At 32.6% G+C, this 576,716-nt stretch overlaps 3 protein-coding genes and 1 long non-coding RNA gene across 7 annotated transcripts in view; 2 read left to right on the top strand and 2 right to left on the bottom strand.

Moving 5' to 3' along the window:
- Positions 1-145,395: 145,395 nt before the first annotated feature.
- Positions 145,396-415,400, top strand: LOC114330978 (uncharacterized). The gene is made up of 8 exons (XM_050653719.1): positions 145,396-145,408; positions 145,729-146,016; positions 167,554-167,709; positions 209,789-209,950; positions 239,627-239,740; positions 321,674-321,707; positions 362,137-362,281; positions 414,945-415,400. Exons 1-8 carry the CDS (start codon positions 145,396-145,398, stop codon positions 415,398-415,400), a joined length of 1,368 nt encoding a protein of 455 aa, XP_050509676.1.
- Positions 306,668-307,883, bottom strand: LOC126887757 (uncharacterized). The gene is made up of 2 exons (XR_007699193.1): positions 307,357-307,883; positions 306,668-307,019 (listed from the first exon to the last, which is right to left on the bottom strand). It is a non-coding gene; the product is annotated as an uncharacterized LOC126887757 (long non-coding RNA).
- Positions 415,401-488,606: 73,206 nt separating the features above from the next.
- On the top strand, positions 488,607-498,256 carry LOC114328857 (uncharacterized). Its single transcript, XM_028277821.2, has 2 exons — positions 488,607-488,909; positions 496,979-498,256. The coding sequence occupies exons 1-2, from the start codon at positions 488,693-488,695 to the stop codon at positions 497,254-497,256; spliced, it is 495 nt and encodes a 164-aa protein (XP_028133622.2). The 5' UTR covers positions 488,607-488,692; the 3' UTR covers positions 497,257-498,256.
- Positions 498,257-533,920: 35,664 nt separating this feature from the next.
- The window catches only part of LOC114328872 (EH domain-binding protein 1), a 149,309-nt gene continuing 106,513 nt past the window's right edge, over positions 533,921-576,716 (bottom strand). For 2 of the 4 annotated variants that reach the window (XM_050655523.1, XM_050655522.1), the window contains 10 exons: positions 569,142-569,274; positions 568,970-569,088; positions 556,019-556,398; positions 550,824-551,102; positions 546,055-546,189; positions 542,160-542,349; positions 541,889-542,025; positions 540,434-540,657; positions 538,038-538,226; positions 533,921-534,261 (listed from right to left, as the gene is read on the bottom strand). In XM_050655523.1, coding sequence (XP_050511480.1) covers positions 534,180-534,261; positions 538,038-538,226; positions 540,434-540,657; positions 541,889-542,025; positions 542,160-542,349; positions 546,055-546,189; positions 550,824-551,102; positions 556,019-556,398; positions 568,970-569,088; positions 569,142-569,274 — 1,868 coding nt within the window. In that variant the 3' untranslated portion in view covers positions 533,921-534,179. The remainder of the gene's footprint in view (positions 534,262-538,037; positions 538,227-540,433; positions 540,658-541,888; positions 542,026-542,159; positions 542,350-546,054; positions 546,190-550,823; positions 551,103-556,018; positions 556,399-568,969; positions 569,089-569,141; positions 569,275-576,716) is intronic. The other 2 variants (XM_050655529.1, XM_050655533.1) reach the window with 2 other exon arrangements.

Here is a 576,716-nt window from a genome sequence, read left to right as displayed (position 1 = left end):
TTCTGTGGCCTTCTTAACCCGCAATTTTAACTCGTTCATGGTATTTTCAAAATCTTTCTACAGCATCACATCTCGAATGCTTCCAACTTCTTTATATTGTCCACTTTTAGTGTTACGCTTTCTATTCCATACAACAAAGTCGAGAACCCGTAGCATCTTAAGACTATTATCCTCTGCTCTGGAGAAAGATCTCAATTCATTTTTTTTTTTTCATTTTTATAAATGCTTGTCTTGCAATTTCAATGCGTGTCCAGACTTCTCTACCTTGGTCACTGTTTTCATATATCCAGTTTCCCAGATATTTGTAGTTATTCACTCTTTCTACTTGTTTTCCCTCGATAACTAGCCTTCCTACTGTGTGTTGCTTAGAAATTATCATGAACTTGGTTTTATTAACGTTCATTTGTCCATATTTCATAATGACTTAATGTAATCTATTTACTAGTCGTTACAGTGCTTCTAGACTTTCTGCAATAATAGCGGTGTCGTCTGAGAATCGTATGTTGTTAAAGATTTTTCCGTTTATTGATATACCCTGTTTTTCACTAATAGCTTCACTGAGAGCTTTCATAATAAAAATAGATTCACTGTACATATTGAACCTAATTGACAACAGGCAACCCTGTCTAACACCTCTTTTGGTATCTGTAGTTTCTGTTTCGACATTTTCGACTCTAACCTTTGCTTTTTGATTCCCGTACATATTAACAGTAACCCGTATATTGTCTTGACTGTCCAGATTCTTACTGTTATGAACGAGTGTCGTCAAAAATACCAAAACTGGATGCACATGATTAGGCTAGAGTTTTATTTATAAATAAATATACATTTAATTGTACTTAAGGGGGAATGCGCAAAATATCGCCTGTCAAAATTTTGCGCCTTCCCCCTTAAGTACAATTAAATGTATATTTATTTATAAATAAAACTGAAACATGAATTATTCATGTTTTTCAAATCCTGAGAAAACTAATAAGTATTTTTGAAAAACTTAAACTCAGAGTGAAAGATTACCGAGAGCCGAAAGTGCCTGAAAATTTCTAAACTGTTTATTTTAATAAGTTACAGGGGTGAAAATAAAAGATAATATTTATTGTGATTTTTAATTACAAATATAAATTGTAATTTGCAGTTGCAAATATATAAATGTATTATTTTTTTCAAATCCTGAGAAAACTAGGCAGAATGAAAGATTACATTATTACCGAGGGCCGAATGCCCCTGAAAACTTCTATAATGCTTATTTTAATAAGTTACAGGGGTGAAAATAAAAGAGAAAATTTAGTGTGATATTTAGTTGTAAATATTTCATTCAAAAGAACCTTTTTGTTTATTCTTAGGGACTTTCTGCCCTCGGTAATAAAGTAGTCTTTCATTCTGCGTTTAAATTTTTCAAAAATACTTATAGGGCAGTCAATGTGGGTATTTGGCTCCGAATTCCATCTAGTCCTGTCGCCAGGGGGGGTACAACGGCCTCCTTTATTCAGATGGACTTACCCAAGTTTTTTTATGTATTTTGACCCGTAGAACACGAATTTTTTGGGTAACAGTTGATCCGGATGTCGATAAGATTGTTATAAACAAAGAACTTGAGGAATTACATAACAGCGATTTCTCGCAAAACAAAACACTTTTTTGTATTTTTTGGGTCATTCTAAGCAAAAAATGTTTCTACAAGTTTTTTCATATAATTCATAGTTTTCGAGATAACCGCTGTTAAAATTTCAAAAAATCGAAAAATTGCAATTTTTGAACCCGAATAACTTTTGATTTAAATATAAAATAGCAATTCTGCTTACCGTATTTGAAAGTTCAAGTTAAATTATATCGGTTTTGAATATTTGCATTGCTAAAAATTTATTTTTTATTGTCAAACCAAGCTATAAACACATAGTGTTTCCCGTACCTAATACATGCGTTTTAATACATCCTACGTAGATATTGCCTCGCTTGCACTAGTACCTACTCTACCTACTTGTTCGATTTTAAATGAGAAATCAATGAAAACATCACTCACGCACTAGGTGTTTATTACTGTTTATAGCTTTGTTTAAGAATAAAAAAATTAATTTTTAGCAATGAAAATAATCAAAACCGATGGAATTTGACTTGCACTTTCAAATGCAGTAAGCAGAATTGCTATTTTATTTTTTAATCAAAAGTTATTCTGGTTCAAAAATTGCAATTTTTCGATTTTTTGGAAGTTCAACCGCGCTTATCTCGAAAACTATGCATCCTACGAAAAAACTTGCCGGAACATTTTTTGCTTAGAATGACCCAAAAAATACAAAAACATTTTTTGTTTTGCGAGAAATCACTGTTATGTAATTCCTCAAGTTCTTCGTCTATAACAATCTTATCGACATTCGGATCAACTGTTACCCAAAAAATTCGTATTCTACGGGTCAAAATACATGAAAAATACTTGGGTAAGTCCATCTGAATTAAGGAGGCCGTTGTACCCCCCCTGGCGACAGGACTAATCCTACTGGACCGATTTACTTGATATTTTTAAAGTAAGTAGGGAATAGTCTATCCTATACCGATGTGCGCTTTTATCTTGGGGGTGGTTCCCACCACTTCTCGGGGATGAAAAATGTTTTGGTTAAAATAGCCACGGAAAAGGCTGGAGAACCTAATTTTAAGCAAAAACTGTTCAATGATTATTTTTTGAAAACTCAATACTTTTTGAGTTATTCGTGGTTGAATATTGGCCATTTTCATTGAAAAATGACACCTTTTCGGACGGATTTTTGCGAATACCTTAAAAACTATGCATCTAACAAAAAAACTATATAAAATATTTCTGCAGTTTATAAAAAAAAAACAAAGAGATTCGTTCCTTCATAAATCTTCTAGTTAAAATGCAAAGAGGGATATGGTAGGTAAGAAGAGTTTGGTTTTTTGCTGCATACTCAAATCGGTGTATTCAACTTGAAATAACAGAGAAACTGTCAATTTTAGGTATGTAATGATACTAATAACTTTTATAGTGCTTGAAAATACCTTTAAAATGAGTAATGCTGTTTGTCGATGACATGCAAATTAAGCGAGATATTCTACAAAAAATTAATGACTAATGTATTTTAAGAAGAAATGAGAAGTGTATTTAACCCCTCATCCATCAGAATTTAAATACATCGTTTTCCTTCTACAGTACATTTTTTTATAGTGTTCTTTCTATGCTCAAAAAGTTTAACTGGATTAAAATGAACGGTTTTTGAAAAAAAATAAGATCAAATTATAGAGCGCATTTTTAAATTTTATTAAAATCTTCTTTTTCCTCCATGTAACTCGAAAAAGATATAGATATAAAAAAAGATGCCACACCAAATTGTAGGGCTTTTTCAGATAAAAATTTCTTTTTTATTTTTCATTACTGTATCTCTTACTATTTTCAAGTTACATGGAGAAAAAGGAAGATTTTTAAGAAAATTTAAAAATGCGCTCTATAATTTGTTTTTTTTTTCAAAAACCATTCATTTTAAACCCGTCCAACTCTTTGAACATAGAAATAACACTATAATAAAAGGTATTGTGGAAGGAAAACCATGGATTGACATTTTGGTGGATGGGGGTTAAAAATTATTTCTCATTTTTTCTTAGAATACATTAGTTATCAATTTTGTTTGCAGCATATCTCGCTTAGTTTTAATGTAATGGACGTTTTATATAGCTCATTTTAAAAGTCTTTTCAAGCAGTATAAAAGGTATTAATAGCATTATACATCTAAAATCGACCGTTTCTCTATTATTTCAAGTTGAATACACCAATTTGAGAATGTACCAAAAAACAAACTATTTTCACCTACTACCCACAAACTATTTCTCTTTTTGTATTATAACTAGATTTATGAAGGCAAGTGTCTTTTTGTTTCTTTATAACCTACAAAAATGTTTAATATAGTTTTTTTAGTTAGATGCATAGTTTTTAAAGTATTCGCAAAAAACCGTTCGAAAAGGTATTATGTTTCAATGAAAATGGCCACTTTTCAACCACGAATATCTCAAAAAGTATTGAGTTTTCAAAAAAAAATATAGAACAGTTTTTGCTTAGAATTAGGTTCTCCAGCGATTTCGTGGTAATTTTAAAGAAAAATTTTTCCACCCCTAAGAAGGTGTGGGAACCACCCCAAGATAAAAGCACACATCGGCATAGGGTAGACTTTGAATTAGGAGATAAGTAGAGGCTAGGCTCAAAATTTCATTAAAATCCATGCAGTAGGATAGAACTCGGAGGTAATATCCTATTCTTGTTCCCATTGACTGGCGTATTATTAGTTTCCTCAGTATTTGAAAAAAAAAATGAACACATTTAAAACACATTTAAATTTTGCATTTTGCTCCGTTTCCCTTAAAGGCAGTCTCGTTATTTTTGACATTTCAACAAATTTTGTTTAAGATTAAGGGCATAGGCTGCAAAATGCCGCCTGTCAAAATGTTCAACTTAAATGTATTCATTTTTTTTTGAATTCTGAGAAAACTAATAAGTATTTTTGAAAAACTTAAACGCAGAATGAAAGATTACGTTATTATCGAGGGCAGAAAGTCCCTGAAAACTTCTATAATATTTATTTTAATAAGTTACAGTGGTGAAAAAATAGAGAAAATTTAGTGTGACTTTTAATTTCAAATATCTCATTTAAAAGAAACTTTGTGGTTATCCTAAGGGGCTTTCGCCCTCGCTAATAAAGCAATCTTTCATTCGGCGTTCAATGTTTTCAAAAATACTTATTAGTTTTCTCAGGATTCGAAAAAAATTAATACATTTAAAATACTTTGAACATTTTGAAAGGCGACATTTTGCTCCTGTGCCCTTAAATAGGTACTACTAATCACTGGAAATCGAGTATTATTTATAAAAAAATAACTAAAAGAAGAAATTACATCAATTTCAAAAAATATCCCTGGACTTTTCCGACGTGTGTACTTTTTTACAACTGAATTATTTGACGAGCACGTTATACTTTTTAGCTACAGCACTATTTGGATCTCTGTTTTCGGAAATGCATAGCTGAGTAATTCACTATTTCGTCTATCTCTGTAAATCTGAAAAGTGCACCACTTAGGATCCTACGAATTGTACACTATGGAATGGCGGAAAAAGGTTTCTTGTTTATTTTTATGCGGGGAGATTTCACTACAATTTTCCAAATGGACTATACTACGAAAATGGATTTCATAAGCAAGTGTATTACGATAAATAAAACATATTACACAAATATTATATTGTCTCTTATTTATGATTATCGTTATGTATAAATATTTTATTATAAAGTAGCTAGATTTGTAACAAAATTTATTGAGCCAATGTTTTTTCAATTAATTTTAAGAATGGTTTAATCATAAACGCTTTGGAAAAGAACACACTCAGTGGCAAAATTATGGAATGAATTTAGTTTTTCGAGAATGGGCGATTTTAGTGGCAAATCCCGAAATAGCTCGATTTTCATTTTTAAATTATGATTTTTTTCATAAAAGTATATAATACTAGTGACGTTATCCATCTGGACGGGTTGACGTAATCGATAATTTATTAAATTATAAGAATAGGGGTCGTGTGCTAGCTCATTTGGAAGGTTATTCAATTCCTTATTCAGTCATATAAACATGAACGTTAATATTTATGGGTGGACAAAAACAATCGTTTTTGAATTAAGTTAATTGCAATATATTTTAGTGCTGTCAGAAAAGTGAAAAATGTTAAATAAACATTTCTTTTCGCTTAACTAAATGTCCAACCTGTTACCCGCCTGCCTCTTGACAGAAATTGGAACGATGATGACAATCTTCTTGAATATTCTGGATTATTTGTGCAGTTATATTATGAATTTTCAATCTACAGGGTGATTAATTAGTGTGATAAAGCTCAGTATATCCGCTATAGTAATAGATAGCAATAAGTCAAGGAAAGTCTTGGAATGAGGTGAAGGCCCTAGCGCAAAATAGAACCCGATGGCGCGTTTTCACTGAAGCTCTATGCTCCACTTAGGAGTTCAAGAACATTATATAATAGATATACTTATTCCCAAATTTTGGTGCACTATTTCGATCATGAGGGTCACAAAAAAAATTATAAAAACCGCGACGTTGACCCCTTATAACTATCTTCGTCCCCCACTCTGGTATTCGCCCGTAGGGGAAAGTCATGTACACAGCTAATTCAACATATTCCCGTATAGTTTGTCCATATTACTTATCACGATCAATAGTCGCTCCCAGCTCTTGAATTATTATAAAATGCCTCCAACAACAAGGTATGAGAAGAAAAATAGAATACGAAGTGTATTTCGAAGTGTTACTTTGCAAATGATTCGTAGTGTAAGTAACTCATTTAATGGCCGTTTTTAGGCATGCATAAATGTATTACGAGGTTATTTTGAACACCTTATGTAATTAAATATTTAAAATATTTTATTAAAAGTAGCTTTTAATTTTTTCAAAAATGTTGTATTTTGTGTTAATGTTTTTTTTGTAAAATTTTTTACTGATAAATTATTTTTCGTTCTTTATTTGTTACATTGTTACATTTACATACAAAAGTAGTTTTAATTGTTTTCACAAAATATTGTATTTTGTGTTTGTGCTTTTTTTGTAAAGTTTATAACTAATAAATTATTTTTATTTGTTTATTTGTTCCATTTACGTACAAAAGCAGTTTTTAATTGTTTCAAAAATATTGTATGCTGTTTTTGTGTTTTTTTTTTTGTAAAATTTATTACTAATAAATTATTTTTCTTTCTTTATTTTGTTACATTGTTACATTGATTACCGGGTTGATAATCAGTAATTTCAGTGGGGGCTTACTTCAAATTTGGAAAAATTTAGACCCCTAATTAATAGTTTGCTCTTAAAAATGAAAATATCTCGAATACTAATAAATTTAGACATAGAGAATGTTATATAAAAATTAAAGTACGGTAATGGTACTTTTCGATAGTGATATAAAATGCAAGGTGTCCTATTTAAAATTACTGAGAAAATAATGTACTTGCGTTTTCACTCACCCTGTATTCAATATAAAGAAAACTAGCAATATCAATCATTTTTGAAAATTTTGACCATAAATAAAAAATATGGCACCAATAATCCATTGCTGTTGAGCTTATTTTTATTTATGCAGTGAGTTGAACTTATTGCGATTTTCATATAAAATTGCTTATAACTTTGTAAGTACCCTATATAATATAACAAAACTTATATTTGTGTAGTGGAGAAGGAGAAGTTATACGGATTTGAAATGTAAAGTAAAATACAGGGTGTCCCATTTGAAAAAATATTAGTGTGGTCTGCCACTATGTTATCGAACCCCCTGTAACATTCTCATTAATTTTCATTAATGCTCAAAGTTGGCTACAATTTTTGTTATTAACTTTTATTGCTATCTATTATTATAGCGGACATACTGAGCTTTATCACACTAATCATTTACCCGGTATATCTATTTTTTAAATATTTTGGTCTATTGGTGATCTAGATCATTCTCATCGATTTCTTAAAATGAGTTCAATATTAAATGACAATTAATTAAATTACTTCCTATTTTTGTCTATTAACAACACTTGCAGAAGTTTATTATAATTTAGTTTGTATACTTTTTACTATTCTGAAAAGGCAAAAACAAATTCCCACCTAAATGAGAACTAAAAATAACTGTTATATATTTAGTAGTTAAGATCTAAGGCTACTAATGTCTACCTTAGTTACTAATGTTTTTATGTTTCTAGATTAATATAATATTGTCACTGTCATTAAAAATATAAATGAATAAATACGGTTAACATGTCCATTTCTTGTATATAAAATTGGCGACGAGATTAGTAGAATGGACATTAAAAAGCTAAAAAAAGTACGAGCCTGTTTACGAGGCACTCTGACAAAAACTGAAAACTGTTTACATGAACGAGAAATCACAAATGAAGAAATTGAATCCAGATTACATACGTTAGACGAAACCATAAAGAAATTTCAAAATATACAATATGATATAGAACAAGAAACTGAAGACGCAGATATAGAACAAGAAACACAAGAAAGATTTGAATTTGAAGAAAAATATACAGTGATAAAGCCCAAACTTCTAATTTTGCGAAAGAAAAATGGATCAAACGACCAAGATGTTTTATGTAGTACGAAAATTCAAAACATAGACCATAAGATACAATTACCAAAAGTTAATTTTCAACCACTACAAGAAACAGAAACAATTAATAACTTTACAAGGAGATTGACGGTATTTTTCCTATTAAATAACATCACAGATGAGTAAAGTAAAATTTATTTTCTATTATCTACGATTTCTCCAAAACTTTATGATACTTTACATAATCTTTGTTCTCCGGAGGATCCATTAAATAAAAGCTTTGAAGAATTAATTAAACTACTTGATGACTTTATTGATCCTAAACCTAGTTTGTGGGCCCAACAACATAAATTTGTTACACATTTACAATGACAAAATGAAACTGTTGCAACATACGCTGCAGAACTCAAGAAACTTGCTTCTAACTGTGAAGTCAAATGCCAGAATTGTTGTAAGTCCACAATAGATGGCCACAAGACAGAGAAACACACACATTCTCAAAATAAGTTCAGATAGCTACATCAATTGAAATGGGAAAAATAGAAAACAATAAAATATCTGCAGACATACGTAATGAAATTGAAAAGGTGAACAAATTATCGACATCTGTAAAAAAAACCCTCAAAGATCATGTACTTACAAGAAAAAACATGAAAATATAACATTAAAAGACTTAAGGGGAAAATGTTTCAGATGTGGACAACCAGATCATAGATCCAACGAATGTTGGGCCATTAAAAGAACTTGCCACAAATGTCAAATAGAGGGACACCTAGCAAACGTTTGTTTAAAAAAAACAATGCACTCCAGGTTAATGATTGTACCAGTAATACAAGTGAAGAATCCATCGGCGAAATAAACCTTGTTAAGGATGAACGATCTGAAAAATATACAATTACAATCAGTATTGAAAATAGGCCAGTTACTAAGGAATTTGATACAGGGTCTACACTATCTCTTATATCACTAAAATTGTACAAACAATTGAACATTCCAAAGAAAATTTTTAAAACAGACTTAATATTAAGAACTTATACAGGAGAAGTAATCCAACCTACTGGAGTTGCTTATGTTAAATGTAACTACAAGAACCAAACCTTCTTTAGCAAATTATACATTATAGCTAAAGACGTTGACCCTTTATGCGGACGTAACTGGATGAAAGAAATAAATGTTGAATTGGCAGATGTACGAAGACTACAAACTGTTGAAATACCCAAATTAGACCAACTTCTTGAAGAATTTGCAACATCAGTATTTAGGTCAGACCTAGGTCAGAATTACAGAAAATAATTAAAGCACTAAGAAAAGGTCAATTTCTGAAACAATATGGATACAAAGTCAATGAATTTACTTTACAAGATGACTATATTTTAAGAGGAACAAGGGTAGTAATACCACATAAATTTCGTAAATTTATTCTTAACGAACTGCACGCGGGACATATTGGTATATTAAAGATGAAACAACTAGCACGCAGTCATGTCGCAGTCATGTCACGCAGCAAAATATTGATAAAGATATTGAAGAAAAAGTGAAATCATGTAGATCATGCCGTTTAGAACAAAATGAACCACCAAAGAGCCTGCAGGTCCCTGGCAAAGAATCCATATTGACTTCGCTGGACCAATTTCTGGTTCTCAACTATTCATTGTGGTAGATGCATATACAAAATGGGTGGAAATTATATCTACAAAGGTAACAACTAGCTCGTGGTGTATACAAACGCTAAGACAAATATTTCCACGTTCGGAAATCCCTATGTGCTGGTATCTGACAACGGCCGACAATTTGTTTCAGCAGAATTTAACAAATTTCTATCCAATTGCGGTATCACCCATAGAACTATTGCTCCATATCACCCAGCAACGAACGGTCAAGCAGAAAGATTTGTACAAACTATAAAAAGGACCCTGCGCAGCTTAGCGGGGGAGAGCAATAGCTTAACTGATAAACTACTTAAAGTACGAACACGTTTACGTCGTACACCAGGTGTTAACGGTTTCACCCCGTATGAGCTTATGTTCGGACGAGAAATTAGAACGGATCTTCATGCAATTTTAAGAAAACCTTGCAAACACACAACTTCCTTTCCATCAGACAGGCCTACACCTGGTAGGGAATTTGCCTTGGGAGACAGAGTTCAGGCTAGAAAGTACTGCAGTAATCAACGATGGGTATTTGGAAAGGTAATCAGACGCATAGGTTACTTACATTATGAAATACGAACAGATGATGGTCTACTTTGGAAACGTCACTTAGATCAGCTGCTGCCAGCACCTCTAGTCTTGTAGTTGGGAATTGGGGCGGAGGACTGTTATATATTTAGTAGTTAAGATCTAAGGCTACTAATGTCTACCTTAGTTACTAATGTTTTTATGTTTCTAGATTAATATAATGTTGTCACTGTCATTAAAAATATAAATGAATAAATACTGTTAACATGTCCATTTCTTGTATATAAAAATAACTATAGCAAAAATTCTATATTTTAAAAATCGAGTTGACTTGGGTTAAATTGGCTTTAACCAGTTAAAATAGTGAAAAATGCTCCCAGCGATATTTCAAAAATAAAAATACTTACAAATACTGGAAATAAAAAAAAAATTTAGACCCATAGCCCCACCCATAACCCCCATAACATAATATCTTGGGTTGTGATCATTGTAGAAACTTCTAGTCGAGGAAATGAAACTGGAAAAATGGCAAAACCTCGCAATGTTTTCGTCCAGCATCGATTTGTACAAAAATTTTGGAATAAGGCTCATTATTTCACCCTCTAGTTCATTTTCTATATTGAGCCGTTGTACTCTTTTGGTTTTTTAAGGGTGAAAACTACCCCTAAAAAAACTACTTGTAAAAAATTATAAAACAACATTTTAAACTCTAATGTTGTCAACATTTGGTTCTTATTAGTTACGTAATTATTGTTTTATGCTTTGAGATACACCATGATAATATTTCAACCCTTAAAACCACCCTTGTTGGATCTATATATAAAAAATTTCTTGCATCGATTAAGAACAATTTCGGCTTGCATCGATTTACATAAAAATTTGGGATTAGGATCATCTCACACTGTACTTCATATTCTATAACATGCTTAAGGGCGTCGATTATTTTTACTGGTGGAAACTACCCCTTATTTTTAAAAATTATATAAAAACATTGTAGACTTTAATATTGGGTAAAATTTGGTTTTGATTGGCTAAAAATAACCATTGTTTTATGCTTTAGGACATAATATAATAATATTTCAACCCCTAAAACCACCCTTAAGAACATTACAATTTTTATAAGTAGATAATTTAATAGATCTATACAGAAAAAAAGTAGAATTAAAGAATTACAATAACATTTATTTACACAAAAATACGAATTTACAAATATGTACAAGTACAAATACAAATAGTTTTTAAGTTATCTTCCAGTATACGAACCTGTTCTATGTTATTATACACGCATTGAAAATGTTCCATAAGCGTACTATTCGAATATTTCGAAAAAAAAATTCGTTTTATAAACATAGCTCCTTCATTTTAAGCGATAGAAAGCTTTTTCAAAAATAATTTTTTAGGATTTTTTAGGAACTATAAAAATTTGTAAATTAAATTCCGTTAGATCCCTTACTTTTAAATTGGGGTGGGTTTAAAGGACTCGAATAAGGTGGTGTTTACTCGTAAATAGAGGTTTTAAACAGCAATATCTCCCTAACTATTCACTATAATGAAAATCTATGCACAGTATAATTTTAATTATTAAAAAAGCTACAATTTAGTCGTCCATTATCTTTTTCGTATCTCCAGTATTTTCGGAGATATTTGAAAGTAAATGGTGAAAAATACGAAATTGCAAACAATCAATTTTTCTTTAAACTCAAATTTTTCTAAAATTTGGCATTTTAAATAGGTCAAGCTTCTTGGGTGTATTCACAATACAAACATACATGGAACTTTATAAAGGTGAAGACCAACTTTTAATTAGGAGGGTAGTTAGGGAGATATTTTCACTGATTTTTTCGTAGAGAAAAGCAGGTACCGATTTTTTTTGATCATAAGTCGCTCTATTTTCAGGTTAGACATTTTTTATTATTACTCCTTGAAAGGTTTAATTGTATACTTAAAAAAAGATAATTAAAATTTTTCTTAAAAAATGTAAAGTTTTCCCGTTATTTGGCTTTGAATATTTCAAATTATGCATTTGCCGAGAAAAGCTAACCTTTAACATACCGTATCTCGGTTTGTGTTGATCTTAGAGATATTATAGAAAAAGAATTTAGTTTGTGTTACTAAAAGCTACAATTCTATTATCAGCAGTTTTTTTGATTAAATGCATATTTTTCGAGGTATTCTCAAAAAAAAACCGTCTAAATAAGTCGATTTTTTCGACGAAAAACTGTTACATTCAATCGCGATTAACTCGAAAAGTATTAGTTTAACGAAGAAAATGTAAAAAACATTTTTTTCTTAGAATTACTTTTTACATCGACTTGCGTAGTTCAAATGTAATAAAAAATTCCCACCCACCTTGGGGGTGGCAACCACCCCCAAGGTTTTAGCGTACAGCGGCATGATATAGAAAATGATCCTTGGACTATTTCCTACCTTATGTGAAAATTTCAAGTAAATCCATACTGGATGAAAAAATTGCGAGCCAAAATGCTTCATTTCCTCGACTATACTTTTTTCTTTCGTTTTGTAAGATTTTTTTGCCTATAGCATATTTTTTTTTCAAAATTTTTCGAGCAAAGTTCAAATAAATCTTTTTTAATTCTGAAACTTCATGAATTTCCATGATTTTTTTAAAGATTTTTATAGGTGGTGTCAAAATAACGAAAAATCATTTTTCGGTATTTTCTTTGACCGTTTTGACTCCTGATTCAGTTTTAAAAACATTTTCGGTCTTATTTTTCTTGAAGGGCATAGGCGCAAAATGTCTCCTGTCAAAATGTTCAATGTATTTTAAATGTATACTTTTTTCGTTCGTTTTGTAAGATTTTTTTGCCTATAGCCTATAGCATATTTTTTTTTAATTTTTGGAGCGAAGTTCAAATATATTTCTTTTTAATTTTGAAACTTTGTTTAAAAAAAATAGGCCGAACAAAAATGCCGAAAAAAAAATCATATTATTTATTGGTTGTCAAATTATTTCCATGATTTTTTTTTAAGATTTTTATAGGTGGTGTCAAAATAACGAAAAATCATTTTTCGGTATTTTCTTTGACCGTTTTGACTCCTGATTTAATTTTAAAAACATTCTCGGTCTTATTTTTCTTTAAGGGCATAGGCGCAAAATGTCTCCTGTCAAAATGTTCAATGTATTTTTATGTATTCATTTTTCTAGAATCCTGAGAAAACTAATAAATATTTTTAAAAAATTTAAAACGAAAAATTACGTTATTACTGAGGGCCGAAAGTCCCTGAAAACTTCTATAATGTTTATTGCAATAAGTTACAAGGGTGAAAATTAAAGCAAAAATTTAGTGTGATATTTAATTGGAAATATTTTATTCAAGACAAACTTGTTATTTATTCTAAGGGACTTTTGGCCCTCGGTAACAACGCAATCTTTCATTCTGCTTTTAAATTTTTCAAAAATACTTAATAATTCTCTGAGGATTCGAAAAAAATTAATACATTAAAACACATTGACAATTTTGACAGGCGACATTTAGCGCCTTTCCCCGTAGGTACATCCCAAAAACAGATCCAAAAATTTTTAGACCCTAGACCTGAACATAACCTCAAAAAAATCGAAACGTATTATTTCCTATTTTTGACGATATCTTTGGTTCTAATCATTCGTAGAAATTTCTTTTTTCTTTTAGTTTGTAGGTTTTTTCATTGCCTACAACATGCTATTTTTTACAAAATTTTTGGTGCGTGGTTCAAATTTCTTAGTGCTTTTGAAATTTTAATACAGGCTGTTTCTAAATAAGTGTAACAAATATTAAGGGGTAATTCTACATAAAAAATAATAACAACTAAGGAGGCTTATATCCGAGGTTGGATGGAAAAGCTGATGGTAATGATGATCCCTAGTGTAATTCACTTTTTAAGAAAAGACAAAAAAATCTAGCTCATTCTCAAAAGATAATTTTGGGCGTGAGGTAATTGCTTTTTAAAGAATACACTATACCCTATACCTACCTAAAGTTATGTATAATTTTTATTTTGAGGAAGGATTATATGAAAAATCTATTTTTCACCAAAAATATTTAAAAAATTCTCAAATATTGTTTAACAATTCACCAAAAAATTTATTGGTGTCCCTGTAGACGAAAATTAAGAATTAATTTAAAACCCTCGTGAATGCAAACAAAATCTTAAACGAATAGGTGAAAATGATAGGGGGATTAAATGATTATATTATTACCCAAATCAAACAGCTTCCATCTAAACCTACACCAATGAATGCGAAATATGCCAACTAACAAAATAGTAATTCCCATAAAACTAACATTCTGCATTACTCCTACAGCTATGAGTTATTTCAGATTTTACTGAACTGTTTCGAGAATTGCAAAGAATCTCTTCATGTATAAAACCCGGCTACCATTTTAATTAAAATCGAAAGCATTTTAAATTTATATCCACTTTAGCAATCACTTTTAAAATTAAGAAAACCAGAATTAATGCTTGCTCCGTCTATACATATATTTATTTTAATGTTTTTAATCTACGTAACGAGTGAAAATAGTGAAAATTTGGATGGGTATACTGCTGATGTATTGTCGAAAGAAAGGTTTTTCTAAAATCGTGTTATAGATTTTAGTAAAATTTTGGTTTTGCTGTTTACTTAGATTGCCATCGATGAGAAGTCTTTTGACTTTATGCGTCTTCGTACAGAGGCTGGCTATATTTGTACAGTGTACATGTAATACTATATTGCGTGATAATAATTTTCTTTCAGTTTCTTTCTTTTAATTAGATTCTCACAAGTTAGTCTTAATGATTAGGAAACCACGAAATGTGTATAGTACTCTGGGCTAATTTGCAAAATACAAGGGAAAGTTATTTACCAGCAATTTTGTTGCTGGAATCGAATCTTATGATTGTATATATTAATAATATAGGTATGCAAAGTCCGCAGATAGAGTGCTACTTTTTTTTAAACAAAATGACGCCCGAAAATTGTGTTTTTTTCAATTTTTGCTCTAAAACTCCAAAGATTTTAAATTTACACCAAAAATACCCAAATAAAAATTCACCGTAATTAAATTCTACATATAGTCGTGTTTTTTCCGATTTACTTCGACAAAAATTTTTCCCGGAAGATGCGGGTTTTTCCAACAAAATCTTTAATTTTCAACTAAAATTTTAGATATGTAATTGTCAATCAATGCTTAAATAACTTGGTAATGTAAAAGCTCTTTTGGTATACATTAAAATTCCACAAGCCGATGGAAATTGAATGAAGAGTTTAGCAACAATTAAAATGTTAATTAAAAATTTACGATCCATATAATAACCACAATAATTAAGATACATAAGAATAACTTTGATTTTTGTATAAAAAGATACTGTACCTATCTAATGTAGTTTACAGAATTGAAATTGGACTATTTAAGCGGCCTCAGGACTTTTTTAGAATTATAAACAATTTTTTTGCCTATAAACAAATAGAATATCTTGGTAAATATTAAATTAAATTAAATTATGAAAATATTATTTGAAAAAAACCGGCAGGATGTTTCTTTTAAAAGAAAAAACATTTAATTGTGATAAGTGGTTCCTGAGATACAACCGGGCAAAGTTGACCATTTACGCAAAGAAATAAACAATAGGATCATAATTTTTAAACCATCACCTTTTTGCTTTTGTCCTCTTTCTCCTCACCAATTTTCATATGTTTCAAATACTCATAACATATATTATTAGAATAAAAACTATCGATATTATGAGTGAAAATTGACAAAAATAGCAAAATTCCAATCAAAAATTAGGTTGGAGAAAATGTAATCTCAAAGTTCAAAATCGGTATACGTTAAAAAAATGCATTTTCTCGGCTTCCCATGGAGCAATTTTCTTCATTATTTTTTTTGTTCCCAAGTAACTCAAGTAGAGCCATCTAACTAACGCATTAGTAAATGTCAAACTTGCTTTTTTTTTGTTATAGTAGATTAATTTATTTATAAGAATAGAAAACTACATATTTTTTCCAGTTGTAGACTTATTTTAGATAAACTTACCACAAGTGTACCTTTTAACGTTAAAAACACAAATATTCTCATTTGAAAGCTGTATAATTATTTAACCCGGCACCTGCCACATGGGGTACTACCAGCACCCCATAACATATTTTTATCAAATATTTGGTATTTCAAGTTTGGTAACGGAGCTGTGCGTCATAGTACCTTTGTATAATATTATATAGCATAGATGTGTTAATGTTTGAAATGGTTATTTACTGTCATTCTGAACTTATAGCTCTAAAATCGAATTGGGGTGTCATTATCTGGCACTTTTAGTTTTAAATTTTTTTTTTGTATTTGTGATAAACAGGTCAAATTTACATTTTTTATTGAAATAACTGATTTAAATTATTAATATAGACTCTATACTCACTAAATCTTAATTTTTTTAGATACTTTACTTGACTTCATTTATTATGGCTTGGTACTTGCTAATGTCCTTGTAAAACCTTTTTCATTTTATTTTTTAAATTTTATAACATATTAGTGGCTAATAAGTTAATAAAACATGTTTTGTATATTCTTGTGTCACTCAACACATTATTTTGTTTTTTAAACAGTAGATCACAGAAAATTTTTAAAGGGTGCTGTGAGCGCCCCACGTGACAGTTGGCGCCTTGCAAAACCACGTGGCAGGTGCCGGGTTAAACAATCTTTATTTAACCAAATTAAAAAGTTTTGTTATAATAAATAAATTAATTTATTATAACACAACAAAAGCAAGTTTGACATTTATTAATGCGTTAGTTAGATGGCTCTACTCGAGTTACGTGGGAACAAAAAAAGAATAAAGAAAGTTGCTCCATGGGAAGCCGAGAAAATGCATTTTTTAACGTATACCGATTTTGAACTTTGAGATTACATTTTCTTAAATCTAATTTTTGATTAAAATTTTGCTATTTTCACTCGTAATATCGATAGTGTTTATTACAGTAATATATGTTATGAGTATTTTAGAGACTTGAAAATTGGCGTGGAGAAAGAGGACAAAAACAAAAAGGTGATGGTTTGAAAATTATATTTCTATTGTTTATATTTTTGCCGTAAATGCCGGTAAACTTTGACCGGTTGTATCTCAGGAACTACTCATCAAAATTAAACGTTTTTTCTTTTAAAAGAAACGTCCTGCCGCTTTTTTTCCAATACCGTTTTCAGGATTTAATTTAATTTAATATTTCTCGAAATATTCTATGTTTATAAGCCAAAAAATTGTTTATAATTTTAAAATATTCCTGAGGCCGCTTAGTCCAATTTCAATTCTGTAAAGTACATTAGGTAGAAGGGCCGGTTGTTCGAACGCTAATCAAAAATGATCATTATCAAATATTTAATTACTGTGACTAACTGTCAATGTCAACTTTGTTTGGGTTGCTGAAAACATAATTATGGATTACAATTATGAAATTAGTTAATCAATTATGTTAATAATTGTTATGTTAATTGATTAACTAATCTCATAATTATAATCAATTATGTTTTCAGCAACCCAATAAAAGTTGATATTGACAGTTGGTGGCAGTAATTAAATATTTGATAGTGATCATTGTTGGTTAGCGTTCGAACAACCGGCCCATAGTGTCTTTTTATACAATAATCATAGTTATTCTTAGGTATCATAATTATTGTGATTATTACAGCGACCTTAAACTTTTAATTAACATTTCAATTGTTGCTAAATTGTTCACTCAATTTCCATCGACTTCTGAAATTATAATCTATACGAAAAGAGTTATTTAAATTACTATTACCAAGTTATTTAAATATTGATAAACAATTACTTATCTAAAATTTTAGTCAAAAATGAAAGAATTTGTTGGAAAAACCCGCATTTTCCGGGGAATATTTTCGTCGAAGTAAATCGGGAAAAACACGTCTCTTTGCAGAATTTAATTACGGTGGACTTTTTAATTGGATGTTTTTGGTGTAAAGTTAAAATCTTTGGAGTTATAGAACAAAAATTGAAAAAACACAATTTTCGGGCGCCATTTTGTTCATAAGAAAAGTAGCACACTATCTGCGGACTTTGCATACCTATAATATTAATATACAGTCATAGGATTCGATTCCAGCAATAAAATTGCTGGTAAATAACTTTTTCCAAAATGGCCTATTCTCCGATAATCTGCCCAGACTAATAGCTCAATGGTGAGAGTGCTCGTGAGATGAAATGTCAACGTCGACATATCTTGTTCTTAGTCCCGGTGCTAGGGTATAAGCTGCCCGCCTGCAAAACTAGCACAGGCTCCCTTCGGTTTTATTAAATTAGTATATTTTGCATAACACCAGCACAATTTGAGCGCCCCCCAAATACGGGCGCCCGCTTGCAGTGCATCCCTTGCAGGCTCGTTATCGCCGGCCCTGCTTATTCTTCTTACAGTGCCTATCGGTTCCGGATATTGGCAATCAGCGTGGATATTCTAACTCTGATTGCAGCTATTCGGAATAGTCCAGTGGTAAACGTATTGAAACACTGTTGAAGCCAAGATATTTTTCTTCTACTGTTTTTCCAATTACCTTGTCCTTAATAATGAGTTGCAATAAACCATATATCTGTTCATTCCTCATAACATGACCAAGATAATCTAATTTCCGCTCTTTGATTGTATTAATAATGTCGTATTCCTTGCTTATTCTACGTAAGACCTCAACATTAGACACACGATTCACCCATGAAATTCTTAAAATGCGTTCGTGGCACGACATCTCAAACGCCTCGAGTTTTCTTAAAGAATCTTTACAAAGTTTCCAGATCTGTACTCCGTATAATAACATGATATGCTATGAGATTTTGGTACCAAGTGACTTCTGAAAAGAAACTTCATCGTGACGAACGCTGGTCTTGCTTTTCCTATGCGTTGTTTTATGTCAGTAGGGTGGTCTCATTGGCTGTGTATTTTGGTACCAAGGTACGGATAACTGTTTACCCTGTAAATTGATTGTTGGTTAACCAAAAATAGTGTGGTATAATAAAATGATAAAATCATTAAAAATATAGAAATATCGTCATCTAGCCTCAAAAGTCCACTGCTCAACATAGGCCTCGTCCTCGTGTTTTCAACCCCGTCTATCTTGCCTCGCTCTCATGCAGTTTTTATTTGGCCTTCTTAAATCGTCAATCCGTCTTGAAGGTGTTCGACCGACACTTCTCTTGTCTTCCCTTGGTCTTCATTTCAATAACCTCTTTTTGAATCGCCCTTCTGTCATTTTGGCTGTGTCTCCAACACATCTCCATTTTTGTCTAGCTATCGTTTCGATAATGTCAACCTTGTTGATGCTCCTGATCTCTTCGCTGTTTATTCTGTCTCGCAGAGTTATTCCTAACATGAGCCACTCCATTCTTTTCTGTGTGACTGTCAGTTTTGTATTCGAGGAATTTGATAAGGCAAGTGTTTTTTGCTTTGCACCAAACTTGAGCAAGTTGATAAAATCGTTTACCTTGGACATCAATTCAATTGTAACGCAGAAAGTCACGGCAAAATTAGATCTAGGATAGAGCAGGCTAGAGCCGTTTTTGAATGTCCAAGGTGTTATGTAACAGAGACCTAAAATTGGCATTGAGGATTCGCCTACTTCGCTGCTACGTGTTCTCGGTCTTACTTTATGGTGTCGAGTCCTGGACTGTGAATAAAATCGATCCAAATCGCCTTGATGCTTTCGAAATGTGGTGCTACAGAAGAATTTTAAAACTTTCCTTTCAGCAAGACTACTGAGATCATAAAAAGCATCAAGCAGAGAAAGTTGGAGTATTTCGGACATGTAATGAGAGGTTCCAAATATAGATTGCTGGAAAATCTTATGCAAGGACAAATAGCAGGCAAACGCAGTCCAGGACGAAGAAGAACCTCATGGTTGAAGAACTTGAGAGATTGGTATGGTGTTGATACAAGTATGCTATTTAGGGTGGCAGTGAATAAAATTAAGATAGCTATGATGGTAACCAACGTTCTGAAAGAACATGGTACATGAAGAAGAAGTGTTTTTTGCTCCGTATGTCAAGACTGGGAAGTCGCACTGATCAAATATTCTTCTCTTCAGGCATGTGGGTAGCTCACTATTAAAAGTTTCTCTCATATTTCCATATGCTGCCAACCCAAGAAGTATTCTTTTCTTTAGTTCATGGGTTTGATTATCCCTACCAATCAAATATTCATGTCCAAGATATTTATATCTATCTACGAGTTCTATTTATTTCCTACAAATACTGATGTTCTGGTTGGGTGGCAAATTTGTCGTTATTTTTGTTTTCGAGATGTTTATATTTAAATCTACATTTTCTGTAACCACAACGAGTTCCTATAATGTATCTCTTGGATTTCCTAAATCCTCAGCTATTATGACTATATCTTCCATAGCATTTCCAATTACCGATTGTGAAAAATCGGTTTTTTCAGATTAGATACCTTGCCCTTGCATTATACGTGATACATCTTTTGGCAAATTCTCGTTATTGTAGCTTGATTAGGAGCGCGGGAAATATGCTGTTGAAACCATCGAATATGAACATTTTTTCATAATATGGTTGACTGCAAACTGAGGAAAATGGTTATATTCTATATTTTGTTTTGTATAAATATAACTAAAGGTATATTTGTACAACGCTAAATGTTGAATGTGTCACATTAGTTAGTTTGTGTTGTAATTTATTCAACAGTTATTCAATTATAATCTGTAAACTGTCGAAAATGCTAAACTGATGAGAAGAATAAAATGCACGTGTTTATAATTTGTGCGGATTTTGTTTCAGTATCGCTCTCAAGAACTTCTTGTGAGGCAGTTTATGATTTCATTTTAACGGATTTTCATTATTTGATTATACAGTCATTCACTATTATACATTCGCTACTTTGAATCATAGGACCGAAACAAATCTTTGATTAATCCAAAAAGCAAAGTAACGAATGTAATTTTTTGGAAAGAAAAAAATGATAGGCAGTTCAAATTTGTTATCAATCTAATAACGATTAAACATTACATACAAAAAATATAAAAATTTTCCTATTTGCCAATGCGGTGATTTAGGAATTTCTAAAAAGGAGTTATTTTGCTCTCCTGAAAAGTTCCACTTTTCACATTCGATAGTTGGAAATGGCAGGGACGATATCATGGACGAAAGGTAAGTTGTTTAGATCTTCTCCATCTATGTTTATTCCCTTTGACAAATAGAAATACATATGTAAAAATAATAATATTAAAATGAGAAGATTCGCCAAATCTATGCACACTGATGATTTAAATTCAAGAAACATGTGAAAATACTATAGGAGGGGAGTAAAGTATGCTAAATTTTCAGTCACTCGAGCGTTATGAGGACCAATTGGGTTGTGATGATTAGGTCCTAAAATCAAAAAAAGTGAAGTAAAATTTTTCATTTTAGCGGGCGCTTGTCATTTTTTAATTTAATTTTTCATTTCCAACAATCGTTTTTTCCAATTATAGCGCCATCTATCCATAATTCTAAAAAATGTCTCGAATAAAAGTTGCTTATTTTTACGTAAAGAATCCAAATCTGCAATAAAAGTTTGGGGGTCCCATTTAAGATTTTAAAGTAACCCCCCACCCGCCTTCGTGGGGGGTTGTGTTTGGTAGCATTCGATAGATTTGTTAAAAACATTTTGAAAGTTAATTTTGCAGTTTTTCGATCTGATGTTCATTTTTCGAAATATCGCGAGGTTTGTATTTAAAATTTTAAATTTACCCCCACCCCTCTCCGTGGGAGGTCATGTTTAGTACCATTCGATAGATTTTTGAAAAATATTGAAGGCGTATTTTTTAGTTTTTCGATCTGACGTTCATTTCGCGAAATATTCGCTTTCCTTTTGTGAAATTTTTGACTCACCCATTTCCTTACGCTCCGCTCAAATCGTCAGATTTTTGAGATATACACTCTTTTGCATATTATGTAAACCTACATTTTCTGTAGCCACAGCGACTTCCTATTATATCTCTCTTGGCTTTCCTAGATCCTCAGCTATTATGACTATATCATTTATGAAACGTAAGTTGTTAAAATGTTCTCCATCTATGTTTATTCCCTTTGTCATATTCCCTTTGACAAATAGAAATATGCAAAAATAATAATATTAAAATGAGAAGATTCGCAAAATCTATGCACACTAATGATTTAAATTCAAGAAACATGTGAAAATACTAGTAGTCCAGGGACTGAAGCTTTTCACCTCGCAATTTTTACAGAATAGATCGATTTGCTTGAATATTTGAGAATAAGTAGTGGATAGTCCAATGATCAAAATCTATATGATGCCGAAAGGCGCTTTTACCATGGGGGTGGTTGCCACCCCATCTCGAGGGTGGAAATTTTTTATTATATTTTGACCGCAAAAGTTGATAAAAACATTCATTCTAAGCAAAAAATGTTCTATACATTATTTTGATATAATGAATAGTTTTCGATTTATTCGCTATCGAAAGTGTTAGTTTTATATCAAAGAAATCAATGTTTTTCTGTATAGGTACTCATTTAAAATTCACTCAATTGGTGCCGCAGAAAAAAATTTTCAAACCAAGTTTTCAAACCAATCATTCTATTTTGAAGAAAATGGCATTTTTTACCAAACTACAAAAATTCGTTATTCGCTTTTAACTCCAGTTTTTTTAAAACAAATCATTATAAGCCAGTCAAACGTCTAGAATATATTAATAATACATAAATAAAGAAGAATAAATAAGGCCAATGACTAAAAACCTTGCTAACTTACATTATTATGCTTCCAATTGAATTTCTCTTTTTTTTTTTCAAAAAAATATATTGATTTTTTAACCGTAACTTTTTAATTTTTTATCTTAGAAAGTTTGGTGATAAATAATTTTTTAGGTTTTTATGAGGTCTATAAAGTTATTAATATTAAATCTTTTTAAAATCCTCAGTCTCAAAAAGAGGTGACTTTGAAAGGGTTGGTAAAGGTGGTTTTTGCATGTTATTACAGGTTTTAATTGTCAATAGCTCACTCAGTTTTTGCAAACCATGTTCTTGCGAATTAAATAAACTACAATTTCATATTTAAACCTTTTATCGTATCTCTGATGCTAATCTTTCTATTCCGAAGAAAAGGGCATTTTTTATTAAACCACAAAAATTAGTTATTTGTTTTAACTCCATTTTATTAAAAACTAACAATTTTAAGCCGGTCAAACTTCTAGAACCTATTAATAATACATAAATAAAGAAGGCCAAATAGGCTGTTGATAAGGGGGTTGTTTCCGATAAATTTTTTGCTGATTGCTGAAAAAAATAGGGACTGACATTCTTTTCATTATAAGTTACTTAATTTTTGAGCTACAGACTTTTTTTTATTTCTAGAGATATAGGCCAATCAAGTAAGGTTTTTACTAGACATAACGGAAAAGACGAGGTTTGACAGTTGAAATGTGTAGTATGAGATATTACAAAAAGACTACCATCTTTGGATTTATCAATTTTTTAGTGGAACATTTTTTAAATAAACAATCAAAACGTCAAACTTAGTTTTTTACTCATAACTTAAAAACTTGTTTATTTAGAAATTTGACGTCCACAGGTAACTTTCTCAGAAAAAAAAGATACATCGAATGAGATACGCTAAATAAAAATCGGTTAATAAACAAAAAAGTTATTGCAAAACGGATGACAAAATCACTGTTTTTGAATATAGTTAATAACAATTTTATTGTTTGTTAAAATACGTTTTAATATATCCAAAATTGAGGGCACTATGGTGTTTGAATGGTGTGCAAAAAATGGTCCAGATGTGTTAAATACTTTTCGTAAAATTGAATTTGTTTATAAAAATGTTTGAAAAACGAGCTAATTTCTGAGGCTGGTCCAGTTAATATGGTTGAATGTATCTCAATAATCCGGGGCTCATTTCCTTCGCTAAGATGTATACTAACAGCTTATGAAAAAAAAAAGTAAAAAAAATTACATATACGTACACAAAATTATTTGTTAATAAATAGCAGTTTTTAAGCTTATAAACAATTACGATAATTTCGTAGAAATTAGATCAAATTAAATGGCAATAAAAAATACGGAAATCTGGTTAAAATACACAACTTTCAAAAACAATTTTTAGGTCCTACGACCATTGGGGTCTGAGATAGCCCCTTTTTTTGAAAAAATCACTGTTACGTTAATTAACAATACTAAGAGCTGAAATTAACCAATCTTTTATAAGAAAAGTCAAAGTTTTTAACAAAGTTTTTAGTAAGAAAAAATGTTAAAATTTTTTTAAATAGGAGTGTTATAAACACAGAGTATTTTGCGTTCCGACTAAAGTAAAAAATAGCGGGCGTAGTCGACTGACTGAATAGTGGGCGCGGTTGGCGACCGGCATGCGGCAGCAACTATTAAAATTACGTTATCCCGACCATAAAAATCCACTTTAAGGTGAATGACAAATTTTCGTCATTCCTTATGTTTTCGAGGTCTCTGAATCCGAATATGGAGTTAATTTTTTTCTAGAATTAGTGGAACATGTTCAAAAATCAAATTTTATGCAAAAATGCGAAAAATCGATTTGGATGATTTTTCAATTTTAACTCACTGTATTTTTGGTCGCTGTAAATATTTCCTTTTGAAAATTTTACTGTGTTATCTTTGAAGCATTTAGATAACAATGAGATTTGTCCAAAATGACTCAACACGTTAAAAGAGAAGTTGTTAATTTTTAAACATTTTGTCGTCAGATTTCGTTAGTTTCATGTTTACTTAAAAAAGTTGAGTGATAAACTTTTTAGTTTATAATTTTAATTAACACAGAAATAAAATATAATTTATGAAGAAGTTTTCCAAAAAAATTTAATTTAAAATGTGCAATAGGAAAAATGTTATGTGACTTTATAGACGAGCGGCACACCACAAAAAAGCTTATTTCTCGAGATACTGATACTAATTTTGGTCATACATTATATTTTTGATGGTACTCAAGACTAAAATTAAGGTTGTTTTGAATTTTACGTGGGGGAACATTATCAAAATCGCAAGTTTACCCTAAAAATAAAAAAAATCACGTTTTTTTGAGTTTAATTTGCTACAGCTCTGTTCCATTGTAATATTTTTTCCTGATATAACGTATTTTAACAAACAATAAAATTGTTATTAACAATATTCAAAAACAGTGATTTTGTCGTCCGTTTTGCAATAACTTTTTTGTTTATTAACCGATTTTAATTTGGTGTATCTCATTCGATGTATCTTTTTTTTCTGAAAAAGTTACCTGTGGACGTCAAATTTCTAAATAAACAAGTTTTTAAGTTATGAGCAAAAAACTAAGTTTGACGTTTTGATTGTTTATTTAAAAAATGTTCCACTAAAAAATTGATGAATCCCAAGATGGTAGCCTTTTTGTAATATCTCATACTACACATTTCAACTGTCAAACCTCGTCTTTTCAATTATGTCGAAAACGGCTTATTTTTTACTAACTTGATTGGTCTAATAGATATTTTTAAAAACTTTAAATTAGTTTGAACGAGTTATCCTCGAAAAATGCATAGTTTTCCCGTCGTTTGACTTTGAATCTACAATATTTAGCATTTGACGAAGAAGAGCTAACATATAAAAAAGTATAGCTCGATTACTATTGGTTTAAAAAAAATAAAAAAAAACAAATTTGTTTATTTTTTCAAAAGGTACATTTTTATTAAGCAAAGTTGTTGTGATAAAACGAAAACTTTTTGAGTTATTAACAGAAAACTGATTAAAAAATTTGATTTTTTGATATAAAACTAACACTTTCGATAGCGAATAAATGGAAAAGTATTAATTTTATCAATAAAATGTATAGAACGTTTTTTGCTTACAATAAATGTTTTTACCAACTTTGGCGGTTTAAATGTAATAAAAAATTTCCACCCCCAACCTGGGGGTGGCAACCACTCCCATGGTAAAAGCGCCTTTCGACATCATATAGATTTTGATCCGTGGACTATCCACTACTTATCCTCAAATTTTCAAACAAATCGATCCGTTCTGTAAAAATTGCGAGGTTTTGTTCTATTGTCAGCTTCATTACTTGGATTATAGGACGATTTTAAATTTTCAACTTTAAATAAAAAAAATCTCCTGTGCATGGTTAAATCGTCCTCGGTTAAATTCATGTTTTCATTTTTAATAAACACATTTTCCTCTAAACACAAAATCGACGGCACTTGCAAACAGTAAAAACTAGAAGATAAGCGAAACGACCTAACTTTAGTGTCAATAACCATTTTGCAAGTATCACAACCTTTTTCCTTTTACTGACAATCTCCACGGATATATCTTGAGTTCCCGACTAAGACTCTAATAACCCGAAAAGACCCAAGAATCCCATCTACACAAACAAATCCCAATTTTCTCGACTGACAGTTAATGGCAGATCCGTCGCAGCGGTAAAGTAGTAAAAGAGCCGAAACGTCAGACATGCAACTAAGATGGTACATGTGGTCTAATTTGGTGTATTTACTTTTATTAGCGTTTATATATAGTAAAGTTACGTTCCAAAAATTATGGACTTAAAAGATTTATACATGGAGTTGTCATTTTACTTGTAAATTTATATTTTTTAGAGCAAGTTAAGTCAAAATATCACTTTTAATATTCTTATTATTGTAGTATTTTATTATGCTCCCATTTTATACATATTTTATTCATATACAGCGTGTCCAATTAAGTCGGCATCATATGGGAAACTTTTTTATTCTTAGTTTAATGAAGAAAAGTTATTCTTTATAAAAAGTTGTGCATGGTCTAAAACTTAAAATACAACCATCAGTTATCAATTTTTTTAAGCCGTATACGAGGTGTGTCAAAAAATATGAATTTTACTCAAGAGTAAAGTAGCTTTATTTTTCACAATATTGAAAATTGTTATAATGAAAAGTTGTTTGGAATTAGGAACTATATTTTAATATGCAATTTCATCCTTCTAATTGAAAAAAAAAATTCAATTTTTTTTATGGATAACCAGCATTATTTTCAGTTATTTAAATTATGCTAACTCTTTTATTATTAATTTCACGAAAAAAATGTAAATTTTGTAAAAAGTTGTGCATGGTCAAAAGCCTTGAATACGACTATCTAATATCAAATTTGATAAATTTTATACGAGGTGTGTCAAATAAGATGAATTTTGATCAAGAATAAAGTATCTTTATAATTCAGAATATTTCAATAAGAAGGATGTAATTACATATTAGAACATGATTTTTAGTTTTATACAACTTTACATAATCACAATTTTCAACATTGTGAAAAATAACGGTATTTTGTTTAAGTACTCTTAAGCTAATTCATATGTTTTATATACCTACCTCGTATAAAATTGACAAAATTTGATAGAAGATGGTTGTATTTTAGGTTTTAGACCATTCAGAACATTTTATACAGAATAACTGTAAAGAATAGCTGGAAATTAAGATGAAATCAATATTGCGTAAACCACTCGACAAGTTACACACTTTTATATCCAGAGATCCCAACGCAGTACTGGCACAAAAATCAAGATTTGTCGAGATATATGATATAGTTAGCATAAGCCGTTTAAAGTTTGGACATGCCTGTTTCCCTTCTCACTTGTTCAAGATTGGTCTGATAGAGTCTGATTTATGTGAAATATGTAATATACCAAGCGATTTAAATCACATTTTTTTTTGCATGTAACAAGTTTAACATACATAGAAATAAACTATACATTCAGCTGATGCAAGAAAACCTTTCCCCCCCCCCTTACAATCTCATGAATTTACTGGCTCTAAATAAAATTTCAATATTTAATATTCTTTTAGGTTTTCTCAAGTCGTGTAAATTAAAACTTTAGATTAGCATTAGCTTTGAATAACCTGTGTTTTTCTCCTGGTTGTTATAATATCCCTTGCCTCCGTGGTCTACCTTTTCTGTAGTTAGTCACCCTGATCGATCCCTGGGTGTGAAAAGTGTTTTTAGTCCAGGGTAATAAGGTTTTTTCCATGACACTCGATGACACCTATAAGAGCAAATTGTAACTATTTCCTGCGTAGGATCTGGCGGCCATTTTTATTTATAAACAATTAAGTGTCAAAAAATGGCATTTTTCCCTTTTTTTTCAAATCAATGGAAAACAGTGAAACTGATGGTTTTTTTAGTACGAATATCTTTGAGATTATGAAAAAATCTTTAAAATGACTTATTACAAAGTTTGATATACTAACTTATTGTTAATATAATGGCGAAAAAAGGTCGGAATTGCAAAAAAAATTAATTTCGCAATATCTATTGTAAAAATTAGTGTACAGCTTTGAAATTTTTGTCATATAAGGGTTCTTTGGTGCTTAATATGCGATAAAAATGTCAAAGCGATTCATTCAATTGTTTAAATTTTATTCAAATTGTTTATCCCAGAGAGAATTTTTTTTAAAATAACATAAGTCAGAAAAAAATGACGTTAGAACCATTCCACAGGTGACAAATGAAATAGCATGAGCTATATTTTCAACTTGGTTTAAAGAAACTGAATAAAAAATGCATTTATTAGTAATAAATAATTATGCAAAAGTATCGTAAATCTTTCCTTATAAACTTTTTATTTTGTTATATAAGAAATTATATATATTTATTACAATTTTTTATCAATTATAATATATAAATAACATTACTTGGTAGTTGTGCACTTAAAACAGGGTAAAAAAGTTAATTTTTTGGAAAAAGTTATTCAAAAAGTTTATAAGGAAAGATTTACGATACTTTTGCATAATAATTTATTATTAATAAATGCCTTTTTTATTCGCTTTTTTTAAACCAAGTTAAAAATATAGTTCATGCTCTTCCATTTGACACCTGTGGAATGGTTCTAACGTCATTTTTTTCAGACTTATGTTAGTGCAAAAAAAATGCTCACTGAGATAAACAATTCGAATAAAATTTAAACAATTTAATGAATCGCTTTGAAATTTTTATCACATATTAAGCACCAAAGAACCCTCATTTAACAAAAATTTCAAACCTGTACACTAATTTTTACAGCAGTTATTGCGAAAATACTTTTTTTTGCAATTCCAACCTTTTTCCGCAATTATATTAACAATAAATGAGTATATCAAACTTTGTAATATGTCATTTTAAAGCTGTTTCCATAATCTCAAAGATATTTGTACTAAAAAAATCATAAGTTTAACTGTTTTCCATTGATTTGAAAAAAAAGGGGAAAATGCCATTTTTTGACAGTTAATTGTTTATAAATAAAAATGGCCGCCAGATCCTAAGCAGGAAATAGTTACAATTTGTTCCTATAGGTATTACCTGTTGAAAAAACGCTTCAGTACCCTGGCTGCTCGAGTGTCACGAACAGGGTATATTTTTGTCTTATTACCCTGGCCTATTTTCCTTTTTCCATCCTTGCTCGGTTTGGTTTCGTCATAATCTCGCTGCTTGTTAGGATTAGATAGTTTTTAGTTTAGGATTTGGTGCTGGCTAAATAGGCATAGCTCCCAAGGGACAAAAAAAGCTGTTTTTCGTAAAATTAACAATATAAGAGTTATCATAATTGAAATAACTGAAAATAATGTTGGTTATCCATAAATAAGAAACCAATTCATTTTTTTTAATTAGAAGGATGAAATTGCATACTAAAATATAGATCTTAATTCCAAACAACTTTTCATTATAAAAATTTTCAATATTGTGAAAAATAAACTACTTTACTCTTGAGCAAAATTCATATTTTTTGACATACCTCGTATAGGGCTTAAAAAAATTGTTAACTGATGGTTGTATTTTAAGTTTCAGACCATGCACAACTTTTTATAAAGAACAACTTTTTTTCGTAAAACAAGAATAAAAAAGTTTCCCATATGATGCCGACTTAATTGCCGATATTTAAAATATCTTGCTTGTACTTGATTTACTTAGGATATATTATATTACTTTTTTCTATCTTTTCGATGTCAAATTCATTGTTTACTAAGGTTTATGCCCCTATTTGAGCATTTTAATTAGCTAATTTGATTTTCGTTTAGGTAATTATGTAATTTTAAAGAACTTCGTTAGATCTGTTTTCTTGTCACTCATTATGCAGTGGTCTTTTTTTCTTGGACCTTTGGTCAATTTAAGTAGGGCTTTTCATCGATTGTCATTTGTTTCGAACTTCTGTCGTATGTTGTATAATCTGTGTGTAGTATTAATATACACGGATTACACGACATATGACAGAAGATCGAAACAAATGACTGTGAATAAAAATCCCTATAGTAAATGTACCAGTAAACAAAGCGGCAGCAGACAAGGTGAGAAACATAACATGTTGGCTGAAAGTAACAGTGAGATATCATATCAAATTGAAATTACGAGATAATGAGGATTAAAGTTTGCATGTTATATTAAAAATCAGAAATAGGTGACCAAAAGTTTATTGTTATTGGATATTAGTCCGCTAATATTCGAGCGTAACCTGTAATGTTAATTTTCTTTTAATTTTATCTTTAATTTTATCTGTAACCCAGAAAAAACAGCTTTTTGTAAAATATCCCAGTGTTACATTAACATAGGTAGTCTGGGTTGTGCTATTATTCAAAATGTCTCATTTCTATAGGGACTAGTATAGAGTAAAAAAAATGTTATTTAGCAGAGATGTAAAAACTTAACTTCTAATACTAACTACTTAAAATTAGTATGATAAAATTTACTTCAAATTCTCAAAAAAAAAGGTGATGTCGTTCTGGGATCGCTCTGGATCTGCATAATTCCAACAAATCATTTTTTCTATTTTCAGGGATTGAAGGAGGGGCAGTATAGGCTGGCTGTAAATTTAAATTCCGGCAATCAGTTCGGCAACCCCTCATTTTGTATTTTACATCAACGTATTTTTCAAAGTGTCAGAAAAGCTTGTTTTGTAAAAAATGCTGTATGGGTTGTCAGCAGTTATTTTTATAGTTTTATTATTATATTATATTATAGTTATTTTTTAACTACCAACTCTCTTCTGAAAATAGAGGGACTGTCTTTATAACTTAGAAGGGAGTTGATAGTACCAAAAATATTTTAAAATGTTTATTTAAATTTGTTTGTTAAACGTAATTAATAGATTATGGCAAATTGTTAATTGTAAAAATAGATTTAATAGTTGAGTAAAAAATGTAAAAATATAAAAAAAAAATATCTGTAATCCCATCAGGAAAAAACGACCTGGATTAGTCACTAGAGGCCAGGTCATATGTATAAATAATAAATAATAAAAAAAAAAAAAAAAAAAAAAAAAAAAAATAATGTTTTGTAAAAAATGCTGTATGGGTTGTCAGCAGTTATTTTTATAGTTTTAGTGTTGTTCCACACACATTTTGATCCTGTGCAATAAACATTAAAGATTTTGCCAATACTCTCGGACAACAGTTTCCATGCCAAGAAGTCTCTTGTTTCTAGTTCTCTAACATTGTATGGTGGACCTGTTTTCTTGGCTAACTTTATTATAGATACCAACTCCGTGGGAACATAAATGGGACCTTGTTTCAGCATTCTTGTCTTCTCTCTTTGAATACAGGCATGCATTGAGTCCCCTTCGTTTGGTGTATGACCTGTAATTATTAAGTACTCATGTGTAATGCTTTTCATCTGCAATGTACACAATGCAAAAATATACATGCACAAGAGGTATTTATTTTTATTCTGCGCAGTGCAGTTATCACTCCAGAAAATGACATCTTTTCCTACGCAATGATGTTTTAAATATTACATAAACATGTAGAAATCTCTATTGTCCCTCTCTTGCCCACATTCTCATTCCAAAAGAAGCAGTGGCCCTGACGTGTTAAAGCATCAAAAATTGTAAAGTTGTATGCATTCAACTTTGATTTATACAAAAAGGAAGATTTATTTCCACAAGGAAGCTGGAACACACCCTCCAAATCAAAAATAGCTACAATTTTATTGTCTTCTAAAGTTTTGTCCCGGTTTTTTCCTCTCTAGCCAAAGCACTGTCTGATTTATGAAGTTCATATTCTTGTTTTTTCCATGAATGTTGCTACTCATCCATATTTTCATACTGTGTACAAAAATTACATAAGTCTTTTTTCGGCTTAAAAAAACTTAAATTAAACTGTGAGTCCGAATCAGAGGTCTCAACATCTCCATCATGAGCTGTACTGTCATCCAAAAAAAAAAAGTTTTATCAATTCGATATATCACACCTAGCAGCAAGAAAGAAAACAGACTGTAATTTATCAGAATGAAAGTAATAACAAAAACCTCATTAATACCTAAAATTCTGGAATTCAATATTTCTTCAACTTCATCAGCAATCCTGTATTGTTCCAAGTTCAGTGAAGTATTTGTGCGAGAAATCAGGCTTTCGGTTATAACTATTCTATGTCATCAGTTTTAGTAGTACTGTTCGAATTTTCTGAAAAGAAAGAATCATTGTTTGTTACACGGTCAACATTTTAATGAAAACAAAAACTTTATCTGCCTACCGACAGATACCAATCCGACTAAAATAAATTTTTTTTTATTTACCACAATCATTTAAAACAATAGAAGCATTGGTCGATCCCTATCACTATGGGCATACATTCACTTCTATTATTGTTCATTTTCTGTTTTTTAAGGAATAAAAGAAAAGTCAGAAGTTATCGTATTTTTAACATATTCGTACTCGTTTTAATGTTCTTGGAAAGCGTAACTGAAACAGTAATAAAATACACCCGAAAGAATCGTTTTTCGCTATTTCAACTTTGAATGCTTCGGCGTATTTCAATAGATTATAAACCAAAATCTCGGAAGTGGTTTTCTTTCTACAAAGAATCACGGATGAGTATTTCAACCCGCTCTGGAGTAATAAACAGTCGAATATATCAAACGAACTTTTCAACATCTTTGCCCATATAGAGTGGCTAGAGCGGTCTCTATTTTTGAAGATACATTGAGCAATAATTCTCCGCTTCTCGTGTAATAAAATTGAAAAGTGCACCACTTTAGTACTTCATGCTCTTGTTTATAAAATAGTAGCTCTGTGCTTTATACAGGATGTTTATTATTATGCAAAAATAGATGATACATTTTATTTTGTTATCTAGAAAATATCTTTAGTTGAAGTTGAAAAACGGTCAACTACACCCCATTTTACGGTACTGCGTTTGCGCTAAGCATTTTCTTATTTTATAATACAGTAGACTCTCTCTATAACGAACACGGTTATTACGAGATTCCGCTTATAACGAGGTACACTAGATGTCCCATGAAATTCCTATTGAACTGAACACCTCTATAACCAGGCATATTTGAAAATAACGAGAAAAAATGAAATCGTAAAATATGTATCTTTATTATTCTTTATCTATTTTTAACGCTGTAATGGCTATAAGTAAATGCCCCAACTAGGTACCTGTATACATAAATTCCCAACATCTGTGCGGTTATCGAGGGTAGTGCTTTAATAAAAATCCACCTCCTACCTATAATAAACTTCTTCCTATTCTGTTTATCTATTGGCAGATACTGAATATTGTAAAAAAATTTATAATTTATGATGGCGAAGCCTTATTGTCGAGGAAACAATATTTAGCATCTTATATTGCTCCGAATGACATCACTATAGAAAGTTAATATTTTAGACAACTATACAGGGTGGTTCATCTTATCCGCCTCGGTGTCTGTACGGAAAACCACTTGATATTTTAAAAAAATTTCTTCACAGTAATATACAGGGCCATTAATACTACAATCTAAAAATAATGTGAATTATACAGGGTGCTCCAAAAAAGAGTGGTATATCAAAGTTATATTTTTTCTTATGGAATGCCCTATATCTGATGCCACTACTGAATTGACCTTAAAAAATAAGCTATACTTTTATAAGGGTTCCCTATACCTAAATACAGGGTGTTTTGATTTATTTCGATTTTTATGAAAATGTAAGGTTTTAGAAAAAAATAAATATCTACGAATCTAAGAATCAGTAACAAATTCCTTCTTGGATCTTAATAACAGACTATTTAGTATACTTAAATAGATCCTTACTGCAACAAAATTTCTTACAGGGTGGTCAAAATATGAGATTGTTCTATTAACAAATTCAAGCTGTAATAACTTACTTAATTTAAATAGAACACCCTGTATCTTACTAGTCTATCGCATTGACAATATACTTCTCTTTCAATTTGTATTAGGGTTTCCTACACCTATCTTTTTACAGGGTGGCCAAAATATTAGATTTTTCTATTAACAAATTCAAGCTGCAATAACTTACGTATTTTAAATAGAACACCCTGTATCTTACTAGCCTTTCGCGTAGACAATTTATTTAGCTTTCAATTCTTATTAGGGTTTCCTATACCTATCTCCCTTCATTTGTTAAATATTTAAAGATTTCCTAGTTTGCAAGCTTTAAAAATTAGAATTAAGTAAATATGTCGTGGTTACATATTATGTACAACACATCACCAACACCGGCAATATACTTAGACACTATACTGTCAATAATAAAATTTTCATTGTTATCATGTAATCACACAGAGTGTTGTATTATTTTAGTTGATTTTGGCCTACATGTGACATTGAATAATATGTTTATATTAAACTGCATAATATTAGATGCCGTATTCTGGAAGATACTTAAATTATATTTCATTCCGTATAAGTATTTTCCATATCTTAAACCAATGGTTATTAAATAAATTTAAGAACACCACTTTTTGTTTGAATCTTTGAATCCCAATTACAGACAATTAAATGCAATGGCTACTATGACGAAAACGAGCCTATTGTACAAAAATATGTAAAAATGGGTATTAACAGAATAACATGGGAATTAACATTTACAGAATAACACGTGTATTGAGAATGTTTACATGGAATTGAAGATATTTTAAATATCTTCCATTATAAAGAATAGAATATCGAGTATGTCATTTAAAATAAGAACACTCTGTGTGATTAAATGATAAAAATATGAATTTTATTAACGAAAGTATCTTGACTAAGATATTTAAGTATATTGCCGGTGTTGGTGATGTGTTGTACATAACCACGACATAGGTACTTAATTCTAATTTTTAAAGCTTACAAATTAGGAAATCTTTAAATATTTCAAGAATGAAGGGAGATACGCATAGGTAACTCTAATAAGAATTGAAAGCAAAGTAAATTTTATACGCGATAGATTAGTAAGATACAGGGCGTTCCATTTAAAATAAGTAAGTTGTTACAGCTTGAATTTGTTAATAGAACAATCTAATATTTTGACCACCCTGTAAAAGATAGGTATAGGAAACCCTAATATAAATTGAAAGCTAAGTAAATTTTCCATGCGACAGACTAGTAAGATACAGGGTGATCTATTTAAAATAAGTAAGTTATTACAGCTTGAATTTGTTAATAGAACAATCTCATATTTTGACCACCCTGTAAGAAATTTGGTTGCAGCAAGCATCTAATTAAGTATGCTAAATAGTCTATTATTAAGATCCAAGAAGGAATTTGTTACTGATTCTTAGATTCGTAGATATTTATTTTTTTCTAAAACCTTACATTTTCATAAAAATCGAAATAAATCAAAACACCCTGTATTTAGGTATAGGGAACCCTTATAAAAGTATAGCTTATTTTTTAAGGTCAATTCAGTAATGTCATCAGATATAGTGCATTCCATAAGAAAAAATATAACTTTGATATACCACTCTTTTTTTGGAGCACCCTGTATAATTCACATTATTTTTAGGTTGTAGTATTAAAGACCCTGTATATTTCTGTGAAGAAATTTTTTTTAAATATCAAGTGGTTTTTCGTACAGAGACCGAGGCGAATAAGGTGAACCACCCTGTATATGTATGCAAAATATTATTGTTGTCTGATATAACGAGATCCACGTATAACGAGGTAATTAGTCTGCCATTTCATTTCTCGTTATATAAGGAGTCTACTGTATAATAAGTACAATATAACGATGAAAAAGGGGAATAAAAACATTTTTTATAAAAGTGTGTCATGAAAATGGACAAAAAAAGTGCTGGAAATAATTTTGGAATTAATAAGTTTGCCGCTAAGGGGCGTTTCTTGCATTTTAAAATTAAAAACATTCCAGAAACGATTAACATTTACGATCAAGTTTATTTTTAATTATTAATTATTAGACATTGATTTAACTATGTACTTTTATACCACATTTTTTATTTGGAAGTTCTACGACCTACGGCGACCAAAATACTTCGTACCAAAATTCGTATTTCGAACAAACTTTATAAAATTTGCGCTGTTTAAAATGCCTGATGTAACGTAATAATACAATGTCGCATCAACAACAATATACATAACATACACATAGGAAACTCCGCTATACCTCAGGAAACTCCACATTTAGTGGAAGTATTTGTCTCACTTAGTAGTACCGCATTGTTTTTAGAACCACACATTATTTCTTGATCACCAACAACTCAAACATATGTGTTTAGATTTTCTGTTCATAAAGAAAAAATAGCCTTCTGCAGTATTGAGGAGGGGGTATGGTTTGAAATATTTAAATTTTTTTATTATTTCAAATAAAAGTGCATACTTTCAAGAATACTCTCTGAAAATTTCAAAATAATCTGAGTAAAATTACCAGAGATACAGGGTGTTGAATATCCTTACCTTCGACTCGCTTTGCCGCGGCTTCGCGCTAGCACGCCGGAGCGTAGTGAGAAACGTTAAACAACTGTTCGCCTTCTCTTTTGTAGATTACTCCCCAATTTAAAAAACATATGCCAATGTTCATCACTTTACGATTTGGCAGACAAATAAGAAGATGAAGATGCAGTTGTCAAGACTTTAAACGCATTTTTCTCAAAACTGCTTTTTCAAATGCGGTGGACATTGTAACTGAAAAACTACTCTGCGGATCTACCTGATATTTTGCACAGATTTTCTTTATACATTTCGTGAGGTAACAACGTCGAGATATTTTTCGTTTTGTGCTTATTTTTTGTTCAACAATATTAAATCTCTTGGTTTTCACAAAAATTTTATCAAAAATTTCGTATTTTTGATTTTTGAGTGATACCAAAAATTCAAAAATCATTAAAAATAAAAAAACTCGACGTTGTTACCTCGTAAAACTCATAAGCTAATAAAATCTTTTTGAATTTTTTGTTTCGTATAATCCAGTGATGAGTTCTGATGTCCACGGCAAAATCCATTTTTTTTAGCTACCTGCCAAAATTTGTCGCCAATGGCTTATTTTTCAATATTTTGGATTGAATTTTTTCTTAAATATTCTTTGAATTGTACTTAATGTGTTTATTTAATTTAAAAATAAAATAATTCTACCATAGTTTCGAAAAAAATTCACAAAAATGTGTTTGATATGTTGATTTCAAACCATACCCCCTCCTTAACTTTGTTCTATTTGACATATTTGAAAAATTATATCAAACAACCGTTCTCGTTGAAAAATGGCAACAAACTAACCTTATTAAAAATTTTACACATGCTGTAAAAATCTGTCAAATGCTTAGGCAGAACGCCGCATCTAGTGCCTGCTTAGGATAAACGCGGCAAGTGACCTTTCAATACGGTGTTTTTTCTAAGTATTTTTCAGATGACGCATTTATTCTAAGTATCCATGAACATTTTTGCAGATACGGCATAAAATGCGTTGTGTTTAATGTATTTTGTCTTAACTTACGTCATTTTTAGTAAGCAAATAAGATAGATATGCACATTTGGGTTAGAAAAATGTATAAATGTATTTTTTTTAGATTTTTGCAGATACAGCGTTTTCGCTAAGCACGGCAGTATATTGCAAAAAAATTTAAAACTACAGGGTGCTCCGAAAATATTGGTTATAAATTATACCACAGATTCTGGGGTCAAAAATAGGTTGATTGAACCTCACTTACCTATATACAATAGTGCACACAAAAAAAGTCCTACAGCCCTTTGAAATTACAAAATGAAAATCGATTTTTTTTCATATATCGAAAACTCTTAGAGACTTATTATTAAAAATGGACATGTGGCATTCTTATGGCAGCAACATCTTGAAAAAAAATTAAAGTGAAATTTGTGCACCCCATAAAAATTTTATGGGGGTTTAGTTTCATTAAACCAGCCCAAACGCTTGTGTACGTTCCAATTAAATTAATATTGTGTTACCATTAGTTAAACACAATGTTTTTAAAACTTTTTTGTCTCTTATTACTTTTTCGCTAAGCCAGCTTTTTTCGAGATATTTTGAATATTTGTCGGATCCACCACATATTTGTATATGGTTAATAGTCGAGGAAATAAAGCTGAAAAAATTGCAAAACCTCGCAATTTTTTCATCCAGCATCGATTTGTACAAAAATTTGGGATTAGGCTCATTTCACCCTCTAGTTCATTTTCTATATTGAGCCGTTGTACGCTTTTGGTTTTTTAAGGATGAAAACTACCCCTAATTGTAAAAAATTATAAAATAACATTTTAAACTTTAATATTGTCAACATTTGGTTCTTATTAGTTACATAATGATTGTTTTCTGCTTTAAGATATAGAATCATAATATTTCAACCCTTAAAACCATCCCTTGGAGCTATATATAAAAAATTTACTTATCCTAAAAGAATAATTTCGGCTTGCATCGATTTACATAAAAATTTGGGATTAGGATCATCTCACCCTGTACTTTATATTCTATATCATGCTTAAGGGCGTTGATTATTTTTGTGGCTGTAAACTACCCTTATGGTCAAAAATTATATAAAAACATTGTAAACTTTAATATGGGTAAAATTTGGTTTTGATTGGTTAAATAATGATTGTTTTATACTTTAGGATATAATATCATAATATTTGAAACCTTAGAAACCACCCTTAATAACATTACAGCTTTTATTAGTACATATATATTTTAATAGATCTATACAGAAAAAAAAGTAGAATTAAAGAATTACAAAACATTTATTTACACAAAACAAATTTAAAAATATGTACAAATACAAATACAAATAGTTTTTTTAGTCATCTTTCAGTATACGAACCGGTTCTGTGGTATTATACATACATTGACAATTATCCATAAGCGGACTATTAGAATTTTTCGAAAAAAAATTCGTTTTATAAATATAGCTCCTTCATTTTTGGCGATAAAAAGTTTTTTCAAAAATAACTTTATAGGATTTTTGAAGAGTTATAAGATGGTGTAAACTGAATTTCGTAAGATCCCTTAGTTTTTAAATAGAATTGGTTTAAAGGGCTCGAATAAGGGGGTGTTTGCTCGTAAATAGAGGTTTTAAGCAGCTATATCTCGCTAACTGTTCACTGTAATGAAAATCTATGTACAAGGAAAAATCTAGGGGTATCTAGTTATTACAAACGCTACAGTTTAGTTGTTCATCATTTTTTCGTATCTCCTGTATTTCCGGAGATATTTTGAAGTAAAAGTTAAAAAACGGGATATTGCAAAAAATTAATTTTTCTTTAAACTAAAATTTTTCTAAAAATTAAGCATTTTAAATAGGTCAAACTTCTTAGGTGTATTGATAATATAAATATAAAAGGAATTACAGAAAGCTGAAGACCAATTTTTTAATTATTAGAATAGTTAGGGGGTTGTTTTCACTGATTTTTTCAAAGAGAACCGACCTTTTTTTGATCATAAGTCGCTTAATTTTTAGGCTAAAATCTTTTTATTATTATTTTTTGAAAAGTCTAACTGTATAATTCAAAAAATATTAGTTAAGTTTTCCTAGAAAAATGCCAAGTTTTTCCGTTATTTGGCTTTGAATATTTCAAATTATGCATTTGACGAAAAAAGCTAACTTTTAACATGCCGTATCTCGGTTTTTATTGTTATTAAAGATATTTCAGAAAAATAGTTTGGTTTGTGATACTATCTTTTAGTATCACAAACCAAACTATTATTCTGTAAATATACAATTTTGATATCTACAATTTTTTTGATTAAGTGCATATTTTTCGAGGTATTCTCAAAAAACCTCTAAACAAGTCGATTTTTTCGTCGAAAACTGTTACTTTCAAGCGCGAATAACTCGAAAAATATTAGTTTTACGAAGAAAATGTAAAAAACATTTTTTTCTTAGAATTACTCTTTACATCGATTTACATGGCTAAATGATCTCCTCATATGAATTATTTAGGTACTTTCTTGAAAATATCTTTTGTTTTGACCTAAACTTGGATAAAAAATTTATTCCAACCTGAGCGGAACTACATTTTTATTTACATGTAGCGTAATTTTATCTGATCGGGCTATACATATCATAAACATTGGAAACAGTACTTCACGTAATCGTATCTGTAACTGACAAGATCGCTTTATTCGCGTTTCATAAAATGATGAGGGTCGGTTAATTAGAGTCCGAATACGTGAACACTGCTTTCAATTGGCGATATTGAAATTTAGTAAATTGAATCAATTAAACGAGGAGAGAGTGTCGATGATAACGAAGGGATGCTAGGACTAGAAGGATGCAGGATTAGCATTCCCGGACTTATCGCTCTCCAATCAAGTTGATTGTGTCGTTTTAGGCCAGGTTTCGCTTAAGTATTCAAGTAATTGCCGAATTACAGTTGCTAATTGAATAAAATTAGAGTCGGATGTGTTGAATATCATTTGCATTGTGAAGGGTTTTCTAGTTAAATTAGAACGATTAGCATTACTTGTTAGATTGTATTGTTTCACATTACTTAAATAAATTAATCGAAATTCTCGTATGCAAAACTCCTTAATCTCTTTGTCCATTACTCGTTACATAGTTTTATTCTTTCAATAGGTTTCATTGTATGTTTTGTTATATTCACATAATCATTATAATCAGTATATCTGTATTTTCGTTATTTTTGTAATTTTGTAAATTTGTCATTTATTATTTAAAATATTTTGTAATAAATGTTGAATTCCTGGGATATCTTCATGTTGTTCTGAAGCTATTTTCTTGTGGCATTTTTATAATTAAGTATTTTCTATGGGAAAAAAGCCACAATTTTACTAAAAAAATAATTTATTAACGTTTCGAAGCTCAAATCGGGTTTCGTTGTCAAAATACAAAATACTATTAAAATAAACAAAAATGTTGTTGCTAAGTAAAAAAATTCTTCTAATAATTTATTTAATCTGACTCATTTATATTAGCAGTTCAGACGTATATTATACATTTTAAAGTAGAAGACTTTAAAATGATATCGCCAAGATTTGTGAGTTGCGTCCCTGGGACGACTTTACTAAAAGATAGTTCATTCGATTACATGAAGTCAATCCCAACTCAAGAATATCCGTCGCAAAAAAATCATAGCATGTGATATGTCTTTAAAAAGGCAACCAAATGCAACGATGACAGTAAAATTCTCGCGTTAGAGATTCCATAGTAAATCACGAGGGAAAAACCAGGAAAAAAGTTCGTGATACTATCCCGACATCGTAAGTATTTGGTCTTACATTTAATTTACCTTCAAAAAACTAATACCAAATTCTGACTTTAATATGTTTAAATTATAAATAATATTAATAATACATAGATATACAATAAGAAATCCTAAAATATAAAATTTGTACTAACTCGATATGTTATTGGCTTACTAATCGTGGTATTTTCTTTCTACTGACTTCCTCTTTCAATATGGGTAACCACATCCTACTGCATTCTACCGAGGAATTTGCGACACAATTGGTTTCATTTAGCATAATTAGAGCCGCTTCTTTGATTTTTCTCTTTTTACTATCTGATTCTTTCAGGACTATACTTGAATCTCTCCACTGAACTCTATGTTCATTATCCCATGCGTGTTGACATATTTGAGATCTATCAAATATCTCTATTTTTAATATAAGACTGATGTTCACTTATTCTAACGTTTAATGGTCTTGATGTTTCACTTAAATAAAATTGCTCGCATTCACAAGGTATTTTATAAATGCAATTGTTTGTTCTTTCTTGTTCATTGTTAGATTTAGTTTAAGATAGAATAGATCTCAATGTGTTTGTTGTTTTGAATGTTGTTGAAATGTTGAATTTATTTCCTATTGTGTTAAGTTTCTCGGATAGTCCTTTTATATATGGTATTGTTATTTTCCTCGTATTGTTTCTTGTGAATGTTGTAGGATCCCGTTCAAAGTTTTTCTGTTCCATTCAATCCAATCTTGTCAATTCCTTATTTATAAACGATAAAGGATAATCATTTTTTAATACAACAGATGTTAACAATTTTTTTTCTTCTAAAAATGAATTTTCGTTAGAACAAGTAATTTTGGCTCTATCATATAAGGATTTAATGATTCCCTTTTTAACGTTGATGTTGTGATTTGATTTGTAATTGAGATATCTGTTGGTGTGTGTTGGTTTTCTATACACTTGAGTCTCATATCCAGTATCCCTCTTTTAGACTAAAACATCGAGGAAATGCAAAGTGTTATTGTATCCCTATTCCATTGTAAATTTTATTGTCTCTTCTTGTTCGTTTATAATATTCAGGAATGTATCCAACAATTCTGATCTATGAGGCCATATTGAAAACACATCATCTAAATATCTCCACCATACTCTGGGTTTTAAATTTTGTTTAGAAATGATATTAGTTTCGAAATCCTCCATAAATATATTAGCCAATAATGGAGATAAAGGTGAGCCCATTGCTAGACCAAAATTTTGTTTATAGAATTCATTATTTAGTTGAAAATAGGTATTATTAGTACATAATGTCAATGACTCCATTATAGCTGATACATTTAGTTTTGTCCTAGTTGTCAATATATTATCATTTTCTAACTTCGTTTTAATTATGTTTAAAGTTTTATCTAATGGCACATTTGTAAATAAACTGTTTATGTCAAAACTTGCTAAAATATTATTTGGATTAAATTCAATATTTGTTAATTTGTTTAAAAAATGTTGTGTATTTTTTATAAATGTGTCATTATTATTTGCAAATGGTTTTATAATATTTAATAAAAATTTTGATAGCTCACTACAAGGAGAATTTTGATGGTACTACAAATATGGGTCTAAGTGGAATATTCGCTTTATGAATTTTCGGTACTCCATAAAAATGTGATGTCTTACTGTAATGAGGTGTCATTAATTTTCTTTGATAGTACGTTAGATCATTTTTAAATTTGAATAAAGTTCTATAGATTTTCTTTTCCAGTGTCTTCGTTGGATCCTTCGTTAATATCTTCATTTCATCATCATCCTTATCATTGTATTTATCCTTATAGGTTTATTTGTTTTGTATATGTTCAATAATTGACCATATACAAAATCCATTTTAAAATTATTTTCCTAATTAGGTACCTTTATCCATAAGTTGTTTTACATTTGGATTATATTACTATCAATCCTTTTTACCGACATGTACCTACCTATTGCCTAAGGGTCTTGCACCAGGTCTTACAGAAACTTTCATATCAGCAGTTCTTCCTATTGATTCTTCCTATAATTATGTGATTAGCTTTTCGATGTTGAGCATAATATACTTAACATCTTTACCAACGCTTTTTTCGTTGGTACGAAGTTGATACGAGAGTCGATATGTGTCACGAGAGCAATACAAACTGGTAATTTTAAAAGCTCGAGGGTAAAATAATTTCATGAATAAAGCTGTATTTTTAAAATCATTTTAACAAATATTTTATTGATATCTTTATCTGAATATTTGATCAACCTGCTCATGGTGTACACTTTGACGAGTTGAAAACATTAATTGTGATTAAGGCCACTAAATTTTTAGTTAATTTTAAATTTGCTTATCAACGAAGCGCATCTGACGTGCTACTTGACGTTGGAATTTTTCATCAAAAAAAAGTTTCAAAATTACCTAACATCACAAGAGATTGAGAATAAATTAAAAATAATGCAACAATTGGTCATATCCTTGTTTCCTGGCAATAGACACGAAAACCCGCAGGGCTCGAGTGACTAATGCCGAATAGAAACAAGTTTGAGAAATACATTGGGGCATTATTTTTTCGTTTATTCTTACTATCGTGAATATTCGTAAAATTATTTTAATACTTAGGTATATACAAAATTCAAGTCTTTGTAAATAAACTTTACTCTAAATTGAGAAACAATTATGGCACAGTTTAGCAAATATTCAGATGAAGATATCAATAAAATATTAGTTAAAATTATTTATAAAAATGCAGTTTTATTCATGAAATAATCTTGCCGAATTACACTCGTGCGCTTAAAATTGACGATTTGTATTGTCCTCGTGACAATTTGACATTAAATGCGTAACTAATAGTTATTTATGAAACAGTTCGTGAAGTATGCTTTTTGCGAACGCACGCGATTTTTAGAACACGAGCGACAACGGAGCGAGTGCTATAAATCGCGTAAGTTCGCAAAAAGTATTTCACGCACAGTTTCATACAATATTTTATCTACGATAAACAAATAAAAAAACTGTAACTCTTCGTCACTGGAATTCATTTCTATTCTACGATTTTTAGAACTTTGACATTTAAAAATTCTAACTACTTTCAAACCACAAAACTGTCAAAACTTTTGTTGTAATTCATTGCTCATATTGTCATCACTATGACAACGCGAAAGTTAAGGATTGTCACCATGACAACGCGAAGGTTAAAACAGTGCGAAAAAGTAAATCCCATTTAAAATACATTGTTACTTTACGCACACTTTAAATCCTTCACGCACTGCTATCTATAATGACAGTTTTCACAAACTAAAAACTTATACATAATATGACATAGAGTAGATAAAAGTTTATTATGGTTCATTTTCTTAAATGTGACAGTTGCCAAAACTAGGAAACTGGTCAATAAATTAAACAGATTATTTTTAATGATTTTAACATCCAATCGTGTAGTAAGATTTTTCATCAGGTGTTTAATTATATCCAATCAGATTATTATTACATCGGTAACTTTCTACTGTACAAAATTACAGTGGGAATTTTTTTAAGTAGATTATTTCTGTTTAATCGCAACCAGTTTTATAATTTTGACAACCGTCACATTAAAGAAAATATCCATAATCAACTTTTAGTTCTGCATCAAATTGTCACCAGGAGAACAAAAATTGGCAAATTTAAGCGCTCGAGTTTACTTCGATAAGATTATTTCATGAATAAAACTGTATTTATAAATAATTTAAACTAATATTTTATTAATATCTTCGTCTAAATATTTGCTAAACTTTGCTGTTCACTTTGACAAGTTAAAAAATATGTGTCACATTAATTGGGATCAATGTCGCTGAATATTTTTATACAGAAACTTGAATTTTATTTGCAAGTATTAAAAAATAACATAATGATACGAATATTACACGACAGTGAGAATAATTAAGACAGTAATTCTCCACTGTTTCTCAAATTTGTTGTCATTGGGCAATAGCCACTCGAGCCGTGCGGAAATTGTCGCATTATTGTCAATTTATTCTCACTCTCTTGTGATATTAATGACGAAAGAAAAATACTTTAAAAATTATTCCCAGTATAATAATGTACGTAGATTATTCACGGTATAATAATAATCTGATTGGTCAGAATTAAACACGTGATGAAAATTCTTACTACACAATAGGCGAATGGCGGCAAATTTTAGAAAAAAACTGGAGCATTATTTCCTTATTTACTCTTATTATCATGTGATATTCGCAATATTATTTTTTAATACTCATACAAAAAATTTAAGTCTCTGTAAATAAACATTCAGTGACATTTATCTCAATTAATGATTTTCAACTTGTCAAAGTGAATAGCACAGTTTAGCAAATATTCAGGCGAAGATATCAATAAAATATTAGTTAAAATAATTTATAAAGACACAGTTTTATTCATGAAATAATCTTACCCAATTACACTTGAGCGCTTAAAATTGCCGATTTGTATTGTCCTCGTTACAATTTGACATTGGATGCAGAACTGAAAGTTTATTAATGGTTTATTTTATTAAATGTGACAGTTGTCAAAAGTACGATGCTCAATAGTAATTGCAAAAGAGCTCTAAAATTATTGAATTTTTCCCGAGTGACACTTTGAAAGTTTTAATTTAATGACCCGAAGGGGAGTGAAATTATGTCAAAGTGTCACCAGGGCAAAAATTCGATATTAATTTTAGAGATCGAGTGCAATTTGTTGCGATTACTTCATGAATAAACTGTTCAAAACCAAAATTTAATTGTAATTTATTTATGTAAGTGCAAATTAGTACAATTAAACACACAGTTGTTATAAATATTTGACGGTGGAAAGTCATCACTTTTATAATTTTTAAAACATTATTTGTTATTAATGTCACTGATTGTATTTTTTCGTAGCAACCAAGGGCATCTGACGTAATATACTTGACGGCGGGACATTATCAAAAATTATCGGGTATAATATCACAAGAGAGTGAGTATAAATTGAAAATAATGCGACAGTTATTCGAAAATTTTTTGTCTGGCAATAGACACGAGAGCCCGCAGGGCTAGAGTGGCTATTGCCTAATGACAACAAATTTGAGTAAAAATGAAGCATTATTTTCTTATTTATTCTTACTGTCGTGTGATAGCCGTAAGATTATTTTTTAATACGTATATTATGGATATTTTCTTAAACGTGACAGTTCTCAAAACTAGGAAACTGGTAGCCATTAAACAGAAACAATCTGCTTAAAAAAATTCTATCGGTAATTTTCTACAGTAGATAATTCTCAGTATAATTTTAATCTGATTGGACAGAATTAAACACGTGATCAAATATCTTACTATACGATTGGGAGTTAAAATCATCAAAAAATAATCAGTTTCATTTTTATTTCTGTAGCTTTCTATTGGTCAGAATCTCCTATGAATGTAATAATCGGGTATAATATCACAAGAGAGTGAGAATAAATTGACAATAATGCGACAGTTTTTCGAAAATTTGTTGTCTGGCAATAGACACGAGAGCCCGCACGACTCGAGTGGCTATTGTCGAATGACGACCAGTTTGAGAAAAAGTGGAGCATTATTTTCTTATTTATTCTTACTGTCGTGTGATATTCGTAAGATTATTTTTTAATGCTTACATATCAAATTCAAATCTTTATATAAAAACAGTCAGTGACATTGATCCCAATTAATGTGTGACACACACTTTTCAACTTGTCAGATTGAAAATCACAGTTTAGCAAATATTTATTTAGATGAAGATATTAATAAAATATTAGTTAATTTATTTATAAATACAGTTTTATTCATGAAATATTCTTACGAAGTAAATCGAGCGCTTAAATGTGTGTTCTCCTCGTGACAATTTGACATTAGATGCAGAACTACAAATATAATATGGATATTTTCTTAAATATGACAGTTGTCAAAACTAGGAAACTGGTTGCAATTAAACAGAAACAAACTACTTAAAAAAATAATTCTCACTGTAATTTTCTACAGTAGAAAATTACCGATGAAATAATAATCTGATTGGACAGAATTAAACACGTGATCAAAAATCTTACTATACGATTGTAAGTTAAAATCATTAAAAAATAATCAGTATAATAATGTAAGAATTTTTTTCCAATCTAATAGTATACTGATTGGAGAAAATTAAACACGTGATGAAAAATCTTACTATATGATTGGAAATTAAAATCATTAAAATATTATAATCTAACAAATACTATTTTTTAACTAAACTATTCTTGTATTAATACGCTGTATACTCTCAAGTTACGTAGTAATTTATTTTAGTAAAATTTAATTAGTAAATTATATCTTACTGCTCACAATTAAGCGACGAAACTAAAACGTTATTCAAATACACGTCGATTCTCAAGATACACCGTCCATCTCATTGTTTGTATAACGTCCCTTAGCGAAACAACCCACTAACTGGAGTAAGGTAGATGACAATCGCAAATTCACAATTGGTTTGTAAATAGACGTTTGCCAGCTAAGAGTACACCATTAAGAAATTGCTTAAGTAAGTAGCAAGACTGTCTAGTTTTAGTTAAATTACTGATTAAGGTTTCGTACTTAGGTGTAAGTTTTAGTCCGTACTCTGTACATTATATTACAAGGAAGAGAGTATTGAATTAAAAATTAATCAAAAAACGTAGGGCTGTAAGTTGTATTTTAATTAATATCACCTTCAGGGCTTTAAAACGAATACTTTCTGTGTAAAAGTTTTTTTTTTTTAAATGGCTTTGGCAGAGCCAATTAGCCAGACTTGTTTGTGGTTGATTGCAGATTCATAGTCATAAATTTCTTATAAACATAAGTACATTCTACAATATTATTTTTATAGATACATTGGTACATTGTGTAGCTTTTTTTTTATTTTGTTTTTTTTTATTATTTTACTGTTTTTTTAATATATATTTTAATTTGTGCGAAACACTTCTTTTTTTTTCTTTTTTATTTTTGTTTCTATTTTTTTTCTTTTTTTATTTATTATTTTTTTGTTATTATTTTATTATGTGTTTTTTTATATATTATTTTTTTTTTAATTTTTTCAAACCACATTAACAAATTATGCCTATTATTATTAATTACGTTTACAACTTGTATTTACATAATTTAACATGTTTATAAATGAGATGTGAAAAAGTTATTTAATATTGTTGAAAAGCTATTTTATTGAAACCCTTCGTCTTTCTGATCCTTGTTTTCCTTATTAGTCCAGGAACCGAAACTTTTCACCTCGCAATTTTTACAGAATGGATCGATTTGCTTGAAAATTTGAGAATAAGTAGTGGATAGTCCAAGGATCAAAGTCTATATGATGCCGAAAGGCGTTTTTACCATGGGGGTGGTTGCCACCCCAACTCGGGTGGATACCCCAACTGGGTTCCACGGGGGTGGAAATTTTTTATTATATTTTGAACGCAAAAGTTGATAAAATCATTGATTATACGCAAAAAATGTTCTATGCATTTTTTTGATAAAATTAATAGTTTTATATTTATTCGCTAACGAAAGTGTTGTATCGAAAAAATCAATGATTTTAATCAGTTTTCTGCTAATAACTCAAAAAGTTTTCGTTTTATCACAACAACGTTTTATCACAAGAAACATTTAGAATACTTAGAATAAATAAATATACCTTTTATAAAGGATTTTATATATTTTTTTTTTATTTAGAATACTATTGACAACAATATTTAGTAAAATATATTCGCGATGCTAAGTCACAATGACGACATCTCGTGGATTACGTCTGAACTAGCTTTGAGGGTTTTTTCAATGTCAAACGCTGAGCGCACATGCATTTGAAACAAGTGGGTAACATTCATTATTTATTTTACATGTTTTAAATTCATTATTGGGTAATATAACATAATTAACATGGAATCTTCATGTTTCAATAAAAATTGGCGTCGATGTTGTATACAGGGTGTTTCACTGGGAAAGTAACATACTTTAACTGTAGAAAGAGGACACTTAGGCGGTCTTAAAAATACCGTACTTAATGGGTTTCATTAATAACAACGATACTGGGTGAATTTAGCACGGAAATATTATTTAAGGTGTACAATCAATTAATTTATTTAAAATTGTACAAAAATCCAGGTCCGGATTAAAAATTATTGGAAAAATATTCCGACCCAAAAAAAAACACCCTGTGTAATAATTTTTTTTAAATGGATTTTATATTTGAAAAGGGGGTGAAAAAATAAATTTATTGGTATACTTTGAATTTTTGGCAAAATGATTTTTCTGGTAAAATTTTGAATTTGAATTCTGAAATTATGCGAATTGCGAGAGCTCGAAGTAGACAAAAATTTAAATAAGACTTAAAACTTGTTAAACACACTGTATATTTATTTTTTATTTAACAAAGAATATTATCTAAGGTGCCCAATCAATTAATTTATTTACAATTATAAAAAAATCCAGGGCCGGATTAAAAAATATTGGAAAAATATTCCGACCCAAAAAACCCATTAATTTTTTTAAATGGATTTTGCACTTAAAAATAGGACGAAAAACTAAATTTAGTGGTATACTTTGAATGTTCGGCAAAATGATTTTTCTGGTAAAATTTTGAATTTGAATTCTGAAATTATGTGAATTGCGAGAGCTCAAATTAAAAAAATTAAACTCTGACTTAATTTTCATTAATACCAATATTTAATCTAAATTGGTTAAATGTTAACATTTTAGTTTTTTTTTTATTATGGCGACAAATAATTCATAACAAATATTCACCTTTAATTAATGAATAAATAATAAAATGTCCACAAAAAATACATAACTTTAATCAACGAACTATCTTACAAATTAAAAAAAAAACAAAAGTTTTTCCAAAAAATGACTTATTAAAATTATAATAATTGTTCAAAATGGCCACCACCTTGCCAAAGACAAAGTCTTGCTCTTTTTGTTATTTGTCTCACTGACTTCCTAATATCGTCAGGGTTATTAATTCTTCATTTATTGGGAAGCGTCTCAAATCCGCTCAAGAAGTTCTTCTCTGCTATTTATTTCCTCGTTAGAAACTTTGGATATTAGATAAAAACTATTTTTCAGCAATCTTTTTCTGTTTTTTTAATAATTAAGATAGTTCGTTGACTAAAGTTATGTATTTTTTGTGGACTTTTATGTATTTTCTGTATTATTTATTTATTAAAAAGGTGAACATTTGTTATGAATTATTTGTCGCCATAATAAAAAAAAATACTAAAATGTTAACATTTTAAGAATTTACATTAAATAATGCTATTAATTAAAATTAAGTCACATTTTAATTTTTTTACTTCGAGCTCTCGCAAGTCACATAATTACAGAATTCAAATTCAAAATTTTGCCAGAAAAATCATTTTGTCGAAAATTCTAAGTATACCACTAAATTTAGTTTTTCATCCTCTTTTCAATGAAAAATCTATTTTTATAAAATACTATAAAAAATTCAATGTACAGGGTGTTGTTTTTGGATCGGAAAATTTTTTCAATATTCTTTAATCCGGTCCTGGATTTTTTATAATTGTAAATAAATTAAATGATTGGACACCTTAAAGAATATTCAGTGATTAATATAAAATAAAAATAAAGTATGGTTAGCAAGTTGTGAGTCGTATTTAAGTTTTTTTCTACTTCGAGCTTTCGCAATTCACATAATTTCAGAATTCAAATTCAAAATTTGAGCAGAAAAATCATTTTGCCAAAAATTTAAAGTAAAGCACTAATTCAGTTTTTCATCCTCTTTTCAAATGCAAAATCTATTTTAAAAAAATTCAATGTACAGGGTGCTGTTTTTGGGTCGGAAAATTTTTCCAATACTTTTTAATCCGGACCTGGATTTTTTACAATTTTAAATAAATTTATTGATTGTACACCTTAAGTAATATTTGCGTGCCAAATATAAAATAAATATACAGTGTGGTTAAAAAGTTATGAAGCAAATAAAAAAATGGCAAAATAGATAAAACACCCAGTATCTTTGTTATTAATAAAGTAAGATCCTTTAAGTTTGGTATTTTTGAGATCGCCTAAGTGTCCTCTTTCTACAGTTAACGTATGTTACTTTCCCAATGAAACACCCTGTATAAACTTTGGAAAAAAAATATGTAAAAATAAATAATGTGATAACCAGTGGCGAAGCGTAGTGGGGCGGCAGGAGCCCCGGGCGGCACTTTTTAGGGGGCGGCAAAATTTAACAATAAATAATGATGGCTTTAATACTTGGTGGAAATTAAATCCTAAGGTTTCAAGTCACGAATCAAGTGCACTACACATTCAAAATTATTGCAAATGGAAGGAGTTGGAGAGCAGACTACAAAAAGGACAGACTATTGACAAAAAAAAAGCAAGACATACTGGCAAAAGAAATAAAGAAATGGCAGAAAATTCTTATCAGAATGTTTGATATTATAAGATTCCTTGCCACACAAAATTTGGCTTTACGTGGACATATAGAAAACTACACCAGTACCAATAGAGGAAACTTTTTAGAATTGGTTAATTTAATTGCAAAATACGATCCTGGACTTCGTGAACATCTTGTAAGGTCTAAAATGTGTGACAAAATTTCAATCACTTATATGTCACCACAAATACAAAACGAATTTATTGCCATTTTGGGAAATAATGTTCGCCAACATATCATAGGACAAATAAAAAAGGCTAAGTATTATTCAATTATATTTGACAGCACTCCAGATCTTTCTCATAAAGATCAAACAAGTCAGGTATTAAGATACGTAGTAATTAAAAATGAGGAAGTACAAGTAATGGAATATTTTGTAGATTTCATTGAAACTAAAGACAAAACTGCTGAAGGAATTTCAAAGATGATTTTGGACAAGATTCAAGCTGATGGCCTAGATATAAACAACTGTAGAGGCCAAGCATTGCTGTTATGGCTGGAAAGTATTCAGGAGTTCAGCAAAGAATTCAAGAAATAAACCCTAAAGCTGAATTCGTACCTTGCTCAAATCATTCGTTAAGCCTAGTTTGTTTACAGGCTGCCTCAGTTGAGGTGTATTCAGTAACTTTTTTCGGCACTTTAGAACGTTGCTGTTCTTTTTTTCCTCATCGACACATCGTTGGGATGTTCAGATAGCAGTTACAGGCAAAATGGGTTCAAGACACGCGGTGGAGTGCAAGAGGCGATGCCGTTCTCGTCACTTTGGAAAAACTGACAGAGGCAGGTAAAAACTTAAACACTAGGACAGATGCAGGTGCTTTACTAGTTTCGATGCAGTCATTTTCCTTTCTCTGTTTCTTGGGCCTGTGGCAACCGGTGCTACATGAAATGAATGATGCACAAAAATATTTACAAACAAGGGGACTTGACATAAGATTGTGCGCTCAGAAAGTAAATGCTTTGCATATACTATTGACAGAGAAAAGAGAGGAATGGACAAATGGCGCTGTATGTTATGCAAAAAATATGTGTGAAGAACTTGAAATTTCCATAAAACCTCGCAGGCGCATAACAAGAAAGCATATTTTTGATGACGAATGACGGAACTAGAGATGCTAACCTGTCTTGTGAAAATGAGCTGAGACGAAAGCTGTTTTCTTCGTTAGATAGAGTTATTGTAGAAATTCGTGAGCATTTTTAACAGCTGCAGAATTTAACAGATAAGTTTGTTTATCTAACGCTGGCTATATTATTAGATCCAGACAACACTGAATGTAATCTAGAGTACGCATCTGACGAAATTGACGAGCAGGATTTCAAGCTGGAAAGACTTCGACTGCGGACTTTCGTTGCTGCTACACGCAACGAAAATAAATTGATTAATGCAGACTCACTTGAATTATTTAAATTTATTGTTAAATCCAAGCTGGAAGATACTTTGCCCAATATATTAATAATGCTCCGAATATTTTTCACAGTTTCTATAAGCAATGCCAGCTGTGAGAGGAGTTTTTCAAAATTGAAATTGATTAAAAATTATTTAAGATAGACAATGAGTACTCTAAGACTAACTAATTTGGCTATTTTGTCTATTGATTAAGAGGTGTGTGATGCGATAGACATTGACGGTACAATGAAAGACATTGCTCTTAAAAAAAGTAGAGGTATAAATTTTTAGTTGAAGACGGAAATTTTTGTTTTTAATTCTAACAAATACTCATATTACTTTTCAATAAAATATAACATTATAATGTCGTTCTAGTTCTAATTAAAAATTGATTTTATTTAATCTTGTTGATCGTCAAGGTGTACCTAATTTTAAGTGATAGATACCTAAGTTATATCAATGTATCTAATTGGTTAAAGTAAAAGAATTTTTATATTAATAAACGTGATTGTAAAACTTAGATAAACTTTTTTATTTAAAATCTAACCTGTATAATGCAAAATAATGATGACTGTTCTCGCCGAAAAGTTATCTATAATTAATGTATGTAATGTATAATTTACATTAAATTAAAATACCTAAATAAGAGAGCGGCAAAATTGTCTTCCGCCCCGGGCAGCCGACACTCACGCTACGCCACTGGTGATAACCTACTTGTTTCAAATGTATGTGCGCTCAGCATTTGACATTGAACAGCTAGTTCAACAGAAATCCACGAGAGGTCATCATTTAGACTTAACATCGCAAATAGTCGTCATTTTGATGGCATTGTTGCAGATTATGTTACATTACAAAATTAGCATATCATAAAAAGTTTGGCAATGTTTCCATGTTATGGAACTTACGGAAGTCCTTGTCTGTCTGGACTTCCGAATCTTTTGTGGAATATGACTGCCTGTGCTTTTCCTGGGTTTATAATATAATCATGCAAATCTTCTCCTTGCTAAATTTGGTTCCGTAATTTCCGCTTCTAGTGCTGTCACCGGCATATAGACTAAGCATGGTTTGCAGGGTGGTTGGTATGTCCGCGGTATATATGGTATACAAAAAGAGTCCTGTGGAATTCCAGTCTCGATCATTCCGACCTCAGACAGGACATATCCTATCTAAAACCGGAATTTTGTATTTGCTAGATAAGACGAAATAATGCATGTCATTGCGTTGCTGTATCCAAGTTGGCTCATTTTGTGAAAATCCCTTCGTGACTCACCTTTTTAAATGCCTTACTGACATCTAAGAATACAGTAGCAATGTATTTCTTCTTTTTGGACCCCTCTGTTATTTATTCGGTTAACCTTAACACTTGTAGCTCGCTGGAGTGTTCAGTTCTAAACCAAACTGTGCTTGCAGTATCGTGCATATTGCTTCAGGCTTTTCTTTTCAATAAGACATGCAAACAACTATTTTAGTTGTTAAAGGTGTTAAAAATTGATCTACTTGTTCCATAGTAATCGTATATTATTAAAATCACTTTAATACTCTTTCTCTTTTCTCGATTATAAATTTTTGTTGTATAGTACATATATAAATTCATCAAGGTAATGAATTTATATACTTCACCTTAATGATGAAATCGAAATTGAAAGCCGTCATGTGAGGACTTTTTACGTGTGATAAGAAATCTAAAACAAAAGAAAGCAGCAGGCCCTCGTGAAATTCCAAACAAGTTGAAACAAGCTAATAAAACGAGGCGGAGAACAACTACAATATAAAATATACGACCTAATAATAAGGATTTGAGAAGAAGAAAGAGTGTCCAAAGAATAAAAAACTGGATGGATATTTCTGATTCTACAGAAAGGAGACACCACAAAATGCAACAACTATAGAGGGGTAACACTTTTAAACAGCTGCTACAATATATAATATATAATCACACAGTCAATTGAGAAATGTTATCGGCTTATATATCCTTTTTATAGATTTCAAGCAAGCTTTTGATAGCTTAACAAGACCCGACCTAATAGAAGACATGAATACCCTAGATATCCCAATGAAACTTAAAAAGCTTGCGAAAATGACAATGGAAGTATCAACTGCAGCAATAATAACAGAAAACGGAATCACCAAAAATATAGAAATAGCAACTGGAGTATGACAAGACGACTCTCTATCAACGTCACTATTTAATGTCGCTATATATAAGGAACAATAAGAGCTACAAAAATAAAAGGTACAATTATTACATCGACGTCGCAACTTGTGGCGTTTGCTGACGACACAAAACAAAATACGTACTATTTTGCAAGAAAAAATCCAGTTAATATCACAAGTTTAAATATTGGTGAATATGAGTTTGAAAAGGTAGAACACTTTAAATATCTTGTGGTCTCAATTAATGGAACTAATGATAGAAGCGTAGTAATCAATGAAAGAATCCAGGCAGGAAACAGAACCTGCTGGAAATACAACAACTTCAACCTCAGAGATAAGAAGCTTACTCAGAATACGAAACTGAAAATTTAAGAGAAGCAATTAAACCAGTAATCACATATGGTGCTGAAGTAATGTGTCTGACACAGAAAGAGGAATAAAGATTGAGGATTCTAGAGAGAAAAATAATTCGGAGGAAAGCAGGCCCACTGATCTTAGGTAATAATGAATTTAGAAAACTCATGAACCACGAAGGTAGAGAACATTTGAACGGAGAAGACATCGTCAGATGTCGACATCGAGGAGACATCGAGAAATCGTCAGATTTATCAAGGCACAGAGGCTCAGATGGATGGGACATATAGAAAGGAGAAATCCAGAAGGTGTTATCAAGAAAATTACCAAATGGAGACCTGTATCAGGCAGACTACGAGGAAGACCAAAAACCAGATGGGAGAACCAAATAGTCGAGGAGCTTAAGAAGATGGGAATTAGAGAAGGGGTAACCACAAGCAAAAAAGGAACAAATGGAGAAAAAAATTTTAGAAGATGCCAAGTCAAACAGCCAATTGTAAAACCAAAATGTTAATACAGACTGATTAGACGTGACAAATGAATCGGAAGAGCCCAAAGAGGGCGGTAATTACTCCGCTAGGAGTGTAGATGCCATGATGATGTAGTACATAAATTCCTGTAATCACTGAATACATAGGTAGTGAAAAAATAATCTTATTAATTAATTTAATGAATAATGTCCGCCATTATATAAGAAACTTATCCAAAAATATTCCAAACCTGAACGAAATAGCCATCTCGTTCGTTTCTGACGACGACGACATGGCTGTCAACTAATGCTTACTAGACCAGGGCGCATCTGTAAAAATATTAGTACATTTGGACGTTGAGAGGTGACTCAAATTTTTTGCAGAAATTGCTTGAAAATAATTCAAACAATAATATTTGAGTTATCCTCCCACTCAAAAAGGTCCGGAACATTGTTTAAATAATCAAAATTTCAAAAAATTAAGAAAAAATTTGATCTTTTTCTTCGTTTTTCGATTATAACTTTGAAATTAACTATTTTAAATGGGAAATAAGCCACAATTTTACCAAAAAAATGAATTTATTAACGTTTCGACGCCCAAGTCGGGTATCGTTGTCAAAATACAAAATAATACTAAATAAACAAAAATGTTGTTTCTTAGTAAAAAATTCTTCTAATAATTTATTTAATCTGACTCATTTATATCGGCAATTCAGGCATGTATTATATATTAGACTTGGGCGTCGAAACGTTAATAAATTCATTTTTTTGGTAAAATTGTGGCTTATTTCCCAATTAAAATAGTTCATTATAAAAATGCCACTAGGAGATAGCTTCAGAACAACAATAACTTTGAAAGTATTCATTTCCGAAAAAAGTTGAACTGACATAAAAGTTACGTAATTAATTTCCTACAACACAGAATAGGTTAAAAATTTTAAAAATAGTTACTCTTGTTGCAAAATAGCAATAATTGCGAAAAAAACATATAAAAACAAGTATTCGCATTTTACGTTTTTCAACCATTTATGCTCCACCTAGGACCTTCATATTTTATCCAGAAAAACTTTATGATATAGTTCAACAATACTGTAAATTTCATTAAGATCGGTTTTACAGATTTTGCACAATAAATTTTGCAATCTAGCTTTCGCAAAAAAAATCATTTTTTCAATATGTTGCAGGACTGAAAATAAAGCAGATAGCAAGTTGAAATTTTTTTGCATATAGAAGTGTACTGTACCTTTCATTTGCAATTTGCAAAATTAAAATCAATTAACTACCACGGCGTCAGGAATTTTTTTAAATAAACATTAATTATTGGTGCTACGCCCAGGGCATTCTAGTTTGCTCTGATTGGGCATTACAATGACCTGTGATAAAAATTGATACATTTTAATTTTTACTACATTTCGATATAAATAAATAAATTTGTTAATTGCAAAATAAAAACACATACTCTGTCCTTTTAAATAACCCTTTTTTTAGCAAAAACTTTCTTGGTTCATGGATTTTAACTTAGAGAATAAAAGTTTATTCTTTTTAAACAAATACAATTGTTTAAACAATATTTCACAAACAATAATAAAATTAGTTTGATTTTTGTGGAATTAAAATACAACAAAATATAGAGTAAGAAAATAATATATTAGATAAAGGTTGGAAGAAATTTTGGTGGAAATCAACTTGTGTGAATCGAACACCGCTGTCCTGCGCGTAGCACCAAAAATTAATGTTTATTTAAAAAAATTCCTGACGCCGTGGTAGTTAATCGATTTTTATTTTGCAAATTGCAAATGAAAGGTACAGTTCACTTCTATATGCAAAAAAAATTTTAACTTGCTGTCTGCTTTATTTTCAGTCCTGCAACATTTTGAAAAAATGAATTTTTTTTGAGAAAGCTGGATTTCAAAATTTATTTTGCAAAATCTGTTGAACCGATCTTAATGAAATTTACAGTATTGGTTTACTATATCATAAAGTTTTTCTAGGTAAAATATGAAGGTCCTAAGTGTAGCATAAATGGTATAAAAACGTAAAATGCGAATACTTGGTTTTGTATGGTTTTTTTGCAATTAGTGTTATTTTGAAACAAGGGTGACTATTTTTAAAATTTTTAGCTATTTCTGTGTTGTAGGAAATTTAATTACACAACTTTAATGTCAGTAAAACTTTTGTCAGAAATGAATACTTTTAAAGTTATAATCAAAAAACGAAGAAAAAAATCGAATTTTTCCTTCATATTTTGACATTTTGATTATTTAAACAATGTTCCGGAACTTTTTGAGTTGAAGGATAAATCAAATATTATTATTTGAGTTATTTTCAAGCAATTTCTGCAAAAAAATTTGAGTCACCTCTCAACGTCCGTCTCAAAACAGATGCCCCTGGACTATACATCCAGTGCGTAGCTTATGCGAATAAACTGTAGCCCCCTCTCTGCCCTGTAGTATTATCCTCTCTGCTACCTAGTTTATGGCTGATAGTAGGCTGATTGGTCTGTAGTTTTGAGGGAATATTTCATTTTTCCGTTGTCATTTTAGAAATCTACGTCTTGTCTTACGAAATCGTCTTAGTCTGAGTAACGCCTATTTATGATTTGGGTGATGTATACGATTGTTTTCCTTCAAAGAGTTTTTAGCGCCCTGTTAGTAAGTATATCTGTTTCTGGTGCTTTTTTGCTTTTAACTATTTAATTATTCTTTTGACTTATTCTAGGGAGGTGTGATTTACTTTTATTTTTCCCGGATTTCTGGATAAGCTTGTGTAGCTACGTTCTATTTCTTTTATGAAATCTATAATATCTTCATCTTGAGGGTAGTTTAGCGTGAATTGAATTGCTAGAGTTTTGTTTATCGCTTCTGTTGTTTCTTCTTTCATGTACCCATTTTCTCCGTGTATTTAGAGTTAAAGTATTGAAAGCCTGCAATTCTGAGAAAATTTTACAACCATAAATTCCAAATATTGTATTTCCCTGTATAATATCTTTAATAAACACACATGTATAGCGTTACCTTATACGTTCAATTTCCCAGACACTGTAACTAATAACCTTCGCAATATATTACTCCTATATAGTGTCAGTGTAACTGGAGTATGTCCTCATTATAATACACTTATACTACTCTTTGGCTAATTAAATTAAACCGTAATTACAATTACATGTGTTTGCTGATAGCACTAGATGTAGTTGTCCTCAATAAGAGAAAGGGCTGTCTGCAAACAATTACTGATTTCGATTGACATGCAAATCCACCATCCTGTTCCTAGCAACTAATGAACTTTAGATTCCATTACACCAATAATTTTGTCTATACCATTTTAACTAACTACGTGAAAGAAATCATATTTTAGCTTAGAAATAATACCTAGCATAACAGGTTTTATTTTATAGGATAAATTTTGTAAAAATTTGTATTTTGTGTTTACGAAAAACGAAATTTTTATTTATAACTTATGGTAGGGGAGCCAAGCGGGGATTTTTGCAGTTACTCTAGCGCGTCAGATTATCACATGGGGAGAAACCTTGTACCCTGTAAATGTACCTCTACCATATATTGGCTATTAATACAGGGGAGGTCGTTAAGAGGGGTCCGAAAAAAAAATATCCTTAGAAAAACTCAAAATCGTCCAAGATAAGTCTAAGTTAATACATGCAAAAAGTGTATATGTTACCGGCCAAACCCGATTTCAAGAGAAACTAGTTTGGCTTAGGCCAAACTAGTTTGTCCGAAGCGCGATAGTATAAACTAGTATGGCCTAGGCCAAACTAGTTTGTCCTAGGTCAAACTAGTTTATCCTGATATAATAAAGACACACTTCAGGATAAACTATAACGGCCTAGTCTAAACCAATTTAGCCTAGTCGAAAGTAATTTAGCGAACATGTAAGGACTTTTACATGCGGGTAATTCCCAAATCACGTCCCAAAAGGGATGGCAAAAAAATTATACATCGATATATTATATCATATGATACATCGAATAAAGATATTGATGCATGCTATAAGTCAATATATTCTTGAATAATTAAATAATATAAAAAATAATAAATAAAAGGATGAGGTTTTCTCCAAAAATTAAAAGAAAAGATATATTTACAAATAAAATCGAGTACGAATTAATATTGTTTTCACCAATTTTGAAAAAATGTGAAAACATTGAATTATCCACGTCCGTCTGTCAGTCCGTCCGTCTGTCTGTCTGTCCGTGAACTCATTTCCTCCGTCATTATACCAGGTATAATGACAAATGAGGTGTCAAATGAAAGCTTATAATCCAAGGATGGAATAAAGGTGAGGAATTTGACCTAGGATGTCGGCGCGTCTGACCGCGAATATAGCTCAATATTATTGTTTGTTTGTTACGAATAATTATAATTTTAATAAAAATGATTATTTTTCCAAGAACACAGTATTTTATTCAATTTATTATTTATATTAAGCCGTACTAGTTCGCTGAATTACTTTCTTCTTCTTGGCTTTTTCCCATTATGAGTTTGCCGTTTTCGTCTTCCATAGCACTCTATTCCCCCATTCGACATCTCTGAGGTCTCTATCTATAATAGCGTTTCCTATGTGAGTTTTCCATCTCACAGCAGGTCGTCCTCTCCGTCTTCCTCCCTGCGGGTCCCAGTCCAGTAATATTTTTGGCCACCTGTGCTCTGGCAATCTTTGTACATGCCCGTACCATTTCAGGGATCTCCTGTTACTACCACAACTTTTTTTAATTGAGCAATTATGAGCATTCTACTTCTATTCTTTTTCATATTTCCTCTGCTCATATTCTATCCTACCTGGTAATTTGTAGACACCTTCTCATAAACTCCAATTCAACTGTTCGTATTTAATTTCGTAATATTGTTGTCAATGGACATTCTTCCGCTCTTGTAGAATAATATTCAGCACTATGTCCGGAAAAACCCTTATTTGTTTTCTTTAGTTAGAGTGTTCTTCCATATAACTCCATGTAGTGCTTTCGTAGCTTGTTTTTTTTATATACCTTACATACATCTTTCATGCATATATCTTTCATACACGTGTCATCTCGTCATTAAAGTCTTACAACTCTTAGGGCCGGTTGTTCGAACGCTAATCAACAATGATCATTATCAAATATTTAATTACTGTCACAAACTGTCAATGTCAACTTTGTTTGGGTTGCTGAAAACATAATATCAAATTACTTAATCAATTATGTTAATAATTGTTATGTTAATTGATTAACTAATCTCATAATTTTAATCAATTATGTTTTCAGCAACCCAATAAAACTTGACATTGACAGCTTTCGTGACAGTAATTAAATATTTGATAGTGATCATTGTTGATTAGCGTTCGAACAACCGGCCCTTAATAGTGTCTTCTAAACTTACGTTTAAATCACCAACCAATCTGTAATCAATTATGTAATTTCGACTAGATTAAATTGGTTTAGACTAGGCTAAACTAGTTTATCCTGATATAAAAACATACACTTCAGGATAAACTAGTTTGGCCTGAAGTGTGCGTCTTTATATCAGGATAAACTAGTTTGGCCTAGGACAAACTAGTTTGGCCTGAGGTGTGTGTATTTATATCAGAATAAACTAGTTTGGCCTACGCGCGATAGGACAAACTAGTTTGCCTAACGCGCTTAGGACAAACTAGTTTGTCCTGAAATCGTGTCTGGCCAGTAACATATATATTTCAAAAATCTGACGATTGGAGCAGGGCGTAAGGAAATGAGCGAGTCACAAAATTTCATATCGAAAAACTACGTGTTCAATATTTTTCAAAAATCTATCGATTGATTCCAAACACGACCCCCCCCCCCCACGGATTAAATTTAAAATTTTAAATACGAACCCCGCGATATTTCTCGAAATGAACATCAGATCGAAAAACTTCAACATTCACGTATTCAATATTTTTAAAAAATCTATCGAATGGCACCAAACACGACTATCCACGGAGGTAGGATGGGGGGCTACTTAAAAATCTTAAATAGGAGCCCCCAATTTTTATTTCAACCTTCAACATGAATGTGAACCTTCAACCTGTATGACTGTGCAAAACTCCAAATCTGTATTTATTTTGATTTCCGAAATATAGAGCTGCCTTCATTTTAAATGCGACACACTGTATCGTCAAGGAGAAATACAAAAGAGAAAATGTTTTTTTTTCCGCATATACCGATGATTCCAATAGCCATATCATTTTATTTCAAGCACCTACAATTTACCGTGTCATTGGCTTTTGCCAGGACGTTAAACAAATCGCAAGTTTTCTGGAAGTTTGCAGTATAAACTTAGAATGTTCGGGCATGAAATATTAATCGCGCGTTAGAAAACCGCCATCGTTGTAGATTTACGTATCGCAAAAAATATTGCTTATCAGAAATAATTGAATTGATTCTTTTATAATACATAATATTTTTAAATATTTTTTGAAGTTATAATTCTTTAGGCACGTTTGGGAGTAAATGTAGGGGAACGGGGGGCATGACGGGGTCTCGAGGTAAGACGGGGTACCGCACACAAACAAGAAACTACACGTTGGTGAATAGCATGCAGTAACTCAATAGGAAGAGTCATTCGACTAACGGTCCCTGCAAGAGAAACCGTGAATGAGAGTGAACGCGTTTTTTGTTTACAAACGGAAAACTGTTTTAGCGATCCGTTGATCTAATTTTGTGCAAGGACAATCATCGTTATTTTAAGGTAATTATGGTCACCTCATTAATGTCTTTTTTATCGTTGTTTACTAGTATTCTTATTTTGATAATGGCATATTGTTTGTGTGAATACGTTAAACATTTAATTAGTGAATTTTTTTTTGTTCAAAGTTACCTTTTGAGGCAAGATGGGGAATTGGGTGCGGGGTATGATGGGACATTGGTGGTAAGTCTGGGTTAATTTAAATTTCCTAATAAATAACATTGGATTATTATTTTAGATAATACCATGGTACGTACTTACAAGAAAAAAACAAAAAGAGGAGAGTGGTCGAGAGATGCTATGAAAACAGCCATAGATAAAGTGACATCGTCAGAACCCTGGGTAGGCTGCCAGATCTGTGGATGTTGAGCTCACAATGCTTGTTCTAGGGTGGACAATGAAGATCTGGAGCAAATACACATTTTTGTTTGTTTTGTGAGAATTAATTAGCATCACCATCATGCCCCAATTCCATTACCCCATCATACCCCATAGTATGGGGCAAGATGGTTTTTCATAATGTTCTTATTAATGGCTAATTGTTTAAAAATGTGATAGGTTGATTTTCCAAAGATTGTACCAAATCATAGTTAGATTAATGGCGTAACGTGCCATCAATTAGTAATAGTAATAAACGTAGTAATTATGTTGTATTTTTGTTATTTTCCTTAGCTACCCCATCATACCCCCCCTTCCCCTATATGTGCGCGAATTCATCAAAAGTCTTGGTCCTGGGCGCAGCTGAAGTGTTATACGTGCTCTGATTGGGTAATTACAATGACCTGTCAATAATTAATTGTTCAATATGTCCGTTATGGGTAAACAAATGGTGTGTATATTAGTTTTTATTGCTGTAAGAACAGAAACAAAAGCAAGTTTATAATTGTATTGACTTTTTAAATAGTTTTTAAAAGCAGCAGGTACGTAATTGTAAATTTTTCAGTATTGTAATAAAAAATTACAAAGGTACCTACCTATTTGGAAAATGTAAAATGTAAGTACCTACCTTCTAGGTAATGCTTTGATTTACATAATTTGATTACCAACAAAATTTCTACCAATCTTCATCTAATTTATTGTTTTCTTACTCTATGTTTTGTTGTATTTTAATATTTTAATTCCACAAAAATCAAACTAATTGGATCAAATTCAGAACTGTCAAAAAGTTTAAAACGTTCAGTTGGTCTATCTTCCCACATGATGGGCGTGGCTAAATGCTAAGGCGCTTTTATTTCAAACCAAATCACTCTAATATACGCGGGTTCAATCCCCGATGCAAATTTTTCTTTTTTTATTTTTTTTATACATTTTATGAGTTTAATATTTAAATAAAATATAAATAAACTGTTTAAAGTATATTAATTTCGTTTAAATCATAAAATAGAAGTATAACTTCTTACGTGCGTAAAAAGTACACACACATTCTTTTTTTGGATTTCTGTTAATTTTATTTATTGTACTTTGACACAATATTCATTTCTAAAAGGCGGCACACATAGTGGAAGCGGTTTCCGCTTACGGGCAAACCGCGCGGTTCACGCGCGCGTGTATGGTAACACAGTGAAGACGAGTAAAAGCGAGAGAGATCGTTTAAATTTGTCAGTTGCGTCTACTATTTGTAGCAAAAAGTCGTCTTCCGATGACGATATAATTGCTTTAGATTCTGTTTTGACTAAACTGAAAAGAAAGAGAGTTGGTGTACATCCTATTAATCGAGAAAGATTAATTTATGGAGAATATCATTATCTAGTTCAAAAATTAAAATAACATAATGAAAGATTCTTCCAGTATATGAGAATGACTCAAGAGACTTTTAAATATATTTTGGAGAAAGTGTAGTATCGTTTAACTAAAAACTGGTGTAATTTACATAAATACATATTTATATATTCATTGTAAAATCACTGAACTCGCGCGACAAAGAGAGGGAATAAACTAAATTCTCATTCGAGTAAACATTAAAACAGCGCGGAAAAAACTAAATTCTCATTCTAGTAAAAGCGGTCAGGCGGGTTAAAGCGGTTGGCCCGCGCGAACCTGCTTTGACTATGTTCGTGTACATTTAAAGACGTGCATTCATTTTGAAAACGTTTAAAAGCGGGTCCGCGCCAGTGGCGTGCTGGAACTTTTCAAGCGGCCCGGTGATTTTATAGGAAAGTGGCCTCCCATCCTTATTTTATCTCCTATTATCAGAATTTTTATTTCTTATTTATAACACAAAAATACTTCTTCTTCTTCTATTTGCATAACCATGACTCTGTCTGTTTTTTCAATGTGCCTCTAGTAAGTTGTTCCATCGTTTTCGTGGTCTTCCCACTGATCGTCTTCCTATTGGGGAACCGTCTCTCGCTGTCCTTACTACTCTATTTGTTGTCATTCGGCGTATGTGGTTATTCCATTTATTTTCTTCTGTTTCCTATCCAGTTAATATTGCCCACCTTGAATTTCCTCTGTATATCTGTACTTCTAGCTCTGTGTCCCATAGAGTCTTACCATCGATTTTTCGAACGGTTTTTTGTCCTCTCTGTGTCGGGTCGTGTTTCTGCCGCGTACGTCATTATTGGTCTTATGACTGTTTTGTAAATTGTGCCTTTCATTTCTTTTCCAATATTTTTATTTCTCCATATTGTGTCATTCAGACAACCTGCTGCTCTGTTTGTTCTATTCACTTGATCTTCCACTTCTCTTTAGACCCTTTCGTAGCTAGATACTGTGATATTTAGTTATTAAAACTCCATCACTTGTTCTATTAGCCCTCCAGCTCCAATTTACATATTATTTAATTTGCTGTTATAACCATGTATTTAGTCTTTTTTGGGGAAATTATTATGTTAAATTTTCTGGCGGTTATGTTAAATTGGTGCAGCATACGTTGTAAGAAATGTTTGATCCTTTGCGAAGAGTTGAGTACGAAAGCAGTAAAGTTGGTCTGAAAATCAATAAAGCTAAGGCAAAAATAATGGTTGTCGACAGATTCGACACTATTCAGCTAACATGTTACAGACATACCAAATAGTAAACACTTTTGTCTATCTCGGGTCTAGTACAACTAACGATGGTAACTGTGAAGCAAAAGTTCGGAGACGTATTGGTATGGCAAAAAATGCAATGAGTCGCCTAACTAAAGTTTGTAAAGACATCTATCTCTCAAAATATCAAGATGAGACTGGTGAATGCTCTTGTATTCTCAATATTTCTATACGGGGCAGAGATTTGGACTCTTTGAGTCCAAGTGTGGTGCTTTTGAGAGCGGATGCCTTTGAGAAGAAGAGCTGGCTTTGAGTGCTGGAGAAGAATGCTGCGCATAACTTGGAAAGCTCATAGGACAAACGTTTCCATTCTAAACCAACTCGAAATTAAAAAAAAAAGTCTGTCCACAATATGTCTGTAACGAATTCTGCAATTCTTCGGTCATGTTGTTTACAGAGGTGACGATAGTTTAGAGATATTGTTTCTGGAAACGTTCCGGGCAGAAGATCAAGAGGACGATCACCAACTAGATGGTCCGACCAAATTAAGAATTCAGCTGGAAAGTCATTCTGCAAAACACTTAGAGTAGCTGAAGATAGAGACCAATTGCATAAAATTGTTAGGAATATTGGAAGAAATCACGATCCTCAGTAATGGGGAAACGACAAGAGAGAGAGATACGTTGTAAATCATCTTCACTTTAAGACATTAGTATTGCATGGTCTGCATAGCAGATTGTTTTAAGTTGTTTTTCCATTTATAGAAAATATTATAAAATCTATATTAAACATATATTTCTAATGGATCTATCTTCGCTAATTTCAAGATAACCGCGAACCGCGATACATCGCCTGGTTCTGTCCACTCAGCAAAACCGAAAACATCCAAAAATACTTAACGAACTTTTCCCAGAAACACATATTACTATCTAAACAAATATATATAATTGCTGAGTAGTATTTTGTGTAAAAGTCTGTGTTTATATTATCAGCCGAATAATACCTATTTATGGCTCAATTGAATGTCTTAATTTTAACCGTTTTGAAATACATGGTGTGTATAAAACAGACAACTGGAATTAATGAAATATTATTCAAATGGCTCGAACACTATGTATGGAAATAAAATATTTTTGAAATGTTTTGTTAATATCATTCGATTAGAAATTAAAAAAAATTGTTACATCCAAATTTTTTTGTGAAAAAAACTTATTTGACCGGCCTCAATAGGCCGCGGCCTCTCGGTGATTGCACCGATTAATTTATATGGCCAGCACGCCACTGGTCCGCGCGGTTTAACCGTAAGCGGAAACCGCCTGCACTGTGTTCGCCGACTAAGGCGTTACGAAGTTCGCCGGGTCAACAATTACCTTATAAATATAAATTCGTCAAGTAGTAATCCTTACAATTTTAAATTTACCTCGGATAACAAGAATCAGATAAGTTTCACAAAACGATTCATTTATAAACCAAACTTATTCGTTCTCGGCAAATACTACTAGCTCGTAATCCATATTAAGAGCCGCATTAATGAAAAGGTGGGTATAATCTTATGTGTATTAGTTTTCCTGTGGAGTTCCCGCATACTAGCACAAACTTTGTAGATTAGGAACCTGCAATTTGTTCCTTGATTACACTCGCTAATTTGGAGTGGACCTTCCTGCGTTTACTTAGGACAGACCTAAGGGCTCATCGCGCCTGATGGTCGCTTTTTAACCCCTCTTCTATGTTTATTTTACTGCCGGGTCCGGTATTTTTACAAAGATTAGTTTCTGTTGTGATTAGATTCGTATTTTCATTCAAACTTTGATTCGGTTAAAAGCATCAATCTAATAAATTATTTCTTACAAGAACATTATTTATGATTATATTTTAAAAAATATAAGTAAAACAATACAAATATTATTTTCTAAAAAATAAAACATTAGTTAATTTAAATAAAAAAATTAGTTAATTATTATTACCGTTTCTGACAATTTTTTCCACTTTTGAATATACAGGATGGCCGGGCAAAAAAGAAATAGAGGAAGAAACTGCGACAACTTTTTTTATTTTTTTTTTTATTTAATTTAAAAGTATTTTGCAATCTGTTGAGTGTCAACAATAAACAAAAGTAATGACATTGACTAAGGACAAGAAAGATTTTACAAACTGGTAAAATCAAAGTACAATTTTTATAAAGTTGTGTAGAAAATAATTACATTTTATAACTACTAACTAATTAGTTTAAAAGTTTACTCTAAATGGTAAGTCCAGTGGTTTGAACCTCTTTAACCTACGTTTTTCTTGGGAATTGTCTAGGAAGTTAAGTGCAAACTGGTTTTCATGACCCTCCAACTTGGCAATGTATGCAGCGCTCCATTTTGTGATGACTTCTTGTACCATATCCATTTTGAGGTCTCGATGAATGATCCTGTTGTTGATGTACCAAGGTGCATTAGTGATGGTTCTGAGGGTTTTTTATTGGAAGCGTTGGATGATTTCGATGTTGGAGTGACTGGCTGTGCCCCATAGTTCCAACCCATATGTCCAGATTGGCATAAGTATTGCCTTATAGAGCAGCAATTTATTATCCAGAGATAGTCTTGATGAACGGCCCATTAACCAATATATATTTCTGAATTGGAGACCTAGTTGCTTTCTCTTGGTCCAGATATGTTTCATCCATGTGGGACTTCTGTCCAAATGAATACCAAGATATTTTACCTCGTTGGCTGATGGTAATTGGTGATTGTTTAAAGTTGCAGGAGGACAAGTTCCTCTTCGTGTTGTAAATGTAACATGAATAGATTTTGCTTCATTAACTTTAATTTTCCATTCCAAAAACCAATCTTGTATTCTGTCTAGATACGCTTGAAGGAGATGCGAGGCACTAATAGGATCAGTGTGTGAGGCTAGGATTGCAGTATCGTCGGCAAATGTTCCTAGCATCATTTCTTCTGTAGGTGGTCTCTCCTCTAGTGGTTCCTGAAGAGTTGGAGGTATATCTGCGGTAAACAAGAGATACAAGGTAGGTCCCAGCACGCTCCCCTGTGGTACACCAGCTTTGATATAATAGAGTATCGAAATTGCATCTTGGTATTTGATAAAATAACACCTACCTGACAAATATGACTCAAGAAGAATGTAAAAGCTGTGCGGTAATGTCCCTTTTAGCTTGTATAGGAGGCCTTAATGTCATACCTTGTCAAATGCCTGCCTAACGTCAAGAAATGCCGCTGAACAGTACCTTTTGGCCTCAAAATCAGCATTTATATGTTTTACCACTCTGTGAACTTGTTGAATTGTTGAGTGATGAGGCCTAAATCCAACTGGTGGTCTGGAATTAGATTTTTGATCCAGGGTTCGAGTTTTTTTACTAGTAGTTTTTCGAAAACTTTAGACGTGATTGGCAAGAGACTAATTGGCCTGTACGATGTAGTTTCTTCTTGAGGTTTCCCCAGTTTTAGAATGGTTAACTTTTTTAATAAATAGAAAGAATTAGTGACCCCTAAATCAGGATAAAAATTACCCAAATATTTTCAAATGTAAAGAGAGTAAAAAACGTTATTGCAGATCAACTTCAGCTAATAGCATATGCAGACGATCTAGTCATCATAGCGAAGACGAAGATGAGACTTATAAAAGCGGTTAAAAAATAAGATAGGGAAGCGAAGAGAAATGGACTAGAGATAAACCAGCACAAAACAAAATACATGACGATAGTGAAGGACGACACAAGAAATCAGAAATATCTAATAACTCTGAACCATAAAGTTGAAATTGTATCCAACTTTAGCTACTTGGGAGTAACAATGGGGAAAACCGAAAAAGAGAGAACAGAGGAAAGAATTCTAAAACGCAAAAAACATACTTACTTACTTAAGCCGTCCTCTTGTACCTTACGGTGTCGAGGTAAAAGGTACCTCTTACCTTACCTCGGCAAAAAACATATGAAATGAATAAAAGTTTGATGAGAAGAAAGACTCTAAGTAAGAGAAAAAAGGTGAACCTATATAAGACCTTAATAAGACGTGTTGTGACATATGGGATGGAAACAGTAACGATTAACAATAAAGAGGAAGATAGCCTTCTGGATTTGAAAGAAAAATAATGAGAACAATACTGGGCCATAATGTAACAAAACAGGAAGAAATATGAATGAAAACAAATGCCAAAATTGTAGGAGAATTAAAGAAAGAAAATATAGTCAGATACATAAAATCTCTTTGCTTATAAGGGATAGGACATATACAGAGAGGCCCACAATCAGATATATTAACAAGGATAACTACCTTGACACCACTATTGCTTAGGTATAGAGGAAGACCCAAAAGTAGATGGCTGGATGGTGTAGAAGAAGACATAAGAGCCATGAATGTGAAAGACTGGAAAGTTCAGTGCAAGGACAGAAAGAAATTGAAAAGAGCAAAGACACGCAGCAAGCTATAAATAGTGTTGCCCAAAATCGGTCTTGGTCTTGCAGTCTTGGTCTTGTTCTTGCGTTTTCGCAAGACCAAGACCAAGACCAAGACCGCCTAATTTTAGCAAGACCAAGACCAAGACTTAGCATGCAAGACTTAAGCAAGAACAAGACTAAGCCTGCGAGACTCTTGCGTCTTGCGGTTAGAATTGAAGGTCGTTTTAGGGAGTATATAGGAGAATAAACTATTTTGCACATCTTTAACAGCAGCCGATTTCTTTGCTCTGAACTTAATTGTCCAGGTTTTTGGTACGAGTGTACCAATCAAACTGTGTTTTTAAATACATATTTCCTTAACATTCTGTTTTTTAATTCATTCGTTTATGTTGGATAATAAAAAACTTAGGTACTTTTTTAACTAGCCATGTTTTTGATCAATGCAGGGTATTTTAAATAAGTATGGTAACCTTAAAGGGTAATTCAGCACGAAAAATAATGACAGTTTGATTTTTAAACATAGGTATGTCCTATGAGAGATAAAATTCAATAGCTACACTTTGTACTTGATGAGTTTTTCCATGAACACAATTATTGGATATTGAGAAGTTAATGAATTTATCTCCATAAAGTATCATGACGTTGGGATTCAAAATGAAATAGGTAATGAATACAATGTTAATAAATAATTATTAAGTACATAAATAAGTTTATACAAAACAGTTGCCTCTATAGAAAATCACATGTGATAGAAACAGAAGTAATGTTATTGTTAAAATATCAACATCCATTTTATACATACAAAGGTTCCTCTACAAAATTTTGCTGACTTTCTTTAAAACTATTCTTTAAAAAATGAACAATAAGTTTCGTTGTTTGAAAATAAATGGCATTATTTTCGGCGACAGCCACAAAAGTCGCCTGCTTAACCATAAAATAGATAATGTTACCCATTATGTAAGCATAGGCTATCTGCTACAAAGAAATTTAAACCCATATTTTCCTAATCAATCGCCGAACAGATAAGGCACACGAATATTATAAGTTTCAACAATACAATATAACACATAAGTCACCTGCTTGATCGCAAAATAGATTATGTAAAATATTTGCTACAAAGGAATAATTTAAGCTCATTTCTTTAATCAATCGCCGAATAGATAATGAACACAAAATAATAAACAGTTGTGTTTAATAATGTATTGTTTGAAAGATCACTAAATAACATGTATTACCGATTCGGCACTCCAGATTGTAAGGAAAAATTCACTAAGGGCAATAATAAGTTTTAATGAGTTTTACCTTGAAACCGAAATTCACAATCATGCACTTAGTGAAGTATACCATAAATTATCTCAGCAATTAGAATAGAGCCCCAGCTGATTTCTTCAGAGCTGGACAGTACCGTATTGAGTTCAAATTGATGAAAATGTCAAAATCTCAAAAAAGTGCACTTTGTGAGTTTCACCTCTAATAGGAGGGTATGTCCTCAAATGCTTCGTTTCCGAAATAGGGGTATTAAAATTTTTCTTACAAACTGAGGATTTATTTATTGCTCTAAAACCGGTTGAGATATGCAAATGAAATTTGGTGAGTTTTATGAGGTAGTCATTGCGCATTTTTGACATACAATTAAGAATTTAATATTCACCATTGGCATGCATACGTAACATGACTCGTTTGTTTAGAATTACCCCTTAAAGTTTGCCATACTTATTTAAAAACATCCTGTATTAATGAAAAACATGGCTAGTTGATAAAATACCTAACTTTTTTGTTATACAACATAAGCGAAAGAATCAAAAACAGAATGTTAAGAAAACATTAGACTATAGTTGGGTTTTAATTTCAGTGTTTTATATGCTAGAATATTCCACAAAATGATGCGAACTTTGAGAAAAAAACACAGTTTGTTTGGTATACCCGGTATCCGGTATACAATGACACTTTACCTGTCTAGCAACAATATTTTTCCAGCGATATTGTTAAAGAATACGGCTATATAGCCTTATATATAAGGCTAACAAGTGAGATATTGAAGAGTAAGTTTCACTCTGCTTGTGAAGCAGCTGACGTGCCATAAAATCTGAAACCCATACTGGTCTGTCCAACCCAACGTAGTGGATAAAAATTAGAACTGGCATTAACATACTGTGCAGATCTGTCACCGAATTGAATGCTTTTCAAATCACTGATAGTGAATAGCAAATACACTAAAAAATGCATGTTTCTAATAAACTTTAGTTGAATAATAGCAGGGTGGCAACGTGGCATTAGATAGAAAACAAAGTGTTTTAATTTTCGCCTGCATTTTACCCGATTTTCGCGTGGTGCAGCGAACATTGAATGCTGAGTGAGTTAAAAAGGTAAGGTATAAACTGTGCCCTACCTAATGCAAGAATAATATAAGTAAAAACGGTAAAAAATAGTATAAAATACTAAACGGACAAATAAAAGTGAGGTTAACAGCTAACAGATAAGCTTATAAACACTGGCGAACGCTGGTCAAATTTCAAGCGGTGTTGCCGGATTTAAAAAAAATAGAAACACCTGCCGAAAAACAAAAGCAATTTTGGTGCGTGGATAATTGGGCATACCTCCTCGTGGTTGAAACGGGTGTGCCCAGTTAACGCTACGTACAAAATGGCTGAGAACGAGTATAGTGTGGACGAAAAGACAAGAAAAAGAGGAGATGAATCGGAAGATGAGGCAGACGATAGCAGAAGTAAAAAAGTACATCGGTCGCCTGGGAAGGATAGGCAACTAGAAAAAATATTGGAGAGCCTAAATATTATCACAATGGAAATAAGGGAACTAAGAGAAGAGCAAAAAGAGTACAGAGCGGAAATGAAGGAACTCAGACAAGAAAATGAAAAGCTGAAACAGGAAAACAGAGAAACCCAACAAAAAGTGGAAGAATTGGAAAATAAAATAGACAGAATGGAAAAGGACAAAAGACGAAATAATATAATACTGCAGGGAGTAGATATGGATACCTACGATCAAAACATAACAAAAGATAACGTCCAAGATTTTTTATGCAATGCACTAAAAGTTGAGACAAAAATAAAAAGCGCAAGAAAAATTGGAAGTAAATCCTGCTTGATTGAGCTCGAAAATGCAACGGACAAAGAAGAAATTATGAAAAATAAAGGCAAATTGAGAGACATAAAGGGAAAAGAAATATATATTAATGACGACATGGACAAAAATGAACGGATGATACAGGGTAAAATCAGAACGAAGGCAAAAGAGGCTAAATTGGAAGGAAAAAACGTCAAGGTAGGATTTCAAAAAATAAAAATAACTGAGGAGGTATGGACATGGAATAAACAACAGCAACAACTCTTAAAAATAGAAAACCAAAAAAACTAAACGACGTAAATGAAACGGCAGCAACAACGGCAATGGACAAGGAGACGATTGGGATTAAAAACAAGAAAATGAAAACTAATTTGGGAACATGGAACGTAAGAGGCACTTATGAAACGGGAAAACTTAAAGAATTAATTAGAGAAACAAAAAGATATGAAATAGATATATTAGATTTACAAGAAACAAAACAATTAGACACAGAAATAGTAGAAATAGATGATATAGTATTTTTTAAAAGTGGGGGGAATAACAGATTGCTAGGAACAGGCTTTATCATACAGAAAAGATGGAAAACCAGAGTGATGAATTTCAAGCCGATATCAGATAGAATGTGCACAATCAGGTTAAAAGGGAATCAACGAAACATAAGCATAATAAATGTACATGCACCAATAGAAGACGCCACCGAAGAAGACAAAGATGCATACTATGAGCAACTAGAGAGAGAATATGACAGATTACCAGCATTTGATATCAAAATAGTAATGGGAGACTGCAATGCTAAAGTGGGAAAAGAGGATATATATGAAAATATAACAGGAAAATACAGTAAACACGATGTATCAAATGATAATGGTCAACGAATTATAGGTTTTGCCACAGAAAGACAAATGGTAATAAAAAGCACATACCAACGCAGAAAAGATATACATAAAGGAACGTGGATTTCCCCTGACAAAAGGACAATAAATCAAATAGACCACATATTAATAGAGAAGAAGCACGCCCATAATATAATAAATATAAAAAGTATGAGAGGAGCGGAATGTGACTCAGATCACTTTTTAGTAAGAGCAGCCTATAGAATAAATGCTAATATAAAGAAAGACAATCAAAGGGACAAAGAAATCAAAAAACAATTCAACACAGCAATACTAAAAGATAATATGACACAGAAGAAGTACGAACAACAAATAACCAGCAGACTAAACGAAGAACCAGAAACACTAGACCCGGAAGAAAAGTGGGAAAGCATAAAAGAAGCAGTTTTAAACACCAGTAAAGAAATATTAATTAAAGGTAATAGAAAACAAAAAGCAAAAGAATGGTATGATGAGGAATGTCAAAAAATAGCAGAAGAAATTAGAAAAATAAGAATAAAAAACTTAAGAAATAATAGTGACATTAGCACACAAGAATATAGAGAATTGAAGAGAATTATGAAGAGAACATGCAGAAATAAAAAAAGAAAATACAACGAAGAAAAACTCAAAGTGATAGAGGAAAAATTCCAAAAAAAGGAAATAAGATCCTTTTACCAGGAAACAAGAAAAATGGAAAGGGGATATCAGAAACATAACCCATATATGAAAAATGAGGAAGGAATATTAATAAATGAACCCGGGGAAATAATGAGAAATTGGCAAACTTATTTTACACAACTTTTAAACAAAAACGAAGAAGAAAGGGGAACAATCCAGGAAATTGAAGATGACCATATAGTAATAGAAACACCTACGAGGGAAGAAATAGAAAATGAAATAAGAGGGCTAAAAAACAATAAAAACCCAGGAATAACGGAAATATCGGCGGAAATGATAAAGGCAGGAGGAAAAAGACTACACAAGGAGATACATAGCCTGATAAAAAGTATATGGGAAACAGAAAGAATGCCAGGAGAATGGACCAGGGCAAGGATATGCCCCATACATAAAAAAGGTGATAAAATGAGATGTGAAAATTATAGAGGTATCGCGTTGCTAGAAGTCGTGTACAAAATATTGGCAAACATCTTAAGAAAAAAGCTGAATCAATACACGGAAAAGATATTGGGCGAATATCAGGCAGGATTCAGAAGTAATAGGTCGACGACAGACCAAATATTTGCGTTAAAAGAAATCCAAACTACGTGCTACGAACATAAAATAGCAGTATACGTCCTGTTCGTCGACTTTAAACAGGCCTATGATACGGTAAAGCGGCAACAGATGTACGCACTAATGAAAGAAATGGGCATACCAAGTAAAATCGTCAGGATGGTAAAGATGACTATGGATAACTCCACAAACGAAATAGCATGGAAGGGACATAAATCAAATAATTTTGAAACAAAGGAAGGATTAAGACAAGGAGACCCACTATCAACGACTCTTTTTAATGTAATACTGGAAGGAATAATCAGGAAAAGTAAAATAAGCACACAGGAAACGATTTTTAAAAATGGCCACCAATGTATTGCATTCGCAGATGATCTAACATTATTATCGACAAGTAAGAAAGAGCTAACAAAATTAATGAGCAATATAATAAAACAAGCCAAACCTTTTGGTCTTCTCATAAATAAGGAAAAGACAAAATACATGATAATGGGAGAAACAGATAAAGAAAATGAAGACAATTTCACATTGGAGATAGAAGGAGAAAATGTATGCGCATTTAAAAGAGTTTCAGAATTTACATACCTGGGTGTAAAAGTAGATGAAAAGGGACATGGGGAAGGGGAAATAAAAGCAAGAATAGCAAAAGCAAACAAAAAGTATGGAGCATTGCGTCCATTAATGAAATCCAAAGATGTGTCAAGAAAAACAAAAATAAGAATCTACAAAACAGTTATCAGACCTACAGCTACATATGCATGTGAAACATGGGTGCTTAAAAAATCAGAAATAGACCTTTTAGAAAGATGGGAGAGGAAAATACAACGAGCAATATATGGAGGCGTGAAAATAGACGGTCAATGGAGAAGAAGAAATAATAAGGAACTTGAAGAACTATATAATGAACCAAAAATAACGACGGCAATCAAAGCACAGAGAATCCGATACTTAGGACACATAGAAAGAATGGGAAAGGCGAGAATGCCAAAAATGGTTCTATTACGTAAGCCAATACAAAAAAGAAGAATAGGAAGACCAAGAAGGAGATGGAAGGACAGCGTATATGAAGACTTAAAACAAAGTAATATTGTAAACTGGAAAGAAAAAGCTTTGGACAGAAAACAATGGAAGGAAGTGGTGAAGAAATGTATGGAAAGACTATAATGTTAAGTGTAGTATTAAGTGTTTTATACAAACAAATGTAATATTGTATATATTATAGTAGTATAGGATATAGCATTATATATAAATATGTAATAGTAATTGTAAGGAAAAATTAAATCTTTCAGCCCTAGGCCTTCACGGCCTGTTGAGCTTAATACATAAAAAAAATAAATAATAGCAAGCTGAAAACTTGTTAATAGCTAAAGGGTGTCTAGTCGGACAAACTGTGATATAGAACACTGGAACAGGGGAAGTTTTAATTGTGTCAGACCACGAAAACGGCACATGTATTTGGTCCGACAGGACAGTCTTAAACTCTCCAAACAGAGATTAAACTCTCATGCAAAAATCAGACTGCTATTTATCACCAAATGGGCGTTTTAATGAGTGAAACATTTAGAATATGTCAAATGATAGGAATTATGAGAAGCGATAAATAGCAGTCTGATTTTTGCATGAGAGCTTAATCTCTGTTCGGAGAGTTTAAGTCTGTTCTGTCGGACAAAATAAATGTGTCGTTTTCGTGGTCTGACCGTTCTAAATTTTTAACCTATTCCACAATTAAAACTGCCCCTGTTCCAGTGTTCCCATATATCAAAGTTTATCCGACTAGACACCCTTAAGCTATTAACAAATTTTCAGCTTGCTATTAATCAACTTTTTTTTCATACGCGGGATCCAGACCTATTACGTTGTTCTAAGATATGCAATATGCTAATGGGCCACTGCGAGACTTGCAAGACTCTTGCTGCAAGACCAAGACCAAGACCGGGAGCGCAATACCAAGACCAAGACCAAGACCAGGTGTACTGGCGCAAGACCAAGACCAAGACTATCTAAGTCTCGTCTTGGTCTTGCATTTGGGCAACACTAGCTATAAATGACAGAGAAATAATCGACCTCAAGCCTCCACCACGCTTATTTAGTTAATTATGTAGGCCAATGTCCAATAGCATGACATGAGTGTGATTTTTTTGTCACATTATTTATCATTTATCATATTAAGAAAATAATAGGTTACGAACACATCATAAAGAACGTGAAATGAGAGAATTCTTTTGTAATTATCAGTTAAATGTAATATTAAGTAGTATTTGAAAATTTAGTACAATGGTTTATTCCTTTTCGGAAAGGATAAATATCATTTTCCGCAAATCGCCAGGAAATTTTGACATTCCTGTCAAAATTTCTTGGCGCATAATAATTGGCCCATAATGTTGAAGATTTCATCTTTAAACAAAGGTCTAGGAAGTATGCCATTACAACATTTTCTGAGAAAGAACTCGTATTTTTACTCATGCGATAATCCAAAAAACGTCTGTATGCATTTTCGTACTTTTCTCTTGATTTCTTTGGCAATAATTCTAATGAAGCAGTATTCACTGCCTCAACCAGCTCTGGAGGAGTCCCAGGAATGGAAATTTCATCATCACTTATCATTTTACTTTCGAGAACACCAGCAATTAAATTTATAAGCGTCAAGTTTGACAATTCAACCTCAATACGTTTCCATAGTAACCCAAGTAATTTTATTAGGAATTTCAAAGCACCATTTATTTGGGAATAAAATTATCGCGTTTTTTTTTAAATCAATCAATATCTGTCGAATTTTAAACGATTTGCGGAAAAATAGTATGTTTACCTCGTAGGAAAAGCCACATTCCTGGACTCTGTGTTGCTAAGTCTCGGCTTGCGCCTCGACTTAGCAATCTTCACAGTCGTCCAGGAATGTTAAGCTTTTCCTACCCGGTAAACAATGTACTATTTGTTTTATTTTATGAAAAATAAATGTGCCAAAATATGACAGCTCAGCAATGATGGATTTGTGCGCTAATGGTGGTGATTCTATCGAGAATGAAAAATATCTACAAAAACCGTTCCATTTTGAAAAAGAAGTGAAAAGATATGGACTAACAATAAACCATACAAAGAGGCGGATGGACGGAACAAATGGAAATGAGAGGGGTCATAAGAAACAATAATACATATATCAAAATGAAAGAAGCAGAGGTTCTCCATACTTTTAAAAATATGTCAGAATTTCAATACTTGGGAGTAGGTAACCATAACGAACTCGGGGAAATAAGGAAAAGAGATAGAAAAAAGGAGATTAATTAAACGAAACAGAGCGATAGGGTCATCAAATGTAGTAAATATTGAAATCAAAAAATGTGTCAAGAATAGCTATACTGCGAGTCTACAAGACTGTAATCAGACCCACAGAAAGAAAAGAAATTAGAGATCTGGAAAAGGGAGATACTTGAAAAAACTTTGGAGAAATACAGACGGCGGAGAATAGTTGGAGAATCCGAACCAATAAATAATAAGGATTACGGTAAAAATACGAGCCTAAAGAGCTAGTTGGCTTAGTCACATTATACGAAGGCAAGGGAACCAAAATGTTAAAGCAATACATTGGAAAAAAATAAGATGACATCCAAAGAAGAAATGGTTGAAAGCACATAAATTAAGACTTGTCAGGAATATGCTTGAGAGATTGAAGAGAAAAAGCAAGAGACTTCAAAAAATGGAAGGAAATAGCCCTCCATTTACCCTCTCAAATAAAAAAGCTTTTTGAAGCCAGGAGTTTGAAATATCTACTGGGCTGAGTAAAACGTACTGAGTGGTTTCCGAACGTCGTTATAACGTATGTGAATGTCGTCATAATGTTAGGTGGTTTAGAATGGTTCTCAGTTTTGTAGAAAATTTTTTTATCGTGGAGTACTATTTTCAGACATACGGAAAAGGTCACGAAAACGGTCTATGCTTAAAATCAATAATGGCAGCAAGGGCAACCTGTCACACGGTCTGGGAGTTTCTTCGAATACTGCGTGATCATTTTGGGCGTTGCCACTCACCAGAACTAACGCCACCTGGTGCGTACTCTCATCGTACCGGGAAATAAGGTGTGGAAAGTGCCCCTTAGACCATCATCCGTGTAGAAGTTCAAATACCTATCAGCGATAGGGTTGTGGTTGTGTCTTTATGCGAAGTCGTTTATGATATTTTTATTTCCATATTATTGAATTAGAACTTGCCATTTCTTGGCGTATCTCTGGTTTGAGAATTCATCTCATATTGTTATATTTAAAATAGATAATAGGGTAGATAAAACACAGTTTTAAAGTTGTAGCAAAGAACTGGCAGCCCAGATTTTATGTAAAGGACAAACGTGGCCACAAAAAGGCCACATGGCCGCAACGGTGTAAACCGGAGCCCACTAAAGGCACGTCAGGTGCTCGTCAAGACTGAAGACTGAGAGAGAGCGTTGGTAGAAAATCACCGCTTTTTATAGCTTTTGGAAGCATTGATTTCAGACCAACGAAACGAAATGAGCCAATCAGGCGTAAAACATTCAAGTGGGCGAAGCCTATCCGAGCGTGGCACGCGATTGGTCATTGTTTGGACGAAATAATCGCGTTTCACAACAGTACATATGGGGAATGCTGAAGGAGCCAGACAGATCCACCGTCTGCCATTTCGGAATTTCGGACTAGAATTAAAAAATTTTTTATACCAGAGGGAGTGGCGTGTTTATAAATTTGCCTTGGGATGGGAAATGTGCCTTAGGGGGAACTTCCAATGAAAACCCAACCAAAAGAAATAAAAAAGGTAAACTCAGACTACATAAAAGACATAAAAAATAATAACGTTAAGTTCCCTTAATTTTCCTAACTAACGCGTTTATTGTGTTAAAACTGTCCTTCTGTAGTTTCGGTTTCATGTCAGTCATCAATATATTTTTATGTTTGAACAATTTTTATTTCTTTAATTTTGGACTTTGTTAGAGTGGAAATTTCCCCATTTTTCGTCATGAATAATGTTTGCAAGGCTATATCGTATATACTAGATATATGTACAGTGTGTTCCTGTAAGTTGGAACCATACAAAAAACGTTTTTATTTTTAATTTTACGAAAAAAAAGATATTTTTTATAGAAAGTTCTAGGTGGTCTAAAACCCAAGATTCAACCATCAAATGTCAAATTTGATGAATATTATGCTAGATATGCCGAAAATATGAATTTCGCTTGAGAGTAAAGTAGCTTTTTTTCACAATACTGATTATTACACAAATTATTATTATGAAAAGTGGTTTGGAATTAAGAACTATATTTTAATATGCAATTATATTCTTCTAATTGAAAAGAAAATTTTTGAAAATTTTTCTTATGGCTAACCAACATTATTTTCAGTAATTTTAATTATGATAACTCTTTTATTATTAATTGCACGAAAAAAAGTTATTCTTTATAAAATGTTCTGAATAGTCTAAAACCTAAAAGACAACCATCTTATATCAAATTTTATGAATTTTATACGAGGTATGGCAAAAAATGTGAATTTCGCAATCGAGTAAATAAAATACTTTTATTTTTCACAATATCGAAAATTGTGGCTATAAAAAGTTGTTATGAATTAAAAACTGTTCCAATATGTTATTACATCATTCTAATTGAAATATTATGAAGTGTAAAGGTACTTTACTCTTGATCAAAATTCTTCTTTTTTGACACACCTCGTATAAAATTTGATATAAAATGGTTGTATTTTAGGTTTAGATTACGCTGAATTTTTTTTAAATAACTTTTTTTCGTAAAATTAAACAGAAAAAAATTAAGATAACTGAAAATAATGTTGGTTGTCCATAATTTAAGAAAAAATTTCAAATTTTTTTTTCAAGTTGAATTATGTAATTGCATATTAAAATATAGTTTTTAATTCCAAACAACTTTTCATCATAACAATTTTCAATATTGTGCAAAATAAATCTACTGTACTCTTGAGCGAAATTCATATTTTTTGACATAGGTACCTCGTTTAATATTCATAAAATTTGATTTTTTGTGTTTTAGACCATGCAGAACTTTTTATGAAGAATAACTTTTGTACGTTTTTTTTTTTCGATACACTGCATTTTTACAATCTACTCTAAACACAAAGTAATAAGTAAATAGTCTGAAAGTAAATTAAGGTGAGTTAGGTACCATCCAGTGACGGATCTCTAAGTATTATTGTTTATTGTGGTAGGTCGTCTGGCCATATCCTCTTTAGTCTTCTATCAGCAAGTGGTTGGGTGAATAAATTATTTATCAATTTTGGAGTATCTTCGTATTTGAAGGTTTACTGCAGCTCCATAGTTCTATTCCGTAAGAGCAAACTGGTATAAGTATAGCTTTGTACAGAAGCAGTTTATTTTCAAGAGATAACTGAGACTTCTTGTTAAATAGCCAGTTCATATTTTTTAGTTTAAGATGTAATTTTTTATAAATAACTTTTTTTCGTAAAATTAAACAGAAAAAAATTAAAATAACTGAAAATAATGTTGGTTGTCCATAATTTAAGAAAAAATTTCAAATCTTTTTTTTCAAGTTGAATTATGTAATTGCATATTAAAATATAGTTCTTAATTCCAAACAACTTTTCATCATAACAATTTTCAATATTGTGCAAAATAAATCTGCTTTACTCTTGAGCGAAATTCATATTTTTTGACATAGGTACCTCGTATAATATTCATAAAATTTGATTTTTTGTGTTTTAGACCATGCAGAACTTTTTATGGAGAATAACTTTTGTACGTTTTTTTTTTTCGATACACTGCATTTTTACAATCTACTCTAAACACAAAGTAATAAGTAAATAGTCTGAAAGTAAATTAAGGTGAATTAGGTACCATCCAGTGACGGATCTCTAAGTATTATTGTTTATTGTGGTAGGTCGTCTGGCCATATCCTCTTTAGTCTTCTGTCAGCAAGCGGTTGGGTGAATAAATTATTTATCAAGTCGTTGGTGTGGTCAGTGGTGCGATTTTGATATTTTATTGAACGATTTTTTATCAAGTCCTTCATTAGTGGGATGACCAGATCGTTGTGAAGTGTCTGGTTGGGTACATACCATGAATCTTTACTTATCATACGGAGAATTTTGGATTGAAATGTTTGGAGTTTCTTCGTATTTGAAGGATTACTGCAGCCCCATAGTTCTATTCCGTAAGACCAAACTGGTATAAGTATAGCTTTGTACAGAAGCAGTTTATTTTCAAGATATAACTGAGACTTCTTGTTAAATAGCCAGTTCATATTTTTTAGTTTAAGATCTAATTGTTTACGTTTAATTTTAATGTGTGTTTTCCATATGAGTATTTCATCCAGATGCAATCCCAAGTATTTGACAACTGGCTTGATGGGAATCGGAGTATTATTTATAGAAACTTGAGGACATGTAGATTTTCTGGTTGTAAAAGTAATTTGTACTGATTTGCTGGCATTAACATTTATTTTCCATCGCGCTTGAGCCAGTTTTGTAATTTGTCTAAATGATTTTGAACTTTTTCTGATGCTACATTAGGATCGACATCCACTGCTAAGATTCCCGTATCATCGGCAAAAGTAGCTAAGAAGGTATCATTTCTGGTTGGAACGTCGGCTGTAAATATCAGATATAGAAATGGGCCGAGAACGCTAACCTGTGCTACGCCAGATTGGATGATGTGGTAATTTGAGAAGTTGTTTTCAATTTTGACTTGGAAATATCGGTCAGTAAGATATGATTTTAGAATAAAGTATAGTTGGTCTGTTAGGTGTAATTTCAGTTTATTAAATTAACAATAAAAAAGTTTTCCATATGGTTCTTACTTCTACAGGTAGGTACATACTGTATAAATAATGATAAACTTTTGCATATTTATTTCAGTACTGTTTATTTTGCCGCATACATAATAAAGACATCACTCAGCTAAGTAGGTATGGGGCATGAGATAGGTATCGAGACAATTGAATACATGACATTCATAGAAGCATAGGTCTCACCTAAGCAGCGTTTGGAAAATAAGACTTCTATGGTTTGGTCACGTTAGGTCTAGAAATTAAAACGACGTGGGATTAAGGATAGAGCTGTTAGAAGTTTCTGGAAGGAGAGGTAGAGGAAAGGCGACGAGAGGATAGAGGGACTGTGTGATAGAGGACTTAGAGATAAAGGTTTAGGTTTTTAGATAAAGAAGACACGATGGACAAAAAAGGGTGACGAAGAAGAGTAAGCAACAGCGTAAACAACCCCTGAAAAGGGAAGAGCTTAGGAAGAAGAAGAAGATGATTTAAGTATGATATTATAATATGTCCAAAAGGAAAAAAAAATTAGTTAATGTGTACTCTGTAATAATATAATGTAACACGTGGTAGGGTTCTTAGGTTAACTTTGGAGGAGAGGTTATAATGAAACAACTTGTATCTATCGTGTCTAGATTCAGAATGGTTTTATTTCCGCTTCACTGTACTTGTCACTGTCACGTCACTCTTACAATATTACCAACTTGAGTGCGTTCCGAATACTACCTATTTACATACATCACATCCCCCTCTTTTTATAATGACAAAATAAACATAACTTTCTTTAACAAATCTTTAAATAAACATTTATAAATTTCCACAATTGTTTCATTCATCCTTTACCCCCTTTATTTTGTAATAAAATTACTTATAAATCTAGTCTATCAGGTTTTTTAACAATTCGACCTGAAGAGGTTTGGGGAGGTAAATTTATTGGAGAGTGATGATCAGAATGGTTATCAGAGACACTTTCAAAATTTTGTGACTCACTAGTTTCAGATTCGTTATCTGAATGTTCATCGTCAGAAGTTGCAGGAATGCGAACTAAAAATTGTCTATTTCTTGCCATTTCTGACCCAGAATCTCTTAGTTTAATCGAGTAGGTTTTATCTCTTAATTTATGTGTGGCAAGACCTTCTCTCAATTTGTTTTTATCTTTAATATAAACTTTTTCATTATTTTTAAGCGGTTTTAAATTTATTGTCCCTCTATCATAATAATCTTCTTGACTGTTTTGTCTTTTCTGAAAATCGCTGATTACTATTTTAGCATTACATAATTTTGGTTTTAGAATTTTGTCAGTGGTGGGAATCTGAGTTCTAAGTACTCGTGACATTAAAAGTTGAGATGCTGATGGTAAATTTGAATCAATTGGTGTATTTCTAAGTTGTAGCAATGTTAAATATGTATCTTTACCATCTCTAAGAGATTTTCTTAACGCTTCTTTGTAGGTTTGAATATATCTTTCACTTAGACCATTAGATCTATGATTTTCTGGGCTTGACTTTATGCTTTTAAATTCCCATTCTTGACAAAATTTAACAAATTCATTGGCTGTGTATTGTGGTCCACCATCAGAGTAAAATATTTTTGGTATTCCATGACGAGCAAATATCGATTTTAAATGTGTAATTATAGTTGAACAGTTGTATCGTTCAACAGACAAATTTCTGGATATTTACTGTAATAATCTACCACCATTAAATAACTTTTTTGACCTATGTAAAATATATCAGAGCCAACTTCCTCCCAGGGGAGTTCTGGGATATTGTGTGGAGTCAAAGGTTCTCTCTTTGCATTTTCAAATTGTGGGCAAATTGGGCAACCTTTAACTTCATTCTCAATGTCAACTGTCATGGAAGGCCAGTATAATGATTATCTAGCTAACATTTTACATTTATTTATTCCTTGATGGCCATAGTGAATTCTTTTTAACATTTCTTTCCTCATTACATGAGGAATTATAATTTGACTATTCCTCATCAACAAACTATCAAAGAAGGTTATTTCATCTTTAATCTTAAAAAATGCTTTTAAATCTTTATGTACATTACTTAATTCTTTTAGCCAACCTTTTTTTATGAAAGTCTTTAGATCAATTAAAGTTTTGTCTTTGCTAGTCTCTTCTTTGATTTTTTGCAGTTGATTGTTTGAAACATTAATGTTTAATCTTACTAAACAAATTTGTGATTCTAGTTCAATATCGAAATCATTCTTTATTACAGGCCATTCCGAACAACATCTCGATAGCGTATCAGCTATATATAGTTCTTTACCTTTTTTATACATCAGATTATAGTCATACCTCTGCAATTTAAATAACATTCTTTGAAGTCGTGGTGGCGCATTCATTAAGGGTTTCTTTACTATGGATATCAATGGTTTGTGATCAGTTTCTATATCAAACTTGGAAGCATATATATAATTATGAAATTTCTCACATGCCACCAGAACTCCAAGAAGTTCTTTTTCAATTTGTGCATAATTTTGTTGTGTTAAAGTTAAAGCCTTTGATATGTAAGCTACTGGTTGACCTTTTTGTAAAAGTACAGCTCCTATTGAGTCTTTTGAACAGTCAACCGATATTAAACACTTTTCATTTATATCAAAATGTCTTAATACTGGGCTTTTTGAAATTATTTCGTTAATTTTACTAAAACATTCATCATGTTTATGTGACCAATGCCATTCTACATTTTCTTTAATTAATTCCCTAAGAGGTGCGGTTAAGTCTGACAATTTTTTTATGTGTTTAGACAAATATGTTATCATTCCTAATAATCTCTTTATGTCTTTTTTATTTTCTGGCTTTTTCATATCTTGAATGGCTTTAATTTTATCACTATCAACACTTTGACCATCTTTATTGTAATTAAATCCTAAAAATTTTACATTTTTTACACCAAAACTACATTTTTCATAATTAAATTTGACATTATTTATCCTAGCTCTTTCTAAAACTTGATATAAACATGTATCATGTTGTTGTTTTGATGAGCCATAAACAATTAAATCATCAATATATGTTTCTACACCCTCCATATTAAATATTTTACTGAATCTTTTGTGAAACACCTCACTTGCTGAACTAATGCCATAAGGCAGTCTTAAAAATTTATATCTACCATAGCAAGTGTTAAAAGTACATAATTTACTACTTTCATCATCAAGCTTTATGCTCCAAAATGCTTTTGAGGCATCAAGCTTGCTGAAATAAACGTTACCTTTTAAATTTGCAGCTATTTCATCAATCGTAGGGAGTTGAAAGTGCTCTCTTTTGATAGCTTTATTCAAGTCTCTAGGATCTATACAAACTCTGATGGAATTACTTTTTGGTTTTCTTACCAAGACTATAGAGTTGACCCAATCTATAGGTTCATCAACCTTCTCAATTATTTCATTTTTCTCCATTTCAGCTAATTCAAGTTTTAGTTTCTCCTTTAACTGTAGTGGAATCTTTCTTGGAGGATGTATAACTGGTTATGCAGTTTCATTTAGCACGATTTTGTATGGCTCATCCAAGCAGCCTATACCTGAAAAAACTTCTTTAAATATTTCTTTCACATCAGAGTAATCATTTTTAAATGTAACTTCTCTAGGATTCAAATTATTTTCAATTTTTTCTATAGTATTGATTCTTTTTAAAATATTTAAAGCTTTACATATAGGAAGACCTAATACCGTTGGTGAATTAATTTCTACCACATAAAACATTATATTGTACATGTTATCTTTATATTTGCATTCTAAACTACATTTTCCAATGACCCTAAGTGTTTCATTCGAAAATGGTGTTAACCTGCAGTTTGTTTTCTGTAGTTCAACATTAACTTCTAGAGAATTTAACTTATTTATTGATATTACGTTTGCCATTGCCCCTGTATCTAATCTACAGCTTAATTTACGCTTGCTAACTTCAAAATTTATCATGAAATCATCATCAAAACTGCTATTTTTAGTATTTACCTCTTCATTTTAGCGATACCTAGCGAGGGGTATTTTAGCGATAACTTGTCCCGCTGGCCAGGCGGGTTGACAATTAGGGGAGAATATAGGGAAGGAATTTGGGGTTTCAGTTTGGGTAAGATAATACTAGGGTTTGGGCCTAGTTTCCCCTAAGTAGGGAGTGGAGGAAAAACCAGGAGCTCGCGTGGGCAGGGACGCTACCTCCCTGAAGTAAGTCTACCTTCTATCGGGATCATAGAGAAGTACCTACCTGCTACCGCCATACCTAATCCAAGCATAGCTAAATTACTTCGGACACATAGCCAGAAGAACGGAGACTTTCGAACTATTGGTAGTAGAAGGAATGTTGGAAGAAAGATGGCTAAGAGCATGATCTCCAACACGATGGGCAGAGCAAAGGAAGACTGTGGTGAGAAAAGCCCTACATTAAGTCATCCACCGGGCATAGAATCTCAGCCAAAGGAGACAGCAAGCTTATAGTATTTACAGTGTCATAATGCCCTGACAAGGGATCAAGGTATGAGGAGGATAGAAAATGCAATATACGACAAACACAACGTCATGTACAAAACTTTTATAAAATTATATCGTTATATTGCTCTGTATTGATGTATTGTGTTGTATAAAAAATGGTTTACTTTTGCAGATTTAGATTCTGTAGAAAGAAAAAATCATAATATAAAAATAACTCACGAATAATAGCATCATTATGCAAAGACCCAATGGACCAACTGTAATACATAATATTATGCATGCACCAATAATTTTGTTTTTCTTAATAAAAATAAAAATAATAAAATAAGCAAACGTTAAAAATAAAAACCAAAATTAGTTAAATTTAAATGAACACATTCAGGATGTTAAGGCCATGGGTACATAATTCGCAAATATTTTACGGATATCCCTACTTTTTCTGTCTTTACACAGCAAATTACTTGTAGTAAAATTCACACTGGTATGGATATGTAAACAATACTAGAATGTCATTCTACTTGAAAATGTTATCATTAATTTAAAGAGATGGCTTTTGAATGTTCTTGGATAACTGTTATTTTTATAATTACAAATTTATTAATTCACTTAATAAATGTGATAATTTTTTCACTAACTATGTATTCGGTGACTGTAATAATTTATATGTACAACAAAAACTAATACTCAATCGAGAAAAGAGGAAAAATGTTAAAGTGATTTTTTAATAATATATTGTTACTAGGGAACGCTTACAATTTTGAACATCTTTAACAACAAAACACCTGGATCACAGAAAATATTATCCTGATGTATTCTCTGCTTGGATCTTCCACAAATAATACACAATAAATAACTTTTTATTAAGTTCACGTCTTAAATCAATTATTTATCAAATACACTATAATATATCAATATTATTTAATCAAAAACTCAAAATATTCCCAATACCATGTCAAATATTTAAAATTGTCACTGATTGTCGCTGTCTGACTGACAGTATCTGACAATATTCAATTCGACTGAGTGCGTTGTATGACAAAGTAGACCAGTAAGGATCTGTGAAAAAACGTCTATTTTTTGGATGTGAGAGGTGGCATTCGGATTTTTGCAGATAAAGTTAGGTGACACCTTCAGTAATAATAATTGACTTATGGTCCTTCTCAAATATGCCCGGAACATTAATAAAAAAATTAAAATATTTAAAAATTTCGAAATAATCGATTTTTTCTGCTTTCTTTGCTTATAACTTTAAAACGATTCGTTTTGGAACAAAGTCGTAGAGAAATAAAATAAAGACAATTGAATTTTGTATGATATACGACTGGTAAAAAGTGTCTTAAGGTTTTAGCTTTTCTGCAATATAGCAATAAATACAAAATAAGGGGGCAAAATTAGTCTGTTGTTATTAAATATGTTTTAACCACTTTGGTGGCACTTAGAACCTTAGTAATTCGCTTACGAAATTATTTGTAACATACTAAAATCGTGTACCAAATTTCATTGAAATCGACCTAATAAATTTTCCATAATAAATTTGCAATCTAAATGTTTTTAAAAAAGTTCAAATTTTTAAAATTCTTCCTGAACAAAAAGTAGACCATTTAGAAGTTGGCTAATTTTTTTACATATAAAGAGGTTCTCTACCTATCTAATACACTTTACCGAATTAAAATCGGATTATTTAAGAGGCCCCAGCAATCTTTTAAATTTATAAACAATTTTTTGGCTTATAAAAAAATAGCTTTGTTTAATAATAAAAAAATGAATTTTTAGCAATGCAAATAATTATAACCGGTATAATTTGACTTAAAATTTCAAATGCTGTCAGCAGAATTGCTATTTTATTTTTTAATCAAACGTTATTCGCGTTCAAAAATTGCAATTTCTCGATTTTTTGAAAGTTCCACCGCGTTTATCTCGAAAACTATGCATCCTACGAAAAAACTTGTAAGAACATTTTTTGCTTAGAATTACCCAAGAAATGCAAAAACATGTTTTATTTTGCGAAAAATCGATGTTATGTAATTCTTCAAGTTCTTTGTTTATAACAGTCTTATCAATATCCGGATCAACTTTTACCCAAAAAATTCGTGTTTCACGGGTCAAAATACATAAAAACTTGGGTAAGTCTACTGTAAAGTGCATTAGATAGGTGGAGTACTTCTTTATATGTAAGAAAATTGACAAATCTTTGTATATTCTAGTTTTTGTTGTGCAAGATTTTAAAAAAATTTTATTTTTTAAAAAAAGTTTAGATTGCAAAATTATTATGCAAAATTTAGTAAGTCAATTTTAGTGAAATTTGGTGTACGGTTTTAGCACATTACAAAAATTTTCTTAGCGAATTAGGAAGGTTCCAAGTGTAACCTAAGTTATGGAAAATCATTGAATAAGGACATGCTTGTTTTGCCCCCTTATTTTATATTTATTGCTATTTTGAAGCAAGGGTGATAAATTAAGATATTTTCAACCGATAGCGTCTGATATAAAACTTAATTATCTTTGTTTAATTTCTGTAGGACTTTGTTCTAAAATGAATAGTTTTTAAGTTATAAGCCAAAAAAAATAGAAAAAAAACGAAATTTTTTGAAATTTTTAAATATTTTATTTTTTTATTAATGTTCCGGGCATATTTGAGAAGGAGCATAAATCAATTATTATTAACGAAGTTATCACCTAACTTTATCCGCAAAAATCTGAATGCCACCTCTCACATCCACCTAAAAACAGATCCTTACTAGTCTAAAGATAGATTTGGAAATATTACCACGGATATTGTGTTTATTTTTTTTTTTCGAATCCTGAAAAAACCAATAAATATTTTGAAAATTTTAAAAGCAGAATGAAAGGCTATATTATTAACGAGGGCCGAAACTCCCTTAGAATAAATAAAAAGTTTATTTTGAATGAGACATTTTAAATTAAATATCACACTAAATTCTTTCTTAGTTTTTCACCCTGTAACTTATTAAAATAAACATTATAGAAGTTCTCAGGGACTTTCGGCCCTCGCCAATAACGTAATCTTTCATTCTGCGTTTAAATTTTTCAAAAATACGTATTAGTTTTCTCAGGATTCGAAAAAAATCAATCCCCATTTGAATAGCATTGCAGCCGAAAATACGTACCCATCCTATTAACAACGAATGGTTCTAATAAGGAAAGTCTCAGATTTAAATTAGTGTATATTATTTTTAATAATGTATTCTGTATCTGAGACTTTCGTACTTTCTCAAATTTTATAATTTAATGTTGTGTTTCAGCAATTTATACCATTACATCAAGATTTATAATTGCACAAATGCCGAACTATTACGTTACAGACAGGAAGACACTAAGAATTTTCTACCAATTTCAATTACATTCCTTACATCCAGGAACGTTGTGTTAGTTCATTCTTGTCTTTGAGAAATGTAGGTAATTGCACATACAAGGTTTAGTTTTCATTGTTGCAGAATAAAAGAAATACTCTTCATTCCGAAATATACATGTTATCTTAGCTATTGAAAAAAATCGAGGAATAGAACTAGTTACATAATGAGTTTTCATTACAAGTTTGATTATTTTTTTAATAACAAAATTTTTGTTATAGTATAGTATAGTTGATCCAAAAGATGGCATAACCCAGACATCCAAAATGAAAGTTATCCTTCAACACCAAATTGTTCTATATGGCCCACACAATGTCCAGAAAAAAGTCACACCATTTTGAGCGTCGGGTTTGGGGGGGAGAGGGGGGAGAAATCGGTAAATTCGTAGTTTTTTAAGTTTTTTGCCAATATTTCTAAAACTATGCGGCTTAGCATGAACAACCTTCTATACAAAATTGTTCTACATTAAATTTGAAATAAAAAAGCCCTATGCATAATACTTCTAAAATGAATGATTTCAAAGTTACGGAGGTAGTATAGTATAACTGGTCCAAAAAAAGGCCTAACCCAAACATCCAAAGTAAAAGTTTTCCTCCAACACCAAAATGTTCTATATGGTCCACATATTGTTCAGTAAAAAGTTACACCATTTTGAGCGTCCGGTTTGGGAGGGAGCTGGGAGAGAAGTAGGCAAATTAGTAGGTTTCCTACGTTTTTCGTCAATACTTCTAAAACTATGCTTTAGCGTAATTAATATTATATACAAAAATGTTCTACATGAAATTTAAAACAAAAAATGTTTTATACGTAATTGTTATAAAATTAACGGTTCCAGAGTTACGGAGGGCGAAAATCGAGATTTTCGACACTTTTTATATTTTTTGGGCAATATTTATGATATAACTATACCAAAAACCCAGACATCCAAAGTGAAAGTTATTCTTCAACACCAAAATGTTCTATATGGTCCACATAATGTTCAGGAGAAAGTCACACAAATTTGAGCGTCGGGTTTGGGGGTGAGAAATCGGTAAATATAAAAAGTATCGAAAACCTCCAATTTTCACCCTCCGTAACTCTGGAACCATTGATTTTATAACAGTTATTTATAGAATCTTTTTTGTTTTAAATTTTATGTAGAACATTTTTCTATAGAACATTCCTTACGCTAAAGCAAGGTTTAAGAAATACTGACGAAAAACCTAACAAAACTACTAATTTACCGACTTCTCCCCCAGCTCCCCCCCAAACCGGACGCTCAAAATGGTGTAACTTTTTACTGAACAATATGTGGACCATATAGAACAATTTAGTGTTGAAGGAAAACTTTTACTTTTGATGTCTGGGTTAGGCCTTTTTTTTGAACAATTATACTATACTACCTCCGTAACTTTGGAACCGTTCATTTTAGAAGGGTTATGCATAGGACCTTTTTTATTTCAAATTTAATGTAGAACAATTTTGCGTAAAAGGTTGTTCATGCTAAACCGCTTAGTTTTAGAAATATTGACGAAAAACGTAAAAAACTACGAATTTGCAGATTTCTCCCCCCTCTTCCCCCCAAATCCACGCTCAAAATGGTGTGACATTTTTCTGAACATTATGTGGACCATATAGAACAATTTGGTGTTGGAGGATAACTTTCACTTTGGATGTCTGGGTTTGGGTCTAACTATACCATACTATTAGTAAATTAATAGAAAATAATACTGTGTGCCTGTCACAAACAATTAGTCCTGAAAATTTGTTTATAGCTAAACGGTGTCGAGTCGGACAAACTTTGATGTACGAGAACACTGGAACAGGGGAAGTTTTAATTGTGGAACGTGATAAACGTGTCATCCTAACAAGTTTATGATTGTAAAAACTAGCAGTTTGTTTTTAGTTTATTCAATAGCCAACGTTATATAATATACGAAAAATTAGGGCACTCGTGGAAGTGCCGACAGAAGTGAAAACTTCTTACGAAGCAAGCCCGTTCGGGTACATACTCTATCCGTCCTCCAACCATTGTAACTTCGGTCGAACTTATTCGCAATTCAACCTATAGTATATAAATTACTAATATCTGCCGTGTCGATAACGATCGCGAGTTCAATGCTTTTCCCCATCCAAAGAGAAGTGATATGTTGAGTCCGCGATCTTTACCCGTGCACCATCATTTAAATTATACGAAAAAATAAAATTAGTCGATAATATGTCGAAAATTGAAATTTACTAAACGCAACAGCAAGTGACAGTAAGTGACTTGCTGTTGCGTTTAGTAAATTTCAATTTCCGACTTATCATCGACCTATTTAGTATGCTTTAAATGATGACCCACGGGTAAAGATTCGCGGACTCAACTTGTACCTACATTATATACCCATTGAGTGCATCCTATACTATTTATATATACATACACATTAGGGTGGCCCTTAAGATATATGAGAAAATTTAAATTTTGAAATTTCAACCTCTCACCCCTCAAAAGTATTCCATTATACATCAAACTTAAACGTGCGAAATTTCATTAAAAATCGGTGAATATTTAGAGGTGGCCCCGGGTCTGGACAATTAAATAATTGGTAGATATGAGATATTTATTTACTTCATTACATTTAGGTACATAATTTTTACACACACATATTTACGTAATTTTTTACCTTAAAGTTTCTATAATCTTTAACACTTACATGGATAATTCACTATAGTTCTTACTTATTATCTTGTTTTGTTTTCATGATTTCCGTTTTTATAAAGCCCGGAAACATTTTTCGGTGCGCCGCAACTACTTGGTACTATGAGGTATTGTAGTTGTTCTTCCTTATTCGTAAGTTTTTTTGTTGAATTCTTCAATTAGTGCAATTCCTCTTTCTGCCCTATCATTTGTCTTCACCATACTTTTGGATGCTTTGAAACTTTCATCATCTTTCCATTGAACCGGATCTCTTTTCAAAAAGTCATCAGGAAGTGAAAGCATGTTGAAGAATTGTTTGGTGTTTATAGTAAAAAACTGCTCCTGACCTCTGCTCTCCAAAAATGCAGATTTTATATCGGTACCACGTTTTGGAGGGTGTTCAAAAGCTTCTATTTCCATAGCTGCAACCATTAATCTTTTTGATTCTGGAAGTATCCTGGAATCAAAAAGACTCATCGGGATGGAGTGTTCAGATAGATACCATAAGTGTTTTAGGAGTTTTTGGCTTCTTACAGTGGCAATTCTTTGGTGCGGGTAGTTAAGGAGCTCTTGCATAAGCCGAAAATCATTTAATGGCGCTTCAATAGCTAAGGGTGCTTGTATCCAGGCCTTCAAGTATACGGTGACTGCGAAGACCGCTAAATTGCAAATTCCTTTCAGCTGCGAAGTTGTCAACTTAAATTGGCTGCGGAAAAACCACACCTTTATGGCATATATAACTTTAGATATCCATCTCGCCCTATGCATGGCTCCAGGATAATAGAAACGAACCCCTTTCTTTGGAACTCCACCTAGAAAAATCACTAACAACTCTAAGAATTCTTTGTAGTCATCTCTTGGTTGAACTCTTTGCAAATGTTCCATGACAAAATAAAAAATGTCTTTGCGATGTTTTGAAATCATAGCTTCAACAGCAGGATCTGTGGAAGCCGGTTCAAAAGTACTTTTGTCTATAATTGCCCAGCTGTCTTGGAATCTTTTGAAGACACTTATTTGCGTGCCAGATGATTTACTGCTCATTACCTCATCAAACACAGATCCAACTACATATGAGTTCCAAAATGTGGTGGTGGCAGGCTAAAAAAAGCAAGTCCTTTTCCAACTTATGCTCAAGAATGGTACATGTCCCAGATTTCTGCCCTGTATTGCATGCAGTAGTATCGAAACATAGAGCAGCGACTTGATGAACAATACCCCATTCCTGCAAACATTTCAAAATGACATTTGCCTGGGCAATTCCCGTCCTATTCTGTAATTTTGGAACACCCAGAAGCTGTTCATATCCACCATTGACAGTTGACACAAGAACAGGAAGGCGATTTACATGTTCCTTGGAAGTTAAGTCCTCCATTAGCTTACCGTCCCAGTGAACAATAACAGGTCCAGAAATTTAAAGGTCCACAACACTTTGTTTTTTTGCGGACAATAAATGCCAAAAAATTCGTAGCTAACTAAACAATACTAAGACACGAACGTTCAATTCAAACTGAATTAATTGATAAGAACTCATAATTAACTCAACTATTATGTGTATTACACATAATACATAAACGTACAGAATTTATTTCGGCGAAGCGATGACGGTCATGAATTCAATGCTTTTCCCCATAAGTGCACAAAATCGCTACAGAAGTTTTCACTTCAAAAATACTTTAAACTCTAATCACTTATAATGACTGAAGTAAGGACCGTGTGGCTCCTTATGCGCTTGCTTCGCAAGCTCCTTCGTGTACACACTATATCCCTCCTCCAACCATTATAACTTCGTTTGAACTAATACATAGGCAATTCAACCTATAATATATAAAATACTAGTATCTCGCCGTAGCGATGACGGTTGCGAATTCAATGCTTTTTCTCAATCGAAAAAGAAGTTATATACCTATAAAAATCCACAAGGAAAATTTTCCTGTATCTGGTTGTATACCATTAATTACAAGTAAAACTTAATAAAAAAATTTTGTCTTGGTAAAAGGTATATTAATTTAAAAAGCCGCTATAGGGCTACAAACATGGAATCAAAACGTTTTCGCTCTGTAGCAAGAGCATCATCAGTGTTACAAGAACATGGTGAGCCAACCAAAAAATACCATACCAAAAAAAGGTCAAAGCCTTTCAAAAACAGACTAAAAGTTTTATATAGATGCAAACATTGCTAAATCCAAAGGATGGATAAAATTCCAATGGCTACGCCGTAGGGCAACATATGACTCCCACACGTGGTAAGTGGTGAGGCACACATTCTGTTACAAGAGGTGACAGCTGTCACCTCTTGTAACAGAATGACCTAATTTTTACCTATTGACCCACTTACCACGTGTGGGAGTCATATGTTGCCCTAGGCCGTAGCCATTGGAATTTTATCCATCCTTTGGATTTAGCAATGTTTGCATCTATGTAAGACTTTAAGGGCCGGTTGTTCGAACGCTAATCGACAATGATCACTATCAAATATTTAATTACTGTCACAACTGTCAATGTCAACTTTGGTTGGGTTGCTGAAAACATAATTGATTATAATTATGAGATTATTTAATCAATTAACATAACAATTATTAACATAATTGATTAACTAATTTCATAATTGTAATCAATAAATATGTTTTCAGCAACCCAATCAAAGTTGACATTGACAGTTGTGACAGTAATTAAATATTTGATAATGATCATTTTTGATTAGCGTTCGAACAACCGGCCCTTTAGTCTGTTTTTGAAAGGCTTTGACCTTTGTATTTTTTGGTTGGCTCACCATGTTCTTGTAACACTTATGATGCTCTTGTTACAGAGCGAAAACGTTTTGTTTCCATGTTTCTAGCCCTATAGGGGCTTTTTAAACTAATATACATTTTACCAAGACAAATTTGTTTTTATTAAATTTTACTTCTATACCTATATTATACACGCATTGCGTGCGTCTTATCCTATTTATATATGCATACACCTAATATGTAGGTACCACAAACGCGAAAATATCAAACCAATAAGCCTGATTAGAATGCTTACCAAAATAATTACTAACAGGCTATCAAATAACGACACTTATCGAAAAGTGCAACGAATACAATGAACCTCTTCATTTGGTATTTGTGGATTACAATAAGGCATTCGATTCCACAGGACTCTGGGCCGTATTAGAAGGAATCAATAACGTAAGGATTGATTCTAGATATAGAATACTCCTCAAATACATATACGACAATACCCTATGAAAATAAATGTACCAAAAGGTCTAACAACAAGCAAAATAAGAACGAAGAGAGAAGTTTTATACATCTATAAAATAATGCAAGGATAGATTCTAGATAAAGAATACTCCTCAAATACATATACGACAACAAACTATGCAAATAAATGTATCAGAAGGTCTAACAACAAGCAAAATAAGAACGGAGAGAGAAGTTAGACAGAGGACAAAAACAAATAAAACAAAAGTGATCACAAATCAATATATCACAATCGATTTAGATGGAAGTGATATCGAAAGTGTCGAAAAGTATATATACATAGGTCACACGAACAAACTTGGCAAACAGAATCAAACGGCAAAAACAACTAGAAGAATTCGAATGAATTGGCAAGTAGCAAGACTCAGTGATGTGTTGAAGAACAAAAAGAAACCAATAAATCTGAAGAAAAGAGTATTCAACAGTTGTATTCTACCAATTATGACGTATAGAATGGAGACGATGACACGTACCGAAGTATCAGCCAATAGTTTGAGAACGACACAGAGGGCGATCAAACGAGCTCTGTTAGGGGTATCTCTGAGGGAACATATACAAAATGAGGACGTGCGAAGCAGGACGAAAGTGGAGTATATAAACGGGTCTGGGTAGGACACGTGGCACGACAAAACATCGAAACGTGGACGAGAAACATTGTACATTGGAGACCACACGAGCACAGTCGTAGTAGAGCAGGACCACAAAAACGATGGCTAGATGACATCAAAGCAAAACTGGGGAGAAACTGGCACCAAATAGCACAAAACAGAGAAGAATGGAGAACTCATGGGGAGGCCTTTGTCCAGGAGTGGATGCAAACAGGCTGAAGAAGAAGATAGTACATACATACAAAATTTATTTCGACTAAACAATGACGGTCGCGAAATCAATTCTTTATCCCTATCCAAAAATAGGTGTTATACCAATATTATATACGCGTTGCGTACCTTATAATTACACTATTTATATACATACACATAATAATATACAGGGTGTCCCGAAAAGATTGGTCATAAATTATACCACAGATTCTAGAGTCAAAAATAGGTTGATTGAATCTCACTTACCTATATACAACAGTGCACACAAACAAAGTTACAGCCCTTTGAAGTTACAAAATGAAAATTGATTTTTTTTCATATATCGAAAACTCTTAGAGATTTTTTATTGAAAATGCACATGTGGCATTCTTATGGTAGCAAAATCTTAATAAAAAATTAAAATGAAATTTGTGCACCCCATAAAAATTTTATGGGAATTTGGTTCCCTTAAACCCCCCCAAACTTTTGTGCACGTTCCAATTAATTCATTATTGTGGCATCATTAGTTAAAAACAATATTTTTAAAACTTTTTTGCCTCTTAGTACTTTTTCGATAAGCCAGTGTTTATCGAGATATTTTGAATAATTTTCGAATCCACCACATATTTGTATATGGTTAAGCACGATTATAGAGACCTGTTAATAATCCGAAAATTTATTTATAATTTACATTTTTAGGTGTGTTTTAAAAAAGAAGCTACATCTCGATAAAAGGTGACTTATCAAAAAAAGACTAAGAGGAAAAAAAGTTTTAAAATCACTCTGTTTAATTAATGGTACCACAATAATAGTTTAATTGGAACGTACACATATATTTGGGGGGTTTAAAGGAACAAAACCACCATAAAATTTTTATGTAAATATATTAAAAAAGAAGCTGCATCTCGATAAAAACTGGCTTATCGAAAAAATATTAAGAGTTAAAAAAAGTTTTCAAAATGTTGTGTTTAACTAATGGTACCACAATAATGAATTAATTGAAACGTACACAAAAGTTTGGGGGGGTTCAAGGGAACAAAACCCCCATAAAATTTTTATGGGGCGGAAAAATTTTACTATAATTTTATTTTAAGATATTCCTGCCATAATAATGAGACATGTCCATTTTCAATAAAAAATCTCTAATAGTTTTCGATATATTGAAAAAAATTGATTTTAATTTTGTAACTTCAAAGGGCTGTAACTTTTTTATGATCACATTTGTACTAAGGTAAGTTAGGTTCAATCGAACCATTTTTGACACCAGAATGTGTGGTATAATTTATGACCATTCTTTTCGGCACACCCTGTATATGTATACGTACAAAATTTATTTCGCCGAAGCGAGTTCGCGAATTCAATGCTTTTTTCCCATCTAAAAAGTGCACAACGTCCTTAAAGGAGTTTTCACTTCCATAATATTACTATTATTATACGTACATTATAATAACTGACGCAAACAGAAGAATGTATGTAATTTATTTAACTCAAAATATATTTTACTACTGTCATAACATATAAAAAAATATTTAATAAATAAACTTTGCTTTTCACATAAATTAAATGTCAAACAGTCACCCACCTGCCTCTTGGCAGTTTAAACATTTAATTGAAGCGAGAAGTAATGTTCATTTGTAAAAAAAAAACAGTATTTTCTATTTTATTGACTGCAGTAAAATGTATTTTTAGTTAAATAAATTACATACATTCTTCTTTTTGCGTCAATTCATTTAATTAAAAAAATATTTTTGGCTACCCTGTATAAATGTTGATGTTAATGTTTATATTATTAAACACAAAATTGAATAACCTTTCAAATGAGCTACGACACGACCCATATTCTCATTTAAAAAAATCATCGATTACGTCATCACGACCAGATGGATGACGTAATTGACGTCAGGGTTGAAGAGAGAGTGATTGTTATTTTCCTCGTGTTATTTCTTGTGAATGCTATAATATCCCATACTAAGTTGTTCTGTTCCATTCTGCCCACCCTTGAAAATTCCTGATTTATGTTGATTACTGATCATAATATGATCATAAATGTTTACAATATGATTATAAATGGAAGCTACCGCCAGAAAACAATTTTTTTTCACTGAGATCATCGTTGATAAACGTCTATTCATTCGTCTGAACTGACCCTGTAGTAAATAGTGATTTATTTTTAATCCCATTAACCATGTATAATTTTTGTGTATAACTTATATTATTAATTATTTTATGTCGTAAATTTTATGAAATAATAATATTAACAAAATAGATTTCTAATTTATTTAATAAATATATAAGATATAAATAATGATTTAACTTCACGTTTACGAAAATATATATCATAAAGGCATACCAAACGAAGTTTACGGATAAAATGAAAATTATGACATATTCACCCATTTCATCGTTCTTAACACTTCCGTGTCAACTTCGAATAAATATCACGAATTTCAAAGAGATATCTCGGGAGAGTAGTATAGGTAACATTGTAGCAGCTGTCACCAACATACAGTCACAGCTAACCAAGTTCTTCACAAACAGCTGGCTTTATAATTAGTTAGAGTAAAGTTACGTGAAACGCTTATATGGTCTAAAAAGTCAACATTGTTCTGTTGTATAATTTAGCTTCATTGAAGAGATATTTCTCGAGGAAAATAATACATTTGAATTAATTATATATAAGTCGGAAAATAACGTTTTATTTCATAAATATGTATAATAAAATCTTATACGAAGAATTATGTTAATTTACAAGCGTTTTAAATTACGAAAAAAAAAAATAAAGAAAGGAACAAGAAATATTATTATAAATTATTATTTTTTATTATTTTTAGTCGCAAAATATTAAACTAACGAGCAAATTTTCTTTAATGACAATCTATAAACAAATGTTTGTTGAGTTTTTGGTATTCCTCACTTTTTTTTAGCCAGCCTAAACCTAGCACCTAACACGCACATGACTCTACACTAACATTTACTATTTACACTTACTCAAAAGATTTTACACTAACTCAAAAGATTTTACACTAACTCGAAAAGTTTAGTTATCTTGAGTCTTCTCACAATTCCATGCTTATCCAGAAGTTGAATAGCCTCTACGTTTGTATGGTTATGAAGTCTGTTTTCATGCGTCTTTGCGAATACTTTAATTACACCTGCCGCCGTTTCCACACCTAGGTCTCTGTGTAGGTCATTGCTCTTATGTACCAGAGAGCATTTACAATGTCTCTTATAGACCAGGGCGCATCTGTAAAAATATTAGTACATTTGGACGTTGAGAGGTGACTCAAATTTTTTTGCACAAATTGCTTGAAAATAACTCAAATAATAATATTTGAGTTATCCTCCCTCTCAAAAAGTTCCAGAACATTGTTTAAATAATCAAAATGTCAAAAAATGAAGGAAAAATTCGATTTTTTTCTTCGTTTTTTGATTATAACTTAAAAAAGTATTTATTTCCGAGAAAAGTTGTACTGACATAAAAGTTGCGTAATTAAATTTCCTACAATATAGAATTGGTTAAAAATTTAAAAAATAGTCACCCTTGTTTCACAATAGCAATAATTGCGAAAAAACCATACAAAAACAATTATTCGCATTTTACGTTTTTCAACCATCTATGCTACAGTTAGAACCTTCATATTTCATCCAGAAAAACTTTATGATACAGTTAAACAATACTGTAAATTTCATTAACATCGGTTCAATAGATTTTGCAAAATAAATTTGCAATCCAGATTTCGCAAAAAAAAACATTTTTTTAAAATGTTACAGGACTAAAAATAAAGCAGATAGCAAGTTAAATGTTTTTTTGCTTAGAGAAGTGTACGGTACCTTTCATTTAAAATTTGCAAAATTAAAATCGATGAACTACCACTGCGTCAGAAATTTTTTTAAACAAACATTAATTATTGGTGCAATGCCCAGGACAGCGGATAGTTTGCTCTGATTGGGCATTCCAATGACCTTCGATAATGATTGATTCATTTTAATTTTTATTATATTTCGACATAAATAAATAAATTTGTTTATTGCAAAATAAAAACACATACTCTATCCCTTGAAATAACACTTTTTTAGCAAAAACTTTCTTTGTTCATATATTTTCACTTAGAGAATAAAAGTTTATTATTTTTAAACATATGCAATTGTTTAAACAATATTTCACAAACAATAATAAAATTAGTTTGATTTTTGTGGAATTAAAATATTAAAATACAACAAAATACAGAGTAAGAAAATAATATATTAGATAAAGATTGGAAGAAATTTTGGTGGAAATCAACTTGTGTGAATCGAACACCGCTGTCCTGCGCGTTGCACCAAAAATTAATGTTTATTTAAAAAATTTCCTGACGCCGCACAGTGGTTCCAAATGCTGAAAACGTGGTCATGAGGCGAAAAAGAAGTCCCTATTTAGGGATTTTCATGTTTACATTTGTTTTCTCATACTATCGTAGAGTCCTAATACGTAGGTATGAGGATAGAAATATGCTTTATTGTCATGAAAAATTTAACAATTTTATAGACAAAGCTTACAAGAATCATAAATAAAAACAATAACAAATACAATTTACTAAAATTATACAAATCGTCAATATAAATAAAACATAATAAAGTCAAATAAAAATCAGTAACAATCTATTGCAAAATTAAAAAAAAATTGCAAATTGCGTAATCTACCTTAAGAAATTTAATAAGAAATTTAATAAGTTATGCTGCTGCATATGACACTCAAATATAGATTAAGATTCTACTTATACATAACAATACTGTAATTTCTTAGTTATTGGTTAAGAAACTCTGCTATTGAATAATATGGTCTTTCAGATAAATAGGCTTTAGTCATTTTACGGAACTTGGGGAAAGATGTTGCAGATTTAAGTTGTAGAGGGAGATGGTTGTATAGTTTTTTTGCAGAATATAATATAGATTTCTTTATTAACTCACTGGACGGGATCGGTAAATAGATGTCAAAAGTAGAATTTCTGGTGGAATAGTCATGTCTAGGTCTTTCTGGAAAAACATGTAGATGTTTACGAATTAAGCAAACAGTTTCTAAAATATATAAAGAAGGTAATGTTAGAATTCTGTGATCTTTGAATTAGCTTCTGCAATGTGTTGTTCTTCTGAGGCCAAACAGATATCTGATTGCTCTTTTTTGCAATTTAAAAATAACATCGGATTGGGCAGCTGTACCAAAACCCCAAAAAGGCAGACCATATCGAAGATGGGACTCGAACAATGAAAAGTATGTTATTTTGGAAGAGGCTAAATCCATTTCCTTAGAGACAGATCTTATTGTAAAGCAAGCTGAGGATAGTTTCTTGCTTAACACATCGATATGAAGGGACCATTTAAGGTTGCTATCTAAAAAAATACCAAGAAACTTTACAGAATCAACGATACTGATCTGGCTGTTATGAAGAGGTAAGGGTTGAAGAGTTCCTTTATAGGGTAATGCTACTGTTTTATCTACGTTAAAAGAGAGTAAATTAGAATCTGACCAGGATTTTATTGTGAGTAGATCAGAAGTTATAGTAGCATGAAGAGTTGCGATATTTGAGTTGCTCCAAGTGATACTGGTATCGTCAGCAAAAAGAAAAACTTTTCCATCGATTTTTAAACTAGTGATGTCATTAATAAAGATAAGGAAAAGTAGAGGACCCAATACTGAACCTTGCGGTACCCCACATACAACATTTTTGAGACTAGAGTCTGTATCATTTGCTCTAACCAGTTGTTTCCTATTTTCCAAGTAAGATTGAAACCAGTTCAAAGAAATACCTCGAATTCCATAGAAATCTAGTTTTTTTATCAAAATGTCGTGATTTACACAATCAAAAGCTTTGGCATAATCACAAAAAACAGTGGCAGTGTGGAGATTATTGTTTAATGCTTGATAAACCTCATGTAGTACAGAAAACATGGCATCGGTGGTACATTTATTATTTAAAAATCCAAACTGATTTTGTGATAAAATCTTGTTATCAACGAGAAAGGACATAAGTCGGGCTTTTAGGAGTCTTTCAATAATTTTGGAGAGTACCGGTAGTAATGCAATAGGTCTATAATTGCAGGCAATAGATTTTTCACCACCCTTATGAAGAGGAATAATGATGGCCGTCTTTAGGCACTCTGGAAATTTACCTTTCTCAAAAGAATCATTTATTAGAGAGATGAGGACTCCCAACACATTGTCTGGGAGATTTGAAAAATTTTTTATAGATAGTCCATCGGTACTACAGGAAGATTTGCTTTTGATACTATTGATTGTTTGGATCAGTTCAGATTTACCAACCGGTCTTATAAAGAATGAATTCGAAACCTTTCCTGAATTAGGGAGATAGGAAATGGGATCTTGTTGTGACACAATAGTTGATGTTATATTTTTACTCACATTAACAAAATATTCATTTAGATTTTCTGGGTCTGGAAGGGAAAATGTTTGAGCTGTGTGAGTTTTGAGGATCAGACTGGATGTATTCTGGTTCACAGCTCAGGAACAAGTGAGCCATGTTCGGGGTTATTTTGGCCGGCGTAGAAAGTGAAAAAGAACGCGTATATTGAAAACGCTGTAAAACATTTTGTAGTTTATCAATTTTATCGCTGTAAAGCAGATTTTTCTTTTTTAAGTATGTAAGATATGGAATGTAAGATATAAGTTAAATAAACATTTATTAACAAAAAATGCCTTAAATTTGTTAATGCATAAATAGTGAAAATATACTAGAAATAATTAAAATTTTGTAAAGATGCATTCAAAAAGTACAAAATTCTGCATAATTCTGCGACTAATGTTTATTAATCTTAAAATATATTGTAAGGACATACAGAATCGCTTTGGTTTAGCTTCCTATAACTGTCTATGCTTTGCTGGCAGTTGTTTAAATACAAAAGTGGGAAATGACGTATATTACGTAATTCTGGCGATTGTTGAGTATGTATGGGCAGTTGTACATAAGTAATAGGTTCTAAATATTGTACTTCAGAAAGAAAATGTATTGGTAATCAGCAGTTTCAAAAGTCCCTTTTAATATAAAATTTTAAACAAAAATGCGGTTAAAATAAAATTTTCGAATTTCTTTCGTCCATATTGGATCCGCCATTTTGTTTAAAAAAAAAGTAATGTTAGATTTGTAATCAGCTACCTTAACCTACCAAATTTGATAAAAAATTTTCCTTTGTGATTGATAGTTTCAATTTTTTTCCGCCATGTTGGATCCGCCAGTTTGTTTTTCAGAAAAAATAATGTCAGATTCGTAATCAGCGATGCCAAAAACCCTTAAGAACGAAAGTAATTCCAAAATGTATAAACAATATACGCTTTTAAAGGTTCATGACCACGTTTTCGGCATTTGTAACCACTGTGCGCCGTGGTAATTAATCGATTCTAATTTTGCAAATTGTAAATAAAAGGTACAGTACACTTCTATAAGCAAAAAAATTCAACTGGCTATCTGCTTTATTTTCAGTCCTGCAACATTTAAAAAAAATGAATTTTTTTTTGCGAAAGCTGGATTGCAAAATTTATTTTGCAAAATCTGTTAAACCGATCTTAATGAAATTTACAGTGATATTTTACTATATCATATAGTTTTTCTGAGTAAAATAAATATGAAGGTCCTAAGTGTAGCATAAATGGTTGAAAAACGTAAAATGCGAATACTTGTTTTTGTATGTTTTTTTTTCGCAATTATTGCTATTTTGCAACAAGGGTGACTATTTTTTAAATTTTTAACCAATTTTATATTATAGGAAATTTAATTACGCAACTTTTATGTTAGTACAACTTTTCTCAGAAATAAACAGTTTTAAAGTAATAATCAAAAAACCAATAAAAAAATCGAATTTTTCCTTCATATTTTGTTATTTTGATTATTTAAACAATGTTCCGGACCATTTTGAGTGGGAGGATAAGTTAAATATTATTTGAGTTATTTTCAAGCAATTTCTGCAAAAAAATTTGAGTCACCTCTCAACGTCTATCTCAAAACAGATGCGCCCTGGACTATTATTACTCTATTCTGAAAACTTTGGATCATTTTGATGCTACTCGCACTGGCACATCTAGGCTATTGATTATGTTCAAAATAAGAAAGCTAAAAGGAACTACAACGTTAACGGGATTTTATTGTCTGATATGGTCAATGGACCTCTAAGTTTGAAAAAACCGCGGAGTGCTACCATTTAAATGGGTGCGTTTTTGAGAATGGGGTGAATTAGTCCCTAGGCACAGGGTAAATTAGGGTGAGTTCTATGCACTTTTGGTACAAACACGTCTACAGGAAAGTTGTTCCAGGTTAAATTTACTATTTATATAATACATTTTAAAGTTAATATTTTTTTTACAAATACATATTCAAAAGAAAAGCAAGAAAAAAACACAAAAGAAAGCAATTTTGTTTTTTGCCCCATATCTTTTTTTGACAGGGATATAAGTATAGACATTGCTTTAGCAAAAAATAACTTCCATTTTTTCTCTTTAAAGTGAAGTTTGGTAAAAGTCTCTAGGATTGATAGTTTCCGAAACAAGATTTTTCAAAGTTTGCCACTCACAGCATTTTTGGGCCATTTTCCCCATTATTTCGCAAACATTGTTCTGTAACTTTTTTCTACGCATTCTTAGGTATATACAATGGTACATTTAGTAAAAATAGAATACAATTACCTTTAGAATGGTCTATTGTATAAGACTATGCGGCTCTTTTTAAGCAAGTTATGCTTTTTCAATGTTTTATACTTTTAATGATTTTTGATAATTTTAATGATTATTTTTTAATTTCTCATTATGACTTTTTTCTTGTACATTTAGGCATATAGATTGTAAAATAAAAAAAAGCTTATTTTCGTTACTTTAAAATGGTGTATTGCAAAAAATTCTAGGACTACTTTTAAACAAGATATCCATAAGATATCCAAGGGTATCCGTAATTTGAGAAAAATTATATATTTTTTTAATTTTTCTTTTCAATTAGAAGAATGTAATTGCATATTGTAACAAACCTTTTAATTTAAAACAACTTTTCTCAATAACACTTTTCGATATTGTAAAATATAAAGGTACTTTACTCTTCAACTAAATTCATATTTTTTAACATACCTCGTAAACTATTGATAAAATTTTATATCTGATGATTGCGTCTTGAGTTTTAGACTATGCAGAGCATTTTATAAGGAATATTTTTTTTCATAAAGTTAATAATAAAAAGTTTTCCATATATAACTTAGTGCGACTTATTACATGTCCCACAATTACATAGTGAAAAAGCATATATTGTTTGAAAATAGTCCATTTTTTTTACAATACAACATTTTAAAGTAAAGAAAGTAAGCTTTCCTTTTTATTATACAATGTATATACCTAAATATACAATAAAAAAATATAATAAGAAATTTAAAAATAATTATATAATATATCAAAAATCATTAAAAGTATAAAAAATCCACAAGGAAAAAGTTTTCCTGTAGTTGGCTATATACCATATAATACAAAAAACAGTAAAATCCTGTATAAAAGGTATATTTAAAATCCCTCAAAGGGGCCACATCAAAATCACAACATAACTAATTTTCGACTGGTTTACCAGTCATTATCAGCGTTTACGTGCAATGTACATGCTAACCACCAAGATATTGTTTGACAAAAATATGTGTGTCAAAGCCAAGTAAAAGTTGTCCGTCAAGGAAACATTGGTTTAAAATGTTACATCAAACTAGGATGTTTAAAATATTTGGCCAATCCGCCCCAGGTAACATCTCAGCTTTGGATATGACTTGTTCACATGTTACCTGGGACAGATTAGCCAAATATTTTAAACATCCTAGTTTGATGTAACATTTTAAACCAATGTTTCCTTTACGGATAACTTTTACTGGGCTTGGTGGTTATCATGTCTTGGTGGTTCGCATGTACATTGCACGTAAACACTGATGATGACTGGTAAACCAGCCGAAAACTAGTTATGTTGTGATTTTGATGTGGCCCTTTTGAGGGATTTTAAATATACCTTTTTTACAGGATTTTACTGATTTTTTTTAAGTATAAAAGTTTGAACAACCATAATTTGCTTAACAATAGTCACACAGCCTTCTACTATAGACCATGTTAAAAGTAATTGATCTTTCTTCCTATTAAAGTGCATTGCATATACCTAAAGCTGCGTAAAAAAACGTTAAAGAACAATGTTTGAGAAGTAACAAGGAAAATGGGCCAAAATCGCTGTGAGTGACGAACTTTGAAAAATCATATTTTGGAAAACAATAGATACTTCTACTAAACGTCATTTTAAAGAGAAAATATGTAAGTTTTTTCTGTAAAGCAATGCCTATACTTATATCCCCGTGGAAAAAAGTTATAGGGCAAAGAACAAAATTGCTATCTTTCGTGTTTTTTTCTTGCTTTTCTTTTAAATATATTTTTGTAAAAAGAAAATATTGTTGACTTTAAAAGATTATATTTCGATGGTAAATTTAACCTGGAACAATTTTCCTGTAGACGTGTTTGTACCAAAAGTCCATAGAACTAACCCTAATTCTCCCTGTGCCTAGGAACTAATTCACCCCTTTCTCAAAAACGCACCCCTTTAAATGGTAGTACTCCGCGGATTTTTCATATTTAGAGGTTCATTGACTATATAAAACCATAAAACCCCGTTCACGTTGTAGTTCCTTTCTAACATACTTAATCAATAGCCTATTACTAAGACCAAGGTGAATAATACTTTAAAAAAATAGCTTCAGTTATGTAAAATACTCGCAAAAGTTCATATTCTCACAATGTGCAACACTCTTAATTTATTTACTACCCTTTTTATGGCGACTAATGTACGATTTCATTAATATTGAATTATTTTTATTCTAATTTATTCTCGCCTCACAAAAGCACGTCGACTAATATATCGCTTATACTATTTCGGCGACATTAAAATAGTACTTCCAGTCGTAACTCTGGAAACGGAAGTCCAAAGTTCAATTTCTCCTGTTTAATACGATCCTTGGGTTATAAGCTCTCACTCGACGCCTCATTTGTCATTCTATCAGTTATAATAACGTAGGAGTTATATTCGCGGACAAACAGAGGGACGGACAGGCAGGCATGAAACCGGAATACTTGTACTATGTCAGCGAATTTAAAAAATTTTCGGTTGCAACTCTAAAACTGGTCCGAGGTCAACTTTCTCACCTTTATTACCAACCTAAGTAATATTTGGCAATGAATGCGTAATCCATTAGAAAAATACCTAATACTTGCAATGTTGTCCACATGGTTTACATACATAGTTGTTTATTTTATATTGGTTAGTAATATTAGATGTAGATGCCCTGAAAGTAATCCTGTCGGCGCATATGAGAAGTAAATACCACTAAAAGGAAAAAGACCTTCCTGTCGTATTTTTTTTAATTAAAACTTTATTGCACTAAAATTTCTTAAAAGTTATTTCAGTTATTAGCAGGCGTACATTTTTCTTAATTATTTTATACACATGAATGTCCCACCATTCCTTCCACCTAGTTTGTTAATTAACTATGAAAACGTTACTAACTATGCTCCTTCTACACAAAAATTCTGCTCTGCATACTTTCCGCAACCCTTGAAAAATTTAATATTTCTGAGTCTTGTGCAAGATTTAATTAAACCAAAGAATTTATGATATACATGAGATAGTTGAGTGGGCTGGTCTTGGAGAAAAACTAAGCTTAATATATCCGTGGCTATACATACAGGATGTTCTAGAGTTTATTTTTCTTTATGAGGAGGAATGTGTTTGATTAAAAAATGTTCATATTAATTTAAATACAATTACTAAGGATAAGTTATGTTGAATTTTGGGTTTATTGTTATTGTTATACCACGGAAGTAGCTCATGAAATTAAAAGTAAGCACAATCAACGAATGAGATGTATGTACGCAGAATGTAAGCAAAATTACACACTACACATTTGAGGGGGTATAGAATCAAAACTCGCTTTCTCCAAAATTTTCGTTTGTCACAAATCGCTAAAAACTTGTAAAAAACAAGCCATTACATTTACCACATGGATTTAAGTTTCATATTATAGAATTTAGCCATAGAAATTGATATTACATGAGTGAAATCCAACTTTCGTCAATAATTAAACAATTGGCATTTTTGTTTGGAGAAAGCGAGTCTTGAAGCAAACTTTTGGAGAAAATTTCTTTTTTGGAGATGGGATTTTATAACTTATGGTTTTTGTCGATTTTAATAGAATACTAGTGCTCGAATTAGCTTGATAGTGGTACAACAGATCTTATCGGTTCCAATAACGGTATAATTCTGGGAGGATCATGTCTAAAATCCGTAGGTTTCTCAAACTAATCAAAATAACACACTACACACTTACTATCTCTATACACCCAATAGACGGAGCAACGAAGCATTAAACCTAGGAATTTTGTGCAGTAAGATGAATCGACATGCAACTTTTTGCATTCGATTAGAGAGAGTGTCAGGCAACTTTGTGAACTAAATTCATCTAGGGCAAAAATGTTTGTGCATAAGAAAATGCATTTTAAAAGTGCATCTCGAAGAGGTGAAACTGAAAAATTTAGAACTCGGGCAATATTGATGAAAATGAGCTGAATTTTTATAATCGGCGGTTTTGGGGATCGCTGAGCACGAATTTCATATCGGCGATGGTCTCCAAGGTACCTGGTGCCCACGGTGGAAGTCGTCGCCTAGAGTTTTACGTTAAAATCATTAAAAATCAGTTAATATCCATTACTCGGGGGGTTTTTGGGGTCGCCGGCCACGAATTTAGTGTTGGCGATGGTCTCCAAGATACCTGGTGCCCAGGGTGGAACTCGTCGCCTGGAGTTTTATGTTATAATCATTCAAAATCAGTCAATAACCATTACTCTGAGGGCTTTGGGGGTCGCTGAACAAGAGTTTCATGTGGTCGATGGTCTCCAAGATACCTGGTGCCCAGGGTGGAGCTCGTCGTCTGGAGTATTATGTTATAATTATTCCAAATCATTTAAAACCATTACGCGGGGGTTTTGGGGGTCGCTGAGCACGAATTTCATGACGGCGATAGTCTCCTGTGTACCTGGTGTCCAGGGTGGAACTTGTCGCCTGGAGTTTTATGTTATAATCATTCAAAATCAGTCAATAACCATTACTCTGAGGATTTTGGGGGTAGCTGAACAATGATTTCATGTGTTCGATGGTCTCCAAGGTACCTGGTGCCCAAAGTGGAACTCGTCGTCTGAAGTTTTATGTTATAATTATTACAAATCATTTAAAACCATTACTCGGGGAGTTTTGGGGGTCACTGAACATGAATTTCATGACGGTGATGGTCTCAAAGGTACCTGGTGCCCAGGGTGGAACTCGTCGCCTGGATTTTTATGGTATAATAATACAAAATCAGTCAATAACCATTACTATGAAGGTTTTAGGGGTCGCTGGGCACCAATTTCATGTTGGCGATGGTCTTCAAGGTAGGTATACAATAATCTAAAAAATACGTGGTAAATTAAATGTTAGTGCACGTATTCATAATCAATTTGTTTGTATAATATAATGAAAAATTAATAAAAAAGTAAAAGAAAATAAAAAAATTTATTTACTTACTTGAAGTTACACAAATTTCTCTCTTCCGCAATTTCGAAAACCAAAATTTTAAAACAGCGCAGCTATAGACTGTAGATAATGAAAATTCCTTTAATACTAATCTTAAACGGCTTGATATTATAATACTGTAGCGGAAGAGAAATCTTGGCCGATCCCCGTATAACAGTAAACACCTCGAGAATGACGTAATCGGATGTGCTAGGCCTCGCCGGAGAATTCTGGAAGGTACGTCACGTAGGCGGAACAAGCCGATAGCTCGAGATGGGAGTCGATTGTTCCAGAATAACAACTGGGTATAAATACGGGCATATTTTGTAAATAAGTTGAGTGTATAAGATAAATTCGTCTGTAACTTATATAAATAAAGTCGTATATAAATTACGAACTGCTAGTTTTATTGTAATTAGAAGTAATTACACTAATCACGCTACAGTTGGTGTCGGTGTTCGGTAAACTTAGTGCGATATAAATAAGTGAATTACAGAGAGACTTTAAAAGACTTTTGAACTTTATTCGTCGGGAATAACCGGAGTGCGTTAATTGTTCGGTATTCGGAAAGACTTTAAAAGACTTTTGGACTTTATTCGTCGGGAATAGTTAAAGTGCGTTGATTGTTCGGTATTCGGAAAGACTTTTAAAAGACATTTTGGAAAGTACGTGTGTGCCGACCAAAGATGTTGCTACGAGAACTTACAGTAAAACAGCTCCGTGAACAGCTAGAGGAACGGGATCTGGACAGCAGTGGGCTCAAGATAGTCCTACAAGCACGACTCGAGGAAGTCCTAACGAAGAACGGAGATGATCCAGAGACGTTCCACTTCCAGTCAGCAGAACAAGCAATCTTATCGAAATTAAAAACTGTTTCTGAAACGATTGATGATACTTCTAAGATAAGCAACGAGAAATTTGAAAGTGTTTCTCAAAAGATCGATGAAACTTCTAAACAGAACAACGAAAAACTTGAAGAAGTTAGTAAAAAAAACAATGAGAAATTCGAAACCATTTCTCAAAAGATCGATGAAACTTGTAGAAAAAGCGATGAGAAATTTGAAAGTGTTTCTCAAGTAATAAAAGACGTTTGTAGACAGACCGACGAGAAATTTGAAGAAGTTTCCAGAACATTCGATAAGATACAGAAAAGTGTAGACGACAATAAAGAAATGCTAGAAGAGAAGATCAAACAACTAGAGAGCATGATAACTGATACAAAAGTACAACCATCAGTTAATGCAGTAGCTTTAGATCTTGTAGTGAAGGATGAAACACCGAGAGACGAAACATCGCATCATATGAGATTTAAATTACCACCATTCGATGGGAAGTCCTCCTGGTCCATATACCTTAGACAATTCGAAGCTATTGCGACCGCCAACCATTGGACCGAACAAGAAAAGGCTGTTTCCTTGACTGCTGCTTTGCGAGGTGATGCTGCAGATATATTAAGATCAATTCCTAAGGGTCAAGAAAAATGTTACCAGACCTTGTTCACTCGTCTAGAAAAACGCTATGGAGATGCCCATCTACAACAAGTATACAAAGCACAACTGAGAAATAGAAGTCAACGAGCAAGTGAGAATCTGCAAGAATTTGAAGCAGATGTGGCTCGTGTGGTGCGGTTGGCTTATCCGGAGGTGCCAGACAGCGTTTTAGAAGAAATTGCGGTAGATACCTTTGTCAATGGGCTGAAAGATAGTGAACTACAGAAAGCTTTACGACTAGCAAGACCGAAAGTTTTAGATGAAGCACTTGCTATTGCATTGGAACACGAAACGGCTAGTCAAACTTCACGAAGCCATAGAGTAAGAACCATTGAAGAAAGTGACGAACACAACGATGAACGTCTGGAGGAAATGATACGGAGAGTATTGAGTAATCAGATGCCAAAGAGACGCGAGCCTAGATGTTGGAATTGCGGAGACGTAGGCCACATTCGACGTAATTGTAAGAAGATCGTACAGCCGTCGGAAAACTAGAGCGGGTCGACACCAAGGGGCAACTGCCGACCTCGAGAACTAGAGCCCCCATAGTAACTGTCAACCTTACGTCCTCCGGTGGAATCCACAACTTATACATCGAAGGTCGTATCAATAATAGATGTAGATCATTTTTGGTGGATACAGGTGCAACGAGAACTATCGCACGTCCAGATGTAGTACGAGACCATAATAAATTATCACCTGCAACAGTAAAGCTTAGAACAGCAACTGGTGAGCTAATTAATACATATGGCGAGGCTAATATGTCAGTATCCATTGGCCAGACCACAGTTGAACATCAAGTATTAATTGCCGAGATCTCCGACGAGTTCATATTGGGGATGGACGTACTACGAAAAGTGGGGGCAATATTGGATGTTCAAAATGGATTTCTCAGGATCAACGGTGAAGAGTTGCCCTTTCACGACGACAAAGAAGATGTCATCCGCTTACTAACTACATGCGACGTAACCATACCCGGTACTAGTGAGAAAATTCTGATGACCATGCTTGATGGACACTGCCGAGAGGGAAGTTTAAGGATGGTCGAAGATGTAGAAAATGTCGAGTTCCTAACGGCGAAAACTTTGGTAAAAGTTCGAGATGTCATCCCTGTAAGAGTTATGAATTTAAGGGAAACTGCTATTAAGTTAAGTAGAGGAGCTTTGATCGGACAGTGTGTTCCCGTGGCTTCAATTTGCTCTATGAATACCAATGAGAAATCATCAAAGTCAAAGTATCCAAAAGACCTTGTCGAGATGATCATTGAAAGATGCCAAGACCTTGACTATGAACGAACGGAAAAAGTAAGGTCTATGCTGATAGAGTATCAAGATGTTTTTGCTATTGATAAGAAGGATAAGGGCAAAACAAGCATAGTAACGCATAAAATAAATACCGGAGACGCTCAGCCAATCAGACAACGGCCTAGACGACTTCCATTTGCGAAAAGAGATGAGGCCGAAGAGATTATCAAGGATATGGACAAACAAGGAGTAATTGAACCATCGAACAGTCCATGGACATCACCAGTAGTTCTGGTAAAGAAGAAAGATGGTTCAACGCGTTTTTGTATCGACTACCGCCAGCTCAATGCGGTAACAAAAAAAGATAGTTATCCTTTGCCCAGAATAGACGATACATTGGATACTCTCTCCGGTTCTCGTTGGTTTTCCACACTCGATTTAAAAAGTGGATATTGGCAAGTAGACATGGAGCCAGCCGATCGGGAGAAAACCGCATTTTCGATAGGATCAGGGCTTTGGCAGTTCACGGCTATGCCGTTTGGTTTATGTAATGCCCCTGCCACATTTGAAAGATTAATGGAGGCCGTTTTAAGAGGTCTAACATGGAAAACATGCCTGGTTTACTTGGATGATGTAATTGTGGTTGGAAGGTCCTTTGATGAACATGCCAAGAATCTAATAGACGTCTTTCAACGATTGAGGGCAGCGAACTTGAAGTTAAGTCCGAAGAAATGTCACATGTTTCGACGAGAAGTTAAGTACTTAGGACATATTGTATCGAGTAATGGTGTAACAGCTGATCCTGAAAAGATTGATGCAATTAAAGATTGGCCAGTACCAAAAGATAAACATGAAATTAGAAGTTTCCTTGGCCTATGTACATATTACCGACGATTTGTCAAAGGATTTGCCAATATCTCCAAGCCCCTAACAAAGTTGACGGAGGAGGGCAAAGAATATACATGGAGTGAAGAGTGCCAAAAAGCTTTCGAACAACTACAAATGGCTCTGATCAGTGCACCGATATTAAGCTACCCGGGACAGGCAGGAAAATTTGTTTTGGATACCGATGCTAGCAACAGTGCTATAGGAGCTGTTCTCTCCCAAATCCAGGACGGACAGGAAAAAGTCATCGCTTATTTCAGCAAAGTCCTGTCGAAACCGGAAAGAAACTATTGCGTTACCAGAAGAGAACTGCTGGGTGTAGTGAAGGCTTGCGAACATTTCCATAAATACTTGTATGGCAGAAAGTTCCTTCTTCGCACCGATCACGCTGCTCTAAAATGGCTCATACAATTCCGTAATCCAGAGGGCCAGATGGCAAGATGGTTAGAACGATTACAAGAATATGATTACGAGATAGAACACAGGGCCGGAAGAGTTCACTCAAATGCTGATGCCCTTTCGAGACGACCATGCAGTGCGAATTGTAATCACTGTGCCAAATTAGAGGAACGATTTTGCCCCGTGAGACGAACCACCGTAATTAATGAGCAATGGCAGCCCCAACAGTTACAAGACGCCCAAGAAGATGATCCATGTATAAAAAGAGTATTGGATTGGATGCGGCAAGGTGAGAGACCTAGTTGGCAGAACATTAGTGCATGTAGTCCAGAAGTCAAGGCCTACTGGAGCCAATGGAATTGCCTGGTACTAAAAGATGATCTTCTGTACAGAACCTTTGAGAACGATGATGGTACAGAATCTAAGCTTCAGTTAATTGTACCTAAAAGTAAAGTGTCAGAAGTATTGCGTCAGTTGCATGACGGTACATCAGGTGGACACTTTGGTATTACGAAGACTCTGCAAAAGGTTCGAGAACGGTTCTATTGGGTGAACTGTAAAGATGATGTAAGAAGATGGTGCCGAAAATGTGAACTGTGTGCATCCGGTAATGGTCCGGTTGGTAAAAAGAGAGCACCCATGAGACAGTACAATGTTGGAAGTCCTATGGAAAGAGTAGCTATCGACATTGCAGGTCCATTTCCAGAAACCGATGCTGGAAATAAATACATCCTGGTAGCCATGGATTATTTTACAAAATGGACTGAGGCCTATGCATTACCAAATCAAGAAGCTGCTACCGTTGCAGAGGTACTTGTTAAAGAATTCTTTAGCCGATTTGGTGTTCCCTTGGAGATCCACTCCGACCAAGGGCGAAACTTTGAGTCAGCTCTTTTCCAAAACGTTTGTAAATTGATTGGTGCCAATAAGACCAGAACAACACCCCTGCATCCTCAATCAGATGGGATGGTCGAGAGGATGAACCGAACGATGGGTAAACACTTGTCCAAAGTTGTATCTGAACATCAGCGAGATTGGGACCAACACATTCATTTATTCCTGATGGCCTACCGCTCGGCCGTAAATTAAACTACAGGTCAAACACCAACCTGCCTGATGTTGGGTCGTGAAGTTCGGTTGCCCTGCGACCTAGAGTTTGGCTGCGGACCTTCCGAGGAACATGTTGCAGGCGAAGACTACATTGACCGCCTGAAATTACGAATGAACAACATTCATGAACTTGCCCGACAACACATCCAGATAGCCAGTGACAGAATGAAAGATCAATATGATTCTCGATGCAAGAATGAAAGCTTCGAAGTAGGTGATCTTGTCTGGCTTTATAATCCGCAACGTCGTCGAGGCTTATGTCCTAAACTGCAAAGACAATGGGAAGGTCCATATGAAGTTAAGAAGAAAATAAATGACGTAATATATAGAATTAAGAAGTTGCCAAACGGTAAACCAAAAGTTATTCACATAAATCGTCTTGCACCATATGCTGGCTCAAATGAAACAGAAAAAGCACGAGTCCTCCAACAGGAGATGAAAGATGTCGCACAGCCAAGTTTTAATCAATTTATGTCAAATTACGCAGCGAGAAAGAGTGCTAGATTCGGCGTGACCACAGAAGTTCAGCAAGATCTGTTTGGTGTTCCAGAAAACGTCTCTCTGGCCCACTGTGTTGCCCAAGACCTCGAGATGACTAAAGGAATATCGTCCGTATTCAATAGAAAGTTCGGCCGCCTGGACGAGTTAAGAAATCAGCAGCCTAAAATTGGAAGAGTACTGCGATTGGAAGATGGTCCTCGATCTTTGCTGTATATGGTGACCAGAAAGTCTTATACGGACACGCCAAGCTACGAGAACATATGGCGTGCTCTAACTAATTTGAAGAAAATCGTGTGTAATTATGACATCAAAAATTTGGCTTTACCAAAAATAGGCCATGCAGTAGAAAATCTGGATTGGAAGATTGTGAGAAGCATGCTTGAAGTGGTCTTCAGAGGAACTGGTGTACAAATCACTGTGTGTTGCATGAACCCGAAGATGTCGTACCCTTCAAAGACAGTAGACTGTTATTTCTTCTTGAAGGGTGTATGCAGAGCTGGAGAGTCGTGTAGATTCCGCCATCCTGGGCCTTCATTTAGAGTTGCTGATCGAGACGCTCAGATCTTAAGAGGGGAGCAGTGTAGCGGAAGAGAAATCTTGGCCGATCCCCGTATAACAGTAAACACCTCGAGAATGACGTAATCGGATGTGCTAGGCCTCGCCGGAGAATTCTGGAAGGTACGTCACGTAGGCGGAACAAGCCGATAGCTCGAGATGGGAGTCGATTGTTCCAGAATAACAACTGGGTATAAATACGGGCATATTTTGTAAATAAGTTGAGTGTCTAAGATAAATTCGTCTGTAACTTATATAAATAAAGTCGCATATAAATTACGAACTGCTAGTTTTATTGTAATTAGAAGTAATTACACTAATCACGCTACAATACATATTATTATTTATTCTGTAATTAACAAAACTAATAAGTATAAAATATATGACTTTTTCAAAACACCAGCATTATAAACTTACTTCACTTTAAATACGGTATCACTTTTTAAATGGTCTTTTATAATTAATTAAAAATTTTTAAAACAACAGAACTACATAAAAGTGTAGCTTGGAGATATTCACATATGTACTATGCTTTGTTTTTAAACCAAGAGCAGTAAAATAAAAAGACAGATTCAAACCCAAGAAAGTCAGTACAAAAATCACCATATACATCTTCTTTTTTGGTTGATCATATCGGCTTTCGACGGTAATCCATCAACATTATATTATACTAATACGTCGCTAAAGAGTTCTAAAAACCACTGTTTTTTTATATAAAAGCAGACAAGAAATCTAAAAATTAAAATAATACCGCAGAAAACACAGAGAATTGCTGATATAACTTAATTATCCTTGAAATGCTAATTATGTCAAAATTTCATAAATGTCATTTAACGACAACTGCTTTAAAAGCGACAAAATTTTAAAATAATTTTTAAATAGGTAATTTTTTAGGATATAATTCAAAAGTGTTTTAAGAAAAATTATTAATGAAAAATATATTTAGCGACCCCCAATACCCCGAAGTAATGGATATTGACTGATTTTGAATGAATATAACATAAAACTCCAGGCGACGAGTTTCACCCTGGGCACCAGGTAACTTAGAGACCTTCGCCGACATGAAATTCGTACTAAGCGACCCCCCAAAACCCCCAGATTAATGGTTTTTAACTGATTTTGAATAATTATGACATAAAACCCCAGGCGACGTGTTGCACCCTGGGAACCAGGTACCTTGGAGACCACCGCCAACATTAAATTGTGTTTAGCGACTCCAAAAACCCCCGAGTAATGGTTATTGACTGATTTTGAATGGTTATAACATAAAACGCTGGGCAACGAGTTCCAACCCTTGGCACCAGGTACCTTGGGCACCATCACCGACATGAAATTCGTACTCAGGGACCATTAAAACCACCAGGGTAATAGTTTTTGACTAATTTTGAATAATTATAACTAGAAACTCCTGGCGACAAGTTCCACTTTAGGCGCCACGTATCTTGGAGACCATTGCCGACATTAAATTCGTGGTCAGCGACCCCAGAAATCGCCGTGTAATGGATATTGACTAATTTTTAATTATTATAACATTAAACTCCAGGCGACGAGTTCTACACTGGGCACCAGGAACCTGGGAGACCATCGCCGACATGAAATTCGTACTCAGAGACTCCCAAAACCTCCATGGTAATAGCTTTTTTCTGATTTTGGATAATTATAACTAAAAACTCTAGGCGACGAGTTCCAGCCTGGGCACCAGATAACTTAGAGACCGTCGCCGACATGAAATTCGTACTAAGCGACCCCCAAAACCCCCAGATTAATGGTTTTTAACTGATTTTGAATAATTATGACATAAAACTCCAGGCGACGAGTTACACCCTGGGAACCAGGTACCTTGGAGACCACCGCCAACATTAAATTGTGTTTAGCGACTCCAAAAACCCCCCGAGTAATGGTTATTGACTGATTTTGAATGGTTATAACATAAAACGCTGGGCAACGAGTTCCAACCCTTGGCACCAGGTACCTTGGGCACCATCACCGACATGAAATTCGTACTCAGGGACCATTAAAACCACCAGGGTAATAGTTTTTGACTAATTTTGAATAATTATAACTAGAAACTCCTGGCGACGAGTTCCACTTTAGACGCCAGGTATCTTGGAGACCATAGTCGACATTAAACTCGTGGTCAGCGACCCCAGAAATCGCCGTGTAATGGATATTGACTGATTTTTAATTATTATAACATTAAACTCCAGGCGACGAGTTCTACACTGGGCACCAGGAACCTGGGAGACCATCGCCGACATGAAATTCGTACTCAGAGACTCCCAAAACCTCCATGGTAATAGCTTTTTTCTGATTTTGGATAATTATAACTAAAAACTCTAGGCGACGAGTTCCACCCTGGGCACCAGGTATCTTGGATGCCATCGCCAACATTAAATTCGTGGCCGGCGACCCCAAAACCCCCCCGATTAATGGATATTGACTGATTTTTAATGATTATAACATAAAACTCTAAGCGACGTGTTCCACCGTGGGCACCAGGTACCTTGGAGACCATCGCCGATATGAAATTCGTGCTCAGCGATCCCCAAAACCACCGATTATAAAAATTCAGCTCATTTTCATCAATATTGCCCGAGTTCTAAATTTTTCAGTTTCACCTCTTCGAGATGCACTTTTAAAATGCATTTTCTTATGCACAAACATTTTTGCCCTAGATGAATTTAGTTCACAAAGTTGCCTGACACTTTCTCTAATCGAATGCAAAAAGTTCCATGACGATTGATCTTACTGCACAAAATTCCTAGGTTTTGGGCTTTTTAGTGCTTCGTTGCTTCGTCTACAAACACAAAATGAAAATTTAACAAATGCAATTAAACCACTTTTTACAGAAAGACATTTTACAGAAACACAGAATTTTGGGACCTAGTTTTCCGATAACACCTTGGGGGGAGATCTAAAAGTTGCATCTAACTAGGGTCACTACTAAGACACGTCACCTTCTGGAGTTTGGAGGGTTTTCGGTATAAATTGATGAAAATTGATTACTCGGGGGGTTTTTGGGGTCACTAAATACAATTGTGCCATCAGAACCGACCCCCAGAGAACCGAATGCCCAGGATCACTGCAGGGGACGTCGTATTCTAGAGTTTCGAAGGTTTTCGGCATTAAATTGATGCAAATGGCTTTCTTATGGGTTTTTCAGGTCAGTAAATACGAATATGCCATCAGTATTAACCTCCGGAATACTTGGAGAACAGAATCACTACTAAGACGTCATCTTCTGGTGTTTCGAGAGTTTCGAATACGCCATCAGACCCGACGCACGGAGCACCTGATGCCTAGGGACGTCATCTTCTCGAGTTTTGAGAGTTTTCGGTACTACTCGGATATTTTTTCCTTTTTTCCAAGATAGATTTACTAGGCATTTTCTAATTTGATAAAATTATTATTATCCATGGACGTTGTTATTAATTATACCCGACACCAGATACCCCAGAGGCCTACATTAAGTCATATTCGTATTAAGTAACCCAAAAAATCCCAGAAAAATCCGTTTGCACCAATTTAGTGCCGAAAACCAACGGAAACCCAGAAGATGATGCGCCTTAGTAGTTATCCTGAGCACCAAGTAAAGTACTCCGCGGTGGTTGGTTTCTGATGACATATTCCTGTTCAGCAACCCCAAGAACCCATAAATCGTCAATATCGTCCGTGTATCAAAATTTTAGTACCAAAAACTCGAAACTCTAGAAGATGACGTGCCCCAGGCACCCGTTCCTCCGGGGGTCGGTTATGATATCGTATTCGTTGACCCCCCCCCCCACGAATAAAAAAATTTGGCCCTTAGATTACTGTTTTTGGCATGTTTATAAACTTTTGTAGGTATATTATGCAGTTTAAAGTGAAATTATGCATTTTCACCTATTTTTGTATAGTAAACTTTTTTCCTGACGTCATTCTGGACATAGTGCAAAAAGTTGCAAGTCTCTAGGTGCTGTATTTAAAAAAGGATTTATTCGGATATCTTTAGTACTAAGGTCACTGGTCTAACTCTTATTAAAAAATACAATTAACCCCACAAAATAAGAAATAAACGAACAGCCATAAGAGAAGACACTCTTTGAAAAATAGCTCGAATTGTTTATTTGAATGTTAATGTTATTTGTTTAACACCTTAGTTAAAATAAGTCCCATAATAAAATCCCATTACCTGCACCAAATACTTTAATTTATAGTCATATAACGATTTTGAAAATTATTGGGCTAATAAAGATCCATGTCTAAGTTAATTTAACAGGTAAATTGGTTGTAGTATACAGACTGCTGATTTCTGCAATTCATCCGCACTAATTAACTAAACATCAGAATTGCTGACACTCCGTAATGTGGTATTAAGTTACAATAGTTCAATAACTAATTGAACAACCACAATAATTTTCGGTAAACAATCATAATAGACGATACGATATAAGGTCGATCTGCACCAATCTGTTTAACTTTCGGATGACCAAGGGGGTAAATTTGGACCCCAATGTATATTTTTATTTAATAAATTCAAACATATTTTCAATTTTAAACTCAATATTTTTTTATTTAACTTTAATATCATTCTAGATGCCCTCATATTTTGTAAAAAAAAATTCCTTATATTTTACGAAAATAAAATTTTTTGTTCTGAATTTGGGGTCAAAGACGAACTCCGTCGGCCTTCCATGTTCCAATTTTATATTAAGTAAATACCGTCGATTAGTGCAGCCGATATGTGAAACAATTGTGCATTTAATGATAGAAGTATATTATTTGGACCACATATACTACACATATAAGGGTTCAAATTTAGATATGAGGCCATCTCAGATTTTGCCTTTTAGAAAAACGGCGGGCATTCAAAATAGCGACTATACATATGTGACTAATAGCACGATAACTTTTGAACGAGACGTCAGATTTCAACCAAATTTGGTATATAGGTTCCTTTTTTGATGCGTAAGATCGAGTTCTTAAACTGGAAGAATCGGTTTACCAAAAGTTGGGTTTTCCTGATTTTTATATAAAAATATGTTGTTTTTTTTTTCAATTCTTTTACCCTATAGGTATTAAGTTTTTAAAATGTTAATACCGCCTTGAAAAGAGCATAAAAATATTTTTCAGGAAATATTTTAAACTTTTTAGTTATGTTAATTACCATTTAATAAATGCATAACGTATCTTTACATCTACCTATGTGCGGCAGATCCGTGCACATATTATAAGAATTATTGTGCATTTAATGGTAGAAGCATATAATTTGGACCACATACACTACAAAAAAAAGGTTCAAATTTAAATATGAGGTCATCTCAGTTTTTGTTCCTTCTACAAAAATGGCGGGCATTCAAAATGGCGACTATACGTATGTTACTTATAGCACGGTAACTTTTGAACAAGACGTCGTACTTCACCAAAATTTGGTATATAGGTTATTTTTTTGATGAGTAAGATCGAAGTCTTGAACCAGAAGAATCGGTTGACCAGAAGTTGTGTTTTTACTGTTTTTTTATGTAAAAATATGTTATTCCTTTTTCAATTCTTTCACCCTGTATATATAAATTTTTCAAAAGGGTAATACCGCCATTAAAAAGAGTGTAGAAATTTTTTTTAGGAAATATTTTGAACTTTATAGTTATGTGAATTACCATTTAATAAATGCATAACGTATGTTCACATGTACCTATGGGCGGCAGATTCATTTTAAATGCCCGCCATATTTGTAAAAGACAAAATCTGAGATGGCCTCATATCTAAATTGGAATCTTTGTATGTGTAGTATGTGTGTTCCAAATTATATGTTTTTACCATTAAATGCACAATAATTCTTATATTATTATTTGCATGAATCTGCCGCACATAGGTAACTACATGTGAAGATACGTTATGCATTTATTAAATCGTAATTAATATAACTAAAGGTTCAAAATATTTCCTAAAAAATATTTTTACGCTTTTTTCAACGCCCGTATTACCTTTTTGAAAAATTAATATATACAGGGTGAAAGAATTGAAAAAATAAACAACATATTTGTACAAAAAAAATCAGGAAAAACACTACTTCTGGTAAACCGATTCTTCCGGTTCAAGAGCTCGATCTTATACATCAAAAAAAGAACTTATATACCAAATTTGGTTGAAATCTAACTTTTCGTTCAAAAGTTGTCGTGCTAATAGTCACACATGTATAGTCGCCATTTTGAATGCCCTCCTTTTTTGTAAAGGCAAAATCTGAGATGGCCTCGTATCTAAGTTTGAACCTTTGTATGTGTAGTATATGTGGTCCAAATGATATGCTTCTACCATTAAATGCACAATAATTCTTATAATATTTGCACGAATCTGCCGCACATAAGTACATGTGAAGATATGTTATGCATTTATTACATGGTAATTAACACAATTAAAAAGTTCAAAATATTTCCTAAAAAATATTTTTATGCTCTTTTCAATGCCGGTATTACCTTTTTGAAAAATTAATATGTACAGGGTAAAAGAATTAAAAAAAAACAACATATTTTTACATAAAAACCAGGAAAGACTCAACTTTTGGTAATCAGATTCTTCCGGTTCAGGGGCTCGATCTTATACATCAAAGAAAGAACCCATATACCAAATTTGGTTGAAGTCGGACTTTTCGTTTAAAAGTTATCGTGCTATTAGTCACATATGTATCGTCGCCATTTTGAATGCCCGCGATTTTTGTAAAAGGTATAATCTGAGATGGCTTCGTATCTAATTTTGAAGCTTTATATGTGTAGTATGCCTGGTCCAAATTATATGCTTCTATCATTAAATGCACAATTCTTATAATATTTTCACGAATCTGCCGCATTATACAGGGTGTCCAGAAACTCTACCGACAAACGAAGACAGGAGATTCCTCAGATAATTTTAAGACAATTTAACCCAATTCACCTAGTCCGAAAATGCTTCTTAAGGGAGCTAGAGCTCCTTGAAGATGGCGCCATGAAATTAGTTTTTCTTAAATACCTCCAGAACGCTTCTATTTAGAAAAACGAAAATTGGTGTGCTTATTTACTTTTCAGAGATGAATCGATTCCATCCATTGCAAATTTCTAGTACCGGTCATAGGCGTCCGCTTTGGGTAGAGCAACGGGTATTTTATCGCATAACTTTTTTGTCCTTAACTTTTATGCATTTTTGACACCGGATTATTAAATTGTGAGGTATTCTAGTACTAAAAGGTACTCTTGTTTTAAGTCGGTAGGACACACCGTTTCCTAGAAAAATCGATTTGAATGTTTTTCGTTTTTGGAATTTGAAAAAAAATTGAAAGAACTTTTCTACAAAAAACGAAGTATTTTACCAACATAAAGTAAGAGTAACTTTTAGTACTCGAATACCTCATAATTTAATAATCTAGTGTCAAGAATGCTCAAAAATTCAAGACAAAAAAGTTATGCTATAAAATAACTGTTGACCTACCCAAAACGGACGCCTATGACCAGTACTAGAAATTCGCAATTAATGAAATCGATTTATCTCTGAAATATAAATAAATGTACCAGTTTTCGTCTTTCTAAACAGTTTTTTTTGAATTTTTTTTTATTTAAAAAGCGAAAAATTTTTAAAATCGATTTTTCTATAAAACGGTGTGTCCTACCGATTTAAAACAAGAGTATCTTTTAGTACTAGAATACTTCAAAATTTGATAATCCAGTGTCAGAAATGCATAAAAGTTAAAGATAAAAAAGTTATGCGATAAAATAACCGTTGCCCTACCCAAAACGGACGCCTATGATCGGTACTAGAAATATGCAATGAATGGATTAGATTTATATCTTGTAGATAAATACGCGTACCAATTTTTGTTTTTCTAGATTGAAGCGTTCTGGAGGTATTTAAGACAAACTAATTACAAGACGCCATCTTCAAAGAGCTCTAGCTCCCTTAGGAAGCATTTTCGGACTAAGTGAATTGGGTTAAATTATCTTAAAATTATCTGAAGAATCTCCTGTCTTCGTTTGTCGGTAGAGTTTCTGGACACCCTGTATTATATGTGAAATTGTTTGTAAGAAACCTAATATTGAAAAAAAGTTATTTGTTAAACCTGTGGCGACGTAGATTAGTGTATATTTCAAAATGTCTAGTTCTATGTTCAGAATGATGATTCCTGTTTTGGTTCAATTGTGATTGAAATATATGTTTTACAAATGTTTATTTGATACAATACTATTAAAATTACGAATACATTATTTTATTTCTTAAAACAACTTATTTCTTTGGTCAATGGTCATTTTTGACTTGGGGATCATTATTTACCCCCGTTAGTCATCCGTGTAACAAAAAAAGGTTGGTCATCGGAAGGTTAATGGATAAAAGTTATTAGATATGTAATTTAGTATGTTAACAATAATTGTAAGAATAGAGTGTACCCGATCTAATTTTGTTCTGACTATAATTAATTAATAATTGAAAAATGACTTTTTTTATAAATTAAAAAAAAATCGACTCTGGTAGATATTATTTCAGATTTTTTGGATAAGAAGTCTTTTTGTAAATATTTCTCTTAAGAGGCTACATCAGCGCGTTATCAAGACGAGTTTATCAGCGTGGAAAACGAGTTTCAAGATTGGAGCTTTAGTTTTGAATATTGTCGAGTTATTTGGTATAACGTAATACAGTAAAGAATGGCGGCACAGAGCCCAAATTTGAGAAATATGTTAATACGTGGAAATTACTCCATAATTAAATAAAATATTACAAAAACTTGTCTGTACTGCCATTAAGAAGAACAAAAAAATACATTTTTGTCAAATAAACTTTTTTATCCCATGTCTAGATTTTGTGCCACATTGGAACTACTAAAATCGATTATCTTATAATATGAAATCGAACTTAATTTGAACTTAATTAATTGAACTGATTTGGCAACATAGAGAAATAGTCACCGTCATCACAATTTATATTATCACAATATTGCCTATATTACAATATTGCAAAAGTGCCTTCGTCTTTGATACTGTCACGTACTGCCGACGCAGTTGCGAGTGGTTCGCAAAACTTTCGAAAGGCTATCTCTCGAAGTAATATTGATGACGCAAAAACTCAAATAAGTGTTACCAATTTATGCATTCATTCGATCGCAGTAATCCGGGCAAGTGTGCTTCGTAAAAACGCTTTATATTTACATACATTAAATGAAACAAATTATGGTGTATTTCTTTAAGTTTACATTAGAGATCAAAATACAATAATATTTCTGTTACAAATATTACAAAATTAGTTTATTCAGTACTTATTATTTAAAGGAATAAATTTATTATTTCATAAATTGGCGACTTTAAGAAAAAAATCCCGAAGCAAGTCGAGTTTTATTCTTAAATTGTGATATTTAGGCATAATCAACGGGCTGAAAAGTTCGTAGGCTGACACATAGATGGCACTACTTGTATTAAATCCATATGGTTTTTAGTCAGCCTTAACATTCAAAAGATGCGTTTATACATTTGACAGCTGTCGGACTAATAGTTGAAAAGATATAGCATTTTAAGTGAAGCAACTTATGTTAGTTTAAAAAAAATTGATAAAAAGAAATTTCTTACCTTAACTGATTGGTTTTGGCGAAAAAAATACTGTTGAAGCCAAAGATTGGTTTGATAAACAATATTCAGAGTCTGTACCAGGACAATCAACCGTTGGTAAATGGTTTGCTTAGTTTAAACGAGGCGAAATAAGCACCGACAACAATGCATGCAGTGGACTCCCCAAAAAGGCTGTTACCGATGAAAACACCAAAAAAGTCTACAAAATAATTTTGGATGGCCATAAAGTGAAGTTGTTCGAGAAAGCTGATACTGTAAAGATATGAAAGGAACGTGATGGATATATTGTGCATGAATATTTGAGTATGCGAAAGCTCTGTGCAAAGTGGGTGCCGCGAGAGCTCACAATCGATCAAAAACAACAACGAATTGGTATTTCTGAGAAGTATTTGAAGCTATGCATTCGTAATAAAACCGAATTTTTGAGTCGATATATTACAATGGATGAAACATGGCTCCATAATTTCACACCAGAGTTCATTCAACAGTCTGCCGAGTGGACAGCACGTGATGAACCGACTCCAAAGCATGGAAAGACGCAACAGTCGGCTGAAAAGGTTCTGGAATCAGTATTTTGGGATGAGCATGGTATAATATTCATCGACTATCTTGAAAAGGAAAAAACCATTAATAGCGATTATTACATTGCGTTATTGGAGCGTTTGAAGTAGGGATGGCGGTTTTTGACAAAACACCGGTTTTCGGTTATACCGGTTTTTTTTGCTTACGGTTTAACCTGGCGGTTATAACCGGCCGAAAAAAACCGGTTTTTGGAAAAACCGGTTATCGGTTTTTTAATCCAATAGGTTACAAAGTTATATTTACAATGCACTTTAGTTTGCGATACTCCATTCGACTCGATATCAATATGATCAATATTTGTACTATCGAAAGAACATCAATATCAATATAAATAAAACACAATTTTTAATAAAACCATTTTATTCAATTAATTAATATATTTATTTATTATCTAAAATACTCACCAATTTTTCTCTCCTCCCAAACTTAAAAAATTCCCCAACCATTTCAACTTATAATTCCAGTGTTTTTATTTTTATTTTTATTTTATTTTTTTCTTTTTTTATTCCAGTGTTTTTATTTTTATTTTTATTTTTATTTTTTTCTTTTTTTATTCCAGTGTTTTTATTTTTATTTTTATTTTATTTTTTTTTTTTTTATTTATATATTGAATGTTTCTGATTAATTTAATTTGACAATGCTTATTTCTTTATTTGTTTAGTCTCATGTTTTTAATTTTTGTAAAAATTTTTGTAATACTTTATGATAATTATACAGCGCTCCTTGCCTTGACAATTCTTATGTAATTTGTACAGGTGTGGAGTGTAATGTTTCTGTTTTGTGTATTATCTATTATGATAAATAAATAAATATCTATCTATAAAAAATTTCCCAGACTTCTTGAAATGGGATTTAAAAAAAAATAATATCAACATAAATATTTTACTTAAAACTAAATTGGATAATGCAATTTATCTTTTATTTTTACTACCATCAAAAAAAAATTATCATGTATTACTTTTAACACGTTTGTATATATTTGTAAAATAGGTACATTTTAACTCATTTAATACTTCCTGTATGCGTGTATCGTTTTGAAAACGTAGCGAAATTCTTGGAGATTCGTATTCGTAATCAGTAATACGATATGCATAGTCAGAGCATTATTTTTGGTAATCAGAAAAAGTCATTCAACCACTTTCAATGTCAAGAGTTAAGAGTTTAGTGTGAAAAATAGATGATGTTTGCATCTAATTCAAACAGACACTTCTTATGTAAATATTATGATTAGAGATACCTTTTCAAGGAAATATTATAATAAAAATAACTGCTTCTGGCTGATGTGAGATTGCACTTTCAGTTTGCTTCTGTATTTATAAAATAAAATAAAATTTGAATTATGGTTTTGTTGGGAGTAATTACTTGAGAATAATAATTATGATTGGGATAAAATATAATACCTAACCTAATCCTAATCACCGTAAAAACCTAATAACCGGTTTTTACTTTAAAAAGATAAAACCGGTTATAACCGGGACAAAAAAATAACCGGTAAAACCGGTTATTGTGAAGTAAAAAAACCGGTTTTAGGTTTAAACCGGTAGGTTTTTGCCATCCCTAGTTTGAAGAACGAAATCGCGTAAAAATGGCCCCATTTAAAGAAAAATATAGTGATGTTTTATCAAGACAACGCACCGTGTAATAAATTAATGAAAATGATGGCAAAATTTCATACATTGGACTTCGAATTGCCTCCGCAGCCACCGTATTCACCAGATATGGCTCCCGACGATTTCTACCTGTTAGCTAGCCTCAATAGAATGCTCGCAGCAAATTTAGCACCAATGAAGAGTTAATAGTTGAAACTGAGACTTATTTTGAGGCTAAAGACAAATTGTATTATAAAAATGGTATTGAAAAGTTGTATGACCGCCATAATCGTTTTATCACCTTCAAAGGTAACTATATAGAATAATAAAATCAAATTTTATAAAAAAAAATGTCTTTCTATGTTAGCCTACGAACTTTTCAGCCCGCCTGTTATATGCTATACTAGTGACGTCATCCATCTGAGCGTGATGACGTAATGAATTATTTTTTAAATGAAAATAGGGGTCATGTGCTAGCTCAATTGAAAGGTTATTCAATTATCTATTCAGTAGTATAAACATAATTATTTATACAGGGTGTCCCAATTTTTTTTAATTAAATTATTTGACAAAAAAAAGAAGAATGTATGTAATTTATTTAATTTAAAATACATTTAAATGCCGTCGGAAAACAGAAAAAATGTTTATTTCACAAATAAACATTGTTTTTGGCTTGAATTAAATGTTCAAACTTCAAAGAGGCAGGTAGCTGACTGGAGATGGCTTAAACATTGAAGTTAATCGAAACGCAATGTTTATTTGTGAAACAAAGGAATTTTTCGGTTTTCGGGCAATAGTAAAATGTATTTAGACTTAAATAAATTGCATACATTCTTCTCTTTTTTTGTCAAATATTTTAACTAAAAAAATTTTTTTCGACACCCTGTATAAATAATGATGTAAATGGTTATATTACTGAATATAGAATTGAATAACCTTACAAATGAGCTAGCACACAATCCCTATTCCGATTTAAAAGAATCATCGATTACGTCAACACGCCCAGATGGATGGCGTCACTAGTATGACATATATACCAAAATATCATACTTTAAACATAAAAATCAAGCTTTTCGGGATTTTTGCTTAAAGTTGCTGGTTTACGAAAAAACGAATTTATTCCTTTCGTTTCGCACCATACTGTACTACATAGAACATTGTGTCCAAACGTCGTATCCTTTTATAATATAAATACGAGAAAGCGGACAATCATGAATTCATAAGGAAATAATTTTCTTATAAAACCAGAACAATACACTTGACAATAAATAAAACAAGAAATCAAAGGTTAACCTTAGTATCCAAACAAAATGTAGAAAGCTTTTAGTGCTGTCACTGAAGGTTTTCACCTCCGATTTCGTTGAACCTCCATTGATTTTCATGAAAATTGGTGAGTAATTAGAGGATACCTCAAGGAACAAAGGTGACATAATGCCAACTTGCGCTTTTACCCTGGGGGTGGATGCCACCCCTTCTCGGGGGTGAAAATTATTTTATTAAAAATAATACCATAAGTCGATAGAGGGACAAATTATAAGCAAAATTTGTTATATAAAGTTATTAAAATAAATCAACACTTTTTGAGTTTGAAACGAGTATGCGATGGACTACCCAGCTAATTGAAATAATATTCGAAAATATTACCTCAACTAACCAAGATAGCCATCGTTACACCCTCAGCTTAGCTCAGTCACTCAGGTGTGTGTTCGTCTTGTCCTAACCTCAGATATGAACCCTGAAAATTTAGAATGGTAGCAAAGAAAACAATATATTTTAACTAATCATGTTTATTGTTAAAAAAGATATAATAAATAAAATGACTTAGTAAATTGCATTAACAAATGTATTCAAATTCTTGCCAAAAACTAAAAATTCTGGATTATACTTATGGCTTTTGGTAGCTGATGGTAGCTTCTTGATGTCGTATGGTGCTGCTGTAGACTTCTTGTAGGCCTGGGCGGATCTTCGGCCCTAGGCCTCTGCAGTTGGAGATGTTAGGTGTTGCAGTCTGGATGTCATCTTGTCTTTGCCTTTAAGTGTGCATCACCGGTGATGTTTACGGCTTGGAGGCTCCCGGAGGGAGAAAGATTTATTCTATTCCCAAAAACTATAAGATAAAGACACATATCAATCATCAAGAAGAAAAACCAACGTGTGCCGTCTGCCGTTCTAATCGTCAGAAAGAGTAGCAGATGACAAGAATAAATCAAATGAAATTTAGATGAGAATAGTTAAAATTCTGATTACTAAACGTGCATACATGTAAATTAAAAGATATTTGAAACTAAAATATCAGAACACATGGTCTGACATTGGAAGTTAGGTTAGATAAAAAAAACAATATAAAAACTATTAGATGGAAAAATATAATTACTGTAAGAAATTATTAAAAAAAAACTATATGTAACTCACCCCAAGAGGAAGATTTGTTGAAATAGAAATGATTTATTTTTGAAGCTGCTCTGCCTTTTAAAACATTACCCCACCATTTTGAGAATGAGATATGGGGGTTGTCACTGTCATTAAAATGACATGACAACGAACCTTGGACCGAAATTTCAAATAACGAACATGGAACACAAGAGATGATACAATGTAAATAGGGTTGCCTATTATAGAACGGACGCCAACCAATTTTTAAAGGGGAAATGGGTAAACCAAATAGAAGAAGATAATTATTAATGAAATATTAAAGGAAATAAGGTAAAATAATTATTTAAAAATAAAATATCAAAGATGTGACGTTTGCAACGTTACAAGTTATTAAAGACCAAAGATTTTATTTTTTCGTAAAAAAATGCATGTTTTAAATCGCTTTTTCACGTATAAAACAAAAACTATAAGCTTTTGCAAAAAAGTTATTATTACGGAAATTGAAGATAATAGAAAATTGAATACACTCCTCACAAAAATAACTAAACTAATGTAGTTCAAACTGAGTTATTGGCAATTGAATGTGTATTTTTTCGACGAGTACTCAAATCAAAGTATTCAAGCTTAAATAACGAGAAAACGATGCAATGTATAAAATATTCGTGCTAAACATTTGTAAAAGTACTTCGGATTACCTATCAAATGAGCTTCAGAACAAGGTAATAGCGTCAAAATTAAGCAAGTTGTGATGAAAATAAAAGAACCGTTTTGAATTTTTTAGGAAAAAGTGAAAAATAAAATATACGCCATTTCCACAAAAATTAAAATTTATGGTAATCCTTACAAAAACTTCTTTATATTAGCATAAGTAATGTTTTAGATCATTTGACCGGTTTAGAGAGCACATTTTTCAAAAAAAGATATAATTTAAAAAAATCATAATTTTTTTAAAGTATTTCAATTGCCATATTCTTTTAAAAATAACTTCAAAAATACTCAATATATGTAAATATTTATATGTAATCAAATTTTAGTTTTTTCTGTACCAAATATTTTACCTGTTTTACTATTTCTATAGGGTAAAAAATAACTGAGATAGAAACGTTTAAATCTTAAATTTTGCTGTGGAAACCGTGCAAACGGGACCATTTAACCTTTTATTTTTAAAAAAATAAGGGGTTTAAAAGATTAGGTTCAACGTGTTTAAATATCACTTGGAACTAACTTTCAAACAGTTTTTAGATGAACCTGATATCTTAAACACGAACGGAGTTATTAAAAAAAAACAATAACATTTTTTGGAAAAAATTTTAAAAGATAAATTTTGAAAAACTTTTGGAGCATAAATTTTAACGCTATCAACATTTTCGGGGGTTCATTTGATAAATATTTATAAGTACTTTGACAAAATTTTAACGAGTTTATGTTATAAAATGCATCAATTTCACGTTATTTCAGCTTGAATACTTCAGCCAGAAAAAATATACATTCAATTACCTCTAAGTCACTTTTAGTTAAAATTAAAAGGTTTTTTCAGTAAGACGTTTATTTCCTTTTTTATTAGTTTCAATTTTAAAAATAATAACTTTTTTGTAAAAACTTATAATTTTTGAGTTATTGATGAAAAATCGGTTAAAAACATGCATTTTTCTCGAGAAAGATTAAAATCTTTGATCTTTAAAAACTCAAAAAGTTTTGATTTATTTTAATAACTTTATATAACAAATTTTGCTTATAATTTGTCCCTCTATCGAATTATGGGGTTATTTTCAATGGGTTTACCCCAAAATCCCGACAGCCAAAATCCCGACAGCCACAATCCCGACGGCCAAAATCCCGACACGCCAGAATCCCGACAGGTTTTATAAGTTTCTTTTTAACGTATAATTACATTTATTTCTTGTTTTTTGTTTATGGCCATCTGTTTTTTATTTTTTGTTACTAAAGAAAAGTATTTTGTGTTAAAATTATTAAACAAAAGTAGGAATTTTTACTTATGCGAGGATTGTTGCTTGTCGGGATTTTGGCCTGTCGGGATTCTGGCTTGTCGGGATTCTGGCGTGTCGGTGTTTTGGCCGTCGGGATTTTGGCTGTCGGGATTTTGGCTGTCGGGATTTTGGGCGGCACCGATTTTCAATAAAATAGTTTTCACCCCCGAGAAGGAGTGGCATCCACCCCTAGGGTAAAAGCGCAAGTTGGCACCATGTCACCTTTGTTCCTTGAGATATCCTCTAACCACTCGCCAATTTTCATGCAAATCGATGGAGGTTCACAGAAATCGGAGGTAATAGCTCATATCCACCTTCAGTGACTCAACTATTTGTGTAAAGTCCCAATAAACCAGTATATTCCTTCCAGCGAACAATTTTTTCCTAACTTAGAGTAACGAGAGAATGTCTCAAATAATTGACCCATCGGAGAAAATAACGAAATAGTTTTAGCTCAACAAAAAAGTTTAACATTGTAAATCAAGCCTAATTGAAATTGCAAAATAAAATAAGCAAAGCTGTTACGGGCGAGGAATTGACGCTACTATGTATGTATCGGCCATTCCACGAACATACGCCTGGTTTGGATTACTTCGAAAACGAATATTTTACCGTGCAACATGAGAAGTACGAAAGTAAACGGCGCTAATAATTATTCCAATAAACAACAATGTAATTTGCAATTTACTGTCGTTCTTCTTATTTTGCACAGTAAAATATTCGTTGTCAAAGTAATCCAAACCAGGCGTATGTTCGTGGAATAAGGTATAGATCGGACATACATAGTTTGAAAACTCGCTGCAAAATAGAGCTGATACGCAATACACATAACCTATATCACTAAAATTTACATCAGAGCTTCGAGTAAAACATTTTGGTTGTTAATGAGAAGAAATTATTGCTGTGTCATCTGGATGAATTGCTGATGTGACTTCTGGTGATGTAGGTATGGGTATTTGAGAGTTTGAAGCCCAGCTGTTTTTGCTTAGTAAAGATGTGTTTTCTCCACGTGAGCTTGCAATCCAAATACATTCCCAAATATTTTATGTAGTCTTTCTGTGGAAGAGATTGGTCCTTTAACGATACCGAAGGATAGTATTCCTTGCGGTTTGTAAATGTTACCTGCGCAGACTTTGTCTTGTTGGCTTGTAAACGCCACATCTTTAACCAAGGTGGTTTGTATTGCATTTAGGTTACCGTGGAATCTGTGTAATGCTAGGCCTGGGTCTTCATGAGAAGCAATTACTGCTGTGTCATCTATATAAGTTACTATTAAGACTTCTGATGATGTAGGTAAGGAGGTTCTGAAGGACTCCCCAGACACAAGTGGGTAAAGTTTGGTATACTTATCATGATGTTTCACCAGGTGATAGCGGTCTTCCAGATAGGACCTTATGATTTGGTGCATGGGCGAAAAGCAATAAAGAGAAAGTGAAAATTTTCGCTGAACATTTTAAAACGGCTTTCAACCATTTCCTGCAGGTCAATATTTTGTCAAAATCAATTATGTCTAAAATGTTGGAAACACTGTTTTGTTATCCAGAATACAGCCAATATTATTTGACATTCAAATAATACTTGATTATTTAATTAACTGTGCTGCAGATTAAGTAACAGTTTTTAACTGTGCTGCAGCTCTATTCAAATTAGTTTTGTCTTGTGCTGCTCTTGTCAGCTGTTATCTACGACTTATTATTCGTTTCTAAATAAACTTTTGTTTGATTTTATTGGGTAGTACAGGAGTAGAATGGTTTATTTTCTTAACTGTCGTTGATTCCCGTGCAGCTTCTTGTATGGATTGGTTAAGGTATTCTGTGGCATTGTCAATTTCCAGATTTGTTTTTGCTAAGATATTTTGATCAAGTTTATTATTTAGTAATTCCAAACTATCCCCAACTGTGAAACAAATCCACAGGTTGTGGATTTGTTCTTTAATGTAGAAGAAAGTACACTCTGAAGGATTTCTGAGGATTTCTATTAAATGTTTAGTGATATTAAAAATTCTGATAATTGAGCTGTAAATATGCTGCATTGTGTTGTAAATATTATAAAATTGGTTTATTGAATACGTAAAATATTATGTAGATACGGCACATAGAAAAACATGTGACAAGACTTATCCTTTTGTAACATAAATAAAAGAAATCGGTCAATCATGAAAGCATAAGACAAATATAAAACAAGACCAATAGATTTGAAATCCGTATTATCCAAACAAAATGTAGAAAGCTTTGTGTAAATTCCCAATAAACCAGTACATTCCTTCCAGCAAACAATTTTTTCCTAACTTAGAGTAACGGAAGAATTCCTCAAAGGATTTACCCATCGGAGAAAATAACGAAATAGTTCTAGCTCAACAAAAAAGTTTAACATTGTAAATCAAGTCTAATTGAAATTGCAAAATAGGCAAAGCTGTTACGGGCGCGGGATTGACGCTACTATGTAGAGCGGACCTAGTTTGAAAACTCGCTGCATAAAAGATACACATACACCTATGTCACTAAAATTTACATCAGAGCTTCGAGTAAAACATTTCGCTTCCCGATTCTCTCGGTTTTTAGATAAAGGGTGCACTTTTGAAACGCTCCAACGTAAAGCCATTAACCTAAGTAGGGAGATGAATGTAGATTTGTTGAATAAAAATAAAGATCAGGGCAATCCAATTACTTGGTACTGCACTTCTGGGAATTCACCCTTTTACATTTTGTTATACTTTCGAGAGACTGATTTATTGATTAAGATATTGAGAAACAATTTACTGTTCTGAAAACGAACGGATGAAATGTGAAAGAGATTAAGGATTATAGGGGCAACAATATTAGTTTTTACAATATCGACCCAAATAGTAGACAGATTTGAATACTTCGAGTCCATGACGTAGAGTAGTTATTTAATATTTATATATGTATATATATATATATATATATATATATATATATATATATATATATATTGTTGTGATCTTATTTTTGAAATCTTATTTTTGAAATCTGATGCTGTTCTCAGATGTAATTTATTTTAATTATTTAATTAATAATTATCTCATTAATCAAACAGATCAAATACCAATATAGTGTCAATCTCAGGGCTAAATTATAATATCAATGACTTACTTTCGTGGCTTCAAAATATTTCTCAGTGGATTCCTAATCGGGATAGATAAAAGAGAGTAAAATAATACACACATATGAATTTCAATTAGAAATTATAAAATCGTTTATTTTATCTAAATGGCACTCAATGCTTAATATTTCTTATATCTTATCTTTCTATCTTTATTTAATACAACATTTACAAACATGGGAATCTTATTTCTTTTTGTCTCCAAAGTTATTTTATTTAAAATGAACTATTATGATTTATCAGTGACAAATTGATTTAGGTTTGATGAAAAATTTTTAATAATGATTGTGTGCCTCAATTTTCAATGTGGTATTTAATACATAAACCATACATTCATGTCATAACAAAATAGACTGACCTTTACTGATGATTTTTTTCTCAAAATGTTATTTTATGCGATTTTACAGTGATTTTGTGTTTATTTAAACAAATTTGCATTTTCTGTCGTAAATAATCAATGAAAAACATATTATTTTAATAAAAAGGACTCAAAAATGTCATTATATGGCATTATAACAAGTTATTTTGAATCGAAACAAGTTTTTAATCAAATTTTATAGTGTAAAAAACGTTAAAATACCGTTTTTTACATTTTCCTCCATTCCCAAAATACATCATCATCGATTTGGCTGAAAATTTGCCCACAGATAGCCAAAAGATAGGACTTTAAGCGGTTAGTAGGATTTGAATAATTAAATTACAATACAAATAAAGTTACATGCAATAATATCAGACTCAAAAGTATATATTAGTCCAGTCGGGATAGCATTTGACCTTGAATGCCAAGCTGCCCAAAATTTTATTTTTATGATCTTTAGGGGAGTCAATAGTAGCTTAAATTTAAAATCACGAATGAATTCCTCCGTTACGTTAGCCGCCATCTTGATTTTAAAGGAGAACCTATTTTGCTCAATATCTCCGCCATTTTTAACTTTTCGACAAAAATGGTAGGAACTGAAATTGTTCCAAATAAATCTTATTTACACTTATTATAATTTCTTTTTAACAATTTTTGTCGTGAGGTCGATATTTTCGAGTTAATTGTCCTTACACTAGACGCCTATATTTTTGACTACAATATTGCATGTAACTTTTTTGGTATTGTAATATAATTCAAATCCTTCTCACCACTTAGACTCCTATGTTTTGTCTATCTGTGGGCAAATTTTCAGCCAAATCAATTATGATGTATTTTGGGAATGGAGAAAAATCTAAAAAATCTAAAAGCTTGTTTTGAATCAAAGTAACTTACTATAATGCCATATAATGACATTTTTGAATCCCTTCTATTAAAATATTATGTTTTCCATTGATACTTTACGATAGAAAATGCAAATTTGTATAAATAAACACCAAATCACTGTAAAATCGCATAAAATAACATTTTGAGAAAAAAAGAAGAAGAAGATTTTTTGACCTTAAATATCTTATTTTTACGTCCCGCAGAAGCTATATACCAATTTTCAGACAAATCGGAGGTCCAAAATTTTTTTTGCAAAAGTTGAGTGATTTGAAATGGAATGACCCTATTATATTTCCTAAATATTTAAAAGTAGATACTTATTCTATTGCTTGTTCCTTTACTGTTATATTGGTATTGTACAAACAAAGTACTCATTTCTTCTTAAAAAAAAATATTATCGTTGCAAGACAAACACATGAAATTTTTCACAGAGTGAGCTACACAAAGTTTTTACACAGAATACAGTTATGCCGGGACTTTCGGTCTTTTTTCTCTGACACCGACCTTGTCCCCCTGCTCTGTTAGCTCCAGGTGAAACATCAATAACGTCCAATTCAGGATATAAAATTTTCATCCTTTTCAGCCATTTTTCCAAAAAAAGCACGTAAAAGCAAAGAGCTTTAAATGTTGTAATGGGTGGAATACGTTTATAATTGAATTTAATGCGAATAAAAAAATTGACAAAAATAAAAAAAAAATTATTAAAAGAGATAGGTGGGAAAAACTAGATCTGGGGTGCAGCTGCACCCCGCACCTACTTACGAGGGTTAAACGTGCTTGATATTTCCCCATTTATTTGTACTTGGCCTTCTACTTTCATGTATGCATTTTATGAATTTTATCATATTTTTGGTGTGTTACAACTTTCCGATATTTTCCTCATTATTTCTGTTTATCATATTAAGTACCACCCTCATATCAGCGAACATGAGAAAGAGTTCATCCCCTTTACGGCATTGTCTCTCTATTATATTTATTATTTCTTATATCTCACATTCATTATGTTGTCCTTTTTTGAATATTGGTAGTACACAATGGTAATACTATTTGTTTCTTCCAGTCTTCTAGGATTTTCTTTGTACTACATGCTTCCTTGTATATCTGTAATAGCCAGTCCTCTTATAGCTCATGTTTGGCGTACCTCTTTGGGATACTCTGCTTAGTCGTTGTAACCTTTAATTGACATACTATAACCCTCAAATAAGTTAGATTTTATTATGAAAAAAAGAAGTCAAATATTCAATACGATAGCACGTCTAGTCAAACCAATTATAAAAAGCGCTTTTTTAACTGAAATGTACTTGTAAACTCCTGAATAAATAATATCCCAGAAATTTAAGCAAACATAAACGTAGCTGAATTTATATTTCCTCGGCTTCTAACACCATTATTATTCTTTTACGACGACAATAAAGTTTTGCCAATAATAAACAGCTTCCTGCTGCTAAACTACTTCAAAACTGCGAACTGTTTTTAGCACTCTTAACGGGATAAGTCTTTCAAAGGGATTTCGGTTATTACCTTTGAACAATCGCAAAACTCTAAAAGAGTTTTTATACTTTCTGTGAATTGGCAATTCTTGGCAAAAATATTATTAGGTGGTTAGAAGAATATAGTACTGTAGTTGTTGTCGCAAATTTTTAAAACGAAGGTTACTATACAACTATGCCTATTGTTTCGCATGTTTTACAGTTTCAACGGCAATAAAAACTAAACCTTCGGTAGGATCCTCCCGTAGAAGATAGAAAAAGAATTCATTTTAATTTAGTTTGATATTTTTATTTTTAAATAGTATGTATCATTATATAAAAGAGCACTAAAGGCGTTAGAGGCCTATGCTTTTGGGCATGAACCAAAAGTTTGTTCTCTCTTCGTTTTCACTTTTCTTTATGTACTGACATATTCTCTGGCTTAATGTAATTTTTCTCATATTCTTCATGTTATTCATTTTTTCTGTATTCTGGGCTTCTAGCCACATTATTTTCATATATTTTCGACATCGTGCTTCCATCTATTTTTCGGTCTTCCTTTTGCCATTTTTGAGGCTAGAGTGTTGTTTAGTTCCCTTTTTGGAGTCCTCGTATTCGGCATCCTTTCTAGGTGGCCTCGCAATATCTGTGGCTTTATCACTTCTATTACATTAGGTTGGTGACATATTTTTTAACTCATCATTTAATAGACTTATCCATAAACTGTCCTTTATTATTCCTTCATAATATGGTGTGCAAAGTACACATTGCCATGATGGTCGCCAACGTCCAAAACGAATTGGCACTATAAGAAGAAGAAGAATAGAATTGTACATGTTTTTAATAGAATATTGAAAAGCAGGTTTTTTATCAATAAAGTAAAAAATACAGTTATACAAAACAACTATACAACCAATAGTAACATACTGCAGTAAGACATGGATAATGACAAAAAATAAACAAAATTTTCTGGAGGTCTGAGAAAGGAAATTCCTGAGGAGGACATATTATGTCCTCCTCGGGACATATTATTATGCCTTTCTCAGGAATTTCCTTTCTCAGACCTCCAGAAAATTTTGTTTATTTTTTGTGTATTTTTTTTCATTATCCATGTTTTACTGCAGTGTGTTACTATTCGTTGTATAGTTTTTTCGTATAACTGTTTTTTGACTTTATTTGAGAGCACACTGCTGCTCTCAAAAGATTTTTAGTTGTTGTGTTAAACCACTTACGTAAATTTTTCAGCCAGGAAATCATTCGCTTTCCTGGTGCTCGCTTTCCTTCTACTTTTCCTTGCAAGATTAGTTGAAGCAGTCCATATCTTTCACTGTTCCTCATGATGTGACCGAGGTATTCGATTTTAGCTGTTTTTATTGTGATTAATAGCTCTTTTTCTTTTTGCACTCTCAGCAAAACACCCTGGTTAGTAATGTGGTCGGTATAAGATATCTTCAGGATTCGACGATAAAGCCACATTTCACAAGCCTAAATTTTCTTGTAGGTGGAGTCTGTGAGAGTCCACGATTCAACACTTCTATTGCCCCCCATTATTCTAGCTTGTATTTCTCCTTTAATGTTCAGTTTTCCTATTGCTCCTAGGTACGCTAATCTTTCTACCATTTCGAATTCGTATGATTTTCTGAATTTTCTGAATATTGAACTGATCATCGGTACAAACATTAGTACATTATTTCACGGTTTTTGCTGTATATTTTAAAGAAACGCTTGAATTGACATGAAATTTGCCATATGTACAGCTAATAATATATGTCATAGAAAAAAAATGATATCGTGCCGACGTGTGCTTTTGCTCTGGGGGTGATTTTCACCCCCTCTCCGGGTTGATGTTCAGTTTTAGACCATACTTATTGGTTGGTATGAGTGTTTATGTTTTCCATCAAATACTGTAAATTGGCTAGGTTATCTGTTACTATTAGTGTGTCATCAGCGTATCGTATATTGTTAATTACCTCTCCGTTAACGTTCGTACCAAGTTTTTGCTCTAGGAGCGCTTCCTGACGGTCCATGGCGGCTTCCATACTTATAATCCTCGCTTTATTTTTAACGAATATGGCTTTTTGTTGGTATCCTTTTTTCTCATTGCTGGCACCTTGATACAGATTTTTATTTCTTTATTTCTGTAGGTCTCTCTTCTTTCGTTTAGCTTATTTTCTACATTTTCTCTTTTTTCTTTCAGCAAACCTCTTTACTTTTATCTTTGCTCTATACCTATATCTATTTTTTTGTCTCTGTTGTTTCTTTCGTGATCATTTTCATTCTTACTGATCTGCTTTGTTCTTGTTCTATTTCTTTTTGGCACTCTCTGTCAAACCACTCTTTCCTCTTTTTATTCACCACTGCAATAATTACTGAGAGATATTAGTGGGAGTATATATACAATAAAGTTTAACAAAATTAAAGTTTAATGAAACATTTTGTATCTTTTAAAAACAGAATTGTTTATCTCACACCATGAAGTTGACGTAGTCTTAACAATGTATAATGTTACTGTGAAAGACCAAAATTGGTGTATTTTGACATTCACCTGTGAATGTCGACACATACCAAATATCTTGGTGAAAGACCGAATATTTATATTTTTTAATAGCTTCGGGCTATCACCGGTGTATGTCGACAAACGCAAAACAGTTTCGGCGAATGTCGGAAATAGGCGGTTGTAACTAGTTTTAAATATTGTAATATTGTTTTAAATATTTACAAATATTGAAACTGGGGAACAGCTCAGGAATATTTGAATACATTTCAAGAAAATTCGATTGGAACAGATCCGCAAACTAGCCCACCTATATCTAAAGCATCGACGGATTCGCAGTGTAGTAGGGATGGCGGTTTTTGGCAAAATACCGGTTTTCGGTTATACCGGTTTTATTTGCTTACGGTTTAACCTGGCGGTTATAACCGGCCAAAAAAACCGGTTTTTGGAAAAACCGGTTTTCGGTTTTTTTAATCCAATAGGTTAAAAAGTTACATTTACAATACACTTTAGTTTGCGATACTCATTAGACTAATGACTGACATTAGACATTAGAGCATTATTTTTGGTAATCAGAAAAAGTCATTCACCCACTTTCAATGTCAAGAATTAAGTGTGAAAAATAGATGATGTTTGCTTCTAATTCAACCAGTAATTATGATTACAAATACCTTTTCAAGGAAATATTATAATACATAAAACTTAATAATTATTGTTTCTGGCGGATGTGATATTGCACTTTCAGTTTGCTTCTGTATTTTATAAAATAAAATAAAATTTGAATTATAGTTTTGTTTGGAATAATTGTTTGAGAATAATAATTATGATTGGGATCCGAAATAATACCTAACCTAATCCTAATCACCGTAAAAACCTAATAACCGGTTTTTACTTTAAAAAGAAAAAACCGGTTACAACCGGGACAAAAAAACAACCGGTAAAACCGGTTATTGCGAAGTAAAAAACCGGTTTTAGGTTTAAACCGGTAGGTTTTTTCCATCCCTACAGTGTAGTACTCCTATGTACATCTCAAGAAATAGCCGTTCCGCAGCCCACCTATAGGTGGGTTGGTTTGCGGATCTTTTTCAATTGAACTTTCTTGAAATATATTCAAATAGGCCTCTAGATGTTCCTCAGTTCCAATATTTACAAATATTTAAAACGATATTACAATATTTAAAACTAGATACAACCGCTTATTTCCGACATTCGCCGAAACTGGTTTGCGTTTGTCAACATACACCGGTGATAGTCCGAAACTATTAAGAAAAATTATAAATATTCGGTCTTTCACCAAGACATTTGGTGTGTATCGACATCCACTGGTGAATAGTGTTGCCAGGTCCGATTTGTTTTTAATCGGTACATAAGCAAAAACAAATCGGGATTTAGGGTTGTAGATCGGGACAAATGAACAACAATAGCCCAGTAAATGACAGCCCAGTAAAAATCAATACTTTTCGAATAATGTTATCGAAAAAAATATTCTTAGGAAAAATTTAGCTTTTAAAAAAGCAAAAAAATTGTATGTTCAGAAAGTCTATAAAACCAATAAAAGCAAAGTTGTAGCTCATCAAAAATACGTTCTTATTCGTCAAATTCCAAATCGAATTTTTCAACTTGAAATAACCAAAAAATTAAGCAATTTTCGGGCAAAACCTATTAAATTTTTTAAAGTGTTTATCTGTAAGTACGTACGATCTGTAAGGTTTACCGGTTGGGAGTGCTTAGTTTTGAAAAAAATTGGTTTTATATTAAAAAAAATTTTCGTAAAATATTTGAAAATGCCCTTTTTTCAAAATAACTTAAAAAGTATTAGGGATACTAAAAATCTCAAGGAGTAAAAAGTAGGTAGGTTTTGCTTTTATAAATATGATAGATTCATTTTGTTTTTCTGTAAGACAAAAATTGGTTAAAATATGGCTGTTCATATTTTGCATACACTCGTGATTAGTGACTCGTTCAAGCCCTTTCAATCATGTAAAAAATACATAAGTAAAGTAAATTGTTTGTAAAGCCGTAACGATTAATTTCATTTGGGGTGCTAAGTAGGGGGATATTTTCACGATTTTTTTACCAAAAAAAAGAAGTCAACTTGATTTTGAGCACAACTTGCTTAGTTTTTATACTAGAAACTTTTTTAAAACCTAAAAATAAAGTTTTATTAAAAAAGTTTTAATTGGTTTTTCCCGAAAAGTGCTTAATTTCTTGGTTATTTCACGTTGAAATATTTGATTTGGAAGTTGACGAATAAGAACGTATATTTCATGAGCTACAACTTTGCTTTTGCTGGGTCTATAGACTTTACGAGTTCACAATTTTTTTATATTATGCTACATTTTTGCTAAGAATATTTTTTTCGATCAAATACTTACTTTTTGAGTTATTTGTGAAAATCGACCAAAAACGTGATTTTTTTGTCGAAAAATAAACATTTTCAATCCTAAATAACTCGAAAAGTATTAACTAAGTTAAAATTGTATAGAACTAAAATTGCTTAGAATTAGTCAATTTATCCATCTCCGGACTTATTTTAAACGCGCGGTTTTTTACCCTCATCTAGGGGTGACTGTCACCCCCCAAGTAAAAGCAACCAACGGCACAAGCCGTCCAAATTTTCATGCAATTCGGAGTTGATCCTGAAAATTACACGGTATCGCCGTATTTCCCGTTCATTTACTGGACTACAAGGTGTTTCTATAATCTGTATTTAATCCTATACAATAATAATAATCAGACGAAATTACAAAAGAAAATCGTAGATTAAAGAAAATTATTTATTTTTTATTAAAATTATATTTTTCATTCGATTTTGCCGCTTTTGGGAGTGCCTTGTTTTATAACATAGTTATAAAATTCACTGCAAGTCCTCCTGAAATTGGTTTAAGTGGGTGAAAATCGGGACATTTAGTGTCCCGATCAGGTACAAATCGGTACACGTCCCTGGACCCCTGAAAATCGGGACGTCCCGCGTAAATCGGGACACCTGGTAACGCTACTGGTGAATGTCAACATACACCAATTTCGGACTTTCACAGTACCTAACATAAAATATTATAATTTTATTAATATCATTTATTTTTCCAATCCCATCAAAATTTTTGATTTATCGGAAGATTTAAAATCGGAAACCAAAGCTGTATTATTTATACTGAAAATAATTATTGTTACATATTATTATTCTTGTGACCTCTCTTAAATAATCCACGTGTCATTTCCAAAGTAATATTGAACTGTATTGGACGTATTTTTTGTAGTTTTTAGCATTGTATTTTAAATATCTATAAACTTACATCGTTAGAGTATTTATGTATGTCTGCCAAATGTATAAATTACTTAATAAACAACGAAATTAGTGCTTTTAACTACTAACAAGTCTTATATAGGGCCGCATACCTTGGGTAAAACCAGGAGTAATAATAGAGAATTGAAGCGTAGCACTGGCTCTGTGTCCGTCCCTCTATAACATAAGCTCTAGATATAGCAGACTACCCTGGTATAATCCCAAAGCCGAGTTAGCGGTAAAAAGCAAAGACTATTATTAAATACTGTTTTTAAAAACTTTATGATTATTTACATTTGTTTACAACTACGTCAATTCAGCTTTATCAGCCAGTAATTATCTCATCTCATTTTTTGTTGCAGATCCGCCGAAAATCATCAGTATCGGACGAGAACGAGTTAAAACTGCGACACTATTTTCATCGGCTAGTTTTGAATGTTTAGGAGAAGGAAACCCACCTCCAACGTATCAGTGGATTCAGAAAAGGCCAACTCCTTCAGATAGTATCATTGAAAGAGGAAGAGATGCCAAACTATATATAAGTAATGTGACGTACGATTTCCAAGGAGAATATCGCTGCAAAGTAACGAATATCATTAAGGGTGAAGAAAGGACGGAAATAAGCGAGCCAATCATTTTGCAAGTACACGGTAAATACTTTTTTATTACATCTATCTATTTCTACTACACTTACCTCTTCTTCTTCTTTTGCCCTTTAATTCGTCCAATTTTGAACATAGGCTGTCCCCAGTTTCCTCCATTCGCTTCTGTTTAGTGCTTTCTGTTTCCAGTGCGTTCCTCCTATCTTTTTAGTGTCGTCTCCCCATCTCACCTGGGGTCGTCCTCTTGCTCTCTTTCCTGTCCATGGTCTCCATTGTTGTATCGTGGTATTTCCACCTATTGTCCGTTTGTCTAGCGTTATGACCTGTGAAGCTCCATTTTAGCCTGGCTATATGTTGTCCTGCGTTTTTGACTTTTGCTTTATTTCTTACAAAGTTGTTTTGCTTTTTGTCTGTCAATTTTACTCCTAATATTGCTCTCTCCATGGCTCTTTGTGTTCTCATTATTTTATCCATATTTGCCTTGGTCAAGGTCCATTTTTGGCATGCGTATGTGAGAATTGGGAGTATGCACTGGTCAAACACTCTTGTTTTTAAGTATTATTGTATTTTTATTCTTTTTATTCTTTAGGACCCATTTTAATTTTCCAAATCCTGCCCAAGCTAATCTGACCCTTCTTTTTACCTCCGCTGTTTGGTTTTCCTTATTTATCTTTATCATCTGTCCCAAATATATATAATCATTAACCGCTTGTATTGTGGTGTCGCTTAGTATTACGTTTCTATTATCTTGTGTGTTTGTCATTGTTTTTGTTTTGGCAAAATTCATTTTTAGACCTATTTGTTCGGATTCATTTGCTAGTTCGGTTAGCATGGTTTGGAGTTCTTCAAAACTTGATGCTATGACTACTACATCGTCTGCATATCTTAGGTGGTTTAGTTTCTTTCCATTTATGTTTATTCCCATGTTTGTTCATTCCATTGTTTTGAAAGCATCTTCCAGTGCTAATGTAAATAGTTTAGGAGAAATAACATCTCCTTGTCGCACTCCTCTGTTAATTGGTATAGGTTTTGGGTACCACAAAACCCATACAAAAAAAAAACACGTACCTAGGTATTTCAAAAATACGAAATCGTTCAATAACGCTAAAATTCTATTAAGCAACCAACTCTCTCCATATTCCGTGTTAGTTGATTTATCTAAAGATCGTTTTTACAATTTTTCATTCAAAAACTATTTTTTTTTGTATTTTCTATCATCACCCATGTTTTTGAACCAAAAAATAGTATTGTTCTAATTAGTTTATAGTTCTTATTCTTCAATTACCAGTGTACGATTTTTTAGAGAAATATGTGTCAGCGTGAACTTGACATTGTTGTTTTGTATAGCTTTGGATAACTTGATCGATTTGTACGATCACGAGAATGTATTCACTTATTGCGTTTGGTGTTAATACTTAGCAATATGTATTATAAAGGTATATGATAAAGGAAAATCTTTGACCAGTGTGTGTTACCTGTTCACACGTATGGAACGGAAATATTAACACTTAAGGTTTCTACATATTATCATGCACTTATCGTTTCCGGCACGTAGCGTAGTCTCCGAAAAACCTAATTTTACAAAGAGGTATCTGATACGTTACGTTCCGGACAGTATGAATTGTTCATATTTAAAAACAATAAAATCAATATTTTTCGTAAACTAAACGCTACGTGCTGGAAACGATAAGTGTATGATAGTATGTAGAAACCTTTACAAAAAAGGTACGAGATTCACGTAACTAACTCAGAGGGCTGTGATGTGGAGCGCCAGATGTTGGGTGTCTCCCTGAGAGACCGAACTCCAATAACCATTTTTTCGGTTTATTGACGACATCAAAATGTATTTTGAATTAAATCAATGACATACATTAGTTAAATTTAAAAAAAAAATATTTTTTAGACACCCTGTACACATAATTATATTAATGTATACAGGGTGTAACGAAAATACAGGTCATAAATTTAATCACATATTCGGGGACCAAAAATAGTTTGATTGAACCTAACTTACCTTAGTACAAATGTGCATATAAAAAAAGTTACAACCCTTTGAAGTTACAAAATGAAAATCGATTTTTCCAATTTATCGAAAACTATTAAAGATTTTTTATTGAAAATTGACATATGGCATTCTTATGACAGTAGCATCTTAAGAAAAAATTATAGTGAAATTTGGACACCCTATAAAAAATTTATGGGGATTTTGTTCACTTAAGCCCCCCTAACTTTTGTGTACGTTCCAATTAATTTATTATTGTGGTACCATTAGTTAAACACAACGTTTTTAAAACTTTTTTGTCTCCTAGTATTTTTTCGATAAGTCAGTTTTTATCGAGATATTAGTCCCAGAAAACATTATACATGAAGATGACATTGAAACGGTTGAAAAGTTTACATACCTGGGCGTAGAAATATATGCCGACGGATCAGAAGATGGAGAAATAAGGAAGAGAATAACGCAGGCAAACAGAGCTTATTTTGCCCTCTCCCATATATTTCGGTCAAAAAGTGTCCACCGAAATACAAAGATGAGAATCTATAAAACCTTAATTCGACCAATAACATGCTATGGCAGTGAAGTCTGGGTGCTGAAAGAAACATCCAAAAACAAACTCGACACATTCGAAAGGAAAGTACTTAGGAGAATACTAGGACCTGTGAGGGAAAACGGAATCTTCAGAAGTCGATACAACAACGAGCTTTATCAACTTTATAAGGAAACGCCCCTGTCAGGCTTCATTAGATTACAAAGATTGCAATGGGCCGGACATGTGATAAGAATGGGAGAGGATAGGCTACCAAAACGAGCACTGAATGCTAGAATGCAAGGAAAGAGACCGGTTGGGAAGCCACGAAAGCGTTGGGAAGACACAGTAAACAGCGACGCACAAGCCCTTTTAGGAGTCCGTGTAAGGAGAAGAGCAGCCACAGACAGGCAAGGGTGGAGGCAAAAAATAAAGGAGGCCAAGGCTCAATTTGGGCTGTAGTGCCGTAGAAGAAGAAGATAAAAATTTTATGGGGGTTTAGTTCCTTTAAACCCCCCCAAACTTTTGTGTTCGTTCCAATTAAATTATTATTGTAGTACCATTACTTAAACACAATATTTTTAAAACTTTTTTGGCTCTTAGTACTTTTTCGAAAAGTCAGTTTTTATCGAGATATTTTGAATATTTGTTAAATCCACCACATATATATTATGGTTAAGTACGATTATGGAGACTTGGTAATAATATGAAAATTTATGTATGATTTACATTTTTAGGTATATTTTGAACCGTATTAAAAAAGAAGCCATATCTCGATAAAAGTTGCCTTCCCGGAAAAATACAAAGAGGCAAAAAAGTTTTAAAAACATTTTGTTTAACTAATGGTATCGCAGTAATAGTTTAATTGGAGCGTAAACAAACATTTGGGGGGTTTAAAGGAACAAAAGCCCCATACAATTTTTATGTAAACATATTAAAAAATAAGCCGCAACTCGATAAAAACTGCCTTATCGAAAAAATACTAGAAGCCAGAAAAGTTTTACAAATATTGAATTTAACTAATGGTACCACAATAATAATTTAATTGGAACGTACAGAAAAGTTTCGGGGGGTTTAAGGGAAGAAAACCCCCATAAAATTTTTATGGGGAGCACAAATTTCACTATAATTTTTCTTTAAGATGCTCCTGCCATAACAATGCCGCATATCCATTTTCAATAAAAAATCTCTAATACTTTTCGATATATTCGAAAAAATCGATTTTCATTTTGTAACTTCAAAAGGCTATAACTTTTTTTATGTGCATATTTGTACTAAGGTAAGTTAGATTCATTCGAACTATTTTTGGTCCCAGACTATGTGATTTAAGTTATGACCTGTATTTTGTTACACCCTGTATATTACTGTATAGAGAATTGCATAAACTTTAAAATAAGCTAGCAATCTACCCATATTCTCATTTAAAAACATTATCGATTACGTCATTACGCCCAGATGGATGACGCCACGAGTGTGACATAATACGCCAAAAAATCTTAATTTAAAAATAAAAATCGACCTGTTTCGGGTTTTATTTCCAAAATCGCTAGTTCACAAAATAATGCATTTATTCCATTTGGCTTTGTCACACTGTATAATTTCAGTGGACTGTTTTAATTAAATTGTATTAAATACAAATACGTTCCAAACATACGCAGGTAAAATTTAGTGAGTTTTGCCTTTACATTACTTTAGGGAAAATACGTAGAGATACGGTAGGATTATCAGAGGTCCTAGAATATATTTTACATAGCCGTTATTGAGTTCGGTTTTTGTTTTTCATACAAGTCGTAAATGTATCCGGATTAAAGGATTATTCGCGGACTAATACCTTTGTTAATATTCTTTCATTGTACAGGGGTTTAATTATATTGTATATCTCGCAAAAAGCGCGAATGGTTTACTGTTTACTGTTCTCTATTTTTTTAGCAGTTGTAACGTAGTTAAAAGTTATAAAATCCAAATACGAATAGCTTAACATTTTTTTACGACAAATAAAACACTAATATTTTGGATTGATAGTCGAAATCCATCAATGTAATTAATATTTAGCTAATCTTTCATTTGATGATATGCAGATTAATTCTGGTCGAGATTTCATGTTTACCATCTAGATTAAAGCCAAATGAAGCTCACTCCCCTTAAGGGGAAAATTCACTCATCCCAGATACCTACCTACAGTATCATTAAAAGTATTGGGCTTTGGAGAGACTCTTTCCGCGTTATCCAGCTCTAGGTGATCTGTTATGCTACAATCTGTTAAGTACATGCACAACAGTGTATATTTCAAAAATCTGACGATTTGAGCGGGGCGTAAGGAAATGGGTGCGCCTCAAAGTTTCACAAGAAAAAAACGAATATTTAGCGAAATGAATGACAGATCGAAAAACTAAAAAATATGTGCTCCATATTTTTTAAAAATCTGTCGAATGATATCAAACACGACTTTCCACGGAGAGGGGTGGGGGGGGGGGGGTAAGTTTAAAATTTTAAATACGAATCCCGCGATATTTCTTGAAATGAACATCAGATCGAAAAACTGAAAAATACCCTTATTCGATATTTTTGAAAAATCTATCGAATGGCACCAAACACGACCCCCCACGGAGGTAGGGCGGGGGATACTTTAAAATCTTAAATGGGAGCCTACATTTTTTATTGCAGATTTGGATTCCTTGCCTAAAAATAGGTACCTTTTATTCAAAACGTTTTTTCGAATTATGGGTAGATGGTGCTATAATCTAAAAAACGATTGTTGGAAATGGAAAATTAAATTAAAAATGGAAAGTGGCCACTAAAATGGAAAACTTTACTTAACTTTTTTTGGTTTTAGAACCTACTCTTCACAACCCCATAGGTCCCCATAACGCTCGAATGACTGCACATTTAGCATACTTTGCTCCCCTACCATTACAATGTTTTCCAATTTTATATTAATTTGCAAAATGATGACAATCAGAAAATGTAATCTCTTAAGTTGGTACTGATCTGCAATCACCACGAGAGCTATAAAACAACTAAAAGACCTGATATGATATATTACCAATATAACCAATAGGGCTAAGCGACTCTTCTGGAACTGCAGACGAGTTGTAGGTAAAACCTGGGGATTGAAACCAAAGGTGATATGTTGGTTGTACATATCAGTGGTACGACCGACAGTTACTTATGGGTCAGTACTCTGGTGGAGAAAGACGGCTTTGCAATCTTGTGTGACCACTCTCACCACCCTACAAAGACAAGCGCTTCTAAATATAACAGGAGCCTTGAATAGTACAGGAACGGCTTCATTAGAGGCTATCACAGGTCTCCCTCCGCTGGAATTTTATATTTCGGCGGTAGCCTCTATGACCATCCTGAGGCTCAAAGCAAACAATACTTGGAGGCCAAATTATGTATTGAATAGCCACACAAACATTACTGGGACTATACTTGAGGAATACATCTTTATGATGAACTTAGATATGATGACACCAGAACTAATCTTCACTGAGAAGATTAACACAATTATACCATCTAGAGAACAAAAAGTCCCAAACATTAATGGAGACTTAATATGGTTCACTGATGGATCTAAAACTGCCCATGGTACTGGATCAGGAGTCTTTGGGCAAACATGTAACTATAATAAATTTACAGCCTAGGTCAACATACAATGGTGTTCCAGGCTGAAGTTTTTGCTTTGGTGGCCTGCATTGATGAAATAATTGATGAGGACCCTAAAGCTAAGAGAATCAACATTAACACAGATAGCCAATCGGCTATTCTGGCTGTAAAGAACCCTCTCACCAAATCAAAACTGGTGAGAAACTGCAAAGATCTCCTCAATAACCTGGCAAAATACAACAAAGTGTCTTTAATATGGGTGCCGGGTCATGAAGGGGTGCATGGGAACGAACGAGCAGATATGTTAGCGAAACAAGGCTCGAGAAAAACTTTTGAAGGCCCAGAACCTTTCTGTGGCATCACTAAAGATGTTATGAAAAACGAGGTTCAGAAATGGCTGATAAAGAATCATCAAAATAAATGGAGAACCACTCAAGGGCAAACCCAGACTAAAACAATAATCAAGAATATTGATAAAAAACTCTCGAACAGTTTGATGAACCTCAATAAACGAGAGATCAAAACGGTCACTGAAATGGTGACTAGACATTGTCGTTTAAGAAATCACCTATACAAACTAGGTAAGGTGAATGAACCATGGTGCAGAAAGTGCGAAATGGAAGAAGAAACTGCCATACACATACTATGCTATTGCAGTGTGCTAGGTGATGTACGGCAGCACTTCACTGGTCAAATGAGGTTTGAACCAGAAGAGATCTTAAAACTACCAATAAGAAAACTGTTGGCCTTCGTTGAGGCCACAGGACTTATTAAAGTTTAAGGAGAAGAACAGGGTTTGGTACAAAGGTCTTATGACCAAGTGCCAGAGACTAACGAGTCTCGCCTGAGTTAAGAAGAAGAAGAAGAAGAGGATGTAGTAGCCATTCAGGAAATAAGATGGACATAATTTGGAAAAAATCTCATGGAGAAGTCATTAGTATTGTGGTCTGGACATGAAACTCAACATGACAAAGAATCTGGCTTTGTAATAAATGAAAGACGGCAATCAGAGCTATTAGACTTTAAACCAGTTATTGAAAGAATCCTTTATTATAAGATTAGAAGAGTTACTGAAAAGTTATTGGCGTAGGATAATAGGATGATAAAAATGAATTCTACAACTCTCTTAATATTAACTACACACAGGAGCTTATAATAATGATATCAACATAATCTCTCTCTTGTCGTTTACCCATTACTGAGTATCGTGATTTCTTTCAATATTCCTAATAATTTGTTTCCATTGGTCTGTACCTTCAGCTGCTCTAAAAGCTTCGCAGAATGAGTTTCCAGCTAAAATTTTTAATTTGGTCTAGTTGGTGATCGTTCTCTTGATTTTCTCCCCGGAACGTTTCCAGAAACAATTAATCTCTCCAAACTATCGTCACCTCTACGAACCACGTGACCAAAGAATTGCATAATTAATTGCAGACCTTTTTTTAACTTCGAGTTCGTTTTAGTCCAGAAAGCCACTGCGCATCCGCTAGGAAAAATATTCTAATTCGGATTTTTTGCACAATCTTACTCAAAAAGGACTCCTTTTAACAAATTTCCATGTTGCCAGGACCAAAAGATGGTCAAACATTTTTTAAACGTTTTTTTTTTTGTTTTTTTCCTAAAATTATTTTTATTGCATGGAAAAAAGTTTTTTAGGTTTTTGGATCATTCCAAACAGAAAAGGTCTTTAGTGACTTTTTTCTAAAAATGATAGTTTTTGACATATAAGCGATTAAAAATTGAAAAATTGCGAAATTGGCCATTTTTAACCCTCAAAGACTATGTGAAAAACTGAAAATTTGAATGTTGCCAAGGTAGGTAGATAACATCGATTGATGAAATCCCGAAGAGTTTTTTGCAATACAATATTCAAAACTCCTTTGTTTTTTAATTGCGAATCAAGCGTGCGCGACACTATTTTCCACCGACAGTATGGTGCAAATGAAAGGAATAAATTCGTTATTTCGAAAATCGGCGACTTTAAGGAAAAATCCCGAAACAGGTCGATTTTTATTTTTAAGTTATGATATTGTGGCATATATAGTATACTAGTGACGTCATCCGTCTGGGCGTGATGAAGTAATCGATGATTTTTTTAAATGAGAATAGGGGTCGTGTGGTAGCTAGTTTGAAAAGTTCTTCAATTCTCCATCAAGTAATGTAAACATTTACATAATTTTTTATACAGGGTGTCCTTCTACTTCTTTTTTTGTCAAATAATTTAATTTAGTAAAAATTTTTTGGACACCCTGTATAAATAATTATGTAAATGTTTATATTACTGAATAGAGAATTGAAGAACCTTTCAAATGAGCTAGCACACGACCCCTATTATTATTAAAAAAATCATCGGTTACGTCATCACGTCCAGATGGATGACGTCACTAGTATACCATATATGCCGCAATATCATAACTTAAAAATAAAAATCGATTTGTTTCGGGATTTTTCCTTAAAGTCGCCGGTTTACGAAATAACGAATTTATTCCTTTCATTTGCACCATACTGTCGGTGGAAAATAGTGTCGTGCACGCTTGATTATCAATTAAAAAACAAAGGAGTTTTAAATATTGTATTGCAAAAACTCTTCGGGATTTCATTAATCGATGTTTAAAGAATATCTACCTACCTTGGCAACATTCAAATTTTCAGCTTTTCACATAGTTTTTGAGGGTTAAAAATGGCCGATTTCGCAATTTTTCAATTTTTAATCGCTTATATGTCAAAAACTATCATGTTTAGAGAAAAGTCACTAAAGACCTTTTCTCTTTGGAATGATCCAAAAAACCTAAAAAAACTTTTTTCCGTGCAAGAAAAATAATTTTAGGAAAAAAACAAAAAAAAAACCTTTAAAAAATTTTTGACCACTTTTTGGTCCTGGCAACATGCAAATTTGTTAAAAGGAGTTCTTTTTGAGTAAGATTGTGCAAAGAATCCGAATTAGAATATTTTTCCTAGCGGATGCGCAGTGGCTTTCTGGACTATTTAGATTGGAAACTTTTGTGCTATGAGCTGTCCAAGGTATGCGCAACATACTTCTCCAGCACCACATATCAAAGACATCAATTTTTTGGCGCTTGCATGCCCGAAGAGTCTCTGCCCGGTATAGAAATATTGAGAATACAAGGGCATTCGCCAGCCTCATATTAATATTTTGAGAGATAGATCTGTCTCTTCAAACTCGTTAGGCGACTCATCGCAGTTTTTGCCATACCAATACGTCTCCGCACTTCTGCTTCACAGTTACCATTGTTAGTTTTACTAGACCCGAGATAGACAAACCTGTTTACTATCTGGTATTCCTGTAACATGTTAGTCAGTTGAATAGTGTGGAATCTGTCGACCACCATTATTTTTGTCTTAGCTTTATTGGTTTTCAGACCAACTTTATTGCTTTTGTACTCAACTCTTCGCAGGAGATCAAATATTTCTTGTTCATTTGCTGCTATAAGTGTAGTGTCATCAGCAAATCTTAAATTGGAGATTTTCCTACCAGCTACTGTTTCTCCACTGGCCCATCTTTCTAAAACCATCCTCATGACATGTTCACCATAAATGTTGAATAAGTCAGGTGACAACACACACCCGTGTAACACCTAGCAGCTATATTTAGTGATTGCGTCATTGCTTTCTCATAAAATGTCTTAGCAAGTGCCTTAGTTCAGTTACCTAAAAATTAGTTAATTTAATGTTTACGGTTCAAATAAATTGTAGGTTCACTTTATTATGACCTGTTATAAATATATTTATTTTCTCCAAATTCTTTTCTCTAGTCTTATAATATTGTGTTTGGTTCTCTTCTGCATCTTCATGTGAAAAATGAAATAAATCCTGTTCATCATCATCATCATCACCAGTGGCGTTACAGCTCTTTATGAGCCAAAGCCTTCTTCAGAACAATCCTCCATTCGCCCCTGTCTCTGGCAACTCTTCTTCATGCTCTAATTCCAATAGATTTTAAATCATTCTCTAAGTTGTCTTGCTACCTAAGTCTAGGCCTTCCTCTTGCTTGTTGTCCTATCGGCCCTCTTCGGTCGATATCGTGTTAAGAAGAGAAATAAATCGTGTAAAGAAGAAAAAACGTGTAAAGAGATACTCTAAGAAATTGGGGAACAAAAATATTACAAATCTAAACTAGAGAACGGTTTCTGAGGACAAAAAATTTTAATAACAAAATTCCATACAGGACACCAGAAAAAATAAGTTCTTGGCCCTAGAATACACACAGGATATACTCGGGTTGGTACATATGCTAACTGGAATATATCCTGTGTTGAACGAAAGAGCAATTAAATCTAGAATTACAAGGATCAAGAAAAAACTATTTAGTAAAATAATCCAAGAATTTAGTATTCAGGATGACACCTCTGAAGATACTGACGCATCATAGGAAAATACTCCTTCCAACGATAAATAAAAAAAACAAAAAGTTAACAAAATGGCTATTATTCAGTGGAACATTCAATCCGTATTCACACATATAGAAATGCTACAGCTTTTAATTAAAGAAACACATCCACAAGTTATCTGCTTACAAGAGACAAATTTCACAACAAATAAAAAATACTCATTAAAACAATATGAGGCCTACCATAAAATTAGAACAAACGCTGGTAAAGCTAGTGGCGGCGTATCCATTTATGTTAATTCACATTTGGAATCAGAGGAAATCCCTATACAATCAGAATTAGAGGTTGTAGCAGTTAAAATAAAATCTTCAACACAATATCCTATATGCAATGTATATATTCCATCAGATACCGAAATCACTGCCAAACAACTCGAAATGTTAATTGAACAAATTCAAAAACCCAGAATAATAGTAGGAGACTTTAATGCACATAGTACAATATGGGGATGTCTATCTACAGATAAAAGAAATGATACTATAGAAAGATTTTTAAGCTTAACCGACTTTGACTTGCTTAACTCAGGGGAAAAAACTCGCTTTAACTCAATTACTGGTAAGCATTCCGCTATCGATCTCTCTATATGCGAAAGCTCGCCAGCTCTAAATTTAAACTGGGAAGTACTACATCATACTTATGATAGCGATCACTAGCCTATATTAATAACAAACTACGCATCAGACAAAAATACTGAAATATCCTTCCCAGAAAAGTGGAAAATCAATAATGCAGATTGGGAAAGTTATCAAAATTTTATCAAAAACTCTATACCCCACTTAGGACCATTGGAAACTGATATTGATTTCATCGTTGAAAAATTCACTACGATGATTATAAAAGCTGCAGAAGAAACTATAGGTAAAATAAGCAGGCCAAAACGAAAACAGACGGTCCCATGGTGGAATGCTGAATGTCAAGATGCACTGAAACTTAGTAAACATGCCTTCAACGTATTAAGAAAACACCATACAGAAGAGAACTTGGTTAATTTTAAAAAACATAGAGCTAAGGCGAGATATATAATCAAAAAGAATAAGCGTGAGTCATGGAAACAATATGTATCCTCAATTACCGATGATACCCCCATATCTGAAGTATGGAACAAGATCCGCAGAATTAAAGGTATTCCATATTCTTACAAGATAAACTTTCTTAATGTGAACGGAAATCAAATAACTGATGAAGCACAAATAACAAATGCCTTAGCAGTTTCGTTTCAAACATACAGCAATGACTCAATGTATGACCCTATATTTATTGAACATAAAAGAAACTCAGAACAAGAAATAATCATTACCAATAACAGTCATCCACTGAACTCATTACTATATAAGTATAAATGAACTAAATGAAGCACTTCAGGACGTTAAAAATTCTAGCCCAGGACCTGACGAAATATCTTATGCATTCCTTAAAAATCTTCCAGCAAATGCTAAACAATACCTTTTGGATACCTATAATCTGTTATTCTATACGAAACAATTCCCAAAATCTTGGAAATCAGCAATTGTAATTCCTATTTTAGAACCTAATAAAATAAAAACGGATCCAAATTCGTATCGACCTATATCTTTAATATCCACCTTGTGCAAACTAATAGAAAAAATACTTAACAAACGTCTGCAATACTTCCTGGAATCCAATAATTTAATATGCAAACAACAAAGCGGATTTAGGAAAAACAGATGTACAACGGACAACTTGATTAAACTAGAATCGGTCATACACGAGGAATTTGCAAGTAATCGTCAAGTACTGGCCGTCTTCTTTGATATAGTAAAAGCCTACGATACTATGTGGAAGTATGATGTCCTAGAAAGATTAAAACAATGGGGCGTGGACGGAAATCTTCTAGCTTATCTCAAAAATTTTGTTTATGATAGAAATTTTAGAGTTAAACTTACTAATCATTTTTAAAGTTCGTATACTCAAGATAACGGAACTCCCCAAGGATCAACACTTAGTGTAACACTTTTCTTGATTACAATGAATGAAGTTGTTGATAACATTAATAATACTCCTGTCCAAATTGGTTTATATGCAGATGACCTTGTTCTTTATGTAAGCAATAAAAATAGCCGGATAGCTGCAACTATTCTGCAAGAGTCCATCAACTCTTTAGAAAAGTGGTCAGAGAGAACAGGTCTTCGTTTTTCTACAAACAAAACAAAAGCAATATGTTTTTCAAGAAAGAAACAAACAAGTTGGCCAAAATTAACACTATATAATCAGAATTTACAGTATGTAGAAGAACATCGATTTTTGGGAATGATATTAGATACAAAACTCACTTGGAAAAACCACATTCAACAACTAAAAAAATCTTGCATGCAAAATAGGAACATTCTCAAAGCATTAGCCAATCATAATTGGGGAGCTGATACCACAAAATTACTAAATATATATAAAACACAGATTCGTAGCAAGCTAGATTATGGATCAATAGTCTACAGTTCAGCTAAAGATAGTTTATTAAAGCAATTGGACATCATACAAAATACCGCATTAAGGCTTGCACTTGGAGCCTACAGGACCAGTCCAGTAGAGAGTCTGTATGTAGAAGCTGATGAACCACCTCTTTCAATTAGAAGACACAGACTAAGCCTAAAATATGCAGCTAAAATTGGAGCAAACTCTAATAACCCTGCTTACTCCTACACATTTTCTGACAATTTACATTTAATTTTTGAACAAAAACCCTTCCTTTCTGCATCATTTAGTATAAGAATCACAGGTTTCAATTTTCCGAAAGTTATTTCCAATTAAATAAACTACCCTCCTCCTTGGACCATAAAACTCCCCAAATATAATACAAATCTTCTACTGTATCCTAAATCTGATACTTCAACACATATAATTCTACAACGGTTTCAAGAGATTAAAGACAAGTACAAAAGGTATTACCAAATATATACAGATGCGTCAAAAACTTCTAAAATGGAAACGGTAGGCGCAGCTTTCGTTGACGAAACAATTAAACATCAGTTCCAGCTATCTAAGAAGTACTCCATATATTCCACCGAATTGTATGCCATATCTAAAGCCCTACAACACATATCAAACCAGCCCAAATTGGAAGCAGTCATTTTCACAGATTCTTTAAGCGCAGTACAAGGAATATTAAGGGTTTACCCAAACCACTCAATACTATGCTAAATTAAAATTGATCTAGAAGAACTTTACAGTAAGGATAAACGGGTAGAATTTGTTTGGATTCCGTCTCATGCAGACATAATAGGTAATGAAAAAGCTGATCGGGAAGCTAAAGAAGCCTGCTATACGAATAGACTAGATAAAGAGCTCGTAGAAATTCCGCATTCCGACATTCAAAACACCATCAAAGAATTTTCAATGAGAATATGGCTCGAAAGATGGAAAAAACTTGACGACAACAAACTACAACGCATCAACCCAAATTTGTCACCAAAAGGGATAATGCCACAAAAACGACGAGATCAAGTCATACAACACCGCTTGAGAATAGGACATACCAGGTTAACCCACGAGTACCTAATGAAGAAAGAACAACAAAAACTGTGCTATGTTTGTGATATTCCTCTGACAATCGAACACATTATTGTTAGTTGCCCACTCTATCACCTCGAACGACTTCAAAGTGATTTACCAAGTGATCTGAAAAGTGCTCTGAACTATAGTAAATGTGATAAAGTGACTAAGTTTCTAAAACTAACTAAATTGTACAATCTAATATAAAAATAAGCTTAAGTTCTCAATTGTAATTAGTTGTTATAAGCAAACATCTGATTTTATGTACAACTCTTTCCCGCCAATAACCTTTCATGGTTGACGTGGTTTACTTAATAAAAAAAAATAAGTTCTATATTTTAAAGTACTTCAATATATTAGTTTTTTCGTGGATTATACAGTTCTAATTCTTAATTAATCTTAAAATCAATTTGTGTTTCTGTCTTTGCATGGTTGACTTTCTAGAAATGTTATACATATTCAATAAAAACCGTTTCACTAGTAACTACTCAGTTCTCTTCTTCGGTTGAAACGAGCAAAGAAAACGGGAATCTAATTATGCTAAACCTTTCGTATACCCAATTGTAATTCATGTAATTCAGCCCATAAGCCACAGGCTCCCGTGTTGACTTTATCCCACTTCGGAGGTAATTTATGCAAGCTATACGTGTGGTTTTCTCCGACCGTGTGTACCTTTATACCGAAAATTGGATATCGACGTGCAAATGTGTAAATTCTACCTCGTCTGCCGCTATGCTTGGCACTATCACGCCAATTGCCTTGTAGGTTATGACTTTATTACGCTATATACTCAGACGTTTTTTATTTCTCAATCGCACTTTGTCATTTACAATGTAACCTATTGGAAACAGCTGGGTTCTAGAAATTACACCGTTAAAATTACTTAAAGTTTCTTGTAAAACAACCTTATTTGTTGGTCTTAGAATGAGTTTATGAGCAAACATTATTTTACTATCGCTTAGTACAAGTCCTTACTGAAACCATCTTGTTCTGAAATCATCTATTCATGAGTATTTGCAATAATTCTTTACGGAAAAGTTTCAAGAATGCTAGAGCCTGGAAATTTGGTTTCTTGATCAGATTGGGACACGTCATTTATACCTCGTTTAGGCTCTATTGCCTAATCAATGTTGGGTTTTTTTTGGAGTGTAGATGGAGACATCCTCAGAGCAGCAGAAAATCAGCGTTTTCGCTGGCTCCGTCACCAAAACGATCTACTATTCCTTTGTTTCCTTTGTTTCTGCATCCAGTACCAAGCCTGCCGCGAAAGCACAAGTGAGTTGGTAACAAGCAGTTTCTTTCAGAATTTTAGTTTTATCTTTTTTGGGAAAACGCGTGGAGGTTAGCTTTGGCTAGATGTTTTTTTGTATGTATGAGTGTTCTAGTTAGGTATGTAGTTTTGTGAATATACTTGGTTTATGGAATTGTTGATGGCAATAGTGGATACTGTGTATCCATAAAATTGGGTGGTCCTGCTATTGATATAACTGGGTGTGTCATTCCTTTTTTTAGGACAGACATTGAAAAGGGTCATGGATAGGAATTGGATTGTGTATATCATGTCTTAAGTAAGGTCGTATTGTGGTATTTGTTTGTCAATGTTTAGTGTTTGTGAATGTTGTATGATTGCTGAGGTGACCCTTGTGTATTGGCATTTTGGTAAAAATGCCGGATGGTTTCCACTACAGTTAGGGCATTTAGGCACATTTTACAAGGGGCATGTATGCGATCTATGCTTTAGTCCGCAGAACGGACAGATGATTCCTGGATGTGTGCACTCTCTGCTTAAGTGTTTATTTTTGCAGCATCTCGAACAATATTTCAGAAAGCTGGGAATGAAATTGCTCGATCTTGGTACTTCGCAATTCAATCGTTCCCCATCTATTATATATTGGAGAGGGTATCGGAGAACATATTTTCAGGTTTTGTGAAAACTCTGGCGAGGTTTGTTGTTAGATCGGGCAATTATTCAAACAACTTTGTTGGAGGGAAATTTGATTGATGTATCCTCGATATATTTTTGTGAATGGTTTTTGTCAAGTCCGGCAATAACTAAATGGAAGTTGGTAAGATTATTTGCACAATCGGGACTTAGAATGTTTTTTGTCCTTTTGGAATGGGGACATTCCAAGTCCCGCTTCTTCAAATGTTCTTTGTGTTGACTTTATCTCACTTCGAAGGTAATTTATGCAAGCTATACGTGGGGTTTTCTCCGACCGTGTGTACCTTTATTAGTCCAGGAACTGAAGCTTTTCACCTCGCAATTTTTACAAAATAGATCGATTTGCTTGAAAATTTGAGAATAAGTAGTGGATAGTCCAAGCATCAAAATCTATATGATGCCGAAAGGCGCTTTTACCATGGGGGTGGTTGCCACCCCATCTCGGGGGTGGAAATTTTTTATTATATTTTGACCACCAAAGTTGATAAAAACATTCATTCTAAGCAAAAAATGCTCTATACATTTTTTTGATAAAATTAACAGTTTTTGATTTATTCGCTACCGAAAGTGTTAGTTTTATATCTAAGAAATCAATGTTTTTCGGTATAGTATAGGTACTCATTTACAATTCACTCAATTTGTGCCGCAGAAAAAATTTTAGTTCTTGGAAATTAGATAATCTACAATTTCATATTGAATCATTTTTTCGTATCTCTGATGCTAATCTTCCTATTCTGAAGAAAATGGTAATTTTCACCAAACTACAAAAATTCGTTATTCTCTTTTAACTCCAGTTTTTTTAAAAATAATCATAATAAGCCAGTCAAACGTCTAGAATTTATTAATAATAAATAAATAAAGAAGAATGAAAAAGGCCAATAACTAAAAACACCGCTAACTTACATTATAATGCTTCCAATTGGATTTTTTTTTCAAAGAAATATATTGATTTTTCAACCGTAACTTTTTAATTTTTTATCTTAGAAAATTTGGTAATAAATAATTTTATAGGTTTTTATGAGATCTATAAGGCTATCAATATTAAATATTTTTAAAATCCTCAGTCTCAAAAAGAGGTGACTTTGAACGGGTTGGTAAAGGTAGTTTTTGCATGTTATTATAAGTTTTAATTGTCAATAGCTCACTCAATTTTTGCCGTAGGAAAAATGTTTGTAAATCATGTTCTTGGGAATTAAATAAACTACAATTTCATATTTAAACATTTTTTCGTATCCGTCTTTTTTACCAAACTACAAAAATTAATTTTTCGCTTTTAACTCCATTTTATTAAAAACTAATAATTTTAAGCCGGTCAAACTTCTAGAACCTATTAATATTACATAAATAAAGAAGGCCAAATAGGGTCAATGACTAATGTTAATTAGGCTGGTGATAAGGGGGTTGTTTCCGATAAATTTTTTGATGAAAAAATTGGACTGACATTCTTTTCATTATAAGTTACTTAATTTTTGAGCTAGAGACTTTTTTTATTTCTAGAGATAGATATTTTTAAATACTTTAAATTAGTTTCAACGCGAGTTATCTCCGAAAAATGCATAGTTTTCCCTTAGTTTGACTTTGAGCTAACATATAAAGAAGTAGAGCTCGATTACTATTGGTTTAAAAAAAAAATAAAAAAAAAACAGATTTGTTTATCTTTTCAAAAGGTACATTTTCATTAAGTAAAGTTGTTTTGATAAAACGGAAACTTTTTGAGTTATTAGCGGAAAACTGATTAAAAACATTGATTTTTTCGATATAAAACTAACACTTTCCATAGCGAATAAATGTAAAAGTATTGATTTAATCAAAAAATGTATAGAACGTTTTTTGCTTAGAATAAATGTTTTTATCAACTTTTGCGGTCTAAATATAATAAAAAATTTCCACCCCCGAGATGGGGTGGCAACCACCCCCATGGTAAAAGCGCCTTTCGATATCATATAGATTTTGATTAAAAACAAAAAAAAATAGATCTTTGAAACACACTCAGTGATCAGAAGATCCAAAGTTACTGGTTTAACGACCACTTGTACGAAATCAAACAAATGAAATAGAGAATGTGGAAAAATCCCCTTACGAATAATTCACACATCCACTATTTCGGGCTGGGAAAAATTTTTTGAATAGAATCAAAGATCCAAACACCAGTTCTTAGAAATGTGTTTCGCTCTCTTCAACCTCTCTGGGCTCATCAGCATCAGTAAAGATGAGAGGTTGAATATCTTCAGACACATTCCAATCAAAAAACAACATTCGAGACCTAGACATAGCAGGAGCGTAAATCTACGCCCAATCTGACAAGGACAGTCTCAAGTTTTAATTCCCTAATTACTTAAGTAAAATATATGTTTAAAAACAAAACAAAAACAAAAGATGTAGATTTTTGAAACACACTTAGTGATCAAATGATCCAAAGTTACTGGTTTAACTATTATATAATATTGAAATAGTGGATGTGTGAATTATTCGTAAGGGGATTTTTCCACATTCTCTATTTCATTTGTTTGATTTCGTACGAGTGGTCGTTAAACCAGTAACTTTGGATCTTTTGATCACTGAGTGTGTTTCAAAGATCTACATCTCTTGTTTTTTTTGTTTTTAAACATATATTTTACTTTAAGTAATTAAGGAATTAAAACTTGAGACTGTCATTGTCAGATTGGGCGTAGATTTACGCTCCTGTTATGTCTAGGTCTCGAATATTGTTTTTTGATTGGAATGTGGCTGAAGATATTCAACCTCTCATCTTTACTGATGAGCCCAGAGAGGTTGAAGAGGGCGAAACACATTTCTAAGGACTGGTGTTTGGATCTTTAATTCTTTTCAAAAAAATTTTCCCAGCCCGAAATAGTGGATGTGTGAATTATTCGTAAGGGGATTTTTCCACATTCTCTATTTCATTTGATAGATTTTGATCCTTATACTATCCATTACTTATTCTCAAATTTTCAAGCAAATCGATCCATTCTGTAAAAATTGCGAAGTTGTGTTTTATAGTAAGCTTCATTACTTAGACTATATATCGAAAATTGGGTATTGACGTACAAATGTGTAAATTACACCTCGTCTGCCGCTATGCTTGGCACTATCACGCCAATTGCCTTGTGGGTTATGACTTTATTACGCTATATACTCAGACGTTTTTTATTTCTCAATCGCATTTTGTCATTTACAATATAACCTATTGGAAACAGCTGGGTTCTAGAAATTACACCGTTAAAATTACTCAAAGTTTCTTGGAAAACAACCTAATTTATTGGTCTTAGAATGAAATTATGAGAAAAATTATTTTACTATCGGTTAGTACAATTCCTTACTGAAACCATCTTGTTCTGAAATCATCTATTCATGAGTCTTTCATGAAATCTTGAAAGTTTCAAGAATCCTAGAGCCTGGAAATTTGGTTTCATGATCAGTTAGGCTCTATTGCCTATTCAAGGTTGGGGTTTTTTTGGAGTGTAGATGGGGACATCCTCAGAGCAGCAGAAAGTCCGCGTTTTCTCCGGCGCCGTCATTAAAACGATCTACTATTGGGGTGGCCAAGCTCCTTGATAGTACGAGCCATTTTTCAAAATTTGAAATTTTTCGCGAGCCGCAATTAAACAATTATCTGAAAAGTGTAAAAAGTTATTTAATTTTTTCTCTCACCGTGTGGATTCTACGAATTTGAAACTGAAATAAAATGGTTCACATTGTTGTTTCAATTATGCCAAAATTCTACAATCAGCCTGTACTAATTCAGGATACTTTGGTTCTTCATTATTCTTTCATCTTTTTCGGGGACGGCCTACTAATCTTCTACCGTCTCTCAAAATACACTGTCTTTAACACTCTGCGTCTGATACCACATGACCTGCCGATCGACCTCATCTTAGTTTTTATATTATGTCGAACGATATTTTCAGTACCATAAACAATCACCAATTCAGCTTTGCGATGCCTTCTTCACTCTCCTGTCAATCCATCTCTTTGACGGCCAAATGTCATTTTGAGAACTTTCCTTTCACCAGAAGCTTATTTATTTCCCTCTGATGTAGAATACATATTTAACTTCCATATGTAACAATTAGGCGAATAATTGGCATGTACAGTCTTAATTTAGATTGTCTTTTTAGAAGCAAGATTAGATCTTAATAACGATAGGGAGTATAATGCTCTATTCCACGCAGCTATCCTTGCGGATACCTCTTTTTATATGTGGTTGTCATCTGTGATTACCATGCCTAGATATTTAAACTCTGTTACTACTTCGAAGTTGTGGTCATTAATAGTTATGTTCTGCCTAATTCTTGGTCTTAAATTTTTTGTTACTATTTTTTTATATCATGTATTTTGTCTTCTCTTCATTTATTCGAAGGGCCAGACTACCTGTTTCTTCCTCGAGTTGTGAAAACACCTCTCTCACGTCTCTTGTAAAATTAGCGACTGCACTTAGATCATCAGCAAAGGTCAACAATAGTTTTGAATCATCGATTCGCAAATCCCCCTGATAGCTCAGCTGATATTTTACTTATTACACATTCCAAGGTCAAAAGTAATTCAGGTACATTTACTGAGAGCCACAAATAATCGTTCAAAGAGCCATATGCGGCTGGCGAGCCACAGTTTGGCCACCCCTAAAAGCACTATTCCTTTGTTTCTGCGTCCAGTACCAAGCCTGCCATGAAAGCACAAGTGAGTTGGTAACAAGCAGTTCCTTTCGGAATTTGAGTTTGATCTTTTTTGGGAAAACGCGTGGATCGTTAGCTGTGGCTAGATCATCTCCTAGGAGTAGGTTTTATTGTGCAATGAGAATAGGACACCACCGAACTATTCTCCCCTTTTTCTGTATAGCATTATTCGACTCATCAGGAGTGTACGCTATTGCTCACTTTTCGGCATATGTACATAATAAGTGTGTATGAGTGTATATTTTTTGTTTACGTGTTGGTGTTGTTATTTTGGTGTATTTTTTGTTTTTATTTTAGTTGTGGGTTAAGTGAGCATTCTCAGGTTTTGGTATGTAGGGTCATGTGTTCAACAATGAACCACTCAAAATTTAAAATTGTCTATATCAGCTCTGTTTTAACTTAGAAGCCCGAAATTGTACGTGTATAAGAAAGACATATTAGTAATATATTACACATAATTTGTTTATCAATAAAGATTAATGTTTTTGAGATAATATTGTTTTTCTAGTGTCGTTGGTTCATTGTATCCCACGGGTGGTACACAATGAACTAGTGCTGGGTACGCAGTGAACCAAACTACTTTATTTTAAACATACCTAATAAAAATTCGGATTCGGATACAATTAGCGTCTCTTTGCAAAGACAATGATGTTTAATTTGCAAAGTAATGAAACATTTACTCAACACACACACACTACACATGACACTAGGTACCTAACTGCAAAAATTCACCGTACCTACCATGCCAATGGCCATTAGTTGTCGAGGCATGAACTAAAAAAAAAAGAAATAATTCAAAATCCATTCAAATTTTATGCATATAAAAAAATATTTAGTCGGATATTAAACGTTGACGGCTCTACGGGTATTATGGATAAAAACATTGGTACCTTAATACCTATAATACTTTTTTCTATTTCCAGGAGCACCACAAGTTTTGCGACAGTCTGCCATGCCAGAAGTCATTGTTGAACGTGGTCAGCCGGCAGATTTGAGTATGGTGGTTTGCGCAGATCCTAGGCCTAGACTAGTCGCCTGGGAATGGGGATCCTTAAGATTGGAAGCTGGAACGGAAATGGGTAAGTGTTAATTACGTTATAATATATCTACACTTGGAATGGCTATACGAACCCAGACACATATGAATTGAAACAAAACCAATTTTGTTTTTCTTAATTAGAATGTATTTAACTGTAATAAATTAACGAATACGATTATAATTGAGCTTATTTTGTACTATGCTGTTTTGTGAATTAAATAAAAATATCTAGTACTTTTATCAGCTACAATAATTATAACAAGCAAACTAAATAAAATTATAACATTATCAGAAGCACAACAAGGCTTTAGGTCGAGAAAATCACGCACCGATGCTATATTTATAATGAGGCAGGTTCAAGCGAAGTTATTAGAATACAACCAACCGACATATTTATCTTTCTTAGACCTGATGAAGGCATTTGACACTGTCAAATTAAAGGACGTTATCCATTTATTGTACGCAAGAGAATAATTAAAACGATTGAAAATATCTACCAGAACCACACAAAAAAAAATAAGTAGAAGAAGAACTAACTAACCCAATTAAAGCTGGCAATGGGATAAGACAGGGAGATTCCCTGAGTCCTCTATTATTCAATCTGATTATGGATGAAATAATAAAAAAATGCCGACTATTAAAGAAGCAGAAAACCTCGGCCTAACCTGGAAAAAAGTCAGAGAAAAAACATAAGATCGGCAAAAATGGAGAGTGACAGTAGATACCCTATGTTTCAGTGGGAACGAGGATGATAAGTAAGTAAGTAAGAACTAAAAACGGTTACCCAATGAGAGAAAAATAACTTAAAATAATCTGCTATCCAGACGACGCAATGCTAATTTCTCAAAGTGAAGATGGTTTGCACGTATGCTGAACCCATTTAATACAACCGCCCTTAAATTTCCCCAAAAAAGACTAAATGCATGATTATAACAGCAAATCGACTAAGATGTAAATGAGAGGTGGAAGGTAATAGAATAAAACAAGTCATGAAGTTTAAAGATCTAGGCATCACACCATCTAGCTACGGAAAACTTGAAACAGAAGTGAAAGATCAAGTGAATAAAGCAAACAGAGCCGCAGGTTACCTGAATGAAACAATATTGAGGAAATTAAATGAAAGGCAGACTTTACAAAACTGTCATCAGACCAATAATGACATACGCTGCAGAAACACGACCTGATACAGAGAGAACAAAAATAATGCTAGAAACAGCATTATTTTTGTTCGTCAAAGACGAACTTTGAAAAATCGATGGTAAGACACTATGGGACAGAGCTAGAAGTTCTCTTTCATTGTCATTTACTAACATTTAGATCCGTCAAAATTGGTTCTAAAACCGACGTGTATATTTTCATTTTTGTTTGTAAACTAATTTTAGGAGAACAAGGTAATAAGTCGTATTTTCTACTGGATGTGTCGGTTCGATATTCCTCCCTTCGACATTACTATCCCTTATTTTTCTTGTAGTGCCTATCTGTTTCGGATGTTGGCTACCATCATGACAATTTGTACTTTGCACAATGTTGCTCTAAAAAGATTTGTGGTGGTTGTGTCAAACCACGTACGTATATTTTTAGCCAGGAAATCTTTCGCCTTCCTGGTCATCATTTTCCTTCTACTTTTCCCTGCAAGATTAGTTGCAGCAGTCCATATTATGGTTAACAGCTCTTTTTATTACCTATGGTGATCTCAACGCAAAAATAGGAAAAGAGCAACAATACCTACCAACGATAGGTAAGCACAGCCTCCATGAATTATCCAATGACATTGGCATTAGGCAAATAAATCTAGCAACTTCCCTTAACATGGTCATTGCCAGCATATGCTTCCAGCGAAAAAATATTCATAAGGGAACGTGACGATCTTTAGATGGGGTTACAGTAAACATGATCTATCATGTTGATTGTATCATTGACTCTAGACATCACTTAGACGTAATAAACGTATGCAGCAGACGAGGGCAAATGCCGACTCAGATCACTACCTAGTGGAAAGTAGAATAAGAGCCAGAATCTCCAACATAAAAAAAAGAAAAGGGATACAAATTTGAAAAATATGAAATAAAAAACTTAGCAAATAACAGAAAAAATGTCAAATACAAAGAATATATAAAAAGAAGGCTAGAAAACAGACAAAACACGAGAATATAAACAGATAATGGGAAGCGTGTAAAACATCATACAAGACGCTGCCAGAGATACCTTGGGTCTACAAAAAAAGGTCAAATCAATTGAAGGGAAGTGGTTCGATGAAAAGTGTCGTAACATAACAGAGAGAAAAAATAATGCATATCAACGATTACAACAACGACATAGAACAAGACAGGTAGAGAACATATATAAAAAGAACTCCAAGAAATTAAAGAATTAAATAAACCAACAGAAACCAGAAAAGTCTACCAAAAACAAAACAAAAGCAGAAAATAATTTAAACCAAGAACAATGATGTGCAGAGACAAAGAAGGAGATATAGTAACTCAACAGAGTGAAATACTACAAAGATGGACTGAATTCTTTAAAGAGGAGTTTAAACAAAACGGAGATCCACTATACGATGGAATTATACTAGATCAAACGGATACCAGAGAAACAACCCCCCTTCAGTAACTGAAATGCAAGAAGCAGTTACCAGACTGAAAAACAACAAATCACATGGATTAGACAATATTAGCGCATAATTAATCAAAGAAGGCGGAGACTCCCTATTGAATGCGATACGCGAACTAATAGTAAACATATGGAATAATAAACAACTGCCACAAGACTGGAATACCGGAGTAATTATTCCACTACAGAAAAAGGGAGATCAGCTTGAATGTAAAACCTACCGGGCAATAACGCTACTGACTGTGGCACATAAAATACTGTCAAATATTGTGTACGAGCGATTGAGACCATATGCGGAACAAATAGTTGGGGGATATCAATGTGGTTTCTGCAGGCAGAAGTCCACAATAGATCAGATCTTTGTCTTGAGGCAAGTCTTGGAAAAGACTAGTGAATTTAATATAGACACACATTATCTCTTCCTTTATTTTGAGAGTGCCTATGATAGTATCCATCGAGAATTTCTGATCCACGCCCTGAAAGAGTTTAATATTTCAACTCAACTCATTGATATAGTAAAAGAAACACTTAAAGTACAAAGCAAAATTAGAATTCAAAACGTACTAACAGATACAATCCATGTTAGAACGGGCCTACGACAGGGAGATGCCCTATCCTGTATTCAGTTCAATATCACATTAGAAAAAATAATTAGAGAGTCAAAAGTCAACACCAGAGGAACAGTAATAACAAAAAGTGTACAAATATTGGCATTTTTAGATGATGTTGATACCATAGCTAGAAGCAAAAGAGAAATGATAGAAGCATTTAATGCGATAAACAGAGCGGCACAAAACAGTGGCCTAAATATTGATGAAATAAAAACCAAATACATGAAGCCCAGCAAATCGACAGGCCAAAGAAACCTACAGAATCTGACAATAGGAGACTATAACATCGAAAGTGTAAATTTTTTTTTCTACAACCACTATTCAAAGTGCACTTTTCTGCACGGTTTTATGTTAGCAAACTTGATATTTTCTCACAGTATAAGATATTTGACATTAGTGTGCAGAAAAGTAACGTTTCTGTGCCGCAAAGTGACGTTTCTGTGCCGCAAAGTGCTTTTCTGCACAGTTGACTGCCTCATTCTGAGTAACGTTATATTCTGTTTACATCCGTGGACTACCGCATTCTGAGTAACGTTATATTCTGTTTACATCCGTGGTTAAACTTTAGACAAATATATAACCTATAAGACAATTATTATATTTAACTATAGCATAGAAATTAAATTATGGATGTTACAACTGTTTTATTTTACAATTTTATTCTTATTAAACATTTTATAATTATCAAATAACCAATAAGGATTTAGCAACCTGTGCAAGAGACGTCGAATGAAGTAGGTTTTGTGTAAATCCGTGACTGCATATATATAATGTCAATAATGTGTAATAATTGTTTAAATTTAAACAAATTAAGGCAGTGCATTAATTTTTTAACTGATTTCTGTGCAATTTATTTAGGTATAAGGAATTTAAATTGATTAGTAGGTATTAATTAAATACAGTTTAAAATTTATCACATAGGTACCTATTATAATTAATCGTCGTTTGGAAATTGTGATTTTTATTTTTAGGAAAAACTGTGCTTGTAGAAAAAGTATAGTGTGAAACACGTGCAGAAAGGTAATTTCTCACTCGTTTGAATTGCGGTACTCGCTTGCGCTCGTACCGCAACTTTTCAAACTCGTGAGAAATTAGTACCTTTCTGCACTTGTTGCACAATATACTATTTTCTACGAGCGTGCAAAAATGTCTACTTTCGTGCACGCATTTTAGTTTAGAAAGTTTCACTTTTCCGCACGCGTGTTACATTTCCGCACGCGGTTTTTACTTTTCCGCACGCGTGTTAATTTAGATATATTAATATGGCCTTAAAGAAATTATAATACATGCAACTAATATTTAGATATTATTTACTAATTTATTTCAAATATATCTTATTGTGTTCCTGTTTTAACCCGGCACCTGCCACGTGGCTTTGCAAGGCGCCAACTACCACGTGGGGTGCTCACAGCACCCCTTAAAAATTTTCTGTGATCTACTTGTTTAAAAAACAAAATAATGTGTTGAGTAATACAAGAATATAAAAAACATGTTTTATTAACTTATTAGCCACTAATATGTTATAAAAGTTAAAAAATAAAATTAAAAAGGTGTTATAAGCAAATTAGCAAGTACCAAGCCATAATAAATGAAGTCAAGTAAAATATCTAAAAAATTAAGATTTAGTGAGTATATAGTCTATATTAATAATTTAAATCAGTTATTTCAATAAAAAATGTAAATTTGACCTGTTTATCGAAAATACAAAAAAAATTAAAACTTAAAGTGCCAGATGATGACACCCCAATTCGATTTTAGAGCTATAAGTTCAGAATGACACTAAATAACCACTTCAAACATTAACACATCTATGCTATATAATATTATAGAAAGCTACTATGACGCACAGCTCCGTTACCAAACTTGAAATACCAAATATTTGATAAAAATGTGTTATGGGGTGCTGGAAGCACCCCACGTGGCAGGTGCCGGGTTAATGAAATTAACGCGACAATTCGATGAAATAAAAAAATTATTTTGACATAATATTTGAAAGTCAAATCGGTAGACAATAACAGTCATTTTGAATCATCGTCATGGAAACCAAGATCGTCGTCATGCTAACTAATTATATTAACATTTTGGTTTTGACAACCTTGTCAAAGAATTAATTTGTGTATGTATTTTCATATTAATTAAATTAATTGATTAAGATTTGGTAATTTTTTAAAGACTCTTAGAAAAAATATTGTTCCTAACTCTTGCAGAAAGTTTCTTTTCCGCACTCGACTGCTTGCCGAACTCCCGCTTCACGTCGTTCGACAAACTGCAGTCGCGTGCGGAAAATAATGACTTTCTGCACTTGTTAGAAAAATAACTATTACATATCTAGGTTCACTAGTTACCGCAGATAACAATGTCAGCGAAGAAGTTAAGAGAAGAATAAATATTGCTAATAAAACATATAATGGACTAATTATACATCTAAGATCTAACAACATCACGAGAAAAACCAAATGCAAAATTAGTCCTGTCGCCAGGGGGGGTACAACGGCCTCGTTAATTCAGATGGACTTACCCAAGTTTTTTTATGTATTTTGACCCGTAGAACACGAATTTTTTGGGTAACAGTTGATCCGGATGTCGATAAGATTGTTATAGACCAAGAACTTGAGGAATCAAATAACAGCGATTTTTGGCAAAACAAAACAATATTTTGTATTTTTTGGGTCATTTTAAGCAAAAAATATTTCTACAAGTTTTTTAGTAGGATGCACAGTTTTCGAGATAAACGCGGTTGAACTTTCAAAAAATCGAAAAACTGCAATTTTTAAACCCGAATAACTTTTGATTAAAAAATAAAATAGCAATTCTGCTTAGCGCCTTTGAAAGTTCAAGTCAAATTATGTCGGTTTTGATTATTTGCATTGCTAAAAATTTATTGTGTTATTGTTAAACAAAGCTACAAACAACTAGTGCGTGAGTGATGTTTCTATGATTTCTCATTTAAAATCGAACGAGTAGGTAGAATAGGTACTAGTGCAATCAAGACTATTTCTACGTTACATGCGGTAAAACGCATGTAAAAGCACGGGAAACCCTACGTGTTTATAGCTTTGTTAAACAATAAAAAAATAAATTTTTACCAATGCAAATAATCAAAACCGATATAATTTGACTTAAACTTTCAAATGCGGTAAGCAGACTTGCTATTTTATTTTTTAATCAAAAGTTATTCGGGTTCAGAAATTGCAATTTTTCGATTTTTTTAAAGTCAACCGCGTTTATCTCGAAAACTGTGCATCCTACGAAAAAACTTGTAGAAATATTTTTTACTTAAAATGGCCCAAAAAATACAAAATATTGTTTTGTTTTGCCAAAAATCGCTGTTATTTGATTCCTCAAGTTCTTGGTCTATAACAATCTTATCGACATCCGGATCAACTGTTACCCAAAAAAATCGTGTTCTACGGGTCAAAATACATAAAAAAAACTTGAGTAAGTCCATCTGAATTAACGAGGCCGTTGTACCCCCCCTGGCGACAGGACTAAATATACAAAACCCTGATAAAACCGGTCCTTATATATGGATCGGAGACATGGACACTATCGAAAAGCGATGAGAACTTATTAGGTACGTTTGAACAAAAAATCTTCAGACACAAATATAACGGGATGAAAGAAAATGACGTATGGCGCAGAAGATATAATTTTGAACTATACGCAGCATACAACGAACCCGACGTCATAACATCCATAAAGATTGGACGTCTGCGCTGGATGGGCCATGTTGAACAGATGTTGGAGACCGAAACACCAAAACATATAATGTGGCAAAGAGCAGTAGGGAGAAGGTCAAAGGGAAGACCCAAACTTGATACATGGAACAAGTGGAACAAGATCTGACAACACTTGAGATTACCCACTGGAAGAACAAAGCAAGGAACAGAACAGAATGGCTGAAAATCCTAGAACAAGCCAGGACCCAAAAAGGGTTGTCGAGCTACTGATGATGATGATGAACAGCTCTTTTCCTTTCGACGATAAAGCCACATTTCGAAAGCCACATTGCTATCCCTAGGTATTTAAATTCTTCGCATTTTTTTTATACCTTTAATCGAGAATTGTGGACCTGTTTCTTCGTTCTTTATTCTAGGATATTCCGTTTTTGTTTATGTTGATTGTTAATTTAATTAAATTACCTTTATAAAAAAGTTAAGAGAACTTATAATTTAACAGAACATGACATGTATTAATTCGAAGGCGGTATGAAGTTCGCCAGGTTAACTAGTAATCTATAAAAAGTAGCGCAATTTTAATAACAGTTCATTATCTATAGAAAAACACGTCCAAATTCGATTAAACCTAATAAAAATATATCAAAATGAAACGTGGCTTTATACTCAGACCATTACTTTGTGCCAACAGTTGTTAAAAATGTCATTAAGAGGTTAGGGCACAATAAAACCTATTTACTTAACCTCCAATTGGACTGTATTAATCATAATGTACTTTGCTGAAGACATCATTAAAAAACCTTCATAATTCAAGCTCTACACATACATTTTTCTGATGTTTATGCGACCTAATTTAACTTTAACGACTTTTATTAGACTCCTCGGCCACTAACCTGAACTTTCAAATGAAATTTGCGTGTTTTTACAACTTTACGATTTAGATAGATCGCATATATTTCGTGCAAAAGCTTGGATGCATTATATTTTTAGATTTCCAGTGCGGAAAACATACATGAAGATATACGGCAAAAATTGAGCACCCTTGAGTCGTTAAAATGTTTACGTCTTTTGCTGGAAGTTTTTTATAGCTACTTCTTAAAGATACAAGTAAAAATATCAGGAGCGCCGACAATAAAATGGAAAAAGATATAATTTAGATGAAAATTTTATACAATTACCCTAATCTATTAAAAATTGACCCCTTTGAATATGGTCAATCTTATGGATCGTACTTGGATATTATGCATTATGGATTATCAATGCATCATTATACATCAACAATGGCGTTACATCTCTTCGCGAGTCTTTCCCGCTTTAACAGTTGCCTTCCATGTTTGTCAGTCCTATGCCACTATTTCCAATTGTCTCACTCCCATTTCTCCAGATCTTCTCTGACTATATCTTTCCATCTTTTCTAGGCCATCCTACAGACTTTCTCTCATCTAGCCTTTCCCAAAACACATTATTTATAAATCGATTTTCATTATTGCGTATAGCATGCCCTGCCCATCTGACTCTATTAGCCTTTATATATCTGTTTATATTTTCCTTTCCAGAGAAACTCTAACTCGTTATTTTATCTGCGCCTCCATTCGTTTGTCACGCTGTCTCTGCAAGGCCCATATATCATTCGAAGGATTTTACGTTCCCACACCAGCAATTTATTTACTTTTCTTTTTGTTAGCGTCCATGTTTCGCTTCCATACGCGACTGCTGGTCGTATTATGGTCTTATATATCTGGATTTTTGCACCTAGTAAGAAAAGTTTTGATTTCATTAGATATTGCATTGCAAAGAAAGATCTGGTTCCTGCCATTATTCGCATTTTTTTTTCAATTGTCGTAGAGTTATCATCAAAATATGAATACCATCGGAAAATAAGGGAAAAGTATAGTTTATTTTACATTGAAGTGTGTCAGAGTTTGTCGACATTTTTATTGGTACGGATCAATATTTCAAAATATTTTCAGTAGCGTAACGCCATATTACTGATAACTTGTTTAATGTAATAAAATGAAGTTAATATCTGAATTAAATAAACCAGTGGAGACAATCTAATCTATAACAAAGTGAAAATAGAATCGTTTATAGTTCATCGATTGTAGATAAAGTCGTTGTTTGATTTCGTAAACCATTTCACACTGCCACCCAAAGTATGTTTATGACATTTTTCAGATATTTTTGTGGTTCTTGGATAGTATTTAGCTCGAGCTAAAAAGCTTTTAGTACTGTCGAGCATTTTCTGGTCGAAACCTTGCTTTATCACCCTGCTAACCTTTTTCACTTTGTTCATGATTGCTAACTGGACCATTTTCATTATTTTCTGAGCTTCGTCACGGTTTAGTTTGTTTTTTTCTGGTTCATTATTGTCCCGCAAGAAAGGAATGCATGGTTACTTCCGGGAAAACCGAAAATTTATAGAGAAGACTAAGGAAACCTAAATGTCTCCTGCTACTCGAAGTTGAAACATAATTATCTTCCATTCGTTCGTGCACTCATCACAGAATTAGTAACTGCGATCGAGCATGAAGTGTATCTCCGTTACATCTCTCGGTTAATCAAAAACATAATCCCTAGACGAACTTCGGATTCCGCTACAAATATTTTACAATAAAATAAATATTCTTATCCCAATTATTTTTGTTGTTAAAATTCCCACTTCTGGAATGGAGATCAAAACGTCAAAATAAACTTTTAAAGTAAAATTGTACCTATACAGAGAGGGGCTAAATTATGGAATAAATTCATTTTCTCTAAAATGGACGACTTTGGAAAAAAATCCCGAAACAGGTCGATTTCTACTTGGTCTTGCCTGATCTTACATTGTCTGGGTTTTCCGCTATCTCTAATATGTATGCTGTCTTTCACTCATTCTTTGCAGTTGTTTTAGTTTGGAGAAGAAAAGTGATGTTAAAATCATTATTTTATGGTGGTTCATGACTTTTCAACATCCTTCACATTTGCCGTATCAGAGAATCTATTATTTATTTCTTCTGTATGTGCTTCTCTTGTATTGTTGTTTATGAGTTTACTAATATTGAATGACATTTTGGTTTTTTCCTTTTGGCTGTAGATTAGTTTAATATTTGCAACTAAGGGTTTGTGGTCGGATCTTATGTCTGGCTCTAGCGCACAAACCTTAGTAATAACATTCTTGTACCTTCTAATAATTGTAATATTATTTCTTGGGTTTAGTTAGGATGAAATTCTGCAAGATTTACTTCCACAATTGTCCTTCTCGCTAAAAGCAACACCTTAAAAAAATTTAACGTCAGGAATATATTACATAGTTTGAATAATGACAAGGGAAACTCATAAAGTGTGTGTAATTGCAATGTGCTCATGGCACATTGTAGAATTGTAGGGACCAACAAGAAAATGACAAGGATTTTTAACTGAATCAAACATATCGGTATAAACCGATATTATAATCATTTTAAAGTAACCTGTATTTAAACGACATAAAGTTAACTCATTAATATACTGACGTCAAATCGCCACGGTTAGAAGATAATGAAAAAAAAATAGCACAACCATAAAAAATATTCAAAAAATAAGTTAGACAAAGATCTGTAGGTACTAACTCTTACCATTGTTGGAAATACGAATCTTATGGGAATGTAAACACAAACGAAAAACATTCAATTAGTTTGTTTTAAAAAGTTATTTTCAAATGAGAATCCATTTGGATGAAGGTTTGAATGAATGAATTATAAACATACGGTATGAGGCAAAATAAAGAGAACTGAAATTCGTATGCCTGAAATTTGTATGTGTCAGGCACCGAAACGTACTGAGTATTTTCTTAACGTCGTTATAAGGTATGTGAATGTCGTGATAAGGTTAGGTACTTCAAAATGGTTCTCAGTTTTGCAGAAAAAAATTTTATGCTTCAGTACTATTTTCACAGCACTAGAACTAACGCCACCAGATGCGTACATATGGGGAATGCTGAAGCAGTCAGACAGATCCACCGTATGCCATTTCGGAATTAAGGACTAGAATTAAAGATTTTTTCGTGCCAGAGGCAGTGGCGGATCTAGAAATTTGCTTTAAGAGAGGAAATTTGCCTAAGTGGGGAACTTCCAATGAAAAACCATCCCAACGACATAAAAAAGATAAACTCAATTAAATTACATAAAAAACATAAATAATAACTTATACGCATTAAGTTTCTTTAATTTTCCTAAGTAGCGTGTTTATTGGGTTGAATTCGTTTTTCTGTGGTTTCGGTTTCATATCAGCTAATATATTTTTATGTTTGAACCAATATTTTTCTTTAATTTTGGACCGTGTTAGGGGGGAAATTTTTTTTACTGCTTTAAAAAATTGTAACTGGTTTTTACTGAAAAGTGCTTCATTTTTTGGTTATTTTACGTTGAAATGTTTGATTTGAAATTTGACAACCTACTTTTCATTAGGTTCAACTCTGCTTCTGATGGGTTTACAGACTTCATATATACACCGTTTTTTTTTAATGTTTTATAAGCTATTTTTTACTAAGAATATTTTTTTAGATAAAATACTTTTTATGTTTAGATGGATGAGATGGATAAGTGTAGTGACAAAGAAGGATAAAATTAGAAATGAGTATATTAGGGGAAGTCCTAGGTGTGGCACCAATTGATGCCAAAATGAGAGAGCATAGGTTAAGATGGTTTGGTCATGTTCAACGTCGAGACGTTAATCACTCAATACGAAGAATAGCTGAAGTGCAGATTCCTGGAAGAAGTAGGAGGGGAAGACCAAAGAAGACCTGGGGGAGACGAAAAGGCAGGACATGTTGATAAACGGGATTAACATTGCTATGACCCCAGATAGAGTTGTGTGGAGATATGCAATTAGGGAAGCCGACCCCGCATAGGGATAAGGCAAAGAGAATGATGATGACTTACTTTTTGTGTTATTTGTGAAAAATCTTATAAAAACGTGTTTTTTTTGTTCAAAAATGTACATATTCACTCGCAAATAACTCGAAAAGTATCGACTTAGTAAAAAACCTCTGTAGAACATAACTTGCTTAAAATTAGTTCATTCAGCTCCGGACTTATTTTGAACGTATATTTTTTCTTCCCCGAGAAGGGGTGAAAGTCACCCCCAGGGCAAAAGCGCACATCTGTACAATATTACTTTTTTTCTTTGATATGTTAACTATGTGTATGCCAAATTTCATATATGAATCCAAGTGGTTGTCTAAACTTTGGAGGTTTTGCAATATTTTACCTTGAGTGAATGTACTATCTTACTAATGAAGTAAAAACCTCACATGTAGGTAGGTGGTATATAATTTATTAAAAAATTTTGTCTAAAAATGATCCAAGATGGATAAAATCACAAACGTTTTCGGACCAATCAGTCCATCATCAGGTGGTAGAAACCTAAAATAAGCAAACCACTGTATTAAAAAAGCCAAGATGAAATTTGACTGTCTGAAAGTCAGTTTGAGGCCAAGATGAAGACCACTTTGTAATACCGTTGCAATTTAATTTCTTGTGACATCGACTTATTGTCGACATTTTTGTAGCCTAAATGGCATAATTATTATTACATTAAGGTCTTTTGACCTAAATATGTAGCTAGTTCCAACTACTTTGGATCTGAAGTAAGTAACCACATGTTGTAATTTTCCTAACTTTCAGACAGTCAAATTTCATCTTGGCTTTTTTAATACAGTGGTTTGCTTATTTTAGGTTTCTACCACCTGATGATGGACTGATTGGTCCGAAAACGTTTGTGATTTTATCCATCTTGGATCATTTTTAGAAAAAATTTTTTAATAAATTATATACCACCTACCTACATGTGAGGTTTTTACTTCATTAGTAAGTTTTTATTATGGTATACAGCCAATGAGAGGAATCTTTTCCTATATATTTTTTTGAATGTAATATATATTTCTTAATTCAATATGCTTAAAACAGCACTTTAGCAAACTTATGTTGGCTTGCGTTATGATTTAGTAGGTTAAGAGTATTTATTAATACACACATTTATATTCTTCCGACGCCTATGTGTTATTGCGTACTGCAGGACCCATAAAAATATCTGATTGTGCACTAAATCTTGCCAATAAATATGAGGACTGGTTCAGGATGCTGACAAACTAGAACGTAAAAGGATGGTGTGGGATAATCTTGTACTTTTTACTTCCTAGATCTCGAAAATTCCGCAAATTCCACCTATAACTTCCAGGAACTACGTCCAAACGGACGCTATCTCTTCTACTTATCTTTATTTGGCCACAAACATCAGTTTCGCCCCGAGAAGGGATTTTTTCTGGCGGAAATTATAAACTGATAAGTATAGCACTAAAATGTATCATATAAGATCAAATCCGGTTAATTTTATTTACTATATTTAAATTATCTACTATAAATTTAGACATTTTGGCTTAAAATCGAATAAACATTAGCGGATTTATATTAAAATAAAAGTTGTTGGCTTAGTTATTAAGGGGATCGGTGCAAACTTTCGGCTCCAATGCTATTTAAATGGAATTCATTTTTTTTTAATCGTGAGAAAACTAATAAGTATTTTTGAAAAAAAAGCACAATGAAAGATTACGTTATTACCGAGGGCCGAAAGTCCCTAAAAAGTTCTATAATGTTTATTTTAATGAGTTACAGGGGTGAAAAACTAAGAGAAAATTTAGTCTGATTTTTAATTTTAAATATCTCATTCGAAAGAAACTTTTTATTTATTCTAAGGGATTTTGGGCCCTCAGTAATAATTTAGTCTTTTAATCTGCGTTTAAATTTTTCAAAAATATGTAGGTACTAATTAGTTTTTTCAGGATTCGAAAAGATTAATATCATGTCCGTGGTAATATTTTCCAAATCAAACATTCGCTATCTTTGTCCTACAACGCACTCAGTCGAACGGAATGTGCTGACAATATAGCGACAATTTTAGATATTTGACGCGGCTTCAGAAATATTTTGAGTTGTTTATTAAATAATATTGATAGTGTATTTGATAAATAATTTATTGAAGGCGTGAAATTAATAAAAAGTTATTTATTTTTTATTAATTATGGAAGATCCCAAGCAGAGAATTCACCAGGATATATTCTGTGATCCAAGTATTTTGTTGTTAAAGATTTAATCTAAGCATTCCGTAGTACCAATATATTATTTAAAAAAATCACTTTATCGCTTTTCCCCTTTTCTCGATGAAGTATTAGTTTTGATTGCATAGTATATAAATTAATATACCTAATCATTGAATACAAAGTTAATGAAAAAATATCATATTAATTAACTAAATTAATAATTTAGCAATTATACAAGTAACAGTTATCCAAGAATATTCAAAAGTCATATCTTAGTTAATGGTGACAATTTCATTGTCAAGTGATGTTCATATAGATATCCATACTAGTGAGAATTTTACTACACGTAATTTTCTGTGTAAAGAAAGAAAAAGTAGAGATAGACGTAAAATATTTGCGCCTGCGCTCTTAAAATAAGTCAGTATGTTTGCGATGGAGATCATGATAAAAGTCAAATAAAAAATATCAGATTAAACTATTTGTAGAAAGCAAAATACAGTGAGGACGTTTAAGTTGAAATAAATTCATTTTCTCGAGAATGGGCGACTCTGGAGATAAATCCCGAAACAGTTCGATTTTTATTTTTGAATTATAATTTTTTGGAATATATACGATACTATTGACGTCATCCATCTGGTCGTAATGAAGTACTCGATGATTTTTTTAAATGATAATAGGGGTCATGTGATAGCTCACTCGAAAGGTTATTCAATTAAATTTTCACTAATAGAAACATTAACATTATTTATACAGGGTGCCAAAAAAATTTTTTTTAATTAAATTAATTGAGACAAAAACAAAAATGCATGTAATTTGTTTAATGCAAAATACATTTTACTGCTGTCAGAAAACAGAAGAAATATTAATTTGAAAGTAAACATTGCTCTTCGCTTAAATTAAATGTTCAAACTACTAAGGGGCAGGTGGGTGGCAGCGCTAATAATGAATTTAAGCGAAAAATAATAATTATTTATCAAAGAAACACTTTTTCCTGTTTTCTGACAACAGTTATTTGTATTTCAAATTAAATAAATGATAAACATTATTCTTTTTGTCTTAATTAGTTTAATTCAAAAAAAAATTTTGGCGACCCTGTATAAATAATTGCGCTAATGTTCATATTAGTGAATAGATCACTGAGCTATAATATCCTTTGGAATGAGCTATCACACGATCCCTCTTCCCATTTAAAAAAATCATCGATGATTAAAAAATATACTTAATTTAAAAATAAAAATTGACCTGTTTCGGGATTTATCTCCAGAGTCACACATTCTCGAGAAAATGAATTTATTCCAACTCAAACGTCCTCACTGTATACAGTGATGAGCGAGCTAATAACCAACAGAATAGCACAAAAGATGGAAAACGTATTAAGTTGTGAGATAAAAAGAAATGAACTAATAGAGCTGGAAAATTTAGCGACATTAACCTATAAATTTACATTATATTGATTGTTGTATTGTACCACTGTCACAGTGACAGTTTTAGTTGACATACTTCTCTGATACGTGTAAAGATTGAAAACAATCAGTTTATTGTAAATTGATTGGTTATTAGCTAAATTTCCCAACTCGACTAGTTTTATTTCTTTTTATCTCACAGCGTAATTAATACACGTTTTCCATCTTTTGTGTTATTTTGCTGGTTATTAGCGCGCTCATCACTGTATATACAGTGATGAGCGAGCTAGCAACCGGTAAAATAACGCAAAAGATGGAATATATAATACATTGTGAAGTAACATGAGATGAAACTGGTAGAGGTGGAAATTATCGATATAAACATATACATTAACATTATATTACCATATTTTCCCACCTTTAGACGTATCGCACGAGTTTGGCAACTACCACTGTCACAGTGACAGTTTGAGTTGACATACTCCTCTGATACGTGTAAAGATTGGAAACAATCAATTTAATGTAAATTGATTGGTTAATATGGCTCCCAACTCGACTAGTTTTATTTCTTTTTATCTCACAACGTAATACACGTTTTCTTTCTCCTGTGTTATTTTGCTGGTTATTAGCGCGCTCATCACTGTATATACAGTGATGAGCGCGCTAGTAACCAGTAAAATAACGCAAAAGATGGAAAATATAATACATTGTGAAGTAAAAAGAGATGAAACTAGTAGAGGTGAAAATTATAGATATAAACGTATAAATTAACATTATATTAACATAGTTTCCCACCTTTAGACGTATTGGAGGAGTATGACAACTGTTACTGTGACAAGAAGATTTTATTAAAATACTCATGTCACAGATGGCTAAAGGTGGGAAGCTATTTAATGTAATGTTAATTTATACGTTTATATCGACCATTTCCACCTTTACTAGTTTCATCTCTTTTTATTTCACAATGTTTTATGTTTTCCATCTTTTGCGTTATTTCGCTGGTTATTAGCGCGCTCATCACTGTAGAACTGGTTCTATTTGAATAACGTATTACGTACAGGAGTCTCTTTTTAAAACCTTTTTATTGGCTTTTACTTGGCTTGGTTGTTGTCACGGTCTCCGCAAATTTTGTAATCCATTTTAAAAATAGTTCTGGGCTTCCTAGGTAACTGAAATTCTCAGAATAGCTTAGAACTAGCTAACAATGCAATATTTAACTGCTATTATACAGGGTGATTGATTAGTGGGGTAAACCTCCGTAGATCCGTTAGAGTAATAAATAGCGATAAAGGTTAATAACAAAAATTGTAGCTAACTTTGAACTTCACAGTAGAAAATTAGTTAGAATATTACAGGGTGTTCGATAACAAAGTGGCAGATCAAAGTTATGTTTTTTTTTTTAATGGAACATCCTGTATTTTATTTTATATTAGAAATCTTCTTAACTTCTCCATTACGAAAATATAAAGGTTTAGTATGTTATACAGGGTATTTACAAAGTTATAACCAATTTTATATGAAAATCGTAACAAGTTTAACTCCCTGTATAAATAAAAATAAGCACAACGGCAATCTTTCTTTATATTGAATACAGGGTGAGTCAAAACGCAAGTACATTATTTTCTCAGTAATTTTAAATTAAAAACCGTGTATTTTATATCACTATCGAAAAGTACTATTACCGTACTTTAATTTTTATATAATATTTCCTATGTCTAAATTTATTAGTTTTTGATATATTTTCATTTTTCAAAGCAAATTATTAATTAGGGTATAAATCTATCCAAATTTTAGGTAAGCCATGACTGAATTGTCCAAAACTGACAATTTACGATTACTGATTAATTATCAATCTGTAATCAAAGTTGGCTACATTTTTTGTTATTAACTTTTATTGCTATCTATTATTATAACTTTACCCCACTAATCAATCATCCTGTATGGATAAATCGATTTTTTTTATTTCAAACTATTATTAAAATGTGACTAATGCGATGATATTTTAAAGTACGTTAATAAATTGATATCTACAAATAATTGATGGTGAGTCAGTGGCATTAGACTGCAGATCGAGAGTTCCCTAGTTCGAACACGGCTGTTGCTTTTCTTTCTTTAATTTTTTTAATAAATAATTATAAGTTGATATACTTAAAATTAATTCATATTTTATAAGTTAATTATTATATATAAATATTATATATACGATTTTAAACAATCGTGGTATTACAAAAAGTACTTTTTTATATAGTGTAATTTTTGGAATTATAATTTTAACAGTTAATACACCTACTAAAAATTCATATTTTATTCTTTCGAAACATTTTGTGTCCTGTATATAACAAAACCGTGTTATTATAAAAAATATTTTTTTATTATAATGTAATTTTTGGAATTTTAAGCATTTTATATCGTCAAATTACTTTATCTACTCTATGTCATATTATGTATAAGTTTTTAGTTTGTGAAAACTGTCACTATAGATAGCAGTGCGTGACGGATTTAAAGTGTGCGTGAAGTAACAATGTATTTTTTAAATGGGACTTACTTTTTCGCACTGTTTTTAACCTTCGCGTTGTCATGGTGACAATCCTTATTTATCGCGTTGCCATGGTGATGACAATATGAGCAATGAATTACAACAAAAGTTTTGACAGTTTTGTGGTTTGAAAGTAGTTAGAATTTTTAAATGTCATAGTTCTAAAAATTGTAGAATAGAAATGAATTCCAGTGACGAAGAGTTACAGCTTTTTTTATTTGTTTATCGTAGATAAAATATTGTATGAAGCTGTGCGTGAAGTACTTTTTGCGAACTTACGCGATTTAGAGCACTCGCTCCGTTGTCGCTCGTGCTCTAAAATTCGCGTGCGTTCGCACAAAGCATACTTCACGAACTGTTTCATAAATAACTATTATATTCTCTTCTATAAATAATAAAAAGGTTTTATTATAAGTGACGAAGAGTTACAGCTTTTTTATTTGTTTATCGTAGATAAAATATTGTATGAAGCTGTGCGTGAAGTACTTTTTGCCAACTTACGCGATTTAGAGCACTCGCTCCGTTGTCGCTCGTGCTCTAAAATTCGCGTGCGTTCGCACAAAGCATACTTCACGAACTGTTTCATAAATAACTATTATATTCTCTTCTATAAATAATAAAAAGGTTTTATTATAAAAAAGTTCTTTTTTATAAAAGTGTAATTATTCGTTATTCATGTCGAGTCGGACAACTTGTCTAATTTGCTAATACGGAAAATTTTTGGGAGGGGGCCTTTCCTAAATACCGGGGCTGCGAGGTGCTCGATTTTTGACAGAATTCGTTTCTTTCACTTCGTCAATTCGTCACTTTTAGTATCGTTAGAGTTGTTACTGTGGGTAATTACACAAGTGCATCAAAATTACCGATAATTTTGCTTGAAAGGGTATTGCCTAAAAACTACTAGAGTTTATTTTCATATTTTGGCGAAAGAGCCGGACTCCGAAGGACTCTTTCGCCAAAATGTGAAAATGAACGAGAGTAGTTTTTAAAAGCAATAAACTTGAAAGCTAAATTATCTGATTATTTTGACGCACGAGTGGAATTTAGGGAGAAAATTACTCGAAGAAAGTAAAACTATCAAATGAAGAAATAATAATTTTCTAAACAATCTAATTTGGGTATCTTCGTTAAAAGTGTAGTTTATCTCAACCCAAAACTGCGTAAATTGACGCCAAACGTACTAGTCCTGTCGCCAGGGGGGGCACAACGGCCTCCTTAATTCAGATGGACTTACCCAAGTTTTTTTATATATTTTGACCCGTAGAATACGGATTTTTTGGGTAATAGTTGATCCGGATGTCGATAAGATTGTTATAGACAAAGAACTTGAGGAATTACATAACAGCGATTTCTCGCAAAACAAAACATCTTTTTGTATTTTTTGGGTCATTTTAAGCAAAAAATATTCCTACAAGTTTTTTCGTAGAATGCATAGTTTTCGAGATAACCGCGGTTGAACTTTCAAAAAATCGAAAAATTGCAATTTTTGAACCCGAATAACTTTTGACTAAAAAATAAAGTAGCAATTCTGCTTACCGCATTTGAAAGTTTAAGTCAAATTATATCGGTTTTGATTATTTGCATTGCTAAAAATTAATTTTTTTATTGTTACACTAATCTATAAACACATAGTGTTTCCCGTGCCTAATACATGCGTTTTAACGCATGCTACGTAGAAATTGCCTCGCTTGCACTCTTAGCTACTCTACCTACTCGTTCGATTTTAAATGAGAAATCATTGAAAACATCACTCACATACTAGGTGTTTATAGTTTTGTTTAACAATAAAATAATAAATTTCTAGCAATGCAAATAATCAAAACCGATATAATTTGACTTAAACTTTCAAATGCGGTAAGCAGAATTGCTACTTTATTTTTTAATCAAAAGTTACAGCCCTTTGAAGTTACAAAATGAAAATCGATATTTTTTCATATATCGAAAAATCTTAGAGATTTTTTATTGAAAATGGACACGTAACATTCTTATGGCAGCAACATCTTAAAAAAAATTAAAGTGAAATTTGTGCTGCCCATAAAAATTTTATGGGGGTTTTGTTCCCTTAAACCCCCCCCCCAAACTTTTGTGTACGTTCCAATTAAATTATTATTGTGGCACCATTAGTTAAACACAATGGTTTCAAAACTTTCTTGCTTCTTAGTACTTTTTCGATAAACCAGTGTTTAACGAGATATTTTAAATATTTGTCGAATCCACCACATATTTGTATATGGTTAAGTACGATTATAGAGACCTGTTAATAATCTGAAAATTTATTTATAATTTACATTTTTAGGTATATTTTGAAAACGAAGCCACATCTCGATAAAAGGTGATGTATCAAAAAAAGACTAAGAGGTAAAAAGTTTTAAAAACACTGTGTTTAACTAATTGTACCACAATAATAGTTTAATTGGAACGCACACAAACATTTGGGGGTTTAAAGGAACAAAACCCCTATCAGATTTTTATGTAAATTTATTAAAAAAGAAGCCGCATCTCGATAAAAACTGGCTTATCGAAAAAATACTAGGAGGCAAAAAAGTTTTAAAAGCGTTGTGTTTAACTAATGGTACCACAATAATGAATTCATTGAAATGTACGCAAAAGTTTGGGGGGGTTTAAGGGAACAAAACCCCCATAAAAATTTTATTGAGTGGACAAATTTCATTATAATTTTGTTTTAAGATACTCCTGACATAATAATGATACACGTCCATTTTCGATAAAAAATCTCTAATAGTTTTCGATATATTGAAAAAAATCGATTTTCATTTTGTAACTTCAAAGGGTTGTAACTTTTTTTGTGAGCACATTTGTACTAAGGTAAGTTAGGTTCAATCGAACTATTTTTGACCCCAGAATGTGTGGTATAATTTATGACCAATCTTTTCGGGACACCCTGTATAACAATCTTATCGACATCCGGATCAACTGTTACCCAAAAAATTCGTATTCTGCGGGTCAAAATATATAAAAAAAACTTGGGTAAGTCCATCTGAATTAAGGAGGCCGTTGTACCCCCCCTGGCGACAGGACTATACTGTTTGTTATTGATTGTATTTTTTGGCTCAGTTTTATTAATAGCTTCTTTAATTGACTCTACAGATTCAGTGTCAAAACGAGACATTTTTATAGAAATGTTTGCAAATATATGAAATACCAAACTGACATATTAAATAAACAAAGTTTTTGTTAGAATGTGGTTCTCAAATTCAACAATTAAAAACATGACAGTGCAATTTTCGATTTCGACTATGCAGTTATCAGTACTAATTGCACGAGAGCTCTAAAATTATCGATTTGTCTCCCGAGTGACGCTTTGACAGTTTTAATTTCTCGACCCGAAGGGGAGTGAAATTATGTCAAAGTGTCACAAAGGATGTGATTATTTTAGGGATCGAGTGTAATTCGCTGAGAATATTTCATGTATAAATCTGTCTTTATAAATCATTTTAATTAATATTTTATGATATCTTCACCTCAATATTTGCTAAACCTTTTTCTTGGTGTTCTCTGTGACAAGTTGTGAAACAATAATAATTGTCATTAATGTCACTGAATGTTCATTGTTGCGTAGTAACGAAGGGCATCTGACGGAATGCTTGGCGACGGGATATTATCAAAAATTATCGCTGTCATTTTTATTTATGTAGCTTGTTATCGGTCAAAATCTCATATGAATGAAATAATCATAGACCAGGGCGGATTTGTGAAAAAAAGTCTAGTTTTGGATTTGCAGATAAAGTTAGGTAACAATAATAATTGACTTATGCTTTCTCAAATATGCCCGGAACATTAATAAAAAAATTAAAATATTTAAAAATTTCGAAAAACATACTTTCTTGGCTAATACCTTTAAAACGATTCATTTTGGAACAAAGTCGTAGGGAAATAAAATAAATATAATTGAATTTTGTATGATAAACGACTGGTTTAAAATGTTTTAAATTATTATCCTTTCTGCAAAATAGCAATAAATACCAAGTAAGGGGGCAAATAAGACTGTTTTTATTCAATGTTTTTCAACCAGTTTGGCTGCACTTAGAACTTTCGTAATTCGGTTAGAAAATTCTAACAGCATACTTAAATCGTTCACCAATTTTCATTAAAGTTGACCTGATAGACTTTGCAGAATAATTTTGCAATCTAAATTTTTTTAAAAAAGTTAAAATTTTTTAAAAACTTTCTGAAGAAAAAGTAGACCATTTAGAAGTTTGCTAATTTTTTTACATATAAGGAGGTTCTCTACCTATCTAATACACTATATAAATTAAAATCGGACTATTTAACCTGCCTCAGTACTGTTTTAAAATTACAAATCATTACTGTACTGTAAAAATACAGTGAGGATATTTAAGTTGGCATAAATACAGTTTCTCGAGAATAGGCGTCTCTGGAAATAAATCCCGAAACAGGTCGATTTTTATTTTTAAATTCAAATTTTTTTGTTTATATATCATACTAGTGACGTCATCCATCTGAGGGTGATGACGTAATCGATGATTTTTTAAACTAGAATAGGTGCCTTGTGATAGCTCAATCGAAAGGATATTCAATTTTTTATTCACTTATATAAACACTAACATAATTATTTAAACTGGGTTTGAATTAAAAAAAATGTTGAATTAAATTAATTCCAAAATTTAGATAACGTTATCACACCCAGATGGATGACGCAATAGCATGATATTTATGCCAAAAAATTTTAATTTAAAAATAAAAACCAATCTGTTTCGGGATTTATCTCCAGAGTCGCCTATTCTCAAGAAAATTAATTTATTCCAACTCAAACGTCCTCACTGCATTTGTTTATAAGCCAAAACATTGTTTATAACTTTAAAACAGTGCTGAGGCCGCTTAAATACCTAATCCGATTTTAATTATGTAAAGTGTATTAGATAGGTAGAGAACCTGTTTATATGTATAAAAATTAGCAAACTTCTAAATAGACTACTTTTTATTCAGAAAGTTTTTTAAAAATTTGAACTGTTTTAAAAAAATTTAGATTGCAAAATTATTATGCAAACTCTGTTAGGTCGATTTTAATGAAATTTGGTGGACGGTTTAAGTATGTTAAAAGATTGTTCTAAGCGAATCATAAGGTTTCTAAGTGCAACCAAAGTGGTTGAAAAACATTGAATAAAAACAGTCTTTTTTGCCCCCTTATTTTATATTTATTGCTATTTTGCAGAAAGGGTAATAATTTAAGACGTTTTAAACCAGTCGTATATTATACAAAGTTCAATTATCTTCATTTTATTTCCCTACGACTTTGTTCCAAAATGAATCGTTTTAAAGTTATATGCAATGAAAGTAGAGAAAAATCGATATTTTTGGAAATTTTTAAATATTTAAATTTTCTTATTAATGTTGCGGGCATATTTGAGAAGGAGCATAAGTCAATTATAATTATTGAAGTTGTCAGCTAACTTTATCTGCAAAAATCTGAATGCCATCTCTCACATCCACCTCACACCAGATCCGCCCTGGTCTATCAGCATAAGATACCACGACAATTGTTATTATTCGCTAAGGGCAGATTCGATGTAAATAAAAAATACTAAACTGGTCCAAAAACACTCCCCAGTAGAAACCGGCTTCAATTGTCTAAACAGATGAATATTTATCTTGAAATTTTAGAAGTTAACGCCGCCAATCCCCGGGGTAGAACTTTAAGATAAGGAAGTAGAATAGGAGGATGATTATTCTGATTTTTGGTAGACCAAAACGATATCGTTTAGATTTTGTGAGTTAAACATACGGATGTAAAATGTAACATTCTTAAAAAGCCACAATGAAACTTGTTTGTAATTTCCGGGTTTGTGTTTCCGGTAAATTTTACAATATTTGAATTAGGAATTAATTTACCAGCACTCAAGGAACAAATTTAGCGAAATAAGCAACTGTATCAAGAAACTGCTGAGAAAAAAATGGGACACATAAATACATAAAGGCGTAAATACATATCCGCGCCGCGAACTCCGCGCCGTGTGAGCGCCGCGCGTTCTTGGCGCAGTTATTGTTCGTTAAAATTTTTCATTTTGACGAACCAGAGGAAACTTACGAACGTTTAGTAATTGTAGATAATCATGTCTCTGTCCTGTACTTCTACTACATCTTATTTTGGTATTATTCTGAAACTATTTTCTTGTGTCATCTTATGCAATTTACTATTTTATGTGGAATAAGCCACAGTTTGGGAACATTTCGGGAACTACCTTTTTCGCTTCCCGGCGACACAATTATAATGGTAGGGGAGCCCAAGCGGGGATTTTTGCAGTTACTCGAGCGCGTCAGATTATCATAATATGGGGAGAAACGTTGTACCCTGCAGATGTACCTCCACCATCTATTGCCTCTTAACACAGGGGGGTTCGTTCAGGGAGGCCCGAAAAAAAAATCTATCCTTAAAAATACTCGAAATTGTCAGATTAAGATTAGGTAAGTTAAGTACATGCAAAAGAGTCTATATTTCAAAAATATGACGATTTGAGCGGGGCGTACGGAAATGGGTGAGTCAAAAAGTTTCACAAAAAAAAGCGAATATTTTGCGAAATGAACGTCAGATTGAAAAACTAAAAACTACGTGTTCAATGTTTTTCAAAAATCTATCGAATCGAAAAATACCAAACATGACCCCCACGGTGAGGGGTAAATTTAACATTTTAAATACAAATCCCGCGATCTTTCGCAAAATAAACATCATATCGAAAAACTGCAAAATACACTTTATCAATATTTTTAAAAATCTATCGAATGGTTCCAAACACGACCCCCCACAGAGGTGAGGTGGGGGGTTACTTTAAAATCTTAAGTGTTAGCCCCCATTTCTAATTGCAGATTTGGATCGTTTGTATAAAAATAAACAACTTTTATTCGAAACATTTTTTCTAATTATAATAATAATAATAATAATAATAATAGCTTTATTGCCCAACAGTTTCCCATTTACAGGACAATGATAAAAATATTACATAATTTATAACACCTATAGGTAAGATTTAAGCAGTAGTACCAAAAAAAAATCACATTAATAATACAAGTTAGACTAAAATTAATATAAATTCAAACCGAAAAAGAAAATAAATTAATAAAAAAAATAAAATAAAATGAAAAATTAGTGCTTATTTAAGACACTCAATAGCTACTTTTATAAAGTTCCTTTGAGAACATGAAAAAATGTCACAATGCTTACCAATAACATTAAAATTTCTACACATTACATTAATAGGAGCCTTACATAGAATATTTGTACGAGCTCTTGTACACCTAAATAATACATTTGTTCTTAAATTTGACCTTGGAATATTAAAATTAATGTTTTGTAATATTGAAATACAATCAATTGCATTATTAACAAGTTTGTACAAAAAAATTAAAGATGCAACTTTTCTTCTTAATTCTAAACTACACATACTAAAACGATCACACAAGTAATTATTATCTATACCTCTAGCCGGATAAAGACCATTTACTTTAAACATTAAAAATTTTAGAAATTTTCTCTGAACGCTTTCAATTGCAATGTTATGACAATCATAGAAAGGACTCCATACAATACTGGCATATTCAAGTTTAGAGCGGACATAAGTATAATATAGCAATGTTAATGACTTTATATTATTAAATGACTTACAATTGCGAATTAAAAACCCATAAGCCTTCAACGCTTCAGAAACTTTAACACACATATGTTCCACAAAAGTGAGTTTTGTGTCAAAAATTACACCCAAATCCTTAACCGTGTTCTGCCTTTCTAATATTTTATCGTGACAACTATAGTTAAATACAAATAAACTTGATTTCCTAGAAAAAGTGACTACTTTACATTTTTTCGCGTTAAGTTGTAATTTGTTGCTGTTGCACCAATTTTCCAATATTTCTATATTCTGCTGAAGTTGGTTACAATCATCTAGCTCCCTAATAGTAGAAAATATTTTCAAATCGTCAGCAAAGCCCAATCTTTCGCATGAAATATTTTCAAGAAGGTCATTAATAAATAGTAGAAAGAGCAATGGACCGAGATTGGAACCTTGAGGCACACCAGACGCAGCAAGATATTTTTCTGAGACATAACCATTATATGCTACAAACTGCATCCTTCCCTGAAGATACGATTTTAACAATAAAAGAGCACTGTCAGTAAAACCAAATGTTGAAAGCTTGCTTAGTAATACTTCATGATCAATTCTGTCAAAAGCCTTCGAAAAATCGGTATATATAACATCAACTTGGCCATTATCGTCAATAACTTCAGAAATATATTGGGTAAAATAAACCAAGTTGGTTACAGTTGATCTTTTATTAACAAAACCATGCTGATGAGATGAAATATAAAGTTGAACAGAAGATAAGATCCTATTATATAATACGATTTCGAAAACCTTTGAAAAATTAGATAAAATAGAGACAGCTCTATAGTTTTCTATTTCTGACTTCACCCCAGCCTTAAATATCGGACACACCCTTGCTTCCTTCCATAGTTCTGGATACTTCATTTGTTGTATAGATAAGTTTATAATCTTGGTTAAAGGTATGACAAATGCACCAGCGCAATCTTTAATAAGAAACGAGGGAATCTTGTCAGGGCCTGATGTCATCTTATCTTTTAACTTTCTGATAGCAGCATTTATTTCATCCTCTGTAACCGATTGAAAATTAATTGATGTCATATATGGGTTTATTGGATAATTGCAACCACCCTCATCATCAGAAACTAAATAAACACTACTGAAAAATTCCGCAAAAGCATTCACTATGGCTTGCGGATCTTTGTAATCACTTCCCTCAAAACTCATGTTTCCAGGAATTCGTGATGATTTATTTCTAGAGTGAATGTAAGACCAGAACTTAGTTTTGTCTTGAGAAATATTTGTTTGAATATCCTCCAAGTAATTGTCATATGCCACCTTGACCTGATATTTTATTAGTCGTCGTAATCTTTTAAACTCAATAAAATCGGAATGAATCTTAGATTTTTTATATTTGCGTCGGAATTTAACTTTTAGTTTTATGTTTTTTATAATCTCGGAATCAAACCAAGGTGGATATTTATGAGCATGATTTTTGTAAACCGGAATATGCTTATCAAAAATGTCATAAATTTTATTATAAAAAGTTTGTACAGCAATATCTACTTCGTCGCAGCATTCGATAAAACTCCAATCACTCTGTAGGATACTTGAATATAAGTTAACAAAATCTGCATTCCTAAAATTATAAGCTTTATCAAGTGAATTTGGAATAAACGTTACTTCTTTAGAAAATATGTTGTTAAAATTTATTAGTAGAGCCGGATGATGATCATCCTCAGCTACAAGAGGCAAATCATCGTGAGACACAGTACATTTTATATTGGATGCTATCAATTATGGATAGATGGCGCTGTAATCGGAAAAAAGATTGTAGGAAATGGAAAATTAAATTAAAAATGGGAAGTCCCCACTAAAATGGAAAATTTTACTCAACATTTTTGGTTTTAGGACCTAATAATCACAGCCCAACAGGTCCCCAAAGCGCTCGAGTGACTGCACATTTAGCATACTTTGCTCCCCTACCATAATATATCTGATTATTCCTACAACCAGAAACAAAATTAGAGAACTATAGGCTCTTTCAAGTTGTGCGTTACCTTTTTCGTTTTCCGGTGACACAATTGTAATGTATCTGCTTGTTTCAACTGCGTAGCTTCACCAGAAACGAAATTAGAAAACTATAGGTTCTTCCAAGCCCTGTGTTAACTTTTTCGCTTTCCGGTGACCCAGTTATAATATATCTGCTTGTTCCAACTCAGTTGCTTCACCAGAAGCGGAGTTAGAAAACTATAGGCTCTTCCAAGTTGTGCGTTAACTTTTTCGCTTTAAGGCGACACTATTATAACACATCTGCTTGTTCCAACTCCGTTGCTTCACCAGAAGCAAAATTAGAAAACTATAGGCTCTTCCAAGTTGTGCGTTACCTTTTTCGCTTTCCGGTAACACAATTATAATATATCTGCTTGTTCCAACTCCGTTGCTTCACCAGAAGCGAAGTTAGAGAACTATTGGCTCTTCCAAGTTGTGCGTTACCTTTTTGGCTTTCCGGTGACCCAATTATAATATATCAGCTTGTTCCAACTCCGTTGCTTCACCAGAAGGGAAGTTAGGAAACTATAGGCTCTTCCAAGTTGTGCGTTACCTTTTTCGTTTTCCGGTGACCCAATTATAATATGTCTGCTTGTTCCAACTCCGTTGATTCACCAGAAGCGAAGTTAGGAAACTATAGGCTCTTCCAAGTTGTGCTTTACCTTTTTCGTTTTCCGGTGACCCATTTATAATATATCTGCATGTTCCAACTCCGTTGCTTCACCAGAAGCGAAGTTAGAGAACTATTGGCTCTTCCAAGTTGTGCGTTACCTTTTTGGCTTTCCGGTGACCCAATTATAATATATCAGCTTGTTCCAACTCCGTTGTTTCACCAGAAGGGAAGTTAGGAAACTATAGGCTCTTCCAAGTTGTGCGTTACCTTTTTCGTTTTCCGGTGACCCAATTATAATATATCTGCATGTTCCAATTCCGTTGCTTCACCAGAAGCGAAGTTAGGAAACTATAGGCTCTTCCAAGTTGTGCTTTACCTTTTTCGTTTTCCGGTGACCCATTTATAATATATCTGCATGTTTCAACTTCGTTGCTTCACCAGAAGCGAAGTTAGGAAACTACAGGCTCTTCCAAGTTGTGCTTTACCTTTTTCGTTTTCCGGTGACCCAATTATAATATATCTGCATGTTCCAACTCCGTTGCTTCACCAGAAGCGAAGTTAGGAAACTATAGGCTCTTCCAAGTTGTGCGTTACCTATTTCGCTTTCCGGTGACACATAATATATATCTGCTTATGAATGTTTTTTTGATATTGATAAGTATTTCCGAAGTGAAAGTCGAAAGGTCAAATAAACTTGATTTCAAACTCGAATTGTGGCTTATGCCCAAATAAAATAGTAAATCGTATTTTTAATGCAACATGTTATTTTTAGTACAACAATGAACTAACCTTTTGACATTGGTCCGCATGTATATTTTTTATTTCAGCTTCTATTTCCGTTCAGATCGAATTTAAGTTGTTTCTTTAAATTAAATGGTTCTTTGTTGAGGATCCCACAATAATGATTTTCCACGGTAAACATCAATAAGTTAGATATTTCCTTCCGACAGTTCCGATCATTCCATTACTAACAAATATTCAACTCAGACGCTCCAAAACCAACAAACCACTCGCAGACCCGTCCAAATACGTACTGCGAACCATCAAAGCGTTTGTTGAAAAACCGACAGAATTTAGATCGTGGTGCGCCGTGTGCGTGCCGTTTGTGCGTCACTTGAAAACACGCACTAATCTGACGAATACGCTGCACGCGAGCGGCTCGCACACCGAGCAGAGCGCATATGTATATCCGCCTTAAGACAATAAAACAAGAAAAGCCGAAGTCGAGATTAGAAGAAATATTTAGAACATATTTATTCAACAATAAAACAACTTAAATAAACCACCTATAAAAACCTATCGAAAACTTTAAAAACCTTAAAAATGATAGAATATGAAACTGAGCAAATATATTCAATACATATCAGCTAAGCTGAAGGAGGTGATTGAATCAATGATAATTACACCAAAAGCACCGTTTGGATTCAACCAAAACAAATATACCGCGAGTGCATTGATAGACGTCAGTAAATAAATGCCTTCTCCCTTTATACTTGGGCAACATAAAGTTCATGGTTCGAATAGGACAAGTTCTCTCTGAGACCGGACCAATCGAGCCCGAGGTGCCACAGAAAGCGGTACTAGCACCCGTCCTGTACACAATCTACACTTTGGACACACAAACTTTAGAGCAAATCATACCCAGTTTTTATGCTGGCGATACAGCAATACCAGCGAGAAGTCTGAACCATAACATAGATTACTTAGATCACCTAAAATACCTAGATCAAAATACTTAGATCACCTAGATAAGTCACAGACTGTCATATTAAAAAAGATTCAGCAGACAAGATAGCAAAGGGAGGCATTTAACACAAAAATAGACCAGAAATGTTCAACAAAGCAACATATCTAGACATGATAATGTATAAAATATTAACATATCTACCTACTCCTTATACATAAGCAACATTTTATTTCCATATTAATTTCAACCTTTTATAGAACCTTTATTTTCCATATTAATTTATTTGGAGCACTCATGTATGTAAATATTTTCTTATTAGTAATTAGTCTTCATATTTTCTTTTATTTACATTTGGTGTTTATGTATTGGTATAAACTAAATAATTCCAAATAAGTACCTAATGATAAAGATTTTTATAGAACCATTATGATAGTCAATAATAAATAAATACATATAATAATAATATGTAGTGCACAAATATTATAATACAAATGGACCTTAATATTCATTTATGTTGTTTAAGAATAAAAAGCAATCATTAACATTCTACGTTCAATAATACATGTTATAGCCCAGGGTAATAGGCACAAATCGGTGCCGCCCAAAATCCCGACAGCCAAAATCCCGACAGCCAAAATCCCGACAGCCAAAATCCCGACGGCCAAAACACCGACACGCCAGAATCCCGATACGCCAGAATCTCGACAGGCCAAAATCCCGACATGCAACAATCCTCGCATAAGTAAAAATTCCGACTTTTGTTTAACACTTTTAATACAAAATACTTGTTTAGTAATAAAAAATAAAAAACAGATGGCCATAAACAAAAAACAAGAAATAAATGTAATTATATGTTAAAAAGAAACTTATCAAACCTGTCGGGATTCTGGCCTGTCGGGATTTTGGCCTGTCGGGATTCTGGCGTGTCGGGATTTTGGCCGTCGGAATTGTGGCTGTCGGGATTTTGGCTGTCGGGATTTTGGGGTACACCCGGCACAAATATACCCTGTTCGTGACAGTTCAACAATCAGGGTACTGAAGCGTTTTTTCGACAGGTAATACCTATAAGAACAAATTATAACTATATCCTGCATAGGATCTGGCGTCCATTTTTATTTATAAACAATTTAGTGTCAAAAACCGCCCTTTTTTTCAAATCAGTGGAAAACAGTGAAACCTGGTTTTTTAGTACAAACATCTCTAGAGCATGGAAAAAGCTTAAAAATGGTGTATTATAGGTACAGGTTCATATAGTCATATATTGTTAATATAATTGCGAAAAAATGTCGAAATTGCAAAAAAAATAATTTCGCAAATATTGTAAGAATCATTATAGAGCTTTGAAATTTTTGTCAAATGAGGGCTAGGTCTGGATCCCGCGTACCAAAAAAAATTGATCAATAGCAAGCTGAAAATTTTTTAATAGCTTAAGGGTGTCTAGTCGGACAAACTTTGATGTATGAAAACACTCGAACAGGGGAAGTTTGGGAAGTTTTAATTGTGGAATAGGTTAAAAATTTGGAACCTCAGACTACGAAGACTTCCCATGTATTTTGTCGGACAGAACTTCCAATTAATTTGTTACCCTTTCGTTAAACTGTCCTGCAAAAATCAAACTGCTATTTATCACCAACTGGGTATTTTAATGAGTGGAAGACGTAGAACATGTCAAATGACAGGAATTATGACAGGTGACAAATAGCAGTCTGATTTTTGCATGAGAGTTTAATGAAAGGGTAACAATTCAATTGGAAGTTCTGTCCGACAAAATACATAGGACGTTTTCGTGGTCTGACGTTAAAATTTTTTAAACTATTCCACAATTAAAACTTTCCCTCTTCCAGTGTTCCCATCATTCCGCCTCAAAGTTTGTCCGACTAGACACCCTTAAGCTATTCACAAATTTTCAGCTTGCAATTAATCAACTCTTTTTTCATACGTGGGATCCAGACCTGGGCTCTTTGGTGCTTAATATGTGACAAAAATTTCTAGGCAATTCATTCAATTGTTTAAATTTTATTTAAATTGTTTATCCCGAGAGGTTTTTTTTGCAATAACATAAGTCAGCAAAAATTATTTTGACTGTATGTATTATGATTATGTATTATGAACCAGTCTACACTACAGGTATCCGATAAAAGGACATGAGCTAAACTTTCAAATTGGTTTAAAAAAAGTGAATTAAAAAATACATGTCTTAGAAATAAATAATTACACAAAAGTATCGTCAATTTTTCCATATAAACTTTTTGAATAACTTTCTGGTTATTTTCCGCACAAAAAAAAAATTTACATAATCTAAAAGCTGTCATTTTTACACGAATTTTAAAGATCAACACGAAATTAAACTATCAATTACAAGATTAAAATTACTGCAACTCTAATCAAATTTATAGAGTAAAAGTCACACTTATATTGAAATTTTTCTTTTTTTATATACAGTCCCGCTTATAGGAATATCCCGGTTTAATGAATAGAATTTTGAGGTCCCGAAACGTTCCTATTTACTCCTTAATAAATTTAACTGCTTATAGGTATACGTTTTTGTAAAACTTTACCGCTTATTAGAATATATTTTTCAGTAACCAAAAACTTTTTATGTACAATTTCTCACGAATTTAAATGATTTCTGGCTTATAGGACCTGTCGATAATAAATATTGTATTACTTACTTTATTACGGGCGCCAATTCTAACCTCCGCCAAACATTTACCGATCATAAAGTAGGTACTTTTTCATTTGTGTAAATATTCTTATTGCTCACCTACCACCCACGTCGTTGTCTGTTTAGATTTTTAGAAACAGCTAATTTAGAAGTCATAACCGCTTGTATATAATTATAATAACCGCTTTATAATATTATGTATTATAAAGTTTTCTGGAGGGTAAAACCAATGTCAATTTTTTAATTAATATATTTTAAAGCAACAAGTGACTAATATTTTAGGTAACAAAAAAAATTAGTCTCAGAATACCGATTATTTTTCCAGAAAAAAAGTAAGTCTGTTTTATGTATGTTAATAAGAAAATATGTATACCTATATCTAAATATTATTGCATACATTTCATACTTATTTGTGTATGTATGCACAGATAATGTAGTTTGATGTTTTAATAAAATAAGCAATAGTGATACTAGGTACTGTATTGTTGACATAAAAAGAAATAAAACCATATGCATATGTACATCACGTATGTATGACATCTACATACATACTATGTACATGTACATACATAGTATGTATATATTACTATTATGACGTATATTCAGTACATTTATTTCTACTAGCCACCAATGATCGGTAATTAGAATATTCCTGTTATAGGAATATTTTTGCTTGACACGAAGGCTATTCCAATAAGCGGGTTCGACTGTAATAGTTACAGCCATGTCTATTCCCGCCTTAATATATACCAGTTACCTAGACATATCAGTTCTCTAACATTCCACTTTGTGATGAGTTGTTTTCTACCTAATGCTAAGTTTGACCTTCCAGAATCCCATTTCGGAAATATTGCCTGGTCGTCCACAATTATCTGACTGGTCGCCCTTTTCACACCATTCCACACGGAATCGATATGGCGACGGATGCTAGCTGGATTGCACAGTACAGGATTTTCTTGTTCAGTCGTCATTTCATAACGCTCTCTCTAATTTTATACAAAATAAACTTTTCTGGTACATAACCATACAATAACCATATAAAAAAGTTTCTGTTTGTTCTGAAATAACAAAGTTAAAGTATGCCCCCGATAATATACAAGCAGAACTACTCAAACTAATAGACAACGAATCAATAGCAATAATCACAAAGATACTCAACAACATATAAAACTCTAGAGAAATACCAACAGAATGTCTGAAGTCTGAGTTTATTGCCCTTCCAAAAAAAAACAGGAGCAAACAAATGTGAAGAACACCGTACGATAAGCCTGATAAGTAATCTCCTAAAATTGTTCCTAAAGATAATCCATAAGAGAATTTACGAGCAACCTATATAAAAATCAAATTTCCTTCAATCAGTTCGGGTTCATAAATGCTGTTGGTAGGAGAAAGGTCTTGTTCTCAATACAAGTCTTATTCTAGAGATGCAGAGACGTTAATAGTAACGTATACGAATGTCTGGTTGATTATGAGAAACCGTTTGATCAATTACAGCACGCCGAGATGATGCAAATACTAAAAACAAGAAATTAACAACCAAGATCTGAAAATAATTAGAAACATTTACTGTAATCTGCAAACCTTTACTGAAAACCTCAGAGGTTGCAAGGTTAACAGAAGGTCAACTCTACATCAACCAAACCCCTCAAGAAAGATTGAAGCACTGCAACTACCTCGGCACCATAATAAATGAAGAATGGAGCAACAACCAAGAGATAAAATAGCGCATCCGAAAATTTAGATCGCCCTTCATTCGGAGAGAAGCCTTCTTTAAGGGCTCTCTCTTGGCGTAAAAATAAAAATGCTGCTATGATTTCTTACCCCGTAAACTGGTCGGGTCACAAATGAGGAAGTCCTCAGAAGAATAAGGAAGAACCTATAGGTACTCTCTCTCTCTCTCTTGTCGTTTCCCCATTACTGAGGATCGTGATTTCTTCCAATATTCCTAAGAATGTTTCTCCATTGGTCTCTATCTTCAGCTGCTCTAAGAGCTTCGCAGAATGAGTTTCCAGGTGAATTCTTTATTTGGTCGGACCACCTATTTGGTGATCGTCCTCTTGATCTTCTCCCCGGAACGTTTCCAGAAACGATTAATCTCTCCAAACTGTCGTCACCTCTGCGAACCACGTGACCAAAGAATTGCAGAATTCGTTGCAGACATATTGTGGACAGCCTGTTTTTAATATTGAGTTGGTTTAGAATGGAAACGTTTGTCCTATGAGCTGTCCATGGTATGCGCAGCATTCTTCTCCAGCACCACATCTCAAAGGCATCAATTTTTTGGCGCTCGCATGCGCGAAGAGTTTAAGTCTCTGCTCCGTATAGAAATATTGAGAATACAAGGGCATTCACTAGTCTCATCTTGATATTTTGAGAGATAGATCTGTCTTTCCAAACTTTAATTAGGCGACTCATCGCATTTTTTGCCATACCAATACGTCTCCGAACTTCTGCTTCACAGTTGCCATCGTTAGTTATACTAGACCCGAGATAGACAAAGGTGTTTACTATCTGGTATTCCTGTAACATGTTAGTCAGTTGAATAGTGTCGAATCTGTCGACCACCATTATTTTTGTCTTAGCTTTATTGATTTTCAGACCAACTTTATTGCTTTCGTGCTCAACTCTTCGCAGAAGATCAAACATTTCTTGCTCATTTGCTGCTATAAGTGTAGTGTCATCAGCAAATCTCAAATTGGAGATTTTCCTACCGGCTACTGTTATTCCACCGGCCCATCCTTCTAAAACCATCCTCATGACATGTTCACCATAAATGTTAAATAAGTCAGGGGACAACACGCATCCTTGTCTAACACCTCTCTCGGTCTTGAATTGGTTTGAGAACTTCTGATCTAGTCGTACTGTCGCTATATTAGACTGGTACAGATTTTTAATAAGTGTCACCAGGTGCATTGGTGCGCCCATTTCTATTAAAATTGACCACAGATTTATCCAGCTTACGCAATCAAATGCCTTTTGGTAGTCAACGAAGCATATAATCATAGGTACTTGAAATTCTCTAGACTTTTCAATAAGTTGTCTCAGGTTCAAAATTTGTTCCCTTGTACCTTTACCCTTTACAAATCCCGCTTGTTCCTGAGGTATTTGGTAATGTAGATAGGTTTTTAAGTCGATCGGATAGCTCAGTGCGACTAGCGGCTGACCCGCACTTCACTTTGCCGTGAGGTACGAGAGTTCAAGCCCAGCCCAGGCCATCGGAAAACAAAAAGGCTAACGCGTCAGTATAAAATTCTAAATATGAATCTGGCGCTTAGACCTGAATATGCGGGCATCTGATCGACCTATGAGGGAGCAGTACGGCAAGGGATAAGGGCTTGCGGCTCTGTGATACTCCCCCATAGATCCCTACCGAAGGGCGTTGACGCCTAAGAACGGTGTATATACATACAGATAGGTTTTTAATCTGTTTTTGATGATATGCAACAAGATTTTACTAGCATGTGTTATTAGTGACAGTGTGCGGTAGTTTTCACATCTGGTAGTAGTTCCTTTTTTGTGTAGCGGGATATAAATTGAGGTGCACCAATCAGATGGCCATTTTCCTGAATTCAGCACTCCTTCAATATTTTCATTAGATGACCCCACTTTGGCGTTAAAATCTCCTAGAATTATGTTGAGTTCACGATTCGGAATAGCGTGAACAGTTTCTTCTAGACGACCATAGAACCTGTTGATGTCTTCTTCTTGTGCAGCTGTTGTTGGAGCGTATACCTGGACAAGGTGTAGAGTATTGGTGGATATTCTCATTTTAAGGGATATTATCCTGTCATCGATAGTATTATATCCAATTAAGCAGTCGTTAAGTTTAGAGGGTACAATTATTGCGACTCCATTTGTACTTTTGTTATCCGGGCCTGAAAAATAGACGACGTTGCCAGCAGTTGTTTTAAAATGCCCTTTACCTCTCCAGTGAGTTTCAGAGAGTCCCAGTACCGAAAAATTGTGGTCTGCCATTTCTTTTTCAACTATGTGTAACTTTTCAGGGTTTTAGATCAGTCTCTGGACGTTCCATGTACCAATTAGCTGACATTTTCTTAAATTAAATGAAAATTTGGATTCAGTCGCACAATTTCTGCCAGGTGCCTGGTCCCTCACACCTTGGCAGCCGGTAGCAACAGGTACTGATCACAATCAAATCTCGAAAGTTAGTATACTTAGGACACATAATGCGAAATTAATCCAGATATGCCCTTCTACAAACCATCCTGCAAGGGAAAATATTTAGGCATTTTTCAAATGGTCAAATTTCGATGTCCAAGAAGAAGAAGAAGGACATCCTGATTAAAGAGCATCATAACCTAGATTAAAACATCTGTTCAGCTTTTCCACTCTGCTGCAGATAAGATATATATTGCCATGATGATCGCCAACATCGTCACGGATAGGCACATCAAGAAGAAGAACTTATAAACATATTGATAGATAGGTAACTAGCAGTGAAATACGAAGAAGTTCCAAACAAAAAAAAAGAAGGCAAAAAAATTATAATTTGTTGTATTTAAAGGATACATGATGCGAAAACTATTAGAAGAGTTTACAGAGTGGGGCCTAGAAGTGAATATAGAAAAAGCTAAATACATGAGTATCGGAGGAGACCAACATAGCCTCCGAGTAGAGGAAAATCAAGAAATAAAATTATGTGAAGACTACAAATACCTGGGAGTAAAGATCACTCAAGACGGAAAATTAGATGCAGCTATTAAGGAACGAAATATACAGGGAACAAAAGGCATATCCTTACTGAACAGCGTACTGTAGGATAAAAACATTTCTAAGGAAAATAAAAAACGAATATATAACACTATAATAAGAGCATCACCACATATGGATGCGAAGTTTGGACCCTAAAAGACAGAACAGAAAAAATGCTTAGAGCAACAGAAATGGACTTCCGGCGCCGTTCGGCGGGAATATCTAGACGCGAGAGAATAATAAACGAGAGAGTAACTGAAAATAATGGTAGTTATCCATAATTTTTGAAAAAAAAAATTTTAATTAGAAGGATGTAATTGCATACTAAAATATAGTTTTTAATTCCAAACAACTTTTCATAATAGCAATTTTCAATATTGTGAAAGATAAAGCTACTTTACTCTTGAGTCAAATTCAAACTTTTTAACATGCCTCGTATAATATTCAAAAAATTTGATATTTGATGGTTAAATCTTAGGTTTTGGACCATGCAGAGCTTTTTATGAAGAAAAACTTTTTCTCGTAAAATTAATAATAAACAAGTTTTCCATATGGATACAACTTACAGGGACATACTGTATGTATATGTATGGATTTAAAGGAAACATTGTTATTTGAATGCAATCAATAATCAGTGTGTATTATAAAATTACAGCAATGTTTTTAAAATTTGAAACAATGTTTTAAAAAAAGAAAATATTTTAAGGTATATCTTCCTGCGGAAAACTATTTATCTAATTCTAAGCAGCTAGTAGATCACGAAAGTAAAAACTCAATATCCTTGCTTTAATCCCCTAATGAATACTTCCAACGCTATTCCTTTCGGATAAAACGAGTGAAAACAAAACCAGCAATTTATTCGTTTACATTCTAAAGTTCAGAACCAACTTTATTTCACACGAAGCAGCGTTTAAAAACGATTTAGAAATCATTATTTAATTGCAGTTTACTATCTCCTTCTTTCTCTAGTTCTTATTAATCAATTTGAGAAAACCAACTATCCACAGTGGGACGAGTGTTTTCATTTGATATAATAAAGAAAGTATTTACGGCGTTATACAGAAATAGTACTAAGTAATGCCGAAAATATAATATTTATGTAGTGGTATTTTTCTGAAACTGTAGTTTTGTGGCAGTATTCGGCACTTTTAAAATAAACTGTTTATTTGAGGTTTAGACCTATAGCCCAGTAAATGACCGTTTTGGAGTATATTTTCAAAGTAAACTCCTAATTGCATGAAAATTTGGATTTAGGTTCTACTTGCCCTCCACTTCAAAGTTGAACTTTTCTTTCTCGAGTGTAAAAAATATACGCTTAAAATAAGTCCGGAAATGGATAAATTTGTTACTCCTAAGCAACTTTTATCTTTTCGAGTTCCCCACTAAAATGGAAAATTTTACTTAACTTTTTTTGGTTTTAGGACCTACTCTTCACAACCCAATAGGTCCCCAAAGCGCTCGAGTGACTGCACATTTAGCATACTTCGCTCCCCTACTATAAGTTTACTTATATTGTGTGGACAGACACTTTAGAAAAACAGCGTAGTGAAAAAATATAACTTAGTTTCCTTTTGAGTCGATTTTTTGCTCGCAAGTGAAGTTTTATTTCAAAATTCCGCACTTTTAAATTTATAGTAAAGAGACCTGCCAAAACTCCTGCAAAGTTCCAAGTTTTGTTTTAATTCAGACATTAACAAACATGTCTGTGGCGAAAATTTTGTCTTAGAACCTACTAACAGTGACAATATCCTTTTAACTTTTAGAATATGGGGGCTTTTATAAGACTTCTGCACTTCTCCACAGAGAACAGCAAAACTTCTAAAACTTTTTATTAAAATATAATTGGTCATTGTATAACTTTTGTTTACTACGTACGATATGAAAGTTTTACTATAATTTATTATATGTTTGAAGTTTATTAATCGTTCGAAGTTCGAAAAAAAACAAACGTTTCTGCAAATCATCAAACATATGTTAAAATAAAAAATATAATTAGCAAAGTAAAAACAATAGTGGTAGGGGAGCAAAGTATGCTAAATGTGCAGTCACTCGAGAGCTTTGGGGACCTATTGAGTTGTGAAGAGTAAGTCCTAGAACCAAAAAAATTAAGTAAAGTTTTCCATTTCAGTGGGGACTTTCCATTTTTTAATGTAGTTTTCCATTTCCAATAATCATTTTTTTAGATTATAGCGCCATCTATCCATAATTTGAAAAAATGTCTCGAATAAAAGTTACTTATTTTTACGTAAGGAATCCAAATCTGCAAAAGAAATTGATGGTATCAGTATTGAACAAGTAATGGAAGTAAAATACCTTGGAATTATATTGCCAAGTTACGGATACCTGAACACAGAAGTTAGAAATCAACTGCACAAAGCATATTGACTTTCAGGATGCCTTAATAACACTATATGGCGAAACCTACATATTAACACTGAGATGAAGTCAAGAATTTATAAAGCCAGTGTAAGACCAATAATGACATATGCATCAGAAACAAGACCCGATACAGCCACAAAACAAAGACTACTGGAAACGGCAGAAGAATTACAGGAAGTAAGTACGGAGAGTACTGAGAAGAATTACAGGAAATACGCTGAGAGATCGAAATGGGAGTGAAAACTTAGAAGACAATGGAACGTACAGCGTTTAAACGAATGGGCATTAAAGAGAAAAAAAGAATGGAATAACCACATAACCAGAATGGGGGAGACACGTGTGGTCAAAATAGCAAGAGACAAATCACCAATCGGTAGAAGAGGTATAGGCCGACCGCGCAAAAGTTGGAGTGACAACCTTCCGTAGAGGTATCAATCAAGAAGAAATTACCGAATTACAAAATTTGTGGAGTTCTTCCCCCTTATTTATCTCTCTTTTTTATTTTCTGTTACTATATTTCTTCTTTTTCCAATCTTTCATTTTTATACATTTTGATGACTTTTTTATTGCTGGTACTCCACCTTTGATGGGGTTCCCCTTGTCTTCGTTTTTGTACTGATTTTCTAATTTAAACATAATTTTATTAATTGGTTTGTTTGTGTTATTATATTGAATTTTTAATTTTTCTCTTAGTTAGTATTTACATTTTTATTGTAAATTGTAATGACAATTGTATTTTGTTTTTGTTTTGCTTTTTTTTTGACGTTTTTGTTTTTAACGTATCGATTTCTACTAAGGAAATCGGTTTCAAAAGAGATTATTTTAACCCTCGTAAGGCGGTGCGGGGTGCAGGTGCACCCCAGACCTCGTTTTTCTCCCTATCTTTTTTTAATAATTTTTTTTTTATTATTGTCCATTTTTTTTATTCGTATTAAATTCAATTCTAAACGTATTCCACTCATTACAGCATTTAAAACTATTTGCGTTTACGTGCTTTTTTTTGAAAAAAATACTTTTGGGTGCAAATGATGAAAATTTCGTATCCTGAATTGGACGCTTCTGATGTTTCATTTCGAACTAACAGAGCTACGGGACAAGGTCGGTGTTACTATGTCAGAGAAAAAAGACCGAAAGTCCCGGCATAATTGTATTGTGTGTAAAAACTTTGTGTTGCTCATTCTGTGAAAAATTGCATGTGTTTGTCTTCCGACGATAATAATTTTTTTTAAGAAATGAGTCTTTTTTTGTAAAATTATGTTTTGTATTATAATAATTAAGTCCTAATTATCTTTCAAGTTAATTTCCCCGACGTTCACATATAAAAAATGGATATACAGATGCGTCTGTACTCCGCATCGGTGTTTATGTAAGAATCTAAGCACCGCCTTACGAGGGTTAAAGTAATGTGCTTTTATTGCAACCAAGTTGTTTGGCCATTATTGTTTTCCAAAATTGACAGTTGAGTTACTTTGGCTTGATCTGGCAGACATACAGCCATATTTTTAGTTTATAATTTCAAATTTGATGATGTCAAATTCTATTTTTCGTTTGTTTTTATATTATGTGTTTCTGTTTGTGTATTATATGTTTAGGTATGTATTGTATGTTGTATATAATTATTATTATGTATAATTATTATTGTATATGTGTATTATGTATAATGTATCTGTAGATGATATGTCTCCGACTTTCTATTAACCCGCTAATGTCGATATGTTCTTGTTGCTGACTTCTTAATATTGGTATCCACAGTTTCCTACATTCTCGGAAGGGTTTTAATAAAAAAGGTAAACTAAAGCGGTATACAGATATCAAATTTCATAGAGCTTCTTTTACTACTGTAGACAAAAAAATAAAACTGAAATAAAAGAACAATTATGATTAAGGAATATTGGAAAATTGTATTTTGATTGTCACTTCAACACAAATGATCATATCTACATTGAAAACAGCTTTCCAACTGATTTTTGAATGATGAAAACGAGATCCTGATTTTGATGCAAAAAGGAAATTTCGAACGCTATTATCGACGCAGTGTTTATTCTAAATTTGGGAATATTTGAGATTATAGAAACTAAAAATAAAAGACAAATGTTTGTTTCGTGCTTATCTTGAGAAAAGATATGGTATAATTTTATAAATTTTGCATAAGGATATTATCTGTTTTAATACATAGTCTTAATAAACCAAGTGTATCAAAAATTTTTGATATTGTAGATAAAATATCTTTATCCCTAAATTAGCCTTAAAGTTTTAGTTTATTGTCGTCACTTAAAAAATACAAAATATTCAACGCTCATTCATAATAATGTATATCCTTCAAAGTCTCTTATTTGTCGAAACATCATTGTCTCTGATGAAACCAACCCCTCTCTAGAACATTTGATACTTGCAGCTTCTTAAATGGAATCATTGGCTGTTAGAATATATTAGCAGGATATTCTAAAAAATATTTAATGACGGTTTGCAATTTAGGAAGCCCCAAATAAGTTTAAAAAAAATTAAGTAAGCTACATAAATAGTCAAATTTTTGTTTTTTATTTTTCAGGAAAATACAGGGTAGATGATGTTATGCAAGAAGAAAGAGAAGACTGCTATTTAGCGACTCTGCACATCAAGGACACTTCATCAACTGACTCAAGAGCTTACTATTTAGCAGTTGAAAACGATAAAGGAACTGATCGACATGCTGTTCAACTATACGTAAACGGTAATTATATTTTCATTACGTTTTTTTTGTTGAGTTTATTTATTTTATTTAGCGTATGGCTTAAGTATATCACAGAATATATTTAAATTTATGCACTATACAATGCATCACAAACAGATGTCCAATTTTTTTATATATTCGATTGACCCTTCGGTTGCAATTACAAAGTCTATAGGGTCGCCTGTGTATGCTCTGCGTGGGCAGTCCTGAACAATGTGACTGATCGTCTGTCTTGCAGCGCCGCAGTCACAAGAAGGCGAGGGGAGTTTACCCCATCTGTGGAGGGAGTCGGCGCATCTTCCACAGTTTGTTCGAATTCGATTAAGGGCTGCCCAAATCTTACGGGGACGTTCAAATTCGCCAGGTTTCCCTATGATGTCCGGTAGACTATGGTAATGCGGATCTGTCCTACTTTCCCAATCTTCTATCCATCGGGTATTTAAGTCAAAGTTGGATTGCTGCAGCGCTTGAGCAGATTGTAGAGGGGGTAACCTGGATCGGAGACGGTTTCCAAGAATATCGGGGATGTCGTTGTGGACTAGAAGCTGGCGACTGTCCATTATTTTGTTATATTCTTTAACCAATGCATGTTCGCGGCGTAGGTTGGGTGGTGCTATATTACTAAGGGTAGGTAGCCACATTGTAGGGGTGGGCTTAATTGTGCCTGTTATCATGCGCATAGTACGGTTTAGTTGGGTGTCGACCAGGTGGGTATGCCTGCTATTTAGCCACACTGGAGCACAGTATTCTGCCACCGGATTTGTTGAGTTGATTTTGTTGAGTAAAAAGTAAAAATGATCGTGATTTGTTTTGGGTAAACTGCTGACGTATTATCAGATATACTTTTAACATCGTCTGGTAGCTCCCTAATAAGCCTTGATTTGCGGGTTACTTAAATCGCGGTCTATGAAAATTCTCTGGACTAAATTATGCCCCTTCATATTATTAAGGTCGCTAGTAGCGTACACTGGCATATAGACGACAGAGTTGCTGTTCTGGTATTCTACATAAGTCTCCTTGATGAGTGGTGAACTACGAAATAAGTATAGGAGAATACATGCATGCGGTTCTGATTTCGTCATTTCTTTTTAGATATCCCAGTGTTTTTAGGTTGTCCCTAGCATCCTTTGTATTTTTTATGTATCAGACTTCGTTTTTGTCTCTCTGCTAGTATCTTCTTCTTCTTAGCCTTCTTTCTAAGAAGGAGGAAATATCTGGAGGAGGCCTATGTTCAAAAATGGACAACTCAGGGCTAATTGATAATGAATATTAGACCACATTTTAAAAGCCATTAGGCCTTTAAAATCATTTCTTAATTATCCAGATTTTTGCAGCTTGTGTGGTAGTAGGCAAAATTAATACTCCTTCAAGGAGTGGTTTTATGTTTTATCTACAGTATGTTCTATATTTTATTGTTTTGTCGTAGCTGACCTGGTAATTGTAAGATTTCTACTTTAAGAATAAAGAGGAATATGTTAAGCTCTTCGATTTGTTTAGAATCAAAAAAGTTATCAGAGCTTGTAGACGAAAATATTTAATAATATTGCAATCTATGTAGAATCTAATATAGATTGTGGAAAACCTTGTATGAAGAAAAATCCTATACAATAAATAACAGTAAGAAATAGAGATAAAATTATGATAAAAAATAGTGTATCATCTTAAGAACAGTCTCACCTACTTTCTGTTCTAACTCTTTTTCTCTTTTTATTCACTCTAGAATAATTATCATTATCTGTCTCTTCCCCAAATATCTTGACTTAGTTCTTGCTATTACGTCTGTATTTACTATAACTTTAAGTGTGCCAAAGCATATTTCCTTGTCGTTCTCCGTTTTTCTTTTATTTTATCCTTCTTAAAGTGGTCTATTGTTTTCTGTTTACTTTTCTTGGTATCTCATAATCTTGTGAATAGATATTGTCAGTTGATCTGTGATTGCTGCTCCCCCATATTATCTCAACAATTTTACCTGAAGCTTTTCTGATTTTTTGGTTTTTCAAGTTATCCAAAAATTGTTTAATATATCTAATTTCATCCACCTCTTTCACATGCATAAATACAATATTTTTAATATTATAAAAAATATTTTTATGTTTAAAATATTTAATTTTACTCCACAGAATTTAAAAATAGGACTCTAAAATAAAACTCAAGATTAATTTAAGATAAAAAGATCAAGATAAAAAATTTAATTAGTCAAACTTCACCTGACTATAATCCTAAGAATCTTTCTTCGCCTATACACTCCCTTTTCCTTTATCATGTTAGTGATGAAGAAATAAAAAGTATAATTAAAGGTATCTCAAGAAATCCTCGGCTGGACTGGATGAGATCCCGTATCCTATGTTAACACATGTATTTCATAACATTTAACATTTCTAGTAGACCTTTCATTTCAGGAAGGGATTTTTCCGCAAATTCTAAATACTGCTTTAGTTGTGCCTATACATAAAAAACGGATTAAATCAAAATTTGACAACTATCGAGGCCTATCACTTTTATCTGTGTTTTCAAAAATATATGAGAAGGCTTTTCATACAAGTCTTCTCTCGTATATTAACAAGCACAACATTATAGAAAAGTCTCAATTTGGTTTCCGTGAAGGTATAAGTGTGCAAGATGCAGTACTAGCGCTGTGCAATCATATTTTATCGAACTTTGATAAGGGTAATAAAGTTATCTGTTTGTTTTTTTACTTAGCACGAGCTTTTGAAACTGTAAATCATCCAATACTACTGGAAAAACTTTATCATAGTGGTGTTAGAGGAACTGCGTTAAAGTGGATCTACACCTTTTTATCGAAAAGGTTTCAAAAAATTAAGGTCAATGTGAATGGGAATATATAATATTTTCTTCAGAAGAAAGTGTCCTCTCCGCAGTTCCACAGGGAAGTATCATTAGCCCTCTTTTATTTTTGTTTTTCGTCAATGATTTAAATCAACTGATAAACGATAGCTCAACATGTTTGGTTCGGAATCCATTAAATAATTTTTCTGATGCAATAAGCGTTCGAGTAGAAAACGTGGAACAGCAATTAGGCTGTTATGTCACTCAATTTTCTGATGATACCACAGTTGCACTAAATTCCAATAATTTTTTTCATGTAGTACAAAAAGCAAACTGTCTTGTAAAAAGTATGAATCATTACTGTTTAAATAATACCCTAATCTTAAATGGATCAAAGTCTAATATGGTAACCTTTTCACCTTCTACTATGCAAATGAGTGCATTAGTAAAACTTGACAATGGGTCAGTGGTAAATAGCCACTCCACTAAGTTGTTAATGTTTACCTGGATTCTAATTTGTCTTGGAGGTCTCACGTTGATTATGTAGTGGGAAGATTGTCTGTGCACTGTTATGTTCTATGGAAACTTATGAATTTTGTCTCCCTAGATATCTTAAAACTTTACTATTTTGCTCATGTACAGTCAATTTTGCAATATTGCTTAGTTTGTTGGGGAAATTCGCTCGCGAATTAATGAGGTGCTTGTTCTTCAAAAAAAATTATTCGTACAATGACGTCTAGAAGGCGCTTGGATTCCTGTAGACCAGTTTTTAAACAATTAAATATTTTAACTGTAATTTCGCTGTATATTTTCAGTTGTGTTGTTTATGTAAAGTCACATAGATACAATTTTATTTGCAGAAATGATGTTTCCTTAATGAGTGGCTACAATTTTTGTTACAGAAATGATTTGGTGACCCCTGTTCGCCACTTGACCGTTGTGAGCAAGGGTCCTTACCCAACATGCGTTCGTTTGTATAATAAATTGCCTAATTATGTTAAAGAGTCAAATATTTATGTATTTAAGAGAACAGTTAAGGACTTACTTCTGGTAAACACTTTCTATTCGTTAGAGGAATACTTGCAGGCAAATTTTTAACAATTTGTATGTTTTTGTGTATATTTTATATTATGTTTTTATGTTTACTGTTTTTATGTACTTATAGTTTTTACTGATCATAGATTGTATTTGACGCATTTCAATACTTGTAAAAGTCAGACGAAATAAAGAATATTGATTGGTTGATTGATTGATTGATACATAGATCCATTTAAGTTCATCAATGGTGTAATAGGCTATTGATTATGTACTATAGAAAGGAACTAATAACGGGGTTTTATTATTTCATATGGTCAATGACCATATATTATTTCATATATGAAAAAACCGCGGATTGCTACCATTTAAAGGGGTGCGTTTTTGAGAAATGGGTGAATTAGTTCCTGGGCACAGGTTACATTAGGGTGAGTTCTATGCACATTTGGTACAAACACGTCTACATAAAAATTGTTCATGGTTAAATTTCCTATCTAAATATAACTTTTTAAAGTCAAAGTTACTTTTTTTTACAAAAATATATTCAAAAGAATAAGCACCTAGAAACCTAAAAGAAAGAAATTTTATTTTTTGTCCCATAACTTTTGTCCAAGGGATATAGGTATAGACATTGCTTCACAGAAAAAAAACACATATTTTATCTTTAAAATGATGTTTGGTAGAGGTCATTAAGATTTACAGTTTTCGAAATATGATTTTTCAAAATTCGCCACTTACAGCAATTTTGGGCAATTTTCCTTGTTAGTTAGCAAATCTTGTTCTGTAACTTTTTCTACGCCCCTTTAGGCATGTGCAATTGTACATGTAAGAGGAATAGAAATGAATTACCTTTAAAATGTTCTACTGTATAATGTTGTACGACTTCTTTTAAAGAGGTTATCTTTTTTAAGATTTCATACTTTTAATGAGTTTTTATATTTTTTTTTGTTGTTTTTTAAATTACCCATTATAACCTTTTTTTTCTACATTTAGGATATATTATGTAATAAAAAAAGAAAGGTTTTACTTAAAAAGGATTTACTTTAAAATGGTGTATTACAAAAAATTCTAGGATTATTTTTGAATAAGATATGATTTTTCAAAATGTAATAAGTACTTGTAACGATTTATGATTTTAGGATTATTTTTTAAATTTCTCATAACTTTTTTATGTGATTGTGTGTTATGATATGCCAAAATTGGCAAAAGTACTAATTATTTAGTAATTATTAACTATTTAGTAATTATTTTTTTTTGCCAAATTGGCAAAATTATTGGCTAAAATCACTAGCCAGTTGTGTCTGAGTTTAGCGAACCGACTATATGAAATATTGTTTAGAATAAAAATTATGGTCTGAATATTATATGTGCAATTACATCCTGCTAATGGAAAAAAAATTGAAGATTTTTCTCAAATTATGGATACCAATATTTTCATTTATAACTCTTTTATTTTTAGTTTGACGAAGAAAATGTATTCTTCATAAAAAGCTCTTCATGGTCTAAGATTTATGGCGCAGCCACCATATATCAAATTTTATTAATTTTTTATTAGGTATATAAAAAATATGAATTTCGATCAAGAGTAAAGTTCCTTTATAGTTCAGAACATTTAAATTAGAATAATATAATTGCACATTAAAACATAATTATTAATTCTAAACAACTTTTCATTATAGCAATTTTCCATATTATCCATTAAAATACCTAAGTAAACAAAGTATTCGTTATGATAATCGCATTTTCAGCTTCTTGTTATATAAAATCTAATATAGATGTTATAAAACCGTGTATGACAGAAACATCCACACAAAGGATAATAAGAAATAGGTACAAAATAATGATAAAAAATAGTGTGATGTTTTAAGAACATATATATTTTTATTTCTACCTACGTCTCTCTTTTTAATAACTCCAGAATTATTTTTATCTTTCGCTTTCCTAACTGAGGCTCTCAGAGCAACACAGTTGCCTAACCCACATCCCATAATTTTACCAAAACGCTTTTGTTACTTAAAAGTTATCCCTTATTTAAGTATTTTCAGATGCAGAGTGACTCAAGCAATATTTTCTTGAATTACTCTGCATTTTATTCCTCTTCTTCTTCTTTTATATAGGCAGTACTGCCTGTTTTTCTTCAACGGTGCCTTTCATTCTGTCCTTATGTTGTCATTCCATCTTTTCCTTGGGCGTCCTATACTTCTCCTGCCTAACGGTAACTTGTCCGTGGCTATTCTTACTATCCTTGATTCAGACATCCTGCTTATTCATTCCACTCTTTTTTTGCTGTTCTGTGTTGTTATATTCTAATGATTTCTCCGCTATTTACCTTATCACAAAACTGCATCGTTACATGATCTTCCATTTCTAAATCCTTGTTGTTCATCCGATATATTTATGCACGCCATTATTTTCTCCATAGGTATTTTTGTTGTGAGTTTCAATATAGTGCTTAGTAAATTTATCCCTCTATAGTCGGTCTAGGACGTTTCATCGCCGCCAGTTCATCGCCGGCCCCGATTCATCGCCAGTTAATTAATCGCTAACTGATTTATTTCCAAATTTCCAACCAATTTTCTACAGTTACATTTATTATTTATTTTAATATTAATTTGGAATTCTAGGAAATGACCTAACCTAACCTAACCTGACACTACATAAATTTGAACACATATATTTCTACAAGGCCATTTAACACTACAAATTTAATACTATTTAGTATCAAATTTAGGGGAAGTAGAAATAGAACAGTAAATTAATATAATAATAGTATAATAATAATTAATATAAAACTTCGAAAACTCTATCGAAAACTCAATATAAATAATAAATAACTCAATAACTCAATATAAAACTTCGAAAACTCTATCGAAAACTCAAGTTCTATCGAAAACTCAATTCCACTGTAGAACGTGTCGATAAGACTTACCCAAGCCAAGAAGAAATTCATGAGTCTTGGGGAAATCAACTTTCCACACCAGCTGCTCTTAACAACAATGCTGGATGGATAGAAGATACGACACAGAACTGCCAACACTACATTACTACCCTTTACGAACCCTTCACTTCTGAAGAAGTCTCAAATATCATCAAAGAGCTTCATAACTGGAAATCTCCTGGACCAGATGGAGTTCAAAACTTTTGGCTCAAGAAGTTTTGGAGTGTTCATGAATCCTTATCAACATTAATTAATCATGTTATTTCTAATCCGCAGGATATACCAGCATTCCTAACTCAGGGTACCACTTATTTAATACCGAAGGATCAAAATAACACCCAAGATCCAGCCAAATACCGCCCAATTACTTGTCTTCCAACTTTGTATAAATTGGTCACATCTTGTGTAGCCCGGCGTATCTACCAACACTGTGCTCTGAACAATATCATAGAACCTCAACAGAAAGGATGCGCTAAGGGTTCCATGGGATGCAAAGAACAACTCATCATCGACTCAGTCATTTCTAACCAGGCATATTCCAAAAAGAGGAATCTTTTTACTGCCTTCATTGATTACAAGAAGGCCTTTGATTCAGTGCCGCATGAATGGCTTATAGATATATTGAGAATATATAAAGTCGATGATAATATAGTGACCTTTTTAGAGCATATAATGACAGAGTGGAAAACTAGAATTCACCTTCAAATACCTGGTGAAATTAACATCGAAACTGAAAATATCGCAATCAGCCGGGGCCTGTTTCAAGGAGATTCGTTGAGTCCTCTGTGGTTCTGTCTAGCTATGAACCCACTATCTCAGCTATTGAACTCCACAGACGCAGGTTTTAGCATCAAAAATAACAACAATGTGGTGGCGAAGCTTAATCATTTATTGTACATGGACGATTTGAAATTAATGGCTTCCACTCGAAACCAACTCGATGAGATGCTAAAAAATGTAGAAACTTTTTCTAATGATATTAGTATGCACTTCGGACTAGACAAGTGCCGTATTTTAAATATAGTCAGAGGAAAAGTACAGCCCGGAGGATTCGATATGCAAAATGGCCAGAACATCGAGGCCATGGGTGAAAACGATATGTATAAATATCTTGGAGTAAAGCAAGCGCGGAAAATTGACCATAAACAAATGAAAACAGAGATAACTACAGAGTTTATACGAAGGGTAAAACAGCTGCTTCGCTCACAACTTAACAGTAGAAATTTGTTTAAGGCACTAAACACCTACGCATGTTCCGCGCTTAGCTATTCGTTTGGCATTGTTAAGTGGACAAAAACGGACATAGAGAATCTTCAGCGAAAAGTAAGAACACACCTCACAAAGGCACAAAAACACCATCCTAAAAGTGCAGTAGAAAGAACAACATTACCACGGAATCTAGGAGGAAGAGGACTTATGGATATAGGTGAGCAATTAGATAAACAAATTGCTAATTTAAGAAATTATTTTCAGTTGCAAGCTGAGACATCTACTTTACATCGCGCTATTTGCGCAGTAGATGACACAACACCGATCAAACTGAGGGAACCAGAAATGCGCATAAACCACCTCACTAAAGACGAAAAAATGCGCACCTGGATGGGTAAACCTCTGCACGGGCGACATCCCAATGAGGTCAGCCAAGACTATGTCGACAATACAGCGTCGAACTATTGGTTGACATCAGGAAAGATGTTCCCTGAAACGGAGGGTTCATTACTGGCCATTCAGGATCAGGTTATACCAACCAGAAATTACCTGAAATATATCGTCAAAGACCCTCAGGTTCAAAACGACAGATGCCGATATGGATGTCAAGCCCAAGAAACCATCCAACATATTACAGGGGGCTGCCAGGCATTTGCTGCAACTGAATACAAGGAACGGCATGACGCAGTGGGAAAAATCCTTCATCAGGAGATAGCTATCAAGCTGGGACTTCTCCAAACGGACCATCTCCCGTATTATCAATACGTCCCTGAGAGTATGCTTGAGGATGGCAACTACAAGCTATACTGGGACCGCACTGTGCTTACAGACCAAACAGTGGCACATAATAGACCAGATCTTGTACTAGTTAATAAATTAACAAAACAAACAACACTAATTGATGTGGCGATACCTAACAACAATAATCTACGTAGTAAATTTACTGAAAAGATCGCCAAGTACAGAGATCTGGAAATTCAAATACGAAGGCAATGGAGAATGCAAAATACCCAGACGATACCGATTATCATGTCTACTACTGGAGTCATTCCGAAGACCCTCCTCGAAAGCATCAAAAAGCTGGGTCTGAATGAACATCTTTATAAGACCATGCAGAAAGCTGTACTACTCGCGACGGCCAGAAGTGTACGAAAATTTTTGGGAGATACACCTGCATTCCAAGTCACCTAGGGCTCGATAACACGGAAAGAGTCCCACCAGAGCTCAATCCTTTTGATACCTTAGGTATCTGGGATGAGTCAATTTTCCCCTTAGAGGGAGTGTGAGCCGTATGGCTAAATCCGGATTAATATAATAATAGTATAAGTTCTGAAATGAATTTACCGTCGTGTCGTGTTATCTCCCATAATACAAAATCAACTGACTAACTGGCGATGAAACGGACGGCGATTAAATGGACTGGCGATGAACCAGCGGCGATGAAACGTCTCATTGCGCTCTATAGTTGGGGTCTGCCCTATTTTTACTATGTTACTCTGTATTTTAAAATACTTAAATAACGGATAGCTTTAATGTAATAAAAGCGTTTTGGTAAAATTGTGGAATGTGGGTTAGGCCATTGTTGCTCTAAGCGCCTCAACTATCTTGACTTAGTTTCTTGTTATTCCGTCTCTATATTCGATATATTTAAGTGAGTAACATAGTTCCTTCTTGTTCTTCGATTTTGCATTTTATCGTTTATATTTGATCCTTTCTGGTTGTTTATTATCACGCTTTTGGATTTATTTTGTCCTCCATTCTTCTGGTACATTATTGTTTCTTAAATGCTTGATCAAGCATGACCACTCCCCCATATTTCAACACTTCATTTGGTATCTCATCTTTACCTGCAGCTTTTCTGTTCTTTAGTTTTTTCAAGTATTCCCAAACCTGTGTCATCCACTAATGTCATCCACCTCTTTCCTACGCAGAATATTTTTATAAAATTTATATTTAATGTAAATATGTTACAGCTTAGCTACTAAATTTTACTGCTTAATAGGATTTAAAAATAAAGGGACCCTAAAATAAGAATCACGATTAATTGTAAAATTTATTTGGAAGAATACCTACATAATAAAATCCTTTTCTTTCCTCGATTCAGTAAAAAGAACAATTATAATCCGAACTGACAAGTTAGAAATAGAATTTAATTAAAAGTATTCAGAAGGATACGTTTCTGACGTTCGTTGTTAGGTAACTGTTTCTTTTTTTCAGTTCACGAGGAAAACGGCCACCGTCTTTAAATATGGAAAAATTTCAATCTTTATTAAGTATTCGGAATATTTTAATTCTGAAAAGTTTTCTTTATAGCCAAGGGTGTTGATTTTCTTTTCTTTTTTGAAATGTAAATTTAAAAATTCCATTACCTGTTATGGATGACAAAGCTGGAAAGGTTATTTAAATGAGGGGAGTCATTTTTGGTATATTATTAATTTTACTTAAAACCTTTTACATCTTTTAAAACCTTTGCTCAAAATCATAATAGTAGGCCACAAAAAATACGTTTCAAAAAATTTCATTTCTCTTTATAAAATAAAATTTAACTTCAGTGATTTTATAAAAACAGAAAAATTAAATTAATAAATAAATTACTTAACAGAAAATGACAACGTAGAACGAGGTAAAAATTTATGTTTTATGTAGGTACATGAATTTATTAAAAAATTCTTAAAATTTATCCACAAGGTAGTGGAAAATTACAATACACAAAGCGTTTTCGGTCAAAATTGACCATCATCAGTGTGAACGTCCAGTGTACAAGTATTTGAAACTAGCCACTTCAATAGGTGTAAAAACTTCTAAATTATATTATTGGTATACGGTATGCGGCAAAATAAACAGTACTGAAATTCGTATGCCTCAAATTTACATATACAGTGTGTCCATGGATGGGGTGCCCAAGAGGAAAAACTTTTTTATTTTCAATTTTAGCGAAAAATGTCATTCTTGATAAAAAGTTTTGCTTGTTCTAAAACCCCATAAAATGAAATAAAATTCAAGTTTTCCAAAACGTGATTAATTTTTTAGCCAATTTTATTTAAATCCCGATACATTTTTGCACGAAGGTCGCAATCGTAAATATAATCTAGTGTTGTTAAACTACAATGTAACTTAGTAACTGTCAACTCAGATAAATAATTTGCGAATTGTCATTCTTTTTCAACAAGTAAATGTTAAGCATCCAACAAAGAATTTTTTTTTATTTAGCTAATGCCTCGACAACTAATGGCCATTGGCATGGTATGTACGGTGAATTTTTGCAGTTAGGTACCTAGTGTGTGTTGAGTAAGTGTCTTGTTACTTTGCAAAGTCGACGTCATTGTCTTTGCAAAAAGACGCTAATTGTATCCGAACGTCTGCGGTTCCTCCGGTGAGTACCGATCCCACAAAGACAGAAACTATTTTCATTTATTAATTTATAATAGAACAAAGAATTTATCTTGTAAAGTGTTATGGAATTGGAATGAAAAATCGCAAATTATTTACCTGAGTTGACAGTTACTAAGCTACATTGTAGTTTAACAACAATAGATTATTTTTAGGATTTCGAACTTAGTGCAAAAATGTATCGGGATTTACATAAAATTGGCTAAAAAATTAAGCATGTTTTGAAAAACTGGAATTTTATTTTATTTTATGGGGTTTTAGAACAAGCAAAACTTTTTATCAAGAATGACATTTTTTGCTAAAATTGAAAATAAAAAAGTTTTTCCTCTTGGGCACCCCATCTGTGGACACACTGTATATGTGTCAGTCGCCGAAATGTACTGAGTTGTTTCAGAACGTCGTTATAACCTATGTGAATGTGGTGATAATGTTAGGATGCTCCAGAATTTTTATGAGTTGTGCAGAAAAAAATGTTATGGTGGAGTACTATTTTCGGTCATACGGAAAAGATCACGAAAACGGTCCAAGCATAAAATCAACAATAGTTTCAGCAGGACGGGAAAACCTGTCACACTGCCAAGGAGTCTCTTCGAATACTTCGCAATCATTTTGGGAGCTGCCACTCACCAGAACTAACGCCATCAGATACGTTATACACATCCCACATATGGGGAATGCTGAAGGAGCCACCGTCTGCCATTTCGGAATTGTGGACTAGAATTAAAGTTTTTTGAAGTTATACTTATTAGGCACGAGGGTGAATTTTTACATTCCCTGGCGCATGCGCACACCGACAGTATGTTAATTTCTACATTTTTATGTAGCGCAAATAAGGTGTGCGTGAAAAGAATATATTATTAGTGTTTTTAGTAAATATATTTATTATAATTTTTGTGTCTTTGGATTTGTCTTCCTCGGGAATAAGATATTTTATAATAATAGTAATTATATTTAAAGTATTTTTGTATACTTCACTTGGTCCATTAAATTTGTCAGTATGTATGAGAAATCTTGAAACCTGTCAAAGCAAAGGGAGTATAGCGCAGTGGTAGAGTGCGTGACCGGAGATCGAGAGGTCTCCGGTTCGAATCCACGTTTGTTTTCTAATTTTTTTTATTTTTCTTATTGTTTTAATAAAAATTTTTGGAAAGTAGTAAGTAAAAATTAATTTAATCTTTAAATAAAATACAAACAACCTGTTGAAAGTATATTTATTTAGTTGAAATCATATATTAGAAGTATAACTTCTTACGTGCGTACAAAGTACACACACACATTCTGTTTTTCGTGCCAGAGGCAGTGGCGGATATAGAAATTTGCCTTGGGGGGAAATTTGCCTTAGGAGAACTTACAATGAAAAACCAACCAAAATACATAAAAAAGATAAACTCAAATTACATAAAATACATAAATAATAACTTATAGGCATTAAGTTCCCTTTATTTTCCTAACTAGCAGATTTATTGGGTTGAATTTGTCTTTCTATGGTTTCGGTTTCATGTCATCTAATATATTTTTTTGTTTGAACAACTTTTTTCTTTAATTTTGTACCTTGGTAGTGGGCAAATTTCCTCATTTTCTCTCACCGTAGATCCGCCATCCGACATAGATGGCCAGCGGGCATTCTTAATATATGTTTTACCGAGAACGTGCGTCGTTGCCGTGAATAAAGTTTGCAAGGCTATATCATGTAGTCAATAACTACAGGTACTCAAATATTCATTTCAGTACTGTTTATTTCGCCACATACTGTATTTAACATTGTAAAGTAGTCGACATTAAGTCGATGTATTAATATTAATTAAATACCATGTGGAGGTACTTCATCAAAAATTGCACGTAGTGCTCAAGTGAGAGGTTAACGACCAACTCAAACTCAGTGCTCACTTGAGCACTACTTGCAATTAATTGAATACATGGTATTCAATTAATCTTAATAAATCGACTTAGTGTCGACTACTTTACAATTTTTTTCAGATTTTTTAATTTTTTTACAATTTATTTTAGACAAAAATTTCCTTTTTATTTTTCATTACTGTATCTCTTATCATTTTCAAGTTACATGGAGAAAAAGGAAGATTTTTAAGAAAATTTAAAAATGCTCTCTATAATTTGATCTTTTATCCTCAAAAACCATTCATTTACAACCCGTCTAACTTTCTGAACATATAAATAACACTAAAGTAAAAGGTATTGTAGAAGGAAAACGATGCATTTACATTTTGGTGGATGGAGGTTAAAATTACTTTTCATTTTTTCTTAAAACACATTAGTTATCAATTTTGTTTGCAGCATATCTTGCTTAGTTTTAATGTAATGGACCTTCAGTATAGCTCATTTTAAAGGTATTTTCAAGCACTACAAAAGGTATTGGTAGCATTATACACCTAAAATCGACTGTTTCTCTGTTATTTCAAGTTGAATACACCAATTTGAGAATGTACCAAAAATAAAAATATTTTCACCTACCATATCTCTTTTTGTTTTATAACTAGAAGAGTTATGGAGGCAAGTGTCTCTTTGTTTTTTATAACCTACAAAAATGTTTAATATAGTTTTTTTAGTTAGATGCATAGTTTTTAAGGTATTCGCAAAAAACCATTTGAAAAGGTATTTATGTTTCAGTGAAAATGGCCAATTTTCAACCACGAATAACTCAAAAAGTATCGAGTTTTCAAAAAAAAAATTATAGAACAGTTTTTGCTTAGAATTAGGTTCTTTAGCTAATTCCGTGATAATTTATACCAAAATTTTCCACCCTTAAGAAGGGGTGGTAACCACCCCCAAGATAAAAGCGCACATCCGCATTAGTCCAGAAAGCCACTGCGCATCCGCTAGGAAAAATATTCTAATTTAGATTTTTTGCACAATCTTACTCAAAAAGGACTCCTTTTAACAAATTTGCATGTTGCCAGGACCAAAAGGTGGTCAAAAATTTTTTAAACCTTTTTTTTTTTTTGTTTTTTTCCTAAAATTATATTTTTTGCATGGAAAAAAGTTTTTTTAGGTTTTTTGGATCATTCCAAACAGAAAAGGTCTTTAGTAACTTTTCTCTAAAAATGATAGTTTTTGACATATAAGCGATTAAAAATTGAAAAATTGCGAAATCGGCCATTTTTAACCCTCAAAAACTATGTGAAAAACTGAAAATTTGAATATTGCCAAGGTAGGTAGATATTCTTTAAACATCGATTGATGAAATCCCGAAGAGTTTTTTGCAATACAATATTCAAAACTCCTATTTTTTTTTTAATTGCTAATCAAGCGTGCTCGACACTATTTTCCACCGACAGTATGGTGCAAATGAAAGGAATAAATTCGTTATTTCGTAAACCGGCGACTTCAAGGAAAAATACCGAAACAGGTCGATTTTTATTTTTAAGTTATGATATTGTGGCATATATGGTATACTAGTGACGTCATCCGTCTGGGCGTGATGACGTAATCGATGATTTTTTTAAATGAGAATAGGGATCGTGTGGTAGCTCATTTCAAAGGTTCTTCAATTCTCTATTCAGTAATGTAAACATTTACATAATTATTTATACAGGGTGTCCTTCTACTTCTTTTTTTGTCAAATAATTTAATTTAATAAAATTTTTTTGGACACCCTGTATAAATAATTATGTAAATGTTTATATTACTGAATAGAGAATTGAAGAACCTTTCAAATGAGCTAGCACACGACCCCTATTCTCATTTAAAAAAATCATCGATTACGTCATCACGTCCAGATGGATGACGTCACTAGTATATCATATACGCCACAATATCATAACTTAAAAATAAAAATCGACCTGTTTCGGTATTTTTCCTTGAAGTCGCCGGTTTACGAAATAACGAATTTATTCCTTTCATTTGCACCATACTGTCGGTGGAAAATAGTGTCGAGCACGCTTGATTAGCAATTAAAAAAAATAGGAGTTTTGAATATTGTATTGCAAAAAACTCTTCGGGATTTCATCAATCGATGTTTAAAGAATATCTACCTACCTTGACAACATTCAAATTTTCAGTTTTTCACATAGTTTTTGAGGTTAAAAATGGCCGATTTCGCAATTTTTCAATTTTTAATCGCTTATATGTCAAAAACTATCATTTTTAGAGAAAAGTTACTAAAGACCTTTTCTGTTTGGAATGATCCAAAAAACCTAAAAAAACTTTTTTCCATGCAAAAAATATAATTTTAGGAAAAAAACAAAAAAAAACGTTTAAAAAATTTTTGACCACTTTTTGGTCCTGGCAACATGCAAATTTGTTAAAAGGAGTCCTTTTTGAGTAAGATTGTGCAAAAAATACGAATTAGAATATTTTCCCTAGCGGATGCGCAGTGGCTTTCTGGACTACATAGAGTAGACTTTGAATTAGGAGATAAGTAGAGGCTAGGCCCAAAATTTCATTAAAATCCATGCAGTACACATCGGCATAGGGTAGACTTTGAATTAGGAGATAAGTAGAGGCTAGGCCTAAAATTTCATTAAAAGCCATGCAGTAGGATAGAATTCGGAGGTAATATCCTATTCTTGCTCCCATTGACTGGCGTCTATATGCCAACCTACGTTTTTACTTTTGCCTAAGTTTACTAAGTTAGCCATTTCCTCAAATGCCATCTTCTGACTCGTCCAGGGCATATCTAAAGATATTTTCATAGTATATATTAAACAGTTCTGGTGACCGTATGCATCCCTGTCGAACTCCTTTTCCGACGATGCAGATCTCGAGCAGTTCATTTTCTAACCATTCTTTTTTGTTGGTGATATAATTTTGAATACCTTCTTAGAATCATTCAGGAATAGGAAAAGGTTTCCAAACTTGCATAACCAAATGAATTCAATCCATGTTTATACTAGGAATATTATTACCTACTTCGGAGACCTGTCAACTACTAAAATAACTCTAAAAGGTTTCTTAAGGAAGATTTCTGATCTCTACTCTAATTGCCAGTCGTTGACGATTTCCTATACGAATGAACTAGAAGATGTCTAAAACATAGAAGAAGTCTCGTAAATTTCTTATTGAAAACAAATTGAAAATGCTTAGAAAATTTTTAACATTTTCACAAGAGAGTGAGAATAAATTGACAATATTGCGACAATTTTTCTAAAACTAGTTTCCTGGCAATAGCGAATGGAAACAAGTTTGAGAAACAAATTGTAGCATTATTTTCGTATTTATTCTTATTATCGTGTAATATATGACAGCTTATTTTTCAATACTTACATACAAAATTCAGTTCTTCGTAAATAAAAATTCATTGACATTTATCCCCATTATGTGACACATATTTTTTAACTTGTCAAAGTAAAAAGCACAGTTTAGCAAATACTCAGACTTAATTTTCAATAAAATCTATAGATATATTTAGTTATAAATACAGTTTTATCCATAAATAATCTTATCAAAATATACTCGAGCGCTTAAAATTGCCGATTTGTGTTGTCCCCGTGACAATTTGTCATTAGATGCAGAACTAAAAGTTTATTATGGTTCATTTTCTTAAATGTGACAGTTGCCAAAACTAGAAAACTCGTTGTAACTAAACAAAAACAAAATACCTAAAAATTATTCCCCGTATAATAATGTAGGTAGAATACTCCCGGTAATAATCTAATTGGCCAGAATTAAATACGTGATGAATAATCTGACTACACGATTGGAAATTAAACCGGTCGCGCAACATAGTACAAAAAGAGTAAAATTAGTAGTTTTTGCAAAATTTCAAAGTTTGACTGTTTAGTACAATTTAATCATACGACTTTTAGAGATGCTATAGTTTAATTCAATTACAATAATATTTTTAAAATCCAAGCATATAAGATAAATTTTGATATTCAAGTGGAATTCGGTCGCGCAGCTTCGTCAAAAATAGCAGACTACCGAGAGGCGAGGCGAAAGTGACGAATGCCAGCGAAGCGCGCGCAGCTACAAATAGAGATACATGTGGGAAGACCTCTATAATGGAGTACTTGTCTTCTTCATTACAACGAACTGCCATTCCGCCACCTTTTCCAACACTTAGATGGAAATACAACAGGCATAATAGGATATTCGGACCGATGGAAAAGGCCCTACCTGATTGTTAAAGACTACCAGTTGTTGTTGATTTTAATCTTATCGATTGTGAGATTTAAAAACTTGCAAAGCGTATTCATAGCAAGGACCGATTGTACTTGCTTGAGATATCAGAAGTCGTCAAGTTAGGACATTGCTCAGAAGACTTTGTAGTACGTGATCCTGGCCCAATGTCAAAGTTGGCATCGCTGAGCGGTGCAATAATGCGGCTATGTCTCTGGAACTGTGTCTACACACTTTACTTGAAGCTTCGGTCACTAGTTTAACGCATCTTTCAACTGCCTATGTATGGCATGGGAAAGTATCTATACTCATAACATGCTTGAAGTCATTGCTCACATACTGTTTTATCTCTTCATTAGTCAATGTTCTTATCAGTGGAGGGGAGTCAGTGTACTGGTGTTCCATTTGATAATTTCGTAATACTATTTAGCTTCAAAATTTAAGTTTGGTAGTTTAAAGATTCTGATAGAGTCATTTTCGGATATTGCTTACTTTTCCTTCATGATACACCTAAAGCCCAGCTCTCGGATATGGTTTCTTTCATCAGTTACCATAGCCAGAAGTAAATTTTCGGGATGGGCAAGGTAAGCATTCCGTTGTAAAACGGGATCAACAAAAAGCTCTTCTCAGTGGCGTGCTGGCCATATAAATGGATCGGTGCAATCACCGAGAGGCCGCGGCCTCTTAAGGCCGGTCAAATAGGTTTTTTTCACAAAAAATTTTAGATGTTACAAAAAAATATTTTTTTAATTTCTAATCGAATGTTAATTTTGCTAATAATATTAATAAAACATTTCAAAAAATTTAAATTTTTTTTAATTGTAAAGTAGGATTTAAGTAAATGAATAAGACTCTATATACCTACATAAATAGTTTGCTACAGATAATATTTATTTTCATACATACAAGTATATTTTTTATAATTTTCCAATTTCCATCAAACATGTATATACTCTGCAGAATAAAAAATGAACAAACGTCTTACACATGTTTTACCTAATTATTGGAAGTACCTATCGAAAAACGATTTGATCAAGACAAATCGTTTTATGATGATATAAGCACTCTACCTCTAGCGCTTTTAACGGGATTTAAATCATTTAAGTACTGAAAAATTAAGAAATTTTTATCCTACTATATCTGCGACTGCAATTATAGAAGAATTCGTAGATTTTGCTGATAAATGGATTGTACTGAAAAAATAGGATTTTGGAAAATACTGAAATTATAGAAGATCGAGTTAATGATGAATATATTTTCAGTCTACAGAAAATATCAAGGATGATATTATTAATTTAAGTGATAATGAATACGAAATAACAAATGACAATATTGTTGATATCGTGAAAACTTCACCACCGTGTGTAAAGGTTGTATGGCTTGCTGTTATGCTGTTTTGCATAAGTACAACTTATATCGGTGTGCTTATCCAAATTCAAATGGCATATAAGCATTTACTAACTCTTTCACGGACACAAGTATCTTGCGAAAGAAGCTTTTAAACGTTGAAATACATAAAAAATCGGTTAAGAAGTAGTTTAACACAAGATCACTTGGAAACATTTTATGCTAATGGCTATAGATACAGAAACTTTTTATGAGCTTAAAAATGATGAAATAATCGACGAATTTGCTCAAAAATAATCTATTTTAACACGGAAATTATTGATCGAGAGTTAAGCAATTATTTTATGAAATAATTGCAAAAGAATGTTTAGATTATTGCGTTGTATTAACATTTTAAATATTGTTAAATTAAAGTATTTGCATTGTACTTGTATATACTTGAAAAATTCTCAAAATTTTATTTTACTTTTATCTTATTTTACATCAAATTCATATTATATTATTTATTCAGCAAATCATGGTTTCTGCCTTACTGCATAAAATATTGTCATACATGTAATTTATTATTAATTTGTAAGATTGCTTATTCTTAAATAAAAAAATATACCAAATTAAAAAAAAATCATTGAATTCAAAGTTTTATGTTTGATTTAAAAATAATTTATATTTTTGTTTTTCGATTTTATAAATAATGAATAAAACATCCTGATAATAGAAGGTAAAATGAGGATGGGAGGCCGCTTTTCTATAAAATCACCGGGCCGCTGGAAAAGTTCCAGCACGCCACTGGCTCTTCTGGTAAGTACCTTGAAGATTCAATGATTTTGTAATCATGTCTAGGCCCATCTGTGAATTTGTGGTTTATTTTTATGGCAAACCACATAGGCACATTATAACATTTGAGAATAAATGTGACAATCTATCTCAGATTTTCAGCAGGGTTGGACACGCTGATGTAGAAACGCAAAACTCGAATCGCTATCGAGTAAGCTATCTTGAATGTGACGTTGGGCTAGGATCACCTACCCACTACAAAGTCTTCTGAACAATGTCCTGACTTGATGACTTCTGATATCTCAAGCAAGTACAATTATTGGTGCTTGCTAAGAATACGATTGTCAACTTTTGGAATCTCAAAATCAATAGGATTAAAATCAATAAGTGGTAGTCTTTTACAATCAGGTAGGGCCTTTCCAAATGGTCCGGAATATCCTATTGGGCCTGTTGTATTTTCATCTAAGTGTTGGAAAAGGTGGTGGAATTTTTATTTATTTATTTATTTATTGTTTATACATATTACCTGGCCTCTAGTGACTAATCCAAGTCGTTTTTTCCTGATGGGATTACAGATATTTTCTTATATTTTTACATTTTTTACTAAGCTACTAAATCTATTTTTACAATTTATTAATTAATTTGCCATAATCTATTAATTTCATTTAACAAATACATTTAACAAATTTAAATAAACAATATACATTTGTTAAAATATTTTTGGTACCATCAACTCCCTTCTAAGTTATAAAGACAGTCCCTCTATTTTAAGAAGAGAGTTGTTAGTCTTTTTTTATATAAATTTAATGAATTATTTATTGAATTATTATTTTTATTTATTTATTTTATATTGAATTATTATTATTATAATTGTAAATATCTATTTTTTAATTTATATTTTATTTTATTTATTTTAACTTTATCTTACTCAACTTCATCAGGGTTGGATTATTTGTTGTCTTCTTCTATTATTATAGATTTCTTGTTGTTTTTTAGATATTATTTCTGTTAGATTGTTTAATATTCCAAAATATTCTTCATTTTGTAATATATCTCTTATTTCAATTCTTTCTAATCTTTTGTTCATGTCTCTATGTTCTTCATTTTCTATAGTACTCGTATTTTCACAATGTAACACTATATGTTCTGGTGTACCTAGTTCTCCACATTCACAATATGCATCATCTTTTAAGTTAAATCTTTCCAAATATGTTGGGTACGGTCCATGTCCTGTTAAAAGTATACTAAACCTTGTTTTGGATTAAAATAATTTGGAATGTTTTCTAATATTGGTATAAAATTGTATAAACGTCTAGATTTTGTTGAATTTTCCCATTCATTTTGTCTTTTTCTATTTATTATTTCTTTTAATTCTCTTTTATTTCTTATATCTAATCCTATTATTTGTATTATTTTTTTATATTTTTCTTTTTTTAGCCAATAATTACATGCTCTTTTTTGTGTTTCTAAATGCATTGGCATTACTCCAGTTAAAACTGTGAGTGCCTGTGTTGCAGTTGTTCCAAATGCTCCCGTCATGCTTACAAGAAATCTTCTCTGAGCTCTATTTAATTTTTCTGCATTTTTTTTATTTATTAATCTATGTGCCCATACACTTGAACCGTACCCTACAATTGATGCAAGTATTGTACTTAGGTATATTCTCATCTGTCGGAACGAAATTCTATATTCCTTCTGTGCTAGACTAGCAATGCTATGCATGATCTTTGTTGCCTTTTCACAGACACAACTCATGTGTTTTGTAAATAATTTTTGTTCGTCTATTATAATACCTAAATATCTTGTTTCCATTTTTCTTTTTGTTGTTTTCCCTCTAATTTTTATAATTGGATCTCTTTCTAAATTTCCTTTTATTAAACTATATGTTGTTTTTGAATCTGATATTGTTAATTTTACTTTATTCATCCAATCATTTACTCTTATTAAGAGGAAATAGTAGCGATCAACAGGTAGCAAAAACGCGTTCCAAGATTGCGGCTGTAATTTTGAATATTTTTTTAAGATATTTGGCACACGTATTCGTAATATAATAAAGAATGGCGGTACAGAGCCCAATTTGAAAAATATATTAATATGTGGAAATTACTTTGTAATTAATTACAATATTAAAAAAACGAGCCTGTACCACCATTAAGAAGAACAAAAAAATACACTTTCTTCAAATAAACTTTTTTATCCGATGCCTAGATTTTGTGTCATTTTGGAGCTACTAAAATTTTTTATTTCATTAGTAGTTCCAAAATGACACAAAATCTAGGCATCGGATAAAAAGGTTTATTTGAAGAAAGTGTATTTTTTTGTTCTTCTTAAAGGCGGTACAGGCTCGTTTTTTTAATATTGTATTTAATTACAGAGCAATTTCCACATATTAATATATTTTTCAAATTGGGCTCTGTACCGCCATTCTTTATTAAGTATATTACGAATACGTGTGCCAAATAACTCGAAAAACTATTCAAAATTACAACCGCAATCTTGGAACGCGTTTTCGCTACCGGTTGATTGCTACTGTTTCACCTTAATACTTCATTTGATTTATTTTCTAATTCTCTTCTTGAGTTTGCATCTATGATCAACAACAAATCATCTGCATATGCTATGCTTTCAAGCACTTCAGGATCTATAGTCAATTGTTCCAACAGTTCCTCTAGCATTACATCCCAGAACATAGGTCCACATACTGATCCTTGTGAACACCCTTTTGTGATATGTTTTATCTTTTTTCCTGTTGGACAGCTTAAGCTTGCATATCGGTCTTGACAGTAGTTTCTGAGACTTCCTTACAGATTCTTTGGACATCTCATTCTTCGAAGTCTTTCAAAGAATGACGGCCACCAAAGATTGTCAAAAGCCCCAGACACGTCTATAAAGATCATTAAAACATACTTTTTTATGCTTTCATTTATTATTTCAAATACTTTATTTATTGCATCTTCTGTTGATCTACCTTTCCTAAAACCATACTGACCAGGATCTAATCCATTTTCTGTTCTTATTTGATTTAATTTTTTACATAGTAATTTTTCTTGTAATTTTCCCATTGTATTCAATAAACATACGGGTCTATATGATTTCGGTAAGGCCGGATCTTTATCTTCCCCTTTATGTATTATTATAACTTCTGCTTGTTTAAAATTATTGGGAAACCTTCTTTGTCTAAGACATTCATTATTAGTCCTGTCGCCAGGGGGGGTACAACGGCCTCCTGTATTCAGATGGACTTACCCAAGTTTTTTTTATGTATTTTGACCCGTAGAACACGAATTTTTTGGGTAACAGTTGATCCGGATGTCGATAAGATTGTTATAAACAAAGAAGTTGAGGAATTACATAACAGCGATTTCTCGCAAAACAAAACATGTTTTTGTATTTTTTGGGCCATTCTAACCAAAAAGTGTTCCTACAATTTTTTTCGTAGGATGCATAGTTTTCGAGATAAACGCGGTGTAACTTTCAAAAAATCGAAAAATTGCAATTTTTGTACTCGAGTAACTTTTGATTAAAAAATAAAATAGCAATTCTGCTTACCGCATTTGAAAGTTCAAGTCAAAGTATATCGGTTTTAGTTATTTGCATTGCTAAAAATTTATTATTTTATTGTTAAACAAAAGTATAAACACCTAGTGCTGGAGTGATGTTTTCAATGATTTCTCATTTAAAATGGAACGAGTAGGTAGAGTAGGTACAAGTGCAAGCGAGGCTATTTCTACGTAGCATGCATGTAAACGCATGTATTAGGCACGGGAAACACTATGTGTTTATAGCTTTTTTTAGCAATAAACACATAAATTTTTAGCAATGTATATATTTGGAAACGATAGAATTTGACATGAACTTTCAAATGCGGTAAGCAGAATTGCTATTTTATTTTTTAATCAAAAGTTATTCGGGTTCAAAAATTGAAATTTTTCGATTTTTTGAAAGTTCAACCGCGTTTATCTCGAAAACTATGCATCCTACGAAAAAACTTGTAGGAACATTTTTTGGTTAGAATGGCCCAAAAAATACAAAAACATGTTTTGTCTTGCGAGAAATCGCTGTTATGTAATTCCTCAACTTCTTTGTTTATAACAATCTTATCGACATCCGGATCAACTGTTACCCAAAAAATTCGTGTTCTACGGGCCAAAATACATAATAAAAACTTGGGTAAGTCCATCTGAATACAGGAGGCCGTTGTACCCCCCCTGGCGACAGGACTATATATAATAATGTTAGTACTGGAATTATTTGTTCCGACAATGCTTGAAGTATTTCAACATGAATATTATCCGATCCAGGTGCCTTCTTTCTTTTCATTTCTCTCATACTTTCATATACTTCTTCTTCTGTGAATTCCTCTATTTCTCTTTCTTCTTCTATTTGGTATTCTTGTATCATTTCTTCTCTTATATTTCTTTGTTCTAATGTTTGTGGGAATGGCAGTTTGTTGGAATAGAGAAGACAAATACTCCATTGTAGAGGTATTCATACATGTATCTTTATTTGAGTCTGCGCGCGCTTCGCTGGCATTCGTCACTTTCACCTCGTCTCTCGGTAGTCTGCTGTTTTTGACGAAGCTGCGCGACCGAATTCCACTTGAATATCAAAATTTATCTTATATGCTTGGATTTTACATATATTATTGTAATTGAATTAAACTATAGCATCTCTAAAATTCGTATGATTAAATTGTACCAAACAGTCAAACTTTGAAATTTTGCAAAAACTACTAATTTTACTCATTTTGTATTATGTTGCGCGACTGGAAGATATGAAACAAATGTATAATAAGTCCATTTATATTGATTTTACATACCTTTAGTAGTTAATTCATGGTATAGGAACGCAATTAAAACCATCTGGCCTGTTAAAAAAAAAATATGAAAAATTAAGGTTTTTCACAATTTTTGCTAACTTCGATTGCATTGCGCGACCGGAAGACAAATTAATAAAAAAAATAATAATTAGTGTTTTTTTTTCAAGTCTATACCAATGGCAACTTTTGCGCACTATAGCGATCTGAAAAAAAAAGTTTTTTTTCGAACCACCCTACTAATTTTTAACCCTAACCTTTTTAAATATCTCAGAAATATGAAATGGCCTTATAAATTGCAAAATATAAGCAATTTATAAAAAATGTACGTGTCTATATACATTCATCTACAATTGATAAAATACAGCAAGAGTGTAAGACACATAAAAACATTTAACTCAAATGTCAAAGTTAAAAAATAAAAATGAAATATTGAAATGTAATGCGGGAAACCAAAAGCAGAATATTGCGTCCTCTCTTTCTTATCTTACTGCTATTACAATGGCTTATGCGATAAAGGAAAAATATTGTATTAAACGTTAGGAAAATAAATCCAACTTACGTGGTTTTTATTATTGCATAAATCTTAGAAATTGAGTTTCCGTCATTTTATTTGGTTAATACACTTTCGCACTGGTTCTTACAACTCTGGATAAAGTCAGGTATACAGTGTGTATAAGAAATTGAGAAGAACACAAGCTGCTAATATTTTTGATAAATTTTGCTACAGTGGTTAATATATCTAGGGTGCTCGGTAAAAGAAATACATATAAGTCAATTTAGTCAATTTTTCAGGAGAAGCAAAAACCGATAATTAATTGGCACATCTACTACCAATTTTATCTGTTGCCAAATAATTTTTATTACCATATTGACTTATCCTACTGATACCAATGTAAAGATATAGTCCTTTTTTTAAGATAAAGATAAGGGCAGTTTTTGTTTTTATTTGATTCAGAGTTGGACCACCATCTCCATATAGCTATTTCAGCATCTATGCATCCTCAGTGAAGCTATGCAGTCACAACTCTGAAACGAATATCAACAATTCTGTTGATCTCATCTCTCGTAATACCAGGAAGAAGAAAAGCCCTAGATACAAAGTTTGCTACTTTTATACAATTAGAATAATTGAAATAAAAATAACAAACAATATTTTAAATCCAAGACTTTTCGTTAAGAAACTGCTTTCTGGCTGCATCCTGTATCTCCGGCTTTTACAATATATAAGCACAAGAGACGACGAATATAGAAGAAAGTAAATAAAGGACACTTTGGCCACGCATTTACCTTCTTTTCGTCTAGGAAAAGGACCGAAAGGCAGTTTTAGGTACTCAAATCTGAGTAAAGATGAAAAAGATAAAGGTAGATTTTGTTAATAATTTTTGATAATTAGGCAGGATTGTTATTGTTACGGTAGTATTGATATTCGTTTCAGAGTTGTGACTGCATAGCTTCACTGAGGATGCATAGATGATGAAATAGCTATATGGAGATGGTTGTCCAACTCTGAATCAAATAAAAACAAAAACTGCCTTTATCTTTTTAATCTTTACTCAGATTTGAGTACCTGAAACTGTCTTTTCTAGACGAAAAGAAGGTAAATACGTGGCCAAAGTGTTTTATTTGGTTTTTTCTATATTCGTCGTCTCTTGTGCTTATATATTGTAAAAGCCGGAGATACAGGATACAGCCAGAAAGCAGTTTCTTAACGAAAAGTCTTGGATTTAAAATATTGTTTGTTATTTTTATTTCAATTATTCTAATTGTATAGCAAACTTTTTAACTAGGGCTTTCCGTCTTCCTTTTTTTAACTTATACTATTTTTACCGAGCACCCAATAGATAAATGTTACGGGTAAAGTTAGGTAAACGGGTAATCCGGAATTACCCGGGTAAAGTGCGAAGTACCCGCGAGGTATCAGTAATATCCGATGGTAAGTCCGAAATATAATTAAAATAGTTAAAATTTCGGGCTTTCCCTGCATAATCAATTAAAGCAAGTTTTATCTCACTCCACGTGTAATATGTCCGAGATATTCTAATGTTCTTGTTTTGATGGTATTTAAAATTTTCATTTCTTTATTCATCTTTCTCAGAACCTCTTTGTTTGTGACGTGTTCTGTCCATAATAAACCCTAACGCCGCATTCTAAGCTACCAATAAAAACAGGTAAAACGCACCGTTAAGCGTAGGCATGTGTCCGAGCCCTTAGTGGAATATAAATATTCCTAGCATTGCTCTGGATGGCTTGATGATATTCAGTTTACAGTCTATTTTAATCGATATCGACACTTACTTCATCTTTCTTCGTTAGAGGAAAGAACATAGAATTCGTAACAAGTAATTGGACTTCGTACGTACTAGGTTTTCACCCAAATTGATGGAAAGTATCCTCATTTGTCATTCTACCTGGTATAGTGACGGAGGGGTTATATTCATGACAGACGCACAGACAGTCATGAAACCGGAAGTATATATTCGTTCTCGTTTTGCGAAGTCGTACCACTACAATTGTGCATATAACGGAGCATTTTAATCCAGCTTTTCTGCATCCACAGGCTTTCTGACATCCTTTTTTACACTTACAAAAAATAAGTTTCAATAGCGATTCTGGGGCGGCGGGTTAGTCCAATTTTGTTTCTTTTCCGTCCTCATTGTTCTGCATGTTTTTTATTCTCGTACCATTGCTGAACCTGGTGATAGGTTCGGAATGAATGTTGGTGCTGCTGCTTCTGTTGGTGGTAGCGACTCAATATTACATTTATTTTTATATGCTAATTTGTGAAGCATACATGTCTACATTCGTTTAAAGACATGTTTTTCTTGTTTTTTACATCACTGCAACCGTATAATTGAAGGAGGAAACGTCCTCCTGCTTTAGCAATGATCTCTGAATCAACGTTTGGGGATTTTTAAATACCTCAATAAGCTCGTTAAAATCACGATTTTTTCGGAGTACATTAATGAATTTCATTCTTCCTTGGTTAAAGAGTGCACATGTATCACAGCCACTAACGACATGCAAGAATAAAATATGATCTGCAGCTGTTTTATCTATGATACTTTCAGTGGAATATATTTGTTAGGAAATTTTTCCTTTTCCTGGTTTGAGAAAATACACGTTTGGTCGCGTACATAGAGCTCTGAAAAGAATCAGAAGTATTGAAGATTAGTGTATCCGCATCTTCCGTGGCTTGTGATGCCATGAAATTGTCCGCTTCCAATTTTGTCTTCAACATTCTAATAAGGCGTTTCTTGTTCGCATCATTCCCCAGGAATCTATCTTGTGACACAGTTGGGATCATTATCTCGTCAAAAAGACTGAAGCGGTTAATCTTGATCATCGGGATCGCTCCGCGTATAGCCCAGTCGGGATACCATTTGACCTTGCATTAGGAGCTGCCCCAAATTTTATTTTTCTAATCTTGAGGGGCGGTCAATAGAAATATAAATTTAAAATCTCGACTAAAGACCGTTGCGTTAGCCGCCATCTTGATTTTAAACGAGAACCGTTTTTGCTCAATATCTCCGCCATTTTCAACTTTTCGACAAAAAATATACAAACTGAAATTGTTGAAAATGCGATTTTTCATAATTTAGTTTATTATAATTTTTTTCGTGCGGTCTATATTTTCCGAGTTATGGGGAAAAGCAGTGACAGTTAAAGCATAATTATTGATTTATTGAATTATCTCGTTTATTATTACTTTTACAACAAATTTTGTCCTATACAAAAATGAAGAGAATTAAATTTTGTATAATTTTAATCTCTTTCATTTTTTTTTGATAAAATAAATATTTAAGGTAGTATGTATGCAGTAAAGGCGCGAGCGTAAGACCCGATTGATTTAAAGCAATGGTTTTAGTTCAATATCTTCCCCATTTTCAACTTTTCGACAAAAGGTGTAAGGGCTGAAATTGTTGCAATTACGATTTACTACAATTTTTCGAGAGAACCAGTGGCGGGTCTAAGAGGGGAAGGGGAATGGGAAAATTCCCCCCAACGGGGTCCAAAATAAAAAAAAATGTTGAAATATTAAAATATGTTAGCTGACATGAAACTTAATTATCGACAGACAACTTCAACCAATAAAACACGCTAGTTAATAAAATTAAGTGAACTTAAAGCATACAAGTTATTATTTATTAGCATATAAGTTATTACTTAGTTTGGTTGGTATTTCGTTGGAAGTTTCAAAAATTGTATTAAATATAATTCTTTTTATTTTTGTTTATGTAAAATTATGTCGTAAAATTAATAATAAATGAGACAATTCAATAATTAGGCTTCCCCTCCGCTTCCACTATTTTCCTCCTTAACTTAACTTTATATTTACTTACAATTCGTCAGTTTATCCACTTCCGGTCTTATTTTGAACAAATATTTTTTCACCCCCGTGAAGGGATGGTACACTCCTAGGGCAAAAGCACACGTCGACACAATATTATTTTCTTCTTTGACATGTTAGCTATGTGTATGCCAAATTTCATGTTAATCCAAGCTGTTCTTTAAAATCCAGAGGTTTTGCAATATTTTGCCGTGAGTGAATGGAGTAATAGTTCAGTTTAATGAGAGAAATAACGGTTTGTACACCTACTATTTTTATATCTACCTACGATTGGTAAATTTTCAATTTTACAAGACAATAAAATATTACTAATATTTCTGGTAACAGATTGGCTTCTGGCTTTTGTACAGATTGACAATAATCCGTTTATTTTTAAGTTCTACGAGCTTCTGATGTCGTACTCTATCAAAAGAGTACGACATCAGAAACTAGAGATCATCAAAATGAGATCATCTGACTGGAAAGGATTAATACCGGCAGCAATAATAGTAGAAAAATTATTTTAGAAAAATATACGAAAAACGCGTGGTGGTGGAAATGAGTTAAATTTTCTGACGCTGGTACGCGAATACTATCGATCTGACAGAAAAAAATTATAAATACATAAACTGTAGAAAATTTTTTCTAGTTTAATTTTGAACATAACTGTTTGTTTTTCGTAAAATGCGTCGGAAAGTAGATATTCTCAAAAGACTGGTTTAAAGCACCACTTTTTAATATAGCGTTGCGAGCGGCGGAGATACAATGTAGCAAAGTTGAAATTCTAAAAGAGCATACGAAAAAGAGCAAGGAAATAACCAGTTTTAAAAACTCCCGGGAAACTTTCCAGGTATCCCCCTTTTTTTCGACCACATGACTGAACTAATAGTAGCTGTAAATGTTTTTTTATATTTATAGATTGTTGTTTCTTAATTATGTAGATATTTTAAATATCTCTATTTTTTTTTGTTTCAGAGCCTCTACAGATGAGTACGCTCGTGAGCGTGGCTGGGGCGCTTCTGGTGGCCTTCCTGCTTTTCATTTGCGGTTGCGTGTACGCAATTCGAGCCGAAAAATGCTGCTTCGCCCGTAAGTTATAACAAAGCTATCAAATTAACACTTCTTTATGTTTTTCCGGACTACTTTTTTATCTTTCATAGTGAAGACCGTAACGAATGGTCGTTGGCGAATAGCGATTGTATTGTTGAAATAAATGTAATCCGCTGCTAGCCCAGTAAATAAAACGCAATATAGAGTTGTGTATAGACCTCGATTCTGATAGTTCTAGCGATTTATAACTGACAGTTTTTAATCAGATACAGAAAGAGTTATTATAACTTCTTGAAAATATCTCAAAAATTATCAGGAAATAAAGCAAAGATTAAATAAGCAAAATTGTTTCTATATAACAAAGATTTTTTTCGTAGAATAAGCATTATAATTGCAAAAAATCTTAATAAAATCAGAGATATATTTTTTATCCAAGTTTTTAGGACTCTACGGGTTACATAAGAGATATTTCATTATAGATTATTTTATGTAACACAAAAAATTTAATATTCATATACGTATATGTACTTAAGCAATGGCATAGATCATAGGCATAAAAAAACAAACATATACCGTCTGTGCGCTACATAACTTTTCTCAGTGCACCGGTACGCTCAGTTCTCAGAGATTAAAAGGGTTGGGTTCTTTAAGTAGCATTCGTGTTAAACAAATACAGTGAGTTTTGGACGCCATGAATTTAATAGAATCTACTACGATATGCCTATATTTAAATTTAAGAAAATAAGTTACTTTACTTTAGGCTTATTATAAATAGGTAGGTAGGTACTTACCATTTCTATCTTAAGGGTTGGAGATTTATGTGCAAATAAAAAAGAAAGAACTTATACAAAGTTAAACATATAGTTTATTTATAAAAAGAAAGATAAAAAAATGTTATTTAATACCTTATATTCTATGGTTGTTGACTGCTGCTAGTAATAGTAAGGGAGTAAAGTATGCTAAATGTGCAGTCACTCGAGCTCATTGGGGACCTATTGAGTTGTAAAGAGTAGGTTCTAAAAGCAAAAAAAGTGTTCCATTTTAGTGGGGACTTTCCATTTTTAATTTAATTTTCCATTTCCAACAATCGTTATTTCCAATTATAGCGCCATCTATCCATAATTCGAAAAAATACTTCAAATAAAAGTTATTTATTTTTACGTAAGGAATCCGAATCTGTAATAAAAAATGGAGGATCCTATTTAAAATTTTAAAGTAACCCCCCACATTACATCCGTGGGAGTTCGTGTTTGGTGCCATTCGATAGATTTTTCAAACATATTGAATAAGTGCATTTTTTAGATTTTCGATCTGATGTTCATTTCGCGAAATATCGCGGGGTTCGTATTTAAAATTTTAAAGTTACCCCCACCCCTCTCCGTGGGCAGTCGTGTTTGGTATCATTTGATAGATTTTTGGCAAATACTGAGCACGTATTTTTTAGTTTTTAGATCTATCGTTCATTTCGCGAAATATTCGCTTTTTTATTGCGAAATTTTGTGACTCGCCCATTTCCTTACGCCCCGCCCAAATCGTCAAATTTTTAAAATATGCACTGTTTTGCATGTATGTACTTAACTTACCTTATCTTATTCTGACGATTTCGAGTTTTTCTAACAATAGATTTTTTTTCGGTCCCTTCTTAACGAACTCCCCTGTGTTTGGAGCCAATATCTGGTAGAGGTACACCTACAAGGTACCAGGGTTCTCCCCATATGATAATCTGACACGCTCGAGTTACTGCAAAAAGTCCCGTTTGGGCTCCCCTACCATAACTTGTGCATACCTATCCTCGGTATCTTTTTTTGACACTTCACTGCACTGGCACATGATATTAAAGTCTACTGTACATAGTGTTAATTATATTAAATGATGAAATTCCATAGTTCTTCGATTAAAAAAAAAGGGTAACTGCTTGTACTATTATTATAGAGAACTTCTCATTAATTCAAAACTTGAAACTGTTTTCTTTTCTTTCATTTGGATATAGAAAGATTAGGATGGTTTGTTAATCCATTACTGTTTGATTAAATACTGTGGACTACACGTCCCACGACACTTTATTCTTGTAAGAACTTATTCTGTTGAACTTGTGAGAACTTGTTGTTGCACTACAACAACAGAAGGAACCGGTAAACTACCTATAAGGTATTCACTAACACACACTCTTTTCCTGCTACTTTCACAAGGAATCATTTGAGCCTAACTTTGGCTCATCACAAAAAAAACATAAGATCTTTATCCAATCAAAAAAATCAATTATTCCTTCTACTCACTCCAAACCAATAAATGAATCAAAGTATCTTCTAAAGTTACGCCTGGAAAAGGAATCAACTTTTGAACCAATCGGATGAAATACACAACATCCATAGAAGGTTTTTCTGTTCACACCAAAGGTGTGTGTCTAGCATTTATGCAGCTCTGGATCTTTAATGTTAACTCGAAACCCCGTAGTACGCCTCTACTGATAAAGTGGAACATTTTCACTTTCTTCAAATATTGTATTTTATACGAATTAGCCGTATAAAACGGGAGACTATTATAATAAACGAATTAGCCACAATTGATTGTCATAAAAATTACATTTCATATTTCTTTGGGACGTAATAATATAATAATTATTATAAACAAAAAAAAATCACTATCATAACGAAAACTTTGTTTATTTATATATTTAAATTCATAATATCGAAAATTGCTATTATGAAAAGTTGATTAGAATTAAAAACTATGTTTTAGTGTGCAATTATTATATCTAATCCTTCTAATTTAAATATTGTGAACTATAAAGATACATACTTTACTCTTTAGCGAAATTCATATTTTTTGACATACCTCGAATAAAGTTGATAAAAGTACCTACGCCGCACAAACCTTATGGAAATTAGGTCCCAGTGGATTTATTTCATACTTTGGGAAAACACTTTTTGAAGCATCCTGATGAAAAATGCTCGTGGGCAGATTTCGATCTGATGAAGGATTTTCAAGATATAGATACACAAACTCAGAAAAAAAGTTTTTTCAAGATTCGAAAAAAATGGACACCATGTCCGTGGTAATATTTTCCAAATCTATCTTTGTCTTACAATGCACTCAGTCGAATAGAATATTGTCAGCATATTGTCAGACAGACATTGACAATCAGTGATAATTTTAAATATTTGACATGGCATCGGGAGAGTTATTGATTAAATAGTATTGATATATAGTGTATTTGATAAATAATTGATTTAGGACGTGAACTTTATAAAAAGTTATTTATTGTGTATTATTTGTGGAAGATCCAAGCAGAGAATACATCAGAATATATTCTGTGATCCAAGTATTTTGTTGTTAAAGATGTTCAAAATTGTAAGCGTTCCATAGTAACAATATATTATTATAAAATCACTTTAACACTTTTCCTCTTTTCTCGATTGAGTATTAGTTTTTGTTGTACATATAAATTATTACAATTACTGAATACATAGTGAAAAAATTATCACATTTATTAACTGAATTAATAATTTGCAATTATACAAATAACAGTTATCCAAGAACATTCAAAAGCCATCTCTTTAAGTTGATGATGACAGTTTCAAGTAGAATGACATTCTAGTAATGTTTACATATCCATACCAGTGTGAATTTTACTACACGTAATTTGCCGTGTAAAGACAGAAAATAGGGATAGCCGTAAAATATTTGCGAATTATGTACCCATGGCCTTAAGAAAAACTTCTAAACTTTAAATCGCTTAATTAGTTGATTTTGTACGTCAGTAATTTAGATTTGTAGTCAGTAGTATAATTGCTATCTTCGTCCAGCTTTTGTTTATTTGTCACATTTTTCACACTAAGTAAATGATTTGATATAAATTAACACATAAATAACATTAATTTAAATAATTCTCTTGTGAATATCAGTAGTAAGAGCATTAATTTGTAGTCTTTGAAGATATATTACCATTGTTTATTTCATTTCAGAAAGGGTAGATAGCGTTTCGTTGTATTTTAAGAACAATAAAAATGAACGACATAAAGATAAATGCGATAGTAGGAGATTTTTACATTTATGTAATATATATTACATAATTATAATTTATATTATATTATATTATAATTTATATTATATATTATAATTTATATTAGAAGTGTGTACAAGTCATACAATCTTTTTCAATTCAATTTATCTTGAAATGGTTAAAACTCCTGTCTATAAAATAATACTAACTTAAAATTGCACTACACCTAAAAAATTGGTTAATACCTTAAAGTAAAGGAGTTCCTTTAAACCTAAAATGCAAAGTTCGGAGTTTTCATTCTTATTAAATTATTTGTATTCTAAAAATTGGTCCGAAAACGTTTCAAAAGCTTTCAAATGTTTATTGATCTTCGTGAAGGTTTAAAAATAATAAATTCCTCTTCAAACAAATACATATTTATTTTTACTTCAAAATTTAAGTGAAAGCATCTTGTGTTACTTAAAAAAAATATTGTTTAAGGTTAAAACGAAAACTCTTTGTTTGATATTAAATGTTTGTTTATCTTATTTTCGATGCTATTTCTTTAACGGAATACCTTAGTCTTGTATCCGTAGGTGCTGGGGGATATTTGTGGAACTTTAATAAAGTTTCGCTGTCAATAGCTCTAAAGATGGGTGGATCGGATCTTATATAACCCATTGATGCGGATCCTTCAAAACGTTAAATAATCTGTAAAGATTCTTAAGCGGTTTTCTTGTGGTCTTTGTGAAATATATATTATTTTTATATGGAATTAAGCCGCAATTGATTGTATGTAATGAAAATTATTGATGTAATGAAAACTACATTTCTAACTAACCTTTGGCACTTAGAAAATCGTTAAAAAAACATTATTGTAAAAAAATTTTACGAAAATGTACTACAAAGTTCTTAGTACGTTTTGTTTTTCAAAATTGATGGTTGACTCTCGAACTTGTAAGCAATAACATACTTTTGTTGAAAAAATCTGATGGTGGCGTTTTTACCCTCGAAATATCAAATTCCGACTGTTTTGTATTATTTTTGTATTATTTGTTTGTATAATATGTGTTTACGTAGACTATATCTTTCTGTATTGTGTGTTGCATATATATTTTCTGTAATTATAAATGATATGTCTACGACTTCCTTTAATCCGTTATTGTTGGTACGTTTTTGTTGTTGACTTCTTTTAGTATTGGCAACCAGAGCCCACTATATGCTGTTATGCTGTAAAATTATGACAGATCCGTCACGAAAGTGTATGGTAATAACAAATAAATAAAGATTATATTTCGTTGATATGGTGCATTAATTGTCTCGTGAAATAGTCTTGTCGATTATCATTCGAGAGAAAATTATTTCCGGCAAAATTTTCTCCTGGTTTCGTTCAAGTTCGTTGCCATTTGGTAATTTTCGCTTATGAAATTTTGACAAAATCACTCGACTGACGTCTCGTGATTTAAGCCAAAATTTAATTCGCGAAAATTGCCAGGCAACAAACTTTCATACCAGTCGAAAATATTGCCGGCAAAATTTTCTCTCTTGTGATATTATATACGATAATTTTTGATAATATCCCGTCGTCAAGTATATTACGTCAGATGCCCTTCGTTGCTACGAAAAAATACATTCGGTGACATTAATGAGACAAAGGATGGAGATTTTTCTACGACACGTTAGTGATACTAGATTTCAACCAGGTATTGCTGAAGATTTCGACGTTCACCATACGACGGTATATAAAAACATAAATAATGCTGCTGACAGAATTTTAAAAAAATCACATTAGTGGATAAAGTTTCTGTCTAACCTGTAAGGTATGGAAGAAGCAAGGATAAAGTGGGCAAATCCATTTCAAATATTCGAGAATTTGGAGACAAAGTTCGATTTACCAAATTATACATAGGTTAAGAGGCAATTTTTGCCTTCTTAGGGAAAGTGGATACTTAATTGCTCCATGGTTATTATGACCATTCGGAAATCCTCAAACAGAAGCGAGGAATTATTCAATAACACTCATTCCAGAAAAAGGGTGATAATTTAAAGAGTATTTGTGCAGCTAAAGCAGATATTTCCTATACTAGGGTCTAAAGTAAGAGTATATTTGACAAAAGTTCCAAAAATCATTGTTTGTTTTGCTATTTTGCATAATATTTGCAAACGTCTACGAGATGATTTTAAGTTTCCCGAAAATGAACTGGAAACCCACAGGGCCTCTATGATGTACACCACAATGAAGCGGAAGTAAATAACATCCGTCAAAGTGTAGCTGCAAAACGTCAATCAATAGTGGAAACAATATTTAACAATAATATAATATTATTTAAATTAGATGTTTAAAGCAGATATAAATAACATCACAGGATAATTGAAGAGGTGGATTCCAAAAGGGCTTAAGTAATTTTTTTCACATTTTGAGGTTTTAGTTGGATCTGATTCTAGAGCATCATTTCTAACATTAGAAACACAATTCATGGCATAAAAGCTTAAGTCAAGTATAGTATACAGATTACAAATCAGTAATGTTTTCCAAAAGTGCTTTAGTCATGCATTTTCTATGCAGTTGTGTCTCCCATATGAATTTTCCAAAAGTGCTTAAGTCACTGACTTAAGGTCGTTTTGAATAAAAACCAAATGTTTTCCTTCTTAAAAGCCATGATTTTGTGTTCAAATCTTTCTTTAAATTGTCTTGAAACAAGAATTTGAACCTCCAAATTACATGACTGATTCTATTCCAAAGTAACATTTAATTATATTCTTAGTTTTAACTAAAAATACTTTTTATTATTTTTGTTACCACCTAACTGAAATAGCTAGGTAATCTAATTAACTATAACAATTGCAGCTGATTTTGGGTGTTTTTGCGTTTGTGTACCACCGAAAATAATTATATGTACCACCAGTGGTACCTACATACACCGCAGATTAAGAACCGCTGGTGTAGATATTTATTAATTTGGCTGGTCTTTACTACGGCTATGGCATTCCAGCTTAAAATGTACCTCTCTGTTACGTTGTTCAAAGATATACAATAGGCTAATAGGCAACTGCGAGACTTGCAAAACTCTTGCAGCAAGACCAAGACCGGGAGCGCAATACCAAGACCAAGACTAGGTGTACTGGCGCAAGACCAAGACCAATACTGTCTCGTCTTGGTCTTGCATTTGGGCAACACTAATTACTTACTAACTGTAGAATGTGCTTCTTTTTATTTTACTAAAAAGAAGTAAGAACTGGAAAAATTTATGTATAACCTTATACTTTCAGTAACTACTTGAAAATAACAGAGATTACTTTTTACTATACGTAAACTCTTTTATATAAAGTAGTTACTGTTCTTTTATTCAATTACTATTAAGTAAGTGTTTTAATAAGAGGAAGTAAAAGCAAATTCTTTTTTTATTCAATAGACCCATTACCTTGCCTACTAGTATAGGATCACACAATGGGTATATTGAATAAAAAGAAGTATTTAAGTATTTACTTAATATTAATTGAATAAAGTCATTTCTTTAATGCTTTATTTAATTACTATTAAGTAAGGACTTAAATACTTGTAAGTAAAAGAAATTACTTCTTTTTATTCAATAGACCCAATGAATATTCATTTGGTTCCATCATACATGAAATACACAAGAAATACAAAGGATTGAGATAAGAAAATGTAATCATACAGAACAAGTAAAAACTTCATTTGTATAATGGTATAAAAAGTTTATTGAAAAACTATTAAAAAGTCATTCAAAAGGATTCGCAAAACGTTTTCAATCTAGATCAGATCATCTTCAGTGCCTAGAACGAAGTATTTCCACGTTAGAATGAATACAAAAGGTTAAAATTATGACTAGTTAAAGAAAAAATGTGGAATATACTTACGTTCTTCTTAGTACATGAAACTAGCAACCTTGTAGAATAGGTGACATCGAGAAATATGATTTACATTTTTAAAAGATGATGTTAATGGCGACTCGTAAGTCGATGTTCAGCGATAAAATTTAAGAGTGCTCAAAGGGCAATATGATTCACTGCTCGATGGTAACGTGTGGTACTTGCCAGTTAGATGGACACAGACCAACAAGAATATAGGAAATGGCAATCTATTTATCAGACTGAAGTGACATGACAAGACAGGCAGTCAATTTTTGGTTATGAATTTAAATTCAAACTCTCAGTTAAGCTGAATGGATGTTAATAACTGTTTTAAAGTGGAATTTAAATTATAATAAAATTATATTCTATTGTAAAAGTCTAAAAGGTAACTCTCTGTTACAGAAAGAACTGTTGTTATTGTTATGTTAAAAAAATGTTATTCATAGTAAAATCAATGACATGAAAAAAAAATGTAATCACATGAAATTTGAGTCATCATCATCATCATCCAGCCTCAAAAGTCCACTGATGAGTGCAGGTCTCTTTCTCGTGCTTCCAACCCCGTCTATCTTGCACCGTCCTGATCCTGATTTTGTTTAGCCTTCTTAAATCGTCGGTCTATCTTGTAGGCAGTGGCGGCTCGTATAGCTTTAGGAAGGTAGTGCCAGAATCCGGGCAGCTGCCTAAATTTTTAGTGACGGTTTCACGATATTGTCAAAAAGGATATAAAATAGAAATTAAAAAAAAAATTGGTGCAGATATTTTTATCTTATATTACTATTTTTGGAACGCCAAGAAATTAACTAAAATTTATCAAAACAGTTCCGTAAATTAAGTAATTAACAATAAAAAAACTCAACTTACCACCAGTATTTACTGCTGATGTACTTTTTTTTTCATCACTAGGTGGGGAATCTGCAAACAGACGTCGGAAGTAAACATTTCCAACAGTGCTGGGTTCCTGAGCTGAAACCTCATCAGTGTCACGTCGACCAGTTTGGCCCTAAATCGGACCTCCCTGCCCTCCGTAACTCCGATGTGGTCGGGACCAGCTAAACCCCACCCCTCTCATACTAGGGCATCAGGGTGGAATCGCCCGTTAGGGCATGATTTCTCCCCGATGTCCTTCTTTTGTCCGATTCTCAGTCGTTCGTCATCACGCATCAGCTTCCGTCTCTCGTACTCATCCGACCACCACGTCCTTTAATCCTGTGCTGTCAATCTTTCATTCTTCCTACCACTGCTGATGTACTTGAAGTTTGTTGTTACGATTCGGTCTCTAGAGCCTATTTAGAAAATTATAAAAATAACAGTATTCTATTATTTACACACACGCACAAAGTTATTTAATATCACTGTTAAAGTTTACGATATGTGAAGTCCATCCTTCTTTCTTTTTTTTCTTTTTTGGTGGCAAAGTTTTCAATGACTTTATTATTAAAATTGTCAATGCCATTTACAAAATGTCTTTCTTTCTGCAGACAGCATACCTAAAGCACTTAGTCGTTCTTCCTTCATGGTATTTCTGAGGAATGTCTTAATTCGTTTTAGCATTGAAAAACAACGTTCTGCTTCAGCTGTTGACATGGGAATGGTTATTAATATACTTAAAAGTTTAACAGTTTCTTCAAATGTACATTTTAAACCTTCTTCATTTAATAAAACTGATAACGGAACAGCCCCAGAGGTAGTACTTAATTCGTCTCGCTGATACAATACTTGTAATTAAGTTTTAAGCCGAGTTTTGTTTAAAAATAAAATTTGTGTGCATGTTTCATTAAGAAATGATTAGGGGAACTTATCCTTATAAGCAGAAAACTTCTCTGACATAAATAAATGAGAAGCAACTAAATGTCCGGAGAAGGTAAACCTGGTTTTTATTCGCAACAAAACTGCATCGCATATCTCGTCACCTCCAAACAAAACGCATACAAAACAGGACAGTTTATTAGTTTGTTCGCAACCACACAACCAGCTATTTTTATCATAAATAGTTTTATTAAACTTACGACAGCGAAGTATTTGTCCATTTCCACTTTGTTTTTCAATTTTTAAATCGGGTAAAGGCCGACCGAGTTCTTTATTTTGAAGTTTTTTTTCTAACGAAAAACCAACAAAAGAGTTTTTTGATATACTAATTTGATTCATTGTCAATAAATAAATAAAACGTAGAAAATAATCAAAATATTATTTATATACCTACGACACCCACGACCACGATGCACTAATAATTACAAATTAAAAAATATAGTAGAGTATAAACACAAATATACAATACAGTAGTAGATAATAAACACAATAGCGTCAAGCAAACGCGTAAAGAAACTAGAAATAGATCTAAAACATTGTATCTTAAGATCTACTTTTCGAGATTTCGAGCCTGGCACGGAGAGTCCAATTTAAACGTATATTAAAAGTGCAATACCGCTCTATCTCTGTCACTTACATAGGATGCTCATACAATCTTTCTCTTTTCTGGCGTGCCACTATACCTTTCGGCACCGGGATTTTCATGATCTTCATCCCTTATCTGGTCAGCTGTGGGTGGCCGGAGTCGGTGGTTAGATGTGCATTGCGCTACACAGAAATAATCACAAAAAAAATTAACAGGCATTAAGATGTTTTTAAGATAAAAAATATGTTTCTGCATAGTTAGCAAGGTAGTGCCATGGCTCTATGGCGCTACCTCACGGGCCGCCACTGCTTGTAGGTGATCGACCGACGCTTCTCTTGTCTTTCCTTGGTGTCCATTCCAATAATATCTTTGAACATCGCCCATCTCCCATTCTGGCTATGTGTCCTGCCAATCTTTATTTTAGTCTGGCTATCTTTTCTATGACGTCAGTCACCTTGGTTCTTCTCCTGATCTCTTCGTTTTTTACTCTACCTCGCAAAGTAATTCCTAACATATCCGCTCCATTCTTCTCCGTGTGACCCTTAGTTTGGTAGCCGAGACTTTTGTTAAGCTAAGTGTTTTTCTCCGTATGTCAAGACTGAGAAAACGCACTGATCACATATCTTTTTAGGTATGTGGTCAGCTCACTTTTAAAAGTTTTCCTCAGTTTTCCATATGCTGCCCACCCAAAATCGATTCTTCTGTTCAGTTCATGAGTCTGATTATCCCTGCCAATCATAATGTCATGTCCCAGATATTTATATCGATCTGTGAGTTATATTTCTTTCCCAATAGTACTGATGTTCTGGTTGGGTGCCAAAGTTAATTTCGAGATTCCGAGATATTTAAACCTACAATTTTTGTAGCCACAACGAGTTTCTGTACCATCTCTCATCTCTCTTGCCACACCTAGATTCTCAGCTATTATGACTTTATCATCGGCGAAACGTAAGTTGTTTAGATATTCTCTATCTATTTTTATTCCCTTTTTCATTCAATCCAAATTCTTATAATTCGTTTTTTTTTCGAATATAGCGCCATCTATCCATAATTCGAAAAAAATTCTCGAATAAAAGTTACTTATTTTTACGTAATGAATCCAAATCTGCAATAAAAAATGGGGGCTCATATTTAAGATTTTAAAATAACTCTCCACCCGCCTCCGTAGGAGGTCGTATTTGGTGTCATTCGATAGATTTTTTAAAAATATTGAATACATGTATTTTTCAGATATTCGATCTGATCTTCATTTCGCGAAATATCGCGGGGTTTGTATTTAAAATTATAAATTTACCCCACACCCCTCTCCGTGGGGGGTCGTGTTTAGTATCATTCGATAAATTTTTGAAAAATATTAAACACGTATTTTTTTAGTTTTTCGATCTGACGTTCATTTCGCGAAATATTTGCTTTTTTTGTGGAACTTTGTGACTTGTCCATTTCCTTACGCCCCGCTCAAATCGTCAGATTTTGGAAATATACACTGTTTTACATGTATACAACGTATCTTATCTTACTCTGACGATTTCAAGTTTTTCTAAGAATATATTTTTTTTGGACCCCCTTAACGAACTCCCCTTTATTAAGAGCCAACATATGGTAGAGGTAAATTTACAGGTTTCTCCCCATGTGATAATCTGACGCGCTCGAGTAACTGCAAAAATCCCCGCTTGGGCTTTCCTACCATGGTATATAATTTGATAGTGGTTGTTGCCTGGTAGTATATTTTGTATAATTTTGTATACCTATGTCGGTTCGCTAAACTCAGACACAACTGGCTAATAATTTTAGTAAGTAATTTTGCCAATTTGGTAAAATTTGCAAAAAAAATAATTACTGAATAGTTAATAACAAGAATAAAAAACCGCTAAACTCCGTAAAAATGAGTGGCGCATAAAATATTCCAGCTACAAAAGATCTGATATGAATGTTACGTGGCGCGAAAATGGATATTCATTTGATGCAAAACAAAATTTTAGTTCTATTTTAAAATATTTTTCAATAATATTTGCTAAATTTGAAGTAAACGCGCCACAAAAGAGTAACTTTGATACAGTTTGAATTTTGAAACTCTTTTGTGGCGCGTTTACTTCAAATTTAGCAAATATTATGGAAAAATATTTTAAAATAAAACTAAAATTTTGCTTTGCATCAAATGAAAATCCATTTTCGCGCCACGTAACATTCATATCAGATCTTTTGTAGCTGGAATATTTTATGCGCCACTCATTTTTACGGCGTTTAGCGGTTTTTTATTCTTGTATCAGGAGTTTTTCAAAGGTATTTATAAATTAAATGTATGAAGTTGAATGCAATGTTCCTCTATTACACGTCAAGCTTTATAAATTGTCACTTTTGTTGCATTATCTCCCAAATGATCTAGTGTCCATCGAATGTACACTAGATTTTTTTCTATTCGAAATAGATTGAAAAAAAATATATTGAGATGGCCGGTAAATGAAGTCGGATTGCCCGTTGCCAGATCAAATTTAGCGTCGTAACCACTACAACTACATAAACCATTTGGGGAATAATCGTTAATTGGATTATAGTTTTGTATCTTAATAACTTCTAAACGGCTTAACCGCTGTTGACCAGTAAACATGAGTTTGAAACGTATTAACCAGTAGTATCTGATGGATCTAAGGTCAAGTATGATAACTGAAGCTATTACAGGAATTATTGAGCTTTCGAAACCGTTTTTCCCACAGGAAATAGATTTTATCATATTTATGAAGCCTATAACCTAAAAATTCGAATTTTCCCGGATATGAGGTATACATCGTTAGATTCGTCTTGAGTCCTTCTACAAACGCTAAGTTATTGACGCAAGTCGTACGTTGAAATGTTGAGTAATTGTCGAAAAACCAAAATTTTCAAAGTTTAGTTTTTCAGTTTTTCGGCTATACTGAGCCGTGTATATGTCTGATCCTGACGGCTTAGACACTATTTGAAAGCTAAGTCAACACTATTGATTTGATGTATTTGCCGTTCTCCTGCCTCTTCGTGATCCGAATATATATACCCCCAAAAAATATGCCGTTTTGTACCTACCAAGTCCTATAGCTGGCTTATGGGTGATCAAAAGTAACAAACTACACCGGTTCTAAATCGGTCCTGACCCCTTCTTTAAACACAGAGAAAAATATAAAATCGGTTTAACTTTCAAACACACATACATACATATCCACAAACATTTTCCCTTTTTTAAATAAAAATTGAGTCACATTTCTACGCTCTATAACTTTTGAATGGTATAACCGATTTTCAAAATTAGACATGCGTTGGAAAGGTAATGATCAGTTCTATTAGAAGCCGCAAAGGTTGGACAAATTTTCGACGTTTTTGGGAGTTTTGGGGACCAGAACGAAAAACAGACCCTAAATAGGAAGGGCCGTAAAATCGACACCCTTGGACCAAAATGGATGGTTGACATATGAATGGGTGAGTCTTTTTCTGAACTTGAAGATGGGAGTTGGCAAAATTTTCAATTCAGTCAGATTTAGAAAATTGAAAATTTCGTATATATAACAGTGTCGCGTGTAGAGGGTGTATTTCTGCGCCACTGGCGAGAACTGCCCTTATCTGGTAATCTTTCCGATATAAAACTAACAGATTCGATAACTAATAAATCGAAAACTGTTAATTTTATCAAAAAAATGTATAATGAACATTTTTTGCTTATAATTAATATTTTTGCCAGCATTTGCGGTCAAAATATAAAAAAAAATCCACCCTCGAGATGAGGTGGCAACCACCCCATGGTAAAAGCGTCTTTCGGCATCATGTAGATTTTGATCCTTGGACTATCCATTACTTATTGTCAAATTTTTAAGCAAATCGATCCATTCTGTAAAAATTGCGAAGTAAAAAATTTCATTTCCTGGACTAATTATACTTTTGGAGCTCTATAACTTCTGAACGACTTACCTGATGTTGATCACTAAACATGAATTTGAAACGTATTGACAAGTAGTATCTGATGCATCCAAGATCAAGTATGATAACTGAACGTATTACAGGAATTATTGAGCTTGAAAAACCGTTTTTTCCCATAAGAAATAGATTTGATCATATTTATGAAGCCTATAACTTAAAAATTCGAATTTTCCCAGATATAAGGTATACACCGTTAGATGCGTCCTAAGTTCTTCTACAAACGCTCAGTTATTGGCGAAATTCGTAGGTTGAAATTTTGAGTAATTGTCGAAAAACCAAAATTTTAAAAGTTTAATTTTTCAGTCTTTTGGCTATGGTGAGCACTGCGTATGTCTCAGCTTGATCGCTTAAACGCCATTTGAAAGCTTAACTCAACCCTATTAATTTGGTGTATTTTTAGTTTTCCTGTCTTTCCTTGAACCTAAGATATATACGCCCAAAAAATATGCTATTTTGTATTTACCTAGTCCTCTAGCTAACTTACGGGTAGTCAGAAGTCAAAAATTAGACCGGTTCTGAATCGGCCCTCACACCCTCTTGAAACACAGAAAAAAAAATTCAGATCGGTTTAACTTTTCCACACACATACATACATACATACATACATACATACATACATATCCACAAACATTTTCCATTTTTTAAATAAAAATTGAGTCATATTTCTGAGCTCGATAACTTTTGAATTTTATAACCGATTTTCAAAATTAAACATGCGTTGGAAAGGTAATGATCTATGCTATCAGAAGCCGCAAAGGTCGGGCTTAAATTTTTGAAATTTTTGGGAGTTTTGGGGACGAGAACGAAAAACAGGCTTTAAATGGGAAGGGCCGTAAAATCCACACCCTTGGACCAAAATGGAGAAGTAACATATAGATGGACGAGTCTTTTCCTAAACTTTAAGATAGGATTTGGCCCAATTTTCAATTCAGTCAGGTTTAGAAAATCGAAAATTTCGTGTATATATAGTGTCGCTTGTAGGGGTGTTGTGCGCCACTGGTGAGAACTGCCGTTCTCTGTGGATTACTAAATAGTTAGTAATTTTGACAAGTTTGGCAAAATTGGCCAAAAACAAAAAAATTACCTACTAAAATTACCAGCATGTATGCATAGTATGCATTTTTTAAGCGCCTGTAATATTCTGCTTAGCTTAACTATGTCAAAGGCTTTGTGAAAATCGATAAATATTAGAACTTGAGGTTTATTGTATTTCACTACTTTCTCTATATTCCTTTCCTTTCCTTCCGCGAGACCCTACAGGAAGTTTGAGTATTGTTATTTACAAAACAATAAATTCTATAAGATTGTCGTGTGAATTATCGTGTGTTGTGTGTTGGGGTAAAACAGATAAACTTAGTCGATTCAGTAAGTTGAATCACTGACTCGAGTCTTGAATCTTTAAAATCACCCGAGTTTCCATCACTAAATCTGTCCGATACAGCATAGCTCAGAAAATAATTGAGTATCTTACGTGCAGAATTAATTTTTATGTTGGGACGGGTTTTCTTTGTTTTTGTTCGTCCCTTCCTACTTAATTGAAATGAGAAACAATAACGCCTGAAAGGAAATTACAAGAGATGGAATAAAAACAGAATTGTCACAAAGTCGGAAAGTTTATTTTGATTTAGGTTTTTGTCTTAAGCTCGGTGTGTTTTTATGACTAAATTATTCTCTACGGTTACTAAATAAACGACACGCTCTGTGATGATTTTTTTTTGTTAAGAGAATTTCAACTCGCAGAATTTAGGACACTAGAAAAATGTATTAAAAATGTATACATGGTTAATAAGTATCAGAGCGAGAGAGATTTATAGGGCAATAGATTGAAAATTGGACAACTATATTACAAAATAATACAGTGCGTCCATGAAGTAACGCATAAATTCATTATTAGCTAAGTCTGGATCCCGCGTATGAAAAAAAGTTGATTAATAGCAAGCTGAAAATTTCTTAAGAGCTTAAGGGTGTCTAGTCGGACAAACTTTGATATATGGGAACACTGGAACAGGGGAAGTTTTAATTGTGGAACAGGTTAAAAATTTGGAACGTCAGACTACGAAAACGTCCCATGTATTTTGTCGGACAAAACTTCCAATTAATTTGTTACCCTTTCATTAAACTGTCCTGCAAAAATCAGACTGCTATTTATCACCAACTGGGCATTTTAATGAGTGGAATACGTAGAACATGTTAAATGACAGGAATTGTGACAGATGACATATAGCAGTCTGATTTTTGCATGAGAGTTTAATGAAAGTGTAACAAATCAAATGGAAGTTCTGTCCGACAAAATACATGGGACGTTTTCGTGGTCTGACATTACATATTTTTAACCTGTTCCACAATTAAAACTTCCCCTGTTCCAGTGTTCCCATACATCAAAGTTTGTCCGACTAGACACCCTTAAGCTATTAACAAATTTTCAGCTTGCTATCAATCAACTTTTTTTTCATACGCGGGATCCAGACCTATTCATATGTACCAAGCCAGAAAAGTGACCTTTATCAGTAACAGACGAGTTCGATAAAAAGTCTTTACTGACGTGCTGCATACAAAATTTGATCGCCAATCATAAAAACATTCTTCTTCTTTACGTACCATCTCCGCGACGAAGGTTGGCAATCATCATTGCTATTACAACTTTTGACACTACAGCCCGAAGGAATTCAGTTGAGCTACATCCAAACCATTCTCTGAAATTTCTCAGCCAGGACATTTTTCTCCTACCTATGCTGCGCCTTCCTTGAATCATTCCCTGCATAATTAATTTTAGGAGTTCAAATCTGTCACCACGTGTTATATGACCCAAGTACTGAAGTTGTCTTATTTTGATAGAATCCAGTATCTCCCTGCTGTTCTGTATTCTTGTTAGTACTTCCTCATTGGTTATTCGTTCTGTACAGGAGATTCTCAGCATTCTTTGATATGTGCACATTTCAAATGCTTCCAATCTATTGAGACATTGTTTATTAAGAGTCCATGTCGCCACACCATACAAAAGGACAGAAAATACATAACATTTTATTACTCGCTTTCTAAGATTTAGGCTGAGGTCTCTACTACATAATATTTGTTTCATATTAGTGAATGCACTTCTAGCCTTTTCTATTCTAATTCTGATTTCTTTGGTATAACCGTTTGTTTCACTAATGTTTGTCCCTTTCTTTCTTTCTTTCTCCATTTCCTTATACCCTTTCAGGTGTGGGATTTGGGATTAGTTTAGCTACATATTCATCCATCTCTTCCATTATTTTCTCTCTTGTGCTATTAGTTTCATTTCTTCAAGCGTTTTCTGTTTAATTTTTCCCGCATCTACTATTTGCTGTAGGTATCTATTTTTTCATCGGTCCGCTTTTTTTCTTTTTTGTAATATTTCTTGTTTCGTGAATGTTTCTTTGTTATTCTACTAGGTTTCATTCTGATCAGATGTCCATACCAGTTTAATTGTCTTTTTATTACTTTATTCATTATTGGTTCCTGTTTAGTTATCCCTCTTATTTCCTTATTCCTTAATCTATTCCATTTGGTCTTTCCGGCTATAGCTCGTAGATGTCTCTTCTCAATTGCATTTATCCTACTTTTATGCTTTTTCTATAAAGTCCAATTTTCGCTCGTATACAGTACCGTCGGTATCACAATCGTATTCTATATTTTAATTTTTGTTGGGTGGGACAATTCTTTTTTCCTCAGAACTGGCGCTAGTGCGTAATAAAGTTTGTTTGATTTTTTAGTTCTGTTAGTTATTTCGAGGTCTATTTTCCCATCATTGGTAATTATACTTCCAAGATAATCACATGCAGTAACTATTTCCAGTTGAGTAATTTTGCATTTTATATTGATTTCATTTTGTTTCTTTTCGCCGATGACCATTATTTTACTTTTCTCGATGTTTATTTCCATTTTTAATTTCTCTATTTCTTCTGTACATATGTTTATAAGTTTTTGCATTTTTGTCACGGAATCTGCTATAAGGACTATGTCATCCGCACACAATAAGGCTTTTATTTTTATTGGCTGTAATCTTTGGTATCCTATTATTGTCTGTATTTGGTTCGTTCTTCCTACAGTATTTCTAGTCAATTCGTTCATGACTATTACAAATAGTAGCGGACTAAGACTGTCTCCTTGTTTGATACCTCTTTCCCAATTGAATTCTTCAGATCTTTCTCCTGCTATATGTACACGTCCTTTTACTACTCTGTATATACTTTCAATTATTTTTATCAGTGTAATTGGTACTTTGTTTATCAGTGTAATTGGTGAAGAATTACAAAGAATGATGGAAGAACTAGATAGAGAATCGACAAAGATAGGACTGAAGATGAATTACAGTAAAACAAAAACCATGACCAATCAACAAGAAGAACTAGTAATTACAGTGGCACAAACAAGAATAGAACAAGTAAAAGAATATATTGTTATATTTCTATTTGATATGAAAATTAAATTTTGATAATTATAAACAAAATTCACTTTAATATAAAATATTTTTAATTTTCTCAACCTCGGGCATATAAATTTAGAACAACCTGTATACAACAAATTGTTATATTTAATTTTAAGAAGTGATTAGAATAAGCGTACGAAACTCGGAACAATGTGCTTAGATAAACAAAGTGAATGACGCGTACCATTATCGTTCTTCTCGGAAGGTCGATCATTAGCCTATGCTAAATAAAACTCAGTGAAATAGATGATAGTTCATTATCGTTTTTCGCGGAAGGTTTCGATCATTAGCCTATGCTAAATAAGACTCATTTGAAAGAGAGAATAGGTCATTAAAATTTGTAAATAGTTAGAAAGTATTTTAGAATGGGAATTAAATATTTTCTTTTGAAATCCATTAAGCATATTTAGAAAGATTAAAAATTGGTTTTGAGGAATATTACGAATGAGAGTTGGTGGTGGAAGATTGATTTGTGAATCTGGAAGGGATATTTAGAAAGTAGGGGAATGGATGAGAAAGTGAGATCAGAATGTTTTGAGCTGTCGAGAAGTGAAGTCGAGTAGTAGACGGTAGTGTACGGAGAGTGAGAAAGCCGATGTAGTTCCGTGAGTGTGGAGTATCTATCGTGGAACGAGAAGTAGGCCAGGTCGAGAGTAAAAGAACCTCCTTGAGCCAAGAGTGTCCCGGTAGCTGATAGCAGTTTCGAGAAAGGTAGAACACAGCATCACGACAGACGCAGGAACGAGAGCTATACGAGCTAGTTTTTCAAAGGAGAACATTACTGGAAGCCAGGACGAGGTTTGATCGCAGCCAAGGATAGCAGGAAACGGGTCTTGTGTGAGGACATTTTCAGTTCACCAGGAAAAGGTCAGTCTCATTTGTTTGGACATGAATGTATGGGTTTTTCGTATTAAATTCCACATAAAAAATTGAATAACATAATCAATAATATCAGAAAAGCTTCATCAAACTTAAATAGAGTTGTTCCTAATAACTCCTAATAGTTAAATATTAATAAAAACTTTCAATTGAAAACCAAAAGGAAATAAGATTCCCATTTGTAAATGTTATGTTTAAGAATAATAAGAAATAGCAAATATTAAGCATTGATTGCCTTTTAAATAAAATAAAAAATATTTTGATTATAATTGTAACCCATATGTGTATTTTTTTTACTCTTTTCTTTTCTATCCCGATTAGGAACCATTAAGAAATATTTAGAAGCCACGAAAGTAAGTAATTAATTTATAATTCGCCCTGAGATTGAAAACATATTGATATGTGATCTGGTTAATTAATTAGATTAGTATTAATACATTGATTAAATTAAGTGACATATAAGAATATTATCTCATATCAATAATCAAGATCACATCAACTGTCGTCCAACGTGGAAAGCATTGTAAAGTATTTCTAGTGGCAAATTTGAAGGATAGAAAGAATAAAGCCGGTATTTGAAAATTTATATGCCTGTGGTAAAAAGTGAGATACTTACATTTGGTAACATAAAATTTTAGATCTCTTTAGGTACAAATTTTACATAACTGATTTAATATTTTATTTTACGATATTTACATTTGATATATTTATTGACAATTTATAATATTTGGGTGAGAAAAAGTCGTCTTGGTAACATACTAGTAAAATTTCATATTTGGCGGGGACAGTACTTCTTGAAAACAAATGTCTGTGACAAGAAGCCAAAGCAAAGACAACAAAAAACAAAAAGAACATTCAAATCAAGAGAACAATTCAGACCAAGAAGATATTTTAGACAAGATAATCATGGCATCAGAACAGCAAGAATTATCAGGAATAGATAAATTATTACAAATGATGCAACTCCAGTCACAAAGAATGGAACAGAAAATGGATGAAACACAACAAAAACTGGATGACAATCAAAGAGAAACAAAACAAACAATGGAGAAAAATCAGGAAGAAACATCAAAGAAAATGGATAAAGTGGATCCAAAAATGGAGGAAACACAACGAAAAATGGATGAAACACAACAAAAATTGGATCAAAAAATGGATGAAACAAAAAGAATAATGCAAGAAAATCAGAAGGAAACAAAACAAGCCATAGAAGAGAACAACAAGAAAATGGAGGAACGCATAGAAAAGTATGAAATGAAAATTCAAGATAAAATAAAGGAGTTAACGAATGGCCAGAAAAAGGAACTAGAAAATTTGGAAAATAAGTTGGAAAATGCTATTCAAGTAGACAGAGAAGAAGTGGAAAAAAGAATCACAGAAATAGAAAAACAAGTCACCGAAAACCGGACGCAACAAAATGTCGGAGAAAGAAGAGAAATGGTTATACATAGCACAGATGACGTGAAGATAAGGTTTGGCGGGGATGTAAGAAGATTACACCCAGTGCCGTTCATAAATAGCCTGAAAAAGAAAATACAACACATCGGAAATTTCGATACAGCAAAAGAAACTATCAGAAACCATCTCAAATATGAAGCAAGCCTATGGTTCGATAGTAAAGAAGAAGAATTCGGCAATTGGCAACAATTTGAACAAAAATTTTTGAATTATTTCTGGGGAAAGGTCCAACAATTGGAAATTAACAAGGAATTGCAAAATGGGAAATACAATGATAGGATGGGTGTATCAGAAAGGACATATGCTTTGCAAATTTACAATAATGCAAAACATTTACAATATAATTACTCATCGGAACAATTAGTCGAACTGATTGCAAGACATTTCGAGGAAACGCTGGAAGACCATATCACATTGCAAAATTACAAAGACATAGATAGTTTATGCCAATTCCTACAAATAAGAGAATCACGTCTAAGAGAAAGAAAATCAAGAAGGTCGCGAGAAGATTACAGGCCCCGAGAAACACAAGATTACAGAGATAGAAATCAAAATAGGAGGGACTATACAAGACAAGATTTTAATCCCAGAAGGGAAAACGAAAATAGAGACAACGGAAGAGGAAATTATGAACAAAGAAATAGGCAATGGAATGAGGACAGAAATCGAGAATACCAGAATAGAAACACCACACGCTCAAATCAAGAAAACAGAAATAATGGTAGACAAAATGAACAGGTATATCGAGAAAACCGAAACAGATCCGACAGACCAAGAGAAAATAAAAGAGAAGTAAATAATACCCAGACAGATGAATATGACGGAGAGAGACATTATGACGAAAATATAAACAACGATGAGCAACCGGCGTCTTTTCACGACGGCGCTCACTAAAAACCAAAAAGCAAACAGGAATCTTTTGTCACCCCAAGGAGTTTATTAAATTGGCAGGAAACAACGAAAAGAAAAATGGAATTAATTTAAAATTTGTGGATGGATTTATCAACGAGAAACCAATTAAAATTATGATAGACACTGGATCTGAAATAACATTGGTCAACAGAAAACTAATAGAAGAAGTTAACTTAACAAATTTAATTTATAAAATACCTAGGGTAAATTTAGTGGGCGCAAACAAACGGACATTGGCAACTATAAATGAAGGCATACGAGTAATGGTACGACTGGGCAAGAATATGTATGCACTACAATGTGTAATAATGCCAAACATGTCACATGACATGATAGTAGGAGTGGACGAATTGGCAGAAAAACATGTAGTGATAGATTTTAAAAATAATACGATGAAACTAACAGAAGAAAAAGAAAAAGAACAGGACAAGGAACATGAGAAACAAAATACGGACGAATCAGGTAAAGAACAAACAGTGGAAATGAATTTGGCAGCGAAGCAAGGACAAAGAAGAAAAAGGAGAAAAGGTCAGAAAAAGATAAAAGAAAATGAAACCTGTGGCTCCTCAAAAGAAGAGTTGAGCCCAGAAGAAGAAAATTTGAGAGTATCAGAAACAAAGGAAACCTGGGATTCCTCAAAAGAAGAGACGGGCTCAGGAGAAGAAGAAATAAAGCTAAAAAATGAAAGTGAAAAGAATATGATTGAAACAGTGGTATTTGAAGAGGAGGTATATGCAAACGAGGATGCAGAATGCACGGTAAACTTGTGTGAAGAATCTGAGAAAAAAGACAGAAAATTGATATGTGGAGAAGGGAAAGAAAAAGAATTGCGGTTGATGTTAAGAAACTACGAAAATTTGATCAATGAGGAAAACAGAGTGGCTAAAAAGTACGAACATTCATTTGAGGTGAAAAACTTGGGAAATTTTCGATCAAAGACTTACCCGATTCCATACAAGTATCGACAAGAGGTGAAAGAAGAAATAAATAAAATGTTGGAAGATCAAATCATCGAAAGATGTGATTCACCGTATGTTAACCCGATTGTGATAGTAAAGAAAAGCAGTGGAGAATTGAGATTATGTTTAGATGCCAGGAATATCAACCAGCACACAGTATCACAATATGAATCACCTCTAAACATCGAGGCCATTTTTGGAAGAATCACCGGGTCACACATATTTTCGAAAATTGACTTAAAACACAGTTTTTGGTTGATACCGTTAGCTGAAAAGTGTAGAAACTACACCGCTTTTTCTATTGATGGTATTGTCTACCGGTTTAAGGTAGTGCCGTTTGGATTGCAGAGTGCTTGTGCTGCACTCGTCCGAGCTCTACATACCATTTTGAATCGCCACGAAGATTTCATAGTTCATTATATCGATGATTTATTAATTTTTTCACAAGATACTCAGAGTCATCTGAAACACATAGAAATAATTCTGGAAGAATTGGACACAGCGGGATTGAAATTAAACATTGAAAAATGTCAATTTTTTCAAAAAGAAGTCATTTATTTGGGTTTTCAATTGGACACCAAAACAGTAAGATTATCCGAAGACAGAGTCAAGCTCATAGATGAATACCCAAGACCAACGAATTTGAAAACATTGAGAGGTTTTCTTGGCACGATTAATTATTTTAAAAAACTGATTCCCGATTTGAGCCAAAAGGAAATCCCTCTGATAAAGTTGCTTAAAAAAGGAATAAAATGGAATTGGAAAGAAGAACAGGAGGAAGCTTTCGAAACATTAAAACGAGAATTCGCAAAAGGAACGAAAATATACCACCCCATTTACAATTTAGCTTTTATACTCCGAACTGATGCGTCCATACAAAAATTTGCAGGAGTTCTGTCTCAAATACAAAACGACCAAGAAGTGCCGATATGTTTTATATCTCGAGTGACTAAAACACATGAGAGAAAATATAGTGTTACAGAATTGGAGTTTGCCAGTGTACTATATTGCGTAAACAAATTGAGGTTTTACTTATTGGGAGCAAAATTCACAATCGAAACAGACCATGCAGCTTTAGTACATATCATGAAGAATAGATTAGTAAATAATAGAATACATAGAGGCATTCTATTATTACAGGAGTATGATTTTGAGTTCCGATATATAAAAGGAAAAGACAACATAATAGCCGACGCTCTAACACGGGATGAGGACACCGGAAAAAAGGAAACAATTACTCTACAGGTGGGACTAAATAGATTAATACAAGAAGAAGGGATATATTCGTTAAATGAGATAAGGACAAACCAAGAAGACCTAGAGGAAAGAGAGAAAAGAAGAGCGGAAATAGAAAATGACATATATTTTAAGAGAATAGACGGAAAGGAACTATATTTAGTGACACAGACATTGGCCGAAAAGATAATAAAGAAATTACATGAGGACAATGGACATATCGGTAGCAGAAAAGTTTGGCTCGTTTTTAGGGAAAATTACATCAGCCGACAGGATTACCGCATTGCAAAGGAAATTACCCAGAAGTGTATCAAAGTATGTCAAAAATATAAGAGTCGGAATTTCAAAAACGAAAATGTTGCCAAAAATATTGAAGCCCGAAACAAACTAGACATTGTAGCAATAGATATGTTAAGCGATCTAATTATGACCACTAAAAGGAACAAACATATTCTGGTAATGGTGGATGTGTTTTCAAAATACGTAAAATTATATAGTTGCCGCACCACAAAGGGGCAGGAAATATGAAGAAAAAGACGACAATTTTATAGCCATAGTAGGAACACCAAAAAAGATTCTACTGGACCATGCAACGTATTTCCGAAATGATCGTTTCAAGGGACAACTTCGAGAACGAGGAATAGAGACAAATTTTGTCAGCATCAGGCATCCACAGAGTAATCCTTCGGAACGATTCATACAGGAAGTGACGAAATTTCTTCGCATTGCAACAGATGGTCAACATCGCCACTGGGACAGGAAAATGGCGGAAATAGAAAGGTATCTAAATACAATTCCGAGCACAGTAACAAAAGAGACCCCAGAATACATCATGAAGGGTGTACTGCCGATAAGGCCATGGGAAGACCAAGAGCCAAAAGAATATCAACAGGTGATTGAAACCGTACAGAGAAGATTACGGCGAAGCAACGAAAAATATATCCAAAGACAGGAACAAAATAGAAAAAGAAGACCAGTGACTTTCCAAAAGGGTGAAAAAGTACTCGTGAGGGCATTACGAGTATCAAATCTTCCTGGGGGCATTTGCGCAAAGTTGATGCCTGTTTTCGAAGGCCCGTACATCGTGAATAATGAAAATGGGATAAATAGTTATGAGTTGAGGCACAGGAACTCGGAAAAGATCCGAGGAATTTATAATATTCACGATGTATACAAATATCACGAATAAAAGACAGAATTACATGAAGTAGATAGTAAGTTAGGATATAAGACGTAGATTAAAGTAAGGAAATATACAGGGAGTTGGTTTTGCCTCGAGAAAATTTATTTAAAAATGCAGATAAATTTTATCGAATACAAGGCGGGGATTTGTTATATTTCTATTTGATATGAAAATTAAATTTTGATAATTATAAACAAAATTCACTTTAATATAAAATATTTTTAATTTTCTCAACCTCGGGCATATAAATTTAGAACAACCTGTATACAACAAATTGTTATATTTAATTTTAAGAAGTGATTAGAATAAGCGTACGAAACTCGGAACAATGTGCTTAGATAAACAAAGTGAATGACGCGTACCATTATCGTTCTTCTCGGAAGGTCGATCATTAGCCTATGCTAAATAAAACTCAGTGAAATAGATGATAGTTCATTATCGTTTTTCGCGGAAGGTTTCGATCATTAGCCTATGCTAAATAAGACTCATTTGAAAGAGAGAATAGGTCATTAAAATTTGTAAATAGTTAGAAAGTATTTTAGAATGGGAATTAAATATTTTCTTTTGAAATCCATTAAGCATATTTAGAAAGATTAAAAATTGGTTTTGAGGAATATTACGAATGAGAGTTGGTGGTGGAAGATTGATTTGTGAATCTGGAAGGGATATTTAGAAAGTAGGGGAATGGATGAGAAAGTGCGATCAGAATGTTTTGAGCTGTCGAGAAGTGAAGTCGAGTAGTAGACGGTAGTGTACGGAGAGTGAGAAAGCCGATGTAGTTCCGTGAGTGTGGAGTATCTATCGTGGAACGAGAAGTAGGCCAGGTCGAGAGTAAAAGAACCTCCTTGAGCCAAGAGTGTCCCGGTAGCTGATAGCAGTTTCGAGAAAGGTAGAACACAGCATCACGACAGACGCAGGAGCGAGAGCTATACGAGCTAGTTTTTCAAAGGAGAACATTACTGGAAGCCAGGACGAGGTTTGATCGCAGCCAAGGATAGCAGGAAACGGGTCTTGTGTGAGGACATTTTCAGTTCACCAGGAAAAGGTCAGTCTCATTTGTTTGGACATGAATGTATGGGTTTTTCGTGTTAAATTCCACATAAAAAATTGAATAACATAATCAATAATATCAGAAAAGCTTCATCAAACTTAAATAGAGTTGTTCCTAATAACTCCTAATAGTTAAATGTTAATAAAAACTTTCAATTGAAAACCAAAAGGAAATAAGATTCCCATTTGTAAATGGTATGTTTAAGAATAATAAGAAATAGCAAATATTAAGCATTGATTGCCTTTTAAATAAAATAAAAAATATTTTGATTATAATTGTAACCCATATGTGTATTTTTTTTACTCTTTTCTTTTCTATCCCGATTAGGAACCATTAAGAAATATTTAGAAGCCACGAAAGTAAGTAATTAATTTATAATTCGCCCTGAGATTGAAAACATATTGATATGTGATCTGGTTAATTAATTAGATTAGTATTAATACATTGATTAAATTAAGTGACATATAAGAATATTATCTCATATCAATAATCAAGATCACATCAATATATATCTAGGACAAATCACTAGATTAAATAAAGAAAATCAGACCGAAGAAATAAAGAGAAGAATAAGGTTGGCCTGGGCATCATTCGGAAAACTGTCTTATATTCTAAAGAACAGAAAATACCCGCAATACCTAAAAACAAAAGTCTTCAATCAATGTATACTCCCTGTTTTAATATATGGCTCTCAGGCATGGACGTTTACAAAAGAGAATATGGAAAAAATAGCAAAGACAGAAAGAGCCATGGAAAGACAAATGCTGAACATTAAATTATCAGACAGGAAAAGAAACGAGTGGATCCGTAACAAAACAAAAGTGAAAGACGTCTCTACCCAAGTAGCAAAGCTTAAATGGAAGTTCGCCGGACACACCCTACGGCAGAAGGATGAAAGATGGACTAAGATGATAATACATTGGAGACCATGGAACCACAAACGAAAAAGGGAAAGGCCACAGATGCGATGGTCAGATGACCTGAAGAAACACACTGGGTCAAAATGGATGCAAATTGCCCAAGATAGAGAGGCATGGAAGAAGGAAGAGGAGGCCTATATCCAAGGATGGATGTTTAGGGCTGATTAGATAGATAGATAGAATTGGTACTTTCATATGCTGCGAGCATTTCCATATAATTTTTCTTTCTATAGAGTGAAATTTATGAATTTAGATCTATGAATGCCAGAATGAGCTTCTTCCCCGAGTCAATACTTCTTTATGTTATATTTCTAATGATGTAAATGTTATCGATTGTCTGTCTTTCTGGTCTAAAGGCTGCTTTTTCTTTTCCCAGTTCTTTTTCTACCTCTTGTCTTAGCCTCTTCTCTACTATTTTCGTGTATATTTTAAAACATACCGATGATAAACATATTCCTCTATAATTTTCGCAGTTGACGTGTTCTCCCTTTTTGTATATTGGCACTATAAGGTTACTTTGCCAGTCTTTTGGGATTTGCTGCTTTTCCCATGCCTCTTTGTATATTTTCAACAACCAGTTTATCCTTTCTTCTCCCATGTACTTGACCATTTCCGGGTCTATGTTATCATCCCCTCTAGCTTTAAATATTTTTACGTTTGATACTTCCTGTATTACTTCTTCTCTACTTATTTGCTCCAATTCTTTGTTCTCGTTATCTTGATATGTTTTATTTCTATCGTCTATTGTTTCATTTATAAATTTGTTTTCATGGTACTAAGAATAGTACCTATTCTTTCCATATTTTAGCTATCCGTTCTGGATTGGTCTGGATTTGGTTTGTTGAATCCCTTACGGCTGTTATTTCTTTATGTTTTCATTTCTTCTTATGTCTGATTGTTGTCCAAAAGCTCTTATTATTTGTTACATAGTTTTCCTGTAATTCTTCTCCAAACTCGTCCCACGTCTTTGTTTTTGCTTGTCTTATGGTATTTTTCGCTAATCGTCTCAGCGTTTTGTATTCTTCTTTATATTCTTCCAGCTCGGTTTCAATGTATTTTGTACATGCTATTTTCTTTTTCTGCACTGCTGTTTTAACTTCATTGTTTCACCATCTCGTCGTTTTATGGTGTTTGTTATGTTTTCTGATTGAACATATTTTTATTGCTGTAGAGTTTATGACTACTTTAAAGCCTTTCCATCTTTCCTCCAGTATCCATGCCTATTTTTGATTTTCTAGTTGCCTTAATCTCCTATTTGTTTCTTTTTTGTAATGTTCTCGCGCCTGTTCTAATTTGAGCTTATTTACTTTTACTTTTTGGTAATTTTTTCTTTCCACCTCCTTTATTTTTTCGTCCTCTTTTTATTTTCGTTACCTGCAGTAACCATCCTGTGCTGTGTAGCTAGTTCCGGTTCCGTTTCAGTTAAGACGTTATCTATTTTATCTTCTAGGTTTCTCGTAATAACTACGTAATCTATTACATTTTCGCTCTTCTCTCTTCCGCCACGAACGTATATTTGCCTTCCATGTTTTGGTTTGTAAATGTATTTCCTATTAGTAGGTCATTTGCTTGGCAGAAATCTAGTATTTTGACACCATTCCTGTTCAAACATTCCTCTCCGTATTTTATGCATCTTAATCCTTTGTTGACATCCTTGCCCACTCTTGAATTCCAATCTCCTAAAATTATGATTTTCTCTCTCGATTCTTTTAATTTGTCTAGTGCTCTTTGGAGTTCATTGTAGAATTTTGTCATCGTTTCTTCATCTCTTCCTTCAGTTGGTCCATATAATTGTATGAATCCTATTTTAGCTTTTAGGTCAATTTGTGTCTATGCGAGGTCTATTTGATTGTAGTCTAGGTCAATTTGATTGTTTTAATTCTAGATGATGATGTTTCATAGTCTGTTATTCCTGGTTCTAGTCTCTTATTTCGATATAGTAGATATGAACTGCATCGAATAATTATGCAGGGGAAGATAGCAGGAAAAAGTCCATAAAAAGAAGACGAAACTCCTGGCTAAAGAATCTACGGGAATGGTATAGCTGTAGCAACAACGAATTGTTTCGGTCAGCAGTTTCGAAAATACGTATAGCCTTGATGATCGCCAACCTTCGAAACGAAGATGGCACTTGAAGAAGAAGAAGAAGAAGAAGTCTCTTATTTACTATTATACCAACTGCTTTCCTTTGCTCTTTGTCCCTGCGGTACTCCTGAATAATAAAGACTATATTCCTCATTGATATTTATGTGCCCACCTCCTACCTTTCTTGTTTCGCTTATTCCCACTATTTGGATACCCATTTTTTCCATTTCTTCAGTTATTTATATTTCCTTTCCATTTAGAGAGGTCACGTTCCATGTCGCTATTCCTATTTGTTCTGATTCGTCATTTACAATATTAGTATTTGATTTTTCATTATTGTTGTTACTACTACTACTACTTATACTAACTATACTACCAATATTTCCACAACCCATCCTATTTAGATTATTATGTTTAACATTTGAATTCCTAAACCTAATCTTATCACTAATCAAGCCTATACTTTTATTTTCATTGTCCAGTGTATTCGTAATTTCCTTGTTTTCTGATCCTTGTATGGCCTCTACTTCGTCTCTTCTCTGTCGCTCTGCTAGTTTTTTGGACTCGCTACCTCCACTACTTTTTCCCTCATTGTAGTTCCATCTTTATTCCTTACCATCCACTGTAATTTTGTTGTACCCAATTTTCACTGTTTTTCGGTGTTTTTTTCACTGTTATCTCTCATCTCCCTTGCTTTGTCTCTTAGAGATTTCATTTTTTTCTCTCTCTTTTTTGTAAGGTCCTCTATTATCCATATTTTCTTGGGTTCAACATTCTTTAGTTTGTTCCTATTTCGTATAATGGCTGTTTTTTCTTCTCCGTTTCCTAGTTCTATTAAGCATGATCTAATTCCAATCGCACATGCTCTTTTAATATTAAGATTTTCCTCCTAAATGCTTTCCAATAATATTTGTTGTTCTTTCTTTCAGTGCTGCTGAATCGTCAGTATCTATTTCTAAGCCACGAATAATTAAATTATTTTTCCTTTTCTCTTTATCTATTATTTATATTGTTCCTTGGAGTTCTTTTATATCTTCTGTTATCTTTTTATTTTCCTTTTTAAACCATTCATTTTCTTCTATCAAATCTTGTGTTTCCTTAGTCCATTCATTTTTCATTTTTTGAATTTCTAGTTTTATTACGAGGAAAACGAAAAGCCCTAGATACAAAGTTTACTAATTTTTAAACAATTAGAATAATTGAAATAAAAATATAATAAACAATATTTTAAATCCAAAACTTTTCGTTAATAAACTGCTTTCTGGCTGCATCCCATATCTCCGGATTTTACAATATGTAATCACATAGAGACGACGAAATAGGAGAAAGCAAATAGATGACACTTAGGCCACGCATTTACCTTCTCTTCGTCTAGGAAAAGGACCGAAAGACAGTTTCTAAATACTCACAAATTGAGTAAAAATGAAAAAGATAAAAAAGGGTTCAAGGCAGGTTTTGTTTATATTCGATTCAGAGTTGGACCACCATCTCCATATAGTAACTATTTCAGCATCCTTATGCATCATCAGTGAAGATTATGCAGTCACAACTCTGAAGGGAATACAAACATTCTGCCTCTTTTAAAGCAAACCATCGCGATGCGATGAACCCGCCTTTTGAGACGCAAAACAGCGACATCTCTCGTATTACGAGGAAAACGAAAAGCCCTAGATACAAAGTTTACTACTTTTTAAACAATTAGAATAATTGAAATAAAAATATAATAAACAATATTTTAAATCCAAGACTTTTCGTTAATAAACTGCTTTCTGGCTGCATCCCATATCTCCGGATTTTACAATATATAATCACATAGAGACGACGAAATAGGAGAAAGCAAATAGAGGACACTTAAGCCACGCATTTACCTTCTCTTCGTCTAGGAAAAGGACCGAAAGACAGTTTCTAAATACTCACAAATTGAGTAAAAATGAAAAAGATAAAAAAGGGTTCAAGGCAGGTTTTGTTTATATTCGATTCAGAGTTGGACCACCATCTCCATATAGTAACTATTTCAGCATCCTTATGCATCATCAGTGAAGATTATGCAGTCACAACTCTGAAGGGAATACAAACATTCTGCCTCTTTTAAAGCAAACCATCGCGATGCGATGAACCCGCCTTTTGAGACGCAAAACAGCGACATCTCTCGTATTACGAGGAAAACGAAAAGCCCTAGATACAAAGTTTACTACTTTTTAAACAATTAGAATAATTGAAATAAAAATATAATAAACAATATTTTAAATCCAAGACTTTTCGTTAATAAACTGCTTTCTGGCTGCATCCCATATCTCCGGATTTTACAATATATAATCACATAGAGACGACGAAATAGGAGAAAGCAAATAGAGGACACTTAGGCCACGCATTTACCTTCTCTTCGTCTAGGAAAAGGACCGAAAGACAGTTTCTAAATACTCATAAATTGAGTAAAAATGAAAAAGATAAAAAAGGGTTCAAGGCAGGTTTTGTTTATATTCGATTCAGAGTTGGACCACCATCTCCATATAGTAACTATTTCAGCATCCTTATGCATCATCAGTGAAGATTATGCAGTCACAACTCTGAAGGGAATACAAACATTCTGCCTCTTTTAAAGCAAACCATCGCGATGCGATGAACCCGCCTTTTGAGACGCAAAACAGCGACATCTCTCGTATTACGAGGAAAACGAAAAGCCCTAGATACAAAGTTTACTACTTTTTAAACAATTAGAATAATTGAAATAAAAATATAATAAACAATATTTTAAATCCAAGACTTTTCGTTAATAAACTGCTTTCTGGCTGCATCCCATATCTCCGGATTTTACAATATATAATCACATAGAGACGACGAAATAGGAGAAAGCAAATAGAGGACACTTAGGCCACGCATTTACCTTCTCTTCGTCTAGGAAAAGGACCGAAAGACAGTTTCTAAATACTCACAAATTGAGTAAAAATGAAAAAGATAAAAAAGGGTTCAAGGCAGGTTTTGTTTATATTCGATTCAGAGTTGGACCACCATCTCCATATAGTAACTATTTCAGCATCCTTATGCGTCATCAGTGAAGATTATGCAGTCACAACTCTGAAGGGAATACAAACATTCTGCCTCTTTTAAAGCAAACCATCGCGATGCGATGAACCCGCCTTTTGAGACGCAAAACAGCGACATCTCTCGTATTACGAGGAAAACGAAAAGCCCTAGATACAAAGTTTACTACTTTTTAAACAATTAGAATAATTGAAATAAAAATATAATAAACAATATTTTAAATCCAAGACTTTTCGTTAATAAACTGCTTTCTGGCTGCATCCCATATATCTCTATGTGATTATATATTGTAAAATCCGGAGATATGGGATGCAGCCAAAAAGCAGTTTATTAACGAAAAGTCTTGGATTTAAAATATTGTTTATTATATTTTTATTTCAAATATTCTAATTGTTTAAAAAGTAGTAAACTTTGTATCTAGGGCTTTTCGTTTTCCTCGTAATACGAGAGATGTCGCTGTTTTGCGTCTCAAAAGGCGGGTTCATCGCATCGCGATGGTTTGCTTTAAAAGAGGCAGAATGTTTGTATTCCCTTCAGAGTTGTGACTGCATAATCTTCACTGATGATGCATAAGGATGCTGAAATAGTTACTATATGGAGATGGTGGTCCAACTCTGAATCGAATATAAACAAAACCTGCCTTGAACCCTTTTTTATCTTTTTCATTTTTACTCAATTTGTGAGTATTTAGAAACTGTCTTTCGGTCCTTTTCCTAGACGAAGAGAAGGTAAATGCGTGGCCTAAGTGTCCTCTATTTGCTTTCTCCTATTTCGTCGTCTCTATGTGATTATATATTGTAAAATCCGGAGATATGGGATGCAGCCAGAAAGCAGTTTATTAACGAAAAGTCTTGGATTTAAAATATTGTTTATTATATTTTTATTTCAATTATTCTAATTGTTTAAAAAGTAGTAAACTTTGTATCTAGGGCTTTTCGTTTTCCTCGTAATACGAGAGATGTCGCTGTTTTGCGTCTCAAAAGGCGGGTTCATCGCATCGCGATGGTTTGCTTTAAAAGAGGCAGAATGTTTGTATTCCCTTCAGAGTTGTGACTGCATAATCTTCACTGATGATGCATAAGGATGCTGAAATAGTTACTATATGGAGATGGTGGTCCAACTCTGAATCGAATATAAACAAAACCTGCCTTGAACCCTTTTTTATCTTTTTCATTTTTACTCAATTTGTGAGTATTTAGAAACTGTCTTTCGGTCCTTTTCCTAGACGAAAAGAAGGTAAATGCGTGGCTTAAGTGTCCTCTATTTGCTTTCTCCTATTTCGTCGTTTCTATGTGATTATATATTGTAAAATCCGGAGATATGGGATGCAGCCAGAAAGCAGTTTATTAACGAAAAGTCTTGGATTTAAAATATTGTTTATTATATTTTTATTTCAATTATTCTAATTGTTTAAAAAGTAGTAAACTTTGTATCTAGGGCTTTTCGTTTTCCTCGTAATACGAGAGATGTCGCTGTTTTGCGTCTCAAAAGGCGGGTTCATCGCATCGCGATGGTTTGCTTTAAAAGAGGCAGAATGTTTGTATTCCCTTCAGAGTTGTGACTGCATAATCTTCACTGATGATGCATAAGGATGCTGAAATAGTTACTATATGGAGATGGTGGTCCAACTCTGAATCGAATATAAACAAAACCTGCCTTGAACCCTTTTTTATCTTTCTAGTTTTATATTATTTAATTCTTCATTATTTTGTTTTATCTCTTCGATAATATTCTCCTTATAGCCCCATCTTTAGACTGTATAACGACCTTTTCAAATTAAATTTAAATAGGTTTTTAGATAGGTAAGGAAATGTGCCATGTGATGGGCGGTCGGCCATCATCATCATCAGGGCTTTTCATTCCAGGTGGAATGTTTGCCGCTCTTACTTAGAGCTCTCAGATTCGCTTATTGCGGTGAATCACTCCGCATTCCACTTGTATGTTGCCAAAGTTTGTTGTATGACTTGGCTTTCGTTACTATTTTCTTTTACTCATTTCGATATGTGCATAGTTCCCTCCAGTTTCTCACTTCCAGAATTTTGATATCTCTCATGACCTGGTCCTCCCATCTCTCTCTGGGTCTTCCTCTTGGTCTTTCAGTTGCCGGTTTCCATTTGGTGATCTTCTTAATCAGTCGGTCGTTTTTCCTTCTTTCTATGTGTCCCAGCCATCTCAGCCTCTGTGATTTAATAAATCTAACTATATCTTCTCCCTTCATTATGTCTCTTAGTTCATAGGTCATTCTTCTTCTTATTTCTCCGTTGTCCATTCTTATCGGACCCATGATGCGTCTGAGGATTTTCCTTTCGAATATTCTCAATTTTTCTTCATCTTTTTCCGTGAGGCACATTGTCTGAGCTGCGTACGTAACTGCTGGTGTGATTGCAACTCTGTATATTTTCAGTTTTGTATTTCTGGATAAGTTCTTGTCCTTCATAAGCCTATGATATCTCCAGTATGTTTTGTTGCCTGTTAGTATTCGTTCCGTTACTTCTTTACTTCTCTTGTTTTGGCCATTCACTATTACTCCCAAATATTTAAATTGTTGGACTCTTTCAAAAGTGTAGTTTTCTATTTTGATTTCTCTCATCCTGTTGTCTTCTCTTCTAGAGCAGAGTAGATATTTTGTTTTTCCTTCGTTAATTTCTAGACCTCTTTTCCGTGCTTCTTTTGCCAGGATTGTTACTGCTTCTTTTAATATTTCCTTGTCTCTTCCCATAAGAACTAAATCATCTGCATATGCAACTATTTGTGTTGAGGAGTGGGCTATAGTTCCTTTAATTTTGCTGGCCTTGACTGTTCCTTCTACTGCTATGTTGAATAATGTGGTTGACAGGGAGTCGCCTTGTCGCACTCCTGTTTCTATTGCAATTGATTTTGTGCTACCTTCTTTTGTTGTTACTTTGGCTCGAGCTCCATCCATGGTCATTTTTGTTAATCTGATTAATTTTGCTGGTATATCTTGATTTTTCATTTCAATAAATAATGTATTTCTTCCAATACAGTCAAAGGCTTGTCTGAAGTCTACGAAGAGGATGTGGAGTTCTATGTTGTGTTCGTGGCATTTTTCGATTGTTTGTGTAACTATGTGGATCGCATCTGTAGTGGATCTGCCTTCTCTGAATCCTTGCTGATAGTCCCCAATTTTTTTCTCTGTGAATTGATTAAGTTTTTGTTTGATGAGGGCTGTTAGAATTTTATATGTTGTACTCAGTAGAGATATTGCTCTATAATTGTTACAGTTTGTTGCTTCTCCTTTCTTAAATATTGGTATAATTCTGCCTTCTTTCCAATCCTCGGGCATTTCTTCTGCTTCCCATATTCTAACTATTAGGTTATAGATGCTTGTTAATAACTTTTCCCCTCCGTTTTTAATTAGCTCATTGGGAATTTCATCTGGGCCTGGTGTTCTTTTCTGTTTCATTTTTTGAATGATGGCTAAATATTCATCATGTGTTGGCATCCCCATTTCATTATCTCTAATGTCTTCCATTGCGCCTACCTCCTCTTCCGGGCTTTCTTTGCATCTATATAGTTCTGTGAAGTGTGTTTCCCATGATCTATTGTCAATTTTAACTACTGGTCTGCCTTTTCTTTGTTGAGCTTTTAGGTATCCAAATAGTTTGGCGCTGTCTTTACTATTCATTTCTAGTTCCTTTAACAGCTCTTCGATCCACAGTGTTTTTTGTTCTTGCAACAATTATCGGCTGCTTTCTTTTTTTCTTTATATTCGTTTCGATGATGCACTTCTTTAGTTGATATCCATTTATCTCTTGCTTGGTTTTTCTGTTTGATTTTGTTTTCGCATTCTGCATCAAACCACTCTTTCCTTCTTTTTATTTCCATCTGTCCTAGCACCTCTTCAGCTGAATTCAAAATGGATTCTTTTATATTTTTCCATATGTCCTCTGCGTTATTTGCTTTTGTTAGGTTTTCCTTTAGAGTTGTCTCATATTGTTCTCTTAGTTCCTGTACTTTTAACTTCTCCAGATTCCATCTTCTTTTGTTTTGTCTTGTTCTCTCTGCTTTAATTATCTTCATTTTGATTTCTCCTATTACTAGAAAATTGGGCGGTCGGCCATATTGGCCGCCATTTTGAATTTGGAAATGTAAAATTTCGTATTTCCATTCGCCTATCGATGAGCTGAGATTTGGAAAGCAGGGAGTTGGGAGAAGAAGAATATCATGGTTAAAGAACCTGAGGAAATGGTTCTCCACAACAACAACTAATCTATTTAAAGCATCAGTTAATAAAATAATTATAGCCAGAATTATCACCAATATTCGAAACAAATAGACACTAAAAGAAGAATCGATGGGCTAACTTTGCATCAAGTTTCATTAGGTTAGGTCAAATGCAAAAATGAGCCAGAAATAACCTCTCTATTTCGGCCGTCCTTTGAGAGATTTATTTTAAAAGCTTAGTTCCTCGACAAAATTGTTTTAAACTTACTCAACTCATACCGAATTTCATCGAAATCGGTCCAGTAGTTTTTGTTAGGCGGTGGAAACTTACTTAGATACATACATAATATGTATGTACATGTACATATTATGTACGTACAGAGTGACTCAAAACGTCTAGAAAAAGTGAAATCAGAATTTTTGTTTGCACGATCCTATAACTTTATTATACTACGTATGTAGTACGACGCAACAAAAATGTCTAACAGCTCTCGTGCTATTCAGATAATCTTCCTCGTAATAATTAATAACTTTAAATTGCAATTGAGATTGTATCATATAGAGAGGGATTTTTTATCCCCCTGTATTTTGAAGTTAACGAGATGTGTCTCTATCGTACAGCGATGTTTTGTCACATGTGCATAATTACTCATCTCTTGAATGTTAATTTGGCAATGAATCAAATTTTTTATCACGAGAGATGTTAACCTCCTGGCCCGTGTACGTGCCAGCATCACATTTCTAGGCCATTGTATCGTACTTACAAGTTTGAATGAAAACAATGGCGACAACGAACATGTTTTGTTCATTTACAGTGTCAAAATGATGGAATAGGTATGAGAAATATGTGTGGATGCCCGAGGTTACAAAAAAGCTAAAGGACAAAAAGTATCAGTAAAATTACTATATTTACAAGAGCAAGACCGTGCTCTATGTGAAAATACGGTAGTTTATCACACTATTTAATTAATATTACTGTGTCCTAGTTAACAAAAACACGATAGTTAAATTGAAACAAAAAAATTAGCTAGTTTTTACTATTGTTCAGCATATCCCGAGAATCTAAAGTGGGGCATTCACGTTCCGATTTGCAGTCCCTCTAGTGGTACAACTTTCGTAGTTGGATCTCAAATCGGACCGTGAATGGGCAAGCTGGATTAGTGGTACGAGTCGGAACATTTAGAGGGACCATTCGAAGATCCAACCTTTTTGTAAGTTTTGTATATATGTATTTTACACTTTAACATTAACAGAAAGAGAACCCCACAAAGAGGCCATGTTTTAAAACAAAAAATTCAAATAAAAGTAGATATTATACTGATTTTATTTTTAACAATTTTTAAAATAATATAACTACTTCGGACAAACTGGACAATAAGAGTTGTAGTTCTATATGTGAGACAAACTGTAACAAAAAGAAGAAAACTTCTGTTGGAGTGAAAGTAAAAAGAAAGATATACTCCAACAGAAGTAAGGAAAAAGTAAGAAAAGAACTAATGGGACATAGATGTAGAGAGAGAGTGGGGTGTGTGTAAAGAGGTGAAGTGGCTTCTACGTTGAGAAGCCGCAATAGGAAAAATTTAAAAAAAAATACTACTAAAGTGCAGTAATACTGAAGAAAGGGGAATTAGAAGGGATAGAAGTAGAAGTGGGAAGAGACAGAGGCAAACTGAATAGAGTTGGCTAGCAAGAGATGCAAGAAAACCACTTGACACTCAAGGATGGATACGGCTCGTTTGCATGCCTGTCGAAGAACAGTAGCTCTATGTAGATAGTAATGATGACTAAAAGGTGAAATAATAAAATAAGAATAATGTACTGAAACTGAATGAAGATGGATAATTGCTAAAGACGAACAAAATAAATAAATCTAACAAATCATGGGCGCCATGAAAATGATATTCGATCATTTTCCCAGGTATCTTATACTGCTGTCAAATATTAAATATATTAAACCTGTAATAATGAACATAAAGGAATAATAAAAATAAATGATATACAAAATAAATAAACATTTATTAAAATAACTACTAGATCTTGGACAATCTCTGAGTTACACAAAGTGCATCATGTGACTCTAAAATGACATAAGTTATACAAAAAGTTATATATATTTTAAAGATAACAACAATAATGTTATCTGTTACAAACTTAAATACCTCTTACATATATATAGGGTACAACTCACATGAGTCTTCTACCAAATGGTTATAGTACGCCTGCTACGTACAACTAAAGGAAACTGACAAAGATGAAAATACTACAAATAAATAGGCCCAAGCCTCACTAAGGGAAAATACAATAATGAATAAATAAAGTTAAATATACAATTGACTAAAGTAGAAATGAAGTTGAGATAAATACCGACGATGACCTAAATTAACCGAACAAATGGAATAAAGCGAATAACAGTAAAATATTTGGGAAACAAAATAGTAATATTAGCTAGTAATATTACAAAATAAATTTACCCGAATTACATAAACCAATATCAAAGCAATAATAAAGTATTAAAAACCTAATTTTCTCTAGGCTTATTCCTGTGCACAAGAAGTTACCGTAGATACAAAGTTTGGGAACCAAATAATCTAATATACAAATATGTCAAAAAAAAACCAGAGGTAACCTAAATCTGGAAAAAAACATAGTGTATTTAACAGATAGTCTGAAATATAAAAAAAAACAATAGTTACTAAAACACCTCACTAAATGTTCCCAAACGAGGTTGCGGTTGCATCCTAGAAAATGATGCACCAGGATGGTGCGACCCCATGACTCCTGTAGGCCCAGGTGCCAAGACGAAAATTGAGCTGGAACGCTCCCATAGCTTGCTCCCAAATAGACATACTCCCAATGGTGACTTGGCCGTGGCTGCAGTGGTTTCCCTAGGTGGTCAAAGGGCTACGGTTTCATGTTAGGGTTTCTTCCAAATGGCTAAAAACATTCCCAGTTTTATTTCCCATTTTAAACATGAGCAAAAAGTAAAGGGAAGAAGAAATACTTTTTAGAAGCAATAGTATAGAAAAACCGGCCATTAAAAATGGAACAAAAAACCAATCTCAGGTAACCTTGAACTATTTTAAGTGTGAAGACATGAATAACTGACACTGAAATGATTTATTTGACGAAATATCTGTAAAAATATATTGAATTTATAAAATATTGGATGTTCAATAAATTTAAAACCTACAGAGAAATGGTAATTATTTCCAATATTAATTTGAGGACTTCAAAAATGTTTGGTTATGTAAACCCAAAAACCCCATTAATATAAAGATCGATATAAAGATAATATAAAGATCGAAATCATCTACACCCTTCCCTTAATAGATTGACTAAGAAAGTTTAACAATGGGACTAATATTTTAAATATTCCACAACAAAAAATACATGACAATGGCTAATTAAAAATTATTACAAAAAAATAAATCTCACCGAATGATTCCTATTAGGCTCCAACAGGAGTTGTCACACACATGTCTCCCTAACTCCAGACAACCCTTGCTGGTAACTTTTTACTTAAAAAAACTGGATTGATGTTATAAAATAAGGTGTATGGAACTCATTCGCCATTTCATGGTACCAGTACCAAGTACCAAACCAACCCACTTAATTAGCAGCCACAAACCAAGTGACGAACGAGAGACGTTTCTCCGCCAAGGTGAACGTCAAATTCTCTCAGAAAACGAAATCATTCTCGATAGGTGGAGTACGTTCCATCACCGAGGTATGACGTCACCCCAGTAGTCCTATACGAGAAATTAGAGAATTTAAATGGAGACCGAGGGAAAATAATTATAATAGTAATTAAAGAGCTAATTTTGTAACGTGACCGTTACAAAACGATTACTCCAAACAAATCGAAGTTCGAATAGAGAAAGCAAGAACAAACTTCAATAAAATGAGAAAGGTACTTTGTGCAAGAGAACTGAAATTAGACTTGAGAGTTAGGCTGGCAAGGTGTTATATTTTCTCGACTCTGCTTTACGGGATAGAAGCATGGACACTTAACGCATCGACTACCAAAAAGTTGGAAGCATTTGAACTGTAGGTGTATAGAAGAATCCTGAAGATATCATGGACCGAGCATATAACAAACAACGAAGTCATGAGAAGAGTCAACAAAAGACTGGAAATATTGGAAACCATCAAGACACGAAAGCTGCAGTACCTGGGGCATGTTATGGGTAATGAGAGGTACAACATACTTCAGTTGATTATACAGGGAAAAATCCAGGGCAAGAGAAGTGTAGGAAGGAGACGAATCTCGTGGTTGCGTAACTTGAGGGAATGGTACGGATGCACATCAACCGAACTATTCAGAGCAGCAACATCTAAAATCAGAATAGCAATGATTATTGCCAACCTCCGTCGCGGAGATGGTACGTGAAGAAGAAAAAGATGTGAGGCTTAAAATATGACCAAACAAGACGAAATTAAACTAGATATATGGGAAGGAAAGCTATTCGAAGATGTGGGGAGCATGAAAATGACACGATGGAATGCGGAGAAAAATGAATAAAAAAAATAATGGACTTAAAAAGTACACAAAAGATATGAGTACAAATAGCTAAGTGCATTTGCCACATAATCAGAATGGATTAAAAAAGATGAATCAATAGAGTATTATTTGAAAGAGAAAACAAAAAAAATAGTGTTATTGTTTGTGGAAGGAAAATAAAGGGATGGTTAAGAAAAACAATGGTAGGATCCACATCAGGTAAAGATGGATATTGAAGATATGGGATCGGTGAATCAGAGAGAATGGTATTAAGAAACAGAAGAAATGCAAACCTGTTTTTATATGACATCTTTTAATACAATGTTATGAGATATATGAACTACTTTATTTAATGCGGATATATCAGAATTTTCTATAAATCTACTTTATGTTGACATTTCCATTTCCAAACGTAAAATAAAAATTACTATTTTGGCACTTTAACAATATTGCAAAACTTGATAAATTTTGAAATCCTGCAGGTTTCTGGTATCACCTATCCCAGTATTTGTGGAGATAATTTACAGCTACTCTATATATTTTTTGGCTGAGCGATGTACACCACCGTGAAAATAGACTTAGACTGAAGTTGGAGCGATAGTAAGATAGAAAGTTGGAACGTGAATGGAGCCGAATATCCAACTAGTAAAACAATAAAAAAAACGTTGATGGATAGAAGCACTTGGAAAAGCTAATTGCCGACAACTACCTAAATAACTAAACAACCATTGCCGACATTATGAAATTTGAAAAACAGCGATATAATTTATAACATTTTATTATTCTCCATCCCATTCTACCTCAGTAGATCTTACCGAACAGCTTTTCTTTTTTATGTCTTCCAAGACTTGTCTATGGCTTCTTCTAATTTCCTATATTGAGTTGTAGTTTTCCAATATCTTTTTCTATTGCAATTTTAACTTTCTCGCTATCCCTACTTCAATGTGGCCGCTTATTTTTTCCTATTAGGCGTTATAGTTTTCTGCTATATTTTAATATACTCTTACTATAAATTAAATATTTTTCTAACAAACTGAAGAGTCTCAAATGCAGAATTCACCACTCAATAAAATTAAAATGGTAAATAGTTATTTAAATCTGAGACTCTTCGTGTTGAAAGCTCTGTCTGGTACATCCTTAATCTCCGACTTTTACAATTTATAAGACCGCAGACGACGAATATAGAAAACAAAAAGGACTCCTTGCAATCACATTTTGTTTTCATTCGTCTAGGAAAAGGACAGAAGAGGAACTTTCTAGTACTCAAATCTGAGTAAAGATAGAAAAGTAAATAGATGGTTTTGCTTATTTTCGATCCAGAGGGTTGCACAATCGCTGGACAGGATTGCAAGGAGTCCGTTTTGTTTTCTATATTCGTTGTCTGCGGTCTTATAAATTGTTAAAGTCGCAGATTAAGGATGTACCAGAAAGAGCTTTTAACACGAAGAGTCTCAGATTTAAATAACTATTTACCATTTTAATTTTATTGAGTGGTAAATTCTGCATTTGAGACTCTTCAATTTGTTAAGAGATGTCACTCTATCGCGTCCCAATGGGAAATTCAATGATTTTTGAAGTTCCCCTTAAATTGATGGTTGAGCTGTTTTTCGATTCAGAGGAGTGCATGCTAGCGCTGTTGAGGAAGCCTAAAGTGGTGGAAACAGCTGTCTAGCGATTGTGCAACCCTCTGGATCGAAAACAAGCAAAACCATATATTTAATTTTCTATCTTTACTCAGATTTGAGTACCAGAAAGTTCCTCTCCTGTCCTTTTCCTAGACGAATGAAAACAGAATGTGATTGCAAGGAGTCCATTTTGTTTTCTATATTCGTCGTCTGCGGTCTTATAAATTGTAAAGTCGCAAATTAAGGATGTACCAGAAAGAACTTTCAACACGAAGAGTGTCAGATTTAAATAACTGTTTACCATTTTAATTTTATTGAGTGGTGAATTCTGCATTTGAGACTCTTCAATTCGTTAAGAGATGTCGCTGTATCGCGTCCCAATGGGAAATTCAATGGTTTTTGAAGTTCCCCTTAAATTGGTGGTTGAGCTATTTTTCGATTCAGAGGAGTGCATGCTAGCGCTGTTGAGGAAGCCTGAAATGGTGGAAACAGCTGTCCAGCGATTGTGCAACCCAGGCCCGGCCCTAGGGGTGGGCGAACTGGGCGGCCGCCCAGGGCGGTAAATTTAGGGGCGGCAAATTTTAGAGGACGGCCAATTTTTGAAATTGAAGAAACAATAAATTATGTTTTTAATATTAAAAAAAACAAATTTATGAACAAAAGCGGCGAAACCAACGACAGTCACCTAGGACTATCATCAGCATCCACATCTGCTGCCGCCCGCTCTCAGTCCAACGACAGTCATCTTAGGACAATCATCAGCATCTACGTCAGCTACTGATGACACTACTACTGTCTACTCTCACAGGTAACAATGTTATTATTTATTATGATCCAGCAAAGTGGCCCAATAAAATTAATGATTTTGTTAGAACAACTTTGGTAACAAGAAGCCCCCGCCAAAATTATCCGTTGCAGAGGCTCAGTTGTGCCCGAAAGATAATTCAGATTTCTAGATAGATGCCCGTAGATTTACAACTAACTACTATATAGTTACAAAATCTACAATGGTGAAACCCTTGAGAGAAAGTGGTTAATTCTAAGACAAATACTTCTGTGTATTGGTTTTTCTGTAAAATATTTTCCAATGTCAAAATTAAATTTAGTGAAAATGGATATAATAATTGGAAACATATGGCTGACTTTGTCCAGCCACGCTAAGTCTCCAGCTCATGGACAGTCACAGCGACAGTGCAAGAAGCGAACTAGCAATTAGACAAAAATCGGACAAAGCCATAGACGAAGAAACACAAAAAGTTATTTAGAACGACTTATATTAATCATACAGTTCCTAGCACAACATTGTCTTCCATTGAGAAGCAATTCTGATAAACTTTTTCATCACAACAATGGTAATTTTTTAAAGCTTGTTGATCCCTTTGAAAAATTTGATTCTGTTTTATAAGAGCACATTAGGAGAACAACGAATGGTAGTAACAATCAGCATCACTACTTGGGAAAACGTATTCAAAACGAAATTATTCAGCTCCTCTATGACCAAATCAAAAATAAAGTTTTAAACTTTTTGAAATCAGCAAAGTATTATAGCATAATCTTAGATTGTACATCCTGATATTTCTGGAGTGGGACAGATGACTATTTTTGTACGTTTTGTCGATTTAGGTTCCTGTCCTTCACAAAGTGTAAAAATTGCATAACATTTTCTTAGATTTGTGCCTGTACTTGCAACCACTGGTTTGGGACTTATAGAAGTTATTTTGCAAAAACTGAATGAACTGGGAATACCTTTGGAATATATGAGAGGACAAGGGTATGATAATGGGGCAAACATGAAAGGGAAGAACTTGGGAGTTCAAAACAAAAGTTTGAAAATAATTCCTAGAGCATTTTTGTCCCATATTCTAGCCTAGCCATTCACTCAATTCAGTCGTGAACGATGCTGCTAAAGCCTCACAGTTTTCAGTTTCTTTCTTTTCCTTAGTGACAAAAATTTACAATCTTTTCTCAGCATCTATTTATCGTTGGGCTGTACTGAAAAATCATATTTCTAGCCTAAATTTGAAACCTTTCTCCGAAACTAGATGGGAAAGTAGAATTGATGCCATTACTCCCATCAGATACCAAATTGAAGAAATCTACAATGATTTTGTAGAAACGACTACCAATAAAAACAAAGATAAAATGGTTGCTCATGAGGCAAGCTGTTTGGCAAATCAAATTCGTGATTTTACTTTTCTTTGCTCTGTGGTAATATAACATGACGTTTTACTTCACATCAACGTAGTCAGCAAATCACTGCAGAGTATTGATAGGGAGGTGTATCAAGCTGTAAGTTTATTAGAAAAAACGGAAATGCATTTTAGGTCTCTCAGAAGTGATTTAAAATTCCAGGGCTATTTGACAGACGCAAAAGAAGACGCTATCATCAAAGTTAGAAATCTAAAATCCGAAAATCGGAGGCACAGTAATAGAAGAAAAAGAAAAGTGAAAAATGATATTATAGTCTAAGAGCTAGTGAACCCTCCGACTAACGGTCGTCCTGTAAGGCTAGAAATTTTTCTAGTGATAATTCATAGCACACCAAGGCTAAAAACCATGACCTGGCAGGCATCAGCGGTGCCTTTAGGAGGTAAAATAAACTTTCTCCTGTAAGGTTTAAATTTAAGTATGTGTTTGAGTAAGTCATTTAGAAGAAATGTGTACAATGACAGGCGATTCTGAAGAGTATAAGACCTTGCCAGGCGAGGGGAAAAATTAGGGATTTTTCCTAAAATTATTTTTTTTGCATCGAACAATTTTTTTTTTTAGGTTTTTTGAATCATTCCAAACAGAAAAGGTCTTTAGTGATTTTTCTCTTATTTAATAGTTATTGTTATATAAGCCATTGAAAATTTTGAAAATTGCGAAATCGACCATTTTTAACCCTAAATCGGACATTTATCTAAAAATTTCAAAGTTGCCAAGGTAGGTAGATATTCTTTAAATATTGATTGATGAAATCCTAAACAGTTTTTTGCAATACAATATCGGAAACGCCTTTGTTTTTAATTGCTTATCAAGCGGGCGCGACACTGTAGTATAAGGGGTCTAGGACGTTTCATCGCCGCCAGTTCATCGCCGCCGTTTCGATGCCGCCAGTTCATCGCCGGCCGTTTCGATGCCGCCGGTTCATCGCCAGTCAGTTAATCGCTAACTGATATATTTCCGAATTTTCGACAGTTACATTTATTTTTAGTATTAATTAGGAATTCTAGGAAATGCGAGATATGACCATTCCCGTTGCCATACTTAATCTTTTAATAGACTTTTAAACTTTTATAATATAAAATATAATTTAACATTACAAATTTAATATTGTTCAGTATCAAATTTAGGGGAAGTAGAAATAGAACCGTAAATTAATAAGTATAATATTTTTTATCTATTTATTTGTCATAAGTTTTGACCTGAATTTAACGTCGTGTCGTGTCATCTTCCATAATACAAGATCAACTGACTAACTGGCGATGAAACGGCCGGCGATGAAATGGACTGGCGATGAACCGGCGGCGATGAAACGTCCCATTCCGAGTATAAGTGAGGACCTTTGAGTTGGCATAAATTCATTATCTCGAGATTGGGCAAATTTCAAGAGAAATCCTCAGACAGGTCGATTTTTATTTTTGAATTAGGACTTTTTGGCATATATATAATACTAGTGACGTCATCCATCTGAGCGTAATGACGTAATCGATGATTTTTTTAAATGAGAGTAGGGGTTGTGTGATAGCTCATTTGAAAGGTTATTGAATTCTCTATTCACTAATACAAGAATTAACATAAATATTTATACAGGGTGTACAAACATTTTTTATTTATTAAATTAACTTTGATTAAATTTGACAAATAGAAAAAGAAATTTTTTTTGTACACTCTGTATAAATAATTATGTTAATGTTTATATTACTGAATAGAGAATTAAATAACCTTTCAAATGAGCTATCACACAACCCCTACTCTTATTTAAAAAAATCATCGATTACGTCATCACGCCCAGATGGATGACGTCACTAGTATTATATATATATGCCAAAAAGTCCTAATTCAAAAATAAAAATCGACCTGTCTGAGGATTTCTCTTGAAATTTTCCTATTCTCGAGATAATGAATTTATGCAAACTCAAACGTCCTCACTTCTACTACAGTGTCGCGCTCGCTTGATTAGCAATTAAAAAAACAAAGGGGTTTTCGATATTTTATTGCAAAAAACTTTTCGGGATTTCATCAATCAATGTTTAAAGAATATCTACGTACCTTGGCAACATTGAAATTTTTAGATAGGTAAATGTCCGATTTAGGGTTAAATATGACCGATTTCGCAATTTTCACAATTTTCAATCGCTTATATAACAAAAAATATTAATTTAAGAGAAAAATCACTAAAGACCTTTTCTGTTTGGAATGATTCAAAAAACTTAAAAAAATTTGTTCGATGCAAAAAGAATAATTTTAGGAAAAACCCCTAATCTTTCCCCTCGCCTGGCAAGGTCTTATGCTCTTCAGAATCGCCTGTCATTGTACACATTTCTTCTAAATGGCTTACTCAAACACATACTTAAATTTAAACCTTACAGGAGAAAGTTTATTTTACCTCCTAAATTTGCACTTTTCGATTCACCTGGTAGATACACGTGCACCGCTGATGCCTGCCAGGTCATGGTTTTTAGCCTTGGTGTGCTATGAATTATCACTAGAAAAATTTCTAGCCTTACAGGACGACCGTTAGTCGGAGGGTTCACTAGCCCTTAGACTATAAGTTGACTTCTATTTAAAAATTATAGACACAACCATTAATGCATTAAGTGATAGATTTCAGCAAATTAAGAGCCGTGGTGAAATTTTTGGGTTTTTGGGTCTACCAAGGGGGGCGGCTGTCGCCGATTTTGCCCAGGGCGGCAAATTCCCTAGGACCGGGCCTGGTGCAACCCTCTGGATCGAAAACAAGCAAAACCATCTATTTATTTTAAATATTTTTCTGTTTAGATATGATACGAATATATACGGTAGGAATATATGAAAATACGGTAATTGATCAGACTATTTAATTATTAATAATTACTGTGTCCTCGTTAACAAAAACACGATAATTAAATTGAAACAAAAAAAGTATCTACTTTTTACAAATGTTCGATATATCCCGAGAATCTAGGCAACAAATGCTTTTCATACAATTTTCGTATTGATCTGAAGCTATTTGCTCGTGGCATAATTATGTAATTTACTTGGTTTTATTTGGAAAATAAAGCCACAATTTTAGTTTGAAATTAATTTATTGACGTTTCCACTTCCACTTCGGAAGTCATTATCGACAAACCAAATATTAATAAGTTAAACAAATTTTCGAGGAAAACCTACGTGATAGTAATTCACTTGTTTTTTTTGCTTTCATTTTGAATCCTTCTGTTAAAAAATTGGAAAAAAAATGTAAGTAGTTTGTTTTTTGTAATAATCCCTCACACATATTAATAGGTCTGGATCCCGCGTATGAAAAAAAAGTTGATTAATAGCAAGCTGAAAATTTGTTAATAGCTTAAGGGTGTCTAGTCGAATAAACTTTGATATGTGTGAACACTGGAACAGGGGCAGTTTTAATTGTGGAACAGGTTAAAAATTTGGAACGGTCACAGCACGAAAACGGCACATTTATTTTGTCCGACAGAACAGACTTAAACTCTTCGAACAGAGATTAAACTCTCATGCAAAAATCAGACTGCTATTTATCACCAAATGGGCGTTTTAATGAGTGGAACATGTAGAATATGTCAAATGACAGGAATTATGACAGGTAATAAATAGCAGTCTGATTTTTTCATGAGAGTTTAATCTCTGTTCGGAGAGTTTAAGTCTGTTCTGTCGGACAAAATAAATGTGCCGTTTTCGTGCTGTGACCGTTCCAAATTTTTAACCTGTTCCACAATTAAAACTGCCCCTGATTCAGTGTTCCCATATATCAAAGTTTATTCGACTAGACACCCTTAAGCTATTAACAAATTTTCAGCTTGCTATTAATCAACTTTTTTTTCATACGCGGGATCCAGACCTATAACTGTTATTTACTGGATGTGCCTTTGCTGATCAAATAAAATACTATAAATTACATTAAATACTTTGAGGTGAGAATTATTTTTCAACTTTTTATACGACACTGCAACTCTATAAAAAAATGAATGATCATGATATTGATAGAAAGTGTTTCTCAGACGTTATACCAAAATATCTAGTCGTATTTATTTTCGGCAAAGAAATGTTTTCAATTTTTTACCTGGTTCATTAGACATAGAATGTGAAATTATTTTTTTCTTGTTACATAAAGGGAAACCTATAATTTGAACAAAATGAGAAGCGATGAAGCTTATCAGTAAATATGAGCGGAGACCCTGAGGCCGAAGGTAAGTTGTCGTCAAATTTTGCGTCTTCAAGATCAACCCCATCCAGTAGATTATCAGGCTCGAATAAAAATCAGTACACGCCCAATACTGATACGGACGCATCATAATTAATTGTGCAGTATGATTTTGGAACAAAATATTAATCCACATTCTTCAGATGACGCAATAGTTTGGAGGATCCTAATTGCAATGTTAAAGATGATAAATATATTCGAAAACTGCTACAAGCACAAAACTCATCTAGTAGTGATGACGAAGAACCAACAGCTAGATGCTAAACTTAGACCAAAGAGAAAGGCTCGAATAAGGCCATTTCATACAAATATGTAATATAAACATTTTTGAAGAGATTGTAAAGTTAACATCCTTTATATTTACATACAGTATGGTGCAAGTGTTTTGAATAAATCCTTTATTTCTTAAGCCATCGACTTACCACGGAAAAATCCTGGTCGATTTTTATTTTTAAATTATAATATTTTGGCATATGATGATGCGAAAGGAAAATACGCAAAAGAATATTCGGAGAGAAGAGAACAGAAGAAAGATATATAAGAAGGACAAATGAGGAAATTTATAATTACAACGAACCACAAATACACACACCCAAACTTATAGGGAATCACCATATATTTCAAAGTAAAATTTATTTGTTTTGAAAAAACTTGTTATTGTTGCGAAGAATAAAGGTTTTTATTGACAATAAACAAATATATAAGACAATCGGATAGTACAGCTCGGTACGGTATAGGTTATTTGCTTGAGTTGCAAATTGAACGGAAATAAATAAACTAACTTTTGCAACCAAAAACGAAAATATGCCTGATGTGGAGTTATAGAACTTACAACGGGGAAAGATTATTGATCTTGTGGAGAAAGTAATGTTCTCAGAGGGACATAGCTGTAGAGCTAGGCGTAATACAGGGCGTTCTGTCCAAAACCTATGCTAGGTAACAGGAACGAGGAAAGCTCAAAAAAAGCTCAAGGGAAAGTCGCCAAAAGTAATAACAGCTCTCCAAGATCGTTTAATGGTCCAATCAGCTGGAAGACACCCAACCATTTCTCACCTGCAGCTCCAAAGGCAGCTTTTGGAAGCTACAGGTGTAACTGTTTCAGTTGAAACGATAAGAAGAAGAGTTCGTACTAAGAAGTATACAGCAGGAGACAGTTATGGGTTCCCGAGTTATCCAGGCAGCACAAGATTGATCGCCTAAATTGGTGTCTTCACCACCAAAACTGGAACATTGGGAATTGACAAAATGTGCTATTTTCAAAAAAAGTCAAGATTTGTGTAAAATCAGATGACCCATGAAATCGTGTACTTAGAAGTCGAGGAAGACAAGCAAGAACGAAAACTGTCAGATCTGTTCACAAATATACAAGGGGAAGTGTAATGTTCTGCAGAGGAATTTTGATCCGTAAAAAAACTCCTTTAATTTTCATCCAATCAACTTTAATTGCCCACAGGTATGTTGATAACCTGTAGTCAGGCTCTGGAGAGGTGCAACAGGAGAAAATTTAATTTTATTGGATGCTAATGGACCTCTACATACCATTAGAGTGACTACAGACATCATTGAAGCAGAAGGTATCCCTAGTTTGGACTGGGCTGCTTGCTCACCCGAGGTTAATCCTATATAGGGATGGCGGTTTTTGACAAAACACCGGTTTTCGGTTATACCGGTTTTTTTGCTTACGGTTTAACCTAGCGGTTATAACCGGCCAAAAAAAAACGGTTTTTGGAAAAACCGGTTTTCGGTTTTTTTAATCCAATAGGTTACAAAGTTACATTTACAATACACTTTAGTTTGCTATACTCCATTCGACTCGATATCAATATGATCAAAATTAGTACATACTATCGAAAAAACATGTATTACTTTTAACACGTTTGTATATTTGTAAAATAGGTACATTTTAACTCATTTAATACTTCCTGTATGAGTGTATCGTTTTGAAAACGTAGAGAAATTCTTGGAGATTCGTATTCGTAATCAGTAATTCGATATTCATAGTCAGAGCATTATTTTTGGTAATCAGAAAAAGTCATTCACCCACTTTCAATGTCAAGAGTTAAGTGTGAAAAATAGATGATGTTTGCGTCTAATTCAACCAGATCACTTCTTACGTAAATATTATGATTACAAATACCTTTTCAAGGAAATATTATAATAAAACTTAATAATTGTTTCTGGCTGATGTGAGATTGCACTTTCAGTTTGCTTCTGTATTTTATAAAATAAAATAAAATTTGAATTATGGTTTTGTTTGGAATAATTACTTGAGAATAATAATTATAATTGGGATTCAAAATAATACCTAACCTAATCCTAATCACCGTAAAAACCTAATAACCGGTTTTTACTTTAAAAAGAAAAAAACCGGTTATAACCGGGACAAAAAAACAACCAGTAAAACCGGTTATTTCGAAGTAAACAAACCGGTTTTAGGTTTAAACCGGTAGGTTTTTCCCATCCCTAATCCTATAGAGTATTTGTGGGATATGCTTAAAACAAAAATTAGAGCTCGCCGGGATAATCCACAAAACACCGCACGGCTAGTACAAGCTGCTCTTAAAGGATGGAGCAACCTACCACAACAAAAGCTTGATAATTTGATTAGGAGCGTGCCCACGCAAACTGAAGCTTGCATAAGGACTAGAGGTGATAACAGTAACTACCACAAAATACAGAAAAATAAATGAAAACAATTTAAACATTATTCGTTTTACATTCAAATTTTGTATGCTATTGACTTTCAAACAACTACTTTCAATTTGTTTGTTAAATACTTTATTGTTTTATTTAATTGTTATGTATTTGTTATTAAATTGCTTTAAAATAAATATTGTTTGACTTCGTGTGTTTGTTTTTTTAAATTCGCACGAAATAGAAAGAAATATCAGATGATTCCATATAAGTTAGGGTGTGTGTAGATAGCGTTATAAAATCGAGAAGGGGTTGCAGTGGCTGGGTAATATAGAAAGAATGAACGATGACAGAGTGGTCAACAAAATAGCATGGAGAGTACCAGATTATAAAAGAAAGAGAGGAAGATTACGAAAGCGATGGAGAGAGGCGGTAGTAGAAGGCCTAAAGGAAAATGGAATAACAGACTAGAAGAAATTGACAAATAATAGAAAGCTATGAAAAAGAACAACAAAGCTCTGGGCCTAAAAGGTGTGTAAAAAAAGCTTTATATATTTTGGCATAAATAATACCATACGAGTAACGTCATCCATATGGACGTCATGACGTAATCGATGATTTTTTAAATGAGACTTGGGATCGTTATTCAATTCTTTATTCAGTAATATAAATATGTTATAACATAAATGTTTGAACAGAGTGTCCAAAATTTTGTTTTAATTGAATTAATTTTGACAAAAATAAAAGAATATATGTAATTTCTTTAATTCAAAATACATTTATTTTATTCTTGTCAGAAAACATAAAAAAATGTTTATTTAATAAATTAACATTGTTTTTTGCTTAAATTCAATGTTCAAACCTGCCTCTTGTAAATTTGAACAATTAACAACGTTTATTTGTCAAACAAACCTGATTTTCTGTTTTATGCGAACAGTAAAATGTCTTTTGAATTAAATAAATCACATACATTACATACCTGTTATGTCAAATAATTGAATTTAAAAAAAAATTAGACACCCTGTATAAACTATTATGTTAATACTATTAGATATAAAAATTGAGTCAATACTCGCAATTTTAAAGTATGTATATTTTTTAATAGTTGTTACACAATCATGAGGCAACCGGCTTTGAGGCATACAATTTATGTCTCATTTTTTCAGGCCCAGTACATAAAGTCTTCACAAATACAAACTACAAGATATCAGTGACCGAAACTACGATATCTTGTAGTTTGTATTTGTGAAGACTTTATGTACTGGGCCTGAAGATGAGGCATAACTTGTAAGCCTCGAAACCGGTTGCCCCATGATTGTGTAACAACTATTAAAAAATATACAAACTTTAAGTAAGATTGCGAGTATTGACTCAATTTCTTATTCCAATAGTATAATGGACTCGCATTGGCAACCCTTTCATCATTTGAATTATGTTAATATTGATATTACTGAATACAGAATTGAATAACCTTTCAAATGAGCTATTCTTCTTCACGTGCCATCTCCGCGACGGAGGTTGGCAATCATCATAGCTATTCTAATCTTAGATGCTGCTGCTCTGAATAGTTCGGTTGATGTGCATCCGTACCATTCCCTCAAGTTACGCAACCATGAGATTCTTCTCCTTCCTACACTTCTCTTGCCCTGGATTTTCCTCTGTATAATCAATTGAAGTATGTTGTATCTCTCATTACGCATAACATGCCCCAGTTATTGAAGCTTTCGTGTCTTGATGGTTTCCAATATTGCCAGTCTTTTGTTGACTCTTCTCATGACTTCGTTGTTTGTTATATGCTCGGTCCATGATATCTTCAGGATTCTTCTATACACCCACAGTTCAAATGCTTCCAACTTTTTAGTAGTCGACGCGTTAAGTGTCCATGCTTCTATCCCGTAAAGCAGGGTCGAGAAAATATAACACCTTGCCAATCTAACTCTCAAGTCTAATTTCAGTTCTCTTGCACAAAGTACCTTTCTCATTTTATTGAAGTTTGTTCTTGCTTTCTCTATTCGAACTTTGATTTCTTTGGAGTACTCGTTTATGTGATTAATTATTGTGCCAACATAGTTGTAGTTTTCAACTTGTTCTAAAATTTTTCCTTTAATTGTCAGGTTTTCGTCATTATTTTGGGTTTTTGATATCCTCATAAATTTAGTTTTCTTTATGTTTATTGATAATCCATATTCCTCTCCATACTCAACTATCTTGTTCATTAGTTTTGAAGGTCTTTAAGGTTGTGTGCTATTATGATAGTATCGTCCGAATATCTGATGTTGTTAATTGGCGTTCCATTTACCTTTATTGCTGCTGTTTCTCCTTCAAGAGCTCTTTTCATAATTTCTTCAGAGTGTGTTCATTAATGCGTATGTGTGCTTGCTGTTTATAATATAGATTTGTTATAATTCGAAGGTCATTGTATTGTAATTGTTTTGCTTTGAGGACGTCCATTAGCTGTTTGTGGCGAACTTTATCGAAGGCCTTGTTGTAATCTATGAAAGAGACGTACATATCCTGGTTCACATCCAAACATCTCTGGATGAGTACGTTGAATGCAAAGAGAGCTTCACTATTAGTAGTAACAATTCATTTTCCAGTCTGATTTTTTATAAGCTGCATTTCAAGTAGTTCAAATTGTTGTGAAAATTGAATTGTTCTGGCTTCTTAGCTAAGTATAATTTATCTTTATTTAAACATAAAATACTCAATTAATTTTGGTAAGGCTATCTTTCTAATCATAAAACAGTAATCTTTATTTATTTTAGCTTATTTTGTGATTGAGTGGTTGTTTATTACCACTAAACTCGATGCGATCGATCATTATTAAATATTTATTTCATTTTGTTATGTGGAAACTGTTTACAAACTTAAATTACGACAGTAGAAAAAGTATCGTCTTATTCCTAATGAGTGATTTATGTTTGCAAAACGACTAATTCCACTAGATACATTTATTTCCGAGACAGGAGCGCATAAAAACTAGACAAATGAGCTGCTTGCTGCTTGACTTATTTAATCAACGACCGTAAAAGTTAAGAAACAAGTCGAAAGAACGAACAATCCAATTTCGGTCCTACCCCAAATCAAATCAATAAAAATAATGGCTTCCAAACACTAAATGTTCATAAAAAGCTGACATAAAAAGCTCCCACAAAATCAACAGCAATTTAGATGGTATATCAGCATAAGTTACAATTTCTTATCTTGTTTTTTTGTTGGGGAAAATGGAAAAATTATGTTGTTCAGGCTAGACGGATTTGGAAATTGATTTTAATTGAAGGTTATAAGTAATTTATTCTCAGGTAAAAGTATTAGACAGGAAACAAAAGATATTGATCAGCAATTTGTAAAAATTCTTGATTGTGCCAGGTGTCCCAATAAGAATGGCTCTCGGCCATATCTCAGGAACCGTTTATAGTACAGCTTTGGGAAAAAAAAATATAACAAAAGTTGCCTCGGGAAAAGCCTGGAAATTATTTTCATAATTATAGGTTCACTGCTAGAGGGCGTAATTGAATATAAAAAATTAAAAAAACAAAATTTTACAAAATTTGCCGAATGAAAGAGCACTGGAAATCCGATCATCGTATTCTTCATAAAATTCTGCTCATATTTGATTTCACAAGTTTAAGTCTACCTTTGCAAATAAGAGGTGGGGTGAGTGGGAATCTTGTTATGAAAAAATGGCTGCAAGTCCGGTTCTACTAAATCGAATTTTGCAAACTTGGTCTTGTTGAAAACAGCTCTTTTTCGTCAATGTAAGAGTTATAATTTCGAAACAGCCTATTAAGTAATATGCCAGCTAGGAGGCGTTATTTAATTATTTTCAGAAATCTAGTTCTTTTTGGAAAATATTAAATACAAGTATGCATTTTTAATCCTGTATTACAAGGATAAAGTTAGCAACAGAATAGCGAAAACCGCATGTCGATACCTTTTTCTCGAGATATCTTAACAAACGTGTAAATTTTAAACATAACTGTTACTGTCACCGGTAATCGAAGTTCAAAGGTAGTGTGCTGTGGAAAAAAACAAAGAAGCATTTTTTAGATGTCAACGTGTATTAATTAAAACAACAATAGGACAACCAACACTATAAAATATAACAAAGAAATAAAAACAACTACTCAGTGACGACTTAAATGTTCAAATTGTGGCCCATAATTTTCGATGCAAGTACGTACTCTTTAAGATTATATTGAACAGCAGTCTCAATTTCTGCTGTCGCAATGATTTGCATTGCGTTTCCTACTCTCTGGATCATGTTTTCTCGAGTAGTAAGCTTAGCGGCAAAAACAAGGTCTTTAATCCGCCCCCATATATAAAAGTCTAAAACAGTTAAATCTGGTGATCTGGATTCTGGATAGCCAAAAAATAGGCTTCCACGTCCTATCCATCTATCATCGAATGACTCATCTAAAAATCTCTTACTACCCTGGAAAAATGCGCGTGCCAACCATCGTGCTGATACAACATGGACCTACAAACTGCTAGCGGTACATCTTTCTGAAGAAGAGGCGATTCATTCCTTAAAAAATGAGATAGCGTTCACCAATAATAGAATTATCGAAAATAAAGAGTCCAATTATCTGACTATCACCAGATTTAACTGTTTGGTGTGGGGACGGTTTTATATTTTACTTTTATTTAGGCATGGGGATTAAAGATCTTGTTTTTGCAGCTAGGCCTACTCGAGAAAAAATGATCCAGAGAATATGAACCCCCATCCAAAACATTTCGAGAGCAGAAATTAAGATTGCTGTTCAATCTACTCTGGAAAGAGTAAATGCTTGAATCAAAAAGGAGGGGCAATAATTTGAGCATTTAAGTAGTTGTTTTTATTTCTTTGTTATATTTTATAGTGTTGTTTGTCTTATTGTTGTTTTAATTAGTTATATAGGTTGAGATCTGGAAAATATTTTTTCCACAGCACACTATCTTTCCTTAACTTCGTTTACCGGTGACAGTAACGGGTAAGTTTAAAATTTACACGTCTCATAAGATACCTCGAGACAGAAAAAAGGTATCGACATGCGGTTTTCGCTATTCTGTTGCTAATTTGATCGAATTTTGTAATATAGGATTAAAAATGCACACTTGCATTTAATCTTTTCCAAAAAAAACTAGATTTCTGAAAATAATTAAATAACGCCTCCCATCTGGCATATTACTTAATATGCTGTTTCGAAATTATAACTCTTACATTGACGAAAAAGAGCTGTTTTCAACAAGACCAAGTTTGCAAAATTCGATTTAGCAGAACCGGACTTACAGCCATTTTTTCATAACAAAGTTCCCACTCACCCCACCTCTTATTTGCAAAGGAAGACTTAAACTTGTGAAATCAAATATGCGCAGAATTTTATGAAGAATACTATGATCGGATTTCCAGTGCCCTTTCACTATGGAAATTTTGTAAAATTTTGTTTTTTTAATTTTTGGTATTCAATTACGCCCTCTAGCGGTGAACCTACAATTATGAAAATAATTTCCAGGCTTTTCCCGAGGCAACTTTTTTTATAAATATTTTTTTCTGAAAGCTGTACTATAAACGGTTCCTGAGATATGGCCGAGAGCCATTCTTATTGGGACACCCGGTACACTTAATTAATGACTTTACGTTTAGTATACATTATCATAAACCTTTGGGTTTTTTAGGTGATAAGAAGGTTTTCATGACATTTTTTCTAAAATATCATCGTCATCATCATCATCATCATCACCATCAGTAGCATTACAGCTCTTTATGAGCCAAAGCCTTCTTCAGAATAATCCTCCATTCGCCCCTGTCTCTGGCAACTCTTATCCATGCTCTAATTCCAATAGATTTTAAATAATTTTCTAAGTTGTCTCGGTCTTCCTCTTGCTCGTTGTCCTATCGGCCCTCGTCGGTCCAAAAACTTTTCTGACTATGGCGATCGCCATCTTTTTCTATCTCTCCAGGTGTCTTCAGCAATGGCTCTGTCTTTCATGATTTCCATAACACCTTGTATCCAAGACTTGGCTGGTCTTCCTCGTTTCCTTCTATTACTTGAATTGTATTCCATAGCTCTTTTTGGCCATCTGTTGTCGTTCATCCGCTGCACGTGTCCATGCCAAATTAACTGTCTAATTTCTATTCTTTCCGTATAGTCCAAGTAATTAAGATTAAAATATGACAAAACCTCTCAATTTTTACAGAATGATGGATTTGCTTGAAAATTTAAGAATAAGTAGTGGATAGTCCATAGGGGGTGGTTGCCACCCCATCTCGGAGGTGAAATTTTTTTATTATATTTTGACCACAAAAGTTGGTAAAAACATTCAAACAACAAGTGTTAGTTTTATGTCGAAAAAAATCAATGTTTTTAATCAGTGTTCTGCCAATAACTCAAAAAGTTTTCGATTTATCAAAACAATTTGGCTTAACAAAAATGTATATTTTGAAAAAATAAACAAAACCAATTTTTTTAATTTTCTTTAAGATCAATAGTAATCGAGCTACACTTTATTATATGAAGAGTACAGGAGAAAACAAGGACTGTCACATTTTATACTTATTGAGATAAACATCAATAAAGGTTTAATTCTTATATCTGAAAACTACTTAGGAGATTCTTAGTACACTTAGTAGAATTCTAGCAATTATTGGTGTATAATCTTAATATAATATTAATCTATATTAAGTTATTAATTTAATAATGCGCCAAAAAACTACTAACATTCCTTATTTTTGTCCAGTGGCGTGCGGACAATACTGGTCCTTCTTCTTAAAAAAATTATATAGACTCATCTTTCTGGTTATTGTTCTGAATCGATAGTCTAGTCGATAGTACTCAGTTTTTGCTACCACACGGGGAGAAAAGCCAAAATTCATGAAAAAGTGACATTCCTTGTTTTTCCCCTGTACTCTTCATATGTTAGCTCTTCTTCGTCAAATGCCAATAAATATTGTAGTTTCAAAGCCAAAAGACGGGAAAACTATGCATTTTTCGAGGATAACTTGTCCAAACTAATTAAAAGTATTTAAAAATGTCTATATCCAGAAATAAAAAAGCATGTAGCTCAAAAAATTAGGTGACTTATAATGAAAAGAATGTCAGTCCCTATTTTTTCAGCGAAAAAGTGATCGGGGACAATCCCCTAATAACTATCCTAATTAAAATTAGTCATTGGCCTTATTTGATCTTCTTTATGTATTACATATTAATAGGTTCTAGAAGTGCGACCGGCTTAGAATTATTAGTTTTAAAAAAAATGGAGTTACAAGCGAAAAACGAATTTTTGTAGTTTGGTAAAAAATGCCCTTTTCTTCAGAATAGAAAGATTTGCATCAGAGATACTATTGAAATTGGGTGAGCTATTGACAATTAAAACTAGTAATAATATGCAAAAACCACCTTTACCTACTCTTTCAAAGTCACCTCGTTTTGCGATTGGGATTTTAAAACGATTTAATATTAATAGCCTTATATGTAGATCTTATAAAAACCTACAAAATTCTTTTTAATAACCTTTCTAGGATAAAAAATTAAAAAGTTAAGGTTAAAAAATCAATACATTTTTTTGAAAAAAAAAAGAGAAATACAATTTGAAGCATGTAAGTTAACGGTGTTTTTGTCGTTGGCCTTCTTCATTCTTCTTTATTTATGTATTACAGTCGAACCCATTTATTAGAATACCGGTTAAAGGAATATCCTGGTTTAAGGAATAGAAATTTGAGGTGTTGAAACGTTTCTACTAGCCGTCAGTGATCGGTTATTAGAATATCCCGCGTATGAGAATACTTTTGTTTGGCACGATGGCTATTCCAATAAGCGGGTTCGACTGTATTAATAGATTCTAGAAGTTTAACTGGCTTAGAATAATTAGTTTTTAAAAAACTGGAGTTAAAACGAATAACGAATTTTTGTAGATTGGTAAAAAATGTAATTTTCTTCAGAATAGAAAGATAAGCATCAGAGATACGAAAAAATGTTTAAATATGAAATTGTAGGTTATTTAATTCCCAAAAACATGGTTTTAAAAAATTTTTGCTACGGCAAAAATTGAGTGAATCGTAAATGAGTATATCGAAAAACATTGATTTTTTCGATGTAAGACTAACACTTTCGATAGCGAATAAATCTAAAACTATTAATTTTATCAAAAAAATGTATAGAATATTTTTTGCTTAGAATCAACGTTTTTGTCAACTTTTGCGGTCAAAATATGATAAAAAATTTTCACCCCCGAGATGGAGTGGCAACCACCCCCATGGTAAAAGCGCCTTTCGGCATCATACAGATTTTGATCCTTGGACTATCCACTACTTATTCTCATATTTTCAAGCAAATTGATCCATTCTGTAAAAATTGCGAGGTGAAGAGCTTCGGTTCCTGGACTAGTAGTTTTATGTACTCTATCTGTTTTTCTTCTAATTTCAGTATTAGGTATACGTTCTGCTCTTAAAATACAAGCTCTTCTCAGGTCCCAGCTCTTTTTTCTTTCCTTTTGCTGTAATTTGCAAACATTCTGCTCCATATGTAAGAATGGGCCTACAATTACTTTGTAGATTGTCATTTTAGTCTTCAAAGTAGTGCTGTTGGACCAAAGTATCGAATTCAGAATTTGAACACTCTTCCTGCCTTGTTGCACTCTATAAATTGATATCTCGTTCCATTGTTCCTTTACTGCAGATAATACTTCCCAAATATTTGTATTTCTAGCACCTTTTCATTTGTATAATTTCCAAATCCGGGTCTTCGTCTTCACTGCCTATTCGCGTATATTCTGTTTTTGACATATATTCATACTCATCCCCCATTTTTCGTATTCATCCTTGAACTTTCTAAGTATACATATAATAAGGGAAAGACAGCATCATTGTCTCAAACCTGTCGTTACTGTAAATACCCTTGAGAAATTATTTCCTGTTTTTACCGTGTTTTGAGGACTTTTATAGATGTTCAGTAGTGCTTTTAGATATGTTTTACTAAGGTCCGTTTCCATCAAGACAAAAAATAAAAGTTTTAAAGGGACTATATCATAAACCTTGTCCAGATCTATAAATACCAGATGCGTAGGGAGATTTTGAGCTGTTCGTTTTTCAATTACTTGTTGAATGGTAAATGCGTTGTCCACGCACGATCTTCCTCCTCTGAAGCCGCTTTGTGCTTCAACTTCTTTATACTTCTCTTCTATTCTTTTTTTCAATATACGGCCATATAACCTTACCAGCGAGCTAGTTACTCTAATGACTCTATAATTTCCGCCCTCTTTTCCGTCTCCTTTTCTAAAAATGGGGCTAATATGGGCGAAGTTCCAATCGTCTGGAATTGTTTTACCTTCGATTAAGCATTTATTAAAAATATTCACAAGACTTTTAAGAGAGCATCCGGTCCCGGTTTCACCAACTCGATGGGAATGACTCCAGGTCCGGATGTTTTTCCATTTTTCATTTGTTTCAATTCCTGTTTCAGTTCTTCTTTGTTTATCTTATGCACCTCTGAGTTTTCTGTCATTGAGATGTTGTCAGGTTCTTCCATAAATTCGTGCCTACTTTCTATTAATAGTGTTTCCTAATATTTTCCCCACTTTTTATTATTTTGAATCAGGTTTATATTTCCCTCATATTCTCTTTCTTTTTTAATACTTTTTATGAAGCATTCTCCCTAAGCATTTCGTTTTGTCTCTTAGCGAATTCCTTATTCGTTTCTCTGTTGAGTCTGCTATAAATCTTACGGTCTTGTGAGTCTTTCGCGGCTAGCCATGTTTGATAGGCTTTTTTCTGGTCTTTAATTAGTTTTTCTACTTCTTCGTTCCATCACTCAGGATTTTTTCTTTTGTCTGCTTCTTGATACCCCAATGCATCTTTAGTCGCCTGATGAATGCATTTGTTACATCTTAATATTCTTCTTCTGTTTCTATTCGATTTAAGTGAGTTAGTTTTCAAGCTAGTAGTTTTATTTAGTTAGTTTAGAAGATTGTTTAAGTACTAGTAGATAACATGCTTTATTTCTTTTAATATTAAAATTCAATTATTAAAATACATATACAGTGTAGCGAGAAAGTATGGAAACACGGTAATTACTCGTTAACTGCTTTAGCGATTTTTATAAATTTTGGTGGGTAAGGGTGTTCTAATGCGGCCGATATTATAGTGGTAATTACATTGTTGTCAAATCTTCCGTTTTTCTGGAAATTTAATGAACTTTATTATTTGAAATGGAACTCCCTGTATATTTTTTGCATTTTGAAGTCCTTAAGAAATACTGATTATTTTTCATGATATATTTTCTATACCTAAATGTCATAATTTCGGAGTTATTGCTACATTTATTAAAAAAAATAACAAATTGTAAAATTCAATTTTTTCGGCCCGGGTAGATATTATTTTAGGTTCTTTGAGATCATTGTGAACAAAAAAGGTCTTTTCTAATTTTCCTCCAAAGTTAATCGTTTCCGAGTTATAAACAATTTAAATCTGAAAAAATCGAAAAATGACGATTTTCTAGGTTCAAAAATAATAGTAAAAAATATTATTTTTGAAACTACGAAGTACCTAAATTCAAGTTCAAACCTTATTCTAGCATACACTAATAAGTGATTTGTTCTTATTTCATTTTAAAATATTGACCATATGACCTTCATTAACAACTAAAAAACAATGTTTTAGAATAAAATATGCCAAAAGTTCTTACAGGCATCTGATAGAAAATGGTTTTTGCTTGAATTTAGTTACTTCCTTATTTTAAAAATGGTTTTTTTACTTGTTTTTGTGAACCTAGAATATCGTCATTTTTCGATTTCTTTCAGTTTTAAATTGTTTATATGTAAGTCGGAAACGATTAATTTTTGAGGAAAATTACAAAAGACCTTTTTTGTTCCCAATGTTCCAAAGAACCTAAAATAATATCTACCCGGGCCGAAAAAATTTATTTTTATAATTTATTAATTTTTTTTAATAAATGTAGCAATAACTTCTAAATTATGGCATTCAGGTATAGGGAATATAAGATAAAAAATAATCAATCATTCTTAATCAGTCATTCTTGTGGACTTCGAAACGCAAAAAATATATAGGGTGTTCTATTTAAAATAAGAAAGTTCATTAGATTTCCAGAAAAGCAGAAGATTTGAAAACAATGTAATTACCACTATAATATCGACCGCATCAGAACACCCTTACTCACAAAAATTTACAAAAATTGTTCAAGCAGTTTCCGAGAAATTAACGTGTTTCCATACTTTCTTACCACCCTGTATATACAGTTGTTACAAAATAATGCCTGAAATTAAAGAAAAATAGATAAATTTATTTATCTTATTGATAAAAGAAAATAAAAAATTACTTACACATATTATACAAAATGTTTATCATATTTACCTATCAATGACTTCTTCATGGGATATACGGATCTTTTTGAAGACCCGGATCAGTAGTAGGTCTGGATCGGGTAAGATATCAGATTCATTAATGTGGGTCAGTAAAATATATACCGGGAGGTTACTGACCATACCATTAATGTCTATAAGGGATATTTACTTAGGAAAAAGAGTATTAAACCGTAAAAAAATGAAAGGGTAATAAAAGTAAAAAGATAATTTTTTAGTTATAACAATTATTCGCACACAAAAATAGATACTTGTAAATATTTATTATCCTCATAAGGAATGTGACAGACAAAGGTGGCAACATCTCGATCGATCTATAATCCGGTTTGCTCGTAAATGACCTCTGACTAGTATTTTCTGTCTGTCGTATTTATAGTAGGGGAGCAAAGTATGCTAAATTTGCAGTCACTCGAGCATTATGGGGACCTATTGGGTTGTAAAGAGGAGGTCCTAAAACCAAAAAACATTAAGTAAAGTTTTCCATTTTAGTGGGGACTTTCCATTTTTAATTTAATTTTCCATTTCCAACAATCGTTTTTTTAGATTATAGCGCCATCTATTTATAATTCGAAATAATGTTTCGAATGAAGTTACTTATTTTTACGTAAGGAATCGAAACATGCAATAAAAAATGGGGGCTCCTATTTAAGATTTTAAAGTAACCCCCACCCCATCTTCGTGGAGGGTAGCCTTTGGTGCCATTCAATAGATTTTTCAAAAATATTTAATAAGTGTATTTTACAGTTTTTCGATCTGAAGCCATTTCGCGAATTATCGCCAGATTGATATTAAAATAGTAGATTAACCCCCAACCCCTCTCCGTGGGAAGTCGTGTTTGGTATCATTCGATAGATTTTTAAAAAATATTGCGCACATTTTTTTTTTTAGTTTTTCGATCTGTCATTCATTTCGCGAAATATTAGCTTTTTTCTTGTCAAACTATCGGATTCACCCATTTCCTTACTTTCCTGGCTTAAATCGTCAGTATTTTTTAAATATACACTCTTTTGCATGTAGGTACTTACCTTACCTTATCTTAATCTGACAATTTCGAGTTTTTTTAAGGATAGATTTTTTTTCGGGCCCCACCTTAACGAACTCCCCTGTGTTAAGAGCCAATATATGGTAGAGGTACACCTGCAGGGTACCAGGTTTCTCCTTATATGATAATCCGACCTGCTCGAGTAACTGCAAAAATCCCCGCTTGGGCTCCCCTACCATTACAGAATCTCATAGTAGTCGAGCGGCAGCAACCCCTAAAATTACGTTACACCGACCACGAAAATCAAATTTAAGGTGAATGACCAATTTTGGTCACTCTTTGTATTTTCGAGGTCGCTCAATCTGAATATAAACTTTATTTTTATCTAGAGTTGGTGGCACATGTTCAAAAATCCAACTTTGTGCAAAAATGCGAAAAATTAATATTGATGATTTTTCAAGTTTACACTGTATCTTTGGTCGCTGTTAATATTTCCTTTTGAAAATTTTACTTTGTCATTTTTGAAGTAATAAGATAATAATGAGATTTGTCCAAAATGTTTAAAAAGATTAAAAGAGGAGTCGGTAATTTTTAAACATTTTGTCGTCAGATTTAGTTAGTTTCATGTTTACTTAAAAAAGTTGAGTGACAATCTTTTCAGTTTATAATTTTAACCAGCACAGCAATAAAATATGGTTCATGAAGAAGTTTTCTGAAAAATTTTAGGTCAAAATATGCAATAGGAAAAAAGTTATGTGACTTTATAGACGAGCGGCACACCCCAAAAAACGATTATTTATCAAGATACTGACCACGGTATGTTTAATGGCTAATTTTGATCATACTTTATGTTTTTGATGATGCTGAAAACGATAATTATGTCTATTTTTAATTTTACGTGGGGAACATTGTGAAAATCGTAATTTGAATATATATTTTTTTAATTTTTATAGTATATAATATACTTTTATATTTCTTGCCTTTCTGAATACAATGGAGCCTGTTTCAATTTTTCTGTCTTATTATAATAAAAGTTATAATTTTTTTTAACTAAAAGGGGCAGATTCCTGAATTGCAAAGTTTAATCGCAAAAGTTGAGTGACAAAATTTGAAATTTAGCATTTTAATTAAGTTTATATTAAAACATAGAGTACAAAGAACAAAATGTTTTATAGAATAAAAATTTTCCCCCACCTAAAAATCAAAATAAGCCTCATTTTCGTTTTCAGCACCATCGAAAACATAAATTATGATTAAAATTAACCATTCAGCACACCGTAGTCAGTATCTCGAGAAATAAGCGTTTTTTTTTGGGGAGTGCCATTCGTCTATAAAGTCACATAACTTTTTTCTTATTGCATATTTTGACTTGAGATTTTCTAGAAAACTTCTTGATGACTAAGGTTTTAATGCTGTGTTGATTGAAATGATAAACTGAAAAGTTTGTGACCCAACTTTTAAAAAAAAACAGAAAAATACCGAAATTTGACGGAAAATTGTTTGAAAATTAACAACTTCTCTTTTAATTTGTTTAAACATCTCGGACAAATCTCATTGTTTTCCTAATCCTTCAAAGATGACACAGTAAAATTTTTTAAAGGAAATATTAACAGCGACCAAAGATACAGCGAGGTAAATATGAAAAATCATCAAAATTGATTTTTGGATTTCTACATAAAATTTGATTTTTGAACATGTCCCACCCATTTGAGATAAAAATAAACTTCATATTCTCGATTCAGCGACCTCGAGAACATAAGGAATGACAAAAATTTGCCATTCACCTATCATGGTCGCTTTTTCGATTTATAAGCCTCAAATTAGGGGTGTGCCTCTCGCCTATAGTTCCATCATTTCATTTGAAGAAATATATACCTCAAATTCCCCAAAAATATGAGCCTGCAAGTAAACGAGGAGAAAACTAAGATGATGGCATCAACACCAAACAATAGAGCCAGAAACATCGGTCACCAATTCATGGTTGATAACTCTATCTCTGAAGTGGTGGACAAATTCACATACTTAGGCTCCCTGATCACCATAGAGAAAGTCATGACGGAAAAATCAAGCAAAGGATAATCCTAGCAAACAAATGCTATTTTGGACTGAGTAGATATATAAGAAGCAGAAACTTAAGCAAAAAAAAAACAAAAATAACCATATACAACACTCTTATAAAACCAGTGTTGACATATGGATCGGAGATATGGACCATCTTCAAATCAGATAAAAACCTTCTGTTTGTATTTGAATGAAGGATCCTGAGAGGAATATTCGGTGGCATCTGTGAAAATGGTTTTGGAGGAGGAGGTACAACTGCGAGGTATACCACAGATATAAACATATATTTGGTGGTAAAGACATAGTATATCCTATAAGAATAGGAAGACTGAGATGGGCACGACATCCAGCAAGATCACAGCAAAACACCCCTTCTAGAAGACTCCTTATGTCACAACCTGTGGGAAGTAGAAATAGCGGTAGGCCAAAACTCAGGTGGAAGGATGGTGTAGATGAGGATGGGAGAAAGATAGGCGCAGCAAACTGGCAATGATGGGCAATGGAATGGACTGACTGGCTAGGTAATAGGCTTAGGAAGGTCGAGGATCTTTCATAGGACTGTAACGCCATTGATGATGATGATGAGAATGGTAAATAAAGTGACGAATGAGATTTTCTAATTTAAGGATGGTATTAAAGGTGAGAAATTTTACCTGGGACTTTCGGTTCTTCTGGTTCTAGTGTAACCAAAAAGCGATGGACTACCCCAGCTAATTGAAACAATATTCGAAAATATTACCTCAACTAACCAAGATAGCCATCGTTACACCCTTAGCTTAGCTCAGTCACTCAGGTGTGTGTTCGTCTTGTCCTAACCTTAGAATGAACTCTGAAAATTGGAATGGAAGCAAACAAAACATAGTTTTTAACTAATCATGTTTATTGTTCATAAAGATATAATAAATAAAATGACTTAGTAAATTGCATTAACAAATGTATTTAAATTCTTGCTAAAAACTAACAATTCTGGATTATACTTATGGCTTTTGGTAGCTGATGGTATCTTCTTGATGTCGTATGGTACTGCTGCTGATTCTGCAACAGGCTCTGGGGTTGTAGGTGTTGTATTCCACCAGGCCTACGGATGTTGGTCGTTGCAGTCTTGGTAATGCGGTTGCAGCCCTGATGACATGGTCCTCGTTGTTCTATCGCCGGCGATTTGAGGATGCTTGCAGCTCCCGGAGGGAGGAAAGTGCTTTTATTCCCAAAAACTATAAAACAGAGACACATATCAATCATCAAGAAGAAAAACCAAAATATACCTTTGCCAAATAGTATTCAGAAATAGTAATTGGCAAGGGTAAATTACATAGAATTTAGATGAGAATAGTTAAAATTCTGATTACTAAACGTGCATATTAATAGATGAAAAGAAATATAGAAATCAAACACATGTAAATTAAAAAGATTTGAAACTAAAATATTAGAACACATGGTCTGACATTGGAAGTTAGGTTAGATATTTATAAAAAATGTTATAAGAAGGAATGGAATGGATGGAATATAATGACTGTTAGAAATTATTAAAAAAAACTGTTTGTAGCTCACCCCAAGAGGAAGATGATTTGTTGAAATAAAATGATTTATTTTTGAAGCTGCTTTGCTTTTTAAAACATTTCCACCTCCATTTTGAGAATGAGATATGGGGGTTGTCATTGTCATTAAAATGACATGACAACGAACCTTGTACCGAAATTTGAAATAACGAACATGGAACACGAGAGAAGATACAATGTAAATAGGGTTGCCTATTATAGAATGGACGCCAACCGATTTTTATTAAAGGGGAAAATTGGTAAACCAAATAGAAGAAGATAATTATTAATGAAATATTAAAGAAAATAAGGTAACATAATTATTTAAAAACAAAATATCAAAGATGTGACGTTTGTAACGTTACACTAGAGTTGCAACTGCAAGAACTGTTTTATTGTCGCCGAATAGTGCAAGCAATATATTATTCGACGCGCCTTGGCAAGACAAGAACAAATTTATACTTCAGGCTTTATATCACGTCCGGTTAAAAACTTGTAGCCGGAAGTGACACATTGTAGTCACAAAGATAGTACATGTAATATAATATCATGGGTGAAAACCTAGGACCCACGAAGTCCAATTACTTGTTCATTTACTTGTATGTCTCTTTGTTTTTGAATTTTATTTATAGTTTCTTCTGTTTCTGGCAACTGTGCCAAGCTCCTTGGTATATTTCCAACAATAATATATCCCTCCAGTCCAATCTCTGAAAAGAGAAATTATTTCTCTGTGCTCCAAATACTACAATAGATTAACAATTTGAATGGGAAATAAACCACAATTAAATTTAAAAAATAATTTTATTAACGTTTCGATGCCCAAATCGGGTGTCATTGTCAACAACACCTGACTTGGGCGTCTAAACGTTAATAAAATTATTTTTTTCTATTTAATTGACAACGACACCCGATTTGGGCGTCGAAATGTTAATAAAATTATTTTTTTCAATTTATTTGTGGCTTATTTCATATCTAAACAGTTAATTATAAAAATGCCACATAGTCCAGAAAGCCACTGCGCATCCGCTAGGAAAAATATTCTAATTCGGATTTTTTGCACAATCTTACTCAAAAAGGACTCCTTTTAACAAATTTGCATGTTGCCAGGACCAAAAGATGGTCAAAAATTTTTTAAACGTTTTTTTTTTTGTTTTTTTCCTAAAATTATTTTTTTCGCATGGAAAAGTTTTTTTTAGGTTTTTTGGATCATTCCAAACCGAAAAGGTCTTTAGTGACTTTTCTCTAAAAATGATAGTTTTTGACATATAAGCGATTAAAAATTGAAAAATTGCGAAATCGGCCATTTTAACCCTCGAAAACTATGTGAAAAACTGAAAATTTTAATGTTGCCAAGGTAGGTAAATATTCTTTAAACATCGATTGATGAAATCCCGAAGAGTTTTTTGCAATACAATATTCAAAACTCCTTTGTTTTTTAATTGCTAATCAAGCGTGCGCGACACTATTTTCCACCGACAGTATGGTGCAAATGAAAGGAATAAATTCGTTATTTCGTAAACCGGCGACTTTAAGGAAAAATCCCGCAACAGGTCGATTTTTATTTTTAAGTTATGATATTGTGGCATATATGGTATACTAGTGACGTCATCCATCTGGACGTGATGACGTAATAGATGATTTTTTTAAACGAGAATAGGGGTCGTGTGCTAGCTCATTTGAAAGGTTCTTCAATTCTCTATTCAGTAATATAAACATTTACATAATTATTTATACAGGGTGTCCAAAAAATTTTTATTAAATTAAATTATTTGACAAAAAAAAGAAGTAGAAGGACACCCTGTATAAATAATTATGTAAATGTTTACATTACTGAATAGAGAATTGAAGAACCTTTCAAATGAGCTACCACACGACCCCTATTCTCATTTAAAAAACTTCATCGATTACGTCATCACGCCCAGACGGATGACGTCACTAGTATACCATATATGCCACAATATCATAACTTAAAAATAAAAATCGACCTGTTTCGGGATTTTTCCTTAAATACGCCGGTTTACGAAATAACGAATTTATTCATTTCATTTGCACCATACTGACGGTGGAAAATAGTGTCGCGCACGCTTGATTAGCAATTAAAAAACAAAGGTGTTTTGAATATTGCATTGCAAAAAACTCTTCGGGATTTCATCAATCGATGTTTAAAGAATATCTATCTACCTTGGCAACATTAAAATTTTCAGTTTTTGACATAGTTTTCCAGGGTTAAAAATGTCCGATTTCGCAGTTTTTCAATTTTTAATCGCTTATATGTCAAAAACTATCATTTTTAGAGAAAAGTCACTAAAGACCTTTTCTGTTTGGAATGATCCAAAAAACCTAAAAAAAACTTTTTTCCATGCAGAAAAAATAAGTTTAGGAAAAAAACAAAAAAAAACGTTTAAAAAATTTTTGACCCCCTTTTGGTCCTGGCAACATGCAAATTTGTTAAAAGGAGTCCTTTTTGAGTAAGATTGTGCAAAAAAATCCGAATTAGAATATTTTTTCTAGCGGATGCGCAGTGGCTTTCTGGACTAACAAGGAAATAGCTTCAGAACAATACCACAATAGACTACAGGTTCACCCAAACATATTGGTCACCAATCTCCTGACACCCCTACAGAACAGAAGACTAAAAAGGACAGACACTCTTGACCTCAACACTAGAAACTAATTAATCATTTCAATTACTATTGTACTATTCAAATTAATTCAATTAATTACTATTAATTAATAACTGTATTAATTCAATTATTATTGTACTCTTTTAGGTATTCACCAATGGGTGAATACTGACTGTGTCTGACTTCTTAAAACTCCTAATATGTATTGTTTATTATTTTGTATAAAATAGATCGCAATAAAATGGATGTAAAAAAAAGAATCTGTGTTTACTTTGTACGCACATATCTATTATATGATTTCTTAAAAATAACTATACTTTAAACAGTTTGTTTTAATTTTTTTTAAACACCAAACTAATTTTGTGCTTACCGTTTTCAAAAAAATAAAAAAAAGTATTGGATTGTACTGGATTCGAACTCAAGGCCTCTCGATTTCTGGCCGAATGCTATACCAAATACGCTACGACGACGGTGTCTGTATCGGTTCGGACGTACCTAATGACAATTCACGGTAACAAACAGACAAGATGACGTATAATAAATAGGTATACAATAAAATGTTTTAATAATACTCATCTTACTCCTGAGGAAGACAAATCCAAAGACACAAAAATTATAATAAATATATAAGAGTAGTTTCATACTTCTTATTCGTGTAAGAGATAGCCGTATGAATTCATCTAAAAAAGAGTTTATTTACAATATGTACAATAAAGATTATAAACATTAATATAACAATACTAAAATAACTTAAAAATACAAACCTAAAAAAGAGAATCAAGAACATGCTATTTCTTACTCTGAGTTTTTGACAACTGTCAAATAATTATTTACAAATGTCATTCAAACTAAAATTACACAGTCATGCCACCTAAAACTATAAATAACTTAAAATAACTAAATGTGGTTTTATTGAAAATAAACATAGTTTTATTTTTACATCCCCCCACCAACAGGTATGACAAACCATGAAAGTCTATGGTTGGTCACAAGGCAACAATTTTGAGATGTGAAAATAGTTCATATCGTTCCTTTTGTATCCGATATCTATTTCATATAAAGTATTTGAAATTTGTTTTTTTATTTGAAATGGAGCTAGTCTTACTTCATCAAGTTTTTTTCTATTTAGTTTGGATTTATTTTCTACATATGCCCAATCTCCTTCTTTAAATTCATGGAGTTTTCTATTTTTGTCATACAGCTTTTTTTTATATTCATGATGTCGTACTGAATTTTTATAAGCTATTTGCTTATCTTTTGATACATTTCTTGTTACACAAAGTTCCTCGGGAACAATCGGATCCGCTTTTCCAAAAAGCAAATATTCTGGGCTGTATCCGGTTACGGAATGATCTGTTCTTTTATATTCATCTATACATTCTTCAGCTATTTTTGTCCATGCTCTACTTCTAGTTTCATTTAGTTTACATCTTATCCTATTAACTAATGTTTGATTAAGTCTTTCATTTAAACCATTCGAAAATGGGCAGTCTACTGCTGTAAAAACCAGTTGAATATTTAACTGTTTCATATTATTTCTAAATATTTTGGAATTAATTCCCGGATACTGATCTGTTAATAATGTTTTTATGGGGTGTTTATCTTGAATTTTAGAGATTAGTTTAATAAAATCACCTGTCATCTGATTTTTGGAAGTAACTGCAAATGCATATCTGGTAAAATGATCTACAAGTAAGTGGAGGTATTTTTTTGTTGAACGATTGCCAGCAAATCCTCCTATTGTATCTAGGGACATTATCTCGAAGGGTTCTTTTGCCGGACCTAATTGTGACAAGAGACCATATTTTGGACCTACTCTTGTTTTATTTTTACAGCAGATCTCGCATTTCTGGCAGATATTTTTTGCCAGTAAATCCAAATTATTAATGTAGTAAAAGTTCCTAATTTTGTTAATTACTTTACCAGCACAAATATGACCATAAAATTTGTGAATTTTTGTTATTAACTTCACTCCAAAATCTTTGGATAAAATTATTTTTTTCTGGTTCTTCCTTAATTTATAGAATACATCTTGGCTAAAAATTGTTCCTATCATTTTATCTATAGCTTGTCGATTATTATTCTGGTCTTGTTTTATCTCAGTTAATGTCACTAGGTTTACTGTTTTTATAAATGTTTCTGCATTTTCTATATTTTCCAAAACTGGGTTTCTAGAAAGGCAGTCTGCTTCTACATTTTCTTTTCCAGGTTCATATTTAATGTCGAAATCAAATTGTGAAAGAAAATGAGTCATATCTCCTAATTCTTCATCTGGCCTTGTACGAAGTTCTCTTCCCTCAAGGGGCTTATGATCAGTAATAACGACAAATTTCTTTCCCATTAGCCAGTATTGCCAAAATTTTAATGCTTCTTTAATTGCCAGGCATTCTAAAAAAATTGCTTTTTTGTTTTTCTGATATTTGTTCAATTTTTTTGAAAAGTAAGCCACAGGTTTCATTTCTCCATCTTCTTGTTTTTGTTTGAGAACTGCACCAACTCCTAAAATACTAGCATCAGTATATATAATTGTAGGAGCATTTGGGTCAAAAATAGCGAGAATAGGTTCAGAGCACAGGATACTCTTTACCATATCAAAGGCTGTTTGGCAGCTTAAAGACCAGTGAAATTTAATATCTTTTCTAAGTAAATTATGTAATGGCTCTAATAACCTAGCTGAGTCTTTTATATATTTGTGGTAAAAATTTACTTTTCCCAAAAACTGTCGTATTTTTTTTCTGGTATCTGGTGCTGGAAAATTTCTGATCGATATTAAATTATCATGTAAAGGACGAACTGAATTGTTTCCCACAATGTGCCCCAAATATTTTACCTCTTCTCTTGCAAAATTACATTTTAGAAGTTTGAGCCTAAATCCCTCTTCAAGAATGGCTTCCATGAGTCTTTCGATGTGCTCTAAGTGTTCTTCAAATGATACTGAAAATATTAAAATATCATCTATGTAATTTATACAAAATGGATTTAAATTATGTTTTCTGATAATATTACTTAAAATCCTTTGAAATATTGCTGGTGATGTTTTAAGCCCAAAAGGTAAGCATTTCCATTGCCAATGACCATCTTGTGTAACAAAAGCTGTCTTATATTTATCTTTATTCCGAACTGGAATACACCAAAGAGCAGAATTTATATCTAAAGTAGTAAAGAATTTAGCATTCCTTGTTTTGGTCAAAATCTCGTCAATTAATGGAAAAGGTTGTGGTTCGGGAACAATTAATTTGTTTAATTCACGAAAATCAATGCATAATCTTGTTTTAGATCCTTCATCTTTTTTAAGAGCCAATGTAACAGGTGCTGCAAAGGGCGAAGATGATTCTTCTATTAAATTTGCTTTTAACAATTGTCCAATTTGAAATTCTATCTCTTTTTGGTCATCTATTGAGCATCTATACGGCTTCTTTGCGACAAATTTATGTTCTAAAAGTTTAATTTGAGCTTCATTATTTTGAACTTGCCCAATATCAAATTTATGTTTTGCAAAAATATTGTCATATTTATTTAGTAATATTTCTATTTTACTTTTCTGCTCTGGCTGTAAATGTTCTAATTTTGCTTCAAAAAGCTCTGTGGGAATTCCTTCATTAAAGTTTATTGAATATTCTGTCAAATTAACATTGTGATTAAACTTTTCAATCTTCTCTTCAATATCTAGATCTAATCTTTGATAAATTTCTAAATCAAAATCTTGTTTCATTTGAAAATTCAAAATAGAATCCAATCCAAGTAGAATATCATACTCGAAATATTCATCATTAATTACAAAAAGATTAACATTTTTCTCAATTTTATTAATTTTCATTTTTGCAATTAGTTTTCCTGTAAAATTTGTTCTGCCATTTATCGTTTTAAACATATTCCTATCTTCATGAATAACTAATCCCAACTTACCTGCTACCTTCGAATTCAGAAGAGTAACATTCGAACCTGGGTCATAGATTCCACATAATTCTCTATTATTTAGGAATACTTTTAATTTGATCAATGGCAGCAAATTCAGTTTTTTTGGTCGGTTACCGTTTCATTTAATGTCTCCTGTATAGCAATATTATTAACATATTGAATATCATTTGATTTGTTTTCTTGTATTGTCCTTCTATCTTTTTGCTTTAAACGACACATTGCTTCTGGATGAAACCTCCCAGGGAATCCTTTTTTATCACAATATTGACAACTATTTTTTTCTTTTGGTATTATTGTATTTAATTTGGTAGGTATTTGTACAAAATTTGGGTTTGTCTCTGATTTTTTTTTGCTTATAACTGAACTCTCCAACTTTCGTAACTCACCTATCAATTTTTCCATTGTTGTAACCTCAGCTCTATTAATATTATTTTGTATATGAATTGGCAAATTTGTCACAATTAAATCTATTAATATATCAATAGGAAAATCATTTTTGATATTTAGCAATAAATTTTCTTTGCGAAATGCATAATCAACAAGACTACCACCTACATACTTAAAAGAATAGGCTTTTCTATGATTATCCCAACCTGTTTGACAAAAACTATCTAAAAAATTAACTTTCCATACCTCAAAACTGTTATCTAAGCCTAATGTTATTATTTTTGATTCAAACCATTCCTTTGCTATTCCATCAAGAAACAGACGTAGAATCAAAATCTTGTCTTTATCAGCATCCACCTCACATCGCGAACATTCTGATTCGAAGGTCTTGAGCCATGAATTCATTGGAACATTTTTACCATCAAAATTTCGAAGTACGAAATCATCTTTTATTTTTTTGTAATTTTTCTTTTCAACTTTAGGTATACTATAGTTTATTTTTTAACCAGGAGGAGCAAACTAAAAAGACAGATTCACATCCATGAAAGTCACTAGAAAAATAACCAAATACATCTTCTTTTTTGGTTGATCATGTCAGCCCTGAACGGTAATCCATAAATATTATATTATATTAATACGTCACTAAAGAGTTCTAAAAATACCTGCTTTTTATATCAAAGCAAACAAAAAATCTAAAAATTAAAGGAATAACACAGAAAATACACAAAATCGCCGATATAACTTAATTAACCTATGAAATGTCAATTGTGTCAAAATGTGATAAATATCAATAGTGTCAAAATCTTATATCAGTGGAGTAAACTTGCCTGCGGTTGGACCAATTACAAACAAGCATTACAGCGCGGTAAATTTGAATCACTCCTCTTGGTTTAAAAACAAACCATAGTATCACCAAGTTTCTGGAGCAACTCGACTAATGGTGGAGATTGTTCAATCGCTTCTTTCTTCTCATACACTGGTAATAAGGTCTGTTGTAGGTACTCATTTTGATAAACCACATCACCATCTGAATCAAAATAAATCACTTTCAAATTATCATCTAATGAAATGGTACATGTTCTAAAGCATCCTCTTGATTTCATGGATGCTAAAACATTTTTTACTTTTTTCAGACGAAATAGTTCAGAATGATAATCTTGAAGTTGCTTTTCAGCAGGCATTTCATAATAGAAAGGTGACTGTGTTGGCTGCAACCACTTAAATTTACATACATTCTTCTTACTATCAGTACTGCTTGCTTCTATAGCAATACAAATTTTCATTGATGTAATATTCATCCTTAATTTGTACAAATAACGGTTTGAAAATCTATTTTTATCACTATTTTGGCTTGGTCAGCTTAAGTTCTTGATTTATAAGAGTAGTTTCATACTTCTTATTCGTGTAAGAGATAGCCGTATGAATTCATCTAAAAAAGAGTTTATTTACAATATGTACAATAAAGATTATAAACATTAATATAACAATACTAAAATAACTTAAAAATACAAACCTAAAAAAGAGAATCAAGAACATGCTATTTCTTACTCTGAGTTTTTGACAACTGTCAAATAATTATTTACAAATGTCATTCAAACTAAAATTATACAGTCATGCCACCTAAAACTATAAATAACTTAAAATAACTAAATGTGGTTTTATTGAAAATAAACATAGTTTTATTTTTACAAATATATTTACTAAAAACACTAATATATTCTTTTCACACCTTTTCTTGCACTGATTTCACTGATATATTTATACATAACTAGAAATATTTAGCAACTAAACGCCAAACTGTCTGTGTGCGCATGCGCGCAGTATTATGAAATTTTACTCTCAATCGCGCCTAAAGAAGTATAACTTCAAAAAGTTTCTTCTGTTTAAGTGTGTTCCAAGTTTTAAATAATATCGGTAGTTAAGAAAATTCAGATCAGCTTTACAAATCACATATCATGGTGCCTTTTAAATTCTGTATAAGTGAAATAATGAATAGTGCGGCAGATTCGTGCAATATATTATAAGAATTGCACATTTAATTATACAAGCGTATAATTTGGTCCACATATACTGCACAAATAACGGTTCAAATTCAGATATGAGACCATCTCAAATTTTGCCTTTTACAAAAATGGCGGTCATTCAAAATGGGCGGCTATACATATATGACTAATAGCACGATATCTTTTGAATGAAAATTCCGATTTCAACCAAATTTGGTACGTAGGTTCGTTTTGTGATTTACAAGATCGATGCCATAAACTGGAAGAATCGTTTTACCAGAAGTTTTGTTTTTGCTGGTTCTTTATGTAAAACTATTTTATATTATGTAAATAATTTATTTTCAATTTTTTCACCCTGTATATATTAATTTTTCAAAATGGTAATACCACTATTGAAAAGAGCGTAAGGATATGTTTTAGGAAATATTTTGAACTTTGTAGTTATGTTAATTATAATTACCATTTAATAAATACATAACGTATCTTCACATAATATATGTGTCAGATTCGTGCAAATATTATAAGAATTATTGTACATTTCATGGTAGAGTCATATAATTTGGGCAACATATACTACACATACAAAAGTTCAAATTTAGGTATGAGGCCATCTCAGATTTTGCCTTTTACAAAAATGGCGAGCATTCAAAATGGAGGCTATACATATGTGACTAATAGCACGATAACTTTTGAACGGAAAGTCCGATTTTAGCCAAATTTGGTATCAAGTTTCTTTTTTTGATGAATAAGAACGAGGTCTTGAACCGGAAGAATCGGTTTACCAGAAGTTGTGTTTTTACTGTTTTTTATGTAAAAATATGTTGTTTTTTTTTTTCAATTCTTTCACCCTCTATATACTAATTTTTCAAGAAGGTAATACCGCCATTGAAAATAGTGTAAAAATATTTTTTAGGAAAGATTTTGAACTTTTTAGTTATGTTAATTACCATTTAATAAATGCATAACGTATCTTCACATGTACCTATGTGCGGTAGATTCATTTTGAATGCCTGCCATTTTTGTAAAAGACGAAATCTGAGATGGCCTCATATCTGAATTTAAATCTTTGCATGTGTAGTGTATGTGGTCCAAATTATATGCTTTTACCATTAAATGTACAATAATTCTTATATTATTTGCACGAATGCGCCGCACATAGGTTCATAGGTACATGTTAAGATACGTTATGCATTTATTAATTGGTAATTAATATAACTAAAGAGTTCAAAATATTTTCTAGAAAATATTTTTATGCTCTTTTCAACGTCGGTATTAACTTTTTGAAAAATTAATATATACAGGGTGAAAGAATTGGTAAAAAAACAACATGTTTTTATATAAAAATCAGGAAAAACACAACTTCTGGTGAATCGATTCTTCCGGTTCAAGACCTTGGTCTAACACATCAAAATAAGAATCTATATAACAAATTTGGTTGAAATTGGACTTTTCGTTCAAAAGTTATCGTGCTATAAGTCACATATGTATAGTCGCCATTTTGCATGCTCGCCATTTTTGTAAAAGGTAAAATCTGAGACGGCCTTATATCTAAATTTGAACCTTGATGTGTGTAGTATATGTGGTCCAAATTATATGCTTCTACCATTTAATGCACAATAATTCTTACAATGTTTGCACGAATTTGCCACACATAGGTACTTGTGATGATACGTTATGCATTTATTAAATGATAATTAACATAACTAAAAAGTTCAAAATATTTTCTACAAAATATTTTTACGCTCTTTTCAATTGCGGTATTACCTTTTTGAAAAATTAATATATACAGAGGGAAAAAATTTAAAAAAAAACATATTTTTACATAAACAACCAGTAAAAACACAACTTCTGGTAAACCGATTCTTCCGGTTCACCATATCCCTCTTGTAAATCAAAAAGAAAACCTATGTACCAAATTTGGTTGAAATCGGACTTTTCGTTCAAAAGTTATGGTACTATTAAACACATAAGTATAGCCGCCATTTTGAACGCCGGGCATTTTTGTAAAAGACAAAATCTGAGATGGCCTCATATCTAAATTTGAACGTTTATATGTGTAGTATATGTGGTGCAAATTATATGCTTGTATCATTAAATGTGCAATTGTTTCACATGTCGGCCGCACTAGAAAGCATTTTACACAAAGCACAAAGTTAAAGAAAAATACTGTTGATATACAAACTGTTTTTATCCATTACAAATTGTTATTATTAGAGACTGGAAAATATGCACTAAAAAATGTCTAAAATATGCATGCAATATGCATTTTAAAACAAGCTGAATATGCACAATTAACATGCAAATATGCATTTATATATGCACTTATTTTTATATGAATAATTTTATGGTTTACGTTAAATACATAAATAAATAAAAAATAATAAAAATAAATAAATAGGTTTGAATTTAAACCAAATTGTATTATTATTTCTTAATATATTTTTTAACTTCAGGTTTTGTGACAAATAAAACGGCAAAATATTTTATTTTGACCACAAGATAAATAAGAGTACAATAAAATAAATGTACATATTTTTATTGTTACAATATTGATTCATATTTTCTAAACTAATATTATAAAAAGAGTACAATAAAACAAATTTACATATTTTTATTGTTACAATAAATAATCATATATTGATTCATATTTTCTAAACTAATATTATGTCTTCTATCTGTTAATATTTGTTTATAGGCAGAAAAAGATCTCTCAACGTCACAAGATGTAATTGGGGCATATTTAAACTTTGCTATTAGAGACGGATCCATATTAATATTTTCATCGAAGTTTCCAAAATTGATTATATTATTTATTGAACGCAATAAAGTGAAACCCTCATTTTTGTTTAAAACGTCATCAAGTTTATCTTTAATTTTTACTCCAATTTCCCCATTCAGATTTGTTATTTTCTGTTTAACCGAATCAACAATAGACATACTATTGTGAAGACATAAATTTTGAGCCTCTAATTTTGTAATTGAACTTTCAATGATATCGAAATTCGATTTTATATACAACAATTGATTTTTAATAGACTTTTCTTTAAAAATATTTTGACAGTTATCAATAGCGGTACAAGTCGGATCAAAACTTGAAATAACGCTTTTGATGTCGTCGTAGTGTTCAGATAAAAATATAGCACTTTTAAGCCAAGTTCCCCATCTGGTTAATACTGGTTCTGGTGGTAAAGGAATATCGGGAAGCATCTCCCTATATACCTGTACACGTAGTGGTGCTTTCAGAAATACTTTTTTTACATTATTTATTAAGGTGTTTACATTGGGAAATTCAATTCTAACTTTCTCTGCAACTCTGTTTAGGCCGTGCGCCAAACATGTACAGTGAATTAAATTAGGGAAAAAGATTTTAAGATTGGATGCAGCTTTCATCATATATGAGGCGGCATCACTAAGCATTAATAATGTTTTTTCAAATGGTACTTGATCAGGTAAAAAAAAATTTGTTATGGATTCGTTAACAAATCTAGCTATTGTAGCATAGTTTGTTTTTTCCAAACATTTTACACTAATTAAGTATGAGTTTTTAAAATCGCCAGAGTCGTTAAGAACTCCAACAATTAGATTCGCAATTTGTCGACCCTTTGTATCCGTTGTTTCGTCGACGGAAATCCAAAGATATTCGGCTTTTAACTGATTTTTAATACTCGTCATCACATCTTTGTAACATGCACTGACATATTTTTTCCGAAGAGTTGAAGAACTTGGTATTTGAGCTGGTTTATCTTTAATCTTGCAATAAGTTTTTAAAAAGTTTTGACACGATTTATGTTCTAACTTGTGCAGAGGGATATTGCAGTTCAAAAAAAAATGGCATAAATCCTTTGCAAAGGTTTCTTGCCCAACTGACGTATTCTGAATCTGCAAACTGTTCTGTAGAATCTGCTGGCGAGGTTTATTATCATTTTTTGATAGCTTAGTTTGGTGAAGTGAAGTTTTTATGTGTTGAACTACTTGGAATTTCTTTTGACATGGAATCTGGAATATAATGATAATGATGTTTTAGATGTTTTCGTAAATAGATACCTACATTAAAATGATCAAACTTTTTAAACCTCCCCCAATTTTTTTTTATTTCTCAAAGTGAAATTGAAATCGTCAAACAATAAAGTACAGTCAGTGTACCGTAGTATACAGGGTGGGCCACTCTCAACACCTCGCTCTGTATAAGCCAAACCGTTGCGAACTTTAAAAAACAGTTTTTGAAGAAATGGGACGGTTTGTCATTTTAGAATAGACAGACACATAGATGTGCAAAGAAGTTTGATAAGTTTAAAAATCTATTGAAGTGGAGAACTTACCTTTTTATCACAAATGGTGCAAAACATACTTTCACTGTCGATAACTTTTAGATGATTGTTACTTCCAATCCAACTTCTGAGAAGACTTGATTTTTCCCTTGCTACTTTAGGCATTTTCACAATAATAATAAAATGATTTTTTTACACAGTATAGTCAATAACTTGCAATCACAAAAGTTGAATAATCGGCGATTGATTTAAGACTAACCATTCATAAAATATAATAATCTATCCTACCCTTAAAATGCTTAAAATTTCGTTTTGGTTGGTTTTCCCAGAATAATTCATAGTTGGCCGACACCAGCAGAAAGTACAGGTAATATTTGTAATGTTATTCAAAATATAATCGGTATTTACTTAGGTAATTTGTAAATTCTGAGAAGTCTATAAATCTTAAATATCCGGATAATGATACCTGCAGCTATAAATAACGCCCATTATGTTTATGGGTACAACAACAAAGGAGCTTAACAGCAAAATATTTACTTTCACATTTTATTTTAATGGATGTTGATGTTACTAATATATACCTTATTTTTAAATGGGGTAGAGTAAATTCCCATCAAAATATGCATTTATATGCTCTTAAATCTCCAAATATGCAAGGCATATGCATTTATGAAAAACATGAGAAATATGCAGCATATATATGCATATGCATTTTGCATATAATCCAGTCTTTAGTTATTATATATCCATCAACGATGTATCGTTGGTAGCAGCTGTGACCGTAGGCTACATCTTGATGACTGTGATATTGGTATCCTCTTTGTTAAGTAGTGGTTTTAATGTTAAAAGAAAGGATACTTTTACCGAAAGTTTTTCGGCTGTTACACTGCAATGTATCCTGAATATAAATTAACTTAAATTGTAAATATTTCCCCGAACCGATCCCTTTTTAAATTTACAGTTCACATTTTTGGGTACCACTAGGACGCATTCTAACAGATTTATTATAGAGATCAATCGCTACGGTCGGACCACAATCACATTTCCGCAAATTCACTATATCCTCCCCAATATTTCATTAGAGAATGGATCATTAGTTCAAATGTACATTCATGTTTTTCGATTTTCAGGAAAGGGCGACTTCAAACCTACAGAGATAGATGGGTGAGTACCTACAGTATAATTTTGATAATCCTCGATCGTTATTTACCCCATTTTGCTCGATAAAATCGGCATTCTCGTTGCTGAAGTCAGATGCGGATCAAATTTATAGGATTAGTGGGTATTAGTTTACCGTGTGGAGAAAATAAAATAGGTAGAGTTTTAAAGGATTTTTTAATAGATGGATTTTTCTCAGTGGTAGTTACTTGATAAATTTATAATCAAATTCGTATGAATTATTCTGGTACATTATTTTACAAATGAATATACAGGGTGTCCCGAAAATATTGGTCATAAATTATACCACACATTCTGGGGTCAAAAATAGTTCGATTGAACCTAACTTACCTTAGTACAAATGTGCTTATAAAAAAAGTTACAGCCCTTTTTTCAATATATCGAAAACTATTGGAGATTTTTTATTGAAAATTGACCTGTATTATTATTATGGCAGAAACATCTTAAAACAAAATTATAGTGAAATTTGTCCACCCCATAAAAGTTTTATGGGGGTTTTGTTCCCTGAAACCCCCCTAAACTTTTGTGTACGTTCCAATTAATTCATTATTGTGGTCCCATTAGTTAAACACAACGTTTTTAAATCTTTTTGCCTCTTTGTATTTTTTCGATAGGCCAATTTTTATCGAGATGCGACTTCTTTTTTAATATGTTTACATAAAAATTGTATGGGAGTTTTGTTCCTTTAAACCCCCCAAATGTTCGTGTACGTTCCAATCAAACTATTATTATGGTACCATTAGTTAAACACAGTGTTTTTAAAACTTTTTTGCCTCTTAGTCTTTTTTTGATAAGTCACCTTTTATCGAGATGTTGCTTCTTTTTTAAAATATACCTGAAAATGTAAATTACAAATAAATTTTCAGATTATTATCAGGTCTTTTTAATCGTGCTTAACCATATACAAATATGTGGTGAATTCGACAAATATTCAAAATATCTCGATAAACACTGGATTATCGAAAAAGTACTTAGAGGCAAGAAAGTTTTAAAAACATTGTGTTTAACTAATCGTGCCACAATATTAATTTAATTGGAACGTACACAACAGTTTGGGGGGTTTAAATGAACAAAAACCCCATAATATGTTTATGGGGAGCACAAATTTCACTTTAATTTTTTTAAGATGTTGCTGCCATAAGAATGCCACTTGTCCATTTTCAATAAAAAATCTCTAAGAGTTTTCGATATATGAAAAAAAATCGATTTTTAGTTTGTAACTTCAAAGGCTGTAACTTTTTTTGTGTGCACTATTGTATATAGGTAAGTGAGGTTCAATCAACCTATTTTTGACCCCAGAATCTGTGGTATAATTTATGACCAATCTTTTCGGGACACCCTCATATAGGGTGGACCTCACTCATGGAATAAAATTATTTATGTCCTTGTTTTAAAAAATAATAAAAAAACGCGTTAAGACCCGTCGATTTTTATATGTAAATGTGGCTGATACAGGGTAGTGCACACATAAGCATAGCATACTCCATCATCTTTATTTTTAATGAAACGCCTTGTATATTTTTATATTTTAAATGCTCCTTAACAACCCGATCACGATGCATATAACATTGTGGATATTGGAACAGGGTGAAATTTTGAAACTATACAGTGTGAAAACCACTTATGGAATAAAATTGTTTGCGTCCTTATTTTAGAAAATTACAAAAAACTCTGAGTCGTGTCGCCTCATAAATTCAAATGTGCGTTATATAAATAATAACTTAAATATACAGGGTGATTTACGCAAGTTTTAATAGAACACCCTGTATATTTTTATATTTTTAAAATCAACTTAATAGCCTGATCTTAACAAAATATATTAGGCCTTTATGAATAAGACCAGGTGAAATTTTAAAATAAATATACTTTTTGTCAAGAAATTAAATAGATTATTTCATTCATAGGAGATTCTGACCAAGAGAAAGCTACAGAAATCTGCATTAAATCGATAATTTTTGATAATCTCCCGTCGTTAAGTATATTACGTCAGATACCCTTCGTTGCTACGAAAAAATACATTCAGTGACATTAATGACAATTAATGTTTTAAAAATTATAAAAGTGATGACTTTCAATCGTCAAATATTTATAAAAACTGTGTTTAATGGTACTTATATAAATAAATTACAATAAAATTTTGGTTTTGAACAGTTTTATTCATGAAATAATCGCAACAAATTGCACTCGACCTCTGAAATTAATATAGAATTTTTGCTCTCGTGACACTTTGACATAATTTCACTCGCCTTCGGCTCGTGAAATTAAAACTGTCAAAGTGTCACTCAGGAAAAATTCAATAATTTCAGAGCTCTTGTGCAATTACTACTGAAAACCCAATATACTGTTACTTAGTTTAGAAAACTGTTAATGTCTGATAAATAATTAATTTCAAAATTTAAGCTTGTATTATTCATAATAGACCCTACATAATATACTTTTTTGAGATAAGGTTGTTATGTAGCTTCTAAAAACATAAAAATATAACAGAGAACTTAAATCGAGTCGAAATTCATTTCACTTATTCCCCGTTAGAGGGCGTTCTGACCATACTGCGATATAAATTGTTTTAATTTATATCGAGAAACTACGGTCGTGATGGTGTAAATTTTTCTTCTTCGGAGCCTCCTTGCCAACAGGTAGACCTAGAAATAGTACTATCGGAGGACGGAGGGAGACATATTTGAATCAAAACGAAACCGTAAATTTTCTTATTTTATAAAAATATAAGTACAGGGGTTCCATTAAAAATAAAGATTAGGTATGGACTATGCTAGATTTGTGTGACATTTTTGCCAAATAGTTCAATGCCAAATTCATTCGCTCTACTATCAATACATGTTTGAACAGTCAACTTTTTCGTCATGTTTGTTAGCTAAGCTTATCGCACTAACCTGAAAATACATACCTCATATTGACTGGTAGACATTCTCTTAGTATTCGTAACCAGTTAGCATGTTTAACCTCTTCTTAAGTTATTTAAAATCATTTGTCTTCTCTACATTTATGATCTGAAGCACATCCAAAGCATTTCCTCAAAAGTCAACAGTCTTGGTTTACAGCCTATCCTTTTTCGGACCATTCATTCGCTCTTGCGGCTAATATAAGCTGTTTCATGTGGTTATTTCATAACAGTTTTCCGTCTAAAATTGGAACATAACACGAACAGAACCTCCACTCCCGTCAATCGTTAAAATTTTCAAACGAAAAATACGCTTTCTCAAGGTCTGCAAAGTAGGCTTCCGGCGGTGTTGAACTCCTCATTCGACTAAAATTTCTGCTCAGCGAGTGATTTGTTCAAATTTGGAAACAAAAATAAGTCGTACAGAGGCAAATCTGGGGATTACGGTGGATGGTACAGCAGTTCGTAGCCCAATTCGGCCATGGTGATAGCAGAAGTGTGAGCTGTCACCATAGCCGAATCACACTTTGTGAATCCCAGAAAATTGTGATCATCACATCTCTGGTCAATACGACAGTCTCTTCGCCCTCTACGGAGGACTTTCGCGGGGTGACGTTCACTGTATCGACTATTCTTTAGTCTCTGATGTATACCAGTGGAACAATGTTTCGTAGACGGTTATGAAACAACGTAGAAATTCCTTTACATTACACTTAAACCGCGTCAGACACTGCTGGTCTCATGGTTGCGCTTATTGCCTGAAGTGACAAAACGCGGTACTTATTGCGCCAACAGCTTTCTTATACCCAAAATTTCATGCATAATATTACCAACTCGATCTTTTGAGAATGTCTACTGTCTCAGCTATCATCCGCACCTTCAGTCGGTGGTTTGCCAATGCGATATCATGGATTTTTTTCACGTCATCCTCCGTGGTAGCCGTTTTAGGGGAACCTGGGCGTGACTTATCAAAAACCGACGTGCGACCACGTTGAAACTCATTAAACCAATTTTTGATAGTCGACATCGAAGGAAAAGAGCCACTGGACACAGCATCCGAGCGCTCTTTTATTTCGCTGTGTGATTTCCCTTCCAAGAACAGGAGTCAAATCACCAACCGATATTGCCCTTTTTATTTTTCTAAAATCCCCGGCGCCACTTGCGTTAGTGACGCCATCGGGCGAAGGGGCTAAGTACTTATCGGACTACCCATTATACAGGGTGAGTCATGAGGAACTGTACATACTCCTACCTCGTATAGAGGCTCCTATGGGGAATAACAAATGACCATTAAAAAGTGGTTTAATCTGCTCCCATTGTTTAATAATATACAGGGTGAGTTTCGCGTTTTGACAGAAATTTGTATTCGTCATAATTTTTGAACGGTCAGATCGATGTGTCTCTTATTTTGGCCAATCGTTACACTATTACCACCTAATCAACTAATTTATTCAAACTAGAAAAAAATCAGGTCCAGCTTTAAAAAAATTAGTTCGTTTGGGTCTTAGAAAAAATTTCACCCTGTATACGCTTTTTGAAAACTCTAATATGAATTTTACAAATTAGACAAATAGGCAATTAAAATGGCATATTTATTTTTTTCCGCACACGATTACTAAATTTTTTATAAAAAAATCAAATTTCACTATGAATTAAAAGTTTGGTAAAGCGAACCATAGATTTAAAAAAAAGTAACTTTTATTACAAAAATTATTTTTTTTTTTGCACAAATATAAGTAATTTATGTTACCATCCAATCAACTGATTTATTCAAACTAGAGAAAAATCAGGTCCGGATTTAAAAAATTAGTTCGTTTTGGTCTTAGAAACAATTTCACCCTGTATACGCTTTTTGAAAACTCTAATATAAATTTTACAAATAAGACAAATAGGCAATTAAAATGGCATATTTATTTTTTCCCCACACGATTACTTAATGTTTTATTAAAAAATCAAATTTGTCAAAATCGGAATTTTAACCTAAAAATAAAAAAAATGAACTCACGGTTTAACTCGCTACAACTCTGTTCCATTTTAATATTTTTTTTCTGAAATTTTTACAGCACATACCTCTTACCATTGTGAAGACTATGGAAATTGTTGTAGACTTTCAGTCTTCTTCTTGTAAAAGCTGCAAACTTGTAAATCGCAAAAATTAGGTGGAAAAATTTAAAATTTATCAATTTGATCACGTCTGTGTTAAACTATAGAGTCCAAAAGAAGTGTTATGGGAAGTTTTAGATCTAGACGTGTTATAGAAAAAAAAATGGTAAAACTTTTAATTTTAAAAAAAACATTGTTTTGTAAATTAATTTTTTTAAAAAAAGTTAATTTTTTTAAATCTATGCAAAAAGTTTGCCAAACTTTTTATGCATAGTCTTTGATTTTTTAATAAAAAAAAATAAGTAATCGTGTGGTGTAATTTGTAAAATTCATATTAGAGTTTTCAAAAAGCTTATACAGGGTTAAATTTTTTTAAGACCCAAACGAACTAATTTTTTTAAAGCCGGACCTGATTTTTTCTAGTTTGAATAAATTAGTTGATTAGGTGGCAATAGTGTAACGATTGACCAAAATAAGAGACACATCGATCTGACCGTTCAAAAATTATGACGAATACAAATTTCTGTCAAAATGCGAAACTCGCCCTGTATATTATTAAACAATGGGAGCAGACACTTTTTAATGGTCATTTGTTATTCCCCATAGGGGCCTCTATACGAAGTAGGAGTATGTACAGTTCCTCATGACTCACCCTGTATTATAATTTAGCTCAGTCTTCTAAACCATTTAAACACTAACCATTTACGTCGATACCTAATAATATTCAAGAAAGACAGACGATAGAGAAAATATAGGGATATCCGAAATATCAATTCACAATTTTAAACAATCTTTATGAGGTCAATAAATGATAAGATATCTATTATTTTCAAATGTCAAATTATTCAAGTAATATCAAAAACAACTCAATACTTATTAGTAAATAGTCGTTAACATTATCTTTTCGTTTTACGTACTACACTGGTTAAGTGAATTTATCACAGATGATCTTGTCTAGATTATATAGATTTTTCAAATTTACGTAAATTTTTTTACCTACATTTTGCAGCATCTTCGTTCCATTTCAACTATTTCATCCATATCGCTCTCATCTCTATTTTCGCATTGCTCTGTAATGTCAATTTTACATAATTAGTCCGTTCTTTAACGGTAAAATATTGCAAAACCTCTAAATTTTAAAGAACCGCTTGGATTAACATGAAATTTGGCAAACACATAGCTAACAAGTCAAAGAAAAAAAGTGATATTGTGCCGATATGTGCTTTTGCCCTGGGGGTGGTTTTCACCCCTTTTGTGGGTGAAAAAATATTCGTCCAAAGATAGTCATGAAATGGATAAACTGGATAATTTTAAGTAACTTTTCTTCTATAGAGTTTTTTCACTAAGTCAATACTTTTCGAGTTATTTGGCAGTGAATATGTTCATTTTCTCAACAAAATAACCACGCTTTTAGACGGTTTTTCGCAAATAACTCAAATAGTAAGTATTTTGTCGAAAAAACATTCTTAGGAAAAATATAGCCTGTAAGAAATTTAAAAAATGGTGTATACATCACGTCTCTTCACCTAGTAGAAGCAGAGTTATAGCTAATGAAAAATAGGTTCATATTCGTCAAATTCCAAATGGAATATTTTAACGTGAAATAACCAAAAATGAAGCACATTTCGGGGAAAACTCATTACGACTTATTTAAAGTGTTTAAAAAAGCTTCATTTTTGTTTTATAAAAAAAATTTCTAGCATCAAAATTAAACAAGTTACGCTCAAAATAATGTTAGTCCCTTTTGGTTTTGGTAAAAAAATCGAGAAAATCACCCCCTAATTAGTATCTTAAATGAACTTAATCGTTACGACTTCACAAGTTTCTTGACTCGTGTATAAATTGTTTATATGATCTGTAAGTTTTATCGGTTCAAAGTCCTTATTATTGAAAGGGCTAAAGTTAAAAGGGGTTGAACGAGTCACTGATCACGAATGTATGCAAATTTAGAAACACCAAATCTTAATCAATTTTTGTCTAACAGAAAAACAAAAAAATACATGATATTCAGAAAAGCAAATCTGACTTTTTTTTCGAGATTTTTGGTATCTCTAACAGTTTTTAAGTTATTTTGAAAAAGGCAAATTTTTCAAAATTTAAATTTTTAAAAATTTTACTTTGAACCCAAATTTTTTTAAAAATAAGCACTTTGAATCGATGAAACTTGCAGATCATATAAACAAAACATAAGTAAAATAATTTGTGGAGCAGTAACGATTAATTTCATTTAAGTTGCTTATTAGGGGTTGGTCTTCCCGATTTTTTTTTGCAAAAACAAAAGGGATCAACTTTATTTTGAGCGTAACTTGCTTAAATTTAATGCTAGAAACTTTTTGTAAAAACAGAAATAAAGATTTTTTAAAACACTTTAAAAAAGTTGTAATGGGTGTTTCCCAAAAAGTGCTTAATTTTTTGGATATTCCACGTCGAAATATTCTATTTGAAATTTGGTGAATATGAATCTATTTTTCATTGGCTTATAAATCTGGTTCTACGAGATCCAGAGACCTAACGTGTACACCATTTTTTTTAAATTTTTATAAGCTATATTTTTGCTGAGGACTTTTTTTCGACAAAATACTTACTTTTTGAGTTATTTGCGAAAAACCGTCTAAAAATGTGGTTATTTTGTTGAAAAATGAACATATTCACTCACAAATAACTCGAAAAGTGTTGACTTGGCCAAAAACCTCTATAGAACAAAAGTTACTTAAAATTAGTCAGTTTACCCATTTCCGGACTTATTTTGGACATATATTTTTTCACCCCCAAAAGGGGGTGAAAGTCACCCCCAGGGCAAAAGCACACATCGGCACAATATCACTTTTTTTCTTTGACATGTAAGCCATATGCATGCCAAATTTCATGTCAATCCAAGCGGTTCTTTAAAATTTAGAGCAAAAACCGTGAAAGAATGGACTAAATCTAAAACTATTATTTTTTACCATCGTTGTGTCATTAAACACGACTAAATCTTATTTGTAGTAAGTAATTATATCTTCAAATAAATATATTATATATTCGGGGTTTTATCTATTAAATGTTAAAACTTTTTCCTCAAGATCCTGTCTCCATTGTTCTAGTCTAGTCATTTTCCTTTGTTCTAACTGAACTGTACTCAATATGTAGTTCTTAATTGGGGTCAGTAAAGCATGATACCATAACCGACTCGAAATCAATATTATCCCTAAAATTAAATTATATTTCTACCTTTTACGTCTAATCGAGTGCCACACAAATGATTGGCAACGGCACCATTGAGGCTTTGGACCACTGCGTCAATCGATAAATGATTACTGCTAATTACAGCCGATCGCCATGATTTACTAATTACTTCCGAAATTGCGCCGTATTTATGACTTCCTGTCATGTTTCAAAACCATCAACACCGTCATGTTGGTGGATTTCAGCGCAATCGGCTATTGCCCTTCACAATCCTCAGAGGTATATGCGGCAGAGAATAGCAGTGTCGGCACGAGAAGATATGTTACTTGCTATTTTTAACAGACAAAATAGTGCATATATTTTATTTTGAGTCTGTTTTTGAAGTACATTTTTTGCCTTCTGACAAGGTTTGTACTTTTTATTGCATTTATTCATTGTCATTGCATTTATATAGGGTTTTTCAGGAAAAGGTAACACCGTCTGTAGGATAGGTAGAAAACTGAAAATAATTATTGGGGTTTGCTGAGTAAAAAATTTTGGTAATGTCATCCGTTTTAAAGGTACAGGCCGTTGAAAAAAAAATTTTACACATTTTTTACCATTTTGCCGAAACTACTGGCATCTCACAATCGGAGGTTGGATATCATCATCCCTATTAATTTATCTATCTACCTACCGCTGCTCTGAAGAGTTTTACTGAGCTGCATTTAAACCAGGCCCTTACATTCTTCAACCATGATACTCTGCTTAATCCATGATGATGAAGAAAGCATATCGTAACCGTCATAAAACAAGCAGGGAAGCATATCAAGTAGACATGGAGTATTATTTAGGCAGAGGTAAAGGGACGATAAGGCATACATTGAACCTAGTAATTGCTGCCTAACAATTATAAGAGGTTGTCATATCGGGGTTTGAAGGCAATTTTCCGAGGATAGTGAGGAATTAACCTAGTAAAATGACAACCTTGCAAATGAAAGGGCAGAAGGGCAATTCATCTAAATGGAGTAGACGAAAACGACAGAAGCTGCAGCTGAATAAACTGCATACATACTGAGGATATGTGAGATATATAGGGTAACAATTTTAGCATAAGTAGCCAGAAGCTGTCCGTAAAGGAGCGGAATCTTACCTGCTGTCTTGTGAAATGTTGTCATGGATAGGCTGATAGCTAGACTCAGCAACTTTATTGGTTCAGTCACAGATATAATTCAATAGACTCTGACTATAGTTACAAAGTGGAATTCAACTCTTACTATGTTCCACTCAACATAAGTCCCAAATCAATAACTTTAACAGAACACGGAATTTAGAGGTATTGGGTCATCTAAGCCTAAATGTTACATATCCAAAGCTGGTGAGTGAAGTGAATATCGAAATTGCAGATATAAAGATGTCAGGCGCTATGAGGAGCACACCAATGGCAGCTATGGAGGCCCCACTGGACCTCCGCCTTTACACATAGCTATAATAGACGGAGAGCTAGAGCCGAAAAATCATCGTCATAAGTAATATGGAGATTTTCCTGTGAAATGTGTCCATTGTATATTGACAATTATGACCCCTTTCAGGCTGACACCTCAGTGGATACAGGAAGTAGCAATAAGGGATGAAAGGGGAAAGTTAGTGCAGTCATTAAAGGTTTTCACCTCCTATTTTTATAAACCTTTATCGATTTGCATGAAAATTGGTGACTAGTTAGAGCATACCTCAGATACAAAACTGATTTGGTGCCACTTGCACTTTTACCCTGGTGGTGAATACCACCTCTTCCCACGGGTGAAAACTATTTTATTAAAAACAACCCCACAAATCGATAGAGGGACAAATTTTAAGTAAAATTTGGTATATCATGTTATTAAAATAAATCAATTCTTTTTGAATTATTAAAGATCAAAGATTTGTCTATTTAAGAGCATACGCGTGAAGTTACGGATAATAAAAAGAACATGTTAATTAATTGTATGTTAGTAAAATATTATTTTTATATTATTTCGATATTTAATTGAATTTTTTTTTTTTTTTTTTCATTATAAACTGAATATGTCCAGAAACTGGGGGAGTCCAATAATGGGTACATTTGACATATTCGAATACACTTTTGCTAAATTTATAATATAGAAATAATATAAAAATAATATTTTAGTAACATACAATTAATTATTATTTTCTTTTTATTATCCGTAACTTCACGCATGTGCTCTTAAACAGACAAATCTTTGATCTTTAATAACTCAAAAAGTATTGATATATTTTAATAATATGATATAACAAATTTTACTTATAATTTGTCCCTCTATCGATTTATGGGGTTATTTTTAATAAAATCGTTTTCACCCCTGAGAAGGGGTGGTGTCCACCCCCAGGGTAAAAGTGCAACTTGGCACCAAATCATTTTTATTTCCTGAGGTATGTTCTAACTAATCACCAATTTTCAAGAAAATCGATGGAGGTTTAACAAAATAGGAGGGGAAAACATTTAAAGACTACACTAACTTTCCCCTTTCATCCCTTATTTCTACTTCCTGTATCCACTGAGGTGTCAGCCTGAAAGGGGTCATAATTATCAATATACAATAGACACATTTCACATGCCAAACTCCATAATTACTTATGACGATGATTTTTCGGCTCTAGCTCTTAGACTATAAGAAGGGATATGAAAATTAGATATTGTAAAATGCACGAAAAACTTGATCAGTTTAATGTAATCAATAATCGGCAAAGTGTCCCCACTTTTTTGAATTTTGCTACACCACTGTGTCTCTTTGAGAAATTTTGAAATACCTCTAATTTTTCAGAAAAAAATTTGTGTTTAACTTTATAGAGTTAAGTTATTTCACATCAATTTTTACGACTAATTAGACAGATATATAATATTTTTATTGTGTATTTAATTGGAGTCTAAAAGTTTGTGCTATAATTTTTTTTCATTATTCTAAAATGGCCTACTTTTTTCCAATCTAAGAGATAAATTAGAATTCATGTTTAAAAAAACATAAGCATCTTTTCACCGTTTTGTCTACCCCGATACTGACTAAGCTGATAATCCACGTATCACTTTTTCATTATTTGATTATTTTCTCTTTTTTGCTTTCCTCTGCTCAGCATTATTTATGACGATGTGTGTTTTTGAATTCGCCGTATCGAAAAGGACCGACCGGGCATACGAAGGCCTAAAAAACGACTGTTTCTGAACAAACAACTTTGTAAATTGTTTACTAACCGTAAACTACATTATATGGAGTTTTTCAAAATAACTGTTTATTTTTTTCTAATGTTTAGTTGTATAATTTTTAAGAGAAGATACCGAAACAGGATATAAGCTTCGTTTTGATATAAGTTATTTTAGACCAAAGCATTTATAGGCGAAGCAACGAAGCACTAAAAAGCCTAAAACCTAGGAATTTTGTGCAGTAAGATGCATCGTCATGCAACTTTTTGCATTCGATTCGAGAGAGTGTCAGGCAATTTTGTCAAATAAATTTTGATCTCCGGCAAACAGTTTTTGGTTAAATAAGGAAATAAGTGGAAATAAGTTAAATTTTTAATTTTGGGGTTTTTTGGAGGTCATTGAACACGAATTTCATGACAGCGATGGTCTCCGAGGTACCTGGTGCCCAGGGTGGAACACGTCGCCTAACACGGTCGAATAATTCGCGAAATGAAGACTGGATCGAAAAACTGAAAAACACTTGCTCAATATGTTTCAAAAATCTATTGAATGACACTAAACACGACCCCTACTTCACTCCCTGGAAGTGGGGTGGGGGTAACTTTAAAATCTTAAATTGAAACCCCCATTTGTTATTGCAGATTTGGATTGCTTACCTAAAAATAAGCAACTTTTGTTCGAGACATTTTTTCGAATTGTGGAGAGATGGCGCTATTATCGGAAAAACGATTTATCGTGATACCATAGGTAAATTATAGAAACGGTCTAATGTCTCGAGAAATACACTTTCAAATAAAAAAAAAATACGTGTTTAATAGTTTTCAAGAACCTATCGATTAACATCAAACACGACGCTCCACTCCACCCCCTGGATGTGGGGGGATCCACCCTCCATTTTATTGCAGATTTGGATCCTTCATGAAAAATAAGTAATATTTATTTGAAACATTTATAGATGGCGCTAATAAAGTGCTTTTCCGATTATAGCGCCATTTATCCATAATTCGCAAAAATGTCTCGAATAAAAGTTACTTATTTTTACGTAAGGAATCCAAATCTGCAACAAAAAGCTCTTATTTAAGATTTTAAAATGTAAGATAATAACGATGTTAGGCCAGAGCTCTAAAAAGCAGAACATAATGATTATAGGGATGTAAATAGGAGGTAAACGTGTGAAAGAGAAAATATATACAAAAAGTAAATACATAGACAAAAAGTTTTCTCAAATTATGGATACCAACATCATTTTCATTTATAACTCTTTTATTTTTAATTTGACGAAGAAAAGTTATTCTTCATAAAAATCTCTTCATGGTCTAAGATTTATGGTGCAACTATCATATATGTCAAATTTTATTAATTTTATACGAGGTATATAAAAAATATGAATTTCAATCAAGAGTAAAGTACCTTTGTAGTTCAGAACATTTAAAATATAATTATATAATTGCACATTAAAACATAGTTTTTAATCCTAAACAACTCCATAATAGCAATTTTCCATATTATAAATTTAAACGTAAATAAACAAAGTTTTCGTTATAATAATGCTCACATTTTCAGCTTGTTTATATTTTACGGCCACTCAACCTACTCTTGTAAAAATGCATAATATTCAATCAATACACGTTGATATTATTTGTTTTTGAAATGCCAATATATTCTCGTAATGAGATAGTAAAAAACTTTTCCGGAGCATGCAAATAATACATCCCCACAAAACCAACGCAGGAAACCCTAAATCATTATAGTCGAAATCTTTCCGAAATGATAAAATACGGATTTTCATGGGCGTGGAAATTATTTAGAAGTTGATTTACTTCTTGACGATGTGATAAAGTCAGAACTCGTTTGGAGAGAAATGGAGCACCGAAGGCGAGTATATACGTCGAAAGATAGCGATAAGGCAGATGTTTTAAGGGTTGATGTTTCGGTATCTGTCAAATGTAACCACTAAGATATGAAATTTGTTACGCCAAATGCTGCTACTTCTAATTTTAAATGAATGATTGATGTTAAAAGATGAAACTGTTGCTGAAGTTTTCTGTTGGAAAATTTCTCTTAGATGCCAGTATTTGGGTTCATCAGCCCGTTTTGGAACATTATGTCTCTACCGTAGAGACAAATTTATTTAGTGGAAACATGTACAATTTCTAAATAATTTTGTTAGTTAGTTGGCTACGACACCGATGTTATCGATGTAATAAATTATACAAAACAAGCAAAACACTTTGGAGCTTTTTGAGTAGTGCTCCTTTTAAACCCATGCATTAAAGATTTATCTTTTTTCTATATCGAATGAATGGAATTTTCAGATTGACATTTCTTTAATATTAAAAAAATAAAAGTATTTCATGGATGACCGATGAGATACTCTGCATTATGGAGGATAAACCTGTTGCAAAAGTCCAATATTCTGAACTATATAACATTATTAAACAAAAATGCAGACAAACTAAAGAGAACTGGTTAATTACAGAATGTTATAATATTATTATATTTAATTATTTTACGGTGTAAATTTTCACTAGTAATACCACTAGATGTCAAATTATTTCCGGAAATTTTCTAAAAATATTCATGATAAAAAAAAAATTTCCGGATATTAATTTGACTTCGCGTGGTATTCGGTAAGAAAATTCCACACCAAAGGGCCTAGCCGGGTAAGATGGTGAAAAGTGCCCCCAACCCAATCTAAATTCCATATAGGCCACTTTTTAGCACATATAGAGGAACTCACTTTCTGAAATTTTTAGCCCCCTAGGTGGTCACGTGACCCCCTAGAGCCTAATTAGGCTTTTCATGTTTTTATTTTTTATCTCAGCCGCATTAAGAGCTAGCCAAAACCTTTATTTAAAAAAGTTGTAAGTTTCAAAAAGATCTATATGAAAAATTCTTTTTTTATTTTTTTGGCGGGAAATTCGAATTTTTAGAACAATTTTAAACTTTTAAATAAATCTGAAAAAAAAACTAAGACACTCGTTTTTACGAAAATTAATTATAATGTGTATTTTTGCACAGTCTTTCACCCTGAATTTTTTCAGATTTTTAAAATTGGTGAAACGTACCTTTAAAAATAAAAAACCGAATTTTTTCGGTTTTTTTTTTCGTTTTTTTGATACAATTTTATACATATTTTTCAAAAAATTTAACACCGTCACTAGAATAGGTAAAAAACTGAAAAATAATTGAGATTTGTTTCATAAAAATTTTTTGTAACGCCATCCATTTTCAAGATACAGGGCGTTGAAGAAAACAAAATTTTACATATTTTTTACGATTTTGCCGAAACTACTGGCAACATTGTAATAAAACTTGGCGGGTTTTAAGAGGTAGTTATTGTGCATATTTTGACATACAACTAAGGATTTAATATTCATCATTGGCGCGCATAGGGGTAATGGTCTGAACTTTTCAAAGAAAAAAAGATAGTACGCCACTGACATATTTCAAATTAACAATCATTCTTGAATTCCTCGTTCAATTTGCAATAAAAAATCTATCTTCTCATTTTTTCATACGACGCGCTGTTTTGCTGCAAAAAATAAAATATCTTAACGCTTCCAAAGTATTCGAATTAATTTTGATAATGTGTGTATCATTATGTATTATTATGTAGATGTAGAAACTATTACTAGAAGTTCGAATACTTTGTAAGGGTTAAGATCTTTTATTTTTTGAATAAAAATGGCGCGTCGTATGAAAAAAAAAGAAGATACATTTTTTGTCACAAATTGAACGAGAAATTAAAAAACGATTGTTAATTTGAAATATGTCAGTGGCGTACTATCTCTATTCTTTAAAAAGTTCAGACCATTACCCTTATGCGAGCCAATGATGAATATCAAATCATTAATTGTATGTCAAAATATGCACAATAACCAGCTCTTAAATCCCGCCAAGTTTTATTACAATGTTGCCAGTAGTTTCAGCAAAATCGTAAAAAATGTGTAAAATTTTGTTTTCTTCAACGCCCTGTATTTTGAAAATGGATGGCTTTACAAAAAATTTTTATTAAGCAAACCCCAATTATTTTTCAGTTTTTTACCTATTCTAGTGACAGTGTTACCTTTTTTGAAAAATATGTATAAAATTGTTTCAAAATACGAAAAAAAAAACTGAAAAACTGCGGTTTTTTATTTTTAAAGGTATGTTTCACCAATTTTAAAAGTCTAAAAAAATTCAGGGTGAAAGATTGTGCAAAAATACATATTATAATTAATTTTCGTAAAAACGAGTGTCTTAGTTTTTTTTTTCAGAGTCATTTAAAAGTATAAAATTGTTCTAAAAATTCGAATTTCCCGCCAAAAAATTAAAAAAAAAATTTTCTTATAGATCTTTTTGGAACTTACAACTTTTTTCAATAAAGTTTTTGGCTAGCTCTTGATGCGCCTGAGATAAAAAATAAAAACGTAGAAAGCCTAATTAGGCTCTAGGGGGGTCACGTAACCACCTAGGGGGCTAAAAATTTCAGAAAGTGAGTTCCTCTATATGTGCTAAAAATTGGCCTATATGGAATTTAAATCGAGCTGGGGGCACTTTTCACCATCTTACCCGGCTAGGCCCTTTGCATTTGAAAATCCAAAGCTGCATGAACAGATTAATAGCGCGCCATAGCTTTGTCAGCAATTATTTAGGCTTTCAAATTCGTCATTTCTACTCATTGTAGTTGCATGGGAATACCATTTCAAGATAGAAAATAGTATATTCTTCAATTTTACATAAGTTTTGAGTAACTACAAGTGATAGAAAATGAATCAAAACTAAATTATGTAAACAAATAAAAACCAGTCTGTCAAAAATGTTCTGTTATTGTAAACGTCAAAAAATTTCCACTATAATTCGCTGTTGGGTACCCCACGAGCAAAAAATTTCCGATAAAATACCTCCGTTGCCATGGTGATCTGTCAAAATAACGTATTTTGATTGGTTCAAAATTACAGGTGTGGAATTTTCATAGTAATAATAAACAAATTACTAGCATAATAAAAAATACCTATAGACGAGGCAACGAAGCATTAAACCTAGGAATTTTGTGCAGTAAGATGAATCGTCATGAAACTTTTTGCATTCGATTCGTGAGAGTGTCAGACAATTTTGTGAACTAAATTGATCTCCGGCAAAAAAATTTTTGCATGAAAAAAAGCATCTTTAAAGTGCATCTCGAAGAGATGGAAATAAAAAATTTATTACTCAGGAAATATTGACGGAAATGAGTTTAATTTTTATATTGGGGGTTTTGGAGGTCACTGAACACGAATTTTATGACGGCGATGTTCTCCGAAATACCTGGTGCCCAGTGTGGAACTCGTCGCCTGGGATGACCGAATAATTTGCGGGACGATCGAATAATTCGCGAAATGAAGATTGGATCGAAAAATTGGAAAATACGTTTTTAATATTTTTCAAAAATCTATCGAATGACACTAAACACGACCACCCCACTCCATCCCTTGGGGGTGCGGTGGGGGTAACTTTAAAATCTTAAATAGAAACCCCATTTGTTATTACAGATTTGGATTGATTAGGTTAAAGTAAGCAACTCTTATTCGAGACATTTTTTACAATTGTGGTTAGATGGCGCTATAATCAGAAAAAACGATTTTATCGTGATACCACAGGTAAATTATAGAAACGGTCTAATATCTCGAGAAATAAACTTCCACATAAAAAAACAAAAAATACGTCTTTTATATTTTTAAGAACCTATCGAATAACAACACACGATCCTCTACTCTACCCCCTGGAGGTGGGTGGGGTGTAACTTTAAAATCTTAAATAGGAGCCCCCATTTTTTATTACAGGTTTAGATTCCTTACGTAAAAATAAATATGTAACTTTAATTCGAGACATTTTTTCGATTTATGGATAGATGGCGCTACAATCGGAAAAACACTATTTATTTGCGCTATCTATTAACAATTCTAAAAAATGTTTCGAATAAATATTACTTATTTTTTCATGAGGAATCCAAATCTGCAATAAAACATGGGTATTCCCATTTAAGATTTTAAAGTTAACCCCCACCCCACCTCCAGGGGGTGGAGTGGAGAGTCGTGTTTGATGTTATTCGATAGGTTCTTGAAAAATATTAAACACGTATTTTTGATCTTTTCTAGAGTTTCTCTAGAGGCTCTATAAAGTTTCTATAATTTACCTATGGTTTCACGATAAATTGTTTTTTCCGATTATAGCGCGATCTATCCACAATTCGAAAAAATTCTCCAAAAAAAGTTGCTTATTTTTACATACACAATTCAAATATGTAATAATAAATGGGCGTTTCCGTTTAAGATTTTAAAGTTACCCCCACCCCTCCTCGAGGGGATGGAGTGGGGGCGTCGTCTTTAGTGTCATTCGATAGATTTTTGAAAAATATTAAACGCGTATTTTTCAGTTTTTCGATCCAATCTTTATTTCGCGAATTATTCGATCGTCCCGCGAATTATTCAGGCGACGAGTTCCACCCTGGGCACCAGGTAGCTCGGAGACCATCGCCTTCATAAAATTTGTGTTCACTGACCTCCAACACCCCCAAACATACAAATGGAACTCATTTCCGTCAATGATATTCCTGAGTTCTAAATTTTTCATTTTCCATCTCTTCGAGATGCACTTTGATAATGCATTTTCTCGTGCAGAAATTTTTTTTCCGGACATCAATTTAGTTCACAAAATTGCCTGACACTCTCTTGAATTGAATGCAAAAAGTTGCAAGACCATTCATCTTACTGCACAAAATTCCTAAGTTTTGGGCTTTTTAGTGTTTCGCTGCTTCGTCTACTATAACAACTTTAAAATACGATGGAAAAATGATCTTGGATCCGGTAGATCTATGAAACACATAATAAACATATGCTCAATTGCTCTTTAAAGATAAAAGAGAAGCCAGGTAATGTATAAATTGAGGCAAATAATCTAGCCCGCAAATTCTGGATCCTGAGACTCAGCTAGCTCTATTAGTAAATAGTTCTCATTATGATAGTGTACATACAAAAGTTATTCAAAAATATTTGACTCAGCTAATCTAACATATTTGTTCGACCGAATAAATGATTCTGGCAAATTTACAACTGACTGGATTAAATTATCATCATCATCATCAATAGCTATTTAATCCATCGTCGTATGTAAGCCTCCCTTATGTGTGTCCCATATCTGTTTGCTGTTTTTCACATCCAGCCATTCGCTTGATGTAATCAGTCCATCAATGTTTGAGGTCTGCCTCTACTTCTTTTGCTTGCCTTTGGTCGCCATTCAAGAACTCGCTTCGTCCAACGGTTGTTTTCCATTCTTCCGATGTGTCCTGCCCAGTTCCACTTTAACATGGCAACCTTCTGGATCACATCTGTTACTTTTGATCGTCTTCTTATCTCTTCATTGGACTTGCGATCACTGAGCTTAATGTAGAGCATTCTCCGTTCCGTAGCTCTCTGGGTTACTTGAAGTTTGTTGACTACGCTCTTGTTAAGAGCCCAAGTTTCAGTTCAATATGTCAGAACTGCCAATACGTAAGTACTAATCGAAGGTTTTTGCCTTTAAATTATTGGGTAAATTTGATTTAAATACTGTTTTTAATCAACCAAATGGTGCCAATGTTAAGGAAAATCTTCTATTTAAATCAGCCTTTAGGTTAAGCTTTGACAGTTCGATTTTTTGTCCTAAGTATTTATACGACTCAACCTTTTATATTAAATTAACTTAACAATAAACGTAAAGAAATCAAAAACAGTAAGAGGAGTAAAGTCGTAACAAGGATCCAGATAAAAAATGAAGATACTAAACAAGTGGACAAAATTAAATACCTACTTAGGAGTCTGGATAACGGAAAATCTAAATCCAAATCAGAAATTCGATCAACAGCAGCCTTTGTAAAGATGAGGACATTTCTGAGTAACCAAAGACTCAATATGCAAATATGATATCGAATAACCATGAACCATAAGTTTAATGTCACATACCTTGAAAATCCTGCTGAAAGATATCACGCCAGAATACACTCTAAACTGGAGCTGGATATTAGTGACACCCAATAGGGGTTCCGTAATGGTATGAGTACAAGACAGGCATTATTCTCCTTCAACGTGCTAACATAGAGATGTTTGGATGTTAACCGTCCTCTTTACGTCTGTTTTATAGACTACAATAAAGCGTTTGATAAAGTAAAACATGATCGATTCATGGAAATTCCGAAAACTAAAAATCTAGATGAAAGAGATTTAAGACTAATAGCACACTTCTATTACAATCAGCGAGCAATAGTAAGAATTGAAAAAGAAACATCATAAAAATGGAAATAAAGAGAGGAGGCAGGCAAGGCTGCATACAATCACCTCTATTATTTAACGCTTATTCTGAAGAGGTAATGTGAGAAACTCTGGAAAATGAAACATTCGGTATAAGAGTAAATGGAGTCGTAGTTAACAACATCAGATATGCAGATGATACAGTAATAATAGCCGATAGTTTACAAGACCTGCAAAGACTCATGAGTAAAATAGCAAGGTGTAGTAGGGAGTACGGAATCTCTCTCAATATCAAAAAGACGAAGTTTATGAAAATTAGTAAAAACAACCATAATAATAAAATCTTAATAGTAGAGGGCCAGCAGATCAAAAAAGTAAAAAAGTACATTTACCTAGGAACACTTATAACAGAAAATAATGACTACACTGCAGAAATAAAAATCAGAATCGAAAAAGCACGTTCTAATTTTATGAAAATGAAAAAGGTCCTGTGTAGCAAAGATTTAACATTAGCTCTTAAAGTACGCTTAACAAAATGTTATGTCTACAGTGTACTATACTATGGAGTGGAATCATGAACGTTAAATGTAGAGACAATGAGACGACTTAACGCCTTTGAAATGTGGACCTATAGAAGAATTATGAGGGTTTCCTGGGTAGATAGAGTTACGAAAAGTACTTAGAAGAATAGTTAAAGAGAAGAAAGTTGAACTTACAATTATAGAAAGAAAACTACAGTATCTCGGACATTTGATGCGGGGCGAGAAGTATGGCATCTTGCGACTCATAATGCAAGGAAAGATATACGGCAGAAGAAGCATCGGAAGAAGACGAATTTCATGGCTGAAGAACCTGAGAGAATGGTTTGGATGCAGCTCAAAATAACTATTTAGAGCTACGCCTCAAAAATTAAAAGAGCTATGATGATTTCCAACCTCGGAGATGGCACCTGAAGAAGAAGAAGATGGTGCCGAAGTGTTAATGTTGACTTAATGAGAAAGCAGGAAGCTTTTTGAAATGTGGCGTTTTAGGAGAATTTTAAAAATAACATGGACCTATCATATTACGAACGAAATGGTGTAGCAAAGAATGGGAAGAGACAGAGAACTTTTGACTACCATTAAAAGGAGGAAAGCAGCATATTTGGGGCACATACTTAAAAATAATAAGTACGAGATATTACAGCTGATTAGGAGGGTAAATCGAAGGAGAAAGCGGTCCTGATAGATGACAAATATACTGGCTTAAAAAACATTCGCGGCTGGACCGGGTTAAACACACAGACGCTTTAAAGAAAAGCAGAAGATAGAGACAAATTTACAATGGTTATAGCCAACCTCTTCATTAGCGGAGTCGGCACTAGTAGGGCTTACAATACCGGGATTCCGGGATCCCGAATACCGGGATCCCGGACGATATTTTCCGGTATTCGATACCGGTATTTATAATAAAAATACCGGTATTTCGGTATTAGCTTAATTTATGAAAATGGAATTGATGCACAATAAACTTTCTTTTTTTTACATCCAATTTTTATTGCAATCTGTCTCATTACAAACAATAAGCAATACATATAGTTATTGAAAAATAACATAGATGGAGGCCGCCCAGTGGCGAGCACCCAGTAAGACATATAAGATTATAATTTTAAAATAAGACATAACAATTACTTTGAACATAATACTAGATAAAATAGATAAAATTTTGTATATTGGACAGTTCAGACAACAAATATGATTATTAAAAGTCTAAGAAACACGAATAAAAAATACGAAAGAAGTTTAAAAAATCACTGAAGCTAACACAAGATTATTTCACTGCACTCTGCTGTTGCTCTGATTTTCAGATGTACTAGAGGTCCAAAGGGTCAGGTCTTTTTAATCTTCTTTCGTGAGAAATGTTGAGCAGGTCCGTGGACTTTCTTCTAAGATATTATTTGCTATTACAAGAAATTATTTTTGAAGATAAACTACCAATATCAAATATAATTGTAAAAAATATTTATTAAACATATTCATTACACATACAAGTCAAGTATATCGCTTTCTAAAAGCGTGAATGTCGTTAATTTAAGGCGAACGTTGATACATATCAGCTTCTACAACCAAATTATTAAATCTCGTGTATACAAATAATATATAAAATTAGTTCTTAAAATTGAGTTCAAAAATTCTTAAATATTTAAAATTAGACTACTTTATTTTATAAATAAGCCGAAAGATTTATTAATCAGAATTGTTTTTACATTTTCAGATCTATTTTTCATTTTTTTGTGCATTGTGGTGTATAAATTAGACTCACTTATTTTCTGAATTATTAATAATAATTGAAAATATATAGCGGTCTAAATACAGAGTAATCCATATAGGTCTGGATCCCGCGTATGGAAAAAAAGTTGATTAATAGCAAGCTGCAAATTTGTTAATAGCTTAAGGGTGTCTAATCGGTCAAACTTTGATATATGGGAACACTGGAACAGGGGCAGTTTTAACTGTAGAACAGGTTAAAAATTTGGAACGGTCAGACCACGAAAACGGCGCATTTATTTTGTCCGACAGAACAGACTTAAACTCTCCGAACAGAGATTAAACTCTCATGCAAAAATCAGACTGCTATTTATCACCTGTCATAATTTCTGTCATTTGACATATTCTACATGTTCCACTCATTAAAACGTCCATTTGGTGATAAATAGCAGTCTGATTTTTGCATGAGAGTTTAATCTCTGTTCGGAGAGTTTAAGTCTGTTCTGTCGGACAAAATACATGTGCCGTTTTCGTGGTCTGACCGTTCCAAATTTTTAACCTGTTCCACAATTAAAACTGCCCCTGTTCCAGCGTTCTCATATATCAAAGTTTGTCCGACTAGACAACCTTAAGCTATTAACAAATTTTCAGCTTGCTATTAATCAACTTTTATTTCATACGCGGGATCCAGACCTAATATAAAATATTTGTCACAGTAAGTTAATATTTGTATTAATATATATTAAAGTTAATTAATTTACAAATAGCAAATTTCATGAGTAAAAAGACTATCCTATTATATACAAAATTTATCCTAGAATCAAATATATAGTTTTTCTATTTGCACATTTTTTGTATCTATCTATTCCAACTCTCTAGGTATGTTATAAACAACATCTACTCATTTCAAAACAAAATTTAATAGGTTTCTTATATTATTTAATAACAAGTCCATATAACAACTGAGGATAGTATAAAAATAACCCGTATATTTTTTATTCATAATACCGGTTTTAATTCCGGGATCCCGGTATTTGAAATTTTAAACACCAAATACCGGTATTGAGATTTTGGCTCGGTATTGTAAGCCCTAGGCACTAGAAGAAGAAGAAGACGTTAGATGCAGTTCGGTGGAAGTACATGCACTAATTTGTTTAAATTACAACCAACAGTAGTTGTGAAATAAATTTACAAAGTTGTTACACTAATCAATGATGTTCTCTTTGCCTTTATCCCTATGCGGGGTAAGCTTTCCTAATTTCATTTCTCCATAAGTTTTATCTTGAGTCATATCAACGTCAATCCCCTGCCTAAGCGTCACCAACCAGGTCTTCTTAGGTCTTCCTCTCCTACTTGTTTCAGGAACCCGCAGATCAGCAATTCTTCGTATTGGGTGATTAATGTCTCGGCGTTGAACATGACCACAACGTCTCAACCTATGCTCCCTCATTTTGGTGCTCAATTGGTGCCACCCCTAGACTTCCCCTAATATACTCTGTAATGATTGTGTATATATCGAACGCTCAACGCCTCCATGTCGAAGAATCAAACTGTGCGCGTTCGATCTATGTCCCACCTCGAAGCACCAAGAGAGAGGGAGAGAGTGGTGGTCAGTCAAAGGTATAAAAGCCAGGCAGCGAGAAAGAACAGTCCTTTTGCCACCAAGGCAAAAACAGCGCTCCCAGACCTGATTGCATCAGCCGAAGATGCCTTAAGAAACTTCTTGAGAGTATTATCCCTCTTTTTACAAATATTTTCAATGTATGTCTCAAAAACAGCTACTTTCCTACTCCTTGGAAAGTAGCCAACACAATCATGCTAAGAAAAAAAGGTAAACCCTGCAGCGACGTGGAATCCTATAGACCTATCTCACTCATAAACACTCTGGGAAATGTCCTTGAGCTAATCCTAAAAGAGAGGCTTAATGACTTTCTCGAAGCCCACAACATCATCCCTAAATGTCAATATGGATTCCAAAACGGTAAATCAACACAACATGCATTGATTGACTTCACCACAAAAATCACACAAACCATCAACGATGGTTCTTTCGCCATAGCCACTTTTCTTGATGTACAAGAAGCTTTTGATCAGGTCTGGCACGACGGACTTGTTCGGAAGTTGATTGACATCAGGCTTCCTCTACAATTTACAAAAATTGTACATTCATACCTCCACGACAGAACTGTTAGAGTGAAAGTATACGATCAAAAATTAACCCCATTTACTCCACAAGGTGGAGTTCCCTAAGGATCAGTTCTAGCTTCACTGTTGTACGTACTCTACAACAGTGACCTTACAAACCAAAATATCCCAGGCACTCGTCTCTTTCTCTATGCTGAAGATACGGCTCTACCCACAACTTCACAATACAATCCACCACTCATCAACAGAAGAGCCCAGGCTCTGTTAGACGCGCTAGAGGAATGATGTTGTAAGAGGAGAGTTACGCTGAACGCGAATAAAACAACAACAATTGTGTTTCGCGCCCCCACTGTGTCCCCAAAAATCAAAAGAAGTGAAGACGACCAATACCCTCTGAGATTGATGGGAGAAAGGCTCGTGCTCAGCCTGACTGCAACCTATTTGGGAGTACTGTTTACCAGGACTCTCAGCTGGGATGCAAATATAAAGGCAACTTTAAATAGGGTAAGGATGAGAGCCAGACTTCTCAACCCTCTCTCAGGGAGAATTGGCAAGACACACACGAAAACTCTCATCCACACTTACAAGACCTATATTCGGCCCGTCATTGAGTATAAATGAGGCCTCTATTGTCTATTCAATAGAATACACAAAGAGAAGTTGTTGCGAGTTGAATGTAGAATCCTGCGCAAGGCAAACTACGGGCACTGGAGATTCCCCTCAAACGAAATCCATAACCTTTCTAATATCCCCACAATTATCGAGAGAATTAACTGTCTGAACAGGAACTTCACATCTAAAGTAATTAACGGCCCCCTCTCTGACACACAACAATCTCTAAAATGTTCCTGTTCTTCTCTCGGCCACGTATTCTGCCACCGAAAGCCCAAACGGAAAAAACTTCACCCACCGTCTGCTCTAATGCAAACATGCATTGACGAACTCCCGGCAGAATACGAAGAAATCCTTGAGGCTACCCCGTTAGCCTACCGTACCCTCCTCGTATAACTGCTCTTCCCTACCCCGAACAGGAAAAAGTTGTTTTTTTGCGGTTTCCCAACTATATTGCACAATTATACCTGTTCGCCCTAAAAAAATAGCCGCAACTATTTTCTACCACTTGAACGCTCACTGTCCACGCAATGTCTAAAACCACCTGACCGCCGACGCAAAATGCAGGCTTGCCTGTCCATTGTACAATGGTTTCCAGGTAGCTTGATCGAGGGCAAAGCACGGACAGTACACACACATGTCAATGGAGCCAACAAAAAATTCCATCAAACTTTCTTCTCTGATCTCTGATAGTAGGCTGAACCACCAGCGTCCGGCATCACACAGGCCTCACCACACCCTGCCGCAGTGTTTTTTTCGGACTGTTTATTTTTTGCCATACTAATAAAATTCAACGCATACCCTGAAAAGGACAAAATCCTAAACAGTGACAACTCAAGGAAATCCTTCCAAATAAAGTAATCCTTTATCCTCCCACGAAACCTACATTGAATGAAGAACAGTCAGTCTTACGGCATCAGGCTCTAGGCTCCCTGGCTCACTAACGTACTGAGTTAGTGAGCCAACTGGGCTACGACGGAGCGGAGCAATTCTGCATCTGAATGTGTCCCCGACATTTTGTTTATTTTTTTTAGTAAACTGATTTTTCCTAATGCTATACGATATGGAACTAAAAAATACATATTGCCCTAAATTTTCTATCATCAACCCCTATTTTTAATAGCCATCTAAATATTTAGCACTTCTATATAAATAAAAATGAATGTTTTTCTATGTCCTTTATAGAAATGGCAACTATGCATTTGATCACGTGATGATATCATGCAAAGTTGTTGAGCATGATCCCGCGAAGGTTGTTTCGTTTTTGAAATAAATATCCGAATTCCGAAAAATTAGATTTATTCTTTTATAATAGATAATAATTTTAAGTATTTTTTTGGTTTTCTGTTAATTTATTATATTTTCTGTTAATATTAATATATAAAATATTATTTTATTTATAAGACGGTACGAATTTCGCCGGGTCAGCTAATTAAAGTATAAATGTGTATTGCTCAAATTTGCTTGAAACCCTTATAAACATATTATTGTACAAGTGTTTTAAGAAAATTATAACTTTACTAAAAATAGAGATAAAGTAATTTAACATAGTTTGAAAGTCTACGAATTAAGCTTTAAATGAGACTTTGCATGCGTAGAAGCCGAGTTACGATCGAAAAAGCTTCGAACTTATTTAGCAATTTGCAATTTTCATTATGAAGTAATTTTACATCTTGAGTTCTAATTATTGGATTTAAGTTTAGTATTCTTACGTTTACGCTATTTTCTTTGTTTCTAGTTAAGGAACAAATTTTATTCGAAAAAAAGCTCTTTTAATTTACGGGCTAGAGCCTTATAAACAATTAAATTGTTTATAAGAATTTTTTTACCACTGGGGTCGAAATCCACCCTCGAGATTCGTAATCAGCAGCCAAAACTACATAAGAAAAACTTGGATTTGTCCATCAGAATTGAAAAAGCCATGGTGACCTCTATTTGGCGCCTAGACTAATAATGTTTAAAAAATTATGTGGCATTGACTAAAAATAATTTGTAAAAGTTTATACGAAGAAGTAGTACGCACAGTGTGTCCATCAATTAATAATTTAGATTATTTCCCTTTGAGGTTTTTCAAACAAAACGTAAAACGTAATTATCACAACAAGCGCAAGGAGCTTTTACTACACCCCCGTAAATTGCTGTTCTTTGTGAGTCCCAAAACATCTGTAAAGATTTTCCCGTTCACCGAAAAGCATCCATATTTATTCAGATCTCGTTTGTTAAAGCTTTCTTCCAGACCTTCACTCCTTTCCTCATTGTTCCTTACTTGACAGAAAAGCGTAATACCAAACAGCTGATGCCTTCTCTTCGCGAGCTTTGTTCTTACTCTTGGGGCTTTAAGTGCATTTCAAATTACTCGTTAAAAGTTTAATGAGTATTATTGTACGCTCTTGACACTCTTTATTCGCTAATTGAATAAGGCAGGTGCATTGAATACGCTAAGCAGTTCACATGGAAGTTTTTTGAAATAAAAGTTTAACACCTCTTACCCTACATTGATTAGCAAGAATATGTGCTTACTGTACAGTATAAAACTTCATATAAAGGAAAGAAATAACTATTCAAATTTTCTGCATTTCAGCTCAAAATTACGTCAAAAAACAGTTATAACAAAATTAGTAATATATAAGAATAAAAATGTGTGACTTGTTATGATAATAATTTTAATAAAAGTGGCAGTAAATCTATGATGGCTTATAAATTACGTAAACTATGTTTAGTCCAGTCGGGATATCATTTGACCTAGCATGGTAAGCTACCCTAAATTTTATTACTATAACCTTTAGGAGTAATCAATAGCAGTGTAAATTTAAAATCGCGACTGAATTCAACCGCCGCGTTGGCCGTCATAATGAATTTAATTTTGCTCAATATCAATTTAATGGAAAAAATCCTTTGTAAAAGGTATAAAAACTTTTATTAAAATCCCCTTAAGGGCTACATCACAACAGAACGTTTTCGATTTTCTTACAAAATCATCATCAGTGTAATATTAAACCTAAAAGTAAGTATAACCGTTTTAATGAATACAAAGTCGATATTCAAATTTTGACTAAGGTTAAAGCAAGTTGGTTATTCTTACAGGTTGAATGCTACCTGAGCCACCAAAGAAATACCAGGGTGAAAACCCTTTAAATAGTATGTAGTGACATCAAAAGGGCATATTTGTTTAAAATTCCATAGGATGGATATAAATAATAAAGAATTATGCCCTTTGGTAAGGTATGGACCTTCCCATCACGTGGGATGTAAATTGAGTTGATTACATTACCATTTCCGTCGACCGTCCATTTATGATCAATTTTAACACCCACAAAATCATTGATTAATGGCCCCTATTAATGAATTAATGAATGAATTTCTATTAATGAACGATTTCATTATAGGCAACACAACATACATTGCTTGCATAAATTAGTTAAACGCTCTGTGATTGGCAGTGACCTGTGGTGTAGTCAACCAAACATATAGGTACCTATTTATATTCCCACTAAAAAATTTAAAATCAAGTAGCCGCTGTTAGTACTATCTGTCATTGTATGTCATTACTTACTTTATTTAACAATAAAACACTGAAAACGTTTGTTTTCTATACTTCCACAAAATTTATTATAACTAAGTGACTACAGCTGTTCCGCCGAAACAGCTGTAGTCACTTAGTTATAATAAATTTTGTGGAAGTATAGAAAACAAACGTTTTCAGTGTTTTATTGTTAGATAAAATGAACTTCCATGAAGTAGCGGTCGAATCCATCAATTACTTACTTTATTGTTTAAAATTCTGTTTATTTAAAGAATCAAAAGATGGATATATCTTTATTTCTGAAAAGTACGGTCGACGGAAAAGTTTTGTAACGAACTCGTAAATTATAATGGCGATTAACAATCTCGAACATTATCGCGCTCGCTCCGCTAACGCGTTAAAATATCTCAATTGTTAATCGCCCTTATTAATACACTTGTTGGTTAATCAATGATTGTTAATCGCCATTTTAATTCACGAGTTCGTTACAAAACTTTTCCGTCAACCGTACTTTTCAGAAATAAAGATATGTCAGTCTCTTGATTTTTCAAATACACAGAATTTTAAACAATAATATTTAATATTGACATACAATGATAGATAGTCCTAACAGCGGCTACTTGATTTTAAATTTTTTAGTGGGCATATAAATAGGTAAGTATCTATATGTTTGGTTGCCTACACCACAGGTCACTGCCAATCACAGAGCGTTTAATTAATTTATGCAAGCAATGTATGTTGTGTTGCCTATAATGAAATCGTTCATTAATAGGGGTCATTAATCAATGATTTTGAGGGTGTTAAAATTGATCATAAATTGACGGTCGACGGAAAATAACTATTATTACTTGCTGATTAACATTTATTAAAAAATCAAAATAAAAGGTAAATGAATAAATGAAAATGAATGTAAAAATAAAGGTGTAAACTATTCAGTAATTGCAGCTGCAGCAATTATCACTTTATCAAAGCCAAAAAGTTGCAGTAAACAATGAACACAGTTATTTGTTAGTGAAAATGCATTTTACCTTAGATAAATCACAGCCTCGATCACATCTCCAAACTCAGTCAGTGTTAAAATATAATTTAACTACCTAAATCATATTTAAATGAATTTGGTTGTCTAACTCTAAAGGTATTACACCAAAAAAAGGACAGGAAATAAATTGTCCCTTACATTTTCGCAGCGTTGCCGCTAATACGAATACGAGCCGTGAGTGTCATGGAATTATTTAAGACATCGCTAGATATTTGAAAAACAGTTGAAAGCGCCTATCAAAACAATAAGTCAGAATAGATAAACAGGGGAATTCACTGAGCTCTATGTTATTCAATCTAATCATGAATGAAGTCTTTATGACTTTAGGGTGAATAAAGGAAGACGATACAGAATGAGGAATAAGAAAATTAAAATCCTTTGTAACGTAGACCATGCAATTTGGATAGCCCAAAATGAAGATAGCCTTCAAAAACTAGTTCACAGATTTACTACAAAAGCAACAAAATTTAATATGATGATTTCCACTTAGAAAACTAGAACTAATAATAAAACTAGAATAATAATCAATGAGATGCCAGCTAACTCGATGGAGTTAACATTCAACAAGTAATGAAAATAAAGTACCTACAAGTAGGTATTTTACGGTGCAGCTATGGATACGTTGAAATAGAAGTAAAAGATCAAAAGAGCAAATAGATTAGCAGGATGCCTTAATCGTATATGATTATAATGCCTTATAGACCAGTAAGGATCTGTTTTTAGGTGGATGTGGGAGGTGGCATTCAGATTCTTGCGGATAAAGTTAGGTGATAACTTCGTTAATAATAATTGACTTATGCTCCTTCTCAAATATGCCCGGAACATTAATAAAAAAAAATAAAATAATTAAAAATTTCAAAAAATTTCCCTTTTTTTTTCTAATTTTTTTTGCTTATAACTTTAAAACGATTCATTTTGGAACAAAGTCGTATAGGAATAAAACAAAGATAATTAAATTTTCTATCAGATGCGATTAGTTAAAAATGTCTTAATTTATCACCCTTGCTGCAAAATAGCAATAAATATAAAATAAGGGGGCAAAACAAGCCTGTCTTTATTCAATGATTTTCCATCACTTAGGTTACACTTGGAACCTTCCTAATTCGCTTAGAAAATTTTTGTAATGTGCTAAAACCGTACACCAAATTTCATTAAAATTGACTTACTAGATTTTGAATAATAATTTTGAAATCTAAACTTTTTTGCACAAACAAAATCTTGCACAACAAAAACTAGAACATACAAAGATTTGTCAATTTTTTTACATATAAAGAAGCACTCCACCTATCTAATGCACTTTACAGAATTGAAATCGGATTGTTTAGGCAGCCTCAGCAATGTTTTAAAGTTATAAACAATTTTTTGGCTTATAAACAAATTAGTCCTGTGGCCAGGAGGGGGTGATACGGGCGTATTTATTTAGATCGACGTACCCAAGATTTTTATGTATTTTTTGACCCGTAGAACACGATTTTTTTGGGTAACAGTTGATCAGGATGTCGATAAGATTGTTATAAACAAAGAACTTGAGGAATTACATAACATCGACTTTTCGCAAAATAAAACATTTTTTGTATTTCTTGGGTAATTCCAAGCAAAAAATGTTCTTACAAGTTTTTTCGTAGGTTGCAAAGTTTTCGAGATAAACGCAGTGGAACTTTCAAAAATTCGAAAAATTGCAATTTTTGAACGCGAATAACTTTTGATTAAAAAATAAAATATCAATTCTGCTGACAGCATTTGAAAGTTCTAGTCAAATTATACCGGTTTTAATTATTTGCATTGCTAAAAATTAATTTTTTGATTATTAAACAAAGCTATTTGTTTATAAGCCAAACAATTGTTTATAAGTTTAAAACATTGCATTGTATTAGATAGGTAGAGCACCTCTTTATATGTAAAAAAATTAGACAACTTCTAAATGGTCTACTTTTTGTTCAGAAAGATTTTAAAAAATTTGAACTTTTTTAAAAACATTTAGATTGCAAATTTATTATGCAAAATCTATTAAGTAGATTTTATTGAAATTTGGTACACGGTTTAAGTATGTTACAAAGAATTTCATAAGTGAATTACTAAGGTTCTAAGTGCCACTAAAGTGGTTAAAAACATTGAATAACAACAGGTAATTCGTTATATAGGTAATATATTGCACAAAAGGTAATTCGTTAAGACATTTTTGACCAGTCGTATATCATACAAAATTCAATTATCTTTATTTTATTTTAACTATTTAGAATGGGAAATAAGCCACAATATTATTAAAAAATGATTTTTTATTAACGTTTCGACGCCCAAATCGGGTGCCGTTGTCAAAATACAAAATACTATTTTGTATTTTGTATTATATCAATAGTATTTTGTATTTTGACAACGGCACCCGATTTGGGCGTCGAAACGTTAATAAAAAAATCATTTTTTAATAATATTGTGGCTTATTTCCCATTCTAAATAGTTAAAATTGTAAAAATGCCACAAGAAAATAGCTTCAGAACAACATTTATTTTATTTCTCTACGACTTTGTTCCAAAACGAATCGTTTTAAAGTTATAAGCAAAGAAAGCAGAAAAAAATCGACGTTTTTCGAAATTTTTAAATATTTTAATTTTTTTATTAATGTTCCGGGCATATTTGAGAATGAGCATAAGTCAATTATTAGTACTGAAGGTGCCACCTAACTTTATCTGCAAAAATCCGAATGCCAACTTTCACATCCAAAAATAGACGTTTTTTCACAGATCCTTACTGGTCACAGTTAACCGTTAACTGTAAGATGAAATCAAGAATATGTTAGGCCAGTATAAGACCAATAATGAGAAAAACTATTCCCTCCCTTCTAGACTAAAATTCCCTCATCTTCCTTAGTCTCAGCATCCGTTATGGCTTGCAAATTGTAGAAGCCTCGGAGGTGTTACCAGAGTTGGTCCCCATTGTTTTCAGTCTGGCAGGATGTAGAATAACATTTTTGGATGTTGTTTTATGTGCTATTAGATTGAAAACTTAGTTTTTTGATAGCAGTTGCTGCTAGGGCATCTCTGCCATTTCGTTCATGCAATCTGTGACTGCACGCCGGGGTTTGTCCTAGTTGGGTCAGAGAGAGCAGCATATGGGCCTCCTGATGAGAGAGTAATAAGTTTCGAAACCGATAGAGGTGCTTGCTGCACTCTCTGATTGAACTGGGATAATGATGCGGCTGTAGTTTCGTGTTGCAACGAAATTTAAAATGGTTATTTATTTTTGATTTACATGTTTACTCCGATTGGAGTGCGAAGGGAAACATTCTCGTTGGAACTTTACCGCGCTGAGCAGATGGGACGTGAATTATAAATTGTAAAATTCCCTCATCTTTCTTAGTCTCAGCATCCGTTATGGCTTGCAAATTGTAGAAGCCTCGGAGGTGGTACCAGAGAAGGTTCCCATTGTTTTCAGTCTGGTAGGATGTGGAACAACATTTTTTTGGTGTTGTTTTATGTGCTATTAGATTAAAAATTTAGTTTTTTGATAGAAGTTGCCGCTAGGGCATCCCTGCCATTTCGTTCGTGCAATATGTGACTGCACGCCGGGGTTTGTCCTAGTTGGGCCAGAGAGAGCAGCATATGGGTCTCCTGATGAGAGAGTAATAAGTTTCGAAACCGGTAGAGGTGCTGCACTCTCTGATTGAACTGCTGTAGTTTCGTGTTGCAACGAAATTGAAAATGGTTATTCATTTTTGACCAATAATGACGTATGCACAGGGAATTCTGGAAAGAGCACAAATAAAAATCCTCAAAAGAATGACAGGAGACATGCTGAGGGACCGAGTAAGGAGAGATGGCATCAGAACAAAACATAATGTAGGTACAGGTTATAAACAAGTGGATAATAAATAGAAAAAAATAATGGAACAAGCACATCAGTAGAATGGCGGACATAAGAGTCATTAAAATAGCAAGACACAAATCACCAAGTGGTAGAAAAAGTATCAGCCGGCCATGCAAGAGATGTAGTGATAATCTTCCGTAGAGGCAAGAACGAACAAGCAAAATTGCATATATAAAGCAAGGAGAATAAGAAGTGGACTACATCAAATACTTTTTTTTAAGTTCGCAAAGCATGTAGAAACGTATTTTCTCTAATTGTTATATTTCTTCGGGCAAGACAAAGGCAAACTACGTTTGCTCAAGGTTTTCTTCACATGTTTCCGATTTTACTGCCACGTATTCTTATAAAACTCTTAAAGAGTGGCTCATTAGGCTAATTATTCGATATTAGGAGCATTTTCTTGCTTGGTGTTTTTAGGTATTACGATAAGTGTAAATCTAAATAAGTCTGGAATCTGGAAATACAATCCTAGCGGTGTTGTATACTACATTAAAAAGTTTTACTATCACTTTTATATTTTCTTCGTTTACCAGATTTTAAGAACTCAGTAGATGTTTTATCTTAGTCAACGTCTTTTATTAACCTTTATATAAACAATGAACTAAGTTATTTGTCAATGACAAAGCATTTTGTCTTAGATAAATCACAGCCTAGATCACATTTCTAAATTCAGTGAATATTAAAATATAATTTAAACTACCTAAATCATATTTGAATGAATTTGGTTGCCTAACTCTAAAGAGATTACAGTAAAAAAAGGTAAAAAGAACATAAAATAAATTGTCGCTTAAATTTTCGCAGCGTTGCCGTTGATAAGAACCGCGAGTGTCATGGAATTAATTTAAGGACATACCGTGTTGCTTAAATTAGTGCTCCGAATATAACTCGCGTCCTCTTAATAAAGTGTTTGAGATTATTACTGAATTCCTCGATGCTTGAGCACGATGGTCTTCTCCTCAACTTTTATGAACTCATCTCGCAACTTTATTTAAGGTAAATTCTTAAAGCGAGTCTTTTATTAACGTGATCGATATCGATGAATATTACTCATTAAATCCAACAGCCTAATGAACTTAATAGAAAATAGGAAAATAAAAAAGGTAAATGTAAAAATATACTATTGGATAAAACATTCCGGAAAATGATAATGTTTGGGATTACCCGCACGTATTATAAATATAACAATGAAACTTGTGTATAAAATATTTCAAAATGCAAAAGACTTATGTTTAGTAACTAATTAATTAGAAAAAATGCAAAAAAACCTTCTTCGTGCTTTTATCAAATATATCGTAAAAATATTATGTTTAATTTTTTTGCAACGAAATTTGTAGAAAATGCGACAAGTATAGATTTACTCTTTTATAAATTTCGAGAAAGAAGAAGAATAAATTAGAAAGAATATTACCTCCATGGGTTCCTCCCACCCTTTCCATCCTTTCTTCCATCTACCTGTGCATGTAAGCATATTCCAATTTTAACCACACATTTCTGATTAGGGCAGTCTAATACAATTTTTTCCAGCGATTTTTTATATTTGAATATCATCTCACTATCTCTTTTGGGGCCTTCCTATTCTTCTTTAAGCTTCACTTAAATACCAAACCGTCGGTATATCGACGGTTAAAAGATAAAAGTTGTAACCCACAAATCAACTTTTTTCAGGAAGGAGAAAAACTATACAAAAACAACATTTGAAGACTATAGGAATGTCACCATCACACAAAATAAAAATGCAATGACGATACTGGACCACCTATGTATTCTGGAAGCGGAAGTAGAAGCTGCTATAAACAACATTAAGTAGGGAAAAGCCGCAGGACCAGACGAGTTCTACTCAGAATTTTTGAAAATTATGGATAAAGACGAAGTAAAAAAACTTACCTTGATCTTCAACAATATATACCAAAGTGGAAAAATACCCCAACAGTGGCTAAGATCAACTTTTATAACAATCCCTAAAAAACCCAATGCCGAAAAATGTGAAGATTATCGAATAATAAGCCTTACGAGCCACCTCCTGAAAACTTTTTTAAAAATTATGCATAAAGAATATATAAAAAGTGTGAAGAACACATGACAAACACACAATTCGGCTTCAGGGATGCATTGGGTACTCGAGAGGCACTTTTTGCAATACAAGTTCTCTTTCAAAGATGTAGAGACGTGAATTGTGATATATATGTGTGCTTTGTTGATAACCAGAAAGCGTTCGATAGAATAAAACATGACGAACTGATGAAAATATTAAATTCAATTGGTCTAGATAGCAGAGATCGCCGTATCATAAACAATATTTATTACGAACAAACTGCAGCTGTTAGAGTAGGGGATCAGTTAACAGACGACATAAAGATAAAAAGAGGCGTGCGACAGGGATGTATATTGTCCGTATTATTGTTCAATAAATATTCAGAGCACATTATGAACCTAGCGCTAACGGACATAGACGAGGGAATACTTATAAACGGAGAACGATTGAACAACATAAGATACGCTGATGATACTGTCATTTTTGCAGACAGTCTTGAAGGTCTGCGGACACTTGTCTCCAGGGTGGCAGAAGTAAGTAGCAGGTTTGGACTTGATTTTAACATCAAAAAACCAAATACATGGTTATAAGCAAAAATAGGATACAACCTGGTCAATTACTAGTTAACCAACAACCTGTAACACAAATCACTAACTTTTGTTATTTGGGTGCAAACTTAAATGAACAGTGGGACCAATTGACGGAAATTAAGATAAGGATCGAGAAGGCAAGACCAGCTTTCGTCAAAATGAAAAAAATCTTTAACAGCCGCGATATAAAATTGGAAATAAAAGTTCGTTTACTAAAATGCTACGTATTGTCCGTTCTTTTATATGGCGTGGAGTCATGGACCTTAACTGAAGCATCACTGAAGAGACTCAAAGCATTTGAGATGTGGTGCTATAGACGCATGTTGAGGATTTCCTGGGTAGACAGACTTACCAACGAAGAAGTTCTACATAGAATGGGTAAAGAGCGCGAACTAGTCGTAACCATAAAACGTAGCAAACTGGAATACCTGGGCCATGTAATGCGCAATGAACAACGATATGACCTACCTCGGACCATACTTCAGGGTAAAGTGCATGGGAAAAGAGGTCCAGGACGAAGAAGAATATCCTGGCTGCATAACCTGCGAAAGTGGTTTAACTTAACCACTACCGGACTTTTCAGGGCAGCAGTCAACAAAGTCAGAATAGCCATGTTAGTGTCCAACATCCGTAACGGATAGGCATCATAAGAAGGAGAAAAAATATTCCATTTAAGTAATTTTATTAGGTTAATTCCTCCTAAAACTACTAAAATGGAGGGTTTTTTCTACTTCCTGAAAAAATTTTATATATGGGTTACAAACTTTTACCTTTCAACCGTCGATATGTTTGCACCTATGCGAAGGATGTCACGCTAAGTGAGCTGCCCATTGCCACTTAAGTTTAGCTAGTTGTCAAGAGCGTCTATTATGCGTGTTAAGGCAATAGGAAATATGAAAATATGAGAAATCTAATTTTTTATGCAGAGAAGCAAATATTTGGGAATATACCAAACAGTAGTAAAACCAACTAGACCAGAAAGGTACAGCCAGAAATGTAAGAACGTAAAATGTTGAGAATCATTTTGGGAGAAATATGAATGAGTAAGGAAGAAGAATTCGAATTAAACTCGAAGTATATGAGATGTGAAAGTAGCCTAAAATGCTGCTTTAACTGCTTTAACAACTCACATTCGCAATCAGATCTTGTCAAACTAGTGGCGTTACGCGCTAGCTTTCTTTTACTTTATCTCTGATACCTCTCGTTCTCAACAGCTGGCAACCCTAATTTGTGGCCATTTTTTCACAGGCAACCTTATATCATGGTATTAGAAAAAAAATTAGATTTAATTTGATATGAACAATTTTCATCTATGTCATGATCAAAAATATATGTCATGAACGAAAGTAAAAAAAAAAAGATTTATTTTTAATCTAATAGCACACAAAATAATATTTAGTATACCATTTTATATCGTCCCAGATTAAAAACAATGTAAAACCTTCTCTGGTAACACCATCCGAGGCTTCTAAAAATGCAAGCCATGCGGAAATTTTACTTTCATCTTCCTATAGTCTCAGAATCCGCATGGTTTGTATTTTTAGAAGCCACGAATGGTGTTACCAGAGAAGGTTTTCCATTGTTTTTAATCTGGTAGGATATAAAATGTTATTTTAAATATCATTTGCTGTGCTATTAGATCAAAAACTTAAACTTTTTTTCTAGCAGATTACGCTAGGACATCCATGCAATTTCGTTCGTTGCAATTCGGGACGGCACGAGACTAGTTCATTCAGAGAGAAGAGCGTATGTTTCTCCTGATGATGAGCTAAGAAGCCTCGAAACCGGTAGAGATTCTTGCTGCACTCTCTGATTGAGCTAGAAATATAATGCGACTGCGGTTTTGGGTTGCAACGAAATTGAAACTGTTTATTCAGTTTGAAATTTTTTTAGTTCAAAAATGAAGTACTATTAATTTAATTAATACTATTTGCGTCAAATTTTTGATTAGCAACCCGTTATCAATGAATTGTCCTATTCTTAAATTTATATAAAGGTATATAGATCTTAAACTATACAGTGTGACAAAGTCAAATGGAATAAATTCATTATTTCGTAAACCGGCGACTTTAAGGAAAAATCCCGAAACAGGTCGATTTTTGTTTTTAAATTATGATTTTTTAGCATATATATTATACCAGTGACGTCATCCATCTAAGCGTGATGACGTAATGGATGATTTTTCAAAATGAGAATAGGGGTAGTGTGCTAGCTTATTTGAAAGTTTTCCTCTATTCAGTAATATAAACACCAATATAATTATTTATACAGGGTGTAAAAAATTTTTTGGATTAAATTAATTTACCAAAAAAAAGAATTTTTTTGTAAACAGTAAACAGAAAAAATGTTTATTTAACAAATAAACATTGCTTTTCGTTAAATTCAATGTTCAAACTGCCACCCACTTTCCTCTTGCCAATTTAAACATTTAGTTTATGCGAAAAGCAATGTTTATTTGTAAAATAAATATTTGTTTCTGATTTCTACAAGCAGTAAAATGTATTTTGAATTAAATAAATTACCTACATATATTCTTCTTTCAGTACCAATTAATTTCATTCATATAAATTTTTGGACACCCTGTATAAATAATTATATTTAAAAAATGTTTATATTACTGAATAGAAAATTATAAAATATATATATATAATATTAAATTCCTTTCATTTGCCTTTAAGAGGATGGGTACGTATTTTCGGCTGCAATGCTATTCAAATGGGGATTCATTTTTTTTGAATCCTGAGAAAACTAATAAGTATTTTTGAAAAATTTAAACGCAGAATGAACGAATACGTTATTGGCGAGGGCTGAAACTCTCTGAGAACTTCTATAATGTTTATTTTAATAAGTTACAGGGATGAAAAACTAAGAGAACATTTCGTGTGATATTTAATTTAAAATATTTCATTCAAAATAAACTTTTTATTTATTCTTAGGGACTTTCGGCCCTCGATAATAATATAGTCTTTCATTCTGCGTTTAAATTTTTCAAAAATATTTATTGGTTTTTTCAGGATTTGAAAAAAATGAACACAATGTCCGTGGTAATATTTCCAAATCTATCTTTGTCATTCAACGCACTCAGTCGAATAGAATATTGTCAGCATACTGTCAGTCAGACAGTGACAATCAGTGACAATTTTAAATATTTGACATGGCATCGGGAATATTTTGAGGTTGTTGATTAAATAATATTGATATACAGTGATGAGCGCGCTAATAACCGGCAAAATAGCGCAAAAGATGGAAAACATTAAATTGTGAGATAAAACGAGATGAACCTAGTGGAGGTGTTAAATTTAGCGATAGTAACTTAAAGAATGACATTATATTGATTGTTTCCCCACCTTTAGACGGATCAGAGGAGTATGTCGAATCCTGAGGAAACTAATAAGTATTTTTGAAAAATTTAAATGCAGAATGAAAGATTACATTATTACCGAGGGCCGAAAGTCCCTGAAAACTTCTATAATATTTATTTTAATAAGTTACAGGGGTGAAAAAAAAGAGAGAAAATTTAGTGTGATGTTTAATTTCAAATATTTAATTCAAAATAAACTTTTTGTTTATTCTAAGGGACTTTCGGCCCTCGGTAATAATGTAGTCTTTCATTCTGCGTTTAAATTTTTCAAAAATATTAATTAGTTTTTTAAGGATTCGAAAAAAATGAATACATTTAAATAGCATTGGACAAAGATTTTGCGCCTACCCCCTTACAATAATTATGCCCGTCGAAACCTTACAATAATTCGAGTGTGCTCACGTACATTTGTTTAACATTTTTCAGGTTTAAATAAAAGAATAGAAATAAAAAGTTATTGCCGCTAATTCCTAAATATCTTCCATGTGTTTTAGAAAATTTTGTTAATTAATCATAGAGAGTGGGCCAAAGAAAACTGTCCACCTCGATATTTGGCAGTATTTATTAGATTTTTAGGAAATAAAAAAACAGGTTAATTTTTGGTCTAAGGGGGGCACATTCGTACGGTACCAACATCTATCATTTGTCAACCCCCTCCCTTCCACTTCCTCCACCCCTTATTTTTAAAAGAGGGAATAGGGGTCGTGTGCTAGCTCATTTGATAGGTTATTCAATTCTCTATTCAGTATAATAAATATTAACATAATTATTTATACAGGGTGCCCAAGAAAAAAATATTTTTATTAAATTAATTGACACAAAAAGAAGAATGTATGTAATTTATTTAATTCAAAATACATTCTACTGCTGTCACAAAATAGAAAAAGTTGTTTTTGATACATAGACATTGCTTTTCGCTTAATTTCAATGTTCAAGCTGCCACCCGTCTGTCTATTGGTAGGTTGAATATTGAATTTAAGCAACAAACAATGTTTATTTATTAAATAAACATTTTTTTCTGTTTTCTGTCAGCAGTAGAATGTATTTTGAGTTAAATAAATTACATACATTCTTCTTTTTGTGTAAATTAATTTAAATCAAAATAATTTTTCTTGGACACCCTGTATAAATGATTATGTCAATGTTACTATTACTGAATAGAGAATTGAATAACCTATCAAATGAGCTAGCACACGACCCCTATTTCCTATTTAAAAATAAGGGTTGGGGGAAGTGGGAGCGAGGGGGTTGACCAAAAATGACAGATGTATTTACCGTAAAAATGTGTCCGCCTTAGATCAAAAATTGACTTGTTTTTATTTCCTTAAGGTCTAATAAATACTGCCATGAATACCGAGGTGGACTCTTTTCTTTGGCCCACTCTGTATATCTGAACATGCATATTTTTCTATTTCAGGCAAAAAATAGACATCGAAAAGATGGCCACAGGCCCCGGAGGTATCCCAGCCGACGCAATATATACAACAACGCCTCGTAGCGGCGGCGGAGGCAATATGCCGCAACAGCATCACCATCATGGTACCAGTCCAGAAGCAATGAAGGTACGTCTCGCCGCTATGGTGGTGCAACCCCCCACTAGAGTGTAGCACTGCACGCTCGGACCGCCTCGCGTGTCCCTGCCGGTACTCGGCAGCGGTCGACCTGCGGCGGTCATCGAGTACAAGTGTTGATTGCCATTCTGAAAGGTGTTTCTTAAGTCGATAGGGTAATAGGACTTAACTAAATATATATTAAAAATATTTGTCTTCAATTATCATATACAGAGGTATGCAAGAGTAACAGACTGATATCAGCAATGCCTCTCATAAAAATAAGGCTAATAGATTCATTTTTCCATTATCCTAATATTAAAAAAAATGTATCTTTAATGTTGCATTGCTGTTTTATATTCTGTTTACTTTTCATTTACGTGTTAGGAGACTTAACACGTAGTTGAAAATTGTCAATCAAATTATATGACGTCTTTAGGAAACTACAAGACTTTCACTCAAATTCTTACAAAAAGTATGTAAACTTTTTGCGAGAACAGTGTGCTAAGAGGCCCTAGAACTGTTCTACGTCCGAATACGTGCTAATTTTCTCTCTGGTGATAAACAAGTATATATTATAATTTGTCGGTCAGATGGCTTAGTGGGCTGAGGCTCTCGATCTGCAACTCTAGTGGATTTACGATCGATGCCCGGCCCGGACACTGAAAAATAAAAGGCCAACGTCGTAGTATAAAATTCTATATAGAATCTACGGCTTGGTTTCGAATAAGCAAGGTGTCCGATCGGCCTATTAAGAAGTGGTACGGCAAAGGATAAGGGATTGCGGCTTGGTAATACTCATCCATAGATCCCTTCCAGAAGGGCGTTGATGCCTGATAACGTTGTATATATATAATTTGTTTCTCTATCTCTCTCGCTCTTTCTCTCTCTCTCTCTCTCTCTCTCAGTGGATAGGGTCGACTGATGGATCAGTTATACGTCGGGAGAAAGGCTGTTATAATTGACGTTTATTCAATGCTTCAGAAGGTATGAAAATGCTAGAAAACCAGAATGTAAAATAAAACGAAATAAAATGCAAGCTAGTTTATTTAAATTTTTATTATGTTAGTATTAATGACTATCTTATAACCACTAAGGATTTCTATAATTTAACTTGATTTTATGAAAGACATATTCGGTATCAGTTTAATACTACTTGTTTTAATACCTACTATTATCTTAAAGAATAATGGATGTTTCTATACTGACGCTATAATGTAGGAAGTACTTCTAGAACTTTTTATTCCAAACTTAAAACGCTGTAAAAAGGCTTGCTTAACCACACAACATGTTTTCTTTTGCATATTTTTTGTTAATCATTAGCTTAATGGACATGAAGCAGTAAGAAAGAAGTTAACACCATGAATCGATAAGAGTTATGAATTTATGTAATAATTTTGTTACCAGCGGTAAATTTTAATGCTATTCTGCCATTTTTACTACTCAGAGTAAGTACTACAGCTACCACAATTATAACGTTGTCTTCCACTTTACGTGGCTCTTCCAATTTGAAATATCGTGAGTTGGTAGTGATAGATAAACGTGCGTTTCACTAGAAAATAAAAATAAAAACGGTATTTGTTGTTTTATCATCAGATGCATTAAAATCTTTTTAAAAATGTCCATGCCTAGGGTCAAAAAATACGTAAACGCATGATGTACCATTATAAAAAAGATTATAGTATACTTATAATAAGCATAGTCGTCACTTAATGTTAAGGTATTATTAAACGAAACTCAATAAGTGGAGCAATCTGGGCATATTCTCCAATATTGATAGGAAACGGTTCTCGAGATAAAAAAAAAGATAATTAAAACCTCTATTTTCAATTTCGGACTCCATTATACATTCCTAGACAGACAAAGAATGAGAGCATGCGAGCAAGAACAAACAAGTTATTTAAATTGCTTACGAGTATCATGCATTCACTATATTATAATTAATCGTATAATTACTATTAAAAACACTCAATTTTGAAGAGTTCATGAATTCAGGATACTCGTAAGCAATTTAAAGAACGTGTTTGTCCTTGCTCATAAATTATAATTCTCACAGTATGTGTTTTTAAATTTAATTTTATAAAAAAAAATTAAAACAAAAATGTTTTGCTCTGGACAGGATTTAAACTGGTAAAACCGGTAAAATTACTATCTACGTACTATGTTATTTTACTCAAAATTCGCAATAACGTTTAATTTAATTTGCGGTATTTTGAAACTTTTTGCGGTTCCCAACTCTATTACTAACAAATGGCTATCATAATTTTATCTTTTGTTTTGTCTGCATTTAATATAAATGTTTTGTTAACCATTATTGCACTTAAAGTACTTTGTAGTTTCGGACTCCATTGTACATTCCTAGACAGACAAAGAATGAGAGCAAGCGAGCAAGAACAAACACGTTATTTAAATTGCTTACGAGTATCCTGAATTCATGAACTGTTCAAAATTGAGTGTTTTTAATAGTAATTATACGATTAACTATAATATAGTGAATTCAGGATACTCGTAAGCAATTTAAATAACGTGTTTGTTCTTGCTCGCCTGCTCTCATTCTTTGTCTGTCTAGGAATGTACAATGGAGTCTGAAACTACAAAGTACTTTAAGTGCAATAATGGTTAACAAAAAATTTATATTAAATGCAGACAAAACAAAAGATAAAATTATGATAGCCATTTGTTAGTAATAGAGTTAGGAACCGCAAAAAGTTTCAAAATACCGCAAATTAAATTAAACGTTATTGCGAATTTTGAGTAAAATAACATAGTACGTAGCAAGGAATTAAACCAGAAAATGCGATTATTTCGAGTAGTTAAAAAAAAGTTTTAATGAGGATCTGCCAGCACCGGTTTAAATCCTGTCCAGAGCATAACATTTTTGTTTTAATTTTTTTTTATAAAATTAAATTTAAAAACACATACTGTGAGAATTGTAATTTTGATAAAAAATTAATATTTGTTAAAAGAACTCTAAAATATCATTTTACTTCAGATAATGAAAAGTAGGTATTAGTAATCTTTATTATTAAGAATCTCTACGTTGGGTGTTCGAAAAAATGGAAACTGTTAAATAATCATTAATCATAATATCATTTTCTATCTACAAATAAAACTATTAAGAAGATATGTGTTTAGTACATTGTTGTACAGCGTGGAAGCGTCGTGACAAATCTGAGGGAATGGTTTGGTTGCACCACAGACGAACTATTTAGAACAGCTATAAACAAAGTTCGAATAGAATTGATGATATCTGATATCCGATAGGAGAGGAACGGAAGAAGAATGTTATGTAAGCTATACAGTGATGAGCGTGCTAATAACCGGCAAAATAACTCAAAAGATGGAAAACATAATACATTGCGAAACAAAAAGGGAGAAAACTAGTGGAGGTGGAAATTATCGTTATAAACGCTAAAATAACATTACATTACATAGTTTCCCACCTTTAGACGTATCAGAGAAGTATGACAACTGTCACTGAGACAGTAGAATTTTATAAAATACTCCTGTCACAGACGTCTAAAGGTGGGAAACTATGTAATGTAATGTTAATTAATACGTTAATAACGATAATTTCCACCTCTACTAGTTTCATCTCTTTTTGTTTCGCAATGTATTATGTTTTCCATCTTTTCAGCTATTTTGCCGGTTATTAATGTGCTTATCACTGTATACCGTGATGAGCGTACTAATAACCGGCAAATTAGCGCAAAAGATGGAAAACATATTAAATTGTGAGATAAAAAGAAATAAAACTAATAGAGTTGTTAAATTTAACGATAGTAACATATAAATTGACATTATATTGATTGTTTCCCACCTTTAGACGTATCAAAAGAGTATGTCAACTAAAACTGTCACTGTGACCGTGGCATTTCTCAAATTCGTCCGATACGTCTAAAGGTGGGAAACAATCAATATAACGTCAATCTATAAGTTACTATAGCTAAATTTAACACCTCCACTAGGTTCATCTCTTTTTATCTCACAACTTAATATGTTTTCCATCTTCTGCGTTATTTTGCCGGTTATTAGTGCGCTCATCACTGTATTTCTATCCATAAACTGTTGTTTGACTTAATACTGTCGCCTTTACCATTATTTTATATGGTATAAAGAAGAGACTGTAAAAAATATATGCTAAACACACTATAAAAAATGCTCTCGGGTTGTTCGATTAAAGGAAGGTAAATGTATACAAATAATGTACAAAAAACAATTTTGCGAAGACTGTAAAAGCAATCCCCTTTCAATATTTAGGCATGACATTTCTATCCATTATCTAAAAATTTTTATTTGTGTTTTTTTTTTCGTCTACTAACACCTTTTCTGCATTAGATATCACCCTATAGTCCTATAGTAGTAATTGTGACATACGATATTTAACCAAAATGTGCCAACATTCTAGATTTTATCCACTTTTTTAAAAATGGTACTCTTATATCATTGTTTTTACTTACTAAAAAGATGCATTTCACCTTTTAGTTGGCTATATCCGCTTTTCAACAAGCCGTCGCGTCGTACATTCACGTATATTAGCTATTTGGGCGCTACATGTTCTAATACCCCTTGGGTTATCCACTCTCGAACCCCCAACCATTTAATATTTACTTGAGCTACCCTCTTTACAACGAGGTCTCATACCTCATGATCAAACGAATCATTTTACCCTCACCACAAAACGCCTAAAAACATGAACAGTGAACCTTATATTTTGGTGGAGGTGTACCATGTTAATTCTTATGGGCGCATCCACCAAATATCAGTTTCTGGTCCAGAGCCCACAACATAGCCTCATTTCATTACCTAATAGCCTATATATTTCAAATATTTTTCCAATACAAGATCACTGTTAAATGTAAAAAGAAACAAAGTTTATATTATCGACAGTTGCCTAGTGACATATCAAATCAGATTTTCAGAGCAGCTGTTGATATATAGTACAAATTTATGATGAACGCAAGTAATTGTGAAATCATTATTGTAAACAAATATTACAATATACATAGTTTTGTAATGTAGCTCCGAATTAATATATACCTGAGGGGAAAGGTATATATTAGTTTCACTAAATCACTGATTTTTTTCGTCGATTCAAAGCTTTCTATCTACTCGTCTAACTCCACTCACTTGCATATTTTCTTTACCTGAATCTGGAGACTTTATATTATCACTTCTGGGATTAAAAATTAAAAGATTAATACTTGGATATTATTGTGTCTGAGACCCACAATACTACTACCGTAAAAAAATACCAACTATGAACATACCAACTGCAATATATTATAACATTAAATGATACATTATAACATTTTATGTTAAGATCAACTAAAGTATATTTGTGAGAAAGAACAGCAAAAGCAAATTTTTTGTTGTTTGCAATAAGTTGTGCCCCCTTTTTTAAATCCATTTACTCGTAATCATACCTACTATATTAATTCTCTTCGCAAACGTGTTTTGACTATTTTCTAGACTATATTAGATTCGCTATCTACTTACTTACTTAAGCCGTCCTGTTGTACCTTACGGTGTCGAGGTAAGTGGTGAAATCAGACGTCTCCATGCCTTTCAGTCAGTAGCTAGTCTTTCTGCTTCTCTCCACCCAATATTTCTTTTTACGTAAGCCTTTCCAATATTTACATTCCACGTTCTTGCTGGCCTGCCTCTTCGTCGTTTGTTGTCAGATGCCGCTTTCCATACCCTCTTTACAGTTCTACCTTCACTCATTCTCGCCATATGTCCGAACCACGATAACTGGTTCGTTTCAAGTCTGTCTAAGTTCCTTCCAATACCGCACCTTTCACGTATGTCTTCATTTCTAATACGATCACGTCTGGTCACCCCGGATACCGCATGTAAATATCGCATTTCGCATGCTTGAATTTTACTACGGATGTTGTCGTTCACTGTCCACGTTTCACTACGGTAGAGTAGCACCGGCTCGTATACAATTTGAAATACTTTCATTTTTGTTTTCCGGCTTACTTCTTTCCTCCTAATAAAACTTTTATTTAATGCATAGTATAATTTTGTTGCACTCATTATCCTGCTGTTTATTTCTGTTCTATATTTCCTTGCCCATTCATTGTTGATCCTAGATACTTGAAGTCCTCTACTTGTGTAATGGTCTCATTATTCAGCTTTACATTTATATTTTCTTGAGTTTTCGATACTACTAAAGCTTCTGTTTTGTCAGTATTTATTTTCACCAAACATTCACTTGCAAGTCTTTTTCTGATTTTGCCACAATTATCAGGTCATCGGCATATATCAACTCTGACACGTAAACTTGTTGAAGTTTATACACCCCAACCCTAGTTCTTTTTTTTTAGGGATAATATTTCTATACCGTCATTGCTGGCAGAATAAACTGATCGAAGACTTTTTGCTTCAGAATAATCTGATCGAAGACTTTTTGCTTCAGAATAATCGCTACATTAACGTCTTTAAATGCATTTTTTAAAACAGTTTGGTTGTCTTTGTCTATTCGTGTCCTAGGTACATGTATTTATCAAGTAGTTCTACTTTGTCTTTCTCAATTTTAAAGTTGTGATTAGGCACGAGGTTCGTCATGTAATTTGCTTTGGGTATATTTATTTTAAAGCTGATTTCTTTGAAGGCTCTTACCAGTTCTTCTAACATGGTGTTAGTTTCGAAGTTATATCAAAATCCAACATAAATTAGGTAGTGAAACCTTTCCCTATCGCCACGCATCTATTTATAATTCCAATTAAGAGTTTTAACGCACAGTTTAGGCCAGAAGAAGAATTCTGGGAAGAAAAAAAATTCTGGGAAGAATTCCTCACAGATTTCCGCAGAGCGGAAATCGAGACGTTAAACATTAGTTAATTAAAAGTATAATTTTCATTACGTCAATCATTGTGGCTTAAACTCATATAACATATTACTTAAATTAGACTCACTACAAGAAAGCAGTTTCATAACCTTAATAAGAACAGGAATATTCGCATCTCGTCTATCTTTCACTGTATTATACGTATTTCAGTCTTTTAATAACTTCAGATAGCTTACTGGTAGACAAGATAAAAAACATCCCTTCGTATATTGGTTGTTATTACACAACCTTTTGGTCAGTAAGAGACTAATGCACTCTAAATTAAGTAGGAGCAAACCTAATACAATGATATTTCCTGTCCCTTTTCTTTAAAGGGTACTAGATGGTACCTCGTATTTTCATGCTTCTAAAAACTATCTAAAAACGCCCTGCTTGCCGAAAAACCGAAACTAGTTTGTCCGTCTTTGTAGAATTTGAGATTTTTTGAATCAGTGTACTTGCGTTTGTCGTTTGATCCTCTGTAAAATGTCCTGACCTCTCTCATGTTGCAGTCATTTTTTTATATTTTCCTATTAAAATTTTTATTGTTTTCCTTCTGAATACTGTAGTTTCTTGTTACTTTCTTCCTTTTTTATTCATATACTTCTCTATTTAATAGAAAATTTCTTTGTAAACAATCTAGCTTAGTAGTATTTTTGTTTTTCATTGTTGACATCTTCGATCAAAATATTATTTGTTTCTCTTCTTATATTTTCTCGTATTGTTCCTTTAGTCACATTTGGAGTTTTTATTCAAATGTTTATCTTCAATGTTATTCTGTTCACCCCGTTCGTCAAGTCTAATTATTGTAATTACATTTTAAAATTTTCAAATCCTTTTTAATACTACCCTATACCGCTAGCTATAAATAGTAGAAATATAAACATTTCGAACCGGTTTAAACCTTGTTTAATCTTATTAGGAGCTTCAACACTACGGTACATCCTTTACAAATCAATTACCGGTTATCCTGAACTTAAATCTTATCCCCCAAAGCAGAGTTATCGTTTTATTGCAAAGTATTCATCATCCTGTTGAGCCGCAACACATATTCTCCTCGGTGAATCCATGCACCGTATTCACAACACAGATCTGGTGATGACCACACGAACTGAATACCAAACTTGTTAAAGGCCATGTATATTAATGCTCGACATGTGTGATAACACGTTCCGCCAACAATCAAACGCGATTTGTAGATTTTGCTTCGGATATGTCCGAACACGGTGTTGGAGAACACCTATAACTCCCGATTGGATTATTCCACCTCATAATTATCAACGGAAAACTAAAGCAAAAGGTAGTATTTCTAAACGAGATTATTAGCGAATATCTAGCATTTTTTAAATCACCGTTTCTATCTGTAAATTTTAAGAAAGAAGTACATCATTTAAGTGCATCAAAAAACACTTGAGATATATTAAATTTTGTTGACTGACATTTTTTTATTTCGTTGTTTTAGTAGAATAGTGGGAACTCAAGTAACTTAATGTTTCAAATAGATCACGTGTGATATTGTCTTTAATGTTAGATGATATGTTGGATAATAAAGGGCCAGAGGAAGAGTAGTGTACTTACTTCTTTTCTTTCGATTATTTTGATTATGGGGTACTCGTCGATTAATCGAGACCTGATCTTAATAATGCAGCAAACGTCTTAAAAAAGTTGATATTATTCTTTTTTTTTTCACTTTTGATTATATAGGGTGTCCCGGAAAATAGTGCGTTCCTTAAAGATGTGGGTAGAATGCACCATTAAAAAGAAAACTTTCTCATAATTTTATTTTCTAAAGTCTTCTGTGACCTCAACAAAATAAAATAATGTCTTTTACTAAAATTTACATTTGGCAAGCCGGCAGTTTTATTTATTTTGACATAGCAAAGATATTTAAAATTGTAAACATAAACAGTCATAATATCAAAATTACCTGTAACCCGAGAATACATCGTATTGTTGTGGTATTGTCATGATTTCGATCGCAAGTATCATGTTAATTACGCAATACCTATAGTGTATAATTAGTGCAAGATTTAGGTACACCAAGGCGATTTGCCTTGAAGTTTAAGGATTTGTAGATGGTTTCAAAACAAAATGGTGTAAAGTGTTGTGTGCAGAAAAAGCTTGTTTTACGAGAAATGGTGTTTGTGTGTTTTACTTTAATAATGCCAAAAGTATTAATGTGTGGGCTGGGATTATTAGTAATCATCTGATTGAAGCACTCTAACTTCCCAGAAGATTGAATGGAGAAGTGTAATATTTTTTGTAACATGTTCTACCGATAGATACTTCTTTGAGACGTAGCTTGATTGAGTTGATTGTAATAAAAAAATTTCATGTAAGTTAAAACACTATACAAACCTTATTTATTAGATATTTAATAAACACAAAAATATTATGCTGTTTCTCTATCAATGTTAGCAGTATTTTATCAACATAATATTATGCCTAATGGTCGATGATTCATGAAAGTTGAGTTCCAGTAAAATTATTTTTACACAGAAGTATTATTTTTACACGCAGCGTTGTCGGCTGTATTTGAATTTCTGTGGGCATTAATCAAATGCATTAAAATTAATAAATAATGTTTCTGAAAACTGTTGACTTAACAAAAAAACTGTATCAGACTTTTTTGCTCTAAATGGTGCACTTAGCCCGTACCCTGAAGGAACGCACTATTTTCTGGGACACCCTGTATGTTTTGGTTTGCATTTTTCAAAAACATGCGAGGACTACAGAATAATTAACGTAATGAGCCACTTACTTAAAACGTTTTAAAGGTGATACACGGCAGAATATCTAAAGAATTCGAATAACAAATATCATGGACACAGTTTCTTCTTCTTCATGTATTATGTCCTTTCAGAACGTTGGTTACCATCATAACTATCTTAATTGTATACACAGTTTAGATATACCTTAGGTACCCGAGAGACTCTATTCACTGTCCAGGTGCTTATGCAGAGGTGCGGGGATGTCACCGTGATGTACTTACTTGTTTTATCGATTACAAGAGGTCATTTGATAGAGTAAAACATGATAAACTCATAACTATCTTGAAAGAAGCGGGATTATAATATGATAGAGACTTGAGAATCTTGTATAATTTATATTACAACCAAACTGACAATATTAAAGTGGATGACCAGTTGACAAAAAGAGTCTCCTTACAAATAGAAGTGAGACAAGGATGCATTCTCTCCCCGGTGTTATTTAATATGTACTCTGAACATATCTTCGAGCAAGCGCTGGGAAAAGTACAGGAAGGCGTATTAGTTAACGGGGTGCTTCTAAAATACATTGGATATGCCGACGACGCAGTAGTTTTTGCAAATAGCTTATCTATATCGATATGTAAAAAACAAAGTACATGGTAGTCAGTAAGCGCGAACTATTACGGGGCTTTTAGTTCAACCAACAATCAATTGACAGGGTGGACAGCTACACATGCCTCGGTACCAACATAAACAGCCAATGGAACCACTATACTAAAATACAACAAACGCATAGGAAATGGGAAAAGCGCGATCAGCGTTCGTAATGATAAAATCTTTTTACGAAGTCACGATTTATCACAAAGGACCAAAATTTTTATCATCAGATGCTATGTATTTTCTGTTATTATACAAAGTAGAGGCCTGGACACTTTCCGATGCTTCTGTAAAGAAACTCAAGGCATTCGAGATGTGGTGTTACAGATGCATTTTAAGAATTTTCATGGGTGGATCGTGTGACTAATGTTGACGTTCTACCTAGAATGGACAAGCTGTGCGAGATTATTAACAAAGTCAAAGAGCGCAAAGTAGAATATTAACCATGCTGTAACGAATGAACAGAGATATGGCTTGTTGCAACTCATTCTCCATGGCAAGGTATTTGGAAAGGGGGAACCAGTGAGAAGAACAATATCTTGGTTTTAAAACCTCAGAAAGTGGTTCAACCGAACAACCAGACTATTCCGAATAGCAGCAGCAAGTTAGGATAGTCATGCTAATGGCCAAGATACGGAACGGATAGTCACAGTAAGAAGAAAACGGTTTGTATTTTTCACAAAGTTGTCATTCATCATATCGGTACTAAATAGACAAAAAGCTTTTTTGTATATTTATTTATTCCGAACAACTCATGGCATTGGATTCTAATATGTAAGGTTATCAAAAGTCTAAACATTGCAATTGCATTATAGGGATTATTGGATAATGAATAGTATATAGTTTATAAATATTCCTTCCGATAATTGACCCCCACGAGCCAGTTCCAGGTAGCACAAGACTGGGGCAGTCTATCAGCCTCTTTATATCTAGTCAATAAACTTGCATAATTGCTTCAAACATAATTAGATTTTTTAGCTCGTCGAGATATACGTTAAATTGTTGTTACGTGTGGTTCAGATCCAGTGGTTATTTATAGTATGGTAAACAAATTAAAATAAACACAAACACAAGCTAACCAATAAGCCTGTTACCACATCCGGACAAACTGCTTACCAAAATAATTACCAACTCCAGTCAAATAAATTCGATAGTTACCAGCCTATTGAACAAGCGGAATTCCGGAAAGGTAGGGGAGAGTGTCAAGAGAGTGTGTCAAGAGTTACAGTAAGGCAATTGTTACATTGGTATTACAGGGCCATCTATGATTCGTAGATTAAAGAATCGTACATCAAATGACGACCAGTGCGATACTGTTTTACCGACAGGGTCGCTGGGTACGTCCGTGCAGCCGACTTTTCACAATTAGCATTCAAGTGTTTTCGCGGAGTAAACATAAAACTCACCTAACATAGGACACCTACAGACAATAGAATGCTTATCGAAAAATGTAATGAATACAATAAACCTCTTCATTTGGAATTTGTGGATACAATAAGGCATTCGATTTCATAGAACTCTGGGCCGTATTACCAGGAATGAATAATGGAAGGAGTGATTCCAGATATAGATTATTCCTAAAATACACATGCGACAATGCAACTATGCAAATAGATGTAGCAGGTCTAACAACAAGCAAAATAAGAAAAGAAAGAGAAGTTAGACAGGGAGATACTATATCTAAAAAATGATTTACTCTTGCAGTAGAAGATGTGTTCAAGAAGTTAAATTAGGAACAAAGTGGAATTAAAATTGATGGAAGATTTTCAAGTCATCTAAGATATGCCGATGACATAGTACTCATAAGCAACAATACAGAAGAACTAATTTACGTGCTAAAGGAGCTTAAACAGGAATTTGAGAAAATCGGTTTATTTGAGAAATTTTTTTAAAATTAATTTAAATAAAAAAAAAGTGATGACCAGTCAAAATATCACATTCGACATAGATGGAAATGAGATCGAGAATGTCGAAGATACCAATAAATCTTAAAGAAAATGGCATTTTACTCTACCACTTGTGACCTATGGAATGGAGACTGTGACACAGATTTATCAGCCAATATTAAAAAAAAACAAAAAAGAATACATACGAAACGAGGACGTTTGAAGCAGGACGAAGGTGGAAGATGTAATTGGAAGAATAGCTCAAATGAAATGGATCTGGGTAAGACAAATGACGCGGAAAAACAACGAAAGGTGGACGAGAAATATTGTATGTACATACATTGGAGACCACATGAGTCGTAGTAAAGACAAAAAAATGATGGCTAAACAACATAAAAACGAGAGGAAAGAAACTTGCACCAAATAGCACAAATAGAGAAAAGTAGAGAACTCATGGCCTTTGACCAGAGGAATCCAGAGGTTCTGGCGTGGATGCAAACATGTTTAAGAAGAAGAAATAAATTTATTTTTTTAATTATATACTGCACGTTTCTGGTTTACAACTGAGTTACAACTTCTGACCCTTTAGCGAGCTCTCGATAATTAAGAAATAAAATATAGTTTTTTATTTGGGCTTATTATCCGTTTCTAATATTATTAGATCGTCTACATAAAATTATCCCAAATGTGGATAATAGTATATTATTCAACGAGCATGTAATGATGGCTATTACTCACGATGATGAAGTTTGCGACACGAGCCGTAGGCGAGTGTCGTAATTCATCAGAGTGAGTAATAGCTATTACATGCGAGTAGAATACTATACTTTTTCTACGACCTTTTTTTATTTGAATTAGTAAAAAATTTAGTTATCAACTACTCGAGATTTAAATTATAATAATTTACAAAAATACCTAAATGCTATTTACCCCCAGTACGTGGCTGAATAATTGGTTGCCTACTGTTACTAAATTCTTATTTATTGTAAAAATACAACTAGAAATATTCAATATAAGTTCTACTCGTTTCCGAAAAATTAAAAGTTTAAATTTGTACCTACCTACTGTCAGTGAATCTAATAAATAGGAAATTGCTGTTGTCGGTGGACGTATTTAATACATATAGTTTTAATGTATATTTACATTTAACTGTACATATATAATATAATACTATATAACTATACATAATATGTTATAACATATTTAACACAATATAACTTGAAAAACAAACACAATATTAGTTATAAATTCCAATTAACATAAACAAAATGCGCTAATGTCACTGTCACTAAATTAAATGATAAACGTCAAAATTTTTAGTAAACAAGATATAAACGTAAAAAATATACTGACATAGTTACAGTTAAAATTCCTTTAAAAATTTTTCGAAGTTGATTATTGGTATAAATTACAATAATTATTGTATTAAATAAACAAGTTTAAGTAATTTTATTTGCAGTTTATATACGATTAATATTAAAAGTGGATTGCGACACTTGGATCTAACTTCAGCCCGTGTGTAATGACCCGTGAATAACTTCAGCCCGTGAGTAATGAATTATTACTCACGGGTACAGTAATGGGTGCTATTATCTATGAAAAAATAGCGAATAATGAGCATGTTATTAAACGGTCGTAGGAAAAATATTTTAAAAACCTGAATTTGCTTTACGGCAATTTTTAGAATGGTGTTCGTTCCAATTCTTGTGTCTTCTTTTGTAAAAATAGGTTATAAATCACAGTCAAAGATGTAAAATACGAATAGAAATGACTTCTCCTACTTTTACGTAAGAAGGAAATCAAAAACCTTCTTAGATCTCGAGCCTCTATCACGTTCAAATTATTTTCAACTTTAACCGAATTTTACACCTTCAAACGGATTTGTTTGTTGAAGTGAAAACAAAAAAATATATTCGGAAGTTTGCGAGGCTGTGAAATCCTTCAAAACAAAGTCCCTTTTTCAAATCCCCGCTGAGCCAAAAAGGGCAATTGAATTTTCTTTGGGGTGTCTTAAAATTGTAACAGGTACGTTTTTGCCCGTTTGAATTTTAAGATGTTTGTTCGAAAATCGCTTAAAAAATGTTAATGATGGAGAGAGTGTGTCGGTTATAGAGATGTCCTTTCTTATATAGGGTGTCCCGAAAAGATTGGTCATAAATTATACCACATATTCCGAGGTCAAAAATAGTTCGATTGAATCTAATTTACCTTAGTACAAATGTGCTCAAAAAAAAGTTACAGCCCTTTGAAGTTACAAAATGAAAATCGATTTTTTTCAATATATCGAAAACTATTAGATATTTTTTAATGAAAATGGACATGTATCATTCTTAAGCAGGAACATCTTAAAACAAAATTATAGTGAAGTTTGTCTACCCCATAAAAATATTATGGCGGTTTTGTTCCCTTAAACCCCCCCAAACTTTTGTGTACGTTCCAAGTAATTCATTATTGGGGTACAATTAGTTAAACACGACATTTTTAAATATTTTTTGCCTCTTACTATTTTTTTGATAAGCCAATTTTTATCGACATACGGCTTCTTTTTTAATATATTTACATAAAAATTTTATGGGGGGCTTTGTTCCTTTAAACCCCCCAAATGTTTGTGTACGTTCCAATTAAACTATTATTGTGGTGCCATTAGTTAAACACAGTGTTTTTAAAACTTTTTTGCCTCTTAGTCTTTTTTTGACAAGTCACCTTTTATCGAGATGTGGCTTCTTTTTCAAAATATACCTAAAAATGTAAATTATAAATAAATTTTCAGATTATTAACAGGTCTCTATGTACTTAACCATATACAAATATGTGGAGGATTCGACAAATATTCAAAATATGTCGATAAACACTGTCTTATCGGAAAAGTACTAAGAGGCAAAAGAGTTTTAAAAATATTGTGTTTAACTAATGGTGCCACAATAATAATTTAATTGGAACGTACACAAAAGTTTGGGGGGTTTAAAGGAACAAAACCCCCATAAAATTTTTATGGGGTGTGCAAATTTCACTTAATTTTTTTTAAGATGTTGCTGCCATAAGAATGACACATGTCCATTTTCAATTAAAAATCTCTAAGAGTTTTCGATATATGAAAAAAAAATCGATTTTCATTTTGTAACTTTTTTTGTGTACACTATTGTATATAGGTAAGTGAGGTTCAATCCACCTATTTTTGACCCCAGAATCTGTGGTATAATTTATGATAATCTTTTCGGGACACCCTGTATAATAGGTTGGTTGAAAAGTTTGCTAAACGAAATGTTAAAAGAACATAATAGTTCAAAACATGATTTTATGTTCTCCAATTTATATATCCAATTTATTTATCTAATTTATATATCCAATTTATGTATCCAATTTATATATCCAATTGATGTATTCAATTTATGTAACCAATTTATGTATAAAATTTATTTATCCAATTTATGAATCCAATTTATGTACAGCTGGTTCCTAAAAAAACTGATACGGCTCTTAGTAAGATTTGATCATTTTGAGCAGTGTATGATTGGTCTGACATTATATTATATTTATTATGACAGACAAATAATAAAATAAACAAACAAACAGCCATTTTTTGAGGTTGAAGTTATCTGACAAATTTTAAGATTTGGCAGTGACAGTGACAGTATGTAAATAATAAGTATTTATCCTTCAAAATATAATAAATTAAATATAATTAAACTCATATTCATTATATCACACCTCATCAAAAGCTTTTTACAAGAACATAGTCAGAGATTTTGATATGGCTTAGAGCCAGACTACATCAAGATCGCCTATAAATCGTGCTGGTAATTGCCTTGCAGCGAGACCAAAAACAAAAAGAAGAAGAAGAAGAAAATACACTGCTCAATTTTCTACAAAATACGCTTTAAGAGTCGTATCAGTTTTTTTGGAACCAGCTGTACATATATAATTTCTGAAATAATTAATCCAGACTCCTTTAAAATACATATCTACCGTTGCAATAAATTTACTGCCAATATAATATTGGCCACAAAATTGCCAATACATATTTTTATATTTGAGAACCTATCTAAGGAAGTCAAAATAAGTCAGATCTGGTGAATGAAGTGGATCTCATAAGGTTTTGGTTTACTTTAATTTCGTCCTCTACACCATCTTTGGCATACTAAGTAGGTGCATTGCCACAGTGGTAAAAGGCTATTTTCTACAAACTGGATTTCTACTAACAAATTTTTTTGGTGAGATAATTCAAATGGTGCTAATATTCGTCTGTGTTTGTCTTGAGAGTTTGAAGGTAATTAAACAAAATTTCATTTGAGTTCTAAAATTGCCGATGCCATAACTTTCTTGAATTATTTCGACCAATTCACTTCGACCAGTTCTTATAAAAAATACAGTATTCTCCAAAATCAAAGTACCGAAACTGAACATTGTACATACATTCCGTCTAATTTACTTACCGTTGCACGTCATTATTTACATTAGAGATCTAAGTTGACATTGTTGCCCATTTACAAAAAATTCTTGAATTCATTTTAAATCACATACATCACATAATTTTTGCGGAAGTGGATTATACAGCAAAACAAATTAATATTCAATGTAAATAAATAAAAACTTTAGAAATAGAAAACAAGAATTAAGTTATAATCTTACGTTAAAGTACATAATAAAAACAGTAAATATTAAGAAACATAGTAAAGAAAAATAAAACAAATTAATATGAAGTGTCATCACCGTAACTGTCAAATAAATGTTACCAATTTATGCCAAAATATCACCTTCGTTCGATTTCACTTACAGTGAGTTCCGAACAAATGTGCTTCTTAAAAATGCTTTATAATCCATGTATACAAATCAAATTAAATGAAAAATATTATTGTGTATTTCTTTAAGTTAACATTAATAGAAGTCTTTAAATATTATTTCTACGCGTACATAATAAAATATGTCTAGTGGCTGCCATACCAGTGTACTCGGTAAAATGATTCTAAAAAAGAACACACCTACCACCTAAATATTTCATGTTAGTATCATGTGACGTCACGGGCTATGACGCGGATGACGTGCAACGGTAAGTAAATTAGACGGAGTATATTTATTTTTTAATTTAAATAATTTACATGTTTCATACGTGCACCATTTTAGCAAAAATAAGCTACTTAACTATATTTATAAAAATTGGTTGCTTCAGTTGTTGAAAACTTATTATCTTTTGTCGTAGTTGTCTAATATCTACTGACGGAACTTCTAACTTAAATACTGATGTCTTCAGCTTGCCCCAAATGTATGCAACAGGTGTTGACAGATCAAGTGAGTGAATTAAGAACTCGAAGTCTGTTCTACGAGAAGTTATTATGGTTTTATAATGTTCGTGAATTAAGACCAAAGAGCTCAAGCTGTACGGCTCGTTGCGCCATCCCGTTGAAACCAATAAATGTTTATCATCAACATTTACTTACTCAGTAGTATTACAACCCTTTGTGGGTTTTAGCTGACTCGACAATATGCCTTCATTCCTCTCTGTCTTGAGCAAGCTCTATCTAATTCTCCATGCCATCTTTAAGATATCCTGCTATATTATCTCGCCTCTGGAGTCGAGGATGTCCACGTGGTCTTCTTCCAGTTGGGGCTTCTTCCCATACCAGCCTTATTATTCTTTCGTCAGAATGTCTTCTGATTTTTCCTACCCATTGGAGTCTTCTGGACTCTTTTTTTTTATTATGTTAGCGTCTGGGTATAGTTTTTCGATCCCTTTTTTAGTCTTTCTCTGCATCCTGCCCCCTCGGAGGGAGTGTAGTGGTCGACGTGATGTCGTGTATTGTCCGTCTCCAAAGATCTATGTCTCTGGTCATTTCTTTTAACTCATGCATAGGTCTTTCGCATATTCCTGTAATTTGATCGATCCATCTTGTTGGGGATCTTCCTCGTGATCTTCGGCCTTCCACCTTTCCTTGTATAATGAACCTTTCCATGTTTTCTGTGTTTGCTCTCATAACATGTCCAAAGTATTTTAATTGTTGGAGATGGAATTTACTAGAGAGTCGTTAGCTAACTTTTAGCTCTCTTAAAATTGAATTATTTGTTCTATGGTCGGTCCAAGGAATTCGTAGCATTCGTCTCCAACAGAACATTTCAGTGGCGTCTATCTTTCTTCTTTCCGATTTTCTGAGGGTCCAAGATTCACATCGGTGGGTGGTCAGTATTGGGAATATTAAGCAGTTGATTAACCTCATCTTTAACGCTATTAAAATTTGACAGTCTTTCCATATTGTGGTCATTTTTGCTGTGGCAACTTTTGCTAGATCACATCTACGTTTTATTTCTTCCTGTAGTGACCCTGTGTTTGTGATTAATGATCACAGATATAAGTATAAGCTCACAAACTCAAACCAGTTAATTGTGGTTATGTGTGGATGATTGTTATGTAGTCTATCCACTATTATGATCTTTGTCTTTGATATGTTTAATTGCAGACCAAATATTTGACTTTCGTTTTCAACCAGTCGTATAAGATCAATCAACTCTGCTTGACTATTTGCAAGAAGTGCTGTGTCATCTGCGAAACGTAGGTTGTTTATTTTATGACCATTTATTGAGTTGCCTTTTTCCCATCCTTCAAGTGCTCTTCTCAGAATATGTTCCCCATATATATTGAATAATTGTGGAGATAGTATAGATCCCTGTCTGACACCCCGTTCTCGATGAAATTCGTTTGAAAGTGTGTCAAGCACTTTAACTGATCCAGTAGTGTGTTCGTATAGTTCAGTTATAAGCGAAATAAGGTGTTGTGGTACGCCTACTTCTTTTAGTATTCACTAGAAGTGTCTCCACGTGACCCTGACGAACGCCTTACGATAATCTATAAAGCATATGTACAGTGGAATATTGAATTCCCCAGATTTTTCTATTATCTGTCTTACATTCAACAGGTGTTCTCGAGTACCTACCTCTACCTTTGGTAAATCCAGTTTGCTCTTGTGGAATTTCTCTTTGAAGGAATGTTTTTAGTCTGACATTGATTTTATGTAGCATTATTTTACTGGCATGTGTACTTTGTTAGTACGTATACGTATCCTCTATTATCCTGCTGCTTTATCACAGGCCCAAAGATCTTCTTTAGGATTTTTCTGTTCCTAACACGTAGTCTGTCTTCGTTTGCCTTTGTTGTCCTCCACGTTTCGCTACCATACGTCACTACGGGTCGTATGATTATATTATATAGTAGCATATTTGTATTCTTATGAGTTGTTTAGATTTTATAGGATTTGAAGACCATAAAGACATCTGTTGCCGGCTTGTATCCTATTTTTTATTTATTGTGATCCGTTATTGTCTTCTGTCATTGTTGTTTTAAGATACTTAAATTCTCTGACGCCCTCAAAAGTTAAAGATATCGATGGTGATGTCTGTACGATTCTAGCTCTGTTTTGGTTATTGCGGATCCTATACATATATTTAGCTTTACTTTCATTGATTAATAGTCCCATCTGCTCTGCTTCCTTCAAGAACCTGATGAAAGTCACCTTAATCCTTAATCTGGTAAGTCTGCAAATACCAACATTATATTGGCGTATATGTTTAGTCCTTCTTGATTCTATCATCAACAAAAGATGTAATAATATTCTCTCTGGAACGTTCTTAGTTAACAGTAACTGGATTCTTGTTCTCATCTTCGACAAAATAAAGACCAATAATTCAAAGTAAGTCATCAATCGAAGTAGCAGAGAAAACGACAATAAATATACCATACCACAAGATTGACAACAGGTGGAATACTTTCTTTGGTTACACCTCCTGAGATTTTTAAAATTTATAAATCATACAGGATGCCGAGGAAATTAGGATGAGAGCATTTTAAATAATTCACAACTCATCTGCTCAGCGTGGTAAAAGTTCCAACAAGAAAGATTCCTTAATACCCCTACAAAAGAGTAAATGAATTAAAAATGTATAAACATTTTCAATTTCTTTCCAACACGAAAATGCAGCAGCTGCATAATGCTCTGGTTAAATCGGAGAGTGCAGGAAGAGTCTATACCGGTTTCGGAGGTCTTTTCCCCTCATCAGTAGTCCCATATCCTCTTCTCTCCGATTTCCCCAGGCATCACACTTTGGGCCTTCTCGAATTGCAAAGAAAGAAATGTCACGGATGAACTAGAGCCATCTACCGAAAAATAAAGCAAATTATCAATCGAAGTAGCACAGAAAACGACAATAAATATCGTTCCCATACCACCAGATTGACAATAGGTGGAATACTTTCTTTGGTTACACCTCCTGAGATTTTCAAAATTTATAAATCATACAGGATGCCGAGGAAATTAAGATGAGAGAATTTTAAATAATTCAAAACTCATCTGCTCAGCGTGGTGAAAGTTCCAATAGGAAAGATTCTTTCCAACAAGAAATCGGAGAGAAGACGATATGGGACTACTGATGAGGGGGAAAAGACCTCCGAAACCGGTATACACTCTTCCTGGACTCTCCGATTTAACCAGAGCGTTATGCAGCTGCTGGATTTTCGTGTTGCAAAGAAATTGAAAATCTTTATACATTTTTAATTCATTTACTCTTTTGTAGGAGTATTAAGAAATCTATCTTGTTGAAACTTTTACCACGCTGAGCAGATGAGTTGTGAATTATTTAAAATTCTCTCATCTTAATTTCCTCGGCATCCTGTATGATTTATAAATTTTGAAAATCTCAGGAGGTGTAACCAAAGAAAGTATTCCACCTGTTGTCAATCTGGTGGTATAGGAACGATATTTATTGTCGTTTTCTCTGCTACTTCGATTGATAACTTACTTTGTTTTTTGATAGATTGCTCTAGTTCATCCGTGACATTTCTTTCTTTGCAATTCAAGAAGGCCCAAAACGTGATGCCTGTGAAAATCGGAGAGAAGAGGATATGGGAGTAGTGATGAGGGGAAAAAGACCCCCGAAACCAGTATAGACTCTTTCTACACTCGCCAATTTAATTAGAGCATCATGCAGCTGCTGCATTTTCGTGTTGCAAAGAAATTGAAAATGTTTATACATTACCAATAATTCAATTTTCAGATAGAGCACACCAAATCGTAACTCGTTCATTGTGGAGCGGTTTCTCTACAATGACAATCGGGAGAATCAAGTCTAAGAAATCGAGTTGTTTGTCTATTGATTTAACCGTTAAGATTAGTGCGATTTTCACCCGAAAACTATACATTTCTCAAGACCTCGGGATCTTCGTACACTAGACTTAACACTCGTCGACAGTAAACTTCTCTTGCATGTTGTTTTGCAACGTTTAGCTTTTGTCCAATTTGAATGCAGTAAGGATAACCACAAATAGATTTGAACAGTCAATGTTTGGATATTTAACTAATATTCCAGTTTATATGCAGTACGTCGAAGGCTTTGTTTTGGATACTGCAAGATCTGATCGAGAAGGCGACCTTGATTATTGTTGGTATGAACTGTTTTTACACGACCGGAAGATCTCTCGCGCTGAGACAACACACCACCAGTGTTACGAAATTTATTAGTGATTGCTAAAATTACACTTTTACTGTGGGTGGCCTTGTTAAACAATTGTCGATATTTTTCAGACACTTGTTTCAAACTTGGATCATCATTCCGTCCATTTCCATATGAGCGGAAATAATGCTCTGTTATAAGCACTTTCTGCTGAGTTGTGATAAAGATTTTCACGATGGTTTTAATAACAAAGCACTGTTAATATAGCAATTAAATACAAATAAGCCAAATCAAATAAATAGGCATTTCATGCGCAATTTCATATCTTTAAAAATTTTGGTAATTTTGGTGAATGTCGCACAGTGTCTCCTCGTTTCAACCTTTTGTTAACTTAGTTCGTTTGTTAAATAATTTTATCTCCAGTTATTTCTTAATCTTACGCTATTCATGTTCGTAGCTCATATACCAAAATACTGTTTAATTAATTTGTTAGTTCAACTATATTTCCTGTAAAAGGGCTAAAACACACCTGTATGTGAACTGTAAAATACAAACTCTTAGGGATTTCCTCGAGATAAATCGGTAGTTGGTGGTAAAATAATTCCATCAATAATGTTACTTTTTCACTTTGACGTATCCCACCTTTTTATTTCTCAATTGGGATATAGGAAGTCAGCAACAGTCAAACGTGTAGATAAATTGTGTTAAAATTGTGTTGAGAGCTCGAAGTCATAGGAAACACGTTGAGTTTATAAAGTGAAACTTTTTAAACATTTTAAAAATGCAGACGACGCAGAGATACCCGAAGTTGAGTAGGAAGTCATGAATATATGGAAACAGTACTTTTAAAGTATACCTACATTAAAGGAGTGGTCAAATTACAGAGTGAATATAAAAGTTGTCTAAATCGAGGAGATTAATAAATGAGTACAAAAATTAGAAATAAAAATAATAAAGCTTTATCTGAAGAAATTATTGTGCCACGTGTTATCCATATTTACTATATAATGTGCATAAATCATAATAGTCCTGTCGCCAGGGGGGGTACAACGGCCTCGTTAATTCAGATGGACTTACTCAAGTTTTTTTTATGTATTTTGACCCGTAGAACACGAATTTTTTGGGTAACAGTTGATCCGGATGTCGATAAGATTGTTATAGACCAAGAACTTGAGGAATCAAATAACAGCGATTTTTGGCAAAACAAAACAATATTTTGTATTTTTTGGGCCATTTTAAGTAAAAAATATTTCTACAAGTTTTTTCGTAGGATGCACAGTTTTCGAGATAAACGCGGTTGAACTTTAAAAAAATCGAAAAATTGCAATTTTTGAACCCGAATAACTTTTGATTAAAAAATAAAATAGCAAGTCTGCTTACCGCATTTGAAAGTTTAAGTCAAATTATATCGGTTTTGATTATTTGCATTGGTAAAAATTTATTTTTTTATTGTTTAACAAAGCTATAAACACGTAGGGTTTCCCGTGCTTTTACATGCGTTTTAACGCATGTAACGTAGAAATAGTCTTGATTGCACTAGTACCTATTCTACCTACTCGTTCGATTTTAAATGAGAAATCATAGAAACATCACTCACGCACTAGTTGTTTGTAGCTTTGTTTAGCAATAACACAATAAATTTTTAGCAATGCAAATAATCAAAACCGACATAATTTGACTTGAACTTTCAAAGGCGCTAAGCAGAATTGCTATTTTATTTTTTAATCAAAAGTTATTCGGGTTTAAAAATTGCAGTTTTTCGATTTTTTGAAAGTTCAACCGCGTTTATCTCGAAAACTGTGCATCCTACTAAAAAACTTGTAGAAATATTTTTTGCTTAAAATGACCCAAAAAATACAAAATATTGTTTTGTTTTGCCAAAAATCGCTGTTATTTGATTCCTCAAGTTCTTGGTCTATAACAATCTTATCGACATCCGGATCAACTGTTACCCAAAAAATTCGTGTTCTACGGGTCAAAATACATAAAAAAAATTTGGGTAAGTCCATCTGAATTAACGAGGCCGTTGTACCCCCCCTGGCGACAGGACTATAAAGATAATAGCATGCACGAAAAAGATGATTATAAATATTTTAATAGCTTATCAAATAAATACTTAAAAAAACAAAAAAAAAAATAAAAATTTATAATAAACATTTTTATTTCGTTGCAAAACGAAACCAAAGCCGTCTATTTCAGTTCGTTCAGAGAGCGCTACAAGCACTCTGAACGGTTTCAAAATTCATTAGTTTATCGTCAGCGAATGCATATGCGAACAAACTGCAATAATTCAGGCGTCATCGAACAAACTAAAATAATTCAGGCTTACTAGCCTCAAATGGCTTGGGTGTATTAGCGACATCTGCTAGAAACAAGTCAAAGTTTTCAATCTAATAAAATATAAATTAATATTAGATTAAAAACCTTATTGGACCATTTTTGTCGTGCAAATTGTAGAATTCCCTCATCTTCTTTTTGCTCCGGCATCCGTTTGGCTTGCATTTTTAGAAGCCACGGAGGTGTAACCAGAAGAATGATCCCAATAAGGTTTTTAGTTTAATAGTATTTTATATTTTATTAGATTGAAAACTTTGACTTGATTCTAGCAGATGTCGCTAAGACATCCATGCCATTTTGTTAGTTGCCATTCGTGGCTAGTAAGCCTGAATTATTTTAGTTTGTTCAGCGATTGCTCCATATGCATTCTCTGGAGAAAAACTAACGAGTTTTGAAACCGTTCGGTAAGAGTGCTTGTAGCGCTCTCTGAACGAACTGAAATATTAGACGATTTTGGTTTCGTTTTGCAACGAAATGAAAATGTTTATTCATTTTTATTTCTATTATGTAGGTTACTCCTATCTGAGTATAGAGTATAAGGGTCCATTTTAGTCTCTGCTGTTTTTTGTTTACCATGTCGTGGTGAAACGACAAATTTTTAAAATTTATTAAAGCCTGTCATGCCTCCTTTTGTTTGTGGAATTTTAAGAATCCCGGTTACAAAAACCGGCTGAAAAGAAGAGCGGCCATGGATTCACTGGCTGCAAATCACATTGTTTCAGTAGGGGAAATAGAAAAAAAAAAGTTTTTACTAAAAAACATGTTTTACTACAAATTATTACCAGGTTGTTGGCGAAGATGAGACTAAAAAAATTAACATCACAGTGAGTAAAAGAGAAAGTTAGACAATTATAAATGAAAACAAATAAAGTAAAAGCGTGGGAGTTACATGATATAATATATTCATTCTAAATAAATATGTACAGTCTCAGTAGACCAGGGCATTTAAAACAGAAAACACCGGGATGAATCGACTTTGAAATAAGCACCTCTCGATTTACAACTTTTTGCATTGTGATTAGGATAATGCCAGAAAAAAGTCTACAATATAATAAAACAATATGAAAAATTTGTTTTTAAGAAAGGCTTTTATTTAGTTATGAGTGACTAAAAGTTAAAATATAAAAAAATCAACTAAAAAGCAAAAAATAAAAAAAAATCAAACTCGACGGATTATTCGAAAAAAACGTTCGTTAAAAAAACGAAAAAATCTACACATTCGTTAAAGAAAAGCGTGGGGCGAAAACCGTTTATTCGATAAAGACGCGCCACGCTTTTCTTTGACGAATGTGTTAGATTTTTTCATTTTTCTAACGAACGTTTTTTTTTTTCGAATAATCCGTCGAGTTTGATTTTCTTTATTTTTTGCTTTTTAGTAGATTTTTTTATATTTTAACTTTTAGTCACTCATAACTAAATAAAAGCGTTTCTTAAAAAAAAATTTTTCATATTGTTTTATTTTTTACTTTTTATTCTTACACTTTTCAAATATTAAAATATATCGTCATGTTTAAAAAAATAATGTAGGTATATGACAGATACCTTTTTTGCATTTATTTTAACTTTTGATACATACATTGTACATTTTCTGTAATTTCTTCATACATTTCTTAAATCAAAATCATTATTTACGACTATTACAGTTTTCGCAGTATTTCCATCTCTTGTACTACGTTACTATTGCACGGTGTAGACTCTGTTAGTTTCTCGCAATGCAGTTCTTCGATGCGCAAGCCGTCTAAAGGTACGTATCCATACAAGGGTAAACCTCGCTCGGTGTAGTAGCTCCACTTAGTGGATACGTCGGTGATCGCCGCTTGGCGTGTACACTCTTCGTTTCAACCGGTTTTCGGTTTATATGTAAGGGAGCGCATGCTGTATCCACTTGAGCAGCTACACCAAGCGGGGTTCACCCTTGTATGGATACGTACCTTAATAATCGCACTCGGCTCAATGAAACGTAAGCTTTGCAGGCTCAATGCAGGCTTTTAAGCCTGTCCTTACGCAAACACTTTCGGGCCCAAGTTCACGACAGCGCAGCGAAGTCAACAGTCGAACCTTGCGTTTTATGGACAGTCGAAGCCTACGACAATACTAAGGGCAGCATTCGTCCCTCTGCGGTGCCATAACTTTTTTTCTCTGAAATCTGGATAGAAATCGGAGTGAAACTGGATAAATTTGAAACTTTATTGTTTATATATGAAGCATAACGTAAACAAATAACGTAAAAAGTGAAATTATATATAGTTCATATAATTAGCTACAATCTGTAAAAGTTTCATGTTTCTACATTGTAGAAAACAAGAGAATTTAAGCATTTTCCATTCAAATCTTTTTTTTTTATTTAAACAATTCATAAACATTAAAAAAAATTTTGATCGACTATTCGTGTATTGTTCCCGTGAATCCATATGTCTGCAAAATTTCAATCATTTCCATTGAAGAAAAGGCAGTCAAATTAACGTCTAAAGATTTGACGCAAACGATTGAACTAAATAAATGCGTTTAAAAAAAATAAGTGGAAATGCATAAATTTATTTTAAAGTGCATAAAATGCATCCAAAAGTACATAAAAATGTCAAAATAAGTATATTAAGGGCCAGCTTTTGTTACTCGGTTGGTTTTTGGGGTCACTGAAAATTAATACGCCATCAAACCAACCCCCGGATCACCTGGTGCCCAGTTTCACTACTAAAGCACGTCGTATGAAGTTACGAGGGATTTCGTCAATAAATTGATGTAAACAGATTACTCGAAGGTTTTTGAGGTCGCTGAATACGAATATGCCATCAGAACCAACACCCGGAACACCAGGTGCTTAGGGTCACTGCTAAATCACGTCATTATTTTGAGTTTCGAATATTTTTGGCACTAAATTGATGCAAACAGATTGCTAAAGAAAGTGGCTAAATATGAACACAACATCAGAATGGATAACCGGAGCCCCTTAATGCCTACAATCATTGCTAAGGCACGTCATCTTCTGGAATTTCGAGGCTTTTCGGCACTAAATGCATGCAAATATATTACTAGGGGGTTTTTGGGGTCGCTGAAGAGGAATATTTTTGTATTTGCAGTTTTGAATATTTTTTTGGGCACCAGCTGCATCAGAGGGTGCTTCTGATGGCTTATTCAGCGACCCCAAAAACCTTCGAGTAACAAAATCTGGCCCTTAGTATACTAATTTTGACTTAATTATTTATATGGGAAATAAGCCACAATTAAAATGAAAAAAATAATTTTATTAACGTTTTTGATAATTTTATTTTGACTTATGAATGCACTTTTGGATACATCTTATGCACTGTAAATGCAGTTAAGCATTTCCACCCATTTAACTATTTAATTGTAGACTTCTTTCCTGATGTCATTCTCAACACAATACAAAAGGTTGCAAGTCAATAGGTAATGTAATTAAAAATCGATTTGTTGTTTTCTAAATGCCCTTGTCTACAAAGGAAATAACAGAAATAATCTGGATAATAGGTTTATTATAACATAGTTATTGACGCAAAAAATAATCTGGCTAATAGGTTTATTATAACATAGTTATTGACGCAAATTGTCTATAATTATTAATATTATCAACTAGTAGAAACATTGTCTAATTATTTATTATTTTCAGGTTTCTGTGCGTTTGAATAACTGTGCAGTTCTGAATATGTCGTCACATATTTTCACTTATGAGTAATTTCAAGGTACTACCATGTACTACTATTACATACATGTGTTGTCTATATTTTTCTTTTTGTAATTTGTTTAACCTGAGTTTTCACGTAAAATGTTTTCTATTCGTCTTTCAGTTGCAATATCATTGGAGTTTAGAGAAGACTATAACTTCGTATCGCGTGAAGACTTATAAAAGGGAATTTAAGCTATATTATGTATGTGTATCTTATAGTATATTGTTTACTCTTTGAAAAATTTGGGCTTGATGCTTTCTATGTGTCGATTTTTGTATGTGAACCAGTTCTATAATTTTGTTTACACGAACCTATAATTTGATATGTTTTCTATATAAAACTCCATCTAAATCAGTTGACGAATTACCTTCATCATACTCCACTTGATCAGAATCTTCTGGTACTTTATTCATCATAAATTTCCTGATTTTTCATGAACATATTTCGGGTTTTTTAGATCGTAGATGCTTCCGTGCATGTGAAATAGTTGACTAAAAGTTTATTAAAGATCCTCTTAACGTTAGACATTTTATTATCACAATATTGATCCTACGGTACAAGTTACCCTTGACTTTCCTAAAATGATTCATTCACTGATCTTATTTCTTGCAGCTTGATATTAGTTAACAACACCGATCTTGATGGTAACCTCATCTATCTACACCATATCTGCAATTAAACCTTGGCCAACCTCTTCCTCAAGTTCCCTTTTATTTTGCGAATACAATGCGTCATGCAGAATAGTTTATACTCTCTCTGGATATATGTCTTTACCATCACTGGCGACTGGTTTTGCATGAAGTATTTTGAAAATATTTAAATAACTAAAACATCTATGCAGAGTGTACATATGTTTTTGCTATCTCACTCATATCACAGTTACCGTTCTTTGTTTGCGCTTCTCAGAGATAGAGTGAAATTTGTCAAGTAGTAGTTAAATATTTACTGTTGGTAGCAGATGAGTTTATTTCACTTTTTTATCAGATATGTATTTTTCATAATATAACAGTTTTATTTGAAAAAAAAACTTATAGTGAACTAAAAAAATGCTCATGTAAAATATTTAAAATCATGTTTATAAAAAATTGAAATTATCCAACGGATTAAAATTTTAGGAATATTTTAGTTTTATCAGACCATCATTAGTGGACACATAGTTGGCAATTAAAACTAGCTACTTAATAAGGTGTAATAACATTTGGATTACATATTAAATATATTAACAAAAGGTGATATGAGATCGATGTTCAAAGCTTTCACTTTAAGGGAACATATTGAACCCTACTCGAAACAAGGACTATTATCTACGTTTTAAGGAAGATACTAGCCAACTGGCTCTTTTTCTTACTGCTTCAAATCAATTCCATTATTCTATCATCAATATAGCTAATTTTAACTACACGAAATAATATACCTAAAGTACTGCTGTAGCAAAATAAATCAAACATTTCAGAATGACAATGAACCTTGGTCACAGCCAAGTGAACTGTTTTTGGGCACTATGTGCACACACTCATTTCATAAAAAAAATAAAGAAAGTTTTTTCATTTCTCATTTTTCTAACCAAATAGTTTTGTGTTTTATGTTAGTGTTTTATGGTAACTTAAGCGAACATAACAACGATTATGATTTTATAATCTTTTTTAAGCAAAAAACTCTTCCTAAACTTTAATTTAGAAGTCAATAATCCTGGGACGTTTTAGTTGTAATTGTTCCTGCTTTGCAGATCACCAATGGTAAAACGGCTAAATATCAACATTCGTAAACTGTAATGAGATCTAGCACAGTAAATTTAGTCAGTAAACTATAAAAATACAGACAATTTGTTCATTCCATTATATAAAATGGGATATCAGTACAATCCAATTAAGATTTCACAATGGTTTCGGCATTAATGAAGTTTGAGTAATAACAAATTAAGAAATACCGAATGTGCTTTTTTATGCTATCTATCCATTAGGTACGGATGTTGGTCACTATAATAATAATATCGTATGGCATTGTTGCCGGGAAGATCCTTTCGGATTGTTCTGGCGCCAATTGCATCTTTAACCGTGTTTGAAGTAACTTTTGTCTATGTATCACTAATCCAGGGGGACCGACGCGATGGCTTAAACGTACTCTCCGAGGAACGGTGAATGGCTCGTATCATTTTTAGAAATGAAAATGTCTTTATTATTGCCGAGAATCGAACTCGTACTCTCTGGCTTATGAAGCCAGTACCTTGCCGCTGAGCTACGGCCGTTCAAATTTTGGTCACTAAGATGGCTATTATGACTTTGTCGACTGCTGTCCTAAAGAGTTAGGTAGTGGTCAAGTAAATCCATTTTCGTAGGTTATGAAGCCAGGATATTCTTCTTTCTTGACCTCTTATTCTATTCACATTCACTTTACCTTGAAGTATAGTCCGAAGAAGGTCGTATCGTTGTTCATTATGCATTAAGGCATAGTTATTCCAGTTTACGACATTTTATGTTTATAACTAATTCGCTCTCTTTACCCGTTCTGTATATAACTTCGCTGGTAACTTGGTATATCCAGTAAATCTTCAACTAAGCCTATAGCACCACATTTTAAATACTTCTAGTCTCTTCAGTGATGTTTCAATTAAGGTCCATGACTTCACTATATAATGTAGAAGCAACTTTTATTTCCAGTTTTATATAGTGACTATTAATTTTTTTTTTTCATTTTGACAGAAGCTGATCTCTAAAAACTTCTAAAATATTAAATTCCCCTTTACCTTGACTTTAAAAGACATTTTGTTCGTAACCCTAATCTAGTTGATTACTAGAATCTTGATAGTACTGGCAAGATTGATCAGCTTTCTTTAATTATCTCCGTAGATGTACCTAAGAACACGAGACGTTTGCAGAAAACTGTTACGCATTCGCAAAAGTTTATTTTTCATACTTACACAAACGAAAGCTTTAAGTATTTATCTTTATTCTTGAGATAATACTTCATAGAATAGTCCAGTGCAAAGAAGAAAATTCCCTTTTTCGTGACTGTTGCCAACGTTCAAAAAACAATTTCAAGCGACAGTAATGAGAAAAAGAGAAAACTTTTTATTTTATCGACTTGCCATCATCATATCTTCTTCTTCTTTACGTGCCATCTCCGCGACGGAGGTTGGCAATTATCGAGGCTATTCTGATCTTATGTAGATGCTATATCTTCTTACCGTGTGTTTATTATCTTGTTGTCGGTTGATTTGGTTTCAGAAGTTGACTTATTGCCAAACCAGTCTTAATTCATAAGTAATAGCCACCAGAGCCTATAATAGGTCTATTTCTATGCTAGGCTTTTCTCTCTGAAATTATGTTCTTCGGTAAAACTCTGTAGTGTTTTGACCTATATTGACCTAATTAGATAGTATCATAAATCAAAGACAGACAGAGAGAAAACGTGATTCTTGAGCAAATTTCTAACTTTACAGAATGAGCACGCTCTGATGATAACCTAAGAAAGTTTTAAATCGGTTAGAGTGTTTATGGCGCTATCTGAAATGATTATTTATTTCTATTACTTTTACTCCTAACTGAATATGGGAGACCATTTTTCGTTAGATTTTTTCCACGCTGGACAGGCGAGAAGTTAAATACAATTATTAGATTTCCCTCAGCCTTCTTTGCTCCGGCATTCGTTTGGTCCCAATAATGTTTTATTTTGATACTATTTTATATTTTATTAAAGTAAAACTTTCGCTTAATATTTTTTTACTAATTTCCTTAAAAAAATCATTTCCACAAAGTAAATGGTAAAAACGTTTCTCACTTTATTGATAGTACCAGAAGAAGTTGAGGCGCTAGAAAATCGGAAAATGCACATGTAACATAAAGCTTGAACAATTACAATTTAAAGCAAATACAAACTGTCTAAAATTTTCTGCAGTATTTTCTTTTGAAGATTTTTTTAACGAAATAAATTTAAAAGGGGATAGTATTTTAAACGACAAATTTCTCAATGACAAAAACTATAAAAATCAGATTTATCAGTGTTCTTCTCAATTTGTAATATTTTTCAGTGGGTGGGGATGTTAAATAGTACTAAACTCTTCAGAAAGTCTAAAAACAATTCCCTAAATATAATATAAAAACCAGGTTCATGCCTTGGATTGTGTTGTTGAACAAGTAATATCCAGTTGTTGTAATGTTGGTTTAAGTTATCAATATTCAGTTTTAGTGTCCGCTTTGTAGCTCTTATTCAAAATGTTTTTACAAAAAATAGCAAAGTATTAATCGTTAGTAAGTGTAGCATTGTTATCTGAACATTTTTGTACTCAAATTCCTAACAGTAGTTTAAATTTTGATGTTCTTATGATTTCTTTGATTTAAAAACATTTATTAGTTCAACATGATCCCATGTTTTTACGAAAAAGAGATTTCTTTTGACCTAATTTGTAAATATAAATCTTCATTAATTCTCTGGACAATAAAATTTTCTATACAGGGTAAGAAATCTCTTTTTTTATTTTTTTGAATTACTAAATTATCTTAAGATTCATTAAAAACGAGAAGAAGATGTAGAAAATTGTAAATATTAGGGAATGATGTATTATGTGAACACTAACAGCACTCTAAATGCACTATGTATATAATGCACATGCACATCTGACACGGTAGCTTGATCAGTCGTTTTATAACAAAAAAGAAAGAATCAATTCAATTTGACTAATCTTGATATATTTGATACATGATATCTTATTAATGAATTTATTGATACAGTTATAGTTTTAAGAATGGCACTGCTTTGAAAAACACTGTTATTGGTATTGGCAATACTCGATATGCGCAAAACCTATTTAATATGTGTGACAGTTTTATGGAAAATATTATAAAAAAGCTTAAGGCAAATATAATAGATTTGTTTGTCTGATATGTCCACGTCTATTTAGAACAGGTAGAGCCATTACGGTAAGGCAACAATGTCGCGATGCTGATATTATATTTGTATGTAAGCATGTAAGCTATAAAAGTTTTTATGTAAGTTTAGTTATCTATATTCACAGTACAAAAACTGACACCGTAAACACATACAGCATTTAGTAATTTTAATGGTTTATTACATATATCTGATAACAATTATGAGAATATCGAAAACTCAAAGAGATAACGAGAATCTTTTTATAAACAGAACCAATGTCGAAAGAGTCGACCAATATGCATATCTTGGAACAATGATCAACTCCACAAATTATTACTTCCATAAAATCAAAATCAGGCTAGAAAAGACTACATAAAGTAAATTTTAACAAAATCAGAGGAGTGCTCTGCACAGAAGATTTGAAGTTGGAGCTAAGAGTGAGGTTGGCCAGGTGCTACGTTTAAAGTGCTAGTTGCTATGTTCTGTCATGGAGATGACACTTGAAGAAGAAGACCACACATTTGCCATAGAAAAATCTCTCTCTAGATCTAGTTCTTTATTGTACTATTACCATTATTATCCAATTCAGCGATACAGCTGTAGCTAGCCGTTGATACAGGGAATTCATTAAGAATGGCAAATCTCTAAGTTGTAAATTATAGACCTCAAAATATTAAGGTTTAATCCAAATCACTTATATAAAATGTGACTCCTTGTTGATTTACAGGGTCATTTATTTAAAAAAATTTAAAATTTAAAAATACTTTAAAACCATTTGACATATCCTTTTCATACTTGGCAGAGAGTGTAGGCACTGTACACCCTATAGACCGGGCAGTATAGTCGCCCCCGCTAGCGAAATTATTCCGATTCGATTTTTTTGCACAAACTTACTCAAAAAGAGGTCCTTATAACATATCCACAGGGTGCCTGGCGGTGCCGTGATCGAAAAATTGCTTAAACAAATTCACAAAAATTATTTTTTTATTTCGAACAATTTTTTTTTATAATTTGGGACATTCTGAGCAAAAAAAGTCTCTTGTCATTTTTTTCTAAAATTGATTGTTGTCGAGTTACATGCGATTAAAAATTTGAAAAATGCGAAAATGGTCATTTTTAAGGTTTAATAACTCGATTAAAAATTATTTTTATGAAATTAATTCAAAAAGTAACCAAATCAAGTTTCAAACCCCTTCTTCAAGGTCCTAAAGAGATTTTTGTAATTATTTTATTACAAAGCTGTTATTTTTAATTACTAACAATTAGCACTATAGTCCAGGAGGTATCGTCGCCCCCGTTAGTGAAATTATTCCGATTCGATTTTTTTGCACAAACTTACTCAAAAAGAGGTCCTTATAACATATCCACAGGGTGCCGGGCGGTGCCGTGGTCGAAAAATTGTTTAAACAATTTTTTAAACAAATTCACAAAAATACTTTTTTCACTTCGAACAATTTTTTTAGATAATTTGGGACATTCTGAGCAAAAAAGGTCTATTGTGATTTTTTTCTAAAATTTATTTTGTTGAGTTATACGCGATTTAAAATTTGAAAAATGCGAAAATGCCATATATCTCGACAACAATCAATTTTAGAGAAAAATCACAGGAGACCTTTTTTGCTCAGAATATCGCAAATTAGGTATATAAAAAAAATCGTTCGCAAAAATTGTTATTTTTGTGAATTTGTTAAAAAAAATTGTTTAAACAATTTTTCGACCACGGCACCACCCGGCACCCTGTGGATGTGTTATAACTTATAAGGGCCTCTTTTTGAGTAAGTTTGTGCAAAAAATCGAATCGAAATAGTTTCGCTAACGGGGGCGACGTACAGTTGAACTATATAGCTAATTGTTAATAATTAAAAATGGCAGTTTTGTAATAAAATAATGACAAAAATCTCTTCAGGACCTTGAAGAAGGGGTTTGAAACTTGATTCAGCCACTTTTTGAATTTCATAATAATAATATTTAATTGAGTTATTAAGCCTTGAAAAGTGCCATTTTTGCATTTTTCAAATTTTTAATCGCATATAACTCGACAACAGTCAATTTTAGAGAAAAATGACAGGAGATCTTTTTGGCTCAGAATGACCCAAATTATCTAAAAAAATATTGTTCGAAATGAAAAAATTATTTTTGTGAATTTGTTTAAAAAGAATTGTTTAAACAATTTTTCGACCACGGAACCGCCCGGCACCCTGTAGATATGTTATAAGGACCTCTTTTTGAGTAAGTTTGTGCAAAAAAATCGAATCGGAATAATTTCGCTAGCGGGGGCGACGATACTGCCCGGCTACTACTATATTATGATAAATAAACGTTTCTGGCTACTGCCAGAGGCGTACGACAGTGAATGGTTGGCCCTTCCCAAATTCTACGCTACTGACGGAATTACCATTTCAGCGCAACTTTTCGATTCTCCAATACTCTCTATGTAAATAATATACACTTCACTCGTAATAGAGTCATTAGATTTCGAGATATTTGTAGTTAAACATGTAAGGGCACAGTTATTTTGATTAATGTATTGTGCAGCTTAATTTTAAACTTAAAATATCTAGAAGGAATAGTACATTATTCAAAAATTTGCCACCGTTGGCTTATTTTTCAATATTTTTCCTTGAATTTTTTCTTGAATAATCTATGAATTGTACTGAATATGCCTATTTAATTTAAAAATAAAATAATTCTATGTATAAAATTTAATAAAAAAAATGTTTTATCCGGCAAGCAGATGGGTACAGATCGACCTATATTCGGATCCCGTACTACCAGCTGCTTGTTAAAAAAATCATAACTCAACAGAAAAATATCTTCATCTGAATAATAAAAAGCACGTGAGCACGTCAGGACTACGATATAAAACCTTCTCCCAGGCCCACCAAAAACTCCACTGCCAACTTCATCAACCAACCGATGAATACCATGACAGGCGATGGACATAAAGAGCAGTGTGCATCTTCGAGAAACATACTCAGTGAGCGATTGCCCTGTATCGGTAGAATAACAGAATAAAAGTTATAAACTACACATAGGACAGAGAAGTAATATATCTTTACATAGACAACACTATATTGGCAAAGTCATGGTCAGAACGTATTTTTTAATGTATTCATACAATCTGTTTTGTCTAATAGATATTTAAAAACGGTCACTGGAAAACATACCATAAAAATAATAGGTTATATTAAAGTATTAGCGCTTTTTCCTTTTAAGTTTTAATATTTAGGAACTAAATAAGTATATTTTAATGCAATTAGTAAAGCTATTTTCTGTAAAAAAATATTTATCTATCACACAAAACTTAATTAATATCTTCAGTTGCTTGCCTACAATTAAATCTATATACCTATACCTATCAACTGGTATAAAAAGCAGTGTCATATTTAAAACTTGCAGACATTCAAAGAATTGCATATCACTAAAACATTTGGTCCCATTTCTTATACCAGCTTTCGAAAACAATCATATAAGTCAGCTAGAAAGCGAATAGTTTCGAACAAAACATTCGGGTATGGAACTGGTATTGGAAAGTAGTTATGGTTTAAGAAAATTTCACGGGAAATAATATTTTATTACAGTCGACTTGCAAAACAAGCAGTTTATGAATGTTGTTTGTTACCAAAAATAACTAATATATTCTGATATGCATAAAAGATAAAATAAGAAATTGGTGAACTGGAACTTATATGCAAGATTTACGTTTTTCAAGTTCAAGGTAACGCTTTCAGTGCTTACAGCACTTAAAAAAAAGTTTACAAATAGTCCAGTCGTCGGGGACTTGATCTCTAAAAATCATACAAAGCTAATTTTTGCTGAAAATGTCAATTTTAAGACCCCAAAAAAGATTCAAAAAAGTTTACCACGTCTACCCCCGGGCTTACCTCTAAATCCTCCCTGTCTAAATCCTCCCTGATAGGGGGAAATGAGAAATATCGATTTACCAAGAATATGTACAGGGTTATTCACTATATTTTGACCCCCCTGTAAACTTCTTTATTTACAGAATTAGAAAAAATGTAAAATACAAAAGGTATTCGATTTTTAAATTATGATTTTTTGACATATATATCATACTAGTGACGTCATCCATTTGGTCGTAATGACGTAATCGACTATTTTTTTAAATGAGAATAGGGGTCGTGTGCTAGCTCATTTGAAAGGTAATTCAATGCTCTATTCAGTAATATAAACATTAAGATAATTATTAATACAGGGTGTCCAAAAATGTTTTTTTTTTATTAAATTAATTGACACAAAAAGAAGAATATCCGCAATTTATTTAATTCAAAATATATTCTACTGCTGTCAGAAAACAGAAATAAATGTTTATTGAACAAATAAACATTACTTTTCACTTAAATTCAATGTTCAATCTGCCACCCATCTGCCTCTTGGCAGTTTGAACATTGAATTTAAGCAAAGATCAATGTTTATTTGTGCAATAAACTTTTATTTCTGTTTTCTAAAAGCAGTAAAATGTATTATAAATTAAATAAATTACGGATATTCTTCTTTTTGTGTCAACTAATTTAATAAAAAAACATTTTTGGACACCCTGTACAAATAAATACCTTAATTACTGAATAGAGCATTGAATTACCTTTCAAATGAGCTAGCATACGACCCCTATTCTCATTTAAAAAAATAGTCGATTACGTCATCACGCCCAGATAGATGACGTCACTAATATGTTATATATGTCAAAAAATCATATTTTAAAAATCAAATAACTTTTGTATTTTACATTTTTTTCTAATTCTGTAAATAAAGGAGTTTACAGGGAGGTCAAAATATAGTGAATAACCCTGTACGCTGTAGGTAGAAAAAATGTTTCAAACAAGAAATGTGGCTAAGACAATTTTGAACAAACATCTTTAGTAGGTTTGTTGTGTGGAATTAACTGTCCTCTCAGAAATAATGCTTAAAGGTATTGGCAATTTTGCCAATAGTTTTTTAAATAGCAAAAATTAGTTTTTTAAATAGAATTTGTATCAATTCGACGGTAAAAATTCTATATATTTTGATCAAAATGTCCTATCGACAAAAATCAAAATACACTTTAAAAGTGAAGAGTGCAGCTTACATATTATACAGTTTTTGTATTTTGCCTCAAATGAAGTCAGTCTCTATACGCTCTGAGCTTCGCTGGTGTCGCTCCTAGCCGACTAGTAATGCAACTTTTACCGATAATTTTTAAGTTTATTATTTAATTGTTATCGCTTAATATTTACAACGCAAAAAAGTAATTAAATTGTAATCGATTTTTTTAAGATTTTGCTAATCATTTTGACGTTCTATTGATGAAATATTAATTACTTACTTCGGATACTTTCACAATTATCGTGTAGATGGCGCTAAGATTAATAGATTAATTTATAATTACATATTACGAAACATTAAAAAAACTTAAATTCAGTATTTAAAAGGTAAAAATATATACCACGGCTGTGACCAACTAATATTTTTTATAATTAATGTTTTTATTTTTAATTTTAAATTAATCACTTTGACATTTATGTCAGATTTCCAGTAAACGTTTACAGACTTGTCACTACTGGCGCTCGCGAATTTTTAAATATCCCCTCTATGTTTGCCGTTTTTTTGCGATTTTCATAAGAGCAATAAAATTTGTCACTTCTATTGACCGATCGCTATGTAATGTTTATTGTTAGAATTCAATCTTCAAAACCTATAACATGAAATTTTGATTTTGAATTTGGGCAAATTAGGCGTTTGAAATATGCGTAAAAACGCTGAATTTAAACTTTCACATTACAAACAATATTTGGAACATGATTTTTCAAAGACAGCATTGAGTTTAATTTGTAGCTGAAGTTGTGTAGTTTTGCAAAACGTACTTGTGAAATAAATAAAAAAGCAGTCTTAAACGTTTTAGATCATAATGTGAAAGTTAAAATTCAGTGACTCTTAGATATATTCCACATGTCCCATATTTTTGCCAAAACTAAAAATCGAAATTGCATGTTATATATTTTAAATATTAAGGGCGCTTTACAGCTTGCAATTCTACCTGCAAGACGCAAGAAAGTTGCCTAAAGGCATGCGCAGTATGTCGTCAGTTGATTATTGCATGCAACTTCTTGAAATTGCGTGATAATTGGTTTGGTGCCATTTTCTCTGCAAGTTTTCATGCAAGTCTAGGTGAATTTGTAGGAAGTTTGATTTTTCCACAATGTCAAATGTCATAATCACTGATTTACATGGATACATGCCGATCAGCTGTTTTCTGTTTATGAAATATCAACATTTTTTCCACGACGCAGCCACGCTTGAGAATGAATAATGAAATATGAAATGGCACTTTCTGAGATTCTATAATTGTACATTGCTACGGAAGCTCTCTCCTCTCTCCTGTAGCTAAGTATCTTAGGGCATTAATTAATTTGTGTTTCGCAGAAATAGTATCTCGGCGTTCTAAATTAGTAACTAAAAGGCTGGCTGAAGCAATAATAATACTTAAGGTTGCTGCTGCCGCTACCTTTTTCCTTTTATGTTTGACTATTTTTGACAGTCTTGGCATTTCGAAATTTACTAAGTTAAATAAACAGCAATAAAGTAATTAAAAAAAAACAAAAGTTTATATTTGGTTAAGGATAAAACTTTCTACATTTATTGCATGCAAGCCGGGTTGCAAGCTCTAAAAGACCATGCAATAGACTTGCATGAAAGTCTTGCATGCAAGAAATTGCAGCAAGTTTTCTTGCAAGCTGTAAAGCGCCCTTTAGGCCCTAACAATGGACATTCCGTAGTGACCGTTTAACAGAAGTGATACATTTTATTGATCTCATAATAATCGTAAAAAATGGCAAAATTCGCCCAACTATTATTTATTGAACAGCTTTATAGAAACTGATTTTATTTGCGAAAAAATCCAAAACCAGCAGATGAAGTTTTGATGTGATGCATTTTGATTTTTGTCGGTAGGATACTCTGATCAAAATATATCGAATTTTTACCATCGAGTTGAAACAAATTTTATTTAAAAAATTGATATCGTCCGCGTAACTGACATTCAATACGCTTCAAGCGTTATTTCTGAGAGAATCGTTCATTCTACACATAAAATGCTAATAAATATTTTTGTTTAAAATTATCTCAGCTACATTTCTTATTTGAAACTTTTTTCCTATGGCGTACAGTTTCTTGTTAAATCTATGTTCCCCGTCCCCCCTTTTTTAAATTTTTTTTGATCCCAAAATTGACATTGTCAGTTAAATTCAGCTTGTTGGTGTGGTTTTTAATGGTTCAGTGTCATTTTCGTTTCTGAGGACTGGGGTGAGATAAATGCGAAATATGTCAACATCAAAATCATAAAACTGACAACGTTATATTGGCATATATTTTTGTAAGAATATATTGTAATCTGAAAATACTTATTAGTGTACCTATTGTAATTTTGAAACTTATCTGCTATATTTATTAAATTAGTCATTTTATCACCAGAATCATCATTCATTCATAAATTGTAATATACATGGTGTCACAAAAGTAACGAAACGGTCGAATATTTCGCGAGATGAACATAAAATTAAAAAACTGAAAGATACGTGTTCAATAATATTCAAAAATCTATCAAATGACACTAAACACGACCCCCACTCCACCCCTGGTGGTGGGGTGGGGGGTAACTTTAAGACCGTAAATGAAAACCCCCAGTTTTTATTGCAGATTTTGGTTTCTTACGTAAAAGTAAGTAACTTTTATTCGATAGATTTTTTAGAATTGTGTATAGATGGCGCTATTATCGGAAAAAACCATTTATCCAAACGGTCTAATATCTAGAAAACTACACTTTCAAGTGAAAAATAAAAAATTTGTATTTAATATTTTTCAAAAACCTATCGAATAACACCAAACCTCCTACCCTCGGAGGGGGGTGGGGGTAACTTAAAAATATTAAATAGGAACCCCCATTTTTTATTGCAGATTTGGATTCCTCATTAAAAAACTAGAAAAACTTATTGGTAACATTTTTTCGAATTAGTGATAGATGATGCTATAATCGGAAAAATACGATTTATTAGCGCCATCTATCAACAATTCTAATAGATGTTTAGAATAAATGTTACTTATTCTTTTATGAGGAATCCAAAACTGCAATAAAAAACGGGGTTTCCCATTTTGAGATCTTAGAGTCACCCCCCACCCCACCGCCAGGTTACGGAGTGGGGGGTCGTGCTTTGTGTCATTTGATAGGTTTTAAAAAATATGAAACCAGTGTTTTTTTTGTTATTTCATTTGATGGTGTGTTTCTCGAGATATTAGACTGTTTCTATAATTTACCTATGGTATCACGATAAATCGTTTTTTCCGATTATAGCACCAACTATCCACAATTCTAAGAAATCTTTTGAATAAAAGTTACTTACTTTTACTTAAGCAACCAAATGTGCAATAAAAACTTGGGGTTTTCATTTAAGATTTTAAACGGTAGAAGAAACTGATAATAAACAAAAGCAACAATACAATGATAACTACAATGTTGTTAAGCTCAATAGATCGACGTGTTAAAACAAATTTTGGATTATGTATATTATTGATGAACAGTCTGTAAAAAAAATTTTTCAATTTTATTGCGCACTTTCACTCAACGACAGACTTTTATATGAAATTGTTAGCCGTTGTCCTATTGAATAGGAAATTTTCTAAAGCCGATATTCATTGATTTTATTAAAGTTTTGATTGTTGACTTACAGTAAACTTTTCGAACGTCACTTTTTCTTAGAGAATGCAAAACTTTTAATAGAGGTTCAAACATTTTCAAACGTCGTGGTCTTTATCAAAATTTCTTAAAACTATTAATTTAAACACAAGAGCTTGTCCTTTTTCACACTGTAAATGAAAAAGTTCTTCAATAAATATCAATTATTTTAATTGAAGAGGCCAACGAAAGAATGGGTAATGTGATATTCAACAAGTAGTGCGATGATGGGCTACTTGGTTATTACCTTTTTATATTCGTAATATCTCTTCTAGATGTAATGGTAGAATGGTTTAATAAGTATATGAGGTGGTAATCCACACCTATTAAAACTTAAACAAGTGTCACATACTGTATTTTATCATATTTCTCCATATTCCACTATTCTTCGAGTACTATTCTTCCAATTTTCTGACCATAAAATTTACTTAAGTCAGCTTCATCTTGTACCATGACCACTTAATCGTCTCTAAAGTTTAATGTGTATAAATGGTCATGTCTTACTGGGACCCATTCCTTCCCCCATTTCTTCCCCATTTTCCTATTGGAAGGTTTAAAAATAGTTTAAAAAGCTTCAACGATGTGGAGCAGCCGTGCAGAAACCCCTTGTTCTCTTAAAGTTGTTTTTTGCAAAATTTTGTTACCCTCTTAACTCTTACTATATTACTTCTATACCTACATGTTTTTCACTGCTGTTACCAACTGTAGGGGTCTATCTAGCTAGATCCTCCATAGTGTTCCACAACTTTGGCTCTTGGTACTGAGTCATATGCTTACTTTAAATATATAAAACGATACACCAGTTCCAACATGTAAGTCAAAATTATGTTGAGGACAGTCGCCAATTATGGAATACCATTTTGTTTTGGAGACATAAAATAATACCTTTATAGAAATGAAAACAATTTAATGGTATGACACATCAGTCATACATTTTTATGTAGTAATTAAAAGCCTTCTATTAAATACCTTAATTAACAAAAAAAAATCGAACAAAAAAACAAAATTCCAAATGAGTAACCAAATATGGAATAGGTACCCATATATGGAATATAGGCATAAACCAACATATCAATAACAAAAATAGACATTTAAATAAGAAAATTGTGAAAAATGAAAGAAGTAGCTTAATTCACTTGCAGACAACACAGATCCATGTATGAAATTCTGGATCAGCACAATCATAATGAGCCCACTTACACTTAATCCACTATTCCATAATTAGGCACCAACGACTGTCCATATTTGGATTTGTACATTAGTTCAAACTAGTATCAATATTTTTCAAGTCGTAACGTTTTAATTACAGAAGGTCAAAAAATATCAAAATAAAGGTACTGTTGATATACGAAATAACATAACAAGTCTGTATTCATGCATAATAATCAATAATACTCGTTGAATATATTTACCTTTGAAATTTTCTGCAAGATGATAAAACAAAACGCGCCTGTCAGACACGTATCGTTCGCGCATCTGACACGGAGGTGTGAATACTATAATAAAGAGAGCGACTGAAATAGAGAATGGTCTTGTACTGCGGTTCCAACTTATATTTTCGGAGAAATCAAGGAATTCCATATTAGGGCACTATTCCATATTTGGTTACTTTAATCTAAGTTACGAGAAAACAGGGTAAAAACTCGAATTGGTACACTTTGGAACCAAAATAATAATTACCGTTTTATGACAAAATATATGTGTGACATCTTCACAGAACATAATTATAGAATTATTACTCTTTGACGCTCATACATATTTAAATATTGGTTATTAAAGCTTTTTCCAACACTTAACTCCAAATCACTAAAATTCAGACTTGTTACTCTTTGGAACTGGTGTATCGAAATGGACAGCGGATTGTCCTGTTGTTTGCCATTTTTTTTTTTTTACCTGTTGATATATGACCATCCTGTAATAAACTTCGCTTGTTCTTAGCCATTTGTATCAGTTTTATTTTCTTCTAATTTGTTTTTGACAACTTTGTTATACAATCGACAAAATAACATTATGCGAATTCCTCTATAATTGTAACATGTTCTTCGGTCTCCTTTTTAAATGTTGATGTAATGTAAGCATTTGCTAGGTAGCTCTTCCCATGTGATAAACTTCCCAACTTTAGGTAGTTCTTCCCATGTGATAAAATATTTTATGTATTCTACGAAACAACTTTTCAGCTTTATATTTAATCAGGTCCAGCCGATGTCTTATTTTTAATGTTCTTAATAGCCCTTCCGACTTCTTCTATAAACAAATCCATTTGACGTTGGCTCTGATGTTCTAGTTTTTCAGATAAGTCCAAGATTCATCGCATAGTTCAAATATACGCTCCCATTGCCAATAATAGTGTTTTCTCTAAATGCTTTTACAGCAGTTTCTTAATCTTCTTCCCGTTCTTCCATTAGGATCGCCTGCCAGAATTAGGTCATGAGTTATTTTTATTTTTTAAATCTGTTCTTCTTTCTTTTTTTTTTCTCCAGGGCTTCCACAAATAAATCTTTGTCGCCCCCTCTGAACTATCTTCTGTTCGGCCGTACACCCCCAAGATTACTCACTGTCTCCCAGATATTTCTATGGTCATTTTAACTATTCTGTCATTTACAATTTTCATTTATTGACTGTTTAACGTTGGCTTTAGCTCTTTCTTGATTTTGTACTCCACTCCAGCAGTGAAAGACTCCGTCTAGAGTCCCCATTCCATATTCCTTTCCCTTTTTTCTTCATCTCACTAATAATTAAGATGTTAATTGTCATTTTTTTAATTATATCACTGCTTCTTCATTAACTCTCCACCCTTGGACGTTACAAGTTCGGTATCTAAGATTTTTTCTTCATATTCTCACAATGGTTGAGATTTAAAACTGAGTTCTTTAAACCTTTGCAGCATTTTTATTTGTTTTGGATCTTATATTAACATTTGGATTCGTATTAGAAACATCACACTCTCTGAGCCACTTTGATTTTTCCGGTTATAATTTTCCCAAATAGTCGCAATGAAAATTTATCTAGTCATCATCTAGTGATCATTTCTCCATCCCTACTATATTTTGAAACAAAGAATATATTTAACAAATTTTTAAATAACTGCACTAAGACAGATAATGTAATCATTAAAAATAGTTTAAGCGGGCGCAATTTTGTAAGAAAAGTATAAATGTTATCATGTGACAAGTAATACTTATTTATTTATAGAATTTATTTATTTTATTGGCATCTTTTACAATATGACGTCAACGACATATTCCTTAAATGATAATATAGTTAATTACTAGTCATTTGAAAGCTGTTCTGTGTCAAAGGCTATCTCTTTTTAGGAATACAGCGATGATACAAGAATTTTCAAATAATTGATCGAATGACTTACACGAATGATTTAATGAATTCTATCAGATTATAAGAAGCTGGAAATATAATATGTTAGAACGTCTTTTATAAAATCTGAATATAAACTTATTACGGATAGTTCATACTTTTTCCAGTCACTATTGAACCGTAAACATGTCAAAAAAATACACATGGTGAAAGGCTTTTTATTGATTTCGCATATACACTAAGCATCAAAATTAACGCACCACCTTAAAAATGAGACATTTTTGATGTCTCGTATTTCCTAAACCTGTTGGTTGATTTGAGTGATTTTTTAATATGTTATAGCTTCATTATTCAAGAATATCTATGTAATAATTTTGTTGATAAATAGTTAAGTGTTATTGTATACCGAGTGTAACAATGATAGTGTGTTTTTTTCCTCAAAGTTCGGAACACCCTGTGGAATATTTTAGCGTATATAAAATATTGAAATTAGAACTTAGCTATAGGCTTAGGCTTTCTTAACATTTTTCTTTTTGATTTATTGGCTTATGTTGGACAATAAAAAAGTTAGGTACTTTAACAACTAGCAACGTTCTTTATCAATACAGGGTGTTTCTAAATAAGTTCGACAAACTTTAAGGGGTAATTCTGGATGAAAAAATATTGACCGTTTGTTTTATAAACATATGTCCGCAAATGCTTCGTTTCCGAGATACAGGATGTTGAATTTTTTCTTGCAAACTGACGATTTATTTATTGCTCTAAAACCGGTTAAGATATGCAGATCAAATTTGGTAGATTTTAAGCGGTAGTTATTGGGTATTTTTTGACATACAACTAAGAATTTTACATTCACTATTGGCGTGCATACGGGTAATATGACTGGGTTTTATGACCCGTATGCACGCTAATGGTGTATATAAAATACTCAATTGTATGTCAAAAAATGCGCAATAACTATCTCTTAAAACCTACTAAATTTCATTTGCATATCTCAACCGGTTTTAGAGCAATAAATAAATAATCAGTTTGTAAGAAAAAATTCAACATCCTGTATCTCGGAAACGAAGAAATTGCGTTTATCAAGCAAATGGTCATTATTTTTTCATGCAGAATTACCCCTTAAAGTTTGTCTCACTTATTTAGAAACACCCTGTATTGATGAATAACGTTGCTAGTTGTTACAGTACCCAACTTTTTTATTATCCAACATAAGCGAATGAATCAAAAAGCAAAATGTCAAAAAAGCCTAAGGCTTGAGTTTTAATTTCAATATTTTATATATGCTGGAATATTCCACAGGGTGTTCCGAACTTTAAGGAAAAAACGTACTATTATTGTTACACCCGGTATACAATGACACTTACCTGTTTAGCTACAATATTATTTCATCGATATTTTTTAATAATAAAGCTATAACATATTAAAAAATCACTTAAATCGGACAACAGGTTTAGGAAATACGAGACATCAAAAGTGTCCCATTTTTAAGGTGGTGCGTTAATTTTGATGCTTAGTGTACAAAACCTACCGACATCTAATATTTTTAATAATGTGCCATTAAAATAAAGTTTTATCTTTATGGTAAACCCTATCTTAAACCAAAAGGTATATGATCAATAACTGCGTTAAAAAACTCAATATATACCGAATAAGTACCTTAAATTAATTTTGTATAGTTCTTTTTCAATACTGAACTTAAAATTCGAGGGCTTAGGGTCACACAAACGTAACTACGTTTTTAATATATGTTCGGTATTTTTGTGTACAGACATTTCAAACTTCAACCTATTTAAGAAATACATGAACGTATGTCCACCTGCTTTAGTTCTGATTTGCAAAATAATATCGAACCCCCAATATGTCTGTACACAAAAATAAAGAAAATAAAATAAAATGTAGTTAAGTTTGTGTGATCCTAAGCTCCCGAATTGTTCTTATACATATCTTATACTCCATATAAAGTATTTTTCGACGTAACTCATAACTGTATAAAATTATTCAGCTTAAAAAATATCATACTTAATTATAAATACTACAATCGCCGAAGAATTTTCTTAAACCATAACTAATATCTCCCTCCTGTACATACACCGTAATCATACACTGACACTCTTTTCAACACTCTGCAGACTCCTGTCCTGAGCACATTCTCAAACCATCTTACTTGATTTTAAATGATCTGAGACGCCAAGGAATCAGCAGTATCAGCCAATCACATCGCATTTAACAAACACATAATAATCACGTTTTGTCACTATTTGTTTCTCGTTGCAACTCGATAACTCGGGGAAGCACAAAGGAAATTAAATTGTAATTTTAGTTTAGATTTTTACACAACTTGTATATTTATCACCTGGTCGAGTTAAAAACGAACAAAGAAACTTTTAGAACTATAGTTGCCTAGATAAATTGTTTAACAGCAGTTTAAATGTATTTTTATAGTGTAATTCCTCGCCAGTTTAGTAACAAAGTATACAAACCCAAAAAACTACCTTCGTCCTTATTCTAAACAATAAATCGTAGTTTGTGACTGTGACTGTACGTTAAAGGTACTCAGTTTAAAGCTTATCTAAGCAGAATTTATACCATTAGAAACATTTCTATATCATACGAAATCGTGTTAGGCATGTCCAAAAAATCACAAACCGTGTCTAAGAATCGTTAGTAAGTATTCTTATATTAGGTTGATTTCATATTGAAATTCAACGAAGTCAGATTAAACTCTCAATCCAATTACCAATGGCGGAGATAAATATTTTCTAAATTAAAATTTATCAATCTTAATTAAATTATAAATACGTACAAATAATAAGAGCCAAAAAATGAGAAGGATGCCGTACGATAAGCCTGATGAGTCATCTTCTAAAATTGTTCCTAAATGTAATCCATTTACAAGCTATATGAAAGTCAAATTTCGCTCAACCGTTTCGGGTTCGTAAATGCTGTTGGTACGAGAGAGGCTTTGTTTTCAATATAACTCTTATTCCAGAGATGCAGAGACGTCTGGTTAGTCGTGGTCTGGAATGTCTGGTTAATTACGAGAAAGCGTTTGATCGAGTACAGCATGCCAAGATGGTTCAAATACAAAAGGGAGCAGGAATTGACAACCGAAATCTGAAAATAATGAGAAATCTTTACTGGAATCAGCCAGAATATGTGAATATATGGTACTAGTCGGCATACTAGTCGGTACCATAATAAATGAAGAATGGACCAACAACCAAGAGATAAGAGTGCGCATAGAAGGGCTAGATTAACTTTCAACCGTATGAGGGCCTTTTTCAAGAGCCACAACCTTTCTTCTTCTTCTTCATGTGCCATCTCCTCTAAGAAGGTTGGCAACCATCACGGCAATTCGCACTTTCGATACCGCTCCTCTAAAGAGATCAGCAGAAGTGCAATTAAACCAAGCTCTCAAAGTGTTTAACCAGGAGATGCGTCTTCTTCCGCGACTCCTTCTACCCTGTATTCTTCCTTGTATTATTAATTTTAAGAAGTTATAACGCTCGCCCCTCATAACATGTCCCAGATATTGCAGTTTTCTGACTTTAATTGTATTTAAAACCTCTTTATCTTTTCCCATTCTTCTCAACACCTCGATATTCGTGACTCTACCCAGCCAACTTATTCTTAATATTCTTCTGTAGGCCCATAACTCGAAGGCTTCTAATCTGTCCGAAACATCCTTCTTTAATGTCCAAGCCTCCAACCCATAGAATAATACGGAGAACACGTAGCATTTCAGAAGTCATATCTTTAAAGAAATTGTAATGTCCCTGCTACAGAGTACTTTTTTCAGTTTGTTGAAATCATTTCTTGCCTGTCCTATTCTTGCTTTAATCTCTTCTGTGTACTCATTAGTTTCATTAATTATTGTACCCAAATATTTGTATTTTTCAACCTTTTTAATTTGTTCTCCATGTATTGTTATGCTTTCTTGGCGCTGTTGAGCTTTTGTTATTACCATAAATTGTGTCTTTTGTGTTTAGTGACAGTCCGTTTTCTTGGCTCACTTCTACCACTCTGTCAACCATGTGTTGTAAATCCTCAAGACATTCGGCTAATAAAATAGTGTCGTCGGCAAACCGTATATTATTGATTGGTCGGCCATTTACTTTTATTCGCGTGGTTAGGTCTTCTAGTGCTTCCTGGATTATTTCCTCTGAATACAAATTGAACAAAGTAGGAGACAGGACACAGCCCTCTCTGACGCCCCTCTCAATCTGTATTTCATTTGAAAAGGCGTTGTTCTCTTTTACCACTGCGATCTGATTATAATAGATAGCACTAATGATCCTGATGTCCCTCATATCAAAGTTTTTCTTTTCAAGTAATTCGATAAGGCGGTTATGTCTGACCTTATCGAAGGCTTTGTTGTAATCCAAAAAAAATACATATATACTGGCTGATTAACATCCATGCACCTTTGCACAAGTACATTTACAGCGAACAGGGCTTCTCTCGTTCCCATTGCATTTCTAAATCCAAATTGCTTGTCGCTTATGTCCTGCTCAAGTTTGTTATGTATTCTCCAGTGTATAATTTTTAAAAATATTTTGAGTGTATGACTCAATAAACTTATTATCCGGTGGTCTTGGCGTTCTTTTGCATTTGGTTTTTTTGGCAGTGTTATGAACGTTGACAGTAGCCAATCGCTGGGAATGATTCCTGTACTGTATATTGTATTAAATAAGTCGACCAATATTCCAATTTGCTGTTTTTCTATTAACCGTATTATGTCTACAGGTATTTGGTCAGGACATGTTGCCTTGTTGTTCTCTGTTCGCTTTATCGCCTCTAATACCTCATCTTCTGTTATAAACCACCTCACTAAATACGAAAAAATGCGCACCTGGATGGGTAAACCTCTGCACGGGCGACATCCCAATGAGGTCAGCCAAGACTATGTCGACAATACAGCGTCGAACTATTGGTTGACATCGGGAAAGAGGTTCCCTGAAAAGGAGGGTTCATTACTGGCCATTCAGGATCAGGTTATACCAACTAAAAATTACCTGAAATATATCATCAAAGATCCTCACGCCCAAAATGAGAAATGCCGATATGGATGTCAAACTCAAGAAACCATCCAACATCTTACAGGGGGCTGCCAGGCATTTGCTTTGCTGCAACTGAATACAAGGAACGGCATGACGCAGTGGGAAAAATCCTTCACCAAGAGATAGCTATTAAGCTGGGACTTCTCCAAACGGACCATCTCCCATATTATCAATACGTCCCTGAGAGTATGCTTGAGGATGGCAACTACAAGCTATACTGGGACCGCACTGTGCTCACATACGAAACAGTGGCACATAATAGACCAGATCTCGTACTAGTTAATAAATTAACAAGACAAACAACACTAATTGATGTGGCGATACCTAACAACAATAATCTACGTAGTAAATTTACTGAAAAGATCGCCAAGTACAGAGTCCTGGAAATTAAAATACGAAGACAATGGAGAATGCAAAGTACCCAGACGATACCTATTATTATGTCTACTACTAGAGTGATTCCGAAGAACCTCTTCGAAAGCATAAAAAAAGCTGGGTCTAAATGAACATAAGACCATGCAGAAAGCTGTACTACTCGCAACGGCCAGATGTGTACGAAAATTTTTGGAAGATACACCTGCATACCAAGTCACCTAGGGCTCGATAATACGGAAAGGGTCCCACCAGAGCTCAACCTTTTTGATTCCGTAGGTATCTGGGATGAGTCAATTTTCCCCTTAGAGGGAGTGTGAGCCGTATGGCTAAATCTGGATAATAATAATGTTTCAACGCCACGCCAGTGCTTTTGGCGTTCTGGCATTCTGACGCATGAGCCGCAATTGAGAGCTTAGGTAATCAGGACTATTTCTTGACACAAGATGGCGCTTGACTCCATTTTGCTCTCGCTGTCCCCAACCGCGTGAATTAAATCTTCCCGGACCGATGGATTGGACGAATTTCTCCAAAATATCCTGTACCAATGCCTTGGGCTCGAAAAAGTCCAGATTTGACAACGCCGGAAAATACACTGTGGGGTCTCATTAAAGAGGGGAGGTTAGAAAACGCAGATATGTTGCTAATGAGGACTTGCGAAACGGAGTTTGCCAAACTTTTACATCAGTTATTCCGGTCATGAGACGAATGATGAAGAACATGGCGTTGTATCAAGTTATGTTGCAACAATGGAGGTGTGCATACCGATGTTTTGGATAAATAAATAAAAAATAAATAACTCACAAACAAAATTGTGTTATTCTTTCCTGTGTCGTATAACAAAAATAATTATTACAGTAAAGGGACTTTCCGAGCCACCCCGTATCGGCCTAGCATTATTAAATTAAATAAAAATCATTAAAAAATGGTTTTTAATAAATTCACTGTATAAATACGATATACAGTCGGAAAAATGAAAGAATACCCATGAACGAACATGTAAAACACTCTGTATTTTCCTGTCACCGTGTCACAAAGAAAATTGTCCAGTGCAAGTACATGTAACAATAATTATTACATGTATTTGCGCTGGCCAATTTTTTGTGTGACACGGTGACAGGAAAATACAGCGTGTTTTATATGTTCGTTCATGGGTATTTTTTCATTTTTCCTACTGTATTTCATACAGAGTAAAAAAATATTTTACATAAGGTGTCGTCAGAGATATCTTTGCTTACCTATTCCACTAGAATGAAGTTATCAGAATTTAATCTCAAAATGACCATCTCTCGAACGTCGGTATTACTATATCGATACATTCTTTTATCAGTTTTGTACAAGAATTTATAAGAACTGTATGTAAGAAATGCAAATGAGAAGTGTCATAAAAATTGTCAGTAAATTTTTATAATGTTAATTATTGATCATGTTAATGCATTGTTCCTTCCATTATTTTCTTAAATACATCCTTCAACGATTGATTAATAATTATTTAGAATATATTTTGTCTCGTTAGTCGGCGATTACTTATTCTTATTATGTTTGCTCTTATTAGTAGCACAATAAAATCTTCTACTAACTAGTAATTTCTGTATTTTTCGATATAAATAAAGCCTTTGATACTGCATGGAGATATCGCATTCTAAAAATAATGAATGACTACGGCATACAAGGTAACATTCTAGCCTTCACTAAGAAATTTCATGAATAACAGGAAATTTCAAGTACGCGTAAATGGTATAAATTTAAAGACTCAATATTTACAAAACGGTATTCCACAAGGTTCCACTTTAAGCCCTACGCTTTTTTTATTAGCTATCAATAATAATGCACAAGAAATAGAGTTACCTTTAAAAGAAAATTTATATGGAGACGATCTAATTGTTGTTGACACTAGAAGTTGTAGTATCCCTCTTGCCACAAAAATCATACAGTCATTTCTTTATAAATTGCAAATGTGGTCCCAAAAAAGCGGTTTTGTCTTTTCTAACAACAAAACCTACTTTATGGTCTTTAGTAAGAATAAAATCAATAGTAAACCTATACTAACTCTAAATTATATTAACATAAAACAAGTAGATTCAACAGATTTTCTGGGATTGCGATTCGATAGTCACCTGACATGGACTTATATGTCATATTAAAAAAATTGCATTATTCTGTCAGCCAAAAATAAACCTCATTAAAATGCTTTCTAACAGATATTGGGGAGCTGAAACCAATACTCTATTACATTTATATCAGTTACTCATCCGAAGTAAATTAGATTACGGTGCAATAAGCTACTTAACGGCTAGCAATAATATGCTTCAAATCTTGGACGCTATCCAAACTGTAGATGCCTGATAATAGTCCAGCACATTCTTAGAGAATGTCCACTTTACTCGTATGAACAACATTTCTGAAGAACCAAGTCAGCTGAAGAATATATTAAATGATAATTTATTCAGTACAATTAATTATCTTAAAGATATACATTTATTTCATAAAATGTAATAATTATATTGTAATTGTTCAACATCCGCTAATAACCTTCCATGGTTGATGCGGCTTTATGTAAATAAAAAAAAATCTACTATCCCAATAAAATGAAATAAGTATAGTAAATATGCATGGATTTATCAGACTTACTAATAAAAATATTTTAAAAATTTGAAGTAATATTGTAAAATTTTAAAAATTTACTCACTGAATAAAACTATATCAGATATTTTAAAAATGAAAAATACATGAAATTTGTTCGTTTTTAATCACCAGGTATATACTAACAAATCTAACATACTGCTGTACATATAGCATCAACAACCCACTACACTTACATTCAATGGTAGAAGTAGCTTAGGAGGGTCGAAACAAAAGGCAGAAAACTTCTATTCTAGTCTGATGGACACACATACAAATACTCGTATCTTGTCGGCCGACTTCTTCGAATCCGACAATGATACGGAAAATTACCAACAAGACAAATACCATAGTTTTAGTAGATACTCGAACCATAAATCAAAAGACAATTGGTCATACGGTGCCGGTACCACTGCTGGTATTAACTCACATCGGTACTCGCTACCAAATGATAATAAATATACGAGAAAGTCTGAACATAAAAAGTACCATAAAAAAGAAAAAGCCAGACCGAAACCGTTGCAATTCGAGCACGAAAAGTACTATGACCATGTGTTTCCAAAGAGAGATGTTAGAGTAGGTACTGATTTCTTTTACCAGCCCAATAGTTTAGACCATGCAGAATTGTAAATAATTACTTTAATTCACTTGCGTAGCTTTTACGAATTGATATTTACGAATATATTGTTAGAGCCATTACAAAATATTAATTTTTTCTTCTTTTAAATATTATTTACTTGTAATAAGCATGTATATTATAGAATACGACAAGGTTATGTAAAGAAAACAAAAGAGAATCGATCTCTTTAGGTGGGAATGCAAAATTCTTGGTAGCAATCTGTAATCAGCTTTTTACAATGTTTAAATCAAACAGACCGATGGATAGTGGACATGGAAAAATCAACGATTTGCATTAAAAGTATATAAAGTGTGTAGTTTACATTAAAATTTATCTTTTTTTTTAATCCTATATCGTTATAAAAATACATGATTTTTTATATGGGTATAGTTAATTCATTATTTTTAGCCGTACAATTTTAGAAGGAGACACTTGAAATGTGAACATTTGGATGCTAAGAGTTTTAAATAGAATAGAATAGAAGTCAGAATTGTTATATTCATCTATTTAATGACACTATGACTCTTCTTCTTCTAAAATCAGGCCAAATCCGTTAGTGTACATCACTTGTACCATACTTAGTTCTTTTTTTAAACTCTAATAAGTTCTGTGACCTCAACGAAGGCCAACAGTTTTCTTATTGGTAGTTTTAGGATATCTTCTTTTTCAAACCTCAGTTGGCCAGTGAATTCTTGTCTCACTTAGTATCTTGCAATGGCATGGGATGTGTATGGCAGTCTCTTCTTCCATTTCGCACTTTCTGCGCCATGGTTCATTTATCTCACCTAGTTTGTGTAGGTGTTTCTCAAACGAATATGTCCAGTAACCATTTCAGTGACCGTTTTGATTATTTTTTTTTAGCCTGGATTTGCCCTTGAGTTGCTCTCGATTTCTTTTGATGAATCCTTATCTAAACCTCGTTTTTGTAGCATCTTTATGATGCCACAGAAAGGTTCAAAGCCTATAAAGGTTTCTCTGGAACCTTGTCTTGCCAACAGATCTGCTTGTTCGTTTCCATGCACCTTTTCATGATATGTCACCCATATTAAAGACATTTGTCTTTTGCCAGGATGTTGAGGGGGTCTTTGCAGTTCTTCACCAGTTTTCATTTGGTGAATGGGTTCTTTACTACCAGTATATGCTTTACAGCCAAAATACTACGGCTCATATACAGCCTTGGGCTTTGGAGTAATTCTCTTTTAACTTTATTTCCTTTTATTCCCTTCTGGAATCCCTTTCTTGTCACCTCTATTGCCTCACCAGAGTTGGTTAACTTCAACCGTTAATGCTTCTTCGTCACTTCTTTGTTTTGTGTGGACTAATGTTTCAGCTTTGATGCGTTTTGTTATCCCAAATTAAGTACATAGAATTTAAAATTTTTAATCAGATGGTGCTTTTTTATTAAATTGTATTCCTACCATCATCTACTTTTGTTTTCACCTCATTACTAAGGAGTCTAGTTTGCTGAGATTCTTCGGCCAGGATATTGAAATTATGTATCAAATATTGTTCTATTCTATTGAGTATACTGACTTTGTCAGGCATCTTCAAACATTTCTTTATTGGCAAGCCACAATTTAATTTATAAATTAAATATACTGTCCATCTCTCGAGTAGCTTAGGATCTTTTACTATGATTTCACGACTATAGTCTCGTTATCATTATTAGTATTATTTTATAGTACGTTTCACAAAATCGTTTGTTTGTAGTCAAAATTGACATAATAATAATTGTACTCTCCTGGTTTCCAATTCATATTTTTTCTCTGTATTTCTAATTCCTTTCCGGCTCTCTCTGCACGTCTTTCTATTAGGTATGACTGAACATTATTCTTATCACTTAACTGATTTTTTTGATCTTAATACTACTTTAGCAGGTTCTTTAATAATTTAAGACTGCTCTACTTTCTCTCGACTAAACCGTATGTTTCTTTTTAACGTCAATATTTTCTTCCACTTTTTGTCAAGATTTTTTCCACGTTTGTTTGGTAAACAGTCCATCCGCTTCAAACGACTTATTTGTTGGCAATATAATATTTCACAATAATTGGCATAATTCGTCATCCATTAAAATTTATATTCGGACAAGACTAAAATAAAGATAACGATGATTTAATCAACTCTGCCAATTTAAGGAAGACACAGCGGGAGCAAAATATTTTTCGAAATATGGTCCATTTTGTGTCACTTAGTTAATTTTGTGCCACTCAAACAATCCCGATTTGTTAATAATTAGAAAGGGCGAAACAATCATCGGATCACCGGTGATGATCAGTTTGGATTCAGAGCCGGCATGGGAACGCGAGAAGCCCTCTTCAGTTTACTAGTTCTCGGCCAAAATGCTACGACCAACAGAAAGATAGATTTATATGCTTTATAGACTTCGAAAAAGCATTTGATAGAGTGAGACACGACCTACTGTTAGAACGTATGCAAGAAGTCGGAAAAATAGTTATATGGTGCAATAAAATTGGTTGTCTTTAAAACATTGCAAACATAGTATGTCAACCAGTTGAAGTCAAAATGGGAAAAACCTCGTTTTTATCTATTAATCTTATAATAAATCTTAAGGTTTTAGCAATATTTTGGCAAATATGATAAATTTTATTGATTGGATTTTACCTAAGATTTTTCTTCTTTATAATATATTATCTAGTCGTTTGAACTGAACTTTTAACTGTAAATCCTTCATATATATGTATATAATGAATCTCTACATAGATCTATACACAGTAGCGGCGAACGCTCAAAATTGGATATGGAATATCGTAAAATAATTAAAATATACTACATAGTAGGTACAGAATTACATCCGAGTGTTAGGGCACAGTATAAAGAGGGACAGTAGAACCACTCTCCGAAAAATTGGAAGTAAAATCTTTCAACGCGCATGGCGACCGCGCAATATTCCCAGTCGCTTTTACCCCACTCTCGCATTGCTAGTCGCATAGAAACGTACGGATTTTAACAGGGAAAACCCGCATCCACTACTGGTGAATTACCAATTGCGTACTGCCGGTATTACTTCTTGAGATTAAAGTGCCGACATGGAAGAGGTTTTACTGTCCCTCTTTACACTGTGGTTAGGGCAAATATAACAACAGCACAAAAATGGTTTCTAATCAAATTTAAAAATTTATGTAACAAAAAACAAAAATTCCTATTTAAACAAGTTCGTAAAAGTATACGCAAGTGGTAATACCCAACTCAGAGTTTTCAGAAATTATTCACGTATAAAAATGACAATAAGAAAATATACAAAAACACATATATATTAACTATAATATGCTGAAAGATAGATGCGAACTACAAAACTGGCTTGAAATATATATATTTATTTATAAGACAATTACAATATTTTTGTAATCCATCTATTTGAATTCCTTAAACAGTTTAACTGAGATCGTAACAGTGTTTATACATATTTTTTATTACTATTATTAATTTGTTGCAATTTATGAGTTCAATGGGGTGTAGGTAAAAATGCACTAATCAGTGAATGTTAAAATCCACTCTCTGTTATAAACGGTTTTGTAAACAAGCTTCTATAATAATTTTTAATGTATTAGATTAAAACCCTTACAATCCCCAACAAAATGAGATTTTGTAAAATGCTCCGAATCGGTCCATTTGCTGCTAAGATATGATAACTAGTTCATTCCATAACAAGAAAAGTTAAAGGCTATAACTTGTTGAAAAAGTCGCAGAGGTTTAATCAAAGGCGCATACTCTTCGTAAAGATAATCACTATAATCCTAAATTATAAGAAATGTTTTCTAGTTTAATTTTGCACGTACCTAAATGTCTTTTTCATAAAATGAGTTGGAAAGGAGATCTTCCAAAAAACTGTTATTAGGCGCCATTTTTTTAATATAGCGGCGCGAACGGCGGAGATACGAGGTAGCAAAATTTAATTTCGAAAAGAGCATACCGAAGTCCATAAAATTACCAATTTTCAAAACTACCGGAAAACTTTCCAGGTATCCCCCTCTAACTTGATCAAATGACTGAACTATTTATAATGTTTAAAAAACACGCCTTTTGCGTGACATTGTACAGCGTAGTTGGCATATCCATTCCGGAACTTCAAATCGGCAGAGTTCGGAAAAATTTGTAATATCTCGTTTCGATATTATTTTTTTAATCTGGGATAATGGAAAAAACAATAATTTACGTAATTTGTTTTCTTCCATTGTGATTATTTGACTGACTTTTAATCCCAATCTTTAAATTTTATATTTTAGCGTATAATAAATAATTAGGATATTTTCTATAATTTTTTTAACTATAGGTCTTAAAGCCAGAAATCATAATTCGTGAGTTTCAATCTGCTACAGTGTTTATGGAGCGCTCCAGCTCTAAATGTTTATAAAACAAATTTTGCCATATTTTAATGAAGGTAATAAATAAAGAGTTAAAAGATTTTTGTACAGTTAACGAATAACAAAAATAAAAACAGGGACACTAATAACAACAGAATTTATAACATCAAAAGGATTAAAGCAAGGATGTTGCCCGCCCCCACTTTATTTAAAATATACCTCGAAAGTGCTTTAAAAAGACGGAAACAAAAAAGTAGAGCAATGAGGATATCTCTCACCAACACTATGATATATACGCTCAATTTTGCAGACGATCAAGTAATAATGGCTCAAGAATATGACGATTTAAACTATATGGCACTAAAATTAATTTAACAGTATGATATATGGGGTCTAGAACTAAATAAAAAAAAACCGAATACTTGTGCATTGGAGGAGAACAAAAAAATCTCATATAGCCGGTTCGCTAAACTCAGACACAACTGGCTAGTGATTTTAGTATGCAATTTTTTGTTTTTGGCCAACTTTGCCAAAATTGACAAAATTACTAACTAATTAGTAATAAGGAACTATTTAGTAATTTTTTTTTGCCAATTTAACAAATTGGCAAAATTACTTACTAAAATCACTAACCAGTTGTGTCTGAGTTTAGCGAACGGACTATATTAGACGATAACACCACGATATAGCAATGCTGTGACTACAAGTATCTAGGTATCACTCTTTCGCACGATGGAACATTAGAGAACGCCATAAGAGAGAGAAATACGTCAAGGAGAAAAGCCATCACAATGTTAAACAGCATTTTATAGGACCAATCCATCAGCACAGCAAATAAAAAGAGGTTATATGAGACTATAGTAAAAAGTATCACTATACATATACAGCTGTGATGTATGGCCACTGAAAGAAAGAACACTGGCAACGCTGAAAGCAACGAAAATGGATTTTTGGAGAATAGCCGCAGGTAGATCTAGAAGAGAAAGAATTACCAATGAACGCACTAGAGAAATAATGGAATGGGAATCAAATGAAAAATCACCTAACAACAAAACAACTTATCTGGTTCGGACATATACAATAAATGGATGAACATCGAATACCAAAATCGGAAAACGGCAGAGAACATTGGAAACCGACATGTAGTAGTGGTAGTATTCTTTTTCTCATGATCATCTTTCAGTGCGTCACAGTTTTTCGATTTTTCTCTAACGCATTAAATTGTATGTGACAGAAAAAAAGGCACGTCTGGGAATACTTCGGTAATTATTCTAGTTCGGTGATTATTCTAGTTGTCGATAGATGGCGCCATAATCAAAAAAGAATTATTTATTAAATAAAATAATAATATTATCAATATAATCTGTACAATTTATAAGACTATACAAATGAAAGAAAATACCATTTTATAAATGCAATAGACACAATTGATTTGGTTTTATTCCAAATTGAAAATAAAATTTGACAACTGTCAGATTTAACTAAAATGTCACGTTAGAATAAATGTCATAAATGTGTATTATCACGGACTTACCTTTTTTTCTATAATTTGTGACGCACTGAAAAATGTTCATGAAAAGGAGAATAGTAAATATTTTTTAGGTTTTGTTTTTACATTATAGTGATAAAATTTAAGTCTTTAAGAAGAGAATACACCTTGTATTAGATCTCTAAGTTGAAGGATTTTACTTTTTCAGTCTTGGAATAAACTGATTATCATATCTTGTATATAAATAAACATAGCCCGATCTGGTTTTAACAATCGCATTTTGTTGAGGATTAAAAGAGCTTCAATCTAATACATTAAAAATATGTGGCCATTTTCATAAAGTACCGTTTTTCAAATTTGAGCGCAAAAATATAAAATGTGTGGCCATTTTCATAAAGTACCGTTTTTCAAATTGAGGGCAAAATTAAGCAATGCGAATTGATCAAAATTAAACTAATAAAGGCCTAAATTAAAGCTCATCTACTGTACGTTTATGATTTTATGGCTATATTAATAAAGTCAAATACCTTAACAACAAGCAACAGACAGAATAATAAAGTTATTTCACTCGTTCAAAGTATAAACAAATAATACCCAAAAATTCCTCAAGAACGCAAGATGAATGACTGGAAAAATTCCTCAAGAACGCAAGATGAATGACTGGGAACAACTGAGAAATAACTCCCCAACGGACTGGGAGTTGTTCCTTATATCGCCTGTCATACAGTAATTTTAAAAAACTCGCATACTAGTGTGTCACTTTTTCACCCTAAGCCTGGTTTATAACTCTATGTCAGGAGTAAACTACAGATCGGAAATTGTTTCCTAATAAATTAGAATTATATCTTGTCTAATAAATGTAGAATGTACATAAGAAAGGCATATTCTTTCAATCTTTAGACTCTTAGACAATTGCGGCATTTAATCTTTAATGCATTTCCTATATAATAATGTCAATTTCTTGCATTTTATAGCTAAAAACTAGAAAGCTTTATTACATGTTCTTGTTCCTGTTTATTTTATTGGCCAAGATTTTCCTTCTTTGAAGATGTACAAACTTGTATCTGTCTCCAAAGTAAGTTGTCCTAGATAACTTCCACACTTTCATGATGCTTAGAATTTTTGCTATAGATTCATATAATATTTTTGTAACATATTTTCATTGATTTTTCGTTTTGTCCACAAGTCATCATTTTATTTTCACCTAGATAATACAAGGCAAAATACAAGGGAAAGACAAAGAAAATACAAGGGAAATAAGTTCCTATCTATTTACGAAAACCTCAAGGAAGGATGAAAATTTGGGAGTAAGTAGTTGAAATTGTCTATTATTATATTAGAAAAAGTTTACAATTCTACATCCACTCCATTTTTATAAAATCCCCTTGAAATACCCCCTTCCCGGGTGTGAAAATATACATTCGAAATAAGTCCGGAATTGCATAAAATAACTAATTTTAAGCAAGCTTTGTTCTATAGAGTTTTTTCACAAGTCAATACTTTTTGTGTTATTTGCGAGTGAATATGTTCATTCTTAACAAAAAAACATGGCTTTGGACGGTTTTTCGCAAATAACTCAAAAAGTAAGTTAGTGCAGTCACTGAAGGTTTTCACCTCCGATTTCGTTGAACCTCCATCGATTTTCATGAAAATTGCTGAGTAATTAGAGGATACCCCAAGGAACAAAGGTGACATGATACCAACTTGCGCTTTTACCCTGGGGGTGGATGCCACCCCTTCTCGAGGGTAAAAATTATTTTATTAAAAATAATACAATAAGTCGATAGAGGGACAAATTATAAGCAAAATTTGTTATATAATGTTATTAAAATAAATCAACATTTTTGAGTTATTAAAGACCAAAAATTTTTATATTTTCGTAAAAAAAATGCATGTTTTAAATCGGTTTTTCACTTATAAATCAAAAACTGTAAGCTTTTACAAAAAAGTTGTTATTACTGAAATTGAAGACAATAAAAAATTGAATACATTCCTCACATAAAGAACTAAGCTAATTTTAGATATAAATGAATTATTGGCAATTGAATGTGGTTTTTTTTCGACGAGTACTCAAATCTAAGTATTCAAGCTTAAATAATGGGAAAACGATGCAATGTATAAAATATTCCTGCTAAACATTTGTCAAAGTACTTTAAAATACCTATCAAATGAGCTTCATAGCAAGGTAATAGCGTCAAAATTAAGTAAGTTTTAATGAAAATAAAAGAACCGTTTCGAATTTTTTAGGAAAAAGTGAAAAATAAAACATACGCCATTTCCACAAAAATTAAAATTTATAGTAATCCTTACAAGAACTTCTTTATATTAGCAGAAGTAATATTTTCGATAATTCTGACCGGTTTAGAATGCATATTTTTGAAAAAAAGGTATAATTTAAAAAAATCATAATTTTTAAAATTGGTGTAATTCTCATATTCTTTTGATAATACTCCAAAAATACTCAACATACGTAAAAAATTATATATAACCAAGTTTTAGTTTTTTCTGTGCCAAATGTTTTACCTGTTTTACTATTTCTATATGGTAAAAGATAACCGAGATAGAAACGTTTAAATCTTAAATTTTGCTGTGGGAACCATGCACCCGGAGCTATTTAACCTTTTGTTTCTAAAAAAGTAAGGGGTTTGAAAGATTACGTTCAACGTGCTTAAAGAGCACTTGGAATTAGCTTTTAAACAGTTTTTAGACGAACCTGATATCGTCGAAACACGAACGGAGTTATTAAAAAAAGAACAATAACATTTTTTGGAAAAATTTTTAAAAGATAAACTTTGAAAAAATTTTGGAGCATAAATTTTAACGCTATCAACATGTTCGGGGGCTTATTTGATAGATATTTTTAAGTACTTTGACAAATGTTTAATAAGTTTATGTTATAAAATGCATCAATGTTCCGTTATTTCAGCTTGAATACCTAGAGTTTTTTACTCGCCGAAAAAAAAAACCTTCAATTACCTATAACTCACTTTTAGTTAGCATTAAAAGGTTTTCTAGTAAGAGGTTTATTTCATTTTTTTATTAGCTTCAATTTTAATAATTATAACTTTTTTGTAAAAACTTACACTTTTTGCGTTATTGATGAAAAATTGGTTAAAAACATGCATTTTTCTCAAGAAAAATTAAAATTTTTGATCTTTAATAACTTAAAATGTTTTGATTTATTTTAAAAACTTTATATAACAAATTTTGCTTGAAATTTGTCCCTCCATCCAATTATGGGGTTATTTTTAATAAAATAATTTTCACCCCTGAGAAAAAGTGGCGTCCAGCCCCAGGGTAAAAGCGCAAGTTTGCACCATGTCACCTTTGTTTCTTGAGATATCCTCTAACCACTTACCAATTTTCATGCAAATCGATGGAGGTTCAACGAAATCGGAGGTAATAGCTCATATCCACCTTCAGTGACTCCACTAAGTATTTTATCGAAAAAAGTATTCCTAGCAAAAATATAACTTATAAAAAAGTGAAACAAATAGTGTACGCTTGAAGTCTGTTGACCCAGTAAAAGCAGAGTTGTAGCTAATGAGGAGTAGGTTTTCTTCGTCAAATTTCAAATCGAATAATTCGACGTTAAATGACCAAAAAACGGAGCACTTTTCAGGGAAAACTAATTATAACTTTTTTAAAGTATTCAAAAAAAGGTTTATTTTTGTTTTTTTAAAAGGAACTTCTAACTTCAAAAGTAAGTGAGTGACGCTCAAAATATTGTTGGTACCTTTTATTTTTTGGTTAAAAAATCGCGAAAATCACCCCCTAATTAGCACTCCAAATAAATTTAATCGTTACCGCTTCACACTTTACTTTTCTTATGTATTCTTTATATGATCTGTAAGTATCATCGGTTCAAGTGCTTCTTTTCGAAAAGGCTGTAGTTAAAATGGCTTGAACAAGTCACTAATCACGAGTGTGTGCAAATTTTGAACAGTCATAGCAACACCAATTTTTATCTACCAGGAAAACAAAAAAAATCCAAAATAATCAGAAAAGCAAAACGTACATTTTATTACTCTTTGATATTTTTGGTATTACTAATAATTTTTAAAGTATTTTGAAAAAAAAGGAATTTTTTCAAAATCAGAAAAAAATTTTTATTTTTAAACCAATTTTTTTTCAAAACTGAACAGTTTGAACCAATGAAACTTCTAGATCATTATAAACAATAGGTACATAAGCAAAGTAACTTGTGAAGCGGTAACGATTAATTTTATTTGGGATGCTAATTAGGGGGTTATTTTCGCGATTCTTTTTACCAAAATATAAAAGGAAGGCAAAACATTTTGAGCGTAACTCACTTACTTTTAATGTAGAAGCTTTTTTAAAAAACGAAAACAAACTTTATTTAAACACTTTAAAAAAGTTAAAATGAGTTTTCCCCGGAAAGTGCTCCGTTTTTTTGGTTATTTCACTTTGATATATTCGATTTGGAATTGGACGAATAAGAACCTAATTGTCATTAACTACAACTCCGATAAAATACTTACTTTTAAAGTTATTTGCGAAAAACTGTCGAGAAGCATGTTTTTTGTTGTTAAAAATGAATATTTTCACTCGCAAATAACTCGAAAAGTATTGACGTAGTGAAAAAACTCTATAGAACAAAAGTTGCTTATAACTAGTCATTTTATCAAATTCCGGACTTATTTTGCATGTATATTTTTTCACCCCCAAGAAGTGGTATTCCCCTCCATTTATGTAAAATGGAGGGGATGTAGAATTGTAAACTTTTTCTTATATAATAATAGACAATGTCAACTACCTATTCCCAAATTTTCATCCTTCCTTTATTTTTTTTTGGGGTCAGATTTTTCTTTGATCGGGCTAATTGCTTTATGACAAGACATACAGGGTGTCCAGAAACTCTACCGACAAACGAAAACAGGAGATTCCTCAGATAATTTTAAGACAATTTAACCCAATTCATCTAGTTCGAAAATGCTTCCTAAAGGAGCTAGAGCTATTTGAAGATGGCGTCTGGTAATTAGTTTTTCTTAAATATCTCCAGAATGTACTAAATAGGTGTGTTGTTATGCCTTCTGGTCCCAATTAATTAAAACTCAGGTTTTCCGATAACATTATATTTAATTCGAATGTCGATGATTCACTACATAAGCTGTTTACAATATTAACTTGACCTATCCTATACGTGAATACCTTCCAACTACATCAATACTTATAATAATCTTTCTCGACCGAGTTAATGTTTATATACACATTTAAATAATAACAAAACATGACAATTCAATGTTACTTGCGGTTATTGAATCCAAGAACAGATACTACATGGATTAATGACTTTGAATGAGTTTTAAACATCTTTTGTACAGGGTGATATTATAATACCACACCTCCCCGTTTTGTTAAAATTACATATTTTTAAAATGTGATGCTCCTCTTTCCCTTTTACAAAAATGTTTATGGTTCCCTAATACTATTTTCAAAAATTAAATTTTCTAACTATGCTAACTAACTGTAACATGGTACATTTCAGATCAATCAATTTTCCCTAAACATGTATATTCTTTTTCCTATTTTACACAAAAGTTCATATTTTCCCTATACTAAACTGGTATTTTATAACCTATTACTAGTTCACGTACTTTCACGTCGTGTCTTTTCGTCCTTTTTTTTCCGTTTACTAATTCACTTCATCAAAACAGTGTCCACAGTGAATGAAATTGATCCTTACTTTTAAATAGTCTTTTAGTGCCTATAAGCCGTAATTAATCTAATTGTAATAAAATCTCGAATTTAATACTTCCTAAGCTAAGCTAAATATTACCTAAACCTCTATTAAATGGTATATAAAAAAAAGAATTTAACGTTACTTTACTATTTCATCTTATTATTTCAGTCTTATTTTGATTTATTTATATACGCCTTACTAACTTTAAAATATTGTACCTATAATAAAAATGTAATCTCTCTAAAAACTTCTAATATGTCTCTAAAAAACTTCTAATAACTCTCTTGTACCTATAATAAATATTTAATCTCTCTAAAAACTTCACTTTTTGTGTCCCTTTGCTTACTATCTACTAACACTATTGTAAGATATTGTCTATCCTTAATTCAAACACTTCCATTTTACGCGAAAATTTAACCTGAATTCATTATCTACATTTAAAAAAACAACTTATTTATAATTTAAGTTACTTAAGAGAAAAAAAATTTACAACTTTAATTCTTAAACACAATTCAGTGATTAGCTACTTATTTGCTTAGTATCTTCTTAATTTTGCTTCTTTTCTTGCAATTTTTATGTGTCTTCTTTAATTTTTCCCACATATTTTACTAAAAATTCTCTTTTTTTTTTCTATTCTTCTTCTTGTCTGGTACTACAACTCATATAATTCATTTTTCTTCATATAATAGCACTTCTACAGTGTACATAATTCATCTTCATATACATATTTCATATAACAATCATATATCATTTATCCCATATATCATTTCACATAACATCATAATCATCACTTCATATACTAGCTCCGATACCTTCGTTTTACCTTAATAAAAGAGGTTTCACTCGGATGTCTTAGTTCTCCGCCAATATTAACCCGAATTTTCGCCCTGATCTGTACGCACCATTAAGGTGGTATAGTTAACTCAAAACACGAAATAGGTATTTTATGCGGTTCAAATTCTTCTAAAAATATCACAACCTCAATCCCTTGCTTTGAGGCCGTTGTTTATTCACGAATAATCATGAATAAAATAGGTACCCTTCAAAACACAGAGTGGGTCTCTAATAAGCGTTCAAGCTTCTATAAATCATTAGTACCTTCCTAATTTGACAAGAGCAGTGGGTTTCTTATTGTCTCTAGTTGCCTCATAATATTTAGCTTATAATATTGTTAGTTCTTCTTCTTATCTATATAGTCCTCCAGATTCTTTATCTCGACTCTTCAGGTCGGTTCGTTAAAAATATATCTCTTGCTTATAGCAATGTTTGTTGTATGTCATCCCTAATCATTATTCATTAACAAAATATCATTTATCACTCAAAAAAATATTAATTCAGGTTCATCTCATACAAAATTTAACACAAAATCGATAAAAATGTATCTAAAAGATCAATAACAAAAACAACTGCTAATAAAATTCAATAATAGTATACATATTCGAAAAAATTCAATAAAAATTCAAAAATAGCATATCGATGGCCTAACTGCAATACCCCGTATCTGACAATTTTGAGATTTTGAGAGTTTCACTGCATTAGGTTTGTTGGGTTGCCTAGCATGTTGTGTCAGAACCCTGTATCATACAAAAAATAAGAAAGCCTTGGAAATTGCTTTTATTTAATATCCCGTATTGCTTATGAGAAGACATGCGCATAAAAATATCCCGTATCTGTCAGTTGTACATTGCATTCTTCTACAACCTACACGTGTGTGATTTTATTTAGCTGTTCAGTGAATTAATTATATTTCAAAGGTAAGTTTTACCACTATTTTTAATAAAAATATATTTCTACTGGTATTTTTATAAATTATAATTAACCTAGGATATTATAACTTGATAAAAGAGTCTAATATTGTGAGACCTTACGATACGGGATATTGACTGCTTGTTGTGAACAGATTTGCATACTAATTTTTAGTAGACACGGGCTATTATTATAATATTGTGCGTTACGTGGCATCAAAATTTAAATTCTTTGATATTAGTTTATTAAAAAACGGAAATTAAAAGGCGAAATAGAGATTTCGCTTGTTTGATATTGTGTGTAAAGGTACTGTTTTTAATATGAATCTAGTCTACACTGAGAAAAATTTAAAAACAAAAACCTCAGTTAGGTATACAGGTTGTAATAGATATTATAGTCGGTTCGCTAAACTCAGACACAACTGGCTAGTGATTTTAGTAAGTATTTTTTTTTGTTTTTGGCCAATTGTGCTGAAATTGGAAAAATTACTAACTATTTAGTAATTATTAACTGTAACTATGTTTTTGCCAATTTTACCAAATTCGCAAAATTACTTACTAAAATCACTATCCAGTTGTGTCTGCGTTTAGCGAACCGAGTATATTAGTACAAATAAGAGATTTATTACCCCTATGTTTTATCAAATTTTTTTCGTTTTGACTTGCCTTATTATCCATTAAAGTATTTATTTGTGCTCATATCTTTTACAATCTCTATAAGATTAAGTTATCTTAATTATGTTTTTTTTTCAGATGCAGGCAACTCGATCACACATAATTTTGTCTATGGTTTTAAATCGAAAAGAAAATAATAATCAACAGCCTTCTAGCAGTACCAAGCAAGTTTCTGAAACTGCTGTATTCACTGAGTTCAGTGAAGTCTATAAAGTAAGCGCCACAGATGGGACCCTAATACCGATAGAAGGAGATTTTCGAGATACTACTGATTGGCACGATACTGAAAATATCTCCATTTTGCTGAGCAACGTTCAACAGCAAATATTTCAAGATGAAGTCCTCGGTGAAGTCGCACATGAGCATACATGTCGTACATGAGCAGATGTGGAAAACTGGAACAGGAGGGCAACAAGATTTAGAAGAATGCATGGAGTGGAATACGCTGGTTTCCAAAGAAATAAGGATCGTAAAATATCCTACGGAATAAAGCGACCAGAGAGAAAGATAAGAGACAGGTGTGTATCTTTAGCATGTACGAAGTCTACAAAGCATTTCTGTGCGTCCTTCTCGGAGAAAGAGAGGAATCTTATGTTCCGTACCTTTTGGAGCAAAATGGACTGGCAAGAAAAGAAGACATACATAACAGGTAACATCGAATACACAAAAACAAAAAGGTCATCGAAGGGAGAAGAACCATCAAGAGGAAGTGGAACCTATTACTATTATTTAAGGAACAAAACTAATGAAAAAAAGAGAGTCTGCAAGAAAATGTTCTTGAATACGTTCGATTTAAAAGAAGACATGGTTCATGATTGGTTAAAAAAGACAGAGTATGGGCTTATTTGTATAAGAGAAGAAAACTCAAACACAAGTGCGGATCAAAGAAGATCAAATAAATTTTAATAAAGGAAAAAGAAATTGTCTGGTTGATTGGATTAACATGCTACCTAAGATGGCCTCTTATTATTGTCGCAAGGACACAAAGAAAAAATATTTAGAGACAATTTTTCAGACCAAAGCTCAATTATATAGAGAGTATTTAAAGCACTGTGATAATAACAGTCTGGAAAAATTATCGTATGCTATTTTTGACCAAATATTTTGCGACTTAAATCTAAGTTTGTACCAGCCAAAAAAAGACTGGTGTGATACCTGTAGCGCATTTTAAGTTAAGAATATCGACCAGTTTGCTTACGCATCACACCTAGAGAGAAAAAATCTAGCAAGGGAAGAGAAAGCCAAAGATAAAGGAGATGCCATCAACCACAAAAATTACACTTTTACAATGGACCTTCAAGCTGTAAAAAGCTGCCCCGTCTTAAACGCAAGTGCCATATATTATAAAAAGAAACTAACAGTTCACAACTTCACTATGTATAACTTAAAAAATCATGAAGCCTCTAATTATTGGTGGGATGAAACAGAAGGAGATCTGTGTGCATCTACTTTTGCTTCCATCATTATACACCATATTGAAGAAAACTGTAATGACCGAAAATTACCTGTTATTCTCTGGTCTGATGGGTGCTGCTACCAGAACAGAAACTCTACACTTTCCAACGCGCTTCTAAATCTTTTTATAAAAAGTGGCCAAATTATTATTCAGAAATATCTTGAGAAAGGGCACACCCAGATGGAGTGTGATAGTGTGCATCATCTAATAGAGATGAAACTTAAAATTCGTAAAATTTTTCTTCCACACGATTATATAACATGTACTGAAGAAGCGCGGATAAAACCAGCTCCGTTTAAAGCGCAGATGCTTACTCATACATTTTTTAAAAACTATGCATCCTGCGAACTTGCGTATGGAAGTATTCGACCTGGAAAGATGAAGAACGATCCGACCGTCACAGATCTCAGGGTATTAATATACGATCCAGAGAAAAAAAAAATTTTTGTTCAAAACTAATTTCAAAGACGATTTTAAGCCATTACCAGTACGGACTGTCAATCCCAAAGGTCTAGAAATATCGTCGTACCCTAACTTACATAACCAAAGACAGTATAAAGAGTGATATATATATATATATATATATATATATATATATATACTCATTTACAAGACCTTAAGGTACTTTTACCTACCGACTGTCACATGTTTTACAACAATTTACCCAAAGATAACAAGATTTAGGTAGACATCTTAAAAGTTTTTAGTTTAGTTACTTGTTTTGAGAAAGTTATTAAACCTAATTTTCCTTTAAAGTTTTAGTTACATATTTTTTTACTATTTTACTTTACATTTATGTTTGTAACATTGTAACTTCTAATAAACTTGTTTTGTACCAATTTTTGTTTTGTTTTTACTACCTGTTAAATTAATACTAAAATCCCGTATCTAAAATTTATGTTACAACATTTTTGACAATACCCCGTATCTACAGGAAAAAACTCAAAATACTGCAAAATGTACTTTTTCAACTTTTATTTACTAAAAAATTAAACTATTCATTTTAAGGTCAAGAAAAAAGTCTTGTGTTCATTCATTTTTTTGTTTAAAATCATATTTTGTCTCTCCTGTAAAATTCACTTTTTTCAGATACGGGTTATTACAGTTAGGCCATCGATATGCAAAAGTTAGATAAAAATATTCAAAATCAGTTCATATCTCAAAATTCGATAGAAATTTTTGAAGAAAAAATTCGATATTCCATAAAATATTCAAAAATAACCGTACTAAAAATCGAAATCGGATAGAGATTTTTCAAATAAATTCAATAAAAATTCAAAATTCAATAAAAATTCAATAATAACATATATAATAAACTTTGATAAAAATATTCAATTCAAAATCACTTCATGTTTCAAAATTCATAGATATTCTTAAAAAAAAATCGATACTTCATAAATTATTCAAAAATCAGCAAAGATAAATATTCAATTTTCAATAAAAATATAAAAACGAGGGAAGCATTTTTAATAAAGATAGACATTCTTACTTACATTTTATCACTTGTGTCTTTTTTCACTGGGTTCTCTGCATTCTTCCTGTCCTGGTCTGTTTTCGCCGTCTATACTTCCAAGCTGGTGCCGCCATCTCTGCTCCTTTCAGAAGACCTCCTCTAGTCTGCAGGATCAGCCATGTACTAAATAGTGTGTTGTTATGCCTTCTGGTCCCAATTAATTAAAACTCAGGTTTTCCGATAACATTATATTTAATTCGAATGTCGATGATTCACTACATAAGCTGTTTACAATATTAACTTGACCTATCCTATACGTGAATACCTTCCAACTACATCAATATTTATAATAATCTTTCTCGACCGAGTTAATGTTTATATACACATTTAAATAATAACAAAACATGACAATTCAATGTTACTTGCGGTTATTGAATCCAAGAACAGATACTACATGGATTAATGACTTTGAATGAGTTTTAAACATCTTTTGTACAGGGTGATATTATAATACCACAAGAACGCTTCTATTTAAACGAACGAAAATTGGTACACGTATTTATCTTTTAGGGATAAATCGATTCCATTAATTACAAATTTCTAGTACTGATCATAGACGTCCGTTTTAGGTAGGGCAACAGTTATATTATCGTATAACTTTTTTGTTTTCAGTTTTTAAGCATTTTTGAGTATGGATTATTAAAACATCAGGTATTATAGTACTAAAAGGTACTCTTACTTTAAGTCGATAGGATACACCGTTTTCTAGAAAAATCGATTTGAAAACTTTTCGTTATTGGAATATCAAAAAAAAAATTTCAAAAAAAAATATTTAGAAAAACTAAAATTGGTACATTTATTTATATTTCAGAAATGAATCGATTTTATTAATTGTGAATTTCTAGTACCGGTCATATGCGTCCGTTTTGGGTAGGTCAGTGGTTATTTTATGGCATACCTTTTTTGTCTTTAATTTTTAAGAATTTTTGACGCTAGATTATTAACTTATGAGGGATTCTAGTACTAAAAGTTACTTTTGCTTGAAATTGGTAAAATACACCGTCTTTTTTTGAAAAAATTTTTCAATTTTTTTCAAATTCAGGAAACGAAAAATTTTTAAATCGATTTTTCTAGAAAACGGTGTGTCTTACCGACTTAAAGCAAGAGTACCTTTTAGTACTAGAATACCTCACAATTTAATAATCCAGTATCAAAAGTGCTTAAAAGTTAAAGACAAAAAAGTTATGCGATACAATAACCGTTACCCCACCCAAAACGGACGCCTATGACTGGTACTAGAAATTCACCATGAATGGAATCCATTTATCTCTGGAAGATAAATAAGTGTGCCAATTTTTGTTTTTCTAACTAAAAGCGTTCTGGAAGTATTTAAGAAAAACTAATTACAAGACGCCATCTTCAAAGAGCTCTAGCTCCCTTACGAAGCATTTTCGGACTAAATGAATTTGGTTAAATTGTCTTAAAATTATCTGAGGAATCTCCTGTCTTCGTTTGTTGGTAGAGTTTCTGGACACCCTGTATAATATGATCTATGATTTTTCTATAACATTCAATTCTATTCGTTTAACCCTGTCAAGTGACACTTCGAATATCTCTGTACGTTACAGCGTTAGGATGATTCCCTTCATTATTTACTTCTTGAGCTTTTCCCTCTTTTCTATGATACTTCACGATCCGATCAGCTGTCCCATCCCTACCTTAAAAAGCGCCAAAAATAACCAGAATGAACCTTAGATTTTGGTGGTGGCGAACATGTTAATTCTTATGGGCGCATACACCAAATCTCAGTTTTTGGGATTGAACATCCGAACAACTACTATTTAAAATAATAAATTATTGGTTAGTGATCATTTATACTGCCCAAAACCTTTTTATTTATTATTTTTCTTTCCAAGATAGCGGAAGATATCTTCCTTTACGTTTTATTTACACTTATGTTTTTCATTTTATATAATACATAATAATATGCATTTAACTTACCATCTCAGTTCTAATCGATAACAAAAGCCTCAAATTATATATTTCGTGAACCTAAATATGCACCAATTGTTTTTTGATGAGTGGTAGAATACAAAAATAAATATAGAGGATTATACAGAAAAATTTTGCTGCCTGGCATACCTCAGACTATTGGTGAGAACTATGATATAGAGCGTACGTAGTAACTGTATAAACTTTATTACTATAGAAAGAGTTATTGGTTATTATTATTATTATTTTAATACCGGATATCGGTTGAAGGGTATTTTCTGAGATTATACTTCTAAAGGATTAGATTTGTTCCATTTTTTGAAAAAAAAAACTGGTACGTTTTGTCGATTTTTTAAATTATCTAACCAAAAAGTATTTTTAATGTTTTATATTCTCAATTTAAAACGGTTTGTATCTAATTCTCTTAGAAAATATGTATTGCTTTATTAACGCCCACAATTGAAGAAATATAATCCCTATATATTTATATTTAGCTGAATATATTAAAAATAATATAATGATTTGTATTCAGGAATATTTGCAACACGTGAACAATATTAGTCCAGAAAGCCACTGCGCATCCGCTAGGAAAAATATTCTAATTCGGATTATTTTTTGCACAATTTTACTCAAAAAGGACCCCTTTTAACAAATTTGCATGTTGCCAGGACCAAAAGTTGGTCAAAAATTTTTTAAACGTTTTTTTTTCTTTTTCTCCTAAAATTATTTTTTTTTTCATGGAACAATTTTTTTTTAGGTTTTTTGGATCATTCCAAACAGAAAAGATGTGTAATGACTTTTCTCTAAAGTTGATAGCTTTTGACATATAAGCCATTAAAAATTGAAAAATTGCCAAATCGGCCATTTTTAACCCTCAAAAACTATGGGAAAAACTGAAAATTTGAATGTTGCCAAGGTAAGTACATATTCTTTAAACATCGATTGATGAAATGCCGAAGAGTTTTTTGCAATACAATATTCAAAACTCCTTTGTTTTTTAATTGCTAATCAGGCGTGCGCGACACTATTTTCCACCGTTGCATGTGTATACAGTATGGTGCAAATGAAAGAAATAAATTAGTTATTTCGTAAACCGGCGACTTTAAGGAAAAATCCCGAAACGGGTCGATTTTTATTTTTAAGTTATGAAATTGTGGCATATACGGTATACTAGTGACGTCATCCATCTGGGCGTGATGACGTAATCGATGATTTTTTTAAATAAGAATAGGGGTCATGTGCACGCTTATTTGAAAGTTCTTCAATTCTCTATTCAGTAATATAAACATTTACATAATTATTTATACGGGGTGTCCAATAATTTAATTTTTTGTCAATTTGTCAAATAATTAGATTTAATAAAAATTTTTTGGACACCCTGTGTAAGTAATTATGTAAATGTTTATATTACTGAATATAGAATTGAAAAACCTTTCAAGTGAGCTGTCACATGACCCCTATTCTCGTTAAAAAAATCATCGATTACGTCATCACGCCCAGACGGATGACGTCACTAGTATACCATATATGCCACAATATCATAATTTAAAAATAAAAATCGACCTGTTTCGGGATTTTTCCTTAGAGTCGCCGGTTTACGAAATAACTAATTTATTTCTTTCATTTGCACCATACTGTATCATGCAACGGTGGAAAATAGTGTCGCGCACGTCTGATTAGCAATTAAAAACAAAGGAGTTTTGAATATTGTATTGCAAAAAACTCTTCGGCATTTCATCAATCGATGTTTAAAGAATATCTACTTACCTTGGCAACATTCAAATTTTCAGTTTTTCACATAGTTTTTGAGGGTTAAAAATGGCCGATTTGGCAATTTTTCAATTTTTAATCGCTTATATGTCAAAAACTATCAACTTTAGAGAAAAGTCACTAAAGACCTTTTCTGTTTGGAATGATCCAAAAAAATTTTGTTGCATGCAAAAAAAAAATAATTTTGGGAAAAAAACAAAAAAAAAACGTTTAAAAAATTTTTGACCAACTTTTGGTCCTGGCAACATGAAAATTTGTTAAAAGGGGTCCTTTTTGAGTAAGATTGTGCAAAAAATCCGAATTAGAATATTTTTCCTAGCGGATGCGCAGTATGGCCTATACAGTAGGCCTAAAAAATTTGGTAGAGGTTCTCAACATTACGTCTGAAATAATCCCTTGGGCGGTATAGGTATCCATTATATTTTTCTTATTAAAGTTTTGTTCTGAAGCTGTATTCTTTTGGAATTTTAATATTATATAAAATATATTGTATATTATTATTACAGTGATAAAAACCATCAAATAATCAAATCTTATACACAATGAGTAGGTATATAGCAATGTACTCTTGTCGTATTTCAATCCACATGGGACGACTATGCCAAACAGCATTAGGCAAATACCGTGTAGTAGAATGTATATCATATAGTAGACATAAATATATTTCTTTGTAAATGACACTGCATTTTCTAGTAATGGAGAAGAGTAATAATTTAAAGTAAGGCAGTTTGTAAACTTTCCAACATCGATCTTAGTCCATTCACTCACGGTAAAATATTGCAAAAACTCCAAATTTTAAAGAACTGCTTGGATCGACATGCAATTTGTCATGTTACACATAGCAAACATTTCAAAGAAAACAAGTGATATTATGCCGATTTGTACGCTTTTGCCTAGGGTGACTTTCACCCCATCTCGGGGGTGAAAAAATATACGTTCAAAATAAGTTCGATACTGGATAAACTAAATAATTCTAAGCAACTTTTGTTATAGCGTTTTTCACTAATTTAATACTTTTTGAGTTATTTGCGAGTGAATATGTTATTTGCAACAAAAAAAAAACATGTTTTTAGACGGTTTTTCACAAATAACTCAATAAGAATTTTATCGAGAAAAACATTCTTATCAAACATATATCTTACTAAAAATAAAAAAATCGTGTACGTATGAGGTCTCTATACCCAGTAGAATCACAGTTGTAGCTAACGAAAGGTAGGTTTATATTCGTTAAATTCTAAATCGAATCTTTCAACGGGAAATAACCAAAAAATAAAGCACTTTTTGGGGAAAACTCATTGCAGCTTTTTAAAGTGTTAAAAAAGCTTTCTTTTTGTTATTTAAAAAAGTTTCTAGCTTCAAAAGTAAGCAAGTTATGCTCAAAATAAAGTTCATCATTTTTTTTTTGGTAAAAAAAATCCTGAAAATCACCCCCCAATTAGCATCTCCAAAGATAATTTCATCGTTACCGCTTCACAAGTTGCTTTACTAATATACATATGTATTATGTATGTACTTATGTATTATAAAATTTGGTAAAAGTAATTTTTTTAATACTTTTTTTTTAAATACGCTTTCTTAATTCTTTTTTTCAAAATATCTAGTGTATTTTAAAGTTATTAGTGATACCAAAAATCTCAAAGATATCTCATACATACAGAATTGTGTATTTATGAGGTCTCTAGATCCAGTAGAACATTGTAGCTAAAATAGGTTCATATTCGTCAAATTTCAAATCGAATATTTAAACGTGAAATAACCTAAAATAAAGCATTTTAGGGGAAAGCTCATTACAAATTTTTAAATTGTTTTAAAAAGTAGCTTTATTTTTTGTTTAATTAAAAGTTTCTAGCATCAAAAGTAAGCTCAAAATAAAGTTGGTCCTTTTTATTTTGGTAAAAAAATCTTGAAAAATATCCCTAACTTGCATCCCAAATAAAATTAATCATTACCGCTTCACAAGCTTCTGTACTCGTGTATGTATTGTTTATATGATCTGTAAGTTTCATCGGTTCAAATTGCTTATTTTTGAAAGGGTTGTAGTTGAAAGTACTTGAACGAGTCACTAATAACGATTATATGCAAATTTCAACAGCCTTAACCAATTTTTGTCTTATAGAAAAACAAAAAATCTAAAGAATTCACAAACGCAAATCCTATATTTTCTTATTCTTTGAGATTTTTTGTATCACTAATAATTATTTTAATGATATTTTGAAAAAAGCATTTAAAAAAAACATATTTATGCTTTATTTTTTATGCAAGTTTTTTTCAAAATAAAAAAAATTACTTTTAACCAGTTTTTCTCAAAAATAAGCACTTTGAACCGATGAAACTTACAGATAATATAAATTTATAGATAATTAAAGCAGCTTGTGAAGCGGTAATGATCGATTTCATTTAATATGCTAAATTAGGGGGTGATTTTCCCGATGTTTGTTGCCAAAAAAGCGACCAACTTTCTTTTGAGCGTAATTTGTTTACTTTTGATGCTGGAAACTGTCTTAAATAACAAAAATAAATATATTTATAAACACTTTGAGAATTCAAGTTTGAATAAATTTTCCCCAAAAAGTGCTTAATTTTTTAGATATTTTCCGTTGAAATATTCGATTTGGAATTTGACAAATAATTAATATAAACCGATTTTTCATTAGCTAAAACGCTGCTTCTACGGGGTCTAGAGATCACAGACATAGATTCTTTTTTTGACTTTTTTATAAGCTATATTTTACTAAGAATGTTTTTTTCAATGAAATACTTATATTTTGAGTAAATTGCGAAAAACCGTCTAAAAAACGTGATTTTTTTGTGGAAAAATGAACATACTTAGTGAAAAAACTATAGAAGCAAAGTTGGTTAGAATTAGTCAGTTTATCCAATTTCGGATTTATTTTGAACGTATATTTTTTCACCTCCGAGAAGTCGTGAAACTCACATCAGATCAAAAGCACACATCGGCACAATATCACTTTTTTCTTTAACATGTTAAATATGTGTAAGCCAAATTCCACGTCAATACAAGTGGTTCTTTAGAATTTGGAGGCTTTGAAATATTACCGTGAGTAAATGGACTATATTATATTCTCGTGTAAATGACGTAAGTTCAGTTAATTATTGTTTCCAGCAGGTAAGCCACGTTTAAATATTGATAAGTGAACACGCTAAAGGGTGAACGTCGAACGTTATGATTCGATGCCATTTAGTAAAGTTCTCCAGTATGTGTCAGAAGTTATGAAACTATTTTATCGATTAACTTGTGGACAACGGTATTTGACACCTCTCCGCTAGCTATGGGAAGTTTTCGGTGTTATAAATTTTGAAGATGAACATGAACCCTATTTACCCTTTAGTAAATAAGTAGTGATTCAATTTAATATTTGTTTTCAACGGTGTAAAAACAATTTAATATTTTCCTGTCAACTAATAACTTTTTCTTTTTCTTTATTCAAACTGCTTCTTAATTACTTTAGAAGAGTCTCATGTAGCTATATTGTTCTGAAGCTATTCCCTTGTGGCATTTTTATGATTAACTAGGTATTTAGATGTGAAATAAGCCACAATTAAATTTAAAAAATTATTTTATTAACGTTTCGAAGGCCAAATCGGGTTTGGTTTTCAAAAGTAGTAATTTGTATTTTAACAAAGAAACCCAATTTGGGCTTCAAAACTGTAATAAAATTATTTTTTCAATTTAATTGTGGCATGTTTCCCATCTAAATAGTTAATTATATTTTATATTATCTGTTTATAGTGTTTATAGCTTTCTCTTCTACACAAGGTATCTCGGGTTTCCCATGCGAGACTTTTTTAACACCTTTTAATGATAATTTAGCGTATTTTTTGATATTTTATTCATTTGGTGTTTACTGTAGAAATTTGAAAACTTAGATCAGTGTATAAAAAATAGATCATTGAATCCAACTACTTATTGGCAAGCACTATTCTTTTTTAGTTTCTTTTCTGACATTGTTATCGTTAGTTAACAACGAGCCTAGGAATAGGAAAGAATTCACACCGTCTAGTTCTAAATAGTCAATTATTATTCTTCTAGGTATCTCGTTGCTTGACGTATTACAACACATGTATTTGACCTTTTGAGCATTTTTAGTCTCATTCTGCAAAAACTTACAGATTTGTTAAAAGTAGTGCCATTCGCATCAATCTGGGACTCTAGAAATACTTTTTCTAGAGTAAAGGCTAAACAAAAGACACGATAGTAGACATTTTTTTCTACTCTTGTTATGAAAGGGCCTTGAAAGATCATTCTGGATTCGGAGTTGCTCCCTAATTCCTGAAGATATTGAATAATAATGGAGGCCGCATTCCAAACTTGTACTTCTTTGTAAAGCTAGTTATTGACTCTGGCACCATCTTACACTTTCTTGTTGTTGTTTTAGTCAGCATAATTGATCAGTTGTATTTTTTTGACAACGATTAATCAGATTAAAGAATTTAATAACCGTATCTGATATGTGTTTAGTTTTTATGTATTTAAAATTTACGGGCTTGTCGCCATTTTTATGCTTACATGAAATTATTGCGTTTTTTCAATATTGCAAGTAATATAATATGTACTTATTTAGAATACACATTAAGAGGAAACAATAGCGATCAACAGGTAGCCAAAACGCGTTCCAAGATTGCGGCTGTAATTTTGAATATTTTTTCGAGATATTTGGCACACGTATTCGTAATATAATAAAGAATGGCGGTACAGAGCCCAATTTGAAAAATATATTAATATGTGGAAATTACTCTGTAATTAAATACCATATTAAAAAAACGAGCCTGTACCGCCATTAAGAATAACAAAAAAATACACTTTCTTCAAATAAACTTTTTTATCCGATGCCTAGATTTTGTGTCATTTTGGAACTACTAATGAAATAAAAAATTTAAGTAGTTCCAAAATGACACAAAATCTAGGCATCGGATAAAAAAGTTTATTTGAAGAAAGTGTATTTTTTTGTTCTTCTTAATGGCGGTACAGGCTCGTTTTTTTTAATATTGTATTTAATTACAGAGTAATTTCCACATATTAATATATTTTTCAAATCGGGCTCTGTACCGCCATTCTTTATTATATTACGAATACGTGTGCCAAATATCTCGAAAAAATATTCAAAATTACAGCCGCAATCTTGGAACGCGTTTTGGCCACCTGTTGATCGCTACTGTATCACCTTAAATGTTTTCTATTTCTATTTCTTGACTTATGATATCCATTTTTGCTAGCTTTTTTGTATGAATATTACAGTTATTGTATCTAGTAACGAGGTAAGATCACCGTATATCAATAAACTATGGTTTATAAATGTGGATTACCTGATATAAACTGGATAAACAATTGGATTGATGATTTGTCGACTCGACAGATTTGCTTTTGATAAAATTTTATCTAAATGAGTTGAAAAAATACACGGAGAACTAAGTGTTCAAAAGGGATGTAGTTTATATTTTAACTGTTCTACTTTAATTTTAAACCTAATCCTCCATGACCATTTTAATACAAGACATTTTACGAATTACCGTAGGTATATTATTATAAAATAAAATTTTCTTTAAACATATTTTGAAAATTCTGAGTGTAAATATCTGTACATTTATATATTGTAAATATTGTGTAACAATTTACGATGCATGTATGAAATACTTCTCCAAATAAAGTTATATTTTAAACAAATAGATTTCAAATAGCAATGAAGCTAAATCAAATAAGATAAAGATCTTTGATTAAATTATTTTACTTTTTTATGAAATTATCTTAACAACTTTTGTACACCAAAGACTCATGTTGATAGTTATGAAAATGTAAAGGATTGTGATAAGAGAAAATTGTAAAAATTTAATTATATCAAAAAAAATATTACAGGAACTTTTTTTAATTTATAGTAAAAGAATTCCTATCACAATCCAATAATATTTAAAATTTTTACAATTTATAAATATCCATATCTATCAAGATATGTTAGATTATTATTAATTAATTTATGTATGATTCCTAATGAAGTCATACCTATGTCACCTGAAACTCGTCTAGTAATTAAAGGTTAAAAACTCTAGTTCTCATGCTTAAACTGTGATACTTTTGGTGTTTTATGATTTCCACTAAATATTTAGCTACACATTTTGTATATAATCAATGAAACAGATGGATTATTTAAAGATAACAGTCTTCTGTTCATACACAATAAATCAAGTATTTAAATTACTCTAAGATGGAATCTGATTCTGCTAAAATTATTTTTCTGTAGCTAAGGGACGAGTTTTCAGTAGTAATTACACGAGAACTCTAAAATTATCGATTTGTATCCCGAGAGACACTTTGACAGTTTTATGTCAAGAGCTAGTGAGTAATTCGGTAAGATTATTTCATGAATAAAAATATATTTTTAAATCATTTTAACTAATATTATATTGATATCTTCGCCTAAATATTTACTAAACCTGTTTATTGGTGCTCTCTGTGACAAGTTGTAAGTCATTAATTGTCATTAATGTCACTGAATGTATTTTTGCGTAGCAACGAAGGGAAACTGACGTAAAATACTTGACGACATGAAATTATCAAAAATTATTGGCATTAATATCACAAGAGAATGAGAATAAATTGACAATAGTGCGACAATTTTTCGAAAACTTGTCTGGCAATAGACACCAGAGCCCGCAAGGCTGGAGTGGCTATTGCCCAGTGACAACAAAATTAAGAAAAAGTGGAGCGTTATTTTCTTATTTATTCTTACTGTCGTGTGATATTCGTATGGTTATTTTTTAATACTTACATATAAAATTCAGGTCTTTGTACAAAAAGGTTCAGTGACATTGATCCCAATTAATGTGACACACTTTTTTCAACTTATCAAAGTGAACAGAAGATATTAATAAAATTTTAGTTAAAATTATTTATAAATACAATTTTATTCATGAAATAATCTTACAGAAGGAAAGTCAAGCGCTTAAATTTGCCGATTTGGGTTCTCCTCGTGACAATTTGACAGTAGATGCAGAACTAAAAGTTTATTATGGATATTTTCTTAAATGTGACAGTTGTCCAAACTAGGAAACTGGTTGCAATTAAACAGAAAAAATCTACTTAAAAAAATTCCTTCTGTAATTTTGTACAGTAGAAAATTACTGATGTAGTAATAATCTGATTGGACAGAATTAAACACGTGATGAAAAATATTACTACACGATTGGAAGTTAAAATCATTAGAAAATAATCGCTGTAATTTTTATTTTTGTAGCTTTATATTGGTCAGAATCTCTATGAATGAAATAATCTTATATATTTAATATGTTTAGGTAAAATATTATTTTTGCCGTCTGAACACACAGTTACAATGAGTTCCATTCTTTATAACTCACCCTGTATAATCTGTTTATTTGGGAAAAAGTTTAGTTTTCAACATAAAAAATAGAAAAAAATTGATACCTTTATGACATAATTATGAAGATTTGGAAATATTTGAAACATAGAAAAGAGTAGTATATTGTGCAACTAACATTATTTAATGACGGTCATTAGGATGCGAGTTTCGCATAGAATACGAGCTTCATAATAATAATTAAATGCGAGTTGTATAAATAATTTTTTCTATGATCATTCATAACAAAAAATATATTCAAATTTATTAATTTTGTAACGCAAACAAATTAAGTAGTTATATGCTTAAATTAATTATTTTGTTGATACATTTACATTTTGAATATAATTATTATTAAAATGAATTTAAGGATAAATTTTTAAAAATGAATAACCATTTTCAATTATGAATAACCATTTTCAATTTCGTTGCAACACGAAACTACAGCCGCATCATTATTTCAGTTCAATCAGAGAGTGCAGCAAGCACCTCTACCGGTTTAGAAACTTATTAGTCTCTTATCAGGAGGCACATATGCTGCTCTCTCTGACCCAACTAGGACAAACCCCGACATGCAGTCACGGATTGCAACGAACGAAATGGCAGGGATGCCCTCGCGGCAACTGCTGTTAAAAAACTAAGTTTTCAATCTATTATCACATAAAACAACATTAAAAAATGTCATTCTACATCCTACCAGATTGAAAACAATGGGAACCTTCTCTGGTAATACCTCCGAGGCTTCTACACAAGCCATAACGGATGCTGAGACTAAGGAAGATGAGGGAATTTTACAATTTATAATTCACGTCCCATCTGCTCAGCGCGGTAAAGTTCCAACGAGAACGGTTCCCTTCGTACTCCAATGGGAGTAAACATAAACCAAAAATGAATAACCATTTTCAATTTCGTTTCAACACCAAACTACAGCCTAATCATTATTCCAGTTCAATCAGAGAGTGCAGCAAGCACCTCTACCGGTTTCGAAACTTATTATTATAAATATTTAATATCCCTATCGACTTCAGACTTTTGTTAAAAATATTTAATTTTTAAATTAGTCAATTTGTTTACAATGTCAAAGCGTATGTATTAGACTCGACATTGGTCACTAAGCATGTTCTACCTTCATCGCGAATGTTATCTCGCGATTCTGTTCTGTATCATAATGAAGCTCATGATGATACAGATAGTGAAATTATAATTGATATATTAAAGTACAAGAGTAGAAAAAATAAGATTTCTTCGTATCTCCTCAGCTCTCCGGCCTTTTTTTCAGATCAGTAAAATAGTTTTTCCCTTCGATAACTTTGAGAATTTAGTTAAATCATAGTGCTGAATACATGTATTTATCGTTTGGGTTTCCGTTAACTAAATTACCCTAACCAATTATTACTCTCTTTGTAACGCTACCGGAGAATATGTATACAGGGTGGTGAATTGGAAAACGGGCTCAATGTAAAATTCTAAACTGTTGAATTCCTGCTTCCCTAATTATCTTACATCAAAACTTATGGAAACTATTTGTAGATTATTGAAAGCGGTATTGAAAACAACTGTTAAACTTGTTCTAAGATTAATAATTATTTGTAAAAATATAATACATTTTTCAGAGTAATACGCCAAAGTTAGGCCACACACAGTGCAGTAATGATTTATTTTATCATTTATTATTTAAAAAACAATAAAGTTGACAAGATACTCTCAGTAGAGGAGAAAATATTAATATTAAAGATGTTTTCTTCAGTTAAATAGTAACGTGGGGCCTAACTTGTACACACATACCTACTATGGCAAATGTATTATATTTTTCAAAATTTTGGAATGTATTCAAATCATATAACAATTGTAATTTTTGTTTTTAATACAGATTTCAATCCTCTACAAATAAATTCTTATGACTTTTGAAGTAAAATATTTAGGGAATCAGGAATTCAACAGTTTAGAATTTTACATTGAGTTTCCTATGGCCTGTTTAACGATTCACCACCCGGTATAAGTGGGGCTAGATATTAAGCAGAATTCATAAACCACTCCAAATGACATGAGCCAAACTCATCAAACAATTTGTTAAATAAAAATATAAAATCCCTCAAATAAAAAATGGATGTATAATAATTTCTTGAGATTTAATTTCGAGTAGATAGTTTTTAATATTATATTGTCCATAATTAATTTAGTCACGAAAAATTAAAATTTCACGACACTCAAATTTACTGAACTGTAAAATATAGTTACAGCCGGAAAAATGAAAGAATACCCATGAACGAACATATAAAACACGCTGTATTTTCCTGTCACCGTGTCACAAAGAAAATTGCCCAGCGCAAGTACATGTAATAATAATTATTACATGTACTTACGCTGGCCAATTTTTTGTATGATACAGTGATAGGAAGATACAGCGTGTTTTATATGTTCGTTCATGGGTATTCTTTCATTTTTCCTACTGTATAAAATATAATAATATATATGCTTTAAAGATTGTGTCTCTACTGAAAATTCCTAAAAACCAATGAAATTTATGATTGTTAATTGAAAATCAGAGTGACCGATTTGACAAACATCGTGACAAATTCTCTTACAATGACGAAAAATCGTATTATGGTGCAGTATAAATGGTATAAAGGTACATGCAGCCAATATGGCCATGCTAATACGTTTTATTTTTTTACATAATAATATTTTCAGTTTTTCAAAACTTTTGATATGCTATAGTATAAACTACATTATTAGACAGATATTCTAAGTAATTAAAAGTCAACCGTAAGAACCGTTACCAAAATATGAGTAATATAAGATATAATATGAGTTGGCCATATTGCCAACCGGATGTATGGCAATAAGGCCATACAAAATATTCATTATGTACAGAATTACAAAAAAATGTTATTCGGGAATAATTGAAATAAAAGGTCAAAATAATAACATAAGCTCAAAAATTAATTTATTATGACAGGTTAATATAGGGTAACTGCAAAAACAAAATTTTTATTCATATAAATGAAATTTTTATCCACAATCTGGACACATGAAAATTTCTATGACATCGTCTTTAGTGAGTCCCATGCACTCCTCATGGACGTAAGCCTTGCATTTAACACATAAGCGCATATCTGCTTGTCTATCTTCCCTGATGCAGAGTTTACAATACCAAGACTCATTTAAAATTTTACATTGTGGTTTTGTTGCTCTAGATATTTTTGATTTTTTTTTTTTGATATTCGTACTTGATACTGAAATATCCTTAAGAATTTTGTTTTCTTTAGTGAACAAGTTTCTTGTGACAACTTGGGCTCTACTGTTCAGAGCAGGTTTTCTGGGTTTCTTAGCTTTGGTTAGTACCATATCTGGAGTTGGTAGCATCTCAGTAAACGAATTGTTCTCGTTCAAGGCAGGATCTTGTACAATTTCTTCGTCAGAATAAGAGTTACTAGATTCATCGTGTACACTGAAATGACTGTCTGAATCACTGCTGCTGTCATCATGGGTACAAGTTTTGGCTCTAGTACCGTTTTTCTTTTGTGATCTTACACCAGATGTGGATGGACCAGCTTCTAAAGAAATTGAGCGATCGACATTATTTTCCTTATTCTCTAATAAACCAGATGTATTAGATGGAACTGTTTCTTGAGACATTTGCTGTTGCTGTTGAGGTTCTTGGTCCTGATTTTGACTTGCAGTGCTTGGAGCAAATGCAATCTCTGGAATTGCTTCACGATTTAGAGGATATATCCCTGTTGCTCTGAAGCCTGCTTTAATATTTGACATTGTCATTGTTTTATCCCAAACAGCTGAAAATATGCCTCCAAAACGCATCTTACTAATTGAACGTTCGTCTGGATGCGTGGAAAAATATTTTACTACCTCATCGTCCCAGTAATACTCAAACGCCCTAAATGCAACCTTATCCATTGGCTGGAGTTCGTGAGTCGTATTACTGGGCAAATAATACAACGTTATATCAAATCTGTCAGCGGTTTCCAAAATGCTGTAGTCCAAGTGACACTTGGCTCCATCAAAAATAAGCAGACATTGACCTTGAACCTTAAACTTTGCAAAATGCTCTATCCAACGGGAAAATGCTGCTTGTGTCATGCTACCTTTTGCGGTCATAAGTACTGAAGTCCCTGCAGGCATTGAATCACTCCATTCTTGTTTCATGCGCTTCCCTTTAAATAAAATTACGGGAGGTATTGCTGTTCCGATAGCATTACCACAGGCTACAATTGAAACATTTTGTGCGTGTTCGTTCGTAACGAGATGTACCCGCCGTGACCCTTTTGCAGCTAACACCTTTTGTTGATGGTGCAAACAGAGCCTGCATCCTTTCTCGTCGATATTATAGATTCTTTTAGGATGTTCCATTATATGTAAAGATCGCAATACTTCTTCTAGCTTGGTGAAATGGTCATTTACAATGAATTTGTTTAGTTTTTGGGCTCTTGTCGGATTTAGATTTTGTGCTTTTTTAACTCGAATTTGAGGGTTTCTTTCCATAAATCCCTTTAGCCAATATCGTCCAGCCTTTTCTTTTTCTTCTCTAAAAGGATTTGGAATATTATTCAACTTGGTATACCGGTAAACACATCGACGAAGTACACTTGCAGTTAGCGGGTAACCGAATGATTCTTCGACTTAATTCAGCTTCTTGTTCTTGAGTTAAGATGGGTTTACGACCCATGGCGGCTTTTCCTGTCTTACCTTGCTCGACATAGCGCCTAAGGGTTCTCCTTGGTAGATTATAAGTTGTACTGGCCCTATTTACTGACATACCCGCGTTCACAGCTTGAAGCGCTTGGGTTAAGTCTTCTTCACTCCATTGCCCTCTTATGCCTCTAGAGCGAATACGACCTATCGTTATTCCTTAAACAAGAGAGAAAACATTACAAAAAACTGGTATGATACATACGCTATTAGGAAAATGTATGCATAGCAATACGGCCATGGCCATATTGCTGTCTATCGATAATGGCCATATTGCTCACATGAACCAAATCAACTGTTTTTTCAAATATAAGGCACTATCATAAACTTATCCAAAAAATAACTGCACTCATTTATCATCGTACCTTTGCACAATCTAAACGTAATATCTACTTAAAAAATACTTACGTGATTGTTACTGTAAAAAGAGATATAATAAGTTTCACGTTTATAATGACGCACTTACGAGGCACTATTTTCTTCTGTAATGCAGCACACACTCACAATGTCGGCTTAAGACTGATTACTCTAGCGGCTGTCGTATTTGGCGAACATACTGTTTATATCTATTGCGCCATCTACTTCAAATTCAAGGTAGTTACCGAGTTATAAGGAAGTGGCCATATTGCCTGCTTGGCCATATTGGCTGCATGTACCTTATATCAAATGACGTGATATTACTTCAGTATATACTTTACACACTATGGGTGTAAGATTTTAATGTATCCATAAATCAATTATTGGTGCACACTATACATTATCTCACTACCCCCATGGGATCCAATAAACTCAGCGGTCAGATTAGAATCAGCAGTTCGTGTTCCGCATTTGCACTTTGTGATTGAGTTCAAAACAAGTTTTTTACTCCGTGGTCAGTTATAAAAAAAAAGGTTTGCAAACATGAGTTCGTTTAGATAAGATGTAGGTATAGACTTCCGTTTATATTTAGGTATTTAAGTGATAATAGGCGGAATGTTTGAAAAATAGCAATAATTTAAAAAAAGTGAAAAAATGGAATTTTTCCTTTGATTTATTTCAAACCCATAAACACAACTTACAAGTTTCATATTCCGTCTAAAAAAGCCTTATAATACGTCAGAAGCGTGTGACAAATGTCCTTAGGATCGGTTTAATATATTTTGTATAATAATTTTGCAATCCAGGATCCGCAAAAAATTTGCAAACTATGGATCCAAAATAAGCATCTTAAATATTTGAATATTTTTTAATTTTAAAAAAAGGCTCAACCCTTCAAACGCATTTTGAAAATTGAAGTCGGTCAACAAAAAGACCTTAGGGAATTTTTAAGTTATTGTGGTCAGGGTAGTCTCTCTGCGCGCCGACTAAAAAGTAAATCGGCTAGAAGTGAGGTCCACCACTACCATAATTTTAAAGAAATCCCTTGCTCTCCTAGTAGAACAATTACAATTTTTCGAAGTGCGTTTGAAAGCTTAAGTCTTTCTTTATATGTGAAATATCGACTTTTGATGGTTCTTATTTAGGTCCAGCATAATTTTTCAAATTTGCAATTTTTTGCGGACCCTGGATTGTATGTAGGACATTATGTAAAAACTATGAAACCAATCCAAACGAAATTTAGCACACGTTTCAGTCGTATTATATAGTTTTTCTAGGCGGAATATGGATTCTGTAAGTTATGTGTAAGAGGACGAAAAAGTTTAAAGCAAAATCTCTATTTTTGCACTTTTTTTCCCAATTATTTCTATATTTTAAAAATAAATATTAAATTTTCAATTTCTATCCAGTCAAATTTTATGTAAAAATGAGAAACAGAACATTTACTTTATATAATTTTTTTGAGCAATATCTCTCGAGTAATAGGCAAAAATATGAACTCAAAAAGCAAAAATTTTCGATTTTTTTTTTCAGATTTGTGCATTTTAGATATAAGGTGCATCCTGAAGTGATTCCAGTAATAATATAAAAAATAGACTCGAATTCAAAACATATTATGCCTGGACTATAGGGCTTTTCATCGATTGTCATTTGTTTCGAGCTTCTGTCATGTGTCACATAATATTAATATATCTACGTCATACGTCTTTCGTTTGTATTATTGGTACATACCAATAACGTATGACGTAGATATATTAATATTATGTGACACATGACAGAAGTTCGAAACAAATGACTGTGAATGAAAAGCCCTATAAGTGAATTTTTCTATTCTCATACTATAATATATCAATTATGATGTCACTACCTGTATCATAATGATCTTCTTTATGATACAAATTTTCATTAAGATACAGATTTTTAACCAATAGGATCGCGATAAGGTATTCGCGATGAAGGTGGCACACGCGCGGTGCCCAATAGTGAGTCAAATACATACGCTTTGACAGTTCTGAATATATAAACAAACTGTCAAACTGACAAACTGAAACTACTTAATTTGTTTGAGTTAAAAAATTAATAAATTTCAATATATATTTTTTGTTGTGAATGATCATAGAAAAAATCGTGTATACAACTTGAATTTAATTATTATTATGAAGCTCGTACTCCATACGAAACTCGCCGCTAGGCGGCTCGTTTCGTATCCCTCATACTCGCTTCATAATGACCATCATTAAATGCTCGTTGCATAATATACCTACTATTAAGTGAATATAAACTTCAAATTTTTGCTCTTTTTGCACTGTAGAACAGGATCCAAATCGGACAACTTCGTGTAGAAGGGCTATTTTATGAATGAAATATTATATATAATTCAAAGTAAATAAATAAAAAGTCACAATTATTATTATAACAAGCAACATGTAAAACCTTCATTTCTTCTAATAAAACATAATAACAGAATAAACCAGGTTTTTGGTTACTCTAAACTTCTAACTTTATTTGGAGAAAGATATAAAGAGACTAACACATTTTATTTACTGCCCCATATTATTGGCTTTATATTAAATAGAGAAAAACCATTATATTATCTAGTAGTATTTGTTAAACATTACAGTTAAGTATACATTTTTTTATAAAATATCGAATAATTTTATTCTAGGTAAAGTAAGTAAATAATTGTATCTATTTATAGAAGAGTAGGCTAGTTGACGATTAAAACAAACGAAATTGTAAATAAAGGTAAATTACTGGTAAATGGTCTAGCAATATAAAATGTATTATAAAAGCTTTTTGCTAGATTCCCCTTTGATGCATTTTATTATTTAGATGTTTGTCCTATTTGGTTGGAGGTTTAGTTGTTCAATTTATCAATACTCTCTCATTACATAATATAATAGTCCATCAACCTTAGGAGTTTAAGAAAGAGCAAAAGGTTACCTTCGTGAATTAATTAAGAATGGAACAGATAAATTTTTCATAGTCAAAAAATCTGAAACTGGTATGTTTTGCTTTGAGACGCTGTGAAAGTGTGAACAGCATTCTACATAATAATAAACTTAACTAAGAAATAAATATGTATGATTTAAATGGATTATTAAGATCATCCTAATTTTTTGAGGAAATCTTTAATAAAAACAATAATATATTATGGCCTGCATGAAGGACAAAAATTTTGAGTCACACAAAATATAACAGACATATTATATCAAACTAATTATTATTAATTAGATTATTAAGAGCAATATAATTTTGTCATAAATGCTTCATAGAAAGCAGTAAAAACGAGAATGTAGACATAGTGGACAAAATAGGGAGGTATGGTCCTTTTCATGAGCATTTTTCAGTGGGTCACAAATGATAGAAGAAAAGGTAAGTCCGTGATAATACACATTTATAACATTTATTCTAACATGACATTTTAGTTAAATCTGACAGTTGTCACATTTTATTTGCAATTTGGCATAAAAATAAATCAATTGTGGTTATTGCAATTATAAAATAGTATTTCCTTTGATTTGTAGTCTTATAAATTGTACATATTATATTCGTAGATATATAAAATAATTCGTAAATAATTTTTTTTTTGATTATAGCGCCATATATCGACAACTAGAATAAATGTTATAAATGTCTGTAATCACCGACGTGCCTTTTTTCTGTCACATACAATTTAATGCGTTAGAAAGAAATCGAAAAACTGTGACGCACTGAAAGATGCTCATGAGAAAAAGATTATATATACTCTTTTTTGCACTTAGGATTATTAAAATAATAAAACACAAAAAATTATAAAGAAAAAGTTTTTTTTATTATCAATATAAAGACAAAAAGTTATTGTTCGTAAGAAGTTCTGTATAGTTTCAAATCTAAGAGGCAAGAATCTACCTTTTTCAAAAAGCTTTGAAGTTTGCTCAAGAGGAAAGTAGAACTAGAACTTTAACTAAACTTTAGATATCCATAACATATTAATGAATTAATTTAAAAACTATACCTACCCATATTATGTTTTTTTATGACTTATTTTCAAATTATTATCATCGGCATCCTACTGTTCCCAGGATTTTTTTTATATAAAAGCTTTAAATCGTGACGGTATGTTTGGCGGATAGATGGTGTTTTGCCAGAAAGACATTGTAAACTAACAAGTTTACAATATCACGTTTATTAATGAATGGTATCATTTTGTCCATCATGTAAGACACTAAGTTTTTTACATTAATTTTTATTGAACGAAGTAAAAAATGATTTAATTGTTCACTATTAAGAGTCGTAAATTTGTAACTTTGCAGTATGTGTCTGTAGCGAATCCCCCTGTACTTTATTCACACCACCACATCTTAAGAGGAAACAGTAGCGATCAACAGGTAGCGAAAACGCGTTCCAAGATTGCGGCTGTAATTTTGAATATTTTTTCGAGATATTTGGCACACTTATTCGTAATATAATAAAGAATGGCGGTACAGAGCCCAATTTGAAAAATTTATTAATATGTGGAAATTATTCTGTAATTAAATACAATATTAAAAAAACGAGCCTATACCGCCATTAAGAAGAACAAAAAAATACACTTTCTTCAAATAAAGTTTTTTATCCGATGCCTAGATTTTGTGTCATTTTGGAACTACTAATGAAATAAAAAATTTTAGTAGTTCCAAAATGAAACAAAACCTAGGCATCGGATAAAAAAGTTTATTTGAAGAAAGTGTATTTTTTTGTTCTTCTTAATGGCGGTACAGGCTCGTTTTTTTAATATTGTATTTAATTACAGAGTAATTTCCACATACAGGGCCCCCGTAAGAACTACTGGCGCCTGTGTGCAAAAAGGATTTTGGCGCCCCTTAAGGCATTTTGATAATGTTTTTTTATTTATTTTTTTGAAGGTAGGTAGGTAGGTGCTTTAAGTAAAGCAAAATAGGTGCAAATAACACCATAGCAAACCTTAATTGAATGGGGTTTAAGGGGCTTTATTGAATAAATTCTGCTGGACCACCTTGTCACACTTAGAGGGTTTAAACTTAACCCAAAAACATTTTTTCTCACCCCACCCACAACATCCCACCTTTTTGTGGATGACGAACCCAGAGTACCGCGATTTTCAAATTTTGTCCATTTAGACGGACCTGTATCGTCGCCCCCGTTAGCGAAATTATTCCGATTCGATTTTTTGCACAAACTTACTCAAAAAGAGGTCCCTTTATAACAAAGCCATAGGGTGCCAGGCGGTCCTGTGGTCAAAAAATTGTTTAAACAATTTTTTTTTAAACAAATTCACAACATTCTTTTTTTTCATTTCGAACAACTTGTGCGCTTGGATCTCGCATACCAAAAAAATTAATTAATAGCAAGCTGAAAATTTGTTAATAGCTTAACGGTCGGACAAACTTTGATGTAAGGGAACACTGGAACAGGGGATGTTTTAATTGTGGAACAGGTTAAAAATTTGTAACGTCAGACTATGAAAACGTCCCATGTATTTTGTCGGACAGAACTTCCAATTGATTTGTTGCCCTTTCATTAAACTATCATGCAAAAATCAGACTGCTATTTATCACCAACATAATTCCTGTCATTTAATATGTTCTACGTGTCGGACTTATTAAAATGCCCAGTTGGTGATAAATACCAGTCTGATTTTTTGCATGAGAATTTAATGAATGGGTAACAAATCAATTGGAAGTTCTGTCCGACAAAATACATGTGACGTTTTCGTAGTCCGTTAAACCATTAACAATTTTTTAGCTTTAATCAACTTTTTTTTGGTACGCGGGATCCAGGTCTATTGGGTAATTTTGAGTAAAAAAGGTCCCTTGTCATTTTTCCCTAAAATTGATTGTTGTCGAGTTATACGCGATTTAAGATTTGAAAAATGCGAAAACGGCCATATAACTGAACAACAATCAATTTTAGAGAAAAATCACAAGAAACCATTTTTGTTCAAAATGACCTAAATTATCTAAAAAAAATTGTTCAAAGTGAAAAAATTATTTTTGTGAATTTGTTTAAAAAAATTGTTTAAACAATTTTTCGACCAAGGTACCGCCTGGAACCGTCAGAATTTGTTATAAGAACGTCTTTTTGTGTAAGTTTTTGCAAAAAAATCTAACCGAAATAATTCCACTAACGTGGGCAGCGATACATCCTGGACTATAGCGCCAATTGTTAATAATTAAAAACGACAGCTTTGTAATAAAATAATGACAAAAATTTCTTCAGGATCTTCATGGAGCTGTTTTAAACTTTGATTTGACTTTATAATTCACTTTTTGACTTTCATAATTATAATTTTTAATCGAGTTATTAAGACTTGAAAATGGCCATTTTCGCATTTTTTAAATTTTAAATCGCGTATAACTCGACAAAAATCAATTTTAGTGAAAAATGACAAGAGACCTTTTTTACTCAGAATGACCCAAGTGATCTAAAAAAAATTGTTCGAAATGAAAATACTATTTTTGTGAATTCGTTTTAACAATTTTTCAACCACGGCAACGCCTAGCACCCTGTGGATTTGTTATAAGGACCTCTTTTTTAGTAAGTTTGTGCAAAAATAGAATCGGAATAATTTCGCTAACGGGGCCGACGATACAGCTCGGTCTAATTAGTTATTAATTTGATAGGTATGCGATTTTTAAATCTTGTCTAAATATCATTTGAGCGCCACATAATCGTTCGCTTATCGATGAGATAGAATTACCGCCCACACACTATTGCACTATGTCTGGAATTTTTCCATGAAATCAGGGTATGGGCCATTCCACGAACATACGCCTCTTTTGGATTACTTCGACAACGAATATTTTACTGTGCAACATAAGAAGTACGAAAGTAAATGGCGCTAATAATTATTTCAATAAACAACAATGTAATTTGCAATTTACTTTCGTTCTTCTTATTTTGCACAGTAAAATATTCGTTGTCGAAGTAATCCAAAACAGGCGTATGTTCGTGGAATAGGGTATATAATTAGGTATTTGTTATTTACAGAATGGGTGTTTGGTATTTTTATAGCCGGATTTTTTATTGTATATCTATAGAGAGACTAATAATGCCATCCAAACAAAGTAAAACTGAACTATTTAATTCCTCAACTTTTGTTTTAATATTAATTTTTGCTTTTTGATTTTTTTGTAAATATTTTTGCAATTTTTGACCCTCTGTTTTGGCGCCCCTAAAGGATGGAGCCCGTGTGCATTGCACACTTTGCACATATGGTAGCGGGGGCCCTGTCCACATATTAATATATTTTTCAAATTGGGCTCCGTACCGCCATTCTTTAATATATTACGAATACGTGTGCCAAATATCTCGAAAAAATATTCAAAATTACAGCCGCAATCTTGGAACGCGTTTTTGCTACCTGTTGATCGCTACTGTATCACCTTAATGTTTTTTATGAACTATTTCTAAAAAATTAAACTACCGTTAATAATAAAATAATTTTTGCTCGTTATCGCAAAATTTTTGTTCGTCAATCTTTTCATCGACATTTCCACTAATTATCTTTCATTAAAATGTAGCTCGGTTATTTATACTTTTTATAAACATCGCCAAATTAACAAAGTTCACACAATCTCAAAGGAAAACAGTCTAGTTTTAGATTTTCCTGCAATAAAAATTTTACGACATTCTCAAATAATCTAAGAAGTTGCAGCTCTCTGCACTTTCCTCGACTCCTTAGGTCAATAAATTATTAGATATTACTAGTGTGACCAACTAGCCCGAAAAATCCGGGACATGGCCCGAATTACGAAGTCCTGTCCCGGCGTCCCGGACAATGGTTCCGGGCCATCCGAATTTTCGACGTTTTGGCAAAATTCTCTTTTTAAATTTTGAATACGTTATTTTTTTAAGAATTCACATCAAATTGAATTCTTCTCATTTTTTACTTAAATTCCATAGGTCGACAAATAATATGATAGTAAGAAGTAATCAACATAAAAACGTTCAGAAACTGTTTTCTTGTTGTATGTTTGACAATTATATTTTTGATAGGATTAAGCCACAATTGGTTGTAATGATAATTACATTTTTATATTAACCTAAGGTTATATGCTTTTTCTCATGAGTATCTTTCAGTGCGTCACAGTTTTTCGATTTCATTCTAACGCATTAAATTGTATGTGACAGAAAAAACGCACGTCGGTGATTACATTTCACCGGTGACATTTATAACATTTATTCTAGTTGTCAATAGATCGCGCAATAATCGAAAAAAAAATTATTTACGAATTATATAATATATCTACGAATATAATCTGTACAATTTATAGACTATACAAATCAAAGAAAACACCATTTTATAAATGCAATAAACACAATTGATTTGTTTTTATGCCAAACTGCAAATAAAATGTGACAACTGTCAGATTTAACTAAAATATCATGTCACTAAAATGTAAATTATCACGGACTTACCTTTTTTTCTATCATTTGTGACGCACTGAAAAATGCTCATGAAAAGAAGCATATTTGCATGAAAATCCAACATCAGTTGATTTTCTAATTTTTCGTTTTTGAGGACGATTTTCGGATTTGAAGTCGAAACGTCAAAAACTAACAAAAGTATAATTATTATTACAAACAATTGTGGCTTAATCCGCTTAATCCCATTAAAATATCATTTTTAAGATAAAAATGTTAAATAATCAATTAAAAGATGATATTAAACTTGTATTTAAAAAAATGGCCCGATTTTCATTCAAAAGTCCCGGATTTTAGGAATTTTTTTCAGCCTTGTCCCGAATTCGACTGAATTGGAGTTGGTCACACTAGATATTACCCATAAAAATGTGTAAAAAAAAGATACCATTGTGCAAGTAGGCAATATTTTCTGTGCATTAAGTAAACAAAATAACGTTATTTTGATAGACAGTTAAAAACTAGCTGTTTCTATTCTTGCACCTGTTATTCAATATCTTACTTACAGTTTAGCCCAGATAGTGAAATCAATATAGTCTTTAAATAAAAATTTAATTTAAAATATTTATTTTTCAACTTCTTTCATTAAAAAAAATTATTAAAATTAATCATGTTTTTGTAATTGAAAACTTACTACTATGATATTGATTTCTTTGATCTTAGCTAAAGTAGGTAACACCTGCTCTTACTTTTGTTTAGGTGTAAACAAATCTTTTCTTTAGAAGTATTTTATAGCAAACCGTATAACTTAATTATATAATTCAAAATATATCATCGTCTACTAGTCTATTGAGTCTAGTTACAAGGGACATAAACTGCCAACCCAAAATGGGGTAAAGTCTTTTTGACGCAGCTGAAAGAGAGATAAATATATATGCTGTAATGGGTATACTTAGCAGAAAGCTGCGGTCTTAATATTTAAAAGGGCAGTTCCTAGAAATATTTCTTGTCTGCTGTAAAAAAATAATATCTAAGTTTTCATGAGATACTCTCACATAATTTTTAAATTTGTTTTCTTGTTTTCTTATAGTTCCGTATATGTTTGTCAAATATATGATTCAACGGCAATCTTATATTTTTGTATTCACATTTTGTTTTTTTTTTTTTTATTTAAATTCATATCATAGACCCATGTTTTTTAGTCTTTATAGTTACTACTGACATGATTGAATATTTTTGTATGTTTTTTCTGGTTTTTTATGATGTCAGGATAATTACTATGTTTAAACCACCACCTTGTATTTGGTCATTCCAATTTTTAAACTACTCTTTTTGCAACTATAATGACATAAGAAGCTGGGAAATATATTTTAATTTATCAAAAAGGTGTAGGTTTTTAATGCCAGTTCTTTATTATCCACTGGATAAAACACAATACAATGTAGGTATACATTGTTTTCAGGGTTTATTTATATGCAGGTCTAAAGTTATTTCTTCCTGGACATTCTTCTACAACTGCGGCTTATATTTCTGCATCAAAATCCTACTCGTTGCCCACTATTGTTAATAATTTTGGAAATGGTCATTTCAACTGTTACTACTCTAAATAGGTGGATATTGTAAACCAGGTTTGTATATTATTTAGCCATGCCGTAGAAGTGTAGAAAGAAAACAAGCTTCTTGGTTAAAAAAACATTCGTGAAGACTGGCCCTCCCATGAACTTTTTATTGCAGAATGCATTTCAGTAATTTATAGTTGGTCATTTACTCAATCAAAGCGGTTTGTCGGTCATTTACTGGGCTATTAAGAATAGCTTTAAAAATAATTATAGATAGTTCCCTTATAGGAACTGCTACCCATAAGGATAGTAGTTCCATTTTATCTTTGCCCATGTAGCACGACTGATTTTCAAAAAAATTAAATCAAAACATAAATTGAAACGTACGCCGATGTGTACAGTATATGTACAGTATACAAAATGTGTATACACATCGACGTTCGTTTCACTTTATGTTTTGACTTAATTTGTTTGAAAATGAATCGTGACGCATGGGAAAAGTTATAGTGGGAGAACTATATCAACATATTTTGATAGGCAATACATACAAGAAGTATTATTAATTTATGAAGAAGTATGAAATTTGATAAAAAAAACTGTTTCTTCGGTAAACAGATGGGTGAAGGTCGATCTAGATTCAGAGTCCGTACTATTACGAATTTTTAAGAATCATAAAAAACATAAAGGGATACCTAAAAATAGACTACAACATAACACAATATTTTTATATCATAACGTTTCACAAATAGTTAATAAAATAATTAAAACAGAAAATTAAAAATTATGCGTGTTGGTATATAATTTGGAAAAAATATTTATTAGTTCTGGAAATTTCTGGAAAGTTGTTCAATAAATAGACTGAAATCATCCCATGTAACTAGATTACCGTTAGATATTCTCCAATATATGTGATGTTACAATAAATTAAATTGATAACTTATTAAGATATTATAAAAGATGTGCTACTTTAGGCTTTACGTGTAAAAATAATATGATAATTAGAAATAATACTAAAAAATCAAAATATTTGTGTTTCTCAAATTTAATTATAACGTTTGTGTCATATATTTTGTTGGATAATATATTTTATAACGGAAAATTACTATTATTTGTTATATTAAGTAAGTTTAATCTAGATTATTAATTTTAAATGTATAAATAATGATAGTGTTATACATGTTATTAATAAATTAATATAAAAAGTCTTATTGTTTTCTTATTATACAGTGGAACCTCGATAACTCGGATTAATCGGGACCGCGACCGATCTGGGTTATCGAAAATCCGAGATAGCCGGAGAATATGGTAAAAATTAATAAAATACGGTATACTTACAGATAAACTCCGTTAGAATTGAAATAACATGAAATATATTTATAAATATGCACAGTACCTACTCATTAAAATTACTAAAAAAAACACCAAACCCAAACGTAAGCAAATGGAAGCGAACAATACAAGACACACAATACTAAAGACCATTGTTTATAAAAGAATTTTTTAAATAGTCTTTCCTAAACAATGCTGACAGTTTGAAATAAAAAGGAAAATAGATACTACAGACAGGTGGCTGTTGTTTCTGCGGCGTGTGCTGAGTCATTTTTAATATCGTATCGTTCAAATTACACACATAAGTACACGTTATCTCTCAAATATTATATTACATACATTTTTATTGTTGAAAGGTTTGTCTGATAATTAACTATTTTGATTGGAAATAAGCTACAATTAAATTGAAAAATACAAAATATTGAAAATCAAAATGTTTATCTGATGAAAATCGGTCCGGGTTAGCCGGACTTTCGGGTTATCGGGGGCCGACTTATCGGGGTTCCACTGTATTCTTATTTTTCAGATGCCTCGTCCGTTAAGTAGAGGAAGGTCACGAATTATGGAATACCATTTTGTTTTGGGGGTATAAAAATACCTTTATAGAAATGAAAACAGTTTAATGTTATGACAAATCAGTCATACATTTTTATGTAGTAATTAAAAGCCTTCTATTAAATATCGTAATTAACAAAATAAAACAGAACAAAAAAACAAAATCCAAAATGAGTAGGTAACCAAATATGGAATAGGTAACCATATAGTGAATATAAGCATAAACCAACATATATCAATAACAAAAATAGACATAAACATCTGAGATCAAATAATAGTCCAAGGCGCATCTGTTTTGAGATGGACGTTGAGAGGTGACTTAAATTTTTTTGCAGAAATTGCTTGAAAATAAGTCAAATAATAATATTTGAGTTATCCTCCCTCTTAAAAAGGTCCGGAACATTGTTTAAATAATCAAAATGTCAAAAATGTAAGGAAAAATTCGATTTTTTTCTTCGTTTTTTGATTATAACTTTAAAAGTATTCATTTCTGAGAAAAGTTCTACTGACATAAAAGTTGCGTAATTAAATTTCCTACAATATAGAATTGGTTAAAAATTTAAAAAATAGTCACCCTAGTTTCAAAATAGCAATAATTGCGAAAAAAACCATACAAAAACAAGTATTCGCATTTTACGTTTTTCAACCATTTATGCTAAACTTACGACCCTCATATTCCACCCAGAAAAACTTTATGATACAGTAAAACAATACTGTAAATTTCATTAAGATCGGTTCAATAAATTTTGCAAAATGAATTTTGCAATCCAGCTTTCGTAAAAAAAATTCATTTTTTCAAAATGTTAAAGGACTGAAAATAAAGCAGATAGCAAGTTTAAATTTTTTTTTGCCTATAGAAGTGTACTGTACCTTTCATTTGCAATTTGCAAAATTAAAATCAATTAATTACCACGGCGTCAGGAACTTTTTTAAATAAACAATAATTTTTGGTGCTACGCGCAGGACAGCGGTGTTCGATTCACACAAGTGGATTTCCACCAAAATTTCTTCCAATGTTTATCTAATATATTATTTTCTTACTCTATATTTTGTTGTATTTTAATATTTTAGTTCCACAAAAATCAAACTAATTTTATTATTGTTTGTGAAATATTGTTTAAACAATTGCATATTATGTTTAAAAATAATAAACTTTTATTTTTTAAGTTAAAATATATGAACAAAGAAAGTTTTTGCTAATAAAAGTGTTATTTCAAAGGATAGAGTATGTGTTTTTATTTTGCAATAAACAAATTTATTTATTTATATAGTAATTTAATAAAAATTAGAATGCATCAATCATTATCAAAGGTCATTGGAATGCCCAATCAGAGCAAACTATCCGCTGTCCTGCGCGTAGCACCAATAATTAATGTTTATTTAAAAAAATTCCTGACGCCGTAGTGTTAATCGATTTTAATTTTACAAAATTGCAAATAAAAGGTACAGTAGACTTCTATACGAAAAAAAAAATTCAACTTGCTGTCTGCTTTATTTTCAGTCCTTTAACATTTTGAAAAAATGAATTTTTTTTACGAAAGCTGGATTGCAAAATTTATTTTGCAAAATTTATTGAACCGATCTTAATGAAATTTACAGTATTGTTTTACTGTATCATAAAGTTTTTCTGGGTGGAATATGAGGGTCGCAAGTGCAGTATAAATGGTTGAAAAACGTAAAATGCGAATACTTGTTTTTGTATGGTTTTTTCGCAATTATTGCTATTTTGCAACAATTGTGAGTATTTCTTAAATTTTTAACTAATTCTATATTATAGGAAATTTAATTACGCAACTTTTATGTCAGTACAACTTTTCTCGGAAATTAATACTTTTAAAGTTATAATCAAAAAACGAAGAAAAAAAATCGAATTTTTCCTTAATTTTTTGACATTTTGATTATTTAAACAATGTTCCGGACCTTTTTGAGAGGGAGGATAACTCAAATATTATTATTTGATTTATTTTCAAGCAATTTCTGCAAAAAAAATGGAGTCAGCTCTCAACGTCCAAATGTACTATTATTTTTACAGATGCGCCCTGGTCTATAAGTTTAAATAAGAAAATTGTGAAAAATGAAAGAAGTAACTTAATTCACTTGCAGACATCACAGATCCATGTATCAAATTCTGGACCAGCACAATCATGATGAGCCCAAACATTGTGTACTTAATCCAGTATTCCATAATTAGCCACCAACGATTTGTACATTAGTTCAAACTAGTATCAACATTTTTTCAAGTCGTAATGTTGTATTTACAGAAGGTCATAAAATATTAAAATAAAGATCCTATCGATATATTCAATAGCGTAACAAGTCTGTATTTATGCATAATAACCAATAATACTCGTTGAATATGTTTACCTTTGAAATTTTCAACGAGACGATAAAACAAAACGCGCCTGCCAGACACGTATCGTTCGCGCATCTGACACAGACGTGTGAATGCTAAAATAAAGAGAGGGACTGAAATAGAAGATGGTCTTGTAGTAGGTACGCTTCCAACTTATATTTTCGAAGAAATCAAGGAATTCCATATCAGGACACTATTCCATATTTGGTTACTTTCCTCTATTCTTCTTCAAGTGCCGTCTCCTAATCGGAGGTTGAATATCATCATCACTATCTTTACTCTATCTACCGCTGCTCTATAGAGTTCTACAGAACTGCATTTAAACCAGTCCCTTAAATTCTTCAACCATGACACTCTCCATCTTCCTATACTCCTTCCGCCTCTTATCTTTCCCTGTATTATCAGTCTTAGCATTTCATATCGCGGTCCCCTCATTACGTGTCCCAGATATTGTAACTTTATTATTTTTATTGTGTTTATTATTTCGCATTCTTTCCCATTTCTCGCAATACCTCCGTTTTCGTTTTCTTCTGTGTCCATGCTATTCTAAGCATCCTTCTATAACACCACATTTCAAATGACTGTAGCTTATTTATGTGTTCTTGCTTTAATGTCCAGCTTTTAAGTCCATATTGTAGTATCGAGAACACGTAGTATCTCAGAGCTCTTACTCTCAGTTCTAAGCTAAGGTCTTTGTTGCAGAGACTTTCCTCTATATACCAGGAAAATAAAGCAAAAATATACCATGTTCGAGACACTTGAGCTTCCAGGTTGCAAATGGGTTTTTTGGTTACTATATAATATCTAATACATTATAATAGCCCAGTCGGCATACCATTTGACCTTGCATTAGGAGCTGCCCCAAATTTTATTTTTCTAATCTTTAGGGGGGGGGGTCAATAGTAGTATAAATTTAAAATCTCGACTGAATTTGGCCGTTGCGTTAGCCGCCATCTTGATTTTTAAACGAGAACCGTTTTTGCTCAATATCTCCGCCATTTTCAACTTTTCGACAAAAATATACCAACTGAAATTGTTGAAAATTCGATTTTCTATAATTTCGTTTATTATAATTTTTTTCGTGTGGTCCATATTTTCCGTGTTATGGGGAAAAACAGTGACAGTTAAAGCATAATTATTGATTTATTGAATTATCTCGTTTATTATTACCTTTACAACAAGTTTTAACCTATACAAAAATGAAGAGAATTAAATTTTGTACAATTTTGATCTCTTTCATTTTTTTGATAAAATCAATATTTAAGGTAGTACGTATGCGGTAAAGGCGCGAGCGTAAGACCCGATTGATTTTAAAGCAATTGTTTTTGTTCAATATCTTCCCCATTTTCAACTTTTCGACAAAAAGTGTAAGGACTGAAATTGTTGCAATTACGATTTACTATAATTTTTCGAGAGAACCAGTGACTGGTCTAAGAGGGGGTGAATGGGAAAATTCCCCCCAACGGGATCCAAAATTTAAAGAAAATTGTTGAAATATTAAAATAGGGTAACGGGTACAGTTGTTGGCCGGTCACTAGTGATTGGCCACTTTCACAAAAATCCGAAATATTAAGATTTTTAGAAAGTATAAGGAAATAAATGTATTTGCATTGCAATTCGGCAACATTGCTATATATTTGGTCTAGTCATTATCTCTCTCAGTTAATATTGTCTAGTTGTGACAGCGTGTGTTGTTGGAAGCTTAACAGGTGCATCCAGTTTTAAGAGTTTTTTAAAGAATTTGTTAAGGAAGGCCATTCAAGAGGTGAGTTATCGTGGCTAATAATATTGTGTATCTACTTATATTAATGTTTTGTGATGATTTAGTGGGGTACATCTTACGTTATCGGTGGTTTTAATAGTAAGGTTATAATGTTTTGGCGGTAAATTTTAGTGGCCAAGCACTGTATCTCAAATATGTCCGCATTATAATGATTGGCCTACCGGCCAATTACTGTACCTACTTTAAATTAAAATATTTATTATAATTTAGGCTCTTTTAGCTTAGTTTGGCCCAACACAACATATTTCAAGCATTTTTTCTTATTTTTTATGGCAATAACTAGTGGTTGGCCGACTGCCAATCACTAAACCACAGGGTGGCCAATAACTGTAATGTGTAATAAGAATATATTTTTTGTCCGGATTCGTTTTTATAAAATTACAATTATTTTAGTTGTTATAAAATTAATGCCAATGCGGGCAATCTGAATCAAATTTTAAACGTCCGTATTGTAGATAATATTATTAGACACTATTAAATGATTTTTTATTTTTAGAATAAAAAATGCCAAATATCCGGAAAGATAAAACGTATCACAAAAAATATACAGAACAAGATCTTCAGTCTGCTTTTCAGGCCATAGAAAATGGCATGAGCCAACGGAAAGCCGCTGAACAATTTAATGTGCCAAGAGCAACACTGCAGTTTAGAGCAACCGAAAAATTTAATGAAAAAACTAATCTTGGTCCCAATCCTATTCTTTCTTTGGAGGATGAGAATCGTTTAAAGAATTGGATCGTAACATGCCAAGACAAAGGTTTTCCAGTAAGAGTGGAAAATATACAAGACTCGGTTAAAGGTTTTCTTGATGCAAAACCACGTGCTAATCCTTTTACTGACAATCGGCCCGGAAGAGTTTGGTATAGATTCTTTTTAAAGAGACATCCAGATTTAAGCGAGCGAACTCCAGAAGCGGTAACAGCAGCAAGTTCAGTTGTGTCTGAAAAAGATATAAGAAAATGGTTCACCGGTGTTCAAGAATATTTACACCGTAAACGTTACATTGATATTCTTCAAGACCCTTCACGTGTTTTTAATGGGGATGAAACCTGCTTCCTCTTGTGTCCCAAAAATAAACGAGTGTTGGCTGTAAAAGGAAGCAAAAATGTATATCAAATAGAACATCACTAAAAAGTTAATTTGACAGTTATGTTTAGGTTTGCAGCATCTGAAGACATACCAGCACCGATGATTATTTACCCATACAAACAACTTCCTAGCAATGTTATAAATTCAGTTCCTCGAGAATAGGGCATAGGCTGTAGCGATACGGGATGGATGAAGAATGAAAACTTCTATGAATACACAGGAAACGTCTTATATAAGTACCTAGTTGCAAAAAACACTAAATTTCCAGTCATTTTGTTCGTTGATGGACATAAAACTCACTTAACCATTCAAACCAGTGAATTATGCCCAAAGTTACAAATTATTTTAGTGGCATTATATCCCAATGTGACCAGAATTATGCAGCCTGCAGATGTTGCTGCATTTAAACCATTAAAGGCAAGTTGGAACCGGGCAGTATTAAAGTTTAGACGAGAAAACTCAAACAAAAAGATACTATTGTCACAGAAGATACAATGACTTTAGATATTCAATCGACATCCGATAATCTGCCTTTAGTAAATCAAGACAACATAAAAAAATTGACACCTCAATTGACAAATTCTTTTTTGGCCAAAAACCCCAGAAAGAAAGGGTAAAAAGCAAACAGAACGGTTGCCTTTCGTGCTCACTTCTTAAGATCGTCAAAATGCAGAGAGGCGTAAAATTGAAGAGAAAGACGAACAAGAAAAAATAAAATTAGAACGAAAACAAAAGCGAATTGACGCAAAAGCAAACAATAAAGGTAAACAAAATAAAGAAACCAAGAAGAAAGTAATAAAAAAAATTGCCACAAGAGCCAATTCCGAGAGCAAAAAATGTCAAAATGTTGTGAAGAATAAAGAAAATGTTACACTAAATACAGATGATATTGTAGATACAAATACTTTTAAATCAGACACACTTCTTGATCATACAATTAAAAGCACTACTTTGAGAAGTGGAGTTAGAGTACATATACCAGAAGTGATTAACGCCAAAGAAAACCACGAACTGCCACGGAACCAATTTCCTGATTCTGTAGAGGAAAACACTATTCTGCCCTCAATTGATAACGTATCTTTTGATGTCTCCAACAATAAGAATTCATGAAATTTGAGGAATACTTCCTAAAGCAAATGTACAAATTTGGAAAGCAGCAAAGAAAAACGTGCTGGTGAGTCGGCTAAAAGAAAGTTATTTTTCGAAACAGAGGGATATCCAGAACATGAAAAAATACAAATTATCTCAGATATATTGGTGAAACAATCAGACAACACCAACGTATCTGTAAATAATAATCTTTTGTATACAGGATTGTGCTATTCTTGTTCCTAAAATATTTCTAAATCAAAAGTTGGAATAAAATGTTTATTTTGTGTCAGAGGCTCCCATATTGGTAGTTGTGTTAAAAAACAACAAGAAATTGAAAATCTAAATAGTTTTGTGTGCCCTAACTGCACAAACAAAAAAAGAAAATAAATTAGAAATTTTATGAGTGGCCAATAACTGTAATTCTATATGCCAATAACTATGTTTGCATGGCCAATAACTGTGTAATTTTGTATGTTTTTAAATTTGTGTTAATTTTTTATGTACATTATTATTTTTACTAAAATAACCTGAGTTTTTATAAAATTTGATATTTCATTGTTATTAAAAAACCCTTACAAAATATTTCACATTAAAATATACCAATATACAATTTTAATTCAATTTGAAATCCCTTAAGTGGCCAATCACTGTACCCGTTACCCTATGTTAGTTGACATGAAACTTAATTATAGACAGACAAATTCAACCAATAAAACCAGCTAGTTAATAAAATTAAGTGAACTTAATGCATATAAGTTATTATTTATGTCTTTTATGTACTTAGTTTGGTTGGTGTTTCATTGGAAGTTTCAAAAATTGTATAAAATATAATTCCCTTTATTTTTGTTTATGTAAAATTATGTCGTAAAGTTAATAATAAATGAGACAATTCAATAATTATGCTTCCCCTCCGCTTCCACTATTTTCCTCCTTAACTCGGAGAATATTGATCGCATAAAAAAATTGTGGAAAAGAAATTGTAGGAAATTGCGTTTCCAACAATTTTAGTTCCTACCAGTTTTTGTCGAAAAGTTGAAAATGGCGGATATATTAAGCAGCAACGGTTCTCCTTTAAAATCAATATGGCGGCTAATGCAACCGCGGAATTCAGTCGAGATTTTAAATTTACACTACTATTGATCTCCTCTAAAGGATAGAATTATAAAATTTGGGGCAGCTCTGAAAAAAGATTAAATTCAGTAATTATGCTCCCCCCACCACTTTTTACTATTTTCCCACTTAACTCGGAAAATATCAACCGCATAAAAAAAATTGTTAAAAAGAAATTGTAGGAAATCATATTTGAAACAATTTAAGTTGAAAGTGGCGTAGATATTGAACAAAAACAATTGCTACAAAATCAATCAGGTCTTACGCTCGCGTCATTATCGCATACATCCTACCTTAAATATTAACTTTAGCAAAAAATAAGAGAAACTAAAATTGTGTAGAATTCAATTTTCTCTATTTTTGTATAGAGACATTTTTGTCGTAAATCTGACAATAAACGAGATAATTCAATAATTATGCTCTATTGTATGCAATTGTATGCAATAGTTATGTATATAACTGTCACTATTTTCCGCTATAACTCGGAAAATATCGATGGCACGAAAAAATTGTAAAAATAGAAATGATAGAAAATTACATTTTCAACAATTCTGGTTGTTATACTTTTTGTCGAAAAGTTGAAAATGGCGGAGATATTGAGCAAAAACGGTTCTCGTTTAAAATCAAGATGGCGGCTAACGCAATGACGGAATTCAGTCGAGATTTTAAATTTACACTACTATTGATCCTACGATTGATAAAAGATTAAAATAATAAAATTTGGGGCAGCTCCTAATGCAAGGTTAGGCCTGTTATTCGTCTAACCCGACTGGACTATAAATATAAATATTAACAAATAAGTGTCAAAAATGGCAGTTTTTTCGTTTAAATCGCCACAGGTAAAAATAGGGTAATTAAATATCTTAATTTATAGTATCCTTCTTTTAGTAGATGAGCACAGGTTTAAAATGGCTGTTTTTGAATTTTAGTCCGATCATTTATTGCTTCGGAAATTTCAAAATAACACTAAAATTTCGAAAATAAAAAATTTGCTACAACTTTTGCAAAAAGTACCTTGATACTTTCATGTTGCATGAAAAGTTGAGTCAAACAGTCCATATATTGCACAAAAAATTTTAAGACGTTTCGTGGATTAGTTTAAATTTGAATTAATTGGTTTATCCCAAAGAGTTTTTCTGCAATGTTATTGTTCAGAAAATAATAATGATATAGCAATTCTGTGGAAACTACGTGAAAGAAGAATGGTTATGTTTTCAAAATATTTAAAACAAAATCATTAAAACATCATTTTTATTATTCTGAAAACATTTGACTAAATAGAGTAAATTTTGGCTTATAAACAATTAAATTTGAATAACGTTGTTATTGGGATTTGAAAAGCTGGTATTTTTACATGAATTTTTAAAAAAAAAATCATTTCGCCTAGGTTAATTACGGTCAAAGTTAGCCACTTTTTTTTAATTAATTCACAGCTATTCACGACAATTAAGCAACCTAACTAGCACCATTTTGAAGTTCAAGGTATATAGTTTATCTGTAAAAGTTTGAGTAAACTTCAAACTTCAACAAAGTGGTTAACAAAGGTTTAAAAGTTACGTCCTAAAGAAATCGATTCGTGGTCGGTGGAGGGGAATTATTAAAATCCATGCACTAAAAAAATAAAAATGATTCTTCAAACATATGCTGCAATTAATCCCTCCGGAGCTTGTAGATGGATTTTGATCATCATTTTTTTAATTCGTATGTACTCGTAGTCTTGTAGAGTACGTTACGTACACATATCCCCACCTAGTATTACAAAATGTTAGGGGGAACCCCTTATCACTAAGGGATATGACAAATAGATAGATTACAACCGATTCTAAGACCTACAGAATATACATATATAATTTCATAAAAATCGGTCAAGCGGTCTCGGACGAGTATGGCAACTAACACTGTTACAGGAGAATTTTATAGATGTAAATATATAGATGGCTATTAAAAAATAGGGGTTGGTGATAGAAGAGTTAAAATTAAGGATTGTATGTATTTTTTACTTTTACACCATATAAAATTAAAGTAGACAATTTTGTCCAAAAAAATTTTAAAAAAATTTCAGGGGTGCAACCCCCCTTATAAATGGGTATGAAAAATGGATTAAAACCTATTCTTAGTCCTACAGGATATACGTGTAAAATTTGATAAAATTCGGGCACACAGTTTCGGAGGAGTATGGTAACTAACACTGTTACAGAATTTTATGTATATCGAAGTAACTGAATTAAATAATAAAAGTGGCTAGCTTTAACCACAATTGAACTAGGAAAAAAGGTTTTTCTTTTAAATTCGTGTAAAATTACCAGCTTTTGATATCCCAAACTAGATTTACTCTGTAGGCAACATTAACAAGGCTATCTTCAAATTGTTTTTAAGCAAAAAATGACTCTACTTTAGTAAAATATTTTCGGAATGATAAAAATGAATTTTTATGGATTTTATTAAATGCTGTGAAAATATACCTAAGCGTTCTTCTTTCATGTGGCTTTCACAGAATTGCTGTATCATTATTATTTTCTGAACAATAACATAGCAAAAAAAAGCTCTTTGGGATAAACAAATTGAATAAAATTTAAACTAACTGATGAATCGTCTTCAAATTTTTTTGTACATGATATGTACTGCTTGTCTCAACTTTTCATGTAATATCAAACTCTTAATTTCATTTTCGCAAAAGTTACAGCAATTTTATTATTTTCGAAATTTTAGTCTTATTTTGCAATTAGCGAAGCAATAAATGATCCGACCAAATTCAAAAACTGCCATTTTGAACTTTTGTCCGTCCACTACAAGGTGAATAGGGTAAACCATACAGTTATTGGACACTTAAGAAATTTTCAACTTTAAAAATTCGTAATTCACATTGTTCTCTGCAGATTGAATTGAAATTTATACAAAACGTAGTCTAAACAGTTTATTACAATATGGCTAAAAGGATTTAAAGAAAGTGTTAAATATTTTTTGTCAATATATATTTATTAAAAATAGTTACAAAAATTATAGTTATTGAACAGTATATTTAGTTACAGGACACTCAAAATTAGTTATTGGACAACTGCTTTAACACAATAAAAAACTAGAAACAAATGGAAAGTACAAGACAAACCAAAGATTTCTGTGCGGTATGGCGTACCTGTATACAGTTGACACAATTAAATTTTATAATTGCTTCTGTGCTTCTTTGTATTGAGTGAAAAGTTCGTCAATATCTTCATCTTCACTGTCTTGGTTACTGTTAGAGTCGAATCCGCTTATTAGAGTACTAGTTATAGGAATATCCCGGTTTATTGAATATAAATTCGAGGTCCCGAAACGTTTCCATTTACTCCTTAATAAATTTATCCGCTTATTGGAATACGTATTAATAAAACAGTACGGCTTATTAGAATTTTATTCAGGTTAACGAATAAATTTTTACCTACAATTTCGAATTACCTAAAAATTTAAATTATGTCTTGTATTGTGGTTTCTCGCCAAGGGCTTCGAAGGCCTGCAGGTAGTGCTGTTTTATTTATATTATTTGGGTTTATCAGATAGGTAACAAATATTTTATTGCATTGTTATGAGTACCAATTCAATCGTTTACCGACAAATTCAGTCGTAAAATAATTTCCTTTGTCTACAAACTATACATATTGCCACTCAGTTGCCTGTCATAAAGTTTTTAAGGAACAGTTCGTCCATCCTAATCGCTTGTAAAGTTATAAAACGTTTTCGGGATGGCCAAACCATTGTAAATTTTTCTAATTTTTATAATTCAGAGTAACAAAAGTGACTAGTATTTTATGTAATAAAAAAACAAGCTACAAATACCGATTATTTTTCAAGACTAAATAAATAATTTTCTTATTAAGTGTATTATGTATTTTAATACGAAAATATTTACATAATCTATTATTGACATAAAAAGGCCTAAAAATACATATACATATTAACATAGTATGTACTATTATTACGTATATTTGGTACACTTATTACGGCTAGCCACCAATGATCGGTTATTGGAATATCCCGGTTATAAGAATATTTTTGCTTGGCACGAAGGCTATGCCAATAAGCGGGTTCGACTGTATTAGCATCGGAATCACTATGCTGCAGATTGAAGCAGTTGTGATATATAAATAGAACACCATCGTTAGGTATATGCTGTCTATGCTTAACAGAAGTACAACATTCGTGATAATAAAGACTACATTTATCGCATTTTAATTTATTCGACTGAATATCATTTGAACAAATAGAACATTTGACTTTTTTTGAATTATTTTTGTTGCTACACCGCTTCTTGGTTAATTTTTCTTCTCTTTTCCGTTTCCTTTATTGTTTTTGTTTTTCCTGGTCTTCTTTTAACTCCTACTTTTTTCGCAACATTTCTTGATATCGTGCAGATGTAATATCAAAAGGAAGTCGTTCCGTGTTACGTTTATTTTTTCTATCCGGTACAGTAGGAGAAGTTAAAAAATTACCCAACAATTCGTGTTTAACAATAATTTTACTTGTAGAGGGTAAGTCATAAACATTAGTTTTATATTATTGAATATGGATATCATTGGTACTACTATTCTCACAAATTAATATTTACATTTTCAATACCACTTTGTTCTGATGCTTTTATTTCAGTATTTTTAACGGGAGATGTGATAGCTATATTTTGAATAATATTAATGTTTGTGTCTCTATTTGTTGGAACCATTGGGTTATCCGAATTTTTTGGATCATGTTCAAAAAAATTCCAAATTTTGTACAACAAATTCAAATTATCGTCGCTAGGTAGATTATTCTCTGGATTTTCTTTTAAATTATCTAAGCTATGAACTAAACGTCACATGGTTGTAAAATCCTTGTGGCGTTAGGATAAAGTGCAATTACTTAAATCTACAGTTCATTACACAATAGACTTAATTGGTAACTTAAGTGACTCTTGTGTCCATCTACAAAAAGAATATCTGGAAGTTTAATATTATTTTCATTTAGGTGGGGGTAAAAAACATTCGCAATATACTGATATAATGTCTCTGCCGTCATCCAACCATTATCGCTTCTGCCCACACCCATTTAGGATTAATGCCTTTAGCAACTTTTCTGGAATACGTTGATAAGGATAAATTTAATAACCATATGCACGCAAATTTTACCGTCTGCTTAAAACGTAAACATCGCAGTGACGTTTTCTTTTGAACAGCTGTTTTCAACTTTATAAATATTTTTTGAACCTTTCATAGCAAATACTTTTCCAGTAGATAGACATATTTTAAATCCTGACTCATCTCCATTAAAAATTCTTGATGGATCAGTTAGAACTTCTTCTCGATGTTTTTCTTCAACATAGTTTTGAATATTTTTAAACCAGTTTTTGATGTCTCGTTCAGATACACAAGCGCTAGCTGCCGTCACACCTTCACTTGTCCTTTTAGAAACCTCTGGATGTCGCTTCATCATCTGGATCCCTAAAAAAAATCAAACGATAAATACAGATTAAAATACATTTTTTTGGTGACTTACTTTTAACCATCCATCTCCAGGTCGATTATCTTTAAAGTTATTGAGGCGCGGATTTTCGGCTAAAAATTTTGCACGCTGCTTTTTAAATCGTTAGCCTTTTTGGGGAAACCTTTTGAAGCGGTTTCTTGTATCCATCTGGAATATTGAATGTAAAATCAAATAATTCTATAGATTAAGATAAATTTAATGAACGTACCTAACCAGAGTATTCTCCTCTTCGCAAGTTAAAATAGAAGACGATCCAAGTGTATCTTTATGTTCCGGATGTTTTAATTTAAATTTTTTAGTGGACTTCGGAATTCCATTTTTCTTTTCAGCTGTTCTATACGATTCAGTGCCATTTTGGACATCCTTAACAGTTAGTATAAGTTTAATCTTATCGTATTTTCTAAGTTTAGGCATTTTACTACAATCCTAAAAAATCAATTTAGTGATTGGACGGTCAAATTTAGTTATTGGACAGCTGTCTAATAGCTGTAAAATCGATTACTAAATTAATTTTACTGCTATGTCCAGTTAATTATACGTAAACCCGTTGAAAATTGTAGAAATATGTGGTAAGTATAGCTATCTAGTGATTGGCCAGGTGTCCCATAATAGAATTCAGTAAGTTTTCTAGTTTAGTTATTGGACAGGTATAATTAAATCCGAATTAAAATCCCTATTACTGTACGCGATCTACCTTAGGGACTATAAGCGCCTTTACTATACACCCTTTTAAATAAAAATACAATCTTACCTTAAAAAAAACACGTAGTTTTGAAAATAAAAAGTCGGAGAAGATCAGAGAAGATGCTTAACACAATGCTTAAATGTCACTTCACTCACATAACCTAAAAATATTTACCGCCAAAATCACAGAACCCATTAAAGGCAGAACATAGATATAAGAATGTACGAAATGTAGAAACGAGTAGTGTTACCTAGTGAAATATACTCTTGTTAGCAAAAATCTGTAATTTCCAATAACTGTCTCGTGTCTCGTGTCCAATAACTGAAGTTTTACCCTACTCTAAATAGGATATTTAATTAGGTACCCTATTTATTACCTGTAGGGATTTAAACGAAAAAACTGCCATTTTTGACGCTTATTTGTTAATAACTAAAATTCTCGTCCGAACTGTGACGGGCATTTTTGTATTTATAATGTGTTAGGTCTATAGTACCCAAAAAATCCATTTGAAACCTGGCTGCTCAAGTGTCCCGACAAAAACCTTATTTCGCTGGACTGCTATATTGCAGCGGTTCAGAAGAGTTCTATTGTAGTTTTTCCACTCCACTGCTTTAAATTTGTCAACCAGGAGGTTCGTAGTCTCCCCGGCCATTCTTTCTTTCACTTTTCCTTCTATAACTAATCACATGAACTCATATTTTTCATTTCTTAGTATACAGGGTGAGTCATGAGGAACTGTACGTACTCCTACCTCGTATAGAGGCCCCTATGGGGAATAACAAATGACCATTAAAAAGTGTCTGCTCCCATTGTTTGATAATATACAGGGCGAGTTTCGCATTTTGACAGAAATTTTTATTCGTCATAAGTTTTGAACGGTCAGATCGATGTGTCTGTTATTTTGGTCAATCGTTACACTATTGCCACCTAATCAACTGATTCATTCAAACTAGAAAAAAATCAGGTCCGGCTTTAAAAAAATTAGTTCGTTTTGGTCTTAGAAAAAATTTCACCCTGTATAAGCTTTTTGAAAACTCTAATATGAATTTTACAAATTAGACAAATAGGCAATTAAAATAACATATTTATTTTTTCCGCACACGATTCCTTAATTTTTTATAACAAAATCAAATTTGATTATGAATTAAAAGTTTGGTAAAGTGAACCATAGATTTAACAAAATTAACTTTTATTACCAAAATTAATTTTTTTTAACAAATATTTAATTTCTGTTACCACCAATCAACTAATTTATTCAAACAAGAAAAAAATCAGGCCCGGATTTAAAAAATAAGTTCGTTTTGGTCTTAGAAGAAATTTCACCCTGTATATGCTTTTTGAAAACTCTAATATGATTTTTACAAATTAGACAAATAGGCAATTAAAATGGCATATTTATTTTTTTCCCTACACGATTACTTAATTTTTTATAAAAAAAATCAAATTTGACTATGAATAATTAAAAGTTTGGTAAAGTGAACCAGATTAAAATAAAAATAACTTTTATTACAAAAATTAATTTTTTTTTTTTGAACAAATATTTAATTTATGTTATCACCCAATCAACTGATTTATTCAAACTAGAAAAAAATCAGGCCCGGATTTAAAAAATTAGTTTGTTTGGGTCTTAGGAAAAATTTCACCTTATATACGTTTTTTGAAAACTCTAATATTAATTTTACAAATAAGACAAATAGGCAATTAAAATGGCATATTTATTTTTTCCCCACACGATTACTTATTTTTTTATTAAAAAATCAAATTTGACTATGCATAAAAAGTTTGCCAAAGTTTTTGCATAGATTTAAAAAAATTAACTTTTTTTACAAAAACAACGTTTTTCTTAAAATTAAAAGTTTTACCATTTTTTTTTTTTTTCTATAACACGTCTACATCTAAAACTTCCCATAACACTTCTTTTGGACTCAATAGTTTAACATAGACGTGATCAAATTGATAAATTTTAAATTTTTTCACCTAATTTTTGCGATTTACAAGTTTGCAACTTTTACAAGAAGAAGACTGAAAGTCTACAACAATTTTCATAGTCTTCACAATGGTAAGAGGTATGTGCTGTAAAAATTTCAGAAAAAAAATATTAAAATGGAACAGAGTTGTAGCGAGTTAAACCGTGAGTAAATTTTTTTTTTCATTTTTAGGTTAAAATTCCGATTTTGACAAATTTGATTTTTTAATAAAAAATTAAGTAGTCGTGTGGGGAAAAAATAAATATGCCATTTTAATTGCCTATTTGTCTTATTTGTAAAATTCATATTAGAGTTTTCAAAAAGCGTATACAGGGTGAAATTTTTTCTAAGACCCAAACGAACTAATTTTTTTAAAGCCGGACCTGATTTTTTTCTAGTTTGAATAAATTAGTTGATTAGGTAGTAATGGTGTAACGATTGGCCAAAATAAGAGACACAACGATCTGACCGTTCAAAAATTATGACGAATACAAATTTCTGTGAAAATGCGAAACTCGCCCTGTATATTATTAAACAATGGGAGCAGACACTTTTTAATGGTCATTTCTTATTCCCCATAGGAGCCTCTATACGAGGTAGGAGTATGTACAGTTCCTCATGACTCACCCTGTATGACCAAATTAGTTAATTTTTCTTTCCTTCATAGTGGTCGAGTATTTCTTTTTCTTTTTTCATCTTTCCTAATGTTTCCGTATTGTTTACGTACTGTGTCTATGATATTGTCTACATCCTTCGAAAACACCTTATCTCAAAGCTAGAAAGTCTTTTGTCTGTTTCGTCCGTAATTGTCCAGGCTACAACTCCATATAAAAGGTCATTTTTTCATCTTTCCTAATGTTTCCGTGTTTGTTACGTAGTGTGTCCATGATATTGTCCACATCCTTTGATAACACCATTTCTCAAACCTGGCAAGTCTTTTGTCTGTTGTGTCCGTAATTGTCCAGGCTACAAGCTACAACTCTAAATACGGTCAGAGAATACGTAACATCTCAATAATATAGTTATTATTAAGATGTTATTTAATGTAGTTATTATTAAAAAGGGGTAGTACTCTGGGTTGGCTGTATACCATACCGGGTGGTGAATTGAAAAACGGGCCATAGGAAACTCAGTGTAAAATTCTAAACTGTTGAATTCCTGCTTCCCTAATTATTTTACATCAAAAGACATTAAAGACTTTTTGTAGAGGTTTAAAATCTGTATTGAAAACAACTGTTAAAATTGTTCTACGAATTAAACATATTCCAAAATTTTGTAAAAATGTATGTAATACATTTTTCGGGTTTTCAGCCCAAAATTAGGCCACACACACAGTGCAATAATGTGTCACGATGAAGTTATTATTTTCACATTTTTGAACTGTCAATATTTTTATTTTGTCATTTATTGTTTAAAAACAATACAGTTGATAAGATACCCTGACTTGCGGAGAAAGTATTAATAAAAATGGTTTTTTTATTCAGTCAGTGGTGTGATCACTGTCAGTTAAATAGTAACGTGTGGCCTAACTTTTACACACATACCTACTATGGCAAATATATTATATTTTTCAAAATTTTGGAATGCATTTAAATCGTAGAACAATTTTAACTTTTGATTTTAATACTGATTTTGATTCTCTACCAATATTCTCTCATGACTTTTGATGTAAAATAATTAGGGAAGCAGGAATTCAACAGTTTCGAATTTTACATTGAGTTTCTTATGGCCCGTTTTACGATTCACCACGCGGTATAGTTAAAAAACATCGAAGTAAAACAACTTCTATGTAATAGGTATAATATAAAAAATCCTAAAAATCCCAATAAATTGTATAAAATGTGTTCAGGACGTTTTCGGACCTATCAGTCCATCATCAGTGAACTCATATACTTGCTATGCTAACTAGCCCCAAAACCAAACAATGGTTGTAATTATAATTCAATCTACATGCTAGTGTGTTGAAATTAAGAAGGCTTAACGCCGATGTTTATTAAGATACCTCTGGGAAAATGGTGAAACACTCAACGAAAACTTTAGTAACCATCTTGGGCCACGAATCTCGGCCACGTGTCTTCTAACATCGGAAATTAAGAGCCTCTTAATTTCAACACACTAGCATGTAGATTGAATTATAATTACAACCATTGTTTGGTTCTGGGGCTAGTTAGCAAGCATATGAGTTCACTGATGATGGACTGATAGGTCCGAAAACGTTCTGAACACATTTTGTACAATCCATTGGGATTTTTAGGATTTTTATATTATACCTATTACATAGAAGTTGTTTTACTTCGATGTTACGGTTTTTCTAGTTATTATTCTTCTCTGTTGCCCGCAAGGAGTATTGAACCGTCTGCATATCTGAGAATATTCACTCATCATCATCATCATCATCCAGCCCTTTGCGTCCACTGCTGGACATAGGCCTCCCTAATCTTTGTCCATTGTGCTCTATTTTGAGCACTTTGCATCCAATTTCTAGATATTTTCTTGAGATCGTCAGTCCAACGAGTAGGTGGTATTCCTCTACTTCTTTTGTCTAATCTCGGCCTCCACTCAAGTAATCTCTTCGTCCATCTCCCATCACTGATTCGGGCGACGTGTCCGGCCCAGTTCCATTTCAGGGTGGCAATTCGGGAAATTACATCGGTAACTCCTGTTCTTCGTCTTCATTTCTAACTCGGTCACGAAGCGATATACTCAGCATTGACCTTTCCATTTTCCTCTGGGCTATCTGCAGCATTTTAGAAAATGTAGCTGTCAATGTCAAAGTTTCGGCACCATAAGTCATCACAGGCAACACACATTGGTCAAATGTTTTACGTTTTAAAGAAATTGGTATATCGCTTTTAAAGATGTCTTTGAGTTTTCCATAGGCTGCCCATGTTTATTCTTCTTCGTAGTTCGCATGTTTGGTTGTCTCTTGTAATCTTTATTTAGTGTCCAAGGTATATGTATTTTTCCACTAGCTCTACTTCGTTGTCTCCAATATTGATATTTCCGCTAGGTACCAGGTTTGTCACGAACTTTGTTTTGGAGATGTTTATTTTAAGACCTACACTGGCACACACTAACTGAAGTTCATTTAGCATTGTACAGATCTCCTTAAGGTTGTCAGAGAATAAAACTATATCCTCTGCGAATTTCAAATTTGTTAATCGATTATTCACTAGTGTTCCGTTAATTTATATGCCTTCTGGTGCCTCTTTAAATATGTCTTCTGAGCACATATTAAAAAGTAGAGGGGAGTAAAGTACACATCCTTGTCGTACTTCCCTTCTTATTGGAATCTCGTAAATTTTTATTCGTCTACTCGAAGTATGGCTTTCTGGTATCGGTATAAATTTGTAATGATTATCACATTCTGATCATCTATTTCTGTGTTCCATAATATGTATGTATGTTTGTAAGCCTTTTGTGTTTTATTTTGTCAACCAGACATATGAATCCGTCCTAGATAACATCTCGACACCGATCTGAGTGTTTGTATAGCAAATAATGTCTCTCTATACAGGGTGAGGCAGATAAAGGGCCTATTAGAAATATCTCGAGAACTACCCAGATAGCACAAGTACGTTTTATGGACATCCAATGGACGTACATCTGTGTACATTGGAACGTCCAATGGACGTCCCGTTAAGGTACAATGGACATCCGATGGACGTCCAACGAATGTCCAGAGTTCACAAAATTGGACGTCCATAGAACGTCCGCTACAAACGTACATTGTACGTTGTATTGAAGCTTTCAGTGTACACCTTATGTACATTCAATGTACGTCTTATGGACATTTGTAGGGCACTTTTCAGAAAGAAATCTAGTATCCATAATTTTGTGAATACATAGCAAAAAGCCTTTATAGGAAATAGTTCCTTATAATACTAAACTTATACTTAAAAATATTACACAAAAGACCTTTTTATTTCTCTTTACTATAACTTCATTATAATATATACTTTATTATAGGAACTAGGAACTTCATTAATGCACGACTGCACTTGCACGATAAACAGAAAACACAAATATATCACAGGATGTATTTTCATAAAGACGAGATTCAGATAATGACGCCCTAGGAAGCATGCACATTAAAAGAGCTTTAATCTCTGTTCTGTTTCTGTTCCAAACTATTTTTAGAGTCAGTACCGTTGTTGTATATTACAAGCGCGTTTGCCATTCTGTGAATTATCATAAATAAACCATCCTTCAGTATTCCACAACAATTAACAGCGATAATCCCCTAAAAGTACCTGCCTAATACTACCTTTCACGACCGATAGCGCGAAGAGCGACAACGTTGTCAAGAAGATTCTCATTTAGTTTGTATTGGGACTTAATAATAGTCGCGTTTTGTGTAAAATATCCATGGACCACAAATGGATGTCCAATGTACGTTGAAATCAAACGTCCAATGGACGTCCCGTAATGTACGTACATAGTACGTCCAGTTTTGGTCCATGGACGTTTGGACTTTAAATGTACGTTATATGGACGTACATCGGACGTTGTGTGCTATATGTGTAAAGGTAAGCAAATCATAAAAATTGTTATACAGGGGTTTTGAGGTGTGAGCTATTTAATGAAAATATTTTGGTCTCTTTGCTACTTCCGGTTATACCGGAAGTTGATTGTAACTTCGTTTTTTTAAATGGGACACCCTGTATATTTTTACATTTTTGGATTCTCCTCGATTTCTTCTTTCTTTAAATATAAGGTTTTGTAATATTTTACAGGGTAGGTTAAAAGATAATTACGTTTTCTTATTAATTTCGTAGCAACATTCACACCCTGTAGGCTTGTAGTAGTTTGACATAATAAACTATATTTATCTTCAAATGATTTTTAATATAGTCTTCTATTGTTAACAATTATTAGTATAGCTAAATTTTTCGATTTAGTGTACAGGGTTGGTCGAAACACGGAATGAGTATTTTCTGAGTTTTCTTAAATGGAACACCCTGTATTTTAGTATTGTAATGAAATGTTGTTTTATGGTACATTTTAATTACTTAAACACTCCCTATACCTAACTGCTTTAATTTGTGAGTTATTGGTGATTCAAGCAAAACATTAATTGCAACACAAAATATGTGAAATTGTATTAGGTTGGCCGTGAAAATATTGAATCACAAATAATTTTTTGGAAATAAATACATATTAATCTAGACTGATACTTAAAATTGCCAATAATGGTTGAACTGTCAAAATACCATCGAAGTTAAGATTGTTGGTGCGATTAACAATTAAGCACAAATTAAAGTAGTTAGGTATAGGGAATGCTTAAGAAATAAAAAAGTACCATGAAATATCATTTCATTACAATACTAAAATATGGGGTGTTCCATTTAAGAAAACTCAGAACATACTCATTCCGAGTTTAGACCCACCCTGTATACTAAAATTAAAAATTTAGCTATACTAATCATTGCTAACAATAGTAGACTATATTGAAAATCATTTGAACATAAATAGAGCTTACTATGTCAAACTACTACAATCCTACAGGGTGTGAATATTGCTACGAAATTAATAAGAAAACGTAATTATCTTTTAACCTACCCTGTATAATTTACAAAACATTATATTTTAAGAAAGAAGAAATCGAGGAGAATCCAAAAATGTCAAAATATACAGGGTGTCCCATTTAAAAAACCGAAGTTATAAGCAACTTCCGGTATAACCGGAAGTACCAAGTAGATGAAAATATTTTCATTAAATAGATCAGTCTTCAAAACCCCAATATTCCAATTTTCATAATTCAGTTACCTTTAGTTCTCGAGATATTTCTAATAGGCCCTTTATCTGCCTCACCCTATATACGCCAGTCAATGGGAGCAAGAATAGGATATTACCTCCGAATTCCATCATACTGCATGGATTTTAATGAAATTTTGGGCCTAGCCTCTACTTATCTCCTAATTCAAAGTCTACCCTATGCCGATGTGTGCTTTTTTCTTGGGGGTGGTTCCCACCCCTTCTTAGAGGTGGAAAAAATTTTGGTTAAAATTACTACGGAATTCGCTAGAGAACCTAATTCTAAGCAAAAACTGTTCTATAATTTTTTTTTGAAAACTCAATACTTTTTGAGATATTCGTGGTTGAAAATTGGCCACTTTCATTGAAACATAATATAATACCTACCTTTTCGAACGGTTTTTTGCGAATACCTTAAAAACTATGCATCTAACTAAAAAAACTATAATTAACATTTTTGTAGATTATAAAAAAACAAAGAGACACTTGCCTTCATAAATCTTCTAGTTATAATACAAAAAGAGATATGGTGGGTGAAAATAGTTTGTTTTTTGGCACATTCTCAAATTGGTGTATTCAACTTGAAATAACAGATAAACGGTCGATTTTAGGTGTATATATGCTACTAATACCTTTTGTAGTACTTGAAACGACCTTTAAAATGAGCTCTATTAGAGGTCCATTAGATTAAAACTAAGCGATATATGCTACAAACAAAATTGATAACTAATGTATTTTAAGAAAAAATGAGAAGTAATTTTAACCCCCATCCACCAAAATGTAAATACATCGTTTTCCTTCTACAATACATTTTATTATAGTGTTATTTCTGTGTTCAAATAGTTGGACGGGTTTAAAATGAATGGTTTTTGAAAAAAGAAGATCAAATTATAGAGCGCATTTTTAAATTTTCTTAAAAATCTTCCTTTCTCTCCATGTAACTTGAAAATGGTAAGAGATACAGCAATAAAAAATAAAAAGGAAATTTATATCTGAAAGATCCCTGCATTTTTGTGTCGTATCTCTTTTTCGTATCTCTTATCGTTTTCGGGTTACATGGAGGAAAAGGAAGATTTTTAAGAAAATTTAAAAATGCGCTTTATAATTTAATCTTATTTTTTTTTCAAAAACCGTTCATTTTAATCCAGTCCAACTTTTTGAACATAGAAATAACACTATAAAAAAAGTATTGTAGAAGTAAAACGATGTATTTAAGTTCTGATGGATGAGGGGTTAAATATACTTCTCATTTCTTCTTAAAATATATTAGTCGTCAACTTTTTTGCAGAATATCTCGCTTAGTTTGAATGTGATAGACATTTAGTATTGCTCATTTTAAAAGACTTTTCAAGCCCTACAAAAGTTATTAGTATCATTATACACCTAAAATCGACAGTTTCTCTGTTATTTCAAGTTGAATAAATCGATTTGAGCATGCAGCAAAAATAACAAACTCTTCTTACCTACCATACCCCTCTTTGTATTTTAACTAGATGATTTATGAAGGAACGAATCTCTTTGTTTTTTTTTTATAACCTACAGAAATATTTTACATAGGTTTTTTGTTAGATGCATAGTTTTAAGGTATTCGCAAAAATCCGTCCGAAAAGGTGTAATTTTTCAATGAAAATTTTCAACCACGAATAACTCAAAAAGTATTGAGTTTTCAAAAAATAATTATAGAACAGTTTTTGCTTAAAATTAGGTTCTATAGCCTCTTCCGTGGCTATTTTAACCAAAACATTTTTCACCCCCGAGAAGGGGTGGGAACCACCCCCAAGATAAAAGCGCACATCGGCATAGGGTAGACTTTGTTTCTTTAGCTATTCCCTACTTACTGTGAAAATATCAAGTAAATCGATATAGTAGGATGGAATTCGGGGCCAAATACCCTCATTGACTGCCCTACTAGTGCCGAACTCTTTTCCAAATCCCAGTTAGTTTCCCGGTTTTTATTATTTTTTTTATGACGCTCATGATCGAGATAGTTCACCAAAATTTGGGAATAAGTAGGTCATAACGTACCTAAGTAAAATCTCTAGGGGCTCAACGCTGCGTGGCCGACAAAGGGGTGGGGGTAGGGGTGAATATAAAAAATATAAGGGGTTTTTTGCGACGTTCGTGATTGAGATAGTGCACCAAAATTTGGGTATAAGTAGACCATGACATAAATAATTAAAATCCCCAGAGCCGAAAACCAGAGTGGGGAAGGAAGGTAGTTTTATAAGGGGTCAAAGTTCCGTTTTTTATTTTTTTTTGTGGCGCTCATGATCGAGATAGCGCGCCAAAATTTGGGAATAAGTAGGTCATGACGTAACTAAGTAAAACTCCAGGAGTGGAACGCTGCGTGGCCGACAAAGGGGTGGGGCAGGGGTGAATATAAAAAAATGTAAGGGGTTTTTGCGACGTTCGTGATGGAGACAATGCACCAAAATTTGGGAATAAGTAGACCATGACATAACTAAGTAATATCCCCAGAGGCGGAAACCACAGTGTCGGACGAGGGTAGTTATAAGGGGTAAAATCGCGGTTTTTATTATTTTTTTTTGTGGCGCTCATGATGGAGATAGTGCACCAAAATTTGGGAGTAAGTAGGTTATGACGTAACTAAGTAAAATCTTCAGGGGCGGAACGCTGCTTGGGGTACAAAGGGGTGGTAGGCAGAGGTGAGTATAAAAATAGATGGGGTTTTTTTGCCGTCCGTGATCGAGATAGTGCACCAAATTTTGGGAATAAGTAGATCATGACATTACTAAGTAAAATCTCCAGGGGCGGAACGCTGCGTGGGGGACAAATGTTGTGCCGGGTCACAAAAAAAATAATACACACTGCGACTTTGACCCCTTAAAACTACCCTCATCCCCAACTCTGGTTTCCGGCCTCTGGGAATTTTACTTAGCTAAGTCATGGTCTACTTATTCCCAAATTTTGGTGCACTATTTCAATCTAGCACGTCGCAGAAAACCCCTTATATTTTTTATATTCACACCTACCCCCAACCCTTTATCGGCCACGCAGCGTTCCACCCCTGGGGATTGTACTTGTACTTAGTTACCTCATGACCTACTTATTCCCAAATTTTGGTGCACTATCTCGATCATGAGCATCACAAAAAAATTAAAAAAACGGCGATTTTGACCCCTTATAACTACCCTCATGCCCAACTCTGGTTTCCGGCTCTAGAGATTTTACTTAGTTATGTCATGGTCTACTTATTCCCAAATTCTGGTGCACTCTCTCAATCAGGAACGTCGCAAAAAAACCCCTTATATTTTTTGTATTCACCCCTGCCTCACCCCTTTGTCGGCCACGAAGCGTGCCACCCATGGAGATTTTACTTAGTTACGTCATGACCTACTTATTCCCAAATTTTGGTGCACTCTCTCGATCATGAGCGTCACAAAAAAAATAATAAAAACGTCGAATTTGACCCCTTATAACTACCCTCATCCCCAACTTTGGTTTCCGGCTCTGGGGATTTTACTTAGTAATGTCATGATCTACTTATTCCCAAATTTTGGTCCACTATCTCAATCACGAACGTCGCAAAAAACCCTTTATATTTTTTATATTCACCCCTACCCCCACCCCTTTGTCGACCAGGCAGCGTTCCGCCCCTAGACATTTTACTTAGTTACGTCATGATCTACTTATTCCCAAATTTTGGTGCACTATCTCGATCATGAGCGTCATAAAAAAAATAATAAACTCCGCGACTTTGACCCCTTATAACTACCCTCGGCCCCAACTCTGGTTTCCGGTCGTTGGTGAAAGTCATGTACACAACTAATTCAACATTTCCCCGTATAGTTTTTCCATATTACTTATCATGCACAAAATCCGCTTCTATCTCTCCGACTATATTGGCCCAATAAAGACAATATTAAACAATCTGTAAAAATGTTGTATGAACCATTGAATATGATTCATCATCATCATTCAACCCGGATCTACCCACTGCTGGATATAGGTCTCCCTCAGTGTTTTCCATGCATTTCTGTTTTGTTCTGTTTGCATCCAATTTTTGTCGCTCCGTTTTATGTCATCAGACCATCTGGTCTGGTCCCGGACGACCTCTACTTTGATATGCTTCTTGTCTTGGTCTCCAGTATATTATTCACTGTGTCCATCTGTTATCCGACATTCTAGCTATGCGTCCAGCCCAGTTCCACTTTAGGGTCATAACTCTTTATATGGCATCCGTCACTCCTGTTCTCCGTCTTATCTCCCTGTTCGTAATTCGATCCCTACGAGAAATGCCCAACATTGAGAGTTCCACGGTTTTTTGGGTAAAACAAATTTTAATTCTTACTTTCTTAGCCCTCTGAATTTACAAAATGAAAATCGATTTTTCCAACATATCGAAAACTATTATAGATTTTTTATTGAAAATGGATATGTAGCATTGTGATGGCAGGAACATCTACAAAAAATTATAGAGAAATTCGTGCACCCCATAAAAATTTTATAGGGGATTTGTTCCCTTAAACCCCTCCCCAAACTTTTGTGTACGTTCCAATTAAATTATTATTGTGGTACCATTAGTTAAACATAATGTTTTTGAAACATTTTTGCCTCAAGTAATTTTTCGATAAGCCAATGTTTATCGAGATATTTTGAATATTTGTCGAATCCACCACATATATTTATGGTTAAATACGGTTATAAAGACCTGTTAATAGTCTGAAAATGTATTTATAATTTACATTTTTAGGTATATTTTGAAACATCTCGAACATCTCTAAAGAAAAAGCCACATCTCGATAAAAGGTGGCTTATCGAAAAAATACTAAGAAGCAAAATCGTTTTAAAAACACTGTGTTTAACTAATGGTGCCACAATAAGAGTTTAATTGGAACGTACACAAACCTTCAGGGGCGTCATTTGATCTGAAAATGACTGAAATTTACAAAAAATACATCTATTTTCATCATTACATCATATATAATATATTGTAGGTATATACAGGGTGTCCCGAAAAGATTGGTCATAAATTATACCACAGATTCTGCGGTCAAAACTAGGTTGATTGAACCTCACTTACCTATATACAATAGTGCACACAAAAAAAGTTACAGCCCTTTGAAGTTACAAAATGAAAATCGATTTTTTTTCATATATCGAAAACTCTTAGAGATTTTTTATTGAAAATGGACATGTGGCACTCTTATGGTAGCAACATCTTAAAAAAAAATTAAAGTTAAATTTGTGCACCCCATAAAAATTTTATGGGGGTTTTGTTCCATTAAACCCCCCAAACTTTTGAGTACGTTCCAATTAAATTATTATTGTGGCACCATTAGTTAAACACAATATTTTTAAAACTTTTTTGCCTCTTAGTACTTTTTCGATAAGCCAGTGTTTATCGAGATATTTTGAATATTTGTCGAATCCACCACATATTTGTATTGTATATGGTTAAGTACGATTGTAGCGACCTGTTAATAATCTGAAAATTTATTTATAATTTACATTTTTAGGTATATTTTGAAAAAGAAGCCACATCTCGATAAAAGGTGACTTATCAAAAAAAGACTAGGAGGCAAAAAAGTTTTAAAAATACTGTATTTAACTAATGGTACCACAATAATAGTTTATTTAGAACGTACACAAATATTTGGGGGGTTTAAAGGAACAAAACTCCCTTAAAATTTTTATGTAAACATCTTAAAAACGAAGCCGCATCTCGATAAAAACTGACTTATCGACAAAATATTAAGAGGCATAAAAGTGTTAAAAACGTTGTGTTTAACTAATGGTACCACAATAATGAATTAATTGGAACGTACACCAAAATTTGGGGGGTTTAAGGGAACAAAACCCCCATAAAATTTTTATGGGGTGAAAAAATTTCACTATAATTTTGTTTTAAGATGTTCCTGCCATATTAATGATACATGTCCATGTTCAACAAAAAATCTCTAATAGTTTTCGATATATTGAAAAAAATCGATTTTTATTTTGTAACTTCAAAAGGCTGTAACTTTTTTTATGAGCACATTTCTACTAAGGTAAGTTAGGTTCAGTCGAACTATTTTTGATCCCAGAATATGTGGTATAATTTATGACCAATCTTTTCGGGACACCCTGTATAATACTTGCCCCCCCTCCAATAAAAATTTCAAATGACGCCCCTGCAAACCTTTGGGGGATTTACAGGAACAAAACGCCCCTATAAAATTTTTATGTAAACATATTAAAAAAGAAGCCGCATCTCGATAAAAACTGGCTTATTGAAAAATACTAAGAGGCAAAAAAGTTTTAAAAACATTGTGTTTAACTAATGGCACCACAATAATAATTTAGGGACCGCAGACGTTCGGATACAATTAGCGTCTCTTTGCAAAGGCAATGACGTCGACTTTGCAAAGTAACAAGACACTTACTCAACATACACACACTACACATTACACCTGAGTTAGTGATAAGTTATACAATTACGTGGCTAAAGTTTCTAGTTCTAAACCAAGGCCAGAATCAGAAAAAAAAAACAATAATAATTTAATTGGAATACACACAAAAGGTTGGGGGTTTAAGGGAACAAAACCCCATAAAATATTTATGGGGTGTTCAAATTTCACTGTTACTTTTTTTAAGATGTTCTTGCCATAAGAATGCCACATGTCCATTTTCAATAAAAAATCTCTAATAGTTTTCGATATATGAAAAAAATCGGATTTCATTTTGTAGCTTCAAAGAACTGTAACTTTTTTATGTGCACATTTGTACAAAGGTAAGTTAAGTTCAATCGAACTATTTTTGGTCTTAGAATTGAATATGTGATTTAATTTATGACCTGCATTTTTGTTACACCCTGTAGTTAGTACCGAAAATACGTGTCTACGCAAAATAAAATCTAAATAAAATTAAACGTGATATTTTCTATTACTTTATTGTGTCATTCTAAACTGTCAATACACATTATGTCATAAATAAAATCTATGACATTATTATTATAATGGAGATTCGTGTAATATCCTAATCCCACTCTACCAATACTATACATATCCGCCTATAACTGTTATCTCAAGTTGTCTTATCAATTTGATGACTATGGTATGTTATTACTATTACACTTAAAGAATGGCTTATAAAGCATAATCATTTGGTTTAATATATTTTTTATATAAAAAATGAGGACTGTAATGAAAGTTTTGTTAAAAATATGTGAGAAAGTAGCCGAAAAACACAACCTTACAGCATGTAAAAAAGAACAGAGTGTCGGAAAATTTCCGATAAGAAATGTTGTTTACATTGTATGTCTACTTTCTGGAGGATATTTTGGAAGAAAAGCTGGTTTACCTCTCGGTAAAGTTGCAATTATAGTCGGAGCAGGTGGATTATTAACAAGTAGGTAATTATCGTATTTCAATTAATATTATAGATATCCCAGTGTATATGCAGTGTGTCTGAGTAACTTGGAACCATATGGGAAACTTTTTTATTATCAATTTTACCAAAAAAAATTAATCTTCATAAACTGCTCTGCATAGTCTAAAACCTAAGATGCAATTATCAGATATCAAATTTTATCAACAGTATACGAGGTATGTCAAAAAATATGAATTTCGCTCAGGAGTAAAGTATCTTTATGTTTCACAATATCGAAAATTGTTATTAAGAAAAATTATTTGGATATAAAAATTATGTTGTAATACGCAATTACATTCTTCTAATTAAAAAAAAAATAAAAATTTTTCTCAAATTACGGATACTCAACATAATTTTTATTTATCATAACTACGTTACCTACTATATATTAATTTTACGAAAAAAAGTTATTCTTTAAAAAAAGATCTGCATGGTCTACAAACTGAAATTTAAAATATGCTCTAGATTAAAATATGTAAGTCAAGGATGTAATTGCATAGTGAGAAACATAGTTTTTAATTCCGAACAATTTTTTATAATAACAATTTTTAATAATGTGAAAAATAAATGTACTTTACTGTGGAGTGAAATTCATATTTTTTGACATACCTCGTATAACATTGATAAAATTTGATATCTGATGGTTGAGTTTTGAATTTTAGACTGTGGAGAGTATTTTATGAAGAATAACTTTTTTTTTCGTAAAATTGATAATAAAAAAGTTTTACATATGGTTCCAAGTAACGCAGACACACTGTATACAGTGATGAGTGCACTAATAATCTGCATAATAACGCAAAAGATGGAAAACAACACACTGCGAACCAAAAAGAGATGAAACTAGTGGAAGTGGAAATTATCGTTATAAACGTAAAAATTAACATAGTTTCCCATCTTTAGACGTCTCTGTGACAGGAGTATTATATAAAATTCTACTGTCACAGTGACAGTTGCAGGGCCGCCGTCATAAAAAATTTAGGGAGGGTTAAAATCTTTAAGTCGCTTTTCTATTCTAGAAATGAATGAAAGAACAAGATAAATTTATATTTTAATACCTAATCCTATATAACACAAAAAAGATTAATCTGTGATTAAAAACTATAATATCCTTCGATCTTGACCAAATTTATCAATAATATCTTAAGCTGTAATTATCCAGGGGGGTCGGCGGATCCTTCCTGACCCCTTGCCGGCGAGCCTGGATAGTTGTAATACTTCTCTGATACGTCTAAAGGTGGAAAACTATGTAATGTAATATTAATTCTTACGTTTATAACTACAATTTCCACCTCCACTAGTTTCATCTCTTTTTGTTTCGCAATGTATTATGTTTTCCATCGTTTGCGTTATTTTGCCGGTTATTAGCGCGCTCATCACTGTATAATATGTTATGAGGATCACTCGTAGTGTTGGGTTTTGCGGTCAGTAGGTGGAGAAGATGGGACAGACTACGGCTACTTTATCTGTTTATTGAAGATGTTTTCTTTACTGCTCAGTAAACATAATCAGTTCATCTACAAATGAGTTTTTATAAGAACAACATCTAAAGAGAGGTAAAAAAGCAACTAGTATTACTATGGTTATATATTCTGTGGTATTACCTTAAAAGACATGTAGCTAAGTAAGATGTAAGTAAAAAATATCTTATCCTATGAACCATTGAAAAAAGTGAGTTATAAAAACATTTAGTTGTAAATACTAAAACCGTCTACACACGCTCTGACAAATTCAGGGCTGACAAAGCTAAGTCTCCTGACACGACAAAATTCCCCGACTATTTTTGTCGGGGTCGACATATTAACGATAGATCAGGCTAGGGATATGCCACTCAATGTATCGGGGTGTAACGCCAATATCAAGTATGGTGGTCTAGCTATCCTTGTCTGTCGTACGAGTGTGAGCGTATCTACCAAGAGGTGGGAGTAATGGAACGACACAGACACAGAGGCAGCTGCCATCATATGCTAGAGAGAGACAGCTAAGCGCCGGTAGAGAGAGATAGATAGACCACCGACCCGAACTGCTCCGCGTTACGCTATTTTTCGGACCTTGCCTAATCTATGTGTTATTAAATCTATGCTCTACACACGTCGTGATAAAAGTATCTGACAAAACGTAAAATTATTATTTTACTTACATTTTGTCTAAACATAATGTGTATAAGCCGTATTTTTTTATTTCTAACGTCATAATTGGGAGTACAAAAAGTGCAACGTTGTAGAATATGCAGCTCCAAAGTAAATTATCATGGATAAATACGTCAGTTTTTGTGTATAAATAGGTCATTAACGAATACGGAAAGAACGAAATAAACAATAAACAACCTATTAAGAATTTATGGTAAATAGTATATTACATAAAATTATCATTTTACTTAGGTACATTTTTTTCTAAACCTAATGTGTATAATAGGCCGTATTTTCAAATTGCTAACGTCATAATCAGAGTAAAAAATGCAAGATGTCAAAATATGCAGCACCAAGTAGTAAATTATGTACTTACTCTAATTTATAGACCTTACCATAATTAACACGTAATTTGTTCCACCGCTTTACAAAAGCAATCTGTATAGATGGTTAACAATTACTTAGTCATAAATCAGGCCAACAACGCCACACACGTCCTGACACGATAAAGACTGTCAGGATTACACATTTTTGTCGTGCCACATGCTCCAACAGTCTAACTTTGTCATATCTAACTTTGTCAGCCCTAACCCTAACATTGTCAGAGCGTATGTAGACGGTTTATGTATAGTTAAAAATTAAAAAACTTATACACAAAACAGAATACGTGGTAACAGTGTGTAAAAAAACTTATTAAAAAAGAAAAAAATTTAATGTCAAAAACCAAGAGAAGATCTAAAACGATCACACTTCCACAATGTTAATAGGATTTAATTGATTTGATTTTAACTTTAGGTAATATTATTGAAACAATTAATATGGTAATAGTAGTTACTACAAATCAATGTGTTACCAACAGCTCAAGTGCGGACGAAGGCCCAGGATGAAATGGACAGAAATGGACCAAAATTCAAACAATGAACCAATATTGAAAGAGTATTGAATACATTTCTTTCAATATAATATGATAGAAACATTATATTTAATAGAAAAAGCAACCTAAAAATCAATGAAAACACAAAATATATGAACATTAGTAGGTCAAAAATATTAAGGCAACTCTGGAGCATAACTGTAGGTAACTACAGCAGCAAGAACGTAAAAGAATTTTCATATCTTAACTCATTAGTCATTTCAGTGGACCGATTCTATGGATTCTATAAGATCAACGCGAAACAATTACGTTCGTTATCCGACGGTTGGCTATTCTGTAAGCTCATTCGGGAAGAACCGGAGAAGCAGATCACGAAGCCGATTACAAAGCGAAAGCGATAACTTTTGGCTTGCGTTTCGTTTCGCTTTCGATAATGATTGGTCGATCATTTTCACGTGGTACACAAGCGCTAAGCGGGTTGTTCGTGTTCGTTGTTGTTGATTCCACAAGAATTCTGTGTTTTTTGTTGATAATGAATTCGTGGTGCTCTTACACCATATCTTCCGTAAGTTCCTGTAGCTCATCAAAAAGGAATCGAACTAGTTCTTTGCTTAAGCGAAAAATATCAATAAACCTTATATCTGTTAAACCAAATGGGTCACTTTTATCTCGAAGGAACCCGCTTTCCTCTCGCGTTAACCGTAGATGATTTCTTCGCGAGTTTTCCATAATATAGAACAAATTGCACTGGCAACATTTTTATTAAAATATAATAAAAATATAGTTATTCAAGGAAATAATTCAATCAAACTTGTGATTAAATACGTCATGTAACTGCTAGTTACTCTTCTTCTTTCTTTATTTCTTCTTTTTTTACTCCCTGCACTTATATTTGCAATGTTGCCGTAATTATTTATTCATACGTCGTTTAAACTCGTATATTATCGTATGCCGCTATGATAACGAAGCGAAAGCGAAAACTAACCTTATAGAATATGAACATAAATCAACTTCGCTATCGTTTAGCTTAGCTTTCGCGATAATAACGAAAATTATAGAATTCGCCTACAGAGAATAATATTAGTGAAGAGATTAAAAAGAGAATATATCGCTGGTACCTATGATTAATGTGATTCCTAATACAGTCGAACCCGCTTATTGGAATAGCCGTGGTGCCAAGAAAAAGTATTCCTATAACAGGGATATTCTAATAACCGATCATTAAGCCTAGTAAAAACTTTTTGGGACCTCAAATTTCTATTATTTAAACCGGCATATTCCTTTAACCGGTATTCTAATAATCGGGTTCGACTGTACATTTCCAGTGAAAATAATAACTCTTTGATAAGTATTGGCGATTACAATTTTTTTTATATACGTGTCCGCGAAGATTATAACTCCCAAAATATTTATAATGAAAAGATTTAGTTCATAATAGATGCCGACGAAAACAATTATTTCCCTTTCTGTTTCTGTTTCTGCCCATGAAAACAATTATTTCTGAGAACTTTTTACTAATTATAATTTTCGTGGACACACAAAAAGAAATGATGTTTTTTTGCCGATACTCCTCAAAAAATAAATGTTTTCGCTAACACTTATTAGGGATTATAATTTTCACAATCGTATAATCGAAAATAATATTTTTCGCGGCGTTCATTGAAAGTTCTACTCTTAACGGCATTTTTCGGAGTTATACTTTTCATAGGCAGCGGCGATGTATCGCAAATAAAACATAATGGACTTACCAAACACTTAAGATGTATGATAAAATAAGAAGAACAACGTATAGTGAAGAGTATATAACTTTGAATTGTACAATTCTTATAAAGAACCATCATTACGTTTATAAAAATTAGAAGACTGGTCTGGACGGGTCACGAAGAGCGGATGCAGGAATATTAGCTCTCAAGAAAATCATAAGGCAGACAAAAATGCGAAGAAGATCAAAAGAAAGATCAACGCTTTCATATATGGAGCAGACAAGAACAAGACCTAAAAACCTTAAAAATCACCAACTAAAAGCGTTAAGTCTATAATAGAACGGAATGGCTGAAGATCTCAAAACATGCCAAGACCCACAAAGGCTGATAATTAAGAGAACCTTTACTGTTTCAAATGTCTGCCTAAATAACTTGCTACCTAGAGTGCAACCAAGGGCGGATCCAGGGAGGGGGCCATGGGGGCCATGGCCCCCTCCGAGAATTTAGAATAATATAAATTTAAATATTTGCAGTTCAAATGTTTTTAATTTCAAACACATATATATGTACAAAACAGGGGATAAATACGTTTTCTGGACTAGAATTGAAAAAAAGAAGTAACGGAGAAGCTTCAAGACTGACTTTTGGGTTTTTTATAAATCAAAATGTTGATAATTTTACAGAGTGCCAATTGTTAGAACGATCTTGACAGCCATCAAAATCGTATAAATTTCCATATTCTATACACACAAAGAATAAAAAAGAAGTGAAGCGTTACTTGGGTCACTAGCACTTAGAACAAAGGAGTTGGTTGGTATTTTCGCACAGTCAAAAGGAATTGTTTTACAAATATTGCGTTTTATTTTTCTTATGAAAAATATGGTCATAATAACGGGATGACAGCCCAAAGCTTTGTCACGAAACCTTTAACATCTTTCACCAAACTCATGAGCAAAGACGGAGTCGTATAAACCCATGAAAAAACATCACACCACAAGGAGTGCGTTTAGGTTGAGCTGGATTTTCTAAAAAGTTATCGCAACCCTCAAAAGTCAGTCATTAACCAGATAGACTCTCATAGGTCTAAACAGAAATAAAAAATAAAGAAAGACTACGACCAATAGTAGGGTCTATAGTGTTCTTAGGTCGACAAAATATTCCTCTAGGAGACCATCGTGATGATGGCCTTATGCTTCTGGACGAAGATGCTGGACCTAGAAATAAGGGGAATTGTTGTGGTACTAAGGCAAAACCCGACATGTCAAAAATTATCGATTTTTCGTTTTTAATGCCAATATGTATGTACATTGAGCGATGAAGAATGTGATAACAAAACCCTACATGGCTAAACGCATCCATGTAACCAGTAGATAATAAAATTGTTTCCGATATGTCCACTATTACAACAACACCGCGAACTTTTAAACTCATCTGCTGCAAAATCACGTTTTTTGACATATCGGGTTTTGCCTTAGCACCTCAGTGTTAAGGTTTAAAATCGCATCAGGAGATAAGACTCTTAAATAACACCTATCCACAGCATCTTCCTGAGCAACATGCATTAGTAGCAGCAGTCACAATCAAGCAATAACATGTTGTGTTGAAGAAATAATTGAACAAATAATATTTGACGAAACGACTGACGTATCCCACGTGGAACAGCTTTCTCTAAATTTGGGATACATACACAATAACAACATTCGTAAAGACTTTGTCAAATTCATTGACGCTTATGAGAACCTAAAAATAATTAGTGAAAATCAAGAAAGAGGGAAAGAACAAGGCCTGCCAGGAGAAGCATTGGAAACAATAGTATTAAACTTGTTGAAAGAACTGCACTTGGATCCGAAGAAATGTGTAGGAATCGGTACTATGGCAGGAATTGTGAGTTTTAAGGCACTTCTCAAAGTGTGTGAAAAGTGACTTAAAACTCACCATTGTAACCCTAATTTTTAAAAATTACCCCCCGTACTTCTGGTACTCCTCCCCAAAAAAAGTTAATGGCCCCTCCCGAAAATCGGTCCTGGATCCGCCCTTGAGTGCAACTTTATATGGCGTCTACTAACAGGTAGCGGGGTTTGTAAAGGGTAACCTATGATTATATGCTTCGTTGACTACCAAAAGGCATTTGATTGTGTAAACTGGATAAATCTGTGGTCAATTTTAATAGAAATGGGCGCACCAATGCACCTGGTGACACTTATTAAAAATCTGTACCAGTCCAATATAGCGACAGTACGACTAGATCAGAAGTTCTCAAACCAATTCAAGACCGAGAGAGGTGTTAGACAAGGATGCGTGTTGTCACCTGACTTATTTAACATTTATGGTGAACATGTCATGAGGATGGTTTTAAAAGGATGAGCCGGTGGAGTAACAGTAGCTGGTAGGAAAATCTCCAATTTAAGATTTGCTGATGACACTACACTTATAGCAGCAAATGAGCAAGAAATCAATAAAGTTGGTCTGAAAATCAATAAAGCTAAGACAAAAATAATGGTGGTCGACAGATTCGACACTATTCAACTGACTAACATGTTACAGGAATACCAGATAGTAAACACCTTTGTCTATCTCGGGTCTAGTATAACTAACGATGGTAACTGTGAAGCAGAAGTTCGGAGACGTATTGGTATGGCAAAAAATGCGATGAGTCGCCTAACTAAAGTTTGGAAAGACATATCTATCTCTCAAGATATCAAGATAAGACTGGTGAATGCCCTTGTATTCTCAATATTTCTATACGGAGCAGAGACTTGGACTCTTCCCGTATGCGAGCACCAAAAAATTGATGCCTTTGAGATGTGGTGCTGGAGAAGAATGCTGCGCATACCTTGGACAGCTCATAGGACAAACGTTTTCATTCTAAACCAACTCAAGATTAAAAAAAGGCTGTCCACAATATGTCGGCAACGAATACTGCAATTCTTTGGTCACTTGGTTCGCAGAGCTGACGACAGTTTGGAGAGAGTAATTGTTTCTGGAAACGTTCCGGGGAGAAAATCAAGACGACGATCACCAACTAGATGGTCCGACCAAATAAATAATTCAGCTGGAAACTCATTCTGCGAAGCTCTTAGGGCAGCTGAAGATAGAGTCCAATGGAGAACAATGGAATGTTAGGAATATTGGAATAAATCACGATCCTCAGTAATAGGGAAACGACAAGAGAGAGAGACTAACAGATAAAGGTAAAAACATGGGAAGAGTGTTGTAATCATTGAATGAGGCCCGGAACCTATCAGACCGTTTTGATACGTACTGTCAGCTGTATAAGACATATTTTTGCTGTACACTTACTTTTAATACAGGTGTTAACTATATTATCCTTTGTGTTTTTTACAGGTTTTAAAATAGTTAAATCTATGAGAGCAACTGCGTCCAGAGTATTACCACGTAGCAGACCAATAAAAGATTTAGTTCAAGAAATGACCACTGCGCAGAAAATAAAACTGGCAAGCAACGTAGCAAATGTAATAAAGAGTCATACGAATCTTAATCTTTCTGATGAATCCCGCATTATGGACGCTCTAGATAAAACAACTGAGCTGCTTATTCTTAATGAAATGATTACGGTCTTGGGGGAGGATTGCTGCTTAGATGTTTGTATTTCCGATAAGTAGACTAGTAATCCATTAGTCGATACAAGAACTAGAAGTTCTCTTATGCGTTCATTTAGTATGTTTAGATCTTTATTATAAAAATATAAACTATATAATAATATATACAGTTGAGTCCAGGATTCTTTACCCGTGCGTCATCATTTAAAGCATACAAAATAAGTCGGAAATTTACTAAATGCAACAGCAACTGACAGAAAGTGATACGATCACGGGATCACTACTCCGATCACGGGATATAGTACAAAATTTGACGTTATCAAATAAATAAAATGTCAACTGTAAGTTTAAAATTTTGGTGCATAATTACAGCTACATTTGAAGTAGCTTAATAAATTATTTTAATATCATTGACTAATAAATAAATAAACAATTTATAAAAAAATTCAATAACATATTTTCCTTTTGTTATTTTATTCACTTTGGCGGAAACTTAAACACACAAACAACCATTCCTTAACTGTGCCAATGAGGTTATCTTTGTACGTTGTAAAAATTATCTATTGCGTTGTAAATCGCAAAATAAAATAGGTATACTTACCATAAAATTTCAAACTCCAATATAAAATTAGTTGTGAAAACAACTGTTTGTGTACTATAAAAAAAACTTCAAAATGCAGAAATTCGACAAAATAACAGTAAAAAATTCAACAGACTGACAGCCACAAAAGTAAACAATCCAGAAACGTCACAAATTGTACTTATAAAATGTGAAAACATCCACAATCGTCTTTTTTGTACCTATTTCTTTTCAATGTACCTATACTGAGCCTAGAGCGTTCACAAAAATAACATGTTGTTACTTAATAACAGGCGGTAGCAGGTTTGTCATTAGTTTCATGCGTGGAAGAGAATGATGGTAGATAAAAAGTATGTGTTTTATCTCAACAGATATTAATGACGCACGGGTAAAGAATCGTGGACTCGAGTGTAGTTTATATTTTTATAATAAAGACCTTATTTTTATATTTTATTTAGAATAAACAATTCTAAGATAATATAATTGTTTTTTTTTCGGCTCCCTAAATCAGTTCAAATTAAAAAAAAATATAAAACAGTAATAAAATTGTATGAATAAATTATATTTGACCTTGCACTTCCAAATCGTTTACAAAGTTGTTTAAAAAATAAAATTTTTAAATTTATTGGATCTTGATTTATAACATTAGGATCACAACAAACTTTTTACATCATCATTAAAGATGACAATACACATTTTTAAAGTTTGAGAGCACGAAATATTATTGCCGGTATTTTTATTTGATTTCATAAGATCGGTTTCACCAATTACATTTTTCCCTATGTTGTTATTTTAAGCCATAACAATAGTAATCACATTCACTGAAATATCCTGTGTTAACACCACATCCTTTATGGTTTTCATCCTTATCATTGTACAAACTTAGAAACAGAGATTATAAATATCTACTATTTAATTATCATGTTAATGTTGAAAGTGACCTTTACCCTAAGGAGTAAAATTATAAGCTTCTATTAGAATTATAGAGGGATGGCGTACCGGTGAAGATTGGAATTTGTGTCCGACCTAAAAAATATTTTAGGTTTTTAAATGTTTAATGTTTCTCGTTGCTTTTTAACATGCTTTACGTATTTAGTAAGCTAAACTCTTTAAGATTCGGAGAAAGTTGTTTGTTTCAGTCAATAATACTGCTGGTCGCAGAGTGCATCAAATGAAAATAATTCACCAGAATGATTTCAGCGACGCCATTTTGTACTATACGTATACTATTATAATATGTATACTGTATACTATTGCATATACAGTGATGAGCGCGCTAATAACCAGCCAAATAGCACAAAAGTTGGAAAACGTATTAAGTTCTGAGATAAAAAGAAATGAAACTAGTCGAGTTAGGAAATTTAGCGATACTAACCTAAAAATTTACATTATATTGACTGTTTCCCACCTATACACGTATCAGAGGAGTATGTCAACTAAAACTATAAAAATTCCACAATATCTGGATCGGTGTATAACTGATACAGTTCAAAGTTGTATCTTCGACGCCATAGCCCATTTTCATTTACTGCCCCAAAAATTTTTCTAAGAATTTTTCTCTCAAAAATACCAAGAAGTCTTTCATCACTTTGAGATAGGGTCCACGTTTCATGGTAGGGGAGCAAAGTATGCTAAATGTGCAGTCACTCGAGCGCTTTGGAGACCTATTGGGTTGTGAAGAGTTGGTCCTAAAACCAAAAAAAGTTAAGTAACATTTTCCATTTTAGTGGGCGCTTGCCATTTTTTAATTTCATTTTCCATTTCCAACAATTGTTTTTTCCAATTAAAACGCCATTTATGCACAATTCGAAAAAATGTTTCGAATAAAAGTTACTTATTTTTTCATAAGGAATCCAAATCTGCAATAAAAAATGGGGCTCCTATTTAAGATTTTAAAGTAACCCCCCACCCCACCTCCGTGGGGGGTTGTGTTTGGTGCCATTCGATAGATTTTTTGAAAATATTAAATAAGTGTATTTTACAGTTTTTCGATCTGATGTTCATTTCGCGAAATATCGCAGGATTCGTATTTAAAATATTAAATTCACCCCCCACTCCTCTCCTTGTGAAGTCGTGTTTGGTATCATTCGATAGATTTTTAAAAAATATTGAGCACATACATTTTAGTTTTTCGATCTGTCATTCATTTCGTGAAATATTCGCTTTTTTCTTGTGAAACTTTGGGACTCACCCATTTCCTTACGCCCGGCTCAAATCGTCAGATTTTTGAAATGTACACTCTTTTGCATGTTCTTAACTTACCTTATCTTAATCTGACAATTTCGAGTTTTTTAAGTATAGATTTTTTTTTCGGGCCCCCCTTAACGAACTCCCCTGTGTTAAGAGCCAATATATGGTAGAGGTACATCTGCAGGGTACCAGGTTTCTCCACATATGATAATCTGACGCGCTCGAGTAACTGCAAAAATCCCCGCTTGGGCTCCCCTACCATCAGCTCCATATATCAAAACTGGTCTTATTAAGTTCTTGTATATTATATTGAGCTTTACTGCACGTTTTATATTTTTATTTTTTAAATGTTTATGGAGACCGTGAACAGTTCTGTTTGCTATTGCTATGCGTCTTATTTCATTTCATCGCTTGTCGTGTTTATTGAGTTTACTAGCGATCCAAGATATGTGAATTCCTTGACTTGCTCAAAGGTGTGATCGTTAATTTGAATTTTCTGTTGGATATTTCGGGAGTTCGGAGAAACCAACATATATTTGTTTTTTTCCTCGTTAACCACAAGTCCTAATTCACTTGCCGCGTCCGCGAGCCTTGTAAAACACTGCACCATGTCTCTCAAACTTCTGCCCACTATAACTATATCGTCAGCGAATGCGAGAATTTGCGTCGATCTATTAAAAATAGTTCCATTCATTCTAATATTTAATTTTCTGACTGCCTTTTCCAAGGCAATATTAAAGAGGAGACACTTCAGCGCGTCTCCCTGTCTTAGACCATTATTAACGTCAAAGAACGTAGAGTTTTCTCCTTGAATTCTAACGCACGAGCTTACGTTTTGCATGGTTAGTTGGGACAACTTAACTAACTTAGGTGGGATCCCAAAGTCTATCATTGCATTATATAATGCGCTTCTTTTAAGACTGTCATAGGCTGCTTTGAAGTCGACGAAGAGATGGTGGATATCTACACTCACCAGCAGAGAAAACGGGCACCCAAAAAAATGGGTCATTTTTAATGTCTTGTATTTCCTAAATCTGATGTCCCATTTAAGTAATTTTTTTAATATGTTATAGCCTTATTCTTTATCAATATCGCTGTAATAATATTGTTGCTAGACAGGTACATTGTCATTGTATACAGGGTGTACGAATCAAACTGTGTTTTTTCTCAACCTTGGGAACACCCTGTGGAATGTTCTAGCTTTTATAAAATACTAAAATTAAAACCCAACTATAGCCACAGATTTTCTTAACATTCTGTTTTTTTATTCATTCGCTTATGTTGGATAATAAAAAAGTTAGGCACTTTAACAACTACCCCTGTTTTTCGTCAATACAGGGTGTTTTTCAATAAGTACGGCAAGCTTTAAGGGGTAATTCTGCATGATAAAATAATGACAGTTTGCTTTATAAACTTATGCCCGCAAATACTTTGTTTCTGAGATAGGGGGTGTTGAAATTGTTCTTACAAACTGACGATTTATTTATTGCTCTAAAACGGTTTGTGATATGCAAATGAAATTTGATAGATTTTAAGATAAGATTTTAAGAGGTAGTTATTGCGCATTTTTTGGCATACAATTGAGAATTTTATATTCACCATTGGCGTGCATACGAGATATATCTAAAATATTTATACCCGTATGCACGCAAATGGTGAATATAAAATTCTTAATTGTATGCCAAAAAAATGCGCAATAACTACCTCTTAAAATCTACCAAATTTCATTTGCATATCACAAACCGTTTTAGAGAAATAAATAAATCGTCAGTTTGTAAGAACAATTTCAACACCCCCTATCTCGGAAACGAAGCATTTGCGGGCATACGTTTATAAAGCAAACTGTCATTATTTTATCATGCAGAATTACCCCTTAAAGTTTGCCGTACTTATTTAAAAACACCCTGTATTAACGAAAAACAGGGGTAGTTGTTAAAATGCTTAACTTTTTTATTATCCAACATAAGCGAATGAATAAAAAAACAGAATGTTAAGAAAACCTGAGGCTCTAGTTTGGTTATAATTTCAGTATTTTATAAAAGCTAGAACATTCCACAGGATGTTCCAAAGTTTGAGAAAAAAACACAGTTTGATTCGTACACCCTGTATACAATGACAATGTACCTGTCTAGCAACAATATTATTACAGCGATATTGAAAAAGAATAAGGCTATAACATATTAAAAAAATTACTTAAATCGGACATCAGGTTTAGGAAATACAAGACATTAAAAATGACCCATTTTTTGGGGTGCCCGTTTTCTCTGCCGGTGAGTGTATGTTATATTCTAGTGCCTTTTTTAGAATCTGCCTATGTGCTTGAATTTGATGTATAGTTGACTTTCCAGCAGTAAATTCGCATTGGTATTGACCTACAATATCCTTTGTAAAATGTTTAAGTCTTTCAAACAATATTGCCGAAGATTTTATATGCAGATGCTAACAAAGTTATGCCTCTATAGTTCTTACAATCCAGTTGATCACCTTTTTTATGCAACGGACATATTACTCTCTTTAGCCACTCTTCTGGTACCAATTCATTCTGCCATATAAGAACTATCAGTTTATGGATTGCTGCAAAAAGTTGATCACCACCTTTTTTAAACATTTCCGAACAGATTTCGTCGATTCCTGGGGCTTTATTGTCTCTGAGTTTTAGGATGGCATTTGACACTTCTTCTCTTGTTGGGTCTTCACTGTGTAGTTGATGATGTAGATTTTGTTGATTTCCTATGTTGTAACCTCCTTCAATATCGTTTACATTTAGGTGTTCGCTAAAATGTTGTGCCAATCTGTTAAGAACTAAGTTTTGTCATGTAGAATTTCACCGTTAGTGTCTCTACAAATTTTTAATCGTGGTTTAAATTCTCGACGGCTATTATTTAAGGATTTGTAGTATTTTCTTGTTTCATTTTTATCAAATAAACTTTGTATCTCATATTGAGAGTGTTTTGTTCGTATTCCCTCTTCTTACGTCGATGGATACGTTTTTCCTCTCTTCTAAGACGTCTATATTCTTCTTTTTTCTTCGTGTATAACCTGCGTCGATGGTTTTTTGATATGCTGCATTCTTTCTATTTGTGGCCATTTCACACTCATGATCAAACCAATGATTTCGTTTTTCTGACCTGGTTTAGCCTAATATTTCAACCGATTTCTGTAACGCAATATCTCATATATTTTCCCATAGTTGGTTAATGTCTTCTTCTTCTTCTAAGTTTTCTGTCTTTATTTGATCTTCTATTTGCAGTCGGTATACATTTGCTATGTCGGGATCTTTTAGGTTATTAATGTCGATTTTTTCTTTCCTTTTCCCGATCTCCTTTTTTAAATTGGATATTCTTTCTTTAAATCGTGCTTTAACCAAATAGTGATCACTATCTATGTTTGCTCCTCTAAAAGACCTACCATCTAATAAGTTAGAGCAGTGTCTTGCATCAATGATTATATGATCTATTTGGTTAATCGTTTCATTATCAGAAGATTTCCAAGTTCCCTTATGTATACCTTTATGGGGAAATCGTGTCCCAGCTATTACCATATTCTTTGGCATCGCAAAGTTTATGATTCTGAAACCGTTATCATTAGAGTCTACGTGTAGGCTCTCTTTTCCGATGGTGGGCGAAAATATATTCTCTCTTCCGACTTTGGCATTAGTGCCAAAGATGCTAATTAGGGGATGATTTTCCCGATTTTTTTTTTACCAAAAAAAGGGACCAACTTTATTTTGAGCGTAACTTGCTTATTTTTGATACTAGATAATTAAAAATTAAGTTTTTTTAAAAGCTTTAAAAAAGTGCTCAATTTTTTGGTTATTTTATGTTGAAATATTCGATTTGGAATTTGACGAATATGAACCTGTTGTTCATTAGCTACAACTCCGGTTCTACTGGGTCAACGGACCTCACACAAACACCATTTTTTCACTTTTTTATAGTCTATATTTTTGCTAAGAATTTTTTTAAATACTTACTTTTTGAGTTGTTTGCGAAAAACCGTCTAAAAACGTGTTTTTTTTGTGAAAAATGAACATTATTCACTCGCAAATAACTCGAAAAGTATTGACTTAGTGAAAAAACTCTATAGAACAAAAGTTGCTTATAATTAATCAGTTTATCCACTTCCGGACTTATTTTGAAGGTACATCTTTTCACCCACGAAAAGGGGTGAAACTCACCCCCGAAAAGGGGTGAAACTCACCCTAGGGTAAAAGCACACATCGGCACAATATCAGTTGTTTTGACTGACATGTTGGCTACGTGTATGCCAAATCTCATGTTAATCCAAGTGGTTTTTTTTAATTTTAAGCAAAAACCATGAGTAAACGTACTATAAACCGTTATCTTTGCAATAGTTTATTAATAACAAAGTCGGAATCTGGTTTAAGCTATCACGACTAGTGGCAATCGATTTAGCGTATAACAATGCTATGAAAAAGACTACAAACTTGCATTCAATTCAGCGACCAAAAATACACCAGAGAAGACCTTAACACTATTAATTTATTTACGGGGCTTCTAATAAATTCAGAAAAATACCTAATTTTACCATAATTTGTTAATAACAATTAAACGCACCATATTTGGGCTTCCAGACCACTTCCATTGGATTCAGCGACCCAAAAAACCTATAATACCACCATCAAATCACGGCGAGCTAGAATTTCCCACGGGACCCCCTATGTTACGACTAGACTAGAAATGTGTAAAGAAAAGCTATGCAAAATTTCAGGTAGATCGGTCCAGTAGTTTTTCAGTTACAATGTCCACCTCATTTGAAAAAGCAGCTTTGAGAAAAATGCGTTTAAAGTTTTTACAACTGCATCTTCATCTTCTTATTTGTCTGACAAATCGTAAAGTGATGCACATTGGAATATGTTTTTTGAATCGCGGAGTAATCTACAAAAGGGAAGGCGAACATTTGTTTAACGTTTCTCACTACGCTAAAGCGTGCTGGCGCGAAGTCGCGGTAAAGTGAGTCGAAGATAGGGATATTCAACACGCTGTATCTCTGGTAATTTTACTCGGATCAATCTAAAATTTTCAGAGAGTATTCTTGAAAGTACACACTTTTATTTGAAATAATAAAAAAATTAAATATTTTAAAGCATACCCCCCTCCCCTCCCTTAAGGTAATACATGTTTCTTTTTGTCGCACGATATTTCCGAATTGAGCGTAAATAATTACTTCGCAATGATATTATTTTCTTCTCTGATAAGCTATTTCGGCATCGTTTTATATTACTCCAGGCTGTGGGTGAAAAATAGGTCGATTTCAAGATATAATTCAGGAATTTTTGAAACTTATCAGGTGTTGTAAAGGACGATGCCAGGAATAACTTCTACTAAAATGTGACCAAAAATATTGTGAGCTTTTTTTGTTATTGCGATTTTCATTTGTTAAATTTGCAATTTTTAAAGATTTTTAATTTTGCAGCTTACGATATTGATTCTAGGGAAAAACTTTTTTATAGAAAGTTGTAGTAAATTAAAAAACCTACAATTTGAGCTATGGTAAGTTTAATTTCGTTAATTGGTTATTGCAACACAGCCTGCGAAAGTCCAAAATGGCCGTTTTTTACAATTGCGTTATTTATTGTACAAATAATTTTTTTTATTTTTTAAAGCTTTAAAATGAAGATCTTTCAATTCCAAACATAAAAAAAAATTGTAAGGCCGGATTAACGAATTTGTTGCTTAGATATTATAAATTGTTTATCCCAAGAGGTCAAATGTCGAAGGCTATAACTTTTTGAAAAAAAATCGTAGAGTCGGTGAAACATCCAATCTCCTTCTAAAGAATTATATTTTCATATTATGATGTAAATAAATGAAAACATTTTTAAACTTCTAATTTTTGGGTTTGAAAATAAGGGGGCAAATTTCGTTATAAACATTTAGAGCTGAAGCGGCCCTGTACATCCTATGAGTTTTTAACTTACAGATTATTGTTGCTAAAAAGGAAACGAAGATTTATAAAAAAATAAAAATTTCTACGACCAACTGAAGCCGAGCTAAATGTTGGGCTTGAAAATAAGGGGGCAATTTTCGTTATAAACATTTAGAGCTGAAGCGGCCCTGTACATCCTATGAGTTTCTAACTTACATATTATTGTTGCTGAAGACGAAACGAAGATTTATAAAAAAATAAAAATTTTCTACAACCAACTGAAGCCGACATAATTGTTTCTTTTTTCTTAAATCGTAGTGTCTTTATTTACAACAATTAAGAAATTATTTTACAGTCATTGACTAAAGAAAGACTTATATTATCTTAAATTGTTTATTACCTTGAATATTTATTATCTTGAATAGTTTGCAGAGTAGGTATTCACATGGCCCAGATGGTATTCCCTCTGTGCTGCTGAAGAAATGTGTTTGTACGTTGAGCCAACCCTTGCTGCATGTGTTTAACTTGTCCATTTCCACTGGTATTTTTCCCGACTTTTGGAAAGTCAGCTTTCTTACACCTATCCATAAAAGTGGCAATAAGAGTGACGTTCGTAACTATCGAGGGATTAGCATACTATCAGCTATTCCTAAGCTTTTTGATAAATTATTTTCCACCCATCTATCCTGGCACTGTCGCAAAATATTAAATGACGAGCAGCATGGATTTTCTCAAGGTAGATCCACCGTGACCAACCTTTTAACGTATCAGTTTGACCTGTTGAATGCCTTTGAGAGCTCCAAACAGGTAGACAGTGTTTACACGGACTTCTTGAGGGCATTCGATAGAGTTAGTCATAAACATATTGTTGCCAAACTAAGTGCAATGGGTTTGGGTGAGAGCCTTGTAAGATTTTCTTATAGTTTGTTAACTGGGCGTACTCAGTTTGTTCGGATTAACAATTACTTATCTAGCGAGATTCAGGTGCTTTCAGGTGTTCCACAGGGGTCTCACTCAGGCCCTGTCTTGTTTAACTTGTTTATTAGAGACCTGAGTACTATAATATTACATTCTGCACTTCTGGCCTTTGCGGACGATTTCAAATTTTATAAGGTTATCGAGTCCGAACTAGACACTGTACTGCTACAAAAGGATCTAAATAACTTATGTGTATGGTGTACTGATAATGGTCTAGAATTAAATGTTAAAAAATGCTTTAGTATTACCTTCAGTCGCTCTAACAATACCATTGTAAAAACGTATATATTGAACAATACTGTTATTGAATCTGTGGACTGTATTAAAGACTTAGGTGTTTTGTTTGACAAAAAATTAACTTTTATTCCACATATTACAGACATGATTAATAGGAGTATGCGAAATCTTGGATTTATAACACGTAATAGTTCTCAACTGTCACCGAATTGTTTTTTAAGGTTGTATGTTTCTTTTGTGCGCTCATTGCTGGAATATGCCTCAATTATATGGTCACCTTACTATGATTGTCACATTAGAAATATTGAGTCCGTCCAGAAAACATTTCTTCGTTCTTTGGCATTTCGAGCTCATATCAATATTCGTCAGGGTTTTAACATTAATTATGATCTGGTTAATCAAACATTTAAATTGGATAGCTTGGAAGTAAGAAGGGCTAAATCAGATTTAACAATCATTTATAAAATATTAAATGGTCTATATCATTGCCCAACTATCTTACAAGCTATAAGCCTCAATACTGTCCAAAGACGGGTTTCCCCAATTTTTCGCATACCTTATCATAATACGAACTATTGCTTTTACTCCCCATTGTCACGCACCTTGCGTCTAATTAATCAAAATCAAAACAGTCTTGATCCATTTGTGGACAGTCTTCGTGTATTTAAAAGAAGCATACATAATTCAGTAACTGAAGTAAAGCACTAAGTTCCTATAATTTATTAATTATTTATTATTGTTACTAATTTAATTTTGTTGGTTTTTATTGTTGTCATTGTTGTCATTTTTATTATCTTTTGTTATTTGTTATTTTAGGTTAAAATTGGTTATCTTTACTGTTTACCATAATATTTCATTTTTTTTAATACATTTTTTGTAAATTGGCTCTGCCGTTTATTGAATAAATAAATAAATAAATAAATTAAAAACAATTATAAAATATAGTTACACTTAATTATTAAAAATTATTTTTAAAATCGGTACTTTTGCGAGCGTCCGAATTTTGCAAATCGCCCGGCTCGCTTCAAATCCGCGCGCTCGGAAAATTTTTACGTAACTTGTATTAAATTTTGACCGAAAACAATTTAATAGTATTACCATTATAATATACATTCTATTTACCCACTGTATTTGTTTTTCTTGGTAAACTTTGATATGTGAAATCTCATTTCTGAAGAAATAATATAACAAAAATGATACATATACAGGGTGTAACAAAAATACAGGTCATAAATTTAATCGCATATTCTGGGACCAAAAATAGTTCGATTGAACCTAACTTACCTTAGTACAAATATGCACGGAAAAAAAGTTACAGCCCTTTGAAAATACAAAATGAAAATCGATTTTTTCCAATATATCAAAAACTATTAGAGGTTTTTTATTGAAAATGGACACGTGGTATTCTTATGGCAGTAGTATTTCAAGAAAAAATGATAATGAAATTTGGACACCCCATAAAAATTTTATGGGGGTTTAATTCCTTTCAACCCCCCCAAACTTTTGTGTACGTTCCAATTTAATTATTATTGTAGCGCCATTAGTTAAACACAAGTTTTTAAAAACTTTTTTGTCCCTTAGTACTTTTTACAAAAGTCAGTTTTTATCGAGATATTTGAATATTTGTCAAATCCACCACATATTTGTATATGGTAAAGTACGATTATGGAGACTTGGTAATAATATGAAAATTTATTTATGATTTACATTTTTAAGTATATTTTGAACCATATTAAAAAAGAAGCCACATCTCGATAAAATATGCTTTATCAAAAAAATACAAAGAGGCAAAAAAGTTTTAGAAACACTGTGTTTAACTAATGGTACCGCAGTAATAGTTTAATTGGAACGTACACAAACATTTGGGGGGTTTAAAGGAACAAAACCCTCATAAAATTTTTATGTAAACATATTAAAAAAGAAGCCGCAACTCCATAAAAACTGCCTTATTGAAAAAATACTAAGAGGCAAAAAAGTTTTAAAAATATTGAATTTAACTAATGGCACCACAATAATAATTTATTTGGAACGGACACAAAAGTTTGGGGAGGTTTAAGGGAACAAAACCCCATAAAATTTTTATGGGTGCACAAATTTCACCATAATTTTTCGTTAACATGTTCTTTCCATAAGAATGCCACATGTCCATTTTCAACAAAAAATCTCTAATGGTTTTCGATATATTCAAAAAAATCGATTTTCATTTTGTAACTTCAAAGGGCTGTAACTTCTTTTGTGTGCATATTTGTACTAAGGTAAGTTAGGGAATATATAACTATATTTTTAATTTTTTCATTGTTATATAAATATAATAATAATAATGTTACTTCTTATTATACAATATAAAACTTTTTCTTCTTGTAGTGACTATCCGTTTTGGATGTTGGCGACCATCATGGCAATCTGTACTTGCACACTAAATCGGTACTGCTGCTCTAAAAAGATTTGTAGTTGTTGTGTTGAACGACGTACGTAAATTTTCTAGCAAGGTAATCCTTCGCCTTCCTGGTTCTCAGTTTCCAAATGGGGTTTGCCAAATTGCCATGATGGTCGCCAACATTCAAAACGGATAGTCACTACAAGAAGAAAAAGTTTTATATTGTATAATAAGAAGTAACATTATTATTATTATATTTATATAACAATGCAAAAATTAAAAATATAGTTATATGTATCATTTTTGTAATATTATTTCTTCAGAAATGAGATTTCACATATAAAAGTTTATCAAGAAAAACAAAGATAGTGGTAAATACACTGTATATTATAATGGTAATATTATTAAATTGTTTTCGGTCAAAATTTAATACAGTTACGTAAAAATTTTCCGAGCGCGCGGATTTGAAGCGAGCCGGGCAATTTGCAAAATTCGGCCGCTCGCAAAAGCACCGATTTTAAAAATAATTTTTAATAATTAAATGTAATTATAGTTTATAATAATTTTTATTTTAAGATAATATAAGTCTTTCTTTAGCAATGACTGTAAAATAATTTCTTAATTGTTATAAATAAAGACACTACGATTTAAGAAAAATAAACAATTATCTCGGCTTCAGTTGGTTGTAAATTTTTTTTATTTTTTTATAAATCGTCGTTTTGTCTTTAGCAGCAATAATCTGTAAGTTAAGAACTCATAGGATGTACTGGGCCGCTTCAGCTCTAAATGTTTATAACGAAATTTGCCCCCTTATTTTCAAACCCAAAAATTAGAGGTTTAAAAATGTTTTACGCATTTATTTACATCATAATATGAAAATATAACTCTTTAGAAGGAGATTGGATGTTACAACAACTCTCTACGATTTTTCTTCAAAAAGTTATAGCCTTCGACATTTGACCTCTTGTGATAAACAATTTATAATATCTAAGCAACAAATTCGTTAATCCGGCATTGCAATTTTTTTTATGTTTGGAATTGAAAGATCTTCATTTTAAAGCTTTAAAAAATAAAATAAAATTATTTGTACAATAAATAACGCAACTGTAAAAAACGGCCATTTTGGACCTTTCGCATGCTGTTTTGCAATAACCAATAAACGAAATTAAACTTACCATAGCTCAAATTGTAGGTTTTTTAATTTACTACAACTTTCTATTAAAAAGTTTTTCTCTAAAATCAATATCCTAAGCTGCAAAATTAAAACTCTTTAAAAATTGCAAATTTAACAAATGAAAATCGCAATTAAAAAACAAGCTCACAATATTTTTGGTCACATTTTAGTAGAAGTTATTCCTGGCATCATCCTTTACAACACCTGAACAGGTTCAAAAATTCCTGAATTATATCACGTTTTTTCACCCACAGCCTAGGGTATATATCGAAAAGTAAAGATACTGTAATGTTTTTGGAAATAATGTATGGCTCATTTTAGGAAAATTATCAATTTCGCCCATTTTTCTTAAAAAATATTTGAGAGCTGCAAGACCTATTTTGAAAGAGAAACGAATGTACAGTTCTGTGGAGGACATTGTTTTGGAGCTCATCCAACTTAATACGTTTTCGTTGATTTGTATTTAGAGATTTTAAGACATTTGTCAGTTTATGTGCGCACAATACGTTCAACTATAGCCATTGGCAATCGTGTTAAAAATCAGCAATTAACAGCTTCCGTTGAAGATATTGTTTTTAGTCCATCCTATACCTTCCAGAAAATTCGTTTTTCCTCTTGCGAGACGTATCTATGACGTGGAATGTGGTGTAGTTATACCACTTTTGTTATATTCATTTTTGGAAGATGGAATATATACTGCAAATCGTCTTACTTCAACTTAGTATTTTGCATTACCTCACAATAAAAATCAAATTAACAAAATGAAATTTGAACTTACATTATCTGTCCCATCTTCAGGCTAATTATAGCGGTCTTATTTTGTGTTGTGAAACAAATTAATAGCAGTTGTTACAAGAGGGTTGTTGCTAACATGTATAAAGTTTTCCAATGGCATCATCTCCCCAAAGAAATACCTGCTCCTGAGTTTACAGGGTGGGACTTTTCTTATCTATATGCTTGTGTTATGTTAAAAAGTTTGTATCGGCTTTTAATACAGTGGATGTGCTTGTTTGCTTTTTTTTTTGTATATACTATCATTGTGTGTCGTGGTTGTTGTCACCTGATTCCAGTTTTTGAAATATTATGTTGTTATCCTCCAGACAGTTAAAATGTTTAAAAACACATAATATGGACATTTAACTACACAAAAGACGAACAAACTTTTAAAAAAATTGAATTTTTAATCAGAAGTCACGTGTATTTGACGGTTATTGCTGCTGTTCTGTCTTACAAAAGACAAAAAGAGGTTAAGATATGGCTATTCAAAGTTTCCATACACTCGTGACTGTTGACTCGTTCAAGCTCTTTCAACTACAACCCTTTCATGGTTTGTATATACTGTTAGTTTCACTAAATAATATAAATCATTGCTCAACGATATTTTTGGATTTAACAAATTAATTCGGGAAAAGCGTTCTTCGTAGGAAGTCATGTATTCTGAAATAGTAAGCCAACACTTGAGTAAGAATTTCCAAAATGGACCACAAAAGTGCCTACAGAGACATCGTGATGGAATTAAGTTCTATCAAAGTACAAAAGAATGAAATAATGACGCCACTGGAATTGTGGGATTTCTTAAGAATTGTCGGTCGTCATGCCAATGAATCACCCTCTCAATTAATTGTTGAACATTTTTATAGTGCATTAACTTGTCACAGCTGTTTATTTGCAATAATCAGTCTGAAAATCTGCCAAAACAAAGGTTGGATTTGACTAACATAAAACACTAGTACGTTAGGTAAGTGAATTTATTTACATAAATAAACGTATATTAAAATATAGACATAAAAAATTGTACATTACATATACAACCACTGAAGCTTACAACCATAAGCTCTATGTCAAAACGTAACTACAGCTTTATCGATAATATTTTCTTAAACCGTCAGATGTTTTAGGAATAGAAGAATAAATTTTTCCAATTAAATTTAAAATATTTTTTGACAAAATATTATATAATTTTGTACAATACTTTTACGAAATCTTAAAAATCAATTTTTTTTCTTACAAATAAATAAAATTAGAAACACAAGCATATTCAACTCTCAATCTTTTAAAATAAATACTTTGGAAATAATTTCTAACAACACACTCATGAATGTCAAGTTTTAGATAATGAAAATTATTTAATCATCAGTATCATCAATCATATTTACTCCTTTTTTAAGTAGATTAGACCATTTTTTTTGTTTTTACAATTTGTTAGCCTTTGCTCACTTTATTTCTTTCTTCCTGCATGTCCAATTCTCTCACGTTCATTCCTTTTACGAATTTTTTTTTCATATACTTCCTCAATACTATTACTGAAATACTGATCGTGGGTTAAGTAAATAGCGGCAATGAAACAGTGAGGGGCAAAAGTCTTTCTGAATAGTAACTACATTTAAGAGCAGCCAACTAACTATATTTTATAATTCTAGTTTTACTTTTTTTATAATAGATGTTCCTTAGATATTAAGCTTAAATATAATAATAACTTTTTACATATTTTCAATCGTAGTCCACTATAATTGTTATCAAATGGATGTTCGGATGAAAGAATATATGACAAAAAGATTCTAGATGGAAAAAATTCTTAAAATAATGGAAATCAAATGACTAAATGACGAAGAGGAAGAATACAAACAGATGGTTCAATGTGTTCGGCTGTAAAACTGACTTCACGTGGATGAGTTTAAGAACGAAACAACTAAAAAAAATTATGGGGGCGCTGGTATTCTAAAATTCGGCTACATAAATAGTTAGAACTTCATTGTTATTGTAGATTTCAATTATACACATTACTTCCAAAGTATCTAAATCATCTTGGAGGAGATTACTAACTCAGTGAGCTTTATTAGTGGACTGTTTAGCATAGGGTGAATTTAAAATAGAATAAAAAAAAATAACAGTAAAAAAAACCAGACCTTAAAGTAAATTGTAATAAAAATATTTCCTACCTTGTCATTTCTCGTTGCACAAGCTGGAGCAGGCCTGCTATTTTTCGTACTGCTATTGCTGAGTAGTATAAAGTATAAATCACTCGCGAGGACTATATTGAGTTTCTATACACTTTTCGGAATGATTGTAAGTGACTGTTAACCAAGAGAGTTGGTTGGCGAATTGTCTTTTTAAAATGAGGGAGTAGGCAGGTAATTACATACAAAAAACTTTAAGGTTTTTACTTGAAAATAATGATAAAAATTAATACATACTCACTGAATTAGGTATTGGCCTACTCGTATATACGGGGTGTCCCATAATATTGAAAAGAAAATGAATTAAAATATTCTTTACAAAAACAAGAAAATTAAAAATTGTTATTCCTACTTATGTGGACGAACCACAACCGCCCACCACAATACGCAGTATTGTTACGGCTCAAAAGGCAAAGGACATAATTTTACTATAGAGCGTTTATATATACCACTATTAGTTTTCACTGTGGCCACTCTAACTATACCATCAGATCCAGGATGAACCTCAATTATACGGCCCAAAGGCCATTGTAGCGGGGGAATATTATTTTGACGGATTACCACTAAGGTACCTAGTTGGACGTTTGGAGACGGAGAATTCCATTTAGCCCTTTGATGAAGAGTTTGGAGGTACTCCTTAGACCACCGTTCCCAAATCTGTTGGTGCAACTTATTTAATAATTGCCAACGATTCAACCGATTGTGCGGAACATCGAGCAACGTTTCTTCGGCCGGAGCACTCAAAGGCTCCATGGTCAAAAAATGTCCTGGAGTTAACGCACTAAGATCGTTTGGGTCTGAACTTAACGGGCATATTGGCCTCGAATTCATGATGGCCTCAATTTGAGAAAAAATAGTATATAACTCTTCAAAAGTTAGTACTTGTTCTCCAATTGTGCGAATTAAATGACCCTTTACCGTCTTAATATTAGATTCCCATAAACCTCCAAAGTGTGGAGAAGAAGGGGGAATGAGATGCCATTGAATAGATTCATGAGAAGCAGCTTGTGATGCCAATCTGTTAAGTTCTGCTCTGGCTCCAACAAAGTTAGTGCCATTGTCACTATAAACATGTTGACATCGGCCTCTACGACTGACAAATCGCTTAAACGCAGCTAAAAACGCGTCAGTGGATAAATCAGATACGAGCTCTAAATGAAGAGCTTTTGTTGAGAAACAAATAAAAAGCGACAAATACGCTTTAAGAGTTTGAGACTTTCGAAGTTTGGAAGCTCTTATAGGAAAAGGGCCCGCAAAATCAACTCCAACATTACTGAAAGGTTTTAGTTGAGATATTCGAGCTAGCGGTAGATTTCCCATTAACGGAACTGGGGACAAAGGATTCACCTTAAAACATTTAACACATTTAGACAGTACTCTACGAATGGCTCGTTTGGAAGATATAATCCAAAAACGCTGAGAAATTAGGTATTGAACAGTTTGAAGCCCGGCGTGTAGATATTGCAGATGAGTAGATTCAATAATCATATCAGTTAATTTACAACTGTTAGGAAGTAATGCCGGAAATTTGCGATCATACGAAATGGGCGCATTAGCTAGGCGACTACCTACACGTAGAATTCCCTTTGCATCGATAAAAGGTGAAAGCTTTCTTAAATTTTTTGGAAGCAGCTGTTTATCTTGGATAAAATTTATTAAAGTATTAAAAAAGATCTGCTGTGTTCGTTTAACAAAAACCAGTAAGGAGTTATGTTGCTCCAATAAACTTAAACAACCTATTTCCAGATTACCATATCGGTTTTTGGTTACATAATGGAAAAAACGAATAATGTAACACAAACATCGAACACACCTATTTAAAGACGAATGACGATCCAATAAAATATCTAAAAAATTATTGGGAATTTCAGCAATCAATGCGACAGTCCGCACTTCCAAATTTACATTAGTAGACTCCTTTGAATTAAGTTCAAAGAACGTTAGCGGATCAGATTGTAAGAAGGTTGGCCCCGCCCACCATTTGGAACAGTTAATTAACTCAGAGGGTAAGCAACCCCTTGAACCAATGTCAGCAGGATTTTCTTCAGAAGGAACATAGTGCCAACATGAAGAAGTTACTCGTTCCTGCACATAAGCTACTCTATTGCTCACAAAAGTTTTCCACTGATGAGGGGAAGATTGTAACCAACGTAATGTAACAGCAGAATCAGAATAACAGTATATTTCCTTGATTTCTACTTTATCTTTAATAACAGAAGAAACAAAGGAGACTAGTCGAGCCACTAAAACCGCAGCAGACAATTCTAATCTGGGAATAGTAAGTCCCTTATTAATGGGTGCGACCTTAGATTTAGCTATAACAAAAGAAACAAAAGGTTGGCCTGAAGGTGATAAGCATCGAAAGTACAAGACAGCGCAGTAACCTTTCTCGCTAGCGTCACCAAAACAGTGAACTTCTAAGCGTAAAATATCGTCAATTAATAAACGACGAGGTAAATTTAATTTACTCAAATATGCTACATCATCAATGTATTTTTTCCACAAACGGATAATTTCTTTTGATGGAGCATCATCCCAACCAATCTTTTGAGTCCATATTCTTTGAATAAGGTGTTTAATTAGAAATGTTATTGGAGATAAAAATCCAAGAGGATCAAATATTTTTGATAAATTGGACAAAAGATGACGTTTTGTACACGAAGAGTCTAAAACTTGAACTTTAAAAGCAAATGTATCCGAAGAAGCGTCCCATTCCAACCCTAATACTTTAAGTGTTTTGGACGAAATATCATCATTAAATGTAAGAGGTTTTATTGCTAAATCTGATACAGCTAATCCTTTCAATAAATCAGGTACATTACTGGACCATTTTTTCAACTCAAAACCTCCTTTGGCAAGTAAGGCAATAAGTTCGTCTCTTAGTGCTAAGGCATTTTCGAAACTAGGACAGGAAGAAACGATATCATCAACGTAGGTTCCAGTTTTAAGTGCCTCGGCTGCTAGAGGAAACGAATCCCCGTCATCATTAGCCAACTGATGTAGACATCTAATAGCAAGATAAGGAGAACAAGAGAGACCATAAACAACTCTGTTGATACGAAGATCTCGAACAGGTTCAGAATTATTAGAACGCCAAAGTACTCTTTGATAATCTGTTTGAGTACGATTAATTAAAATTTGCCTATACATTTTAGAAATATCGGCCGTAATTACATAACCATGCAATCGAAAATTAATCAAAATTGTACAGATGTCAGTCTGAAGCTTAGGACCAGTGAATAATTTGTCATTGAGTGAGGGTTGATTTGGAAGATGCCCGGAACCATTAAAAACGACCCTTAATTTACTTGTTAGACTTTCAGGTCTTAAAACACAATGATGCGATAAATAGTAAACATAAGGTGAATCGAAGTTATTCAATGGGACAGGTTCCATGTGACCGAGCTCAACAAATTCCTTCATAAAGGTGCGGTATTGGTCATAAAGTTCAGGAGATTTTTGAAGCCTTCTTTCTAATGAATAAAACCTACTAAGAGCAAGTGATCTAATATTAGGAAAGACAGGATTGTCTTCCTTAAAAGGTAGATCTACTACAAAGCGTCCTGATTGTTCACGCTTATAAGTATTCATAAACATATTTTCCACTTTAGCGTCATCAGGAGCTAAGCAAAAAACTTCAGGGACTGCTTCTAATTCCCAGAATTTCTTTATTTGCTGATCCAAAGAAACCGTATCTTCAACTTGGCAAAATAAAGAAGTAAGAGTAGGTGCCTTTGAAATATTTACTTTTCCCATAAGCACATAGCCAAATATAGTATTAATTGCATCAGGTTGATCTTGATTGCCGTAAATACGTCCATCCAAAAGAATTGTAGAGAATACATCAGCTCCTAAAAGAATGTCGATGGATCCTCTACGAAAGAAGTTATCATCTGCTAACTTTAAATTAGCAATATGGGGCCAAGTATTAACTTCTAAATTACATAAAGGCTGATCCTCACATATTTTTGTCAAGACTAACGCATCGGTTGTCAAAATAGGAGAAGATTTACGTACTGGTTTAAAAGAAATGGTAACCCCACCTAAATTAGTGTTCGACTGCATAGAACCTAATCCTTGGATGTTAGCTGAAGTTTTCATGGGACGTAAACCTAAACGCCTAAGGGTCTTTTGACAGATGAAGGACGTCATGCTTCCCGAATCTAACAGACACCTAACAGGTTGGTAGTTACCGTGACAATCAAGCACCTCAATACATGCAGTGGAAAGCAAAGTACTTTTATCAGCGGAAGAAAAACACACAGAAACGGATGATCCAGTCGTTGAATTTAAAGTGGATGCCGCCGAATCTTGAACATTCTCTTCTTTCTTAGAAGAGGAGAAGCAAAGGAGTGTATGATGTTTTTTATGGCACGAGTGACAAGTCCATGTAGATTTGCATAGGCTAGAACGATGTGATCCAAGACAGTTAATACACATCTTGTTCTTTTTTATTAATTGAAATCGATCTACAGGAGATTTTGCCAAAAAAACGGAGCATTTATAAATGGCATGGGTATCATTAGTTTTACAGATAGAACATTTTGGTTCAGGTTCTGTTTGAGCAAGCAATGATGTAGATTTGGAAGAATTAGGTTTTTTAGAAAAGTTAGATTTTGGTTTAGTGTGAAAATCAATATTATCTAAAGCGAGACAACTTTGATTTAAAAAATCAATCAGTTTTTTATAGCTTGGGATGGTTGAATTATTATGAAAAAGCTCAAAACGTGTTACTAAAGAAACAGTTAATCGTTTTAAAATCATTTGAACAAGTATAAAATCCCAATGTACTGTGGGTAGTCCTAGCTTATTTAGAGATGCCACATTTTTCGAAAATGTATCTAACAACTTGCGTAGTTCTTTTGGATCTTCTGAAGTCAGTTGTGGTGAACTTTCAAGGTTATTCCATAAATTGGCAGCGATTACCCTAACATTATTAAACCTTTCACAAAGCAGATCATAGGCAATTGGATAATTGTTTGCTGTGATGTCAATATGATCCACAGCATCGCGCGCTGCACCCTTTAAACACGATAGTAACAAATTAAATTTGTCAATTGGTTGTAAGTAAGTAAGAGTATGAACGCGAGCATCAAACTGATCTATAAAACTTCTAAATTCAGTTATTTTTCCACTGAAAGATGGCAATTCCGGTTTCGGTAAATTAAAATAATTTATAGGTAAAGGATTTTGAGACTGTGAAGTTGATGTAGTTTGCTGACTTGATGTTGAAGATTTTCTAAAGGCTTGCACGTATGTTAATTTAATTTTATAATATAATTTGTCAAAATTACTACGGCAATCATCTTCGACTTTAAATAGCGCGTCCTCATTATCTTGCTCAGAAACTAACATAATTATTTTATTATGAAGATCATAAAAATTGTCACGAATTTTTTCCAATCCTTCATACATAACTTCCAAAACCGGGTAAAAATTCTTATCGTCAGCAGCTACCTTTAAAGCAACAGCATGAATTTCAGTCATTTGTTGCACTTCAACTTGTCTTAAAGATTGATATTTTTTAATTTTATCTGCCATTTTGTAAATTTAAATGTAGAATTAATAAATTTAGAAAAATATGAAATTAGCGTTAGGAAATAAAATAGGTTCACCACACGAAAATTAATAAAATACAACCGAACTTTGTGCTAATAAAATAGAAAACTATGTCCTCTGCTATTTGAATATTTATAGACAAAAAATAATTATAAAACATAAACCCTTTAAATAAAAATTACTGTGTAAAATAAACACACAGTTTCATCTATAATAGAGTCAACCTGTATAATAATTATTATAACAAAATTTGTCTATTGGCCGACGTTGACAATTTAATAATAATTACTTTTACATTAATGTGTTCCTTTTTTACTTAAAAAACAACATTAACTGAGGTATAGGTACCACTAACGATCGGCACAAACAAAAAACCAATTTACTAATTGATACGTGATTTTAATTTTGTAAAGAATATTTTATCGCCTTATGTTAAAGAATAACAAAAAATAAAGTCAAAGGAAATGCGGTTAAATAACCTGAATTTGATTCTGATCTTTGTAAATTAGCAAAGTATGACAATAAAATCAAACAATTCAGGTTTAAAAGAAACTTTCCCCGACTATATTACCCTCTTAGAAAAATGAAAAATGCAAGAAAAAAATATAGAAAATGGATCTATCCGGCTCGAAGGACCAATAAATCATCTTGGAGGAGATTACTAACTCAGTGAGCTTTATTAGTGGACTGTTTAGCATAGGGTGAATTTAAAATAGAATAAAAAAAAATAACAGTAAAAAAAACCAGACCTTAAAGTAAATTGTAATAAAAATATTTCCTACCTTGTCATTTCTCGTTGCACAAGCTGGAGCAGGCCTGCTATTTTTCGTACTGCTATTGCTGAGTAGTATAAAGTATAAATCACTCGCGAGGACTATATTGAGTTTCTATACACTTTTCGGAATGATTGTAAGTGACTGTTAACCAAGAGAGTTGGTTGGCGAATTGTCTTTTTAAAATGAGGCGAGTAGGCAGGTAATTACATACAAAAAACTTTAAGGTTTTTACTTGAAAATAATGATAAAAATTAATACATACTCACTGAATTAGGTATTGGCCTACTCGTATATACGGGGTGTCCCATAATATTGAAAAGAAAATGAATTAAAATATTCTTTACAAAAACAAGAAAATTAAAAATTGTTATTCCTACTTATGTGGACGAACCAGTATCCATTTTCATAGAATGCGTAATTTAATAAATAATACAAAGTATGTACCCCTAAAACAACTAATTTTATTAAAACAACATGTTGACTTTATTCCTGAACTCGAGCAGATTTCATTAGGGTTTCAAGGTTTAGTTAATTTGCGTACTCATTTGAACACTAATATAAACGAGGAAACCTGGGAACGCAAGGCAAGCATAATGTGGATCAACATAATAATTTACGCAAGAAATAGTACTTAAATACCTACACACAAATTTCAGTCACAACCAAAAACATACACTGTTCAAATCAATTTTCAAAGCATTCCTTCAAATATAAACTTATCGATATTTTCAACCAGAAACTTGGAGATGGGGTTTTATATTTATGTAAAGTACATAACGCAATAAGTTCCTGTCCTTAAATACAGATGGTGCAGCGTATAATAAATCCATACAATTTAGAGAACCTACCAACGTTTAAACGTTATCTGAAAAATTTTAGCTCAATTAAATCATTAATTTTTTTAAACGGTAGTTTAAGTGACGTTTCTCTTGAAATATTCAAAACGATTAAAGATGATAAATGATATTCACTTCATCTAAACGCAGTCTTACGCGGTTAAACAAACAGAAAAGTTTTTTGTAGCAGATATATAAAAAAGTCCAAAAAATCGTTTCGGTCGATATGAAATTAAGTTGTGTACGATAGCCGATAACAAACCACGGGGCCTGTTTCATAAAAGTGACAAGTTTACACGTTACAAGTGTTAACTGACAAGTATTTAAAACATTTGTTTCATAAAATGATTGTTGACATTAGTCAAAAAATATTTTTGACATTTGTTTTCGACAAGTGTAATAATTATGTAACTTAAAACTAACGTCAAAACTATATCAAAACGTCATGTCTCGCGAATTAGGAAAGGTAGAATTCTTGCGTGCGATTAGAGCGAGGAAATATATTTTATTTGGAAAATTTAGTCCCACTTTAACAAAGACGTTGAAAAGTGAACATTGGGGTGAAGTAAGAAAAATAGCACTTGCAATGGGTCTCATCAATGAAAACAAGCAATATACCTATTGCCGTGATGTACTTTTGCAAAATTTACGGAAGCGTGCAGTGGAGAAGCTGGACAATGCCAGAAAAACAGGCACAGGAGGAGGTGCGATTGCCAAAAAAACGGAGATAGATCTGTTAGTGTACGAGATTTTGGGAAAAGATTCATCTGTTTTGAATGGAACTGAAGAAACAGTGGCAGAAATGGAAACAATTCCAAAATGTGTCCATTATTTTATCCTCTGAGCTTTTTAAGTTGGAAAAATAAAGCATAACAGAGTGGCAAAATACTCGACAAGGGAAATCCAAAATTACATTTCACGTCCTGTCATTCACCGTGATAATAATTTTAGCGAATTATTTCCTTTAATATCCACAAAAGTGAATAAAGTATAAACTAAAACAAAAAGAAAAGATGGTTTAGATTTGATTACAGTACAGAGCCTCTACTACAGTCGGAAAAATGAAAGAATATCCATGAACGATCACATCAATCACTTAATTTGTATTTGCTGTCATTTTCTATAACAAACGTTTGTTATTTATAGAAAAAGATAGCAAATACAAAATAAGTGATTGATGTGGTAGTTCATGGATATTCTTTCATTTTTCCGACTGTATGTGCTTATACGTATTTCGGAATAGCCGTTTCCTCATCGAGGCACCTGGGTAGAGGCACTGAGCTGCAATCAAATCCTTTCATCCTTTCGGGGTAATTATCAAAATAGTTTATACTTTATTCACTTTTGTGGATATTGAAGGAAATAATTCACTAAAATTATTATCACGGTGAATGACAGGACGTGAAATGCAATTTTAGATTTCCCTTATCGAGTATTTCGCCATTCTGTTATGCTTTATTTTTCCAAATTAAAAAGCTCAGAGGATAAATAATTTCGAATTTTATTTCCTGACTTATTTGACTTTGTTAGAGAAGCGTTTATAAAAGAAACAAAAACTCTGGACATAAATAAATCAATAACGCATTTCTTGTAGATAACAAAAAGAATGTGTGTGTACTTTGTACGCACGTAAGAAGTTATACTTCTATTATATGATTTCAACAAAATAAATATACTTTCGAACATTTCATTTATATTTTATTTAAAGATTAAACTAATTTTTACTTAGTACTTTCCAAAAATTTTTATTAAAACAATACCAAAAATTAAAAAAAAAAAAAAGAAAACACCCGGATTCGAACCGGGGACCTCTTGATCTCCAGTCGAACGCTCTACCACTGACCTTTTGTTTGTGCGGACTACAAGATTTCTCAGACATAGTGTCAAATAGACCAAGCGAAGTATAAAAATACTTAAAACATTTAGCAACGAACTCCATACTGTCTGTGTGCGCATGCGCGCAGAATAATAAAAATTCACTCCCAATCGCCCTAAAGAAGTATAACTTCAAAAATGTCTAAAGTATAAATGTTGATAGTGTTATTGCGCTAATCCTTTGATCTTTTTACGATAAAACTAAATATCAATATGGGAATTGTAAAATATGTCTAATAGTTTCTCAGAATGGCTAAAAGGACATTATCTTAACAGTTTGTTTTTTATTATTGTAGTGAAGGTATATATCTTAACGTTTTTCCATTGCAAATGAGACTAATCTGTCGATCCAAACGGCAATCGGGATTTCCCTATGTTTACATATCAGCATTTGCGCATGCGTTTTTAAGGTACCTCTTTCATATTCATGTCAAGTTTGTATGCGCCTCTAATAAATTACAAACTGGATATTCATGTGAAACATACAGTTTTAAGGTACGAGAAATGAACATACAGTATGGTGCAAATGTCTGGAATAAATTCGTTATTTCGTAAACTGGCGACTGTAAGGAAAAATCCCAACACAGGTCGATTTTTAATTTTAAATTGTGATATTTTACCATATACTTCATGCTAGTGACGTCATCCATGTAAGCATTATGACGTAATCCATGATTTTTTTAAATGGGAATAGGGGTCGTATTATACCTCATTTAAAGGGTTATTCAATTATCTATGCAGTAATATAAACAGTAACATAATTATTTATAAAGAGTGTCCAAATTTTTTTTTAAATTAATTGACAAAAAAGAAGAATATACATATATATGTATTTTTTTAATTCAAAATATATTTTACAGCTATCAGAAAACAGAAAAAAATGCTTATTTGACAAATAAGGATTGCTTTTCGCTTAAATTAAATGTTACTTTCAAGAGACAGCTGGTTGGCGAGAGTTGGTTTGAACATTTAATTTAAGCAAAAAGCAATGCTTGTTAGTCAAATAAACAATTTTTTCTGTTTTCTGACAGCGGTAAAATGTATTTTGAATTTAAAAAATACATATATTCTTTTTTGTCAAATAATTTAATTTAATAATTTTTTTTGAACACTCTGTATAAATAATTATGTTTCTGTTTATATTACTGAATAGATAATTGATTAACCTTTAAATGAGCTATCACACGACCCCTATTCTCGTTAAAAAAATCATCGATTACGTCATAATGCCCACATGGATGACGTCACTAGCATGAAGTATATGCCAAAATATCACAATTTAAAATTAAAAATCGACGTGTTTCGGGATTTTTCCTTAATGTCGCCGGTTTACGAAATAACGAATTTATTCCAGACATTTGCACCATACTGTATATTATTAAAAAACGAACTACCACTAAATGGTGGATATTGTTAAAATTTACTGAAACATATTGCACTACTGGGATGGATGGCTCTCGTTTACAGCCACATTTTACTCTTTTTCCTTAATAATTCGGGTTATAATAAAACTATATACAAGCAATGGCAAATAAATGAATAAATAAATACTTACATCACATTATCGTTAAAATAGTATTTCTATGTACATAACTAATATTCCTGGTATTGCAAATAGACCAAGCGGCAAGATGAGTATTAAGTAATGATTGTTAACAACCGCTTAAACGAGTAATTTAAATGATTGACTTTTATGTTGCAGTATTAGATAACAGTATAGTATTATGCAGATTAGTCTGAACATTATATTTTTCACAATTTTAATTTTTTTACAGTTGGTACCACTTTCATACCAAAAGTGGGCTAATTGAAGACTTATATATCGTGGACTGAGATATAGTTTATACTTTCATTGGTTAGAAATTAATTTCTAACCAATGACAAGCTGTGACGTCACTACAACCCACCGATCACGGTGGCCTCGAGTTTAGCTTCGACTTCAAGCTAAGTGACGTCACAGCTTGTCATTGGTTAGAAATTAATTTCTAACCAATGACAATCCTCTCACAAACCACCGATCACGGTGGCCTCGAGCGTAGCTTGAAGTTGAATGAACTACAGATGAATTTACGTATAGTACGCGTCTTATGTCTCCTCCTCTCAACTATTTCCTGATCCATAAAACAAGATAATTTTAAATGGAATCATATGGCACGTAATATATCATTTGTATACTCTTTATATCAGTAGAATTTGTGCACTACTGTCGCGGTACTCAATTTCGTACTCTTCGCTTTTATAAAAACAAGTTAAATTTATGTTTTCGATTTCGCGACCGCATTCTGACAGAATGTATTTGTTTCTTTATTGGCATCTGTGAAAGATGTACACTACACATGTAGTGTCGACAAATAGCGACACCCTATTTTTGACAAAAGTTAATAAAAAAACAAAGAAATTATGTCAAATATCAAACAAATTATTAGTGTTTGTCCATATATTTTTCAGATTCTCGGCATTGAAGGTCATCATTGAATATTGAAAGGTCGCTATTTCGAAATAAAGCTACAAAATCGCATTTTCAAATATTGTATTACTTGTCATATTTGCAGATTCAATTTAAAATTATCTTTTATTTACAAAAGGTCATCCGTTTACCATTTTAATAATGATGTCACTAAAACACTATAACATCTATGAACATGTGTCTTCAATTCAGTTCTTCAACATTATTTTATTATTTGAGTTATCATGGTTCAGAAAATAATTAACAAAGGGAGATTTTTAGGTGGCTACTTAAACTCATAATTTAAAAAAATATTGCACAGCAATTAGTTCGAAATAATCTTGCCAATTGATCTATTAAGCAATCAAATAAAACATATGTGAGTAATAACAAAAAGTACCCAAGACTTTGCTTGTCTATACAAACTATTTAAAGCAATGTCTTTTGCAAACCAACAATTTTCTCTTCAGGTATCCCATCTTTTTAAATAGTACATTTTACAAAGTTACCTAAATGCAGATACCTTTATCAAAACATATTACGCGAATATATTACTCAAAACCCTATAACACTAATAGATAATGTAGAATACTCCTGGGAGAAAGTAAAGAATAATAGCAAGAGCAATGTCAAGAAAACCCTAGGAGAAGGATAAATAAACACAAATAGAAGAAATAATAAACCATCGTTTACCACAGAAATCTAGGAACTGGCAAGGAAAAAGAAGAACGCTTACATAAAGTACTTAACAACAGATCGCATGAAGAATATGAAGTACAAAAGAATGAAAAATAGAACAAATAGCACAATTAAAGGACTTAAAAAACATACACGAAAAATGGAACACAATATACACGGAGGTCAGAAGATCTGGAACAAGATATGAAAGGGCAAAACTATATACAAATTAAAGGACCGAAAAACGCCAGGTATAGATTGTACTCCAAATCTAATAAAACTAGTGCAATAATACCTGACGAGTGGAAAACTAAACTAAATATGTATACCAATACTATACAAATATTCCAAACAGCTCGAAATACACAGGCGTGACGTTACTTAATAGTGTACTAAAACTAATAAACAAAATACTACGAAAAAAAAATAACTGTAGGAATTTCCAAAAAATATCAATGTTTCCGCCAAAATAGATCCAGGATTTGAGTATTCATACCAAGCCAACTAATAAGAGAAATCTATCGAGTTCAATAAGTCGATGTAAACATGTTTCGTAGATCTGAAGCAAGCAGTTGAAAGGTATGACAGCTGGATATCAACGTCAAGAAAGGACAAGACCTCGTCCAATTACAAGGAGAAAAATAACATAAATACAATGAATTTTTCAAGCGTAAAATCGTTTAGTAGGTAAAACGAGGCATCGAGTCCTTATCACAGTAGGCTGTAAAAGCTACACATTATGGGTGGGTAATTGCGCTACTTCCACAGAATGTCACTTATTATTTGCCGTTTTCATTGTAAAAAGTTTATACCTTCGAAATATAACAAAAAACAAATTTTTTTTTTTTTTTTTTTTTTATGGCATTGACTTGGGTGTCATTTAGCCAGTCACAACTTTTTTTTTTGTTTTCTGTTCATACATAAGGAAGGCAATGAGGTCCTTAGAGTTCCATAGCAAACTCTTCTACAGCTCTCTACTCAGTTCAAAAGCTGGCCGCTATGGACTGTCCAAGTTGCTCACCACATTTTCCATTATGTATCTTCTTCTTCTTCTTCTTCTTTTTTCATATGTGCATAATATACCAAATTATCAGGATTAACAAGTTTAGAGATTAATTTTAGTTTCACAGATAAATTTCATTAAACAATCATATATATTCTTGCTGTTCAGAGACAATAGATAGGATACATTGAAAGGTGGAAAAACATTACATTTTATTAAATCTTGGATTAAATTATATGTGCATGGAATATATTTTGCGCACTCAAAGAAAGTATGATTTAAGTCACCAACCTTCTGACATTCTGTACAAAGATTTGAATCAAAAACTTTAATTCTTGCTAGATGTACAGGGAAACATGCATGTCCAAACTTCATTCTAATTAATGTTGTTATATATCTTCGAGGTACTACGTAATTTTTAAACCAATATATATTTGGAACAGAAGGTTGAATCAGTGAATACTGAGATTTGGATTGTTTACAAAGATCTCGCCATGATTGACTCCACTGATTTTTAACTAGATGCTTAATAGTGTTAACTAAGTCAGATATGCAAAACTTACGATTATGTGAAGTACCATATTCAATGGCTTTTTTAGCCAACCTATCAACATATTCATTATGCGTTAGTCCTATATGAGCCTTAACCCATAAAAAGTTCACTCTTCTTTTATTTTTATGAATTTCAAAAAGGATTTTCTTAATTAGTAGGATATAAATATTTGAATTGTTATTGGGAAAATCTATAGTTTGAATAGCAAGAAGAACAGAGAGTGAATCGGAAATAATTGTTGCAGATATATCTTCTGATTCTTTAAAATATTGCAGGGCCTCATAAATTGCTATGGCTTCAGCACTGAAGATAGAAAAATCATGGCCTAACATTTAATAGAATTTAAAAAACAAATTTAATACTAAAAGCAAAATAAAAATTTAGATATCAATACAGAACTTGTTGACAAGACATTTATTTGAGTCGAAGAAACAAGAACCACACTTCCATTTACTTTCACACCTGCCTTCATGAAAACGTTCCATGAGTTTTGCCCTTTGTTCTATGTTGAATGCAATGCGAATATCATTTGCAATGTTGATTTCATTGGTAAGAGTTTTGAGAAATTTTTATATGCATTCAATTTCAATTTCAAGGCTAAAACGATGCATTTATTATAAATGTACAGGTTTTAGAAGTTTCTGAAAAAATTTAAATGTAAATTATATAAAAAGATGAAAACCTGGAGAATAAATCAAACATATAATATTGAATGGTATAATTCGAATTATTTTTATTTTCTTTAGAAAAGTATTAATAGATATTAAAATTGTTGTTATATTATGTATGACTACATACTAAGAGTTAATATTATTTTGTTTTTGCATTCTGATCCCTATGAATTTCTCTTCAAAATGTTGTCAGATGTATTTATACTCTTCTTGAACATTTACTATGGAACTCTCTGTTTAACTTATATTTGAAATAATATTATCCGTTTTCAATTTCTAATAGCTTGGCACTTATTTGATGATGATATCAGTTAACTTACTCTCAGACGTAACAAACATTTCATATATTAACAGATGTGCAGACAACACAAACTATAAGAAGCTAAAAAAACTATTGCGTAGGTACATGATATTCGCAGTTCAGAATGTACCGGGTGTTCCAATAAGAATGGCTCTCGGCCATATCTCAGGAACCGTTTATATTAGAGCTTTGAAATAAAAAATTTTATAACAAAAGTTGCCTCAGGAAAAGCCTGGAAATTATTTTCCTAATTGTGGGACCACCGCTAGAGGGCGTAATTGAATATCAAAAATTAAAAAATCTAAATTTCACAAAATTTTCCTAATGAAGGGGCACTGGAAATCCGATCGTCGTATTCTTCATAAAATTCTACACATATTTGATTTGACAAGTTTAGGTCTACCTTTGGAAATAAGAGGTGGGGGTGAGGGAACCTTGTTATGAAAAACTGGCTGTGAGTCCGGTTCTGCTCAATCAAATTTTGCAAACTTGGTCTTGTTGAAGACAGATCTTGTCCGTCAATGTAAAAGTTATGCTTTCGAACCAACTTACTGAGTAATATGCCAGCTAGAAGGCGTTATTTAATTTTTTTCAGAAATCTAGTGTTCCTTGGAAAATATTAAATACAAACATGCATTTTTAATACCATACTACAAAATTAGACAAAATTAGCAACAGAATAGCGAAAACCGCATGTTAATACCTTTTTTCTATCTCGAGATATCTTACAAAACGTGTAAATTTAAAAACATAACTGCTACTGTCACCGGTAAACGAAATTCATTAAAAGTATTGTGCTATGGAAACAACAAAGAAACATTTTCCAGCTGTCAACGTATATTAGGTCTTTTCAACGCTTCTCATTTGTTTCGAGCCTCGTTCACATCTCGTATATTAATATTATACACGGATTATACGGCATATGACAGAGGCTCGAAACAAATGAGAAGCGTTGAAAAGCCCTATTACAAAGAAATAAAAACAACTATTTAGTGATGACATAAACGTTCAAATTTTTGCCCATCATTTTCGTTGCAAATAATTACTCTTTCAAGAGTAGATTGAACAGCAGTCTCAATTTCTGCTCTCGATATGCTTTGAATGGCGTTTAGTATTCTCTGGATAATGTATTCTAGAGTAGTGCATGATGGGCAACAATTTGAATATTTAGGTCGTCACTAAGTAGTTCTTTTTGTTCTGTGTTATATTTAATTTTAATAGTATTGTTTCTCTTTATATTGTTGTTTTAATTAATTATATTTTTATACGTTCACATCTGGAAAATGTTATTTTGTATTTTTCCACAGCACACTACTTTTCATTAACTTAGTTTACCGGTGATAGTAACAGTTATGTATAAAATTTACACGTTTCTCGAGATATCTTGAGATAGAAAAAAGGTATCGACATGCGGTTTTCGCTATTCTATTGCTAATTTAATCTAATTTTATAAAGTATGATTAAAAATGCATACTTGTATTTAATATTTTCCAAAGAAAACTAGATTTCTGAAAAAAATTAAATAACGCCTCCCAGCTGGCTTATTACTTATTAGGATGGTTCAAAATTATCACGCTTACATTGAAGAAAAATATCTGTCTTCAACAAGACCCAGTTTTCAAAATTTGATTTAGCAGAACCGGACTTACAGCCATTTTTTCATAACAAGGTTCCCACTCACCCCCACCTCTTATTTGCAAAGGTAGAGTTAAACTTGTTAAATCAAATATGCGCAGAATTTGATGAAGAATACAATAATCGTATTTCCAGTGCCCCTTCATTAGGAAAATTTTGTAAAATTTAGATTTTTTATTTTTGATATTCAATTACGCCCTCTAGCGGTAACCTACAATTATGAAAATAATTTCCAGGCTTTTCCTGAGGCAACTTTTGTTATAAAATTTTTTATTTCAATGCTCTACTATAAACGGTTCCTGAGATATGGCCGAGAGCCATTCTTATTGGGACACCCGGTACAACGTATTTATATCAATGACAGAATACTGTAATTTGTTGAAATTTTATTATGATGACCTAATTTTCCAACATACATATATAGTGCACAATTGGCCATCGAATTAATTTTCTATGTATTGCCTTATATGTTTGTTCCGTTTTTCTGTCTAAAGAACTTCTGATAAAAATCAATAAATGAGTTTTAGACAGTAGATCTCTTTTACGAAACGAGAAATATTCAGGCAAAAAAATAACCTTTTTACCTGCTAAGGGAGCGGATCTTGAAAATATGTTTAATTTTTTACTAAAATATCAGATGATAAATACCCCAGATTAATGTTTTTCTTCGTATTTGGTACCAGTACTTTACTACAATAAAGTATTGACTTTTCAATGCTGCATAAAGGATACAATTGGTGTTAATAAGTTTTTTTATGGAAATTATTGATTTGTAAAACCTCAGATTATGTTTATTAGTAGATATTTTCAAAACCTTGACACAAATTACTCGCAAATTTACTTCCTTTCGGCTGATTTGAACAAAATGTTAATTGTGATTCCGGTCCACTGCCTAAGATTCTTACTGCAAATATTAAAGTTTCCTGATTTTTATGATATACTTTCACTTTTCGTAAATATTTTTTATGAAATACGTAAAACACATAAATAATACACATTACTAGCGATTTGCCATTTTGAAACTACTGGACCTGTTAGTACACTATCTGAATAATTGATATTAACCAGATAAGTTTACCAGAATGGGGGACATTACAAAGTTCTCAAAAACGCAGAAAAATGACCCGAGCATAGTCATCTAGTTCTTCTGCCAGTTTACTTGATGACGCAAACAGTGAGATACTGACTTTGAAACTCCATTATCGATGGGAATCATTATCAGTGTCCGAGGATTACATAAATTACTCCAAAAAAACCAAAAAGCATACAGCTAAAACAATATCAAGCTCCAAATAAGTAAATAATTTTAAATCTTATATCTGCAATCAGAGCATAAAATAAACTTAGCATTATTATTTTTCTAAAGTAAATTTGTTTTTATAAAATAATATTGATAATATATTTGCCACAAGAAAACGATTTTCATAAATACTCAATGTTTTTAATCCCTTATTTGTTTTCACATTATAACGTTTAAGTTTTCCCAGTGTAGAATTTATTTCAGTTTTCATTGCTACATGGATTTTAACTTATTTCCCTGTAGATTCCAGAATCTCTAGCGCCGTGTTTTTCTTAGAAACACATATGTGCTATCGATAGAGTCGAATGTTAGACTTTAATAGCTTTCTGGTGAATGATATGGGCCTTGCATCCCATAACTCATCTTAAGTATTAGGTTCGCTAAGCCCTTTTACGAGTGGTAAGGAAATCTGTTCTTGAATATCTCTCACAGTTTCCCATAATTTTGATTGGTCAAAACCCCACCACTAACAAAGGACGCCAAAGGTTCATAAAAACCACAAATTCTGAAAATTCTGCATCATTTGTGAGTCGAGTTAATATAGTGCAGTCATGTGATTTCCAGTGGCCATAGGTCTGGTAGACCCGACTTGTGTCGGTAAGTTTAAAAAAAACAATCTTTTATAAATGCCTCCAATACAATTGCGTTATTCTATTTTTTAAAGGGTCCACCTTCCACCTTCCACCTAAGTTTGCAGTATGCATTATTAGCGCTGTTCTTCTCTCGACTGTATCTATAGTCGAATTTTTCCTATTCATCTTTAGCGCCTCATGGGCCAGCCGGCCTACGAAGGGAGCATTTCTCTACCTGTTTGAGTGAGTGAACTATTTTGGTTTATTTTTGTTTGCCTGAGATAACATAGCTACCATAAATATCCTATTTGCGTAAAGTTGAGAGACCTACTCAATATATGAGGTCATTGCCGTTTTGGATAAAAAAAAAGAAATATAGACATTTACTTTCGCATAAATTTCTAATGCAAGATTATATATAGGCGTTTTCGCTTAATGTTTTTGACATTTACAGTGAATTTGAAGTATGTTTTTATACCGGGTGGTGAATCGGAAAACGGGCCATAGGAAACTCAATGTAAAATTCTAAACTGTTGAATTCCTGCTTCCCTAATTATGTTACATCAAAAGTCATGAGAAGTTATTTGTAGAGGATTGAAATCTGTATTAAAAACAGAAGTTACAATTGTTCTACGATTTAAACACATTCCAAAATTTTGAAAAATATAATGTATTTACCGCAGTAGGTATGTGTGGGTATGTTAGGCCACACGTTACTATTTAACTGACAGTGAGCACATTATTGACTGAAGAAAATATCTTTATTATTAATATTTTCTCCTTAACTAAGGGTATCTTATCAACTTTATTGTGTTTTAAACAAAAAATGATAAAATAATTAAAAAAATTGACAGTTCTAATTGTTAATATAATAAATTCATTGTCAACAAATGCAATCTTATACACATTATTGTATTGTGTGTGGCCTAGCTTTGGCGTATTACTCTGAAAATTGTATTATATTTTTACAAAATTTTGAATAATTATTGTTCATAGAACAATATTAACAGTTGTTTTCAATAGAGAATTCAATTCTCTACAAATAGTTTCTGATGACTTTTGATGTAAAATAATTAGGGAAGCAGGAATTTAACAGCTTAGAATTTTACATTGAGTTTCCTATGGCCCGCTTTCCAATTCACCACCCGGTATAGTTAATTTCTTTAATTAACGTTATGCGATTTCTGTTGTTAGAGTATAATTTAAGTATTTAGTCTTATTGAGACAAAAAGGCCTTTTTTACTATATTTAGAAATGGACGAAATATGACTAATTATGATCTTTTTATAGATAAGCTTTTTTAAGAAACTATTTTACTTTTCTATATTTTTAAACTTTATAGATAATGTTTATTAACTTCAGTTAATTCCATTTTCAAATAGTGAGAGTCACAATCGTCCATTTATCAATTTTTTTACGTGTGTGTAAATGTAATTTGTTAACCATGTTTAAATGATTATTTTTTAATTTTTATTTTTGTGGCTAACGTTTTTACCTTTCTTTTATGTATATTATGTGAATATTGAGTATTACGTTATTGAGAGTATTACGAATTGAGAAGTATTTTAATAAATGTTTTATTAAAGTGTACGATGTCGCTTTTTTATTTATTATTTACAGCTCAAGATTAAGAACAATGTTGTTTTGTCGTAGTAGAGTTACTAATTTCAATGTTGTGTTATGTTTTGTTAATTATTGTTCCTTTGAGTATTTGTTGGTCAAAATACCAGGCGCCCAATATTTTCGTTTGTGTATTCAGTATTTACGTTTTCTTAGAGTCCATGAGTCAAATCATCAGTTAATATTATCTATTTATCTTTTGTTTATCGTCGTTTCATTAGCTCTATTCGCATACCATTATTTATTCATTTAACATCTATCATTGTAACAGAAGCCCAACCCAAAGAACCATGCCCACATCTCTTCCGACTGAGCAACGTGGCCATTGTTTCGTCAATGTAGGCGATTGGACCTTTCTATCTTCGGTCATTCCTTTATTCCATCTAAGGATAATATCGTCCTGATCCTTCTGGTTCAGCCTTCATGACCTCTTGTCCATCTGATCGTTATAACATTAAACTTTTTCCGCTGAGCCTTACCTACAAACTCCGCAGTAATAGCCAATAGTAAAATGTTCGTATTGTAAAGTAACGACGTTAATTTATTTTAGACAACATTATTTTTAATTTCTATAAATACCGTTCTAAGCTCTCTTTATTTTACATTACAACTGTGATCCAATTAGTATAACATTAAAGGAGACGATTATAAATGTATTTACTAAACAGGAAGGTTAACTAAGTATATCACAAGAAGCACCAACGTTTGCATTTCGAGTTGACAAAAATTCAAATCATACCAAACACTTTTCTTTGACTAATGAACCAAATGAAAATAAATTAGGATATCACGCAGTTGCCAACTTTTGCCGGTAACTCGATGTGGGATAAATCTTTTTCTATTATTTCGTCGTCTTCAATCCTAAAATAATCAATAACAACTTGATTAAATGTTATCATACAATGTAGATTTTAGGAATATATGAGGCCCTTAGAACACAAGGGGTATAAGTGACAATTTTAGAAAATTGGGTTTTGAATACAAACATGGACTCCCAAACACATAGAAAACATAATAGACCTGGATCCCACGTAAGAAAAAAAAGTTGATTAATAGCAAGCTGAAAATTTGTTAATAGCTTAACGGTGTCTAGTCGGACAAACTTTGATGCACGTGAACACTGGAACAGGGGAAGTTTTAACTGTGGAGCATGATAAACGTGTCGTCCTGACAAGTTTATGATTGTGAAAAATAGCAAGTTGTTTTTAAGTTTATTCGATAGCCAACGTTATGTAATATATGCGAAAATGTTTGTCCGACAAAAATGTTGGGCATTTTAACGAGTCCGACACGTAGAACATGTCACATCACAGGAATTATGTTGGTGATAAATAGCAGTCTGATTTTTGCATGAGAGTTTAATGAAAGGTTAAAAAAGCAATTGGAAGTTCTGTCCGACAAAATTAATGGGAAGTTTTCGTAGTCGGACATTCTAAACCGGTAAGATATAGACAAAAATGCTGGTGATAAATAGCTTTCCGACAAAGACGAAATTTAATTAAGTAAATTATTCCTTACCAAGAATGATTGTTGTCGGAAAAAAATAAGGGGTAGATTTTGTAGTCGGACAATTTAAAAAAATAATTTTTGAAATTTCAATAAGGGGTGATTATTCTATGTCAAAAGTACCTGCAATCAATTACAATCGATATCTTTCGATTTATGTCAACATCATTTAGATACCTCACTGTAATACATTTATAGTAGATTAGGCAAATTATATTATGGATTGAGTGGTCTAGCTATCTTTGTCTGCCACATGCGCGGGATCGCTTGGTTAAAAGAGATAGATAGACCACCTATCGACTTTTTGCACTGTATTCCCTGTCTACCCTTATGTCTATGAATACATTTCCATTTAAGAAAAACTGTCACTTTTGACAATAATTCATAATAAATTGCAATCGTAACTTCAAATTTAAACTAATCGATTTATTTGGCAGCAAATTATTTCTTGCCATGTGACATATTAATTACATTATTATTTCATTTTTAAAAAGTTGAGAAAAATTACGTTATACAATTTTAGTAATAATTTATTTAGGTACCCTTTTTCAATCAAGCAAAGCATTATAGCACGAAGAATGATATTCAATAGAACTTTCACAATTATCTGGCAACTAAACCTCATTGAATTGATGACCAAATATTTTACTAACTTTGTAAAATGTTCGAAAATTACTCAAAAATGTTCCGTTGAATGGTTTCACTTTTGATTTGGCGACTTAAAATTTAAACTGTTGACACTCAAAAATAGACACAAAAACACTCCATAGTTAATATAAATTTTAATTTCCATCACACCTGGCAAACAGAAACTCAGAGACCATGTACTTTCAAATACTACTTTGTATAGCACAAAGTGTCACACTGACAAATGCAGCCTTCTAATACATACTTCTAAGCATAATGTGTCATATTTACGTCTATTTTTATAAGCACCGAAGTTTTAGACTCTTCACATTTTTCAATGTCGTTTACAGATTTAAGATTTGAGTATGGAAAAAAATGTATACAACGTTTTTTGTAGGAAATTTTCCGTACTTTCTGATGCGCCTAATTAGAAAACCCTAAGAGATTGCTTTCACATGTTCTTTGACATTTTTTATTGTCATTTTGAGAATATCTAGAACAAACTCCACCCAAAAAAATAATTGTTTTGCAATATATACATGCATTGATACTTACCTCACTGTTTTTGGAGTGTGCATGTACATATATATGCACATGCAAATATGTGAATATAAATAATAATATACAACTAAAATAGCTTTATCAAGATGTGACTAAGTCATTCTGAAAAAATGTTTTTTATTTATTTCCTTCGATTTGCCCAAACTTTTTGTCCGACATATAACTTTTTGCGTTACAAAATATAATTTGTACATACACAAATCAAAATTAGCTTGCTATTTATCACCAACATTTTTGTCTATATCTTACATGTTTAGAATGTCCGACTAGGAAAATTTCCCATTCATTTTGTCCGACAGAACTTCCAATTGCTTTTTTAACCTTTCATTAAACTCTCATGCAAAAAACAGACTGCTATTCATCACCAACATAGTTCCTGTGATGTGACATGTTCTACGTGTCGGACTCGTTAAAATGCCCAACCTCTTTGTCGGACAAACATTTTTTCATATATTATATAACGTTGGCTATTGAATAAATTTAAAAACAACTTGCTATTTTTCACCATCATAAACTTGTCAGGACGACACGTTTATCATGCTCCACCGTTAAAACTTCCCCTGTTTCAGTGTTCCCGTGCATCAATGTTTGTCCGACTAGACACCCTTAAGCTATTAACAAATTTTCAGCTTGCTATTAATCAACTTTTTTTTCTTACGCGGGATCCAGGTCTATAATGGCTTCAAACTTTCTACATCAACTAACAATAAAATGATCAAAAATGACATGTCATTGAAAACATGCTAAGTAGTACCTACCTAGATTTTTTAAATTCGTCTAGAACTTTGAACAAAGTTTTCTCAAAACTTGGCACTTTTAACCCTTGCGTTCTAAGGATATGTATTTTAAATTTAGAATATATGGATAGATTTTAAAGTATTTACCCGGACCAGTTTAAGTTTAATTAAGTCCAATACTATTTATAAATTTAATAGGTAAGATAGTGAAAGAATGTAAAAAAAAAACACCTTTAAAAATACTGTATAGGATGAAATAGAATGCAAATGGTAAATGCATATGTGCAGATGATATAGTATTACTCGCCGAAACAGCAGGAAAACTGAAGCACAAGTTAGAAAAATTGAACTTAAAAGCAAAAAAAAAACAAAAAGTAAATGTAAATAAAGAGAAGACACACATATGAAAATAACAAAGAAAAAAGACACGGATGACCTAATCGAAGTAGAGATAGATGAATAAAAAATAAATCAAACAAACACGTACAAATACCTGACAACAGTAATAAAAAGGAGAGGAAGCATCGAGGACGATCTCAATAACAAGCTAGAGAGTACATGAAAACTATCGCGAGCTCTAAATACATGATTCTTCAACAAAGAAATATCCAGGGAAACGAAGATGACAATATATGATCCAATATATATCCCAAAAGTGACATACGGAGCAGAAAACTGGATCTTAAAAAAAAGACACCAGAGTAGGATATCAACAGCAGAGATGAAATACCTCAGAAGAACGATAGGGGCAAGGACAGACAGACTCAAAAGTGAAGAAATAAAAAGCATACTTAAAATCAAACCATTGACACAATAAAGGAGAAAAAATTTGTATAGTTCGGTCATATAAAACGAATGGACAATAACAGGCAAGTGAACAGAGAAGAAGCTAAACCAATAGGAAAAAATAGAAAAGGCAGATCAATTAAAAAGCTGAACAGATACATAGTAGAAATATTACAAAATAAGGCAAATCTTGGCATGGAGCAACATAAATGGCGAAGAACAGGAAAGAATGGAGAAGACTCATCAAAGGCTAGAAGCCCCTCCATCGACACCTAACGATAGAAGAGGATCGATGATTAATGTATGTGTGTACCGGGACCAGATGTTGTTATGTTATGACTGTACACGAAAATTAATCATTAGAAATCACCACAAAATAGTTACATACTTGAAACAATGTAACAGTTAAATTCAACTTACGCTTTTTCTTGGCTATCCAAATGATGAACTAATTCGTCCCTCTTATTAACAATTTGAACTAATTCATCTAGCAACACTTGTTCTCTGTTCCGTTGCTCTTCCGTTTTCCTCCAGTCTTCAATTGACGCTATTTTCTGTAATTCTTCATTAAGCATTTTATACCTTGTTTCAAGGTCAGCTTCTTTCTCTCTAAACAAATAATTAATAGAGATGATTAATTTTGTTTACATAAATGATTGATGGACAGATGGAAAAATGTCAACGGCTATTATAGCAGGATAAGATGGTGAAAAATGCCCCCGCACCGATCAGCCCCGCGATGTGTGCTTTCGATAAAGGATATGAAATCATGCCTTCATACAAATTTTTGGCTTCCAAGATGCCATAGAACCTCTTGAATCGAGAAAAGATTTTTTTTTTATTTTATTTTTTTTGAGCGCAATTTTGCTTCAAAAATCTGAAAAAATTCAAGAATGTGTACCTTTGGATACAGAAGAGGATACAGTATTGAAAATTGAGCCCAGGAAAATTTTGTGAAATTTTCAATAATTTTCTAGGTTACGATGTTTTGACCAACTTTTACATAGTATTTTTTTGTGTATTTTATACCGTTTTTTTTTAATGGCAGAGGCAGAATTTTTAATTTCTTAGTGGAAAGAAAGAAAAAATCGAAAAAACCGTTTTTTGGCTCTCCCGAGATGCATCTCGAGATAGCCAATCCTGACTACAAAAATTAGATAAAACTAAAAGTGCGAATTTTGTCATGAAATTTGATATGTGGGGTTATAATAATATTTGGAACAACTTTTCCAAATAACTTTTTCCGATATCTCTAAAGCGAAGCAAAATATCGAAAATTCACCCTGTTTGTGGATTCACAGTAGGCCGCGTTTAAAATTTAAATTTCAGTTGACTATTGCACAGTCACAGTGTGACCGTGCAAAGTTTCAAATCTGTATACAAGGTGTCCCAGACTAAGTTATCCAGGCTATATCTCTTAAACGAATAGAGATTTTCGAATGGGACAAAACTGGTCTATTTTATTTGTAATACACTTTAATACGGCGTAGAAAAAATCATCCCCTAATATTCATCCTTTAGTTACAACCCCTAACTTTAATTTTTTATATAGCACCCTGTACATTTTTCATAGTTTTGGATGCGTGTTTTATCGTCTGTTCAACAGATTTTTTTAAAATAAAATGGGTTTGTAAATAATCAAGAAAATATCACTTTATTTTTTATTTTTGTTAAATTAATCAAGATAAAGGCTTAAAAAATAGACTAGAAAAGAAAGATGCTTTATTGTCACTAAAAATTTTGCAATTTTATGGGCAAGGCTTACATGTAGAGTCAGAAAATAACAACTTTTTTTATTAATTTAACAAAAATAAAGAATAAACTTATATTTTCTTGATTACTTACGAACCCATTTTATTAAAAAAAATTTTAAATAGACGATGGAAGACATCCAAAGTTAAAAAAAATGTAAAGGCTGCTATTAAAAAATTTTAATTTAGGGGTTGTACTAAGGGATCTATGTACATTTAGGGGATGATTTGTTATTGTTATTTTCTGACTCTACATAATGTAAGCTTTGACCATAAAATTGTAAAATTTTCCGTGACAATAAAGCATATTTCTTTTTTATTCTATTTTTTAAGGCTGTCTTGATTAATTTTACAAAAATAAAAAATAAACTGATATTTTCTTGATTCCTTACGAACCCATTTTATTAAAAAAATATATTGAATAAACGATAGAAGAGCACAGCCAAAACTATAAATAAAATGTACAGGGTGCTATTAAACAAATTAAAGTTAGGGGTTGTAACTAAGGGATGAATACATAGGGTATGATTTTTTCTTCGCCACATTAAAGTGTATTACAAATGGAATAGATCAGTTTTTGTCCCATTAAAAAATCGATTCTGTTAAGAAATATTGCCTGGATAAATTAGTCTGGAACACATAATTAACAAAAATAAAAAATAAACTGATATTTTCTTGATTATTTACAAACCGATTTTATTTTTAAAAAATCTGTTGAATAGAAGAGCACATCCAAAACTATAAAAAAAATATACAGGGTGATATTAAAAAAATTAAAGTTAGGGGTTGTAACTAAGGGATGAACATTTAGGGGATGATTTTTGATACGCCATAAAGTGTATTACAAATGGAATATACCAGTTTTTGTCCCATTCGAAAATCTCTACTCGTTTAAGAGATATAGCCTGGATAAATTAATCTGGGACACCCTGTATACATATTTTGATCGCGGTACAAATCGCGGAGCTGATCGGTTCGGGGCATTTTTCACCATCTTATCCCGCTGTGCGCTGTAGCCTTTATTATAGACTGTTATAATGTCCTTAGTTAAAAAAAAATACTTACAAAATATTAAGTTGCATCTGCCGCCTGAGCAAAGCATTTTTCTTGTTAACAAACATGAACCATTTGGCCATTAGCGCCTCCTCTTCTTCACCATTACTATCTCTCGATTCCATAACCGATCGTAGTTGTTTCTCCAAATTGGCAGCTTGTTCGTCTATGGATCGCTGTTCTCGTTCTAAGTCCTCCATTTCTTTGTCAATCCACGAATGAACATCTATACCCATCTGTGAATTAAAAAAAATAGTTTTCAAAGATATTATAATCTGGAATGGGACGAAATACCATCTCTAAACAATATCTGGCTATATATAGTTTAAAGAAGTTTTTATAGCGTTTAAAAGGTGAAATGGGAGAGTATTGATTTAAAAATAGGTAGTCTGATAGTAGATGGCATTTGTGTGTTGACACTCGCAGTATGTCAATCATATTTATGACTGTCAGTTATAAAACCAATTAAGCTAGCGAAGACAGTAACAGTAGTTGTCATCAAAATAACAAATGAGGAAGCTGCTTGTAATTTAAAAAATAAAGAAAAGTAAAGCAATTGGACCAGACGATATTCCCGGTGAAGTGTAGACAGCTATAAGAGAGACAGAACAAGTTGGCTAACAGGTTGTTTGGATATAATTAAGGAAGTTTAACAAATGCCAGACGAATGGAGAAGCAGTACATAAGTACCTCTTTATACCAACAAGGAAAACATGACAATGCACAAACTAAAGGGCCATAATACTACTTAGTCATGCCATGAAAATAAGGAAGAGAGTATATATATATGAATACGTGAAGAAACCGAAATACCTTCTTGAGAAAGCATATGATAGCGTTCCTCTAGAGATTTTGTGGAGGGAGTTCGTTCAATAAAAAAGGAGTGAATATGTTAATAGGAAGTGAAGGAATAGGAGTTAAGATGAATATCTTCACATATTCCGGTGAATATGTGAACATTGTGAGACATGTGTAGTACAAAACTGAACTAGAAATCAAATTTAATATAAAATATTCTAATGCCTGGTTGCACCAAAAGATTTGAAGCTTAAGAAGTGCCTTAAGCTCAGTTTACGAAACATACGCGTTACACCATTGAGTGTTAGATCAATTTTCAACTTGTCACAATGGATTGCCACGGGGATTGGATCAATACGAATCGAAAATTATGGTGCAAAGTAAGTGAGACTTAGAGCGGCCCTATTTATAGTGTTTGTCACTCCGAGAAGTCAGTACAGGTTCTTACGGGACGCAACGATGCCAGTTCGCAGCCTCGGCTGTTATTTTTTATAAAAAAAGCCATCTCTGGTGCCCGTACCTATTGTGTGGCAACATGGTTCCTTTACTTCTCATTTGAAAAGCATTGCCGTATACAAATTGTACTGACAACTCAGAGTGACAAGCACTATATAAGCTGAGCTGGGCCAAACTAGACCAGGCATAAAAGCATCGTTAGAAATACTATACCTCCTTTAATCCCAGTTCATCTGGTAACCTATCCGGAGTGATTCTCTCTCTACCATTTTCTATTGGACTAGATTTGACAGAAGGATCTTCTATATTATTTACATTATTTGAGTATACATTTCCATTCCTTTCTGACCCTAAAAGTGTAAAAGTATTATTTAGGGTATTATGTTTTATTTGAAACAGTATTATAATACTACTGTAGATAAAACAATATCATACAATAAATAATGGTAATTTAAAGGAAACCAACTTTTAAACAATTAAATACCTGTACTATTTTGGCGTTCAAATAACTTATCGTTATCTAACTTTTTCACTTTTTCTTCACCTTCCATGTAAGCTCTTACAGTATCCGGACTTATTCTAATGATCTCTGTGGTTGAACCGGAGCCCCTCCTGGCATCGGCAATGAGCTTCTTCGCCCTTTCGCGAAGAAGTGCTTGCCTGTCTTCCTCGGACTAAAAACATTTAAAATATTAATATAGTCTTGATACAATACTTTATTGAATTATGCAAGGGGAACTAACCCACTAGGGCAGTCGAAAACAACATTAATGTTAAACATATTTTTCCTCTTAAACGTGTTTTTCTATTATATATTATAATAGAATTTGTTCTAAAACTTGGACCGAAATGACAACCTTAATCTACTGAATGAGTCACAATAGACCTCTTCTTAAGTCGAATGGAATGGCAGTTAAGCGCCCATTCATATTGAACCTAACCTAACTTAGTATACAGAGTGAGTCTGTAATTTGGAACAAATTCAATAGTTCAAATACTAATTGTTTTTTTAAAAAAGGCTCAGACCTGGCGATTAGTATTTCAAATCTAAATTTTTTACATACAATAATAATGTATACAGGGTGTCCCAATTTAGAGATATGGCGTCATCGTTGATTTTCTTAAATGGCAACACTGTCATTTTAATAGCTATTTTGATAGGGTGTGTAAAGTTATACATAACTGCAAAAATATCAAATTTGTATTCCCTACCATTTACAAGATAATAAAAAATAACCAAGTTATGAAAAACAAGAGCCTGTAATTTGGAATAAATTCAATAGTTCAAATACTAACTGGTTTTTTGAAAAAATGCTCTGCTGACAAGTCGATTAGTATTTCAAATCGAAATTTTTTACATATAATAATAATGTATACAGGGTGTCCCAATTTGGAATTTTTGAACATTACGAGCATTTTCTTAATTGAAATAATTAAATTCAATTATTTGATTATGTACTTGTTTTTCATAACAATTTTTTATTTGTTATTTTTTATTATTTTGCAAATGGTAGGGAATACAAATTTGATATTTTGCAGTTATGTATAACTTTACACACCCTATCAAAATGGCTATTAAAATGACAGTGTTGCCATTTAAGAAAATCAACGATGACGTCATATCTCTAAATTGGGACATCCTGTACACATTACTATTGTATGTAAAAAATTTCGATTTGAAATACTAATCGACAGGTCTGAGCATTCAAAAAACAATTAGTATTTGAACTATTGAATTTATTCCAAAGACTCTTGTTTTTCATAACTTTGTAATTTTTTGTTATCTTGTAAATGGTAGGAATGAAAAATTTGATATTTTGCAGTTATGTATAACTTTACATACTCTATCAAAATAGCTACCAAAATGACAGTGTTGCCATTTAAGAAAATCAACGATGACGTCATATCTCTAAATTGGGGCACCCTGTATACATTATTGTATGTAAAAAATTTCGATTTGAAATACTAATCGACAGGTCTGAGCATTTTTCAAAAAACAACTAGTATTTGAACTACTGAATTTATTCCAAACTAGAGACTAACTCTGTATATCATAATGAAGAAATCCATTTAACAGCAGACTGATATAATCATGGTAGAAACAGAGAAAATTAAATTGTGTTGTAAAATGGGAAGTCATTTATATATTTATCTTCACTAAGATTATTTTAAATTTTGAAAAAATTTATTCAGAAATAATAGTTATTTATGAATGGAAATACGCATATACATATTATACTCCTCTAAAGAGTGATATAGTTTTTCCATTATATCTTTTCACAAAAGTCATGATTTATTTGCAAACAAGTTAAATCAAAACATTAAGTGAAACGTTCGTCGATATATGTAATATCATTGATATGTACTGTCAAAGGTATAGTTACGAACTGTCATGTCGCCGTTACGAATTGACGGCGTTACGGATTTCCGTTGCCATTTGTGGGGTTACGAACTGTCGCGTTACGAGATGTCACGGAACCAAATTTGCAAATATTAAGACACTTTAAAAACATATACACAAATTAATTCATTAAATTCAAATGAGCCAGAAAAAAGCAGACCTGTATATTTATCTGATAAAACTGATTTATAGACAAGGTGAAAACGGCGGGTTCGTTGGGAAAAATATTCTCATGAGATTTTTTTGCATAATCACATTCGTGAGACATCCCAGAATAAGGTTCAAGAAGTCGCCCACATGAAAAGTGCTCCAAATTTTTTTTAACAATTTTTTTAATCAAATTGTAAAAATCAATATTTTTGGCTCGGACAAATTTTTTTTTAGATTTTTTGGATCATTCTGGACAAAAAAGGTCTGCCATAATTTTTCTCTGAAGTTGATAGTTTTTGAGTTATAAGCAATTTAAAATTTGAAAAACGCGAAAATGGTCATTTTTAAGACTTAATAACTCAGTTAAAATTATTATTATGAAAGTCAGAAAGTGACTAAGTCAAGGCCAAAACCCCCCCTACATGATCCTGAAGAAATTTGTGTCATTAATTTATTACTAAGCTGTTATTTTTAATTAATAACAATGAGCGGTTAGATCGTATTGACACGGCTGTAAATGTGAGTGCGAGTAAGATTCACAATTGGACTACCGGAATGGCATCTCCCTCGCACTCAGCATTTACGGCCGCTTAACACTTGCATGGCGCTCATTATTATTACTTAAAAATAACAGCTCAGTAATAAAATAATGACAAAAATTTCTTCAGGATCTTGTAGAGCCGACTTTAAACTTTTATCTAGTCACTTTCTGACTTTCATAATAATAACTTTTAACCGAGTTATTAACCCCTTCGGTACGGTGATGCACCCGTGTGCATCATGCTTGACTGTCCGCTCAGTACGGTGATGCACACGGGTGCATCATGATTTTTCGTTCGCCATATACCACCATGTATACCGCCACCATCTGCATCATATTTCAGGTATTTTTGTTCCGTCCGAATTACCTTATTTAAATCTAGAAGTGGGGAAACCACGCCCAAAAGTGGGTGATGTCCAGAAGGAGATTAGATTTAGTTAATTTGATTGGTAATAAGGTTGTTTGGATGTTTGACTGATGGGATTGTGTGGGAGGTGAAGTTACTGTGCTGCTGTTTACATTTTACCTTACTATCCCTTGCAAGATAATTCGGATGGAATTTCCCAGATTAGGAGACTGGGACGATATCAAGCACAAAATAATCTGGGGAATTCCATCCGAATTATCTTGTTTATCTTTTTTAATAATTTTTGTTTAAAATGGTATTTTATGGATAAAATTTAATTTATCTCACATACTATGTAGAATAATAAATTTAATAAAAATAGTTTTATTTCTAAAATTAGTGTTATTATTACATTAGCTTTAATTAGTTGTAGTGTGATACTGTATTTTAACCGACCGCGCGAAGTCGCTCGGTAAGCGCTCGAATCCGTATATAGGAGCCGACTTGCCAAATGATGATCCGGCACGAAGGGGTTAAGCTTTGAAAATCGCCATTTTTCGTTTTTTTTTCCAATTTTAAATTGCTTATAACCCGAAAACGATCAACTTTACAGAAAAATTATAAGAGACATTTTTTGTTCAGAATGGTCCAAAAAAACATAAAAAAAATTGTCCAGGCCAAAAATATCAATTTTGCAATTTGATTAAAAAAAATTGTTAAAAAAAATTGGACCACTTTTCACGTGGGCGACTTCTTGAACCTTATTCTGGGATGTCTCACGAATGTGATTATGCAAAAAAATCTCATGGGATTTTTTTCCCAAAGAACCCGCCGTTTTCGCCTTGTCTATTAGGACTATTTCATACTTTTATCAAAAAAGAAAAGGTCTTGCAACTGCATGTACAGAGTAGTTATCATTAACTATGAAATATGGTACGTACCTTTGACGGTGAGGTTGGATTCGATCCCTCCTTCTTCACCTGTTCCAGCAACGCCCGCGCCCTTTCTCTTTGCTCCGAATGTCTCATAAGAATTTGCTGCAGACGCGTGAAAAAACTTTTAATTGCAAACCAAACCTTCACAATCAAATGTACAAAACACAATTAAAAAATGTACTTAAAACATTAGAAACGCCCTCCGGAAAATGAAGCAATGCAAAAAAGTGACAAAGTATGAATCGAACTGGATCAAACGTGTGTTAAATAAGGATAATGTGGTACTTTTTCCAATGTAAGAACCCTAGGGAATCCTGGAGATAGAAAATATGAAATAGAAATTAAAGATAATTATTCTAGTTGCGAGAACAAGTTATCGCAGAGTATGAGAAAAGAACCTATTTTCTACGATCAATTTGTACATATGCACAAGCGTAACTATAGAGAAGGGGTTAAAGTAAGGTTAATTAAAAAACCTATACGGAGATATTTATGGAGAATATGATTTTGGGAAAGGAAATAAAGCTTATGACATGTTTTTTTAGCATTTGCATTAAGAGATGAGAAATCCAAATCGAAAATTGGAGAACCTTCACATGGTAAAAAATTCGTGGGTAAGAGGAATAATTCGCGAAAAAAAAAGAAATAAAAATTGGTCGCCAATTCTTAGACAATCTGTCGATTGTGCTTGAATCATAGTGCTCAATTTTCTATAAAAAGTTTGGTAAGTGTGAGCTTCCGTCCGCCAAAGGTAAGTCATGGTAAATTGGATTTATACTAGTATCCTTTCTGTTTCTTAATGGCTCGCCGTTAAGTATTCATGGATTATGCCAACATAGCATTAAGACTCATTTCTGTGTCTTTTGTTTAGTATCACGGTGCTACGAATAATTCGTGTATTAAGCCACAAAGCCTATCTTCTTTTCTCTTGAAATCGCCGTTGATAAATACTCGTATTTTATACAACCAAGCGATAAACTTCCTGATACATTAGTCACTTTATATGTCTGTTTTCTTACAGCCCCTTTAAGATTTTCGTACCTGGATATTTCTACTCAAAGAATCTCTTCCCTTGTCACGACTAGATGTGTTAATGCATTTAATAGTTTCTTTTAATAATTTTAATACATCTCCCAACTTAACGTAATCAAAGACTTTCATCAAATCTAGAATTATATGTAGGCAGGTGTGTAAACGCCCCTACAAGAGCACTTGGCTGATGGCCACCTACAGGCTTATCTGCTTTGGGCAGTGGTTAGGAGTGGCCGGTCGCACGGGTAACTGTGAGATTTTGAGGCAGACCGCGGAGTATTATCCTATGCTTGCCATGCTGCAGGACAGCATGGCAATTCACTTTAACTTCACATCTTTCTTCATGGTTCACATTCCTAGTCGTGATGAGTGGATAGAACTAAAACCAAGACTGCTTCGTCGGAGTTATTGTACCGAGTGTCCCAATAAGAATGGCTCTCGGCCATATCTCAGGAACTGTTTATAGTACAGCTTTGAGAAAAAAAATTATATAACAAAAGTTGCCTCGGGAAAACCTGGAAATTATTTTCATAATTGTGGGTCTACCGCTAGAGGGCGTAATCGAATATCAAAAATAAAAAAATCTAAATTTTACAAAATTTTCCTAATAAAGGGGCACCAGAAATTCGATCATCGTATTATTCATAAAATTATGCGCATATTTGATTTCACAAGTTTAGGTCTACCTTTCCAAATAAGAGGTAGGGGTGAGTGGGAACCTTATTATGAAAAAATGGCTGTAAGTCCGGTTCTGCTAAATCGAATTTTGCAAACTTGGCCTTGTTGAAAACAGATCTTTTTGGTCAATGTAATAGTTTTAATTTCGAACCAGCCTAATAAGTAATATGCCAGCTAGAAGGCGTTATTTAATTTTTTTCAGAAATCTAGTTTTTTTTGGAAAATATTAAATACAAGTATGCATTTTTATAGATAGCGAAAACCACATGTATACCTTTTTTCTATCTCGAGATATCTTAAGAAACGTGTAAATTAAACATAACTGTTATGTCACCTTTAAATTAAGTTAAGGAAAAGTAGTATGGCTATGGAAAAAACAAAGAAACATTTTCCAGATGTTAACGTATATAAATATAATTAATTAAAACAACAATAAGACAAACAACACTATAAAGTATAACAAAGAAATAAACACAACTACTTAGTGACGACCTAAATGTTCGAATTGTTGCCCATCATTTTCGATGCAAGAATTTACTACACTACTTGAGAAAACATGGTCCAGAGAATAAGAAACGCCATTCAAAGCATTGATTCAGAGCAGAAATTGATACTGCTGTTCAATCTACTATTGAAAGAATAAATGCTGGCATCGAAAATGATGGGCAACAATTTGAACATTTAGATCGTTACTAAATAGTTGTTTTTATTTCTTTATTATATTTTATAGTGTTGTTTGTCTTATTGTTGCTTTAATTAATTGGGCGTTTCAACGCTTCTTATCTGTTTCGAGCCTCTGCCATAATGTCGTATAATTCGTGTATAATATTAATATACGACATATGACAGAGGCTCCAAACAAATGAGAAGCGTTGAAAAGCCCTATTATATACGTTGACATCTAGGAGATGTTTCTTTGTTTTTTCCATAGCACACTACTTTTCCTTAATTTCATTTACCGGTGACAGTAACAGTTATGTTTTTAAATTTACACGTTTCGTAAGATATCTCGAGATAGAAAAAAGGTATCGACATGCGGTTTTCGCTATTCTGTTGCTAATTTGGTCTAATTTTGTAATATAGGACTAAAAATGCATACTTGTATTTAAAATTTTTCAAAGAAAACTATATTTCTGAAAAAAATTAAATAACGCCTCCTAGCTGGCATATTACTACTTACTAGGGTGGTTCGAATTTATAACTCTTACATTGACAAAAAAGATCTGTTTTGAACAAGACCAAGTTTTTAAAATTCGATTTAGCAGAACCGGACTTACAGCCATTTTTTCATAACAAGGTTCCCACTTACCCCTACCTCTTATTTGCAAAGGTAGACTTAAACTTGTGAATTCAAATATGCGCAGAATTTTAAGAAGAATACGATGATCGAATTTCCAGTGCCCCTTTATTAGGAAAATTTTATAAAAATTAGATTTTTTAATTTTTAATATTCAATTACGCCCTCTAGCGGTACACCCACAATTATTAAAATAATATCCAGACTTTTCCCGAGGCAACTTTGTTATAAATTTTTTTTTCTCAAAGCTGTACTATAAACGGTTTCTGAGTTATGGTCGAGAGCCGTTCTTATTGGGACACCCGATACAAATCGGTTCAGGCTAGACGAGCGGTCAGGCGCTTGAGTATGCGTAGTCGAACTTTTATTGACCCACTCTCAGTTTCTATGCATCAGTCTTTCGCGATTGCACTCTTCTTCTTCTTCTTCTTCTACGGCACTACAGCCCAAATTGAGCTTGGCCTCCTTTATTTTTGCCCCCACCCTTTTTTGTCTGTGGCTTCTCCATACACGGACTACTAAAAGGGCTTGTGCGTCGTTACTTACTGTGTCTTCCCAGCGCTTTCTTGGCTTTCCAACCGGTCTCTTTGGTGTTTTCTTATAAAGTTGATAAAGCTCGTTGTTGCATCGAATTCTGAAGATTCCCTTTTCCCTCACTAGTATTCTCCTCAGTACTTTCCATTCGAATGTGTCGAGTTTGTTTTTGGATGTTTCTTCCATATGCTTCACTGTCATAGCATGCTACTGGTCGAATTAAGGTTTTATAGATTCTCATTTTTGTATTTCGGTGGACACTTTTAGACCGAAATATATGGGAGAGGGCAAAATAAGCTCTGTTTGCCTGCGTTATTCTCTTCCGTATTTCTCCATCTTCTGATCCGTCGGCATATATTTCTACTCCCAGGTATGTAAACTTTCCAACCGTTTCAATGTCATCTTCATGTATAATGTTTTGTGGGACTATATTTCTTCTTGTCTGTTTAATTTTTTTTTGTTTTTTTTGTGTTAATTTCCAAACCTAGCCTTTTCGATTGCGTTTTTAACTCTGCGTATGCTTCTTGTGCTCCTGTTGATGTTCTACTCATAATATTAATATCATCGGCATAAGCGGCTAGTTGAACCGTTCTGTCGGTCAGTAGGTTTACTCGTCCAGTTTGCATTTGCCTAACCACATACTGCAGTGCCAGGTTAAGCAATGTTGGGGCCAGCCCATCTCCCTGGTTCAGTCCCTGCGAGATTTTGAAAAAGTATGTCCGGTGATTTTACTCTGTGCTCAGGATTTAATTGATAGAGCTTACCTTGGCCAGACCATTTCTATCTGCTGACAGTTAGGTAGCACTAAAGGCCCTAGAAGAATCCAGAGTTAGCTCCAAGCTAGTTCTAAAATGCAAAAAAGCTGCCGCTAGGTTGATCAGCAGTTGATCAACAAGTTCAACTTGTAGGACTTGAATGAAAGGGCCAAAAATGTAGGAGATAAAAAATTCATTAGGATTTTTAAAATGATTATGTCACAGGAAGTAGAAGAGGAGAAATAGGTTTATAAAATTAAGGCCAAAATGAATGTATCATTTAAAATAATCCATTACAGCTTTATGGTAAAAGATACATCCAGTGAGGGTTGATGGATGAACTAAGTAGTTTTTGAAGCTAAACACAACAGATATGGAAGTTAAGCATTTGAATACTAGCTACAAGGAATTTGATTAGAATAAAAGCAAATAAAAACATGCAAGAAAATAAAAATATATAAGAGCTATAATATACTTACAGGATTCGGTTTTGGCAAGTCCGAAAATATATCATCTTGTTTCTCACTATCTTTGTTTTCCTTACTATCACTTACATCTAATTTATGATTAATATCACCACTCATTTCTGTACGCTTGTTATCTGCAATATTGTTATCAGCTGGAGGGCTTTCCTCATCATCCGAACCGAACGGATCTGTTAATTCCCTTCTGGTCATAAGTATTGGCTTCTTTATTTCTTGCTTCTTCTCTTCTTTCTTTGTAGTTTCCTGTTTATCTTTACCCGGAGAAGGAATTACCTACATACCAAAATATAAATCATGATCAATTTTAACTACAAAAATCAGAGTAATTATTAAAGTTCATTTTCATTTTATCTGGAGATTGTGAATTTAATTTCAATATAATAATTAAACATTGTAGGCAATCTGATGGAAAAAGTGAAAAAAGTATAATAATAATGATGATTTATCTAGAGGCATCAAGACTATACTGTAGAGATGAAAACACGGGAGGAATTCATATATCAATATCATTCGTATCCATATCAGAATTAAGAAAATTGTTACCTAGTAAAAGCTTGCTTATATATATCTTAGTTTGCTTAAAAGCTTCCTTGTCTTAGTTAATGGTAGGTGCGTGTTCAGGAAACTTTATTACGGTGACAAAGCATGGACATTAAATATAGAAGTCAGTTGAAAAAATTACTTTTCTATGGTGCGACAGTTCCATAAGATTTCCCCACCGCTGTCACCAATGTTACACTGCTTTAAAATCAATTTATTTAAACTCCAACTTACATATTTACAATAATTGACTATAATACAACACAATGACAACTATATACTTCAAAAACTCAGTTACTGTTCTATGAAATGTCAACCTATGTTTATACATTTTCTGACGTTCCAGGCTTCACTGGACATTTCGAGATTTTTCTATATATAGAATATTCTGGAATTTTAATACTCTTTTTTGTCATTAGGGGACTTCTATAGGTTAACAGGAATAGAGGAATTAATTAAACTTTCCTAATATTTTGATTATCAGCAACAAACATTGAAAGGTATTATTTGCAAACAGTTTTATTATGTCTTCCGACCATTCCGTCTGGTTGCGGATGGAGAGTGGTAGTGTGAGTTTTCCGTCTGGTTGCGGATGGAGAGTGGTAGTGAGAGTTTTCTTAATACCCAATATTTTCATTATTTCTTGCCATAATTCTGATTCAAAATTTCGTCCTTTTCGACCCAAAATGTCTTGATACGTCGTGCATTAAAAATGCTTATGCTGCCGTAGTTGTTTCTTGATCAGGAAAATGTGCAATTTCAGGCCATTTTGAAAAATAATCCATTGCGATCATTAAGTACTTGCTTTCTCTTTCTGGCACCGGAAGTGGAACGAAACTATCCACTGCAAGTCGTTCAAAAGGTTCTCCGGAAGGATATTGTGCCATTTTCTTGTTTTAGGACCTTTTCTACCGTTACATGTATCGCATTTCTTACACCAATCTTCAACAAAAATCTCAAAATCAAAACAGATGATTTAGTTGCGGAAGAATGGGACACTTTCAAAACAATTGCAGAAGCCGATCCCAAGCAAGGAAAGTAAAATATTCGGGATGTCATAGAAAAATCCTGAAATGTCTAGTGAGATCTGGATCGTCAAAATACAGTTGTAACCGAGTTTTTGAAGTATATAGATGTCATTGTGTTGTGTAGTTAGGTATTGTAAGTAAACAAGTTGGAGTTATACAATAAATCGATTTAAAAGCAGTATACCATTGGTGACAGTGATGAGAACTCTCATAGAACTCTCGTAACAATATAAAAACATTTAAGTGATAAACGACAAAAGGCTATAGCGGGATAAGATGGTCAAAAATGCCCCCGCACCGATCAGCCCAGCTACTTATGTTTTCGATAAAGGATATAAAATTATGCCCTCGTGCAACTTTTTAGCTTCCCAGAGGTTCTAAAACCTCTTAAATCGAGAAAAGAAGAATTTTTAGGTTTTATTTTTTTGTGAGCGCAATTTTAATTTAAAAAATCTGAAAAAATTCAAGAGGATGTATATTTTGAATACAAAACAGCCTGATTTTTTTCAGATTTTTGTAATAAAAAATGAGCCCAGAAAATTTTTTTTGAAATTTTCAAAAAAATTTTAGGTTATGTAAATATGATTTGGCCAACTTTTAAATAGCATTTTTCTGTGTGCTTTTTGTCGTTCTTTTGAATAGCAGAGGCAGAATTTTTAATATCTGAGCGGAAAGAACGAAAAAATTGAACAAACCGTTTTTGGCTGTTTCGAGATGCATCTCGGGACAGCCAATTTTAGGATTTAGGATCCTGACTACAACAACTGAAAAAACACTAAAAGTGTGAATTTTGTCATAAAATTTGGTATGTGGGCTTATACTAATATTTGGAACAGCTTTTCCAAATAACTTTTTTCGATATCTCTAACGCGAAGCAAATCGAACCGCATATCGAAAATTCACCCTGTTTGTAGATTCGCAGTAGACCGAGTTTAAAATTTAAATTTCAGTTGACAATTTTAAAAATTGTGAACCATCAACCTGTATGACTGTGCCAAATTTCAAATCTGTATATATTTTGATAGCCGAAATATAGGGGTGTCTTCATCTTAAATGCGACACACTGTATGTTATCAATTTGATAATTTATTGCAACTAATATAGTCATATTTTTTATACCTAGATTCAAAATATACATTCGAAATACTGACTAATTCACTAATTTTATCATAAAAAGTTCAAATTGATTGCATTGAAGTATTGAACCAATTAATGCGTATTAATATAATATTATTATAGTAATTATAATATGCAGAGTGAGTTTTATGTATAGAAACCCTCAATTATCTCGGAAACGTCTTGCACGATTTTTATAGGTTTTGGTGGGTAGGAGTTTTCTAATGCAGCCGATATTATAGTGATAATTACATTGTTGTCAGATCTTCCGTTTTTCTGGAAATGTAATGAACTTTCTTATTTCAAATACAACACCCTGTATGTCTTTTACGTTTTGAAGTCCTTAAGAAATACTGATTATTTTTCATGTTATATTCTCTATACCTAAATGCCATAGTTTCGGAGTTATTGCTACATGTATTTAAAAAAAATTTAAACAAATTATAAAAATCAATTTTTTCGGCTTGTGTAGACATTATTTTACATTCTTCAGATCATTGGGAAGAAATAAGGTCTTTTGTAATTTTTCTCTAAAGGTAATGGTTTTCGAGCTCTAAACAATTTAAAACTGAAAAAAATCGAATACTGACGATTTTCATGGTAAACACAAATAAAAAATATTATTTTTGAAACAGCTGAATACCCAAATTCAAGCTAAGCCCTTCTTCTAGGCGCACGCTATAAACTTTTTTGGCCCGTTTTATTCAAAAATATTGCTTTTTAATAATTGTTAGTGAAGCGCATATGAGAGGGCGGGCGATCGGGCTGCATTAACAACTAAAAAACAATATTTTAGAATGAAATAAGCTTAAATTACTTATTGGTAACTGATAAAATCAGGCTTGAACTTGAATTTGTATACTGGGTAGTAACAAAAATAATATTTTTGATTTGTGTTTTTAAACCTTGAAAATCGTCATTATTCGATTTTTTTTTTCAGTTTTAAATTGTTTATACATAACTCGAAAACGATTAACTTTAGAGAAAAATTACAAACGAACTTTTTTGTTCCCAATGGTCCAAAGAACATAAAATAATGTCTACCCGGGACGAAAAAATTGATTTTTATAATTTGTTTAAATTTTTTTTAAATAAATGTAGCAGTAACTCCGAAATTATGGCCTTTAGGTATGGGGAATATAACATTAAAAATAATTAGTATTTTTTAAGGACTTCAAAACGCCAAAAATATAGGGGGTATTCCAGTTGAAGTAAAAAATTTAATTAGATTTTTAGAAAAACGGAAGATCTGACAACAATGTAATTATCACTATACTATCGGCCGCATTAGAAAACCCCTACCCACCAAAAGTTATAAAAATCGTGCAAACCGTTTTCGAGATAATTGAGAGTTTCCGTACATAAACCTCACTCTGTATATTATATTATTATTACACATTAATTGGTGCAATCAATTTGAACTTTTTATGATAAAATTGTGAATTAGTCCGTATTTTAAATGTATATTTTGAATCTGGGTATAAAAAATACGACTATATCAGTTGCAATAAATTATCAAATTGATAATATGTATGTATATCCACAAACAGGGTGAATTTTCGATATGCGATTCGATTTGCTTCGCGTTAGAGAATATCGAAAAAAGATATTTGGAAAAGCTGTTCCAAATATTATTATAAGCCCACATACCAAATTTTATGACAAAATTCACACTTTTAGCGTTTTTCTGTTGTTCTAGTCAGGATCCCAAATCCTAAAATTGGCTGTCCCGAGATGCATCTCGAGACAGCCAAAAACGGTTTTTTAAATTTTTTCGTTCTTTCCGCTCAGATATTAAAAATTCTGCCTCTGCCAATCAAAAGAACGACAAAAAGCACACAAAAAAATGCTATTTAGAAGTTGGCCAAATCATATTTACATAACCTAAAAATTTTTTGAAAATTTCAAAAATTTTTCCTGGGCTCATTTTTTATTACAAAAATCTGAAAAAAAAACAGGCTGTTTTGTATTCAAAATATACATCTTCTTGAATTTTTTCAGATTTTTTAAATTAAAATTGCGCTCACAAAAAAATAAAACCTAAAAATTCTTTTTTTCTCGATTTAAGAGGTTTTAGGACCTCTGGGAAGCTAAAAATTTGCATGAGGGCATAATTTTATATCCTTTATCGAAAACATAAGTAGCTGGGCTGATCGGTCCGGGGGCATTTTTGACCATCTTATCCCGCTATAGCCTTTTATAATGATGCATTTAAACCCACATTTTGTTATTGTCTGTTTTTTTTTACAAAGTTAAACATGTCATTTTCTGTGTAAATTTATTATATTTTAAGATTTTGTTTATTCCATGATTTTGTTTTTGTGGCGAAGAGTAAACTTTGTATTATTTCAACCTTATTTAAAATTTGTTTGCTTCTTTGTGCTACCTTATGCTTTGTTTAAGTGGAACTGTAGACTTTTTTAACAGTTATTTTAACTTTTTTTGTGCTTTTTCATCCGGACGATACTAACCACACAATGATAAAGTCAATATTTATATACGAACCTTATTTATTATATTTTTGACATCTTTCACAATGGTCGGTGACTTCTCCTTGGGCTCCTTCGCAGGTTCCGGTTCATTAGTTATTTTAAGAGGTAACCTAAGTTTCGAGGCATCTCCTTTCGGCTCGTTTCTATTGGCAAGATTCATTTCTATCTCTGTTTGATTGTCTTGTTTTTTGTTTTGTTTGGATTTCCGTAAATTCATGATTTCTTGACCGAATACCTGTTTGGTAATATCCGTATCTTTGTCCGTATTGAATTTTCCTATGACGTAGTTGGTTTCTTCTGCAGTTTTGCCGATCTGCTGGACTTCGAGCTGGTGACCGGTGAAGTGCGCTCGAAGTTGGTGGAGGTAGGTCATCACTGCCAACTTATCAGGCACTAAAAAATATGGTTTAATTACCAAACATGTCTAAACAGTCTAAGAACTACGTAAATAAAAAAGGCAAAAATAGATTTCCACAAAGGATGTCACATGTCTTGGACCTACACTTAAAAAAAGAATGTGTGTGTACTTTGTACGCACGTAAGAAGTTATACTTCTATTATATAATTTTAACGAAGTAATTGTATTCTATTTAAATATTAAACTAACTTTCTTATCTACCACTGTCAAAAATTTTTTATTAAAACAACTAAAAAAAAATGAATCGTAGAGGATTGGAACCCGGGACGTTTCGAACTCTGACCGAACGCACAACAACTAGACCACCGAGGTCATGTGATTGACACGTACGTTTCGGATATAATTATGAGTGCAGCTGATCTCACTACTACCAACTTTGTTAAATTTCGAAACAGTAATTTCACTTTTATTTAATAATGGTAAGGTAAACAATCCTCATTTTTTAATATGTCATTCCTTACAAAAATACCTTTAATTTAAGCACAAATAATTAAAAATCGTAAATTTGGCTCAAAAGTTATTAACTTTTTAAGAATTCCCATAAGAGCCCATGTTAAAACTTAACTTTGACCCTTAATAGTAATTAAACGGCACGGTAAAACATTTTTTAAAAAATCAAGTCGTAGTTTTTTGAAGTAAACTATAACATACTAAAATTTCATGCAAATCCTTAATTCTTTGCCGAAGGTGTAGAACGTCATTAAACTTGTAATATTTTGAAAATTGATCAAATTATTTTAATTTTGAATTGAAATGATTTAAGTGCACTTTACATCAACAATAAATTGAACAAGAAATTGACAAAGTTATTCAAGGCCAAATTTGACGAGTACAAAATGTATGGTTTGTAAAAGAAAATGAAGGAATTTGATGAAATAGAACAATTGGATATGTTTTATTTTGTCAAATTTCTTTATTTTCTTTTTATTCACGGCAAAATTGGATCTAGAATTGTGTTTTGTATAAGCCACATTTGACCTTGAATAACTTGTTGTCAATTTCTTGTTCAATTATTGTTAAAGTGGACTTTAGAATTGAAAAAAAATACAATAAAACATATAGTAAGAAAACAATATATTAGGTGAATATTGATGGTAATCAAATTATATAAATAAAAGTATTACATTATTACATACTATGTATTTTGGCAGATCAAACAGGTAGGTTTATACCTATGATACATTAACAATTATTACGTACCTGTTGCTTTTAAAAACTATTTAAAAGTCACTACAATATTATAAACTGTTTTGTTTCTGTCCTCACAACAATAAAACTAATATATTATACATTTGTTTACCTTTACCTCTTCCTCCAAACCACAGCTGTCCTACAGCTGCCATATTGGATAATTTTTGACATGTCATTTGAACATCCAATCAGAACAAAGTTATAATGCGCGTATGCGCCTGGGTGATGCGTATGCGCCTGGTTTTAACATATAAAAATTCACCCTCATGGCGCGTAAAGAAGTATAACTTCAAAAAAAATCATGATTACCTTCCTCATGAGACTTCGTTTATTCCGTTATTCATGTCGAGTCGGACAACTTTTCTAATCCGGAAAATTTTCAGAATGGGAGCGAAGAGATAATGCATTAAACCGTCAACTTTGGAGTGTCCAACAACTGGAGTACCCTTAAAAATTTGTCAGACAGTAATACCAGTAAATTGTAAGTACTTTTATCAAACACTCCTGCAAAAATCAGCTGTGAATAAGGTATACATTTTATGACTCTTTATGATTCTCCCCCAAAACAGAGCACAATTATGGAGTCATAAAATTTACACTCTCACAGCTAATTTTTGCAGGATTGTTTGAAAAAAATACTTACAATTTACTGGTAATATCGTCAGATATATTTTAACCCTTTCGAGGCGGGTAACGTCAATAATAGACGTTTTATTTAACATAATTTGGCGACAGCCCTGTAGCGGTTATTAAGCGTTTTTTTTCTCGAAGGCGATCCAGTTACATTTACACTCAAATCAGCAATGTTTATATTAGATATTTGATATCTATGGTAAGATAATATTTTATGTGAGCTCCACACTCTCGCCGAAGTCGATCGAGGTTCAACAAGTACGAGAGTGTAGACGGCCACCTTGTGCAACTTTGCCTCACTTCGTTTTACTTCCATTCTCTGTCGGTCTGGCGCGTCCGAGTCAAAGGGATCTTTGTCGGTATCGCACTTCCTCGCGAAGTAGAACGAGTGTGTACAGAGGTACTTCGGATAACTTTGGCGCAGTAACTTCGCCAAAGTTGACCGAAGTCCGAAGTACCTTCTCTACACACTCGTTCGAAGTGAGATACCGACAAATAGCAGTGCGATACCGACAAAGATCCCTTTGACCAGACCGACAGAGAATGGAAGTAGAACGAAGTGAGGCAAAGTTACACAAGGTGGCCGTCTACACTCTCGTACTTATTATTATTATTATTATTATACATAAGCAAGGGCAGAGGGACAAGTCCCTATTATGCCCAAAAACAAAGAAATTACATAACTAACCTACTAGTAGATACAATATAAAACAAAAAAAAAGATATAATTTTTGTTTACATAAAAAAAATAAAATAGTTCAGCTATAATAAGAAACGGTCAAGTCTGTTTTTAAACGTGTTAGTAGAGGGGGCCGTGACAATGTTATCACTAAGGTTATTCCAACTCTCGAACACTCTATTTGGTAGGAAGTTCTGCCTTGATCTCGTAGAAAAGTTCTCTTTTTTAAGTTTGAACTGGTGACCTCTGAGGCGTTCATCTTGGTTTATAGTAAAGATTTCGTCGAGATTTCCGAAACTGAATTTTAATATTTTAAAAGTGGTTATTAAGTCTCCACGTTGTCGACGAAGTTCGAAGGAAGTTAGATTGGCCATACTAAGTCTCTCTGCATAGGAAGGTCTTCTCAGTCCCTATGGAATTCGAGTTGCTTTTCTTTGGACGTTTTCCAACAATGTTTTGTCTCGAACCAAATCAGGATGCCACGTTGGACCAGCGTATTCAAGAATCGGTCTTACGTAAATAGTGTAAAGTTTACAGAATGACTGCATTGAAACTCTCGAAAAACACCTCCGAATAAGATATAGTCTGGAGTTCGCACGTTTACAAATAGAAGTAATGTGGTCGGACCACGTTAGACTGCTGTTTACGATAACACCAAGGTCGTTATACGAGAACACTGAATCTAATGGTCGCCCGTTAACAAAATACGGCACAAGTGGGTTATTTTTACCAATTCTAAGCACTACACATTTTTCCGCGTTTAAGGGTAGTAACCATTGGGAACACCAAGTAAAGATAGAGTCCAAGTCCCTTTGGAGGGTTAACTGGTTTGTCATAGGATTGGCATATATTTTTGTGTCATCAGCATAGAACGATATTTTACTGGAAACATAATAAGGAACATTGCTGGTATAAACCGTAAAAAGCAGAGGTCCGAGGACAGAACCCTGAGGCACTCCACTTTTCACTAACCTGTCCTGTGAGAAAGATTCGCCAACTCTAACTTTGTAATGTCGATCTGTCAGGAAATCATCTATCCAACGAAGTAAAGTACCGCGAACTCCGAAATGTTCTAGCTTATGTAGAAGTCTGCGCTTAGGGACACGGTCAAAGGCTTTAAAGAAGTCTAGATAAACAACGTCGACCGGCTTTGATCTGTTAAGGGATAGCGTCCAGTCGTTAACACAATGTAGGAGATTGGTTAGAGTAGAGCGGCCAGACACAAATCCATGTTGTTGTGTTGGAATGACATGTTCCTGGAGAAGGAATTTAGTCATCTCCTCGGAAATAATGGCTTCCATGACCTTACCAACTACTGACAGCAAGCTAATCGGACGATAATTGTTGGGATCGAGTTTGTTGCCTTTTTTAAAAATAGGGGTGACGGATGCTAATTTCCAACTAGGGGGTAAGGAATTCTGGATAAAAGAAGTCTGCATAATTAACGTTAAAGGTATTGCAAGCGTGTCTGTGCATCTTTTTAACATTTTTGGTGTTAAACCATCTAAACCAGGTGAAGCGACTGTGCGAAGTTTCATTAAATGTTGTTTGACATGATCCACTGTAAATTCGACTTGCTCTAAGGATGCGCCGACACGGTTACACCTAATAGGAGGTAGATTGCCATCATTCGATTCTTTAGTAAAAACCTGTGAAAAGCTAAGGAGAGAGTTTCGGAAGAATCTGTGTCAGAAGAGCATAAAGTCTGATTAGGTTTTTGTAGTAAAGGTATGGGACACTTTAGATGTCAATGAGGATCTTATGTATTTGTAAACTTTTTTAATGTTACCGCTTTCAATAACACTTGTTTCAAAATTACGTCTTAAAGTTTTTAGAAATGTTTGTAAGTTATTTGAAAATCTGCGGTGGTTTTGAAAATCGCTGTAAAGCCCGGTCTGTTTAAATTTCCGCCAGAGATGTCGTTTGTGATTAATTTTTTCTGTTGCCGTTTGATTAATCCACGGTTTAAGATTGTTTTTATAAGTCTTACGGATGGTAGTATTTTTGGAAATTATATTGTTGAACCTCGATCGACTTCGGCGAGAGTGAAGTGCGGGCTTTACATTTGATTATTTACGGTCTTTATAGTCATTACTATTGGAATAATGGTGACAAATGTGACACATTTTTTAGTCCTGGTCTTGGTCAAAAATGACAAATTATGGAAAATAAGATTTGTGTTTAAAAATATCACAACCAAATTTTTAACATATTTTTACCCATTTCAAAAATTGGTAATAGACGAGTCGTTGTTACTGTTTAAAGACAGACTTCATTTTAGACAATATATCCCCTCGAAAAGATGCCGATTTTGATTGAAAATTTTTGAGCTGTATGATTTTGAAACTGCTATTAGTGCTACAACAGACATAGTACTTTTTTTTTTAACATCCCATTTATTTACAATCTGTAATAATGATTACAATAAGTAAATTGTTTAACAATTAAAAGAGACTTGCAGGAGACTGTCCAGTGACAATAACCTATAAAATCATAATTTTAGTACTTAACAAAATTATTTGTGACTAATAAATAAAACCCTATAAATAAAACTCTATAATAAATAAAATATTTTTGAAAATTTAAAATTTAAAATCTTGTTCGTAGATCGCTTGGAGTGTGGCGCTTCTTCTTTGGCAGTCTTCATTTGGAGATCACGATTGATGTGTTCATTGGGCATGTACCACGGTGCATTTGTGATAATGCGCAAGGTTTTCGATTGGAATCTCTCCAGGATGTCGATATTGGATCTCGACGCAGATCCCCACAGTTGGATACCATAGCTCCATATTGGCTTAATCACTGCCTTGTATACTAAAATTTTATTGTACAAACTCAGTTGTGACCTTTTTCCTATCAGCCAGTACATTTTATTGAGTTTCAGACCTAACTGTTTTCTTTTCGTGAATATGTGTTTCTTCCACGTTAATCTGCGGTCCAAGTGCATATCTAGGTATTTTACGTCATCCTTTTGTTGTAGTACTTGATTATTTATTGAGACGGTTGGGCACGTATCTTTTCGATTAGTGAACGTTATATGTACTGACTTGCTTTCGTTTACTTTAATTCGCCATGTTTGTAACCAGATATTTATACTGTCGAGATTTGTCTGGAGTAGTTGCGAGGCGATGTACGGGTTTGAGTGAGCTGCAATGATTGCTGTGTCATCTGCATATGTGGCTGTGATGATGTTTTGGCTTGTAGGAAGATCTGCTGTGTAGAGTAGGTAGAGAACTGGTCCAAGGACACTACCCTGAGGTACTCCAGCGTTGATTGGATATAAGTTAGTGCACTGATCTTTAACTTTTACAAGGAAATGGCGGTCGGAGAGATAGGACTTGAGGATTAGAAAGTAGTTGAGAGGAAGGACTTTTCTTATTTTGTATAGCAAGCCAGTGTGCCAGACTTTATCAAAAGCCTGCGAGACATCCAAAAAGGCTGCAGAGCAGTATTGCTTCTCTTCTAAGGCTTTGTTTATGGAATTGCAGACTCGATGAATTTGCTCGGTGGTAGCATGTTGTTGTCTAAATCCAAACTGGTGGTTGGGTATTAGCTGCTTTTCCACGAGGATTGGCTGTAATCTGTCTAGTAAGAGTTTTTCAAAAACCTTTGACATCACTGAAAGTAGACTGATAGGTCTATAGGACTTAACTTCTTCTACAGGCTTGCCTGGTTTGGGTATTAAGATGATTTGTGCCACTTTCCACAAAAGGGGATAGACATAGTACTTAAGGGACAATTTATTATGATTTAGTGGTAGCGTAGTAAAATATTCTATAACGAAATATGAACATAAAGGGCATTATATTGTATACAGACAATTGGTAGGTACTCAACTCCAAATTTAGTGATAGCGTAGTAAAATATTTTATAACGAAATATGAACATAAAGGGCATTACATTGTATACAGACAATTGGTAGGTACTCAAGTCCAAATTTAGGGAAGTATTTGAAAGATAAAAACATTGGTCTTTGCGGTACGGTGAAACGAAACTGAAAACATTTTCCAAAATTTCCGCAAAAAGTACCGCGTGGAACTTTCGACATGAGAACCAGTGACAATATTTTAGCAATGAGGTGGAAAGACAAACGTGATGTTTACATGCTCTCAACAATTCACGATGACAAACTAAAGCCAGTTTCCAAATCGAAATTTTCTTTCGTTAGAACAATTGACTAGTAGTTTCAAACTAGTAATTTGTGTGCTTGAAAGCCATTAAACACATGCGCATTCTTCTGACAATTTCAAACTGGTTGAAACTGATGCTAGACAAACCTAATAGTGTTAAGTGACTCTAAAAACCACCCGAGTAATGAGTTTGCATTGATTTTTTTCGGAAACCATCGCTGACATGATATTAGTGTCAAGTGACCCCAAAAACTCCCTAGTACTGAGTTTGAATTTATTCTGTATCAAATTTCAATAAAACTCCACAACACGGGGTCCATCCCGCGGACCAGGTGCCTTAGATACTATCGCTGATGTGATGTTCAGCGACCCCAAAAACCCCAAAGAATGAGTTTGCATTTATTTTTATTCAATTTCCATAAAACTCCAGGACTGGAGTGCCATGAGATGTCCCTCGGAAACGATCGCCGTCATGATATGCGTTTTCAGCGAGCCCAAAAACCCCCGGATAGCAAAATTGAACTTATTTTCGTCAATTATTTCCGAATTACAAATTTATCATCTTTCAACACTTCGAAATAGATTTCGTAAAATGCATTTTTCTTGTTCAATAATGCAATTTTCATTCCGGCATCTTCATTTTTGTTCACAAAGTCTCCTAAGGCTCTTACAAATAGAATGTCACCCGGCATTCAAAAGGAGACGATAGTGCTACCCTGAGCACGATGTGCCTTGGAGACCATCGCCGTCATGATATTCGTGTTTAACGAGTCCAAAAACCCAGGGGAGCAAAATCGAACTTATTTCCGACAATTATTTCTAAATTACAAATTTATCATTTTTCAAATTTATCATATAATATATGGATTTTGGAAAATGCATTTTTCTTGTTCAATAGTGCAATTTTCATTTCGTCATCTTCATTTTTATTCACAAAGTCTTCTAAGGCTATTACAAATCGAATGCAAAAAGTTTAATTGAAATTCATTCAACTGCAAAAATTTCGTAGGTTTTGGGATTTTTACCTCATTGACTGGCCTAATATTGACTTGACCTTAGCACAGCCCAGCATAGAAAACGCAACAGCAGTGACACCAGTGACACACTAGGGGAAAGTTCGCGCAGATCGTCGGCCATTATTCGCGTAGTACCAGACCAAGGTCCCTATACCATAGGTTGTATGGTAACTTTGACATTGACAAATGAAATATTGTCATCGTGACGTCACCCAGACGATCAATTTTACGAATTGTTTGTAAACATAATAGGATACGTGGTTTGGAGGCTATATTTTGTTATTAAATATCGTTAGTGTTTTAATTTGTGTTTATATCTTGAGATATAATGTATCTATAGATATCATTAAGTGTTTTTAGTATAATAACTTAAACCCAAAACTCTTTTACAAGAAGTGTTATATACGTTGACGCCTAGCCCTATTTCTTTCGCATTTTCTTTAAGCTCCACATACAGTTCTGTAATATCTCTTGCGGTTCTTCACATCAAGTTTACATCATTTGTGTACCTTACAATCTGCTTAGACGTATTGAACAATATATCTAATTAAGTCTATAGATAATAGATCTATTACAGTCGAACCCGCTTATTAGAATACCTGTTAAAGGAATATCCCGCTTTAAGGAATATAATTTTGAGGTCCCGAAACGTTTCTTCTAGCCACCCATGATCGGTTATTAGAATATCCCGGTTATAGGAATACTTTTGCTTTGCACGAAGCCTATTCCAATAAGCGGGTTCGACTGTATATGTAATACCTAATTGTTTCATAAAAAAATATACCTAATATTGCAGCCATCTGAACATCGTTTGAATAAACAATTATAAAGTAAATGAATATATAAAATGGGGAAAATTCCCTTTATTGCACTGAAATTGTATTTTTTTTATAATTTACTCTTAATGTAAAACTTCACAGGTACCTATTGAATGGAATCATAATGTTTTAATAGTTTTAGATATTATAATCCAGTACCTAACGTAATCAGATGCTCTTATGTTAAACTTAAGGGAAAAACTACTAATTTTGATAGGTACATAAATCTTTAGTTGAATCTCTTTTTCACCATGGTTTACATGTTAGAAGGAATTTATAATAATGTACTACATGCATTATCCCCAATTCAAAATGATTATATACCTACTCAAAATCATTTAAAAAAGTAAATTGTATTCAACCCATTATTAATATACCTAGGATATTTGAATGATTTAGTCCCATATATAAACACAAAAAAGAATCTACTTCTGCTTTAATTAAGTAGTAATGCTATTCTACTGCATATATTTAATTGCAATTATATGCTATGATTTTTGTAACTCTACAGGTATCTACCACATTTTTTAAAGAATATATTAAATAAATAGTCATTAAAAATCCAAACGTATTTTTTTTAAATATACATATATATTTTCAATCATTAAAAACATTCCTACTTTCCGAGTTCATTTCAATGAGTGAAGTGAATGAATTTGAATGCAGCATTCTGGGTGACGTCACTCCCGCCATTAGATTCTCGACGCTGATTGGTGGAAAGTTACCATGCAACCTGTCTATTTATGAACCTTGGTACCAGACAGTGTAGAAAATCGACAGTGTTGCCGATTTGTACATAATTATCCGATTTACTTAACTTTTATGGCCCGGTTTTTCAGTGAGCGATTAAAATTTTGGTTAGCTAACCTAGTTTAAATTTTAACCAATATTTTAACCCTCATAGCGTTTTTCAGTGCTTTAAATCAAGTTAAGAAAATCTCGGTTAGCTAACCACTTTTTTTCTTCTGTTGGCAGCAGTAACTGTACGTGCGCATGTGTAATTCGAGAAATAATGATCAATTTGACAGAAAAATAAATAAAAGACAATTTCATAACCAAATTAAAAAAATGATTAATGCAATGCAATATCAAGTTCGGAATCTTTGTTTAGTTCATAACGTCTACTTCGGTTTCATAACAGAAGAGAATTAGAATTACTGGGACGATTTAGCCTTTTTTTCCGATTTTGTTTGTCAAAGACCACGGTCATCACTATTTGAACAGATTGACCAGGAAATAAGAAGTCAGACTCTTTGGTAAATAATTAAGTATTTTGCTGTGTAGACAAATATAAAATAATCTTTTTAAAATATTACTAGGAATCATGCACTAAATCCTGTTACAGTAAGTGTAAACATAGGTACCTGTTACAGTTATATTTAAATATATTTCCTTATAATTCCTTCCTGTATAATAACGATAATAATTTATAATTTCAATAATAATAATTTCCTTATAATAATGAGGTATTAGAATACTTCACGCGATGAAAGAAAATAACATAACCCAACTAATCCCTTCTGTCAGGCATGTACTCAAAAAAATAAACATGAACATGATGCATTCACTGCACCAATGCGCAAGCGTAACCGCAAAATTCGGAGTTAAACCATCTAACGAGGATCGGTTAAAATCGTGGTTAACCTAAACTAGTTTAAGCTCTAACCTAGTACTGAAAAACTGATTAAACATGAATATTTCGGTGACCAAAAAATAAATAGGTTAACCCAGCACTGAAAAACCGGCCCTAAGACATTCTGATAATAAATATTTTTTAACATACAGGGTTTACCCTTTTTAAAGTTTTAAATATTTTTTAACATAATTTTAAACGTATGCCTGTGGGAATTATGTCAATAATTGGGACATAACACAAAATATTGACGATGAATGGCGATTGTGTTGTTAATCTTTTGCAGAAATTCCAGAAAATATTTAAAAATAATCTCTTACGGGTAATAAAGTTATGTTAAATTATTTTAATCACATAAAGTCTTCATTTTCACAAAATAAACATGAGGAAATTTTATTTGAAAACGTTCCAGATGTGGTTTTAATATAGTATAATATATGATATTACATATAATTTTGTTACAAGTATTTTTGAATTAACAAGTTAAGTTGAATAAAATAACTTTTTTCTTAATGTATTTTTATAACCCTTAGAAACTACCAAGATCAAAAATTTTAACATAATTTTTGGCAAAATCTGATCATTTTAGCACTGGCTTAATATAATTTCATATAGTGACATCGGCGACTCTGATAAACGAACACATCACCACCGAGATGTTTGTACTACTCGACCAATGTCGGCTCCGTACTTTTTAACTTCAAAGGCGGCAGCGTAGTGTGTCCTTGCTGGTTTCGTTTATTATGCTGTGACCTTAGTTTGAAAAAGGAATATATTTTATGACCAAGCAGGGCCGACTGCGAAAATTTTGCGCCCGACTTTGCGAAATATACAGGGTGTCCAGAAACTCTACCGACAAACGAAGACAGGAGATTCCTCAGATAATTTTATGTCAATTTAACCCAATTCACCTAGTCCGAAAATGCTTCCTAAGGGAGCTAGAGCTCTTTGAAGATGGCGCCATGTCATTAGTTTTTCTTAAATACCTGCAGAACGCTTCTATTTAGAAAAACGAAAATTTGTATACATATTTACTTTCTAGAAATGAGTCGATTCCATCCATTGCGAATTTCTAGTACCGGTCATAGGCGTCCGTTTTGGGTAGGGCAACGGTTATTTTATCGCATAACTTTTTTGTCTTTAACTTTTAAGCATTCTTGATACTGGATTATTAAATTGTGAGGTATTCTAGTACTAAAAGGTACTCTTGCTTTAAGTCGGTAGGATACACCGTTTTCTAGAAAAATCGATTTGAAAGTTTTTGGTTTTGGGAATTTGAAAAAAAAGTTGAAAAAAATAAAAAAAAAACGATGTATTTTACCAACTTAAACAAGAGTAACTTTGAGTACTCGAATATCTCATAATTGAATAATCTAGTGTCAAAAATACTTAAAAATTAAAGATAATAAAGTTATGCTATAAAATGACTGTTGACCTACCCAAAACGGACGCCTATGACCGGAACTAGAAATTCGCCATTAATGAAATCGATTAATCTCTGGAATATAATTAAATGTACCAGTTTTCATCTTTCTAAATAATTTTTTTTGAATCTTCTTTTTTGAAATTCAAAGAACGAAAAATTTTCAAATCGATTTTTCTAGAAAACGGTGTATCCTATCGACTTAAAGTAAGAGCACCTTTTAGTACTAGAATACCTAACAATTTAATAATTCAGAGTCAAAAATGCTTAAAAATTAAAGACAAAAAAGTTAGGCGATAAAATAACCGTTGCCCTACCCAAAAAGGACGCCTATGACCGGTACTTGAAATTCGTAATGGATGGAATCGATTCATTTCTGGAAAGTAAAGATGTACACCAATTTTCGTTTTTCTAAATAGAAGCGTTCGGGAGGTATTTAAGAAAAACTAATTACATGACGCCATCTTCAAAGAGCTCTAGCTTCCTTAGGAAGCATTTTCGGACTAGGTGAATTGGGTTAAATTTTCCTAAAATTATCTGAGGAATCTCCTGTCTTCACCCGTGTTGAGCTGCCCCCCCCCCCACTTGCAAAAATTAAAAAACAAATAGCCCTGATTTATGCTCAAGTGGATTAAATTCTTAAAGCTTAAATTCCTGCTCAGTGGAACGAGCTCAAAATTTTTAGTTTGCGGAATATGAGAGCTCATAAATAGCTCATAAATCAGGACTATTTGTTTTTTAATTTTTGCAAGTGGGGGGGGGGCAGCTCAACACGGGTCCTGTCTTCGTTTGTCGGTAGAGTTTCTGGGACACCCTGTATACCCGTCTCGAAAGGATTAAAGATGTTCCAGTTGTCGGACGCTTCAAAGTTGACGATTTCATGCATTTTCTCTCTGCCCCCTTCAGAAATTTTCAGTAATGGAAAAGTTGTCTGACTCAACATGAATAACTGAATAAAAAAATCATGTTTTTTTAGTGTGGGCCCAAGGTCTATTAGCTATTTCAAAAAGATTTTTATATTACCTGCCAGCATGTGCATATCTGTTGGTTCGATAACTCTAGGTATACCTAGTCTATCTCCTGCATCAAACGCCTTTTTGCAGTTGCCTTTGACATCGTGCGGAGATAAGGAATTGAACTCGCTAAAATATGAAATAAAAATAAACTCATAATTATACTCAGAGCATATGCTTACATTAAATCAGGTTCGAAGTGATGTATAAGAGCGCAGAATGCCATTCCATTTCTCCAGCTCGTAGTCAAATTGGTAACTTTCACACCATTATAATTTTTCGTCATTTCCTTACACCATTCTAATAAATCTTGACCTAAAATATATTCTTTTGTAAATTAATAGTTTAAAAAAGTTCAAATATGGTATACAAAATAATAAATACATAAAAAATGAGTTCGAGTATTTGTTCCATTGGTGTGTGAGATTTTTTAGTCTCTGGCACTTGGTCATAAGACCTTTGTACCATACCTTGTTTTTTTTTCTTAAACTCTAATAAGTCCTGTGATCTCAAAGAAGGCCAACAGTTTTCTTATTGGTAGTTTTAGGATCTGTTCTCGTTCAAACCTCAGTTGACCAGTGAATTCCTGCCTTACATCACTTGGCACATTTCAATAGCATAGTATGTGTATGGCAGTCTCTTCTTCCATTGGTGCGTAATTACACTTCAGTAAGGTAAAAGGATCATATAATCTTTGCAGATTAATAAGCCAGTCAATGGGAGCAAGAATAGGATATTACCTCCGAATTCTATCCTACTGCATGGATTTTAATGAAATTTTGGGAATAGCCTCTACTTATCTCCTTATTCAAAGTCTACCCTATACCGATAATGTGTGCTTTTGTCTTGGCGGTGGTTCCTACCCCTTCTCGGCGGTGGTTCCTACCCCTTCTCGGCGGTGGAAAATTTTTTGGTTAAAATAGCCACGGAATTAGCTAGAGAACCTTATTCTAAGCAAAACTGTTCTGCTTTTTTTTTTTTGAAAACTCAATACTTTTTGAGTTATTCGTAGTTGAAAATTGGTAATTTTCATTGAAAAATAACACCTTTTCGAACGATTTGTTGCGAATACCTTAAAAACTATGCATCTAACTAGAAAACCTATATAAAACATTTTTGTACCTTTAAAAACATAAAAACAAAGAGATTCGTTTCTTCACAAATCTTCTAGTTATAATACAAAAAGAGATATAGTAGGTGAAAAGAGTTTATTTTTTTGGTGCATGCTCAAATCAGTGTATTCAACTTGAAATAACAGAGAAACAGTCGATTTTAGGTATATAATGCTACCAATATCTTTTGTAGTGCTTAAAAAGATCTTTAAAATGAGCAATATTGAAGGTCGATTATATTCAAACTAAGCGAGATATGCTGCAAAAAAAATTGATGACTAATGTATTTTAAGAAAAAATGAGAAGTATATTTAACTCCTCATCCACCAGAATTTAAATGCATCGTTTTCCTTCTACACTTTTTTTTACTTTAGTCATGTTTCTATGTTCAAAAAGTTGGACTGGCTTAAAATGAATGGTTTTTGAAAAAAATTAAGATCAAATTATAGAGCGTAATTTTAAATCTTCTTAAAAATCTTCCTTTTTCTCCAAGTAACTTGAAAATGATAATAGATACAGTAAGGAAAAATAAAAAATAAATTTTATCTAGGGAAAACCCTATATTTTTGTACTCTACCTTTTTTTCGTATCTCTTATCATTTTCGAGTTACATGGAAAAAAAAGAAAGATTTTTAAGAAAATTAAAATTGTGCTCTATAATTTGATCTTCTTTTATTCAAAAACCATTCATTTTAAACCCATCCAACTTTTTGAACATAGAAATAATAATAATAATAGAAATAATAAAAAGTATTGTAGAAGTAAAACGATGCATTTAAATTCTGATGGATGAGGAGTTTAAATTACTTCTCATTTTTTTTAAATACATTAGTCACCAATTTTACTTTGTAGCATATCTCGCTTAGTTTGAATGTAATCGACATTTAATATTGCTCATGTTAAAAGTCTTTTCAAGCACTATAAAAGGTATTGATAACATTATACACCTAAAATCGACCGTTTCTCTGGTATTTTAAGTTGAATACACCGATTTGAGCATGCACCAACAAAACAAACTCTTCTCACCTAGGATATCTCTTTTTGTATTATAACTAGAAGAGTTATGAAGGAACGAATCTCTTTGTTTTTTATAAGCTACAAAAATATTTTATATATATTTTTTGCATAGTTTTTAAGGTATTCGGAAAAAACCGTCCGAAAAGGTGTGATTTTTCAATGAAAATGGTCAATTTTCAACCACGAATAACTCAAAAAGTATTGATTTTTCAAAAAAAAATTATAGAACAGTTTTAGCTTAGAATTTAGGTTATCTAGTCACTTCCATGGTTATTTTAACCAAAAAATTTTCCACCCCTAAGAAGGGGTGGGAACCACCCCTATGCTAAAAGCGCACATTGGCATAGGGTAGACTTTGTTTCTTGGGTAAAAACCCTACCTATCGTAAAAATATCAAGTAAATCCATGAAGTAGGATGGAATTCGGGGCCAAATACCCTCATTGACTGCCCTATAAAGGAAGAATATGATTCCATCAACAGGAACAATACGCCTGTAATACGATCTTACTTGCTTAATCGGCCACAACTAAGTAGAGAATTAGTAGAGAGAGAGAGAGTGAGATTAATAAAAAAAGAATGCGTGTGTACTTTGTACGCACAAAAGAAGATATTCTTCTATTATAGGTAATTTAAACGAAGTAAATATACTTAAAAGGTTATTTGCACTTATTTTATTTAAAAATCAAACTAACTTTCTTATCTACCACTTTCAAAAAAGAAGAATATCTTCAAAAATTATAGAATAATATACTTCCAATCATAAAATCTATAAAAAAAATAAAAAAATAATAACTTGCTTGGGGCTCGAACTCACTTCACGTCTACCGCGCTGTACGAAAGCTGACGGCATTTCAAACTAGACCACATCCTCGTGTACGTCATGTGGGAATATACACAAACTAAACATTTACACAATAAATTTATATGAATTTAATAAAATTATTAGTTTGATTTTTGTCGAAATAAAATACAACAAAATATAGTGTAAGGAAACAATATATGAGATGAAGATTTGTAGAAAGTTTGTTCGTAATCAGATTATGTAAATTAAAGCATTGCCTACTAATAGGTAACTACATTATTTTGTTTACATTTTTCTAATAGATAGGTATTGAAACTATTAGGTATTTCCAACTCAAACATTTAGAATTACGTACCTGCGGCTTTTCAAAACTATTAAAGTCACTATAATTTTAAATTTGATTTTATTTTTGTCCACACATCAATAAAAACTAATATTATACAATATTTTTGTTTACCGATAATCTCCATATTGAACAATTATTGACAGATCATTTCAAAATTTCAACACCCAATCAGAGCCCGTATAATCACTAATACCATACTGTCGGTGTGCGCATGCGCGTGGTAAATCAAATTTTACCCTCGATCGATTCGTCGCTAAAGAAGAATATCTTCAAAAATTATATTGGCAGAACGTCTTCTCATCTGAGATATCACCCTATTAAAATGAACAAGTAACCAGGTTAAATTCCTTCATGGAGAAAGGAATATCTCAACGAAGCTGATTCACGTTGCCAGAGGTATAGGCACAAAAGATTTTTTTAATGAATAAAAATGGACAATATTGCGATACTTCAATCAAATTAATGACTAAGAGATACCAATCATTGTCAAAAACCATTTTTAATCCGAAGTTCAAGTTTCAATGAAAGTACGATATTGCTATTAATCGAAGCAATAAAGCACTGAACCTCCGAAAAAAAGGACAAGACCTATCTTAACAATTCTTTTTGCATTCGATTCGTGAATGCGCCAGAAAACTTTGTGACCCCTAGCCATGATATAATATTAAAAAACTGCATACAAAAAATGCATTCTTAAAGTGCATCTCAAACAGACAATAAAAAAAATTCAGAACTTGTCAATTATTATCGGCGAAAATGAGTTCAATTTTGTTACTCGGGGGTTTTGGGGTCGCTGAAAACGAATATAACGTCAAAAGTGATCTCCGGAGTACCTGGCGCCTAGAGTATCTACTGTGTACCTCGTCTTGTGGAGTTTTCGTCAAATTCATTAAAAATTAGTGAAAAATCATTGGTCGGGGGGTTTTTGGGGCCGCTAACGACGAATATGACATCGGAAGTAATTTCGGGAGTACCTGGTGCACAGGGTACCTACTGTTTACCTCGTCTTGTGGAGTTTTCGGCAAAAAAATTTATTAAAAAATTAGTTAAAAATAATTACTAGGGTGTTTTTGGGGTCGATAACGACGAATATGACATCGGAAGCGATCTCCGGAATACTTGGTGCCCAGGGTACCTACTTCTTATGAAGTTTTCGGCAAATTCATTAAAAAATTAGCCAAAAATCATTACTCGGGGTTTTTTGGGTCGCTGACGACGAATATGACATCGAATGTGCTCTACGGAGTACTTGGTACCCAGGGTACTTACTGTTTACCTCGTTTCTGCAGTTTTTGGCAAATTCATTAAAAAATTAGTTACAATTCAGTACTTAGGGGTTTTTGGGGTCTCTGGCGACGAATATGACATCGGAAGTGATCTCCGGTGTACCTGGTGCCCAGGGTACCTACTGGTTATCTCCTAACTAATGATGTTTGACTAATTTTTTAATGAATTTGTCGAAACTCCAGAAAACGAGGTAAACAGTAGGTACCCAGGGTACCAGGTACTCCGTAGATCACTTACGATGTCAGATTCGTTGCCAGCGACCCAAAAACTCCCCGAGCAGGGCCGTGTGGTGCTATGATGCGGTGAGGCAGTCGCATCAGGCGGCATTACAAGGGGGAGGCATAATCAGTAAAATGAAAATACATCAAAATAATCATAGGAATAAGAAAGGGTGTGCAAAATAGAATATTTGAAAAATATCCGATGGTGTGTGTCACTCGAGTTTAAGGCTAATGCAAGACAAGCGAAAATTTACGTCGCCGTAAGAGCAGTAAAATGAAGCGCCAAAAATGGGTCCCATCCCATGTTGCTATGTTGCTGCGCGATATTTTACAGCTCGTCTGGCCATCCACTAGTCTCACAGAGGGACCCATTTTAGCGCTTTATTTTACTGCTCTTAAGGCGCCGTAAAGTATCGCTTGTCTGACCTTAGGCTAAAGAGTGGCGCATGCCACTCTGTAAACTTAGTTTTAAAAGAGAAATCGTCTTCTTCTACAGAAACGATAACTTTTTTTTATATTATACAAGAGCTGTACCCTTTTTTTTCTCTACAAAGCGTTGGAAATCTCTGAAAAAACATGTTTCACAACTAACTTTAAAACCGTTAAGCGATACTAGTAGATGGTCAAGTCGAATAGATGCATTCAAACCTTTAAGATTTCAATTTTGTGAAATATATGATGCCTTATTCGAAATAATAGAAGAAGTTAACAAAGATACAGAAACTAAAGTCAAAGCGAGGATTAGCAAAAAATATTAAAAATTATAAATTTATATCCGGTGTAGTTCTTTGGCATGATATTTTATTTCATATAAATTCGGTCTCAGTCTCGAAGATGTTGCAGCATATAACTATAAATTTGTCAGATTGTGCAAAAAGGTTGTCAGAAACAATAAAAAAAATTAAAAGTTACAGACAGTCTGGCTATGACCAAACGAAAATTACTGCTAATGAAATTGCAGAAAATCTTGATGCAAGCTGCGAATTTCCAGCGAAAAATGAAATTCGAGCCAGGAGAAAAAAGCGTCAATTTGATGACGAAAAATCTATGGATGAGCTCTTAACAGAAGAAGATAAATTTAAAATAATTTTTGCATCTATATTTTAGATATTGTCATTAATTCTTTGATTGTTCGATTTTCGCTTCTTAGAAATTCACAAATAAATAAATTTTTGATGATATTTTTAAATTTGGGGAAATAAATGATAAAACACTAAAAGAAATATTGCATGAATCTTCATTCAATGCTTTCAATAAAAAAAGCATCGGATATACAGAATGATCTTCTAGAAGAATTGTGTGATATATCCCAAATGATAACATAGTCCATGAAACCTTTAGAAGTTTTGAACTATTTCTTTACATCCAAATGTATCGCTAAGAATTTTATTAACACTCCCTGTCTAGGTAGTGAGTGGGGAAAGAAGTTTTTAAAAATTAAAAATTATTAAAAACTGTTTACGAAGCTCCATAAGACAAACAAAACTAAAAAAAATTAGCACTCATTTCAATGGGGCTTTTCATTCACAGTCATTTGCTTCGAGCTTCTGTCATGTGTCACATAATATTAATATATCTACGTCATACGATATTGATATAACCAATGATACAAACCAAAGACGCATAACGTAGATATATTAATATTATGTGACACATGACAGAAGCTCGAAACAAATGACAATCGATGAAAAGCCCTATAGAGTCCTCACTGGCTGCTACTTCAGACTACACCAATCTGATTTACGAATTTGTCAAAATTAAAGTCAGAAGGGTAAAATTGTAATTTTTGTAAATGTTATTTAATGTTAACACATATTACATTTAATTTAAAGTATGTTTTGTTTTTAAAATAAGAGTGTGTTCATTTTGTGCAGTTGCATTTAATCAAAAAAAAGTTAAGTTATATTTAAGGGGCGCCATTTCGAAGACTTGCATCATATTGAAAAAATGTACCGCACGGCTCTGCCCCCGAGTAATGATTTTTGGCTAAGTTTTTAATGAATTTTCCGAAAACTTCATGAGAAGTAGGTACCCTGGGCACCACGTATTCCGGAGATCGCTTCCGATGTCATATTCGTCGTTAGCGACCCCAAAAATCCCCGAGTAACAAAACTGAACTCATTTCCGCCGATAATTGACGAGTTCTGAATTTTTTTTATTGTCCGTTTGAGATGCACTTTAAGAATGCATTTTTTGTATGCAGTTTTTCAATATTATATCAGGGCTCCGGTTCAAAAAGTTTCCTGACGCATTCACGAATCGAATACAAAAATAATTATTTATTAAGATCCGTATTGTCATTTATTTTTCGGAGGTAAGGCCGATTTTAATGCTTTATTGCTTCGTCTATATACAGGGTGAGTGGGGAGGAATGTGCCAAACTTCAAGACTGTATAATATACGTAAAAATAATTAAAAATAACTCATATGTTGTTATTCGATTTTCATTTGTTTCCGAGATATGGGGTGTTAAAATGTTTCTTACGAACTGACGATTTATTTATTGCTCTAAAATCGGTTGACGTGTGTAAATAAAATTTGGTGGGTTTTAAGACATAGTTGTTGCGAATGTTCTGACATATAATTAAGAATTTTATATTTACCATTGGCGCGGATACGGATAATAGTCTGTAATTTTTAAAGATAAAAATGGTACGTTACTGAAATATTTCAAATTAAAAATCTTTCGTGAATTCCTCGTTCAATTTTTGACAAAAAATCTATCTTCCCTTTTTTAATGCAACGCTTCGTTTTTATGCAAAAAATAAAACATCTTAATGCTTACAAAGTTTTCGACGAAGTTACTGTATGAGTGTAGAAACTTATTCCGAATACGTTGTAAGCGTTAAGCAGCTAAGCATCGTATGAACAAACATGAAGATAGATTGTTTGTCAGAAATTGAACAGGGAATTAAAAAATAATTTTTAATTTGAAATATTTCAGTGGCGTACTATTTTTTTCTTTAAAAAA

Source organism: Diabrotica virgifera, chromosome 1, assembly GCF_917563875.1.
Source record: "Diabrotica virgifera virgifera chromosome 1, PGI_DIABVI_V3a".
Classification (NCBI taxonomy): domain Eukaryota; kingdom Metazoa; phylum Arthropoda; class Insecta; order Coleoptera; family Chrysomelidae; genus Diabrotica; species Diabrotica virgifera.
Note: the sequence above shows the minus strand (reverse complement) of the source record. Positions and strands in the feature narration are given on the sequence as shown.

Bases quoted from the DNA above. Each gene is read 5' to 3' on its own strand.
- LOC114330978 (XM_050653719.1), top strand. The intron at 146,017-167,553 runs GTAAATACTTTT...TTCTATTTCCAG, and splicing joins AATCATTTTGCAAGTACACG to GAGCACCACAAGTTTTGCGA. The intron at 239,741-321,673 runs GTAAGTTATAAC...TTCGATTTTCAG, and splicing joins CGAAAAATGCTGCTTCGCCC to GAAAGGGCGACTTCAAACCT.
- LOC114328857 (XM_028277821.2), top strand. From the start codon at position 488,693: ATGAGGACTGTAATGAAAGTTTTGTTAAAAATATGTGAGAAAGTAGCC. The intron at 488,910-496,978 runs GTAGGTAATTAT...TGTTTTTTACAG, and splicing joins AGCAGGTGGATTATTAACAA to GTTTTAAAATAGTTAAATCT.